The 566,334-nt window shown below is 40.2% G+C and overlaps 65 protein-coding genes and 1 long non-coding RNA gene across 108 annotated transcripts in view; 39 read left to right on the top strand and 27 right to left on the bottom strand.

Annotated features, from left to right (window-relative positions):
- Positions 1-1,471: 1,471 nt before the first annotated feature.
- On the bottom strand, positions 1,472-4,788 carry LOC116805592 (sodium/potassium/calcium exchanger 3). Of its 3 annotated transcripts, XM_043216113.1 has the most exons (6): positions 4,702-4,786; positions 4,432-4,638; positions 4,174-4,361; positions 2,449-2,635; positions 2,007-2,378; positions 1,558-1,942 (listed from the first exon to the last, which is right to left on the bottom strand). In XM_043216113.1, exons 1-6 carry the CDS (start codon positions 4,754-4,756, stop codon positions 1,608-1,610), a joined length of 1,344 nt encoding a protein of 447 aa, XP_043072048.1. In that variant the 5' UTR covers positions 4,757-4,786; the 3' UTR covers positions 1,558-1,607. The 3 variants fall into 3 exon arrangements, with proteins under 3 accessions (XP_043072049.1, XP_043072048.1, XP_043072047.1); XM_043216114.1 differs by lacking the exon at positions 1,558-1,942 and adding an exon at positions 1,472-1,501 and having other exon boundaries at positions 4,432-4,788; XM_043216112.1 differs by having other exon boundaries at positions 4,432-4,785.
- A 528-nt stretch (positions 4,789-5,316) lies between these two features.
- LOC6564706 (sodium/potassium/calcium exchanger 4) lies at positions 5,317-15,493 on the bottom strand. Its single transcript, XM_032738123.2, is given in 9 exon segments — positions 5,317-5,611; positions 5,613-5,704; positions 5,828-5,929; positions 6,011-6,550; positions 6,674-6,754; positions 7,073-7,259; positions 7,473-7,660; positions 7,774-7,947; positions 14,627-15,493. Coding segments are annotated over 9 exon segments (1,644 nt in total). The 5' UTR covers positions 14,661-15,493; the 3' UTR covers positions 5,317-5,365.
- A 3,556-nt stretch (positions 15,494-19,049) lies between these two features.
- Positions 19,050-20,277, bottom strand: LOC6564694 (cytochrome c oxidase assembly factor 7 homolog). The gene is made up of 3 exons (XM_001991422.3): positions 20,097-20,277; positions 19,575-19,864; positions 19,050-19,498 (listed from the first exon to the last, which is right to left on the bottom strand). The coding sequence occupies exons 1-3, from the start codon at positions 20,194-20,196 to the stop codon at positions 19,100-19,102; spliced, it is 789 nt and encodes a 262-aa protein (XP_001991458.1). The 5' UTR covers positions 20,197-20,277; the 3' UTR covers positions 19,050-19,099.
- Positions 20,278-20,424: 147 nt separating this feature from the next.
- LOC6564695 (PHD finger protein 7) lies at positions 20,425-22,051 on the top strand. Its single transcript, XM_001991423.3, has 2 exons — positions 20,425-20,562; positions 20,639-22,051. Exons 1-2 carry the CDS (start codon positions 20,440-20,442, stop codon positions 21,959-21,961), a joined length of 1,446 nt encoding a protein of 481 aa, XP_001991459.1. The 5' UTR covers positions 20,425-20,439; the 3' UTR covers positions 21,962-22,051.
- Positions 22,052-22,122: 71 nt separating this feature from the next.
- On the bottom strand, positions 22,123-23,393 carry LOC6564696 (NAD-dependent protein deacylase Sirt4). 2 transcript variants are annotated; one of them, XM_032738313.1, is made up of 3 exons: positions 23,250-23,377; positions 22,996-23,171; positions 22,123-22,934 (listed from the first exon to the last, which is right to left on the bottom strand). In XM_032738313.1, exons 2-3 carry the CDS (start codon positions 23,156-23,158, stop codon positions 22,183-22,185), a joined length of 915 nt encoding a protein of 304 aa, XP_032594204.1. In that variant the 5' UTR covers positions 23,159-23,171; positions 23,250-23,377; the 3' UTR covers positions 22,123-22,182. The 2 variants fall into 2 exon arrangements, with proteins under 2 accessions (XP_032594204.1, XP_001991460.1); XM_001991424.2 differs by having other exon boundaries at positions 22,996-23,393.
- A 110-nt stretch (positions 23,394-23,503) lies between these two features.
- On the top strand, positions 23,504-29,148 carry LOC6564697 (RNA-binding protein 25). The gene is made up of 6 exons (XM_032738312.2): positions 23,504-24,027; positions 24,130-24,359; positions 24,453-25,791; positions 26,322-27,288; positions 27,857-28,467; positions 28,569-29,148. The coding sequence occupies exons 1-6, from the start codon at positions 23,968-23,970 to the stop codon at positions 28,662-28,664; spliced, it is 3,303 nt and encodes a 1,100-aa protein (XP_032594203.1). The 5' UTR covers positions 23,504-23,967; the 3' UTR covers positions 28,665-29,148.
- A 158-nt stretch (positions 29,149-29,306) lies between these two features.
- Positions 29,307-30,554, bottom strand: LOC6564698 (ras-related protein Rab-18A). The gene is made up of 3 exons (XM_001991426.2): positions 30,330-30,554; positions 29,687-30,119; positions 29,307-29,621 (listed from the first exon to the last, which is right to left on the bottom strand). The coding sequence occupies exons 1-3, from the start codon at positions 30,386-30,388 to the stop codon at positions 29,520-29,522; spliced, it is 594 nt and encodes a 197-aa protein (XP_001991462.1). The 5' UTR covers positions 30,389-30,554; the 3' UTR covers positions 29,307-29,519.
- Positions 30,555-30,641: 87 nt separating this feature from the next.
- LOC6564699 (60S ribosomal protein L35) lies at positions 30,642-31,464 on the top strand. Of its 2 annotated transcripts, none has more exons than XM_001991427.3 (3): positions 30,642-30,721; positions 30,898-31,034; positions 31,110-31,464. In XM_001991427.3, the coding sequence occupies exons 1-3, from the start codon at positions 30,719-30,721 to the stop codon at positions 31,339-31,341; spliced, it is 372 nt and encodes a 123-aa protein (XP_001991463.1). In that variant the 5' UTR covers positions 30,642-30,718; the 3' UTR covers positions 31,342-31,464. The 2 variants fall into 2 exon arrangements, with proteins under 2 accessions (XP_001991463.1, XP_032594205.1); XM_032738314.2 differs by lacking the exon at positions 30,642-30,721 and adding an exon at positions 30,783-30,827.
- Positions 30,783-36,121, top strand: LOC6565498 (60S ribosomal protein L35). Its single transcript, XM_001991430.3, has 3 exons — positions 30,783-30,813; positions 35,487-35,688; positions 35,764-36,121. Exons 1-3 carry the CDS (start codon positions 30,798-30,800, stop codon positions 35,993-35,995), a joined length of 450 nt encoding a protein of 149 aa, XP_001991466.2. The 5' UTR covers positions 30,783-30,797; the 3' UTR covers positions 35,996-36,121.
- LOC6565496 (microtubule-associated protein RP/EB family member 1) lies at positions 32,162-32,553 on the top strand. The gene is made up of 2 exons (XM_001991428.2): positions 32,162-32,318; positions 32,389-32,553. The coding sequence occupies exons 1-2, from the start codon at positions 32,198-32,200 to the stop codon at positions 32,436-32,438; spliced, it is 171 nt and encodes a 56-aa protein (XP_001991464.1). The 5' UTR covers positions 32,162-32,197; the 3' UTR covers positions 32,439-32,553.
- LOC6565497 (ras-related protein Rab-18) lies at positions 32,997-34,383 on the bottom strand. Its single transcript, XM_001991429.3, has 3 exons — positions 34,211-34,383; positions 33,431-33,863; positions 32,997-33,365 (listed from the first exon to the last, which is right to left on the bottom strand). Exons 1-3 carry the CDS (start codon positions 34,267-34,269, stop codon positions 33,246-33,248), a joined length of 612 nt encoding a protein of 203 aa, XP_001991465.2. The 5' UTR covers positions 34,270-34,383; the 3' UTR covers positions 32,997-33,245.
- Positions 36,122-37,611: 1,490 nt separating the features above from the next.
- LOC6565500 (ras-related protein Rab-18) lies at positions 37,612-39,272 on the bottom strand. Its single transcript, XM_001991432.3, has 3 exons — positions 39,124-39,272; positions 38,344-38,776; positions 37,612-38,278 (listed from the first exon to the last, which is right to left on the bottom strand). The coding sequence occupies exons 1-3, from the start codon at positions 39,180-39,182 to the stop codon at positions 38,201-38,203; spliced, it is 570 nt and encodes a 189-aa protein (XP_001991468.2). The 5' UTR covers positions 39,183-39,272; the 3' UTR covers positions 37,612-38,200.
- Positions 39,273-40,262: 990 nt separating this feature from the next.
- On the top strand, positions 40,263-40,979 carry LOC6565501 (60S ribosomal protein L35). Its single transcript, XM_001991433.3, has 3 exons — positions 40,263-40,279; positions 40,371-40,592; positions 40,665-40,979. Exons 1-3 carry the CDS (start codon positions 40,263-40,265, stop codon positions 40,894-40,896), a joined length of 471 nt encoding a protein of 156 aa, XP_001991469.2. The 3' UTR covers positions 40,897-40,979.
- Positions 40,980-42,652: 1,673 nt separating this feature from the next.
- LOC6565502 (protein trapped in endoderm-1) lies at positions 42,653-48,505 on the bottom strand. The gene is made up of 7 exons (XM_001991434.2): positions 48,120-48,505; positions 44,104-44,195; positions 43,899-44,044; positions 43,725-43,825; positions 43,549-43,651; positions 42,982-43,472; positions 42,653-42,908 (listed from the first exon to the last, which is right to left on the bottom strand). The coding sequence occupies exons 2-7, from the start codon at positions 44,192-44,194 to the stop codon at positions 42,722-42,724; spliced, it is 1,119 nt and encodes a 372-aa protein (XP_001991470.1). The 5' UTR covers position 44,195; positions 48,120-48,505; the 3' UTR covers positions 42,653-42,721.
- A 2,245-nt stretch (positions 48,506-50,750) lies between these two features.
- Positions 50,751-52,826, top strand: LOC6565503 (gustatory receptor 5a for trehalose). Its single transcript, XM_032738124.1, is given in 8 exon segments — positions 50,751-50,857; positions 50,986-51,050; positions 51,341-51,498; positions 51,501-51,529; positions 51,531-51,582; positions 51,620-51,822; positions 52,314-52,497; positions 52,644-52,826. Coding segments are annotated over 8 exon segments (981 nt in total).
- Positions 52,827-53,650: 824 nt separating this feature from the next.
- Positions 53,651-54,526, top strand: LOC6564909 (translation initiation factor IF-2). The gene is made up of 2 exons (XM_001991436.1): positions 53,651-54,381; positions 54,457-54,526. Exons 1-2 carry the CDS (start codon positions 53,651-53,653, stop codon positions 54,524-54,526), a joined length of 801 nt encoding a protein of 266 aa, XP_001991472.1.
- Positions 54,527-56,052: 1,526 nt separating this feature from the next.
- On the bottom strand, positions 56,053-61,579 carry LOC6564910 (GPI inositol-deacylase). Of its 2 annotated transcripts, XM_032738461.2 has the most exons (11): positions 61,356-61,571; positions 60,566-61,291; positions 60,315-60,494; positions 60,081-60,233; positions 59,905-59,999; positions 59,424-59,846; positions 59,232-59,357; positions 58,725-58,918; positions 57,905-58,658; positions 57,740-57,835; positions 56,053-56,966 (listed from the first exon to the last, which is right to left on the bottom strand). In XM_032738461.2, exons 1-11 carry the CDS (start codon positions 61,494-61,496, stop codon positions 56,801-56,803), a joined length of 3,054 nt encoding a protein of 1,017 aa, XP_032594352.1. In that variant the 5' UTR covers positions 61,497-61,571; the 3' UTR covers positions 56,053-56,800. The 2 variants fall into 2 exon arrangements, with proteins under 2 accessions (XP_032594352.1, XP_032594353.1); XM_032738462.1 differs by lacking the exons at positions 56,053-56,966; positions 57,740-57,835; positions 57,905-58,658; positions 58,725-58,918 and adding an exon at positions 59,022-59,088 and having other exon boundaries at positions 61,356-61,579.
- A 715-nt stretch (positions 61,580-62,294) lies between these two features.
- On the top strand, positions 62,295-64,791 carry LOC6564911 (protein twisted gastrulation). The gene is made up of 4 exons (XM_001991438.3): positions 62,295-63,556; positions 63,968-64,168; positions 64,240-64,384; positions 64,459-64,791. Exons 1-4 carry the CDS (start codon positions 63,334-63,336, stop codon positions 64,649-64,651), a joined length of 762 nt encoding a protein of 253 aa, XP_001991474.1. The 5' UTR covers positions 62,295-63,333; the 3' UTR covers positions 64,652-64,791.
- Positions 64,792-65,105: 314 nt separating this feature from the next.
- On the top strand, positions 65,106-68,245 carry LOC6564912 (paraplegin). Its single transcript, XM_001991439.3, has 6 exons — positions 65,106-65,428; positions 65,501-66,316; positions 66,385-66,921; positions 66,989-67,259; positions 67,338-67,861; positions 67,951-68,245. Exons 1-6 carry the CDS (start codon positions 65,255-65,257, stop codon positions 68,104-68,106), a joined length of 2,478 nt encoding a protein of 825 aa, XP_001991475.1. The 5' UTR covers positions 65,106-65,254; the 3' UTR covers positions 68,107-68,245.
- A 1,308-nt stretch (positions 68,246-69,553) lies between these two features.
- Positions 69,554-70,665, top strand: LOC6564913 (circadian clock-controlled protein daywake). Its single transcript, XM_001991440.2, has 3 exons — positions 69,554-69,650; positions 69,732-70,224; positions 70,345-70,665. Exons 1-3 carry the CDS (start codon positions 69,569-69,571, stop codon positions 70,541-70,543), a joined length of 774 nt encoding a protein of 257 aa, XP_001991476.1. The 5' UTR covers positions 69,554-69,568; the 3' UTR covers positions 70,544-70,665.
- Positions 70,666-70,717: 52 nt separating this feature from the next.
- Positions 70,718-78,132, bottom strand: LOC6564914 (period circadian protein). 4 transcript variants are annotated; one of them, XM_032738478.1, is made up of 10 exons: positions 77,946-78,024; positions 75,765-75,982; positions 74,708-75,699; positions 73,992-74,348; positions 71,995-73,490; positions 71,618-71,863; positions 71,538-71,542; positions 71,184-71,321; positions 70,935-71,117; positions 70,718-70,862 (listed from the first exon to the last, which is right to left on the bottom strand). In XM_032738478.1, the coding sequence occupies exons 2-10, from the start codon at positions 75,854-75,856 to the stop codon at positions 70,826-70,828; spliced, it is 3,546 nt and encodes a 1,181-aa protein (XP_032594369.1). In that variant the 5' UTR covers positions 75,857-75,982; positions 77,946-78,024; the 3' UTR covers positions 70,718-70,825. The 4 variants fall into 4 exon arrangements, with proteins under 4 accessions (XP_032594369.1, XP_032594370.1, XP_001991477.1 ...); XM_032738479.2 differs by lacking the exon at positions 77,946-78,024 and adding an exon at positions 78,068-78,132 and having other exon boundaries at positions 70,755-70,862; XM_001991441.3 differs by lacking the exons at positions 70,718-70,862; positions 71,538-71,542 and having other exon boundaries at positions 70,969-71,117; positions 71,184-71,324.
- Positions 78,133-84,192: 6,060 nt separating this feature from the next.
- On the top strand, positions 84,193-103,642 carry LOC6564915. The gene is made up of 10 exons (XM_043216220.1): positions 84,193-84,520; positions 85,625-86,487; positions 87,085-89,328; positions 94,384-94,852; positions 96,890-97,069; positions 98,387-98,925; positions 99,183-99,586; positions 99,765-100,137; positions 100,285-101,712; positions 102,279-103,642. Exons 2-10 carry the CDS (start codon positions 85,672-85,674, stop codon positions 102,771-102,773), a joined length of 6,948 nt encoding a protein of 2,315 aa, XP_043072155.1. The 5' UTR covers positions 84,193-84,520; positions 85,625-85,671; the 3' UTR covers positions 102,774-103,642.
- A 3,551-nt stretch (positions 103,643-107,193) lies between these two features.
- On the top strand, positions 107,194-109,402 carry LOC6564497 (tryptophan 2,3-dioxygenase). The gene is made up of 6 exons (XM_001991443.2): positions 107,194-107,282; positions 107,342-107,502; positions 107,575-107,708; positions 108,290-108,899; positions 108,991-109,084; positions 109,187-109,402. The coding sequence occupies exons 1-6, from the start codon at positions 107,257-107,259 to the stop codon at positions 109,293-109,295; spliced, it is 1,134 nt and encodes a 377-aa protein (XP_001991479.1). The 5' UTR covers positions 107,194-107,256; the 3' UTR covers positions 109,296-109,402.
- A 2,411-nt stretch (positions 109,403-111,813) lies between these two features.
- LOC6564498 (poly(U)-specific endoribonuclease homolog) lies at positions 111,814-114,454 on the top strand. The gene is made up of 4 exons (XM_001991444.3): positions 111,814-112,009; positions 112,075-113,371; positions 113,595-114,024; positions 114,107-114,454. Exons 1-4 carry the CDS (start codon positions 111,940-111,942, stop codon positions 114,338-114,340), a joined length of 2,031 nt encoding a protein of 676 aa, XP_001991480.1. The 5' UTR covers positions 111,814-111,939; the 3' UTR covers positions 114,341-114,454.
- A 333-nt stretch (positions 114,455-114,787) lies between these two features.
- On the top strand, positions 114,788-118,227 carry LOC6564499 (protein SPT2 homolog). Of its 2 annotated transcripts, none has more exons than XM_001991445.2 (4): positions 114,788-114,962; positions 115,242-116,646; positions 117,078-117,284; positions 117,351-118,227. In XM_001991445.2, the coding sequence occupies exons 1-4, from the start codon at positions 114,900-114,902 to the stop codon at positions 117,440-117,442; spliced, it is 1,767 nt and encodes a 588-aa protein (XP_001991481.1). In that variant the 5' UTR covers positions 114,788-114,899; the 3' UTR covers positions 117,443-118,227. The 2 variants fall into 2 exon arrangements, with proteins under 2 accessions (XP_001991481.1, XP_032594375.1); XM_032738484.1 differs by having other exon boundaries at positions 114,789-114,962; positions 115,239-116,646.
- A 462-nt stretch (positions 118,228-118,689) lies between these two features.
- On the bottom strand, positions 118,690-120,542 carry LOC6564500 (scoloptoxin SSD14). The gene is made up of 2 exons (XM_032738129.1): positions 119,965-120,542; positions 118,690-119,632 (listed from the first exon to the last, which is right to left on the bottom strand). The coding sequence occupies exons 1-2, from the start codon at positions 120,525-120,527 to the stop codon at positions 118,690-118,692; spliced, it is 1,506 nt and encodes a 501-aa protein (XP_032594020.1). The 5' UTR covers positions 120,528-120,542.
- A 2,107-nt stretch (positions 120,543-122,649) lies between these two features.
- LOC6564501 (active breakpoint cluster region-related protein) lies at positions 122,650-137,091 on the top strand. 4 transcript variants are annotated; one of them, XM_001991447.2, is made up of 14 exons: positions 122,650-122,774; positions 123,416-124,002; positions 129,432-130,195; positions 130,686-131,352; positions 131,423-131,700; positions 131,823-131,955; positions 133,145-133,165; positions 134,081-134,179; positions 134,269-135,258; positions 135,348-135,731; positions 135,822-135,982; positions 136,063-136,202; positions 136,310-136,559; positions 136,621-137,091. In XM_001991447.2, exons 2-14 carry the CDS (start codon positions 123,625-123,627, stop codon positions 136,808-136,810), a joined length of 4,455 nt encoding a protein of 1,484 aa, XP_001991483.1. In that variant the 5' UTR covers positions 122,650-122,774; positions 123,416-123,624; the 3' UTR covers positions 136,811-137,091. The 4 variants fall into 4 exon arrangements, with proteins under 4 accessions (XP_001991483.1, XP_032594366.1, XP_032594368.1 ...); XM_032738475.1 differs by lacking the exon at positions 133,145-133,165; XM_032738476.1 differs by lacking the exons at positions 122,650-122,774; positions 123,416-124,002 and adding an exon at positions 125,937-126,020.
- Positions 137,092-138,463: 1,372 nt separating this feature from the next.
- LOC6564502 (probable RNA-binding protein 19) lies at positions 138,464-141,618 on the bottom strand. Its single transcript, XM_001991448.3, has 4 exons — positions 141,501-141,618; positions 139,166-141,435; positions 138,981-139,100; positions 138,464-138,910 (listed from the first exon to the last, which is right to left on the bottom strand). Exons 1-4 carry the CDS (start codon positions 141,534-141,536, stop codon positions 138,580-138,582), a joined length of 2,757 nt encoding a protein of 918 aa, XP_001991484.1. The 5' UTR covers positions 141,537-141,618; the 3' UTR covers positions 138,464-138,579.
- A 1,057-nt stretch (positions 141,619-142,675) lies between these two features.
- LOC6565240 (alanine--glyoxylate aminotransferase) lies at positions 142,676-144,416 on the top strand. Its single transcript, XM_001991449.3, has 3 exons — positions 142,676-142,988; positions 143,249-144,111; positions 144,182-144,416. Exons 1-3 carry the CDS (start codon positions 142,839-142,841, stop codon positions 144,354-144,356), a joined length of 1,188 nt encoding a protein of 395 aa, XP_001991485.1. The 5' UTR covers positions 142,676-142,838; the 3' UTR covers positions 144,357-144,416.
- A 383-nt stretch (positions 144,417-144,799) lies between these two features.
- Positions 144,800-146,879, bottom strand: LOC6565241 (60S ribosomal protein L7a). Its single transcript, XM_001991450.2, has 4 exons — positions 146,692-146,879; positions 146,409-146,532; positions 145,965-146,335; positions 144,800-145,306 (listed from the first exon to the last, which is right to left on the bottom strand). The coding sequence occupies exons 1-4, from the start codon at positions 146,704-146,706 to the stop codon at positions 145,001-145,003; spliced, it is 816 nt and encodes a 271-aa protein (XP_001991486.1). The 5' UTR covers positions 146,707-146,879; the 3' UTR covers positions 144,800-145,000.
- Positions 146,880-147,061: 182 nt separating this feature from the next.
- LOC6565242 (protein deltex) lies at positions 147,062-150,618 on the top strand. 2 transcript variants are annotated; one of them, XM_032738483.2, is made up of 5 exons: positions 147,062-147,187; positions 147,291-147,910; positions 148,181-149,554; positions 149,765-149,907; positions 149,985-150,618. In XM_032738483.2, the coding sequence occupies exons 2-5, from the start codon at positions 147,452-147,454 to the stop codon at positions 150,283-150,285; spliced, it is 2,277 nt and encodes a 758-aa protein (XP_032594374.1). In that variant the 5' UTR covers positions 147,062-147,187; positions 147,291-147,451; the 3' UTR covers positions 150,286-150,618. The 2 variants fall into 2 exon arrangements, with proteins under 2 accessions (XP_032594374.1, XP_032594373.1); XM_032738482.2 differs by having other exon boundaries at positions 149,762-149,907.
- A 4,560-nt stretch (positions 150,619-155,178) lies between these two features.
- Positions 155,179-200,828, top strand: LOC6565244 (serine/arginine repetitive matrix protein 2). Of its 14 annotated transcripts, none has more exons than XM_032738472.1 (16): positions 155,179-155,766; positions 158,376-158,499; positions 168,134-168,503; positions 168,975-171,443; positions 171,629-172,039; positions 179,291-180,481; positions 180,868-181,416; positions 181,488-181,669; positions 189,246-189,416; positions 189,856-189,931; positions 190,838-191,209; positions 198,248-198,340; positions 198,409-198,511; positions 199,540-199,687; positions 200,428-200,579; positions 200,657-200,828. In XM_032738472.1, exons 2-16 carry the CDS (start codon positions 158,443-158,445, stop codon positions 200,778-200,780), a joined length of 6,468 nt encoding a protein of 2,155 aa, XP_032594363.1. In that variant the 5' UTR covers positions 155,179-155,766; positions 158,376-158,442; the 3' UTR covers positions 200,781-200,828. The 14 variants fall into 14 exon arrangements, with proteins under 14 accessions (XP_032594363.1, XP_032594355.1, XP_032594354.1 ...); XM_032738464.1 differs by having other exon boundaries at positions 173,000-180,481; XM_032738463.1 differs by having other exon boundaries at positions 172,997-180,481.
- An 877-nt stretch (positions 200,829-201,705) lies between these two features.
- On the top strand, positions 201,706-203,502 carry LOC6565245 (ERAD-associated E3 ubiquitin-protein ligase doa10). Its single transcript, XM_032738256.1, has 3 exons — positions 201,706-202,185; positions 202,766-202,981; positions 203,078-203,502. Exons 1-3 carry the CDS (start codon positions 201,883-201,885, stop codon positions 203,312-203,314), a joined length of 756 nt encoding a protein of 251 aa, XP_032594147.1. The 5' UTR covers positions 201,706-201,882; the 3' UTR covers positions 203,315-203,502.
- A 342-nt stretch (positions 203,503-203,844) lies between these two features.
- LOC6564821 (amyloid protein-binding protein 2) lies at positions 203,845-209,132 on the top strand. 3 transcript variants are annotated; one of them, XM_032738249.2, is made up of 8 exons: positions 203,845-203,921; positions 204,367-204,714; positions 205,896-206,515; positions 206,583-206,813; positions 206,878-206,979; positions 207,064-207,740; positions 207,882-208,039; positions 208,122-209,132. In XM_032738249.2, the coding sequence occupies exons 2-8, from the start codon at positions 204,529-204,531 to the stop codon at positions 208,230-208,232; spliced, it is 2,085 nt and encodes a 694-aa protein (XP_032594140.1). In that variant the 5' UTR covers positions 203,845-203,921; positions 204,367-204,528; the 3' UTR covers positions 208,233-209,132. The 3 variants fall into 3 exon arrangements, with proteins under 3 accessions (XP_032594140.1, XP_032594139.1, XP_032594141.1); XM_032738248.2 differs by having other exon boundaries at positions 203,846-203,921; positions 208,119-209,132; XM_032738250.2 differs by lacking the exons at positions 203,845-203,921; positions 204,367-204,714 and adding an exon at positions 205,412-205,468 and having other exon boundaries at positions 208,119-209,132.
- Positions 209,133-217,585: 8,453 nt separating this feature from the next.
- On the top strand, positions 217,586-219,861 carry LOC6564822. The gene is made up of 5 exons (XM_001991456.2): positions 217,586-217,963; positions 218,618-218,734; positions 218,799-219,130; positions 219,371-219,530; positions 219,598-219,861. The coding sequence occupies exons 1-5, from the start codon at positions 217,752-217,754 to the stop codon at positions 219,758-219,760; spliced, it is 984 nt and encodes a 327-aa protein (XP_001991492.2). The 5' UTR covers positions 217,586-217,751; the 3' UTR covers positions 219,761-219,861.
- An 83-nt stretch (positions 219,862-219,944) lies between these two features.
- On the bottom strand, positions 219,945-226,665 carry LOC6564823 (type-1 angiotensin II receptor-associated protein). Of its 3 annotated transcripts, none has more exons than XM_001991457.3 (5): positions 225,984-226,665; positions 225,782-225,900; positions 225,146-225,292; positions 220,764-220,833; positions 219,945-220,638 (listed from the first exon to the last, which is right to left on the bottom strand). In XM_001991457.3, the coding sequence occupies exons 2-5, from the start codon at positions 225,827-225,829 to the stop codon at positions 220,424-220,426; spliced, it is 480 nt and encodes a 159-aa protein (XP_001991493.1). In that variant the 5' UTR covers positions 225,830-225,900; positions 225,984-226,665; the 3' UTR covers positions 219,945-220,423. The 3 variants fall into 3 exon arrangements, with proteins under 3 accessions (XP_001991493.1, XP_032594077.1, XP_032594078.1); XM_032738186.1 differs by having other exon boundaries at positions 226,217-226,662; XM_032738187.2 differs by having other exon boundaries at positions 226,213-226,590.
- LOC122322858 lies at positions 224,178-230,255 on the top strand. The gene is made up of 2 exons (XR_006246895.1): positions 224,178-224,294; positions 230,147-230,255. It is a non-coding gene; the product is annotated as an uncharacterized LOC122322858 (long non-coding RNA).
- On the top strand, positions 227,329-228,502 carry LOC6564824. 2 transcript variants are annotated; one of them, XM_032737935.2, is made up of 2 exons: positions 227,329-227,594; positions 227,664-228,502. In XM_032737935.2, the coding sequence occupies exons 1-2, from the start codon at positions 227,472-227,474 to the stop codon at positions 228,354-228,356; spliced, it is 816 nt and encodes a 271-aa protein (XP_032593826.1). In that variant the 5' UTR covers positions 227,329-227,471; the 3' UTR covers positions 228,357-228,502. The 2 variants fall into 2 exon arrangements, with proteins under 2 accessions (XP_032593826.1, XP_001991494.1); XM_001991458.3 differs by having other exon boundaries at positions 227,331-227,603.
- A 1,635-nt stretch (positions 230,256-231,890) lies between the features above and the next one.
- LOC6564825 (post-GPI attachment to proteins factor 2-like) lies at positions 231,891-235,609 on the bottom strand. The gene is made up of 5 exons (XM_001991459.3): positions 235,310-235,609; positions 232,956-233,183; positions 232,623-232,887; positions 232,334-232,552; positions 231,891-232,103 (listed from the first exon to the last, which is right to left on the bottom strand). The coding sequence occupies exons 1-5, from the start codon at positions 235,472-235,474 to the stop codon at positions 231,943-231,945; spliced, it is 1,038 nt and encodes a 345-aa protein (XP_001991495.1). The 5' UTR covers positions 235,475-235,609; the 3' UTR covers positions 231,891-231,942.
- An 825-nt stretch (positions 235,610-236,434) lies between these two features.
- Positions 236,435-242,195, top strand: LOC6564826 (1-phosphatidylinositol 4,5-bisphosphate phosphodiesterase gamma-1). Its single transcript, XM_001991460.2, has 4 exons — positions 236,435-237,959; positions 238,053-238,542; positions 238,783-239,639; positions 239,714-242,195. Exons 1-4 carry the CDS (start codon positions 236,640-236,642, stop codon positions 240,782-240,784), a joined length of 3,738 nt encoding a protein of 1,245 aa, XP_001991496.2. The 5' UTR covers positions 236,435-236,639; the 3' UTR covers positions 240,785-242,195.
- A 313-nt stretch (positions 242,196-242,508) lies between these two features.
- On the bottom strand, positions 242,509-246,244 carry LOC6564827 (splicing factor U2AF 50 kDa subunit). The gene is made up of 5 exons (XM_001991461.2): positions 246,075-246,244; positions 244,469-245,032; positions 243,403-243,491; positions 243,196-243,318; positions 242,509-243,098 (listed from the first exon to the last, which is right to left on the bottom strand). The coding sequence occupies exons 1-5, from the start codon at positions 246,085-246,087 to the stop codon at positions 242,637-242,639; spliced, it is 1,251 nt and encodes a 416-aa protein (XP_001991497.1). The 5' UTR covers positions 246,088-246,244; the 3' UTR covers positions 242,509-242,636.
- A 43-nt stretch (positions 246,245-246,287) lies between these two features.
- Positions 246,288-248,267, top strand: LOC6564828 (phosphatidylinositol N-acetylglucosaminyltransferase subunit Q). Its single transcript, XM_032738498.1, has 8 exons — positions 246,288-246,999; positions 247,071-247,179; positions 247,247-247,382; positions 247,445-247,589; positions 247,648-247,724; positions 247,788-247,903; positions 247,966-248,080; positions 248,139-248,267. The coding sequence occupies exons 1-8, from the start codon at positions 246,380-246,382 to the stop codon at positions 248,234-248,236; spliced, it is 1,416 nt and encodes a 471-aa protein (XP_032594389.1). The 5' UTR covers positions 246,288-246,379; the 3' UTR covers positions 248,237-248,267.
- A 1,021-nt stretch (positions 248,268-249,288) lies between these two features.
- On the top strand, positions 249,289-257,696 carry LOC6564968 (protein no-on-transient A). The gene is made up of 5 exons (XM_043216305.1): positions 249,289-249,647; positions 252,127-253,312; positions 255,334-255,675; positions 255,741-255,808; positions 257,443-257,696. Exons 1-5 carry the CDS (start codon positions 249,333-249,335, stop codon positions 257,548-257,550), a joined length of 2,019 nt encoding a protein of 672 aa, XP_043072240.1. The 5' UTR covers positions 249,289-249,332; the 3' UTR covers positions 257,551-257,696.
- A 6,126-nt stretch (positions 257,697-263,822) lies between these two features.
- On the top strand, positions 263,823-273,417 carry LOC6564969 (furin-like protease 2). 4 transcript variants are annotated; one of them, XM_032738270.2, is made up of 17 exons: positions 263,823-263,887; positions 266,043-267,017; positions 267,169-267,273; positions 267,433-267,508; positions 267,587-267,690; positions 268,262-268,396; positions 268,468-268,627; positions 268,772-269,075; positions 269,156-270,340; positions 270,637-270,824; positions 270,904-271,060; positions 271,123-271,397; positions 271,491-271,773; positions 271,846-272,045; positions 272,108-272,401; positions 272,470-272,687; positions 272,771-273,417. In XM_032738270.2, the coding sequence occupies exons 2-17, from the start codon at positions 266,199-266,201 to the stop codon at positions 273,164-273,166; spliced, it is 4,899 nt and encodes a 1,632-aa protein (XP_032594161.1). In that variant the 5' UTR covers positions 263,823-263,887; positions 266,043-266,198; the 3' UTR covers positions 273,167-273,417. The 4 variants fall into 4 exon arrangements, with proteins under 4 accessions (XP_032594161.1, XP_032594160.1, XP_032594159.1 ...); XM_032738269.2 differs by having other exon boundaries at positions 263,824-263,887; positions 267,587-267,699; positions 272,771-273,347; XM_032738268.1 differs by having other exon boundaries at positions 263,824-263,887; positions 267,433-267,699; positions 272,771-273,414.
- A 288-nt stretch (positions 273,418-273,705) lies between these two features.
- Positions 273,706-276,467, bottom strand: LOC6564970. 2 transcript variants are annotated; one of them, XM_001991465.3, is made up of 5 exons: positions 276,213-276,467; positions 275,344-275,528; positions 274,716-274,983; positions 274,426-274,641; positions 273,706-274,354 (listed from the first exon to the last, which is right to left on the bottom strand). In XM_001991465.3, exons 2-5 carry the CDS (start codon positions 275,526-275,528, stop codon positions 274,064-274,066), a joined length of 960 nt encoding a protein of 319 aa, XP_001991501.1. In that variant the 5' UTR covers positions 276,213-276,467; the 3' UTR covers positions 273,706-274,063. The 2 variants fall into 2 exon arrangements, with proteins under 2 accessions (XP_001991501.1, XP_032594162.1); XM_032738271.2 differs by lacking the exon at positions 275,344-275,528 and having other exon boundaries at positions 276,213-276,426.
- Positions 276,468-276,566: 99 nt separating this feature from the next.
- On the top strand, positions 276,567-279,819 carry LOC6564971 (trimeric intracellular cation channel type 1B.1). 5 transcript variants are annotated; one of them, XM_032738272.2, is made up of 4 exons: positions 276,567-276,700; positions 278,086-278,404; positions 278,475-278,747; positions 278,838-279,819. In XM_032738272.2, exons 2-4 carry the CDS (start codon positions 278,127-278,129, stop codon positions 279,115-279,117), a joined length of 831 nt encoding a protein of 276 aa, XP_032594163.1. In that variant the 5' UTR covers positions 276,567-276,700; positions 278,086-278,126; the 3' UTR covers positions 279,118-279,819. The 5 variants fall into 5 exon arrangements, with proteins under 5 accessions (XP_032594163.1, XP_032594164.1, XP_043072131.1 ...); XM_032738273.2 differs by lacking the exon at positions 276,567-276,700 and adding an exon at positions 276,715-277,037; XM_043216196.1 differs by lacking the exon at positions 276,567-276,700 and adding an exon at positions 276,988-277,033.
- A 1,035-nt stretch (positions 279,820-280,854) lies between these two features.
- LOC6564972 (phospholipid-transporting ATPase IF) lies at positions 280,855-285,403 on the bottom strand. Its single transcript, XM_001991467.3, has 7 exons — positions 284,953-285,403; positions 284,760-284,885; positions 284,083-284,644; positions 283,433-283,847; positions 282,781-283,372; positions 281,581-282,391; positions 280,855-281,515 (listed from the first exon to the last, which is right to left on the bottom strand). The coding sequence occupies exons 1-7, from the start codon at positions 285,152-285,154 to the stop codon at positions 281,017-281,019; spliced, it is 3,207 nt and encodes a 1,068-aa protein (XP_001991503.1). The 5' UTR covers positions 285,155-285,403; the 3' UTR covers positions 280,855-281,016.
- Positions 285,404-287,615: 2,212 nt separating this feature from the next.
- On the top strand, positions 287,616-298,917 carry LOC6564973 (phospholipid-transporting ATPase IF). 3 transcript variants are annotated; one of them, XM_032738284.2, is made up of 10 exons: positions 287,616-287,683; positions 294,093-294,300; positions 294,373-294,498; positions 294,573-295,119; positions 295,213-295,627; positions 295,693-296,444; positions 296,508-297,010; positions 297,083-297,896; positions 298,247-298,573; positions 298,636-298,917. In XM_032738284.2, the coding sequence occupies exons 1-10, from the start codon at positions 287,681-287,683 to the stop codon at positions 298,847-298,849; spliced, it is 3,909 nt and encodes a 1,302-aa protein (XP_032594175.1). In that variant the 5' UTR covers positions 287,616-287,680; the 3' UTR covers positions 298,850-298,917. The 3 variants fall into 3 exon arrangements, with proteins under 3 accessions (XP_032594175.1, XP_032594174.1, XP_001991504.2); XM_032738283.2 differs by lacking the exon at positions 287,616-287,683 and adding an exon at positions 290,242-290,370; XM_001991468.3 differs by lacking the exon at positions 287,616-287,683 and adding an exon at positions 293,185-293,455.
- A 991-nt stretch (positions 298,918-299,908) lies between these two features.
- Positions 299,909-302,951, top strand: LOC6564787 (TNF receptor-associated factor 3). Its single transcript, XM_001991469.3, has 7 exons — positions 299,909-299,974; positions 300,300-300,494; positions 300,567-300,989; positions 301,062-301,210; positions 301,269-301,549; positions 302,117-302,232; positions 302,293-302,951. The coding sequence occupies exons 2-7, from the start codon at positions 300,381-300,383 to the stop codon at positions 302,596-302,598; spliced, it is 1,389 nt and encodes a 462-aa protein (XP_001991505.1). The 5' UTR covers positions 299,909-299,974; positions 300,300-300,380; the 3' UTR covers positions 302,599-302,951.
- Positions 302,952-302,995: 44 nt separating this feature from the next.
- On the bottom strand, positions 302,996-308,443 carry LOC6564788 (annexin B11). 2 transcript variants are annotated; one of them, XM_032738172.1, is made up of 7 exons: positions 308,408-308,443; positions 306,593-306,664; positions 304,197-304,578; positions 303,903-304,132; positions 303,625-303,834; positions 303,486-303,554; positions 302,996-303,416 (listed from the first exon to the last, which is right to left on the bottom strand). In XM_032738172.1, the coding sequence occupies exons 2-7, from the start codon at positions 306,602-306,604 to the stop codon at positions 303,351-303,353; spliced, it is 969 nt and encodes a 322-aa protein (XP_032594063.1). In that variant the 5' UTR covers positions 306,605-306,664; positions 308,408-308,443; the 3' UTR covers positions 302,996-303,350. The 2 variants fall into 2 exon arrangements, with proteins under 2 accessions (XP_032594063.1, XP_001991506.1); XM_001991470.3 differs by lacking the exon at positions 308,408-308,443 and adding an exon at positions 304,836-305,345.
- A 376-nt stretch (positions 308,444-308,819) lies between these two features.
- Positions 308,820-309,902, top strand: LOC6564789 (rab-like protein 3). The gene is made up of 3 exons (XM_001991471.3): positions 308,820-308,930; positions 308,996-309,490; positions 309,568-309,902. The coding sequence occupies exons 1-3, from the start codon at positions 308,873-308,875 to the stop codon at positions 309,849-309,851; spliced, it is 837 nt and encodes a 278-aa protein (XP_001991507.2). The 5' UTR covers positions 308,820-308,872; the 3' UTR covers positions 309,852-309,902.
- LOC6564790 (decapping nuclease DXO homolog) lies at positions 309,890-311,266 on the bottom strand. The gene is made up of 3 exons (XM_001991472.2): positions 311,224-311,266; positions 310,477-311,157; positions 309,890-310,392 (listed from the first exon to the last, which is right to left on the bottom strand). The coding sequence occupies exons 2-3, from the start codon at positions 311,154-311,156 to the stop codon at positions 309,960-309,962; spliced, it is 1,113 nt and encodes a 370-aa protein (XP_001991508.1). The 5' UTR covers position 311,157; positions 311,224-311,266; the 3' UTR covers positions 309,890-309,959.
- Positions 311,267-311,369: 103 nt separating this feature from the next.
- LOC6564791 (TM2 domain-containing protein almondex) lies at positions 311,370-312,703 on the top strand. The gene has a single exon (XM_001991473.2). It carries the CDS (start codon positions 311,451-311,453, stop codon positions 312,276-312,278), a length of 828 nt encoding a protein of 275 aa, XP_001991509.1. The 5' UTR covers positions 311,370-311,450; the 3' UTR covers positions 312,279-312,703.
- Positions 312,704-312,969: 266 nt separating this feature from the next.
- On the bottom strand, positions 312,970-315,140 carry LOC6564792 (la-related protein 7). The gene is made up of 2 exons (XM_001991474.2): positions 314,852-315,140; positions 312,970-314,783 (listed from the first exon to the last, which is right to left on the bottom strand). The coding sequence occupies exons 1-2, from the start codon at positions 315,102-315,104 to the stop codon at positions 313,174-313,176; spliced, it is 1,863 nt and encodes a 620-aa protein (XP_001991510.1). The 5' UTR covers positions 315,105-315,140; the 3' UTR covers positions 312,970-313,173.
- Positions 315,141-315,780: 640 nt separating this feature from the next.
- LOC6564793 (mucin-5AC) lies at positions 315,781-322,598 on the top strand. The gene is made up of 8 exons (XM_043216219.1): positions 315,781-315,913; positions 315,998-316,165; positions 316,225-316,405; positions 316,475-316,781; positions 317,047-320,556; positions 320,608-320,977; positions 321,048-321,669; positions 322,254-322,598. Exons 1-8 carry the CDS (start codon positions 315,868-315,870, stop codon positions 322,363-322,365), a joined length of 5,316 nt encoding a protein of 1,771 aa, XP_043072154.1. The 5' UTR covers positions 315,781-315,867; the 3' UTR covers positions 322,366-322,598.
- Positions 322,599-323,464: 866 nt separating this feature from the next.
- LOC6565310 (ionotropic receptor 25a) lies at positions 323,465-327,347 on the top strand. The gene is made up of 6 exons (XM_001991476.2): positions 323,465-323,619; positions 323,689-323,838; positions 323,912-324,294; positions 324,369-324,548; positions 324,967-326,439; positions 326,733-327,347. Exons 1-6 carry the CDS (start codon positions 323,544-323,546, stop codon positions 327,228-327,230), a joined length of 2,760 nt encoding a protein of 919 aa, XP_001991512.1. The 5' UTR covers positions 323,465-323,543; the 3' UTR covers positions 327,231-327,347.
- Positions 327,348-327,820: 473 nt separating this feature from the next.
- On the top strand, positions 327,821-331,116 carry LOC6565311 (protein GPR107). The gene is made up of 7 exons (XM_001991477.2): positions 327,821-328,228; positions 328,371-328,481; positions 328,549-328,694; positions 328,767-329,490; positions 329,561-329,694; positions 329,769-330,036; positions 330,103-331,116. The coding sequence occupies exons 1-7, from the start codon at positions 328,109-328,111 to the stop codon at positions 330,679-330,681; spliced, it is 2,082 nt and encodes a 693-aa protein (XP_001991513.1). The 5' UTR covers positions 327,821-328,108; the 3' UTR covers positions 330,682-331,116.
- Positions 331,095-332,529, bottom strand: LOC6565312 (gustatory receptor 8a). Its single transcript, XM_001991478.2, has 4 exons — positions 331,677-332,529; positions 331,482-331,618; positions 331,326-331,415; positions 331,095-331,246 (listed from the first exon to the last, which is right to left on the bottom strand). Exons 1-4 carry the CDS (start codon positions 332,527-332,529, stop codon positions 331,172-331,174), a joined length of 1,155 nt encoding a protein of 384 aa, XP_001991514.1. The 3' UTR covers positions 331,095-331,171.
- Positions 332,530-334,024: 1,495 nt separating this feature from the next.
- LOC6565313 (extensin-3) lies at positions 334,025-335,052 on the bottom strand. The gene has a single exon (XM_001991479.2). The coding sequence runs from the start codon at positions 335,039-335,041 to the stop codon at positions 334,025-334,027; it is 1,017 nt and encodes a 338-aa protein (XP_001991515.1). The 5' UTR covers positions 335,042-335,052.
- Positions 335,053-337,563: 2,511 nt separating this feature from the next.
- LOC6565314 (FAST kinase domain-containing protein 5, mitochondrial) lies at positions 337,564-340,034 on the top strand. Its single transcript, XM_001991480.3, has 2 exons — positions 337,564-339,461; positions 339,945-340,034. The coding sequence occupies exons 1-2, from the start codon at positions 337,617-337,619 to the stop codon at positions 340,032-340,034; spliced, it is 1,935 nt and encodes a 644-aa protein (XP_001991516.2). The 5' UTR covers positions 337,564-337,616.
- LOC6565315 (mitochondrial ornithine transporter 1) lies at positions 339,809-343,232 on the bottom strand. Its single transcript, XM_001991481.3, has 4 exons — positions 342,557-343,232; positions 342,047-342,493; positions 340,640-340,745; positions 339,809-340,565 (listed from the first exon to the last, which is right to left on the bottom strand). The coding sequence occupies exons 1-4, from the start codon at positions 343,050-343,052 to the stop codon at positions 340,274-340,276; spliced, it is 1,341 nt and encodes a 446-aa protein (XP_001991517.1). The 5' UTR covers positions 343,053-343,232; the 3' UTR covers positions 339,809-340,273.
- A 2,320-nt stretch (positions 343,233-345,552) lies between these two features.
- Positions 345,553-363,088, bottom strand: LOC6565316. Its single transcript, XM_043216218.1, has 12 exons — positions 362,915-363,088; positions 361,906-362,568; positions 360,743-361,827; positions 353,905-354,569; positions 352,789-353,835; positions 352,125-352,481; positions 350,180-350,381; positions 349,918-350,081; positions 348,901-349,845; positions 347,987-348,846; positions 346,704-347,452; positions 345,553-346,642 (listed from the first exon to the last, which is right to left on the bottom strand). The coding sequence occupies exons 1-12, from the start codon at positions 363,074-363,076 to the stop codon at positions 345,619-345,621; spliced, it is 7,923 nt and encodes a 2,640-aa protein (XP_043072153.1). The 5' UTR covers positions 363,077-363,088; the 3' UTR covers positions 345,553-345,618.
- A 5,767-nt stretch (positions 363,089-368,855) lies between these two features.
- On the top strand, positions 368,856-442,544 carry LOC6564614 (putative mediator of RNA polymerase II transcription subunit 26). Its single transcript, XM_043216095.1, is given in 19 exon segments — positions 368,856-369,268; positions 371,849-371,899; positions 413,985-414,031; positions 430,210-430,947; positions 430,949-431,003; positions 431,045-431,238; positions 431,344-432,042; positions 432,127-432,263; positions 433,209-433,436; positions 433,494-433,780; positions 434,018-434,539; positions 435,084-435,576; positions 435,644-436,192; positions 436,961-438,118; positions 439,713-439,843; positions 441,012-441,017; positions 441,195-441,962; positions 442,166-442,306; positions 442,374-442,544. Coding segments are annotated over 16 exon segments (6,162 nt in total). The 5' UTR covers positions 368,856-369,268; positions 371,849-371,899; positions 413,985-414,031; positions 430,210-430,225; the 3' UTR covers positions 442,446-442,544.
- On the bottom strand, positions 407,678-408,689 carry LOC6564613. Its single transcript, XM_001991484.2, has one exon. The coding sequence runs from the start codon at positions 408,566-408,568 to the stop codon at positions 407,807-407,809; it is 762 nt and encodes a 253-aa protein (XP_001991520.1). The 5' UTR covers positions 408,569-408,689; the 3' UTR covers positions 407,678-407,806.
- A 14,407-nt stretch (positions 442,545-456,951) lies between the features above and the next one.
- On the bottom strand, positions 456,952-458,035 carry LOC6564616 (GTP-binding protein ypt2). Its single transcript, XM_001991487.2, has one exon. It carries the CDS (start codon positions 457,966-457,968, stop codon positions 457,360-457,362), a length of 609 nt encoding a protein of 202 aa, XP_001991523.1. The 5' UTR covers positions 457,969-458,035; the 3' UTR covers positions 456,952-457,359.
- Positions 458,036-522,922: 64,887 nt separating this feature from the next.
- Positions 522,923-566,334, top strand: part of LOC6565102 (protein sprint) — a 56,175-nt gene continuing 12,763 nt past the window's right edge. The window contains exons 1-4 of the mRNA XM_032738073.2: positions 522,923-523,242; positions 542,054-542,860; positions 547,257-547,716; positions 558,069-558,278. Coding sequence (XP_032593964.1) covers positions 542,055-542,860; positions 547,257-547,716; positions 558,069-558,278 — 1,476 coding nt within the window. The 5' untranslated portion in view covers positions 522,923-523,242; position 542,054. The remainder of the gene's footprint in view (positions 523,243-542,053; positions 542,861-547,256; positions 547,717-558,068; positions 558,279-566,334) is intronic.

Raw genomic sequence — 566,334 nt, 5'->3', positions numbered from 1 at the left:
AGCTCGTGACCATAATCATTAATTGGAAATTGTGTGTGGGTGCTTCTTGAAAGTTAGTCGCTTGAAGTGTGCCCTAATCTCAATTGGACTCCATTTACAATGTCAACTTTAGGATTTTATTTTCCAATGCCTGATAATCAGTGTTCAACAAATATTAAGAAAAAACAAATAATAATAAAAAAAAAATACAAAAAGAAGGTAATATAAAGGAGGCCAAAAGTTGATTAAGTCTATTGCCTTATACCATTTAATAATACACCCACACACAATTTCTAATTCATGATTATGGCCACTTATCGTATTATGACTTATCATAAAACGTTAGCATTATCATTATCAATCAATTCTGCAAGTTTCCTTTGTGTTTGTTTCTAGGCGATCTTTTTTTTTTTTTTTTTGATCTGATTAAAAACCAATTAAGAATACTCAAATGAAAACTGCTAGACAATGGCGCACCCTGCCCTACACTAATGCTGAGGTGCTATGAGTTGATCTTGATATAACGCGTATATGTTTTCGAGAGAGATCAAACAGTTTGAGATGAGGCCAACCTTATAAAAGCCTTTAATTCCATTTTCTTTCTGAATCAATATGTGCCTGTCAGCTGGCATTTACCATGCAATCCGCGAATTTTGGTAATAGCCAATCAGCTGAAAGACTTCAACCATTTTTGAATTATCAACGCACACTCAAAAATTAAATTGCATTAAATCGAATATGTTAATTATGATTTGAGTCGATGCAGCTGATTCAGTTCAAAGTCTGAAACGGAAACCCTTTATGGCATTTGTCGAATGTTTTGAGATAAGTATGTTTATATTTATATATATAATATATATGTATTGTATGGAGTATGTGCATCTGTTATGATTTTCAAATGGTGCGTATAAGCTACTGCTTATCGGTAATATAAATTATACGCATGGAGCACTTATCGTTCAACTTAAACATATATGTATATATGTATATGTATATGCTTGATGGCCATACTACACATGCATGTGCATATGACAAAGCTGTGTAGCGTGATCGAATTGACGTCATCGTCATATCGTCACATATGTTTGAGTACTATGCAGATAGATGTGTCAATCCATCCGGAAGGCGTGCGCGATTCGTTTAGATTGATTTATATAAAGAAAAAGAAAATTAAAAAAATAAGTCTCTATATATATACATATGTGTGTGTAATAGTGATTTACCCTGTTTTATTATTGTTTGCGGGCAATCATTTTGATATTGCTATTTGAATCAGTTCTTTGAATCTCATGTCCACGTTCGATACCCTTAAGACATTGAAACATATACATATCGGCACAGTTTGTATCGTTAGTATTATTTTGTGCCTCAATTTGTTGGCGATCACTTAAATTAAAATCAAAATCAAATAAGGGGCCTCTTGGAGGCAAGGCCCCAAGACAAAATGTGCAATAACAATCGTTATCGTTATCGTGATCACATCTTGATAGTGCCCGCAAGTACCTTCAAGCGTACACAGTAGCTGACAAAAGAATGAAGCAACAACAAAACAAATAAATAAAAACAGATTTAAGATTAGTATTTCTTATAGACCAAAATTTGTTTCAAGACGATACAATTTCGGTTGCCTAGCTCAGAAATGCATATTCGTCGGATTCGATATCGCATACTTTCCTTAGCATCTTAATCTCCAAAAAGATGGCAATTGCCAGGAAAATAATATATGCAATGAAGCTAACCCAGCCGACAAATTTTCCCAATACGAACTTGGTGCAAAGGAAGCTGGCATATAGCACAAAGGCTGTTACCAGCAGCATTCCAGTTGTTATCGTTAATCCCGCAGAGTTGATCACAACGTTTTTGGACGAAATCAGTATGGAGATTAGCCATGGCATTCCCAAGCAAATAAATATATCAAACGTATTCGATCCAATGGCATTACACAGGGCCATTAATCCATAACCTGCAACAGGAGCAGCCTAAAATAGGAAAACAAAAGTCTTACATAAATAATAATTGTTTTTTACCTTTTCTGCACACAATGTAGGAGGCGACGATCTCTGGAACGCTGGTGCCGGCAGCGAGTACGGTAAGTCCCATTATGGAATCGGGCACGCCCATGTTATAGCCCACGACAGTGAGGAACCATGCAACAAAGTACGATGTAATACAGATCCACACCACGGACATTAGCAAGCTCAGAAAGAATATGGAACGGGCACTTGGCGTGGTTACGGCCAGCACCAGAACGGCTGGGTATTTGATGGCCCACCATATCTTCATAATATAGTTGGAACCCTCCTCTGGGGTCTCGCACACCGTCTGCTTGAACGTCTTGAGCGGTGCGTCCTCACGCTCCAGGGGATTAGTGGTCATCATATCCAAGTCCGTGTCGACCGCTACAAGCGGATCATAGTTAGCACAGAATTGTATATATGTATGCTAATAGATTTGATTAGTTCAAGTTACTTCGAAATAAACTCTGTATCCTGCGATCAAATAGCAGACCGATCAGATAGACGAAATATCCACTTAGAAGAAAAGACGCTTCATGGACTTCCACCACGGAGTCGCGTAGTACAACGAAAAGGCCCCCGATTGATATGAAATACCAGAGAGTATCCCGAGTTATGGGCCACCAGTCCAATTTGAGGCTCTAACGTAATAGTAATAGTAATAGTAATAGTAATAGTAATAGTAATAGTAATAGTAATAGTAATAGTAATAGTAATAGTAATAGTAATAGTAATAGTAATAGTAATAGTAATAGTAATAGTAATAGTAATAGTAATAGTAATAGTAATAGTAATAGTAATAGTAATAGTAATAGTAATAGTAATAGTAATAGTAATAGTAATAGTAATAGTAATAGTAATAGTAATAGTAATAGTAATAGTAATAGTAATAGTAATAGTAATAGTAATAGTAATAGTAATAGTAATAGTAATAGTAATAGTAATAGTAATAGTAATAGTAATAGTATTAGTATTAGTATTAGTATTAGTATTAGTATTAGTATTAGTAATAGTAATAGTAATAGTAATAGTAATAGTAATAGTAATAGTAATAGTAATAGTAATAGTAATAGTAATAGTAATAGTAATAGTAATAGTAATAGTAATAGTAATAGTAATAGTAATAGTAATAGTAATAGTAATAGTAATAGTAATAGTAATAGTAATAGTAATAGTAATAGTAATAGTAATAGTAATAGTAATAGTAATAGTAATAGTAATAGTAATAGTAATAGTAATAGTAATAGTAATAGTAATAGTAATAGTAATAGTAATAGTAATAGTAATAGTAATAGTAATAGTAATAGTAATAGTAATAGTAATAGTAATAGTAATAGTAATAGTAATAGTAATAGTAATAGTAATAGTAATAGTAATAGTAATAGTAATAGTAATAGTAATAGTAATAGTAATAGTAATAGTAATAGTAATAGTAATAGTAATAGTAATAGTAATAGTAATAGTAATAGTAATAGTAATAGTAATAGTAATAGTAATAGTAATAGTAATAGTAATAGTAATAGTAATAGTAATAGTAATAGTAATAGTAATAGTAATAGTAATAGTAATAGTAATAGTAATAGTAATAGTAATAGTAATAGTAATAGTAATAGTAATAGTAATAGTAATAGTAATAGTAATAGTAATAGTAATAGTAATAGTAATAGTAATAGTAATAGTAATAGTAATAGTAATAGTAATAGTAATAGTAATAGTAATAGTAATAGTAATAGTAATAGTAATAGTAATAGTAATAGTAATAGTAATAGTAATAGTAATAGTAATAGTAATAGTAATAGTAATAGTAATAGTAATAGTAATAGTAATAGTAATAGTAATAGTAATAGTAATAGTAATAGTAATAGTAATAGTAATAGTAATAGTAATAGTAATAGTAATAGTAATAGTAATAGTAATAGTAATAGTAATAGTAATAGTAATAGTAATAGTAATAGTAATAGTAATAGTAATAGTAATAGTAATAGTAATAGTAATAGTAATAGTAATAGTAATAGTAATAGTAATAGTAATAGTAATAGTAATAGTAATAGAAAACTTTCCTCTCAGTTTCGGTTCTTTCTTGGTACCTTGGTACTCTCAGCCCTCGCACTTTTTTACTTTTAAAGTTAAAGTAAACTTTAACAGACGTATCCTTGAGTTGTTTGCATGATGTACTCACCACGCCCGTTAGGATGCCACAGACAGAGCCAATACCAAGGACATTGAACACCGAGGAACCGACAATAGTACCAATACCGATGTCCCCCTTTGTAACAAACGTGCCCACGATCGAGACAAAAAGCTCCGGGGCTGAGGTGGCGGCAGCAAGGAACGTCGCACCGGCAACATCGTAGGGCATACGCAGGGCTGCATATGGCATGGCATATAGATTCGCAGTTACAGTTGCAGTTTATATAGGGGACGTTGGTATACCTACAATAGCAAAGTCGCTCCATCGCCGGTATCAGATAATCGTCACAGACAATCGCCAGCAGTATGAACAAATATATGCTGGCGAGCAGACAGACAACCGTATTGAGTATACTCTTCTGCCGCATGAAATTGGGAAATTCCAGTATCGATGGAATGGTACAGTTCAGTTCCGCACTGTCATGGCTGCGCATTAAGAACGGATCGGCCCCCACTATTCGGTTGTGGGTTTTGATCTGTATTATCTGTTGTAACAAATTTGTACTTGAATGCGTACCGTAATCGTTCTCATTAATGAGTAACCGCACAGCTCTATCAAAATTGAAATGCATTTAAAAATATATATGTAACTATGTAGTTCAACGATCAACACAAATTTGTAATAATAATTTCCAAAAATAAAAATGAACTTTTCAAATTTTTACTGACATATTCAACTGTGAAATAATTTCTCTCCAAAAATGAATGAATAAACAGTAAGCTGATTTCTTTGTTAAATCTCATATATTATTAATCGTATAAATACATTATTGAATTTGTTGTTTGGTTTTTGGTTTTTGGATTTTTGTTTTTGGTTTTTGGTTTTTGTTTTTTGGTTTTTTGTTTTTAGGTTTTATTATCCCATTTTTCTCATTTCATTTCATTTCTCCAAATGTCGTGAAGAGAGATTCTTCTTCTACTTTAATAATAATAATAAAAAAAAAAGTATTACAATAACAGCATAACGTAGTAGCATAAAGGTAACTCGAACTATCAAGGTAGATAGAATAGAACAGGAAAAATACATATTAATTAATTAAAACGACTGCACTGCAGAGTTGCCCCGCCCAGCTCCAGTACCAGTACCAGTTCCAGTTCCAGTTCCAGATTGCAGTTGCATTACCAGCTCCAGCTCCAGTTCCAGCTCCAGCTTCAGCTTCAGCTCCAGCTCCAGCTCCAGCTCATGATCGTCCGCAGGTTGGCAGATTGACGCGAAAGAACACATTGAGCTCGATGAGCGAGGCGAATACCATAAATACCAAATAGATGACCAGACAGGCGATGCCCACCTTGGTGTCCAGCTTGAACTTATTCATCGAGAATGTCAGATAGAGCAGAAACAGCGTGGACAGCAGTGTTATGGCCGAATACTCCAGCCCGGCCGAGTTAATGGCAACATAATTCTGACCGGGCTGTATGGGAAAGAAAGACCGCCTTTATCAGCCAGGGTACGCCCAGGCATAGCAATATATCGAACGTATTCGAGCCAATCGAATTGCAAATGCCCATCGATCCATGACCTGGCCAGAGAGTTGCGAATAGAACGAATAGAACAGAACAAAACGGAACATATTCCAACCAACATACACATGAACACATCATCATCTATCATCCATCATTCAGTGTCAACAATGAATACTCACCGCGCTTTGCCACAATCACACTGGACACGGCCTCGGGTACACTGGTGCCAGCGGCCAGAAACGTTATGCCCATCACCGAATCGGGTATCTTAAGTGTATCGCCTGGTTAAAAGAAATCCCAAAACAACAACAAACATTGCACAATTTTTGAGAATTAAGTGGGAGAGTGGTTATAAAGCTCACCAATTATGGTGATCATCCACGCCACAACGTACGACAGCGAACCAATCCAGACAATGCACATGATGAAAGTCAATGGGAAGATTTTGTTATTTTTTGCCTTTTTACAATCGGGTATCGCGATGCGAAACAGCAAATGAATGGGCCAGATGATAATCCAGGTGAACTGGGCAAAGCAGCTGGTTCCCTTGGGGTATGTCAAGAGTGAGTATCCCTCCTGATCCACCTCCTCAGCGGCAGCAGTAGCAGCTGCCGCTGCAACAGCCACCGATAATTGTGCCTCAGCATCTGCATTATCAACAATTGCAACCGATGCGATGGCTCCAACAGCAGGGGCACCAACAGCTGCAACATTGGCACCACCAACACCAGTGCCACCGCCACCGCCGCCGCCACCACCTACTCCAGTTGTTGTTGTTGTTGTTGTTATTGATGTAGTTGTTGTAGTTGTGGTTGTATTACTGGCCTTGGCCTGATCGTTGTTTAAGCCGCCATTCAACTGAATGCTGGCCATATTTTGGCAAATGCGATTTTCCACGAGCTCTGTGGAAAAGTTGACAAAAATTTGCAGTTACTGCAACTGGATTGGGGCAACTTTTGAGCTGCACGTTTTTTTTTGTTTTTGTTTTTGTTTTTGTTTTGGTTTTTGTTTTGGTTTTTGTGTACCTGGTTCCTTTTCATTGCTGTTCTTTGTGTGTATGCTGCAGTTTGAGGAGCGGCTGCGCGAGCGCGCCTGCTTAACGCCACCTGTGTGTGAGATTTGGCAGTATGTATTGTTTAGTGTGTGTTTGTGTGTGTTCTATATATATATATATATATATATATATTGAATACAAGTATATTTCTCTCCCTGTCTCTAGCTGTATGCGTGAACTTAAGTTAGAGCAATTACGCTCTTTTTTTTACCGACCATGAGCTCCTATAAAATACAATTATAATGTCTATCTTTGTCCAAGACTAAGTATTTATATAATATCTCAAAGCCACATTTTATGCTCTAGTGTTAAGTGTAGGTTTTTTTTTTTTTTTTAGTGCTCAAATTTTGGTTTGATGACTGCGACTCACCTTTGGCGCACTTTTGAAAGGACTTGTCGAAATACATGACAGCCAAATAGACCGCATAGAGGGAGACCAAGATGAGGGCCTCATACCACTCGACACGCTCGTCGTGCATCACACAGATGAGTATGGCGACCGTAACGCCATAGGCGATGCTATCTCGCGTCAGTGGCCACCAATCCAGCGGTATAGTCTGAACAAATATATATATTTAGTTTGAGGTTAGGATCACACTTGTTATTGAACAGCAAGGACAAATATAAGGAAATCTGTATCTGTATTTGATCATAGGTAAACAAAGCATTCAAATAAGGAATCTTAAATAGAATTGAACAACGTTAGACTCGTTAGCAGAGTATTGATAATCGTTTTGATAATCGATAATCGTTTGTCGCAGTGCACTTACCATGCCAGCACCGATGCCGCAACAGGCGGCGACCGCGAGTATGTTGAACACCGCCGATCCGACAATGGTGCCAACACCGATATCGCCCTCCGTAATGAATGTCCCTATCACATTCACAAAGAGCTCCGGCGCCGATGTGGCAGCGGCCATAAAAGTGGCACCCGCCACATCGTTGGACATGTTTAATGCTAATCACAAATGGCAAAGTTGTATATTATTTAGAAATGGTTGTTTTGTTACGAATAGTATTTGTATGTGTGTGTGTGTGTGTGTGTGTGTGTGTGTGTATTCGATCACTCACCTGCACATATTTTCTCAACAGCTGGCACAAAGTACTCATCACATACTACTGCTAATGCTACAAATAAATATAAACTGGCTATAACATGAAGTACAACAGCACCGGACTGTCTTTGCGCCTCCGTGAATAGATCTCTGGGGAAATCATCAATGGCGGGCTGTGTGCAATTTATATCTATAATTATATTGGGAAAAAAAGAGAGATGCAAAAGTACTCATTCATATTCATTTCACTTACATTAATTATCTATTATCTATATATATTTTGTTGTTTATTCATATGTTTGTGTGTTAGCTTAAATGCTAAATTTATTTTGTATTTGTTTTCAATATCGTGTTCATATTGAAATTTATATTTGTATAATATTCACACATAAATTCACATTCATTTTCATAACCAGTTTTATTGCCTACTTTTGAGAGTCCCGCAATTATTCATAATTAGTTTGATTATTTAAGTATGTTTGCTTTAAGTTTGACTGATCAATTTGTTTACTTTGCTCTTTGAGTTTAAGGCTGATTTAATGTGTGTTCCTAGAGACGATGTCTTATTTGAAAAAACACTAAAATTAATCAATGCTTTTTAGATAAACAATAAAGAAATAAAAAAAATAGAATAAAAAGAAAGAAACCCATTTTTCGTGATCATGATTTAGTATTTAAATAAAAATGCATTTTTATATTGAACTTTGCATAGTATCTGCAATATGGTATTTAGTAATATGAAACATGTTACAAAATCTGGATTCCATTGATTGTGAGTATTCGAGTAAATGATGAGTGTTAGCATGAGTAGAATCGCTTGATTGACTAACAACTGTATTAAGCACGCAATTGAAATATCAATTATAAGATCAAAGTCGCATCGATTCACTTTTAGCTGCACGCAAATGCGAGTACTCGTTGCAGTTATAGTTAATAGTTAATGATAAATCGTAATGCGCACATTTCATTTTACGTTTGTCCACTTTAATTATTATTGTTTCGGTATGTTTTCCTCTGCGTTGTTGTTTATTTTTAATTATTTTTCTTCGTTTTTTTTTTTTTTTTTTTTTGTTTCTTGTCAATTTGTCGCTTCTTTCTCTCAAGCGCCGGTAAAGAACTAAACCATTGAGGCAGCAAGAACAACCACAAGACTGACCAGACAGATCCCACCTACGGAACAACAACAACAACAACCCCAACAAATAACAACAACAAAAACAAAAAGAAAGACAAACAATAAGAAGAAGATGAAGATGAAAAACGTTGAAAAAGCCGAAGCTGCCCGCCAGTCTCGAGTCGTGTCCAATTCCAATTCCGATTCCAATTCCGATTCCAATTCCGAGTCGCCGACTTGATTATCGATCAAATGAGTTGAGTTGAGTTTAGTTACGTTGCGTTGAGTTGAGTGGATAGTTTTTTTTGTTGTTTTTCTCTATTTTCTGTAGGTTGTATTTGGCATTTAGTTTGTTTGGCGCTGCAACGGAAACGATAAATACGAGAAACGCTTTGATCTCTCGATGTTATCAAATTGAATAATAAAAACCGACGCATGTCGGCGATCTAAAAACAACCCATTGCCCAAAGGTCCCCTCCTACACTTGACCGACAAATTTTTCAATAACAAAATGCTGCCCAAACATAACACCAAATGACAACAATCGATTATTGGCCGATATTTAAGGTTATTCGCGTAATGATATTTCTAGATTAAGGACATAACTACAATGGATACAATAAAACGGAAAATTAAAAAAAAAAAATTTCAAATATTCTACAAAGTAATTAAAAACGGAAGAAATTTATAATAATAATCCACGAAAGATGGATCAATGAAAGACGTTCTCGATTGGAAAGTATTACTCAGAACAATTCTAAAATATACGAGTATTCTTGTTAATATTTTTTAAGATTCACTCTAGCAGCAGACATTATTTTTCACTATATATAGACATATGCATATGTATATGTATAATATATATATTTGTACAACATTTCAGGGCAATTTGCATAAATTTCGATAAATAATTGAAGACAATTTTTCGACACACAAACAAATAAAAAGCAAGACAGCAGCAGACAACATCATAATCATATCATGTGCGACTCGGACTTGCACCATCATCAATAACAACAACAACAACAATAACAACAACAATAACAACAACAACAACAATAACAACAGGAACAACAAGAACAACAACAACTGCAACATCATCATACCCACTCAGAAACTGGAAGACAAATCCGACAAATGTGAATGCGACTTGAGGCCACTACAGATCGACACTTTGCGTGCCGGAGAGTGGACAACAGAACGCACCCGGGTTTTTTTTATATTACTTTTTTTTTTTATTATTATTATTATTATTATTATTTTATTTTTTTTTTTTTTGTATCCAGTTCAGCTTACGGTACGACAACGACAACGTCTTCGGGGTCAATTGAGCCAAACGCATTTTGTAACCGCAGCGGCCCGCATAATGCAATAATGCTTAATCAGCATTTACAGCTACTACAACAACAGCAACAACAGTGGGCGGTGGTGCGTTGGTTGGGTGGTGTTAATGATAATAAATTTAACATGGATAACAATCAGCGAAAACGTTCAATCACCGTAAATTAAGTTCACTCTAATTGAATAAGAGCCGCATAAGCAGCAGTGAAAGCGATCCAACAGCAACCGCAACAGCAACAGCAACAGCAACAACAACAGCAACATGAACCGGAATCCAGAGTTGAAAACAAAAATTAACTAGAAGTTAGGTTGCATGTGAACAAACAGCTGTTGATTAAATAACGAAAATAGCACTACAGTGATGAAGTGGCAAACAGTTTGCAGATACCCCGCAAAGGATACTAACAAATAGCAGCACACATTTGCCATTCATTCGAGTATGTAATCCAAATTAATTAGTCCAATTAACCGATTTGCGAAATTAACTTCAAGTTACCCGTTCGTTGAGCTACAAATTAATGGAAGCATCAAGTTTGATGCCAATTCCAGCATTACTCATGATAAAAGCTAAAGGACCAAAAACTCAGTGCACTACACAGGGCTTTTATCTTATCGTTTCTATATATATACGGTCAAAAAAGACCATTCGATCTCAGAGAGAGAGAGAGAGAGAGAAAATTAATTAACTCGAAACGTAAATAAGTTAAAACTGGATAATGTTCGAAAGCCGACATACAATTCACAATACGGTTTTATGGTGTTTGTCAATATTCTTCACACTGAGGAAGTGAAATGAAATTCAATATTTTTAATATATATATATATAAGCGGAAGAACTATACAACACAGGAATAAAAAAAGTTACTGTGTCCCATAGCATATTACGTATACGCCTCATTGGCACAATTGTATTGGTATTGTTTTACAAGAGACTTAGAAGGCATTCACAGACAAATAGTTGGATAGATATGTATGTGTGAATGGAGAAATATGTACTGTATACGTTTAAGTCTATAAATGTGTATGTATGTGTAGTGTATGTGTATATGTAAGCTATTTTGTACACAAGTAAGCAAATTCAACGCCACAATGCGTTTTAATATGACTTTTGTGTACCGTTTAAGTAAGTTTGAGAGCACCCAAGCTAAGCCTCAGATCATCTCAGCACTAGGGTCTGCCAATGTGGCAATCTCTAAACATATATACATATTTATTTATGTATATATATATAAATACATATATATGTGTGTGTGTGTGTGTGTGTGTGTTGTTCGTTGCTAGTTAGTTACTGTATCCGTATCTGTATCTGTATCTGTATCTGTATCTGTATCTGTATCTGTATCTGTATCTGTATCTGTATCTGTATCTGTATCTGTATCTGTATCTGTATCTGTATCTGTATCTGTATCTGTATCTGTATCTGTATCTGTATCTGTATCTGTATCTGTATCTGTATCTGTATCTGTATCTGTATCTGTATCTGTATCTGTATCTGTATCTGTATCTGTATCTGTATCTGTATCTGTATCTGTATCTGTATCTGTATCTGTATCTGTATCTGTATCTGTATCTGTATCTGTATCTGTATCTGTATCTGTATCTGTATCTGTATCTGTATCTGTATCTGTATCTGTATCTGTATCTGTATCTGTATCTGTATCTGTATCTGTATCTGTATCTGTATCTGTATCTGTATCTGTATCTGTATCTGTATCTGTATCTGTATCTGTATCTGTATCTGTATCTGTATCTGTATCTGTATCTGTATCTGTATCTGTATCTGTATCTGTATCTGTATCTGTATCTGTATCTGTATCTGTATCTGTATCTGTATCTGTATCTGTATCTGTATCTGTATCTGTATCTGTATCTGTATCTGTATCTGTATCTGTATCTGTATCTGTATCTGTATCTGTATCTGTATCTGTATCTGTATCTGTATCTGTATCTGTATCTGTATCTGTATCTGTATCTGTATCTGTATCTGTATCTGTATCTGTATCTGTATCTGTATCTGTATCTGTATCTGTATCTGTATCTGTATCTGTATCTGTATCTGTATCTGTATCTGTATCTGTATCTGTATCTGTATCTGTATCTGTATCTGTATCTGTATCTGTATCTGTATCTGTATCTGTATCTGTATCTGTATCTGTATCTGTATCTGTATCTGTATCTGTATCTGTATCTGTATCTGTATCTGTATCTGTATCTGTATCTGTATCTGTATCTGTATCTGTATCTGTATCTGTATCTGTATCTGTATCTGTATCTGTATCTGTATCTGTATCTGTATCTGTATCTGTATCTGTATCTGTATCTGTATCTGTATCTGTATCTGTATCTGTATCTGTATCTGTATCTGTATCTGTATCTGTATCTGTATCTGTATCTGTATCTGTATCTGTATCTGTATCTGTATCTGTATCTGTATCTGTATCTGTATCTGTATCTGTATCTGTATCTGTATCTGTATCTGTATCTGTATCTGTATCTGTATCTGTATCTGTATCTGTATCTGTATCTGTATCTGTATCTGTATCTGTATCTGTATCTGTATCTGTATCTGTATCTGTATCTGTATCTGTATCTGTATCTGTATCTGTATCTGTATCTGTATCTGTATCTGTATCTGTATCTGTATCTGTATCTGTATCTGTATCTGTATCTGTATCTGTATCTGTATCTGTTTCTGTATCTGTATCTGTATGTGTTGTTATATCTTGCGCAAGCTGACGTGCACCCAGTGAACAACCGTACGGCACGAACAATTTAAGACTCGTCCAAATTAATCATGTTCCACTGCAAGATTTCAGATTTCCATATTTCAAAGCATTTGGCATTTAGCATCACTTATACTTTAGTTGCAAATTAAATATTTAGACAAGAAGACATTAAAGCAATCAATAAAAATGGATTAAAGAAAAAAAAATGTTTTTTACACATAAAAATTTCAACTTTGTTACATAACGAAATGCGAATTCTTATCAATTATCATGAATTTTGACAATATAATATTAGATCAATATTGAAATGCTTTTATATTTATTTGTTAAAGTTTCGTTGAAAATGTTGCTACACAGAAGAAAAGAGAAAGGGCTAGAAGAAAATGAAGTTTGCATGAAAATCGTTATTCATTTTTGTTATTTTTTTTGTAATTTGTTACAAATTTGATGATATTGCCGGTTAATAATAATACAAATAAAAGTAAGTAACATGTTCGAGTCTTAATATTTATTGACTGAATCGGTTGCATGTTAACAAATACGTTTTTAACTCAGTGGTAGGCCTTATAATTTTGTTTTGAATGTCATGCTTGAGTGCGTTTGAACAAACAAATCCGTTTTTTGATTTAGTTCGAGTTCCATTTGTCACGATAAATTTCATTAGTTTAACTATTATCGATTTTTTGTATTTGTTATTTTTTTATTTTTGATTTTGGTTAAGTAATTATTTAAGTTGTAGCATTTTTATTAATGGACAAATTTCATCTTTTTTTTTGTTGAGTGCCTTTGCACTCGCCTAATGCTTATCACGTTGCGCATACGCCGCATTTTACAGCTAACCAAATACAAATGAAGTCATCTATGAAAATTAAGTTTTCCGCAACAAAAAAATAAACCAAAAAAAAAAAAAAACTAACGAAACAATAGCCACAGCAACAACAACAACAGTCTTTTGATTTTGTTCTAATTTTTTTGTTTCTTTTTTATTATTGTTGTTTCTTTCTTTTTTGTTGGATGCTTTTTTTTGTGCATAGTAAATGTCATTAAGTTTCACTTAATGAGCCAATTTAGACAATTGATCCATATGCTTTGGTTTACGCGATACACATACACATACATTCATACATATAAATAGATGATGTGTGATAGTGTGTGTGTGTGTCTGTGTGTGTGTGTATGTATATGGATGAAGAAACGGGAGGCAAAAGCGCGCCGACAAATGTGCAGAAACGAAATCCAATTCCAACCGACGACGACGACAATGTTAAGTTAAATATATTAGATACAATTTATGTATATATATATAATGTATATATGTATGTATGAACATGTATGTATATGATATGTAATATATGACAAATGTGACGTCACTGCACACACACACACACACACACACACACACACGCACAGCTCATTGTTTAATTTGCATTAATTTTTGCCGCATAACAAAAAGGACAAAAAAAAAATGTTTTTTTGTTTTAATTGGTTTTGTTTTAGTACATGTATTATTATTAGTATTTATTTCATTTTTTAATTGATCATTTTTGATGACACTTTTAATTTTGAAAAAATTATTTCTTCCCTTTAAGTGTTTTTTTTTAAACTTTTTAAATTGAAAATTGCTTGTTTTATTTTAGTTGGTCTTTTTTTTTTTAGAGGTTTTAGATATGTAATTTTTGTGCCCGTACCCGTAGTGCTGCTAAGACCCCAATAGTCTTCCATTGCTGCACGGTGTTGTAGTGGTGATGGACACTCGTAAACTGCGCTGCGGCCGCTATATGAAACGCAATCTCAATCTCAATCTCTGTCGTCGCTTCCACTTCAATGGTGTTGATTTGCTGGCTTGGTGGCCCCGTCCCCGTCGCCGTCGCCGTTGCCGTCTCTCTCGCTCTCTACCTCAATCTATCCTCTGCGGCTTAGCCTTAGTAAGCGCACACAGACGCGCACACCCACACATATACGAGATGTACGCACACAAATGCATGTAGCAGGCTTTGAGCCTCTATATAAACGCGCGCGCTTATTTTCAATTGTCGTGAAGATCTCTTGCAACGTTCAAAGCGCGCACATACGGAAGCGGGTTGGGGGTGGGTGTGGAGGGGGATCTTTGACAATTTAAAGCACAAGGCGCGGCGTGGCGCGACACTCATACACACCCACACACAGGCATTATTAGTATGTGTGTGTTTGTGTGTGTGTGTGTGTTTTTGTTTGTGTGTGTTGTGTGTGTGTCTCACTTAATGCATTTCGCGTTTTGAGGCAAATGCCAAAAGGCAACACACTAAAAGGCATAAATCAAGGGGCAATCAGAAAATAGACGCCGCCACTGCCAGTGTTCGCAGTCGTCGTCGTCGTCGTCGTCGTGTTCGTTGCCTTCTTCCTCTTCTTCTGCTTACTGTTGTTCTTCTTCTACGGCAGTCAGACAGTTGACAGTTGGCACTGTTATATGTATGCTGCGATCTCGCTTTCGCGTCTCGTGCCAAGTCCACTATCGTTTGTCTTTTATCTTTATCACACTTTAGCTCACGCTAACAACAACAACATGAACAAAAACAAAACAACAACAATATGACAATAGGCGAAAAAAAAGAAATGTCAATCCCGAATCCCGTTGCTCAGTTGACGGCGCGCATCTTTTACATTTCTTTATGCTCTCATCTGTTTGTATGTCTGTCTGTATGCATAAGTGTATGTGTGTGTGTGTGTGTGTGTTTCTGTGAGTATGTGTGTATTTATAGTCAAAGCTTTAGCTTTAGTTTTGGCTTTGGCTTCGGTTTTGCTTTTTAAATTTAGATTTAGCTTAGCATTTGGCTATGGCTATGATTTTATTCTATATATTGTCTTGATGCCGCCGACGTTGACGTTAAACTGATTCGATGTTTCGGATAGCGCTTTAGTCGAAACTGAGCATTGACATTTTTTTTTGCCGAGCTTGAAAATTTGTTCTATTGAGGCATCATTCGGTCCGTCAGTTTAACTAACTATAGACTACGTATGTATGTATGTATGTATGCATGTACGCATGTATGCATGTATGTATATATGTATGTATGTATGTACTTGATGTATGTATGTACTTGTGCTTGCACATACACAAAAAATACGGATTGCATGCTCCCCATACACAGACACACACTCACACTTACACACGCACACCCACTTTCCATCACTGTATGTGTATGAGTGTGTGTGTGTGTGTGGGGGGGGGGGGGGTTTGTGAGTGTGCCCATATTACAGTGTTCGCTTGGATATCAAAACATCCCGAAATTAGTATAATCATTTGCAGTTCTAATTATTTGGGGAATCACATTTAGAAAGAAAAAAAATAAGCAAATTATTATGCTTAATTCAAGTATGAATTACCATTTGACAGCATTTTAACAGCGAAAATGAGTACAAAAATATTTAACTTCCTCATTTGTTAATTGAAATGGATTTACTTGAGTTTAAACTTGATGTCCGTAATCATTTAGAAACTTATGTACACACCTAACATCAGGAAAAATATTTTTCGATTGCAAAGGGATTTGAAAAATCATTCCTGAACTACAAATTTCGTTCTCTGGCCTAGGATTGTCCAACTTGCACGAATATCGGGCAACGTTTTTGATTTCAAAACTATTTAAGTAGATTCCAATTTATCGAGACTTTACTGCACTTGTTAGTTATTATTGTTATTGTTGTTGTTATTGTCGTCGGCCAGTCTCCAGTTACCCCACATGGACGGGATCGTATTTTTACAGCCTACTACATACATATATATATATATATATATATATATATATATATATCGTGGATATTGCTGTGCGACAAAGGTCATGTCATGGTACAGCGACCAACTAATAATGCTCTATACAAACAGCTCGTGCCATCAAAGAAAGTTATTTATTTTCGGACTTGGGCTTGGCTCGACCAACAGCAACAAAAATAGCAACAACAACAACCAACCACAACAGCTGCAATACATACCAATCTAATTATATTACGGCGAAAATCAAGTCAAATAATATATTTAATTAAGCTACTTTGTGCCATTGAACAATTTATGCATTAACATTAATATAAATATTAAGGCAAGCCTAAAAACGCATTCCTCAACAATAAGCAGAGTGATAGAAAAACAAACAAACATCTTTAAAAAAAACACACACACACAAAAAAAAGGGTAGAAAACCCAATTATATTTGAGGAGACGAACTCCAAATGGTAACTGTTATCTGATCTCCATCTCATCTCATTAGTTTGAGTTGCTGTATGCCCCATTCATTAGTTATTCATTCGCCTTATCAGAGTGGCATGTTTTGATTCCGCACACCGAATTGCCACTGATGCCAACAAACAATTAGTCATCTCTAGAAATGGGGTTAACCGGCTAGTAACATACATATATAAATATAAATAAAAATCAGACAAGAATCAGGACAGCTTCGAAAACAACATGTAAAATGTGAAGAAAATAGTACGTGACATCATTTTTAGGGCTTATCTTGGCTTGGCTCAGGTGATAAAAAAGGCCGCCAATTGTCTGGACAGACATAAATAATACAGAGGCATGCGAGACTTATGAAAAATACGATTATATACCTAATTAGAGACACACCAGGAAGCCACTTGTCAACTATCTCTCTCTCTCTCTCTCTCTCTTTCTCTCTCTGTCGCTCTCACTCATTCTCCTTCTCTCTCCCTCTCTCTCTCTCTCTCTCTGCGTCTGTCTGTGTGAGTGTGCCTGTCCAACTAATTGAATCGGAACGTTTCTAATTAGGCACGAAAATGAAATAGTTAGCTGGACGACAACAACAACAATCAAGCCATAAGGTAGTAATACATACAACACGATACTACTACGATATACTGTATAATAATGTCATATATTCAAAAATAAACTAATCTGAATTTACATTCAATTTGTTAGATTTTTAATTGGACGCACATTGTCATCGTCACAACAGATGACACGATTCTGTTCAATTAGGTTGAACTTCGTTCTTAAAGTCACCCAAAGAAACATAAATAAATAAATGTATTCAATACTTGTGCCTCTTGATTATTATTGTATGTTTTCTAAATAAGTTTAGAAAACTATATATGTATATGTGTGCCAATTGGAATCGACTTGGATTTAGTATGGGTATTCATAGAAAAGTAACCAATATTTATTTATGATCTAAATATTATTGAATGTTTATATATTTGCTTCAAGCTTTACAATTCCTATAAATATCCCAATTACAGTCCAATTACACGCTCTTCTAATATTGGATTTATATGTGAAATATGGATATATCCAGCGCACCTTCTACTGAACGGATAAGAAACGTTTTTATTTGGATTTGCAACATTACTTTGGCATCAGAAATCAGAAACATTTCTACAGGGCAAACTTCATGTTTTTGAATTTCTTAAGACTAAAAAATATAACAATTTAAATTATACATATCATAAATCGTGAAGAAAAAAATAAACACGAAATTCAATTTTGCATTTCCTTTTATTAATGCTTTCAGCATTAGCTGTAAAATCAATTAATTAGCAACAAATATATATTCTTTAAAATCAGATTTATGTATTATTTTATTACCTATCTGTCCCCATATACATACATGGATATATATATATATATAAATCTGTATGTGCTGCATGTTAACAAGATATGTGAAACGCCTCTGATTGTGCATGAGTTGTTTGTTTCTTTATATTTTATATTTATGGTACTTTAAGGTATCAACGGGGGAATATATAAGGTAATAATCGCATTGCTGGCTTTTTGCTAATCTTTATCTTTAACAATTAAAACTAGGATTTTTCTCTTACACACGCACATGCCGAAAACGCAAATGCTTGCCTATGTACACGGAAGAAAGATATATATGTATATATATATATAAATAAATGTTTATATAAACCACTTAAGATATTAGCAATTGAACAAAATATATAATAAACAAAAAAATATAAATTTGACTAAAACGCGCGTCACACAAGTTTTAACGAAAAATCATCAAATTTGAATGATTTTGAAAAATATAATATAGAATGGAGAGGAGGGGAATAGGGGTTGTGGGGCGTAGGCAACAGGATGATGAAGTTCAATAATAAAAGAAAGGAAAAGAAAACTATTTGATGCATGTATTGTTGTTGTTGTTTTAGTTAATTGTTGTTAATCAGTTTGGCATGCCGACACCCTGCTGAAAGGTCAGCGTCTCCTGTTGCTTCTTCACCTCCTCCTGCATTTCGAGGGCGAGCTTCTTGTATTTTTCCGCCTCCTTTTCGTTCTTCTCGATGCCATCGCCGCGCGCATACATTTGGCTAAGATTTGCACAGGCGTACATGTTACGCAACTCGCACGCCTTATAGGCAAACTGAAAAGCCTTCTTCATATCCTTGAGCACAATGTAATCGGTGTCCTTTATCGGCGATTTAGTTGTGCTCGGCGGCACAACGCTGGCCCCGCCCGCCACATCCTCGGGCTTCTTTTGTACGCCCGAAATGTGCATGCCGGATAAATAGAAGCAGGCGGTAGCATTGTTCATGTCACAACTCTTTGTTAGAAACTGCAAGCCCTTTAATAATAATAATAATAGATATTATTGTATATGTGGTAATTGCCCAAGTTGTTGTTCTTGTGGCTGCACTCACCTTGGGCACATTTCTGTCAATCTCTTTGGGCATTGAGCGCGAAACCAGCAACAGGCCAGAATGCAAACACGCATCAGAATCATTTAGGTTGCAGCCCTTCTCATAATATTGATAAGCGACGCGCGGTTCGCCTTTGCTGCCACTTTTGCCCTTGCCCAGAAAGCTATAGTTGCCATATTTATAGCAGGATTTTGCATAACCATAATCGTCACATGTCGATTTGTATACTTTCGATGCCTTCTCGAAGTCCTTCTTAATGCCCTCCAAATAATCACCGAGAAGATGGCAAACTGTAAATAGAAATTATAATTTTCAACTTTTATTTTTCTTTCCGCAATTTACTATTGGTTTGAAAGCAAAAAAAAATAAAAAAGTTCGTTTGTTTTGTAATTAAATTACGCTACCAAAAAAGAAAAAAAAAACCTAGGTTAGAGCACACATTGTTTTTGTTGCGGTTTGCTGCTGTTGTTGTTGTTGTTGCAGCCACTCGCAGACTGGCCGCCTGTTGTTGTTGCTATTTACCTTCCGGTTTCTTTTCCGAATAGCAGCCAAAGCGATATTCAACGCCCAGCTTCTCTACATACTCCTTAACGTCAGACTCCTTTTTTAAGTCGTAGGCCATTGTGTTTTTGTTTAACTATGATATATATAAAAATAAAATATAACAGCCAGTTTTGTCGATGCCTCTCTGGATGTTATGTTGCTGTAGCGGCTGTGTTTTTGTTGTTGCTGTTGTTGTTCCTGCTTTGTTTTTTTCTACACTGACAAGTAGTGCTGGAAAGTACAGAATGCGATTCGTGCTATCGATGTTATCGATATGGGTGTTCAAACTGTCACACTGTGTTAGTTTTAAACTTAGAGCGTCATGTACAAGTGTGATATTTGTCAAAAGAAAAGCAGCAAAAATGAAAATGACGATGAACAGGATGCGCTATTGTACGGCGAGTGGATGAGGAAACAAAATGTGACAGTGCACTATTATTGTCTGGTAGATATGCACAGCTCCTATAATCGATTGACATCATATTAAGGTAATTCTGTTTTATTTTTTTTATTATTTCCAGTTGCTTTCGACAAATTTGCCACAACGCGGCGGCAACGCCACTGGAATTTTGGGTTTTCTGCTGCGCGACATCCGCAAGGAGGCAGCAGCTGCCCAGCAGCGGAAATGTGCATTCTGCAAGGAGACAGGTGCCAGTGTGATTTGCTACATGTGTCGCATTGTTTTTCACATGGCGTGCGGCTTGGAAAACCGTTGCATTTCTCACTTCTGCGATGACTTTCGCAGCTACTGTGAAAATTGCACGCAACTGGATGCCTATAAGCGGCAGCTGCTCGCCGATCCACCAAAGGGTGCCCATTGCGCCATTTGCTTTCGTGTCATCTACCCATTTGTGCTCCACAATGTCGCATATGGGGATTGCTGTCGCAAAGGATTCGCGCATCGCAGCTGCATGCGTCGCTATGCGCTCGCCTCCGGCTACTATTTGCGATGTCTGTGGTGTCGCGATAAGAAGTTCCGCGACACGATCCGATTGCAGTCGGTATTTGTGCCCGATCGCGATGCAACGTGGGAGCGTCAACAGAATGCGTACCGTGAACTTCACAGGACGCGTTTGCGCTGCGATATGGCGGAGTGTCTCTGTCCAAACGGACGGGATTACTGTCGGGGCACGTGGAGCATTCAACTTTGCATAATGTGTGCGGCGACGGGAACGCATCCGAAATGCCGTGTGGGCACAATGCGTTTATCCCTGCACTCGGAAGTCACCGATTATAAGTGCAGGTCCTGCATTGAGGTGGAAAAGAAGCTAGACGTATTGCATATTGTGCAGTCACCAACGGCAGATGAGCATATTGATAGTTCCTTTTATAAGACCAAACGATGCTGTGAACTAAGCCTTGCCATGGACGATGATTCGCCAGCGCAATCCGATGATGACTCCACATACAATGAGAGCATCATAACAGTTGTTGCCTCACAAAATCAGATACAGATACCCATGCCACAGCTGTCGCCACAACCACAGCCACAAACACCAGCGAATCAAATGCCAGCTCAGTCAGAAACAAGCGTAATTGAGCTCTCCGATTCGGAGCCGAGCGACTCACAGCAGCTGAGGTGCGCTCTGCAGACGCCTCTGCTGCTGCACGAGTCCTTCACCAGCGGCGATCACTTCTATCTGGTTGTCTACGAGTACAATGAGCAGCTGTCCGATCCATGCACGGGCACCTGCACACTGCGCTTCGCTCAGGACGATAAGCGACTCAAGGATCGCACGGAGGAGACGCTCCTGCAGCTGCAGTTGACCGAAGTGGACATTTGGTTTAGGGACACCAATCGTGGCCATTACGATAGAATCGATAAATATAGCATCAGGAAATAACTGTTTATATATACCGGCCTCAATCTGTGGAACAGGCATCTTTTGTTTGATTTTTGGCAAACATATTTGCGTTCATCAATTGACTCTTGACGAGTCACGGTCGTTGAAGATTTACAATTATTTACCCGCTTTTAGATTACAAAATTTAGATAGTCAGCAACTAAGTGTCAACAAGTTTTCTATTACAATTAAAAACAAAATTACATTTAGAAAAATCTCTGCTATGCTTCTCTGTTGCTAAAATCAAAGAGTTTGGGTATCACATCGCCACACTTGGCCGAGATTTTGATGTCGGCCAAATGATCCGCTCGCGTCTCACCAATATTGACAATGGCCACCGGCAGCTTAAGATCCTTGGTTTGCAGCACAATGCGATAGCCGGAGAAAACTAAAAGGCTGGAACCGAGCACCAGCAAACCATCGCTGGTGTACACCATTCGGGCTATGGTCTCGAGACGATCCTTGGGCACACTATCGCCAAAGAATACAATTTCTGGCTTGAGATGACCGCCGCATTGCGGACACGGTGGTATATGGAAATTCTCAATATAATCGAGGGGAATCTCAACATCGCCATCGGGTCTTATCATATCGGGTGCATCCTTAAACATCGGATTCAGTGTGGCGAGTATGCTTTGGAACTCATGACGATCGCAGCGGTAATCGCAGCTCAGACATTTCACCACATAGCCACTGCCGTGCACCTCGATGACGCTCTTGGTGCCCGCTTTCGTGTGCAGCCGATCAACGTTCTGGGTGACCACAGATTGCAGGCGAATCTCCCGCTCGAAGCGGGCCAACGCATGATGTGAACTATTTGGCTGGGTGCTCGAAAAATTTGGCCAGCCAACAAAATTGCGGGCCCAATAGCGTTTACGCACACTGGCCGACTTAACGAACTCACTATGCTGAATCGGTTTGTGATTGGTGCGCGCATAAAGCCCAACGCCAGCCGAACGATAATCGGGTATACCTGCCAAAACAATTATCGATATATATATATATTTATTTATAAAGAAATTAGCGTGTCTTACCTGATTCTGTTGAGATGCCAGCGCCCGTTAGGACCAATATATTTGGCTTCGACAGCAGAAAGTCCTCCAAACGTTTTATGTCGTCCTCTAGCACTGGCTTGTGCTGCGGCACATATTGCTGCCGGATAACGCGGTGACATCGAAGAACGCCTCCCAGTCGCATTGTATAAGTTTTGCTTCAAACACAAGCAAAAAATTTATTTTTTATATTTTTGTCATTCCAAAAAAAGAATTGTTCAAGAACTTTTTATTACTTTATGATTACTTTTAAAAAATTGTCTTTATGCTCGAAAGCGAATGTTTCAATTAAAGCGCTATGTTATAAAATCGAAATTAAGTGTTTTTGTGTTTGTTGCTTGTATTTTGATGAACAGCTGAGCGTAAATCTTTTGGCATTTTGCATCACTAACTGCCAACTGACATCGATAAAAGAATGTGATCGATGTTTCGCACAACGACTGCATTGCGACTATATCGCACGAGTGACGATAACAGCAGCGCTTACACGCTTTCTCATCCCTATGCAGCAGCGGCCGCAGTGGTGAAAAATTTAACAACGTCCTTTTTACGTGTAGTTTTTAATTGCATATGCATGTAAAATTTGCATATCGATACGCCAAGGATTCAACACACACACATGTGAAAGTGCTTGAACGGGCACAAGCACGTTTGGATAGCGACGCGATCACATATATTCCCCCATCCCCACCCCTGCACCCACATATCCAATCCACAAATATCGTACACGATTCCACATTCACTCCAAGAGTTGTGCTTGTGTGTGTAATTGTGTGAGTGTGTTTGTGTATATGTGTGTGTCTGTTTTGTGTCGGCTTCAATTGGCACGCACGCCAAAAACAAAACTACAAAAATATAGGTATTTAGTCTAAAAGGCGCAAAACATAAACGAACAACAACAGCAAGTGGAACAATAAAAAAAACTGGAACAACAACAACTGGAACAGCAACAAGATGTCATATCCACCGCGTGCACCGATGCCATATATGAATGCGTCGATACCACCGCCGCATGTAAGTTTTTAGTTTTTATTTCTAGCTATTTTTTTTTTCTCTTGCTCTTTGTCTTAATTTGATGCAAAAGGAATTTGTATTAAATTTGTTTGTAATTTGCAGCTGATTCCCCCGCCACGCAGTTACCGCAATTCAGCGACGATCAGTTCACAGCCAACAGTTTATCATAGACCGCCGGAGCCGCAGCCACAATTCCGTGGTCCCGTCATCACCGTCTTCGTTGGGAACATTAGCGAACGTGTACCGGAATCGCTGCTCAAGCGCATCCTTGCCGCATGCGGTGTCGTCATCAACTGGAAACGTGTCTCCACATTCGGATTCTGTGAATTCGAGTAAGTTCAACTTGACTTGACTTCTTGCCAAAATTAAACTTTGTCCTTGTGCATGGTAATAAGATTTGATTTTTGTTATTGTTGTTGTTGCAGTGGACCGATTGCGGCGATGCGAGCAGTGCGCCTGCTGAGCGAACTGGAGATCGATGGCAAGAAACTGGTCGCCAAGGTGGATGCAAAGAATAAAGTGCTCATTGAGGATTACAAGGAGAAGGAGTGCAAAAATGGCAGCGAAGGCGGCCCCAATGCCATGCTGGATGAAAAGACTGAGGACGAGTATGCAACCAATCAGATGCACGATCTGCTCGAGGAGCACAAGCACGAATTCGAGGGATTCGATGGGACAAACCGTGGTGATCTCTACAGCAGCAGCAACAGCAATCGCAAGAAGACGCGACGCGGCGAGGAGGATCTGAAGATCAAGTCACTGAATGATAATGCACTCGAGGAGGAGAAACGCAATTTGATAAGTAGCGAAATTGGTAAATTCCGGAAGCGTGCCGAGGCTGATGAGCATCGCAAGGAGCTCGAAAAGGAGAAGGAAAAGGAGAAACAGCTGGCAACCAAGGAGAAGGAGAAGGAGCGCGAACGGGAACGCGAGCGCAAAAAGCAGCGTGAAACTGAACGCAAAACCAGCAGCAGCAGCAGAAGCGATGCCAAATCCTCCTCCGCCGCAGCTGTCGCCGCTACTGCCGCTGCTGCTGCTGGTCCTGGTGTCGTTCCCTCCTCGAGCTCGGGCAGCACCAACAGTACCAATAATACCAACAACAGCAACAACAATAACAACAATAGCAGCAACAACAACAATAGCAATAACAACAATAACAATACCGGCAGTGAGGTGGACGAAGTGGTGGTCATTAATGACAAGGAGCCGAGCAAGGAGCCGGCGATGAGCAGTCGCAGCCGCAAGGAGTTCATAGTCACCATCGATGTGTCGCCGGTGCGCAAGGATCACAAGGACACACACAAGGATGCACACAAGGAGCGCAGCGACAACAACAACAAAGACAGTCGCCGCCGTCGCTCCAAATCCCGCACCAAGGAGCGCGATCGTGAGCGTGAACGCGAACGGGACCGGGAGCGCGAGCGCGAGATGATGCGGGAGCGTGAGATGCGCGAGCTGCGCGACAAGGAGCGCGAACGAGAACGGGATCGGGATCGAGACCGGGAACGAGAACGGGAACGTGATCGGGACAGAGAGCGCATCGAGATGCGCGAACGGGACAGAGAGCAGCGGGAGAGGGAGCGTGAGCGCGAGGAGAAGATCGTGAAGCCAGTGCGCGATGCGCGTCGAGAAAAGGAAATGGAGGAGGAGCAGCGCGAGCGCAAAAAGGCCGACAAGAAGGCCAGGGAAAAGGAATCGGCCTACCAGAATCGTCTCTCCAACTGGGAGATACGCGAGAAGCGCAAGGCCAAGGAGAACGAAAAGGTAGGCAGGTTGCCAATTCGGATTTAAATACAATATCAATCATCATCAATCATTATAATCATACTATTAATCAGATAACGTTATATAATTTTGAAAAGGTTTTTTTATTTTCTTTAATTGCAATAATTAATAAAAATTCCGAATTATGGGGGAATTCAATTTTAGTCACAATTCGATTTTAAATATAATATTAATCAGATAGCGATATATGTTTTGTTTTTTAAATTGTAACTTGGCTCAAGTAATTGCCGAACAAATTTCAATTGAAAAACTAATACAAATTTCCGAAAAAAAAAGCAAAAACAAAAGGAGAGAAGAGATTAATATGAGAATAATATATCCGACTTATGGGCTACAAATATATATGTGTGAGAGACAGAGAGAGAGAGAGGGAGAACGGAAGAAAGAGAGATAGAGACACATAAACACCCAATTAATAAGCGATTTTGAAACTCTTGGCATATTCAAAAACTAAGAAATTCCAGTAAATATATTCTTTATTTATGTATTTTTTTGATTTGACATTGCAGTATCGCTTGAAGGATCTAATGCGGCAGGATGAGCGCGAAAAGGACGCAAAGCGGCTGAAGGAGTTTGTCGAGGATTACGATGATGAGCGCGACGACACGATGTATTATCGTGGACGGGAACTGCAGCTGCGTCTGGCGGATCGTGTCCGCGAAGCGGATGCCGATTCCAAGGATCGCGAAAAGGAGGCCGCCGAACTGTCCGAACTGAAGAATAAGATATTCAGTGGAGATTTTGAGAACCCATCGCTGGAATTCGAGAAGGCGCGTCGCGAAATCGAAAAACTCTACGAGCCGCGCATCCTCATAAATGTCAATGTGGAGGCGGCGGCGGCGGCGCAGCGACGCAAACAGGACGCGGCACACACACAGCATACACACCAGAAGGATCAACTGCAGCAGCAGCAACACAAGCATCAGCAGCAACACAAGCATCATCAGCAGGAAATGGCCGATGCGGTGGATGATGATGATGATGATTTGGACAGCGGTACAATGGCCGCTGGTCCGAGCGGATCGGGTGTGCTGCATAAGCCGCCGCCATCCGAGGATTCCATGTCGACAATCGATGATCGCGCCTCCATGGCGGACACCACATCCAATGCCAGTGGCTATTCCTCCCATCCCAAGACCAACACCAGCAACAACAACAACACCACCAGCAACAACAACAATCAGGCTGGAGAGAGTGTCAGTCGGCAGAATAGCGAGTCGAGAGATTCACTCTCCCACATCCACACACCCACAATGAATGCCATGGACAACGAGCACGCATCCTCCGGAGGCGCTACGTCTGCCTCTGCAGCGGCGGCAGCTGCTGCTGCTGCGTCCGCAATGAGCATGCCGGTCATCTCGCTCACGCTGGGCAACAATCTCAAGAAGAAAATGATCGAGACGACGGGCGTGTTTGTCAACGACGATGACAATGACGACAACATCAATCCCAAGAAGCGTAAACTGGTCCCCTTGGGTGAGTACTGAACAGTGCAGAGTGGAGCATAATAAACCACCTATATGAGAAAGAGAGAGAGAGAGAGAGAGCAAGATGGCAATCAGTTACAGTCTGACAGAACATTTACGATATTCAATCCATGGACTCTTTGCTTAAGTCGCTTATCGCTTGTCACTAATAAATCCATGGATATCGCTGAATGTCTTCCACCACTTAAGAAACAACTTTAAAGTGTTGATTTTCTTTAATAATCCTTTAGATCAGCTGCATACTTCATTTAGAAATTGTCAAATGTGAATTGTGTTAATTAGATGTGTAAACTTAAAAATGTAAGCAATCACTTTCATTTGCTCTCAGCCCTGTTAAGTCGCCGATAACGGCACAGAAAAAGAAACATTCATTCATTTTTCAAATATGGTATATGTTGTCAAATATGGAATATTTATATTGAATTCCTTGCAGGTACTTGCTCTCTTTTTTCTCTCTCTCTCTCTCTCTCTCTTTCTCTCTCTCTCTCTCTCTCCGTGTGCACAGTTAAGAGAACGATAAACAATGTTTAGATTTGTGTTTTTTTCCTCTCTTGTAGATTACGATGACAATTTGAGTAATAGCACAACAACCGTTAGTGCACCACAAACGGCTGCGGAGCGCCAAAGTTCTGCTGTATCAGCGGCGACAGCTGCTGCCGCCGCCGTTAGCCAAAAGATTGCCAATGCCAGTGGTGCGGCTAGTGCCGGAACTAGTTCAACTTCCGCCACTTCAGCCGGAAGTGCTAGTGTAAAAGCGAGCGGACAAAATGCTGGCAAACATGGCGGCGGCGGCAGCGGCAACAACAAGCACGCTAAAAACGAGGCTGCATCTGCGTCGGCGGGGAGCGGCGATGGCACAGGTGGCACCGGTGGCACAGCAGCAGCAAACACCAAAAAGGATGAGAATGGTGCCAAGGTGCAGGATGAGAAGCGTCGCCACATAAAGAGCATCATTGACCGGATACCCACACAGAAGGAGGACCTCTTTAATTATAAACTCGATCGCAACGAGGTCGACAGCGGTCTAATGGAACGCAAAATCCGTCCGTGGATCAACAAGAAGATCATTGAATATATTGGTGAGCCGGAGCCGACGTTAGTCGACTTCATATGCTCCAAAGTATTGGCCGGCAGTCCGCCTCAAAGCATACTGGACGATGTCCAAATGGTAACTAAAACACAATTCAAACCAAATTCACCTCTATAAATATATCGATAGCTAAGTCGTTATCTCTCTCTCTCTCTCTCTCTCTTTGTTTTTGGCGACAGGTGCTGGATGAGGAGGCTGAGGTGTTTGTTGTAAAAATGTGGCGGTTGCTCATCTACGAATTGGATGCCAAAAAGAGTGGCATCGATGGCAAATAGTGACCAAATCAGCAGAGAGACATTGCTATAAGTTTAAGTTACATTTGTAATTTGCCTAGACACTATTCAAAAACCTAAAAAACAAAAAAAAAAAAACGATAAATCCAACCACACTATGAATATATGATGTGTACATAAAAAGAGGGCGTACGGCTGGAGTTGCTATTTCTTCACAGCGTCAACTATTTCGATAGCGGTAGCGATTAGTTGCAACAAACAAACAAGCAAATTCATCGATAATGTAAATACACTCTCACAATACACACACCAAACACACACGGAACGAAATGAAAAGAAAAACACCAATCAAAACGATTAAATTAATAACAATAATCGTGCTCCTTGTACATTTCTATCTTCAATCGATTCTTCTCATTTGTCATTTATCATTACTTATTTTTCTTTCTCTATTTTGCGGTAAACTATGTACAATGAATGTATATCTACGTTTTTTTTTCCACATTAAGTTAAGTGAAGTTCTTGACTTGAATGCAGAAATGTCTTCAAATAAACAATAAATAAAAAAAAAAGCAAATTATAAAACTATGCCATGAAGAGTAGTATACACCGAGAAGGTGAGAGAGAACGGGGATCAAGCCACAAGCTTAAAATCCATTTGGCGATCTTGGACAGTGGGGCAAGTTGTAGCTGTCAAGTTTGAATTTAATGTATGGGATTATTATATATTTACAATTAAGAAGGTACATTCAACATTTGCGTCGTATTGCTTACCAAAACCTTAAGGGATATGTGAGATGGCGTTGTGATTAGACGACTTTATGCTTATGCTATTGAACGTTAAATATACACTAGACATTTTACACAAAATCGGTAATTTGAAAGAACCCCAAAGAATCAACAATAGCATGTCGAAGGACTTGAATCGATGTCTTGCTCATTATCTATAGTCAGCCCGTTGGAGGAAGTGCCGTTGCCAAAATATTCCGACGAAACAATCTAAAAAATATAAATAACAAATATTAGTCAGCTTTTACTCGTAGTATTACTTAAAAATTGGGCACCTTTTCGACAATATCCTTAAACGCATCGCTGACAAACTGATCGCATTTGGCCGATGTCTCGATGAAGAGAGCGCGATGTTTGCGTGCGAATTTGCGACCCTCCTCACGATCCACAACACGTTCCCGATCGATTTTGTTGCCAACGACAATGATGGCAATGTTGGGATTGTCGCTATAACTGTCCACTTCGGCGAGCCACGCCTCCAGTTTGACGAGAGACTCCCGACAGGTGATGTCGTAGACGAGAATGGCGCCCAGCGCCTTGCGATAGAAACTGGGTGTTAAGCTGCGAAATCGTTCGGCGCCAGCTGTGTCCCACAGTGCCACCTTGTATTCTGTGCCATCCACGCACATCACGGCGCTCTTAAAGTCCATGCCAATTGTGACGTCATGATTGTCATCGAATTTATTCTCAACGAACCGACGAATCAGACTGCAAAACAAAAGGAACAAAAATACTTTCGATCATGATGCAAAATAGACAAGGCAAATCTCACAAGTGACTCAGTCAGTTATTGCAGAGCCATTCTCTGTTTAGGAGTCTTCTTCGCATATGTTGACATATTTACGTGTGCGTGTGTGTGTGTTTGTGATAAATACGCAATAAAAATAGTATGAATTTGGAATTTAGCTAGTTGCTTGCCTGGATTTGCCAACGCCACTTTCGCCTATTATGAGTAGCTTAATTGCTCTGTCAGCCATGTTTGCTCTATATTTATGTGTTGTAATTTATATTGTTATTTACAATTTGTTTATATACACGCCAAAGTTTAAACAAATTGCGGATTTCCTTTAGCTTCGAGTGGGCTTTGGGTTAGGTATGCTGGCGTTGCCACCGTGTCGCATTTAGCAATATTGCTCCACAATTGAAAAATTAAAATGTGGCAGTGCTGAGCAACAGTAAAAGTGTTGTGAAATATGGCTGAGCTACTGTCAAATGTCAAAAAATCGGCATTTGTTTGCGTTGAAGCAGCCCTCGTTGTGTTGCACACCGCCCTAGTTCTTTCTTTTTTGACGTGACCAGCAAGAAAAATGGTTGGTGTCCAAATCTCTGCGAATTTTAATTCGAACAAAATAAAGCACATCCGTAGCTAAAATAACAATCAAGTGTATGAAACACCATACAAATTGTGCATATTTAGTGTGTGAATTATTATTTTTGTGTGTATCAAACAAATTACTAATAATATTTTTCTGTATTCTGTGCACAGGGTAAAATCAAGTGCTCCGAATTGAGAACCAAGGACAAAAAGGAGCTCACCAAGCAATTGGATGAGCTCAAGAATGAGCTGCTCAATTTGCGTGTGGCCAAAGTCACCGGCGGAGCCCCATCCAAGCTCTCCAAAATGTAAGTTATGCTCGGCAAGCAACAAACAACAACATGCGACTAATTCGATTGTTTATTTATATTTGAATTGCATAGTCGCGTTGTGCGCAAGGCCATCGCACGCGTCTACATTGTGATGCACCAGAAGCAGAAGGAGAATCTGCGCAAGGTGTTCAAGAACAAGAAGTACAAGCCACTGGATCTGCGCAAGAAGAAGACCCGCTCCATGCGTAAGGCTCTGTCGTCGCGCGACGCCAACCGCAAGACGCTGAAGGAGATCCGCAAGCGTTCCATCTTCCCGCAGCGCAAATTCGCCGTCAAGGCATAAAGAAAAAACTGCAGTGTTCTTGTTACTATCTAATTACTGCTAGTAATTCTCCTGAAAACAACAAAACAACAACAAATGCGAAAGTAATAAGAATAAAACCTTTTTTTTTTGGAAATGTGATTTAAATATTATGTGTATATATATATATGAGGCGCGTGTGTATGTTTCTGTTTGTGTGTGTGCGTGTAAGAGTGCTCTCTTTGATCAGTTAAGCAATTAGTATTCAGTTGCCAAGCGAAGCACGCACTAAAGAGAAGAATAGTAACAAATGAATACCCAGCAGCGAAGAATTTGCATAACGTTTTAGATTCGTAATGTATACTTTGTAGACGGTGCATAAGCACAAGTAATCACATGTAATGTGCCGTGCAGAAAGTTTGCGTTGCCAAAAGCTTTTTATGCGCTTTACAGGCTCGTTGTTGCTGTAGCTTTAGCGAAGACAAGTTTGTGCTTGACTTAGAAGCTCCAGCATACAACTCTTAATACATGCGTATTTCTATGTAATGAATTGTATGCAGACAGAATGCATTCGGTAGTGAGCGGTCATTGACTATTTCGCTACTGGGCAGTATTTTTTTTTTTTGCCTCGCATTGGAGCAAAGAGAGGATTAAAAACGGACAGAGCAGAGCAAAAGAGCATTCGCAGCTAAAACACTTGAAATGCGCACACTGTCCTGTGATGTGATCCAATGAAACCTGTGGCTGCCATTGAGTTTATTTTTTATTTATTTATTTTTATTCTCAGTAGTAGGCTCTGCAGTTTGAGTTTTATTTTATGCTCAGTACATTTGACTTTGCAAGCTGAACGGTGCAGACGAACACTAATAATTTTGTAAATCCATAGAAATAATAGCAAATGGATCCCAATAACGTGCAGTCGAAAAATGTATCGAAGAATTTGTCGCGCTTCAAGGTGCTGTTCTGGGTAAATGAAAAAATGGATACGGAAATCCTGAAAGTCGAGGAGCTCTGCATCGGTAAGTATGCAGGGATGCCAAACAAGAAAAACAAAAATCGTTCGCTTTACGAGAATTTCTCCGCAAATAGGCGCTGTCTATTGCCAGCTTATGGACATGTTATTCCCGGATGCGGTCTAATTAAAGCGAAGCACAAGAGCAGCCGAGTTGCATTTGAATACAAAATTGTTTTGTTGTTTTTGTTGCCGAATAAAATAGGCTCCCATTCGATATGCATATCAAAGCACAGTTTATAGAACACATACAATACTATAATACAATGTATAATTATTGTCTTATTATGGCCCACAACATATTGGCAGCTGCGGTTACATATTTTCCTTGACTGGTCAACTTTTGCGTTATCTGTTTCGACGTTCCCTGTAGCAGATTGCATATGTGCAGCTTAGCTTATTCAACTTCTATTTTTGCTATACGTAAACCCTCTGGTTTGCAATGGAACTTCATCATTAATATAGTAACATTTAAAGCATTATGCGATGCATTTTATTTGAGCCCTAAATGCCTAGATAAAAAAAACGTATTTTCTGATTTGAATGATAACTAATTCCATCAAAAGTTTTTCGCGGTTTAGATGACGCCATAATCCTTGAGTGCAGTTTGATAAAAAAAAATCGAAATCCCCCAAAAGTATGCGGCAATTTTTTGCTTGTATTCAATTTAGACAATGCAACAACCTAATTTGCGCCACTGGTGCAGGCACCTCCCGCAACCTGATCTTTATTAATGAGTCGTACCAAGTATGGTAGATGAAGTTAAATACAGCTGTTGGCAGCAGCAGCAAAGACATTTAGTTGTTTATGAGTTGTTAACATGCTTGGATTTGGTGCCCTGCGTGGCTTAATATAAATAGCATACAGTTAGTCTTAATATGTATGCACGTGATGTTAAGTGCAGTTTGAGCCGCAGCAGCCAGCGTTAGCAGCGTTAGCATGAAAAGCAAGAAGGAGAAGCAGGAGCAGAAGGACTTGAATCGCTGCCTTTCTTCTTATCTAAAGTCACCACGTTGGGGGAAGTGCGGTTGTCAAAATGTTCCGACGAAACAATCTAAAAAATAAAAATAACAAATATTAGTCAGCTTTTACTCGAAGTATTATTTAAAAGTTGGGCACCTTTTTGACAATTTGATTGAACGCATCTTTGACAAACAGATCGCATTTGGCCGATGTCTCGATGAAGAGTGCGCCATGATCGCGTGCAACTTTGCGACCCTCCTCACTATCCACAACACGTTTCTCATCGATTTTGCTGCCAACGACCATGATGGCAATGTTGGGATTGTGGCAAAAAGTCTCCAGATCTTCGAACCACTGCTTCAGTTTGACGAGAGTCTCCCGCCTGGTGCTGTCGTAGACGAGAATGGCGCCGTGCGCGTTGCGATAGAAATTGGGTGATAAGGTGCGATATTGTTCGGCGCCAGCTGTGTCCCACAGTGCCACCTTGTATTCTGTACCATCTACACATATTTCGGCGCACTTACAGTCTATGGCAACTGTGGACTTTTTGTTGTCCTCGTAATAATTGTCAACGAATCGACAAAGGAGACTGCAAAACAAAAGGAACAAAAATACTTTCGATCAGGATGCAAAATAGACAAGGCAAAGCTCACAAGTGACTCAGTCAGTTATTGCAGAGCCATTCTCTGTTTAGGAGTCTTCTTCGCATGTGTTTCGCATACAGTTTCCTTTTCAAACGTGATATAACATGAAACAAATTGGCATTTTAACATTTTGCCTATGTTTCTTTGTTTAAACCTTATAGCACTTTAAATTTTTTGCTGGACACTGGTCCTAATCAGCTGTGAGTCACTGTATTTGCGTGTGCGTGTGTGTGTGTTCATGATGATTACGCAATAACAATAATATACATTTGGAATTTAGCTAATTGCTTGCCTGGATTTGCCAACTTGACTTTCGCCTATTATAAGTATCTTAATTGCCTTGCTAGCCATGTTTGCTGTCTGCTGTTACGAGTCGGTTTGTCCTAATGAAGCAGCTCCGGCCAGCCAGTACTCCATTAGGGGTGGGTCGCCCAATGCCCGCCGATCGAACAATAACACAACACTAATCAAATCTACACATCACTATTAAACAGCTGATTACTTGATAATGATAACAGACAGTGGTAACAATTATTTAAAACAAAAGAAATACGTTAACTTCGACGTCCAACGGTGGCTTCGCTGTTATTGCCGTAGCGCTCCCGCCTTTCCTGTGGGGCGAAATCATACAGTTAATGCCCCACCCTTTTAATATCAAAGATCACATCTTATCCCAAGAACATTTTTGGTCCCCTCCCCTCCATTTACAAAACTTAAGCCGTCATTTTAACTGACTACGTATATTTAATGTTCATAGCTTACGGCTAACATTTTATGCTCAGACTTATTGGTTATATAGTTATTACACTAAATCTAATTTAAACGAACGAGACCCGACAAAACTTTGTTCGACCTTCTACGCCCTCACAATTGCCTTACTTTGCGCAGTCTTGTTTTTGGTGCTTAAAGCCTTTTACATAACCTATATATAAAAATTAAGTTATTTTATATATACATTTTTTTTATTTGTATATATTTTTTTTAACACGAAGGTGAGCTTTCAGATCATTGGGGGACACCCTTAAGTACCCCACGGAGCTCCCCGGGATAAATATGAGGGTATCTACTCACAGAAATTTAATGTCAAAAGAAAAAAATATTTGCACCAAATAATCAACTAGCATTCGGCATGTAGAAAACCAACATAGAGATGTCTCGGTGTTGATTAAAGCTTAAAGCCGGAATGAGTTATTTGCCCAGCGCAAATAATTGCGTATAACAATTAATAATTATGATAACTTAATCGATGATGGGCCTTAATGATTGTAACACTGATGTAACACTTATCAGCTGTGCGAGAGGGGCGTTAGGCCTGCGCACTGTTGACAGATACAAATTTCTTTCCGCCGTGGTTTTATTGGAACGGACTCACGATTTTGTTGTATGGTTCCGATCCTTCTCTCCCCACGTCCTGCTCTTCCTTGTCGCTGTTAGTTCCGGATGGCAGCCTGCTCCTGGTAGCTTTTTCCAGGTGGGGGTTTTCTTTACTCGGTTTATGTTGACATTTACATTTTTGATGTCTATTTCGGAAACATTAAAATGTGGCAGTGCTGAGCAACACCATACAAATTGTGCATATTTAGTGTGTGAATTATTATTTTTGTGTGTATCAAACAAATTACGAATAATATTGTTCTGTATTCTGTGCTCCGAATTGAGAACCAAGGACAAAAAGGAGCTCACCAAGCAATTGGATGAGCTCAAGAATGAGCTGCTCAATTTGCGTGTGGCCAAAGTCACCGGCGGAGCCCCATCCAAGCTCTCCAAAATGTAAGTTATGCTCGGCAAGCAACAAACAACAACATGCGACTAATTCGATTGTTTATTTATATTTGAATTGCATAGTCGCGTTGTGCGCAAGGCCATCGCACGCGTCTACATTGTGATGCACCAGAAGCAGAAGGAGAATCTGCGCAAGGTGTTCAAGAACAAGAAGTACAAGCCACTGGATCTGCGCAAGAAGAAGACCCGCTCCATGCGTAAGGCTCTGTCGTCGCGCGACGCCAACCGCAAGACGCTGAAGGAGATCCGCAAGCGTTCCATCTTCCCGCAGCGCAAATTCGCCGTCAAGGCATAAAGAAAAAACTGCAGTGTTCTTGTTACTATCTAATTACTGCTAGTAATTCTCCTGAAAACAACAAAACAACAACAAATGCGAAAGTAATAAGAATAAAACCTTTTTTTTTTGGAAATGTGATTTAAATATTATGTGTATATATATATATGAGACGCGTGTGTATGTTTCTGTTTGTGTGTGTGCGTGTAAGAGTGCTCTCTTTGATCAGTTAAGCAATTAGTATTCAGTTGCCAAGCAAAGCACGCACTAAAGAGAAGAATAGTAACAAATGAATACCCAGCAGCGAAGAATTTGCATAACGTTTTAGATTCGTAATGTATACTTTGTAGACGGTGCATAAGCACAAGTAATCACATGTAATGTGCCGTGCAGAAAGTTTGCGTTGCCAAAAGCTTTTTATGCGCTTTACAGGCTCGTTGTTGCTGTAGCTTTAGCGAAGACAAGTTTGTGCTTGACTTAGAAGCTCCAGCATACAACTCTTAATACATGCGTATTTCTATGTAATGAATTGTATGCAGACAGAATGCATTCGGTAGTGAGCGGTCATTGACTATTTCGCTACTGGGCAGTATTTTTTTTTTTTGCCTCGCATTGGAGCAAAGAGAGGATTAAAAACGGACAGAGCAGAGCAAAAGAGCATGCGCAGCTAAAACACTTGAAATGCGCACACTGTCCTGTGATGTGATCCAATGAAACCTGTGGCTGCCATTGAGTTTATTTTTTATTTATTTATTTTTATTCTCAGTAGTAGGCTCTGCAGTTTGTGTTTTATTTTATGCTCAGTACATTTGACTTTGCAAGCTGAACGGTGCAGACGAACACTAATAATTTTGTAAATCCATAGAAATAATAGCAAATGGATCCCAATAACGTGCAGTCGAAAAATGTATCGAAGAATTTGTCGCTTTACGAGAATTTCTCCGCAAATAGGCGCTGTCTATTGCCAGCTTATGGACATGTTATTCCCGGATGCGGTCTAATTAAAGCGAAGCACAAGAGCAGCCGAGTTGCATTTGAATACAAAATTGTTTTGTTGTTTTTGTTGCCGAATAAAATAGGCTCCCATTCGATATGCATATCAAAGCACAGTTTATAGAACACATACAATACTATAATACAATGTATAATTATTGTCTTATTATGGCCCACAACATATTGGCAGCTGCGGTTACATATTTTCCTTGACTGGTCAACTTTTGCGTTATCTGTTTCGACGTTCCCTGTAGCAGATTGCATATGTGCAGCTTAGCTTATTCAACTTCTATTTTTGCTATACGTAAACCCTCTGGTTTGCAATGGAACTTTATCATTAATATAGTAACATTTAAAGCATTATGCGATGCACTTTATTTGAGCCTAAATGCCTAGATAAAAAAAAATGTATTTTCTGATTTTGAATTGTAACTAATTCCATCAAAAGTTTTTCGCGGCTTAGATGACCCCATAATCCTTGAGTGCAGTTTGATAAAAAAAAATCGAAATCCCCCAAAAGTATGCGGCAATTTTTTGTTTGTATTCAATTTAGACAATGCAACAACCTAATTTGCGCCACTGGTGCAGGCACCTCCCGCAACCTGATCTTTATTAATGAGTCGTACCAAGTATGGTAGATGAAGTTAAATACAGCTGTTGGCAGCAGCAGCAAAGACATTTAATTGTTTATGAGTTGTTAACATGCTTGGATTTGGTGCCCTGCGTGGCTTAATATAAATAGCTTATAGTTAGTCTTAATATGTATGCACGTGATGTTAAGTGCAGTTTGAGCCGCAGCAGCCAGCGTTAGCAGCGCTCTCATTGTACAGCGCTCTCTTTGTGCAGCGCTCTCTCTCGCTCTCTCTCTGGATAAAGTGCGTTGGCTGATCGGCCGGCTGCTGCAGCTAGTTAGTTCTTTCGAATAGCTCTAGCTTATCGGTCGTTTATAATTATTCTCGTTGTGAGAAGGCTTAGCAAGTGGCTTCAAATCTTTAAGAAAAGACTAAGCATTTGGCTTCCAGTCTAAATACACTCAACAAAGTTTATAACGTGGAAATAACTTAGTGTTGTTAATTGGAAAATAAAGCTATCAAAAAGCTGATAGCGCAAACAACAGCTATAGGTTAACATATTACTCATACTGAATATATTTGGCACTTTTGGTTACTACTATTATTTTGAAAAGCATGGAACAATGGCGTGCTGCAAATGACGCCTGATAATTCCAAAGAATCAACAGCATGAAGAAGGAGAAGCAGAAGCAGAAGGACTTGAATCGCTGCCGTTGTCAAAATGTTTCGACGAAACAATCTGAAAAATAAAAATAACAAATATTAGTCAGCTTTTACTCGTAGTATTATTTAAAAGTTGGGCACCTTTTTGACAATTTGATTGAACGCATCTTTGACAAACAGATCGCATTTGGCCGATGTCTCGATGAAGAGAGCGCCATGATCGCGTGCAAATTTGCGACCCTCCTCACTATCCACAACACGTTTCTCATCGATTTTGCTGCCAACGACCATGATGGCAATGTTGGGATTGTGGCAATAAGTTTCCAGATCTTCGAACCACTGCTTCAGTTTGACGAGAGTCTCCCGCCTGGTGCTGTCGTAGACGAGAATGGCGCCGTGCGCCTTGCGATAGAAATTGGGTGTTATGGAGCGATATTGTTCGGCGCCAGCTGTGTCCCACAGTGCCACCTTGTATTCTGTACCATCCACACATATTACGGCGCGCTTAAAGTCTACGCCAACTGTGGTCTTCCCGTTGTCCTCGTATTTATTGTCAACGAATCGACAAAGGAGACTGCAAAACAAAAGGAACAAAAATACTTTCGATCAGGATGCAAAATAGACAAGGCAAAGCTCACAAGTGACTCAGTCAGTTATTGCAGAGCCATTCTCTGTTTAGGAGTCTTCTTCGCATGTGTTTCGCATACAGTTTCCTTTTCAAACGTGATATAACATGAAACAAATTGGCATTTTAACATTTTGCCTATGTTTCTTTGTTTAAACCTTATAGCACTTTAAATTTTTTGCTGGACACTGGTCCTAATCAGCTGTGAGTCACTGTATTTGCGTGTGCGTGTGTGTGTGTTCATGATGATTACGCAATAACAATAATATACATTTGGAATTTAGCTAATTGCTTGCCTGGATTTGCCAACTTGACTTTCGCCTATTATAAGTAGCTTAACTGCTTTGCCAGCCATATTTGCTGTTACGAGTCGGTTTGTCCTAATGAAGCAGCTCCGGACAGCCAGTACTCCATTGAGGGTTGGTCGCCCATTGCCCGCCGATCGAACAATAACAAACACTAATCAAATCTACACATCACTATTAAACAGCTGATTACTTGATAATGATAACAGACAGTGGTAACAATTATTTAAAACAAAAGAAATACGTTAACTTCGACGTCCAACGGTGGCCTCGCTGTTATTGCCGTAGCGCTCCCGCCTTTCCTGTGGGGCGAAATCATACAGTTAATGCCCCACCCTTTTAATATCAAAGATCACATCTTATCCCAAGAACATTTTTGGTCCCCTCCCCTCCATTTACAAAACTTAAGCCGTCATTTTAACTGACTACGTATATTTAATGTTCATAGCTTACGGCTAACATTTTATGCTCAGACTTATTGGTTATATAGTTATTACACTAAATCTAATTTAAACGAACGAGACCCGACAAAACTTTGTTCGACCTTCTACGCCCTCACAATTGCCTTACTTTGCGCAGTCTTGTTTTTGGTGCTTAAAGCCTTTTACATAACCTATATATAAAAATTAAGTTATTTTATATATACATTTTTTTATTTGTATATATTTTTTTTAACACGAAGGTGAGTTTTCAGATCATTGGGGGACACCCTTAAGTACCCCACGGAGCTCCCCGGGATAAATATGAGGGTATCTACTCACAGAAATTTAATGTCAAAAGAAAAAAATATTTGCACCAAATAATCAACTAGCATTCGGCATGTAGAAAACCAACATAGAGATGTCTCGGTGTTGATTAAAGCTTAAAGCCGGAATGAGTTATTTGCCCAGCGCAAATAATTGCGTATAACAATTAATAATTATGATAACTTAATCGATGATGGGCCTTAATGATTGTAACACTGATGTAACACTTATCAGCTGTGCGAGAGGGGCGTTAGGCCTGCGCACTGTTGACAGATACAAATTTCTTTCCGCCGTGGTTTTATTGGAACGGACTCACGATTTTGTTGTATGGTTCCGATCCTTCTCTCCCCACGTCCTGCTCTTCCTTGTCGCTGTTAGTTCCGGATGGCAGCCTGCTCCTGGTAGCTTTTTCCAGGTGGGGGTTTTCTTTACTCGGTTTATGTTGACATTTACATTTTTGGTGTCTATTTCGGAAACATTAAAATGTGGCAGTGCTGAGCAACACCATACAAATTGTGCATATTTAGTGTGTGAATTATTATTTTTGTGTGTATCAAACAAATTACGAATAATATTGTTCTGTATTCTGTGCTCCGAATTGAGAACCAAGGACAAAAAGGAGCTCACCAAGCAATTGGATGAGCTCAAGAATGAGCTGCTCAATTTGCGTGTGGCCAAAGTCACCGGCGGAGCCCCATCCAAGCTCTCCAAAATGTAAGTTATGCTCGGCAAGCAACAAACAACATGCGACTAATTCGATTGTTTATTTATATTTGAATTGGATAGTCGCGTTGTGCGCAAGGCCATCTCACGCGTCTACATTGTGATGCACCAGAAGCAGAAGGAGAATCTGCGCAAGGTGTTCAAGAACAAGAAGTACAAGCCACTGGATCTGCGCAAGAAGAAGACCCGCTCCATGCGTAAGGCTCTGTCGTCGCGCGACGCCAACCGCAAGACGCTGAAGGAGATCCGCAAGCGTTCCATCTTCCCGCAGCGCAAATTCGCCGTCAAGGCATAAAGAAAAAACTGCAGTGTTCTTGTTACTATCTAATTACTGCTAGTAATTCTCCTGAAAACAACAAAACAACAACAAATGCGAAAGTAATAAGAATAAAACCTTTTTTTTTTGGAATGTGATTTAAATATTATGTGTACATATATATATGAGACGCGTGTGTATGTTTCTGTTTGTGTGTGTGCGTGTAAGAGTGCTCTCTTTGATCAGTTAAGCAATTAGTATTCAGTTGCCAAGCAAAGCACGCACTAAAGAGAAGAATAGTAACAAATGAATACCCAGCAGCGAAGAATTTGCATAACGTTTTAGATTCGTAATGTATACTTTGTAGACGGTGCATAAGCACAAGTAATCACATGTAATGTGCCGTGCAGAAAGTTTGCGTTGCCAAAAGCTTTTTATGCGCTTTACAGGCTCGTTGTTGCTGTAGCTTTAGCGAAGACAAGTTTGTGCTTGACTTAGAAGCTCCAGCATACAACTCTTAATACATGCGTATTTCTATGTAATGAATTGTATGCAGACAGAATGCATTCGGTAGTGAGCGGTCATTGACTATTTCGCTACTGGGCAGTATTTTTTTTTTTGCCTCGCATTGGAGCAAAGAGAGGATTAAAAACGGACAGAGCAGAGCAAAAGAGCATGCGCAGCTAAAACACTTGAAATGCGCACACTGTCCTGTGATGTGATCCAATGAAACCTGTGGCTGCCATTGAGTTTATTTTTTATTTATTTATTTTTATTCTCAGTAGTAGGCTCTGCAGTTTGTGTTTTATTTTATGCTCAGTACATTTGACTTTGCAAGCTGAACGGTGCAGACGAACACTAATAATTTTGTAAATCCATAGAAATAATAGCAAATGGATCCCAATAACGTGCAGTCGAAAAATGTATCGAAGAATTTGTCGCTTTACGAGAATTTCTCCGCAAATAGGCGCTGTCTATTGCCAGCTTATGGACATGTTATTCCCGGATGCGGTCTAATTAAAGCGAAGCACAAGAGCAGCTGAGTTGCATTTGAATACAAAATTGTTTTGTTGTTTTTGTTGCCGAATAAAATAGGCTCCCATTCGATATGCATATCAAAGCACAGTTTATAGAACACATACAATACTATAATACAATGTATAATTATTGTCTTATTATGGCCCACAACATATTGGCAGCTGCGGTTACATATTTTCCTTGACTGGTCAACTTTTACGTTATCTGTTTCGACGTTCCCTGTAGCAGATTGCATATGTGCAGCTTAGCTTATTCAACTTCTATTTTTGCTATACGTAAACCCTCTGGTTTGCAATGGAACTTCATCATTAATATAGTAACATTTAAAGCATTATGCGATGCATTTTATTTGAGCCCTAAATGCCTAGATAAAAAAAACGTATTTTCTGATTTGAATGATAACTAATTCCATCAAAAGTTTTTCGCGGCTTAGATGACCCCATAATCCTTGAGTGCAGTTTGATAAAAAAATCGAAATCCCCCAAAAGTATGCGGCAATTTTTTGTTTGTATTCAATTTAGACAATGCAACAACCTAATTTGCGCCACTGGTGCAGGCACCTCCAGCAGCCTGCTAGGAAAGTCGGGCGGGATGATCTTTATTAATGAGTCGTACCAAGTATGGTAAATAAAGTTAAATACAACAGCCATAGATTAAATATATTATTTCTCTTTTATTTGTTTCACTTATGCACTCTCGAATATAGTAATTAATATACATAAATTTAAAAAAATTAAATATACGTATATATATGTAATTTGTATATGTGTATATTATATTAATAAGTAGTTAATTGTCGTGTATTGCAAATTCGAATACAAAAGACTCATACTGAATATGTTTGGCACTTTTGGTTAATACTATTCTTTTGAACAGCATGAAACAATGGCGTGCTGCGAATGACGCCTGATAATTCCTTTGAGTTTTTGCTTTGGTGATAGTTTCTACTTGGCATCGGCGACAGCGGCTCGCCCCAGAACTTGAGTAATGCGAATATCTTGTAATAGGCAACTCTGAAACGATCAGAAGAATTTTTAGTTTAGATTAATCAACTTAAATGAATCATTCAAAATGGTTTAATCGCACCTGTAGTTGCGATTGCTTGCCGCATAGATAATCGGATTGATGACGCTAGAGGCCCAGGCCATCACCGAGGCAATGATGTGCAGCCAGGGATAGGAGGTGTTGCGCTCATCATCGACAACGTTGGCCAGCATCAGCGGCAGGAAAGAGATGAGGAAACACAAAAATATGGTGACCATCATCACCGTCAAGCGATTATCCTCACGCGCCTTACGCGTACTCGTCGTCGTCACATAGGAACCGGATGCTGATGCTGTTTTAGCGGCACCGGCGGCGCCAATTTGAAAATTATCATGACTGCGTATCTTTTTCTTCTGATGCAGCACGGTTATATAGATACAGGAATACGATATGATGATAACCAGACAGGGCAACAGAAAGCCAATTAGGAAGAGTGTCTTCTTAATCGATTTGCCCTCCTTTTTGAGTATTGTGCACGAGAAGGTTGCCTCGTCGAGACCCATCTCACCCCATATGCCCAATATGGGTGGCAGCTACAAAAAAAAAGGAATAATTCAGTTAAAGTTTGTAAACGATTTGTGTGTGTGCCTTGTGCACAGCACTGCTTACCAGCAGTAGAAAGGATACGGCCCAAACGAACACCAGTTGAAGCGTTATCAACTTGGGCTTATAGATCTGTGAGTATCGGCTATGGCAGGCAATGAGTATATATCTGCAAATTAAGAGCACATTATGTATCTCTATATATATATGAATTTGACTTGACTTCTGTTCCTAAATCCTACCTATTTAGCGTAATGCCCACCATGCTGAGCAGTGAGACGGCGACATTGCCATAGAAGATCACCGGAAAGATCTTGCACAAAGTGCTCCCAAATGTCCAGCTCTGTGAAATGAGAGTGGTAAATGTAAAAATTTAAACAAATTATGCATAAAATTTACAAGCAAATTTCAAGTACCTCCTGAAAGAAACGCACGGCTGTCAGTGGCAGGCTGAAGGAGCAGAATAATAAATCGGATATGCTCAGGGATATGACAAAGGCTGTTGTCGCATGTTCGCGTATCGTTGGGCTCTTTAACAACGCCAGCAATGTTATCAGATTGCCTGCAATTATACAAATAACATATAGTCGCATATATACATATATATATAATTCTACTTACCGAACACTCCGACGGTCACAAAAACACAGGCACTGATGGCAGCGAAAAGCGTTGCGGAATGCGGATAAATAGACTGTGTGGGGGCATCCATGCTATAGTAGGGCAAAAAATTATGATAGGATAGCTGTTTATAATTTGAAAATAATTCGAAATGGATAAGAATTCTTTTGAAAGCATTATTCTTATCACTTAATAGCAAAACTATAAAAACACCGTATTTTATGTGATGGCAGAGCATTTAATCTACTTCCTTTTTATTTTATTTATTTTTTAATGTATTCGGTTTGTTCCATTTCGTAAATTGCAATCATTGACGACATTTTCGTTGTACGTTCAAATTTGTTTGTGAAATCAGGCAAGATGTAAGCGCTATCAGCTGCAGTTACGCTCATTTTAATGACTCTTCTCGTATATGTTTTTACGACCAATTCAAATTGTTGTCAAAAACAATACAAGTAAAAAAAAAACCAAAACTGATAAGCAGTAGAAATGCGGAGGAAACAAAAGAAACCGAACTGAGTAATTTTGAGATAAGTCGGAACCTTTACAACGATTATGATTCAAATTAGCAACAAATAACCAACCAATAAATACAAAAATACTTGAGTTCATTTTAAAATCAGATTAAAGCCATCACATTCTATAATGAGTCAATAATTTATAGGAAAAAAAAAACGCACTTGAAGAAACACTTTAAAATTAAGTAACGCATACATACAGTAGTTTTATCCAAAACGATAATCAGAAATATTGTAAGAAATATAACAACAACAGCAACAAAACAAAAAAACAACGCAAATTAAACTTGTAAACATGGATAATAAATAGTCGAAATTCAGTCAAAAGTTATTACAATCATACCTTGTACAAAAACAACTGAAGAAAAACCAAAGTAGAAACAAATTGTTTTTTTCTTTTTTTTGTTAACTCCTAGTCTAACACATGTTGCAAGAACCGAAGTAACCGAACTTTGCGACGCGCGGCTCAGCAACGAAATGTGGCAGCAAGCACAATGAACGAGTGAACAACAAAAGAGTAGAGTAATGAAAACTGAAATTTTCAATTAAGCTCTGTTTTTTTTTTGTTTGTTTTTATTTTTTTCTTTTTATGTTTGACACTCTTTGTAGGTCTTGTTGTTGGTGTTGTTGTTGTTGCTGTTGTTATTGTTGTGTGGTGCGTTTTTGTGCAGCTGAAAGATAACAAGATAGCTAACTGGCAGGTCGGTCGATCTGACAGCGTTTCAACTGTTTTGCATGCCACACAATTTCATTTATTTAATATGCTTCATGCCCGTTATTTATATTCGGATCGCTTGAATTAAAAAGCGCCTTGTTACGCATTTAACAGCGATTTCCGGAGACTCTTCCCACAATCAACTATCAAACTACCACCACCAAGCAGAGCAAACAGCAACCAGCAGCACCACTGAGTGGTTCTTCAAATGCAGGGGCTGCCCTGCTGCTTCCCCATCCCCCACCCCACCCCTGGCACTCCCCCACTCACCCCTCTCTCTTTCGGCTTCCATCAGCGATATATTTTTTTTTTTTGGGTTCTGTTTGAATTCTTGGGGGTAAAATGTGCGGCCTGCTTTCATGCATGATCAACATGTGTGTCGTGTGTCTGTTGTGTCAGTGTGTGTGCGTGTGTTTTTACTCTTCTTCTTATTGTTGTCTTTCTTTTTAATACCCTGTATAAACATTGAAAATATGCATGTAAAGTTGTTCAACAATAAGACAAAGACATCGTCTTTTCTGCAAAGTAAGGACATAGGATATCTGCATTTCTTTCAGTGCATCTCAAGGATTGTTGTTGTTGACTACATCAGCATTCAATATATATATAGATAGATATATATGCTAAATTTTAATTGAAAAATAAGCATATCTGTTTACGATGTATGTGCAGGGTATCAACTAGTACCTAACTCATTGACTGTTACTTGTTTCATTTTGAATTGGTTAGGGTATGAAACCATAATTTCAATCTGAATATGCACAAATGAGTGCGTCTTCTTTCCCCCTCCTCCCAATTACTCCCCCACTTTAAAAATGTTGGGCCAGTGATATTAGAGATAAGCTGGCACATTTATGCATATATACATATAAATTTATATACATATATATATATATATATATATATATATATATGCATATGTTGAGCATAAGAACATTCTCTCAACAGAGAGGGTCAGGGATGTGCTTGGGGCAAACTTTTGGGGTGACTCTTATGCATCGAGGGTTGCTCAGTTTGTAAGTCAGATATCAGATATCAGCACTTATACAAAAGACTCAAAGTCCGAAGCAAATGATATATAGAAATGAATATACAGCAAATTATATATAGAAATGAATATATTTGTGCCCTCTGTCTAATATGAACTAGTTTCTAAGTGAAGCTTTGATTATGATACTGGGCACAGATGATTCTTATAATGATGGATTATCCGCGTTAAAGAAAAAATCTATAAAAACCAGATGGCTTACAATATTTACGACCAAATGAATATGAATATCATGCGTTTAAAACGATTTTCTTTGGGTCAGTGTAATTCCGCAGTTCAATGAAGTTCAAGTGTTATTTTTGGAACCACCCACGGCCTAAAAGTTTCTGTTGACATCGATTTTATGTTTATTGGCTTGCCTTATCTGAGATATCAGAGCTCAATTGATTCTTGAATTAATATTGAAACGCGCATTGACTTGAGAGTTGAGCCATCGATCAAAGCAAAGCAAAACTGATTAAGCTATCAAATATAAAGTTATGTCAAGGGAATTTCAACCTTAGTGGGGTCTCTCATCAGCATTTCTTTCATATTTGTTTTGCTTTTCGTTTATTTTATTTTATGTACTTTTTTCTTTTTTGTATTCAAGACAAAACGAAAACTTTTGCTGACTAATCGAAAACCAAAGCCGAAGCGAATGACGCTTCTGTATACAAATATAGCTGTAGGTGCACGTTCGCAATTAGCTTATTTATAATATATTTACCATTAATATAATTATTACAGTGGACGCTCGATAGTTATAATAAAGCCTTGAGTCAATAATTTATTTTTTAAGAATTTACATTTCGTAAAACATTTATACAAACAAATTTTAAAAATATTTGCAAATTTTCTTTGATGTTGTTTATGTTGTTGTTCTGTTGTTGGATGAATTTGCACTTTAAATTTTTTTAAATATAAAATATATATTTTTGCTTACTTTTATATTACATTTTTTGTACTCAATTGTAATCAACTGCGAGACGAAAGCATTCACACTTTGCGAGCGACTACTGTACTAATATTATAATTATTATATATTTATGCATGTGCACCACAGGCCGGAAAAGGCAGTTGTATGAATATTGGGTTTTTTTTTTTATATTGAGCGTGAGTCGAGGTAAAATTTGCAGCAAAAAGCTGCTGCTGTCTAAAGTCGCGGATGAATCATCATCAGCTGCTCTGCTTATTTGTTTGACCAAAACATACAACAAGAAAAAGTAAAAGCAGCAACAACAATCACTGTGCAAAGATGACAATCGTGTGTTGGCGACACAAGCTGCAGGCTATGAAACGCACTTGCAGGAGCCTGCACACAAAGAAACCAAAGTAAATAAGAAAACAAATTGGGGAAGAATAAAAAAAAAAATAAAACAACAACAAATTGAAACGATGAATGTGAATTCATTTTGGTTGAGCACGATAAAAGTGGTTTCTCTGTGAGTGTGTGCGGCTGCTGCTGATCTGCCAGAGAGCGAACGAGAGGGAGGGTGGAAAAGTGCATAAGAATCTTTTTGTAATGCAGCAGGCAAACAGCCGTTTGTTCTTTATCATGGCAGAAACAACAGCAACAACAACTGTCGTTTGACTGCATGCGCAATGTTTCAAATTATATTTCGAAGCCACATATGCATACACACACGCACGCAAAGAAACACATAATACAGCAACATACAAAGACACGCACACACACATGCATACAAAGCCATAACAGTAGCTATTACATATTATTAACTGGTCAAGTTACGCTTACCCGCTGCTGTTGTTGTTGCTGTTGGTTTTTGTTAGGAGGCAGCTGTGAAATTAGTTGAAAGGATTTTTAGAGCGCGCCACTATATATATTATTGTATTGTAATTGCATTTTGGTATGCTATACGCAAACACATCGTTGTTTCACTTTCACAGCTTAAATCACAAACCAAAAAAAAAATATATATATTTCAAATGTTATTCGAAATTGATGAGAAATTTCGATCAGACATTGTTATTCACGGAATGACACTTGTTTTTGTGTGTTTAGAGATCAATGTTGGCACGTGTTGGCTAATAAAACAAAATAAATAACGGTTGCTTGCACTGGCAGGACTTTGACAACAAAAACGAGCGAAACTTTGAAATTTAGTGCATAAAAAATGAGTACACGTCTGAATCTAGCGGCGAAACAACAACAAATGATGTTCGAGCTATGTTAATGTTAAGCCGCTGTTGCTCTCGACTGACACTGTTAACCCCCAAGTGTGCGATCGATAACTGAGAAGTGACCAGTCGTTTCATAAATGCTATCATTTATTGCAATCGACACTTTTACAGTGCCATTTTGAGTAAGCTGATAATTGCAATTATTAACGGCCAACACCAACAAACTCTATGCAAATATTACTAACAAATTTAATATAATTGCTGGCCAATTATATTTAGACAGCCAACAAATAAAGCTCCGATCTGCATTTCTATAGTCAATCCGAAAAGGAAATTTAAGCGGAAACGGAAGTCAATTTGATTGCAAAATTATTATGATGCCAAAGTAAATGAATATTGCATATTTTTTAAGAAATATTCAAACATTTTTCATCGTGATGCTATTAACGTATTAATGTGCTTCGAGGTAAAGCCATGCCACCAACCTGATTTATCCTCCACATCATTCTGCAATTAAAACAAGTTTTCCCGATGACGTCATACATTTGCGAAATCTGGTTCAAAACTGTCACATTTATAAAACGGAGACTATTCCATTTGCCGAAATGTGCGATGCAAAAGCGATTGCCTCTTAACAAATCCAGTTTTACATTCGTTCCATCACAATTATGTCAAACAATAAATGTGCAAATAATCTATTTTCGCAATCAACATTTCTTTTGCTCACTTTTTGTCACATGCTAAAAACTTTATTGACAAATATAATTTATGAATTTACGTGTGTTGATTAAAACACGTTTCACTAATCGCCGCCATTTAAAACGCGATGTAACCAGTTGGCTCTGATCTGTTTACTTTAGTTTAATTTATTTATTTTTCGTTTTGTATTTTAGCCAACAAACATCCGCATCCAGGTCTCAATCGGCTTTCGAGCATTATTTATGAGACAACATCAAGATTTTCGAAAAGTGAAACCCGGAATCCAGACAATACTCATTATACGACCCACTACACTAACACAATTACAATTCCAGCTACAATGGACAACATATGTATGTGCATCTATATATTTATATCCATGTAATATATGAACATAATCATTTAATCACGGCTGGAGACGTTGTAAACACAGTTTGACATCTGTGATTTTATTCGATTTAATTTTTAGTCCACTAACGTGTTAAAGACCGCGATAGTATATTTTTCAAACGGGTTTAAATTAAGAGCATTTTTGCAATGAACAAGGGTCAGGCACAGGAAAGATTTCATACACTTGCCGTTATCAAAATTTTACTAAGAAAAAAAAACCGGACTCATTATCCAAATGAAAGCTATGTGATATTGTCGTCCGATGCCGATAATTTTCTTTTTGATGATGAGTTTGTTTTGGAAAATCTGATAAGCAAAAAAGTTGTTCTTGCAAGAACTTTTCTTTCGACTTATCATTCCTATGCTATTTGAAATGGTGATTTGGGAAACCGTAATTTAGATAGAATATATATTTAATGAACGATTGCAAATCGGTTTTATAATGCTGATTACGTGTTACTTCTGTTCTCCGTCAACGTTTTAATATTTATTCTTAAATCAATTTATTAATGTACGAGGCAATATCTCATTTCTCGGTTAAGTTCGTCAACCTTTAAAAATAACCAATCTGCCGGTTTTAATTAAGACAAGCGCTATTTGTAAAAAAAAAACTCTCCACAATTTTAAAGTTAAAAATATATTCGATAAAAAATAATCAAAACAGCTATTTGAATATCACCAAAACCGGCCTTGCAGCCTTGTGGTACACCACAGAATGTCAGTGGCAATTAAATGCTCGTTGGGGACACATTTGCTTGAATTTATTTGCATTGATAACAATCAAGACAGCCACAGGTGTTGCCTGTTCTAATTTGTAAATGAAAGCACGGATGGACAGTACCTGTCAAGCAGACTTGAGCTGCATTTGGTCATTTTGCCCATGGGAATAAGAATGCATCGCATTTACCTTCAGCATCGCCGTTGTGCATGTCAACTGCTAATGCCACAAATGAAATCAGGAGACTAGTTGCAACGAAGTGATGCGGCACACGCCAGTTTCCTCAACAGCTTTCACATCGTGGTGGCACCAGCTGATATTCAGTCTGTGCGTTGATCTCCACATGAAATTTTGAATTGCTGCAACTGAAAAAGCCGACATTAATTGTTTTATATATTTATGTGGTTGTTTCCCACAATTATTACCCAATTGTGCAATATGGAAATGCTCGCGATTGCCCAATGCTTCAGTTTAATTCCCGTGGGCGGGATTCAGGCAGCCAGCGCCGAGGGATTGTATATCAGCAGGGGCAGCTGGCGCAACAGGTATGCCACAATTGCACCACAGTGGATATGCTGTTTATGCCATGTGGGTAGGTAATTCAACCATCAACATCCACTAAAAATCACTTTTTATTTTACTTATCTATGGTCAATTTTGTGTTTTGTGCAAGCATTTTGTGGTGCTCGTATCGCTTCCTGCTGCTGGCACGGGTGTGGCCACCTCTAATGCCAGCCTGTGGGCCAGACTGCTTATGAGAGCTGGCAACAGCGGGAGCGTCATCTGGCCAAAAGGATAAAATGCGCTGCCCTCACCCTATTCGTTGTCTCACCCAGTCAGTTCTGGGTTTTCATTAACATTGAATATATGCTCTAATAAAATTCAAATCCCAATTGATTCAAGTAGAGACTGCAGAAGGAAGAATATATTTCTTCGTATTTATTTTTATAACTAACTGAAATGCTTTTCATTTCACAATTATAATTCTTAATTTAAGATTCATTAAATAAAATATTATTTATTTCTCTTTTTCCTACTGAGCATTATATCAGCCGTTTCCTTTGACCTTTGTCCTAAGCGAAAGGATCCGTTTGAATCACGTCTTTGTCTTTTTTGTCTTGTCGTTTTTTCCGTCTCGCAGCTCTTCTAAGTGTTTGCCTACTTGAATTGGTTGGGCTGGCTGACTGCAAACTGCAGAATATCCTGCTCACGTTTGGTTGATGCATTCTTAATGATTTTGGGGTTCGGTTTGAGCGAGCATATCTGCAGGCAGGGTGAGTTTACCATTGACTTTATTGGCTTTATTTCTAAATTGTAATTGTGATTTTTAGCCCATGCCCGAAACATTTCGGATATATGTGCACACTGCTTATCCCTCCATTGTGGAGCTTATCGATAAGGTGCACGTTGCTGTCTCGGGCATTATGCTCATATCCTTTGGTAGCAATTTGTATTTTGTATGCCTGCAGCTGCTAATAACTTTCCATAATTACAATTTTAAGCCAATAATGTATATAGGAACTTACATGTGCCATTACTATGACCACTACTTTTTTCATCACTGCCACACACTCTAATCGCTTCCTTTAACAGACTAGTGCTGTTTTTGTTTTTCAATTTCTTATCTGGTCTCGCATTCGTAAACGTTTTTTTTTTTGCTTAGCTTATAACGATTAAGTATTGGTGTATATAAATATGCATATATGATCTTACTCACTCCATCTCATTCTCTCTCTCTCTCTCTCTCTCTCTCTCTCTCTCTCTCTCTCTCTCCCACTCACTCTCTCTCTCTCTCTGTCTCGCAGTTCGTAAACGTTTTTCTTGCATTACATTTTAACTTGTTAAGATTAGCATTGCTGTATACTCTCACTCATGGTCTAACTATATACATACATGATATAATTCTCTCTTTCTCTCGCTGTCTCGCTCTCTTCCTTTTTGAAGTCATATGCCATATATACAGTGCAGATTGTTAACTTTTACTTCTCGTTAATGTTCCAGATCGGACGCTCGGCTGCGGTTCTCCGGTTCGCCTCGGTCGCCAGAGCCGGTCCGCCAGCTGCGACTGGTGTCGGCGGAGGGATATCATGAGGTGGTGTAGCGTCTTGTCAGCGAGCTGTCCAGCGATACTGTCGCACTCGGCGGCCTCAGGTGTTACAGCTCCACCAGGAAACTCTTTCTGGCAGTGAATTGAATACGTTTGCAACTTGCAATGTGATTGAATTTTGTGCCAATTGGTCAACGGATAACAGGTGGCATTAATTGGAAATGTGTTCGTTGTGTTTTTTTTTCTTTTATTTTATTTTATTTTCTTTTATTTTTTGTGTATAGGTCGATGGCAACATTGTTACCAATGAGCTGGTACTCATTCAGTTTTACGAGGATACCAGCCGCCCACCAACAAGTCCGCTCCACAGCAAATGCTATCGCAGATTGAACACCCTTTCTGGCAGTTATCAAGTATACGTATATCAACCGAAACTTTATATTACAACTACATATATGCTAATTTAGTTTGATGTTTTAGCTTTCTTTTAAAATAAGAACAGAATGTGGAAAGTATTTTAAATAAAATATATAACATTTTATTAAAAAGAAAAAATAAATGAAAAGTTCCTTTTAAAAACAAGAACAAAATGGGGAGAGTATCTGCAATATATATAATTTTTTTAAGTAAGAGGATATCTTTGAGAATGCGACAATAACTGCAGCTAGAGTATATATACAGATATATATGTATATGTGCATATAAATGTTTATGCCAGTGGTTAACCAATAAATAGCCTGTCTACACTGCGCTACAGGAACATGCCGTGTATCTGGAGCTGAAGCTGTCACTGCAGTTGGAGCTGGGAATGGGGCTGGGGCTGGGACTGAAGATTTGGTATGAACCAGTTTGTCTCGTCTGATTGTGATGCAATGCGGCCTTAAATGGGGCACATGTGCATGTGCATGTGCATGTGCAAATGTTGAATGTTGAATGTTGCATTTGGCTTCCTAATCATGCGAAAATGCGCGGCCAGCGAATTTGAACCAGTTGACCAAATGCCAATGCCAATTGGATGAGGCCTGTGGAGTTGTCGTTGTTGTTGTTGTTGTCTTTGTCGTCGCCGTTGCCGTTGCTTCCGGCCGGTCTAACCCAATTCGAAATTTGTAGTCGCTGCCGCTGCCGCTGTCACTGTCGCCGTTGCAGTTGCAGTTGCAGCTTAGGCTGCGGCATATATAAGACGGCTTTCAGTCCACTAACGCGCAGACAATCAACGCTCATCTAAGTGAAACAAACAGCACAACAATCAAACTAACAAACAACACACAAGCAACCAACAACGGCAACCACAATGTTCGCATCCAAGAATCCTTGTCTATCGCTGGTCCTGCTGGTCAGCTGCCTGACTTTGGCCAGTGCACAGTTTTTGTTTCCTGGCCACAACCATGGCCGGGGACCGCGTGGCCTATATGGTCCACCACCAATTAGCAGTGGCTGGAGCAGCGGCTGGAACGGTCCCAGCATTGAATTGCCACCATCGCATTCAAATCACATAACCAGAGATGAGGTGCTCTCGCTGCTGGCCGCCTGGAAGGCAGTGGAGGCGAAGCCCAAGCCAACGCCAGCGCCAGAGCCCGAGGCAGACCCAGAGCCAGAGCCAGAGGCACCCGCACCCGCACCCGAACCTGAGCCGGAGGCACCAGAGCCAGCACCTGAAGCACCCGCCGGCCCAGGACCCGCTGTTCCCTTGACCGTCTCGTTGCCCGCCTTTGTGCCCATTCAGCTATCGGCTATGTATACCGCTCCGATTCCGGTGCCCGGCGCTGGTCTGGGCGCCTTTGGTTTCGGCGGTGCAATAGGTGGAGGATCCGCTGCTGCAGGAGCTGCTGCTGCTGGTTCTGGAGCATCTGCTGCTGGTGCCGCCGCTGCCCAATCACGTTTGGGACGCCCCATTCAGCGTCGCATCAACAGCAACATTCGCTTTCCCGTTGCCAATCCGAGGAGTTTTGCATCCGCCAATTATGTGGCGCCTCGACCACGTGTCTATCGCACCATCGGCTCGGAGACCGACCAGGCAATGAGGTGAGTGTACACATATGACAATCCCCAATCCTCTGTTCATCTCTCATCCCATTGAATTGAATTAATCGCACACAGCATTGATGTCCTGCCGCCGCCGCCTTTCCTTGGCAATCCGGTTCAGTTTGTACCCAGCAATTGGCAGTGAAATGATGATGAACCATATATGTCGACTATCTACTTCTATATGTACTACTATATAATCGTGCTTATCTGTCGTATTTATGTGGCATCTAAGTGATAACTGTAAATAGCTAAGTGTTTAACACGATGTCATTATTTTATAATTCTGTTTTTTTTTTTTTTTGTTAACCTTTTGCAATTGAAATATATATAAATAAAAGTTAATACTAAAGATAATCCACAAAACAAAGACAATTTATTCATTTTTTCCATATAGATTCACAATTCCTTTTTGCACTGCATTCGTTAACGTTATACGTGCTGATTGTGTAGCATTTATATAAAAATAATTATATTCATGTACTTTTCCTATACATTTATTTGTATCTTTCTCGAAAATGTTTCGATTTTGACCAGTCTCGATCTTGTTGCTCTCCTCTTTGTTACCTCTCTGTCTCCTTTACCCCTATCTGATTGATCATCTAGGTTTGTTAATCCTTAGTGTCGCATTCGTAAACGTTTTACGAAATACACACATCTATATATGATCATCGCGTCTTGTCGCTCTTTTTCTTTCCTCTAACTTAATTGAATTAAATTGAATTAATCTGATTATTATGTTATTTTGATCAACAACTTAACAATGTAATGTCTATATAGTGTTTTTTAGATTAAACCGAAATCGGATTAGTTAGTTATGGCCTTAATTGAAATTGTTTCCCCATTTTGCTATTGTCTTGCTCCAATCGGGGAACCCGATTTTCAATTCGTCACCATAGTAATTGACATAATTATGCCGCCGTATGTATGCACCTAGTTATCAAATTCCCAGTCCATAACAGTCTGAAAAGTGACCAAAAGCGGATCAATCAACAGTTTCCCAAGAGGGTCGTACATATTTTTTCATCCAGTTAGAGAAATTCAAGTCCCGCTAAGCACACACGCATAAATCTTAGATATATATATATATATATATATATACATATCGAGTTACCATGCCACACTTACTAAATATCCACACACGTTTCACAATTTTGTGCGCAAATTAATCGGCCATTAAGAAATTGGGATCGAACACTGTTACACTGTTGATTTACACATGTAATGCATTTGATCAAATATCGAGTGTTGTGCCACTCCCAGTCCCATGCACGTCCCCATGCCTGGGGACCAGTTCCAGTTTCAGTTCGACTATCAATATGAGTACCTGTACCTGTTCCAGCTCCATTGACGGAGGTGTCACTTGAGCAGCCCACCTGTTATTTGCCTGAGGACGACACGTTGACAAATCAACACTTAAAAAGTTGTGGAACACCAATTGACCATTTAAATTTTGATTGGAATTTATCACACTTTACGCTATGCAACAGCATTTCGACTTATCAGTTTGTCAAACACATTAACTAATTATACCTATATTTAGTAATATCGGCTTATGAAATTGCACTAGACTCAACATACATTTTTCAAACACAACTCACTTTGTATCTCAAAGCTCAAATGCATTCTGAGCTAAACGAATATAAAAGAAGAAAAATAAACATTTCAATATTTTCGATATCTCTGCGCTTTACTTATAATGTTCAGAACTATTTGACAAGATTTCACACATATGAAATTTATTTCAGTAAGTTTTTCTTTTTTCTAATCGTATACGAACCCTTTGACAATTATTTAAGTTAAATAAACTACAATTAGACATCAATGTGTATTTCAAATATTTGGTTTGTTTTTAGCTACATTTTTGTTTAAGCTTGTAGGCTCTCGGTTAAAATATTAGTTACTTAATATATAATTGTAGCTAGACACGCATAAATCTCACAAAAAAATGAATCTCATTCGTGTTGTTGTGTGTAATTTGCCATTCATGTTTCATTTTTTTTATATGAATTTTCATACATTTTATATAAATGGCATTGTTGACATTTTAGTCACACACGTTGCAATCGAATGATCGATCGATGATGCCGACGCCCAGATTATTATGGGCTTCCCGCACCTCATGCACAAAAACATAGCATGTCATTTGTAGAGCCAAATACTTATTATATCAGACATCTCGTTAAGTTACTATCGCATTTATAGCTAGTTTACATATTTGGTATGGCTTACGCAAAATAAAAAAAATAAACATAATACAAAGTTAGGCATACAAAATAAAAAAAAAAAAACAAAAAACTACATAAAAGCACTAAATAACAGAATAAAAAAGTCTTATAATACAAATTACAGTTGAAATGAACTGCATGGCATCGAAGTTTGCTTCTCTCTTATTTCTTTAGCTCTTTGTTCTTCGGAGTTAGTGCAGCATCTTTAGGATTAGCCTCGCCAGACTTTGATGAACGGCCAGCATGACAAAGGCGCCAGCAATCACATAGTTCAGACGATAAATGGCCGCCTGGCAATAGAGCAGCACAATGCCGGCGAAAAAATACAATATGATTGACAACATCCAGTAGAACCGCCTGCAAAGTATAATGATTATTATCAGATGTTGGCCGATACGTAATTCATACAAAAAATCCAACAACAAAAAGAAGGAATTTCAATCAAACCAGTTCGCTTGATTAACACCTGTCTTAGCTTATCAGTAAAAACATTTGATATAAATCAAATATGTGCAATCAGCTGGAGCTAAAGAGTCCAAAGTGGCATTTGTTACATGAAAGCATTTTGTAAGATACACAGCAAATTCGGAGAAGTATTGCCAGCTATCTGTTGGTAAATTATTGAATATATTGGAAAGAGCGCCAGCAATTCAAACTTGCTGCAAAACTTGCAGCTGATACAGTTTTGAAATAAGTTTCGGGCTGATCTGCAAGTTGATAGGAAGATCTCCTGTTGTGAAGCAGCCTTCACTTTAGTACATAAAGACAAAGGTCTTTCCTTGAATTTTTTAATACTTTTTGTCATGTATAACGCATTGAGGGAGACGTGTCTGACCCTATAATGTATTTATTCATTAGCCGAGTTCTCGTTTAAGTATAAAAGTTTCTCAGTATGAAAACTATCTTGTTGGAACTTGTTATCTATTCGTCTTTTTGCTGTGGGTAGTACATAAATCGATTATAAGGGAAGGATAACGGCTTGGGTTGAATGTTCCCATAGCCGCAACTTTCTCAAAAATAAACCAATTTTTGGTCGCTAGATTAATAGTGCATTTTCACACAAAAAACCCGATTTGCCAATATTGCATTTTAGTTCAACAGAACACAAATAATATTTATGTGGCACTTACAATTTTTGTGGAGCGCGGAGCTGAAGGAGCAGACTTAATGAGCCCAGCACCACAATGCTGGTAAGTAAACACGGATCGGGCAGAACAATGCCATGTCTGTAAAGAGCCAAAACGGAAAATATACTATTGAATTAAATATTTACTCATTGGATGCACATTACGCACCGGCGACTGCGCAGCCAGGCCAAGCTGGTGGGAACGCTGAGGAGCAGCTGGACGAGCAGCATTAGCAACAGCGTTATATGAAATGGAAAGTTCTGCAAACCCACACAGCATTCTTTCTCCTCCTCCGATTCGGGCTGCTGCTCCTGTTCCCGTTGCTGCTGTTGCTGTTCATCGTGCTGTTGTTGCTGCTGCTGATCTTCAGTTGCTTCGTTCTCGATGGCATCGCTATCATCGCTAGTCTCCAGCTTCAGTTCTTGTTCCAGCTCCTGTTCTCTCTCACACTCATTTTCCGCATTGGTAGATCTTGAATCATTTGTTGGTGCTTGTGTTCCGCGCGTGCCTGTGGCCATATGCACCAGATTGGCCGCCTTCTGCCACAGATAATCCTCCAGATAATCTTTATAGGCGTTCGATAGCATCAGAAAGTAAAAGACAAAGGCCAAAAGTAACGCCAATCCACTGCAGGTCGCCAACGCGATCGCAATGGTCAAGATGCCTAACGTAATCGGCAGATGTGTCATTATCGAGATCATTATGTTCGAACCGGATGTGGAGAGCCGTGTTAGACGCAGCGCCAAGCGATGGAATGCATTTCCATACAATGTCAGTGATAGCCAGACGCCCAAGGCGGCAACTATTGACAGTCCAATTGCCATGCATTGTATGATTATCGATATATTAATGCTATAGTCCAGTGGCTCCGGTGTCGGCAATACTTTTAGGTTTAATATTAGCTTCTTGAGCAAGCGACAACCTGTGCAAGCGAAGGAGAACCTTAATTGCAATAATTGTAACCATTTTGGTATTTAGCATAGCTCACCTGTGACAATATAGAGCGACGTGTACTGCAGGTAACCAACGTAGGGCTTGAGGCTCTTGAAGCTACCAGCGGGCTGAAACTTATCCAACTGTTTGCGGAGCACAATCAACAGAACACAAACCAAATGTGCCGGGAACCAGCCGTAAAACTCCAGCACCAAGCGCGACAGAGCGTCCGCATATGAATACTCATAGCTTAGAACGAGATAGAGATAGAGAGAGAGAGAGAGAGAGGGCGAGAGAGATAGTAAGACAAAAACACAGAGCATCTGGATAAGTCTAAAAGATTATTCATCAAGGCAATGTAAGTTATAGATGGGGTTTTTTCAAATAACATTTACGAGGATGGGAAATGTATGAAGACGCTGGGACAAAATAAGTTAACTTGTTCAACCAATAAGCTTTAAATTCATTTCAAAAGAATCTATGAATTAGAAACGTTTGGAAAATGAACAGTATACAACTTTCTGCAACTACAACTACTATGGTCTTATCTAAATAATCCTACCTGATGCGATAACGACAAATGGGATCCAAATACAAATCGAGCGTGACGGGATTCAATGTGGTATTATAATGCCTGGGCATCATGGTGGGTACATTGATATACAATCCTGGCTTTTGATCCGGTGAACTGCAATTACGAGCAATCAAATGAGCAACGATTTACGATTAAAGCCTAGAGATCCAACCAACGTACGTTAACGTCTGATATCGGTCAAAGCCGGCAGCCCAGGGAACACACAATTTGGCTGTGATGCGATAATTGGGCTGCAAACACTGCAACGGCTCAATCACAATGCGCAAACTCTGATAGGGTTCAACGAGTTCCGAGATGCGCAAGCGATAGTGCAAAGTGCCCTGCAGCGTCTCATTCACAATTGTACGGCGTCCATAGGCGTACCAGCGCGGCATGCGTATGTCCAGGATGCGCTCCTTGGGATCGTAAATGTCCAGATTGTAGCCAGTGCGTTGACTGACCGCCGGTAGTCGCACCATCACGTGCGTCCACTGCCTGTACGTTTTCCGCAAATTGTGCAAATCGAGTAGGGCAACGCTGCGTGGCGCATTGTCGCCATTTGTTAAACGCTGGACGAGATGCGTCAGCGGTGTCGCCTTGTCGCTGCAATCCAAAATGAATAAGGTTTCGGGTATATAGGCATGTACACGAGCTTACTCACCAGTAGTTTAGCTCCGTTTCGTTGTCCTTATGCGATTCGCAACCAAATAGCCAATTCTCATCGCTCTCAACGTTCAAAGCCTCAATGGCAAGTTTCTGTACATGAAGTGGTCACAACAAAGACGTGTGAATTAAGAAGATTATGCCCCACGTGAAGAGTCACAAATGTATGAATACCTTATAGCGTTCCGGGCGCTGTATACCAATCAGTTCATGGTAGTGACTTTTCAGGCCATTGGCAAAGAACTTGTTGATGACCATGCGACGCTCCTCATGCCAATTGCTGTGCGTTTGAAAGCTGAACATGCTCTGCTGGCGAGTTCGTTGTTTCTAGATCGATAGAAAACGAAGATTTGATAGTAACAATATTTCGTTTTTTTAATCACACAATAATATTGCTTGTTTGCTTACCACAAAGTGCGACAGGGCGGCATGCATATTGCGCTGTTTGTTGCTGTTGAAGATGATGGTGGAGTCGTCGCGTCGCTGAGCAATGCTGAAGAGGAACCGATTGATGACCTGCATGAATTGGAGACACCAGACGGCAGACAAATGATCGCAGCTGAGACTCACACGAGGAATGGCCGAGGTCTAAAGAGACATGAAAACAAATTAGCGGTTGAACAAAGATTTAAGAGTACATTAGTAAATTGAGATTTTACCATCGCATGCAGATCGTTAAACTGCGATGTGGTCAAACCGGCGTGGACAAGCAGATCTCGATTGCCGCCGCCTGTTGAGATGAGCAGCACATTGTCGAGACTGGCGGATAGCTCCTGGTTAGCGATGCGCTGCTCACTGGGCGACTTCTGATGAAGGCTTTGGCACACATTTGTCGTGCTTGTTGGGTGCGTGGCGGTCCGTGTGCGACTGAGCAGCTCATGTGTCTCGGCATAGAACTGACTGAGGTGTGCATCCAAATTGAGCACCGGCTGATCGAGCGGCGTCGATATGCTAATAATTGAATTGATATAATGTCCAATCTGCGCATCTGTCAGCACCGACTGCGCTAGCTTGCCGCCCATGGAGTGACCGATGAGTACAATGGGACTCGGCTGCTTATACAGCGACAGAATTGTGTGAATGCAGTGCTTCAGGAACGAACGCTGATGATACATATAGCCGCCATAAAGCGCCGATAGCTCCTCATCATAGTCAATCGTATAATAATCTAAATGAATACCCGACTCGGGATTATCTCGCGCCTTGCGCAACGCGACAGAAGCCAGCGAGCGCGCCTGCTTGTAGGAGCCGGCATTGCCTGGTACAAAGATAACTGGAGCGCCCGTCATGCGCATCTTGTGCGGATCCACTGGCTGACGCACGCCCTCATAGTAGTAGTAGAGGCCATAATTGGGAAACTGTTTATTCGCATCAAATCTCACCCGCTGTCAATGAAGACATTTCTATTTATACTCAGAATAAGTGGACAAAAATCTTGTTTCGACTTACGGCAAATTGTGGTTGACCAAACATGTATGTCATGCGGCAGGCGTTTGGCTCCACCTCGACGTGTATGTGGAAAATACCGTAAAGAAAGCTACATATTGAAGCTATTATCACTAGCACGGCACAGTTTCTGAACGCAATCATTTGCGCTTAAGTTCGTTTTTAAGTTATTATTTATGCGCCGCACGCTTGTTGCTGTCTAACTGCCAAAGCGTTGCCAGTTTTTCCAAATGCATCTGATGGTGATGTGCGCATGTCGTGCATTTTAATGCAATATGTGCAAACCGCGTTTGGTACCAATAGTTATTAAAATTAAAATTGATTTGAAACTCACTTTTCTACCTAGCTATAAAAATTGGATATTATTTTAAATCAGTACAGCCCAATGTCGATAACGCGGCTTGAAAGCTATGACATCGATAGTTCGGCTTAGCTCGCACACATGTGAACAGTGCTGCCGTCTTGCTAAATAGAAAGATTAACAAACGGCCCCGTCCGGAAATCTATCCTTTTTTTTTTAAATAATGTCAAATAACTCCGTTTTTCGTTAGCAATTTGCGCTTGTTGTGTAGCTCAGAATTTGGCACCAATATTATTATAAATTAAATGCAGACAATATTGGTTGTGCTTGATACAGAGCATGACGAACTGTATATAATTTATAATAATAGTAATAATAAAGATTCATTGCCATCCTCATCTTCCAGAACTTTATTTTATAAACTAGCCTTTTTTATGCTTGTCATATATTTTTGGTACATTTTTATTTCTTGTCAATCTGTTCGATTCTGGTAATCGATAATTGGCAACACTGCTCACGACACCCCCTCTCACAAATATCACACACACACACCCACACGCTGCTATTGAGCATTCCGATCGAATACCTTGTTGATCTCAAAGTATTGATCATTATTGTGTTATTGTGTTTGCTCGCATCTCGTTGCGGTAGTCCATCACTCAGCTCTCAGCTTACAGCTGCGTCCCCGCCCCCGTCATCGACAACTAACACACACTCGCCCCCGCACGCATCTCAGCGCTTCGTAACGTGTTTACGTTTCTCTAAGCCATTCAGTTGTGTATGTGTGTGTGTGTACGCCTCCTATGCGTGTTCACTTGTGTGTGTATGCGCGCGCTTAATTCGCGCATTGTATCTAGCTAACTAACTCGGCTGGCTGGCTGGCTGGCTAGCCTCTGGGCCTGGCTGGGAAAAAGACAGGAGGGTAAAAAAAAAAGACAGTTATGCCCTGCTGCGTCGCGCCAACAACAAAAACAAGCAACATAGCTGACGCCGTCTCGTTGTCGTCGTCGTTTTCGTTGTTGTCGTCGTCGCTGTCGCCGTCGTCGTTTCGCCTCTCTCTCTCGCTCATCTGTCGATGAGATCGTTGTGTGTTTGTCTTCTGGATCGGATCGTGTTGTTAGTAGTGTATGTCGTCGTAGTGTCGTTTATTGTTGCTGCTGCTGCTGCTGCTACTGTTGTTGTTGTTGTTGTTACGCGCTGTGACTGACTTGTTCAATGATTTAGTAAAAATATTCATAGCTCATTCCAAAACTTGTTCTTGTGCCTGCTGCAAATACAAAATTTATAACGCGCTGCGGAAATTCACAATTTCTATGTATCTATCAAAATATTGAATATATATAAATATTATATATATTTGTAATGCTTTATATGTGTGGTAGTTGTTAACAATTGTTTTCTGTGTTGTGTTTTACTTTTTTTAAAATTGTTATTTGTTGTAATAATTATACAAATCAAATCCGAAACCGCCGTCTCGTTTCGTCTCGTCTCCTGTCCCTGCACCCCTCTCTTTATCTCTGGCACTCACTCACCGATTATTGTGTGCAATTCAAATACACCGCCAAACCCCCACCACACTCTCAAATAAAAAAAAAAAACCAACTGCATCCGCCTTTATCATCATAATAAAAAAAAAAACACTGAATATTTGAAATAAATAAATATATATCAACAATCACAATGGAGGTCTGGCGATCGCTAACGGTTGGCGCATTTCTAGCACTAGGCTTGGTGTGCTTCTATGGCATGGTGGAGTCGTGCAACGAAGTCGTCTGCGCCTCAATAGTCTCCAAGTGTATGTTGACGCAAAGTTGCAAATGCGAACTTAAGAATTGCTCCTGCTGCAAAGAGTGCCTCAAGTGTCTGGGCAAAAAGTACTACGAGGAATGCTGTAGTTGTGTGGGTAAGTCAAAAATGATATATATATGGGATCGATGATGTGATGTGACATTATCATTATTCATTCTTGCGCTCCGTTTTTTTTTTGTGTTTGCCGTTTTTATAGTAATTGCTTGCAAATGTATGCGTGCGCGATATTTGCGATGTGTAACCATAGATTTCGTGCGTGTCTCACTTATCGATAATTGTGAGCCGCCGTTTGAATCCCGATTGCAACAGTGCAAAATAGGAAAATTTAACACTATGTTGTGCCATTTTTTGTATTCGATAGTAACTATTTATTTGTTTTTATTAAATTATAAATTTAATGTATATTTTCTAATAACTGGATATAAAGACGCATGATATATTACTCGTTATTTTATCTCATCCATATTTATTAATAAAATTATTATTTTTTTCCAATCATTCGTAGAACTCTGTCCTAAACCCAATGATACGCGAAATTCGCTGTCTAAAAAGTCACACGTTGAGGATTTCGATGGTGTGCCTGAGTTATTTAATGTGCTGGCCACAAATGAGGATAGTGAAAGTGATTATTGGGATGTCTTCACTTTTCAAGTGGACTGGTCTAGGGGCAAACCAAAACTGGATAAGGATGAGAAATACTATCTGAGTAAGTGATGTGCAATATGGTAAAAATAAAAATAGATTGAAAGATATATTTATCATTCTCAATAAAAAAAGAATTCAATGACAAGAATCTGGATGAAGCACGTGAGGAACGCGATAATACGCTGACAGTGAATTGCACAGTTATATATTTGGATCAGTGCACGTCGTTAAATAAGTGCCGTCAAAGCTGTCAAACAATGGGCGCTAGCAGCTACAGGTACTTAATATAAATTCATCAATTTAGTTCCATTATATTTAACTCAAGGATTTTTGGTTTTATTTAAAATGTAGATGGTTCCACGATGGCTGCTGTGAGTGCGTAGGATCAACGTGCATTAATTATGGCGTGAATGAGAGTCGCTGTCGACATTGTCCAGACTCGAAAGATGCGGGAGATGATTTCGATGATGAGATCGATGAGGAGATGCAGGACTACGGCGAGACTATGGGCCCGTTCGATGGCTCAGTGAATAGCAATTATTGATAGCAGCAAACAAATGCCATATCAAGAACAAAAACATTTAACAAATTAGTTACTCAATTCAGTGACATTATTATTGTGTAGTACGAAGTAACATTTGTATAGCATTATTATTATTATTATATATATTTTTTTTATTTTAATGAATAGGTCCTTTTGATTGTTTTTCATTTTGAGCAGCCCGAGAATATATTTTAGAGCCGAAAATAAAGATTATGTATAAAACCGAATGAAATTAACGTGTTGAATAACGATAGTATTATTATTCGATATGCGGGTAACGTATAAGGATTAACATCAAATTATCAATGATATTTATATCGAATATAAATACATAGACTCATTTATTTTGTAATCAGCGTAGAAATTGTGTTTTCTGTTCTCTTTTTCAAAAACTTCTCCCAAAAAATATGTCTTAAAATGACAACTTTATTTATAAATTTATAGTTGCTTACTGCGCCCCAAAACAACATCGAACAGCTGATTGGCCAATCGTTTTGCGCCGGGGTGGCAACACTAGCCCATGTTATTTCAAGCGAACAACATCAAGTTACGTATTCGAACCGGCGGCTACAAGTCTAAAGATAATTAAAGTGGCTGGGAATTATGTTTAAGGGCTTGCGACACCTACGAAATGTGCTGCAACGTGGACACCACAATCTGGCGCGCTGTCATGCCTACGTGACGCAAACGGGCAATCCAAATGGCTCCGCAGCTGCCAGCTTGCCACTAAAACGGCCACCAATTGCGCCTGCTGTGCAGCCGCTAAGTTACCGACAGGTGAGTGAGGGGAATGCAGATTGCAGATTGCAGCTGGTATCAAAAAGAGCCATGTCGATTTTCCTCACACAGATGCGAATGCTGCGATTGGAGTATAAGGCGATTGTAGGCGTTATTGCGCGCTCGCTGCAATTAACGCCACGCGAGGTGCAGCAATTACATCTGCGATGCTTATGCTCTCGCAACTCAGGAACAGATGCGGACAAGCACAGCAGCAAGTCGAGCAGCAGAAGCAGCAGCGGCAGCAAAAGCAAGGATAAGCCCACCAAGGAAGGCAGCGAAAGCACGTCAGATTGCGGGCAAGAATCAAAACAAGGATCCAGTTCCAGTTCGAGCAGCAGTGCCGGCTCTAGTTCCAGCGGGGACTCTTCCAACCCGAGCAGCAACAACAACAATAACAAAAATGAAAACGACGAAAAAATGCGTTCAGTTTTGACAAAAGCGGTTCTTTGGCTATTCACCATTTACATGTTTGTTGCCTTTATATCATTGCTAATTACACCGCGCACAGAGCGACCCGAGGGATCCACACGATACGTCTCGTGGAATGAGTTTGTGCATCATATGCTAGCCGTCGGTGAGGTCAAGGAGCTGATCATACGACCCGACATGGAAATGGTTACGATTATCCTGCACGATGGCGCCGTCATCAAGGGACGCAAAGTGTCATCCACTATATTCCACATGGCTGTCGCCGATGCCAACAAATTTGAGGAGAAGCTGCGGATGGTCGAGAAACGCTTGGGTATTAAAGATGGCGTTCCAGTTACTTACGATCGCCACGATACCACTGGACGCCTCCTGATGCTGTTGTTATTCTGCGCTCTCCTCATCTCCATAGCGACACGCATGAAGAGCATGAAGAGTCCAATCAGCATGGACTCATTTGTAAGTATTTGTATGCGTTAATTGTCTTATTTATGTTTCCGTTTTTTAATTTTGAATTTTGTTTTTAGAACCAAATGGGTCGGGCGAAGTTCACACTTGTGGATCCATTTGAAGGTGGACGTGGCGTGCTGTTTCGCGACGTGGCTGGTCTTAAGGAGGCCAAACAGGAGGTTAAAGAGTTTGTCGACTATCTAAAGACACCGGACAAGTATCAACGCCTGGGCGCCAAAGTGCCACGCGGCGCTCTGCTCTTGGGCCCACCTGGCTGTGGCAAAACGTTGTTGGCGAAGGCGGTGGCCACCGAGGCTCAGGTTCCGTTTCTCAGTATGAATGGGTCGGAGTTTATTGAAATGATTGGTGGCCTCGGTGCTGCACGTGTGCGCGATCTCTTTAAGGAGGGCAAGAAGCGGGCGCCCTGTATTATCTATATCGATGAAATCGATGCCATTGGACGACAACGATCCGGCACCGAGAGTATGGGTCAGGGCAGTTCCGGTGAATCTGAGCAGACCCTCAATCAGCTGCTCGTCGAAATGGACGGCATGGCAACCAAAGAAGGCGTCCTCATGCTAGCGAGCACCAATCGTGCCGATATACTCGATAAGGTACACAATCTGAATCTCTTCACTTGCTCAACTGTAAATCAATTTCTTTTTTTTTTTTTTTATGCAGGCATTACTTCGACCTGGTCGCTTTGATCGTCACATACTTATTGATTTGCCGACGTTGCAGGAGCGCAAGGAGATCTTCGAGAAGCATTTGTCATCCGTCAAACTGGCCGAGGAGCCCGACAGTTATTCCCAGCGTTTGGCCCGACTTACGCCCGGATTCTCCGGCGCCGACATTGCCAACGTGTGCAACGAGGCAGCGTTGCATGCAGCCCGTCATGTCCAAACCGAGGTCACCAGCAAGAATCTAGAATATGCCGTTGAGCGTTTAGTGGGTGAGTGTCTCTCTTACAAATTGATTATATTTATATATATATATACATTTAAAATATTATTTCTCCCTCTGCTTTCAGGTGGCACCGAGAAGCGTTCGCATGCGCTTTCGCTGACCGAACGCAAGGTGATTGCGTATCATGAGTCTGGACATGCACTGGTCGGCTGGATGCTACCGCATTCGGATATATTGCTCAAGGTGACGATTGTGCCGCGCACGAGTTTGGCATTGGGATTTGCCCAATATACGCCTAGTGAGCAGCATCTGTACTCCAAGGAGGAGCTATTTGATAAGATGTGCATGGCACTCGGTGGACGTGCCGCCGAGAATTTGATCTTCAAACAGATCACGACTGGCGCCCAAAACGATCTGGAGAAGGTCACTCAAATTGCCTATTCACAGATCAAGAAATTTGGCATGAACGAACGCCTGGGTCCGATATATGTGCGCGATGCAAATGAATCTGCCGGCGGTGGCGGTAGCAGCAAACCCTTTTCCCGGGCTATGGAAACCATCATTGATCACGAAGTGCGCAATATGGTGTCGGATGCATATCGGAAAACCGAGGATCTGCTCACCAAGCATCGCGACAAGCTAGAGAAGGTATTTATATCGATATCAGTATTTGGCCCGGTCAATATACATTCTCATTTTAATTATATATGTAAATTTGTCTTTAATTTGCTTTGCAGCTGGCGGAGGCTCTGTTGGACAAGGAGACACTGGATTATGATGAGGTATGCGGCTTGATTGGACCGCCACCGTTTGATCCAGCCAAGCGGCAGGTGGACTCTGTAGACTTTGAGCAGTCGCTGAAGAATCTGGGCACGACTGAGCCACAAGTCTGACAACCGACAACTGAACTGACAACCCAATGGCTCCAGCTGTGACCCTTCACATCTTTCCCACTTGCACCCGCATCACTTACACTTACACAGCCGGTTCATGTTTAATAAATGTAAATAAAGTTGTTTACTATTTTTTTTAGCACTTCGTCAAGTGATTAGCCAAAGCTGCCTCAGCTTTTTTATTGCTGTTGAATACGTCAATATGTATATATAAACAATCATATAAAATCCATAACTGATTGATCAATTCAACGTCTCAGAATTTGCATTTCTCCATTTGGCATACAATTGCAAAAAGTGCAGTAAAATGTCTAGTTTGGTGTTTTTGCCCATCCACTTAAGTACACAGCAAATATTATTATTTATTATAATGATACTTTTGTAAAACATACCTTTTGTAAAGGGTGCAGGGCACACCACATTTGCATAGCTATCTATATTACAGGCAGAGAAAGGGAGACAGAAACACAGAGAATGAGAGAGAGAGAGAGTTTTGAACTTGGCTTATACTTTTTAAAATAATCTTTAAACCTTACCTAGACTGGGTTCCTTTTTCTTAACTATTTGATCTTTGCATCTAATATTTAAATAAGATAAGCAAACTAAACTTAAAGAAATTCAAAGTGTTAGTCAAATGTTAAATTTAAGTTTTGCAATGTTAGCATACTTCAATTAAGAGTTTCTAATTGGGTTTACTTTGGCATTTAGCCCAACACTGTTGACAACTATGATTCACATTAACCTCAACATGTGTAGGCAAGTACGAAAGGATACCCTGTAATATAGTATATCATTAATGCGAAAGGCATATTAAGAACAATATCTCAAATAATATAATTTACTTATACTTAACACGATGCACGAAAGAAGACACCCAGTACAAATGCGATTGCGTGGATATTGGAGAAAAACGTGTTTATCACAATATTGAACTTGACGAAGCGATAAAGTCTCGCTTCCTTATTAGTAATAAATAAATTTTGGAATATTTTATAAAAAAAACTAGGTAATTGCAATTTGATTTGTAGTCTATTTGTACTGCTAATGCACTTGAGAAAGGCCTCAACTAACAAGAAAGGTCGGGAGTGCGCGACTAGCACTTACCCTGACCGATATATATTGAAAATTGATATAAATCAAATTGATTTTTATTGAATTGTGTTGTAAATACGATCTTAATCTTTTATTATTATTTTTTAGCTGAAATCCCGATACTTATCGATTTTCGGGCAGTCACAGTCCATCACAGTTGATATCTCACTAGTTCTGAACAACTCTCTCCTATTCTCGGACTGCTTAATGGTTACGGGGTATCCAAAGCATACACACTTTAAACAGACTTTCAAACTGTGAACCAGGTTCTGCTACCTCTATCTCTACCTAATTACCTAACTAAAGAAAAAAAAAGAAACGTTGGCATAAAAACGCACCGGATGCACTCGCGACACGTTAGTCAGTGAAAATGTTTAGTGGCAACTGGATATTTGTGGCGAGTGGCCTAATCCTGTTGATGGGTAGCCCTGGTGCGAGGGCCGATCATTTCCGTGAGTTCACATCCAACATGCCACACGGAATTGAAGCCAATTTAAAAAAAATTTAAAAAAAAAAACACTTGAACTGTTTAGCTGCACCATTGAAGCGCTGCCGTATTGAGGATGAGGCATGCCATGTGAAGCAGGCGCAGGCCTTTGTTGATACCTTCAAGCATGGCATACCGGAGCGGAATGTGGCACCCATCGAGATCATAGAATTGGGCACCTTGCGCAGTAATAGCGGCGATCCGGGCAGTTCGTTGCAGTTCAATCTGGTCATGTCTAATACCACATTGCATAACTTTGCCGACACATTGCGGTTCAAGTCAGTGACGGGCTTTACCAAGGACCTGACCAAGCCAATGAAGCTCTCGTGGACCTTTAGCACAGATTACTGCGATGTGCATGCCAACTATGATGTCAATGGCAAGATACTGCTGCTGTCCATCGTTAGCCAGGGTGAAATTACAGTCAAGCTGAAACAACTGCAGTGCAAGACACGCCTTACTGCCGTACCGGAGAAACGAGACGATGGAAATACCTATCTCAAGATCACCGACTTTAACACGGCTGTGAAAGTGGGCTCGTAAGTTGAATGCTTTTGTAATACCAAGATATATACATCTAATATCTTGGAGATTACCCACAATTTGACTAATTTTAAAATGATGATGAAAAATCTAAAAATCATGATCTCTTCTGGCAGCGGTCACATTGATATGACCAATTTGTTCAAAGATAATGTCGAGCTGAGCGAGAGCACACTGCAGGTAGTCAACGATGAGTATGATGTCATAGCGAAGGAGGTGCATCCCCAGATAATGATAGCTACTGATCGTGTTTTAAAGAAAGTCATCCAAAATTTGTGGGACACAATACCATATGAGGAATTCTTTGACAATTAAATATGACTACTGCGTAAATATAGATAAGTTTTATACGATGGGTCTTCTCTGATCTATTTTACGGTTATGGTTGTTTATATGTTCTGTTAAGACTTCTGAAATACAATTAGTATAATGGCTAACTGTTTTTTGTTTTGTTGTTTGACTATAAATATGAAGATTTGCTTATTTGCTGTTTGTTTCTCGCAATTGCAGCGTTTATTTTAATAAAGTTTTTAAATTAAATCAATGAATGTTTTATGTTTTTGAAACGTTGCATCGCCTTTACATTGCCAGAGCTGGTTATTTAAAATATGTTCTACACATTATGTGTAAAACTCTGCAAGAAAGAAAGATCGAAAGGGAGATAAGTACAGAGTTTGTTAGGGGATTGCAGAATGATTCTTCTTACCTAAGTAATGCAATTTCAAATTTTAGATGTGTAAATTGTGACAATTGACTGACCAACTGCACGTTGCAAACATTTAAACCATTGCCACCAGAGGAGCAGGGATGCCACTTGCTATCCATCGCCGTGCTGCGTTTGATCCTCCTCCGGATGCTCCACAATTTTGCTCTCCATTTGCAAAAGTTGCTGTGCAAATGCAATTGCAATGTTGGCTTAAATGTTGTCTGTTTTTTCCGTTATAATCAAATTTACCATTGGCTTGCGATGTTTGGTTTCCTTTTCAGTATCCAGTGGACTATCTGAGCCGTCGGTTGTTTTGATAAATGACGAGTAGAAGGAGGAGAAACTGGAGCCATCCATATCATCGCTGTTGCCATTGCTATCCGTGTACTTCTGTGTGAGAAGATATGAAAGCGATGACCAAAACTTTTGCTCATTTAAAAGTCTAACTTTAAGTGTAGGCTATGATGATTTTGACAAGAAAAATATCTCTATATATATGTATCTATATAAAGTAAGCTGAATTATAACGGCTCAGTGTATTTGCATGATTTGAAAAAAGAAATAAACAAAAAATGAGGAATAATGGACTGCTATACCATATACCAAATCTATTGGGACGATCGGTTAAAAGAAGCTGATTAGAATATTATTATGATGTAATTTACAAAACTGTTTTATCTTACTTGTTTTGTGTTGTGATTAGATGGATTGCTTGTTGGATCGGACGTATATCCGTCTGCTTCGACGTTAACCGATTCAATCGGTTGATTCGACGCCTCCTTTTTGGATGAATCGGAAAGTGCCACATTCGAGCCGGGCTCGGCCTTCACCGACGAGGATATCTGCAGCTGGTTGGGTGTTATCGAAAAGAAGGCTCCCTGCCCTTTCACCGTTGTCGTCGACAGTGGTGCTACCCTCACCTTTTGCGCCTGCAATGATTAGATTGAGATTAGGCACTAGAAGCAGCCAGGAATTTGTACTCCAAAATTTCCATTATTAAAACACAATTAAAAAAGAGTAAAGAAAATAAAATGAAAAGGAAATTAAAATCATGACATACCGTGTAGACAGTCTTGTTGTAACTGGCATGCGAGTTGTTGAATCTGCTTGGCAATTGGAGGAGGTTGCTGGCGACGCTGGAGAAGGGCAGGGGCTGGTACATCATCGCTGTGGCGGCCGCAGCCGCCGGATGTGTGTAGAAGAGCGATGGATGCGGATACATGACACCAGCCATATATTGGAGGGGAATTGCTGCCGTTGCTGCTGCCGCCGCCGCAGCTGCTGCTTTCTGCGAGGTTGTCGGCTCCTCGCAGCTCCTCTGCGAGCAGTGCGGCAAATGGGGCGAGGATGTGGACACCGTTGTCGATGTGCTTGGCAATTGAGCGGGTATATAGTAGAAGGCGGGAAAGAGGCTCGGCGAGAAGTTGCTCTGGGCCACGGCTGTTGTATGCACCGACGGCGTCGGTATGCCAATGGAGAATGGCGGCCAGAGATTCTGGGTGCAGCTGAGACCAGCTGGTACGGCCTGGATATGATTGCTGGCATGCGATGAGGGATTTGCTGTCGAGCACATGACATCGCCGGTGCCAACCAATGGTATGTTAAGTGGAAGCTGCTGCTTCGGCTTGTTCGCGTCACTCTCCCAGGAATGGGAGCCACCCCGCTTGATGCCATGTATGCCATGGCCGGGACCACTATACTCCAACATCTTCTCGTTCGCCGTCTTCTTGTTCTTCTCACCATTGCGTCCGCGAGACTCACGATGTTTCTTCAGCATGCGTTTCTCCATCTCATCGTTGTGCTTGCTGAGCAGCGATTCGGTAAGAGTGACACTAATCGGCGGTATACTGTTATCAGCACCAAGACTAGGACTAGGACCAGCACCAGCACCAGCACCCCCAACCGCAACCGCACCAGATCCGCTAAGTTTACCACCGGAATTACCACAGCCAGAGGTGCCTGTGCCGGTATTGCTGGTATTTGTGAAGCTGCTCATGAGAATATTGCTGTTGGTTGTGCAATTGCCAGAGGAACCACTGCCGCCGCTACATTCGCCACCATGGTCCGGACTAATCGCACTCCGCGCATCCTCACGGGATCTGCTCGCATAGGAGGAGTCGGCCTTGAGCGGATCGAGCTCGGTCGGCGCCGTGACTGGTTTGCTGTTGAAAAAACGCTGCAGATTCTCTTTATAGTTGAGCTGATTGTAGCTCGGCGGCGTCTCAGTGGAGCTCTTACTGTCATAGTAGTCGTGATGCGGCGAAATTTCCCCAAGCATAACGCTATCTCGCTCCGACACCGTCAGCTCGTTCTCATGCGGCAGCTCCAGCTTCAGATCCGCCCGCGTCACCTCATCCATCAGTGTTTCCATGAAGCTGGCGAGTGCTTGGCATCGTCGCGATACCTCCTGCTTAACGGTGTCCGATGGTCGGGAGACTGTCTCCGCGAGTAGCTTCACAATATCATCCTTGATACGATTATTACGAGTCTGCATCTCGTCCGGTATTTTTAATTTCACAGTCGGCGCCGCCTCAAAAACATTGACTTCTTTGGGACCTGAAAGGGGAGAGAAGAGAGAGAGAGAGAGAGAGAGAGAGAGAGAGAGAGAGAGAGAGAAAGAGAGAGAAATGGCAAATTTGTTAACAGGGAATTCGTTGAGGGGATTCCTCAACTCGTTGATTGGTTGGTTTTTCTCCTCGATTTAGTTAAGATATCTGTGAATAACTATTGCAAAACAAGCTAGAAAACTTTTCTTATAAATTAAGTTATATTGTATTGTAGCATTTAGAGAATAATCCTTCATTCAGCTAGAAAACTTATCAAAAATCGAATTGGAAATTGTATTGAAATATAAATTTTTTTATAGATTTGAAGTTCTCCCAGCTTGTCAAGGATTACACATGAGACCCATATGACGAACCTCTACGCAAGATTGCTAAATATTCTGCAACTTACAAAATTGATTATTTTTGTAATTGGCTAAAATTTAGATTCAACGTTTTTGAAATCTTCAACTAGATTTTCGGTGCGATTCCATTTGGCATATGTTTCACTTACCCTGAAAAACGCGATGATGTCCGACAACAAACTCAAGTCTGCGCGACCAAGGATTCACGAAACTGGTCCACTCCGTCTCGAGGAGGATGTAGCATCCATTCTGAATGAGGAAGCGATAGGGCTTACTGCAAAAGGAGACGCCAGCCGTTTGTCCCTTCTTCATGACTATTTCGTACGTCTCCTTAATGATCGGTAGATCCTCGTGATGATAGAAATCCATAATGGACCTTCCAATCAGATCCTGCGGCAAATAGCCAAGCGCACTAACCGATGCGCTATCCACATGCGATATGATTGCAGCAGCCGTGTGGCGTATGGCAAACTTGGGACTCTTCGACGACAGAATCTCATCGCAAACTGCACAATAAAAGGGGGTTGATTAAATTAGCAAGTGCTTAAAAGTCTCTAGCTCTTAGAGTCTCTAACATCGGACTACGTTTCTTGTATATATGTCAATTATTATAGTAATGATTAAACCAATTTAAGTAACAAAAAACTAATAATAAAATTCTTCTAAGAATAAATATAAAAAACAGAAACACTCTGAAAATGTTATATTTTTATATTTTACAGATTTACTTCATTTATTTCTGAATAAAAAGTAATGAAGCCTTGATTTGTTTTATCCAAGTCTATATTTTTTATGAGATTGAAGATGCTTTCTTTTCCGTTCTTAATAAAGGGTCATTTTGGAACATTCTGCCTCACACACTCACCCTTGTAGCTGCTCCTGATGGGTGTGGCGGTGATGACCAATAGCATATTGGTGCCATTGGAGACCACATAGTTGTCCGGTCGCGCCTCCTCGGGCGCCTCCCGGAACGTCAATCCCAAGCGGAAGGGTTCATAGTTAACGGAACGTCCTATGACACCAAAACCGCCGGCGGCTAATCCCCGATAGCGTCGGAGCATCACACATGTGCTTCGGGCATCCTTGGGGAGGCTGCCGCGTGTCTCGGCAATTGGGATGCCCGTTGTGATTTGACTGGCGAATGTCGAGCGATCCTTGACATGCACAAAATCGATGAAGGATCGACCCAGCCACATATCACGGGGATAGCCAAGGACATCGGTAATGCTGGGCGTCGTATACAGCACCATGCCATCGTGCATGGAGATCACACAACAGAAGCTATCCTCCTTGGACCGCTCATGATGCGGATGGTGATTCGAATGTGGATGCTGATTTGGATGTTGATGTTGTCTGTTGGCGCCAGCAGCAACCGTTTCTAGTTTGCCCAGTGTCGCTTCCCAAGACTTGTCGGCCTTGATGCTGCCGCCAACGTTTGGACAGGCAGATAATCCAGTCGACTGCAATGCTATGCCATTAAGCGATTTCGTTGAGAGCAATTGTTGCACCTGCTCCAATTGATTGTTGGTCGACTCGCTCAGCTCTGAGTCGAGCTGTTCGCTCATCTGCTGTTGATCGCTGGCCGGTTGATCGCTCTGCGATTGTGTGTCCTGCAGATTCTGGAGCTGTTCGCAGCTGGCGCTGCTCGCCAGCTTTTGCTCCTCGGCATTATCGATGTGCGATGCGTTTGCTGTTGCCGTCATTTGCCCCGGACATTTGGCCTTCTTCTTCTTGCGGCACTTGTCCTTGTTGCGCTTGGAGATCAGATCGCTGCTGCTGGCCTGTGTGGAGGGCTTGCCCCCATACCCACTGCTGCCGGACGAATGACTGCCGCTCAGCCGGGACTTGGAACTGCCACTGGAGTGCAAATCAAGAATATATATGGTCACCATAGTAGATGATATTATATCTGGAATTCTCACCTGCGCTGTGATTGACTGTTGCTGCAGCTGTTCGAATAGGCCGAGTCGGCTACCTTTGCATTGTGTGCTGACTCCGATGATTCTCCCTCCATTTTGAATTTGTATTTACTTGCTCTTTTTGTTTTTATATAAGTTTCAAGCCTGCTAAAAATACAACTCGTCGGCAATTTTCTAATTTAAGTACTCGTTGAATTACTTGATAAGGTCTCAACATGCAACTAAGACAAAAGAGAATAAAGTTAGCAAAAGTTTGCATTAGTTTTAATTCATTTTTTATAGGTCTTGTTATGGTTGCTTAAAATTGAATTCAGGTATACAGCAGCTGAAGAGCATAACATCTGTTCTATATACATCGTATGTGTGTATACATATAATTATTATTATTATTATTATTATTTTTAGTCTTAGGTTCCAGTTCTGTGGCGTTGTCATTTAAGAATCAAGTCAAATCAGCAGAGAAGGAGAGAATCACATCTATTCTACATATGTGTTCTATATATATATTTTTTTATTAATTACTGTTGCTGATTCAGTTAATCGCTGTTGTTGCTTCATACATTGTTTTGATTAATCATTGAGACTACGTAACACAGTCACGTTTGAAAGCGCAATGGATAAGGTCAGCAGAATTTTATTGAGGGGGTGGTTGTGGGGGTTGGTCAAGTGGTGATATGAAATCCATCGAAATGAGAGAATCCAATAGCTTTTAATGGCACTTGCACTTGCTCAATGGAAGCCCATATTTCTTGACCATTTGTTATGCTTGTGTGGTGAGTTGCTCAGTGCTGTCAGATTTTTTTGTTTCTTTTTGTTCTTATCGAAATCGGTAAATCACATATTAAAGTTCCATTTTAGAGGCGTGGCTAAGGTTTAATTTTGACAGCGACAGCTTTGGTTGATTTCTATAAAATATTTGCATTTTCCTTTCGTTCCGTTTTCAGCCTAAAGTTCATACAATACTTTACAAGAAAATGAAATTTGTTGTTGAGAAATTGAAGAGTTCTTGCGTTGCATAATTAGTGGCACTCAGTCTCCAGCATAAATAAGGCCAATGCACTCCATTTGATTAGTTTATCAAATTTCGTAGTCTTGAATACAAATACAAATAACATGTAACCCAATATTTTGCAATTGTCAACATTTATATATGTGTATATGTTATATATCTTGGGCAGCTGCAGATTATTTGTTATATGATGCTACACTGTTCTCACACATGTATTCTTTCGCATATATATATTTAACAACAAAATACATTTTAGGGTTTCTTATTTGAGCTTGATAAAATTTGTAAAATTGCTCGCTCATTAACATGTCGAGGCATATTCATAAAATTTTCACATTTTATTGTTATCGGAAATCGATTTTTATCGATATTCGTGATACACACTTGATCAAGAATATATACATATACCTTATGGTATATGCTTGATTCATTCACTCTCATACACTTTCAGTTTGATTCATTGAATGCGATTCATTATCATTCATGGTAGCTGAACAAACCAATCGATTTGGTATATAACTCAAATACCGATTGTGTTATTTCTTGAGTAAATGCATTATTGGTCACTGTGCAAAATTACGTCAACCATTTTTATGGCAAAATACAAAATTCTGAATCTTAAATTCTTATTATAAGTTTCCATTTTCAATCTGTAATATTATATTCCAGATTTTTTTGCAACTAGTGTATTTTTTTGGAGTAAATTGTAATTATTTATTATATATATATATATATATATACATATATAGATTTATATTGTGAGGGACTACCGCAATTGAAATTCAGTTCGTATATTCATATGCACGTAGCTTTCCACTACATTGAGCCGGTGCAGATGAGTGCAATTTTTGTGCTCAGCCTTTCAAAGCTCTCTCGCGCTCTCTCACCCTCTCTCTCCCACACACATATATCTCACACAGACGACACCCATACATTGATGTGCCCAAGGGAATTACTCATAAATGAGCACGTTGAACGTAAACATGTACGTAACAACACAACAACAACACAGTTTATGTAAGTATTTCATTGAGCTTGTGGACACTAACACAATCACACTTCTATAAGATCGAATCAAATGCGACTGCTCTCAGAACGCTGTTGTTTTCGTTGTTTAATTCCTCAGCTGCGCGCTCTCTAAAGCTATGCGTTCCTATTCATTCACATGCACTTACTCTCTCGCTCTATCTCTCGATCAACTGATTGCAAACGCAGTTTCAAATATGTATCTTATATTGAACAAATTCGCATATATTCAATGTGATTTGTTTTTGTTTTGTTTTTAATATATATTTACTTATGTGTTGCACTTTAACTGCACTTGCACAAAAAGTGAAAACAAAATGTCCGTATTAATGTTTTAAACGTTTTAAAGAAATGTTTGCGTTCAATCGCGACCTACTTGTTGAAAACTCGCCCGAATACTGACAGACTCTCGATAGCTGAGAGACGAGAAGCGCACTGGCCAAGCTTTGCAATATTTGCCCACACACACACACACACAATACAATCATTTCACACACACAGAAACACGACACACTGCAACACCAGCAGCAGCCGCAACGTGCGTTCTTCTTCGGGATTTCCAATCGCTCGTTTAGAATTCGGCATTGTTCGCTTTGACATACTTTGCCTGGCTTTCGTTTAACCCATTGCTGGGCCACTCAATTTACCAATGACTGGCAAATGGCAACGCAATAAATTTGGCAGCCATAAATAAATTTATTTAAAAGAACAAACAAAAAAATATTCTAAATTATTTTTTTACTTTTAATTTAAAGTATTGATGTCAGACAATATTATATGTATATATATATATATATATATATATATATATATGTGCATATATATATATATATATGTGCATTATTTATGCATTAACCTGCTGCATGTCCAGAGTTGCTGTACGAATTTAGACCCGTTAGGTCCCGTTTGGGGTTAATGTTTGTCGGTGAACGTAATCAAAGCTACATAAGAATCATTAGTAGTGGCAACTGTTATTAAAGGAACGCTGCTGGTTATCGGGAAGTTGACTGCTGCCATGCTGCTTGAATTGTTGATGGTCTGGCCACACAGTCGGGGAGGGGGTGGTGGGTTGGGTTGTGTAGCACGTTAAATTCAGCATGAATGTGCCTCAAACTGTGCACACTGCGAGTCACGCATAGCGGCCACGTGAGTTGCTGTTGTTCTTGTAACTGATATTGTTTATTGTTTGTCACCGTTGCTCGCTGCCCGCCCTTGCCTTGCCTTGCCCCTTACCCTCTGTCCCTTAGTGCAGTCTGTCATGGCCTTGCATTAGTTATCGTCAAACGAACTCGAAAACTGCACCAATTTGGTGTGGCAGTCTTTTAGGCGTTGTCAGATATTCAATTACGATTCACATTGTGTCATCTCGAAAGATATATCTCGGTTGAAGGAGCTTCTTCCTGCCTGTTACATACTTTGACACATCTGCATTTTCATTTAAATATAGAAATATCAGCAATTATTTGCCATTATGCAGATGCCTCAGGAAATGGGGATGTGCACGTGAAAAGTGAAAGCACTGAAATAGCCTCGCCTGAACGCATCGCCCGCTGGGATTGTCAAGAAATGCAGACATGTGCAACTTACTCCGGCAATTTGACAGTAAGTAATGTGTTTAAAGTATTCTATATAACATGATTAAGATAACAATATTTCAAATGCAATCATTTCTATATAGATATTATATATTATGATATATTATTATATAGAAACCGATACAATAAACAGTTAAGAATAAATATTATATTTGTGTATGCATGGCTGAACAGAATTTTAAGATTTGCCTCGACTCCTTATCGATGAGCGAACAGTGTATGCAGGACCCGTCTGTGAACGGAGTCCCGAGTCAATGAATGAATTCAGTTTCTACTTTTAAATCGACCATCGAAACGAAACAGCACACATTGAATACATTTATGAATATATATTCTTGAAAAGAATGCGTTGTGCTCTAGAATGAAATATTTCAAATGTTTGAATCTCGCATCTTGTGACACGACTCGCTATCAACTGTGAACTATATGCTTGTTTCGCGATAATTTCAACAGGTTAATCAATTTAATGAGAAGCTCATAATACCCTTGCGTATCACGTAGAGAAGGGTACATCTTGCACTGACTTCTGTTTGAGTGACGACATGCAATTACTTGGTAGACGGCAAATGCAGTGTTGCATGTTATATTGCTCAAGCCGAGGGCATCCACGTGGATGTAGCGTTTCCCAGATGATAAGAACGAGCCAGAAGAAGATATCTCTCGCTCGACTGCTAACGCAAGGTGCCAACACGTGAAAGAAGCGGGAAGCGGGAAGCGGGAAGTGAGCGACAGAAGTGATTGGAATGAGAAGCGAGAAACGAGAAACGAAAAGCAAGAAGCGAGAAGCGAGAAGCGAGAAGCGATTGCGGGCCACACTTCACAGCCATAAATTGAGTTACAGGCCAAAACTAAATGGGACTCCATTTCAGTTACAGTTTCGGTTTCAGTCTACCTTTTGTCACCGCGTCCACGACCAGGTGTGGTGTTTGGGGTAGCTACGGCTTCAACACACAATTAAAACTCAGTTAGCTAAATGTGATACCAACGAACAAGTTAGCAAAGCAAAATGACACAAGCACCAACAGAAAAAAACAATGAGACAAACTCGAAACCCAAACTCAATCTCAACAAAACAGATACAAGAGAAAAACCCGTAGGTTGTCGTTTGTCGGTTTGTTGTTTGTACCTCAGTTCCTACTTGGATCATATCTGTGAGATGTGCACAGAAGTGAGGTGTTAAATAATAGCATGGTCAGAGGAGTGGTGGAGAGTCTTTAGTCCCCTTCTGCTCCTTCTTCTTCCTCTTATTCTTCTTTATCTTAAAGCGTTGTAAGCGATTTCCTTTTAATGACAATTTTTACAACTAAATGTTTTGTGGACATTACACCAGTTTTTATGGCCTCAAAATTAAAGAGAATTTTAGTTTGGGGTTCTCTTTTTGAGGGATATTTGAAGTGCGAATAGAGATTGCTTAGTTCAGCTTAGATTTGGAGATTCGTTTGACAAGTGACAGGAAATGTTAGTTGTATCTCGTTTATTATTAAGGAGTATTTATGTCAAGGCATTTCAAGAATAACAATTACACCGAAAAAAATAAGATTTTTAATAGCGAACTTTCCAATTATTAAATATGAAAAATCTTAAATGAAGTATATCAATATTAAATTGTAAGCTTCAACCTCAAATGAGGATGAATGCCTCTTCGATTATGTTCTGATCTTTAGAACAGTACTGTATTTATAATTGGGAAATATGTAAAAAGACAAGAGCAACAATGTATTCTGCATCCTAGAGCAATAGTACATTTGGCAAAAAGGAAACTTTTCATATCTCAATACAAAATTTTCCATTTCTTGAATAATAAGTAGATAAGCTATTACTAAAGGGTCCCTAACCTCAAGCATTGACCTTCAGCAAAACGCATTTAAAATGCCGAGTCATGGGTATGCATTGTCATAAAGCGAGTTATTCGGAATTATGAACTTGCTACACGCCACGATCCAACTATCCAACGATCCAACGATCCTACGATTCAACAAATCCATTTCCATTTTCAAATGTTTTCGCCTTGAACGCGTTGAAAATATTTCGCACATACGTTAAAAAAGTGCACTTAAAATATGTGCATAACAATATAATCATATAAATATGTATATAAGAAATGCAAACGCAGCTCAAATGAAAATTAGTTAAATTAAAGACGGGGCAATTTCGATGGAACAGCTGAGAATCATATCATATATATGTACGTATATACGTATATATATATACTTATATATATATATATATATATATATATATATGTGTGTGTATGCGTGTGTGTATTTTTATATGGGCGGTTGGAGGTGCCTGAGAGAGCGACCTTTAATGGTGCCATTGTGTGCTAAACAGCAAGTAGAGACTTAAGACGCCATCCACCATCAAGCCACTGTCTGAATCTGAATCTGAAAGATGAAGCACCACCAGCAGCAGCAGAAGCAGCAGCAGAAGCAGCAGAAGCAGCAGCACCGCTAGCACCACCAATACCAGCTGGCGGATTCACACGCTCTGCGTTTCCATTGTTCCCACAATTTTCCATTCATTCACTTCAGTTTGCTTACTTCTGTTCCTATTTTGTTATAAGTTTGGCTCCGGAAAAAATTACACACACACAATTCCTCTGCACTCCCCTTTCCCCAACACATATATATTTTTTTTTTGCATCTTGTGGCCTGTCTTTTGTCATTTTGGCCACTGGCTGTCGTCGTCGTCGTCGCCATCCATCGTCTTCATCTTCATTTTCATTTTCTTCTTCTTCTTCTGCCACATGCAATGCCAAGCTCCCCCTCTGTAATGAGCGTACTTTATATGGGGTTACTGAGCACATACTTACTACTTAGAAGTACCTATTATATATAGTCTTTCTCTCCCTCTCGCTCTCGCTCTCTCCCATCATTTCTCTATATCTCGGTTTCCTTCTTGCATAATGTCATGTAATAAGTACCAAGCACTTATTCTTTTATTCTTGTTGTATCGTGGGAGCTGCTTTAACTTAATTCATTGATCTTTCAGTTTCAGTTATATTCCAGACAAGAAATTTATACTTGATACTAACTCAATTATCATTATCTGTACTGTTAAACTTATCATCATCAAAGATTTATTTGTCACCTATTTTGTAGTGAATGTATGGCAAGTTATATATATATATATATATATATATATATATATATATATATATATATCCTAACCATTTTTATTAAAAACTAAAAATAAAAGAAAATAAACTTAACCCAAGAAAATACTGTCTTAACATTTAAGTCCACCAACTTCTATTCTTTTTTATCTCTCCTCGAACTTGTTACTGTTCATAATTATATTGGTACATTTATAATACTTATTTGATATATATACATGTGTATATGCTATTTATTACTAGCAGCAATCGTGGAGTGGATTCGTCTTTCTGCTTCTATGCATAAACTTAGATATGATATTTAAAAACTTTATATAGACATACAATTTGATATTGCTCGTTTTTTTTTATGAATTAATCATTATATGTACATCTCTATTCTTGAAATGTGCACGTAGCATCAGCTTTTTGTACACAATCTTCTTTGCCTTCTTACTTCCTCCTAAGATAGTTGTGCTGAAAATATAGTAATTCTATTTAATCATAGCCTCCGCATATAGTTAAGTTTTCGGTGGATTAATCTTAAAGAGTTCCAATTACTAGTCATATATGAAATGGATGCAATTTAAGCAGTTTATGATGAGTACAAATATTTCCAATTTCATGTTTTCTGAAGAACCATTCGTTTCCATTAAAAACGTTGTAACGGTGATACTCCTATTTTTTTGAATGGTCAATGGAATTACTTCCTATATACCCATATTCAACACACACGATCTCGAGACGAGCACCGATCACGTTCAAACACACATTAAAAAAAATTGTCGCCGGTCATCGTAGCCAATGATCGCTTAGGGTGCAATTGTAGTATGGATAGGTTAGAAAGACAAAGAGGGAACGTGGAGTATGTGTGTGTGTTGGGGAGGGGGGTAGGCGCCGAACTGTTGAAGAGTTGGTCATAAAAGTCGCAAGTGCAGCGCATAATTGCCGCTGACAACACGCACAAGTACATATGTGTGTACATATGTATGTATGTAGTAGCTGCTAGACCCTCCCCCCACCACATGTCTGGGCTTAGAGATTTGGCATGCGATCTTCAGCAGTGCTGTGAGCTATTATACCCTATAGTCACTGAAAATTGGGATACGCTATTCTGACAAACGCACTGCATATGCGTTTAAACAATTTTTAGTCAAGATAACAAATCATAAGTTAAGCCAGACAGATGTTCTCAGATTGAGTGAGTTTAATTCATTTTCAAAAATTTCGAATCAAGTTCTAAATTCTTCTATCTTTGTATTTCAAATTGGTCGATCGTAATTCATCGTGAGGTAACATCAAGTCGCGCTCACTAACAACGAACACATAATGCCATGTTGTAGTTTTTGTTTCTCTTTTTGTTTTAGTTACCCACTCGGGTTACATGCGAACACCACCTCAATTCACATGTTTTGTTGTCGTCGTCGTCTTTATTTCTGAGAGCCGAGCGCATGTTGAGTTTTTTGCGCAGTCGCAGAGCCGAGCCTCAAGACGCGGAAAACCGAGCCGAAAGCGTTTCGAGTCGCATTTTCATTTGCGTTTGCTCAGTCAACTTCCGTCACGAAACGCGTTCGGACGTGCGTCTTAAACGGCGATCGCAACCCAGCTAACCGAATAAGAGCAAACCGCTATTATCAACGAAAAAAAAAAACTCGAGAATTTCACGAATATATTTTTGTTTACGTTTTTGTTTCCGTGTTCTGTGTGTGTTTGTTTTGTTTTGTTTTGTGGTGGTGTCTTTCAGTCTGCATTGGCGCGTAACGTGCAGCTTTGAACTAACCCCCTAAAGTTCTTGCTTGCTCGCTCTCTCTTCCTCTCTCTATCTCTCTCTCTCTATATCGCACTCTGTCTCTACTTTGTCTCACGGGGTGTCCTGGGCACAGGATGCGCTTCACTGCATTCGCGCACCTGTTTTTTCTGTGTCAGTGCAGTAACAACAACAACGACAACAACAACATCAACGAAATCGAGTCGTCAACAACAAGTCGCGCGTAAAATTCCCAATAAAAGTTTTGTGTCGAAATTTGTTTCGCCGGTAAATATATAATTTATGCAAAAAATAGAAAAATACAAAACAAAAAAAAAACCTTCATTTCAAGATATGCTATATGGTTAGTTAGGTGGAAAATTCAACTGGTTGGCAGAGAACCTGTTGGTAAATATTTGTTGTTGTGTTATGTCAGAGTTGTGTGAGAGTTTCCGATAAGAAAAACTCCCACATTTTGTCACCATAACAATTTGAACCTTCTTTGAACCCACATATTTGAATATGGAAATTTCTTGGTAACAACCGGAACCTGTCATAAATACCTTTTCGCCGCTGAATATTTGTTGGTTACGACTGGCAAGGGAATTTAACGATTATAAAATGTTCATCATAACATATCATTTTAAGGATCTCATAAATCTCCACATATTAAAAACTGTAGCGGTTTTCATAAATTTTAGAAAACACACTTTTTCATGAGTTTCTTGACTTAACCTCTTTTTTTTACCTTAAAAATGTAGATCTGGTTATATTATTTTGAAGCGATTTCACAATTTTAATTAATGGTCTTCCGAAACTTTCAATTGCTATAAGTTCATCAAAACTCATTAGGTTTCTTGGACTTACAAATATTTTTCATATGTTTATGCCAATTAAGTTACTAATTAAATACAACATTTAAGTTTCAAACTCTGTCAAAGTTCCTTAGACTGTAATAGCGACACTTTCTAGAGTTGAAATCTTCCGTACTTTTTCAAAATTAAGAGAATTGAAAATACAGTGCTTTATTATTTAGATTATTTTCTCTATTATTTATTATAAATATGAAAAACTAAGCCAACGATTTCTGATGTGTTTAATTTAATTCATTTTTATTCGAGACCAACCAAAACTTGGTTAACCTCAATAAAAACTTTTTTGATATTGCTACAAGCTTTGATCTATTGCAGATGATGTGATATTAAAAACTAATAATTGCTGTTACAATTGAAATAGAAACTAGCAACTAGTTAATGGGGCTAACGGTTGAAGAAAGTAGCCAATGCAAGCCAATCGGTATTCCTTGTCATGATTATGATTATAATTATATTTATGATTATGTGCTAATATTGCAGGCATAGAGTTGAACTAATTGTGAATTGTAATTCGCAGCTCGAATGCAGTTGGATATTGTATGTTAACCCAACCCCGCGGCAACTATGCTGATTGTGGACATGCTAACACTGGCATTAACAAATGGACAGAGCGTGCTGAAGGAGAAGGGGAAGGAGAAGGAGAAGGAGAAGGAAAAGGAGTGGCAACAATGTGATGAAGATGCAAATTATGAGTGCAATAGCAGTAGCGACACTAATCAAAGTATTGCTGTTGGAATTGAGGCAACTGCAACAACTGCAACAAGAGCAGCAGCAACAGCAGTAACAACAGTAGCACCAGTGGGTAACATAGCCAACGTTGGCCGAGTCTTAAATGTGGTTGATGTCGATGATGATGACGTTGATTTGGCATGCGAGGCACGCAGCACTAGTGTTCAACTAGCTGGCGTGCAACAGCAACAACAATACAAGGCGCATTGTGCGTGGCAGCCGAGAGGGGCGGCGAGGGGCGGCGGCTGGCAGGCGTGCCAGCCAGCGCCAGACAACAAATTGAATGGCATGCAGAGACAGGCGCAGGCGCGTGCTGAATACAGCGGCAACAACAACAACAACAACAGCAACACAGGAGCGGAAGTTGCCACAAAATTGGAGAGCGCGCAAGTCGAGCGTGAGAGCGTGAGCGGGAGCGCAAACGCAGGCAATGCTGCTAACCATGGCCAACAAGAACAACAACAGCAGCAGAAGCAACCACCACCAAACAGCAATGTGACAACAGGCAACAGCAACAACAACGACAACAACGACAACAGCGCCTGCTCAATACCTAAAATTCAGAGTGAGCTTTTCAAAGCCAAACTCAAAGCAGCAGCAGCAGCAGCAGCAGCAGCAGCAGCAGTGCTAGCAGCTCCAACAGCTCCAGCAGTCGTCGCAGCAAGCGCAGCTGACAAACAGCAGCAGCAGCAGCAGCAGCAGCAACAGCAACAGCAGCGACAGCAGCAGCAGCAGCAGTTAATAACAAATTTTGTACAAAATAATACAAAAATTGAGAAACAATTGTTGAAAATTTGTGCAAATAACAATACAAGTGTTGACCAAACACACCAGCAGCCAGAAGAAGAAAAAGAAGAAGAAGAAGCAGCAGTAGCAGCAGTAGTAGCAGTAGCAGCAGCGCAAAATTTGTATACAGGCGTCAACAGCGACGCTGACAGCGCAGCTGACGACGGCGCGCAACGTACAGAAAAATTTGTGCAAAAGAAGCAAGAAAAAAATGGCAATCAAAATGCGTTAAATGTGAATTTTTTTTTTCAATACTCAAGTGAAAATGTGCAAAGTGACGTAGCAAGAAAAGTAGCAGTAGCAGCAGCAGTAGCAGACGAGGCAGCAACAATAACAAAAACATTTGTTAGCCAGGCAAATGAAATTGTAAAACGGCACCAGACAGAATCGCAAAAGGAGAAGGAGGAGAAGGCGGAGAAGGAGGAGAAGGAGGAGGAGGCAGAGCAGAAGCAGCAGGAGCAGGAGCAGGAGCAGGAGGCGAACGCGAACGCGACGCCATTGCCATTGCCATATTTGAAGTCAGCAGACACGAAATTATGGCACGAGCCCATTGCTGTTGATAATAATAATGCCGTTGGTGTTGTTGCTGGTACTACGATTGTCCAGCAGAAGCCATCGCCATTGCCATCGCAGAGTGTGCCAGCAAATGTTGATGTTGTTGCTGCTGACGATTACGTGGATTACGTGAAAAGTGTTGCAGACAACAAAGCAGTCGAGCAACAACAACAACAACAACAACACGGCGACGAGTGCACGTTGAAGCAATTGGCAACGCACTCGAATAGCGAGCAGAAAGAACGAGTAACGAGTAACTATAACGGTAACGGTAACGGTAACGAGTGCGTATCTAACTACACGCTCATCGACTGCGATGCAAACGATCAGCAGCAATTAAAGCAGGCCACAATAATAACAACAACTACAACAACAACAACAACAACAACACCAACAACGAGTAACAACGAGTGCAACAACATCAACAAGACGAGCAATAATCCACCAACAGCAATCAGCTGCAACGATTACGATCTTATTGATTTTGAGCAGGATTTGGTCGATGATTTTGTGGCCAGTCAGCGTCTGAAACGTTTACAGCACAATTTTCAGGGACGCGTTAACAGTGGCAACAGCAACAACAACAACAACAACAACACCAACACCAACAACAACAACAACAGCAACAGCAGCAGCAACAACAGCTGTAGTGTTGCTGCTGAAGTTGATTGTGTAAAGGCATCCTTGAGACAGCAACAACAACAGCAACAAGAACAAGAAGAAGAACTACAACTAGATGCCTGCACATCGTCAGTTGAGCACACAACAAAGAAACTACCCTCGTTGCTAGCAATAGCAGCAGCAATAGAAAATTGCCCAACAAGAACAGCAACAACACCCACACCTTCCACTCTTTCCACTCCTTCCACAGCAATTGCCAACAATAATAAATTAGTGAATGGCTCAAGTGCAATACAATTAAATGCAAATTATATTCAAGGCATTGGAAATGATAAAATTGCCAGCAGTTCGAGCAGGAGTTCGAGCAGCAGCAGTACCAGCAGCAGCAGTGGGAGCATTGGGAGCAGACAGCAGCAGCAGCAATTGCTGAATACTCAGCTGCCAGACTTATCGTCACTGCGCGTGAGCGGTGAGCGTGCAAGCGGGAGCGAGAGCTTGAGCGTGAGCGCAATTGAAACTGCTGTCGCTGACAGTTGTCGTCGCATTGACAGCGACCAGGTGCTGATTGAAATTGAAGCACTTGGCGAGCAGGTGCTCGAGACTACAACAGCAATTGCAACAGCAACAGCTACAGCAAAAGCAACAGCAACAGCAACAGCTTCAGCAAAAGCAACAGCAACAACAGCAAGCGTTGCAACAACTGGCGTACGCAGTGCTTTTGTGCCGACAGATAGCAGTTGTGGCAACAATTGCAGCGATTCGTTGACAGACGCTGCTACGGTTGACGCCGCCAATTTTGTGACCACACTCAGCGAGTTTGATGTGCAGCGATTTGGCGAATATTTGAAAGCGGCAAGACAGCTTCAACTGCTCGACATTAATCACAATAGTCAAAGTCAAAGTCAAACGCCAACAGTACCAGTGGGTAATAAGCAGCGACGCGGTTTTCAGTGCTACGACGAGTTACTCGCTGAATTTGTTAGCGAGCAACAGGACAACGACAACGAGCACGAGAAGGAGAAGGAGACGGCGACGGAGAACGAAAGCGACAGCGAGTACAGCGATAGCAATTGCAACGACTGCCAGTGCGATGAGTGCTTAGCGTATGCAGAATACACCAATTTGACGAGCAGCAGCAACAACAACAACGAGTACAACAACAGCAACAAGAGGAAGCATATAACGAGTGCACTCGCTACCACACACACCACATCATTACCAACAATTGCAACGGCAACCGAAGCACTATTCACAATGCGTGAAGTCAACGGCCAGCTGCGCGGTCTGCTCAAGAAACCCAATCGACCGCCGCCGGTGCGCAAGAATCGTGTTGTTTTCGACGAGACACGCAACGAGTTCTTCGAGGCGGACTATATAATATTGATACGCGAGGATTGCGCCTACGATGAGGAGGATGAGGAGCCCTGCACCTGTGGCGAGCACGAGCTGGTGCGCCTCTGCTGCGAAGAGGGTTGCCAATGCAACTATGCGGTCAATGCCGCTGAGACAGCGGATGGACGAACGCCACAGGTGAGTGAACGAGTTGAATACCTTTACAAATATATGTATATGAATGGTTGGGGCGGGGGAGGGATTCGAGCTTACTTCCTGCTGCACTCCCCACGTTAAGCGGATTATGTCGAGTGTTGCACAAGTGCTCAAAGCTGAAGTGCTTAGGCAGCCTAAGCCTCTTTCTCCTCTCTTTTTCTCTCACACGCTTTCTGCACATGAGTGTGTGTGTGTGTGTGTGAGTGTGTTTGCACTTGGAAACAAGTGTATGCCTTAGATTATTGAAAAATTGACCAATTGTAAATAATTGCCAGCTCTTTTCATAAATTCTTTGTGTTTTTGAGAAAAACAAAAAAAATAAATAAAATGTTAAAAAAATGGCTTTAATTGTTATGCAATTCATTTCTACAATTACAATTTTGTAATTTACAAGCGATGATAAACTGTGATTTGCATACAATTTTTGTTTGGAAGTGTAGCTATTGTGTGTGTGTGTGTGTGTGGGGTGTGCGTTGCACGTGCAACAGCAGAGTTGCCTCGACCAAGTTGACACCTAGCACTCGTTATGACGGTTCGTATGGCGCTTAAGCCGCTTGCTGCCACAAAATCTCGTGCCTCTTCTGGCATGTTGGCCAAAAGTTGTCAACGCTTGCGAATCGATAATATTATCCAACTCATATTTAACTGTCAGATGCAGGCATCATTTCTTTTACATTGATTTGTTTGTTTACAAACATTGATTACTGCTGACAGGTGGCAATAAATTCTCTCCCCTTCTCTGTCTCTCTCTCTCTCTCTCTCTCTTTTCTCTGTCTGCTTTTGATAACACTTTGACATTCCTTGTACTTTCTCAGTGAACTGTGAATTTAACACAACTTTTGCTTTACTTGACTTTTTTTTTTATCAAATCAATAAGTTGAAATTAAAGTAAATTTCAATTGAAGGGATGAAATCCAATTCCTTCCATACTCACTTTGTTGACGTTTTATTTTGCCTGCTTTGAGACACTATTATTGGTATTTTCATTCTTAAGGTCACATTATATTATATCATCATTAGAGCCAATTTGCTTTATTGATTATTGAATTTGCCATTCAGTCATTTGTCAAACGGTTGACTCATCATTCGCAATTTCCTTTGAGCTCGGCGTTCTTGTTGTTGTATTTACATTTTTCCTTTAGACACTCACATTTGCCCATTTCCTTCGATTTAAATAACATTCACGGACACATTCACGTGGGTTGTTAGTCATGTGCATTCAATAACATTAGTCAGAGTCCTTAAAGCTCTTGCTTTTGAATACCATCCTCAAATTGTAGCAGACCCATTTTAATCGCCTTGAAGGACACCCACATATACATATATACATATGTATATGAGCCCATTTGCATATTCTTGAGCAGTCTGTTTATGTTTTGAAACTTTATTTCGGTATTTCAAGCTAAAAATGCTCATTTTAGCTGTTTTTCTTGCAGTAGTTTGCCCAACGCTTTTAAGATATTTTCCATATCCATATTTTTTTCATTCCAATTATTTTTGTATTATGTTTGTAGAATTGAGAACCTTTTATGTTTTTCGCTTTTTTTTTCTCTCTTGCATTTTTCCTTTAATCGTTTTCGTAAGCTGAATTTTCGCAAAAATATTTGCTTTTGTCTCGATTAAATTGCATTTTTCTGTTTGAAATTGCTTCAAAGAGCTCGATTATCAAATGGATTATTTCACTCATTGCTTTGCTGTGCGAACACTTTGTTTAATCATTTCTCACTTTGCTCTAACAGGTGCATTCTTTTTTCTTTATCAACTTGCCCCACTATCCGACTAACAGTGTCAACATAGACATATATATAAACAAAGTTACTTTTTGTACACTGTAAACAATACTGCAAAATAGTTACATTTGAATTTAGATTAGTTATTATTTGTCGCTTCTCTCACTCTCTCTCTCTCTCTCTCTCTCTCTTTGTATACTATTCGATGATACTATATCCAGTTTCTTGCATATGCTGCATCCTTCAAGTGGCAGTTGCAAGTCAGCCACACATTGTATGCATTGTGTGCTGCAGCTACAAGTTTGTAGTTTGCTTGCCACCCACGCAACCTCCTTGGACCAGCACATCTCTCCCCAGCCACTTTATGGCATCCCCATTGCCAACCACTTTGCTCCATTCGCAGTATAAATCACTTAAAAACTTTTACACAAAATGCAACCCGAAACTGCAGCAACATTGTTGTTGTTGTGTGTGTGTGTGTGTGTGTGGTGGGTGTGTATTATGTGCTAAATACATACATATATTTATGTACGTATATATATATATTTACAGAAGATATATTGTTTTATGAAATTGTGCCTTGAAGTGTGCCCTTTATCGTGATGTTCGCATTTCATATTCTAAGGACACACTGGCAAAGTTGCCGTCACAGCGACTAGCTCTGTCTCTCTCCTTCAGCAACGGCTTAATTCAGTCCCTCTCTGTCGCTGCACCCAGAAAAAAAATGTATTGCAAGTAACAAACCCAAATTGGATCAGGTTAGGAAAAATTGTACTTTAGCTATGGTTTCTTCAAACACTTCTAACAAGTTTGCGAAATTTCTTTAATTTTGTAAAGAGAAACTTAAAGATAAAAACTTAAAGAGAAACTTAATCGGAGTAATTGTGTTTTCAACTGGGCAACTAAACTTTTACACAGCAAACTCAAATGCACTTCAATCTGATCAATTATATCGCACTTACTATTCGCTAAAAGGTTGCATTAAATTCAGTTTTTTAAACACAAAACAGTTTTAAGGTTTTAGGTTTATAGTTTTAATTGGGCGACTTTTTTGCTGAGTGTAAGGACATGGGCCAAGTTGCAGTCGTTGCTGACTCTGTCTGTCTGTCTGCCTGTCTGTATGTATGTGTATCTGTGTGTCAATGCACATTAGGCTCTCTGCTTTCTTGGCACCCGCTCCTTGAAATCCCCCTTTTCTTTGCTTACTTTTTGCCTTTGCATCGAACCTAAGCGGCACTCAAGCAGCGTTTAAATTTCAATTTTCTGACACATGAGCGTCACTTGAGTGCGCCGCTTTTTGCTTATCTACGCTCCTCTCAGACCTGCTCTCCCCCTCCACTCCCGCTTTGCTTTCGCCAGGCCACGGCCCATAGCCTATGCCAATGTCTTCGTCCTATCTGGCTGAGTGTCCTGGCCAAGTGGGTGGTTTGCCCAATGCACTTGACTTGGCGCTGCTCAAGCATGTGGCAAAAGTCTCGGGTCTCCTCTTCTTCTTGTGCTTCTTTACCTCAACCACTCGTCGGCCACCTACCCCCCTGTCACGCCTCATATAGTTCTCGCTGTGTCTCTTTGCTCTGAAGAGTTTAATATGCATTTAGTGGATGTAACAAGTTTACAAACCCGCGTTGTATAATCCCTCAAACCTTGCCCCAAAACCCATCCCCCCTCGCCCCCCCCCCCCCCCAACGACCCTCGCATTCCCAGACACAAAAAAAAAAAATAAATACAAAAAATTGGTTAAACTACAGAAAAATGTTGGCATTTCGTATGCTAAAAGTTTTGCCGTCGACTTTTGCATTTTCCATTTTCCATTTTCCATTTGCAATTGTCATTCTACACTTCCAACTACCTCCACATCCCTAGCGTTATGTGTATGTGTTGAGTTTTGCTTTATGTGGCACTTCTTCAACTTAACTTACCCAAAAAAAAAAAAAAAAAAACCCTAACTAAAAAAGAGAAGAAGAAGAAGCAGAAAACAAAAGTCTTGGCCTCTGATTGCCTCTGCCGCAAAAACCGCAGCGAACTTTTGGCCTAGACTTTGTTGCCGGCTTCTTCTTCTTGGAATTGCAAATGCATTCTTAAATGGCTGTATTCGCGTACACGGCCACATTTGTCTTTACTTCCAATTATAATTTGATGTCGAATGCTCTCACACACACACACACACACAGAGAGAGCAATACATGAGCAGATATGTGCATGTTTGGTGGCCTTGATTCTCTCTGCGGCTTGTGGTTGTGTGAGTGTTGAAAACTTTTGATCCATATCCGCTAATGACCCGCTTACGTAACCTCAACAATGGGATTAACTAGTGTTCAACGGTAATACGAGTGTTATACGAGTGTTATACGCAGATTGAATGCTGCTCAATGCTACTTGGCTCATGCTGGATAATTGTTCAAACACGTTTTTTTTTTGCTTTTAACTCTTATACTTTGATGATGGACAACTATTTCAATGATTTTTCAACTGTTCTACGTCGGATATACAAATTATATATCAATTAAGCCAATGCATGACTGTTATACAACTATTATAAGAGTACGAGTCACACTTGGTTTAAACAATGAAGGGACAAACACCCAATGCGGCCAACATTAAGTAAATAAGCTTTCTTCTGGCTAATTAATTGTCTAAGCACTGTGCACACAATCTATATATATATATAATCTGTATATATATATATGGTGTATAACAGCAAATTTGAGTTGTTGACTCTTTGCTAAATAGTTATACACCATCAAAAATATCGATTAGTGCAAGCAGCTGATATTCTATGCCATTGTACAAGCTGTACTCATAATACGATAGAAAACGATTGAAGAGCTCAGATGACAACGTGAACTGTGATTAGTGAGTGTAAGTACAAGTGTTATACGCACACAAGTGTCATCTTGCGCTGTGATTAGGTAGATGGTTGCCACAGCCTGAGCAGCAGGCAGAAAACTTAACACAGATTTATGAGCACATAGTTCATCAAACCAGACAACCACACCAGCACACACACACACACACACACACACACACACATGCAGAGAGCATGCAATTTCGCCCCCATTCCGTCTGGCTATAAAACTCAATTAGCTTAATTTGCGGCAGGGTGCACAATTACGTGTATACTGCCAGCAGCTTAAATCTTATATATATATATATATATATATATATATATATGTTTGTGTGTACTTATGTAACTTAGTTAGTTAACTAGAATTAAGTAGGTCTCTCTGTGCGACCATCATCTCGTCATGTTCACGTTGTGCATAACTCTTTTAACTCTTTTAACATTTTCCATTTGCATTTTGCACAGAGCCCCAAATTTCAGCCGCCAATTGAGTTTGTGGACGATGCGGCTCTCAGTCCGCCCGATGGCTACAAGGACAACAGCCTGAAGAATACGTTGGGCGGTGCGCTTAGCGGCCACATCTTTGGCGCACAGCATCTGCAACAGTTGCAGGTGATACAGCGTCTGCAGCAGCAGCGGGCGGCAATGTTGGCGGCACGTAACGGTAACGGCAATGCGAGTGCCACTGCAACTGGGAATGGGAATTCCAATGGCACCGGCAATGGCAATGGCAACACCCAAATACCGCCACCCCCACCACCCGCTGGCAGTGCTCAGCAACAGCAGCAGCAGCAGCAGCAGCAGCACCAACAACAACAACATCAACAGCAGCAGCAGCAACAACAATTACAGCCAACTGATGAGGAGCTGCAGGGCGTTTGCACCGAGTGCGCCGAGTGCGCCGAGTGTGCCGCAAAGCAACTGCAGGATGCAGGTAAATTGCGCCATCATTCCACAGTAATACAGTATATATATGTAAATATATATATATATGCATATACAGGTCCTACACATGAAAAAGAGAATAAGTGCAAGGCAACAATATAATTGCGATTTGTAGCGTTTTCTTCAAGCGCAAAATAAGAATTGGATTCCACTTTTTTTTTCTGTTGTATTCTTTTGCTCTAGTTTCCCGGCTTATAGACAATGATTTATTTTGAAGTACAAAAAAAAAAAAGAAGGAGAACAGAATTTATTTCTGGTTTTTGAATTGGATTTGCATTTTTAAGGCCTACGTCTTTTTTTTTCTTGCAGTGTAAGACCTTAGTTTCACTCGCATAATACAAAACTGCAATGCAATTAGCGAGTATCCCTTTGGGTGGGGAATCAGAGTCCGGTTCTTTTTTATTTATGTTTTTTTTTTTCTTTTCACAACGTTTTCGTTCGCCTTTGTCGAATGTAATTATGAGTTAATATTTATGCAAACATTTATGCCCAGGCACAGGGCACTGGCAGTCATCAGCCATAAGCTAGATGGGGTCTAGACTATTGAGTGCCGGCCGTAAATTGGACGCCATTTTCATTTTTATTTTTGTCGCAGTGCAAAGGGAGAGAGAAAGAGACAGAGAGACATAGAGAGAGAGAGAGAGAGAGAGAGAGAGAGAGGGCTTATGAAATTGTATAGTTAATTAAATTTCATTTAGTATGTCAGCTCACGATGTGAGGATGAAAGCTTGCCAATCAATTTCAATGACGTGAAAGCTATGAAATACAGTTTGACAGCTGTCATCCGTCTGTTGGCAACAAACAGTTTCAGCCTTAATGTTGCACTGAAAGGTGCTCAATCTTTTTCCTACGATTGAAAGCAAAACAGCAAGTTGCGATTATAATCATTAGCTTTTAATGACAAAGTTTCAGCAACTATCTTGCAAATTGAAGCACAATACTCAGTTGAGAACATTTCACTCTTTCTCTATCTTTGCAATAGCTGTGGCACAAACATTGTGGTAACTTTGGCCTTTAGCTATAGATGGGGTTTATGGAACATAAAACATGTATAAATTCGTAAGTTTTCGGTTTTGATAGCAACGATAACCGCATTGCCGTAAACGTCGAAGTTGGTTCACCAAAAAATAAACAATGTTGTGTTGATTGATTTATGGGAACTTAACAAAATGGGTAAACAAACGCAAGTTTGTAGTTTATAGTTGTTTGTGGTTCAATTTGGTCTTTTGCTTTGCGAACCTCCACAGAAGGACATGCCACATTTGCGACACTGTTCCACAGGTAGGGGATAGGGGGTAGGGGGTGGGGGCATACATTTGCATTAATATCGGTCACGCTTGATTGTTTGACGGGCGACAAGCAAACGGAACAGGGAAAAAAATGAAAATAAAATAATAATAAAACACAGATGTCGGCCCCTTGTTTCCGAGCTGACTTTTCACATTAATTGTTGCGCCTAACGAAGCGGAATTATTGTGACCGGAGTGGGTGCCACCGACTCAGATTGTGCCCAACCCCCGACCATGCTCTGCCCTGCCCTGCTCTGCTCTGCTCTGCTCTGCTCTGCTCTGCTCTGCTCTGCTCTACAGTGCCCTGCCTTGCCAGCAGTAATCCTTCAAGCGCGATTCCGCTGCAAAAGCAACAGGCAAAACAAGCTCTTTCTAAATTGATCATAACCGAACATTTTTAATTTTCATGCTACTCATCACTCAATGTGTATACCCTTTTGGACATTGAATGAGGTAGCCAATCAGAGACTATGAGATATTTGTGTATCACTTACTCTAGAAGAAGCTTATTTTATTTGTTATCGATAACTCACTGAGATCAGAACACACATTTATTTTCAATTATATTTTTTCTAAATTAATTTTGATTTTATTTTGAGTGAAAATAAAAGTTAATTTCCATTTGTTAAATACACATATCATTCAAGAGTAACAAACAAAAATATGCTAGTCGAACCAACATTCTCAGAGTTTCTCTTTCTCACTCTCTCTCTCTTTCCGTCTCTTTCTCGCCACAGAGTGCGGCTCCTCGCAATGTGGAGAGGAGCTGACGCCGATTGGGGTGCCAGCCGTAGCAATTTTACCGTTACACACGAGCTCACCGGAGCGACGAATCACGCAGAAGGAGATCATCGCTGGAGAGGAGCGGCCCAAATATGTGCTCCAATCGCAATATAAGCCCACTGCTCCATCTGCAGGTAAACTAAACAAGACAAATCCAAAATAAACCAAACTGAATGAAAACATTCATCCCCAAAAATGTATAATATTCCCCTCAAAATGCAGTCATTATTAGCTTTTGTATATATATCGTACATTATCTCATGCATAGCTGCATAAAAAAAAAAAATAAAAATAAATATATATACATATATATATATATGTGTATATATATATATATATATGTATAAAGAACACCAGCTCCCGATTCGATAAGCAACAACAAATGAATTGAGACTCTCTCACTGGCAATCAAGCGGTCATAGCAAAGAGCAAAAATTAAATTCATCATTCGCTTAGATTCTTATTCGAACCTATCATCTACACCTACACACGTATGTACATATATAGCATACCCATACATATATGCTTTTGTATATGTATTTGATTTTGATTACAACCCTGAGCATCGTACATTATGCATTCATTTCAATTGTCAGACTCAAGTCAAGAAGGAAAATTTCACTTGCAACATTCAAATATAAAATTCGCATTTCATTTGCATCGATTTGTGCAGCTGTTATATGACTGTTATATGAGTTATATAATACTTTGATGAAATTCATATAAATTGTGTTGTATTCTGCTCTAATACGAAATGTTAAAGCATTGCCATAATTTACTTCGGATATTACAAATTTTAGACGATTAAAACTGGCTTATTCTGTTTGAGGAGCTGTTTACCACTTATTATATAAATGTTAGAACAGAGTTGCATAACTGTGTCAAGCAAATACAATGAAATTGTGTTAGGCAATCAACGCAATACAACAACTGTTGTATGAACAATCTGCATAATACTTAAGAGTTTAAGTAATCAAATACAGCTAATAAAAGCCAGTTGTATTCTATTTATAACAGCTACTTTCACAATATACAATTGTCATACAACTGTTGGACATATGTCTTATGCTGTCATATAACTGTTATACAATGCTGATGAATCTATCAATATCAGTTAAGTATTAATACTGCACACTTGATAAGGGCTCCCAACCAAATCGTTCGATCTCGCTCTATCATTCGCACGCTCGTTCTCCCTCTCGCTCTCGTTTTCCCTCTCGCTCTCGCTCTCTCTTTGTTTCGCTCGCTTTTTACTCAAACTCCTTTCACAACAGTCAATGCAAATGTAATGTACAATGCTCTCTTTTGTCTGACTTAACGTATAACAATTGCAACAATTACGACAATTACAAATAAAAAAATTCAACAAATGCCGCTCGCTGTGACTGTGACTGTGCCACATGCCACATGCCACATTTTGTTCGTATCCGTGTGTTGAGTGTGTATGACAGTCAAAGTTAGAAAGGATTCAAGCAGTAGCAGTAGCAAGCCCACTGGCACGGTGATTGGCACGGTAACTGGTTCTGGTCCTGCGGCCAGTTCTAGTTCCGTTGCCGTTTCCGGTTCCGGTTATATAAGCAGCAGCAGCAGCAGCAGCCTGGTGCCAGCCGCCAGCAGCAGCATCAGCAGTAGCGCAGCCAAAAAAAAACGATTTGTTGTTGAAACTATTACCACTATGACCACAGTGACCGAGCGACGCATCATCCGTGAGTCGCACGAGGATATTGTTGCAACAGTCGGCGCACCAGCACCAATAGCAACTGCAACTGGCGCCGCGACTGGTGCCGTGCCAGCAACTGAGATGATGCCACCAGCGCTGCCAGCCAAGGCAGCGGCAGTTGCTGCCGCCGCCGCTGCGGCCGCTGCTGCCACAGAGCAATATGATGAGCAGAAACCGCCGCCCATACCGCCCAAGGAGCTGACAACGACCACACAGATCAGCGGCATACTGAAAGGCGGCAAACTCTGGAAACAGGACTCCATTTCACAGGTGCGTAGCAGCAACTCCTTCAAACTGCTCCTTAATGAAAGAAACACAAAGAAAAATGCATTATTGATTCAAAAGAGCAACGAATGAATTCTAGCATTAAATTCATTTATTCTAGATTTAAGACTGTTCATCTTAAATTGAGTTTAAAAATTTGGTAGTTAAGATTTTTCAATCTAGAATGGATGAATTTGGGTAGAATTCCGGCAACAAGACTTGCAACTTTGTTTTGTTAACTTTAATTATTAATGCATTGACAGCAATCGGATGATCAGAACAACACCACCTCAGAGGATGAGAGCGGCGCCACGAAGCGTTCGGTGCGCTTTGTGACCGAGGATCAGGCGAATGCCGGCACTGATGGCGATGGCCAGTCGCTGTCCGGCGAGATGGACGACAGCGAGAATCAGATCAATGAGCTGATACCGATCAAGAAGCATTCGACGCTCTTTAACAATGCACTGCGTCCCAATTCGGCGGTGCGTCAACTCTTCCCCAGCGTTTCGGCGCAGCAGGCACCCGTTCTCACCTCGGAGGCGTTGCGGGCCTTCGATGAATCGAAGCGTGCCGGATGCCTTGTTACCCATTTGCCTGGCAGCTGTGGCGACTCGGACACCTTGCGACGCAGCATGGAGCGCAACATACTCAGGCGTTCCCTCATCAAGTAAGTGCTGACTTCTGACATTCCACTTTGGAATCTATCTTTACTCAAAGCAAATGAGAATCCTTGAACCGGTATTGGTTCAGATCAATTGCTCGACTTGAAAGCGCTTAACTTTGAACAAAGTATTTAATATCTACCAATTTTGATTTTCTTTTTGATTTTGTTTTTTTTTTTGCAGAAAAAAGGCCGTCAAGTCAGATATATCGCTGGAGGAGCGCATCAAGCAGCTCACCTGCGACATTGATGAGGATCTCGCCGAGGAGCTGTCGCTGGCACGCAGCGTTGGTGATTCTGATCAGGATCAGGATCAGGCCAGCGAACGCGATTGCTCTGAGCTGGCGCAGCGCGATAGTCCTGCCGGCGAGGAGAATCCCAATACGCTGGCGCCCAAGTTTATGAATGGCGAGAAGAGCTTCTCGCCCAGCAGCTCCGTTTCCAGCTCGTCCAGCGGCTCGTCGGCGTACAAGAAAATCGCCGACATCTTCAGTCGCGACAAGAAGCAGGAGAAGATCATGGAGCTCGAAGAGAATCCCATTGTCATCATACCGCAGGTGGGCACACATACATCTTGCTCGCAAGATTTCCTTTCAAAAGGAAAACAACAATTATAGAAATAAAAATTGTATTTTTTATATATTTAAATAGACCCATTTTATGGTAGCCATATTAATAACTGTCTTGTTTCGTTGGGGTTTCAGGAGTGTCGTTGTCCCGCCGCACCGGATTTGGGCATGGGCATACAGGTACCAGTGGTGCATACGCAAATCCATCGGACACCGCCGCGCCAGAACGAACCGAAGCGTCAGTTCCTGTCGACACTGGCACCGCTCACCGCCTGCGTCGCTGGCAACAAGGATGATCTGTCCTCATATTATACGCTGGCCGCCGCCGCAGCAGCTCACCAGCATGGACACGGGACGCATGCGCATCATGCGCATCATTATGCATCTGCTGCCGCTGCTGCTGCTGCCGCCGACTTTAATATGAGTCAGTTGCTGGGTGCCGCAGCGGGCGAGGGAGGAGCCGCAGCACAGCAGGCAGCTGTGGCAGCAATGGCTCAGGGCCTGGCCTTGGGTGGTGGCATTGGTGGTGGTGGCGATGAGGCGCGCAAGGTGGCACCGGATGTGATTGCCGGGACGCCCGGTCAAGAGACGACGCAACAGGACGAACTGGCCGCCTTTGCCCAGGCGGAGGCGAAGCGCACCGAGCAGCTGAAGAAACGCTATACGGGCATCGAGAGCGCCAGCCAGGCGAGCAGCGATGATGACGAGCAGAATGATTATGGCTTCAATAAGCGTCCATCTGTGCGTGGAATCAAGCCCAAGTTTAGCTCTACCAATGAGATTCTGGCACAGATGCAGGAGCAGCTCACACAACAGATACCCACAACGGTGATCAGCAGTCAACCGGTTCCGCAGGCCATTAAATGCTACACCAAGCAGCTCACCCAGAATCCCTCGCCACAAAACTTGCCACAACAGCAGCAGCAGCAGCAACAACAGCAGCAGCAGCAGCAGCAGCAGCAACAGCAGCAGCAACAACAACAGCAGCAGCAACAATTGCAACAGCAGCAGCAGGCCCAGGCTCAGGCGCAATTGCAGCAACAAATGGCAGCTGCACTGCAGGCAAACACAATTGCCCAGCAGAAGACGGAGCAGCGCACGTGGAGCTTCTACAGCGAGAGCGGTGAGCAGCAGCGTTTCCCCATGGATGCAACAGCTGCGGCAGCGATACAGCAGACCTACTATCAAACGTTGCCGGCGGGCGCCATGTTCCGCCAGACGATGATCCAGCAGCAGCAGGGTGGCGGCACCTCGGCCGATGAGGCAGCGCTCCTCTATGCCGCCGCCGCTGCCCAGAATTGCCAGAGTGTGACGGCAACGGCGACGGCAACGGCAACGGCGACTGCCATCGAGCAGAGCAAGCACAACAGCAGCAGCTACAGCAGCCACTTTGCTAGGAGTCCAACAAGGCGGCCAGAGTCACCGCCGCCACTGCGCAACTATCATCAGACCATGGTCCTCATACCCTACAATGCAGAGACCTATTCACAATTCGCCACCAGCAGCAGCGTCGATCCAAAACTTGCTCACATGCAGCGACAGAACATTTTGGAATATCAGCAGGTGAGCAATTTGCAAGTTTGGCCTCAATTCAAAATGATGCAAGTTATAATCTAGAATCCAAGCCACCAAAGTAGACTAGGTATGCATATGGCAAAAGGGATGCAAAGCATCCAATAGTAGCTACATAAATACGTAATTGGATTGTTGCCAAAGCAAAAACACGCCTCAATCTCTGAGATTTGTTTTTTTTTTTAATTACATTGGTAGCTATTGGCCAGGTAAACAAACAAAAACCAAGTTTCAGTCAAGTTCATCTTGTATTTTCCGGGTCGATTGCGAATGTGACAAAACTTTAATTTAGTCACGTTCGAAATTGAATTTTATTTTGCTAACATTTTGGAACCACAAAATATATTTCGTTTGTCCTTTTTGCACTAAATTGTGACTAAAATTTGTCTGATTTGTTTTCCTTGTTTTAACTTTAATGTGTGAAATGCCTATATACATTTTTAAAGAATTTTTATGATATGATATTGTTAACTTTACAATTAATTACTTAACCAACTTTCAGTTAAAAGTTGAGAAATTCTGAAATACATTTAATGGTAATTTTGAATACTTTGCAGGTGACACAGCAAACGATTCGCGTGCCGATTGGATATGCTTTGCCTGGTATGCAGTTGCATGTGGTAAGTGGGCGTGGTCATGCCGCCCACTATGGACAACATCCGCACACAGCAGCTCAGCAGCAACAGCAGCAGCAGCAGCAGCAACAACACCAGCAACACCAACATCAGCAACATCAACAACAGCAACAACAACAACAACAACAACGTCTGTTGTCGCAACACTATCAATATGGGGCAGAGGGCGGTATGCCAGGCTTTAGTGAGAGGGGCGTGCCCGAGGGCGCAGCAGCTGTTTCGCATAGCGATTGCAATGCCATGGTCTCACCCAGCAACATCGCCCAACAACAGCAACAGCAGCAACAGCAGCAGCAACAACAGCAACAACAGCAACAGCAGCAACAACAGCAACAGCAGCAGCAGCAACAGCAACAGGTTGGAGCAGCAGCTGCTGCTGCGGCTCAAGGATCCGTTTATTATGCAATGAATGTATGACCCGGGCTGGAATAGTCGCTGCCAGCGGCGGTCATTGTCGAGCGCCGCCAGTGTCAACGCGTCGAGTTGTCAGCGACTTCAGTTCATTTGGGCGGCGGTGGCGCCACCGGCAACAGATGAGCGAAACTTCAAGCCACGCCCCAAAAACTCATAAGCCAAAAACCAGACAGCCCAAAGTATACACTCAGAGAAAAATACTGCTCTAAATTCAAGTATAGCCGGGCTAGAATCCCTTTCCTATTTTGTTCTGGAAATTTCAAGTCGAATTTGTTTCTAATTATTCTTAAGAAAAGAATGTATAATCGAATTGATTCATATATAGAAACAGAACAACTTAAGTCAAGGACAAAAAACGCTTTTCAATTTTTGTTTGAGCTTTAAGAACGACTAAAAGGTTGCAACTCTAAATTTAAGTATTTCAATTGTCGATTCAACCTGATTTAATAGTATCTTACCGATATCAGGATTAAGTAAAGAACTTGAGTACTTCAAATAAGAACTAAATATCATATTTCAAGTAATCAAATCAAGCTTAAACTATTCTAAAAAAAACACACTTAGACATTTTTGGAGAATCACAAAAAACGTTCTTGAAATAAGAGTTGAATTTTTGGCCTTGGTCGCATTTTGACAACGTTTGTACTTGACTTGAGTAGTAAATTCTCATTGTGCTTTTTTTCTGAGTGTACAAATGAGTTAAGAAAAGTGTTGCTTAAGTTTGCATCCAATTGAGTTAAAAGTTGAAACCAATTTCGCGTTGATTCTAGCGAGTGTTTGAGTTGCTCCCTCCCACTTTCACAACCCCCTCTAGCGATCCCTTTCTTCTCTCTTTCTTTAGGCATGTATGTGTATGTGTGTATGTGTGTGTGTGTGTGTATGTGTGTGCATGTGTGTGCGTGTATGTGTGTGTGTGTATAAGTTGGTCTATAGCCTCTTGAACTCTTCCCCCTCAGACTATTTGCAGCAGTATTTGTGCATGTAAAATTCAAGTTAAGACAATTGCAAACAATTCCATATGAAATAAAACAAAAAATATTCAAATTATATGATAAATGACTCAAAACAAAATGAACAAAAATTATATTTAATTCAATTAAAAAAATTGAGAGAAATTACGTTAAATGTTGCTTTAAAGTTTATTTAAAAATGCATCAACCAAACGTGAAAAGAGAAACCAAATGAATTAAGTCTATGAATTTATTTATTACATGCTGGGTGCTAGAAATGTAACAAAAATAAAACACAAAAAAAGAAACAAAATTAACAAATAACAATACCAAAATAATTAATTTGTTTACTTTTGATCGCTTAGTTTATTCGCATTATCGAACGTGTTTGCTCAATGAAAAGAATTGCATTTGATTTTAAGTAAAAATATATATAAATTAAATTGTATTACATTATTATATTAAATTAAATATATATATATATATATAATATATATATCATATATGTATGCATATGTACTATATATGTGCATATATATTTGAGTGTAGTGCAATTTGTTGCTATAGCGGTCTCTCTCACACGCATTTGGCGCAAACCTAGAACAAAAATCAAAACCAAAAAACTCAAAAAATTTAATCATAAGCAAAACCAAAACAAAACTATAAAAACTAAATGTATTTTTTTCTCGCGTTATTTAATATCATATATGAAATTGAAAGAGAAATACTTTATAACTAGCGAGTATACTTAAGCGTTTAGATATTATTTGATTATATCATTATATTTTAAATATATATATTCTTTTTTTAATTATGTATTTTTTTTACTGTATAATAAATATGCGATATACTTTTAATGCCCCTGCAGAGGGTATTTTTTATTTATTTTTTAAAAATATTTTTGTATAATTTATGTATCCAGAATAATCTGTCTGCTTCGATGCGATATTAACTTACAGTTATTGAATTATATAGTGTAACGTAAAATGTGTAACAGAAACAACGAAAAACGAGTGTTTTTAAGATAAAGCCATATGTGTTGAAGAAATATAACTATGCCAGAGATGATCAATATAGCCACATAAGTTATTTATTTATTTTTTACATTTTTCGTTTATATTTTCAAGTCTGCAAGGGTGTTTAGACTTCGGCTTGCCGAATCCAGCGCTTCAAAATATGAGTTTTAATTGTTTGATTTATTATTTAAATACGACTTTAATTCGCTACATTTATAATATGCATATATACTTGGGTGGTATTTTTTCGGTACCAGAGCCCAGCTTCAATGTATGTATGTGCATATTACATGTTTTGTGAGCTGCAGTTTGTTTGGGTTTCATGAATACGTATGTGTGTGCATGTGCATGTGCATGTGCATGTGTATGTGTATGTATCTAATGCATATGTATATCTATCGTATCTATTGTATCATCCGTAAATCATCTAACATCTAAGTAACAGTGCCAAAAGTTGCACGCAAAGAAAAAGCTTCTTAAGAAACTTGAACTTGAAACAGGTAAATAAAGAAATTTAAAATCATATAAAAACTATATATGTATATACATATATATATAATAAATTAAAATTGAAAAGTACATACAATACCTAATAAGTATTTACAATACATATATATATATATATATATATATATGTATATATATACTATATATGATATTCGCAGATGGATTAATATAATACGCAAAAACAAGAACGAGTCTAAAGCAAGTATAATTTTTTTTTTAATTCACATATTAAGTTTATATATACTCAGTTTATACATATGTATAAATACACATATTATGAAATAAAATAATAAGAACAACAACAAAAACAACAAGAAGAAAAACGCATAAAAGTGAGCCGATTTAGATAGCGCTGCAGATACATATAATACGTATATAGTTCTATAGTTTATAGAGAAAGTGCGCAAAACGAACTTAGATATATAAAACTAATCATGAATCAATAACTATTTATACATAATTACATGTGCATATAGTATAGCTATGCATACATACTTATGTCTGTATGCATGGTTTTTAAATTTAACAAAATAAACCAAAGCGCATTTTTAGGCGCACGATAAAATATTACCAAAAATCCCCAAAAATTTATTTTAATTAGTCCCGCCCAGAAAATAAAAAAAACATATATTATTGAATTGACAAAGCCGCGCGATTTGCATATAAATATATATATATATATATAATGTATAAATATATATATATATATATATATCCATTAGATATTTATGTAATACATAAATGAACAATATATAAGAAAGAAAGAACAGTGCAGAAACGTAAGAATTTCAAAATGAAAAAAAAAAACAAAACAAAACAAAAACAAATCAACACTTTCAAAATTTGTGTTTTTTTACTCGTCTGGATGATAAATATCAGCTATAACTAATTTTTTTCTATGCAAAATGTAGTTGACAAATTATATAAAATATATGTATGTATATTATATATATAAACAAATATACATATGTGTATTTATATGAAGAAAAAATATACATATATATATATACACTATTCTATTAAATGGTTATGATGATTTTTTTGTGGCATGCAACATAGAAAACAAGCAAGAACAACAACAACAAGAACAAACAAAACAAAAAAAAATGTAGACAACAAATGAAAAGCACACACAAAAATGTGAAAATGTGTATTCATTTATGAAATAAGCAACAACAAAAATCTATATATATATATATATATATGTGTATATATATATATAGTATATACAATTATGGGAAAAAGAAAGAAACAAACTATAGATCAAACAACAAAGAAGAAGAGTAAGGTGGCAAAAGCCGATGAAGACGGTAAGATTAAATTAACAAGTTATATAACAAATTTAAAAATATGACTGAGCCAATGACTCAAAAATAAATTTTAAACGAAAAACAATTATATGAAAAAGCTAACAAAAAACGGTTGTTTTTTATATTTTTGAGATTTATTTAAATATAATATCAACCAATAAGGAGAGGGGGCGGTGGTAATTTACACTGATCTTAGGTGGTGATTGGGGGACCACAACAAGCCCTTCGTCGATAACGCGTCCAACGGCACTTGAAGTCGTGACACCGTCGCAAAGAGATAAGAAACCAGAAACAACAACTGTGAGAATGTCTAACTTTGTGATACCCTAACAATTCAAACTTCAAATTTATGTTCAGTTACGGAGACATGGCTAGAGTATTGTGAATGCTGATGAAGAATGCATGTAGCTAAGAATATGTATGCAAATGTCTTATTTGCACAACTTCATGTTACTCTTTTGTCATCCAGTAACAGGGTATCATAACAAAATCTCTAAATTAAGCGAGAGATAGATAGAGAGGGAGAGAGAGAGAGAGAGAGAGAGAGAGTTGGCTGCTGTGCAATCACTTGGAACTGTCAACTTGCTCGGCTTTGGCCCGGTTGGTTTTGTTTTGTTTGTTTGTGTTTTGTGATTTAGTACGACGCTTCACTTGATTCGAGTCACATTAAATTTATATAACGCTTGCAAATCAAATTCAAATCATGAGCTGTCCTTATGCTGGCAACAGGTAAGCATCCCAAGCAACCACACGCAAACCATACTTGCAACAATACTTGCCAACCACAGCAATGAACACGATGATGCCGCCGTTCCGCTGTCCAACGATGTGGGCAAAATCTACGGTGAATATCTGATGCTGGACAAACTGCTCGATGCACAATGTATGCTCTCCATGGAGGATAAGAGACCGGTGCATGATGAGCATCTGTTTATCATAACGCACCAGGGTATGTTAAACCAGTCACGCCCGCCCCTCTATCTCTAGCCTAACACCTACTAAAGTGTCTCTCTATCCGCAGCTTATGAGCTGTGGTTTAAGCAAATCATCTTTGAATTCGACTCCATACGCGACATGCTCGATGCGGAGGTCATCGATGAGACAAAAACACTGGAAATTGTCAAGCGTTTAAATCGCGTTGTTCTCATACTTAAGGTAAGCCCAAAAGCCCAAAAGAACCTAAGATACTCAATGACATTTCATAAGATTCTTATGTTGCAATCAACAAGGCAAATAAGCATTAAATGCTTAGGCTTTACATATGAGTACCTGGACAGTCAGAAAGACTTTAGGAGAGATAACTTGTAAACTGTTTTCACTCTTATGTAAACTCACTGTTCTATTGTAAATCTATAAATATTTTTCTCTTTGGTTTTGTGCGTTTACTGTCCAATCTAAAAAAAACTCACTCTGACCTGTAACCTTTCTAAATGCTATCTGTCTGCCCTTTTCACATATGATATCATTCCATTCGAATGTTCTGTAGAAATATAATATATCAAATATAAAATAAAATCATACATATATTGATTAATGCTTCAAACATCTTTTTTTTTGATTTTCTATTTCTATTAAACAATTATTTTGATTTGTATTATTTAATCAGCAAAAGAGGAAAATGTTTGAATATTACACATATTTAAATTGAGGAATTCTTTTTAATATGAAAACAGGCTCAAAATTTATTAAACAATCTTCTTTTTTTTTATCTAAACTTGTACTCATGCTTGGCACAGTTACTTGTGGATCAGGTGCCTATATTGGAGACAATGACGCCACTAGATTTCATGGACTTTCGCAAGTATCTCGCGCCCGCCTCCGGTTTTCAATCATTGCAGTTTCGATTGATTGAGAATAAGCTGGGTGTGCTCACCGAGCAGCGGGTGAAGTACAATCAAAAGTACTCCGATGTGTTTGGGAATGATGAGCGTGCTCTGAATGCGATACGCAGCTCCGAGGATAACCCCTCGCTGCTGGAGCTGGTACAGCGTTGGCTGGAGCGGACACCCGGCCTGGAAGCGGATGGATTCAATTTCTGGGAGAAATTTCAGCACAGTGTCGATCAGTTTCTCGCCGCCCAGGTGCATAGTGCCCTGTTGGAGCCGGTGGAGCAGGCCAAGAACTATCGACTGATGGATATTGAGAAGCGTCGCGAAGTCTATAGATCCATCTTCGACCCGGCGCTGCATGAGGCGCTGGTGAAGCGTGGCGATCGTCGATTTAGTCATGGCGCCCTCCAGGGTGCCATTATGATCACATTTTATCGCGACGAGCCGCGGTTCAGTCAGCCCCATCAGCTGTTGACCCTGCTCATGGACATTGACTCACTGATCACCAAGTGGCGATGTAAGTAGAGTAGCATACCCCATTTCCCCATTTCACTCACTTTCATTCCATCTGAGTTCATTGACTCATTCAATTCACTTTTAACTATTAGACAACCATGTCATCATGGTGCAACGCATGATTGGATCACAGCAGCTAGGCACTGGCGGCTCATCCGGCTATCAATATCTACGCTCCACACTCAGGTAAGTTGCTCTCTCTCTTTCTCACTCTCTCTCTTTCTCTATGCTTCTCTCACACACCTGTTACCCGAGTCGAACATTAATCACTGATCTTCTCGTTTTCAGCGATCGGTATAAAGTATTCCTCGATCTGTTCAATCTGTCTACGTTTCTGATACCTCGTGAAGCCATTCCGCCCCTGGATGAAAGCATACGCCAGAAACTTATTCATTAACAAGTTGTTTGTTGCTGAATTTTGAATTTTGAATTATATCACAAGATAATTTGCTTTAAGACTTAACTGACAAAAGTTTTCTCAAATAAACCCTTTTATGAACTCCATGTGGAATGTATTACTTTCCCAAAAAACGTATTTAATCTTCATAAACCTCACATATTTTAATACAGGATATCAATCTAATGTTCATTAATTAGTATTTTCCTACAACAAAAATTATAAATTAATCATTGATATATTTTCCCATTTAAAGTGGTTTTTGGAATATTTGAAATAAATAATTGATATTAATATATAAATAATAAATATTTTAATACTCAATAAATCATTGTTAAAAAATGGATAGAACTTAAGATTGGCTTATAAAATGATACTTAATATATAGTATTGACCGTTTAACCATTACGTAACAATTATAAGGTTAAATGGATATCACAAATATGTGCACAGCCAGGCAGTTAGGCAATTAGGCAATTTGGGGACAGGTATCTCTAGCAAGATAAAGAATAAATATTGTCATTATTATCATCGTTATCATCATCAATAATGAGCCTTGTCCCTTTCTTAATATTTGTTCTCAAAATATGATGTACACATATAACTGAATGGTGTCATACATAAAGTAGTCAATTTTGACTCTTGCTTGAGAAGCTTGAGTGTATGCCATATATTTCCAAAACACTCAGATGAATAATTTGTTTGAATCACATATTTACTCTCCACCGAAAAATAGCATACAAAATATACGATTAGACCTGCGTCTGTGGCCCGTGGGGCAACATCAACAAAGGAAAACAAAACCGAGATTATAAGCGATCATTTTATTTTATGTAGTTTATTAAGTTCTTTCATTATGTTTCATTATTATTATCATCTAGCTTAATGAATCACCGAAAAATATGTTTCTAAGTAATAATCAATAAATAGCTGAAACTGTGCAAATTAGCAAATATTTGAGAGTTAAAGAAAAAACTTCCACAAATTTGAAATTCCTTTAGCTATGAAAAGCTCTACACAAATAACTGAGTGGACTATAGAATATTCAGATATGAAACGTAAATACAAATTTCTTTGCACAATTACTCAATTATATAGAAAGCTGTATTATCTCTTTTAATGTGTACATAAAAGATAGGTACATAGGTATGTATGTAGGTCTCATTAAGAAATTCTTATGTACATTCTCGACAATATATAAGTACACACAAATACTGAATGTGCAACCTTTCCCAATGACCTTTTTGTATATTAAATTGATAAGCTTTCCACAGTTTCAAGCTTTCAATTTTATTATTTTTGTTAGAAATTAGCTCAATGCAAACAACATCTACAACAAGACTCATCTAACCACAACAACAACAACAAGTGCAATTTATAATTGTTCAGTACTCGAATCGACAAATTCAGCGGAATTTAGGTCGCCCAATCCCCCAGATATTCCCATAGATGAGAGCTAGTGTGAAAGAGATGCAATAAGTAAGCTTTCAGCAAAAAACACACACACAAAATACAAAAACAAAAGCAACATGTTGTAGCATTTTATGTAAGTCAAATCAAATCAAATGTACAAAATGATATTTTTGTTTTCCTTTTCCACTTTTTCCGGTTGCAATTAAAGCACATAAGTGAGCAAAAATAGCTGCAGAATCGTACAATCGAGAATCTCTGTACATTATAGAGCAATTATGTTGTTCAGTTGCAGACCATAACCCTCAACAGCTGAGAACCCCTTTGGCAAACTGTAATGAATTTAGGTAACCGGCAATCAAAGAGACATTCAACGGTAACGACTTCTCAATCCACTACAATTATGCTGTGCACATTTTATTTGACTAATCAAATTAATCTAAGTCTCTGGCACATTTCAAAACATTGACTTCACTATAAACTTTCTCAATTTATTTTAATCAAATAGCAATTAAAACATTTGACTTACTTGAGCTAGATTTTATATACTAAAATCAGGGCTTGCTTTATTACTTGATTTACTGGTTTTCACATCTAGCTTTGCAACTTGCTTAACATCTAAAAATAGAATCCAGAGTCGCTAATGAAATGAATGACTTGAAATATCACAGAATATATATGGAAAACGTTTAACAAACTTACCTAAGCATAACAATTTGTACTTTAAAGTTTTGTAAAAGCTTTAAGAAAAATAAATATAAAAGTAAATATAAATTGAAAATGTTATGTAACAGACAAGAAATGTTATCATACTTTTAATTATATATAAAAGGTTAAATACAATTGCATAAGAATGAGAGTAGAGAGAGAAGGCACCACAGCACAGCCAAACAAATAGCCAGAGCTGAAATGCCCGATGGGCAAAAAAGTAGCGCAACAGCGGCGATCGACGATCGGCAGGCCAAACCCACACTAAATACGACTACATCAGCTCATTAATAAAAATAAAAACAAAAATAAAAACCACAAACACAAACAACAAACACAAAAATGAAGCGGATGAAGCCCGACGTCTGTGGAACTGTCTCAGGTCTCAGGTCTCTCAGTCGTGCGCTGAATCTCCGACAAGTTGGTTGTGCGTTGTTCAAGTTCTTGGAGGCCGTGTTAACGAATTAAAGCAACAAAAACAAAACGTGATAATCGAAAAGAAATCGTAAAAAAAAACAGCAACAAAATGCGGTGCCTAGCATTGAACGCGTTGCTTGTTTGCATTATTGTTATTGCTGGACAAAGCCAAATTACAGGTAGGCAAAACCAACTCTTTTTACCTTTTAAAAATTGTACAGATTTTTACCTACCTGCCTAACAGCTGGCTATAGGAGCGAAATTGAGATAACTCCCGAGCCCGATGTGGAGACAACGACCAAAAAATCCGGCTGGTTTGGCGGCTTCAAGAAGTTCTTTGGAAGCAGCAGCAAAGAGACTGAGACTACAACAACAACATCCACGACAACTACGACAACAACAGCTAGACCAGTGATGCCGGCAATTGCGCAAAAGCCACCGCCATTGGTTATTTCACATGCACCACTAATGCCACTGGGACCACGTCCCGATACGCCCAGCTCCTCACCCTTTGGTGGATCGGGCTCAGCCTTGCATGGTCCGCAATGGCCAGCAGCACCAGCTGGAGGTGCAGCAGTATCCGCTGGAGGTGCAGCAGCATCCGCTGGAGGTGCAGCAGCGGCAGCTGGAGGCGCAACAGCAGCGGTCGGAGGAGTTGCAGGACCTGGTAATCATCAGACAAATAATATTGCTGCCTCAACATCAACGTCAACTGCAACGGCAACGTCAACATGGCAACAGGGTCGTCCACAATTCGGTGGTGCCTCCACCGCCGCCAATTTACCGCCAGGATTTGCTCCGTATCGACCGCAGAAGCCTCAGCCCAGCGGCTTTGATTTGAGCTACTCAGGCGGTGGCGCAAACGCCAACAATGGACCACGACCCAATTTTGGCTTGGCGCCTATGACAAGTAGCACCACCAGTACAACTACCACTACGACCAGCACAACTACAACCACGCAGCGACCACGCATCGATATGCAGCCGGGTGGCGTTGATTTGCGCTTTGGCGGCAGCACAACAACAACATCGACAGTGAAGCCGCTGTCGCCACAACACAAGGATGAGTTCCCCACGCTGCCCGTGCCGCGTCGTCCTTCAATTGGAGAGGATTATCCGGTGCTACCGACACCCAAATCACCAGGTGCAATAGGCATACCCACACCCCGCACACCCACATCGCCATCAGCGTGGCAGGTTCCGTTGCCAACGCCAGCTGTCAAACCAGCAGCAGCAACTACACCTGCTGCCACTCATGGCTCATCGGGTGGCTCATGGGGTGGCTCATCGGGTGGCTCATGGGGTGGCTCATCGGGTGGCTCATCGGGTGTCTCATTTGTGCCGCACACGGGTGGCTCGACTTCAACGACAGTGCGTCCGGGCTTTGGTTCGTCAGGTAACTCGCTGGCCAGCGATGATGAGATACGCCAGCTAACCGAACAGCTCTACACGAAGGAGACCAACAGTCAATTAAGCCTAATCAATGTGAATCTTCAAGGACGTACTCGATCAATTGATAGCGCCGATGAAGCGCCACAGCCGTAAGTAAAATAAAAATTAAGAATAGCTCGAAATAACCTAGCTGACTATCATACTTTACACCGATTTATATATCTGTTATTAGGCGCAATCATTTTTTAAACAGAGCATTGAAAATAGAAATGTTTGTCACCGATAATCCTATATACATATAAGAATTGTCTAATAGACTTTCGTGTTCCTCGGCGTTGATCCTGAAAGCTAAACAATGATTTCCATTGATAGATTGCTGACCGTCGATGCGAAGGCTTTGGAACCGTTGACGATTGCCAAGATGCTTTTGCTGTTCAACAACTACGAGCAGGATACACTGGTCAATGAGCATGTGACGGCCAACGAGCGTAAGGAGGAGAATGAGTTCCTGGATGCCGTAATGGCGACGAGTGTTATGCGCCAGGCAATGTTGTTCCTGCAACAGAAGGGTCTGGTTACGCCCGATCCGAAGACGCATCGAGATCTCGTCAAGGAGCTGTGGTTTACACAATATTCGCGCGGTCAAGGCAAGATTGGCAGCTCCGGTTTCGAGCATGTGTTCGTCCATGAGGTGAAGAACGGTACCATAATTGGTTTCCACAACTGGGTCTATGTCAACGAGGAGGAGAAAGCCGGTCGCTTTGACTACAAGGGCTACATGAAGGAACAAGACATTGGCACGGTAAGTGGCCAGCATCTTATCAGGGATTAGTTGCAAGCATACATCAACTAACATCCAAACTATTTTATACCCCTTCTTGCAGAAGGGCAAAGTGCTGAAGGTTCGTTTCAGCCATGAGGGCTTGAATAAACCAGTTGACACAATGTTTATTGGCACCTCACCGGAATTGGAGCTGGCGCTATACACCGTCTGCTTCCAGCTACGTCCGGACCGCACCTGTCCCGTCTCCCTGGGTAACACCAAGTTTGGCATTGTCACCTATTCGTGGCGCTACAGGGGCAAGAGCCTCATTGGTAGCGCATATCCTGAGATTTAAACTCTCCGCATCCATAAACAGCTCGCCATATGGTTTTTTTTTTTATTTCTATCTCTCCATATAGCAATTATTCTTTCTTCTGTGTACAATAAATAAATACATATTTAAAATATCGTTGATATTTGCTTTGAATATTTGAAATTCGATAACAAATAATCGATAGTTTGACTAAGCAACTGCCAAGTATGGATGACTTAACAAATATCGCAGCGGCGTTTTCGATAGTATGCCACATTGCCACATTGCTTCAAAGCTGTACAAATTATTTGAATTTCGACAATATTTTTTTTATCATCATACTCATAATAATTGTAACTACATAGAGTGAAAAATATTCTATTTGAGCGATGAACTACTTGAGAATACTTGGTAGAAGTTAATCGATAAGTAGATCATCACTGGTGTTCCATCACTAAACATTAGTCTTTCTATAGTTTTTGTCAGCAACATACGTCTTCGTCTAAAACAAAGAGAAAAATCGGGAAATTTTTGAATATTTTGCAAAGAAAACAGTGCAGTAAAACAAAAGCTATTCATTTGAAAGAAACTCTCAACCAAAATGGATTTCGGTGCCTTGTTGCATTATGCGAAAAAGAAAAACGATGCTGCATCTAAAGACGAGGTTGGTTGACGTTTTATTTACTGCTGCAGGTTTTTGATGGCCACTGGACAACAAGTTGTGGATGGCTGATAGTAAACAATATCGAACTGCAACCATATGGGAAGCAAAAGAATTTAAATCACTTGTATGATCCCCAGATCGTTAGAAGATCGCCAATTGGGTCAGGCAGTGGGCAGTGAGCGTGGAAACACGCTGATGCGGGGGCATTGCTGGGGAATTTGGGGCGAATGATATTGTCAATGTCAACAAGTGTTTAACTTTGTTTTCTTTTGCAAGCAGAGAAAATTCTATAGCACCAAATATGCGCCACCGAAAAAGGAAACCAAGGAGAGCAAACAACTGTCCAACAACATACAAAAATTCCTCAAGAATAGGGAGGCGGAGGAGATGGAGCGTAAGCGAGCGGAGCGCGAGAAACTCAACAATTTGCTGGCGATGCGGGATGAGAAGTCCAAGAATAAGATTCGCAAAATGTTAAAAGTAACAAAATCGGCGAATAAATCGGTGTTGGACGATGCGAAGAGTGCGGATAATACGGTGCTGGATGGTACTGAACAGCCGGATGGGGATGACTATGGCTATGTGTCAACGGAGGCGAATGCCTTATATCAGAAATATATTGAGAAGGTCAAGGATGTGCAGGAGGACAAGGGCTTTGCGCCCAGTCGACCGCAATCTGGTCGCGATCTATCCAGCACCAAAGAGCGCGTCAAGGCGGCCATTACGCGCGAAAGGGAAGAGGCCAGATCACACACACGGCAGCGCACCAGTCATGCATCCACCTCAGGCACAGGCAAAGATAGGGAGGCGCATGTGGCTCGCGCCTACAGCACAACATCCTCGAAAACTCTCTACGATCCGGATGCGGAGCGACGCGACGAGGAGCGCAAACGGCGCGAGGAGGAACAGAAGAAAGTGAAAGCCAAGCGGGCGACACAACCGCCACCGATGGATTTTCAGGCCCTATTGCGTCTAGCCGAGAAGAAGCAAAACGAGCCGGTTGCCGTGGCAGTGCCCGAGAAGAAAAAGGAGCCGGAACGTCTGATGTCCGCACGCGAGAAGAAGGAACATGAGGAGCGCCAACGCTGGAAGGAGCAGCGCGCCCAACGCGATCGCCAGCGTGAAATTGATGCCAAGTCCAAAGTGGAGTCGCCACGCATGGACCCCGTCGGACGCATACCCAAGCTAAATAAGGCACCCGCAGTCGCCAAAGCACCAGCCCCAGGCTCGGCTTCAGCTCCAGCAGCGCTGCCTAGTCAACCCAAATCGAAGCCAACAAGTGATAACCTCAAACGCCCAGCGTCCAGTGTTTCGCCGAGCACCTCCTCCAGCTCCAAATATCGTGCTCTACCAGCAAAGCCCGGAAGCAACCAGACGGTGATCAAACGTCCGCCAGTTGCCAGCAGCAGCAGCTCAACAAAACCGACGGCAGCAGCAGCTTCAACAGCTTCAACTGGAGCGGCCAGCTCCAAAGCAGCAGCACCACGTAATCCCTATGAGGCTGCCAATAAAGCAGGTGGCACACGCAATTTTCCGCCACGTGAACCATCCAAGGTGCGTTCATTTCCACCTGAGGATGTGCAGCGTAACCGTAAACCGCATCCAAGCGATGCGCGTGCACGAAGAGGAGGCGGTGGTGTGCAGCCAGGAGGAGGACGTAAGCCGATCGATCCGGCCAGTAAACGTGAGTCGCGTCTCAAGATTTAGAAGTTCCCATTATAATAATTATTTTAAGTTTTCTTTGTAAAGACTGATAATTGAATTTCTAACAATTTTATTTTTATTTTTTTTGTAAATACTAAAAAAATAATAATTTTAATGAAAACAATTGAAATTACTTATAATTAGTAGAGCTCTACTTTAACAAGGGTGTGCTTGGTGCTTACGTAATTGATACTAATATTAATTTTACTTACGCTAACTAAGTAATTAAGTTTCAAGTACTTTAAGAGCAGTCGTTGACTGCTTCTTAACTCCCACTCAAATACTTATTTAACGCAATTTACAATTAGTATTAGACAATTACTTATTACTTAAGGAGCCGTCTAAGGTTATTCAATAATGTCTGTATAATCGGGCACATTCACTCAAGATATCCAAATTTTGTTTAATCAGGACGCATTTATGATGATGATTCCGAGTATGACTCAGCGCTGGATGACTTCATCGATGATGGAGACTGCGAGGAGGATATTTCATCGCATATACGAGACATATTTGGCTATGATAAGCGACGGTATCGAGATCTCGACGAGGGCGATTCTGATATGGAATCCAGTTTCGCTCAAACGCAACGCGAAGAATATATTAGTAAAAAAATAGGTAAGCCTCAAACACAATCAACCATTCAATTTTCCAGAGATCTAAACGGCACTCTCTTTTTTGTAGGTATACAAGAGGATTTGGAGGATATGCGCATGGAAGCGATGCATAAAAAGCGTAAATTGTTTAAAAAGCGATCCGCTCGAATCGGCGACTAAATCAATAGTCTAAGCCAACCATCGTTGTGTGTTTGCAACCACCTCGTTATTTTTCACACATCTCCGATTATTGAGGCAGCGCCATATGTTTTTTAAACTTTTTTTCTTCTCCAGAGAGAATCTGAGAAATCGAAATTAATTCCAAGCTTAGCCAACATGTGTTTGTTTATGTTTCTGGCGCTGCTATTTATTAGTTTGTTACATACCAGAATAGTGTTGTTGTTTCTATACTTCGATACCGAAGGTAATTTTTATATTTTAATACCGAAGTTACTAGAGTGCTACGTCGCTAGGAAATCGGAGTGCTAGATAGCTAGGAAATCGGAAGGCATATTACTAGAAACATTCTCTTTAAGTTTGTTCAGGCACGTCTCATGTCACAGTTACCAAACTTGGCAGAAAATTTACTAAAAAACTTTTGTTTGATTTACTTATTTTTGATACTTTAATTCGTCTCCAAGATTTTGTAAAAGACCAAGCCTATATATGGTATAAGCATATTCATATTTTTGCTACCCGTTTGAAATAATCATACGTTTACAATCTCAACTGTGTTAAGATTATACAGCCTAGTCGAATCGGCATCTAGATACAAATATTCTCCAAACTGTTCCTATTTCGAAAGCAAAAATTGGCCCCTATTTTAAGTAAAAGTGTCGGTACGAAACCAAATGTCAATAACATTTGTATATATCAATATGTATATATATAATTGTATAGGTGTATGCAATTATGAAAATTTATCAATTCAATATGTCAATGGCGATATTAAATCTTTAATTATATCATCGACTTTGTAATTATTTCTTGTTCTTTTTTATTATCTCGATCGTATCTGCAAATACGGCGGGGATAATACGACAAAATCTAAAAGCACAAAGAGCCAGGAGACTTAATTACAAAATCATCTCACAGATATGGAAAAAGATTTTCTCAAGAAATCAGAAGATCGGTATTTATTTTATTTTTTTTTATTGTTGATATCCTTATCAGCCGTGCGCTACAAGTGAAATTTATAGTTTGGCGGTTTGTCATCTTAAAAAATATATTATAAAAAATATATAGTTTCATGCAAGCAAATTTTTGATATGGGAAATATTTGGAATTGTGTCAAGAAGGCAAATGCTTCAAAATGAGCGGAACACTAACGGAATCATCCATAAAAATTTCAATTTTGAATAACGATCTCAAAGATTATAAGATATAGATTTCTTTTTGAATATAACAATATTGAGAAACAACATTAGTTAGTCGTCGGTTAGCTCTACAACAACCGCGCTACCGATGCGTCGATGATCGCAGACAGGTTGCGGTTCCGTATCCATATACCCAATGGCCGTTAGAGCCGAGTGTGCCCTGTTCTTCTGCAGAAATTCGACCCTGTGGCCAACGCTCTCAAGATAGTTGATCGTATGGTTTGGCACCTCCGGCTCCGAGTCAACATACATCGGGGCCAACTGATGGTGCAAACGCCCACCATTGACAGCCTCCTGAATGGGTTCGCGAAGCACGAAATACCGTAGAATGGTTTGCGCCACGGATGTGGTGATACGTGAGCCACCAGCACCGCCGATAACCAAGGCCACATTGCCCGCATCATCGAGAATGATGCTCGGACATGTCGAAGACATCGGACGCTTGCCGGGTTGAATGTAATTGGCCGGACTGGCCGGTATGCCATAAGCATTAACCTTTCCCGGCGTGGAGAAATCATCCATCTCATCGTTCAATATGATGCCAGTCTGGCGAGATCTCACCTTCGCCCCCAGATGCCCGTTAATAGTGCTGGTCACCGAGATGGCATCACCATTGGGCGCCAGCACTGAGATATGCGCCGTGCCATGATCCTCAACATTGCTGAAATTCGCGCCATAATACGACATATCCTCGAACGTGCGATCATCCAGTATAAGTTTACGTATCTCTGCCGCAAAATCTGGATCGATCAAATTCTCATAGGTTTCCATCACCGACGGCTCATAGTGCATGTCACCCAAATTGGTTCGATGTCCATACGCATGCTTAAACGTCTCCATCAGTCGATGATAATATTTATCCCTGCTGCTCGTATATAAGGGTTCCATTACGTTCAGCATAAATGTCAGCACTGCTCCACTGCTTGGCAACGGCGATGTGTACAGTGTGTGTCCATTATCAAATCGAGCACGCAGCGTACGCTCCCAACGCACACTTTAATCAAAGAGAGAGACAAAACGAGAGAGAGAGAGAGATAGAGAGAAAAAGTGAGTATGAGTTAAAGAGAGTAGTAAAACACTTCAGTAATGCTGATCAAGATGCAATCCATGAGAGGAAAAGTTGTATAACTTCTAAAAATATATCACTTCACCATTTGCAAAGAAAGAACTAGTTAAAATATTGTTGACCGTTAGCAAAGAATACGTTTTTTTTTTGTTTTTTTAAACAAAATTAGTTTTTTTTTCTGCAAGTATTTGATGTTAGTTCTAACGAAGATCAACATCAAGCTTGAAGAAGTATATGGAAATACGTGTTTGCTGACTTACTCGTAATCCTTCAGATCCTGTTCGGTCACAATGCCACCCAACGACTTAATATCCTGGACGAGCTTGCGGCCAATTCGTCCGCCCCGATAGATTACCTCCGGCCCCTCGCTGGCGACAATCTCTAGTGTATCGGCGAGAACGCGACGGTACATGATCTCGCCCTGCTTGTAGGGATTGTTCGTGGCGGGATTTATGAATATCTCTGACATGGAGTCCTCATTGCGTATAGCCTCCTCATTGTTGGCCAGGACATTTGCTAAATATCTAGACACTAATATTCCCCGACGACACATCTCTATGGTGGGCCGAAAGAGGCGTGACCAGGGCAGCTTGCCATATTTTTCGTGCAATCGCCAATAGCCATAAATCTCACTGGGTACAGCACAGGACAGGGCGCCCGTGATATGATCATGGTCCACAAACATGTCCTGTGTGGCCGCCGCTGGAGCTGTTTCACGTGCAATCAGCGACTCCATCTGGCCCGTCTCCTTGGAGTAAATGGTGGCCATGAAGCCACCGCCAACGCCCAAGCTATGGGGCAGGACAACGCCCTCGCAGAGCATTGTCGCAATCGCCGCGTCCGCAGCAGATCCTCCCTCATCTAATATATGTCCACCAATCTCTGCACACCCGACGCCATTAGAGGCCACGGCTCCAATGCGACGACGTTCATTCCCCCTAGCCAAGCCAAAGATCAGGCCCAAAGTAATCCCCACAGCGGCCAGAATGAGAAGGATCCAAACGACTGCATATTTCTTGCAGCAACTGTTCGGGACGGAGGGAAAGAGAGATACATAAATATATACATGTATATCGTATGACTAAGATAAGTTTGATGGGTTTAATATAGATTAGAAAAGAACACATCATCACACATTTTATTTAAAATTTGCAAATTTAGCAACTGTTTTTTCGATTTAAAAAAAAGTATAATAGAACATTTTCTTAAATTTTCACTACAAAACTTAACACGATAAGGTACGAAGCTTTTTCTATCCTTGAGGAAACAGAGATTAGCTTTTTTTTATAACTTAGATTTTGATCACAGTTTTATCTTCTGTGTTAAAGGAAATTTTCGAAATTCCATCACATATCTTTTGCGTTTGGGAAACCGATTCATATTTGAGCATTTTAATTTTCACTTACGACATTTTGGGTTATGTTTACAGTATATCCTTAAAAGTTATCGCTTAAATTAGGTGAAAAAAATAAATTAAGTTATGCGTTTGCAACGCGATCCGTTTACTATTCGTATGTGAAGAATTTGACCAACAGTAGCTGCTTTTATACGCCGTTTAACCATAAAACATTTAACAAAATCCACTTTAATATCCGAGCAAAAAAACTCCAACTTAACCGGATAAGACCATTGAAGATAAGAAATATTTTTTTGATATTAACCATGGTCTGTTTGTAGGCTATATAGCTATTAGCATTTCAGCTTTAGCTAAGAAAGTTTTTACCTGTTGACGAGTTTTGTTCGGGGCCCAATGATAAAAGGTGTTTGGCCGACAAATGCGTAATACGCGGATATTTGTGGTGTATTTGTAATCAAATGCAAAAGACTTTTGATTATAAGTACGTATAGGTATTATCTGTTCGCTGATAATGGCGTCAATCGCTAATAAGTTAGAGTCGAATTGTAAATGGTAATTGAAATGATGCATTAATCACCTCGCAGAAGCTTAAATAATAAATAATACCAACATTCCATTAGTATTACAATTCAGCTCTGCAAATAATCTTCATATTTTTTTAATTTGCATTTGTTGGGCTTTTTCTTGTTATTTTATTAAAGTAGGTGGTGTCGCAAATTAATTAGTAAACTTTTTATTTTTAGACTAAATATTTAGCTCAGTCATTTTTGATTGTGATAAAATTATTGGACAAAGGTGCCAGTTTGATCGACACGTACGTAGCGTACATGGCTAAACGTCAGCCGAACATTATCTATCGCAAAAACTTATTTTTAAAATTGTTGCCAGGTGTTTTAATTTGTATGTTTTCTGGGAAACCCGTTGATTTGAAATTTAGCGGGTATGGCTCAACATCAAAAGAACACCGTTTGCTAACACTGTACGTGTGGCTGATGTGCCGATCTGTAATGAATGATAGGAATCGATACTATAGATCAGTTAACCAACTTAATAGGTATATAAACTTTTTAATATATGGACATTATCTTCAAATTAATTTTGCTTAGCACAAGTAACTAGTTATATGGAGTCAGACAATGTTCTTAATGAATTATTTACTTTTTTTTCAAAATTCTCTAACAATTCCGTTATAGCAGTGCTGTCAAACTACCGAAAATAAACAACCCAAAACTTTTACCGTTGAGAACTAGAGTGTTAGTTAACTAAAAAAGCATTTATTCTATTAATTTATTCTGCTATAATTGTACTGATTTTACAAAACACTTTTGTTATGATCAAATTCAGTTATAAGTAAACATACCATTATTGTGACCCTCTATTTCAGCTAATCTGAAATAATGTACTCGATAGATATAAATATCGATAGTGTTTAAATGGCTGTCGGAAAATTATATAAAGCCTCGCGCGTACTTATCGATATAATGGAGACATCGATGAACTTTTAACATCCCTAATACAAGTGCATACATATGTATATGCAAATGTCTTCTCATCTGCTCGTATGTGTTGTCGGATGTATATGTGTGCGAAGTGATTTTTTTTATGCGAAGCAAAATCTAATTGGAATTAAATAATATATAAAGTGAAATGGCATACAAAACTAAATAAATATAAAACCGCGCGTCGGTCGACCCTCAAAAAGGATCTGCATATGTAAGTGCGCTTGTGGCATGGGCAGGGTCGCAGTCGCAGTCACAACACAGCAACAACAAAAACAACAGCAGGAGCGGCACTGCCACTCAAACTGCATGTATGTGTGTGTGTATGAGTGAAAACTGAACAAAATGAATGCGTCTGCTGCGTCTGTTGCTGCTGCTGGAGATGCACCAACAATTTTTTTGGCCTTGGCTAAGACTAAAACCAAAATAATTTGAAAAAGAAAAGAAGAAAAAACAAAAAGCATCTCTCGTTGCAGTTGCACCCATGCACACACAAGCACACTCGCAACGAATGAGAAAGGGCAGCGCAGTACCAATTCACACACACACACACACATGCTACTGCAACACAAGTGCAGCAACGCAAAGCATAAGAACAAAACAGAAACAGAAAACTGAAACTGAAAACCTTTCAAAAGTCCGTGATGCGCTCAATGTTGCTACTCTTGTTGTTCATTGAGTTTTTTCTTCTTTTTTTTGCTTGTTGTTATTGTTGTTGATCCAGGATGTAGACAGCATTTGCTCTCCTGCATGCACGCACACACACACACACACACACACACACAGACAGACAAACAAACACAGAGACTCAGAGACTCACTGCTGTCTTACTCACACGCACACACACCTTTGCAGGCAGCCCAGGGCGACGCAACGCATAACAAACGCACTTGCATAAAAGCTCAAATCGAAGCCGTACTCAAAGCTTTCGCTCTCAGTGAAACAACCCAGCGACGTAGCAGCAGCAGCAGCAGCAGCAACAACGTAACAAGAATATAGAAATATAAAGGTGTGAGAGTAGCTAGTGTGCTGCAGCGGCTGCTGCTGGCGTCGCTGCTGCTGCAATGAGCGTCTTTGATGACTTTCAACGCTTGTGGATGCAGCGCTTTCCACAAAGCTCACTCTCCGACGCCTGGGAGCAGGATGTGCGCGCCAGTCTCGAGCGACATAAGCTCAAAATTGGTGAATTGAGTAAAGAGCTCGAACAGGAGACATTGTATGTTGAATATCTGGAACGTTTGCTATCCGATGTGGAGAAATATCGCGAATCTGGCGGCGATCCGACAACACTGTTCGAGGCAGCCACCAACAGTCCGGCAGCATCCCATCATGCAACACAGCAACAACAATCGCCCACCACCAGCAGCAGCAGCTGCGTCGCTGCCAATGGTTCAACTGGTGCGACGTCGACTGCGAATGCTGGCGTCGTCGACAAAGACTTTGTAAGTATTTTGTTCCCTTTGATTCAAATAAGTCTTTAAGTATTTATTGCCCGTTGTTATCATTATCATTTGTTATGCTGCAAGAAGTTTTGCGTTTTGCTGCTGCCACTGATTGCGCTAACCGTTAGCACTTATAGCAGGCGTGCAGCATTTCAAAAAAGGGGGGCGTACGCAAACAGACAACGGCACAGGCATCACACAAAACGTTGCCTACCCCATTGGCTGCCCTTATCACTGGCGATTATCAGCTAGAGCAGCTGCCTCTGCCTCTGCTTCTGCGTCGACGTCGACATCGGCGTCATCGTTTATTTGATTAAGCAGTCACGGCCACGAAAGCCCCTGTAAATATTGAAAAATTGCCATGATTATTGTTTATTTTATTTTGTTTTAAGAGTTTCATGTGAGAAAATAAAATTGCGAATCATTCGAGAAAAGTGCAGTTGAAAACTGTTTTGCAGTCATTTCGAACTAGTTCTTTGGAATAATTGTGGTATATTGAAGCAGCTAAAATATGAGCTAAGATCCATTTAAAGCTTGCGACTCCGGATGGATTCAACTAATTCGAACCGTTTTACTATTTCATGATTTATTCAAAAAATTGAAATTTCAACAATTGTAGGTTCTTGAAATTGTAATTTTCAATTGATTCCGTGTACCTATTTTTAGCGTATCTTTGTTAAAGGACTGCTTTGACTGCTCCGTAATCTCAATCTAGTTATTTCTTCAGATTTCTTACGGTTCATACGGTACGGAACTAGTTCGTTCATTTTAGGCAAATATACAAATTCGGATAGCATTCAACAGTTGCCCCTCCCGGCGTCGTTTTACTCCCACTCCCCCCTCCCCCCACACGCACACACATATACCCTCCACCCTGTGTTGTATTCTTTGTGTGTGCGTACGTTCTCCGTCCGTCCGTTCGTTGCGCTCCGTCTTTGCCACCACTTCGATATCTTTAATTCTGCCTGTTATCTACGCACACACACACACACACTTTTATTCTATTCATATTGTTGTGTCTGTGTTTCTTTCGGTCTTTTGCGTGTCGACGTCGTTGACTCCGACTGACTCTGCTGACACCCGGAGCAGCGGCAGCAGCAGCAGCGCTGCCGACGCCTCGATTCGCCGCCGCCGTCGCCAGTCGGCAATCGGCAGTAGTCACTAGTTTCGATGAATAACAACATCCAAAAGCGGGATTGTCAAAAGTTAACCGCGCTCTATTTCCATTCCATTTCGTATGCCAATCAGGTGGGCAACGCAGAAACCCCCCACCTATTTCGCTCCTGGCTACGCACTGCAGCAACAAAGAACTGAAACTGAAACTGAACTCACCGAAAGAAAGTCCCTCCTCCTCTGCCTGCTCCTGCTCCTGCTCCTACTGCCGTTGCATTTTGCATAACCATGATAAATAAGTAATGCAATAGGAGCAAAAACAAAGCCAAAAATTAAAGTGCATATTACGTAAATAATACAAGAGAAAAAAGAACAAAAGCAATATTAAAGTGCGATTATTTTGTAGCCTAAACCGTCATTTTAGGCTTGTGTGAGTGTGTCTCTTTTTTATTTGATTTTTTTTTTTAACGTGTTCGGTTGACTCAAATTTCGTGGTCAAAGTCTGCGTCGCCGTCGCCGTCACAGTCAACGTCAACGTCGCCGTCGCCTTGTGCCTTAAGTTCTTAGTTGTTGCTCTTGCAGCCGCAGGGCGGTGCTCGGCTATCAATTGCGCTTCGTGGTGTCTCTTCGTGGCTCTTCGTCTTTGTCTCTGTTTCTCGTTCGCTTTTTGCAATTGCACTTTTTGCGTGGGACACACACACTAACAACAACAACAACAATAACAGAGAGCGCCAAGTGCGTTCAAGAGAGTGCTGCGCGTGTGTGGCTGTGTGTGTGTGTGTGTGTGTGAGAGAGAGAGCGAGCCGTGAGGAAGACACAAGAAAAACAACAACAACAGTGGCGCTGCTGCTGCTGGAAGGAGCATGTCTTCCTTCAAAGAGAAATTCAAATTGTGGACCAGAGGGGTGCGTAATCAGTGTGTTTGTTGTCCATTTGTATATGCAAATGCCACCGTGTCTGTGTGTGTGTGTGTGTGTGTGCAGAGCTTTTTAGCAGAAAGCGGCGTTTCTCCCCCTTGCTGAGTGTTCGCTTTGCTCATGCATGGCACGTAACGCATTTCTCTAACACGTTGAGCGGTTCCATTAAAATGACAACAGCAACAACAACAACATCGGGTAAAAGCCAAAGCAAACAACAACAAAAACAGACAAATAAGCCAATCTTGGCGTGGAGCTTGTGCGTGTGTTGGAGCATTTTTTTCATTGCTTTTTACGCCTTAATTTGGTTTTTTCATTTTTGGCCACGAAAAAAGTGAAAACTACAAAATAAGAAAAACAACAAAAATCGAGAGCAAACTTTTTAATTTGTTGTATTTATCACAAGTCGAAATCAATAAACTTATCGCAAGCACACACAAACACACACACACACACACTTACATACACAGGTAGGCGCAGAAAAAATTAAGCAAAAACAAAAGCACTTCACAAAAAATAGCTAAGTAACTAAAACCCGTTAAGAGAAGTAACCCAAAAGCGTAAAGTACAACACACACACAACACTCACACACACACACACATAATCTTACTTATAGTGATCGATATTTATAATAGAACTGATATCTAGTTGTAAATAATTAAAACTATATTTTTTTTTATATATTAAAAGTATCATTTTTTGAGTCATTAGTTTTTGTCCTTTCCTTTTATCAGAGGAAACTAAATATATGTAGTTCCTGGACAATTGGAAATTGTGTAGGGCTCTCGTGTTCTATCAATTACAGTATATACATATAGCGCCCTTCTGTGCAGTTCTCCTTAGACCCACGACGACAACGACGACGACGACAAATCCAAATCTCTGCGCCATTCTCTCCGTTGATAAGCATGTTGCGGGCCCTGCTATCAGTAGAAACCGCCTGAACCAAGCCAGCAGCGACTACTCAACAGACCAGAACTGAAGTGCAATGCAAAGGAACAGACACAGTAACAGAGAGAGACAGAGAGAGAGTTAGAGATATCTTGGGTTGTGTAGAGGGCTGTATGTTTACTACGTATAATACATTTGTACTTCTTATATACAGCTTGTTATTTTAGCCAAATGAAAAATATTTGATTAAAATGGTTTGATTAGCGGTTTCTATTTATTGTTGGCTCGCTGTGGCAATTAAAAATCTAGATTGCTTTGGTCTTAACCTTTACAGGGCAGGGAGAGAGAAAGCGGCTAAGCAGAGAGAGAGAGCGAGAGTTCGATGAAAACATACGTTTCTTTCAGCTGAATAAAGTAAAGAATCAGTATTTTCAAAGCATCCAATCAACCAAATCGTATTTAGATGTTTACTTCATTATTAAGTTCTGTTTGTCCATAAAAATTAGACTTCAAATATAGTTAAATCTTTTCATAAATTATATATTGGCTTATTGCTAAATTCAAAGAATGAAAGAAAAACATATAAAAATGTGTAAAAGAATGGTTTTCGTTAAGTGTACAATTTTTTCTCATTTGAGATGTTTGTGATTTATGAAAAGCAAATGTTTAGCAGCTTTCATAAGCAGCTATTGACAAATCGCTCAGTAAAAAGCAAGCTGTTTCTTAAGTGCTGTAATACGAAAATTCTTGGTAATAACAATGACGCTTGAACACAGCACAATTCAGAGCTTTTCAGTACAAATACACAGGCATTGCAAATAATCATGACAGCATTTGCATAAGTTTGTTGTTTTTTCTTCTTCTTTTTGTTGTTGTGGTTGTTGTTGTTGTTGTAACATTAAAGCGCGTTATTAAAACAGTTTTTGAACACACGCTACAATTTTCTCGGAACAATTTAACAACAATTCGATGCTTATTGTTATTGTTATTGTTGTTGGAGCTGCTTTGGCGCCGCCGTTTCATGATTCACATTCACACCATTTTTGATCAGAGTGTGTGTGTGTGTGTGAGTGTGTGTGTGTGTATGTGTATGTGCTGATTGAAAATATGCTAAATAATTGTATCGACATGCCTGGCGGGAGACAGAGAGAGAGCGAGAGAGAGAGCGTGGGAGAGAGAGAGCACGAATTTGCCAGGCTGCCCAAATGCTGAGCTCAGCTCTCCGACATCTTGCATGAGTTTTGTATCTATATACATTTGTCTGGCCTGGCCTCAAGTGCGGGTGTGTGTGTGTGTACGACCTTCGCCGTCAACTTTTTATTGCACGCTTTCTTCTTCGCTCCGCTTGGACACATTAAACACACACACACACAGGCAGACACACACACATACGCCCACACATACAGTAGTTGCCGGCTGCTGCTGCTGCTTGGCCCAATCCCAATCCCAATACCACCCCCAACACCAGCAACCAACGCCTTAGTTCACACATACACACACACACACACACACACACACACACACACATGCAGTTATGCACACTCACGCAAAAACAAATATGACGAAAAAAAAAATGTTAATATTTGCTGGCAATTTTCTTTACTTTTGGCTTGAAAAATAAATACAACAAATTAAAAAGTTTGCTCTCGATTTTTGTTGTTTTTCTTATTTTGTAGTTTTCACTTTTTTCGTGGCCAAAAATGAAAAAACCAAATTAAGGCGTAAAAAGCAATGAAAAAAATGCTCCAACACACGCACAAGCTCCACGCCAAGATTGGCTTATTTGTCTGTTTTTGTTGTTGTTTGCTTTGGCTTTTACCCGATGTTGTTGTTGTTGCTGTTGTCATTTTAATGGAACCGCTCAACGTGTTAGAGAAATGCGTTACGTGCCATGCATGAGCAAAGCGAACACTCAGCAAGGGGGAGAAACGCCGCTTTCTGCTAAAAAGCTCTGCTGAGTAGTGGAATCAATCCTCGAAGCGATTGCAAATGTTCGCTTATACGCATCCAATCTATCTATCTTGTGCCACAGGCCACAAAACCATTTACGATACATATTTCACTATTTCTATACAAATATTTAATGGAACTTATGAAAAGTTTATTGCATAACAAAATCCAAACCTTTTTTAATAAGTTGCATTTCTATTTCAATAGAGGAAAAAAGGTGTTTAAAAATGTTTATGTATTTGTTGCACATTTTGCTGATTTCTTTCTCTCTCTCTCGCTCTCGCTGTCTGTCTCTGATATACACGTCGCTTTATTTGCTTTTAATTGTCGTCTTTTATTGTTTCTGACTTCACTTCATATATTTCCACGTAGCAATCACTCACATATCTTTTTTACAATGTACTATAAATCTAGGTATTACAGCGAGCCCATTATTTTAATTGACAAGAAAAAAGTAATTTAAATTCCTGCCCCACAATGTTGTGCAACTAAAGCTTTAATCAAATAGATATTCACATTTTAAATGAACTGACTTTTTCTGTCTTTTTTGTTTGCAGAAATCTAGTTTGAATCTGCGTGAGGCATCATCTGCGTCATCAGCCAGCAGCAAGGACAAGGACAGGCTGTCCCTCAGCACCGACAACAAATACACACACACACAGAATGACAGTGGTGGTGTTGGTGGTGGTGGTGGGTTGAGCTCAGCGCCACCCACTGGGAAACGTAGCATAACGGAGCACAGCTTCGAGCGTGAGGATAAAAAAGACAGTGGCAATGAGAAGGACTCAAATGGAGCGCTTCAGCAGTGCATCACTGAGCTGGCGGCCTCCATTGGCAGCGGTGCGCTCAAATCGAATAACGAGCAACGACAAACGCCAGCAACAAACAACAACAATGATAGCCACACCAGCAGTAGCAGCAGCAGCAATAAGCTGCAACAGCAGCAACAGGAAACGTTGGGCAGTGCTACCGGGGGGGAGGCCGCAATGGTGGATGCTGGCTCAAAGGAGCAATCGAAACAGCTGCGCAAGTCGACATCGCACTTTGTTACCGTCATCGAGGTCAAAGAGGCCAAAGACAAAGACATCGATGATGCAGCGACGTCAGCAACGTCGGCGACGGGGTTGAATGACACGGCGACAGCAACAGCAACAAATACAACATCGACGTCGACGTCGACGCCTCCATCGACATTTGGACGCTACACGGAACGCAGCAAGGACGCAACGGCGCCCCCGCTATCGCCATCGATGACATCGCCCGCCATGTCCGCCTCATCGTATGCCGCGCATCTGGAGGCCAAAAAGAAAATGCCACCCAGGTGAGTGGCATTGTAGTTGCGACACAGTTGCCAGTAGCGCTAACTTATTTTTATTCGACTTCTTTGTCCGCTTGAAGAGTAACTCTAACAAATTTAAAAACCCATTTATCAAACGCGACGCGACGAATCAGAAACAGGCTTCAATTTATGCAGAGCTCTGCAGCATCTCTTCTAGAAGAGAAGAGATACAGAGAGAAAAGGCGTGGTCGATCTTTAAAAGAGGTTCCCTTCCTTCAATCTCTCAAATTGTAGCAGATATGCAGTTTTATTGATTTACACTTTCAGAAATATCGCTTTTGGCGATTAGGGCGGTGGGTGTGTGGGCGTTGCCGTTGCCAGTTACCGTTTATATACCTTGCAACTCAAAAGCTTTTATGGGCGGCGGAGATGGGCATCGCTGATGCCGATCTTTGAAAGACATCGCGAAATATTTGTGTTCATTTAACAACTGCATTATTTTTGTTTTTTTTTGATTTGTTGTTATCTGCAGACCGCCGCCAAAGAATATAAGACGCGTGGAACCGCCCACCATTCCCAGCCAACAGCATCAGCTGTCGTCGTCGCCGAAGCGAGAGACACCCTATGCGGGCAGCACAATGCCCCTGCCGGGCAGTAGTTCCGGTTCGGGCGATAGTCCGGCCAGTTCGCTGGAGCGCAACATTAAGCCATCGGATATACTGCGACAGAAGTCATCGGAGAATCTGGAATCGAAGTATGCCGCGAACAGAAAGACAACGCCAGAGCTAAGTAAGCTGGCCAATACGCCCGAGCTAATGGAGGAGCTGGGCCGTAAAATGGTTGGCAAGACGGACAGTCTGGAGCATGCAAAGCGCAATGACGGCGGCGGCGGCGGTGGGACCACCAATGGTGGCAGTCTCGGACGCACTGCATCTACGCCGGGACGCACACTAACGCCAGCAGGACGTAACCAGGCAGTGGGTGGGGCAGCTGGAGCGGGAGCAGGCACTGTGGGCGCCTCACCCACTGGCAGCCTGAATAAGGCGGCCAAACTGAACGCCGCCGACAGCAGCTCGACCTCGAGTCTAGAGAAAAAATCGCGTACTTCATTGCAGGCCAGCGACGCTGAAACGCCAGCGGCTGCCCAACGCAGCATCGGCTCCAAGGAGTCCCTTGCATCACAAGGCATATCGGAAGTTGTAAGTGAACCATTATCAAATAGGCAACATCAAAAATATATATTTTTCGGCTGTTTGGCCTATTTTGCAGATCAAGAGCTACGAGTCGGTGTCATCGCTCAGCTCGGACAGCGCCAAGGCGGCACAGCAGGCGGATAATGAGCCGTATTATGATAGCGTGCCGCTGGACAATGGCGATGGAGAGTATGTGTTCATTAAGCCCGGCCGCACCGGCTCCTCGTCCAGTCGCGATGATCTGTCCACGCCGGGCAGCACGCTGCCCATGGCCCAATTAAGCAGTCAGGCGAGCGTAACGGATCCCGAATCTCCAGGCCGTACCTCCAACTATGTGAACATTGATTATTTTCTGTAAGTGCGCGTGACATGCATTATGCATGAATGATAAATCACCAAGCTAAGCAATCTTTCTCTCTCGCTATCTCTCTCTCTCTCTCGGTCTCTGTCTCTGTTTCTCTCTGTAATATTTGTAGTCAGAGCAATGAGACGCGCTCGAGTTCACTGGACAGCGATGGCGAATACGAGGGTCCGCCAATATTGCGCACCATTTCACATGATGAACAGCAATCAACATCCACATCACAGACGCCAGGCGTATTACGCAAGGTTTGTGCACCAATTGGTCATATATAAATATATATATACTATATATATAGTGTATATCAACTATTTAGTGCTAATATTTAATGGCTCTGATTTTGGATACGAGTTGCATTTGTTTGCCAGCCGTTTTTAATATACCCCAGCAGTGGGTAGGCATCTACGTCAGTATATATATATATCAGTCAGTATATATATGTATATATATTCTTGATCAAGATGAACATTGTCGCCGCTAAATACACCAACATTTAAGAATAGAAAATCGATATCAGGCTAGAAAAGTTTGATGCAAAGATGCAGTATTATGGTCACGATCAAGAATATATAATATATGTTGTCTGCTAAGCTGATATTCATGCATTGCCAAACCGAAAATAAATGTTCTAAGCGGTTTGTGTTGTTGTTGTCGTTGTTGTTGTTGTTGGAACTGATGTTGTATGTTGAATAAGCTGGCTGCTAATAGCTAATTACTTTTTGACCTAATGCGCTTCACTCATATCCCAGTTGCAGTTGCAGTTGCAGTTACCAACGATGATGATGATAATGATGATGATGATGCAAGCAACCATTATACTTTTAATGACTAACCGCCGTTGGCATTAGCATACGCTAACTTGGCTAATTGATTTTAAAGTGCATGCGTCAGCCGCGTGTCTTTAGATAATGCGCTTAACTTTATTTTGGCCTTCCCTCCCAACCCTCCCCTGCACCTATTTGCTCCCGTCCCTTCTCTATTTCTTTTTTTTTTTGTGTTTATATTGTGTGCTATTTGTATTTGTGTTGTGCAGCCAATTAGCCTTGCCAGGTGCGCCTTAACAAACATTCTGGAATTCCATACAAAAACAGTAACTTTTGAAATGAGAACCATTAACTTCAAATGGACAGCTGCACTAAACAAACAAGCCCGCCCTTAAGCAAAAGCAAAATAATGAAATAGTTTACTCGCTGCGCTCGCCTAATGCCAAATTAACAATTCAAAATCGAAATATATATTTTGAGCGTGTCCGACGAAACGATCTTGTCACGCCATATATATATGCAATATTTAGTTGATATAATATATCTATAATAAGAATTATATCAAACGAGTATTTCAATATTTACTAACACATATTTTTCGATTTTTTTTTTCCTATCTTCAATTTCTCTTTATTTTGTTCTACGATGATCTCCTCTTACTTTTTCTCAACAGAACTTAGTTTCAGCGATACTCGTGAGTACCGAACACACACACACATCTCAAGCCTCAGCCTCCTCTCAGCCTATATATATATATTTGTGTTGTTTGTCGTATATATTCGCCTATATACATATCCTGTACATATCTTTATATATGTGTATTTGTATAGCTTCACCTGAATGCGCTTGTTCTATGTTAAATGTGATTGGCTTTTTATCATATTCTATGTTATCCAGTTCTCTGTTTATAGTTGCCAACCATCTCCTCTACACTATACACACACACACACACACCCACCCAAACATACATATCAAACCAACCCACCCACCCCACAAATGTGTTCCTTTTTTTTGCACTATGCAACAAAATGTAAATAGATGAAATAAATATATTTATAACATTGTAGTTAATATAATTTCTGGTCAGTATTTTCATAGTTTCAATTTTCATTCGTTTATTTCTATGTTAGAATGAAGAATGCTGCTCCAAATACACCAATTCTATATACCGATCAAAACAATAATATTGCATAGTGAATTGGTATGCTGCCCTCCTTCTCTATTTATATAAATATATATATATATATATATGAATATATATATCTTTCTCTCTCCTTTCTATGTACATACACACTTATTCATAGCTACATGTGGCAAAAGTGTACCCGACTTGGCACACATAATCAATCCCCTTTAGCTGTACATATGTTTATATCATTCCTATGTCTATCGTATGTCCTATTCCATTACACATACTTGATGTATATATATATATAGACATTTATACATCAATATGTGTATTGGAAACGGTGCAAGAGTTGTATATACCATGTAGAGTATACAAGGCCCTACATCCAAACCATCCGTAGATTACACAATACATCTGGAGAGCATTCTCTTATCCGTGTAGCTGTTCCAGTTATTAATATATCTTCATCTCTACACACAGGTCTCTGGCAATGCGCGCGGTGCCAAAATACGTTCCATTCTGAGCTCAATAATACACAGCGAGACTATCTACGTGGAATGCCTCAATAAAATGTTACAGGTAATTGCAACTGATTTCTAGACAAGAGAAACTAAAACTGAAAAAAAGAAAAGAAAACAAATTCTAATTTGAACATTTCTATGTTGCAGTACAAGCGCGCTATTCATGCAACGCTGGGCACATCACAGCCTGTGATCAAGGAGGAGGAGGAGAATACGATTTTCTTCAAGATCGATGAGCTGCACGAGGTGCACACCAGTTTTCTGGGTGATCTGAAGACAATTGTGTCGCACGAGGGCGGCGATGTGCTGATTGGGGAGCCGTTCAAGCGATTGGCAGACATGTTTGATCTGTACAGCGCCTTTCTGCACAACTACGGCCAGGCAATCGATACGGTGAAAAAGTGCAGTGCGAATAATCCGCAATTCAAGAAGATCGTGTCGACAATTGTGGTCAATCTGCAAACGGAACAGTCGCTAACGCTGGAGGATCTGCTGCACAAGCCGGTGGCGCGTGTGCAAATCAATGCTCTCGTATTTAATGATCTGTTGCGTGAGACGCCACCAAATCATCCGGATCATCAGCCGTTGCGGCAGGCACAGAAGATCATACAAATGTTCCTCAATCAGTTCAATGTGGTCAATCAGCGATTGCCGCAAGAGTCGAATCGTAATTTGCGCCGAATGGTGCGCAACTCGTTCATTGTGGAGCTGGTCGATGGTCATCGCAAGCTGCGCCATTTGTTCCTCTTCAATGATGTGATTGCGTGTGCCAAATATAAGGCCCTTGGGCGGGATCGCATCGATTACGAGCTCAAATGGTTCATACCACTGAAGGATGTCAATGTCTTCGAAGAGTCCGATACGAGTGCGGACCTCAAGGAATCTAGTCCCGCGAATATATCGCAAGTGAAGCGTAATCTGCGCTCGGTGCGCGATCAACTGATACTCGAGGCAAACGGTGTACGCACCGGCGACAAGTATCGTCGTAAGCTGGCCGATCTGGAGTCACAGCTGGTGCTGGCCACGCCCAATCTAGTACTGCGGCTCGGCAATAAGGCCAACAATAAGACCATGACCTTTTTCCTCAGCTCCGATTTTGAGCGCACACAATGGATGGACTCGATTATGTCGCTCAAGGTATAATACATATATAAAAATAATAATAATAACAGATATGCATTGCTGACAACCTTTTCTGCTTTCTTGTGTTTTTGTTTTCTTCACAGCAAAAATGTAATCTGCCTGGGGCGAATACGATCAACTCGCTGGAGGTCACCGCATTCATAGTGGCCATGCAGAAGGGCATGAAGACTGAAATGGGCTCGTATCTGATGCGCAACACGAACGATGAGAGTCTGCTCGTTGGGGATCTGCATGTTGGGGTGCAGGGATTGCAGGGATTAGAACAGCAGGCCGATTTGTATATATGCATTGAGGTCGACTCGTATGGCCATTATTTCCGCAAGGCCACCACCAAAATGATCTGTCGCAGCCAGTGCCCGCTGTGGAATGAGAGTTTCATGCTCGAACTGGAGGGCAGTCAAAATGTTCGCATTCTGCTGTACGAGGCCAAGGAACGACCGCTGTTGCGTGCCAAACACATACTCAAAGTGAGCAACATATAATCAGCTAACGTATCCTCAGTTATAGCCAACATAAACTTCTTTCCGTTTCGGTTTCTGTTTTGTTTGCTTCCACAGCTGAGCCGCAGCTGGCTAACGGAAACAACACAAACGCGCAGCATTAAGCTGAGCGAAACGCTCGAGCTGAGCGCCAGTTTCCGTTTTGTGCCTGGCGAGCTGTGTCGCGCCACTACCAAACCAGGCGCACTCTTTGGTGCCAAAATGAGTCAAGTATTAAAGTGAGTAACCAAACCAACATTTATGAAATTTACATCCGTTTTCCACATCATTTTTGCAACAAAAATTTGTCAATTTACAGGCGCGAGAAACGCGACATTCCGTTCATTATCAGTGCCTGCATACGCGAAGTGGAGCGTCGTGGCATGCTCGAGGTTGGCTGCTATCGCGTCAGTGGCTCTGCCTCCGACCTGGCCAAGCTCAAAAAGGCATTTGAATCGGGTGAGACACAGCAAGCAACTACATATATATCTATATATACTCAAATATAAACGATATATATATATATTCTTTAACATAACCTGTTATCTTCTGTTAATCCTCTTTAGATGCGTACGAGGCGGAGCAGCTGCTGCGCGAGGTGGATATTCATTCGGTGACGGGCATACTGAAGACATTCTTGCGTGAGCTACCAGAGGCGCTCTTCTCGGATCTGCTGTATCCGCGCTTCTTTGAGACATTCAGCGCATTTAGCAACAACAATGAAGCCACACGCATCAACGAGTTGCTCAAGGTTTACGAGGAGCTGCCTCCGGCCAATAAGGCCTCTATCAATATGATACTCGATCATCTAATCAGGTATGTGTGTGCTATAACCATAGTTTTCGATGCAATCGATCATGATGATATTCATTTGCAGAGTGCACGAAAAGGAGGGGGACAATAAGATGTCGCTGCACAATCTGGCGATGGTGTTTGGTCCCACACTCCTGCGACCGGGACAGACGCAGGTGAAGCAAAAGGATCCACTTGCCGCCAGCACTGTCGACGTGATGGCACAGGCGGGCATACTTTATTGTTTCCTGCAGGCGCGCATCAAGAAGGATTAAAATGCTAGGCGTTTCTATCTTCTTTTTTTTCCAACCATACAAATATTTACAAAACATCAAACAAAAACAAAAAAAAAGAACAACCATATATATAACTATGGCCTATGCTTGAAACGCTCCCGCACAATCCCCAAATCCAACGCACACAGCAACCAGATACACAAACTTAAGAGCTACGGGCGATTTGTTAGCTGATACTAATTAACTGAACAAAGTGCTCAATTGCGGGCCAAACAAAACAATACAAGCAAAACACCAACATACACGCACACACATACACACACTAACACATATTAACATACACACCCACACACACATACACATACACAAGATGTATACATGCGTAGAGACAAGTGTTCAACACTGATCCTGTTTTGCTGGTCTTAGTCCAGCCGAATCCTCTTCCTCCTGCCCCACCCCCTTTGAAGGCTTTTAGCTGCTTTGCTCGTATACTCGTATACTAAATACGTATTTATAGAAATGAACTATATGCTTTACCCATACACATACAAATACAAACAAATATTATACATATACATATATGCGTCCATGCGATGCACTCGCTTATTGCAACAATTGCGACATTATGCGATTAAAATTGATAACAAAAAAGATATGGATATGGATATGCATATGAATATGGATATGAGAGGAAAATGTCAAATATTTTCAATATAACGAGTACACACATATATTTATATATATATACACACATATATATATATATATATATATATATATATATATATGCATATATATACATACATATACATATTACTAATTAGTACTTTAAATATAACAAAAGAAAGGGAAATTTGCAGCTAGATTGTGGTAATGAGAAAGAACGCTGATAAATGTTGAAGATAAAAGATGATGATATATGTATGTGTATGCTTCAAAAATTATGTTTTTTTTTTGTCTTGTTTTGTATTAATTACTTAGGTTTTATATAAAAAGAAACGTAAAATAAAATATATTCTATTTAGAAATGTTTTTGTGTTTTTTTTACTTCATTGGTGGAACTGAAGAATATGTAGGATTGTGGGATCTGATTTCGTTAGCACAAACAGGACAATAGTTCTGCAACGGGATCACTTATTGAAGAAATTAAGTGCGATTTACAGAAAAACTCTGCATACTTTCAGGGCGAACAATAAAATTGATGGGGCAAACTAATTTTTGAAAATCAAAAGATTTAGGGTATACTTTTAGGGTGGACGGGAAAAGAGCTGCTTATTCAGAAAAAATGGCTGTAACTCGGCCATATTGTTGGAAAATGTTGTAGGACATGGTTCGTTAGAATTTCAAGGACCAACTCTATCGAGCTGCATTCAAGGATTATGGGATAATCCAAGAATCCAAACACTATTATAAGTTTTTGTCTGACGGCGGCTGGACACGGTCAAAAAATTAACAATTCTGTCCATTGACCAGCTTATAGCACTAATTAGCAAGATTCGTTTGACAAATTACTGTGCAAATGACAATGATACTGAAGGATATAAGCACTGAGTTAAGGCAACCTGAAAAATAATGCTCTTGTAGTTTTTGAAAGGACCGTCGTCCAGTCAGGCGAAAATACGGATTTGGCAGGATTCGTACTGAAATTTGATTGCAAATAATGAAAATCATCGATAATTGAAACGACAGATATTTGTTTTGGGAAAACAAGCTCAATTTGTTGAATTTATTTAAAATACTTATATACAAACATTTTATACTTATCTAAATAATGTACAGGATTTAAGTTATTATAATTAAATCATTATTCACTCATCCTCTTCGTCGGGCGCCTGCTGAACGCTGCTGTCGATGTCGAAATAGGCACGCCTGCTGCGCTTGGCTTCAACGGCCATTTGATTGCTATCGAATTTGGCGGCGGTGCGCTTGCGAAGCTCATCCACATCATGTTGATCCTCGACGGAGGCCCACTCCAGCACCAGACGTCTGCCATACAAATGGGTACTGGCGCTGAGCGCATCAAATGCCCGCTTCGCATCCGCCTTGGTGGTGTAGTCAACAAAACCAAAGCCACGATGCGCATCCTCGCCGGGCGTCATCTTCTTGGGTATTCGCAGCGATGTTAATTCGCCAAAAGCCCTTCAAATCGTACAGATTGAATATGAATATTAGCCGCATCTGGACAATGGTTAGATTGTGCTTGACTTACTTGAATATCTCGCGCACCTCCCGATATTGCGCCTGGAAGGGTATATTGCGCACCAGAATCTTGGTGCCAGTCTGTTTCTTTTGCCCCACCTGGCGACGTCGGGCTCCATCGTCCTGGGTTCTGTTTTCAAATAAAACAATTGTGTGTAATAAGAGTAAAAAATGATTCTTGAGAAGATTACATACTTGAGGACACGATCGCTGCGCTTCAGCTCGACCAGATTGCCATCGAGCTGGGTTAGCTGCATATCCTTCAGTGCCTGCGAGGCGACAGCTGCCTTTTTGAACTGAATGAACCCGTAGCCGAGGGAATTCAACTGTCTCGGATTCTGCGGATCCTTGCGCTTGGCTATCTCCACGGTGTGCACGGTGCCTAAGTGTGCAAAATGTGCACGCACCGTTTCCATAACCGTCTTGAAATTGAGATTACGCAAAAAGATGGTCGTATTTGGTTCCGGCTCATCCTCCGCATCCTCTGCCTCCGGCTTATCCTCCGCATCCTTTGCCTCCGGCTTCGACTCTGGTTTCGCCTCCTTCTCCGGCTGCTGCACAACGAGCGCCTCGTCAGGTTTGTGTTCAGGCTCAGTTTTGGGTATAATCGGTTCGCCGCTAAGCGTCTGGTTGAACGTATGCTCCGGCGCCCACTCCAGATAGAGCGGCACATTTTTGAATTTGCTGTAGGCGAGCTTTTTGAATGCTTGGCGCGCCTCCGACGGGTCACAGTACTCGATGAGCGCCGTGACGCCGCTGGGTGGCAGCACGAGCCGTCCAATTGGACCGAATTTGCTAAAGATGGGCGAGAGATCGGCTACAGCGGTGTCCGCTGGCAGATTCTTTGCCAGCAGCACAGTCCTGGAGCGTTTCTGGTTGGGCTCATCGAAGGCGCTGAGGCGAACGCCCTGCTCCTCGAGAAAGCGTTTCATTTCGATAACGATTTGGGTTTCGCCTAGAGCGAGTCGCACAGCGGCACTGCTGCCGCCATCGGTGGTGTCCAGAATGCGCTCCTTGCTCGTCTTGAACTGCTTGGCCAGCAGATCGGCGACAGCGTTCGCACCGAGGAACAACGTATTCCAGCCAATGGGTTTCTGAGCGTTCTGCTTTAGCTTGAGCGCCTTCTTCTGTTTGAAGGAGAGATTTGCATCCGCCTGCGGGTCGTCCTCCTCGGCGGCATTGTCCAGCTCCTTGCCGGGCAACAGATGCAGCAGTCGACCATGAAAATCAGTGCCATCCAGGTCATTGAATGCCTTCAGCGCGTTCTCCGGTATCATAAAAGTCACCGTGCCAAATCCTTTGATCTGACGCGTCACCTTATCCACGGGCAGATTCACCTCGACAACGGGACCAAATCGCTCAAAGAGCTTTTGAAGCTCCTCCTCGGTTGTGGTATAGGCCAAATTGCGAAAGAATATGCGACCCGATTCGGATATGTTCTCCTCGCTCTTTAAGCTATCCATCTGCTGCTGCCACTTGGCATTGCCACCGCCAGTTGCCACATCCGGTATATCCAATCCGTTCTTAGTCGCCTTGGTCACTTTGTTCTTTTCGGTGAAGTCCGAGAAGAACACCTGTTTGCCCTTTATGAAACTCTTGTTCTTGATCATCGCCTTGGCCATGTCGCGATCCGTTTTGAAGCCCACATAGCAGAAGCCATGCACCTTGCTGGGCAAACGCACCGAATACGGTTTCTGTGGCTTGAAGAACTTGATGATATCCTGTCGCTTTGTGTTATACGGCACATTATGGATTTTAATGGTAAACAATTCCAGATTGCTTTTATCGGGCTTTTTATTTTCCTTTGCTTTAGGTTTGCTTTCGCCTTTGCCAGCCATCAAGGACTTCATGTACTCCATATCGCTGATGGGCTGCTCCGCCAGCTTTTCATCATCCTCGTCATCGTCATCATTATCCTTGTCCTTTGACAGCGCTGCAGCTTCATCAGCCTCCTCGTCGTCCACATCATCTGCGGCTTGTTGTGTCTCAGTCGTCTCATCATCGGAGGCCTGCTCCTTGGTCTGCTCGCTAATACCTGCATCGTTGGCCCATAGCGAACGGGTCTTGTCATGCGCCTGCAAAAACTCCTGAAAGGCCGGATCATCTTTGTGCTTGCCGAGTATCTCGTCAACTTTATTTGACTTTGGTTTCTTTTCTTTGCTCTTGCTTTCCAGCTGCGGCTGTTCGTCCTTCAGCTGCTCAAGATTCTTTTTACTATCCTTGGCATATTTGCTCCAAGATTGCGGCTTCTCTTCGCTGCCCAGAGTCGCACATGACTCGACACGAACGCGGCTCGTCTGTATGCATGTATTGTTAAAGTGGGCGATGGCCGCCTGTGCCTCCGCCTCGCTGCTGTAGCCCACAAAACAGAATTGACGGAATTTGCCATCGGGCGTATATTTCAATTGCAGATCTGTAATTGTTCCTTTGCTGCCGAATATGTTTCGCAGTTTATCCTCACTGATCTGCGGGAAATCGATAATCGTTAGCACGGTTTAGCACCATGTCAATGCCAACATTATTTACTTACATTCTTGGGCAGCTGTTTGACTATAATACGCGACATTTTAAAACTTAATTACGGTAATATTATTGCGAATCTACAAGAAATGCATGTTGTTTACGGTTCGCACGTGTTGCATTGCCTGCCAACTTGTTTCAATAAAAAGTGCTGAGAAGGGGCAGATAACTATCGGACTATCGGCAATGAATTGCGCGCCCATTAACAGCGCTATAGCAGTAAATCAAATGGCATTAGCATCACTCTGTTATTATAGTTTATATAAATATTAAAATTTGAAAATGCAACATATTAGAAACTCTTACTAATATTTCATAAGAAATAGTTGGTACATTTTGAACAGCACATGCAGCAGTACTTTAACCCAATTGCAAATTTAAGGCAGTTATTTCTACAGCTGTTTACAGTACTGTTAATGCAATTCAAATTCAAATTCAAATTTAACTAAAGTACAATTTGCTTAGATACGTTATTCGAATATTTATGGACTTTCTCCAAGATCGAGAGTTCAGGGCAAGAACATTCACAAAGAAAATACTTGCACTGCCATTCGAACTCAAACAAGTAAAACGTATAGATTTCAGTTAAGTTATTTTTATAAATATAAATAAAAACAAACCTTGCTGCTGGAACGCTTCAAAGTGTGCGCATTTCCGTCTTTCCTCCACTTGTGCTGTTTATTTCATCATTTATTGCGTATAAAATTGCAATCAAATTTGAAGCGAGCTTAAAATTCAACATGTAAACAACTATCAACTAATCATATCAGCTTAGATTGTATTTCAATTGACGCTTATCAGTTGTGGTGAGCTAACAAAATGAGAACAGGTGAGGTTGCTTTTATCTGGTGGCCACTGTATGGGGTCCACACGCGAAGAGATCTCGCACAGCCTCGACGAAATATAACCTTTGGAAGTCTATGACTGATATATGTAGTTGAAGAATTCGAGGAAGAACGACGCATTAAGCCTAAGTATTGGAGAGGGTGAAAAACCATCCCATCTTGATAAGGCTGCAAGAAAGAGAGATATACAGAAAGAGAGAAAGAGGGGGAGAGAGAGAATTCGGTGCTCATCTCAAGTGCGTTCATTAACGCCTTATATTCCTTTACTATGAGTGATAAGAAAAACTCGCGATCTCTCGAACCAGCTATAAAGCCCCACGAGCTACAGTTAAAGCGATTTAGTTTGATCTCTGGGTTTCGACGAGAAGCATCATTTTGGTGATTCGATTCAAATTTTTGCCGTGTTTACTGTGATAACCCAACTGTTTGACACTTGCATAAGTTTGCAGAATAGTGGAAAATTTTGATTATCAAATCGAGTATAAAGAAAATAGAATATTGAAATGGAGGTGCCACCGCCACTAGTCCTAAAGCGGCAGCTCTTTGTGCCCAGCAAGACGCTTATGGGACCGGGTCCATCGAATTGTTCACAGCGTGTGCTCGAGGCGATGAGTAATCCGGTCCTGGGACACATGCATCCAGAGTGCCTACAGGTGAGACTTGACCAGACCACTCTACCATAAGTAAACTCTAAGCGATAAGCTATATATATATATATATTCCTCCAAAGGGTATTCAAATATGCAATCTAAATCAATATCAATAATTAATTTGATAACCAAAGGCTTTTATTTCATGAATTTTGCTGTTTTCAATGATTAAACAAAAAAACAGAGCACTGACCGAAAATTACATTGTTCTTACGAGACGAAAAGGAAAAACACATAAGCCTAAAGATAATACAATTTTGCAGATCATGGACGAGGTGAAGGAGGGCATCAAGTACATATTCCAGACGTTGAACGATGCGACCATGTGCATCAGTGGCTCGGGGCACAGCGGAATGGAGGCGGCTCTGTGCAATCTGATTGAGGACAACGATGTCGTTCTCATGGGCATCTCGGGTGTTTGGGGACATCGGGCGGCGGATATGGCGCGACGCTATAACGCCGATGTGCGCTATGTGGAGGCGAGTTTTAGTCGTGCCCTGACCCTGGACGAGATTCGCTTTGCATTCGATACACACAAGCCGCGTGTGTTCTTTATTGCCCAGGGTGATTCATCGACCGGGATATTACAGCGGCATATTCCGGAGATTGGTGAACTGTGTCAGCAGCACGATTGCTTTTTGGTTGTGGATGTGGTTGCCTCACTGGGCGGCACCAATTTCCTCATGGACGAATGGAAGGTGGATGTGGCGTATACGGGATCACAGAAGTCACTGGGTGGTCCGGCCGGTCTCACACCCATCTCGTTCAGCAAACGCGCCATGACCCACATCCGACAGCGAAAATCCAAGCCGAAAGTCTACTATTTTGATGTGCTGCTCCTCGGACAGTATTGGGGCTGTTATGGCACCCCGAGGATCTATCATCACACAATCTCCACGACACTGCTCTATGGTTTAAGGGAGGCGCTGGCCCATTTCTGTGCGATGGGCTTGAGGAATGTGGTGCAACGGCACCAGGAGTGCTCTGCCCGGCTGCAGCTGGGCATCGAGGAGCTGGGCTTGGAGATGTTTGTCCAGGAGGAAAAGGATCGTTTGCCTACAGTGAACACTATTAAGGTGCCCTTCGGCATCGATTGGAGAAAGGTGGCTGATTATGCAATGCGCAAGTGAGTATAAATTAAATCTATTTATATCTTGTTTTTTTTACTCATCGTTTCCTTATGCCATCAATTGTAGATACAATCTGGAAGTTAGCGGTGGGCTGGGTCCAACAGTGGAGCATGTGTTTCGAATTGGGCTGATGGGCGAGAATGCCACACTGGAAAAGGTCGATATGGTGCTGAGCATTTTAAACGAAGCCATTCATAGCATAAAGTTGCGTGCAGTTAAAACCGAACGCTCCAAAATATGATAATGCTTGACAAATACATTTATTACCTTTCTTCATTTCAATAAAATTACTCAAAAAACATTTTAATAAACACAGAAAGATCGCGATGCATCTAATTTAAATTAAAATTTTAACGCCATTTTGAGTTAACAGTAACAGACTGATTAATATTAAGCTCAGAAAAGCACTGTTAAAAAATCGTATTTTTGGTCACTGCAAATCTTCTCATGTGACCAACGATTAAATTTTTTCCTTTTTGGACAAAATCGACACGCTTCTAAATAGCAGCTTCTATCGATCATTGAGCGAATCTATCGATACTTTCAACGATTTGACAAAACAATCGGTCCTGCTTTCTATAAACAACTAATGGCATCGAAATTGACTACAATCGACTACAAACATGTTGAACTTGCCGGTAAATTGTAGTATCCCCATCTTGGCATAAACAAACATTGAACGAGTAGATAGCTTATCAATTTATTGAACGCCCATCGTAGACTTGAGCCCGTTCAAGCGCCTCTCACTCATCATTATACATACAGAAAAAAAAAATAGTTGTAAATTGTACACTTAAATGTTTATTTTTGTTGTTGTTTGTTGTTGTTGTCCATTTGTTTAGGCATACAATAGTTGCTTATGCTTCTGCAACTGCAACTGATTAATTAACCCTGCTTCTGGGCCAACTCGCGAGCCTTGGCACGCTCCAGTTTAGCAATGCGAGCCAAACTCTTCGAGCCAAGAATGCCACCGCCCCAGTGACGACGGATCTCATCGTGACGCTCATTGAAGTTGGTCCTGACAGCCTCGAGAAGCTTGCCAAAGTTCGGCTTGTCGTTGTTCTCGACGGTTGTCAGCGCCAAAGTGGTGCACGTCTTGCGGCGCACGAGGCGCCCCAAACGAGCCTTGCCCTTCACAATGCAATAGGGCACGCCCATTTTGCGGCACAAGGCGGGCAAGAAAAGCACCAGCTGCAACGAGAGAGAGGGAAAACAATAACAAATTAATATCTCAAGATTTCAAGACGTGCTCTTCTTTTTTGTTGATTGGTTTGCGGGGGGCTCTTCTCTGCGACGGTGTTGCCAAACTTAGTTTATTTGCAAGAATTGATTACATATGTAAATCAATATAAATATAATATAAAATATATAATTTTAAGTTTATAAATAATATTTAAAGCAGCAGCACTTATTGCAGATGGCTTTGCGATAAATATCATCGTATTTTGAATAATTTCTGAGGTGGGTAAGTAATAAACAATACAATTAATAAATGGATAGGACTGCAATTTGAAAATATCCAATAGTGATTCTACTTTAGAAATATTTATAAATTCTGCAAACACGCATTTCTTAATGAATAGTAAATTCTTGCAAATCTGTAAAACACTTTCAAAGTATTTGCTTTTAGGGCTACTCTCAAAAAGTAGCTTGTATTTTTTGGCAACACTAATGCGCAGCACACAACACACACACCGCACACACATAAAGAAATCTCAGCTGTCAAATTGCCACATGTTTCACGTTGCATATTTTTGAAACGTTTCAGTTGAAGAAATTCAAATTAACATCATTGAGGGGGGATTGGTTATTGGTTCTTAGAGAGATTGGATCGGATGACAACAATTACCTCAAGGGGATCCACATCGTGAGCGATGACGACCAGCTGGGCTTTCTTCTGCTCGATGAGCTTGGTGACGGTGTTGGTGCCAGCGGCAACATAGCTGGGCTTCTTCTTGGGCTCCACTTCCTTGCCCTGGACCTTAGCCTCGGCGATTTTCTTTAGGCGCTGCTTCTTGGCCAACATCGATTCGGGACGATATTTCTCCAGCATCTTGAACAATTTGACGGCTGTCGTCTTGTCCAGGGTCTGGGTGAATTGATTGATTGGTGGCGGCACCTTCAGACGCTTCTGGAGCACAGCCTTCTGGCGCTGGACGCGAATGTATTTGGGCCAACGCACGAAACGCGACAAATCCCGTTTGGGCTGCACATTTTGGCCTGCAAAGTGCAACAGGAAACATATTTAGTCTTAGTGATACATTTTGTACAATTTGCCGCAGCAGATTCTCACCAATGCCAAAGTTCTTGGGACGCTTCTCGAAGAGCTGGTTGACAACTTTCTTGACAACTGGTTTCTTCACGGCCAATGGAGCTGGGGCCACCTTCTTCGTCACTGGCTTCTTCTTTGGCCTGGGCTGTAACACATATATAATTTGATATAGTTTTAATTACAGCACAATAACAACACACACACAAAAAAACAAAACAGAATAAAAAAAAATCAAAATAAAACACTTTGCGACACGATTTGCACATTAAATGTGAATTTGATTTGGTTGATTGGGTTTGTTTACCTTCTTAACAACCATTTTCACGCAGTTTTATTCAAAGATGCTAACAAAAAAAGCAGATTTATTTGCGGGTCGTTCAAAAGACCAGCTTTACGTCTGCCCGTCAGAAAGGTAAAGGAATGGCGAGAGCGGCGGAAGTTGCTTGCTTGTCAAAATTGACACTTGACCACGGTAGGGTTGTATTTTGCACTGCTTGCTGTCGTCGGACAACAGATGGCGCACGCAGTGTTGCATGCGATACATTCGGTAGCTGAATAAAAAAATCGAAGAGAGAATGGCAGAAAATACTGAATATACTTGCAGTATGCACTTAAAAATGCGGTAACACTGTATTAACTATAATTTATCCTACCTGTTGCATTAACATTTGCGCTTGCGCTTAAATGTTACAATTCGCATAGTCAATTAAATCAAATCCAAACAAAGTGGATGTGTGGTGTTTAATGTGTCGGACAAGCAAGCTGTGCAGTTTTGTACGCCACGCATAGTGCAGTAAAAGGTACATGGACATATAGTTCTGCAATGCACTCCCCTCCCCCCGTCCCAAACCAAGCCACCATTTTTAATTTCTTTGTTTATTTTGTGTTCCATCTTCGTCGCAGTGTCGCAGCCGAATTTGAATGCACAGACAGACAACAAGAACGATAACGAAAACCACACACATAAACCAAACGCAAATTAAACAAAAATAACAGAAATCAAAAGAGCGAGCCATAAACAAATCGTGTCCATAAAATGAAGTGAGTGCGCTAATCAATGCAAAATGGCCAGCAATGGGGCTGGTGGCACTGTTGCTGGCGCCGGCAATGCCGGAGGCTGTGCTGCTGTTACTGGTGTCGCTGGTGGTGCCATCAATCACACACACGCCGTCTGCGTCTGGGAATTTGAGTCGCGCGGCGGCAAATGGCTGCCATATTCACCGGCCGTTTCTCAACACTTGGAACGGGCCCATGTTAAGAAACTGACCCGCGTTATGCTGAGCGATGCAGATCCCAGCCTGGAGCAGTATTACGTTAATGTTCGCACCATGACCCAAGAGTCCGATACCGAATCCGAGGCGGGCCTCCTCACCATCGGTGTGCGTCGCATGCTCTACGCCCCCAGCAGTCCCGCCGGCAAGGGCACCAAGTGGGAGTGGTCAGCTGGCAGTGCGGACAGCAACTGCGATTGGCGGCCATACAACATGCATGTCCAGTGCATCATCGAGGATGCGTGGGCCCGTGTAAGTATCTACAGAAATATATGCCGACTGAGCGAGAGAGAGAATCCCAATTTGTGTAAATAAAAACAGTCTGTCTAAATATATAATATATAAGGCCACAGTCCTGATGATTTTATATAAATATATTGATTTTTATTTGTAACCCGTTTGAGATAGTTAATAGAATATCGAAATAATTTTTAATAGTGTTTAATGCTTTCAATTAACATGTTGAGTCTAATTTAAGTACTGTATTTAACACTGTATATTAATCAAATGTGCTATTTGCAGGGCGAACAAACATTGGATCTGTGCAACACAAACATTAGCCTGCCATACACGATCAACTTTTGCAATTTGACGCAAATGCGTCAGCCGAGCGGACCATTGCGTGGCATACGCCGCACCCAGCAGGCGCCGTATCCGCTCGTCAAACTGACGCCGCAGCAAGCGCTCCAGTTTAAGGTGACAAGCACTGGTAATGGACACGACTATCATCATCATCAGCATCAGGGGCAGCAACAGCAGCGCAATAATACACTGCCCAAAATGGGTGTGATGTTGCCACCGATGCATCGACAGCAGCATCCGTTGCCCATGTCCGTGAACAGCAATTCGCATAATCATCACCATCAACAGCAGCAGCAGCAGCAACAACAACAACAACATCAGCAGCAGCAGCAGCAACAGTTGCAGCAGCAACGCAAACCGCAGAAGAAGCATAGCGAAATTTCGACAACAAATCTACGCCAGATACTCAACAATCTAAACATTTTCGGCAGCAGCACTAAGCACAGCAACAACAACAGCAACAACAGCAGCAATAGCAATAATAGCAACAGCAATGGCCACAGCAGCAACCACTTGACGGCAGCAACTGGGTCGGGTGGATCAAGTGTTGCCGGGTCGACGCTGCATCTGATGCAGCATCATCATCATCATCATCACCATCATCAGCATCAGCAGGCGCACTTCTCGCACAGCGGCAAAAGCATGCTGACCTCCTCGATGAACAGCCATCATAGCCGCTGCTCGGAGGGATCATTGCAATCGCAACGGAGCAGCCGGATGGGTTCGCATCGTTCGCGATCGCGAACGCGTGCCTCCGATACGGATACGAATAGCGTTAAATCGCATCGACGGCGACCGAGCGTTGACACCGTCTCCACATATCTCAGTCATGAGAGCAAGGAGAGTTTACGCAGTCGCAATTTTGCCATATCAGTGAATGATCTGCTCGACTGTTCGCTGGGAAGCGATGAGGTGTTTGTGCCATCGTTGCCGCTATCGTCGCTGGGCGAAAGAGCGCCAGTACCGCCACCGTTGCCCATGCCGCATCATCAGCAGCAACAGCAGCAACAGCAACAACAACAGCAGCAACAGCAGCAACAACAGCAGCAACAGCAGCAACAACAACAGCTACAGCAACAGCAATCAATCGCTGGTTCGATTGTGGGCGTGGACCCGGCCAGCGATATGATATCGCGTTTTGTAAAGGTCGTTGAGCCGCCCCTCTGGCCGAATGCCCAGCCCTGCCCCATGTGCATGGAAGAGTTGGTGCATTCAGCACAGAATCCTGCCATATCGTTGAGCCGATGCCAGCATTTGATGCATCTGCAGTGTCTCAACGGCATGATCATAGCACAACAGAATGAACTCAATAAGGTGAGGAGCAATTTTGGAAACACTTACAAAACAGTTTCACATTTTTCCATTTGTAAAAGTGTATCTCATAAAACCTTTTACGAGTGCTAATCAAAATAGATTTGCATAAATCAATTGCTTTCTATTCGATACTCGCTCTGCATCATTCCAACTCACTCACTCTCTTTCTCTCTCTCTCTCTCTCTCTCTCTCTCTCTCTCTTTGCAGCAGAACCTGTTCATTGAGTGCCCCGTTTGTGGCATTGTGTATGGCGAGAAGGTTGGCAATCAGCCCATTGGCAGCATGTCGTGGAGCATCATTAGCAAGAGTTTGCCCGGCCACGAGGGTCAGAACACCATACAGATTGTGTACGAGTGAGTAGATAGCCATCTCTATCTCCATCTCGCTCGAACTAATTATTTGTGGTTTCATTTTTTTGTTTTGTCTTAAGCATTGCATCGGGCCTGCAAACTGCTGAGCATCCACATCCGGGACGCGCCTTCTTTGCCGTTGGATTTCCGCGCATCTGCTATTTGCCGGATTGTCCGCTCGGCCGGAAAGTGTTGCGCTTCCTGAAGATCGCCTTCGATCGCCGGCTGTTGTTCTCGATTGGACGATCGGTGACCACCGGTCGCGAGGATGTCGTCATTTGGAATAGTGTCGATCACAAGACACAGTTCAACATGTTCCCCGATCCCACCTATTTACAGCGCACCATGCAGCAGCTCGTACATCTGGGCGTTACGGATTGATCTAGTTGCCACCCACACTTAATCTCAAAGTTCTCGCTCTTCCATATGTCCTTTAATTTTTTTTTTTTTTGTTTGAACAATCTCAATGTGTGTGCAATTTTATTTGAGTTTTTGTTTTAATTTAATTGTATTACTATTATTTTTATATTTTTGTGTATACATTGTATGTGTCCGCCAGCGTTCGAGCTGCTCGAACCCTAAAAAACAAAAGCAAAAACAATCGCAATCGCAAATGCAAATGCAATTTCCATTTTGAATTCTCCATTTAATATGACCTCGACCTGTTCTTCCAATTTGTAGTCGTTAAGAGTAATGCATACATATCATGTATTGTATTGTGTATTGTATTTAAATAGTATAAAAATATATATATTTTTATATATATATAAATCTAATTATACTATATAGTCTATAAGGCCATGCACAATCTTCTCACTGTATTGCCACGCTAGGAATTCCAGAACCTATTAGTATTAGTATTATATTTAGTATATCTAAGCGTTTAAGTGTTAAGCTGTGCCAAAATTCTCAAATGTTAAATAATTCTTTCGTCGACTCGAATTTAAAACTATATCTCAGTTCAATTTCAGTATAGATTTATAATTGTTTGTTTTTTTTTTTTTTGAACAGCCATAGTAATCCATTACAGAGTATTAGATAAAGGCAGCTTTGCTAAACAAATATATGATTCGAATGATCATCTACATATATATATATATATATATATATCAATGTCTTTATAATTTCTATGTGAATCCTTCCATTTGTATTAGTTGTTCATTTCTAACACTTAAGCGCATATTTTCATGTGATTTTATTGGCAATCGTTTTTGATTAATGTTTTTCAAGGCATTCAGATTATTTTAAATTTCTACATTCGAATGGTTATTTTGGAAGCCATTTCGAAATGATTCTTCATTTTTGTGGCTTGATTTGGAATACGTTTTTGATTAAATGATGGCATTCAACTCATAAACTATTAGTAGCTAATACATAATATCATATGTTAACCAGCATACTACATATTCACACACATACATATAATCATTATAAAACACACATCCCCACACACACAAGCACATAAATAGAAGTGCATACATATACATATATATATATATATTCATGTATGTATACTATTTTATATTCGTACACATTCATACATGTAGTTTTTTTTCAATTGTTGCTTTCATATTGATATCATCTCGACGACATTCTCGAACATACGATACGATACATATAGATTTAAATACTACACATATAGACACACACATATATATAAAGACAGCTATTGGGCATGCCCGTTTATAATATAACTAAGTTGTATTTAGCACTGATTAGTTGTTAGTTAACTGCATTCAGTTTGGCATTAATTTAGCAATAACTTTACAAGTTTATATACAAATTGATTCTTTACTGTAAACTTAGTTTAAATAAAATGCTACAGAAATGTTTTAAATGCCTCTGGTCTTCTCAAATTCATTTGTCGACTACTTCAAGCAGATACATATATCTGCCATATCGGTGGACAGATTAGCATTTCTTGGCAAACAATTATCTGCATCCAACAACTACAAACGATAAATGTGATGATCATATGATGATCACACATGTAATGAGCTGGACACCGGTCGGTAAGTGTATCTAAGATATCAAAGATATCTTGATATATTGATATATTTTGAGTTCGTGTCACGCACGACACGCGAGTGCATCTCTATTTTGAAGTCACCCACAAAATTTCACACACAAATTGGAATTCAAATCGAGTGCAGTTTAATTGCACATTTGTTGTTGCAGTTGCAGTTGCTGTTGCAGTTGTTGCAATTGTTTTAGTTGTTGCCAGCGACAAATTTAGCGCTTCCAAGGTTTACATACATTTAGCGATTTCGCCTGTGAATCACTTAAAATAAATTAAAATCAATTTTTGTGCATTTTTCATGCGTGATATTTTCGCTCTGTTCGCTGACGACTGGCTGTTGCTGCTGCTGCTGCTGCTACTGCTGCATATTGGCCACAAAAGTTGCCCCCGTCCTTTTATGGCACATGTGGCAGCCACTTGCGGCTGTGTGTCGTCTGTTTTCGTTGTTGTTATTGTTGTTCTTTGCTGTTATTGGTATCGTCTGCCTACGCCTATGTCTGACATCAGTGTTGCCGTCTCCCCCGTCTCTGGTCTCCCTCGCTGCTGCCCTGGCAAGGACAGCTTAACCTTCGCCTCAGTTGCGTCACTTTCACTAACTGATCAGCGACTGTTATTGTTGTTGTTGTCAGCCAGCCAGCTGTTGTTTTGCTGGAGCATTTGAGGCGCATTTGCCACTTGTTGCCAATTGTCACCAAAGGCTTGATGATGCCACAAGGCAAAAATTGAGACCTTCATTGAAAATGACTTAGAAAAAGCTACAAGGCCCCCGCACTCTCCCTCTCTCTCTCTCTTTCTGTCTCTCTCTCTTTCACCTCTCGCTCCAGCACATGGGAGTTAATTTGGGAATTTGGATACTTATATAAGCACATTTCGATAGCATCTTTTAGCCGACCACTCACAAATTGTAGTTGTTGCTGATCTCCTTGTGCCAGTTGCATGATGAAAATGTTTTCCTAGAATTTTGCAGCATTTTATTCGATTTCATTTGATTGACACTGAACGTTGACGTTGACATTCAATGCACATACACACACTTACACTTACACACACACACACGCACACACACACACACGCACAACATCATGCGTACATCATCGAACTCATCCACTGGTTTTCTACATATCCAGCTTGTGGTTTTGGCCAAAAAAAAGTGCTCACAACCCACTGACCATGTGGGTTTTTTTTTTACAGATTTTTATATTCGTTTTCTGATTTCTGTTTGTTGTTTTTTCTTCTTTTTTTTTTGGCGTTGCACTTTGCATTTCGATAAGGCTATGCAATTTTTGGTATGTTGCATGCCACAAGGGCGCAGCTCAGCTGCCTTATCGAGAGATCTGGCTGTGCCAAAGACTGGAAATTTTCAGGGATATCAGTCAGATCTCAGTTGGCTCCAGCTTCCAATTGACAACTGTAAGATCATTTTCGATTTCTCAGTGTTGCCTTCTGACCCAAAATTCATTTCCCATTTTGAGATCAAATAGAACATTTCAAAACGTACGACAAAAATATGCAGATTATGTTGATACGCCAGGTAAGAGGGAAAGCAATACAGAATGTCTGCAGTTGGATTATCCACCATAACAGATGAAGCCGATGAACATTTTTGCCTATAAGAAATATTTAATGGAGCTGGTCGGTTTCGAAGAAACAGAGACAGATGAGACCAATAACGGAAGCAACAGGCGTGTTATCCTCTCCTATCGAACATCTAGCGAAACTGAATCCGTGCTAGCTACAAAAATGATGCCCACTAAACGTTGACCTCGTTGTTGTCACCAAAAGCCGTAGAAAACACAAAACGATGTTGGCTCCAGTTCTAGCTCAAGATCAACATAGAAATGAATTCCCCCACAATTCACTTTCAAATCAAAATTAAATTACTCAACAATTAAATTTTTCAGTTTTGAATTACTTAATTAGGTTTTGCATATCTGATGAATCTCGGAAATACAGTCGTATGAATAATTGCGCTAGAATCAGATGGATTAAGATTATATATTATTATAATTTAGGGTGGGTTCTCTTAAAGCTTGTTATCTCTCTCAGAATCTGTGTATATCAGTCGTGTCTAGATAACAATGCTAGCGACTGTGTCGGCTGGAAATGCTTGACTAGCTGGTACCCTATACCCAGCTGTTAAACATATCGATTAAGATTAAATCATTTTAATTATTAATTAATTAACCTTATCTTTTAACTTACTGTCTAATTGATTTCTTGAAATATGAAGAATGGTATACGAGAACTAATATTTCGAATGATGGACAGACAGATAGACTACAAAACACCCTTTGTCCATTTTTGATGGGAATCACTTAAAAAGATGGCAAAATAATGCAAAGAAAACAGCAATTTGCAGTTAGCAAATTGTTTTGATGTGCCAGCAAACAAAGCAAATCCAAGTAGCACAAGCCAAAATTAAAGAAAAGCTTTCCGATTTAGTTCTTACAATTGCGCATAAAAAAAATACAAATAAAATGGAGGACGGGAGAGATAGAGACAGAGACAGACAGAAAGAGAAAGAGAAAGAGAAAGAGAAAGAGAAAGAGAAAGAGAGAGAGAGAGAGAGAGAGAGAGAGAGACCGAGAGTTATGCTTGACTTTGACAAGCAATATGTCAATGAAAACATTTTGAGTGCATCGTAATAGTTATATTCACCGAATTGAACAATCAAAATTGAGCCGCACAATAAAAATAATACTTAAATACTGTAAATTTCATATAAGTTTAGCGAGGTGCAGAAAGATCGAAAAAGAGGCTGAGTTTCCCTTTTCATATTGTTGCCATAGAATCAAACATGCTTCCAGCAGATTTATTTATCTTTTTTTTTTGTTTTGTTGTTTTGGTTTTTTGGGGAAAGTTAAATGAAATACATTTTTAGTTGCGCAACAGAAGAGGAGTCCTTGCAGCAGCAGCGACTGTTGTGTAACTCTGTTTGTTGTTGCATGGTGAAGGTTATGTGTGATTTGTGAATTGCATTGTGGTTATTGCTGTTGCTGATTCCTTGTGACAACTACACACACACACACAGACACACAGCGATATTTGCGACGAGGCGAACCACATCCGGACTGGCGAAAACTGGGAGTTGACCGCGCTGCTCTGCCCTCAGCCTGCTCAGCTGTAGCTCAGATAGTTGCTGCTGGTTGCCGATAGTGGCGCTGCTGCTGCTGCTGCTGATGCTTGGCGCCTATCTCATCTCTCTCTGCTCGGATGGGGAGCCTAAATGCAGCAACAATTGCAGCTAGCACAATCAGTTAAGAGCCTCTGCTCGTGCCAAACGGTTGTGCGCATCTTTTTGCATCCCAGTTAACGCAAACATAAAAACATCCCAGTTACAACAACAAAGCAGCAGCAGTAACAACAACTACATCAAAATCAAATAATTTGCAAATTTTGCCTCTTTTTTTTTGGTGCAACGCGTGTTTTATTTTTTACTCGCTCTATATTCGCGTGTGCCGTTAATAACTACATCAATAAGATTGACAATAAAATTGTTTTATTTGCTTGCCAACCACAAATCAATCGATAGTTTCGTGTAATCCCCCTCTTCCCCCTCCCCCACACCACCTTTCTCGTTTCTCGATCGGTTTCTGGGAAATTAACGCAGACGCGTAATTCAAACTCTTTCCGCACTTAATACAATTACAATTACAATATTTGAATAGAGCTACATATTTTACTTCGAATTGTGTCTATATATTTTTTGTTTTTTTTTTGTGTATTTAAATTGTTATTGTTGTTGTTTTTGCTGGCATCGGTCTTCAACTGTTTGTGTTTGTCTCCAGTTACCAAAGCCGCGCCGTTGTCGACGACATCTCAGATAAGCAGTAAAATAACAGGTGAGAATGGCACACACACACACACACACACACACATACATACATACAATATGCACTTGCATACACGTCAGTGCTGTCAACTTTTGGCGTGAAATTATGGCCTATTTTTGATGGGAATATTTAGTTTTTCTTGTTCTTAGCTATGTTTAAAATGGTATTTCAAAATTCATCTATGAAGTGATTTGAAATTAAGCTATGTGTGTTAATATATTTTAAAAAGCTTGCAGCTTAGCAGGGCTCTCATAACTAGTAAAGCAAAAAGTAAAATTAAATTGGCAGCACTGAAACACACACACGCAATTGCGCACATGTGTAAATTGAGTTCCACAAAGTTCTAAGCGTTTTGCGGTTTTCCTGTTGGCTCTTTGGCGCCATCTATCGGCAAATCGAGCAATCCATCAGCGGAATCGCATATCGCATTACGAATTGAGTCTCCCCATCGAATGATTAGTTGCTGTGGGCGTGGTTGTTGTTGTTGTTAGTTGTTATTGTTAGTTGTAATTGTTATTGTTATTGTTATTGTTATCGTTGCTTAACATAAATCAAATGTAACTCACGCAAAATTGAATTTCAATACGCAAGCTAAGCACACACTGACCATATATTATGGTATATATATTAACGATCTCGTTTTTCCATTCTGATAGATAGCTCCAAACGATTTTTAATTGGCTTGCGCAGTGACAACATTTTTGGGCATTCAAATTATTTATGAGTGCGCGCCGTCTCCATATTTATCACTTATCGTTTCAGTCGGGGCATTGGCCACGCGCCTTCCTACGCGCTTCTCACCCGAATCAATCGATTGATCCATCAAAATTGAGAGCTCACAAATTAGTAGACATAACATATAGATGCTAATCTTCAAATTATGATAAAATGTGTTTCAATTTATGTATGTTTCACGGTTTTTTTTTTTTTGTTTTTGGGCAGAAGCACATCTTTCACATCAAAATGTCAATGATACATCATAGTTTATATAAACAGCAATAATATAGTTAAGTCTGTTGTGGCTTCTGGAAAAAAGGCTTGCATTTAAAATTTTGTAAGGGTTTTGAAAACAAATTGAGTTGTTTGTCGCATTGTTTCACCTTCGTTTTCAAGTACAGCCAACGTTTATATTCGGGTTCAACTCTCGCCTCTGTCTCTATCCAACCTGGGCAACTGACTTGTTGACTGTCTGACATTCGGTGATTGTCAGCCTATTTGCCCAATTGCGGTTTTGTACTTGTTGTTGTCATTGTTGTTGCTTTTGGCTGCCGGACGGCCAAAACTGACATGCCCCACCCCTCTTGTCCTGTCCCGCTGTAACCCTGCACCACCTGCTTGAGAACGTGCTGTGGATTTGAAATGTGGTTTTTGCTTTTGACCGAACATCGTTGATCGTTGATCGTTGATCTTAACCAAAACTGAAAACCCAAATGCGACGCTGGCGGCCGATTCAACAAGTCACAAATCTCAACAGCAACGACAGAAACAACAACAACTGCCAAACCAATGAGCAACAACAATTGCAGCAATAAACAATAACAAACAACAGCAATATTCTGTTTGTCATTTGCCATGTTTCATTTTTAACCATTTACGGGGGAAATGTCACAACTTGTTTGGGAAGCACTTGGGGAATTGGACTTTGGAGGCATCCACATATCTGGTTCGCCTCGTCGCCGCACACTGGAGTGCAATAAAACAAACACACACAAATCATGATAAATTGAAAATAATATTATTGAATCTATGTACGTACGTTAATTTAGCATTGCATATATTTATGTACGTGTGTATATGTATTTTTTTACATGTACATTCATACATACATACATACATAGATACATACAAATTTACACTTGAGCAACGGCAACGGCAACAAAATCACATGAATCACAATGAAAAATGCATTCGCATTTGTAGTGCCAACAAGTAACTGTCTGCGTATGACAGTCACAATTGAACGAATACCAAATACCCTGCACCAAAGAGTCTGCTAGCTTATATTTTGTAGATTGTTTGTTTGTAAATTAACGATTATAATTGTTAGACGCCGTTTTTCATTGACTACCATAAACAAAAATATTTCACTTTTATGCATAAGAAATTTTATTTTCTAAGTAGAACTGTTTGAGAAGCATACCTGATTTGTATTGAATACAATATTTACTTTGGTTATCTGAGAGTTTTCACATCAAATAGAACAAATATACCTGCATAAGCATGAATCTTTCCACTCCCTTGAAACTTTTCATAAATAAATGTCAGTATCTATTGTCTGATCTGCAAATAAGAATCATTTGCCTTCTTGATCTGTGTCAGGTATATCCGATTTAGTTGAGATATCGCCTACAAGCAAAACAGAGCAAGTTAGATCGACCATCTTACGCAAGACTTAGATTATATACTTATTATTGTTGCCGATTGTTCCTATTCAAAGTTTATTATTTATTTATAATTTATTTATAAATTAGGGAAATTACCGATTCGGCAAACGATGCTGATCAGTCATATTTATATATATGTATATATATATATATATATATACGTTACGGTGTCAATGAGTTACAAACTTCACAGCAAAATTATAATCTCTATCAAATCAAATTATCTATTTGCAGGAGTCGCCACAGTTGAACGTTGCAAGTTGCAAGTTTGTGTGTGTGTCTGTGTTTTTCTGACTTTGCCATGGAACTGGAATGCGATTTGGGTGCCATACAAAACGAGGAATTGCTGCGAAAAATGGTAAGTGAACCCAATTTTTCCAGTCAAAAATCATTTACAAATTCTACCATAAATAATCGATTCTGATCGTGGCTCGAAATTGCCAATGCCATAAATTTGTCAAAATTGTAAAGCACTGGCATTCTTCATCATTATTTGGCCTCTAGATTCATTTTGAATTATTTCTCAATTATTTTCTAGCATTTTTCATCAGTTTGTTGAAAAGAGTTTTTCTTCTATGATGGAGAAAGCTTCTTTATCTTAGTGCATTTGTGTATGCTTGCATTTAATTTGCATATTTTGGTGTATTGCATATAATAAGGTATGTTATTTCTCTGAGTGTACTTCGCTGTCAGTCTCCACGCTGCCCATCACTCTGGTTGTTGGGGCTGCTTCTGCTTTAAGTTAAAACCACCTGTTGCAAGTTCATTGCCTCTCAGTCAGTCACATTGCCTTTAAAGCTCAGACTCGTAGATTCTCGAACTAGCTGAAGATTCGCTGAGATCCAGTCTCCAGTCTCCAGTCTCCAGCAATCCATTAGCCCGTTCAACCTGACCAAATTGGGTCATTCACGGGGTTGGCCTGATATATTCTCATCGTTGAACGTGTGGGCTGCTTTGACTGACTTGGCGTGTCTGACTTGGCTTATACAATTATCGTTAAAAAGACATTAAAAAAAATCAATAGAAAAATGATGACGATGTCGCTTAACTTGGCCAAATGATGTACGAGCCGGCTACAATAGAAAAACATCTATATTAATAATGGTAATAAATACGAAAAATGGACAAAAATAGCAGCAGACGTTAATCAGCCCACGCAGTCAACGTTGCTGACTGCGACGCTGGCTGTAACTGCGACTGCGACTGCGACGGCAACTGAGCTGGCGACAGCGACGTCTACGCTTGAGCTGATCTCTCTCTCTCTCTCTTTCGCTCGGTCTCTCTCATTATTTAAAGTGGCCAATTAGGCTGCCTGATAAAGTGTATCGGATGCTGATGTCACAGTTGAGATCGTGTCGTGTTTGCCTCGTGACACGACAATGCACAACTCAAAGTTTGACATATTAAACCTTTTTAATATTATTATTATATATATCTATAAATATATTTATATATATATATACTTTAAGAGAGGTTGTTAGCACATAAGAAGAAGACTCCAATTATAAACAATATTTAGAATTTATAAACAGCGACACGCGTCCATCTCTAGTGTTCAGTTTATTGAATGTTGAATGTTGTATGTTGGATTGGATGACTCATGCGACATGAATCAATTTTTGAGCCGTATTTGAACTCGCCTGACCGCCACAGCCACAAATCCAGTTAGCCCGGCCATGGCTCCTTGGAAGCGACGATGACGCCACAACTGAAACTGAGGTTGAGTCTGAGGCTAAAGCTGAGAATGTATCTGTATCTGTATCTGGTCAGCTACATTAGCAATTGGCAATGTCTGTATTATTATTTGTGATGTGGTTTTTTTGTCTTTCCGTTTTTGTTGTTAGGCGCTTTTGCGCGTTGGCCGCTTTACAATTGCGCCAATCTCTCGGCCATGATTTGAAGCCAAGTTTGCCGCGTGGGTTGATGCTGATGTTGCTGCCGATGTTGATGCTGATGTTAATGTTGACGTTTGACGCTAACTGCAAAACTAAATCAATAAAAAAAACCTGAGCCACAATTGGCACAGAGACACCCGCTATGGCCATCAGACCGTCTGTCCGGTCATTTGTTGACCAGATCTGTGGCAAAGCGCCAAATGCAGGCAAACAGCGAGTGAACTGGTCACGTTGCCGCTTATTGTCTATCTATCGTCTATCGTTAATCGTTTATCGGCTGCCTGCCGTCTAGCCACGACGCGTCGTCTGCGCGGCGTCTGCGATGAGTAATTTTTTTTCGACTCATTTTTCGAGTTTTTGGTTTTTGTTGTGTGGGCGCTGTTGGGATTCATTCGGCCGAATTCGTGTTGACAAAAAGTTTACGAATTGAAATTGAAATTGAAATTGCAACAATGACACCCACCCACAACATGATCAATACGCGAATGCCATTCCAGTGATTTATATATACGTATAGACATTCATATATGTATTTATAAGTCAAGTAATAGTTCTACGTGCGTACAATGATAGCTGCTGTTAATTTTAATGAATGATCTATGTAAGCTGTGGTATTTGGTCGATGATATTCGTAGATCTATTTTAATTGGATTTTTTAATTTTAGAATCTGTGGTTCAGGTCGATGTATTGAAAACAGTCTTATTTGTGCAGTTTGTCCACTTATAACCACTGTGCATATATATGTATATGTACATACAGATGTACATACATATGTATATAAGTATGCATGTTATGGTATTTGGCGCTTCGATTGATTGGTCAGCAATTGGGCAGTTGAACTGTGCACTCGAACACGTTCGATCTTGTTGTTGTTGTTTTTGTTGCTTTTGCTGTTTTTTGCTGTGCTTTCGAAGTTTTCCATTTTGGCACGATCGATTAGCCAAATCCCACTGGCGATGTCATTATGGAGCTGGCCTCTGCCTACCTTATGCAAATTTAGCTCAATCAGTGGACTCATCATTAGCGTCAAACTGAACTGTAAATGATGCTTTTTAGTTTTTGTTTCTGCTGATTGCCGAACATTAACGAATACCCTTACAAGAAACTACAGCTATAAATCGATTTCGAATCGAATTCCAAAATTACAAATATGTAATTCTGATTCTTATTAATTAATTAAGTTGTATTTTTTTACTTTCTCGTATAACATAACTTTCAGCAGCTCAATAGCAGTATTCATATAATCCTAGAAATATTGGAAAAACAAAACATTTGATACGCTTAAGCAGACCTAACCTCAAAAGCGTATGCAAATTAATTGCTACTCCCTTCGTTTATAACGTAAGCTCCAATTGATGACTTTACATTAACGTAAATATCTTCCAATTGGGAATACACAGTAAAGGCTATGCATAAGCTTTATAGCAAAGTCAACAGAGCCCTAGACAAAAACAACAACAATAATAAGAAACCAAATCAAACTTTCCGTTATGTTTTTGTTTTGTTTCGGCTTACATTGCGCACCTTAAGCAAAAACATCAAATAGTAGGCAGCGCAGTTGGCAGCGATCGCTGCACTGATAGTGGGCAAGACACGCACACGCACGCAAATCAAGGCAGCGCAAAAGCACACACAAACTAAGCACGCATAGCCCTCGATCGACGTCGGCGTCGCTGTCGTCGTCACCGTCACCACCGCTTGCGCTGTCATCTTCGCGGTGTTGTTGTCGTCGTATTCGGTCATATCTCTGCTACTTGAAGCTTGTTGCTGCTGACTGCTGACTGCGCTGCCCTGTCGTCATCAGCTGCGCTGCTTTGGCTGCTGCTGCTGTCTAAGCTTCGTCCACTTTACGCGGCTTTGATTCTGAATGGGCGAACTTCAGTCTGATTTTGGTGCTCGATCGATTGCAACGTGCCGACGCTCGGTTATTAACGAACTCAACTCCCAATAAGAAGAAGTAGCAGCAGAAGCAAGCATAAATAACAACCACGCACAAACAAAAATTTTGTTTTTTTTTTTATTTTGTACATATATTTTTTTTCGACGACTTTTGAATTATTTGCCGCACGAGCTTAAAGAACATAAGCCAAAAAAAAGCCCAAAACCAGCAACAGGATTAGTCACACCTAACCGAGTGTTTTTTTTTTCATAAGTGTTTGCCGGTGCAAGCTACAAGAGTAAAAAATAAACAAAAAAAAAGAAAAAAACATACCGAACCCAACAATAACTCAACGAATTTCGAAAAAAAGGGCGCAACAATCATTTGTACCTGTCCCAAACATAAAAGAAGCTTTATTTTTCGTGCTTCTGTCATTTGGCGGAGACACTGCGATTAACAGAGGTAAATTTTTATACTTTTTTTTTATATATTCTCCCAATAACTTTCACACTTTGCGAAAAAAAATTGGTAGTTTATTTGTTTAGCGGGGCGGCGACGAATATTTATATTTTTTGTTTGTTGTTTTATTTATTTATTTTTTTTTGCATAACGCTTCGTTAGTCAGCAACGCTAGCGTAGCTGTCACCGTCGCCGTCGCTGCCGACGACCGTGTCAGCTATTTCGGTTGTAAACAAAAAAAAACAAAAAAAGTCCCTTATCTGCACTTTAGCGACTTGGAAATACGATTACAAAGGCGAAAACGATTACGATTACGATTGTGTGTGTGTTTATATATATATATATATATATATATATAGGCGACTATAAGTGATCGTGTCATCATTCTTTATCAAGATATTCTAGTTAGAACATTGTAAATACAGCTATAAAATTTTGGGGATAGAGAGGGTGTAATGGGGATGTTTCTAGGAATGGCGAATGCTAATCTCGATTTGAATCTACTTACATTGTAACCTGTTTCCAGTGCCAGCAAAAAAGCCAGTTGGCCTTGCCAAACGCCATAAATCTTGCTCTCTCTCCCCACACTCTCTCCCTCTCTCTCTCCCTTTCTCTCTCCCTCTCTCTATCTCTCTCTCACACTCTGTAAGTGACAAGATCATAGCCAAAAGAAATTTAGTATAGTAGGATTTACAGGTGATACAAAAAACAAAAACAGATCCGTTATCGATCAATTCTAATTATCATGTCATGCTCACCACTATAGAAATACTAAAACAAAAAAAACTTTGCTTACAGTTTGCACAAGTTTTTCGACTTTCGTTCCACTTAATTTGTGCATCGATCATAAATCGATTAAGTTGACTTGTTTTAATGACTGTTAGTCGTCTTGTCAGTTAGCTTAGTTTAATTCAGTACATGATAATAAAAAAAAACAACAACAGCCGTTAAAGATTTATTAGTTCTGTGATTATAAAATAATTTATAGTTTATGCTCTATATTTTACTGTCTTTTAAGACATAAAAAGTGTGAAATATTTTATTCACTGACTCTATTTTATTAATCTCTTTACAATTGGTTGTTATAAAAATGGTCTTCTAATCTGGATTGAAAAGGTTATAGTTTTGAAGTTAGTTAACTAGTCGTTATTTTTTTGGGTATTTATCGTGGGAAATTCCATTTTAAAAGACGGCGAATTTCTCCGTTTCAAATGATAGAGATTTCGCCGTTGACCCAAAATGGGATCGTATTGCATTGTGAATTTCAAACTTGTTGACAGCTCCATCGATCAATTTGACAAAGTTTCCCACACACACACATGCACAGAAAAAATAACTCATCCCATTTGGTAAACATTATTTGTGACTTTGTCATGTATTTTATGTATGTGATTAATATGCATGATGTAAAAACCTCGAAAGCGCTCCAGATTTCAAGAACAGTCGTCGCATGTTTAATTCACCTGGGCAATGTCATATCAAAAAAAAAGAAAAAATAAACATATCGAAAAAAAGACAGAATGAAAACAAACTGAAACTGAAATTGAAAACAACCTAGAACCCCAAAAAAAGAAATTATTCACTTGTGTACTTTAAATATGCCGCAGAAAAACAAATAACGACGGAAACAAGTAAAGATTGTCAGAGTCGATGGTGGCTGACTTGAAGATACCATGTAAATAGGAATATTTATTTTTGTATTATTATTGTCTTAAAATGATGTCTTTACAATAACGACTTATGCTCTATATGGCACAAGATATATATCCATATGTGTATGCATTCTGCTAACCTGAACTGAATAATATACTTTGCTTGCCATACCATAGAGTATTTACAGGGTAGATTCAGAATCAGACCCAGCTTCAAATAGTTTCAATTTCAGTTTGGGCTGCACAGGTGCTAAAAAGAAAAACAACAATAAAAGAAATGTAAACGTCGCTGCTGACGACGCTGCTGGCGTCGCAGTCGGCAGCTTGAAGCATGAAAATGACACAATTCTCCTCTTAGCCGGCCAATTTGAGTAGCAAAAAAATAGCGAATTGCGATTCTCGGCTCGCAATTAGGTCGCCCACTTTAATATACATGTGTGTGTGTGTGTGTGTGTGTGTGTATGTGCAAATGTATGCATGCAACACTGAATTGAAATGAATTTGAAATAGTTATAAATAACGACTGACGCCAAAAAATGAGCCAAGTTGGGCCGGCAATTAACACCAGAGTGCAAACGATTTCCTCAACAAATTGTACTGATTGTCAATGTCAAATGCCAAATGACAAATGACAGATGGCACTTGCAAGTGGTGAATAGCAGCAGCAGATGGTGGTCGCCAGATGGCGCACTGGTGCATGTGTCCGTGAACAGGTGTCGCTGCAAGCGATCTTAACTGCATTGTCAGTCATAATTATTATTATATTGCTATTATCAACATTCTTTGCCACTCGTACGCTTGATATTCTTTCGTATCGATTGGCATTCTTTACCATTTTGATTCGATAAGAGAGTCCGACCATGGAACAATAACAGTTGGCAGCTTTATCACATTGCAGATACACGTAGTATGTATGTGTATGTGACCGTTATTAATGTTACTGCACAAACACACACACAGAAGAGATGTTAAAAGTCAAAAGAGTGGGAATGGGAGAGAGAGAGACGTTTTTAACCTTCATGTTTCGGCAACTAAAAAGAAAATGTTGAAGACACGCTCGAGGGATGCATATTTATCCTATATATGATAATTTACTTGTTGCCAAATACTTAAATTACACCCCCCACTTTTGCACTTCCTTTACGGCTAATGCGCATTGTTGTCGTTTTAATATTCATTCGCCGATTTGACTCAATTAAATGTTAATAAATTTTAATTGCACTAACAAAAAGATTTCTTGTTCGTGTTTACTTTTTTAATATTTTCTTTTTTTTTGCCAAAAAACTGTGCAACAATAACAACAAACCAAAACAATTAAATGCATAGACGAAATACTGTTGACCTCCAAAGTTGACACGACAGCACTGAAAATGAGCGGCGAAAAAAAATTAAAATAAAATACAACAAAATAATAATTTATCAACATTTGCGGCAGTCTCGCATCAACAAAATCTCGCACGTCACGTCATCATCATCATCATCATCACCATCAGCAGCAGCAGCAGCAGCAGCAGCAGCGGCAGCGGCAGCTGGAAATGGAGAAGGAACGGTGATGAAGGTGGAGCTGGCAGCGGTCGCAGTCAGCGTTAGCGTCGCCGTCAACGTCAACGTCAACAGGTTGCCGCTGGCAGCGGAGGTGCGACGACGGCGACTTCAACTGGTTATCGCGAGCCACTTTTTAGAAATTACGTCATTTCACATCGCGTCTCAAGACGACGTTGCTCTACAGTCTAGACGCCGACGTCGACGGCGACTTCGCAGTCTCGCGACTTGTTCCTGGGCTACGTTTTTATTTGTTTCTCGCTTGTTGCTTTTCGCTTTTCGCTTTTGCACTCTGCTGCACTTCATATTCTGATTACTCCCTCAGTCTCCCGTCTGCCGTCGAGCTTCTCTAACGCGAACTTGCCCAAGTTAAATTTGCTTACAAATCGAAATTAAGTTTAAAAAGCAAAATTCTATTCATCACTCGAATTCCGGCTCAAACACATTTGACGTATATGTCAAATAACAAACTTAATTTATATCAATTTGGTGAGTTTGTTAAATGGCAAATAACGAAAACAATTACTACATTTTCGACCTTATAGCAGCTTTTTTTTAAATATACTTTTTGTCAATTTTGACAATTTTATATCTATCGAGACATCGTTTTTTTAATGGTCTGAAGTTTGTCTTTTTATCTATTGACTTGCCGAGTGAAAGCTGTGCTCTGATTTCTCTGCTTCCTGAGGCTGAATAATGAATGTTAATTCCCATCCAAAAATGGTATACAAAAACTATCCAAATTGCACATAAAATAATATTTTAATGAGCTAATATATTAGCAATACAATGGCTCCATTTCTTACTTATTATGTCTGCTAAACTTAACATTCACTTCAACTTGTTATTATAATTTGATTCTAAATTAAATTTGTCTTCAATTGATTGTGAATAATGGCAACTTTATACATAACCTACTTGTCAATTTAAAATGTTTAACATGGAGAATGGCAAATAGAAATAAATTTCATTGAAAGTTCATACAAAAAGTTGGAAAGTAATGCTTACAAATGTGTAGTTGATTCCACTGGAAATTATATGCATCTTTTGGTCAAGAACATTTAGATTGTACAGAAAAAAATGATTATGATTTATGATGCTGAAGTTGATAAATGCATGTTTGACCATCAATATATTTTTATTAATTTTAATTAAGATTCAGTCATTTTTATAAGCATCTAAATTTAAAACAGTTAACAAAGCATTTCTTGATTGCTGTTGTTGTTGTTGTGATTGTTGCTGGTTTTTTCTATTGTGCTTATTATTTTTTTTTGTTTTCCGCTTTCGATTTTCGTTGCTGTTACTGTTGGTGATATCACCACACAAAAAAACAACTTTGGTAAATTTGCTTGCCAATGTTTTCGATGATCGCCTCTCTCGTCCCGTTTCGACCTGGCCCGTACTACCGGCTAACGACTACCCACCAACTTTCAAAGCTCCACAAATCTGTCGATTATTAGCTCAACCACATCTGTTGACAAATTGTGAATGCTATATATTTTTTAAATTTTCTTTTATTTTATTTATTTATTATTATTATTTTTTAAAACTTTCGCTTTTAATTCTCTTCTCACTTATCGGTCAGCAGTAATTTTCCTAATTGCGCTATGCTCTCTTTGTTATTATTTATATTTATTTATAAACAAAGCGTCATTAGCGAGGCGTCTCAGTTTCTGATAACTAGCCCCAAGAATATATACCTATACAGACCCAGACCCAGGTTTCAGCTGATAAACAGTGCATAATCGCCGCTAAATATATTGAAAATACTTGGCAAGTTGTTGTGAATAGAATTTGAAAGGGATTCAGGCATCAAATAGAGTAGAACCTCAGCTATACTTAAATTGGTTTGAAAGATAATGACGTCAGTTAAAAATCTAATAAAAACCGGTTAAATATTTGAATCATCATTAATAATAAGATTTTATGAGTTATAAAATATTAGAGATACACTCAAGTGTTCTAAAAGTCAAAAAGCTGTTGGATGCTTGGTAATAAATATACTATAAACCTCGTTTCCTCTGTAGAGACGGCTTAAGTCCAATTTGAAACCTGTAAAAACTAATAAAGATAGTTTTCAGTCAGTGGGTGGATGCTGTGGCTTAAAATATAGATACGTTGAATCTTTCTCTCTCTCTGTTTCTCTCTCTCTCTCTCTCGTTGTTGTTGTTGCTGTTGTATCAGAGTGGTGCAACAGTTGTGGTGGTGCTGCTGCGGCTATTACTGCTGCTGCTGCTGCTGCTGCTGCTGCTGACTCAGCCACCCAACTCTCAACTTGTTGTCGTTTGTTGTTTATGAGTGTCTACTGTCTACTGTCAGCTAATTGGCGGCCAGTGCGAGGCGTCGAATCGAGTCCATAAAAGGCGCGTTTTTGAAAAGATCGAGCGTGGGTTCTGTAAGCGGCTCGGCTAAGCTCACTTGAGCCGGTTCAATTAGCCCAAGGACAGCACCGCTCCGTCTCTCTCTCTCTCTCTCTCTCTCTCTCTCTTAATAACACTGATTGTCTAATATATATATATATATATATATTTATATTTATTTTGATGCATTTTGTGTGCTTACAGTGGCAGCAATCGGAGGATAGCGAACGCAAGAAGCAAATCCGATTGCATCTTTACAAGTTGCGCGAATCGCGTCTAAGGAATCTCTATAGGCACGAACCGGATAGCATAATGTCCGAACCGAACGGTAATACTCTGTCTGGCTATGGCAAGGATCCGCTGGCCACCAGCCATGGCGATGCTCTGCTGGATCAGAATTTCCAGAGTCTCAAGTCGAAGGAGGTGCGCGATTCGATGAGTCCCACCCATGAGCTGAAGTTCCATTCGATGACACTCACTCAACCGAATACGACTGGCTGGGATGTCCAGACATCTTCGGAGGTGTCGCCCGATGGCCGAGCCTATCGCACCGAAACTCTGGCCAAAACCGATGGTAAGTTCTCGTCACAATAATCACTTGGTTCCGTTCTTCCATAATTATCTATACCCTGTACCATTTTTCGGAAATGTGATCGATGATGGTTAAATGAGCTTAAAAGTTTTAATCTCCGATTCCATAAAGTAACGAGAAGATCCCGTAAATTGTTTGTGTTTGCTTTTGTGTACGTCGATCAAAAGCCGGAGCTCGGTACAGGGTATCAGTTAGTCGGCTATTCTCGACTCGAGTAACACTTACTTTGTAATGTAGTTAAGCTATGTGTTATATATATATATATATATAAATCTGTGTGTAACCCCAACTCTGTTTGTTTGTATGTCTCTGTGCCGTGACCAACCACCAAAAAAAACCACCTACTACCCATCCTCTTAATACCAACAACAACAACACCACCACCACCACCAACAACAACAACCATCACAACAACAACAACCACCACAACAACAACAACCACAATCCAATCAGGTGTTGAGAAGCTCAATGGTGGCGGAGTCGCTGAGTTTAAAGGTCGCAACGAGCAAGTCTCGAGCGCCTCGCATCAGGGCGATGACAAGAACTATGTGAAACAGGCGGCGGAGAGCTCCAATACGCATCTTCAAGAGCGGGTTGTGTTCGGCGATGAGAATAGCGGACGGAGCGAAATGAAAATGAGCTCCACAACCTCATCGTCAACATCCAAATTTGTGTCGTCCTCCTCGTCGAGCAAGCAGATTAACGATGATGAACCCCGTTATCTGCTCGACAATCAGCAATATCAACAGCAGCAACAGCAGCAGCAGCAACGGGATCATCAATGGGAACAGCAGCAGCAGCAGCAGCAACGGGAACATCAGCAGCGGGAGGTGCGTGAGCGTGAGGAACAGCGTGTGCAGGAGCAGCGCTTCCAGGAGCAGCGCCATCAGCGTGATCAGCGTGAGCGCGAGGAACGCTACTCGGAAAGTCGGGAACAATCGAACAGTACCCGCAACGTGGAGACGCAACAGCACTTTGAGGAGAACAAGCGCTATGTGGACATGGATAAGGCATCACCGGAATACCAGAGACATGTGCAGCATCTAATGTCACAGCCGGGCGAGATTATCTCCAGTACGGTTGAGTATCCAAAGCCCAATGTCAAGATGATTACTACTGTGAAGCGTTTGCCCGATGGCACCATTGTCAAGAACAAGCGTTACGAAACCGAGCAGATGTCCACTCCAGCAACGGAGTCGGTGCGTCAGACTCAAAACCAAACGCAGCGACGCACTCAAGATGTGCATCATCAACATCATCAAACCAACAAGCAGCATCAGCAGCAGCATCAGCAACACCACCAGCAGCAGAGTCACCCTCGCAGCGCTGAGCCGCGTGATGTGGTTGACAATGCGTCGGAGCCATTGGTGCATCGGCCCAGTCATGCCGAGGAGCTTATTAAGCAAGAGAGTTATTCGACGGTGAAGAAATCATCGTCCAGTCGTCGCTACTCGACGGAGACCACCTCGGAAACCGTTGAGCAGCAGTACGAGGAGCCGCAACAGTTGCAGCCACTGAAGGCTGCATCGCCGTCACGTCCGGATGTTGGCACACATGGATTTCCCTCGACGAAATCAACGAATCCCGTCCAGGAATTTCCCAATCAGCGACCATTGACGCCCAAGCAGCCGTCAAATGATTTCTCCACCCACGGTTTTCCCTCGGTGCGTGGCAATAAGCCCACCCAGGAGTTTCTTGGCCAGCGGCCAACAACCGAGGATGAGGAATACGTGGTGCACAAGTCCCAGACATCGAGTCGCAATGTGAAGCAGAGCAGCACCTCGCAGCGTACCATCGAAACGGAATTTGTCGATGATGATCATCATCATCATGCAGCGTTGCCAGTGGCTACGCCCAGCTGGGAGCAACCAGCTAGTCCGCGTCGACCTGCTGTCGATGATTACAGTACGCATGGTTTTCCATCGGTGCGCGGTACACCGTCGTCTCGGCCACGTCCCGATCAGCCCGATGCTGAGAACGTGGTCCAGCACAGCAGCACGACCAGCAGCAGTCGCAAATCGAATACGGAGCGGATCATTGAGACTCAAGTGGAGCAGGAACCGCAACCGGAACCGGAGCATGTGCGTCGCCACCAACCGGTGAACGCTCAAGCACCGGCAAGTCCGCGTACGCGTACGCCAGATTATGGCACACAGGGTTTCCCATCGGCACGTTCGCCGACACGCCATGCGCCACGCTCGCCATTGGCCAAATCACCGCAGCGTCGTCCGACCACGAACCGTACACCGGGTCGCACCGGTGGCCCAGCGGAGACAACAACAACAACGACGACAACGGTGACGCGTCGCCAGCTGCAGAAGGAGCGCGAGGTGGATGCAGCGCATCGTGCGTTTGCCGCCTCGCTGCGCAGCAGCTCACCGGCGGAGAGTGTCGGCTCGACCGGCTCCCATTCGCATAATCAGCCACGTCGCGACAGCGGCCACACGGAGCCGCATGGCCAACGGATGACGCCGCGTTCGAGCGTCTCCTCGAGCCGCACCTATCGGCGCGATGGACGCGAGGGCTCCCACGACAGTCATGCGCCATCGGAGTCGAGTCGCATCAGCTCGACGACAGTGACACGTGGCCCTGTGGGCGTGCCCGCTGGCAAGAGTGTGGGTAAAACACACGTTACCAAGCAGCAACAGCAGCAGCAGACTGTTGTGAAGACCCGTAACGTTCAAGGTTCTAACGAAACAATTGATCTTATGCCGCAGCGTTCGCCCAAATCGCCAGCAGCCGCAACAAAAACGACGACCACAACAACAACAACAACAACGATTGGCAATAAGCCAGCAGCAGCAGCAGAAACCCCTACTCCCGTTACGCCGACAACTCCCACAACTCCGACAGGTCCTTCAGGTACTTCAGGTCCGCGCAGTGTTCCAGCTAGTCCCAGCAGCGAGACGCCAACTGTGTCAGGTACGAATTAGTCCAGCACACTCCAACACACACGCACACTCAACACACACACACACACACACAACAAACAAAAAAAACATACATAAGCTAATAAATATATAAAAAAAATATATATATATATATCTACACACATAAACAAAATATATCTATCTCGGAAAATCCTATGTATGTAATGTATCCTTCAGATAACCAATCACAGTATACGTATGCTACTACTAAGCCAGCCGATATATTCTCTTTGCCACCTACTCCTCCAACACCTACTATTAACAACAACAACAACAACAACAGCAACAATGCAACAACAACAACTACAAGAACACTAACAACAACCAACAACCAGAACCAGAACCAGAACAAGCAACCAAAAACTGATGACAACAATCACGAATTGATAACAAAAACAAAGCTGAGCTCAAGTGAAGCAACCACAGGCGCTATCGCTGCACCCATCGTTGAAGCACCCTGTGTGCGTCGACACTACTATCAGCTGGGTCCATCCGATACGGATGTGGCCGCCGCTGACACGCCACCCGCAGAAAGCACAGAACAAGCGGCCAGCATTGCCAAGGCGGTGACAAGTACTGAAACCGTTGGTAAGGCATGAAAAACACATGAAAAAAACCTATTCAAAAAAAAAAGAAAACAAAAAATTAAAAACACACACACTCAGCAAGAGCAACCAACAGCAACTACTTCTTCTTCTTACAAAACAACAAACAACACCCTATAATATAATGGAAAACCTTTTGAAACTATCTTTACTACACGTAATACTTGATTCTTTTTTTTTTTTTGGAACTTTGCAAATAAAAACTGTTATACAAAATACAAACAAAAAATGCGAATGTGATATGTTCTATGTATGGCCTACACACACACACACCCACACCCACACACACACACACACACACAACACATGGAAGATATTTTTGGGAGGGGGTAACCCAAGTAATTAGTATGCCAACTAACGGGTATTTCTGTAGAGCGCATATTACACAGAAACAAATTTATCACTCTTAAGAATAACAAAAAAAAATAAAAAATAAAAAAAGATAATATGATTATCATAAATGAAATTTGCATATAAACTCAAGAGGGTATTCCGATTTACTAAAGGGCCACTTGCGAAGCGACCACTGTTTCTAAATTCCAGAACTGTTTGAGTGAAAGTTGCCAAATAACTCGAAACTGAAGTTGAATTGAGTTCTGCATAAAAGAACAACATTAACAATTAAAATTCAACAAGGAATCAAATTTTAACCCAAATTGTGTAACAGCGTATCTATAAGAAATACCGCCTGCCTACTTAACCGCCTGCCTGCCTGCCTGATTTACTCTGCTGCCTCTCACCTGCCTCTCTAACCCCGTAGAGCAATTAACCGCCCGAAATAAAAAAAAAAAAAATCGACGTTTGTAGCTGTTGTTGTAGTCGTCACTAATCCCACTATTAACGAAGCGTCTATGCAACATGTAGCAAGCACAAGACACGCACACACCGATCCAAATCTTGTAGAGCGCGGCCCGTTCGCTTATGCCTTGACTCCCCCCAGCAGCAGCAACGCCCAAGAGCCGACCACATGCACCCACCAACAGACCCATCAGCGAGGCACCTAATCGCACCCCATCAAGCAGCCATAGAAAATCCAATCACAGCACCACTGTAAACCCCAACGATGTCGATGAGCCAACTCCGGCTAGACGCAGTTCCAAGTCGCCCAGCGTTGAGCGACACCAGCTGCAGCGGGAGACCACATTTGAGACTCGATCGGATCGTGAGTTTGTGTCGGATGATGTGACTCACATCGATGATCAAATATTCATCGATGAGAGCAGCTTGGAGTTCGAGCAGCGTCAGCCGAAAGGCAATGATAAGCCCAGGGAAATGCCACGTCAGAGTCCTGAGAAGATACCAGCAGCATATCCTACGAGACCCAAAGAGTCTCCTCGCCACAGTCCCGAAAAGCAGCTACCCACGAAGCCAAAGGAGTCGCCACGTTCCGGTAGCCCCGAGAAACTGCCGGCATCTCTACCCAGAGAATCGCCACGTGCAACTAGCCCCGAAAAGCAGCAGCTGCCAAGGGAATCAGTTCGTCAGACTCCTGAGAAGCAACAGCCAGCGACAGGTCATTCAAAACCCAAGGAATCGCCACGTGCCAGTAGCCCTGATAAACAGCAACCAGGCACTGTTCGACCAAAGGAGTCGCCACGCTGGATTCCAGAGAAACAATTGCCAGCTACAGTTCCCAGGGATTCGCCACGTCAGACTCCCGAGAACCAGATGCCAGGGACAGTTCCACAGGAATCTCCCCGTCGAAGCTCGGAAAAAACATTACCATCATCAGCTCCTAGGGAACTGCTAAGAAACAGTAGTACGCCCGAAAAGCAGATGCCAGTAGAATCAAGTCCTGAAAGGGAGCTGCCAAGCTCAACAAAGGAACGTCCTGAGCAGACTTATCCGAGCAAGCTCAATGCTAAGCCGCGTCAAAGTCCTGAAAGACAGTTGCCAACTTCGGGTCCGGCAAAGCCAAGGGATGCGACTTATCCCAATTACGAGAAGCCCAGAGATGCGCCACACGCTATTCCCGATAAGCAGCAACCGTCACAGTTCAGAGAGGATGCGCTCTTTAGGAGCACCGTTACCCAGCGGGTGACAAACACAACGAAGAATCTTAACGAAGAATTCATAACGAACGAAAGTCAGCCCCAACCTCAACCTCAGCCGCACACTCGTAAGCCGGATGATCTAAACGATAATGAACCGAAAAATCCAGACAATCGCTTGCCCAAAACCACAAAGCCCCAAGACAAGGATATGATTGACAGATCTAGCGATAAGCCCGTTACTCGAAAGACTCCCGAGACTTCCGAGACACCCGATGGTAGTTTCATATCAAAAAGTCCAGAGCCGGATGACGATCAGAAGCCCACATTCCGCAAGAAGGGCTTGACTCGTCGCGAGACATTTGAAGATCGTTGCCGCAAGATCTTGGGCATGGAAGAGGATGGGGATACACAGGGCAACTACAAGCCCAAAACTCAAAACGATACCGACGATGATGATGATGTTGATGATGAAACGGAAGAAAGGGATACAAATACTTTGGTGAAAGAGACAGAGACCTTTGAGTTTAAGATCGAGGATTGCCCTGATGATGATGACGATGATAGCGCGCACAAGCGAATCACCGAAACCTATATCACACGCACACAGCCTGTTATTAAAGTGGAGGAGCCTCTATCAGAGCCAGAGGGTCAGTTGCCGCAGCGCACCGAGCTGACAGTGGATGTGACAGAGTCGGAGGATATCGAAACCTTCATCAGCACAGAGAAACCGTTTGACAAAAAGGCGCCCAAGCCTGTTAGAGGCCCAGAAGATGAGGATGAGCCACGTCCGACAACTGCTAGATGGCCAAAGGATGAGAAAGAGCCCCGTCCGACAAGTGGTACATTCCCCAAGAACGGGGTAGAGTCACGTCCGACTACTGCTAGATGGCCAAAGGATGAAGTAGAGTCAGTAGCACCTGGTAGTTTGCCTATGGATGATGTAGAGCCCCGTCCTGCAACTACTAAACAACCCAAGGATAACAGACCACAACGACCTGCACCCGTCCAGCATCCGAAGGACGATGCAGAGTTTGTTAATGTTGAAGAAGAGACGACAACAGTCACAACGAAGCGTATTTCAAAGACGCCTGCCATGACCAAGTCACCCTCACCAACACGAAAGGGTACTTTACCGTACCCAGAACGTGAGGAGGCACCAAGACCATCTCCTGCTGGTTGGCGGCCAAAGGATGAGAAAGAGCCTCGTCCGACAAGTGGTACATTCCCCAAGAATGGGGTAGAGTCACGTCCGACTACTGCTAGATGGCCAAAGGAAGGGGTGGAGCCACAAGCACCTGGTAGTTTGCCTAAGGATGATGTAGAGCCACGTCCTGCAACTAGTAAACAGCCCAAGGATAACAGACCACAACGACCTGCACACGTCCAGCATCCGAAGGACGATGCAGAGTTTGTTAATGTTGAAGAAGAGACGACAACAGTGACTACGCAGCGTACTTCAAAGACGCCTGCCAAGACCAAGTCACCCTCACCGACGCGAAAGGGTACTTTGCCCTACCCGGAATGTGAGGAGGCACCGCTACCATCTGCTGCTGGTTGGCGGCCAATCTATGAGTTAGAGCCGCGTCCTGTTGACTTTACGGAGACCATAAATGTGAATGAAGAGACAACGATTCTCATAAAGCAGCGTCCATCTAAATCGCCCTCGCCCACACGCAAAGAGTCTTTGCCTTATCCCGAGGATAAGCGAGAGCCTGTTAAGCAATCGCGTCCCAAGGCTGGTAAGCCAATGACGGATGAGCCATCGCCACGTCCTACAACTGGTAGGCAGCCAAAGGATGGCAAAGAGCCACACCCTGCAACCGGTAAGCAGCCTAGAGCTCAGGCACCTGCCAAGCATCCTAAGGACGATGCGGAGTACATAACCGAAGAGACAACTGTTGTCATCACAAAGCATCCGCCCAAGTCAATCTCCCCCACGCGCAAAGAACCGGAAACGAAGCATTTTGTGACCGAAAAGATCATCGATTGCAATGGCAAAACTGTGACCGAGAATATAACCAAGACTCAACGTACAGTTGGAGGCACAAGTGGACCCAAGAAGAAGCAGCCCATCGATAGTGAACCAGAGGAAACACAGCCGAAACAGCCCGACACCAAGAAGCCCTCGATCAGTAAAACCGAAACGGAGCGACGCAATTCGCGCACCACCAAAAGCAGCACCACCACTACCAGTCACAAGCAGCCGTATGCCGTCAAAAGTCCACGCAAAGAGTCTTTGCCCAGACGTGAGCCCGCCAAGCGAGACAGCCTGGCGGATGAAACACGCACCACAACAACAACGACAACAATGACAACATCTCGCAACACTACTCAAAAGGATAGAAAACCCAAGGAGTCAAGCAATTCACCCAACATCAAGGACCGTCTGCGCTCATCGCCGCGCAAACAGAAACCCCAATCGGATGATGTGGATGGGCAGTCAACCTCGCCGGATACGAGCCCAACGCGTATTCCCAGCGAGCGTCGCCGCTCGAGTAATATATCTGTAACGACGGAAATCATTATCGATCATAAGACGCCAAAGACGCCATCACCCAAAACGGAGCGCAGGGTGCCAATCAGTCCGATTCGAAAGATACCGGTAACGGAGCGCAAGGAGTCGGCACCGGTGCCGCGTGTTACGCGCCGTGACAAGGACAAGGTAACGCGCTCCACCAGCGAGAATGTCATTAAAGTGGTCAATGGCAAACCGAAAGCCATGACACCCGAGATGAGCACCCTAAATCCCAGCACGGCACAGCGTCCCACCGAGCGCAATCGTCCCAGTAAGTGCTTCACCACCAAGACAATTAATCTGAGCGAGCAGCTGATTAACAGTGAGGACATGGAGAACGTCATCATAGATATACAACATGCGAAGAGTTCGCGGGAACCGTCACCCGATCGCATTGTGCCCACTCCCGTGCACTCCGCGCTAGATACGGATATGGGCAAGCCACGCTATCCGGACGTGGTGCAGGAGCCGGACGATGAGCCGCGCAAGAAGCCGATAGTAACCAATATACCCATCTTTGAGGAGGAGGCCAATGCGTATGTGGGCTGCCAGATCTCTGAGCTGCGCAATCCCAATGGTATTGAGGCGGACATTCACGACAATCCCATGGTGGAGGCGCCCAGGAGTTTGGATTACAGCAACAACACGCCCAGCACTATTCAGCCCGGCATCGATGTGGATGAGTGTCTGCTGAGTGTGCACGAAAAGGTCTCCAAGTTCACACACACCGCCGAGCAGGTGAAGCGGCCCAAATCCTCGACACCCTTCAGTCGTCAGTTCGATGAGCATGCCAAGGTCTCGGCCAGCGATGAGTGTCTCTTGAGCATCGATCAGAAGGTGGATCGATTCCTCAAGACCGCCGAGAATATTACCAAGCAGCCGCTGGCGACGCCCACACGCGAAATCGAGCGTCCTCGCTTCGAGGATATCGATGATGAGTTGCGTCAGGACGATTGCACATTGAGCGTCTCGCAGAAGGTGCACAAGTTCATCGACACCGCCGAGAAGTTGGCACCCACCGCACCACAAAAGTCACCCGGCTTGGTGGCTAGCATTGAGCGTCATATCTCGCGCCAGAGCGAGCCGGAGTTAGAGCAGGAATCGGAACCGGAACAGCCCTCCGACGTTGAGCCTGAGCAGCCGGAATCAAACGATGAACTGCTGCCCATGACAAAGAACCATACCACAGCCATTGAGTTGAAGCGCCAAAAGGACATACTCAATCGTCCATCTGTGTTTGGTCAACGCACACCAACCACAACGCCCAAACATATACCCAACGGTGGCAAGCCACGCGGCAGTAGCAGTCCGAGCACCACTCTCATAGCGGAGGAGCGTAAGTCCAGTCGCAACCAACAGCCGCAACGCAATGTGCCGTCCAGTTTGAGTCCCAGTCGAGGCTCACCCGTACGTAGCACCGCTGCACCACGCAAGCCCTCGTTGGAACAACCACGTGGTAAGCCAAGTGATACGGAACGTATCAGCACCACTACCGGCACCACCAAACGCAGGGAGCACATAACCCAGCAGCAATGGGTACTTAGCGATGTGGATGTGGATGTCGAGCAGGTTGGACCAGCGCCCGCCTCTCACAGCGTCAGTCCACAGCCAACGGTGCCCAGCAAACGCACCACAAGCACCACTACTAAGCCAACTACAGGCAGCAGCACTGCACCGCGCAAACCATCCGTGGAGCAGCCACGTGACAAGCCAACTGGAAAAGAGCCAAGCGACTATTCTATTGAAACAGTGACCCGTCGCACCACCAGCACCAAAAAGCGTGGTGATATCGATGTGGATGTCGAGGAGTTCGAATCTAGGCCTACACAACGCAATACCAGTCCACAGTCTTCGGGTAGTCGCACCACAACCAAGACAACCACACGCAGCACCACTGCACCACGCAAACCATCGGTGGAGCAACCACGTGGCAAGCCAACTGGTAAGGAGCAAAACGACTATCTAATGGAGACAGTAACGCGTCGCACCACGACCACCACCACCACCAGTGATGTTGAAGTGGATGGTGACGAACCATTGCCCACCCACAAGAGTGGCAGTCCGCAGCCCATGTCACCAGGAAGGCGCACTCCCACCGCCACCAAGCCAACCACACGAGGCACCACAGCACCACGCAAGCCCTCACTCGAGCAACCACGCAACAAGTCAGGCGATTATCCGATGGAGAATGTGACGCGTCGCATCACCACCACCACCACCACAACCACCAAGCACCATAGCGATGTTGAAGTGGATGGTGACGAACCTTTGCCCACCTACAAAAGTGGGAGTCCGCAGCCCATGTCTCCAGGCAGACGCACAACCACCACCACCACCACCAAGCCAACCACACGAGGCACCACTGCACTACGCAAGCCCTCAGTCGAGCAACCACGCCACAGGCCGACCAATAAAGAGCCAAGCGATAATCTGACAGAGAATGTGACACGTCGCACCACCACCAGCACCACTAGCTACGTGGATGCACCCAGCCGCAGTCCCAGTGGCAGCCCCGAGCCGCACAGACGCAACGCCACCAGCAAGCCCAGCGACTCCACCACCATCAACACCTCCAATTCGAAATCCATCGTAGTTAATGAGAGCACTGAGCACAACACCACCAAGCATACAACAACAAGAACCAATCAAATCCATAGTCCTCAAACTAACACCGACCTTGTCAGCAGCTCCCCTGAAACTGAACCACACGTTGAACCACTTTTAGAGCGCAGCCGTCCAACCACACAGACGACACCCGGACGCACAGTTGCCTCGCGTCGCAACATCTTCGAACGGCAATCGCCTAGCCCCAGTCCTAGCCCCAGTCCCAAACCGCATCCAGCCAGTGAGCCCCACTCCCCAGCTGGACGTCGTCCATCCTACATGGATCACACGAAGAGTTCCCTGGAGCACATTCGACGGGACTCGCTTGAGTTCAATAAAACGCACTATTCACGCAAATCCTCGATAGAGGATGCTGAGATGCCTGAGCCGCGAAATCCCAATGCGGCTGTTAAGTTCGATGTGCCACGCCGCACCACACGCACCAACGAGACGACGCTGCGCACCACCAGCATAAGCGAGGACTTTGACATTGACATTGAGGCGATCTTTGAGCTGGCCACACTCGAGCAACTGCTGGAGACGGTCAGCAGCTATGAGTTGCGCCGTCGCATTCGCGCCCAAATCCGTTTGATCAAAAAGAACATGATTAATGTGAGTGGTAGCCACACCACCAGCACCACCATCAGGAGCAGTAGCTCCACACCGAGTCGCAGTCCATTGCCACCAAGACGCGAGCAACCCCAATCGCAATCGCCGCGCGATCGCGAACGCAGTCAGAGTCCACAGCTCAAGGATGTACGCACCACCACCAGCACCGCCGGCAGCACTGGACATGGCAAGCCGCCAGTTAAGCCACGCGAGCGTAGCGTCAGTCCAGCACAGACGCGTCGCCGCAGCCCAACCGGTAAATCCAATATATCCACCTCGACGACAACAACCACGCGCACCACCAGCAGCCCCAGCAGCAATGGTCAATCGATGCCCGAGCGTCGTCCCAGCAAGGGGCCAGGCAAGGCCAGTCCCATTTGGGCGGATCGCACCAAGGTTTTGCGTGCCACCGACTCAGTCTCACCCACACCACGCAAGGGCAGCACAACCAGCAGCACTGGCAAGATGACGCGCAGCAACAATATCAACACGAGCACCAACATCAATACCAATAACAGCAGCAGCACCACCACCACCACCACTAGCAGCAGTAGCCGCAGCAGTAGTAACAAGCGACGCGAGGAGGACTCCATCACATCCAGCTACGGTGTTGGACCCACCGATGAGAATGGGCTGCCCCTCTTTGGCATTCGGGCGCTTAGGAAGAAGACACAGCCATCGGCGCCATGTGAGACAAAGCAAGGTAAGTTCAAGCAAGGAGCTAAGGCACCACCATGCACTCAATTAAATTTATATTCGGGCTAAAAAAGATCTAATGAAATTGGGCAAAAGTATATAAGAAGCAGATGGAACTTTTTCCGACAACATAAACCCTATCAATTCTTGATCTACCACCAGAAACAGAGTCGATTACCCAGGTCCGTTCAAATTAAAGTTCTATAAGTTTCTTGCTTTTGAGATTAAAAGATATAGCTTTCTGATTCCAAATAAAATCGAATAAAACGTGTTCGACTTGGGGCAAGGGTATTTGCTAGTCGATCATTCTAATTGGCCATTATGGAACTGTGGGATTCCTTGCAGTTCGATTCTTTTTTTCCCGCTAATTTTTGCTGGTCTTCCTGCTTGCAGAGGTCACAGGCTATGTCATCGAGGAGCAGTTCTATTCGGATGACAAATCGCCGCCGCGTCACGAACGTAAGGAGCTCATCTATTCAAGCAATCCCGAGGAGCTGGTCTCCCTATCGCAGCAGCTGGAGCGCAAATCTCATCCAGATTCGAATAGCACGCTGCAGCGCGAACTAAAACTAATCGATGTGGAGGGCGGCATGCCAGATGGCATCGATGCCATCGAGCCCAACTACGAGAGCCCCACATCCACCCGACGTGGTTCGGTTAAGGAATTGAGCGAGCGTTTCATACGCAAGGAGTCGTCGGCATCAGGCAGCTCGCACACTCAGGCACACAGCCAGGCCGACGAGCAGGACGAGACGGAGGACAGCGAATCGAATGATGTGTGCAGCGTCATTGAAATGGAGGCACCACAGTTGCGCCACAAATCGAGCAGCAGCACCACCAGAACCAGCTCCAGTACACGCTCATTTCTCAATACCAGCGGCGAGGAGCGACTCGTCAGCGGCGTCGATGATGTTCTCGAGCGCATGCGTAATGCCGACAATGGTAAGTGGACTCAATAACAACAACTGCAGCAGCAACAATACCTTCTTCTAATGCCATTTTATCCATTATAGTGGTAGAGCCGGGTGACAGCAGTGAGGATCGTGAGGCACGTGCTCTGCTCAATAAATTCCTTGGCGCCAGCGTCATTATGCAGGGCGTGGAAAGCATGTTGCCGGCGGGACAGCGACCGCAACAGCAACAGCCACAGCAGCAACAGCTGCACAGGACCAACAACAACAGCAGCAATCAAGGGGTAAGTGAATCAAACACCACAGTTCCCAAAAAAAATAAAATAAAATAATGGCAGTTGAACAACAGGTTCTAACCATGTCTAAATGATACCCTGTACATATTTGAATATAACAAAAAATTCACATTTTTAATGTGGTATTATTTAAGAGGTAAAATAAATAAGAGTCAGATTCTTTCGAATTGAGTTTAACTCTAATAATATATTTTCTCTTCATATTTTGTGGTAAACTTGGCTCAGCCAATAGCAAGTTTTACAATTTGATTAAAACAGTTATTCGAATTGTCAACTGTTTTATTTGTTTCATCTTATTTTTACATAAAACTGGTGGAAAATGTTTTTCTGATTCTGGAAATTTTATCGCTAATTGAGGAGCAGAATATTTTCCTCTTTCCGTTTGTCGAAACGTAGTAGTTAGTGAAGACAACCAAATTGAACATTTTAAGTATACAGGGTATTCTTTAAAATCAGATGAGTTCTGTGTTTGATGGACAGCCAACAAAAGAAGCAGTTGCAGCAGCAGCAGTAGCAGCAGCAGCAGCAGCAGCAGCAGAAGTAGCAGCATCAGCAGCAGCAGCAACAGCAGCAGCAGTAGCAGCAGCAGCAGTAGCAGCAACAGCAGCAGCAGCAACAGCAGCAGCAGCCCACAGCCAACCCACGTGTACGATCAGCAATTGTCTCTATGCACCACTCTCACTCCCTCCCTCTCTTTCACTTTTGCACTCTCTCTCTCTCTCTCTGGTATGCTCTCTATCTCTCACTGCTGCTGCTGCTGCTGGGCTTGCTCTCCCGCTCTCGCTCTCTCTCTCTCGCTATTAGTGCCGTGTGCGCCGCAGCTGTGCGTGATGTGATGCGCGCCTCTTCTTCTTCTTCTGGCCAGGAACGGGAATGAGCCGTCGGTCGCTTTAGCCGTCGTCGTCGTCGTCATCGTCTGTTGGCCATTTCAGTACACACTCAGAGGCGGCATCGATCACTTGTGCGACTTGTTGTGTTCCTGATCAGTAAAAAGGCAAGACAAGAGGCGACACGACACGAGACGAGACGAGACGAGACGAGGCAAGACGAGAGGCGTGAGGAGACGGGGCTAGAGACAAATTCTCATCTTCATAGACGGCAAAGTGCAAAAAAAAAAAAAAACAAAAAAAAAAAAAAATCACACACAAGAAAATCAATAGTAAAGAAAAGTAACAACCAAAGAAGGCAACAAAAGACAAGTTTTTTGTTTTGTTGTTGTTATTTATGATACTTGTCGTAGTTGTTGTTGAGTGCAGTTGAGTTGTTGTTGTTTGTTTTTTTTTTTTTTGGAAAACGTTGCTTGTTGCGACTATTATCATCATTATTATTATTGTTGTTGTTGTTGTTGTTGTTATGCGGTGAACGGTTTGCAGTCGAAACGCGAGTGTTTTTAACCAACTTTGGTCAAAGCGGCTAACGGCAGAGGAAGCAGCAACAAAAGTGGCAGCAGCAGCGGCATCTTAAACAGCGCGTAAGTGTGTGGGAAGTGTGGGATGGGAGGGGCGGACAGGGAGGGAGGAGGCGTGGCTGCACAGATTCATTGGAATTGACAGCTGTGTTCGCAGCGCAAAATTGTTCAACTATATTTCCATATTTTGTTTTCCACTATTTTCTTTTTTTTTCTACAATTATTTTTAGTGCGCATAATTTGTGGTAAGAATTCGGCTGTCACCTCAAAATGCACCTGAAAAAAGCAAAATGTGAAAGACAAGCGTTGACTATATAAATATATATATATATATATATATATATACACACAAACAGACAGTCGAACGCAGAAAACTACAGCCTACAGATACATCTAAAGATACACAGATAGAAAGTCAAAAGCCAAGCATTTTCCCAGCCTGACAAAAACGACAAAAACCAAAAAAAAAATAAAAATATATATATCTAAATAAAATAAAAATAAATAAATAAATTTCAAAGCAGAAGCAGGTGGCGTGAGGGAAGGGTAGCAGGGGTTGCTGTGGGGTAGGGGTGTGTGTGTGTCGGAAGAGGGGAGCTGCATGAATGAGAGCGCAAGCGTACGGAAATTTTCGACAAAAATAGCGCAACGATGGCACTATTTATACGGACGGAACATCTTCGTCTCTGTTGGAGCGCCCAGTGGCCAGATACAGCTAAAGATACAGATCGAGCTAAAGATACATACAGCAGCAGCAGTAGCAGCAGCATCAGCAGCATGCCTATATAGATATAACTATAGATACATAGATATAGATACAGATACAGATACAAATGGGTTGTGCATTGCACTGTGGCCCGTTTTTTAGTTTTTTTTTTTTTGTATTTTGTATTCTTTATTCTTTTTTCATGCTTTCAACTTGTGCACCAAATACCATCCATGCTTTATATGTAGAGTGGAATCCCCGTAAGCCGCCTAACACAATGCTCAATATAGCCCGAAACTATCTCAAGTTTATTATAGATACAACTATAAGAATCTGCAAGCTGATAGCACAACAGTTCTGGAATGCTAAATGCCGGAGATTCATGAATAAAAGAGTTGACTAAATTATGTATAAAAAAGAAGAATCACAATTTTCAACGGTGAAATGCTTTTGTTTGGGAACACTTGGCCCAGAAAACTTAACTTGAACAAAAAGTAGCTATTTGACATTCTCAAATAGCCACACAAAAACGTTAGACAACTGTCAAAGTGAAGCGTTTTAGAAATGCTCGAGAGGAAGCCATAAAATGAAAGAACACGCTACTCTTTTTATTGTGTACAACATTAAAACTTATTCCCAGAATTGAGACGTTGAGAAAAACAATTAACAATTCAACCAAAATCTTCTTTTCGTCGTCAGAGAAAACTGTAGCTTTAAACAGTTTTTCTTCTTCTTTTTTGTAGCTAGCTGGGTGTTCTAGACCAATACGGTTTCCATGATATATTTTCCAAAATATTTTATAGATAAATAGTTTTTGTTTCTTGCTTGTCTCGATTTTTGTAGTTTGTTATTGCAATGAATGAAATTATTTACAGATTAATGCCAAACAAATGCATTAGTTTAAGTAATCTTACAAAGATTTAGTTTATTTTTGTGGAAGTTATCATTTTGGAAGCAAATCTATTTTGGCAACAGAAGAGTTAGGGATAAGCAACCCACGAAAAGTTAGTGCATTCATACAAGAAGTTGAGCCGAAAATAATAATAATAATAATTATAATAATAATAATGTCAATAATGTCAATATCTTCATATTGCTCCCATTTGTTTCTTATATTTAACATCAAAGATCACGACACAAATGTGATTTATTTTTTGATGTGTAAATGACGGCATTTCAAGAAATGGAATTATGATAGCAATTTGCAACTGGAGAATTGGCCATTTCGATTAGATAATATTCATAGATATATAACAGATATGTTCTTATCAAGAACTTCATAATTAATATTTATGCATCTCATTCCAGGCATTAATTAAGCATTTTTTGTTAAGCTTTCAAATATTGAGAGTCGATTGCTTAATTTGTGCTTCTCCAAATGGGAGGGTAAAATGCAATTTTGATTTAAGGTTTATGGTTCGGTTCCGAACCGGTTTTATAATCGCTTTAAAACTCATTCGAGTGCAACGTGTTTATAATAATATTTTTGCTGCTACTGTTTGCTGTCGTCGCTAGTTCTCCCCCTCTCCTCTAACCGCCCTCCCCCCTTTTCACTCGTTTCCCCCATTTCACTCATCATCGCTTGTTTTTCTAGAAAAACAAATGGAGAAGACGACGACGAAGAAGAAGAAGAAGAAGAAGAAGCCAGAGCCAAGTCGTTTGGCTTCAGCTTCAGCGTCAGCCTCGTCTTCAGCTTTGTGTTCAGTCTTAGCTTTGGCTTTGTATTTGATTTGAGTTTGGTTCGAAAGCCGGTTTTCTTTTTTGCTAGCTGCCCCTCCTCGAGTTAACCGCCATTTTCCCAGCATGGCAAATTTTTGCTTTTCTTTTGCTTTACTTCAATTTATTATTACTTTTTTGTTTTTGTTTTTGTTTCTTTTTTTCCGTTTCATAATCGTTGTGTGTTTTGTTTTGCCAGTTCATCTTTGTCTGCGTCTCTTCGCCTTTTTGCATGTCAAAAAGTTTTCTCTTCATGTGGCTAAAAATATGCAGTAAGATGCCAAAATCGCTTTTCATTGTATTTTCCATGGAAAATTGGAAAATTGAAGGCTGTCGAGTGGGCGTGTTTTAAATGCTTTGTTGTTTGTGTGCCCAAGGCAAGTTCAATTTTGGTTATTTTATGTTTTCGCTAATTTCAATTTGAACTAAAAATTGAAATTCAAATACTTTTGGCCTTCTCTTTTTCTCTTTCTCTTTCACACGTCGATTCTCACCTTTTGCTAAATTTAACAACAATTTCAAGTTTGTTCTTCACTATATACTTTGAAAAGCATTAATCATATATGTTTTTGTTGTTGTTGTTGTTGTTGTTGTTGCAAGCGACAGTGTCAAAGCCAATGTAAATGGTTGCCCAATTTGTTGAGCTAGCTGAACAATAACAGCAACTGCAGCTGCAACTGCATTCGCTTTGGTCAGCTGAGCAGCAACAGCAGCAGCAGCAGGAGCAGCAGCAGCAGCAACAACAACAATAATAACAACAAGAACAGTAATAATAAAAAACAACAATAACAACACCTTGCTCCAACAGTGCAACAGCTCTTTTTTGTTGTGTCGTTTTTGATTTTTAATTGTTTTGTGCCTGTCGGGCCGGCAATTTCCATTTTGATTTCCATGCTTCGTTGCATGCAATCCGCCCATACCCCACCCCACCCCACCCCCTTTCACGATAGCGCAGCGACCCCTTTTTTGCTACCAGCAGCAGCAGCAGCAGCAGCAGCAGCAACAGCAGCAGCAATTTTGGTGGGGCTTGTTACGCTTTAGCGGAATTGCGCCAAATAACTTGGCAAGCCTATTGCCTGCAACAACAACAACAACAACAATGAGAACAACAACACCTTAGCACACACACAAACACACTGAAGACAACAATAGCAACAGAGCACACGTCATAGGCGACCATAAATAAATTGAAAATTATTATAAATATAAATGCACAATACAAAATTGAAATAAACTTTTTTTTTTCAATTACACATAATTTTCTTTATCATTAAACTAAATTCAGCTCAAATGCAATTAAATATCAAATTTGCTCTTATATTTGTTTAGTTTTAATTGCTGTTTTTTATGTTACTCGCTTTTATTTATTTATATATGTTTTCTTTTTTTTTTTTTTTGTTTGGCTCAGTTTGAAAATGATGGAAACTTGTTTGGCAAATTAGCTTTGTGTTTTTATTGGCGTTGTTGTTTTTGAGTTTGCTTTTCTTTTTGGCGTTTGATTATTTGTTTTATGCCTTTGCTTGGGAACAAACAAAAACATAAGATTAAAGAGCTGTGAAATTGAAACACTTACAAGACATCAAAAGATCAACGTAAATAAACTAGTTTGTACTTGATCAATGCCACTTTTTTGATATGAATAACTATCTCGAATACATTCCCTACACTCAACTTAAGCAACATGTCTTAAAAGTCAAATCTTAAAAACGATACAAATTAATATAGAATAGTTCAACGTTTTTAAGCAACCTTTGTCTGAGTTGTACAATATGTTTTTATTAATATTATTATAGGCCATTTAATCAATTCGATAAAATCAACATCGAGAATTACAATAATGAATATATAAAAATATGATTTTTGGGAAAATGGAAGTCTTTAAAACGTGTTACATATTGCAACAAAAGCTGGAAGACATTTTTTTGTAGGGCATTTAAGTATTGAAATTGTAGTTGTATTAAGAAAAGGAAAACGTTTTGGTTTGCGTACAACCAACAATATTAAAGAATACCGCTCGCCCTTCACCCACCACTATCTACCTCTCTCTCTCTCTCTATGTCTCTCTCTCTCTCTCTCTCTCAATTTGTCGGATTGTGTTTTGTGTGAATGTGTGTGTATCGCCTAAATAATCTCTGAGCTAAAAATAGCAACGCGTGCTTGGCGTCGCTCTCAAAATGAATCGCATTGGCAACTCTCGAAACATGTTCGAAAAAATTCTGAATATCTTAAATTTGTTGTTGTTGTTGCTATTTTTGAAATATTGTGCTGGCCAAATTTGGTCAAATTGATATAAACATCCCAAAAAAAAAAAAGAAAAGAAATATGTTCGTTCGTATTTACCGCTTGTGGGCGGGACTAGGGTAGGGTAGGGTAGGGTGGTGTTAGACAGACTCGCACGGCTGTCACTTTGTTGCAGTTGTTGTTGTTGTTGCTGTTGCCACTGGGAAATGGGGGAAAAAAGCTGACGTACTGTACCACAAAGCAAATAGAAAAAATACGATAAATACGAGATACGAAATATGAAAAATGAAAAATTCCGAATTTCAATTTGATTTTTGTGTGTGTGTTTTTTTTTTAATTGCGGGCATTCGCCGCGTATACTTAATTAACGTTTATTATCCCATGTACATGTACATTTCCATATTTGTGTCCATCATATTGCGGGGTCTTTAGCCAGTTGATGGTCTTCATCTGTATGCAAATCTTAAGTACTTCAGTTGCAATCGACCGATACTTATTATACAATAAATATAGAAGTTCAAAGTGGCAATCACCTCTTATATTTACTGATATATTTGAATATACTCGTATATAAATTCAATAGAAATTCAAGTGTGTGAATAACCTAATATCTTTCAAGTAGTTCTTAATCAATCTTATCTCCAGGGATACGTTTCAATGCCATCATTTCTAATAATTCGAAAATGTGTTCAAATAAATTCAATGTAAGAATGTTGGCATAAAAAGATTCTGACATATAGAAAATAGTTTTATTTATTGGATTCGAGCACTTTCGATCAGCTACACGTTGTATATATGTTTTTTTTTTTAGTTCGCGTCAATGCGGCGTATGCGCAATATTGTTGAGACATTACGCATACGCCAGGTATGCTGGCAACAGTCGCATTTTGTTGACGTTTTTGCTGCGGCTGCTGTTTTTTTTTTACGATGTTATTTCTTCTTCCTTCTTTTTTGGCTCATGGCTACAATTGGCAAGAATCAAGCGAAGAACATCCGGAAGAGACGTCTGGCCATGGCTAAGGACGACAAATTGCTTCGAATTCATTTTGTTGTTGTTATTCTTGTTTTTGTCTTTGTTTTCGTTTCATCTATTCATTTGTGCCTTATCATCGCCCGATCAGGGCCAAGCGATTAAAGTGATAACGGGATGGCGGGGGGCTCATTGGGCTGGGCGGGGATATTCAATTTATTTTGCTTTTGGCCTTTTTGCGTGTTTCTTTTCGATTTTCTTTTCATTTATTTATTTATTTTTTGCTGGCGTTGCCGGCGAATGCGCTCATCGGTTTTATTTAGCCAAAAGAGCTGAAATGAGCGCAGAAACAAAAAAAAACGAAGAAATCCCAATAAACAGCTGGCGTTCGCTTTTCGACACGCACTGTAAGAGCTCCGACGTGTGGGCGCTGCTGCCATCTAGATGAAAATCATTTCTACCGATTGATAAACAAAAAAAAAAATAATTGTTAACCAGTGTTTTTTTTTTTTTTTCATTTCAGGTGAAAACGACACGCATTAGCAGCAGCTACAGCAGCAACAGCAGCAACAGCAATACAGGCAACATCAGCAGCAGCAGCAACACCACCAGGAAGATCACATCCTCAGCACCAGTTACTCGCACAACTTGTGACATCGAGGAAATTTGGGACGAGCAGCTACTTAGGCAATTGGTAAGTATGCCAACTTTATTGTGGGCGTAGACAAGCCAGCCAGAACTCTGACAAAAATATAATTTTCTACATGTGAAGTAACGCAAAGAACTTATTTTTAAAACTTTGATATTTTCTGCTCAGTTCTCATTATACCCTGCTGCCATTTGCATATGGCAACCTTTGAAAATATTCATAACTTGAAATGCATATTTTAAATGTTTCACATTTTAGTTGCTTCATTCAATTGTAAATCTATTTTGCATTTGATTTTTAAATTATGTATCTAAATTTAATTGAAAATTTAAATTGAATAGACAGATTAAACATATTCTTTAGTAAGTCTATAGTGAGTCAGCCTGGCAGCTGAGAGACTGGCTATGCTCATGAATTTCAAATCAATTGCTTTGAACTTGGTTGGGTTTTGTGAAATCTAAAAATGCACTTGCTTCTTCTTTAGTTGGAACAGGCCTCCACATACGAGGAGCGTCGCAAGATCCGTGCACGTTTACGCGAACTTATGGCGGAACGCGAAGGTAAGTGCTATATAAAAGCTAGATAATGCCTGATCCTAACCTTCAGCAAAAAAAAAAAACACACACAAATATACGCCAGCCACTAACCAATGGGAATATGGCTAATCAAATGGACTTAAAAGGTGGATTCAAATGGAGTATATATATTTACATTTAGGCTTAGCCCTCTCTCTAACATATCTTTCTCTCACTATCGATATCTCTCTCTATCTCTATATCTGTCTCTGTCTCTGGCTATTATCTATAGTTTCTGATTGTGTTCTGTATTTGTATCTTGTAGATATGCAAACAGCGCATACTCGTAGCTAGACTAATGTAATTTAGAGCGAATTATCAAGGACAGGTATTACTCGTTCGTTTATTCGTTCGTTCATTCGTTCATACATTCATATCTCTCTCGTTGATCATACATATTTATATTCACATCAAATTTCGTTATTATTTTATTTACTCGTTACTTGTTATACATTCACTCGTTTCGTCTGACTCTCGTTGTCTCGTTCAACGTTCACTCGTTATTCTGTCACACGTTGTTGATTTTTTTTTTTGTTCTCTCGTTGGTTTTGCTACTCGTTACTCGTCTCGCAAAAAAAGGGTCTTTGGACTCGCTCCCGATATTCCACTCGTTCCCTCTCGTCATGGGTGAGTTCTCTCTACAGCCAGGGCAGCCCCAGTGGACGGCCTGCTCCCAGTTTTGAACGCCTTGTGCTTATTGCCCCCCCTTTCAACTTGTTGCTGCCGTTGTTTTGTTGATTTGTTTTTATTTACGCATTTATATCCAATGTATATATATATATATAAATATATATATCTTTCTTTACTCTTTCCAATCTTTCTCTCTCTCTCTTTCGATCACACTCATTTATCACACATATTTTGAATTTAAATGCGTCGCGCGTGTTTTAGAGCTAAAGAATTTGCAGGCGGGCGGTGCAAAGGCCGCTGCCAAGCAGGTGGAAGCTGAAGAAGAGAGCAGCGCCAGCGAGTATGAGGAAATAATTGAGGAGGTAACCGACGACGACAGCAGCGACGAGGAGCCGCCGCAGCCAGTGGTGAAAAAGGAGGTTAAACAGGACGTGCAAAAGGAAGTGAAAAAGGAAGTGAAACAGGAACTTAAAAAAGAGGCGGAGTCAAAGTCAAGCACTAGCAGCACTAGTAGCACTAGCACCAGCACCACCCAGGTGGAGAAAAAGCTGGCCAAAGTAGAGCTCACCAAACAGGTGGTAACTGGAACAGCAGCTTCAACTCTACCACAAACTCAAGTTGACGGTCAACAGGGTGAGTCGCTGCAAAAGCCACAGCCAGCAAAAGCAACAACTGCGGCAGCAGCAGCAGCAGCAACAACAACGAGTAGTAGCAGTAGCCAAGTAGCGAGTAGAAAATCCACAGTCAGCAGTAGCAATAGCAGTAGCAGTAGCAGCACCCCAAAAGTTAGTAGCACAGTAAAAACGCCGACTAAAGAACCAACAACAAGTCAGACAACAATGCCACAAGTGAAGCGATTGAGTGTACCGCCAAAGGAGGACTCCGGCACGGAGAGTGGCGAGGATTTGCGATTGCTTGCGGCTGGATTGCGTGATAGCCTGCAACAGCGTAGCGATGCAAATCGTGGACTCCTTGACGAGGTCACCGATGCCCTTAGTCGTCTCGAGTGCTCCCTCAAACTGGGCCAGGAGCTGGCCGTTGATGGTGGTCAGCGACAGGCTTTGCTCTCACTCATCGCACGTCTCCAGTCCGGACTGAGTGCACCCGAGAAGCTAGCCAGCGGCGAGGATGCAACAGAAGTGGACACCGCCGATCCCGAACAGAGCAGTCGTCAGCGTTTTGCGAAGCGACGACAGCGCAACAGTCGACATACGGTGGGCGTTAGTCGCGAGGAACTCGCCGATGCCCGTCGCTACATCGAGGACATGCAAATCCTCGAGAGTCGGCCATCCGCAATGTTGCCGTTGGAGAAGAATGCCAGCTCGAGCGCCATACTTGGCGCGCCTGCAACGCAGCTCTATCGACCCAATCAGTTTGTACCCAAAACACAGCAGCAGCAGTTGCAGCAGCAACCGGCTCAACTAAAGCCTCCCAGCAGTAATACACCTGCCCGAAGACCACTCTCTGGCGATTATGCCGTGAGCTTCTCAAACTATGCCGCCGCACAGCAAATTCCGCCGGATTCGTCCACGCCAAATGGTCGCTTTGCCAATGGCAAAAAGCAATTGATGAAACGCGCCAATACCATTGATATACCCAAGGCAAAGGCAAAGTTTATTGCCAGCGCCGATGACACGGACTCCGAGCTGGAGGATCACAGTCGGAGCAGCAATGTGGGTCTGAAGCGTGCCGTCCAGGTGAGCGTCAAACGACGCGTGCAACATGTGGTGCCACAATTCGAACCGAAGACGGAGAACGATCTCAAGTTTCTCGCCTTCATCAACAAGCAGAGTCACCAGGGTGGCTTGGGATGGGCGGGTGCGCGATCCGTTTCCAATTGGACGCACAAGTTTGGCAACATCAAGCACACCTTTGAAACCGGCGAGGCGGCAACAGTAACCAAAGGTAAGCCGCCACAACCGCCCCACAATCATCAACAGCAACAACATCAGCACCAGCTGCAGCTGCAGCATCAGCAACAGTTGCAGCATCAACAACAGCTGCAACATCAACAGCAGCAACAACAGTTGCAGCAGCAACAGTTGCAGCAGCAACAGCTGCAGCAGCAACAGTTGCAGCAGGCAGCGCTGCTGGAGCGCCAACGGCGACAGGAACTCGAGCGTCAGCTGCATCTGGAGCAGGAGGCACGCTACGAACGAGAGCAGCGATCGCGACTCGAGCGTGAATACTATGAGCAACAGTTGCAGCGACAACAACTGGAGCGACAGCAACAGCTCGAGCGACAGCGACAGCAACAGGAGCAGCTGGAGAGGCAGCGGCGACAGGAAATGGAATTGCGAATGCAGCAGCAGCGTGAAAGAGATCAGCAAGCGGCAGCAAATGCAGCGGCAGCTAATGCAGCGGCAGCTAATGCAGCGGCAGCAAATGCAGCGGCAGCAAATGCAGCGGCAGCAAATGCAGCAGCAGCAGCAGCATCCACTGCACAACCACTCAATCAATTTATACACGCACCGCAATCCGTATTTCGACCCATCGACCAAGGTCAGCTGCCCACGCCCAATATTTACAAGCCCATTGCGCAAAAGTTGAACAGCTGGCAACCGCCATCAACAATGAACAACGGCAACAGCAACAGCAGTGTGCGCAATAAACCAGCAACAGTTGGTAGTGGTGCCCCGCAGCAACACTTGCAGCCGCGTCCCAGCTATAGCAACACACCCTCGCCGGCCAGCTCACCCATCGGACTGCCCTGGGTGGCCAAGCCTCGTGTGGATAATAGCGATTTCAAGCGCAAGGCGCACCACTTCGAGGAGCGCTCACTGCGCGATAATCTCGAACAGCAGCAGCAACCACCGACCAGCGTCTATGTGCAGCGTCACAATTCGCTGCGATCGAAAGCACCACAAGCATCTCTAAGTGAATTCAAGAAGCGACCCTCTCTGCCCAATGCCATGGAACCCGAGCTGGAATTCTATGCCTCGCAACGTTTAACCGCCGGACCAGAAGCAGCAGTAGCAGCCCCGCCACCCCCCACCAATATATCCTTTACCTATGCGGACTACTCGCCGGTGCGCCGGGGTCCAACCAATCTGACCAATTATCGCAGTCAGCCCTGTTTGAGTAGCGCTTTGGAGCCACTCACAAATCCATTCGCAGCACCACTCGTGCTGACTAATGCGAATCCAACGTATATGCCACAGTCGACGCGTCAGCTGGACTTTGCCAGTCCTATTGATAGCCCAACCAGTTGCGTGACGGCACCCCTGATGACAGACAATACGGATGATGATCTCGAGCTGGACTCGGATCACAATATGCACGAGTATCGTGCCGAGATCAAAGTGATGCGCAAACCGCGTAGTCAAACGGCAGTTACAGTCGCCGACAGACGGACGGCCCATGTTAGCGATGATGAGGTCTTTGGCCGAAATTCCCGAGCGGCCAAATCGCTATTGTACACCATAAAGCATCTGGGTGGCAATGGCACTAATAACAACAACAAGAACAGCAATAACAACAACAACCATAACAAGAAGAGTTCCTATAAAACTCAACAATCTGCCCCCATGCCCAGTTCACCCAGCAAGCCGGGTTGCCTGTCGCCAGATGGTCGCTTATACCAAGCACCGCAGGTGGAGCCCCTCTTTCCGCAGCTCAGCAGCTACGAGGCGAGTCGACAGCCGCATTATGTGGCGCAGCCAGCGCACAATTATGCGAGCGAGACGCAAAACTCCTATGTCGTCACCTATCCGATGGAGGATTCGGCCGATGAGCTGGAACCCGCTTCCACAGTGAGTTTGAATCGTTCGCGACGCACCTCGGAGCATTCAAATTCCAGCTCGGTGCTCTCGCACACTAGTTGGACAGCGAATCCGATGCATGCACCGCCACAGCTGACACCACAGCTGACACCACAGCTGACGCCACAGCTGACGCCACAGCTGACGCCACAGCTGGCGCCACAGCTGACGCCACAGCTGGCGCCACAGCTGGCGCCACAGCTGACGCCACAGCTGGCGCCACAGCTGGCGCCACAGTTAATGTCACAGTTGCCGCCACCGGTTGATCGCAGTAACAAGCCGCAGCTGATACCAAAACCACAACAACCGCAACCACCGTCAGTACAGCAACCACCAATCGTACAGCAACCAGCGACGGTACAGCAACCAAATCGACCTCGTCTAAGCATGCGCAGTCACACCATCAGCGAAAGCAGCGGCAGCTATGAGCCCAAGCCTCTGGCGCAGCTGCTACGCCAGAATACCATAGAGCCAACCAACTTGGGACGATTGCAATCGCAGCAATCGCTGAGCGCCAGCCGGCAACAATTGCAGAGAGAGCAACAGTTGCAGCGCGAACGTGAACTCAGCGAGTTGCGCCGCAAAAGCTTGGGCAATCTCCTGGAGCAACGTGATATTCAATTGGAATATAAATCTTCAGCACCCGAAGATACGCCGGATATAGTCAAGTCTTCGCTGCCCAAGGAAAATGCGCCGTTGTTAAAGAAATTTGGACCACCCCAAAGACATCATTATGTGCCCAACGCGTACCAGAGTCCACAGGTGAACAAGCATTCGAGCACGAGCACAAGCACCACCAGCCACAGCAGCACTACCAGCATTACAGTACAGCAGCAGCACCATCCTCTTATTGTGGAAACACCCGCCACACCACAACCTCAACAGCCGGCGGCTGCTGGTGCTGCTGTCGCTGAGCCCGCGCCGGAGGATCAAATACCTCGCAACATTGTCTTTAATAATGTGAGCGCCTTTAGTTCGCTCAGTCGACGCAGCCAACAGCAGCATGAGGAGGACATTCATCTGCAGCAGAGCAATGGTGGGTCGCGTCTCAATCGTCTCAGCAAGTGTGATTCGTGGCATCAAATCTGCCAGCAGCAACAGCCACAGCAGTCGCAACAGCAGAGTAATGGCACCGGCACACACAGATACCACAATCCGCTGCCTGGTGAGTTGCGACGAACCAAGTCGGGTCATTCGCTGGCCATACCAAAGCTATATGAGGCCGGCATTGACAAGGAGCAGGTGGGCGAGAAGCAGCGCACCGTTGCTGCCTATTTCTCTGGACAGAAATCACCAACGGGTACACAGCTGGATGAGTTGCGCGCCACAATGACAACCTCCTCCTCCACCTCCTCCTCCAATCGCAAATCGGTGATAAATCGCACCAAGACTAGTGAAAAATTATCGACGGCACGTAAATCGCTCAGTTCGTTGAATTCCACGTCGAATGGTAATGTGTCGGGCCTTGGCCTGATGCGTGGCGGCATCGGAATGCTAGGTGGTGCTGGTAGGGGTGGCTCTGGTGGTGGTGGTGGTGGCGGCATTGGTGGTGGCCTTAGTCGTAGCGCCACCATGCCGCATATAGCGCATCTAAATTTGCTGGACGAGAGCAATGTGGAGGATGCATTCGAGCAGCTGATGCTGGGCGCATAGTGAGTTCAATTCTGGCGCCAATCGATAGGTCGATAAATCGTTCAATCGATAACACATTTGATTGTTAGACAGACACGACACATTAAGAACAACAACAACAACAAATCACACACACAAACACAGCAGCCATTCCAGTTTGAGCCGCCCAGCGAGACGCAACTGGACCCAACAAACGACACACGCACACACACACACACACATACACACAGACAGACAGAAAGATGATTCGAATTAATCGAGCAAACGAAGTTGAACTGTAACTGTACTGATTACCGATTACCGTTAACCGTTAACCTGACTTACTGTTAATACTCGCTACTGTTATTTGAGCGTAGGCTTAGGCTTTGTTTTTAGTGCCAGTTCCAAAACGTACCAACCCAGCCCATTTCTAGTCAGCGAAACGTTCCAATTTCGTTTCGTTTCATTACAATTCGTTTTGTTCGCCACTTTTGGTTAGTTTGCGCTCAATTTTGTTTTTTTATCGACGAGTCTCTTGAGTTAGCAGAAGGAGGGACCACATGTGTGGTTTTTGCTTCTATCACACACACACACACACACTTCCTCACATATACACCGACCGAGTTAGCTGCGCGCTGCCCCAACCGCAGGATGCAAAACAAAAAAAAAAAAATGATAACCACCGAAATGTTAAAAGAAAACTGAAAAAGAGATAATTGAACAGAATATGATAATCAGCAGCAGCCGAAATCCGGAGAACTTGAAACGTTATAATTTGTGAGTGTGAAAAAAGTCAAATAAACAATAACAACAACAAAAATACACCAACTGTACAAAATGTCCAAAACAGCGTTGCCACCTTGTTCATTTCGCGCGTTCCATGTACTACCATTGCTACACCCGCCCGGCCTAACCGCATTTAAATACTATATATATATATATATATACATATATACATGTATATATTTATATATAGGTATATTTCTCATTTTCCTTATACATAATTTCGTATATTTGTTTTTCTATACAATATTTTTATTAAACTTTTTGCCTGCCTTTGTTTCTACACCCCATCCCATAAAAAAAAAGCTGTACAAAGTTAGCTAAACGCTTTAAACGTTTTATTTCCGTTGCGTTTCATTTCCGTTTCGTTGCGTTACGTTCCGCTGGCTGGTTGATTGGTTGGTTGGTTGGTCCAGCGAAAACAAACAGTTTACACAGACAAGAATCCCATGTTGTCCCTCCTGTCTCTCTCTCTCTCACTCTCAACATATTTTGTCTTAGTCTTTTTGTACATACCCCCCCTAAGCCCAGAAAACAAAAACTAAGAGTTCTTTTTACCACAAACATTGATATTTTTGATTATTGCAAACAGCTCAGCTGCCCAGTTTGCTGTGCTGGCTCTTTACTTCGCTTTCCACACACACACAAACACCCACACACAGACACACACACCCATACGCACACTGTTTTGTCCGCATGTTTCTTTTCGTTCGTTTTTTTGTATTTTGTATGTAAAAAAGGAACGTCTTCTGCATGCTTCGGTTTTTTTTTTTTTGTTTGTTCATACGTAGCTAAGTTATGTTTTGTGTACTTTGTGTGAAAATAATGTGGTAAAATCCACCAGCACCACCAGCATCACCAGACACCAACCACCAAAATCGCCCAGCAGAGCCGTCGCAACATTAATTCGTTTTTTTCATATATATTTTTGTGTATTTTTGTTTATTATTTTTCGTACTGTGTGTATTTTTTTGGAACACGCGGCATGAAACAGCCGCTTGGTGTGTTTCTTTGCCAATTTATTGCACATCTGCCATTTTTTTCTAATCCACGCATTTAATGCAATTTTAATTGCTAGATTCTGTTTTGTAAGTAGCTGAATTTGTGTAGAGTTGTCGTTTTTTGATTGACTAAAACAGTAAAAAAAAAGATCTTTGCAAATGCAATTTTGCTATCATGTTTCGTTTCGTTGCCGTGTGTAGCATCAATTTTGTTGCCTGCTCTAGAATAGTCTAAGACAAGATACAACGAAATAAAAAATACAAAATTACAAATAATTTAAGCAGATTAATCTTTCTAACCGTATTTTTCCCAACATTTTCAATAACTATACTTTAACAATACATATACATATAATGATGTTTGAATTATGTTGAATTGATTATTATTATGATTTTAATTTTTGTTTTTTTGGTCTGCATGCAATTTGACTAATTGTTGTAATTATTGCTTCTTTTTTTTCTCCCCCTCCGTTTTTTCCTCGTTGCCAATTCGTCTAAAACCTTTCTTTATACAGCACAACACAAGCAACAAAGTTCAACGACCAGTGAACGCACCGAGACCAAGTCAAAAGATGGCGGCGCCGTTGTCACCACAACAACAACAAAAGGTATCACATACCAATATATTATAATATTATTATATTTATCATAATTGGCCTTTTAATCGCAATTGCAGTTACCACACGCACGGTGAGTGGCAACGCTGCCACCAAAAACATTTCTCCGCTGGCCAAATTCAAGCAGCTCGATAAGGCAGCTGCCCAGCAGCAGGCTCAAAAGTAAGCTACAAAACCAAATATATGTATATAATAACATATTTACCTACTCCCATATACATAAATACACATTTAAAAAAAAACAATCCAGTAAATCGCGCTCATATGCCAAAAGGAAAGCACGCAAAATTCTTATGAACTGATTGATGATACGGCAACGCTGTCACAGTCAGATGTTAAATAACATTTTGCTTGCATTTCTTTTGCATTTACATTTGGTGCAGGATCTCATCACCCACACACACACACAACCACATCCGTACATGTACACACACAAAAACACACATACTCAATCACTAGTTTCGCCTTCTATTTTACACCCATTTTCTGGTGTTGGTAATCGGCAATATTAATTAATGTTTTCTGTGCATAGGTCAAATTCTAAATGTGTTAGATAAAATTGAACAATGTCACTTAACATACATATGTATGTATGTGTGTCGCATGTATCTTCGCCTTGTTCTAAATACTGTACATGCGTACGCAGCTCACTTTCACTCTTGTCTCTGTCTCTCCCTGTCTCTCCCTCTATCTCTCTGTCACACTTCCTCTCTGAGAAAGCAACAAGAACAGAAACAGTTAGATAAGCACACACACGCACACACACACACACACACACAAAACAAAAACCGTTAGTTATAATATTTCTGATTTATTTTAAGTATACAGTGCTCGTTCGCTAATTGGAACAATTCTGTTTGGCGAATATATTTCCAATTTTGTGACTTTCAGAGTTAAATTTTCAAACATTTTTGGTAATACATTATTAAAAAAAAAAGTCGTAATGAAACAGATTCTAATTGCCGACCGTTCACTGTAATAGTAATAATTGTTGTTTCCTGTTAACACAAACCCACACACACACACACACATACACGATCTAAACCAAAATTGAAACACCCAAACTACAAACCGAAGTACAAAATTTATGTATAAAAAAAACCAAACAATCTAAGAAAAAAACAAAAAAAAAACAATTGTGTGAGTTTCGCTAAAACGTCTGCCCCTCCAACCTTGAATCATTTGTTCAGATCATCTCCAACAACAAGCACACCCACGACCCCCGGCGGTTCAGCGCAACCGTATTTCAAATTTACCGATCCGGCATTAAATGCGCGCGCCGCCACTGTCAAGGATCAACTTCTGCAGTGGTGTCAGCACAAAACGCAGGAATATGAGGTATCCAAAACCTAAAAAAAAAAAAACCAAAATATACCTAAAAAAAAAAAAAAAAACAGCTCAACGCAAACGCAAAGCCACAGCCATAGACCGTTATTTGCTACTTTCCTTTTTGAATTTTGACTTGATTTTATATATTTTGTTTTTGTATAATTTACTTGTCGTTCGTTTTGATAACCAAATTCTAATGCTTAGGCCCAACATAAGGAAAATAACCAACAAACCATGCCAAAACAAACAAAACAACAAAAACGTAATTACAAAAACTAAACAACGCCTAACCTTTAGCTGAGCTTTTGAGCAACTCATCTACACACGCATACACACAAAAACACACACACAGATATACACTTGTCCAATTATACACGCAATTAGAAAAAAGAAACAAAACAAAAAGCAACGCACGCAAGCAGCCTGCTCTGCCTGGAAGTGGAAATGGAGTAAGAAACGCAGAATTTACTCTCCTATTAAAAGTAACTGTAAACGTTGTGCTTTGCCGCTTCCTTTTGCTACATATTCTTTTAATTATTGTTGTCGTTGTCGTTGCCAATTGCTTTTTGGGGCTGGGGCTTTCAACAAAAAAAATTGCTTTATTGCCACTGCTGCTGCTGCTGCTCATAAAAAAAAACAGTAAAAATGAATGAAATTAACAGAGTTAATATCTGTAATCCCACTGCCACCCATATTCCCCACCCCTTCTGGGCGCATTCATCACAATGTTATTTAAATGTTATTCACAGAACGTCCAAATAAGCAACTTTAGTTCGAGCTGGTCAGACGGCTTGGCCTTTTGTGCCCTGATACATCATTTCTTGCCAGATGCATTTGACTACAGTGAACTAACCAAACAAACACGCAGACACAACTTTGAGCTGGCCTTTAGTGTTGCCGAGTGAGTACAAAATGTTAAACACAACTGTAAATTGCACTGTTAATAATGCTCTCTCTCTCTCCCTGTCTGTGTCGCAGCGAGAAAGCTGGCATAGCGCCATTGCTGGATGTGGAAGACATGGTGGAGATGAGCCGACCCGACTGGAAGTGCGTCTTTGTTTATGTGCAGAGCATCTATCGCCGTTTTCGCAATTGCCAGTAAAAAAAAAAAACAAATAAGCAACTCAACAACAATGGCGCAACAACAACAGCAACAAGAACAGTACGTGGGCAACAACAACAGCAGCAGAAACAACAACAAGAACAACAACTATTCATTAAATTTTAAGCAAACAAAAATTGAGTACCCCTGTTCAGGCAATTAATTGCGTATACCTTTTTGGCATTTCGTGTTGGATGAACACACTCAGCATCCTATATACAACTATTTAAAATACTAAATACTATCTATATCCACCATCCACATCAATTTACTCACACTTACCTATACCTATATACACCACAAATGGCAGGCTCGTCGAATTGAACAGCAAAAGGACATTTGATACGTTTTTTGTGTTTTGTTTTATTTTACATATATATACATATATATATTTTTTTTTAATTTTTTACTATTATTATTATTTGTTATTGAACTTAAAAAAAAAAACTATACAATAATTGTTGAATTTTTTTGTCATAATTATAATTTTAAATAATGAAAAAAGAAAAAAAGGAATCAGAGCAGCAATGAATTTTCATGCCGCAAACTTTACTAACCCCGCTGAGTTTTGATGCGAGAGAGATGAGAAAGAGAGAGAGTAAGAGAAATGCATAAATATTTTTCTCAACTCTAAGCGAGCGAAATTATACGAACAATTTACTAACTCGCAGCAGCGGCAAGCGAAATGCGATATCAACATTAAAAATTATACATATATGTATCTACAGCTAATATTAACATTGAAAGAAACAAAATGATCGAAAAATTGTATTTTTATTTGGAGGGCGATCAATTTGATCAATTTATTTTACAGGGTATCTTGGTAACTGTACAATAGTTTTTTTTGTTTGTTTTTCTTTCTCTAGATCAACAGATATATATATTTTTGAAGTTGGCCTACGTATTAACAGTCTGTCAGCTAGAGAAATGAGAGCAAAACTCAAACCGATATTATACACGATGTGAAAGTCTTGTGTAAAATGTCCGAACAAAATTACGTGTGAAATTCGTGCAAGCAAAATTCGAATCGTTCCGCGTCCACAAAAGTCTTAAGATCGATAAGCCACAAAACTCAAAAGCTCAAATACACAAGTGGAAAGAAATGGCACAGCAGGATCAACAGCAGCTGTCGGAGGCGACAGCCTTGCGGCTATTTAGCAGCATTGCTGCGGGTACATCTCTGGCGCAGCCAAGAACGCAACAGCAGCAAGAGCATGAGCTGACCGATGGTCGCGGTATTGCTGATGCTGGTGCCGAACCGCATGGAGTGGCATTGGCGAGCCAACCGGTCTCCCAAGAGAGCGTCCACTCGGCCAATGAGTTTGGCAATTCGTGTCGCATCTGTCGCTGGAATCGCAGCGACATGGAGATCATCAACTGTCCCTGCAAATGTAAGGGCAGCGTGGTAAGTGCCACAGATCACACTCTTAGAGTGTTCGGAGGCGACAAGCACAATACAGAGAAATGAATATTGTAAACTTAATTCAAAAGAGTTTGAAGTTTAGGCTAGTCATCCACAATCATTAACCAAGAGCGGGATTCTTAAATAGATTAAAGATTAGTGTGTGAAGGCGTCAAACTTGTTTCAAGGCTCTTCAATCTAGCTAGTTCATAAATGAACTTCATCTAAGAATATATATATGTATATTCCTGGTTTCCGATTGTTGTCACTGAATATATTTTCGATAGTTGGTAGATTTGTAATTTTATTTATTTTAAAACAAGATGAAAGTTCACTTTCCGTGGGTTTTGATTTTTGGTGCAAAAAGACGATTTTATCATACGTATATTATTTATATTTTCGATTTTTGGTAAATTTTTTATTTATTCTTTTCTTGTTTTTCAAAATTAAATTCGCTTTCAAACGGAGTGTGATTTTTGTGATGCAAAAAGAAGCATTTCTGATAAGTAGATAGACACATGTATAGATATAGATATAGCTTTGGCAATCGCGTCTTTAATTATTTTATGTATCGAATTTCTAGGGTTATATACATTTAAAGTGTTTGAAGCGCTGGATAATGCATCGACGAGATAATCGCTGTGAGATATGCAATGCACCATTCAATATAACGGCAGATCGGGCGAGTGTGATGCAAATGGTGCGCGCCTTCTTCTGTGACCGCTGCTGTGGCATGATTCTGAAGCATCTGCTCTTCAGCGCCTCACTGATGCCGATCGCCAATGTGATACTGCAGCAGGTGAGCAACGTTTACAGCCGTTGGCGTTGGCGTTGCCGTCAGTTGCTCTTTCGCCACATCCTTCCAGCTTATTTGCGATTTTTTGCTTGTGTACAGGTGTTGCATTGCATGGACCATCTAAATCAGGGCAGCAATGAACTGCTAACGGTGCACGAGGTATTCTTCGCATCGTGTGCCCTGCTCACATCGAGTGCTCTCTTCTTTCACTTCTTCGAGTTTGTGACAACCCGATTTCTTCTCATTCGTAACATATTGCGGCATTGGTGGATGTTTGGCAGCACCAACGATTTTGGCCTAGTTGAGGTTGAAGACGATGACTTTGACCTATTTTGAGCGGCAACAGCACAATTAACAACAAAGCCAAATTCAATCAATCGAATTTATCAAAGCTCTTACGGTCAGCAGGAAACCTTGAAACTTAACCGAAATTGACAAGTTTATCAATAAAAATACAAAAGGCTAGCATAACGGTATTTGCGTCCAGTTACGTTTTACTGCAAAGTGACCGAATTTTACAAATAAATTAAACAATTGTTTCATTTTTATTGTATTTGTGGCTGTGCTGGTGTTTATTGACAATTTTCTAGTATATAACAGTATTTATGCAAAATATTTTGAGGTCAGCTTTTAAATATGATCAGTTAACTGCAATTGGCGCAAAATTGAGTCTGTAAACGCGTATTAATCGGCCTGTTATCTAGCTATCAGTTATTGTTGAATTCAATTCGTAATCGAGTACGTTAAGTTATATAAAATATCGATGAGTGTGTCCGATAGTTTAGTAGGTGGTCGATTGCTTCAACTACTGCTGCCATCCCCAAATCAAATAAGTTTTTTTTTGGCATAAAATCAAGCCAAAAAATAACTTCAATTAATTACTTTTAATATTGGGCGTACAATATTGTACATGTTAACAACGAATAAATGCATACGATATTGTGTAAGTTTTTCAACAGGGAGCCACAAACAAACAACTCAAATCCAATCAGCAAGATTCGACTTGCTGTGCGTGCATGTGTGTGAGTGAGTAACAAAGAGCGACTCGTCTCTGCAGTAGCAGCACCAGTGAAATTGCCAGCAGCTGCTGTGCGCTGGGCAAAAAAATCAAAATACAAAAAGGAAAGGAAAAACGAAGATCGTCTTAAAAGAAAGTGAAGCTATTTGTTTTTTTATATTTTTTTTTTATGCTACTGCTGCTCTGGCACATCGACTGCGCGTGTGTGTGTGTACGTGTGACATTGCAACACATCAGTTTTGAGGTGACGTTTCACGGGCACGTGTGGCAAAAGCACAAGTTAATAAACTTTTGTTTTTTCTGTTTGTTATTCTTAAATTTGTTTTGCTTTTACTTGCGCGCCTTTCTAAAACGTCGAAATTTGTTGCAGAACTGTCCACCCGCAACCCGCCGAGCGAGTTTCGTTGGTTCTTTGTTTTCCAGCTTTCAAAATCAACAAGAATTAGTAAAAAAAATAAAAGCACAACTACACCGACTCCAACAACAACAAACAAAAGCAAGAACAATCAAAACAGGAGGAAAATAAAGCAAAATGGCTGCACGAGAGAACCTCTCGATGTCATCGGCCTCTGGGCACAACAACAACAGCCCCAATGCACTGTACAATCTGACATTGATTGCCATTGTCAACGGCCTGGACTGCAAAGTGACCACACTGGAACGCATCAGCAAGCTGCCGGAGTTGCCCCTCAATCTGCTCATCGATGTTTACGAGCTGGTAAGTTTCTTATCGAGCTCCTTCATTTATTCTCTGCTCCTCAGTGTGAAACAAAAATACATACAGAAGTACTGCTCTAGTCGTGCTGAGAGAGGGGAGAAAGGGAGGGGGACAAACCAACTAGCAAATAACTGATGGTCGATGTAAAAAGTTCTTGTCATCCTTTGGTAATCTGTTTCGTAATTGACGTCTGTGTACCATCTGATAAACGCAAAAAACCAAACTGCGACAATTTATACTGTTTGTAACCACTTTTAATGGCAACATATAAAAAGTGAAAATACACAACACATGCATATGCATGATTATGTCTGTGTGTGTGTAGACTTTTCGCCACGCTGTTACAGCATATTGTTTTTACTTTCTTTTTTGTTTTACGAATTTTATTATGTATATTGCATTTAATTACGAAGGTGGCAATGTCGAAACAATCGCCAACAGGACGACATTTTGTATTTGTTTTGATTTTGTTTTTGTTTTGATTTCCATTTAGTGGAATTTTGATTTGTTTGCGCTGATAAAGCTCGTGCCCAAAAGCTCTTCACTGTTTATGTTTACACGTCGAAGCTTCTGGTTGATGTGCACAGCTGGACATTAACACAAACGCATCTAACTGAAATGAGCTTTTGTGACATTCACTCTGTATCCTAATTAAAGTTAAATAACTTTAGCATATTTGTTTCTTCAGTTGAGGCTTGTAATAATGGCATTGCATGTCTACTACTTAACAGAACACGCACACATGCATTCATATGTAAGTGTGTACATGCATAAAATGCATAGATTGGCTGTCATAATAGCTCTGCAATTGCAATTGACTGTAATAAATTATAAGCACCGACAACAACAACAACAACAATGCTTTCAGCATATCTTGTCTCATTGTCTTGTTGTCATCTTCATCTATAAATAGCCCATTTGCGCCCTTTATTTATATTTGTCATGTTTTCAAGTGCCCATCCTCGGCTAACTCACGCAGCCATTGAACCTGGCTCCCTGGTGACTAGTGTTGGATAACAGTGTAAGTTAGGTTAGATTTTCCGATGCTGTTTTTGTTGTTGTTGTGACTGGAACAGAGTTTCCTCCGTTCCTCACAATTCGTTTTAGAAATAGGTATGCTTTCCATGAAGCTTGTTTTTGCTATCCTCATGTTACCATTTCTATTTACTGCCTTATTGTAGATGTCACGTCGAGAGCAGCTGATGGACACACTCACCGAGGAGCTGGCAAATCTTGATGTATTCCATCGACTCGTACGCTACATACCGGCACGAAGCAAGCTGCTGCGGATCGTTGTCGATTTGATGACGAATAACAAGGCGGTAACGCGTCGCCTCAGCGATGCATATGTTGGCCGCATTGCCCAGCCCTCAGAGATCGAAGCACAACCGGACATTGAACAGGTCGAGGACGATGCCGATGGCGTTGCCAATGGCGATGGCGATAAGGAGGCCAAGGACAAGGAGCTGAATGATGTTGCCGGCTGCAGCAGTAGCAGCAGCAACCGCATTAGCATCAGCATTAATTACATTGACAATATGACAAAAACAGCAAACAATGCTGCTGCTGCGGCCACAGCTGCTGATGACGGTGGGACGACGGAGCCAGGGCCACTGGCACCGTCGCTGGACTCGTTGAGCACCGAGGATGCATTCGCCATTGATTTGGGTCTGCGTTTGGGCAGCTTTCTGTCTGAGGCTGGATGGATGCAAGAGAGCATCGCTGTGCTCTTGTGCCTTAATGAAAGACTGAAGCGTCACCACAAGGATGCCCTGATCTTGCGGGTCGATTGCCTGCAGCGGTACCTATATCTCTATATTTATATATATATGTCTAAATCAATTAAATAATCGAATCAATTTTTACAGTCTACTCTATGCGGAGTCATCACACTGCAATTTCAAGCTGGCACAGCAAACCTTTGTCGAAATGGTGCAGCTGACTAGCGAGCTGAAGGATATGAATATGGTGTCAAATCCACTGTTCGCGATGGCCTGTACACAAATCTCGTCCATGTATTTCGCACGCAACGAATACAACAACAGTCACATGTGGAGTGTGCAAGCCATGCACTACCTGGATAAATCGGCGTCCCCACGGTACACCCAATTTCACTCGCATCCCAAAAGAAACACATGCTAACTAATAATTGTAATCTCGCAGCATTGCCATCGATGTGCTACGCCAAGCGGCCAAGGCCTGTGTGGTCAAACGGGACTTTTGCCGAGCCAATCTGCTCATCTGCCAGGCAGTCCGTCGTGCCCAGTAAGTGACTCAAAACTCAAAATCCATTAGGTCATGCTCCACCTCTATTTGTATTCACTGTTGCCATATCACTCTGTTTCGCAGCGAGCACTTTGGGGTAATACATCAGAAATATGGCGATGCTGTGCTGGATTATGGTTTCTTTCTGCTGAATGTGGACTCGGTATTCCAATCCGTTAAGGTGTACAAGGAGGCGTTGGAGGTGCGTCGCGGCATCTTTGGCAACATGAACTTCCATGTGGCGATCGCCCACGAGGATCTATCGTATGCATACTATGTGCATGAGTATAGCACCGGTGACTTTAGTTGCGCTCAGGATCATGTCGATAAGGCTGTTAATATCATGAAGAATCTCGTGCCCAGCAATCATTTAATGCTCGCCTCGGCGAAACGTGTGAAGGCGCTACTGCTAGAAGAGATAGCACTCGATAAGATAGCCGATGGCATGGATGAAGAGGATCTGCTGCTGCAATCCGAGCAGCTGCACATTTTCGCACTCCAACTGTCGCTGGAGGTGTTCGGCGAGATGAATGTGCAGACGGCCAAACACTATGGCAATCTTGGCCGGCTTTATCAGACAATGAATCGTTTTGAGGAGGCGGAGAGTATGCATCAAAAGGCCATCAAGATCAAAACCGATCTACTCGGTCCCCATGACTATGAGGTCGGCCTTTCCATTGGGCATCTCGCCTCGCTCTACAACTATCAGATGAAAAAGTTTCGCCAGGCCGAGGATCTATATCTGCGCAGCATTGACATAAGTGAGCCAAATGCCAACATTTTAAAAAATTTTAATTTAAAAAACAGTGTGTATTTTAACTTAATTGAATTTATTTATTTCTTGTTTGATAAATTTGCATACTGTTCGAAGCCTAATTTCTACACTCTTCTCTCTTTCTCAGGCTTGCAATTGTTTGGACGCACTTACTCCGGGCTGGAGTATGATTATCTAGGACTGTGTCATGTATATGAGACATTACATGATTTCGAGAAATATTTGCGATATGCCCACACTCTGGAGAACTGGCAGCAGCTGCGTGTCCTAAATGCAACAAATAACGTAAAAGCATTGCACTTAAATTTCAGCATACAAGATATATATATCATTTAATTTGCTGCGTTTTCTGCGTTCTTTACAGAAGTCCAGCTATCCGCCAATTGAGGAGGATTATTCCATTGATCAGGTAAAGGAAGAGTTTTTCAGCATGAGTGAGAAGCGTGTGCTGGAGCCGCCCGAGTCCAGCAAGAATTGAGAGAGGATCCAGCAAGGGATACATACCAGCTTTATTGTGATGTTGAGCTAATTGTATTTCCATGTGGATCTTGGTTATAATTTCGATTTAAAGAACAAGAAGAGGAATAAGAATAAGAAGAAGAACAAACAAGCAAAAAGGAAAGAAATATTCTAAATTTACTTTTGGTACCGTTTTGTATTCGAAAACCAACTCAGGCAAACTGTGGAATAGCCTTGAAATGTGAGATGATACCATTTAATTTTGACTCACACAAACAAAACACCTCGTTAATTGGATTGTATACAATAATATTTTGTTCATCCAACAATCGTTCATAATTTAATTGTAAAATACGAATACACAATGTGATTGCTTAACGTAAATATTGATACATACGTATATTGATAACTGATAATCAATTTGTATAGTAAAACAATTGCAGAAGCAAAACTTTGTAGCACAATTTAAATTAATGTTGAATGCTACGCGTACATAATAATAAAAGGAATATGTATAAATAGAATAAACGAATCAATAGTTAGGCATAATATATAGACTTATCTCCGATGATCATCGGATCTTTCGATTATTAAACTATGTACATGTTGTACATAAGTAGTATTCTTCCTGAATTATCAAATTAAAACTTAAAAATTCCCTCCTCACTTTTCCCCCGTCCCCTATATTGTGGTGTAAAAACTAGACATATATATATGTAGTGCGTCTTGTAAGCCAACTGGAATAATTGTTCTCTCGATTTCCAGTTGATATTTCTTAATCTAAATCTGTAGTGTCCGAAATAGGAGTAAGATTCCACCCAACTGATTCGTCAAACCGTGTGTGTAACATGTCCTATGCACAAGCGATACTACATACATAAGCACAGTCTATAAAATACAATTAATATCCCTGCATTAGTGCTATATATTTATATATATATATATATATATATATATATATATATATATATATATATGTATATATATATATAATTAATGACTTATTGTATAATTAATGACTTATTGTAGCCTACACCATTTTGGCATTGGCATCACCACGAATGCCATACCCAACATAAACAAAAAGAAATCTCAAAATAAAATGCAAAAGAACAGTTTTAGAAAATACATTCATTTTTATATTTATTTATTAAATTTGGGACTCGACTTTTTAAGACTCCACAATTGGTATGTATTTTGAAGCCGTGCAAGAATATGACCGCAATAGAAAGTGGAACCAATGCGTTCTAGAGTTTCCAAGTCATAATAATAATTTGAGGCAACACCCAATTGTTCCATTTACATAAATGTGTATATGTATACAATTGTAATTTGTTCACATATTTATATATAAACCACGTTGACAAAAGCATAAATTGTTTTCTTTTTTATAAAGCTTTTTTTCTGTTTTTTTTTTTGTTGTCTTAACTTCAAATAAGGGGTTACAAGCTTGTTGAATATTCGACCCGCGTCCACAGCCGAGCGAGTTTCGTTGGCGCTTTGTTTTTTTACAACTTTCAAAATCAACAAGAATTAGTAAAAAAAAAAGCACAACTACACCGACTCCAACCCACATACATATAAATAATTGGCTGTCATAATAGCTCTGCAATTGCAATTGACTGCAATAAATTATAAGCATCGACAACAACAACAACAACAATGCTTTCAGCATATCTTGTCTCATTGTCTTGTCATGTTCGTCTATAAATAGCGCATTTGCGCCCTTTATTTATATTTGTTATGTTTTCAAGTGCGCATCCTCGGCTAACTCACGCAGCCATTGAACCTGGCTCCCTGGTGAATAGTGTTGGATAACAGTGTAAGTTAGGTTAGATTACCCGATGCTGTTGTTGTTGTTGTGCCTGGAACAGAGTTTCCTCCCCATTTCCCTTCACAATTCGTTTTAGAAATGGGTTTGCTTTCCATGGAGCAGTAAAAATGTATATCTCTTGTTGCTATCCTCACCTTACCCTATTTCGCATAACAAGGACACTTATTTGGATTTACGTCTGTCCGAAGCTCGATGGATGCAGGAGAGCATGTGCTGCGCTCGTGCCTCTTAACGAAAACGCAAAATTTGGTTCGTCCTGAAAGTATGCAGTGTTTTTTTGTAATCGGTCAGAAAATTGCTTGTCTGTGATTAGTCATCCCAGAAGTATGTTTTATGTTTTGGAATGTATGCCTCGGCGTATGAGAAATGCTTATTTAAATTGGCTAAGGCCAACGACATGGATAAAACTATTCAATGCCATCACCTTTCATTCCTGTTTGATTCTGCCGCAAAAACGACTATATTCCTGTGCCATAAATATTTCAAATTTTACGCTGATTTCAATAAGAAACTTTTTTATTCCCTTGATTAAATTGCTGTTCAATTAAAAGTTAATATTCCAATCTAAACCATTTAAAGCAACAAAAAAAACAGTAAGACCCCTGGCCCCATAATACTCCAGCTAAAGACCGCTTTTATAGTTTTATATTAGGGGTCTTTAGCGATGATTACAATGGCTTGACTTCACCTGCCTTATGCCATACTTATTATTGTTGGCTTTTTTGAATGCTTGTCTTTTTTACGTTGTCGTTTGACACTTTCGGTCAAAGTAGTTTTTATTATTTTTCACTTTTCCTTGCCGGTCGGCGGCGGCAGCTGCTGCATTGTAAAAGTTGTTTTCACTTGGGCGACAAAGAAGCAGAAGAAGAAAAGGTTGACGTTAGCGTCGCCGTTGATGTCAACGTCAACGTCGAAGTCGCAGCGGCCGATCAAGCATTTGTCAATTGCAATGCAGGCCGCCCACTCCCCATGAACACACTCGCACACGCACACGACACACACACACACAGTCACACGCATACAAATGCAAAAGCTACCGAAAAAATGCAGCACTTGATGCTGCCATTGCAGTTGCTGTTGTTAAGGCTGTGCTGCTGCTGCTATTGAAGCGCAGCTTTTGCTTTTGACACATTTTCGGTCGTCGTCAACAGTCGCTGTTGACCAGTGCTGCCAGAATTTGAAAGACAAAATATCGATTAGAACTAGCTATAAAAAAAAGTTAAGACCATTATAGTACAAAATATGTGGGTATGCCTTCAATGAAAGTTAATAATTATAAACTCTTGAGCTTTTACCAAATAAAATGTGTTTACTTGTTTTGTCTGGCTAACAGCAGCTTGCAATATTATGCTGGTATTTTAACAACTGTAAAAGCTACGACTAGCTTTTAAAAAGCTAGCATGGCAACACCGGCTATGTCTCAGTCGTCTGCGGCTTGGAACTTGGGCTTCGGCTGATCAACAACCACTTCGGTTGAGCGTCGCTTGGCGGCTTCATCGATCAGTTGTTGTCTTTGCGCGGCAGCGAACGGTTTGCGTTTAATTTCGGCGAGCTTTTTGCGGAGCGCGCATGCGTCTCATGCTTTAACCGACTTTTTCATCGCTGTCGTACTTTTTGTTTATTTCGGGGTTTTTTTTTTGGTTTGTTTGTTTTTTTGTTTAAAAGTGAAACTGACCGACTAACAGTGGCTGCTTTGAAAACGTAATGGCAAAAAAAAAAAATATATATATAAATAATTAAAAAATATTTATGTATAAATTACGACTAATTCTTGTTGTTGTTCTTCTGCTTGCTGTTGTTGCTGGCAATGGAGGCCAAGTGGCTTAAGTAAAAACAAATCTACAGTGGACCCGATAGCAAGGTCTAAAGATATAGATAAAGATATGTTTGTATCTTAACAAAAGTGTTGCAACGTTTGGCCAAGTTTCACCCAAAAGCGCTTGTGAAACTAGCGCGCACACACACACACACAAAGAAACATACGAGGCAGCAAATAATAAGGAGAGACAATCGTCTGGGAATGGGTATGGGAATGCCACAAGCTGCATTTGTCATCTCAGTTGCGAGACACCAACGCCAACACCAACACCAACAACGACAAGAGTAACAACATCATCATTATGGTTCATCGTTATTTATCTCGATCTGCACAACCCGTTGAGTTCAGTTCGCGTCTCACGAATCTCGCACATCATCATCGTCATTCTCAGTTTCCCAATCTGAGTTCCCAACTCCCAACTCCCAACTCCTGATTCCCATTCCCATTCCCATGATTAGCGAGTTGCTGCGAAGTGCTGCCCAACTGATAGTTAAAGCACCCTACCTCAACAGCATCAAGGTAAAAACGATCTTGGAAAAACAGAGTAAACCTATTGGGATTTAGCCTCATTCGTCAAAATGTGATTTGATTGACGTGGACAGTCAGTTGTGAGTCTTAATTCAACGATTTGTTCATATTTAAATGCTAGAAAAAAGCCAATTGCCATAAAATCAATCATTGCATAACGAGTACTAAAAATGAGTAATAGTAACAAGTAATAAAATAAATAAATAACTTGTCGAATCGATTGTTTGTATTTGGTTCCATATTTGCGAAAACCAGTGAGTGCTAACAACGAGTGCTAACAACGAGTACATTTTGTTTGCAACAGCGAGTGCTCTGCTTTGCAAGTGGATCAGTTTAAGGTTAAGCGAGTAGATCAAATTAATGCATAAAGCTTAGCCCCATGCAGTGTAGCGTGTTCATCTTTCGTGTATGGACCACAACAAACAGTTTATATGCACTTTGGCTAGACATATTCACATGCAACAACAACAACATCCAACATCCAACAACAATACTGAGTAGAGCGTTGATTTTTTGTAGCCAATGCTCATTAGTTGTAGGTAAAGTCTAGAAATATATTTAGGCACGCAGCGCAACGCGAACATCATCATCATCATCATCATCATAATGATCATCTCGATCTCGATCTCCATCGCCATCTCCATCTCGTGCTCCCATCCTCCACCCATCGAGCTGAGTGAGCATCATTTTAATCGTTGGTTCGTGCTGTCTCGGAATATGTGTATTTGTGTTTCTGTTTGTGTGTTTGTTTATTTTTTGTATTACTAAATGAAATATCAAAACTGGAGCAAATTAACCAAGATTAAAGCCCACAATTAAGCGTGCGCCCAATGTGAAAGTTAAAACCGCGAACTTGCAAACCAGTTGTCAGTGTATTGCTGTATCGCTGTTGTTGTTGTTGTTGCTGTTGTTGGCGCATCTGCAGCGAGCCATTGGACAGCCACCACTTTTACTACTGCAGCGACTGGCAACGACAACAACAACAACAACAAGAATGGCAACTGGAAATACAACGACTTTAGCGGGTCAACAGCGAGGCAGCGTCAAATGAATTTCGCTCCATGGTCGAGTGTTATTCAGCTTTTGCTTTTTTTTTACCCGTGCCTCATGCTTCACTGACCTATGCCAAGATAGCGTGATCTTTTTTTAGCCTCTGCGTTTTTCTGTTTTTTTTCTTCATTTTTCTTCTTTTTTTTTGGCTCGTGGCTTATGCAAAGTTTTGTACTTTTAGCCCAAAATGCGAACCAAAAAGAAAACCTACAAAACAAAAAAATTTAGCCAAGTTCAAGTTGACCAAATTGGGGTATTTTTTGTTTCACTTTTATTTTATTTGTAGCCATAAAAAAAACTGGAAATGACCACGGTAAGGTGCAAATGATGATGATGACTTTTAGAAAGATTTGTTGCCAAGAACGTTGCCAAGTCAGAAGTTTCCGTCCCTAAATTAAAGGAGTATTTTTTGTATCTTTTATTTATATTACAAAACCAGCAAGTTATTAGAAATATTTATTGATATTCCTTAGAAAATCTCATATACTTCTCCCTACAGCCAATTATAGGGTATCTTTCAGTACAAACACTTCAGCTATTGCATTCAAATTTGTTTCGTTTTCAGCTGATAATATCGCTCCGAATCTTTAAGACTCTTTCATCTCATTCGCTTCCTCTCCCATCGCAGTTTGCATGGAGATATGTTTTCACTTTCAGTATTTTTAAATGGGCTTAGTTTTAGATGGCTGTTTTTGGGGTTTTGGGTTTTGGGTTAGGCTCTATTGTGCTTTGGCCATTTCCTGATGTTGCTGTTGTTTAAACGGAAGTGTGATTCACATAGATCTCATAGTTCTGAGGACAGGCAGCACAGTGAAAAGCACTCAACTATGAACCGCATTTGTTGTGGTTGTTGTTACACTGTTTGCATTGTTGCTTTCGGGCTTAATGTGGCTTCAAATGAGATTTTGTGCAATTAATTATGATGTCGACAGATCGTGACCTGGTTATATTCGGTCAGTTGAGTCGCATCAGTTGGAAAGTGCATCCGGCTAATTGGATAAAGTCAGAAATGTTGGTATACAATTTAATTAGATTGGATTAGGTTGCTGATATACAATTGAATTAGATTAGATTTGGTTGGCTTTGACTACAGCTTGCTCTCTTTCACTTTCTATGATAAAAAAAGGGTCTACAATAATAACAACAACTAATCTAATTTTTTAGAGACGGCTCGACGGCTGGCTGGGAGCGGTGCAAAATTATTCCCCTTCTAAGCTAACCTCTTTCTGTTTGCTTTTCGAGAGAAGTTAAGTTCAAGATTATATTGTCATTAAACTAAAGAATGTATTTATATACGTATAACATACATACATAGTGCTAAATGCAGGCTTTTACCAGAAAGTGGACATTTCAAAAACACATTAAGATAAATCTTATTTTGTATATTATTTGATTTCATGTTACTTTTATGAGGACTATAAGGAAATGCCCCGATTTTGGCAACTGTATATAATAACTGTAACTATATTATATCCAATAATAATAATACGAATAATATATTTGAAAATAAATTAGAAGAATTCAAGTTAAGAAATCTCATGCATAAGATGCCGTCGTCTTGCTACTCTATCTCCCTCTCGCTCTCTCTACCTCTCTCTCTCTCTCTCTCCCTGTAACAATATGCAATTACGTAAAACTTATTAAAGCCAAATTTTACAACTTTTAGCCATAATCAACTAACCCTTGTGGTCTTTAAGATGTCAAATGTTGAATAACTGAGTTCGTTTTACCAACCCACAACAAGTGGCACCACTGTGTGTGTGTGTGTGTGTGTGTAAGTGTGTGTGTGGGTGATTTCACAGCTTTTGTATATGTGTGTGTGTGTGGGAACAAGTTTATGTATTGCTGAATCTGTCAACAGCTTTGTGGATGTTGCATGTTGGTTCACAATTTCAATTGAAATCGCTCAAAAATCACCCAAAATCAACAACGACAACAACGACAACATCGACAACAACAACAACAACAACTGTAACACTGGCGAGTACTTTCACTTTGAGGGTGCCATTGTGAGAGTTCCCGGAGAGTCACTTGGCCATTGTCCACTGCTTGCGTAAAGTTTCGTGCTTCGAACCTTGGCTAAAATCCACGAAAAAATCATAAAACGTAAACAATACAATATTTCACGTTTAATGCATGCATATATAACCATATATATATATATATATATAGCCATATATGTATACATATGTTGTACACATATATTGAGCAGTATGCATAATATTCAGTTTTTCTTTCTCGGGGACAAACGCATATTTTGTGATTAGCATGTTTGTTGTTCGTGCGTGTGGACAATTCGTATTATTATAATTTTTTTTCTCATATTTTTCTTTTTATTTTTGTGTCATTTACTACATCCACTACTTTTTGTTCTTCAGTTTTACCCCCACGCTCCGATCTCACTGGGCAAGTGTGAAGTGTTTATTAGCTGGAATTGACAACTGTTTCACAATTCACCAGATGACATATATATGTATATACAAAGATACAACCATATAAAGGGCTAGTAGTCGGACAGGGTGTTGCGAAAGATAAAGTTACCAAGAGAGAGAGAGAGAGAGAGAGAGAGAGAGAGAAGGATGCATACTATAACCATAAAGATTATTTAACGGCACAGCTCTTCCATCAATTCCAGATCTCTCTTGGTATGCATTTAAATGCTTCTTTCCGACAAGTCATTCAGTCACGAACTTCAGACTATAAACCATTATTAGCTTTTTGGAATACAATTAAAGTATGAGTCAAGCGTATAATCATGGCCATAGAATCATTCGGTGTTTCGGTTCAGAATGTCGTCAAGTCAAGGTCGAGAAGGGATGGTCTAGAATGAAACTTATTGTTCGCTTGGTTATGGTTCTCTTTTTTTTTGTCTTTCATTCACTACAGACACATAATTTAAAGCTCTAAACTGGTTATGCAGTTCAAATCGAAGTCAAATTTAATGCAAACTTACTTTGTTCTCATATTGGCTGATTTCGGTAGAGCCAAGAATTTTAAGTTCTCAGTTTGTGGTTGAGGAACACGGTTCTTATGTAAACATCTATTTTATAAAATTTTAATTTCAATACGTTCTTGACTATTAATAAATAAATAAGACAAGTGTCCAACAAATGTACTAGACTGATCACAAGACTAGAAATAAGAAAGAAAATGGTTCCAAAGTTCCAAGAAATCTACTTTAAATAGTTCAAAAACTCATAGGCATCCTAAAAGATTCATATTCAATTAAATTGCATTCAAAACAATATGGACACCAATTTGTCTTTGTCAAAGTTCAAGTTTGTCTGCTTTATTATGCTCAATTAAAAACAAATTGCGTATACGTCCCGTATTCAAAATCGTTCCTTTGCCAACTGAACTGCAATAGCACGCAATAGCCATGACAATCACAAAATGAAACAAGGACAATCGACAATTGGATAAAAGGCGATAGGTGGTTGGCTAGAATGGCGAAGGAGGAGCACAAGGAAATGGTGAGAAATAGGCAACTAGTTCGGCCAACGCCACATCGCAGTTTTTCGGAGCACGTGAACTCAGCAATCATGTTACGAGGTGGAAACTAGAAAACTATACCTCTAACGGTGACTACACTAAGCAAAAAAAATGCAGAAAACTTTAGTAAATCAAATCAAATAATAAAAATGCTGGTTTTAAATACTTTTTCTCTAATTCCGAGAAGAAGTTTTGATTCAGTACTCAAGTATTTAAATCTTGGGTCTTTATCAAATTCTTAGATATTTTTGTGCCTTTTTATGTAAGACTCATCGATTGTAGGGTTATCAATGTGGAACAAAATGCGTTTTTCTTCGAGTGTACGCTTAGGATTGGACAGGCATGTGCTTACCATGTGCTGGGAACGGTCACTGGCACTGGGCCTCGGGCTCTGTGAGAACATTCAGCTGTTTGGACGGGCCTTCACAACTTTGCTCATGTGAAATGGGAAATAAATAAAACATTAAATTCTTGCCCCGAACTTTGCGGCAGGACCTCGTTATGGCATTGCCAACTGTCAGTAGTCGATTGGTCGCAGCCGCCACAGAGACAGCAACAACAGCAATTGCAAAAAAAACAGCAAAGCAGACAGAAAAAAAGCATTAAAATTCAAACGACTCAAATCGAATTCCAATTTGGCGCAGGTAACCAACCCGGAAGTGGAGAGTCGAGAAATCGCCGCCAGCAATTGCGAGTTATGCCGCTGGCATAGCAGTACAGATCCAATCAGATTACGGCTATCCCCTAACTGGACATTCAGTCATTTGCCGGGTTTTGCAAAAGCACAAAGAAAATTGAAAATAAAAAAAACAGAGATGCGTTACAATTGCAACATGAAATGGCGTCTTCAAATGCTCGTCTCGACGATGTTCTGCGCCCTGGTCGGTTATCTTGGCTCATCCGTGGCAGTGGCAAAGCCGACGTTATCATTCAGCCTGCCCCATGGCCTGCAGGGATTCCCCTCATTCCAATCGTTCACGCAGCAGATCATCGAACAGCGCAGTTTGCGCCAAATGAAAACCTACAGGTGAGTTACACCTGCATTCCCCAGAATACCTGAAAAATTGGTTCCGATTGGTTTTAACTTATTTTCCCAATAATAAACTGTTGAGTTTTCTCTCAAATCTACCCTTAGCTTTTAAATAGTTGATAGAGTTAATTGGAAAATTCACTCGTCTGGGTGGAAATTGAAGAAGTTTGAGTTTAACATTTGCCCGAGTGTCTTGCAAATTTATAGGAAATATTATAACTCAAAAATGCTCTCGTTGCATTGAAAGCATAATTAAGTTGTACAAAGTACTTGAACTGTCAATTTTATTATGCCAGGTAGTTAAATATTAAACTGACAGCTATTTAACAAGAGGATCAAATGACAATGCAGTCTGGCATATGTATTTGTCTGGACGTGCACTGCACACATTGCGCTCATAGGCAACAAAAATGAAAAACATAAAATAAAAACAATTTTAATCAGTTTTAGTAATCAGCTGGCGTTCAGGCCATTGGACACGGTTGACAGTAGTTTCACTCAGTTCGATTCACAGCCATTGCCATGATCGTCACGTCTCATCCCATAATTGTAATGCCTGTCGGCTGGCCATGTGCCCAAATACGTTCCCACTAAGCCTCCCTTTCATCTTTTATTTTTGATTTTTTTATTATTTTATTTTTCGTTTTGCAGCGGGAAGCGAGTTAGTAACGATTCGCTTATTATGATATACTATCACGATCTGACCATAGCCGTCACGGAACTGGGCCCACAGAAGCTGTTGCTTGGCTGCGAACTGATTGAAATCTAGTGAGTATCGCGCAACAACAGCGAGTCAAAACCAAAGGCACTCGTTACATTTGTCTCGTTACAGCAACGATAAGGAAGGCAAGATGCTGCTCAGTGGCCTCGCCAAGTACAATCGTCCGCTGGAGATCAGTTTTGATGAGATGCTCAAGCTGATGGATCAATGCGAGCATGTAGACAAGCTCAGCTATGCCAGCAAAATCAAGTTCAGGTCCACCGACGAAGGCTCCGAGCGTAGCAGCAGCAGCAACAGCAATAACAACGAGTCTGGCGTCAGTGGAACGAGCAATGGTAGTGATGCCGCCGACAGCATGGCTAATCAGAACGGTGTCTCACTGAAGCTCGCTGGGAATATATTTCCCCGCAGTCCCTTTTCGCTGCTCAGTGGCATTATACCAGGTAAGATCATTGACTTGCGTCTCTAGTTGGCCAACCTGTTGAATACTCGTTGGTTTGCTAGGCTGTTATGCCTGCATTCCTACTCGTTAGTTGGTTGGCGAGTATGCAAGATTCACTAACTCGCTGATTTACTCACTCGCTGAATTCGTCAGCTCGTTGCTTTGCCAAATCGCTAATATACATTATTCCCACTAATTTTTAACTCTTGCTTTTCTATTTGTTTTTTTTTTTTGTATATAGGCACCAAGTGGTGCGGCACTGGCGATATTGCTGAGACGTACAGGGATTTGGGCAGCGAGATGGCCATGGATCGCTGCTGTCGCCAGCACGATCTGTGTCCCGTTAAGATACGCGCCTATCAACAAAAATACGAGCTTATGAACGACTCGCTGTACACCAAGTAACTAGTGGCGAACGAGTTGCAAATGAATGCCAAATTTATTTTTGACCCTTTTTTTGATTTATAGATCACACTGCATCTGCGATGATATGTTGTTCTCGTGCCTGAAGATGACAAACACATCGGCCTCCCAGTTGATGGGCTCGATATATTTTAATCTGGTGCAGGTGCCCTGTCTGGATGGCCGTACCAATCAATACAAGTTCCGTGCGGCCAAGGAGGGCTTCTAGGCCCCAGCACCATTTTAAATATGTATTTGTTTTTATATTCGTTATAAGTTTAATGCGTTTGGGGCTTGTACATAGCTATAAAAGTTGGGGCGCTACTTCAATTATTTATTGAACTAATTAGGTATACAAAATGCGGATGCAAATACGAATATACAGAGACGGACAGACAGTATAACTGTTCTAGTTACAGATAAATATCAAACGCCCCTCTTTTTATTAAAATATATATAAATATATATGTTAAGATTACATAGTATAGTAGTAGGCGTTATATTGAAAATCGATCAAATCGTAAACGTTAATCGTTATTGTTTGTCTTTATCGTTTATATAGCTGAAACAATGGCTAAACAAGAAAAAAGCAATTTTCTGGCTTCATTGACTATAAGTTTTTTTTTGTTCAACTTTATACTTTGTTTATCTCATCTCGACTTAAATCTAGAACATCTAGAACATAACAAAAACACAAAAAAAAAAAGAAAAAAAAATGATTTTATGCAGTTATTTTCTTGACTTGATCGAGATTTAATTTTGAACTCCACGTAGAGTTTAAGTTTCCTTTAAATCTTTTTGTTTTTGTTTTGTTGTTGTTTGTAGTTTGGATATATGAAGGTACTTGGAAGGGTTTTTGTTTGTGGATATTTGCACAAGTTGCACTGGTTGATTAGAAAATGCTGGCCACATTGGGTCCCGGCTGCGAATTGGTTGGTGTCGGCTGCGTGGGACGATCAATGTCCTGATAGCTGCGCTGCTGGGTGGTTGGGAATACGGAAACACCCTGCAGACTGCCGCCACGTGTGTTAAACTCCCGATACAGTAGAGCAACGCTCACAGGACGCAGAACCAAATTGATGATACTAAACGCAATGGCCCAGCCATCTACAGAAAAGAATAAAAATAAATAAATAAATATTTATAAATATAAACGATTTGGATTTGTGTAATGAATTGTTTAATCTATGGGATTAAAGCAATAGCGAAATGCAAGCATGAATTTTACTTACTCATAAAATCGAAACTATTGATAATGCTGACTATATCGAAGAAGATGCTAGATGTATTGATCACAAGCGCCTGAAATCACAGAAGGATAAACAATGATAACGATGTTTATGATTATGTTGAATGTTGTAAATAATGAACGCTTTGTGGTTGCACTCGAGATTCGAATTCAAAATTTGTAATCATTCTAAACATATTTATGTATGAAGAACAATTTCCTAATTATATTTTACATGTAATTTTGTATGGTTTTCAAATGCAGATACAAAGTAACTAAATTTGATGAAGCTAAGTCTACATTTAAATTAGCTAGAGTCTAGCATTAATATTGTGGGAATTATATCTAGGAATTATATATCGATTAATGCCTCCTTGGTCTTATTTCAGTTGCCAATTTCTCTCTCTCTCGAGCTCATTATTGCCAAGCAATTATTGTAATCTTTAAGATGTGCTCATTGGCCAGTCACTAGCCGGGTAGTTTTCGTGCAGACTTGCATAAGAAACTTCACAGTTGATAGGACAAAGGTCATTCAAGGCGGCGTCCAGACAAATCAATTGTATTAACCTTGAACGCTTGAACTTTAGCAACAACACACCTGCTCACACACACACACTCCAATTAGCTGGACACACCTTGCAATTTCTTAAAGACGAATTTTACACTCAAATTATGCGAAATAGATCAAAAAATTGTAATTTTCTGAGTGCTTTCTCGATTCAAATTTACAATGTAGATCAACTTAAATAAGTGCCCATTAATCTCGAACTATCCAATTTAAATAAAATCTGTAAATTATACAAATTTGACAATGCCCAAGAATATAGAGCGAATTTGAGTACCTCATTGTTCCACTCTTAAGAATTATACAACTTTTCAAAATGATTTCGTAATTGATCCCTAAATAAATCTCATGTGAATTTTCAGGCAGCAATATTTAAGTATTCAAATTCAATCGGAACTTATAAATATTTGAATTAATAACAATGCAATTTAAAATTTAAATATTTACAAACGGCCTTGCCGGATTTTCGATGACGTGGCGTTGCCACTAAATTTAAATATTTATATACCCTGCAGCCATTAAATATGGCTAAAAATGGTACAATGAAATTGTGTTAAAGTATGTAACAGGCAGAAGAAAGCATCTCCGATCCCATAAGGCGTACATATTATTTATCAGAATTAACAGGCTGAGGCGATCTAGTCATATTCGTGTCTATGAACGCATCGATCCCAGAGACTATAAGAGCTAGAGACTGCCAATTTGGATTATAAGTTCTCGAATACCATGCGCAGATTAAGTTTAATCAATTTTATCGATAACTTTTCCCGTTTCGCGAATATCATTACAAAATCGATTTCCGATAGCCCTACAAATATTAGATATATATGTTTCTAATCGCGTATATATACTTTAACAGACTATCACTCGTCTGTAATAATGTAATCAAAATCGGTTCAGAACTCATTAGAAAATCGTATATTCAAATTCACCAAATCACACAACAGCCTTTTCTATATGCATTCTAACTTTTTAGCATTCACTTGACAAGCGGTCTGAGAAAAATGAAAACAATGCCCTTTGGCACTTTGGGAGCACAGCGTTAATTCCCTGGAATAAAAACAACTTTTTCGATTTACTGCTTATATACAATTAAATTCATTAACAGTTATTCAGTGTACATGAAAATAGACAGCTTGAAGGCATTTTATTGGTGTGGGGGTTACGGATTGACCTGCGGTTCGTAGTACACTATAAAAATCTATTCGGAGTAGTTAATAAGTAATGCTTGTGTTGGTGTTATTTTCCTTTTGGGTCAACGCTTGGCTTTGCATAGTTGAGTTGATTAAATGGCGTTGCTAATGGGGTCCTGCCAGGCAAAGGGAAAACACACAAAAGAACTGCTCACACACGACTTGGAGCCAACTACCCTCCAAAAAGCAGGCTGGAAGGGGTTGGTTTGTTGCCTTTTCATGTGACTGACCGCTGAAAACCATCCAAAAATGACATAGTATACATATTTGATACCCTGTACCCCATATGAATTGAGGGTGTCATGATATTGAACAAATGCACTTTCAGCAATCTGAACCAAGCGAATTTACAATTGGAGAAAATATACGCCACGATAGAAGGAGAAGTCTTCGCCAGCAAAGACCTAAGTTTTCAAAGTTCACCAGATTTGTCAAAATGCATAGACATACCTCGGATATGCCATCAAAACATCATCAAAATGTAGTTTTACTTTCTAATCTCCCATTATTTGGGATTCGCAGCTGGGTACAGAGTATTCCCCAGTCCAGCACTCTCGCTTTCTCTGTATATATATCAAGAACACTCAATTTTTTTCTTGATATATAATTCAGGTTTGAAGTGGACGGGGCGGGGCGGCTTGCGTGGAGTGGCGCATCGCGTGCGTTATGAGGTCCTGCCTAAGGTCTGGAATTACGATTGAAGCCATCAGCCTCTACAGTGCAGGGCGAGAGAGGAGGGTTATTCCCCCGTGCTGGTGCTAGTTTCTTTTCGGTTAATGTCAAAGTTCAAATTAGATTCTTGCTCACATTCAGAGCCAATGGCTATAACTCAGTTAAGGCACGAAAAGCCGTTAACTCTTCCAGTTAAGCGATATGCATCTAGCGGTAACTAAACATATATTCATATACATATATATATATATACATATACACTGCATATATGTATGTGTGTATGCCTTATATGGGGTATTACGAGTTGTGTTTTGGGCTGACCAAATGAGTCCATAATTCGCATGCCTTCACGTATTTTTTTTCTCTTCTTTTTGGCCAAACAAATGCGGCTTGTAGACGAAGAGGTCGGCAATCTAACAATACATTTCTAATAAATAGTCCTGTGAATATGTAAATTTACATTTCTTTTTGTTTTAAATTTATTTGTTAAAGATTTCCTCCGTAAAACTTTATTCAGTTTTTTTTTATTTTTTTTGTTATGTACCATTTCTATTTCGAATGATATATTTATAGCTTCATTGATTGCTTGCTCGTTTTCTAATTACTTATTATGACGATCAAATTGCACATTTTGCGGTTATTGACTAGGTGTACTCAAATCCATGACTAAAAGCTTTACAGAAATATATAGAAAAACTGAGAAAACTCCGTTTAATATTATACTATTTACATAACGCTTGCCGGGCAAGACAAAATCCAATTTGGGGCAGCAGTTCAAGTCAGAGAAGTTCGTCTGTATTTGTTTTTTACCGCCATCTGATATTCACAATTTCACACTTAAATACAACCATTATTCTTTGTTAAACAACTGCAAAACGGCAGTGCAACAAATGGTCTCAGTCTTAGCCAGTGGTTATGCAAGGAAAACTCATCAAATTTTCATTCGCAGTAGCTGATGATGATATCAGAAAATATGTATGTTGAAGAAAACGAGGAAAGCCATTTGTGGGAGTAGATCATAACATTATTAGGATGACACCGACACCTCTCCCTCACCCGTCCTCCATCTGATGGATGGCATACAATGTGCAGCAAGGCAGCAAGAGTGAGTGAGCACATTTCTTATTTACAATATGTAGCAACAATGACAGCAACAAAAATTCAAACTTATACGGAAAACTAACTCGTCTTCGCATACAAGCACACACACACACGTATGTGTTAATTTAATTCTCTGATATTGACAGCAACTGGTTTTGCTATATATATATATATATTTATTTGTAGGAAGTAGTAGTAGTAAAGCAGTCATCGTTTCACATAGCCAAAAAACAAAATATTTAAATTAATTGTTTACTGATGATACGAATTGAGGCGCAAATGCTGAGCAGTGCAAAGTTGTGAAAATTTTGAGGCCTTATCAGTCAGCGGCTTTCAATGCACGCATTCATTCTTTACGATAACACCCACTTTTTATGACTGTGTGTGTGTGTGTGTGTGTGTTGTGTGGATGCGTCAGCATCAATAGCATTTACAGTGAACACTGCCAAACTGGCATACCCTGAGTTTAGAATTGATTTAAATTTGAAATCTAGCACATAGAACAATTAGGATTGTTAGCGAGGTACACTTGGAACAAATCAACGTTCTGAATATATAGAATTCCTACAATTATATATTAATATTCAATAATTCTTTAATCTTGTACCAAATACATTTTAAGCCCATTTTTTGTATTTGCAATTTGAGGATGCCATAAATTCTGTTCCTGAAAAGAAGACTTTTAATCAAGTTGCTATTTGATTTGAGTTCACAATCCTCTATTATATTTATCTGAGTGTAGAAGCGACTCTTGAATCTTCAAGAATGGGACAACACTGGCAAAGCGAGCGAGAAAACGAGAAAGAGGGAGAGGGAGAGAGAGAGAGAGAAGTGGAACAGATTAATATAACTTACCGTTTGCACCGCCTCAATGGAGTCCTTGCTGTGTATCGTCCAGAACAAGGCAATGATAAAGAGGAAGTTGTAGAACTCGTAGGCGCCATGGCCCCAAGACCCCAGCATCGCATTCGATATGAAGAAGAAATGCACAAAGGCAACGACCTGTATGCAAAAAAGAAAGATAGTTCAAGAGAAAGAGAGAGAGAGAGAGATATGAAGAGAGATTGGTCGGGGTATGGAAAGTTTCGTTAAGTTGAGTTAAGTTTTGGTGTTGGTTTCGATTTTGTTGAGTAAGCGGCTCAAATGAAGCCCCACAGCGTCGAGGCGACATCGGCAGTGGCTGAAGTTGCAAATTGGCTGCCACAAAAGTCCGGAACATATCGAATGGCTTATTGCGGTTTTTGCAGCAGTCGCCGGCGTCGCTGTCGCTTCATGTGCTAATGAGTAGCATTGGGCAACGCGCTACATCAGCGATGGGGCGCGACGGCGTCGGCGGCGGCTGAGACGCAAGCCGAGCTGCAGTTGAGCGGCGCATTATCTAACACTGCACACGCCGATGCAGCCCAATAAGTGAGTTGGAGTTGCTTTGTTATTGATGGATGGGGCTTCACACCTGCCCGCTTATTTATGTATATATATATGTACTATTACCTTCACTCGCACAAATGGGGAACCCATGATTTCATTTAAATCAGTCATTTTGTCGCTGCTTCTTCAAATATAGTTGCGCAGCCGCCGACAAATCAAAATTCGGATGAGGAACCTGTTGCCTGGTAGAAAGAAACAAAAAAAAAAAACAACAAAATGTAGTAGAGTCGCTGTCGCTGTCGCCGTCGTCGTTGTCACTACTAACTTTTGCTGCCTTGTTGCCAGCTGTTTTCGTTATTTTTGTGCAAATATTTTGAATTGTTCTACTTTTGCAGCGTGTTGTGTGTGTATGTGTGTGTGTATTTTTGTGTGCGTGTGTCTGAGTATTTAAGCTTTTCGCTTTAATTGCTGTTCTTGCTATTTTGTCAAATTCTATTTTAATTTTTTCAAAAATTCGTTTTCGACTGCGGTTGAACGCACTTTGAAGCACTCACTCACACAAATGGAATTGGCGTATAGAGGCGACACGCAGAATCCGCAAATGCACTTGTTGGTTTTCTACTCATGCACAGATGGCGCTCACAACTATTTATCATGCGCTGGAATAAATTTATCACGACAGCTGTTTTTTTCTTTCTTTCTTTCTTTCTTTATTTTAGGGCGTAAAGAACAATATAACAGTAACGACAACAAGTGCACAACACTTAATCAAACAGCAACAAACAACAATTTGAATGAGAAAAAAAAATAATTGCGTGTGTGTTTATACGGAGCGGACGCGAACAGCGCACGAGCGTTTTCAATTTGAATCTGACTGTGAACTGTGCATGGGGCACCGCCAATCGGCCACCAACAATAAAAAAAAACAGCCCAACCAAAAAGTGGACCGCAGCGAAGTCGCCGTTGGCGTCGGCGTCAACGTCGCGGTGGCGTAATCTTTAACAGTGCTGTACAGCGTGCTGACCAATCGATAAAGCGACGTAATAGTTATTCTGAGCTGTAATAAAAATATCGATACTTCACTTATTGCCTAAAAGCCGTGACTTCGAATCGAACAAAAACTTTAATTAATTAATTAATTTGCTCACCTCTTCGGCCCTTAGAATATCACTTTATTGTTGACAATTAAAACCAGTTTTCTTACAAAAATTAGTTTTTCCATTTTTAAATTTCGCGAAGTGTTTTACACCGTTATTTCTGATATAGAGTTTTTCACTATAGATAGCTTTTTTCAATCTGCAACGGATCTAGGGTGGAGGCCGGTATAAAATAGATGTTATAATTGTGCAAATTACCGACCAATTTTCATTAAGCCCGACTTATATGATGAATATCACTGTGCACTTGAATTTATAATAACAAGTTGGTTTTATGAGCATCTTTGCATGTTGTAATTTAAACATTTTTTAAACAAAAATGGTTAATATCGATAGTAAAATCATAATATATCGATATTTTGCTAACACAAAATCGCATATTTATTAAAAGCGTGCATGCTTTTCAACTATTGTGCTGTTATATATACAAATTACAAAATTATTTATTTCAAATGTTTAAATAACAAACAAAATTATTCAGAATTGCAAAGATACAAAATACATGATTGGGCAACGCTGATTGAGTGACTAAACTATCTAAAGAAAGAGAGAGCGAGAGAGAAACGAGTACTGATAAGACGAGCATCGCTGCTCGCCGCTCTCCCTGGATGATAGTTGATTTTGAACGACTTGGCTAATTTTGTGTAGTGTGCGACATGTCTGACAATCTGACGAAGGAGCAGCCAGCAAATCTGACCAAATATCCCATGTCACAAACACCACTGATCACCTACGACATGGTCAACAAACTGCAGTGCGTGCTTAGTCCCAGTGCCAATGTAATTCAGGTGAAATATGCCTATACATTGAACATATGCATATGTGATAAGCCACATGTTTAATCTTAGGTGCCGATTTCCGTTGGCGATGCTGAACCAAAAGCGAAATGGGATTCACCATGCTTGATGATGATCTTCGATGGCGGCGATTTGAATTCTGCCATGCATCATCTGCTTGCCTCACTGCGCAATCCATTTGCCCCAAATGCCGTTGCCACTCTGCTCATACAGGAGAATGTGCGTGGGCCGTTTCTGGAGCAGCTGGTAGAGCAGATGACTCAGGTGGATCCCTCGGTGCATCAGCATCCCAACTATTTGCGAACGTTGCGCAAACTGCAGCAGTTCAGCGCCGAGACAATTGTGGCCAATCCACATAGAGTGCCATCAAATGCCACACCCATACTGGTCAGCGATTTAACGCACAATTTTCTGGGCGAAGACGGACCCACCGGTGTGATCACAATGCACACGTTCCGCACACCCAAAGAGGCCACTCAGGTGAATCTGAAGGAGACGCTCGCCTACGGTTCGGTGAGCATCTGGAATGAGAAGACGGCGAGTGCATACGAGATGTGTCAATTGCTCAAGAACAATATATTCATGATCAATTGCTATAATGTCGATCTGGGACCAATTAAAGCTGCCTTTGATGCTGGCCAAAACGATGCGAGAATCGTTAAGGGCTATCATTATGAGTCGGTGATCTGCGGCCAGATGCGCAAGATTATTGTCTTTGCCGTCGGCACCATTTTTGCCAACTGATGCATTTAACTCGGAGAGATTATCTATATGTATATATTTATATATATATCTACATATGAACACAATCCGTTTTCTCTTCTATTTGTTTGAAAATGGTCTTTTTATTTTGTTTTTCAATATATGTTGTACTACGCTACGCCTAACGATAGGGTCTTGTCTTAACTTGGGCAACACTTGGGGATTAACAGCTGGTTAGCTGAAGATCAGCCAGACACGCACCTTTGCATGCAACAGGAATACGAATTGGAAGGCTTTTGCAGCTGACAGTTGTTCAGCTAAAATCGCTAATGCTGTCTGCAAGTCTCATTTCTCTCTCACTCGCACTCTCTCTGGTTAGATTTGTTTGGGGGCTCTGTGTTTATTTGTTTATTTCCACATACCCGTACCCATTCCAATGGGTATGCTAATTATGCGGTAATATTGTTGATCAGTCGGTCTAAAATCGATTTTATAAAGCGCCCTTTGCTCTTAAGCAATATTCTTACCAATAAACCAAGTATTATATTTAGTAAGCTTCAGTTTAGATTGCATTACTTACATATATCAAATATCTGCTTTGGAAACGATCGAAAGTAAACTTGGCAACTTGTTGAATCCAATCGAATATTTTTGATTTTGCTTAAGATCATTTTGTTTTTCAGTAAATCTTAAAAATGTGATTAATATATGTATTAGTTTTGACCCACCATCTACCCTAAATATACATATAATAATTTTGGCCCACTGTAGCGCAAGTATTGCTTCTGTTAGAGATGTCCAAATAAAATACTTTAGAAAATATATATGTTTAATCTTTATTAAAATTAGGAAGCTACAAAGTTTTACAATTTTTGTTGAAATTTTTTTTATATCAACCTACGATGTGTTGTCTAAAAAGTTATGCAAAGGTAAAAAGTTGCACATTAAAAAGTATAAATTTCGTATTATAGTTTGGTTCGTAATATCAAAAACCATATCCGAATAGTCGTTGGAATAGATGAGAGGCACTCAATGAGAAGTTGACAAAGTTAAATAAATGGAAAACACTTCAAATTATGAATAAAGTCATTATAAACAGCATGTTCAGAATTTTCAACTGACATCATATTCCATGTTATAGAGTAATATAAGTTTTTGTTAGTGCAAATTGGCAACAAACTATTAATATACTTTCAAATTAATACATACATATTATTATAGACTTCCAGGGTGCTTAAACTCTGTGTGTAGATATACATATATTTTTGTTTCTCGTTTGGTTGTGGGTCGCATAATAACAATGTGTGTCATTACATTATCAATAGGAAATACGATATCTAGTTTTTCTTTACTTTCAAAATGCGTACATTAATTTTGACCTTTTATTTTTCGTGAAAATAAGTCATTACACATACAAAGTTTTCAATAAAATATGTTTTTATGCCGTGTATAGTAATAGTTTTTATGTAATTTTCAAATTTGAACTCTCGATTTTAAATTCATCTAAATATTTCGGGAAAAAAAATTAATTACCTTTAACATTAATGGTTAAGAATTTGGTTAGCTATATAGGTGTTGTTAATAAAACTTTATCAAATCAACGAAAGCATATGGAAAAATGTCAATACCAGTTTTGTTGGTTGACATTTCATGTTTATTTTTTGTTTCAATCTTTCATAAACTTTCATACCCTTGCAGAGAGTATTCTAATTTTGTCATAATATGTGTAATGTGTGCATTTAGTGATCAGCATATATTATCAGGAATAATATCCAAGCAAACGTGCTTCTCAGTTGATAAAACTTTTACTAATATTTTTTTTATTTTTTTAGTCGGCCAGATCGGACCACCATATCATAGGAGTTTAGGAACTATCAGTCGAATGAGGAATTCTTGTAAGATTAACTAATCTTCTGCTGAATAAATTTAAAACCAAAATCACTAGTAACGCGTATTGTGTGCTTCTTTCGGGAGGATTTTGATGTCCTTAATAATTAAGTTGGGCTCAGGTGTACAAGGGTATGTAATATTCGGCATGCCGAAGACATTCATCGTACTATCTTGTTTAAAAACTACAATACTTATGTGCGCATTTCCGTTTTTTTTTTGTTTTTGGGTTTCCCATTACAATTACTGAATACATTTGATACTCTATTCTTTGTTGCTACATTTTTTATTTTGCTTAAGTGATTTATCTCCATTATCGTCTAATTGCTATTTATATTGATTGATTTTATTTTATTTTTATTTTTATATGTATAAGTATGCCTATGAATTCAATTTGATGTTCGTTGCTTGATCCAGCTTAAATGGCTATTGGCTGAATATTTTATATTTTAGAATAAGTGTGTAATACTTTTGAGTATATTGGTGAGTCGAGGAGCGCTACATAAACCATAGGCCCCACAAATTCCACTCCACTCTTCCGACTTCAAAATATATTCAATGCACATGTATAAACGATATGTACTGCTAGCTAAAAGGTTAATAAGTACTTATGCATTGAAGATCTAAATCTTGCATTTAAACTATGCCTTACAAATTAAATAGGTATGCTTGCTGTTCAAGTTAATATTAATAAGTAAATGATAACAATTGACATGAGATCAGCAACGTACAGCAACGGAAATTTCGAACACGAACGAGCACAATGTGAAAAACAAAATGTATTTGAAATGTTTTCAGATAAATATTGGTGTAGAAATCTGAGAGAATTTATTATTAATGTCGTTATTTCGAAAGGAAAAAAGGGGTGCGTGTGTGTGTGTGTGTGTATAGAAGGACTCACTTTAGTATATACATAAATTTATTCTTGATCTAGATATATTCGTATGTTAGTTACACCAAGTTTTCAATGTTCACTCTTTTGCTAAAGCTTTTTTTTTTGTATTTATTGGTGTACCAATTAAGGCGCAGGTGCCTTATAGCTTCATATTCAAATTATCGCCAAGATCAAACTGGTTTCAATCTTTTTAATTAATTTTCGTTATCGTATACTAGAACTTTAGGACTGAATCAAATAGAATAAATTATGGGTAAGTAAGGTAAAACATATAAGAGTTAATGTATCTAGTTTACTTTAAGTAAAAACAAATGTCCCTAAACTGCACATATATGTACATATCCATGTGTATATAGTGTGTGAATAGTGTTTAATAACAAATTGCACTTTTTTAATGTTGTTGCGAAAGATTTTCAAGCATCTGAGCAGCCCACACATTCGCATACTCTATATCTACATATATGGATGCTGTTTGTTGTTGTTTTTGTGTTTTCTATTTACTATTTACTATAACTTGATTAATTGGAATTGTGAAACTTTTGAATTTTGTACGTTTAGTTAACATAATGCCGCATAAATCGTAAATAGAGTTTAATTAATTAACAAACTGGAACTGGGGAGAACAATAAATTATTAATGTCCTTTTGGTTATGGAAGCGCTCATTTTAAATATTCAAGAAGTTCAATTATATAATCATACGTTTCTTCCGAGTCGCATTCTATATATTGGTGCAGTAAAACTGTGTGTGTTTATACAGTATATAAATATAAAAACAATACGATATACATATACAAATAAACTAGGAAGGATATATATATATATATAAATTAGAAGTAGAACTGGGTTTAGTTGGTTTTCGGCTTAGCACCCAAATACTGCATCAGATTATCGCGCGGTCCCTGAACAATCATCATGAACTGCGATGGGAAGTCCCAGATAATGGTGAAATGGAACAGCATATTGGCAATGGCAATCAAATATTCAAAAAATGCAAACCAACTAAAAGCTGTAAATAGATCAAGATACATTATTATGATTATATTTCCAATTGTATAGGACTAGCTAATGCTAGTTGGGAGTTGGGCGCGTTATGACTTTAAGCGTATTTGTTTGCATGAATCTTTTCAATTTAAAGTCTCAAATTCAAAGAGAGTAAACAAATAATGATTGGCAACCCAATTATGCCAAATCACTGACGTGCCAAACTCGTTTATATGTTGTATTAATTAAGCTTACCCAAATCGTGACAATAAAAACGATGTTTGGCAAAGAAGACCAGGAGACCCATAGTGCTCAATATGGATACTGCAAAGAGTATTTTTTTCCATTTGATGGATTGACGTTGCTGTGCAGTGAGCGTTTGCCGTGCATATAAAATATCATTCAGCTTAATGGTAGCCAGCATGTAGCACAGAGAACATATCATGAAAGTAATGAAGATCCTTTCATGAACGGCTGCAAATTAAATAATGATATTATTAATGCATATTGCTGTCTAACTGTAGTAATTAATTTCGTAGCTTACGATAATTCTCGCGATTGGATATATAGGTGACTCCTCCCAGTGCCGCAATTTCAATGCAATTGAGCACCAGAATCAGTGTGATTAACCAGCTAGTTTTCGGCACCAATGCTGGGGCAATACGCGCCAGCTGCGCCCGATAATAGTTCTTGTAGACAAAGGCAATGGGTATGCGCGGACCGATGTGCAACGCAATGCTGAAACGCCAGAAATAACGTTGAGGACTGACGCCAGTAATGGCACTTATCGAGGGTACTATATTATAAACCTGCAATACCAATATTATTAGTAATATGTTAGCTTTGAATGCATTCCATGATCATTCCATGCCCATACCCGGCAATGTGTCTCGTGTACATCGTCGTACTGGAAGACGTAGGCGGTCACAAAGCATGTGAAGAGCGTAATCAGTGGCAGCAAAGCAGTTACCACACAAATCTCATGGAAGCTGGCCAAATAATGTATGGCGATTGTTGGTTGCTCATGCTGCAATTGCTGTTGCTTAAAACTAGACGTTGTCTCATGCTGTTGCTGTTGTTCTTGTTGCTTTGATGATGCTGCATACTGTTCAAACGAGAATCAATCAAAGCTTTTGTAGATACAAATATATATAGTGATATTTAAATCAACGGATTTTTAATTAGGAGGTTAACACACGTCGACGATCTGGCGCTTACCTCGCTAACACACTGGCAAACATATTGATGAGTCTGTGGTTAGGTGCACAACAACAAAAAGCTCTATAATAAAATGATAAAAGAAAAAATAATTATTTATATATAAAATCAAAAATACAGCGTATACAAAAATTTAAAATTAAAAGTAATTAATGAACATTAATTAATTTATTATGAATAAATTATGATTAACATGAAATAACACCAATTGAATTTATTCATGATATAAATGCAAGTAATCCCTTTAAATTAATTAAATAATTGAGTTAATAAGCTTCAGCTATACATGCGTAAAATAATTAAATGGCCAAAAAAGTATATAATATTTATGACCGACCGTTTTACGATACTTTCTCCGTAAGCAAATCTCTCGATTCATTTAAAATTACTTCCTAATTTGCATAACCTTGTAGAGCACATTATAATTAGTCTATTAGTGCAAAATACGTGCTATAGTTTGTATGGGTGAAAATTTGAATGTTCGTGTGATTATTTTTGGTATCAGAGTAAAAGCGAATGGCGTTTCACTTGAGGCATCGGCAAAACTATAGGCCTGAGAAAATGTGGAAATATGAAACGGCACATCACGCTACTGCATTAGGATTAATGGCACCAATAGTCATCCACAAGCGTAGGCTGTGTGTATGTGTGTCTGGTGGGGGCGAGGGGACCTTGACGACCTTGACCTTGATGAAATTGGCCTGCAACTATTTCCGTTTCTTCTAATTTAATTAATTAATTAACATAACACTTAAAGTGCAACAGCGAATAATTAATATTGATTGTGGTACAATTAAATGAGCAAAGCAAACACTAAGCAGGAAATATGCCAATAAATTTACTATGTACATTTGCTTATTGAAAACAGTTGTGCAACAGCTTGTTCACTCATACTGCCTTTCAATTGAATTGGATTGGAGGAAAAGATTTTCACACGTGTCCTATTTTTGCTGATACTGCTGGGCTGGGTTGGGGCAAAAGAGAAAGATCAACTCGGCTGCTGTTCCTGATCCTAAATAAATATTTACATACATAAATAAATACATTCTTTCCGAATGGATGCAAGGAGTGAGCGGAAGCGAAAGGCACCGATACGAAAGCCCACGCGATGAAGGACGAATATGGGCCAGGAAACAGGCGACGAAGGGGGCAGAGAGCCGCAAAAAGCTGCATAAAATATACGTAAGACACAAGGACATTTTCCTACAAAGATGGATGCGGACGAAAAGTTGCTAAAGAGTGAAGTAGAAAATGAGCCGAAGCACCAAAGATTGATTAATGCCGCCAAATGTGAACTATTCAAAGCAAAATGGTAAACAAAATGTTAAATGATGAATACCAAAAGGCAGAGTAGCAGATATTTACAGTTGCAGACATATATACATTTATATACATGTACAATATGTACGTGGGTTGCAAGCAGACAAAAAGACAAGAGAAACCAGGAAGACGCAACTCTCACGTGAACGTGATAAGGGGCAGGGTAGGTGGAAAGGGAGTCAAAGTGGGCAGGGGCACAAGTTGGCCGCCGGCATGCGCAGCAGTGCTTAAGATTAATGGTTGGACGGATGCGGAGGCACATTTGCTGAACAACCTGGCAGCGGAAAATTACAATGGATGGCCAAAAAGCAAACAAAATTGGCCAGCAATAACAAAATGCCAAAGCTCGTAACGTCTGCGTTTGTTTTTCTGTTTTATTTGTTGTTTTTTTTTTTGGTTGTTTTTGTTGTGGATGTGGGTGGAGGTGAACGGAAGGTGGGGCAAGGTCAATAAGCGTGCGCTGTCAATAAGTTATATAATGCTAAGGACAAAATGCTGCACGCTTGCAACAAAAGGCAAAAGCAGCTTTTATCCAAGAAAAACGAATTCGATGACAAACACACACACACACTAACCAAGCGCGCGCTGAATAGAAATATATATATATATATATATATATATATATATATATATATAGAGGGAATGAGAGAGAGCGAGAGAGAGAGATACACATACGCACAGAGTAAAACTTACTGTTGGGCCGCCGCTGGAGTCAATACATTCGCCGCAATTGCTTCTGGCATTGGATGCGATTGCTGAGGTTGGTGTCGCCATCAAGGTATTTGCGACGCTATCTGCTGGAACTGGTGCCGCTGGCGATGCTCCTGTTGGTGGCGTTGTTGTATTTGTTTTCTGCATATTTGACGGCAGCGTTGATGCTTCTTAGCATAATTTGTACGCCACGCTGATGCCGACGATGTTTGTCCACGCGCGCGCTTGTCTCGCAACTATTTTTTTTATTCAAAAATTCTTACGTCTACTCACAATGCTTTAATTTTTCTACAACATGAAATAGCTCTCACGTTAACATTGAATGAGCGAAATGTTCTCACCTCATGAATGGACGAAGTGTGATAACGCATTGCGCAGGCTCGTTATCTCTGTTTAACAATCAGCTGTTCAGCTGTGACGTCAACCTACTTCCTATTGAACAAAAAAAACAATAGCTCACTTCACATTTGTTAGTTTTACGTTTTTGTATTATATTGTTCGAAATCCATTTTTAAATACTGTCCGTAAAATGATTCGATTGGATTACTTACTCACTTCTGTAAATAAATATTAGCTAAAAAAAAAGGAAGCAAGCTAGAAGCAAGCAAATTGAAAATGAGCGCCTTTTGAATAACATTGATTAACAGAACATATGATGGCAATTAACAGCAAAAATCGAAAAATGTATTCGATAAATCGTTCTTCCCAAACGATTTGAGTAATTAACAGAAATTTGAGGCAAAACGGAAAGACTCATTCCTGGATCCTTCTATTTTATTTACAGTGAATGCGCCTTAGAAACGATTGCTGACGTTTTGACTCACGTATTTTTCACGCAAGCCCCAAAGTGTATAGTCTATTTTGACATCACAAAAACATCTTATTCTCTCACAGAGATTATAGTCCAGCGCAATGTGTAATCTAATATTAGTTTATTAATTTTTTATTATTAATATGTTATTATAAGTTTGTTTGATTCAGTCTTTGCTCTCTTTAGCTCTCATTCATTTCTGAACATATGTAGTTGGATTACGTCCCGCTACGTGCCATATTAGCTACGTTACTGACGTCGATATCGATATTATCGATACTTTTTAAAGTACAACCAATCCACAGAAAATAGTCCATTCAACAAGTGCAATTGTAATCAATAACAAATTTAACCAATTTCCATCGAATCGAATTAATAAAACGTCAATGAATCATCGCACAATACTTTCAATGCTCTACAAACATTAAAGATAAGCTCGCCAAACATACCTAAATTACATACATATATGAAACATATTGTAACAAATACACAAATTTATGCATGCTTAGTGATTTTAAAATAATAAATCAAGAAAAAGCTATGAGTTGTTTCAGTGCAATGAATACCCCCCTGTTGGGGGAAATGGAGCAGACAATTTGTATGCTAGAGCGTGGAACAATTGTGACGAAACTTTATGGAAAACAAAGACGCCCCGATCGACGACATCTAATGCTTATCAGAGAAACTCGTCAGCTGTTATGGTCGACAGTCGCCGCACAGACGCGCACTGAGTATGAGGGAACGATCCAGTTACGGGAAATACGAGAGATTCGCGTTGGAAAGAACTCAAAGGAGTTCCGGCTGCATGCCGATGACTGCCAGCGCTTTGAGAACAGTAAATGTTTTGTCATTATGTATGGCAACAGTTTCAAGCTGAAGAGCTTCTCGGTTGTTGCGCTCTCCGAGATTGAGGCAGATAACTGGGTGCGGGGATTAAGGTATATGGTTAAGGATACGATTAGCTCGTCCTATCCTCTACAAATCGATCGCTGGCTGCGACGCGAATACTATTCATTCGAGAATGTCAACTCGCACTTGGCCAAATCGGAGCAGAACTCACAAGTGACCATCAAGGATTTCAAAACGTTCCTGAGCAGCGTCAGCTGTAAAATGAGCACCAGTAAATTTATGGAATGCTTCACAGATGATATCAGGCGAAAACACGATTTGAAATTTGACGATTTCTCGCGTCTATATCAGAAACTCTTACTGCCCGCTAATTTTGTCAATGTTCTCGGGGGTACCGAGTTTGCCTATTCGGAGGATAAGAAAGTCGTGCGACCCATCGAATTTAAAAAGTTTCTAGAAAGTGAACAGCACGATTATAATGTGGGAGAACTAAATATCATATCCGGGTTCATGCGCGACTTTGTGCAGGACGTGGAACGCGACGTACAAGAACCATATCTGACCATCTCCGAATTTGTTGATTATCTCTTCTCAAAACAAAATGATCTATGGGACACAAAATTCGATAGTGTATTCATGGACATGAACCAGCCGCTGTCCTCATACTGGATCGCCTCATCCCACAACACATATCTAACGGGCGATCAATTCTCGAGCGAATCCTCGTGCGAGGCATATGCTCGTGCCCTGCGCATGGGCTGCCGTTGCATCGAGCTAGACTGCTGGAATGGTCCCGACAATTTACCCTACATATTCCATGGGCACACGATGACTTCAAAGATCAAATTCATGGATGTCATCAAGACCATTAAGGATTATGCCTTCGCAACATCCGAGTATCCCGTCATCTTGTCCATTGAACAGAATTGTTCCCTGGAACAACAACGTAATATGGCACATGCGCTGATTGAGGTGAGTCTATTATAAACATATTTATATATAATGCCAAATAATTGCCTGTCGGTCTGTCTGCAATTGATTAATTTTTACTTTTATTTGCTGCAGGTCTTTGGAGATATGCTCCTCACACAGCCCTGTGATCGAAACGAATTGCATTTGCCATCGCCCAATCAGCTGCGTCGCAAGATAATGCTAAAGCACAAAAAATTGCCGCAGTTTGATGAGAATGTTAGTGCTATAAATATACCATCGATTGCTGCTGGTAACAATGGAACGATCGCTTCATTTAGCCATCGATCTTCGCTGGGCGGTGTGGCCGATGACAATGAGAATTTGCAGAAAATATTGAAGAAGGGATTACTCTACTTTAAGGACCCAGTCGATAAGTCATGGAACCTCTATCAATTTGTGCTTACCCAACAGGAGCTAATCTACACATCCGAAATTAGTGAATGCCGCAATGGCAATTCGGAAGATGATGATTTCGGGCTATCGTCCTGTACTTTAAATAGCAACATGCAACAGAAACAGAAAGATACATCAGCCAATGATGAGCTGCATTTCGGTGAAAATTGGTTTCACGGCAAATTGGAAGGTACGTGCAGATTTCAATTCAATTCGTCTTTGAGAGAGATTTCGTAATCATTCGCCACCATTCTATATTATGAGGCTTTCATCGCAAGAATTCACCGCAAAATTAAGCTGTAGTCGAAAGTAAATTTTGTGTGGAAAATCTAATTTTTATATCTCGGTTCATTTTTGTTAAGGATTATTACTTAATCGAATTTCTCTTTGATTCAATTAAAGTGTTCGGTTTTATATCATTTGATTTTAGGTGGAAGACAAGAAGCAGATCAGTTGCTGGAAAAGTATAAGCATCTGGGCGACGGCACATTCTTGGTACGCGAGTCAGCAACGTTTGTTGGGGATTATAGCTTATCCTTTTGGCGTCGAAATCGACCCAATCACTGTCGCATTAAGCTTAAGCACGAGAATGGATCCATTAAATACTATCTGGTCGAGAACTTTGTATTTGATTCGCTGTACTCGTTGATAGTGTATTATCGTAAAAATATGCTACGTAGCTCGGAGTTTTCGATTATTCTCAAGGAACCAGTTCCACAGCCAAAGAAGCATGAGAGTCAGGAATGGTTCCACCAAAACACCACCAAGGAGCAGGCTGAGCAGGGGCTGCTCAAGCTGGAGATTGGATCGTTTTTGGTGCGACCATCGGTGCAGAGTGTCAATACCTTTGTCATATCATTCACGATACATCGCAAAACTAAACACTGTCGCATCATTCAGGAGGGTCGACTATATGCCATTGACACAATGCAGTTCGAGTCCTTGGTATCGCTCATCCACTATTATATGAGGAATCCGCTATATCGCAACGTGAAGTTGACCCATCCCGTTTCACAGGAGCTTTTGCGACAGACACTAATTGACAACGCCCAGCAGCATGGGGAGCATAACAATAATGATAGCACTGGTGCCTCCAATTATATGGGCGCCAATTTGGAGGAATATGTCACATGCAAGGCTCTGTATAGTTACAAAGCCGACAAGCCCGACGAGCTCTCCTTCCCAAAGCACGCGATTATTACGAATGTGCAAAGGAATAACTCGATGTGGTGGAAAGGCGATTACGGTGGCATGATACAACAACATCTGCCGGCCAACTATGTCAAGGTAGGTAAACATAAACACAAACATCGTGTAACCGAAAATATTTGCAAATAAAAAAATGCGTTTTATTTCGAAAGGTGATTGACTCAGCAACGGAGGATTACAATTCGGTCAACGATGAGGGCAACGATGGCCGCACCGATTCCATTGAAATCTATGGAGCAGTGGCGTCTCTCTTTGAATCGAATGAACCGGGCATTATAATTAAGCTGCAGATACAAACACCAACGATGCAAAATCCCTTCGTAATTGGTTTCGACAATCAGGAGACGGCTTACGAATGGATCAAGGCCATACAGGATGCCGCACTGATCGCTAGTCAATTAGCCACGGAACGACGCAAAAAGGAGCGTACGGCCCGAGTCGCCAAGGAGATGTCCGATTTGATAATATATTTTCGTAGTGTACCGTTCCGCGATCACTCTTGGATATTCCAAGAGATGTCCAGTTTTCCCGAAACGAAAGCCGAGAAGCAGTTTATACAACAGAATATGGCGATATTCCTATCATATCATCGCAATCAAATTAGTCGCGTTTATCCCAAGGGTCAGCGCTTGGACTCATCCAATTTTAATCCGGTACCATTTTGGAACATTGGCTCGCAAATGATAGCCCTTAACTATCAGACGGGCGACAAGGCCATGCAGCTCAATCAGGCGAAATTCCGAAATAATGGCCAATGCGGCTACGTGCTGAAGCCGGCGTTTATGAAATTTGAAAGCTTCAATCCCAACAATCTATTATCGGATGGACTCAATGAAGTCATGGTTAGCATGCGCATTATAGCGGCACGTCATTTATTCCGTGGTGGTAAATCGAATAATCCACAAATCGTTGTGGAAATCGTTGGCGCTAGCTACGACAGCGGCATCAAATATCGCAGCAAAGTCAATGAGAATGGCTTCAATCCCATTTGGAACGAATCCTTTGAGTTCATCGTGCACAATCCGCATTTTGCACTGTTGCGCTTTGAGGTGCAGGACGAGGATATGTTTGCCGAAACGCATTTTATAGCACAGGCGTGTTATCCATTGACCTGCGTTCGCCAGGGCTATCGCAGCGTCATCTTGCGCAATAAGTTCAGCGAGGAGCTCGAATTATCTTCTCTACTAGTTAATATTGAAATTTCAAGTCGGGCCACTTCCTAAGGCAAAAACTTCCGCTGCTGGAAAATTGCAACACATACATATCACAAGACTACATATCTGCATCTGTATCTGTATCTGCGTCTATCTGTGTTAACTTACACGCACACATGCATACACATCTACTTACCTACATTCTACATAATTGTATGTATGTATATATTTGACAGCTACTACTGCTAAAACTATGTACATTCTTAACGCGCGCGTTATCCATGGGAAGATTTTCGCATTCCACTAGCAAATGTTCATAGCAGACCACAATTCGAGATACATATTTGTACATATTTATATATGTATGTATATATATCAACCCACGCTTATGTGATACCCATGCATTTCATTAAATTTGGCTGGAACATGATTTACAGGATTAATGATTTGGTTATGTGGATAATTCATTTCATAACAAGAAAGAACAACTGTCTTCCGTTCAAAATAAAAATGATTTATTATTTCTGAGAGCTATAATAGTCTCAAGTTAATAACTCGTTTCGTAGATTAACATATATTGAAAAAATGAAGTTTTTTTTTTTTGTTCAAGAACTCATGTTTCGACCGATAGTTCCTATGCAGGCAGCTATATGAAAGTTGTACAGATATGGACAACGTTGAATCAAGATAGTTTTAAAACTGAGGCTAGCTATCATGGAAAAACTACGAATGAACCCGACTGATCAAGATTATATATACGATATTCATGACAAAATCATAGTGTAATACCATCTGCAATCTAAACGAAATTATACTTTAACCATATTTGCAATTATGTACCCATGGAATTGTGTGGCGTTGCCTACTTAATTCTTTATCGATAGAAGACTAGCAATTTATTCTTGTTACACAAGCATGCACTCTTTTGGAATTTCAAATTCCAAAGCCAAGTTTAAGTGTAGTCATCTTGAACCTTTACATATGGTCTGAGATTCATGTACATTTACATTACACATTCACATTTTGCATATCACTTAACTAATTATGCATTTATGTTTTAAGTTATTTGCAAATCTGTAAGGTACTACACGGCTTTGCCCGCTGGACATACATATTTATATTTAAAATTTAACTAAATGCTTGAAGCTTATTTTTTACTTTCATAAAAAAAGTGAAGTCTCAAAATTACACTCGAATATGAGTTTGAGGCGGCTTAAATAAAAAATGTTGTGTCTACCCATTTTTGGACTTTCCAAAATCACATAGTTAATAATTTATTGTGTCGAGCTTTGATAATCAAGTCTTAAACCAATCGAACAAAGATTTTCACATGGGCCTTGGAAAATGAGTATAGTTGATTGAATAAAAAACAAGAATTTTCATGCAACATTTTCTCACCAGTTTGGCATTTTTATAGACCACTTCTTAGAATTAACTTACGTCTTTTGGTTTGGTCAAATTAATCAGTCAGCCAGCACAAAGAGTTTTATATTTAAATAAATAAATATATACAAATATATATATATATATATTTGCTTTTAAACTAATTAGAAATTGTATGTTAATACTGTTATAAATGTATTTATCATCCACACGTGTACAAAAATATAAATTATACTGTCTTCCTTTGTTTTTCAATGCCAAATAAAGTTTATACGGTATAAGTGATATCAAATTTATTGTCGACTATGTCAATATGCTGAAAATTCCGAGAATGCCGAATCTACAATTGGCAATTATCGCCGCCGACAATATTCCCATTATTAATTGCGAAAGATCAAACTAATTGTATATTGGATTAAAGTCATGCATTGTTATTTTATTATGTGATTTTTTTCTTTCTTTTCTTTTTTCATTTTTATTTATTATTTTTTTGTTTTTGGACATATTGGTGAATGTGTGAAATACGTAGAAAGTTTATCTAAAATTCGCGTCTATGATATTTGTCAGGATCAAAGTATGATGTAACAACAACACGATCGCTAAACTTGCGTCCAGTCAATGCTTGTTGTGCCTTCTGACAATCGAGAACCGAGTTAAATTCGACAAACACTTTGCCGCAACCAGGAACTTCCACGCCCTCAATCGGACGCGGGATTTCGACGCTGCGAACGACGCCATATTTCGTGCACTCTTCTTTAATATCTTCCAATATGTCCTCGTATTCCTCTTCATCGCGCAGCTCATCGGGTGTGACCATGTTCAACAAACAAAGCACCTCAGTGGGCGGACCAGATGTCACCACTGTCGATAGACCCGGTACTTGCAACATCACCGATTGACTGGTATTAGCTGCGTTCTGAGCATTTTTGGCACCCACACTGGCACGCTGAACGATCAGTTTCTTGTCACCAAGCTGCATGCCATTCAATCCAGCAATTGACTTGATTGAAGAAAAAAATAATCATTGAGTACACATGATGAAATAACATGAGACAAATATAGTCGAAGGGAAGAGAGCAGAGCAGGGATCAACTTACCTGATCAGTAATGCTAAGATCAACGTATTCACAAAAGGCATATCCCTTACTCAAGCCAGTTGCAGCGTCCTTAACAAGGTTAAAAGCCCTCAGCTTACCAAATGATAGCAACAATTCCTTCACCTGTAGTACAATAAATATAAATATAGCATAGTTGGATTGTCTTTGGTTACTCGTGTCATCAGTTTATGTGGATTTTAAGCATACCTGTTCGTCATTTAAATAGTTTGGTAGACCTCCAATAAATATTTTGTGTGGTGAATCGGGTACCACTGTTGAGATAACTCCACTGGACACTGTTAAAAAGACATTTGTGTTTTTGTATGTGTAAAAATTGGAGTGCTACGTCCACTAGGAAATCGATAAACATCGATATTCGCAAGTCGATAAAGCCACATGTCGTCCATAATTTTTAGGCTATAATTTGGTTAGTAGGTTTTTGGCTATGTCCTTCCAAAATCGGCATATGGCACGCCCACCTGCGTCGCCCCATGGCATTTAGCCATTTGTCGTTTGACCTGAGTCTATTCTTTTTTCTTATTTTGAGCTTGCAGGTCAAGTTTCTTGTCAGGGAGGAGGCGTAGTAGAGTGTCTTTCCTGGCTAACTCATCAGCTTAAACTGATTTGCCATTAACATAAACTGATTTGCCATTTCGTGTAGAGATTTGCGACAGCTTATTGCGGATATCGAATTTGACGACATTGTGCTGATAGATTTGATTGCCGCTTGGCTATCAATATATATTTTAACTCCCTCCACTCCGCCTCCCTAAACCGACACACCTGTTAGTGTAAATCGATAAGACCATATATTTCACACAATTGGAAAGCTAGTCACCAAATTTGAAAGGTATATTGTTAATAACACCCTTACAAAATTTTTTGGACCACGCCCACTCCTACCCTAAAAAACGATATAAGCCTATATCTCCCGCAATTTAAGACAACAGTTACCAAACTTGGAACGAAGATTACTAAGATCGTACTCTAAAAACTTTTTTTTTACTACGCCGCTCTGGACTCCGAAATTCCCAGAAGCCTATATCTCCCGCAATTTAAGATCTGCAGTTACCAAACTTCGAAGAAACGTTACTAGCTCATGTCTACCGCAATTTCAAAGGCAAACTTGTACAATATTTTTTGGCTAAACCAACCTTGTTTTTGGCTACCTTTCATCAGCTGGTAGTACGTATACTATTAAATTACGCTCGACTGCAACGTTCTCTCTTGTTAATATAAGCCAGTAAGCAGATTTCGTTGACAAACTACTTACCAACAGCAGGTTTCACGGCCGGTGTGTCAGTGATGCCAGGCATTGGTTGATAATCGTGTGGGCGCCTTATTTTGAGGTCTTGTCCTTTCAAATTGATGCCATCAAAGGCCATGGCCTGGGTGGTCTCATCAATAGATCTGAATTCGAGGAAAGCAAAGTTCTTGTCCAAATTAATTTGACATGCCAACACCGGGCTGCCAGCGGCTTGTGCTAAACCAACTAAATGCATTTGTTGATTGAAAAACTCCATCATTTCCTCTTCAGTGACACCGAACGGAATGTTTCCCACATACAAGCGACGCGCCTGTCGCGTAATTGTTGAACCCACAACGGGTACAGCTGTTTGCGGCGTATCAGGGACAACGCTGGCCGGGATTTGACCCGACGCCTGCATCGCTTTGTACTGCATTGGTGTTATGTGCTCAAATCCTGGCGGTGGCACATCCCAATACAATGATGGCTTACGGCGCGAATTGCGGTGATGGCGACGATCCCTAGACCGATCACGATGGCGGTCACGAGAACGAGAGCGATGGCGACGCCTGTCACGGTCACGGTCGCGATCTGGGATAATAGAACAGCATGTTTCTCATTTATATATATATATATAAATATATTAACAATAGCTAGTAATGTAACGTAACTAGTATGAATGATGATGTATTCTTTAACTAATACTGATGAATGCATGTATGAAGTGCGAATAGTTGGCTGTTAGCTTAAAGTGTTAATCAGTGTGCATACACATAAATAAAACTGTCTTTCCTGGAATAACTGTTGGCATTTTGTTTGAAACTGATTTCAAAATGTGCAAGATGAATTTTCAATGAGGTAGGAAACTGTTCAAAGCTAGCGTTTGTTAATGCTTTAGTTTAGGCCTTTTAGAGCGGATGTATATTCTTGAAGGTACTGTACGTGCATATGCATGTCCAAAAAAGATAGGCCTTCTTACAACTGACAATATAGTACATAGGGCATATTAAGTTTTATATATGCCCATATATGCATAAACATAAGCATATCTCAAAAGTGTGCGCTGTATACTCATGGGGATTTGCACACACACATATCATACGTAGATACATCCCCACACTCATGCGTACATACATATTAATTTTTTGGTAAAAACTGTCCCATCGCCATACGCATTGCGGTTATTTTGGTGGGAAACATATCCACATATGTATACATACATATGTATGCATTACTCTCAGGATAAGTTGCAATTGCAGCCCAAGGCAAACAACTGAAAACTCAACAATCATACATGCATCAGTATACGTATACGTGTGTGCATGTGTGTGAGCATACATATATACATAAGCATGTAGCTCACAATATGTCTGCCGGTGAGTGTTCGTAAAAGCGACAAATGCATAAATGGTTTTATAACTGTTAAACAAACAACGTCAATGATGTTTTCCTAAGTACACATGTCAAGTCTAAATTTGCAAGCATTAATACATTCGTGTATTCTATTTATGTGAACTTATGTACATGCATACATACATGCATGCATGTGTAAATTAACCGATGCTCGTACTTACGAACGTTGATATATACGTAACTTCAAGGGATGTCATTGTACTTAAATGTTGTCACTTACCATCATATCCCATGGTGATATTTACACAAACAATATAGATTTAAACGAATTTTTTTTACTATAAAACAAAAGCCGATGAAATATGTATCTCTCCAAAATGCGAATGTGTATGACAATAAATATCTGCGAATGAATTGAAACACGAACGCAGTCACGGTTGCATTGCCTTTAAGAAATATCGATGCATCGATTGCTTTTTTAAACTAATTCGATAAGTATCGATACAAATCTAGATAATTCGCCTGGTCTTGATATTTTTTTGTTTTGTATTATGAAGACTATTAATGTCAGTTTCGCTGTAAATAATGAGCATAAAAATATATTTACCTACCGAATACTTCTATCTAAAGCGGACCTGCAATCTGTATGGACAGTTACACATCAGCGAGGACAATGTTGTCGTATATTATGTGATGGATGTTGACAGCTATAAGCCAGACTCTGATTCCAATAAAATGCGATTCTTGGGAGCAATCCTATGCAATGATTCCTTTGCGGACTCAAGCTATTGCCGTTCACATGATATGATCTTATGTTTTACTTATACTAAGGACTCGCCAAACATTTCACTCATCTTCACTGGAATAACGCCCGAACGTCTAAAGCCAATCAAACTGATACTTTATGATCAAGAAATAGTGCGCAGCCTGGTTGTTAAAGGACAGAACACACTCAACCACTGGACAAGAGAGGGTCATGATGAGTGTGACTTCTATATGCTGGCTCATTTAGTCCAACCCAAACCAGATGTTTGCAGTAACTCAGCTGGTTTATCTTTCTATGGAAGTCGACCCCTAAGTTTACTTGCAAATATGCCAATGCAGTTGCTTGAAAATATTATCGGCAATACATTCGTGAATAGTATAATAACCCATACTGTTATCTATAGGCATTATAAGGAATGGCAATTGATATACGCAAATGGGTGAGTTTAAACAAAACCTTTTAATTTTTTCTGATTCTGATACTAATTTGATTATTTATATGACTTCCCAGTTCTAGATTGAGTAATATAATAATAGATCGAGCATTGGGCATTATATTGATGCTGACATTATTTACGCTTGTTTCGCATCCAGGTGATTACCTTATTCAAATCTCCCACGTAAGCCAAACGTTTTAATTGATAAGATGTTGTACGCTAAAATACATACCTATATACCATTTTACAGATCATTATAAATCAGTTATACAGCCTTCTGAAAGTTTTGGAAGGGAGTCCTATCGGCCTGAAGCTCAACATACACCTGAATAATTTTTTTCTTGATTGCTTTAAATATCACATCGAATTGTGGTCAACATTTTTGGGTATGAATTAAATAGAAACTTGTGTTTATCCATTAAATCAATCAATTTGTTTTGTGTTTCAGACTTAATTGAACCAATTGTACGACAAATTTTTCTCGCAATTGGTGCTTTTGGATGTTTTGGACTTACATATCAAATAGCACTCCTTGCTGACTTAATATCAATTGTTGGCTTACATGCCCATTGCTTTTACGTTTATACCAAAGTGTAAGAGCTGTCGTCACAAAAAAAAAAACAACTATTCGAAGTTTACCTATTATTTCAGGTTGAACAATGTTGAACTAAAGGGGCTTTCAGTATTATGGCAAGTGGTACGGGGCAATCGTTATAATATTTTAAGAAGTAAGGGAATACCAAATTAAATTTGCATTTCATATATTAAAAAAAGTCCTTTCAAATTTTCAGATAGAACCGAAGCCCATAACTATATGAATCGACAGCTTTACCTAGCAACGATATTCTTTTCTGCAATATTATTCTTATTTCCGACTACTCTTGTCTACTATATTGTTTTTGCAACCGTAAGTGGCACGTAAAAATGTCATTTGGCCATATTGTATTATCCAAAAATATATATTTACAGTTAAAGGCCCTTACTTCTGCCACATTAGCGATTCTAGATTTTATCCGTCGCAAGCTTTTAAATTTTCCCATCGACATTTTTCTTAAATACTTTAGAAAAGGCTTTAATGAAATTGGTAAGCAGTCAAACTATTCAATTCAAATAATTTAAATTTATATTCTGTTTCGATTTAGATTCCCTAAGAGTCCTGGACATCCCACTCCAAAAACAATTAGTTTTTACACATCGAAATTCTGAAATATTAATATTTGTATATAAGCTTCAAGTTTAAAACGATTAAAAACGTAACGTCAAGGATTTAATCTGTCATTGCTTTTTTTTTTAATTTGTACATATTACCACTAAGCGGATAATATACCAACTAGAAATGATGCTTAACTGCTCTCATCCACGCACGCATATTCATAAGAGGCTGGGATTTTACTTTAGCACGAAAGTTGTTCCAGCGAAGTCAAATGAAATAATGGCCTGTGTTTGCTGCCCGATACGCGAGGCCTGCATAATTTTCGAAGCGTTGTCTTCTGGTCGATCCGAGGCAGAATAGGACCCACTGGCACAGAAAAACATGATGGCCGTTTTTGTCGATTTGACGCCTCTATGTACTGCCGTCTGCTTAGTGAAATTACCCAATATAAAAAATGTTTTTCGGAATTGGCGGGACTGGAAATCTTTTTCTTGTTCCCATCTCTGACGTTCATCAATTGTTTTTACAATCGGTAAACGATTTTGAGATATCTCTTACAATGAAATATGTCCCTCAAATATACCCTTTTAAACCAATTTTTTCATGTAACGATTATACTATTTTTCGCAGTCAGTTAAAAGTATATATTGTACATATTGCCTAACACTGTAGCAAGGTTTTAATTCAAATAAGTTGGCAACGCCTTAGTCAAAAACCTATCTGTCGTTGGAGGTCTCAAAAATACGTTGCATGCATATGTTTATATCGTTTGCTTAGTCCTTTCACTCCATTAGAGTTTAGCAAACCATCGGTTACAATGATTATCGTTGTATAATCCTATGAATTTGTCAATTATAATGTCCTTCATCATTCGTACGTATCTTACTTAGTGCTTATTCACCCAGAGTAACATCAAGCGTAAATTTCGAAAATCGAGAATTCATCATCAGTGTGTGTAAAAAGGTTGCATATCATTGTAATATCCCATGCGTTCCTGTCGATGCCGCTCTGTGAGATGCTTGTTTCATTTCATATATCGATAGTTCGATGCGATCTAAGCAACCCTGACAGATATAGAACTGTTTCGTTTCCACATATATTCTCACTTTATTACGCTTTAGTTTGTGAACGCAGCTGGACGGTTGTGTAATTAAAGATAGTAGTTTTTCCCATCGATATTGGAATGGAAAATTCGGTGAAAATGGATAATTTAGCACCATTGCCACAGCGCCAAGCAAGAGCTAGAGCTCAGGCAAATAAGAATATCGGCAAACATGGTCCACAAAAGCCAAACGAAGTTGTCTCAGACGGTGGCTTGCCTGAAAAAAGACCACGATTTTGCCAGAATAATCAGAATGGCGGTGGTGGAGGCGGCGGCGGTCCGAATCAAAATCAGAATTTTGCAAACAAGGGTGGATTTGGTGGAGGTGGAAATCGCAACCGCAATCGTGTCGGTAATCAAAATAGGTCGAATTTTCCAAATCAGAATAATGCAAACGTAAGTACATGCAGATTATACAAACATAAAAAAAAACAAGAAAATTTAAGTTGCATTAAATTCGATTTAATACTGCCGGCGACAATTCGCTAATTCCATATAAGAGGATCATGTCTTGTACTTACGAAAAAAATGTTCAAACTTACAAATCTACTTGTATGTCCTCTACGAACATTCGCTGTGTATATGAACAGTGTGCACAATTGAAAAGTACAAGTACATTTAGAATGGCGGTCAGCGAAGTGTGCTGATGCTGTGTGATTTGAAAATGCAATAAATACGTGGCAAACATCAATGGTTAGATAAACATACGTATGTCTACAATTTGAAGTCCCGTAGAAAAAGCAATTTTCAAAACTGTATGCATATAAACATATTTTTTTGTTTTCGGTATTGTGTTCAGCATACTGAAACCATTTGAACTGCTTAATTTAATGTATGTTTGGTATACACAAACCTATGCACCCATATGCGTGTGCGTGTGCTTATGTGTATGGTGTATGGTGTGTACGTGTGCATCGTACAGTATGTTCATGTATACTATTTATCTCATTCGCACCAATGGATTTTAGGTAAATCAGCTTGTGCCGTTGTAGTTGCAGTTCGAAGTGTTATTTGTTTGTGTGTGTGTGTTTTTACAACCGGCAAACGATATCCATACCATATTGAGAATTCGGCAATCAACCACTATTGTGCGTAGGGTGTGCATCTAATTACATATCGTACCTCTGCTTCAGCGCAAAGTACGTAACTACTAAACTAAAGTGTATTATGTACATACAATTATGATCAACATGATGAGTACACTAACCTCACTTGTCATAATACAAAACATGCATTTTAGATTCGCATGAAAATAAAGATAAAAGATAAAGTAATAATTCTTAAAGTGACTATTGAATAAGCGATGGTTTGTTGAACTCTGATAGAGTGAAAGTCAAACATATGTATGTATGTAAAGTATTTTTTGGGGCCTCCAATGACAGATAGGTCTTTGGCTGCGGCGTTGCCATCTTATTTGAATTTGTAAAACCTTGCTCCAGTGTTGGGCAATTTTTACTTTTAATTGACTGATCATTGAAACAAATCGTATAATCGTTATATGAAAAATCGGGATTAAAAGGGCATATTTGGGGAACACATTTCTTAAAATTTTAAAAAGAAAATATATATGTATGCATGTTTGTGTTTATATTGACAGTTTTTGCAATATATTGACGTTGACTGTTTCCAAATCTGAAACCATTGGAATGGATTTCTTGATCGACCTTGGCGTTTTATCAAACTAGTCATCGTATCGCATGTGTTTTTAACTTTTAAATTACACAATATGTTCGTGCACCAATTGTGCTTTGGATTCCGGTTATGGGGACAGCGTTGCATATTTTTGCAGTTCGAATTTAAGCTTAATTTTTAGAATGTGTTTTGCACTTTCTATTCATATGCTAAGCATAAGGCTGGGAATTTTAGACATATAAACACTACAACCATGTCTTTATGTAATTTGTTTGGCTTGTACAAAGTATAATACTTTTTATGCAGGCTGTTATTGCTAAGCTTCAAACATATTTCAAATCTGAAAGCTATCTTATCAAATATTGAATTTATTCAACAAAATTTAAGTAGGTTTTTTTAAATTAATTTTTTTTTGTGCCATATAAGGTGGCAAGGGTTGCACGTTCTGTTACTATAAAACATTTCTTAAAGAATTATGTTTGTGCATTTCTTAAGAATACATAAACGGATTAACATTTATAGAAGGTTTTATCCTTAATGAAATATATAAAATTCAGAAATTTTATCTCTTATTTTTTTATGTTTACAGAGTTATATCTTTGGCAACAAACACATTTAAAGATCAACAAAGGTCTTAAATGGAAAATTTGTTCAATTTATTTTTGGGTGCTATTTGAACAAACTATTCGTAAATTTTTGAACTATTTGCTCTAAAAAAAAGGGGACTTGCAAGTTTTCTGCAATCTGCTCAAGTCTGTTTTTATGTACATCAATTAAATATATATATTTGTTCTTTGATGTTTCAAATATATATTTATACATATGTGCATCAGAAATGTAAACGAACAAATTTTGCACATTTAATTTTTTTGTTTTGATGTTGCAATAATTTTGGTCTTGAAAAGATAATTTTTTTTTTTTAATTTGAAAGTATTGTTGTGATATTTATTTATTTATTTTTTTTATAAATATGATTAATTTCGAAGAAATAAATATATATTTATACATAAATATAGAAAATCATTTTGCCTTGATGAAGAAAAGTGAGTGTCCATAATTATATGGCCAGCACTGTACATACATAGCCAAGCCAAGTGAAATTGTTTGTCAATTGCTTGGATTGTTGTGTTATCGAGTTGCAATGATTTGATGATAATTCTAGTTGAACAATTTCGTAGTGTAAATCACATTTATTTCTTTCTTTATATACTCACGTCTATATGTATAATACACACATATATAGCTAAAAGCCGCAACAGAAGCACCAAAAGTGGAAGGAGGAAATCTAAATGAGAAAGCTATCGAAGCTAACAGCAATGCAAATTTAAATCAAGCTGCCCAAGCTCAAGCCCAACTTCAAGCTCAGGCCCAAGCTCAGGCTCAAGCCCAAGCTCAGGCTCAAGCTCAGGTCCATGCGCACTCTCAAGCTCAAAACCAAGCATTTAGAGTTCGCGGAGGCGGTGGTGGTGGTGGAAGTGGCGGCGGCGGTGGTGGTGGCGGCGGAGGCGGACAAGGCGGTGGACGCGATAGAAATCGCGGATCCCGTGGTGGTGGAGGCGGCGGCGGACCTAACTCTGGCGGCGGTAACAACACACAGCGCGGCGATGATTTCTTTATAGCCCAACGTCTTCGCAGCATTAGTGGCCCCACCCACGAGCTACCGCCAATCGAGGTCGCCCAGGAGACAAAGTTCTCTGGCCGCAATCGTCTTTATGTTGGCAATTTGACCAACGACATTACCGATGAGGAATTGCGCGATATGTTCAAGCCGTACGGCGAAATAGGGGAGATATTTTCAAACCTTGAAAAGAACTTTACATTCCTTAAGGTCGACTATCACATCAATGCCGAAAAGGCCAAGCGTGCTTTAGACGGCTCCCTGCGGAAGGGTCGCCAATTGCGCGTCCGTTTCGCACCAAATGCAACCATCTTGCGTGTTAGCAATCTAACACCATTTGTGTCCAACGAGCTGCTTTACAAGTCCTTCGAAATATTTGGACCCATTGAGCGCGCCAGCATCACGGTCGACGATCGTGGCAAACATTTGGGCGAGGGCACCGTTGAGTTTGCAAAAAAATCATCGGCCAGCGCCTGTCTGCGTTTGTGCAATGAGAAATGCTTTTTTTTGACAGCTTCGTTGCGTCCATGCTTGGTGGAACCGATGGAGGTTAACGATGATAACGATGGATTGCCTGAGAAGGCGCTCAATAAGAAGCTGCAAGAGTTCAATCAGGAGCGCAGCGTTGGTCCCCGTTTCGCCGATCTAAATTCATTTGAGCACGAGTACGGCTCACGATGGAAACAGTTGCACGATCTCTTCAAAAGCAAGCAAGATGCTCTCAAGCGTGAGCTCAAAATGGAAGAAGAGAAGCTCGAAGCTCAGATGGAGTATGCTCGCTATGAGCAAGAAACAGAGCTTTTACGCCAAGGTCAGTATAACAGAGGGTAATACGAGTATTAAATACATATTTATCTTCTGGCTAGCCGAAGTTCTTTTCAGTGTTTTCAATCTGCTTTCCTTCCCTACATGCCTAAATCTTATAAATCAATAGGAAATGAAATATATTATATGGTTAAATCCTTTGCCGTCGGTCGTAACCGACTGTTTTAAAATCTGTTGCCATTTAAATAACAGTTAAAAACAGTTAGGGACTATTGTTCTTGATTATGAAGACTTCACTAGGTTCTAAGATATATCGTTTTGCCCCCTACTGGGTAATCTGCCTTCTAAATTTTATGCTATGAAAATTTCAGCTATATATATGTAGACTTTCGGGAAAAGTCCTTCTTGTGGACACCATAAAAACTTATTTTTTCAGCGACGAGATTTTAGAATTTAACGTCGGTTCCTCCTGCTTAGCTATAATCTCTACAGTCTCTCTCTCATTGTTTCTCTCTCTCTTTGTCTCTCTCTCTCTCTCTGTCTCTCTCGCTCTCTCTGTCTCTGTCTCTCTCTTAGTACTTATGAAAATTGTACTTGATAATAACATTTCGGATGAATACACATAGGTTTTGTTATTATTTAAACATATTTATTTTCTTACTTCACTAGTGGTATAACTGCCAGCTTATTTAATATTTCTACTGGCTGAATAACAATATTGCGTTCTTTCGACGGAGTCTTGACTTTTCCAAATGCCGAACATCAAATTCGAATCAGACATTCGATAAAATATTACCTTGTCTATGTGTAAAATGTAAAATACGTTTTTGAAATATCAGTCACTGGATTCAAAAACGGTCACTGACTTGTCAAACTGCTCTTGCAGAACTGCTTCTTATTCATAATCCTGTACAATTCTTGTTTTACTAAAAGAAAACATCTCTTGCAATTATGGACTTTTCTACACCCATATACTACATGTATGTATGTATATATTATATATTTTAAGGAGGGTTTATCTGACAACAAATCGTTAACGTGGAATTTTTTTGTGGGCATAAATTTAGATTCTCGACGGTTTTTGTGTTTAACGGCTTATTTACGACTTGGGGACAAAATGATGACACTTTAAGTCAAATTTGTGACCCACTCGTTTACGAGTTCTACATTCTTAGTATTTAATATATATTTTTCAAAATGAGTCGCGTCAGATTTAAGTCTGTCGTATATTAATTTATGGAAGGGAAAAACCAAATGGGTTGCCAAACGCCCACAGGGATTGGAGAGGTAGTAAGCAGGATGCTTGCTCCCAAATATACAGAATATATATGTATATATATGATATATAGATATATATATATATAGATATAGATTTTGTAAAAAAAAAAAAAAAGTATATTTTTGAGATAATTAGATAGTAACACAAATAGCAAAAGTTTGAAAGAAAAACAACTAAACCATTTGAAGAAGTACGAAAGAAATGTGTCCTAATAAATAAAGATACATGGGTTAAGGGTGAATATTTAGCCACGAATTTTTATTTCATAAAATATTTATCAATTTCTCTTCGGGCCAGTTTAAGTGCTGCTTTGCCTTGCAGTCAACACTGGATATTTTCTTGGAACACAGGACTTAAGGATTATATTTTCTTAAGTTGCTACATTCCCTTATTTCAATATAAATTTGATTCTGTGTTAACCACAAATGTTTTGAAAGTCGTATTTTTAGTCGATGAATATCTTATACATCTAAAGTTTCTTAGAATGTTTTCTCATCCAACATAAAGATGGATTCGTGGACATGTGCATATTATTTATGTTATGTAATTTAGATATCGTAGATTTCCCATTCGACTGGGATCGGACACATGCTAGTGATCCTTTATCCCAAGCACATCCTTCATTATCTTCAAATATAAATGCACCTGTGTCTGATGATTGTATATATAATAATTAATTCACGCCAAGGCGCTCATAAGTGTCGGTACTTACCCGGTCAATCTCATCAATCATCAAAGTGCAAAGCAATTAACTCGTCATCTAATACTCGACCACTCGACTTTTGTAGAACTGAGACAACGCGAATCTGACAATGAGCGCAAGAAATTGGAATGGGAAATGCGTGAGAAGCAGGCAGAGGATATGCGTAAGCGCGAGGAGGAGACCATGCGTCGCCACCAGACCGAAATGCAGAGCCGTATGGTGCGCCAGGAAGAGGATATGCGTCATCGTCAGCAGAAGAACACACTGTTCATGCAGGCACAGCAGCTGAACTCGCTGCTTGATCAACAGGAAGGCTTTGGTGGTGGCAACGGGGGCGGCGGTGGCAACGGTGGCGGCGGCGGTGGTGGCAACTCCAATTTTGATAATTTCGGAGGCAATAGCAACTCGCCATTCGAAGTATTCAGAGGTAAATGATTGACTTGATCCACACCCACACTCACAACATTTTTAATGTGACACTATTTATTGCAGGTAACAACAACTCATCCATGGCTGGCAACAATGCCGGACCCGGACCCGGTGTAAACAGCCAGCAACAGGTATGTGCGCCACGACCAAAACGTTGTGTTGAGCAACTAGTATACGGTTCGAATGTGAACCGGTTACGGGTATATTTATTTATACCATTTAAATTTCAATTTTGTCTCCACTCTTATATAATTTCAATAACTATTCTGATTCATATAGATGGAGGTGGGGAAGGGTGGCGGAGGGGTGTTGGGGAGAGAGCGAGAAAATACCAAGTGCTAGAGCTTTATGCACATATATTTTTTTTTAGGGGTAGTCAAGTATAAAATTGTCTGTGCTTTATTTAGCGCATTCATACTAAATATGTGTATTAGGGATAATTGAAAATTACAAAAAGAACAAAAATATCTGTTTCGCATCTCTTCGGTATTGTTAATCGATGAGACTAAGGCGCCGCATCCCTATTTAAACTATGTGATACTCAAAAATGTCCTGCTTGTGATTGTTTTAAAAGCTCAACAATATATGCTTACATTTTTTTTTTTAGTTAAATCAGATATCAGAATAGGCAACAACACTTTTCGAGTCACAATCACAGTTTTTTTTTTTTGAGCAAAATTCAGATTTAAAAGAGGATCCGATTAGATACGACATCGATTTTCAAAAAATCAACATAGTGTGCCGCCTGAAGATGTTGCCTTAGAAAGGCTCATCGCTTTGTCAATGCAGAAATCTCAACAAAAACCAACAAAATAATTAAAACAAGTCAGAACGACTATTATATACCCTTGTAGACCGATGACAACCTGTCGACTTCAAACTTTCACTATAAAAGACTAAAAGCAGACTGATTTTTCCAATGAACGCTGTATCAGATAGTAGTCCGATGTCCAGAATAATATCTACATTTAATGAGTTTGGTGGATATATTTTTGAAGAAACTCATATTTTAACCGATCGTTCGTATGGCAGGTTTATAATATAGTTATTCGATCCAGCGGGCTTGGACATATATCAAGTTTCATTAAGACAACTTTAAAACTGATGGATTGGTTCGCATTGAACAAAATGGACCTGGCTATATCGACTCGGCTTATGATTAGGAATATTTATGCTATGTGGAGTCGGGGACGTCCTCTTCACTGCATTACGAGTGTTCCAACAAACTTATAATACTTTTCGACCTAATGTATCTGCTTACGACGTAGCTAGCCTAAATGTTTGAGACTGACTTGAGAAAAATGTTTCTTCTATTTGGTATGCTGTAGTAGTTTCAGCATTATTCGATTCGGTATCTGAATCTATGATAATTTTTTGTTTTCGAAGTAATGCATCGCAAACGCTTCAAGTTGTATAAGTTATTCTCAAGTGTCGTTGTTTTGTATCTTACAAGGCTTCAAAGAAAACATTGGAATACACCAACGTGAGAGGGCAGGCGGAGTGTGGAGTTAAGTGATCTCTTACACCAAATCAAAATATATTTTATTAATTAGTAGTCGGTTATTGGTGTGCGACCTGCAAATGATTGCGCTGGTGGGAATGGGGTGAATGATGAACAATACTATATGCGGGGAGGGGGGGACTATTTTTTGATATTGTTATTTATAATGCCTTATTATTATTTTTGGTTTTGTAATTGGGTTTCGCTACTCAGTCAAAACAGTAACAACTCAATTGAACAATTGTACTTTCCTTGCTCGAATAGGACGCCTTCGCTCCTTTTGAATTTGGGGTTAACAATATGAACCAAGGCGGCAATCAACGTGGAAATAATGGCGGAAATAATGTTCCATGGGGACGTCGTCGTTTTTAGACAGCCGATTGAATGAATGGACCATAATGGATAATCCGTATATCGGCAGTTTTATTGATTTACGTTGAACATTTGACTCTTCACAATTTTGTGAATATGCATACAAAAACAAAAAATCAACAACTACAACACAAACAAAAACAAATAACAAGAATATACCTAATAATACCATATATATATATATATATATATATATATATATATATATATATATATATATTATAAATATAAATAAATGTATAATCCGCAATCATCTATTATGATTTAATGTAATAATTTTTCAATTATGTCACCTGTTAGGCTTTTTGCCGCTTTAAAAACCCAAAATCACCCTTTAAGTGTAGTTTTAAGAAAGTAAAAATTAATGCAACATAAAAAAAAAAAACTTCGCCACGAATGGAGATCAAAAAAATGTATAATTGGGCGACAAGTAATTAATTGTGTATGTGCTCACACACAACATATCTACAATTTCAAAATGGATATTTTTATATGTAAAACACTTTTTGAGTATTCTTTTTTTTTAACCTTCTTATCCATCATGTCTTGATAATTTTTCTCAAATATAAGTATATGCTATATATATATATATATACCTATGTATATATACATACATACATTCATAGGTTAAATGGTCTTATCTTCTCCAATATTATGTGCAATGTTGTGCAGCAACAAATTATGGTGAGTATCGAGTGGATGTCCTGGCTCCAGGGCTCGGTGGGGTTGGATTCTAGTATGTGAAAGGGGGAGATATATTATACACATAACTACAGATCTACAGATCGAGCTTAAATTTCAAATTGTCTTGTTGGGGGGAGGGGACTGGGTTGCATTATTTATTTTGTCAGTTCTTGCATTTTATATCCTTTAGAGGTGCGTAAACTTTATCACAGATTTGGCTCTTTTTTTTTCAATTTTGATATTTGTTAAGCATTCCGTTGCTCAGAAACGATCAGCGACTAGGATTCTTATCATAAATATATTATAAAATGTTAAAATTGCTTCGACAATTTAGCAAACAACACAAAACACGTCACTGAAATGTTGATCCATTCACATCTTGTTTTGGCTTCTGCTTTTTCATCCATAAAGATGGTCATCCAGCAATATGATGCAGTTACTTCACAATTTTTGGCGTTTTCATTCCAAGTTTGAACATTTTTTGGTTAATATCGATATGCGACAAATTTTGTGGAAAAACAAGAACAAGAAAAATATAAATGATTCGTATGCTTAAAGTTTGTAAAAGAAATTGGAAAAAATGTATCTCAGCCGCTGTTTACAAAATATGATTCTGATTTTGCAACGGTCATTCAAATAAACTATATTGTGTATTCTATAAGGGGAATAAACGCTTTTTGCTTTTAGATTTACGGATAACAACCAATTCTATTTTTGATTATTTACCAAATTACTATAGTTTGTATTCATAAAATGAAAATCTATCGTTAAAAAAAAGAAAAAATAGTTGGTAAGTCATAATATAAATTATGACTTTTGGGTTTTTAGGGGATCATAATAAAAATAATATTATCTATGACTTATGGGAGGAACAAGTTTTTTGGGATATAAGGAAAGGGAAAGTATTCCAACAATGTTCTGGGCACTTCTGGTCTCTATATGTATGTATATATATATAAATATATATAACCATGATGTACAAGGGATCGCTACAACAGCATATTCTAGGTTGGCCTAAAGATGCCAACACGAGAATTCGCATTGTAACTTGGAGTAAAAACCTGATTTAGCAAAAGGTATGTACGGTTCACTATCCTAATGTGCCACGAAATTAACACTTGGTTTATAACGAAATGCTGAAATATTGAATGCTTGAGTGTGTATATGTGTTTGTGTGTGTGTGTGTGTGTGTTTGTGTGTGTGTGTGTGTGTTTGTGCGTCTGTATACAGAAACAGTTGTGAATGATAGAAGATTTATTGATATTTACTTAATACATTTGCAGAGGTCATTGAATGAAAGTATATATATATTAAAAAAAATAAATAAAAAAAACGTCTTCTGTATTTTGGCTTTGTCTGTCTTAATCGTGTAGGTAAACTGCTCTTTCTTTTTGCTATGTTGAGTTTTATATCCTATTGTCACGATTATCAACAGCAGTTATCGAAATTACCTCGACTATTAATAGAACTCGTCTATTTAAATAGCGAAATAAAAAAAAAATGTATAAAAAGTGCATTTGTTTTGGATTCAAAATGTACATTTCAAGCGCAAGTTCTGGTCTTATGTATAAATAATTCATTCATTTCTCAACAGTAAATTACTAGTTATGAAATTCACAAATCGTTGTTTATTTTTATGAGACGTGAAATACTGTGATAATACAAGTGTATTTAAAAAGTGATCGCGAATTAATGAAGTCCAGGTTCAGCTTTCTACACAGCTATACCGAACTACCTTCTCAATTGGTTTGTCAAGTATGTGTATGTATGCTTATAACTATATGATTGTGTACGATATATTCATTGAGTAACTTGCATTTGAGTCGTCCAACACTTATTGGGAATTACAGTCACGTACTTAATATTGTTTCTTTTGTTAATTGCGCAACGAGTAGCATAGCGTTTATTGGGAATTCTGTTATCATCAAAAGAAACTGGTGATACAATTTTTTACATCTTTAATCTGAGTCGTCAAACGATTGCATTTATTTCACCTGAATGGTGTGGAGAATGTTTGCTTAATGAACAATATACATTTTTAAAATGGCAAATTTTCCGTGTTTTTTTTTTTTGTTTTGTGTATTTTAAATCATCCACACCTAATGCTAGAAGAACTGTAAAATCGAAACATATTTTTTGTAAATCTTTGATTTTCAAACACTCTACACAGCAAAATATATGCTCACATGAGTTATAAACAGGATCAGAATTTGGCATACGTTACGAAATTAAAATATGCAAGTATTATAATAATAATTATCACGTATATGGTTACATAATATCTACAGTAGCGAAAAAATAATAGCACCATGCTCATAAGAATATGTTTCAAAGGTGCATTTCCTATATTTGTAAGTTTAAGGAACTTATGAATACATTTCTAGATGTGGATAAATCTATAAAAGATCTAAAAAGAAAAAAAAAATAATATTTTTATTTACCCTTTTCAACTTTTTTACACTTTAAAAATAAAATCAAAAAAAAAAAAATAACACTAACTAATTATATTAATTATAATAAAGATAATTACTCCATATTTAACAGCAAGTTTTGGGGTGTATTCTAGATTCAGAGTTTTGAGGATTCCCAACGACTGAACTCTTATCTTTCCATAAAATATCCTTAATTAATTGAACTGGATAATTTACACGTTCCTTTGTGAACTTCATCCAATTGCAAATATTTTCGACTTTTGAAAGCGGCAACTCTCTTACTCTGCATGATTTTGAATTGTGTTCGTTGAGACATTCAATTTTTGCAGACGTGAACGTGAACAGTTTGCACAGTCGCAATTATGTTAATGTACTTTTTTTTTTGGTGCAGCTGCTTTTTACTGACAAGGCTGGATTCCGGTTCGATTTGTCATCAGTTTCCTTATAGCTTATGTGCGTCGGAAATATTTTTCAATCATCCAACTAATCGACTAACTTCTCTATATGATTTACATCGCTTTTTTCACACTGCACTTTTTTCCACCGCGCATTGAGAATTTTGGAGTTATCTAAGCTTTATAATCGAAATAATAAATGATCGTTAAAAAAAAAAACCAAAGTCGAATCTCTTAGCACAAACGTTTTCTATACAAGCAAGTCTGCGAAACATACCAGGGTCTATTATTATTTACCTCGCTTTTCCCTTGAAAAAAAATGTTTTGATAAGTATTTCAAGGACAGTACTACCTGTTACGTATGTGGGGAAAATATACTAAAAACCAGCTTTTAAAAAAATTTTGAGACTAATTGTTCGATTGTTGATCAATGGAAAAAAATGTCGTGGTGGTGCTATTTTTTTCGCAACTGTATATATGCACTATGTACATATATATATATATATATATGCACTCAAGGAGCTCTTGTAGAAGTGTCTTAGACACCCATTGTATATTATTGATATAAGATCAAAATTGTTGAATTGCTTAACAAGTGTCTGCAAATAACCCCAAAATAAAATGTATTGAAATGGAGTCTAATGAGCATATTTAAATATACATGGATAAATCATTTTATGGAATGTATTCAATTGCAATAAATAAAGTCAAGATTATTAAAAAAATATGTTGGACTCAACCGAGAAGATACCATTATCTATTGGTCATAATCCACTTTAAACCATTAAACGATATTTATTCCATTTTCCATTTAGCCTTTAAACTTTTTGACAGATAGTTCCCAGTCCTGCCTTTTGGAAGCTGAAAAATTATTTCTGTTTTACTGATTGTGTCTAGTTAATAGTACTAGTTATATCATCCATATACATGTACATATATCTTAGGTTTCTTGAAATTCAAACGGATGCTGTTTCGTACTGACATTGTTTAGTTTTGGCTGAAAATCGATTGCTTAGAAAGGCTTTTGTTGACTTCTGCTGCAGCCATTTGAGCTGATATTATATTGCAATGTGGAGACATTTGACTAACGTTTTTTTATGTTTACAGGAATCAAGGACAATCGGGATGCCAAGGAATGGCCAGAAGAGCAGATTTTTGTATACTGTAACCGAAAATAATTTTTTAGTGGACAATTTTTATTTTAAATTTGCCCATGCGCGCAAAAAATCATTTAATTCTTTGCATCTTGACAATAAAATATTGATCTTATATAAAATAAAACAAAAGTATCTTTGATTTTGATATTGGTTCGCTACTATTTCCAGGAACCACATTCGAGTCCAAAAATCAAGGTATGAATTTTAAGACGACGTAAGCGGGTCGATGAAACTGGCACACAAACCCCAAAAGCAAGCAAAAAAAGTACTCTTAACGCGACCGGCACCGCTTGTGGATGGATGCTGGCCACAAAAGGAAACCAATACTCAGCGCCGATGTGTGACGCAATTTAATTAACTTGAACTATCTGCATTACTCTCCCATATACATTTCATATGTACACACACCACACACTTATTTTTCGATGGCGATGGTGTGAGATACTTTAAGCCGCTCAACCGCCATAATTGCTTGCTGATTGTTTCATCGTTCGATGCTGAAAAGGGTGAGAGCAAAACGAGCTCTGCTCTGAGCAGATACATATGAATCTATGCATGTATGTGTGTGTGTATGCACACATACAGACTGTATATAAATGTATGTGTGTGGAGTACGAATTTTGGCCATGACTGATATTAACGGTAGCAGGTAACAAACAATTTCAGATGGCTAAAATATGCACATAAACAATTTGTATAGATAATTTGCCATACATGCATAACAAGAGGGGTAGCTTATCAGTAGCACGCGCGATAGGTCAACTCATAAGTTCGATAACAATCGTATGCGCGTCATCAAATCAGCTGTCCACTTGATGAACCACTAATGAACAAGGACAAACTACGAGTATTGTGTCACCCTGTCTAACTGCAACGCCATCTAAAGCCTGCACATACTTAACAAATTGAATGCTATTATTTTACGATGCGCATTAATAAATAAATATGTTAGTGTTTATTAACAGGTACATTAAATATTTATTATTGTGCATTTAGCAAATAGCAAAAAAAAGCACAATTCGCCAGCGTCTATCTTGTTTATCCAATAAAAAAAACCTTGTTTTAAAGACGCTACCTCTTTGAATGTCAGCACTGAGAGCGTCATACAAATGAATACATATAATCATGTATGTGTGTGTGTGTGTGTGTGCGTGTGTACGTGCGCACAGCTTTATGTGTGCCTGTGTGAGTAAGTTGGCTTTAAGTTGCATACGAAACTTGTCTTAAATGTGTGCTCGTATATACCTGCATAGAGATATATGGTGTGTAAGTGTGTTGGTAAATATGTACATACGTAATACTAATTAGTTTGGGTTTTGTTACAGCACGGTTGCGTGTTATGTTTTGCATTTTATTTTGTTTTGAAAGCTCATAAGCTGTGCTTTCATGAGTATTAATGTTCGGACAGGCGTACATACATATGTATGTACGTATGTACGTACGTACTACCACTAGCTCATCAAGTCCAGTGAGCAAGAGATAGTCGACGACTCAATACGAATGTCTGTATGTACATGCATACATACATACATACATATGTACGTTCATACACATGTACGTATCGGTGTATGCTTAACTTCAAAATAAAGTTCAGTTTAAGCTGGAGCGCAGTCGAGGTTGCGTCGTTTGCTAGTTCGGTCGGTCCGCTCCGCTCGGTTAGTTCCTCATGGTAAGCACCTTCTCCTTCAGTGCTGTTGATAAACTACTTTTGGCTCAATCGAAAAAAAAACGAAAAAAAAATAGTGACTGCAACATATATGTACATACATACATATATAGGTACTTGCAAACATAGTATGTATGATTACATCTATGCTACATACATACATATTTGTGATGTGTATGAACATGCGGATGTCAGTGCAAAAGCGTGTTTTATTGTACATAACTTTGTATGTATGTATGTAAATAACAATGTATATAAGAACATATAAATGTAAAATGCAATGCAAAATGCAGCGCTTATGCCTTTAGTTTATATACCAAACTTTATCTATGTTTGTGTATAAAATCTGTGCCTGTACAATTCACCCACACATACAAAAGCTATTGTTACCGTTTTTTTTAATATTTTTTTTTTTGTCTTGTTTTTTGTGTTTGTGTTTGTACGGTGAGTGCGAAATATTTCACTGTGTTTGTGAAAAAATCAGTGATTAAATGCTGGCAAAAACGAACGTGTGTGAATTTATAATAAAAGAAAACAAATACATGTGAGCTATTAGCACATATGTATGTCTGTATGTAAATACATAAGCATGTTGTACATGTACATTTACATACATACATACATACACATTTTCATGATTTGTTGTTGTATAGACGAATGGCACAGTAAAATAGAAACCGGAATCAATATATAATATTGTTTTTTCATTCGCATAATTGTATGTACACATACATACATTATACAATGTACTTGTGTCCAACAGACAACACATAGACGTATGTACATCATAACTTGCAACAATGCATATCCACTTATACCCCTTTACTCATGCCTGTAGATGCAGATGTATGTATACATTTTTATGTGTACTGTTTAGCAGAAGTATTATGTTGACACAAAAGATGGCAACGGGAATTCAAATTCGATCCCGTCCCCCGTCCAACACGACACGAAACAGAAATCTTATACCATGTCTGAAACATCCCGAAGTGTTTTCAATTTAATCCGAAGTCAAATATATTTAATATTAATTTGTAAATATGACTGGCCGGGTACTTTTTCCGACATGGAAACTGGTTTAACATCAAAAGTTTAATTTCATCAACATTTATTTTTTATTTAGTTTTTTAATTGTATAATATTTCCCTTAAGTTCGTGTTTTGTTGTCATGGTCCCGTGGTTTTTAATAATGTGATTATATGTATTTAGCTAACACAGGGCCGCTCTCGTACTATAAATAAATGTTGTGATTATCTTTTATTCTTAATTAAATTGGTTAGAAAAAAAAAATTGTTCGAGATTCCTGGAATTCCCCTCCAGGCCATCTAAGCCATCTCTAAAAAAATCCAAGTCTATTATATATATATATATATATATATATATATATATGTGTGTGTGTGTGTGTGTATATAATTATGTCATATATATATAATAATAACAAAGATATATATATATAATAAATAATAAGTAAATAATTAAGTGTTATGGTCATTTGTGATTAGTGGGAATTTGACAGTTAACGTGAAAAAAAGCAACAATTTTGTTGTGAATAATTGATTATTGATTATTTGTACAACTTGTTGACCAATCGGCTTTAAAGGGGTGAAGTACCTTTAGACAATCGTATACAGTCAGTACAAAGAGAGAAAAGCTCGGACTTATAGATACTTCTTCGAGTGAGAGAATATCATGATTTATGTATACATACAAACAGTTAAATAGCTTAAGCAAATTGATGACTTTGCATAGATAATTTCAATCTTTAATGATACTCAATAATGTCATTTTGTGAACACACAATTTCACTTGAAAATAACAATTACGATTGCGAATGCGAATGCAAAATAACAAATAAAAAAAATCGAAATGATAACTAAGTGCTTCAATGAGAGCAACATTCGAAGAATAGAGAGCACTCCGTACATAAATGTGTAATTAAGCTGTATGCATTGAGATGGGTCGTGATTCACGTTTCCGGCGACTGTTTTTCGTATAGTTATCTTAAATTCTTTTTGTTACAAGCCCAAGTGCAAACAGTACAAAAAGTGTAGTGCTGTGGAGCTAAAGGTTCGCTTGCCAAGCAATAATTAACCGATGCTTGCTCGAGCCCAGTGCGCCTTCACATTGTAAATTGACATATTTCTATCTATTCATGCAGATAATCCAAATTCATAATTACACTATATACCTATGAGGATACATGAAATCTGGAGGACAGACAGAAACACACAGAACCCCACACACAGGCAAATAGGAGAATCGGGATCAATCTCAAAATAAATACAAATAAATCTGGAGCTGAACCGAGTTAAATATGCTTGATACAGGCACTGACAAAAGAACCGTCGAATTACCATTTATTGTGGAGCGTACGTGTACGGATTGCGCCAACGACAACAACAACAACAACCTGCGGCCAGAAACATCACCATTTACATCATCATCATCAACTTTAAAATCATCCTGCTGCTCATATTCAACGCCAAAAGCTAAACTGGGCAACCGGACGGCCAGCAGATGCCATCCATATGCAAAACTCATTAGAAAAATCTATTTATGCAAATGTAATCGAATGGCAACAAGCTGTATATATTTTGTATTAGTTTTAGCGATCTTAAGTCTAGGAAATACTAGTGCTGCTTTTCAAAATAATATTACATCAAATTATAAAAATAATAATAACAACCATAATAATATTGAAAGCGTAAGCGAAACTCAACATTCTGCTGGAATACTCGACATTGATGCGAGCGCCAGTGAATTCTCTCCAATCAATAACTACTCGAAATACCAACAACCATACAAAAGAATAGCAACGAAATCAATTGGAAATCGTAATAGCACACATCCAACACTGATCGTCGCTGAGACTGACTCTGAGGCTAACAATACTCACAATAACAACACCAACAACAACAACAACAATAAGAATACAACATCCAGTGCGAAACAACCGAAGGAGAAGAACGCTGAACAGACTGAGAAGCATCATTTCGACGATATTGAAATATTTGGTGCGTATAGCATACCCGACGATCCCATCTACACAAATGAATTTGCTGTCCATATACCGGCTGGCAAATATGTGGCTGACAGCATAGCTGACAAATACGGCTTCACCAATCAGGGACAGGTACATAAAGCGTTAAAAAAAAAAAAAAACAAAAAACAAAACAGAAAACAAAACTAAACAAAACACTTGCATTCTTCAAATATATGATCGTAATAAGTATGTACACATTGTACGCGCCACTCAATATTGTAAATATCTGTATCTTTCACAGATTGGCGCCCTTGACGACTATTATCTGTTTCAGCATCATCGTGTGTCAAAGCGTTCGCTTCGTTCAAGTCGCAAGCATCACAGTGCCTTAAGTTCGGAGTTCGAGGTGAGTGGTGGATAGCCAAATATATATATATATATATATATATATGTGTACCTTGATCTCTGACCTTCATCGCTTGTTTGTTTAATGATCCGTTTGATTGACGTTTAATTAAATTAAAAAAAAAAATATTTCTTTTTTTTTGTGCTTTTTGCTTAATAGATAAAATGGCTGCAGCAACAGCACGAGAAGATCCGCCAAAAACGGGATGGCCCTTATCAAGACATACCCACCTACAGTCCGTACAATATATTGCGCCAGATTAATGACTACGCTATCGATCCGCATACGAATACGCATTTTTCATATTCCCCAGGCCCATCATCTTTGGCTGGAACGCATTCACCGCGCCTCGAGTACCGTGACGTCACCTCGCATCTCCTATTCTCTGATCCGTTGTTTAAGGAACAGTGGTATTTGGTGAGTAAAGTATGTCATCATGCCTTTCATGTCTTTCATCTTATGTACAATTTTTTAAATATCCACTGTGCAACTTGAATTGAAACTGAGGCTCTTACTTAATATATAATTACATCATATTATTACATAAAACATAATAATATCAAAATAACAAGGGTGTCGCGAAAATTAGAATTTCCATTAGACGCTTTAAACGGATATATTTAAATCATTAAAATTACATAAACCATATTATCATCGGTAATTCCAGAAATTTGAATAACCAGTATTTAAAAAACTGGTAAATCCATTCAGGCGACCACTTTTACTCTATCACAAAATTCACAAACTCGAATTTTAATTAGATTCACATAGGGACCGATTTGTACATATGTATATATATATATATATATTATTACACACGCACTACATAACATAATTTATGGCTTACACAGGAGATGCTATTGCTATTGAATCTAACTTATTTTGGAGATACATTTCATTGAGTCATTTAGTTGGCAACTTTAAAATGTATTATTGTATTTAACCGAAAGTTCATAAATATGTTTGTATTTTGGTGTCTCCTTGAAAGAACGGTGGAGCTAAGGATGGCCTTGACATGAATATCGGTCCCGCCTGGCAGAAGGGCTACACGGGCAAAGGTGTCGTTGTGTCCATTCTAGATGACGGCATTCAAACTAATCACCCGGATTTGGCTCAAAACTATGTATGTATTGCATATTTTGATTTTGATTTTGATGAATAATTGTATAATATAAATGAAACGTACACTTTCAGGATCCGGACGCCTCATTTGATATTAATGGCAACGATTCGGATCCAACGCCTCAGGATAATGGTGACAATAAGCACGGCACCAGATGCGCCGGAGAGGTGGCCGCTGTTGCCTTTAATAACTATTGTGGAGTTGGTGTTGCATATAATGCCAGCATTGGTGGTAAGTACTGTCAGTGACAAGTATCTGTCATCTTACCACTGATTATCTAATTTGATATACTTATATATATATATATATATATATATGTATATATATATGATATGTGTAGTGTGCATGTGTAAAAGTCTATGTTTTGCTTTGCAGGTGTACGCATGCTGGATGGCAAAGTGAATGATGTGGTTGAGGCACAAGCATTGAGTTTGAATCCATCGCATATCGATATATATAGTGCATCTTGGGGACCAGAGGATGATGGCTCTACGGTCGATGGGCCCGGTCCGTTGGCGCGTCGAGCCTTCATCTATGGCGTAACCAGTGGACGTCAGGGCAAGGGCTCCATATTTGTGTGGGCTTCGGGCAATGGCGGTCGCTATACCGATTCGTGCAACTGCGATGGCTACACCAATTCCATTTTCACACTGTCCATTTCGAGCGCTACGCAAGCTGGGTAAGTTGGTTAAAGATAGTATAAAGTTATTCCGGGTTCATTGTAATTAATGTGTGTATTTCAATTTGATGATTTGACAGTTTTAAGCCATGGTATTTGGAGGAGTGCTCCTCAACTCTGGCTACGACCTACAGTTCGGGAACGCCGGGTCACGACAAAAGCGTGGCGACTGTGGACATGGACGGACGCCTGCGACCCGATCACATCTGTACGGTGGAGCATACGGGCACATCGGCATCGGCACCGCTAGCGGCTGGCATATGCGCCTTGGCGCTGGAAGCGAATCCAAAATTAACTTGGCGCGATATGCAATATTTGGTCGTTTACACGTCGCGACCGGCGCCACTGGAAAAGGAGAGCGGTTGGACACAGAACGGAGTTAAGCGCAAATACAGTCATAAGTTCGGCTACGGTCTGATGGATGCGGGCGCTATGGTAACTCTGGCGGAGCAATGGAACTCGGTGCCGCCACAGCATATATGCAAGTCACGTGAGAACAACGAGGATCGCAAAATTGAGGGTGCCTACGGCTATACGCTAGCAACGCACATGGACGTCAATGGCTGCGCCGGCACCATCAACGAGGTTCGCTATCTGGAGCACGTGCAGTGCCGCATCACATTACGTTTCTTTCCACGCGGCAATCTACGTATTTTGCTGACATCGCCCATGGGCACGACAAGCACATTGCTGTTCGAACGGCCGCGTGACATTGTCAAGTCCAATTTTGATGACTGGCCGTTCCTCAGTGTACACTACTGGGGCGAGAAGGCCGAGGGACGTTGGACACTGCAGGTGATCAATGGTGGTCGGCGACGCGTCAACCAGCCCGGCATCTTATCGAAATGGCAGCTGATCTTCTATGGCACCTCAACGCAACCAATGCGACTCAAATCAGAGCTGTTGAATACACAATTGCGTAACAGTCCCATTGCGAACAATCCGTTCCTATTTTCCTCGGCCTCCAATATTGGGCAACCGGCCAACGAAGGTGGCAACTTCAATACGGACAACTATGCCAGCTATCTGAACTACCAAAACATATTCAGCAGCGCTGGCTCCAGTCCCGAGGTAGCAACCGCAACGCTCGACGGCCACAATGTGTCGACAGCAGCAGCACCAGCAGCTGTCCAGACCCCCAAACCCTTGGCCAATGGTGATAACAAAGTCATACTTTATTCCTGCGATGCCGAGTGCGATTCCCTTGGCTGCTACGGACGTGGACCCACACAGTGTGTGGCATGCAGCCACTATCGATTGGATAAGTAAGCCAAGGCGGCCAACAAGCCGCCACTTAGCATTAATGACCTTGCCAATCTCGTTTTAAGAGGGATCAACAAGTTTAGACTTGTTGACTTGCTGTCCAAACCGATTGGATTAAACAACATTAATTCAATTGTTGTTTTACACTTATTTTATATTCTTTCAAAGCTATGTTCTCCCAAACTCTTACGAATTGGTCTGTGCGTCAATTTCTTATCCATACGAATTATTAAGAAGATATATTCTTCTATATTTAATGTACCCTAATGTTTTATATTTTTTTATTTTGCGTTTGCAGCACTTGCGTCAGCCGTTGTCCGCCGCGCTCGTTCCCGAATCAAGTTGGCACATGCTGGCCGTGCCATGATTCTTGTGAAACCTGCGCTGGGGCTGGTCCAGACAGTTGTCTTACCTGTGCCCCGGCACACCTGCATGTCACTGATCTCGCCGTTTGCCTGCAAGTTTGTCCCGACGGTTACTTTGAGGGTATGTCAAAAGCACAATAGCACTAAGAACGAATGGTTAAATTCCTAATATCTCGACAACAATTCATCACTTTACTCAGATATTAAGAATCGAACGTGTGTGCCTTGTGAGCCCAATTGTGCGTCGTGTCAGGACCGTCCCGAGTACTGTACCAGCTGTGATCATCACCTCGTCATGCATGAGAACAAATGTTACTCAGCGTGTCCCTTGGATACGTACGAAACGGAGGAGAATAAGTAAGATTCTCTAGTATTATAATTATTATTACTATTATTTATTTGTTACATGTAACACACAGATGTGCCTACTGTCACTCCTCGTGCGCCACATGCAACGGAGCCACCGAAAATAACTGCATCACTTGCCGACCTAGTCGATATGCGTGGCAAAATAAGTGCCTTAACAACTGCCCGGATGGCTTCTATGCGGATAAGAAGCGCCTGGAATGCCTGCCCTGTCACGATGGTTGCAAGTCGTGTAGCAGCAATGGCATCTGCACAGAATGCCTGCCAAATTGGCTGCTCAACAAGAAGGACAAATGCGCTGCGGCCGGCAGTGACAGCTGTTTTGAATGTAAGTTTCTAATTTGATTTTGACTAGCTACCATGTGTAAAACTTTTTTGTTGCTCACCCATGTTACTGCCACTGCCACATCTTACATGCTAGCTGAATATTATAGTCACAGTGAGGGCAAGTGCATGCCGTGCTACGACTCTTGTGAGACTTGCAACGGGCCACTATCATCGAATTGCCTGTCATGCCATCAGAATCGCTTGCTGGAGCAGAGCAGTTGTGTGAGTGGCTGCCAAGATGGCTTCTATATGGAGACGGGCGTCTGTACGCCCTGTTTGCATACTTGCACCCAGTGCGTGTCTCGCACCAATTGCAGCAATTGCTCCAAGGGACTTGAACTACAGAACGGCGAGTGTCGCACAACATGCGCCGATGGGTATTTATCTTTATTTCATTATCTTATGAATTTATCTATTTTCTTATCTTATGCATTTATCAATGTTTGCAGCTACTACAGCGATCGCGGCATCTGTGCCAAGTGCTATCTTAGTTGTCACACTTGCAGTGGGCCCCGTCGTAATCAGTGCGTACAGTGCCCGGCTGGGTGGCAGCTAGCAGCTGGCGAATGCCATCCGGAATGCCCCGAAGGATTCTACAAATCGGAGTTTGGGTGCCAGAAATGCCATCACTACTGCAAAACCTGCAACGGTTAATATATACATATGCATATATACATAAGGTCAACTATTAACCGATTTTGATTGTTTTAGGCGCTGGCCCACTGGCATGCACATCATGCCCCCCACACTTTATGTTGGATGGCGGCCTTTGCATGGAATGCCTTAGCTCTCAGTACTATGATACAACAACACAGACGTGCAAGAGCTGCCACGATTTCTGTCGCTCTTGCTTTGGCCCCGGCCAGTACTCGTGCAAGACATGCGCTCCGCCCCTCCACTTGGATCAGTTGAACAGTCAGTGTGTGCCGTGCTGCCAGAACAAAAGCGGGGGCGGCGATAATGAAACTGAATCTGAAAACTGTTGTCACTGTGACAAGGAGACGGGTAAATATTGCATTAGCCGCCAAGAGGCGAATTGAGAGATCATCGACATAATGAACTGTAAATTGTAGGTGAATGTAAGACTGCCTCAACAGCTGGAAAGCGTCGCACTGTAGTGAGTTCCGACAGAATATTCAGAAATATGGATCGAGGCGAAACTAACGGCGATGGCAATAGCAAGGAATTTGTTTTGCGCCTCGACTCACCACTGACAGCCATCACAGCAATTGCAGTCGCCATCTGTTTGCTGATAATTACGATATTCTCCATAATATTTGCAGTTTTGCAGGTAAGCAGCGCCGCAGTCACGCACGTTCAGCGTCCAGCCAACTGTTTTTGATTATTAAATTAACATTATTTATTCACTTGCAGCGCAATAGTAACCATGGATCGAGAAAATCTGTGAGATACAGGAAAATAAATAGCAGATCAGGCAGTCACAAGAGCGATCCCAGTAATGAAGCTAGATTTATATTCAATGTGGGTGAAAACGGTGACGATACGGATGATAACACTGATGACGATTTAGATGTCAGCGAAAGAAAGAAGGTACTCTACGAACCGAATGGTCCAATGAATGGAAGCGAAATTTTGATTAAAAGTACAAATGATATTGATGCGATCGAGTTTCAGTGCAAAGGTGCAGAATTCGATTCCCATTACAATGCGAACATAAACTTAAACACCGAATGCACCAATCCCACGTATATGAATCATGCAACGAACAGTAGAAGCAGCAAAAGGCAAAGCAATAACGTTCATAGCTGATTCATTGATAAATCTAATGTGAATGCACCAATAGCCGCAATAGCAACACCAATAACTTTGATCCTGAATTTTCTGCTCTGGACTAGCAAATTTTAACCATACTTGAGGAATGTAGCGAATCGAAATATTTAACATCCGAAATGATAAATGATCCGAAATTTATATGTGATTGTGAATTGTTTTTATATATATATATTTGTAAATTTAATGTTTGTATTAAATTTTTATGAAAAATGTTATGTCAAGTTGAACAATGAGTGTTTTTTTTTTTTTGTACTTTTGTACTTATCCTGTGCAACAGGAGCTGTATTTAAAGGAACTTTGAATGGGTATATTCATGTACATGTGAGTGTTGAATGCGATATGTATGATATTAATGAAAGTGTGATTGCTAATGCCTCACGATGACCGACCAAAGATTTGGCCATGTGACAAATGCAAACTTAAAGATATCAGTAGAAAAATGCATTTACTTTATTTACAAAAAAAAAATATACATGTGTATCAAAAGTATTAAATAGGCATATATAATACATATCTATCGCGAAAATGTGTAAAAATCTATACAAAAATTCTATTGTAAATATTTCGATTTTCAGTTTTGGCCATGTTCAAACTGTGTGCGCTGCACAAATTCGATGCATTATCAACTGTGGATATTATGTAATCTAATGGAATACTTGGTCACGGTTTTTTTTTTGTTTGAACAGAGCATTTGTACGTATAAAAAAACTTAATAGCAAATTATCTTCTGATCCGTATAAAAATGTACAAGTTTTTAAATACATTCAAAATATTTGAGATGTTTTTTTAAATGCATACGTGGTACATACAGCTGCATATGTAAACCGATATGCACATTTTTTCTGCTGTTTTTTTTTATTTCTATATCTATATCTATGATATTGTACAGTCGCAGCACATGAGAGAATAATACAGACACTTAACAACTTTCTCATCATTGTCATCGTAGGGTGTCATAGATTTTGTATCGTTCCTCTCCTTTACTTTAAATCCATCCAGTTGATCTGATGCGCTGTGGAGTGTCTTTTTTGATTTCTTACGCTTGTTTTTGTGCTTCAGCTCGTTGCAGTTGCGTTCTTGCACCATTTCATCGATCCACTCGAAATCGGAGTTAACTTGAATTCGATTAAAACTAGAAATGCTTTCGATGGAATTTATGTCATCCTGTTTGATGGCAAAAACAAAAGTAGTTATAGTTTTATCGTTACACCACGATATTATGTTTTTTGCTTAACCTGATTGTTGTTGTGGTTCCTATATCTGCTTTTCTGGGGGGAGCTGTTATTGGCTGCTGGCTGACTGTGGGCTTTTCGGTTGGCCAACGGGGATGAATTTGTTGCTATCGAAGCTGTCGTCCCAGCCGAGCTATTCAATACGACAGCTGATGTGGACAAATCTGTTTCGCCGAGCGATGGCACTTTCGGCAACTCATCAGGATTGAAAATGTTGTGCTGATGTTCGGGTAAGATCATTAGTTTAAATATACAAGCGTTTGGTACATACTCAGCTAATTTGAGAGACTTACTTCAACTGTGGTAACCAATATCGGGGATGGCATAGCTGCCGTTGAGGGTGTCGACGGAGCCAGCTCCGAGAGTGGACTATTCAAATTTGGAGTTATTGTGGCGACTGGTGTTGTCGGTAATGTAACACATTCTGGAACAGCAACTGAATCATTTGGCGTTATGTTATCACGAAGTGATTCTGCTTTCAAGCCTGTCACAAGCGTTGAGGACATGGTACCCAGTACCGCCAATGATGATGTCGAAGCAAGGTTGATTTCCGCCGAGGGCCTAAAAGAATACGATGAATATAAATATATAATATATATATGGCTGTAAAGATATGTTATATATGAACGTATTTGGGTATTCATTTAGTAGGCACTACGAAAAAACACATATAATTAAAACATAGATTATTTGCTTGGCCTGCTGATATGTGTGTACATTACATACACACATTTGCTGGCATTCGTGATGTAACAATAACAATTGCAAATAGTGCTTGCGTGAGCGTCGGGTTTCATTAGATGTTGATGTTGCTGTTAGCTAATGGCCGCTCAACTTTCATTTAGATAGTGAGCATTGTACTTGTTGATTGTAAAATATGTTCGACTGTGTTTCGAGAATTTGCAATAGTTGTATACTCACAAGTCAATCAGTTCACTTTGGGCCCGCCTGCCGCCCAAGGTCCACACCTCGTTTTTCTTTTGGGCTGGTGTGTACGAGATGTGTTTATTTGTTGAACTCAATCGACCTTTCGGATTACTTTTTCGTCCTGGTATCCACAGCATGCGTAAACCAGACGATTTTTTTTTAGATGAATGCGAAGACATCTGAAAATCAATGCCCCCTTTCAAACATTACAAACAGTCCATCATAGACACACATGCGTTGCATGCTTGTATTTCGCAACTTGTAATTTGATCCAGCTTCTCGGGAATTAAGAATTATATATCCAATCGATAAGATACCTATGTTGCGATCCCCACTTAGCTATTGTACTTATTAATATGCACTTTACGCGATTTTACATATATATATACGTACAATCATTTACGTATTGCATATGTAATTTTGAGTTTTGAATATTGACAAGCATGGGAGCATGAGTGATTTATGTACATATGTATGTGAATATATGTATTTACATACATACAAAATTGGATAGTTACTAAATATTGCAATATTTTTCGGGCTTATCCTCGATTAGTAATACTTCAACCAAAATTCCCATTTTAACAAGCTTCAGCAGCGAACTTTGAAATGTGCAAATCAGTTCATCCAAATAAGTCAAGATTCACAAAAAGTGCGTATGCGTGTGTATATATATATATATATATATATATGTATTGTTTTAATATATGTGTGCGTGTGTGTCAATGGCTGTTAATATAAACCTATACACATATGTATGTATGTTTATTTGAGTGCAAATCAACAATGTATTGAGAAGATAGCTGGTTTTATTTGTTGGTGAATACAAGTATCGTTGCAATTTAGCTGCAAATCTCACTTACCTTTTCCAAATTGGGCCCCTATATTATTGTTAAAGGTAATGTAATATATGCACCACTTTTTGTGCAAACAATAAGTATGCATATACATTCGCGTCTTATTCTGTTTCGTAGTTTATGTATGTATGTATGTTAGGACTTTCTTATGATTATGTGTAGCCGAGATTTTATTTGTCTTGGACGGACGTATAAAAGGGAATTCACCAAAGTGTTCAACGTTTTAATTGGAATTTGTAAGATCACAAAAAAATAGTATAAATTAGGGATGTCAAAAAAACATAAAAATTTTGATAGTAAAACAAATCGATGTATCGATTGTATCCAGCTCAAGACTTATCGATTGACCAAAGACTATCCAATTCAACTCTTATCAATGCAAGAAGCAGCTGAGAAACAATGTGACCGGAGATTATGGATTTGTATTAATTCGGCCAAGGGAAAGCATCTTCTTGACGTGTCAAACGAACCTTTGCATTTTGCAATATATACATGTATGTGCCAATAACCAAATACAAACAAACAAGCACTCTCCTGCATGCAAGCATGTGTTCGTCAAGTGTTGTAGACCAGAACTTTTAATTATGAGACACAATCATCTCAGCCGCCTAATTAGCTTTTTACGCATGCGAGTACATACATATGAATTTGTGGTTTCTTTCTCTGTACCAAAAAGACTCGCAAATTCTAAATATATAACATATTCCCGAGAGCGACATAGAATTATCGAAAAAGAAAGAAGATGAGCATGTAATATACGGGCCAGCTTCGAGCCCAGTCTCCCCGTGTACGTGCTGCACTCAGCTATCCGTTGGTCGCGCGTTTACGTAGGTAATTTGTTAGATTTTCTTTTTTTTTTGTTCTGTTATATTATTTTTATTGCTAATGTAAGCAATGGATGTACAAGGAGTTCAATGGACATGTCTACAAACAAATACACAAATTGCATATATTATCTGCATGCTTAGCTTAATAAATAATAGTGAGCACGTGCTCACAAATGAGCTAATGAGAAATCCTGAAGGAGGTTCAACCGGAAATGCGAGTGAGACAGCCAAAGAAAATATTTTGTGCATATACATACATACATGCACACCTCCAAAATAGTCAGCGCCAGAGCATGGGCGTACATGTGCACACAAACACAGGCACCGACACACAAACAAGAGATGTGTGTAGAAACGGACGATAGAGAGGCGACGACCGGACGGAAGGGCAGGCAACGGACCCGGTTCGCGTCTCTAGCAGCCCTCACCGATTCATCAGCGAAATGTATTTTTGGAGCTCTGGCAAAGCAGCAACACTTTTATTTAGACTTAGAATTTGTTTTTATGTTTTTCGACATTAACATACAGTTCGACAACTTCTACATCTCTCGGTATTTCGATGCGAGTGCGGGTTCAAAGAGCTTCAATTGAACATACTGTAAAATCAGAAGTGTGAGAAAGTAGAACTAGTGCATCTAAAATACGTATGTACACCGATATAGCCAAATATATAAACGCATATATATATTTATATATAAATAAATATATGTGTTGTTTTTACATTTGTAATATACTATTTGTGTATATATATTTAAATGGGATTCTTTGTTTTTTTTTTATTATTATTTTTTTTTGTTGCAACAATCATACCGTTTTAGCTATTATTTTTTCACAAATTGTTATTTGTCGCTTAAATTTGTGTACAGTTATATAACATTTGAGAATGTCAAGACTTGTAATATAATCTTTCCTAATGTGAGTCGGAAAAAAATATAAAGAATACGAAAAAATAGTGGTGTATATAATTTTATTTAACTGTATATTAAAAAAAAACCAAAATGGGTCCATATAATTCGAATTAAAGTCCACAATGATATATTTATCGCTTTCAGAATATACTTTGTGAAGGCAGGACACAAGATCAGCTCTGATCATGGACCCGGAAGCATTTTTGGATGTGGCCAATCAGGTCATCAAGCTGAAAATGTTTCCGTTCTTTGATATCGCGCACAGTTTACTTGCCGCGCTGGCCGTGCGCGAGGATTTGGGCGCCAACGCACAGGCCTTCTCCAGGAAACATCCACTTGCCTGCTGGCTATCCACAATGCTGGTGATATTCGCTGGTGGCATGGTTGCCAATGGATTACTCGGAGAGCCGATATTGGCCCCGTTGAAGAACACCGGTCAGCTGTTTGTTGGCACCGCTGTGTGGTAAGTGCTATTATTGACTAATTACTCTCAACTACTTAGATAATGTAATAAACGAATAATGTTATTGCAGGTATCTTGTATTTTATACACCCTTTGATATTGGCTACAAGGTGGCTAAGTTTCTCCCGGTGAAAATTGTCGCCAGTGCCATGAAGGAAATTTACCGTGCCAAGAAAGTGTATGACGGCGTCGGACATGCTGCCAAACTGTATCCAAATGCATGGATAATCATGATAATAATCGGCACTTTAAAGGGCAACGGCGCTGGTTTCACCAAGTTGATAGAACGCCTCATTAGAGGTGCATGGACACCGACCGCAATGGAATTCATGCAGCCAACGTTGTAAGCGCAGTTAATCAATTTTATTTATGGCTATGGTTGTCGAGAGCCGATAATGTTTTTGTTTTTGTATTGACAACTTATTTCTTTCAGCTACACAAAAGCGTCATTGCTAGCTTCTATTATCTTCGTGCTGGACAAAAAGACTGATTGGATCTCAGCGCCACATGCATTAGTTTACTTCGGCATTGTTATATTCTTGGTGTACTTTAAACTGTCATCCATCCTACTGGGCATACATGATCCCTTCCTGCCATTGGAGAATCTGTGCTGTGCCATCTTCTTTGGTGGTATTTGGGATAGTTTGGCGAAAATTTTGGGCCGCGGCCAGGCAAAGGATGGCGACAGTAAAGACGTTAAAAAAAGCAACTAACTTATTTGTACATTATCTTCAAATTTGTAAAACGCTGTCAACCAAAGCTACAATTTATTGATTTCGAACGAACTTTATTTATTTGTCCCATAAGTTACATATGTACTTACAAGGCTCAAAACCAAAAATCAAATTCAATCATAAGCAACAAGTGGGTGTGTCTGCTTATCTTTGACTCGGATTTCCTATACATATTTTTAGTTCTCTGTTAAATTTGTAGAGTATTTAGGGACGTAATCTAACGACATAAACCTAGCCTGTTTTGTTTTTGTTTTTTATTTTTTAAGACGACTGACATATTCAAAATAGGACGATGACTAATTAAATTTTCGATTTGTGTCAGCACGTTATTAAAATCGGAGTAATTGCTCAATTGCGCAGTTTTCGGCATGTCGAAGCTATTTCATACTTATAAACTTACATGAGTATATAAAAGTCATACATATATATTTTTTTTCAATCCTGTTGTAAATATTTAAGTAATTTATCGCAGAATGCAATTTTGTTAAATATTTTTTGTTTGGGTGCATATCCTGGCAAGTCATACCTTTAAAGAGCTCACTACAAGAGAGTATATTTACATACAAAAATCGGACTTTTAGTGTACATTTTGTACAGTTAAACATGCATTCATACAATTGAAGACCTTTGTATGAGTTACTAACGATCATTGGTTGCAATAAATCATCCATGTGATTTCAATTTTGAAGCGTTCTTTCTTTTCTTTGTATATGGATACGACTGAGACAACAAGAGAGTGATAACAAGTCGATGGGGGTGCGAAGAGTGCAGCAAACAACGTGTTTACAATTCGAATACGAAAATTGACAACTGGTCTTTAATGATTGACATGAACTTTAAATAAACATTTTGCGCAAACAATTGCATAATAATTATTTGATTTAATGCTCTGTAAAAACAATAGAAAATGAAAAATGCTATAATGTGGAAAGTAGATCAAAATCTTCTTCTAGATCTGCTAAATGTGAGTGCAACTGTTGTAGATGGTTGAAACTAAAACATAACCACATTATGAGCCTAACGTATAACACAAATGTCTACAACTGGAAGCCCTAGAGGAGAAAGTTTAATTGATCTTAATTTGGAATCCGGCATCCCAGATGAGTTTAATGCTTAATGCTGTAGTTCACCATCAAATATTCCTTAGATAACCAATCATGATCGCATGTATAATGATCAATAATTTCCTCAAGCGATCCCATCCATTGACTGGATCTGGAGAACAAGAAAATCACTTTTCCTGGAAAGCCAACAGATAGAAAGTAGCGCTTGACATGTGTAAAGTTGAGTGGCTCGATTATGTAATCTGGCGTTAGAAACAAGTAATTTTCCAGTAATTTTTAATTGTTTTCTGCAGATTATCCTCATGATCCGTTAGCTTGACGTTGACATCAATTAAGTTCCAACCAATTTACAACTTGCAATTTACAGTTATTTAATTATGTATAAAAATAATCGAGTCATCGTTGATATCGATATATAACTGCTAGCGGCGAACGTTCGATATATTTATAAGGAATTGCTGGCTAAGTGCAGCGGTTGCTTTAATTATTGTTTCTATTTATAAAAAATAAAAGAAATAAACAGTCATATTCAATAAAAAATTTTTTTTTGATCAGCATTGATATACAATCAATTGATTCTTAGATGATTAATTGATAAGGTATTGAAAAATTTGTGGCCGTTTTCAGCACGGTTGCTCAAATTTGTGGCCGTTTTCAGCACGGTTGCTCAAATTTGTCTTTGTTTCTTTATAAGGGAAATCACCAAATTCAAAATGTACATTACGAAAAACATTTTTTAAATCTCGATCACGTACCAAACACGATATGTGAGTAAAATTATCAATGACGATTTGCTTTCAGATATTTATATTATTTAAATTACCCTTTTCAGCTTTTCAACTTTCAACTTTGGCGGATCTAAAAACATATCGTATACAGCCTTCATAAGAAAATCGGGCAGCAAGCATGTTACCGTACAAATAATAATATAAAGCCATATGGGAAGTGAACTTAAAAACATGCTGTAGACGTGATAAAGACTGCTGCCAGTGTATAAATTGTAGAGATATGTGCTTAAGATAAATGCAAATATTGATGCAACAATAAATACAAAGTTCAGATAGCTCATGTAGTGTGAAACCAGAACGATCTTTAAGTTGCCCACAATAACGAGTACCATTATAAGCATAGTTCCAAATGTTGAAAAGTCGGCAGTTTGCCCGTTGTTAAAGACAACATTATTGTCATTTAAAACTGCATACGCAAAGTAAAAGATAGTGAAACACTGAAGGGCGCCATTAATAATCCATACCGTGAATATTTTCCAAGAGGTTAGCTGGTTGTGGGAAATTCCCTTGTAGAGTGTTGGGAATCTGCAATAATCATAATTTCAATTGTAATTTATATATTTCGAATGTTATTTTTCGCTTACTCTTACCGTAACAATGTCTTTTCGTTATAGTGTTTGTCGGACATGGCCAAATACGTGAAACTAACGGATATGTAAATAATATCGAATAGCCATAGGAACAATTCATTATACACAGAAGTAGCCGAATACAAGTCATATACTTGAAATAGCGCCATACAACCAGTGATAATAATATTTTTATAGCAGTAGAAAAGCACCATAAATGCCAGTCGCTCCGTATTGTAATGACCATGTACCAGTAATAAGCGCTGAAGCATTTTAAATTTGGCAATTGCGTAGTCAGCACTTCGGGCTGCCTGTTTGCCCTCCACACCGTATATGCCAATGCCAATGTGGGCCTCTTGGATCATGGACACATCATTGGCACCATCACCAATGGCTGCTGTGATATGTTTGCCTGTCTTCTTAATACGCATGACTATTTCGCTTTTCTGAAGTGGACTCAGGCGACAGCAGAGCACAGCCTGGCATTTTAGTGCCACTTCAGTGAATTGCTCTGGCAAGTGCGATAAAAGTGCAGACACAGTTGTTCCATCGATTACCAGACAAGTGGGTTTAGACGTTGCCGAAGCGATGCCAAGTTCAAGCTGACTCAATCGCTTTTCCAGCTCTGACGGATCGGTTATGCCAATAAGAAAGTGTACTTCAGCCACTTGTGGTATGTGTTTGCATGCCATGCCAATGGAAAAAGCCGTTTCCACCTTGTCGCCCGTTAGTACCCATATTTTTAGGCCAGCTTCCTGCAATGCAGTCAATGTGTCATCAACTTCATCCTCTAGGGTATCCTCTAATGCCGTAGCACCCAGCAGATCAAGTCCTAGAAGAAGAGTCATTTCGGTTTATAAACAAAATGTATATATGAAAATACTAGTAGACACTGCTAATTATCAGTTTCTCATAGTGGAAGCCGTACCGTTTTCAATATAGGTTTTCGAATAATCATTTCAAATTTGTTTTCCAGCACGATTAGATTTTTACCAAGGACAATATGTGAAAAATATGCTTAATAATTGCCTAGATTTTTTACTTTTTTGCTATTTAGTTTAAGATCTGTACTAGTCTTCTGCCCTACTCGTAAATAAATACCACAGAAAACGATATTTCAAAGCATAATGTTGTCCAAAATATATAAAAAAAAAAGTGAAACCTTGAAAATATATCTAAGTCGTAGATTTGTATGCGAGTTGCGTATTGGTAGCATCTTACCTACTTCAATGCTCTGGTAACATTCTGCAAGAAGTTCTTGTCGATTGTTTAGTTGAATATTGATATTATCGCAGGATGCAACAAATGCGTCATATTCGCTTTCGGTGAGAGTTCGCCTGGCTACCGCTAGGGTACGAAGACCCTCCTTGGCATATTTAGTGATTTGCTCATCCGTTTGAGCAATTAGCGAAGTTGGATTACAGCGCGGTAGAATCGAAGATTCGGCACCTTTGATGTAAAGCCAGATCACACCGCTCTCATCCCGTATGATAACGCTCATTCGTTTTCTCTCCGAGCTAAACTCGAGCACGTGTAGGCGTTCAAATTGCAAATCGCTGGCATTCGTGCCACTAAAGATACGACCTAGTCGAATCTGATCATCGGTAATGTCTTTGAAAATCAAACCCAATTTGGCGCAGCCTTCCAGTATGGCTTTCTCATCGGGGCTAGATGCTTGGTATCTACTAATAATTTCACTTGGTATTAGGTTTTCGAGCTCAGGTAGGGTTTCTCCGGATTTTTCATCGCAACTATCCAAAATATCTACGGTGTGGCACAGAGCCAATGCCACAAAAAAGTCCATAGTCTCGTTCTAAAAAGAGAATGATTACAAATAAGACGACATTAGGGATCAACAATTAAAACTACTTACATTCATCATGCCCAGTTCATAGGTTTCATTATCATCGGGACAATACAATTGAATGTTCTGTAAATGATAGTTTTTGCCAGCAGTGAAGCACTTAACAAATATCATTTGGTTTTTGGTTAAAGTGCCTGTTTTGTCCGAGAACAGTATATTAATTTGGCCCAAGTCTTCATTCAAGTTAGATGCATTTACTGCACAGGGCTGATCGGTCTTCTCATCGTATAGTTCTAGATCGGATTTCATAAAGAGGGCGCCGAAAACCCGATATAACTCAATATTCATATACATCGAAATCGGCACCATATAGTTAAACAAAATAAGAAACGATAGAAAGTCCTCAAATATTTGCAAAATTTTGTTGTAGTCAATTGGTGGTCCCAAGTAGTACATAGACGGATAAACCTTAGCCGCTTTCTGCCTGAAAATAATGCATAATTTTTTTTTATTTTTTAATTTGAATAAACATGAGTATAAAATTATATATAACGATCTCATTTTAAATGATACTTTACAGATTTAACATTTTCAATTACATTTTTGTTTGTTTTTGTTTTGAAATCATTTTTAATTTTCTTAAATCTTTGTTAAAAAGATAAGTAAATAATGTAAATCAACTTGTTTAGATATTACTATGAAGCATTTAAAGGACTTACCGTTCGATCATATAGAGTATAAGCACAACAGCTACCATTCCCACAATGAGCGCTATAATAAATTTATTAATGTATTTCTCGCTGGATGCTGACTTGTTGCCCGTATAACGGCTGTTCAGTTGCAGCTTTGTCGACATGCCCGTGTAAACGGCACAGCCCAGGACCCGGCCCTGGCCCTTGATTCGTACACCACGCAATAAGAGGTTATCGATTTCTAGCGGTATTGGTCCAGGATTGCTTTCGATTCCCACTGTCGTTTCGAATTCAATGCGTCCATTAAATCGATAAAGATCAGATGTCGATGGTTCGCAAATAATGCAAGCCTTGTCCAGATTCTGTCCATTAATATCGTATGTAAAGTTGTGTGGAATATGGATCGCTTTCAGATTCGTCTCGCCATCCAAGTTAGCTGTATTGACAAAGCACATCTTTTCTGCTCCAGATGTGTGAAGCAATAACAAATCGCATGTTACATCACTGGCACTAGTCACCACCACAATATCGCCCGGCACAATAAATTCCGAATTGATGTGTTCTTCATTGCCATTGCGTATAACAGTCACTGAAAATACACAATGGAAGAATTGGAGATGTTATCTTTTCGTAGCCTTTGCATAAATATATATATATAATAATATAGTATATAGAGCTTAAAGTGACCATACATATTTACAAACCTTGAGATTTATTAACAATTTTATCATTTTTCGATCGAGCATAGTCCTCCAGACCTTCCTTAAGTGCCGTTACGATCATCACGAACAACAGGGGCAGGAGTGATACCAAAGGAGATAGAGTAATATCTGTAGAATAAACGATTGTTATTTGGTGTATTATTGATCATTCGTATTAACTATTTATATGACATACTAACGAAAAACGATATAATGGTGATAATGAGGAAGTAAAAGTAGACGGCTCTTCGGAATTGCTCGTAAAAATTCAATGGGATAAAAGTAAGCCAGGTGTATTTGGTGGTTGTCACTCGGTTAAGTGGCAAGTTCTTTCGCGGATTGACATTGCCAATGGATATCCGTAATGGCTTCTTCTCTTTATTACTAGACTTCGCCATTATGGAAACTAATTCGTTCACCTTCCTTAACCTTTATTGAGTATACGTTGAACTCTGAATTTAATGGATTATTGCTAGCACAGGAGTGTTATCTTGCCATGCTAAATTCCGACTGAAACTGGGCAAACATTATTCGTGTATTATCGAAACGAGATTGTTAATGTTATTTTCGAATCTTTGTGATAGGAACCCCCACTAACCCCCACAAACACTGTTAATCCTGATCACAAGAAATAGGTCTTTTTGAATGAACCAATTGTACAGAAAAAATTTGTTATTGCAATTATACACAAAGGAATACCTATATTATAGCTAAATTTGGGTAATCGTTTCTATAGATTAACACTAGCAATAGATTAGATATAATAAACAGTAATCATTCTGAAATACTTAACTTGTCAACTCTATCAATTTTTCACTTATCAACTCATACATATGTAAGTAAAAGAGTTTAGTCCGACTGGCAATAGCCAATAGGCGGACTGACCGTGGGCAATAAGCGCATTTATGAGCAGAGCATTGGAGCTAAAAGGCGAAAGTGAGTATGTTTTCAGAAAATGGGAGAAATCGTGGCATGTCATTTTTTGGGTAAAGTGCATTTCAATGTTGTATACGCAAATATTGTTTGAAATTAATACTTACTTAAATAAGAAAATTGTTGCCAAGAAATACTCCCCTAATTATTCACAAAGTCAATATCTAAAACGGAAGGTTGTGTCTTTCTAAAATCCAGTGTTTTTTCTGTTATTAATTAGTATTACTTCATTATTCTAAAATTTAGAAAAAATATGTCTAAATTGCAGTTTTTCAGATTTTAGATTGTATATAAAAATGCATACAAATTAATTTGAAAACAGAAAACTTTAACAAATAAGCAAAGAGAGCAAACTTCATAAAATTTCAAAGTGTATATTTCTAGTTATTAGAAATATTTTGAAGAAATACCCTTTCTAAATTTAAGAGTTCGGTTTTCGTAAATTAAGAAATTATTGCCATTAGCCAGAAAATTGTTCTATGTTTTAGGGTAATTTACATTTTAACATTTAAGCAAATAAGTATGTACCTATAAATGCATGTGCATATCTACATTGATAAGTATGCACCCAAATAGTCATCTTGTGCCTGAAAGTGAAGGGAAACTCACCTCAGATCAATTAGAGTTGGCTGGGCCCATTGCAGTTTTCATTGGGTGCCGTATTTGCCTACAACATAAAGCTTACTGATATATATACATATATATATTTATATATTACTGATGCATTGGTAAGCTACACACCTCTTTTCCAATCTCGCTGACTAAGTGCGTAAAATATGATAATATCGGTGACTCAAGTAACTCAAATTTGTATTCGGTGGTTCACACTAGTATCTTACACATAATGTCCGATATAATTATATTTGCCTTATAAATTTCGACCTTAACGAACTAACTACTCAAAATACATATGTACACGCATGTTTGGCGATTAAAAGAGATTTTAAGATTATAACAAATTCGATGTTTATATACTGGAAAGCACATTAAACATGGCGCTAATGTTTCAGATATTTTTTATGACTCACTATTTATACTCAATAAAATATAAACAATAATTGTTTGGGTTACTAATATTTCTGTCAAAGTCTATGCCGATATTTTACGCATTCTTTTTGCACATAATATGACAGATAAGTTCAATATATGAATATTGTTTGTACATGACAATGTACGCATATATGAAAGTGTATTATGATTTCTTGAGCTATCAGAAATAATTCAACACATCGGCTGAGTTCTGAACCCAGGCCAGACCCACCACACAACCAATGGCCGTGAGTCAAGTCAATGGGGTGTTTGGCTAGTGTATGTATGCGTGTATATACGCATATATATGAATCAATGTTTTAAGATAAGATATGGCTACCGACTTTATCTCTTTCGCTCGATTCGCTCGTGACAGTCTATGGTTAAGAGAGTATAACATTAGAATAACAGCGACCGGTACTTGCGACCCGAAGATAACTCCCTTTATCTCACTAGCTTGAAGCGGTATTTTGATGCAGACCTACATCCATCTGATAATATATATATATATATATATATATATATATATATATATATGTATATCGCTCTCTTAGGTTAATGATCCAGAGAATCAGAATGCTTCGATATTATGAATTTGCGTGCAGCTGTTTATTTATAAGCATTTAAGCTTAGATATATATACATTTGTTTGTTCATATATAATGACGTGTTGTTAAGCCCATTTCCAGGTCTATACATACATAACTGCATATGTGTATGTGTGTGTGTGGCACATTTCATTTTTAGTACTATCGCTATCAACAATTCTTCGACAGTTTGCCAATAGATCAGTTTGCGCGTGGAAGGCTTTGCCTTCCTTTCGGCACTTGTGAATTTTGAATGTATATTTTGTTTTGCTTTTGAATACTCGTTTTACCAATTGCATACACTTGCAAGGATCGAAGTTCAATCCCAATTAATTAACACACTTAAGTTCGATCCATGACAACAATATCAACAAAATGGTACGTTTACATGCTTTACCAATTCCTTGCATAAATACAATGTAATTGGTGTATTTGGATATTATAAGTGGACCTTGCCATATTATATTTAGAAATCTCAGGTTATGGCATACCAATGACAAGTGCAAAACGTAAAAAAAAATAAAATTTTATTGTTTATGTGCAAAGATGATTTTCAAATTTGTTGTTGAAAGTACAACACACTTGAATCTCCATAAGATACAAACAAGAGATAAACAAGAATGATCGAGTGCTCCATGTTACCTGCTACCTATGTTTGTATATATATATACATATATATATATAGATAAACATTCTAATTATTACAACAAATTTGGTCGTGCTCTCTGGTTTTAGTTTAGTATTGAAAATTGTCATGAAAATTTATGTAACTGACATAAGTAAGCATCTTCCATCCTATAAAGCATATACATATGTATATATATTCTTGATCAGCATTAACTGACTGTTTTTCCGTCTATCGGTCTCTTTGTGTATATGAACAAGGCGATTTCAGCGACTATAAAAGCTTCATACTTCGGATTTGGAATATAAGTTTGCTGATACCACGCGCAGCTCGAGATTATTTTGTTTAATGGATATCTACATTTGTTTTGTGAATTTGTTATACAAATTGAAATAATTGATTGCACAGGCATACACACGTACAATGCATATATATATATATATATATATATATATATATATGTTTATATATATATAAAATTGTTGTAGGCAAGTGCTTATAGTTCTGGCTTGTGCTGTCTTTGCTTTTATACCCTGAACCCAAAAAAACAGGGTAAAATATATTCTTAATTGAGTCGATCCAGACTTGCTCGTCCGTCGGTTTGTCTGTCCGTCGGTTTACCTAAGTTCATTTGAGTGTGTAAAACTTGTTAAGATGGAAAATTTGGCAATATAACTGCAATATATAATAAAAGCTGAGCTCACTCGTCTAAAGCATTCTTATTTGATGTTCTAATTGTTTACATTTTTAGAGTGCTTTTTAATAAATGTTATACATATATTCAACAGTGCAATGTCAACCTTGCTGTCTGTCTCTCCGTTCATATGAACGCAACTTTTTTCGATACCCTTTTGAAACCTGAAATTTATATTCGTCTATGCCCGCATCAGACAAAGTGCTACGTAAACTAGGGTGAAGGAAGGAAATCGATCAAATTCGTAGTCATATATTGATAAAGTCACATATCTCCCCCAATTGCAAAGCTATAGTCAAAAGAGGTCAAATAAAATGTCTTTTCCTTGCCACCTGTTATCGGCTGGTATTACACTGATATCAGAGTAATTCGCAGTCGGTTACGCCCGAGCATTGCACTCATTTGTTTTTTTTTTTAAATAAACTAAACTGTTATAAATACTGCATTTTTCGAAACGATTTCAATTTTGTTTTCATTCATAATCCCCATAACGTATGCTACACTAAATACGGCGAATATCTATTTCACCATTGACAAGCTTCCAAACAATTTAATTGCAATTAAATATCCATGATAATGTTGTGTAATTAACGACAGGCCACGGCAATTTCCAGAGAGAGAGAGAGAGAGAGTGGAAAATTGAGCAATAGTTCAGCTACCTTCCTATCAATCACAAATGGCAAGTGTTAGTGTACTCAGTTTACTATTGATAACACTAATGCAGTTATGATATATGTATATATACATGTTCAATGTACCTGTTTTGACCTCGTTAACTCTGGATAGGTGTATATTCATGGAACCAATAATTCATTGGAATTTTGGCTATATTTAGACATTCATTTATACATATAACGATACATGTATGTACATATTTAGCTAAAGGGCATTTGTCTCGATCAATTCGTAGAAATATCGCTTCGGTATTTGAGTTTAGCTGTATTAGTCAACAGCGTCGGTAAAGCATTGTTATAATCTTATCAGTTTTGACAGTGTTTGTGCTGATATGAGAAAGCCTCTAGCCAAGAGCACCGCGATTGACCCAAAAGAGAAAACTTTTCGGCGAGCAACTACAGAGCGGCTGTAGTTGAGGAGCAACGCAGTTACAACCACAACCCGGTTAAATTAGATTAGTGATATTAATATGAAGATACCAGTACAGAGTGCCTTTAGTATATAGACAGACAAATTGTGTTCAGCTTTACTCGGCGGTGCTGCAAAAGTTGAATTTTTAATGCTTCCACTTTGCTGAACACGTAAAGCCAAAATACAAAAATAATAATGAATTCCAATTCAAAGTTAAAGTTTATCTCGATTTAAGAGCAAACCACCTTAAATAGTATTTATCAATTGGCATCCTGCTCACTTCTTTCGCTCAATCCCCGCAATCAAAAACGTCTACGCTCTTCAAAAACTGTATCTGCTCATTTGGCAACACATACGCATCGGCTTACATACATACATATATGTATATACATATACTCGTATATGGGTGCGTACCCAGATCGATTGACGGTTGATAGTATTAACGGTGACCGTTAGTGTTTTATGTATTGGTTTCTAAAGGCACTCACGATAAGCACTCAGACGAATTCGAGCTAAACGCTGTGTTTTCGGAGATACACAAATCGCTCAGTAGTATGCGATTGAAGCGACTCCGAGACACATTGTACTTAAACAATAACTACAAATTAGCAAAAATCACAAGCCGTATTAGACATCAAAATGGATATTTGTGGAAAGCGGGTGAGTTGCATATTTGCATTTCGAAATCCAAAATAGCCATATAAATACTGTACATAAGTATTGTGAATATTGTGAGCATTTGTGAACCATTTTGAACTAAATTTAGTTGTGAACTCATTCTTCTACTCTGATACCGAAGGTATCAAGACTATGTTGTGCAATATCCGTCATGCTGTCTATCCGTCCGTATGGGCGATACTTTTTTCGACATGACCTTGTAACTGAGAAAATTTTCTGGTCTATGCCTACAATTTTTATGGCTACAGTCGCCAAAATTTGGTTCGTAGGTGGTTGGTCTTCAAAGATTGGTATTGGCCACGCCCACCTACACCTCAATCGCACCCAAGCCCCTGCCCTTGAAAATCGGAAATGGCTATATCTTCTGCAGTTTTTGAGTTGGAGCTATCAAATTTGGGAGGTGTAGTAAGTATAGATAAAACATTTTGATGATGACGCACACAACGGCCCCATAATCCCCGAAAGCGATATTTCTCAAAGTATAAATCGCTTGAAACCGCATATCTCCCCAAATCTTAAAGATAGAGTCACCTAACTTGAAAAGTAGCTTGCTGTTAGGCTCATTCAAAGATCAGCATATCTGTAGACAAAAGTTTGAAATGCGCATATTTTTCACAATTGGTAAGTCACCAAATTTTGAAAGTAAGATAACACGTACAACACAAATTAGATGGCCCCTAATGTTCTCAAACTAGAAAGCTAGATCACTAGGACTCCTCCTTAAATCTTTTTTTTTCTGCCACGCCCAATCCCAATCACAAACAAATTTAGTATTCAGTCTAAAAGTAATAATATCTCCACATAGCCGCATACTTATTATCTACGTATTATCTCCTACTAAAACTAATCATTTATATGGCTATGACACACCTCGACATGGACGTATATGTACTTGTACTTATTCACAATTCTGTACTTATGTACTTATTCACAATTCTGGCTCGTAAGCGTTAGTTCTTTTTTGCTGTTTGTAACGCATTTTGAGAAATCGTACGTTCTTTACTATAATAACAAAAAGAAGGGAGACGTTGAGAATAGAGAACTCGCCCAAGCATTTGTTGTTAATAATGTTTGAGTTGGGCGTAAATGTCTTGGTAAACAAAAACGTTTTTTACACAATAGCTTATCTTCCTTGGCAAGTTATAAAAAATATTGGCCTGATTCAGCAGATTTTTACATATACATTGTCTGCGGTAGAGGGATGGATAGCTTCTAAACATCATCATTAAAAGAAACTAATCGTTTCTCTGGTCTTATTACCGGATAACCAATGACCGATTCTACATAATTGAATACAGTTCTGCAGTATGTGTAAATATTTATGTACATATATATATCATTTAGGTAACTACAAATAAGCATATGATAGGAGAGTTCAGTGCTGGGTACAGGGTATCAAACAGTCTCGAAGAGTTATTGGTGCACAGCCGGAAATATATTTCACGTTTCTTTAAAAATGATGTCTTTGAAAATAAAAAAATAAACTTAACGTGGCCCAAAGAGTGTCCAAAATGGACATGCATACATATCTTAGCTGTGTACTTAATAAACTCTGAGATGTCGCCAAGTCTTAGAAGCATTGACAGAATTGTACTTTAGCACCACCTGCAAATATATGTATAGAATAGCCTACATAGCTATACCATATTTCCAGGGAATTCTTTCGTTCAATTATCGACGCATTCAACGCATTCATATGCATAAATAATAGAACACACATTCCCGTGTGCGCTCCGTCAAATATCGACGAATTTGATAAAAACTGACAAATTAGGCATGCACTTTGAACTTATAAATAGAGAATACGAGCACTGGAAACTACTCGGTAGCTCGTCAATAACTTTTGAGCTTTTTACGAATATTGGTTCGTGGGCTGTATGTGAGTTGGATGCTGGAAATAATGATTGCATGTGTATGGGTATATGGGTATGGGTATGGGAATACCAGCAACAGTGCCCCATAACAGATCTAATTCTCAGTGTGAGAACGGCTTTTAAGTTGTGCACATCGCGGCGGTCAACTGTTGAGTGTATTTAATTAAATAAATATTTCCATGTATGTGGATTTATATACAAATATTCAACTGAATATGTATGTATTTGTATTTGTATTTGTATTTGTATTTGTATTTGCACATACATGTTTATGTATGTTTTGTTTTCCTTTCCATTGAGCCTTAGTACCTTGACACTAGCTTCAATTCGGCAATTGATTTTCTTCAATGATCTTTCGTGACTGTAATTTAATAAATAAATAAATATATATATATATATACTTTAAATATATATATATATATTTATATAGATAAACAATCAACCTATGACATCGTGGAGTTCTTCAACTCATTACGTGATCCCGACGTCATGGTCGTGTAAAAATACAAATTGAAATCTTGAAGATTTGACTAAAAGTCATGTAAATGTGAAAATCAAATACCACGCACTGATATACAATACGACCAAAATATCAACAATAAATATACATATACGACATGTGTGCATACGTACTGAACTGTTCAATTGAAGTGTTAAAATTACCCACTTAACATATTTTTAAGGTTATAGCTGTTAATGTGTTGAGAAAAAAAGCCAGATACAGACACAGATACAGATACATACCTACGGTCACACGTATTTTGTATGCAGATTATATATATACATACATACATATATGTAAATAGCAAAACGATACAAGCAACAAGAAAAATCATCAGGTGCTCATCAAGAAAGAAAAAAATGAACACCCTGGATCAAAGAAATATAATAAAGATTCATTGCATTTGATACGATCTAAACTGATCTATCAATCGGTTTGCATGCCCTCGGTTTCCCTATCCACGGTGTACAGAGCCCTGTAGGAAAGATGCACATTCACAACTTGTATGGGATAAAGACGGTTGATCTGATATTGAATGCCAGCCACGTGTTGGACAATGAATTTCTTTCGCCATGACTATCAAAGCCGTTTTCGACGCACTGATCCTATTGGTACATATCACACACCAACTTGGATAGATCAGGAACCGCAGTTATATCTAAAGGAATCTCTTCTACGGAGACGGAGTAAGGTGCGTCACACAATTGAAACAAACAACATAACAATGCCCAAACTAACTAACTTAGTAAAATACAACAAAAAAAATACAAAAAAAAAAAAATGAACCAACACAAAGATCATGAAACTGTGTACATACATACATATTTATGTGTATTTATTAACCCTATTAACCTTTAACCAACGATATTTGAATTCAAAAGATTCCCAAGCAGTGGCTTACCTTATGCATAGACATTCAAATATACGATACATATAACTATTAGAGTAGGGAGCATAATATCATTGACAAATTGCCGTGAATAAATATTTTAAATTACTAATATTTTTTCGTCAATTTCTTTAAATATAAAAAAAGTACAGCTTGGAAACAATATATATATATACTTATAATAACTTATCGATTCAGTAAGTTGTCCAGACAAGGCAAATCTACTTTACTTGTATTCGATAAAGATTTTATGCATGGGGGTATTCAATTGTGAGTGGGTCTAACATTTATTGAATGGATTAGGAAAGATCACTCATACTCGCTCAGAAACTTACCGAAGTCTGTGGATTATTTTGAAATCCTTTGATCACACTCAATGTAAATTTATTTATATTTTCTATATGTACAAAAATAATATACTATTTTTTCTTTTTTGTAGGGTTCCAAAGTTAGTACAATAAATGACTGGCTACAAATTCAAATCGGCGGCACGGAAGATGTCAAAAAGAAAAAGCCAAAGTATCAAAATTGCATCAAGTCCACAAAATACACATTGATTACATTTCTGCCGTTGAATTTGTTGGAACAATTTCGTCGCATAGCAAATTTTTATTTTCTTGTTATGACAATCATATCGCTGTTGATTGGTAAGACCGAATGGGGCTTTGGCGTATTTTTAAAGTGTATGGATTACAAATATGTATTACTCTTTCCTACAGACAGTCCTGTATCGCCAATGACGTCATTACTGCCTCTAGTATTTGTGATTGCCGTTACGGCTGCGAAACAGGCCTATGAAGATATCTTACGCTACAGAACTGATAATGTGGTCAACCGATCGCCAGGTATGTGTCCAAAGTTGATTTGTATTATATGTATGTATATATTCACATCAACTAATTATTCGTTTGCACTGTAGTAACCGTGATTCAAAATGGAGTTGAGGCAATAATACAGTCACAGAATGTGGCTCCCGGCGATCTGGTTGTTGTGGAGCGAGACTGCGATGTGCCCTGCGATTTGTTGTTGCTGCGGACAACAGATCCCCATGGCAAGTGTTTCATTACAACGGCCAACTTGGATGGCGAGTCGAATCTGAAGACTTTGATGGTGCCCAGAGATCTGCCGACAGTACCCATTGAGGAGATGCATAAGCTGGGCGTTATCGAGTGCGAAAGTGCCATCACCGATCTGTACAGCTTTAATGGCAAGATCGAGCTAGCCGGCGGCGAGGGTCGAGTCCTGCCCCTCTCCGCCGACAATGTGCTGTTGCGCGGCTCCCGTGTTAAGAACACTGAGTGTGTGATTGGCTGTGCCATCTATACGGGAATGACGACCAAGCTGCAATTGAACAGTCGACTCACCCGCAACAAGACAGCATCGAGTGAAATCTATGTAAACCGATTTCTAATATTTGTACTCGTAGCGTTAATAGCCATAGTTACTCTGCTCTATTTCCTAAAACGGTGGGTATATATCTATATCTATATCTATACCTACATATATCTGGCTTAATTCGACTTGAATTTAATTTGATTTATAAATCACATTTAATACAGTTACGAAGAGCTATTTGTGATACCAAAACTAACCTATCTGGGACCTGCAGCGGATGGCTATAGCGTTAAACAGTTCCTGCAGGACTATCTATCGTTTCTGATACTGTTCAACTATTTGATACCCATATCGCTGTATGTGACGATTGAGCTGCAGCGTATCATTAGCGGCTTCTATATGGAATGGGACATGGAGCTCTATGAGAAGGAGACGGATCAACAGTGCATTGTGAACACATCGAACTTGAATGAGGAACTCGGTCAGATAAACATCCTTTTCTCGGACAAAACGGGCACCTTAACCAAGAACGAAATGAATTTCCAGCAGTGTTCGATAGCTGGCAGCAAGTTCATTTATAAGCAAACCCGATTGGAGGATGTGGAGACCAAAGCACTAATTGACATTAACAAATTTAACGTAAGTGCAAAATAAAATTCGAGTTAAATTATTAAATATTGATCAACTAATTTGCTATGGAACAGATGAGCCAGAAGGTGTTCTTCCAGGCGTTGGCCGTATGCCACACGGTGCAGGTGGCAACAACCAATCCAGATGCCCCCGTTGCCCCTAAGAATGAAAATAACAAGTCGGGACCACCGGGCATGTACTCCATCACCGACATTACCGAAGAGAGTCACAATACTAGTCTACACACCGAACTTAATGTGAGCAACACGATTGAGACATCCCTGACGGCTCATCCGAATGGCGTTAATGCCACCACTACATCATCTGATGTGAATCCTCTGCTGATTGGCGATGATAGCTATAAAGCGGAGCGGCGCAAGCGACCGCAGGTGGTAAAGCGTAGTCCCAATTTCGCCAGATCCAATAAGGTGCACATTGCATCGACGGGAGAGGCAACGGGGTTCAGCAGCACGACTGAGCGGAATGGACGTCCGCTGGGATGTGATACACCCAACCAAAGTGCACACATAATGCGTCCCATTTCGCTGCAATTTCAACGTTCTACCTCGGAACGTGATCTGCAGCAGCACGGGGAGGCGAACAGTGAGGTTACCTTGGGCCATAGACGCGCTCACTCCTATGGTGCACCCAATGCATACCTCTCCAATCCCGTTGAGAACATGACCCCACCAGTGGGTGGCATTTTCCGTGCCGCTAGCACCACATCGCGCGAATCCTATGCAGCGCCCACATTCACCCGCCAGCCCACGATACTAATACGAGCCGAGTCCCAGCGTCGAAAGAATGAAATCAAACAAACACTGAGGTGATTATTAACTTGGCCATTTCCACATCTACTAAAGTGTATTAATATATTTTCATATCTTAGTATGCTGGACTATCAGGCCTCTAGTCCAGATGAGAAGGCGCTTGTGGAGGCGTGTGCCAATTTGGGCTTAGTCTATATGGGCGATGATGATGAAGTGCTGCGTGTGTGCATTGTGCCGCCACATGTGGACTACAAGCGTCCGATTAATAATGCAAAGCAAAAAGAGGATTGCTTCTACCGTCTGCATGTTCTCGAGTTCACCTCCGATCGCAAGCGCATGAGTGTGATCGTCCGGGATGAGGCGAACAAGAAGTGGATCTACACCAAGGGTGCCGAGAGCTATGTATTTCCGCTATGTGCAAATAGCTCTGCCGGGTTGGTCTCCAAGACCGATGGGCATATTAGTGACTTTGCTCGCTTGGGCCTGCGCACCCTTGCGATAGCTAGGCGAGAGATCCCCGAGACGGAATATCAGGAGTTTGTCACTTCGCTGGCACTGGCAAACAGCTCCTTAGAAAATCGAAAGCAATTGAGCGAGGAATGCTATTCAAAGATTGAAAGTGGTTAGTGTACAATACAATAATGTAATACAATAATTGATGTTTGGAATTAATTGTTTGAAATCATTCGATTAGATCTCGACTTGCTGGGCGCAACAGCTGTGGAGGATGCACTCCAGGATGATGTGGCCGATACGCTGGTCTCCTTGCAAGCAGCTGGCATCAAAATTTGGGTGCTCACCGGCGACAAGGTGGAAACAGCTTTAAACATCGCCCTATCCTGCGGCCATATACCGCCGGATGCCAAGAAATATATCATACTAGAGTGCAAAAGTCGCGACGATCTCCTTGTCCATCTGAATGTGCTCGAACGGGAGATTGTCTTTGGCATTGGACGGGAGTGCGCCCTGCTTATCGATGGCAAGAGTTTGGCCGTTGCTTTGGCCGACGCACCCAAAGAATTCCGTGACATAGCCGTCAAATGCTCAGCGGTCCTCTGTTGTCGCCTCAGTCCGCTGCAAAAGAGCGAGGTGGTGGCACTGATTAAGTCATCCAATGAGAACTACAACACCGCATCCATTGGCGATGGTGCCAACGATGTGTCCATGATCCAAGAAGCTCATGTCGGCATCGGCATCATGGGACGCGAGGGCCGCCAGGCGGCTCGTTGCGCCGACTTTGCCTTTGCCAAATTTTGCATGCTAAAGCGCCTGCTGTTGGTCCATGGCCATTATCATAGTGTGCGGATATCGTTGCTGGTGCTCTATTTCTTCTACAAGAATATCGTGTTCATGGGCATTATGTTTCTATTTCAATTCCACGCGCTCTTCTCCTCATCGTCCGTCTACGACTCTCTATTTTTGACTCTCTTCAATGTATTATACACGTCGCTGCCGATTCTATTCATTGCCCTATCCGAGAAACCCTACACCGAGGAGGTGCTAATGCAGTGAGTACCAATTAGCATTAATAAAAATATATTATTATTGGCTTATAGTAGTTGCAATAGCCTTGTAACGATATATACATTGTATATATAACAAAAAAAAATAATATAAGTAACCATTTTGTTTTTGCAAACTGATATTTGACTTGATTCCTTAACAACTTTTGTGTGTTTATAACTAGTATGACTAGATATATAATCACCAAATTGAAAGAGTGTGCATATCATAAAAACTGTAGCTTTCTTTTCAATCGAAGCCAGGTTCTTATCGATTGGGAAAATAGATACTGATCTACTTTAAGAACCCATTACCTATATATATATTAACGATTACTTTCGTTTCATTTACCCAGGAACCCGAAACTCTATAAGAAAAATACGGATAATAAACAATTACATTGGCCCCACATCCTCCTGTGGACATTATTTGCGATTTATCATTCGGTTATCATTTTCTATTTTGCCTTCTGCATCTTCTCCTTCAACAATGTCATATTGAATGGCGGCCAGACGGCGGCCTTCTCTTGCTTTGGCACCTTACTCATCTGGACTGTGGTCATCATAGTTAACCTGAAGATCTTGCTGGAGTCGATGTACCTATCCTATTGGTATCTTGCGAGCATAGTATTTTCGATACTTGCATTTATGGCAACAACCGTCATCTACAACGTGATCAACTTGTAAGTTTTGTATGCAATTGTTATTTTAATATTGATTGAAATCTAATAATCGAGTTTTACAGAGACTACGATACGGATATTTATTGGGCATACAACAAATTGCTGGGTTCCCTGCCCGTCTGGCTGTACATCTTCGTGGCGGTCGTGGCCAGTCTGTTGCCCGATTATACAGTGCGAATGCTGATAAGAGCTTTGAAAATCAAGAGTTTCACCATATATCCGGGCAAGCAACGAAAACTTCAAATGCGCAAAAAATTTGAGTCGACCTACTTATAATACTTAGTGTTAGGCCATATTTTTTATACGTTTAATTTATTTATTTTTGTCTTATATCTACAAGTGTATGTATGTATGTATCTATGTACATAGCAATCTTTTTTTTTTTTTTGTTTAAGAAAAAACGTTGTTTGTTAAACATTGTGCACCATTTATTTATTTCCTAACCACAACTTTTGGGAGTTTCAGTACAAGCTGACAAACATAATGAAAACACCTAACATGGATGCTAAAAAATATGAGTATCGCACTGAGCTAATCAGGGGCGTACTGGACATCTACATGTGTACATATAAACATGCATGTAATTTTGCATACACATTCCTTAAATAGTGTTGTATATTAAATATTAGGGTATATTGTGGTCGATCAGATGTGGCTCACAAATGTATTTCTGGAAAACAAAGAGAGATTTAGAGAGAGAGTGAGAAAGAGGGGGTGTGGGGGGGGGGGATTTAAGTTCTGAACCTTCCAATGTTTGTGTTAACAAATGCAAAAAGCCTTCCATTTTGTCAAGCTAATAAATAATGAAAATGAAATGACAACTGTTCTTCCTCTTCTTGTTTACTTCGAATTTCTGTCAAAGTCAACGCAAACTGATAAGAAGTTTTGGTTCCATTTAAAAAATAGTGGCAGGGCGGCACGAAAAGTTGTGAAAATCGTGCTGAAATTGTCATGCAAAAGCAACATTTGACAACATTTAGGTTAGGCTCGATTTACGGAAGCATCAGCAGAGTGGTAAGTTCAAAAATTAAATAATAACAAAGATGAACAATTGATTAAGGGCTGATGTTCGACAATAAATCTGAATAATTTAAAAATAAATGTGAGCACTTTGGCAGTGTTGTTAGATTTCGCATTGACTCACGCCAATTTAAATGTTATCTTTATTGTGGCATTACTGTTGCTGTTGCAATATACAAAATATTTGATTGTACAGTTATTTCCATTGATAATGATATCTCGCCTTTTCTTGGACTGTGTGTTTGTATGTCTCTGCTGTTGTACCTGTTCCCAGCTAATTGGAGACGGCGACAAAATGCTTGGCTGATTTAATCTGGAGTAAAGTAGTGCGTGAAGAGCGGTGCAAAAGCACGCTCCGGTTAGAGGTTCTCTTCAAATGAAGTACACATATTGTGAATACACACATACATATAAATACACACATACATGCATACATGCACATATAAAGACCACGCAGTTTGGCTGTTCAGGGACGCCCCCGGGCAGAGTCAGTGATGCAACACACACATGTGTAAACTCATATCTATAGCTGCGTATTCGAATGCAGATACACTCACACACACACACACACACACACACACACACAACACACACAAGCACGAGTAGATATTTTTTATTCCGTATATGTGGTTATCTGTATGTGAGTGTATGACTATATCGAAAGCAATTCTTAATCATAATTTTTTTTTTTTTCGGCCGAATTTAGTATGTTTAGAGACGGTTCACGTAACGGCCAATTTTTGCGTATTTTCGCGGAATAGAAGGGTTTTACGGATACCATTTAATAATGTCACTCAATGGCAAAATAGGTGACGATCAGCCGAAATCAACAACAATAGTCAAATATGAGAAATCTTCCTGTCTATTCTGCAATGAATGGTTTGACGCCCAAACTTTTACGGTTCGTTACGATTATTACGAATTTTTGGCAGATCTAAACTGAATCCCTATCATATCTTTATATCACATGCAGGAGCACCTCATTCACTGTGGCCAGGTGCTTGAAGAATGCCCGAATAGTTGTAATGTGTTCATACCACGAATCCGGATGCGATCCCATCTAAAGGAGTGTCCACGCAGCAAGCACCAACAAATGCAGCGTCTGAGTGTCAGCATGGAACGATTGGATCAGCATGCGGATCATCGTGTGCAGGTCCTCGAACAGGACATTGCCACAATACGTTCAGTGCTCAACGAGGAAATCCGACAGCGTTTGCACCTTATCACGGATGTGGGCAACATACGCAAACACAATCAAGTGGTCGAGGATTGGACACGGGACACAGACGAAGTCATTGTGGAACTGCGTCGCCAGCTCCAGGATGAGGGTGCACAGCGTTCCTTTGCCGCTGAACAAAATCAAGTGGACTTTCAGTACTGTAGCAACATTACACACGTAAGTTGATACATTAATCTAGAGAGATACGTCGATGAATATGTATTTACGCCGAATGTATTTGGATTGCAGTCCTTGAAAGAGCAAGTGGAAATGAAAATGAATGATGTGCAGCAGCATATGAATCAAGTGTCCTCTGAGGTGACTTTCTATCAAAACCAGCTGAATGACAATATTCTCAAATTGGAGGAAATTGTTTTCGAAAATGAAAGATCGAATCGGTAAATGCAAATACAATACTAGTACGCCCAACATTTGTAGTTAATCTTTTTATTTTAGTGATAAATTTGTACAGATCGAACAGTTTCTGCAAGAAATCAATGAGGATATCAAAACCAAGTTGAGTACCAGCGACTTTGGCCCCTCGAAGCAAGCAACTTTGGATTACGAAGTTAAAAATGTGAAGAGCATTATCTGCGAAACTGAGGATCGCTGCGATAAGCTGCACAACATGGTACAAGATCTGGACAAGGCGCTCCATCAAACAATGCAAAGCATTTCGGATATTGAGAACCAACTGGCCATGCAACAACGTATCGCCAGTGTTCAGAATATCAGAGGTAAGCTAAATCTATAATATATATACATATATATATATACACATTACGTTACGCGATATTCTCTTCAATCAAAACTTAAGAACTTTTTAAATATAGAAGCCAAAAGGCATTGTTTTGATATTATGACAAAGTTATGGCTGTCTTATCGAAACTGCACATTGCTCATATTTGACACGAAGCTACTATGAATTTGGATTTTTGAGTTGTTTTCTATCACTTAGCGATTAAATAAAACATATGCATAAACACATATAATTTTGGACTCGGATTAATTGAAACAAAACAGATTTTTGACCTTGTGAGGGTACTCTAAACCATCTTTGTAAAGTTCAGATGACAAATTTAGATTTCTGACAATTATTATAATATGCAGACATAATATTAGATTCTTATTTTCATAATTATATTTAAAAAAAAAAAGTCTCCCAAGGTTTTAAAGAGCTTATCTACACTTAAGTCTTCTATTTGCGATTTTCCTTCGACGATCAACCTCACCATATATATATATATATATATATATATATAGATATACATAAAGTACTTCCCAATATTGTGGTTCAATTTCAGGTCACTTAATTTGGCGCATCAAGGACTACTCTAAGAAATTGGAGGAGGCAAAACAATACGATACAATCTTGCATAGTGCCATGTTCTCAAACAAGGCTTTTGGTTATGCGCTGCGCGTAAGTTCCAAAATTTAGAATCAAGCTAATTACAAATTAAAATGTATGTATTAATTGCAGCTGGACATATATCTGAATGGCAAGGGCACCTGGAAGGGTCGTAACTTGATTGCATGTCTGAATGTGCTATCTGGCGAATATGATCCACTTCTGACTTGGCCATGTCGCCTGCAGGCCGAAATCATAATACGCGATCAGAGTGGCGCCCTAGAGGTACAGGATTATGTGAAAACGATCTTTGTGCGTAAGAAAAGCGATGATTACATACAAAGCAATCAATATTTCCATATACCGCACAAAGTTATAACCAGTCGCAACTATCTACGCAACGACTCACTGTTTGTCGAGGTGCGAGTCTTGAAGTGATGCAATTCACCTATTGTTCAGATACTAGCCAAAAGCTAAGTAGCTGATAGGCAGCTAAGCAATAGAAGTTTTTGTCGAATTTATACAGCTTAATGCTTCAATCCTGATTTAACTGTGGAAAGTTCGTTAAGGTCGTGTTACAATAATATATATGTAATTTCAATATTTCATTGACCCGAAGAATTAAACAATGTGAATTTCCACAGAAACATACGCATTCGTGCATTCACAAGACATCTATCTATATATGTATACAAAAAGAAAACGGCATTCATTTACTGATAATGCGCCTTTAATAAAATACAAAAATACAAATACATATATATATATATATTTAAAATACAAACTGTATAAGCTAGGTAATGCATACGAAGACAAGCAACAAAAATTTAAGTCATTTAAATTGACATTACAAAAGAGAGATTTATAAATTCCATGTTTCAATACACATAAATGGTCAAACAATGTTTTTATATTTAATTTCGTCTTTAACATAAATGCAATTCCACAAGTTGTAGGGTTTCTTTTGAGGCACAGATAATGATGTTACATAGTTTTTTTGCGTTGGGATGTTTTAATAAACAATTATACCATAAAATATTGAAGAATTGAATATTCTTTTTGCTAATTTAAATAAAAATAATTACTTCGTAGTCAAAGTACATATACATACGTATATGCATATATAAATATAGAAATTTTAAAAAATATAAGAAGTAGGATACATAAAATGTAAAACAGTTATTTTAAGTTTAAGATGAGCGTTGTTCTCCCACCAGCGCATACAGAGCGTGTTTGTAATGACCAGATGTGTCGCCCTGCATAAAATATGAATTGTTTTAATAATTTTGATATATTTCAATATATTAATGTTTGCATGTGCTAACCTTGATCCAGCTCTTTAACGATTTACCATACAAACGCTCGAAGGCCACCTTAATGTCTGCCAAATCAATCTGTAAGGAAAATAGAAACACATACAGTTTAAAATATTCGTAGTCGGTCAATTCTTTGATCTTTACTTACCTCGCATCGTGTGATGATTACGCGAATCAATTGCTTGTCGTTGGTGCCAATGCCAGCCATGGATTTGTGCAAGCGTGAAGCGAAGTAATCGGCTTTGTTTGTGACACACTTGAAGATAGCAATTAGACCTTCCATAATATCGCCAGAGAATTCCTTTTTGATGGCTTTCTCCAGTGAATGGCCAGTCATGTCCGCATACTCTTGGAATATCTATCATATAAATAATTAATAAATATATACATATACATTTGCATATGAAGTAAAGTTGCTTAACTTACAAGTTTTAATTGCTGATAATTTCTCTGACAAAGTATCATATTGAACATGCTCTCATCGGTGCCGACGCGTAGCTCGCCAGCCTTCAGTAGCTCCCTGGCATCTTCTTTGGCCTGGTTGGGATCGGCACGGCCGCTTTCGTCCCTCGCAGCAGTGCATAGTGAAATGAGCAGACGCTTAAAATTGCCGGATGTCTCCGATGTAAGCTCGGACTCCAAATGGGCACCGTATACTAAAGAAATGTTGTTATATATATATATATTGTTTATGAAGTGCGCATATCAAGTGAAACTTACGACGCAAATATTGATTTTTGATTGTATGAATTTCGACATTGGATAGTGTGCATAGAATTTCAATGAGCACCTCCTCGTCGGTGCCAATGCCAGCCATGGCGTCATTCAATTCGGCACAGTAGTAATCGACAATTGGACGAAGAAGACCAACCAGCAGTTTCTCGAAATTTCCACTCGTCTCCGATTTTATATCCTCAATAAGATCCTTGCCAAAATGGGTTTTGTACTGACGTTGGATTTCCTGGCGCTGTTCATTGTTGCGACGGCAGATGATCTCAATGAGTTTATCCTCGTCGGTGCCGAAACCTTTCATTGCTTTGCGCAAGTCATGAGCGTCCTTTACCGGATCAAATCCTTGAGCCGGGAATAAAGTGGGAGTGCCCTAAAAAAAATATATAAGAAACAAAAACAAGATAATAAATATTTACATTTCTCATATATGGGCATTAATATAAGTACGCTGAGCACGCAATAAACAAGTTGTCCGTAATTCTTTTTGATTCTTCCTTTGCTTTGCCCAACATAGCTCAGGGCTATACTAGTTTTGTAAGAATTTTGTTACTATCTATGAAGTATGCATTGCATTACCACGATCAACGAGAATTGGGACATTGAGTTATAGACAAGTCGATGACAAACCTCTTTGTTCAACGTAAAGATTTGATTGGGTGACAGCTGCACCTGCTCATGACCATACACCTGCCCATGCCCATAAGCGTGACCCTGGCCAAAGCCATATCCCTGTTCATGGCGATTAGAAGCCTGATATGTCATGGCTGGTGTGTATCCACCTGTATTAACCGGATATGAAGCATTCGCATTATGTGCTATTGGATGCTGATTAGAATGGCTTTGACTGTACACATGCTGTTGGTATGAAACGCCCTGTTGGGGAGCCACATGCGGTGCATTATTGGTTGGATATGGTGGCGAAGACACATTTACAGGGTATGGCGCTGATGTGTTAGGGTATGGCGAATGCATAGGATATGGTGCGCCACCATGCTGATTTGGATATTGTTGGAAGTGCTGTGGTTGGTTAGGCGGTGGTGCGGCGCTGTGTATCGGTGCAGTGACAAAACCAATGCCAAACGGCACTTTAGCTTGCTCATTTGTTGGGGGTTGTGATGAGTGTGGCATTCCAGAACCCTATAAAAGTCAAAATACACATACATGGTGCTTCGATTAGACTACTGAACATAGTTGAACACTTAGCGAAGCAATCAAACCAGTGATCCTAGTCAACAATGACAACAACAACAGTTACGCAACAACGTCATTATTTATATGCTTCATGATTGAAAAAACTTATAAAGGCCGTTCTGTTTTATAGAGGCTCAAAAAATCAACTTTAATACGAAATCAATAATATGTATGAACATACATACCGAAAATAGTGTAAATGTATTAAACAAATGAGCAAAAGGTGTGTGTGTTTTTTTTTAATAAGAAACTATTATAATATTGAGAATTTATCAAAGCCTGCGAACGTTTCTTGGGAACACGATAAGCTACAAATGACAGCTTTTGTAATCATAGTGGCGGATGTCAAACAGCAAGCAACTTGCTGATAACCTCATTCAAAGATTGGCATATGCGTTTTTAGATCTAGAAATCTTAAATGCACATTTCTTCAACAATTTGTAAGCTAGAGTCACCACATTTTGATCGCTTCCCCAAACCGATACACCTGTTTGTGTAAATCGATAAAACAATATATCTCACAATTGGAAAGCTAGAATCACAAAATTTGAAAAGAATATTGCTAGCAATACCCTTCAAAAAACCAGAAAAAAAATTTTGGACCACACCCACTTCCGCCAACCAAAAAAGATAAAAAGCCTTTACCTCCCACAGTTTAAGGGCTACTGTTACCAAACTTGGAAGAAAGATGACTAGGAAACTCAGGAAGCCCAGAAAACTTTGACTATTTTACATTTTATTACCTACATATTTATTTATTATATAGTTCATTTTACTTACACATTTTTATTATTCATTTTGAATTAAATTTCTTCCTTTTGGTTTTCATTTTTTATTTTATTTCGTAAATTTTATTTAAAATTATTATTTATTAAAAACTTGGACTGTTTTAAGTCCACAATAAATAGATCAATTTATGTGAATACGACCTGACGGACTCCAATCTGGGAGGATATGTAATATTCAACGTGTTCTTTCAGGTTTTTGTTCTTGCATAGTTTACAAAATATTTGCTTCACATAATATTAAGAAGTATTAAGAATTACAACTATCGTAAAGCGATCTTTTGTGTTCAATTATATTAAATTAAGGTTGAAAAGAGATTTTGTTTGCATGCAAAATATCAAAAATGATCATAACTGATTGTAAAAATGAAATTTAAATTATTTAATCAGTTGTAATGTTTTACTTACGTATGGATACATGTTGTAGTTTTGTTTTATAAATGAGATTACTGGGTTAGGATATTCCTTTGAGATTCAATACTGAAAGAAAGAAAATGCAGAAGCTATTATATGAAGTTAATAATTGACATAACTTTATCACTGCATATGTATGTGGAAATAAATGTATTAAATAATATTTAAACAAAACGCATTCTTAATGCTAACAGACAAGATGATAAATATACACAATATGTTTCGTGTTAGGTATTTGCATATATAATTGCTATATATATATATATATATATTATTATTTTTTTAATAAACTAATTAATCAACCGTTAGATAATATGTACATTGTGTTATTATCGCCCACTTGAACTTTGATGTAATTAAAATAAAGTAAGTAAAGTAATTCAAATAAGTAACTGATAAATCTTCGAAGTAAATAATAAAAATGTGTCCGATGTCGGCGACGTTGTCACCGCAGAGCTATCCCTTTAACTGGCCAAATTCGTCTAACCGGAATTGATTAGGTTAAGCGCTTGGAAAGTTAACTGAAGACACATATGCATACACATATATACGTAAGTATCTAAATATGAAAATATATATCGAGCAAATTTCTAGTGACGCTTGAGCGTGTTTGTTTACCTAGGTGTCACACCCATTGTACACAAACAACAACAGACAACAGCAATTTTGGGTTACATTTAACAGACCATAATATTCGTAGTCATTCGCAGAGCGCAACTTTTAATACGAGCTGTACATATTAAAGTAATTAGCTTCAACTCGCTACAAACTACTATACCTTAAGATGTGTGTGTATGCGAGTGTGCGTATAAATGTGTGTGTGCGTTTGTGTAAATATACATACATATGTATATCACACAGTTTCGCAGCGCCTACTGTCTATTTCCCTACGAGTCTGGATTACGACGAATGACGGATGAGTCACGCTCCGTGGCCACGTTGTCGACGAAGAGTTCGTCTATTTGTCGGCTTGATTAAGTATATGAGTACATATATATGATGAGTGGAAAGCATAAGGCCACGGTACAATTTAAATCTGCTTAATTACTCATTGTAAACTGAATGCATTGATTCTAAGAATTTAAGATGATTATTCTGGCAAGAATGTTGAAACTGTATGTAGGTGTGAATGTAGTTCACTTGTAGTCAGCAGCACTCTCTGCTGAGTCATTCATCTTACAGCCAGCATACATTCTTAAGCGATTTCATAGCTGACGGTATACTCATATGTCATGCCCAATATACACACGAACTTTATCAAACGGTTTGAGTCTTGGCAATTGTATTTGATTCTTATATATTCACTTCTGATCAACTTCTCCCTTTATGCAAGGTCGCGAATCAACAGATGTTTGCATGTTGCATGCACATACACACACCCACACACGAAGATACACACTCGCACATATATTTATGTATATATATATATATATATATTTATATATATAATATGCATATACATGTATATATATTTATATGTATATATATTTATACATGTATATGCATATTATCAATCGTGGAAGAAACAAATGAAAGTTTAAATTGCAGCACAACGTCTTACACGAACACGTACATACATACACACACATACGTATGCATGTTTATTTTCAGTATTCAAAGATAAGTATATAGTATGTGTATATGTATTATCTATAAAATGCCAGAAATACAAATTCTTTAAGTTAACTGCACATTCTTCGCTTATAATTTATTGGGAAAATCTCCTAAAATAGTTGGCAACTGAAAAACTTAAAAAAAAATCGGAAGCTGTTTCTATTGTCCGACTTAAGCGTATGTATTTTTAATTACTTTTAGTTTCACGTATGCCCGAGTACTAAGTACCCACATACAGCGTCAGTGTAAATTTATAAACTGAGCGACCAATTGACAGGGCGGCACAACAACTTGTTGCAATAATTTATCAAAATATATTATCGATAAGTACCGCTTAGTCGATATTTAAGACTTCTTAGGAATGTGCGACCAGCAATCGATTATCACAAGTAACTGAATACTTGTATTAAAAGTGCTAAGAAAAGTAATTAACTGTAAAATAAATTATATAAGGAAACGATATCAGTACGGTGACGACCGGTGCCAGCAAAAAAAATTGTTTTTCCCGTTGAGTTTTTGAAAAAAAAAAATACTTTTTCAATATTTTCTTCGATAAGAATCGCCAAATCCTAGGCGAAAATATCGAAATTGGGAACACTGCTAAAAACTGTCAAAATAAAACGCAATGCAATAATAATAGTTGCTTGTGGCGCTTGTCTGATGCCACGACGGCTTGGAATGAATAATCGTGTACGAATTGTTGTAGTTGGCGATTCGGGTAATTTACTATAAGTGCATCGATGAAATTATAACATCTGTTAAATGCTAAGTAATTTCGTGTAGGTGTGGGCAAAACCTGTTTAACGCACCTAATTGCCCACAATGAATCGCTGACACGGCCGGGCTGGACAGTGGGCTGCAATATACAGGTGAAGATTCACGAGTTCAAAGAGGGTACCGCTCGTCAGTGCCCCTATTTTATTGAGCTGTTCGATATTGGTGGCTCGCTGAGTCACAAGAACACGCGCAGCGTCTTCTACAGTGGCATTCATGGCGTTATTTTGGTACACGATCTAACCAACGGCAAGTCGCAGGAGCAGCTGCTGGACTGGCTCTATGAGATTGTCAACAAGGATGGCAAGGATACGTACAAATGCCGGTGCACCTCCCTACCGCCCTCGCCACAGCCCAACTATCCATCGGATGCCCATATGCGATTCGATCTCGAGGAATTTTTGGGCTCCACCCAAATACCCATACTGGTAATGGGCACCAAGTTAGATTTGATCGATGAAAAGCGTCAACCCAAAACAGCTGTGAAAAAGGCCGGCGGTATAGGTTAGTATCATTATCTGCACCGCATTGCTGCTGTTGCTGTCCATTTGTGATATGTCTAAGTGGTTTTTGGCTTGCAGCTGACAAATGTGGCGCCGAGGAGATCTGGCTGAATTGTCGAAACACACGCAGCTTGGCTGCTGGTACCACCGATGCGGTTAAGCTGTCACGCTTCCTTGACTGTGTCATCGAGAAACGTGAAAGCAACGGCGTACCCAGCACCCACCATGTAATGGGTACTAATATCATCGATAGACGACGACCAACTAGCTCACAGTCCACCATCCCAGAAATACCGCTGTATGCGGCAAAAGCGACAACAGACACAATTGTACCACTGCTGGAAACCAGCGATCTGAAATGAGCAACCCAATTGTAATTAAAGCATAAGAAATATAAGAATTACGTCAGTATACATATATATATCTACTCTTTTACACTGCAATTATACTAAAGAAAACCTCGCTTAGGTCTATTTCTTTCCGTGCATCAGTTGGCGATACCACTCGGGTAATAATGGCTCGTCTTCTATCACCGTGTACATAACTTTTTTCTGATTATCTTTATATTCCAGCATGAGAACAGCGTGCGGATCGTCAATGTGCTCCATTAACGTCTTGAGTGCATGTAGAAAGTCGGAGAGGAATATGGTCATCGCAGCTGCGCTCCATGGCTTATTCCGATGCAATTCGCCCACGCTATATTCTTGGATGACATGGGTCAGCCCCTTGTTGTCGCGCTTGCCTGCAATAATTGTAGCAATGCCAACTAGAAATGACTGGCTCCACCAATTGCATGACTTGTAGTTGTTGAATAAGCTTCGACAGTAACCATTCATTTTGTTCGTTGTTGTCTTCAGCTCGATAAACTCGGCAGCTCGCAATTGTTTTGGGTCGCTCAAGTTCCTGCAAGTTAGACAATTTGATTTAGTTATACATGGATGTGTATATGTAGCAAACAGATTGTTCGTGCTTGTTTTTGGAGCGTACATCTGAACGTCGCTCTTAATGCAATCCATTTCAGCGCAGTACATCAGGCGTAATCCGTTTAATTTGCTACGGAAAATGCATGCGAACTCCTTGGCTTCATTAACTGGCTCGTTTGTATCGGGCGCGACTGCGGGATTAGATGTTGAACAGTACTGCTCAAACTTGAAGCCCCAAGAGCACATGTTCTTCATCTTCCTGCTCAACTGCTCCCGTTTGATGTGCTCGTCGGTTTGCATCTTGGATATGTAAATGGTGCCGTTCAATCGTGTGGCCATTAGCCGATAGTCGCCGTTTATTTCGTATGGTGTGCACATAATCTGGCGCAGAATGCCGCGCAAGGTAACGAAGTCGGCAGATAACACCAGGCAACCAGTAGACGATTTCCGCAATAGCTCCTGATGGTTATAGATATACTGGCAAAGCTGGAAAATGTCGCGGTAATCTGAATCAATGCGCTTGCGCTGCACCTTTTCAATGCCAGCATTGAGGTCCAATGGCAGAGAGCTTATGTGTGGCAGGCGTAGGTAGGTCAGATTGCTGGCATTGTCCTGAAACTCGCCTGCCTCATCGACGCTGTAAAAGCCAATTGGGTCGGGCCGGCTAAAGTGGGGAAATTCGCCATCGAATTTTGAACCCAGTTTGTGCAGGCGCACGTTTACACCTAAGTCTCCTGTAGACATTCTAATTTTTCAAGTAGGAACCGTGGTTATAATACAATGCATCAATTTGGATTATCAATGCCCTTACCCATTTATGTATTTAGTAAACAAATAGTGGCAACAACAGTTGGTCAGATGTTGCCAGTATTTCCGTATATTTCTAACGATATTATATCGATATGATACAAAGCAATACAAAAGTAATCGTATGATATCGAAAATATGGGTAATCGGTAAATGATTGCTAGTTACCACGACCAAAACAACTTCATCAGCTGAGAAACTGTGGCAAAGAAAGATTCGCTTCCACCAAATATGGGACAGCAGCGAGAATGCATTGTCGTCAATATGCGTTCAGCGATAGTGCTAATTATCGTATTCGTGCTTACCGGCATAAGAAATAGTGAAACAGCCAGTGGGGGCAATCAAATGGATCTAACGGATGTAAAGAGTGATCAACGGAAGGACAACAGCAATGCTGGCAACAACAATAATAACGACAATGAAGTCTTCGTACCTGCGCTGGCCAACATGGCTAGCAAATCATCATCTGCTATCGACAGCAGCAATAACAACAATAATAACAACAATAGCAATAGCACCACGAACATGCTGTGCCCCCAGGACAAGGAAACGCAATGCGAACGGCTGCAGTTCCCATGCATACGTTGCACTTATAATTTCAATTGCCTGTACGGTCGCGATGTGAACATCACCTGCGAGGCTGTTAGCAATGTGCAGTGTCAGGGCGAGCGCTCGTTCCAGCGGCAAATGAACTGTCGCTATTGCTACCAAACGGAGAAGTGGCAGCAGAACTGTGAGCAGCACGCCAATTGCAATTCAGCTGCGGATAAGTATTATCGCACCAACTGCACGGTGCATCAGGATGTGCTGTGCCTGGGCAGTCGTTCGTTTACGCGAAATTTGCGCTGCAACTGGACGCAAGGATACCGCTGGATCACGGCACTACTGATCAGTCTGACTTTGGGAGGCTTTGGCGCCGATCGCTTCTACTTGGGCCACTGGCAGGAAGGCATTGGCAAACTATTCAGTTTTGGTGGCCTTGGTGTCTGGACCATCATCGATGTGCTCCTTATATCTATGCACTACTTGGGCCCCGCCGATGGCTCACTCTACATTTAGATCCATTCGGATTGTTGTGTCCATGTGTATTGATCAGGATGCGTTTCATAATTTTGCGCATTAAACATTTTGTATAATGCTTCATTACTGAGCTAACTGACGAGAAACTCATCGGAGGAATAAGAGTAAAAGAGAGTAAAATGTGGAATTTATAAAAAATGATGTAAAGCTGAAAATTAAGTCTTAAGTTAACCATTAGAAAAATATTCCTAAGTCAATGTACGAAACACATGTTCATATGTTGTTATTCACCTAGATAAGAAACAATTAAGTATAATATTTTTGAAATATCTGGTTAAGATACTGGGTTCAAAAATTGTACATACGCATGTTAGAAATAAGAACAGGGAGGTAACATTGTGTTCAGCATGTCTTATTGGATAATAAAAAAGAAAATCGCCTTGTATAACCAATCTCGGTAAAAACCCAACCGCGTCATCTTAATTTGAATAACTTGTTGACCTATTCCGAATGTATACATATATGTATTTTTGTGACGACTTATGAAGGAAGGAGGTCACCAGCAATGTACAACGTACTGGATATTCCCATATACCAAGTTATAACAATATGTATTTATTCAAGCCTAAGCTTGTAATTGCCAAGAGATCGGGATGACAACAGTCATCAAATTCGTCTGCCAGTTGAGGCAACTTTTATCAAGTGCCTCTCCAAACACACTTTCACAGGATTTGTTTCTGCGTTTCGAAGCAATGTTTTATTAAACTGTTTTTTAAATATATATTTATATATTTGCTTAACGCTATTATATTTATGATTCACATCACATGATGTTTTACATGGTAAATACACCTTTTCATTTGTCCATTTTGCCCACCCGCTGCCACTGCAGAGAAAATCGATCTTTGAAGCTCGTTGCTTGGATGTGCTTAGGCTAGATGTCCGTTGAGATGATGACGCTAGAAACCGGATCGTTGACGTTGGCGCCACCAGAAACAATCAATGTCTCATCGTCGGCATCATCGAACTTGATGTGTTTGGCTAAAAGTTTGGCCACCTTTTCACGTCCGCGCTTCTGTTGCACACGCACCTTCTTCGACAGCTTGGCTTCGCGATCCTCCTCGATTTTGCGCCAATATTGCGATTCTGACTGGCCGCGCAGCACTTTGAACTGCATTTCGGCGCAGCTTAGTTGGCGCGCCAAATCCTCGGCGGCGGTGGGCGTGACCAGACGCAAATGCGCCACTTGGTCGCCCTCTTTAATGTCAACGTACTTGATGTCCGTATACTGACGCATGTCCGTCTTGAAGTCCTTCACATTGACGCAGGGCTCCTGCAGAGTGCACTCAACAATTAAGCCCGGTTCGTATTTGAAGAGTGGCGATCGCTCCTGTGCCGCATCTTCGGCCTTGCCCGTCATTTTGCTATCGTCTGCCTCGCTGCCGCCGGCGCCATAAAAATTCATATTCATTTTGTGTACGCCAGCATTTTTGTTGCGCTTGCGACGCTTGGATGGCACTGGCACCTCTGCCGCTTCTCCCGCATCGCTGAGTGGCTCAGGGTCTTCGTGGCCACTGCTGGTGCCGCTGTTGCAGCTGCCCTTGGACTCGACTAGCTGCTGCTGTTGTGCCTGCAGTTGCTGGTGCTGCATCGCTGTGCACTTCTGTGACGGTTGCTTAGCCTGAGAACTGCGCCACAGTTTGCTCTTTGCCTCACTGATCATGCGCCGCTGCAGATTGAGATATTTGTTGCGCAGACTGCACCAGCTGCTCTTGGGCAGTATCTTGAGCTCCATGGCGTTGGGTGTTATGTTCGGTTTCAGTTTGTCCGCCATAATACGCTTCTTTTGCTTGCGACGACGCTTCTTCTCTTTGGTCCCCTCCGCTTTGCTATTGTCGTCCTTCTTGTTGTCCGTGTCGCTTTGCTGTGAGGTCTCTGCGTCGGTAGTCTCGACGCCAGATGCCTCGCTTGGCTCCTGCAGCGGCTCAAGCTTTATGCGCTTAGCAGCAACGGTCTCCTGCAAAGCATCCTTGTCGCTTTCGCGTTTGATTGCCTGTTTGATACGAACATTTGATTCTGTTCCCACATCCGTACTGCTGCTTGTCATCTGCGGTTGCTGCTGAAACGAGCGTATGCTCGCCAAGTCGGCGGGATCTGTGTGCTCCACCGATAGAACACCCTGAACTTGGGCAAATGCCTTAATGGCTTTCTCCACGGAACCGCTCTTCTCAAACTCAATAAAGGCAAACTCCTTGATTTTTCGCGTGCCCGGGTAGTGCGGCAGTGACACATACGAAACCGGTCCATAGCGACTGAACACCTCCTTGAGCCAATCGTGTGTTGCCGTCGCTGGCAGCGCCTCGACATACAGCGTCTTATCGTTGACGTCTCGTTGTTTCGGCAACTCAGTCTTACGACGCACCTTTAGGCCACTCTCATCCAACTCCAGCAGCTGTGAATTGGACAGCGATGTCGATATTTGCTGAACATCCTGTGTGAGTGTCTTGATTTTGTTGAACGTCAGAAATATGTCCAGTGGAACGTCTTCAATCGGCAATAATAAGAACAACAGACATTATTAAAGCGTAAGCAAAAGTGCATTATCTACTTACATGGATCTTGCTCCACATAGCGACGCAGAAAGCGGTCCTTGCTTAGATTCGCATCACCAAAGTAGAATTCCATCTGTGCGCGTATGGAATTCAATAGGTGCCGCTTGCGCTTGCGTCCTGCAGTATCATTTTTTGCTGGCAATAAAGCCGTTGTCGCCTCCGTGCTAGCGACAGCCCCTACAGGCTGATCATTTCCAGTGTTAGCTGCATCATGATTGGCAGGCTCTAGGCCATCATTTTTTTCAGCAGCCATTTGCCAGAACAAATCCCTTTTAAACAAAAGTGAACTATGATGACAGCGTTGCCAGACCAATTAATATTATGCCACTCATCGGATTTTATAGAACTATCGATAAGGAACTCGAATATATCGTGTTGGCTTTCACAGAATTTGGTCGGTCTTCGAAATGAAATAGAACGTAATTGTTACAAAATAAAGAAAAGAAACTTATCTTAATGTCATCTTGGCTTACAGCTTTCACATAAATGTATTTATTAAGACCCATAATGGTAGACTACGCTCAATCATATGAGACTAATACGAGTCGCTTAAAGATTTCGTCCGATAGGTGCAAACATAGCAGATGGTAAATGTTGCAATGCAGCTCTACTGCTTCACATTTTGGCGGCAAACAGATGCTATTGCTTAGATATGTACAGTGTGCAAGGGAAATCGGAACAATTACAAACATCGTAAGCAAATGCCGGGTGGAGTTAAGCTTACTTACTTACGGTCACGCGTAAATACGATTTACCGGATTGTATACATTGTCAAATACATACATAAATACATACAAATTGTAAACGCCTATAAAGTTTGATCAACACTATCGCCAGCGGCGAAAACCCAACAGACGCAAAAGCAATAAAAAGAAGACACAAAGAAAAAGTAAATAAATAAAATAAGATACAAACAAGCCTTACTTTTTGTTTTGTTCTGTAAATATGTGCGATAGTTGTGTATGCAATTTGCAATCGAATAAACAACTAACCACAGTACGCAATAAGCGAGCAGAATGAAATCCATTGTACTGCATTCGGACATAGCGCGTCTAATTTTAGGTAAGTAGTCTGGGTCTCTTGCAGACGCTGGTCTGATCGATCGACATTTCATAAATTGCGCTTGACAATTTCGGCATCTATTAGGCTATTTATTAAATAATGATCTGAGGCATGCGGCGCTAACGTTTTGTCGCACATCAACGCATCTGAAACAGGAGTTCGTCGCCCTGTGCCAGGGACTGCAGCCGCACAACTTTCTCAATGGTGGCCTGGAGGATATCATACGCGAGCATGTCAAAGTCACAAGCATCGGTAAGCAAGCGAAGCCACAACAAATTCCACTTAACTCAACCGTATTGCAAACATTGCAGTGGCCAATACGATGCAGAAATTGCCGATAAGCTCACGGCATCGTCTGCAGCAGCTCAAGTTGTCGGAACGCATTGCCGTGCTGCTAAAGCTGGATAAGTCCACGTCGTCCACAGCCGGTAGTAGAGACACTGCCTGCCAGCGAAATGCTAATTCAAATACGCAGCGCAAGAGGCGACGCACGTAAGTTGTTGTCAAGTCAAGTGCAGCTCTCTTTTAAATTAGTTTTGATTGGATTTGATTTTTTTACAGTCGCGATAACACAATGTCGGAGGACGAGCATCTAAGCTCGTCACCGGAGCAGATTAGTTGCAAACGTATGCGTGTGCTCGCCCCCCATTTGTGTTGCAGTGTCGAGCTTAGCTCTCGCAATGTCAGCGACCCGGTGGAGGATAGCGAGTCGCTGAACAGCAGCAGCACCACTGGCACCGATATCACCAGCAGCCATACGGATGAGGGGCTCACGTTTCGTGGGCATGGACCCAAAAACAATTCCACTCCTCGCGCCGCCAAGAGCGATAAACCCGAAGTGATAATGCCAGTGCCGCAGACAATGCCAGTAAGCATGAATGGATGAATACGTTCCACCTTTACACACATAGTGCGCAATGTCACAAATTCCTTGAAGTGTTTACGGGCTCAGTACCGCATTTAGTGCATATTGTGTGTCCAGAATCCAATTTGGTATATTTGCGTATATATCAATATATGGTCTCAGTTTTAAGATCATTCGTTTTGCAATCTGCAGAAAACCTGATAGTTGTTATAATATTGTGTTGTGTCTGTCCTGGCAAGTTGTCTAACGTAAGCAAACATATTTACAGGAATTAACGCAGGTCATTATGACCAATGAAGACTTTCAAGCAAAGCTGCTCAATAACATCAACGTAGCGCTGCAATCGCTAACGGTGCACGCACCAACGGTAGAGTCGGTGAATTCGGAGGCAGTACTCGATGGTCTGGTGCGAAATATTTTGGAGGCCATTGAAAAGGATCCATCATTTGATCGTATCATTCAGGAAGTTGTTGGAATGGAAGCGGCACCAGTGGAACCAGTGCCATCACAAGTTGCAACGGAGCCACAGCCACAGACGCCGCTTATCATTCGTTCCGCAATCGCCTCTGCCAATGCTGTGCTCGGCGCAGACAGCAAAGTGTCGAATGGAGGAAATGCCAACGCTGTTATACAGCTGAATGCAAACAGCACCATAAACAATCTTATTGATCCAAATTTCAGTATATCCAAGCTCATAGTGCTTAACTCCAATGAGAGTGCACAGAAGCACCATCCACAGTCTGGAAATTTAAGCTTTGGCATTGATAATCTCTTAAATTTTGGAGTTGATGGCGGCTCAGCTCTGCCAGATTTTGATGCTACTGCTGGACGCGGTGGCCAGGTGTGCGTGGACGCCACTAACGGCCAACTAACTTTTCCCATGTTGTTCTCCAACGAGGGGATGATATCGCACTTACCATTTCTGGTTAAAAATGAGTGGTTGGCGCAACAGCTGCGTTCCGATGTGTTCACCAACCCGAATGTCTCTCACATTGAGATACCCTTGCCGGAGCCCATCATAGTTACCGCCAATCAGCTGCCGCCCAATTCGATAATAATCAACAGCGCCGTCAAACAGTCGCCAACAGCTTTGGATGCATCTCTAATCGAGCCACCACCGCAACTCATTGCGGAGCACCAAACAAACCCAGTGACAGCCATAACAGAGAGTAAAGTGCCCGCCTCATTGGACTCATCACGTCTGGTGCTGGAGCGTGTGACGCCCTCCACGTCTGGTATTGTCAACGTTAAGGCATTTCGCAGCCTGTCGACGCCACGCAAGCGGGCATCCCACGTTCGCACGCTAAACTTCTCACCCAAGGTGGCAGCCACACACAACACACATATCACTCCCGTGTCCACTCGACGTATGCAGCACCTGTCGCGGCGAGTGCAGTTGAATACACTTAAGGAAAAGCACGCTGAGCAAAAGACACAAATCGACGTACAACCGGAGAAACCAATTATTATCAATAATGTAGAGATACTGCCAAGTGCTGTTGCCAGCAGTCCAGGCGCTGAAACCGCATCCGGTCCACAAATAGCAACACCTGCAGGGGCCGCCGATGGGAGCGGCAATGACAGTAACAGCTGCGTGCCCCCGCTTTTTGTCATGGAGGAGAGCAGCAATCAGACGGTGATCAAGGCAGTCACTGCCTCATCTAAGCAGACCACCACACAGTCCAAACAAACACCGTCGATGGTGGCTACGCTCAAGCGCAAGCAGAAGCGTCGGGCAGCGGCCAAAGCTAGTAAGGCGGTAAGAATGGGCAGCGAAAACAATCCTGGAAAGAACGACAGCAACCAAACGAAGCAGACACAGTCCAAGCCGGTGACATCCGCAACCATTTCGCTGGACGATAGCAAGGAGAATCAAAGGATGCAAATTGAGCAGCTCGAGATGCCCGCCAGTTCCGAAAAAGGGGATCTGTTGGCCGCCTGGCATCGTCAAATCCACGGCACCAGCGCCGATCTCGATCAGCGCTTGCGCGCAATAAACGCCAAGCGCGAGGAGCTCTTTAATAGTAGCATGTCAATGCGTCGCATGCGTCCTGTTGCCGCCAGTAAAAAGAAAACCCTCACGCCCCTGGCGCCCAAGCAAAAGAAACTGAAATCACCGCCACTCCGCGCCAAGAAAAGTAAGCGAAAGCAGCTGTTGTCCGAAGAACAGCAGCAGCAGCAACACCAGCAGACATACAGCGCCGAGGGCGAGTTCAATATAAAGATAACAACACCGAAGAAACTAACACCAAAAAAGTCAGCGGCTGTCAGCTGTCAGGAGTTGAGGCACCCCAAGGATACCACGGAAACTGAGGTGGTCGGGGAGCTTAAGAAACCTGAGGAAATTAAGGAACAAGACCAGAAGACGGAGGAACAGCAGCAACAGAATGTGGAGGCAGTGCCTTCAAGGCCAGATATTAGAGAACATCCTGCAGATCGCATGGACCGATGCATGCCGATGTCGCTGCAGGAGACGCCGCTGAAGTTGACGCCATCAGAAGCTGGTGATGTGCCGCCGACGCCTGGACCGACACTTATGCCCCCACCGGAAACGCCCTACCCGCAGCTGCTGCTGCCATCGACATCGTTTCTGTTTGGCAGCGACACTAAGAGCATTTTGGACACGCCCATGCTGATGGCCATAACGCCGGGCGTGCACCTGACAACACCCTTCGGTCACTCGTTGGGCACGCCGCACAGCAGCGGCGCCAAAACTGATCACTCCTCATGCAGCTCCTATTATCGGCCAGATGAGGCCGAGCATATGGATACGAATGCACAGTGCGCACTGCAGCCAACAGAAAGTCCGCCTAAAGAAGACCATATCGTGGAGCAGATATCAACTACAACCATCACAGCCACCTGTATCGAGTTGCATGCTGAGCGGTTGCCCGTGGAGCCGACGGTGTTGCGTCGTGTGCGCTCCTTTGGCTGCGAGGCAGTGGATAGTGCCGAGGGCGCCGTGGCGCTGGCTGCCAATGCTGATCATCCATTGGTGGAGACACCGCACTATAAACTCGTATCCGGGCTGCCCGATGTGGTCGTGGAGAACTCAAACAGCAGCTCCAGCACGAGCAGCTCATCCACAACTACCTCCAGCAGTTTCAGCTCATCGAGTAGTGCCACCAGCAGCAGCAACACATCCGCCGCATCCTCCTCGGCGCAGTCGAGCCAGGTGGCTCGGAGTGGCGGAGTACTGCCGACAAGAAGCATAAAGCTATTGGATATGGAAAATCTGTCCGATATTAGCAGCACCGAGGATGAGGAGTGGCTAAAGGCTGCTGCTGCCGGTGGCTCACTGGATGTGCCACCATTGGCCATTGAAAGTGAACCGACACAGCTGGTTAGCCAGGATGGCGAGGTCCGTTATCCGTTGCGCAATTGGCTGACACCCAGCAAAGATGCGGGGGCAGAAACCAGTAGCGCAATCGTTCCGCCAGCCAATTGCAAGAAAACATTGTTGACCCGCAACTCCGCCGAAAAGCTGCACAACCAGGGCACTGAGGACGTGGAGCAGCGCATGCAGGATCTGGCCAAAGTGCGCGAGCGCGTCAAGGCCAAGTGTAAACAGGAGAGCCAACTAACGCCCAAGTCTCGAACCAAGAAATCCAATAGGAAGCTTACAGTCATACGTAAGACAGCCCAGCTGGCGAATCATCCAAACAAAACACCCAAAAAGAAACAAATCTCACAGCCAACAACACCTATTAAAGCTTTGCAAGGGAAACCAGCAGCAGTGCCAGCAGAAGTGCCAGCAGCAGTGCCAGCAGCAGTGCCAGCAGCAGTGCCAGCAGCAGTGCCAGCAGCAGTGCCAGCAGCAGTGCCAGCAGCAGTGCCAGCAGCAGGACCAGTAGCAGCACCAGTGCCAGAAGCAGGAGCAGTAATAGTGAAGAGCTTGCCATCTCCAGCTCCACATAGACCCGTAAAGACGACCCAACCATCGTTGAGTGAAGCACTTAAGGCGAGCATAGAGCAGCCGTCGTCCTCTAGCAGTGATCTCGATCCTGCGCTTCTTATTGCACTAAATCTCAGCGCCAAGAAACAGCAGCAGCCAGCAGCACGTGTCGCAATGGAAATTGCCGCTCAACCGGTGCCATCAACCACAACCGGACAGCGACGTGGTCGACCCAGGAAACCAACTAATGCAGAGCCGCCACGCGGTTGCATGCGTCGCTCCTCCCGACTAATTGATAATAAGAGTAAGTAAAAGCGGACTGATTTTTAGATCAATTATGGCCAATAGAATATATTCCCATTCGTTTGGCGCAGCACCCGCACCAGAGGAGCCGCAGCCCAGCGGCATTGAGGCAACGAAACCTGCCAAAACGTCGACCATTGCCAAAGTCACCAAGAAACCAGCCAAAAAACGCGCTGAAGCGCGCCTGGAATCGGCAGCCGGGCCAACATTGACCACTCTCGCCGAGGCGCACACAACGCAGCAATTGCCGGATCACCAGCCGCCGTCTGCCGCGTCCTCATTCACCAGTGGTGAATACGAACTGGACATGTGTTGGAGTGCCAATCAAGTGGGCAACACCTATAACTTTACGTACGCCAACAGTGGCAGCAAGCCAGCACAGTCCGTGCCCCGCCAGTCGCCCGACTACTTTAACAACTTTCAAATGCGCATCATGGTGGATAGTGAAATTCACAATGTGCGCATCACGCATCCGCAGCTCTTGCATCAGTCGCTGCCAAGTGCAGAGGAAGAATGTGCCAGCGTCACTTCGATACGGAACATACCCAAGAAACGAATTATCCAATTCAACAACGGCGCTAAACAAGATCAACCAAATGTGGAGAAAGACAAGCCAATGGCCTCATCTACGCCACTGACCACACGTGCACAGAGTGTGGAGCGCGACAATAACGACTTGGAGGTGGTGGCCATGTAAGTCAACGCTTAACTAATTTTCTGATCAAGAGAATACAATATTATGTACTATTAACCATGTGTATCAGATACGCTTTAAATTTGTATTAATTTGGTTTTTGTTCGGAACTCGAAATATTATAAAATTTTTGTTCATTTCAAAGAAAAATTTTGTTATACGACTGGCCTTGAACTAATTATGTAATTGTGTAATTGTATTGTATCAAAAAGTCCATCCCACAGCTTGAAACTCATCTTTCGATCGATTGTTCTTATAGCAGCTGTGATCAACTTAATAACACGCATATTTTGTCAGTTACACCAATATAGCTTTATATAAGTAAGGCAGTTTTCCTCATATGAACAATAATAAATTATACAGACACATAGACGGACCGACTGACATGGCTATATCGACTAGGCTAGTGATACTGATTAAAAAAATATATCTTCGATTTATGGGGCCGGTGACGTCTTTTTCAATGCATCAGTCATTTCATAAATTATATAGATATCAAGCCCGAAAAGTATAAGTTGTTATGTTCTTTCTCTCTCTTTCTGATGGATAATTTTGTATTTCCAAATTCTCTATTTGAATGCAGAAATACGGCATTGAAAGACAGCGCTAGCGAGGAGCAACAAATGGAACCGCACGATGCCGGCGTGCAGATTGAGGATATTGAATCAATCCTTTCCCACTTGCATGGCACATAACAACAACAGAGACAACACACAACAGCAATAACAACGCCCATCATCATCAGTTTCTGAATGGAAATTCAACTGAACCCCATAACTTTTGTGTATACTTACACACATTTATAAATATATATATTTTTTTTTAAATTCTCATTTCATTTACTTTGGTTTATGCAAGCGTGCATAGTGTATATGTCGTAATCACGCATTGTAAGTTACATAAGTTACTTAAAGCTTAATATTAATAAATTATCGGATATTCCAAATGTATGAAATATTAATATTAATTTCAGTTTACGTTTATTACATATATTCTTTTTTATTTACATAATTTTCATAATCATTTTGTTTGCTATTATTCTGTATATTACAATCCTCCAGTATTTTTTTTTTGTTTGACTCCCACTATCTGTGGCTGGATATAATTATGTATTTATATATATGACTAATACGTGTGGCTAGATCAACTTGCCAACTTGATGTTGTTTATGAATATGTAATCTGCATGTCATACATGCGTCGACCCCAGCCCTCTTTACCCGTTCTACTTGTGGCTTGCTACAAGAGCTTAAGTGTAAAATTTGAATAGAAATATCGCGACTGTAGTCGATTTATAGTGTATGAGCTAGATTCATTGAAGTGAGGTATGTAAGCTTTTTTTTTATACCATACTAAAATCAATTTAATTTTTTATTTATAAATCTTGCCTTCTTTCCAGTCAATTAAAAAAAAAAAGATGAAAAACTGAACCAATAAATGGTATTTTATTTTGAAAGCTATTTCCTACTAAGCAAAAATGTGTTCTTTAATTAAGATATTTTCAGGAAATCCTTGCCAAATTTACTTGAAACTACTGAAAAACATAAAATTGACGTTTAGTTAAGACCACAATATTAAATTGTTCAAAGCAATGTGTCTGTAAGGGTGCCTAGTCTTGTTTAGTGGATTCCAGTGAATTTCTGAATGCTTACGTAAAAAGAATATAACGATGGGGGTATGTCCTGCGAAAGCATTCAAATTTAATGTGACTTTCAAATTGACAAGGGCGAGCTGCTTTAGAATGCATAATGCCATGACGACTGTCCAATTGATGGACACCAATTATGAGCAATTATATTACGGACGCGGATTTGGCTACAATTGTGGTGTAGCCTTTGCCAATTTACTTGGAACACTCGTCGCTAACGGTCAAAATGGGACTTAAACTTTATTTGTACGTGCACCTGGTGCTTAGCCTCAGCCTGACAACAGGACAAGAGCTTAAGATAAGTATGTGTTCCGTGTGATAAAAGGAATCTTCAGACAGCGAACTGATCGCCTTACTGAATCCGCTTGCAGTCTTTTGGATTGAGCCAGTGCAGCGTGCAGAGTTTGGAACAGATTTTGCGGCAGTACTAAAGGAGTTGGACTCACTGAAATTGGGTGTGACTATAAGCGATGCTGTATTGGAGCTCAGGCGCACCGATGACCAGCAAGACATGGAAAATTGTAAGTAGCACAAAACAATTGCCGCGTTTAAATCCATTGAACTGAATTAATGTCAGCACTAATTCCAACACAGTTTGCGAGATACTGGGCAGTGTGGGCAGCACAGTGGTTGTGGACTTGAGCTATAATTTCTGGTCTGAAGGCAACGAGTTGGCGCGCGCCCATGGCATTGCCTATGTGCGTCTGGACAGGATGATGCGTCCGTTTCTAACTATGTTCAGTGATTTCATGCGACTGAAGCGCGCTAACAATGTGGCCATGATCTTTCAAAGTGATCGCGACACCATGGAGGCCATGTTACAGCTGCAGGACGGCTATCCATTTCGCACGCTCATCATAAATGCCAGCGATGCCCAGCCGATAGATTTTGCCGAGCGTCTACTTGCTTTGCGACCCCCACCCACCTATTATGCGATTTTTGCCCGAGGCGCCGCCATGAATGGAATCTTTGAGCTCGTGAGTACCTGGCTAGCCAGAAAAAAGCTGACCTGGTTCCCAGTTGTCGATATTGTTTCGCTAATGCGTTGCAGGTGGAAAAGAGCAAACTTTTCCAGCGGCCCACCGAGTGGCAATTTGTTTTCCTCGACACCAGAGATCGCGTCTTTAAGTACAAGCGAAATGTGGAGTTTGCCACACGCTTCCTTCTGAATGCACGCGCCATTTGTCGCTCAATGCAGATGCGAGATCTTTATTGTGGCAGTGGATTTACGGTAAGTCTGAGAATTGAAAAATGGAATTGTAAAATCGATTCCTCTATTTATAATTTATAGCATACATTTTAGTTTGATATTTATAAAACAAATTTAACTTATAAAATTATATTTTGAAAAAAAAAAAAACAAAATACATCTTGTTGTATTGACAAGTTTGCCATGTTTGGTAATCTTAGTCTTCCATTAGATAGAATCAGTTTAAATTTTTGAATACGAAAATATCTGAAGATTATGGCGAATTTAAGCTGCTCTCAATTAAGGCAGCAAATGAAGAAGTCCGGCGGCAGTCGAGATATCTTTTTTATTTTCAAAAGAATTCTTTTTATTTTGAGAGTCCTCAGAGTCTGCTCAAAATATTGGTCGGAACCAATTGCAGTATGAGAATAGTAATCGAACGAGTTTAAATTTCTTGCAGTTACAACGTGGGCTGCTTCTGGACGTGATACGGAGCCTGATTGACGCGGCGCTCGTGAGCCAACCATTTCCACAGCCAGTTCACCTGGACTGCAATACGAGCAGCGAGGTAACAAATGCGATAGAAACAAACAGTATCTGGTTTCAGAATGTTCAATGGAGTAACTTTGTGGGCTACGCGCCGGAGCAGGCGAACGATGAGGAACCGGTGACGAAACTGACATTTGTGGCCAATATATCGGCTGGCTACTATTCCAGCGAGCACGAGGCCAAAACAGACCTGGCCACCTGGCTGTCTGGAGAGCTGCGACTGGTCAACGAGACAATCAGTCCGACTCGTCGTTTCTATCGCATCGGCACCGCAGAGAGTCTGCCCTGGAGCTATTATCGCCGCGATCCAAATAGCGGCGAGTTGCTACGCACACCAACCGGCGCACCCATCTGGGAGGGCTTTTGTATCGACTTCATTGAAGCGCTGGCGAACATGCTCAACTTTGACTATGAACTTGTGGCGCCTCAAAAGGGACACATGGGTGAGCGCAATGAGCAGGGTGAGTGGGATGGTGTCATCGGCGATTTGGTCAGTGGTGAAACTGACTTTGCCATTGCTGCCCTCAAAATGTACTCGGAGCGCGAGGAAGTTGTTGACTTTCTGCCCCCTTACTACGCCCATACGGGCATCTCAATTGTGATGCGTAAACCGTTGCGCCTCGCCTCGCTGTTCAAGTTTATGTCGGTGCTGCGGCCGGAGGTCTGGCTGAGCATTGTTGGTGCCCTGATGGCAACGGCACTGCTGATCTGGATCTTGGACAGGTATTCACCATACAGTTCGCGCAACAATCCCGATGCCTATCCATACGAATGTCGCCAGTTTACGTTGAGGGAGAGCTTCTGGTTTGCATTGACCTCGTTCACGCCCCAGGGTGGTGGTGAAGCACCCAAGGCACTGTCCGGACGCATCCTTGTGGCCTCCTATTGGCTATTTGTAGTCCTTATGCTGGCTACATTTACGGCAAATTTGGCGGCGTTTCTCACGGTGGAGCGTATGCAGGTGCCTGTGCGGTCACTGGAACAGCTGGCTCGACAATCGCGTATTAATTATACGGTGGTCAATAACTCGGACACTCACCACTACTTCATAAACATGAAGTTCGCCGAGGATACGCTGTATCGCATGTGGAAGGAGCTGGCGCTGAATGCATCCGAAGACTTTCATAAATTTCGAATTTGGGACTATCCGATTAAGGAACAGTTTGGAAAAATTCTGGTTGCCATCGGCACCTCAAATCCAGTGCACAATGCTAGCGAGGGATTTAAGAATGTGGAGGATCACCTTAATGCCGATTATGCTTTCATACACGACTCAGCGGAGATTAGGTATGCGGTCAGCAAGAACTGTAATCTAACGGAGATTGGCGAAGTCTTTGCCGAACAGCCCTATGCCGTCGCCGTACAGCAAGGCAGTCATCTTGGGGTAAATGATCCTCTTCTATATTAGAGCTATATTAGTGACACATCCGATCTCATAAAGTATATATATTCTTGATCGGCATCACAAGTCGAGTCGATATACCCATGTCCATCTGTTCACAGTTAGTTGTCTCGATGAAAATGGGCATACATCCGTGCCTAAGAAAGACATTCTTATCTTCTTGTTATGTAAAAAAACATTTATGCAAAAATTTTATTTTTTTTTTTTAAATATCTTTCATTCTTTCTTTATCGACTAAGACGTTTATTTTCAAGATTTTTCTTTATTTCTTGTAGGATGAGCTAAGCTATGCGATCTTGATGTTACAGAAGGAACGCTTTTTTGAGAATTTAAAAGAGAAATACTGGAATGAAGATAATCGGGGCTGTGCCGATCTCGATGAACAAGACGGCATTTCTCTGAATAGTCTGGGCGGTGTTTTTATGGCGACAATAGTTGGCCTTGTCTTGGCCATGTGCACGCTAGCTTTTGAGGTGTTTTACTATCAAAAGAAAAAAGCGCAATTGGCGCTGATTAAGAAGGTTAAACCGATGTACGGGGATGAACCGACCAAATTTGCCTGGCTTGACACCACGGATAAGTCCAAGGGAGGCGAAACAAATACCAAGAAGACTGCTAAACTGACGCCGCCACCATCATTTGAAGCTGCTACATCCCGAGGCGAAATGAAACCGAACTCCATCATGCAGGGCGCTGGAAAGTTCAAGGCCCGGAAGCGCGTTTCGCTCCATGACAAATTCTCAATAGATTCGGAAATGCATTACTTGGAATAAAATATTACATTCACAACGAACAATAATTTCAAACAATAATACAAATATAAACATTTTGTATTACCTGATTATCTGCTTGACTGTGCTTGTCCCCTTCGCATAGCTTTTAGTATTTAATTCAACGAAAAATAAATTGTTGCAATGAAATTGATATATTTTGAATTTTCAAGTTTTTTCGGAGCTTACAATTTAAAGAAGATGATACTATGCGAAAGTTTATAACAACTGGTGTGCATTGCAAAATAATAGATTTGATTGTTTAATCTAAAAATTGGATTTACGATTTTTGATTTTCTCAATAAGACTTAAGACGTGAACAATTTTTAAGTGCTATACATAACCCATTAATATACAATTTTAACGTATTTATTTCAATTAATGACATTATTTTTGTCCATCTGTGATTCATCTTTTTTTACGCATGTTTCATTTAATAATAATAATAATTTGAATAGCAATTATTTAGAATCTCGTACCAATAAGAACATTTCCAGTTGAACATCAATAAACAGAATCAAACTCCAATTGGACACAAGCTCACGCACGTATTCATATAAATAAGAATATCGGCCTATCGATAAGTATTTTGCACATCACTAGCTAGTATCAATGAAGCAGCTAAGAATTTTACTTTGTGCAGGAAAACGACAAACGCAAAGCAAAAAATACCATTGAAGTGTGAGCAATTGAACAATTGTACAATTGAATTGCAACAGCAACGGCAGTCGCAGCAAATCAAATTCCATTAATTGAAATCAAAGCAACATTAGTTTCTCACTTCCATCCCGTGCCATCATATTCATATAGCATTCCGACACCTGCAAAAAAGTGCCACACAGACGACGAAAGGGGTCGCAAAATAAACAAGAGGAATCAAAATGCGTGTGCTAGCGCCATCGCACATATTAAATATTAAATCAATATTTCTGGCTGTAATCGCCACACTGTTGACGGCACCCAATGCGGTCCTCACGCGCAAACATCACTTGGAAGTTCGAGTAAGTTGCTCATATAGCAGCCGGCATCGTATGATCTGATTGCGATACGAGTTCCCCTAAATACATATGTCCGTTTCTGCGTCTATGTGTATCTATATGTGTACTTAACGTATATGTGTGTATTTGTTTAATAAACTTGCAGAATGACATGCGCCCGTATATTGCCCTCAGCACATTTGGTTTCTATACAAATGGACATTTGGACGTCCAGCTGAGCATGCTAACAATTGACGATGAGCAGTCGACGGATTTGGTGTGTTTAATGGAATTGCAATTTAATAGCATTTCTCTTAATTAATATATTTTATTGGTGATTGCAGTTTGGTCTTTCGTTGGACAAGACAACCATTGATCAGCTGAATCCCTACCTGGACTCGCATCAAAATAAGTGCATACTGGAGGAGCCGCCGTCCAATCAGAAAAGTGGACCAATTCTATTCTTTGTGCTGGATCTAAAGGAGTTAAAGTCAGTTTGTAATCGCTATCAATTGAACTGGACTGGCTAATCATTGCTGTTTTGTCTTTTTTGTTTTTGCAGAGTGCGTGTGCAGTGCTCACCGGAATGGGTTAACAAGCATGTCTACAAGGATGTGATGTACCGTCGCAAGCGAAACTCTCATATCGCAAAAGTTAGTGATACGGCGCTGTTCATGCAACAGCGTCGTCGTCGTGCCGTGATGCCCGTGAGCTCAGACGAGCTGGGCGATGAATTGGATCGTTCGGCTGAGGAACCCATTTTGTCCTCACAGATTGTTGCGGGCAAAATTGAAACAGCTTCCAAGTTGGACTCTGGCGTTAAAGAGCAGAATGCAGAGACTGCTGTTGGTAAGGAGCCCAAATCTGCTGTTGCTCATCCAAAAATCGAAGTATCAAGTGCTTTGCCAGTTGCTGCACTGCCGCCACTTGAAGTGGAGGCCGGTGCTGGCTCAGTTGCTGATGATGGTGCCATTGCGGCCGCAGCATCTTCTTCGGCCAGCAACAACAACAAGAAACATGACGATGCTGAACTACAACCATCGCTGCCCGTCGAGAATGCTCCGGGAGTGGTGCCAAACTTTTACGATTCCAATTCGTACAGGCAATCGCAGGAAGAGCTGTGCAAGAATTTTACGCTGCCGTTAATTAAAAAAACGATCGACGGCACCAACTATTACAATTTTACGTTCTCCATGTTTGTGGCCACACAGCACGACGAGGGCTTATACAATTTATATTTCCACGCCTGTCCAAACTACGATCGCCCCAAGATATTGTCGTTTAATGTGAGTTTTTAAGTTTTGAAGGCATTGCGCTAGTCTCACAGTGAAATATTTTCTCTCATTTTCAATTCAGGTGGACATTGAGGAGAATAACAATGGCAACTATTTGTCAGCAGGTGAAATGCCGCTGCCAGCTCTGTACTTTATGATGAGTCTGCTATTCTTCTTGTCCGGCCTGTTCTGGGTGTTCATACTTAAAAAGAGCAAGTAAGTTCGGCCACTGGACCAACCAGACCCATTTTCTTTTCAAAATATATATTTTCTTCTGTTTTTGTGTGCAGGCACACCGTCTACAAGATACACTATCTGATGGCTGTTCTCGTGTTCCTCAAGTCACTTTCCCTTATGTTCCATTCTATTAATTACCATTTTATCGAAAAACGTGGCGAACATGTGGAAACCTGGGCCATTCTCTACTATATTGCTCACCTTCTGAAGGGCGCCGTACTTTTTATAACAATTGTACTTATCGGCACCGGGTGGACATTCATTAAGCATATACTATCCGATAAGGATAAGAAGATCTTCATGATTGTCATTCCGCTCCAGGTTGGCCATCAAATTTGTAAAGCACTAAACCTTAAATTTTCTAAATTGTATATAAACCCTGTTTAGGTTCTGGCAAATGTGGCTCAAATCATTACAGACGAATCGGATCAGAGCGACGCCGAGTTCCGCACCTGGCATAACATATTCTTCTTCGTGGATCTCCTTTGCTGTGGTGCCATACTCTTCCCAATTGTGTGGTCGATCCGCCATCTGCATGAGGCGTCTGCTACAGATGGCAAGGCAGCAATTAATCTGCGAAAACTAAAGCTGTTCCGCCAATTTTATATCATGATTGTCTGTTACATTTACTTTACGCGCATCATTGTCGACTTGCTGCAGATGACCGTTGTCTTTCAGTACGCCTGGCTGGATGAGATGTTCCGGGAGATGGCCACATATGTGTTCTTTGTGCTAACAGGCTACAAATTCCGTCCAGTCTCATCGCACCCATACTTCACAGTGCCCGACGATGATGAGGATGACGAGGTGGAGGTGTTCACTGAATCCGGCCTTACAGCGTCGGTGCATCGCATTAAGCCGCTGAATCGCTCGGCCCATTCCAACAGCATCACCATCATTGAGGGTAACGATGATGAGCGCGAGAATCTGATTGCGAAACGAGAGTCAAGTCATGAATACGATTAGATTTTTGAGAAAACACCATACACACGCATATATGTATATATATATATGATGATATATATAATGATATACATTTATATAATTATGTTTGTATAGAATACGCACATAACTGCAATCGTACTTTAAGCCAGATGAATTCCAACTATCGCCAGCTGTTGGGATAATGGGTGGATGTTTGGTAGGCTTTGGGATGAATCATGTTTAGTTTGTAGTTAACCTCGCTCCCCTCCAAAGAGAGCCCGTCCAACCCGAACGCACGTGTAAATAGAAAACGACGCTTCACCCGTTGATCCGCACACCCCACCCCCGCCTCGACCCGTCACGCCATCAGATCGATGCTTATACCCTATCATTTGACGGCATCATTGATATAATTTTAATGAATATACGATACATATATACATATAAAGCTTTAATATAATATACCACATTGATCAATGTCGCTTGCGCTTCTCCTTCTCAATCGAATCGAATCGAATTGAATTGAATTATGTTATTCAGAGGGACCACTCAACTTGGGCATAAGTTGTGTGGTATAAATCATGTATGTGCTAACGGCGCACGCAGTCTGGAATTGGATGCGTATGTGCAGATTAGTTGCCAGCTACTGGAATGCAATGGAATGGAATGGAGTAGCATTCACTTACCCGTGTTAACAGATGACTGTCTAAGATGATTATGCCAAGGCAATCAATACGCACCGGTTCATGTAGCATCTGTAGTGAAAAGTTTTGAATCTGTTTGGGGTGAGCAATCGGGATAGTTAAAAGTCGACCTTGGCTTTGAGGATTGTCTGTCTGCACCTGAAGGGACAGGGCTGGAGAGTTGGCCACGATATTGTGTAGCTGATAGGCAATCCGAGGCACCATCTGCATGCAACTCTGGGATGCGTAGATGAGGACAACTACGTGCAGGACCGCTGGCAGTATTAGAAAGTAGTCTGTGGAGATAGAGATGGAGGTTAAGAATGTGTGAGAGAGAGAGAGAGGGAGACTTACCAATATTGTTAATATTATTGTGGACCGTGTATAACATAAAATAGCAATCGACTGCGATGCGTATATAGATCATAAGCAGAACGGTGAGCATGGAGTAGCTAAAAGACCTCCTGAAGCTGAAGCACAGCTCGTAGATGCGCTCATAGATTAGCTGCTTCTCACGCAGTTGTCTCCTTAGATAATCTTCGAAACCGGGAAAACTGGCCGCACCGCTGGCAAAGCCTGAGTACTCGACCAACAGCGCCAGCTCCGAATCCAACTGGCGGATTTGCTGGCGGACCACCTCCAGGTGCAGCACAAACTGTGTGTTTCGCAAGTGCACCACAAACACAAACGGCTGAAAAGTGGTCCAAAACAGTAGAAGATTACGAGTGATATCCTGCAGGCAGACAAACATGCCCAGCAGCACCATCTCCGTCAGCAAAGTTCCATAGAAGGCGATAAGGTACCGACGATGCCGTTTCATCAGTATTCCTACATTGCCCAATGGAGGCGTTGGCGTTGGCGTTGTCGTTGTGGCAAGTTCTGCGTACAGTTTCCAGAAGCGTGCCTGGTGGGAACGTTGCCACATCGTCTCCACATAGATGCTCAGCACTGCCAGTTCAGCAAATCCATACTTCATGGCATCATTGAAATATCCAAAGCCATCGTCCGGGTAAAGGTACGCATCGTCACTGATCAGACACAGGAGTGCAACTCCACTGAAGCTTATCAGCAGGCAGCCACCCCAGAGACGCAATACCCTCGAGTTTCGTTCTAGATACACGTCACCCGACAACGGCAGACCGTGCAAGCCGAGCAGCTGATAGAAGCGCAAATGATAATGCAGCACCTGGTCAACGCAGAGACTCATCGTTGTTTGACCACAACTCCACAACTCAGAGTCCAATCGATGATGCTATCGGACACCCTTAACGCAGTTAGCCATCCTGACCTCATGCTTCACTGCACAAACTGATGATGGGTAACGATTACAGCAAGGACACTTACTTTATTGTCACACTGGTGTAGGTATAGGTATAGGTATAGGTATAGGTATAGGTATAGGTATAGGTATAGGTATAGGTATAGGTATAGGTATAGGTATAGGTATAGGTATAGGTATAGGTATAGGTATAGGTATAGGTATAGGTATAGGTATAGGTATAGGTATAGGTATAGGTATAGGTATAGGTATAGGTATAGGTATAGGTATAGGTATAGGTATAGGTATAGGTATAGGTATAGGTATAGGTATAAGTATAAGTATAGGCATGATGATAGATGCATTCTATATTTATATATATATATATATACAGGAATGGATATTGTTTTAGGTATTTTTTCATGTAAATTAATTGTTGTATCATCATATCATGTCATATCATCATCAACGTCACAAGGCGAGTCGATATAACCATGTCTGTCAGATTGTTGTGTTTATATGAGCAAAACTACCACATCTATGACGTCGGAGGCAATCAGATTGGACCAATATATCATATATTATTATACATCGGTCGAAACTCCTGTCAGCAGATTAACTCCGGACAAAAAGGGCATCTTCGGCGGACTAAATATATCAGTTTTTTTCCTAATTTAAACTGATTTCAGCTAAGATAGTTTTAGTGTTATTAGTATATAAATATATGTATATATATGTATATAAAATGTAGATCATAATGTTTATACATGTATATATGATAGTATTCACTATTTTTCTGTTGGAATCTGCGTCGAGGCAATTCTTTAATGCGTCTCAGATTTCTTTTGGATATTCGAGTACAAATTCAATTAGAAAAATGTTATTAATATATATATGTTATAGTAATATAAGAATGTTATTCAATTTGTTATGAAATAAGATCTGCGCTTTTGTATAAAATGTAATATCCAATTTCATTTGTGTTGATATTACCGACAGAGGAACTCAACTTATTCGATTCGTCGTTGTAACTAAAATCAATATTTTCGATTATCGCCGTTTATTAATACATGCACATATGTAAAATCGTGGAGTGGGAGGTTTTCTGAATCCAACTTGTACATACATACATATATCGTTTAACACAAGGTAACTTCCTAGTCAGTAACTGTCGACAACTACAATTTCATATATAATCGCTTGCAATTCACCAGGGGTAACATAAAAATAAAATATATAATATCACTTTAAATTTTAAACAGTATTCCAAATTGAGAACATCTCTAATATCCTCAGATGATTCCAATTTAAATAAAAATATTCGCGAAACATCGTTGAGTGTATTTTTAAACTTTCAACTTTAATCGACTTATTTACATATGCATATAAAAAAAAAAGAAAAACAAAACTAACAATAAATTAGCATTAAATTTGATATTTTTGTTTACAGATAGGGTCCGGGATACTGATATACACTGCTGGCCCCTTCCACGCCTTGCACATGCCCAGCATGGTAGCTGTTGGGGGCACTATATGATTCGCTAGCCCCACTATATGATTCGGTACCCCATTCCACTGGGCTAGTACGATGCCGGCGAGATTGAGTTGGCGCTGGCGCTGCGTATGCATCGACTTCTTCCTCGTATGGATCCGGTGCTGAATGCAGTTCCGGTGATGGCCGGAAATCGTATGAATATTGAGTGTTCTCAGGTGCTTCCAGCGTATAAGCAGGCGCTCGGGCGGACTTGATATTGGCGTAGGATGGTGCCGCATAAGTGTAGTCCAGATCTAAATCTAATGGCTCTTCGACCGGCGCTGGCTCCGCATAGCTACCGCCCAGGTACGATGAGGAGGAGGGAGAGGAGAAAGATTTATGGCGATGATAGCGTGCTGGTGGCCGATAGTTATAACCCACTTCGTTGACATCGTCATCGGGCTGATGATGCTGCTGGTGGTTGTGATAATGGGACTGCGGCCTGCTACTAATCACACGATACGTATCCACGTTATGATCCGATGGAGGCAAGTACTCGTAACTGTTTGGCCGCTGTTTCTCCTCGATGATCGTGTAGGTTTTCACCTTCTTCTTAGGCGGTGGCGGTATCTTCTTCGCCGCATATGATTCGCTGAGATGATCAGCGATCTCCTTGGCATGGTTCAGATAGTCTGCATGCTCGCTCATGTGCAGCGGCTTATCCAGATCGGACAGTATGACGCTCTCCAGCAGCGGGCTGCTCTGTGGCTTTGGTGGGGCACGTACCCGTGATCTCTGATGCGGTGATCCATGATGGTGATAGTGATGGATGACCTTATGCGGCGGCACCGGTTCCGCATCGATGGCAATGCTCGGCGCCTGATCCTTGGGCACATGCACCTTAATGTGCACGTATTCGTTGCCAAAAGCCGACACCACTATCGGCAGCACTAATGCTAGCAGTAAGCCTGGAATCACTTTCGGCATCTTCTGCTAAATACTTGGAGCTGTTGCTCTTGCTGTTGGTTTGTTGGCCTTTTGGGTCTGGTTCACTGCTCTCGCGCTGTTACTTTACGGCCGCGCGCATTGCCAATATTGATTTAAGCCGAAATCTTTCTTTTGTCAAAATATATACCACCAGCATCGGTGGCGACTGCGCAGCTCAAATGGTGAGATTCAAAACACAATCGACACATCGCCTATTTTATGCTCTAACTATTTATTTAAAATTGTTACCCAAGTTTAAATAACAAGTTAATTTTTATATTTGTATCAATTCAAACTTTTTATTTCCAAAAATTTTGGGAAGCATAATTTTCCATAAAACGAATTAATTTTTGGAAAGCAAGTGATCAACCCGAATCAAATTAAGTTCTCAATTTCAATCGGTTAATTTCGATTAACGGGTCCGGCTTAAATACCGCTAAACGAATGTCGAAATTCGGATTTTGTTCTCCATTTCAAAATGTTCGTTGACTATAAGCATAAAACATTTCTATTTATATAAAAACACTTGATAATAATATTAAATATGCTCAACAATTATAGCAGTATTATTATTATAAAATTATCATGTCTCCAGACCACCGCAGTTCTATTAACTTATTGTGATTCTTACTACACAAAATAATGAAAGAGTGAACTTTGTTGCAGCGCAAACATATGCACAAAGTGGCTTGACTCTTATGGAAAGGGTAGTGCGAGCAACTGTAAACTATCGATGTCATTATGAGGAGCATCTTGTCGTAATCGTTTACCCCTTTCACCGTATCGATCTATCTGCCCCAGCATTCCTCATGCGTAGCCGCGTCTCTCTGCCTCTGTCTCTGCCCTCGTTTGAGCGCAGCTAGCGGTTGTTTTTATACGCTTGCATAGACTATTATGATTTTCTAACCAAATATGTAACGCTTTAGGGGACTGCATAACAACCCGACATGTTGGTTGAATATAGATGAATACATGTATGCTTATACAAAACTTGAAATTATATTTTCAATGTGTTCAAGGGTATACAATTGTCAGCACGCCGAACATGGCTGTTCTTTCTTGTTTGTGTTGTTTCAGCGGTTGTTTTAAACTTTTGTTTTCATTATTTTTGAAATAAAATATGTCACAGACGGCCGCATACACATTTTTGTAGCCGCCAGCAAAACGCGGCAGCCGCAGCGGCAGCAGCAGCAGTCGCAGCAACAAAAAACCGAAACAGAAACCGAAACCGAAAACTGTTTGTGCTATGCATTTCGTCAAACGAAAGTTCGTGATGAAAGCGACTGTGAACTCAAATCAATATAGAAAACTTTAGAATGGTTTGAATCAAGCTGCCCTCGATGCTGGTTGGGAAAGACGTGTTTATGTTTGAGATAATTGCTGTACGTATCTTCTAACTAATCTTATATAACTGTCGATATTATAATGAATTAAGCTTGCTGTGTTTTTGAATTACATTTTATCAAAATCAATCAACATTTAATTGTTATGCTAATGGCAAAATGCGAATACTGGGAAAGTTGACAGCAACTCCATCGCCGTCATCATCATTATGCCACCTCATTCAACACTCTCTATGCTTGGTAAAAACATACATACCTATATAACATACATAATTATTTATGCTTGAATTTTTGGCGATTAATTAAAACGTATTATGCGAATACAGTAAATTTCAATTTCAATATCAAATTAAATTAAATTCTTTTTGTTTAAAATCGGAAAATTAATAAAAAGACATCTATTATTATTTATTTTGATGCTTGAATTGATTCAAATATATAAATTTTAAAGTGAATGCAAATATGAGAGAAAATATTGAACTATAAAAAGAGCTTGTTCACTTTTTGCTCCTTTTTTTAGGCCAATTTCCCAATATTTGTTGTTTAGATCAAATTTGCATTTTACACTCTTCGAATTCTTTTACGTAGTTCGATCTCTATACGTCATTTATGTATGTATCTATCTCAGTAACGTATTCCAACAGAGAGAGAGAGAGAGAGACAAGAATACTGTTAGAAGCCAGCGACAAAAACATATTTGCATGAAAAGAAGCAACACATAATTTTATTATTATTCATGGTCAGTCGTTAAAGTTATGTATGTATGTATAATGGCATATTACGTCTATGCAGATGTGCTACATTGAAAACAAAGACGAAACAAGAGTCATTCAATTTGATTTTAATTTTACAAAAAGGCATTTATATTTTTTGCACAAATAAATATGAAACAAAAGAAGTAAGATGCTTTTCATTATGACTTACTCTTACGTAATAAAAATAAATCAAAAAGGAACACTCATCTGTAGTAAACCGAAAATTACATATCTGTTCGCAAATTTTGATGAAATTCATTTAAAAAAACCGTCAGATATTTTCAACAAGAATATTCGGATGATCAATTATCGAAATGCGACTCTCAGGCACTGGACACATGTTTTGAACATTGCACACATCTGGCAGCACTGGCAACAGCTGAGCTGCAGCACTTTTGCGCGCTTGTTTTTGTTGTCTTGACATAACGCCAATATAACCCATAATATTGGTCATTTATGAATTAAACTGCGGCTAAAATGCTAACGACAGCAACGAGATGCCTGCAACGTGGCCTCACCATGGGGCATAGGCCGCTTCGCCTGCTGTTGCGTCGTCAGATACGCAGCTCGTCAGCGCTGCAGGCCAAAGTGTTCGTCGACTTTGAGAATCAGTTCGCGCACAACATCCTCTCCACATCCCTGAAGCCGTATCAGATTGTGCGCACCAGCGATTGCCAAAAAGCCGATAGTGCAGCCTATGCAGCCACACCCCAACGTGTGCTGGAGCCGGCACAGAATGCCACACCGGATGAATTGTACGCTGATTTGCTGTCGCTGGTCGAGCACTGTGCCCTTCTGGGCATACAGATCAGCGAGCAGCGATTCACTGACTTTATACGCGCCTACTGCGAGGAGCTGCACAAGCTGAGTGATAAGCAGTTGCTTGGCACGCTGCGTTGCCTGCAACAACTGCCGACGCCGGCATCCACGAAGGTGGCCAACTACATGGAGCTGTGGAATACACTGGACATTGAGTGCTGTAGACGCATCGAGCACTGGCCCACCGCACAGCTGCTGCTGGTAAGCGATGCGTGGTACCAACTGGGCCTGGCGCGCATTGGCGAATTTGTGTGGCAGGCGCTGCGCAAGCTTGGTCGCAAAGTGCGAAAGCTGCCGCCGGAACAGCTGGTGCAGTCAATGTTCTTGTGCAACCTGCTGCGTCGGCCCATCTTCGAGATGTTCGACTTTGAGCAGAATCTGGCGCAGTGTGTACAGCAAATGACGCTCCAAGAGCTGGGCGTAATGGCAATGGGCTTCTTCAAGACACAGACGCAAATACGAAATCCCGACCTGCTCCAGCAGCTCTACACGCGCCTGGAGGCGCAACTGGATAACGTTGAGGATATCACACTGGTAGCCATGCTCAAAGTGTTGCGCTACAGCAGCAAACTACCGCAGGTGCCGGCACTAAATCAATTACTGGTCAAGTTGCAGCCGCAGGTGGATCGCGTCTCGCTGTTGAGCTGTCTGCACATGGCGCTGCTTGGCAGCGATCTGCAGACCTGCAACGATGACCTCGTGGAACGCATTCTCTTGCGCTTCGAGCGTGAACTGAATGCGACCAGGCTGAAGGATTTGGAGCGCATCTGTCTGGTCATTGCGTTGTTCAATCTGAATACCGCCAGCGGTGTTGAACGACGACTTTGCCAGCGTCTGCCGGACATGCTGCGCAACCGCATCGATGAGATTCTGCGCTATCCACGTTGCTACACCAATTGCCTACAGTTTCTCACAATGCGCGGCATTTATGACGTCGAGCTGCTGGGCGTCGCCCTGGAGCCGCGCTTCCTGAGCCATGCCTACCCCAACGGCAAACTACCCGGCCGTGACTATTTCCACCTGGACAGCTTTGCCCAGCTCCTGGGCTCCGAATATGCGGGGCCATTGCTCACCGAGCGACAGCGTCAGCAGATGGGCAAACTATATACGCAATATATACCAGAGCGTAAGGAGGGACGCTTCAAGCTCACCAGCACGGATCGCATTCTCGTTGAGGTCCGTGATGCGGTGGGCAGTCTGCTGCGCACCACAGTCACCATGAAGCACATACTGCCTCACTACGATCGTTGCGATCTGGTCGTCTGCTATGATCGACAGCAGCAACGCCCTTTGCCCTTCAATGTCAGCGGCTGTCCGGAGGATTACAGTGGCACATTACTGACGCGCCAGCATTTGCTCGGCAGCAAGGAAGCGCCCCACGTGGACACACTGATCATTGTGGTCGCCGGCTGGAATAATGTTATACGCGACAGCGAACGCCACACGGGACAGTTTGCCATGAAGTTGAAGCAACTGCAACAGATGGGACACAAGCCCATTGTGGTAAGTAGCTGATTAGAAATGATTAGGATATTAAACTGTTGTAAATAAATATGTAGTACTAAATTTAAGCATGTGTAATTGGAATCGAACTAAGTTAGCAATATAAGGTCCGTTTGTGGCTCAGCTTTCCAGATTTGTAGTCAGCCTAATTTTGGATATGCATGCATTTTGCAGGACTCATTGTATAGTTTTATATGTTTACTAATCTCATTGTTCTTTACAAGTCTCGTTTGAGCACTGCCTAAAACAAAAAATCGGAATCAAAAGTTTAATCATATATGTATACTAGTCGTTAACTTAATATTCTTCAAGCTTCAGTCAAGTAGGTAATTTTCTAGCTTTAAAAGCTTGCTTGAAATCATTTTTATTGTCACCTTTAAAAAAAATGGCAGTTGTTGTAGCCATGGAAATATGAAATGCTTAACTAATTCCAAATATTTTTCATTGTTTTTGTTTTTTTGTACACTATCATCATCGACACAGATCTATTGGAACGAATGGCGCGAACTGGAAACGTCCGCAGACAGACAGGACTTCCTGAAGCGACGTCTTCGGCAGGCGGCCAACATCTAAGAGAGGCAGCATCTGATTCGGGCGAGGAGCTCCACAATAATCATACTACACATTATGGTTGTAATATAATAGTAAAAAGTAATAGTAATCGTAGTCGTAACGTAATTCTAAAAATAATGATAACAAGAGCAAGAGCTGTTCGAAAATAATTATATAATAGAGCACTAGCAGCAACATGATGAGAGTTATTGGTAATGACCGCCCGCGGTCACGCCCACGCCTGCCACAACTGTCACAGGTCACATTGCACCATGGAGCGCTTTCTTGGTATACTCGTAGACAACAAACAGAGTGGCCGTGGCAGGGATGGTACGCAGCACAGATGGCAACAGTCCACGGTATAGAGCAAAGACGCCTTCACGTCTCACAATTTCCGCACCGACCTGCAACATACCCTCATTGAGGTTCTTCACCTGTATGCGACTCTTAATGACATCCGCTGGGAATGTTGATGTCCATAGACAAACGCCACCAATTGCACCAGCGACCATTGTGCGAACCGGTCCAATTTCATCCTTCGTCTGATCCTTGCTATCGACGAAAGTAAGCAAATATTGTCTGTGATCAACTTTGCACTTATCTTGCTTACTCAACAATTCACTTACCGACGGAACAGTTCGCGTGCGCCTTCGTAGCTGCCAAAGAAGAAGAAGTAGCCGGGCATCTCGCGTATGAAAGTGGAGGTCAGGCCGCGATAAAAGCCGCGTATACCTGTAACACGGACAGCGAATATGATAGAGACAGAGAGTGACAGAGTAAGAGAGAGAGAGAGCACAAAATGAATTAGAGCAAGAGGCCGTTCATATGCATAGGTTATGTGTGTATATGTGTTTGTGTATTTGTGTGTGTGCATGCATACTGACACTTACTATTGGAGGCGTGACGACGCGTGGAAAATAACAGTAAGCCGCACGTGCGACCGGCCGGCCACTGGCTCTATTTATAGAATTTGAAGAGTTTAACTTGGCTTAGCTCTTCTACGCTGCTTATCTGCAGTTGGCGTGCCAGTCGCGAATGAAAGCGAGTGAAACAATAACAACAAAAACAACAAGAGCAATCTGACACAACAACATTCCCCGTCAATGCATATTTACATACATACATACATACACACACATGTGTGTGTAAGGCCATAACAACTGCATCACAGCAATAACATCGATTGAGATTTTGTTAAAACCTTCTGGCAATCAATTAAGAAGAGATTGTGTAAAATTTCCACTTGACTGATAACGTGAGTCATAAAAGTGCTACTACTGATATTATCCATACAACGTGACTACGACTACTTAATGCTTCATTCTTCATTCATTGAGAACGCGCATAAATTGTGATCACACATACGTACATATGTATATAAATGCAAATTGAATGAACTGCGTACTTGTCTCAAGGAGGGGAGTACACATCAATAATTAATTCTATAAAATGATTATATTATATTATATTGATGTACGTATCTAGGCTGATTATAAGATTATTACTTATTTACTATCATTGAATTCGTTTTCATTTATTTATTAGAATTCTAATCTTATGTTTGGCTAGAGTACTCATAAAAAACCAGCTATCTCCTTCTCATAGAAGATTACATGCCCATGAACACCTGCACCTACGTACTCTAAATGGATCTATTATTATTTTTCGAAATGTTTCAAAACGCCTTAAACAAGAAATCACATTTCAAACCATTGACCAAAGGAAATGCATTAAATGAGATTGAAAATATCTTCTTATTATCGTTGCAGACATTTGCACACTTTCCCCCTTTTGAAATGGGTATAAGCCGTTTGGTTCAAAACATTTGGCGCTAGGTGGCAACGCCGAAAGTGGGCAGCTGGTAAACACGCTGATTATTTTTGTACAGCGTATTAGCAGACCTCGCGTTTAATTTTGAATTATGGGGTAACGGAGAAATACAACAAGAGCGAGATATGCACATAATCTTATCAAATAAGGAAAATATAAAAAAAAAACAACTGTAAAAAACCCAATGGAGAATGACAACTCACCTTCGGTGCGCCAAATGTAGCGTGTTAGGGTCCATGGCGTACGTATATCAGCCGCTTGGCTCGGTTCCACAAAGTGCTTCATCTCGCGCAGCGCTTGCAGCTTGCACTTGATCAGCTCGGTGGGGCAGAGGGTGAGCGTGGAGAAGAAGGCGGCTAATGAGCCGGCGCATGCGTTCTGTGCGATTGTCAGTTCGCTGGTCAGTTCCTTGCCAAGCATGTAGGAGACAAACTTTTGGCAGCCACCGTAGGCGGCAAAGAGTACGGAATTTTCGGCAACATTTGCAACGACAGCCGGCACCGATCCGGCATATAGGCCATGCATAACGCCATCCTTTCGATATGTGTTAACGAAGCAGTCAAACATACCCTTGTACTTCTCGGGAAATGTTTGCAGCTTCACCTTGACCGTATCCAATGGCTGCGAGACATAAACCTGAGCGGCGCCGCCTACTCAAAAATTTTGGGTTATATTGTTTGGTTAGCATTGTGTTGGGACTACACTGAACTTACCCAACGAGCCGGCTGTAAAGTCAATGAGTCCTGCAACAAAGTTGACGTTGTTGCCGGTATCGCCTCCATGCATGTCTAAATGCAAAATGAATGTCAAAAAACTACCGACAAGCGGCAAGAGTTTGTCACGAAAGCTGCGGCCCGCTGCTAAAATACTTCGAATACTCGGCAGAGTGAATCGCGATTTGTTCTCTTTACTATCGCTGAGCCGTTTCTCTTCTTCGCTTACAGCTTTCTCGTATGCTTCGGCTATTGCCGCTGGCGAGAGCATCAGTATGTCGCTGCCCACTTTGCTGACACCGACGTCGGGTGGTGGTGGTGGTCGCGACTGTGCCGGCAACGCCTGCGCCTCACTAATAGCAGATAGCGAAATCTGGTCGGGGCTGTTCGCTGATAACGCCGCCGCCGCTCTCTTTTCATCATTGTCGCTGTGTGACGCTCTTTGCGACGGCGGCGTCAACATCGCTGCTACAATCTCCGCCGGCGTCGGCGTCATATATGCAATGTACTTGCTGTGCTCCCAACGATTGTGATTATTGCTATTTCATTCATTGGATTGGCTATTGCGTCATGGTAGCACCACAGTATCGCCCTCTCTTAAATGTTTGCTTGCTATCGCTAATGCTGCCAGATGACGAAATATCGCTGTGTGGGATCGCAATCGAAATCGTTTTTGAATACGACTCCTAGCGCTGTGACGGTCTTGTTTGATATAATTTCAGTTCAGCTAAGATATATAGAATATAGAACTCTGTATTGCATGCGCAAACTAACTTGTGCATTTTGTTTAACAAGAATTTCGAAATTAAAGCCAAGGCACATTTGTTTAATTTAGTTAAGTGTATGTGTCATTTGTATATATTAATCTTTTGATGAAGACTTCTCAGTTTCATCTCTGGCTTGCAAATTAAATGACAATTTAATTTAAATCGTTTCGTTTCAAACTATAGCAAAAGTTATTTTCAGTGTAGGTCTGTATTTGCTTAGATTTCAATTAACTTTCACAGTGTTATCAACGGCGAAATGCAACTGGTATTTTTTTTTTCATTCAAATAATTTCCATTTTATTAATAATCGATCATTTTATTACACCATATGTAAATATAATTTTATCAGCGTTTTCAATGTGCTTACTGGCGATTTTGCACATCAGCACTATTTATGTCTGTTAAATATCATCCCGCACACTATTATTATCATTGGGATGCACATACATATGTATGTATGTATATGTGTGTGTTTGTATATATATCGCGTGTGTGTTATTTTCTCTGACTTTTTGTTGTTTTTTGTTTGTTTGTTTTCTTTTGTTTTTAGCTTTATCTTTATCATTATAATTAAATAATTTACATGAAATTATATGTATTTACCTTTACAATTCATTTATTTGCTATTTGTATGTATCTGTTAATGCATGCATATGTTATATATGTATATGTATATGTATACACATATATGTATATACACACATACAGATGTACATAGGAATGTATCTGTGTTACACGTTTATATATACACATGTACGTATGTAATATATATATATATATGGCATGCGTTTACCAAATCTTGCATTTATCAAAAGGCATAAAACACCAGCACAAAACATGTATTTAAATAAAAAGTTCTAAGTGTTAAAGTCGTTTGAGCTAAGTTCCTGATCTGTCAAAATATTCTGTATGTGTGTGTGTGTATTATTACAGTTATGTAGGTATGAGTGTGTGTGTGTGTGTGTGTGTGTACCTCAATTATTATAATGAGTGTTTTAGCTAGCAATAATATAACTTGGTATTCATTATATGTTCATTGGTATTTTTATATTTATTTTTGTTATTTCTTCTCATTTCTTTATCGCTGAGTTTGTAATGGCCTGTTGGATATTTGCGTTTGGGTGTTTTTTTTTTTTTTCATTTTTCGTTTTAAAACTTCTTTTTTTATTGAAATGGCCTTTCACTCAACTTTTGCTCAACACTTTGTACTCGTTTATAATTTTTGACTTCTTGGATTTTTCTCCCGGTGTAAAAATAGCAATGTATGTTTTTTTTTCTGTGTATTGTGTGAATTTATTTTTTTTGTTTTGTTTATCCAGCTTTTATACAATCTCTATTTTATACAAACTCAGCCGCAAATCGTTAAAAATTATACATTTATATTTATATTTATATTTATATTTTAAATTTATGTTTTTATTTCCATTTCGTTTTTTATTCCATCTATATGTAATATTTAAATTTTGTCCTTTTTACATGTACATCTATACATATTATTATTGTTACGGAATCATACATATATATTAATATATGTGTGAATGTATATATATATATATATATAAATGTCGTTTGCCAGCTGCAGTGAAAAAAAAGAACAATTTACACCTAAACATATTGGCACACATTATGGTTGTTGTTGTCGTTTTATTTTTCGCTTTTCGCTTTTTGGTTTTAATTTTTTTCTTTTATATGCGTGCTTATAAGTTTTCACATATAATCCAAGTAGTAGTTAAGAAGCTAAACGTAATGACATCTTAATTGTTTTTTCTTTATAGCTTATAATAAATTATTTGTGGTATGTTAGTAGAATTACATGCGAAGAAAACCGAGGAACCAAAAATTGTTACGTTTGAAACATACATTTGAAATTGAACTATTTATATATATATATATATATAGATGTATATGTATATATGAAATCAATGATTCGTGGATAGTAATCGTACATAATCTGTTTGCCATTTCTGTTTGCAATTTCTGTACGAGGAGCGCGTCTTAATAAAACAATATCTGATTTTTGAATTGCACATATATAGTCCCGGTTCGCCACGGGTCCTCCCCCTTCCAAGTCGCATCATCTGGCAGGTGGCAATCAATCAATCAATCATTCAAATCAAAATCCAAGAAAAGAAAAGAAGAAAGAACAAATCGTATATCTCGCAAATATGTTGTTTGAGCAATTATATATATATATATATACATATATATATATATATATATATTATAGCTTAGATAACTGGGGACAGAGATTGGTATCTATGAGAGTCAACAGTGCTGGCCGCCAGATAGCGCCACCTAATAGTAGGCGGGAAATGGATGATAATTCGAAGGATTGGAAGCATGATGATTGGCCGATGGCAGCACCGGCGGCGGTCGCACGCCCGGATGATAATTGCTCGATGCCACCTGATGGTAGGCACCAAAGCTTCTGGCCATGTGACGATTCTGGGCAGCTGCAGCCGCCGATTCACCCAGGAGACGAGACTGATCCGCGGTGCCCAGCAGTCGATTATTTTGCTCCATCAGCAAATGGGCGGTGGGATCGACGAGCAAACGATGCTGATCCGCTGCCGCATTCGAGGCTGCCAGTATGCGATGCTGTTCCACCGTCGACAGCAGTCGATGATGCTCGAGGCTCTCGCGGCTCTGGTGTTGCATCTGCGACGACAAAAACGATCGATTGTTGCCCACCGCCATATTGGCCGTGTTTGGTGTTAGATCGAGCGATGCCATCCGCAGCATATCGTGATGTGGATGATTGTATGGCAGCTGTGGCGGCGATGACACCACATAGTTGGCGGTGCGGCTCAGGTCCACCGATGTGGTCTGGTCGTGCTCCTGCTCGCCCAACTGCTCCGTCAGCATGTTGTGCATGGCAGCCGACTGATGTTGCTGCATGGCCTGCAGCTGACTGCTGTGCCCGCCATGGCTGCCATGCTCCTGCTGGTGCACCACCGAAGCGGGCGTCTGCTGTTGCGCCTGTGCCTGCTGGCTCTGCTCCCGATCCGAGAGTATGTCATAGATGTGATGATGGTAACGGCTACTCGGCAGCTGGAAGTTATGATGATAGTTGCTGGACGCATTCGAGCGTGAGCTCATGTCCAATCCCTGCAGATCGGACATATCGTTGGCAGCACTGGCCGCCGCTGCAGCAGCAGCTGCCGCACTTGCCGCATTGCTGTTGCTACTCTGACGATACTCGGCCGGCGAGTCCAGGTCTTGACTGTTGTACTTCAGATTGCTGGCCATGCTCTCGTACTTGGAATACATGAGATCGATCTGCGATTGTGGGAACTTCATGCGCATATCCTGACCAGCGCTGCAGGAGAAGAAGTCGTGAATCTTGTGGCAAATGTGCGAGACTCTGCTCGGCGACTTACCTGTTTTGTGGCATGATGCTGTTCTCCTCGTCGCTGGACATTTGATTGTGCCGCGAGATATTGTGGCGTCGCTCCTGTTGCTCCTGGTCCTGGACGGCCCGCTTGTGACGCATCATGTCGCCGTTGAAATTGTAGCGCGGTATACTCGGCGAGGAAGCGGGCGAGATGAGCTCATGCTCGGGATATGTGCTGCTCACGCTGGACGCGTTCCGTCGCTGCGGCTGCAGTGCCGGCAGTGGTGACGATGCAGATAGATTGTTACCGCCCGACTGGGCACCGCCGCCCCCGCTCGAGCTGCCAGCCGGTGTGCTGTTCGAGCCGGGGCCGCCAGTGCCGTTGCCGGCGCCAAACATGCCGCCATAGTCACGACCCGGTGATATGGGCGGCGGCGACGGCGGCGTACGATGATGCGACGAGGAGAAGCCATCGGAGTCCGGATGCTGGGGACGCGGTGTGCTGCCGGCGTCCACATCGACATCGTTCTGGTTCTGGTTGCTCTGCGGATTGGTGGGCGTCGACGCACTGGGCGATATGTGACAAGCGCCCTGGAACATAGGCAACGGCGGTATCTGCATGGGAAAGCTGCCCAAATTCTTCATCATCTTCAGCTCGTTCTCCAGGTTGTCCATGCCCCCAATGCCGGCGCCATTCGCCCCACTGCCCCCACCGCCGCTGCCAAAGCGTTGCGCCTCCGCATCCACATGCGCACTCATCGGACTATCGCTATTTATGTGGTTGTCGGTGGGTACCTGGCAAATCGCAAATCCAAAACATTTTATTATTAAATTCCAAGATCGTACATCAATCAATCAATCAAGCAGACGTAAGCAATTTCAGCCGCTTAGCTTTATACATGTCAGATTCCGCAACGGTAGGATTTGGTTTTTGGTATCCAAAAATTTGAGGTGGATGTTCCAGAAATCTACAGAGATTTTGGCTAATCTAATCTAATCGAATTGGAGAGCTTTATCTTTCAATTGCTCGCGGTTATCGGTTATGATTGAACAGGTTAACAGGAAACAGGTTAAGTCACCGATAAATTGAACTAAATTTACTATGTCTCAGCCATGGGTGAACCTATATTCAAAGTTCAAAGTCCCTAGCTCATAGTAAGCGACATTCATACAGAAGGACAGACAGACAGACAGACAGACACACGAACATAGTTGATGCTGTTGATGATGATCAAGAACATGTAGGATGGGAAATGAACCCTTTAGCCCACATGGAATCTGCTCGTGCTTTAATTTTTGGGGCACATAGAATTAGAAACATAAGCTCACCTTTAGATCATTGCTCTCGCTGTCAATCATATTGCCAACGGAGTTGAGGGCAGCCTCCACCAGCATGCTGGCCGAGGAGGAGTTGGCGCCAACGCCAGCGCCGGCGCCGCTCAGTCTTGCATTGGCATTGTTGTAGAACGAGCTCATGAACGATTGCGAGTGGCTTAATGAGTTCATTTGCATTTGCGGCGGTTCGACGGCGGCGGGCACTGAGCTGGTGGGCGTGTGACCGCCAGCACCACCACTCGCACCAGTGGAGGCCGCACCACCAGCTGCTCCACCGTTCGTTGAAGCACTGTGATGATATTGTGACATGGCCGCGGCAGCTGCAGCAGCAGCAGCTGCTGCATTATTATTCGACTCGACGACATCCAGGAAGGAGCTGTTCTCATCCTCTTCGCGACTGTGGGCACTGTGCTGATGTTGGTGTTGATGGCTGGCATGACTGGCAGTGGCGCTGCTCATGAGACGCGCAAGGAAATCCCGATTCTGGCCAAGTAGCTTACTGTGCTCATCCACAGCGCTCGGGGGCACGGCGAAGCCCAGATCCTGGCCAGCACTGCCACCACTCGATAGCTGGCCACAACCCGAGCCGCCACCACCACCTCCTGGACCACCGACAGCGGCATCATTGCCCACATCGCCACCGTCACTCAAATGACGATCATCGGCCCCGATCCACTTTTTGCTACCTTTGCTGACGACCAGATTTTGACCGAGGGCTGCATTCATGCCGCTCGAATGGCGATAACTGGCATCGCTGTGCGTCTGTGGACCCGCTTGTTGGCCATGCTGATGTGGATGCGTGTGGGCGTGGTGCGGATGCGTTTGATGTGAATGGTGCTGCTGATGCTGTTGTTGTTGCTGCTGCTGCTGCTGTTGCTGTTGCTGTTGCTGCTGCTGCTGCTGCTGATGGTGATGATGGTGCGCTGTGGCCTCATCGTCATCCTCATCGTCATCATCGTCATCGTCCAGGCCAACACCTACGCCACCCATGTGACCCATCATATGGCCAAGCTTGGCGGGATCTTCCCCACCGGCCATTGCGGAGACGGCGGCTGCAGCGGCAACCACTTGTTGCACTTGTTGCTGGGCGCTCAGACGTTGTGCCGTTGTGGTCAAGAAAGATTCGACGAGGCTAAGCTGCGCATTCTGCTTGCGGCGCACCTGCTCCAGTCGTACACTCTCCTCCTCCTCGTCTGCATCATGCAGCTGCTGCTGATGCTGTTGTTGTTGTTGTTGCTGTTGCTGCTGCTGCTGTTGTTGATGGGCGTGTGCATGCGCATGGGTATGGCTGTGAGCATGATATTGAGGCTGTTGCTGCTGTTGCTGCTGCTGCTGCTGCTGTTGATGCTGCTGATGTGCATGGGACAGATGAGAAGGCGATTGATCCAAATGTCCGCCATGGAGCTGTTGTTGTTGCTGCTGCTGCTGTTGTTGCTGCTGTTGCTGTTGTTGCTGTTGCTGCTGTTGCTGTTGGTGGCATTGCTGGGCGTGTTGCTGCTGCTGCTGCTGTTGCTGCAGTTGTTGCTGCTGCTGCTGCTGTTGATGTTGACTGGCATGCGATGTTGTTGACTCCTTCTTACGTTTGCGCTTACGCCCAGAGATGGAGGAGCCAACGGCATTGACCGGAACTGGTACGGGCGGACCCTTCTCACCAAAGATGCTGGAGATCTTGGAGCTGAGCAGTGATAGATTTGGTTCGTTGCGACACAGATCTTTAATGGATTTGCCGCTCTTCTTGATGGCCTCGAAGATGTTGTCGTCACTGTACTCGGTGTCGCTCTGCATCGAGCTGCTGAGCATGGAGTTCTGGTTCTGATCCTCGAGACTCTTGCGCCGACGTCGCGGTGCTTGCTCTGTGGGAAGGGAGGGAAGGAGGGCAGCGTTAGGGCCAGCTGCTGCCAACTGCGCCTGACCCACTGGCTTACCCAAAAAGTCGACCTTCATGCCACCCGAATAGGCATCGAATGTGTAGGCAACGCTGCGCTCAATCTTTGGCATCTGCTCCTGGGTATAGTTGTGCACCTTCTTATAATGGAATTGCAGGCACTGCTTTGTGGTGAAGGCAGCATTGCACTCTGGTTCCGCACACCTGTAAAAGGCACCATGATGTTTAATGGTTCGAAATGAGTCTTGATTTGTGAAATGGGATTGGGAATGGAATTTGGATTTGGATTTGGAAGCACTTACTTAAAGGGCCTGACTCCTGAATGCGTGAGCATGTGAATCTTCAGGTTGCTGCGATTCTGGAAGAGTTTCTGGCATCGCGGACAACTCACCACTGTTGAGTTGCGGCTGTGCACCTCCTTCGAGTGGCGCTGCAATGCCGCACGCGATCCTAGAAGTTTTGAACATAATTTACACTGAAAATCTCGTAAAACTTCAGCCATATCTAAAATGAAATTGTATGAAGAAAATGAAATTTTCGGATTGTGGTGATTTTGAAAGAAAATTAGTGAGTACAGAAAATTCATAGGTAAATCGAATCGAACGCAACAGCAAACGAATACAACAAACCACAACAAAACTTAAGCCGAAACATACAAAAAGCATAACTCACTAGATCGAATAATAAAATCATAAATATATATTTATACAAATATATTACATAATGCTGCTCTAGTCAGCACTAAGAAGAACTCAAGAACAAAGACCAAACCCAAATCAAAAACACAAAGCAAATCATTCACTAAAAGCGATTATACAATGATGCAGTTTACGAATGTGTTCTGATGCTTCTGGTGTGTGGTGTGTGTGTGGTTGTATTACGGTTGTATTATGGTATTATTGAGTGGCTCAACTAATTGAGGATCTATTGTCAAATAGTATTCTTAAGTTGAGGGCCTGCACAATGCACAATCACCAATGTGCATCGAATCCGTAAGAAACGTTTGAAGAATCTGATATCTATTTGAAACCCGTCATCTTTTTTTATTATTATTGCATCTGTGTTATTGAGAACTAATTAATGAATGAATAGTCAATTAATGTTTTATAATCGATCTTAAAGCCGTCAATAATTGAAGCTCTTCTTATTCTGATTAAATTGCAGCCAACTTGCTGAAACTAGTAGAACATAAAAGAGATTCCTTAAAGAAACTAGTCTAACTATTTAATTTGACCCCTTGATTTGTTTGATAAGCCGAAAATTCTGTGTCAGCCCCGATAGATCGTTATCGCGTAAGAAACCAAACAAATTATCGCCTACCCGACTAGTACTAATAATACTACGCAACATTTTGCATATAAAAAGTGCTCTGTGTTTATTTATTTTTATATAATTACTGCTGGGCCACTTTTGGGTTAGTGATGGTTAGTGAGGTACCCTTAATTTGCTGGCTATCTGGAGTTAGTTAGTCGCCAATTGAAATCGGTGATTAACTTTAGATGCCATTCAGTATAATGTTTAATGTACATATTATGTTAGATGTATCAACCGAAAAGTTAGTAAATTCGTAAACAAATGATAAGCAAGTTGATAAAAATGTTATCGACCAATTGGGCATATGTATAACTGAAGAGGCATGAAGATGAGCGATCGATCACAGATGCGTGTGTTGTGGTTATTTTTTTGTATGGTTATTGGTGATTGGTGATTGGTGATTTATGATTGGTGATTGTTCATTGTTGATTGGTGATTGGTGATGGTTATTGTGTGCTTAAATGATTAGTTAGTAGTTACGGCTAAGCGATTTGCGTTATTTTATACGATATTAGTACATACGTTATTCGTTAGTTAGCATTTGTTTTTTTTTTTTTTTTGGTTTCTTTGTGAGGGGCTGGTGGAGGGGAGTGGGTGGGTGTGTGTGGTTGGGAGCAGGGAGCGATTAAGAGTGTTTATTAGTATATGGAGAAGCGGTATAACGACGTAGTAGTAGTAGTAGTGGTACATATGCGAGTTTACGATATACGATTTACAATATGTATGCATGTATAATTTACGATATACGAGCTTTCAATATTTGCCGCTAGACGCTTGCATACGCTTACGATATTCAGACAGCTATGTACGTATATGCATGTAAGTAGTAATTACACATTTACGTAAATATGTATGTATGTATGTACAATACGATTTACGATTTACGATTTACGATTTACGGTCTACGATAGAGGCGTGGCATTCGCTACTTACCGCTGTGCACGTGCTTAATGTGCGCCTTCAGCTTCTGCGGCTGACAGAACTTGCGACCACAGAAATCGCAAACGGGCCGCGATCGATTCGGATTCGATGCACAGCCATAGGTGCGATGCATCTCCAGATAGTTGAGTCGCAGGAAGAACTTGTTGCAGTATTGGCACTGGTAGGCGCCCTTGCCGTCATGCTTCTCGGCCGCATGCTTCATGATATTGTCCTTGCCCAGCACCGCTTCGCCGCACACCTTGCAGTGATACTTTCGTATGGTGAGACTCATCGATGGATCATGAAAAACGGAGCAGTGCGTCCGATAGTAAAGCGGATGCTCGAACTTGAGATTGCAGCCGCCGCAATCTGGATTTGTTTTTGTTTTTTCCAAAGAGTAAAATAGAGTATGAGTCAAGTATATATATAATGAGCACATAAACAAATACATATATAAAAAAAATATATACATATATAAAAATCAAAAAAGATTAATTGTATTTTGTAGCTTGATGTCAGTTAAATACAGTTCGATTTTGACACTTAACATGAAGCTCAATTGAAGAAGCTTTTAGCATTGGTTAAGAATATGTTTGAGCAAAATTTGACTTGATTGAATGAATAACTAGGCGGTTGCATGACCATAGGCAGAGTATGTGCTTATCTGACAACTTACTTATCTTCTCGGTGTGCTTCTTGCGCCACATGGTGTTGCAATCGTCGCTCCAATAGAGCAGCTCCATACCGTTGCGCAGATCGCGACAGCTAACAAAATATGCCTGTCGATCGATGGAGACGAGATTGACATTGCGATCCTCGTAGCTCGGGGCGGGCCGGATGAAGCGCAGCCAATTGGAGGCATTGGGATTATCGCAGCACAGCAGATAGGATTTATCGGCGCCAGCCTCACAAATCTCAAATATCCATTTCATGTCGCTGCCCTCGCGCACCTCGCCCGTCTGCACCGGCTGCCCGATGAGGGGACCCAGTTTGGTGTAGGCCCGTACTTCGGTGCGGGCAAAGACGCCGGTCACATTGGGCTCCACGTTGTGCAGCTCGAATTCGGCGGGCACCGAAGCTTCCGCAAATGTAATCAGCGGCTTTGTCTCCAGCTCCGATAGCTGCGATGACTCATCCATGTCCATGTCCATGTCCTCCATATCATCCTCATCGTCATCGTGCCGTGGCCGGCCATGCTTCGCCTGACGCTGTGCGTCTGCCTTCAGCTTGGCCAGCGCCTCCAGATTACGTCGCTCGATCCATTCGGCCAGATCCACGGCATCTGTCACATTGCCGCAGGCATTGCGCAGCGGGCACAGCTTGTGGTCATGCGAGATGGAGCACTCGCGGCACGATTGCTGCGATCGAAACGCGATATCATGCTCATCCTCCTCCTCGACAAAGTTCTGCTCCATTTTCATTTCACGAGCCAGCGCCTCCTCGTCTAACTCCTCATCGTCCTCATCGTCATCGTCAATGCCCGGCCCAGCAGCCAAATCATCCTCGGGCTCATCATAGCTGTTCGGTGGCATCATTGCTGCTGCCGCCGCAGCAGCTGCTGCTGCAACCGCTGCTGCGGCTGCTGCGGCGGCTGCTTTGGCTGATTGAGACTTCTTGTTGCCCTTCAAGGAGCGCACATGGAAATGACCCAGACCGGGACCATTGCTCGCAACGGCGCTGCCATCCACTGCATCCGCACCCAGGCCAGTTGCTGTTGTCGTTGCTGTCGCGGGATTAGCATTGTCCGCCAATTGTTGCTGCTGCTGCTGCTGTTGCTGATGGTGATGGTGACGATGATGACGATGGTGTTCCTCCTCGTCATCGTCATCCTCATCGCTGTGGGGCGCCTGCGTCGCTGCTGCTGCGGCTGCTGCCGCCGCCGCTGCTGCTGCTGCCTTCTTGAGGCAGAGTGCACTTGGCAACGATTCCTTGCTGCTGGCCTCCAGTTCACTCTTGATCTTCTCCGCAATGCGACAGTCGAGCACCTCGGGCAATGCTGTTGATGCAGATGCCGCTGCCGCTGCTGCTGCCGCCGCCGCCGCCGCTGCGGCAGCGTTTGCTTTGAATGCCGCCGCAGCCGCTTTGGCATCCTGTTTTTTCGACTTGGCTGTCGTTGGGAAACTACTGCTGCTATGATAACCACCGGCTGTGACACCGGCGCCAACTCCCGTTGCCACTCCAGCTGCGGTTGTTGCAGAGCCCTTGCTGCCCTTGGCGCCCGCATAGCCATTGAGCGAATCTGTGGTGAACTGCACCCGCTTTTTGTAGCGTTTGCGTTGGGTTGGTGTGGGCGTGGCCAGGGCACCAGTCATGCCGCTGGACTCCAAGCTGCCATTGCCATTGCCGTTGATGCTCTCCGACGTTGGTGCAAAATCCTTGACACTCAGATTCGGCTCCAGCTTGAAGTTGCCATCGAATCCCTTGGTGGGCGTGTGTGCCGGCGACGGTGGTGGCAGGCTGCAAGAGAGAGAGAGACGTACAAAGAGTGAGACCCAGCTAGAGAATTGATTTGTGGTGCAAAAATGCAAAAAGTGGGTCAACAAAATGCGTTGGTGTCCCGTTGCCATGGCTTGGCGTCACGTCCACTCACGCAACTCCAACGCCCAGCCCAGCAGCCCAGCAGGCCAGCAGCCGTAGATCTGCACTGTACTCACTCCATTATCCCACCGCACACCCCATCCCACAAGTCATCGTAGTCGTGGGTCTCGTTTCATTCTCACTTCGCTCTCTCTCTCTCTCTTTTTCTCTCTCTCGATTTCTCTGTCTTGCATTTAATTAATTTCGCTGATTTGCGGCAAAGGGGCTGGCCAATGTACATAACTCTGACTGCCAAAATGTGAGCTGGACCACTGCCAGCAATTGATAGCGACAGCAGCAGCAGCTGTAGGACTTCTATTATATATATATATATATATAAATATATATATACTCTACTCAAGCCCACCCCCAACCTCAGAAAGCTTTTCAACGAAAGAAAATATAAATAATGAAATAATAATAAGTCTTAATTTCAATTGAGTATTTTTCAAAAACCCTAAGAAGCTCTAAAACATGAATTTAATTTGTATGAAACGTGGTCTAGATTAAGAAGTATGACAAATAAGGAACAAATTCAAACTTCATTTTTGGGCTGTTTCTCCAACCAAATAAGTTTTTTAAGTCGTTGGTTTTATTTAACACTTAGTTCTTAGACATTTGACACTATTATCTAAATGTTAATTATTATAATCGATAAAAGTCGTTCGCAAAGTGTATTTTTAAGTTGTTTATTTACTTTGAACACACAGATCAACTGAATTGTTTTTGGGACTGTCTTATCGGATATCACAAAGAACATTTTCTATACGAATACAGAGCTCTTCAATATTGTTTTGGCATTCATGACTATATTTAGTTGTATTACTTATATTTGTGACTGGCATTTATATGCATATTTTATGCAATATCTACTAGAGAAAAGTCTTTTTGGATACCTATTAAGGATATCTATTTACCAGAAGCACGTCAATTATCAGTGGAATACCACTGGAATACCACAAATAGGGTATACCCATATATACTACTCGACTATCATACTACGTTGGGCTATCCAATCGGTATTATTAATAGTCCGATGGCAACTATTCGAACGTTTATTATACATACATTTTTATTTTCCACCAAAGCTGCGCAACTAGTTGCTGCTGTTGCAGTCAATGTTTCCACTTGCACCAAGTCCCCTCCCTCTCCCAATACTCCCATGCCATCCCATATTTGTTTGCGCATTCATTTTTTTGCATCATTTTTTTTTTGCATTTTTATATTGAGAGTGCCTGGTTGGCAGTTGGTCACTGCAAGGGTACAGAACCCATACATTTGCATACGTAAACACCCTCAACACCCCTTCCGCACTCCATCCCTCCACCCCCCCACCCAACCGTTCACCCCTTCTACAGCCCCTGCCATTAACCTATTGTCCACTGTTTCGTGCAAAGGAAATTCATCGTTGGATTTTGTGATTGTTGTTTTTGTAGTTGGCAACGCTGAAAATTGCACATGGTTCGCGGCAACGCGAACATGGTGCAACTGTCTGTGTGTGCGTGCGTGTGTGTATTTCTGTTTATTTGTGTTATCCTTCATTAAATCCTCCACCTTAGGACTTTAACAACAATATCGAAAACAGCGCCCAGCACCAGAGAAACAACCGGCAGGCAGTCAGGCAGTCAGGCAGCCAAGCAGTGCTCCCCTTCCCATGCCCACTCATTCTGCTCCACTTTGTCACTTACAGACCAAAAAACACCCCGGCACCCCCTACGCCCCCACTTCCCCCGCTTCCCCCGTCAAATTTCCCAACCAATTTTCCCTTTCGTGCCTCGGCATCGTCATCGTCATCGTCTCTTAGCTCTGTTGCGAGCTGAAACTTGCTGTTTGGCTGTTTTTGTGTTTATGTTTCTGTTTCTGTTTCTGCTTCTGCTTTTGCTTCTGGTTCTGGTTGTGCTTTTGGTTCTGGTTCTGGTTCTGGTTACTGTTTCTGTTTCGGTTTCTGTTTCTGCAGTGCCGTAGAGCAGGCGCTTTCTCTCTAGCAATTCCCTTCACTGAGTATACGTATGTGTCGCCGCAATGCCATTAATGTGCTGCTTGAGGGCGTCGCGGGGGTTGGCTTTGGGCTGTGCGCCGTGCGCCTTTCAGCTGTGGGAGGATGGGTTTCAATGGGGGGCTGATTCGGAATCTGATTTCAATTCCCTGGCGCTCGTTTCGTGTGCGTTACTCGTTGGCGCATTATGTACATTCTTCCCTGCACACACACACGCACACAAACACACACCCACCCACCCACCCACACACACCCACACACACCCACACACACACACACACCCACACACACACACGAAGTCCCCTTGACACCCTTCCGTTACACCCCACGGTTGTGCTTTTTGGCGAAATGTGGAAAATGCGCAGAAATTGGCGACATGAGCGAAATGCGAGCATCGAAATCAACACGAAATAAACGAGGAAAAGATATGGCAAGGAAGCGGCAACATTCAGGCACAGCTATTGCAAATTGTTGTACAACAACTTTGTCTCTCCCTCGATGTGTGCATGTGTTTGTGTGTGTGTGTGTGTGTGTGTGACGAATCTGTGGAGTGTGTTAGCTGTGGGAAAATGTGCAATGGAACCCAAGGGAAGCATGCTAAAAATTACAATATATCAGATAAACTTTCTTTTTTTCTTCTTTTCTTTTTTTTGTTTTGAATTAAGGCTAGCTTAAGTGAGACTGGGTAAGAGCCTTTGCAGAGCTTTGCTGATCACTTGATCACTTTTGATGCTATTGGTGTTTCAAATATCGATCAACAACTAGAAGGAATGGACAATAAAATAGATAAGAAGACAATTACTTGTGAATTTAAAATGAAATAATATCGAGGAAAAAATGAACAATTGGATAGCCACATGAATTGGATCTTTGTCCCAGAACTTCTTTACAAATGCTCTTAGGTCAGAAAAAAAAACGTTGAAAGGTGTTTAGAATTGAAGAACCCTTCATCAGCAACCGATAATCGTAAGGTGTTATTGGCGAAAAGTGGTCCTTTTGATTCAAGCGAAATTGAGAATGTTGTAGCCTCACCTACTGTAATTAAGAGTGCTTTTTTAGGAGATCCTATCCAACCAGCACATTGAAGTAATATAGATGCATATCTATTTATCCTTGTGTCTGTGAGTTGTTTCTATTCCGATCGGAAATCAATCAATTCAATAAATTGAGACAAATTTTATCTGAGTATGAGGTGATTATCGTATAACTTGCTAATTTCTCTACAGACACGGCTGTTGATATTGATTAAGAATATATATACTATATGAAGTCAGAGGTGCTACCTCCTCCTGCCTCTTCCTCTACACAACTTCTTGTAGTTTTAGTTAATATATATCATTCATAGAGTTTCAGCAAAATTGTATTCCGATGTTATTCTTAAAGTGATAAAATATGTTTTTAATATTAGAATTCATTAATTGAAATATTGCTTCTTTTTTTTTGGAATATCCTAGAAATTGGCTTTTCGAATTGTAGTACGTTTCAATTACTTGTAGTGGCTTCAATTAAAGCATATTTACTTGATTTAAGACCTTTCGTACTTTGTTGCCCCAGACACAATGGCCAGCAACTAATCCATGTGTACACTGATCGTCGTCAAATGAGCTGAGGGAAACAATCAATGCTGAAACTTTCAATGAGACAGTGAACATACTCGCCCTTTACTTATCTGCAACTGTATAATACAGCCTCATACGATCTATGTTGGGTGTAATGGATACGTCCTTGTTTCATATATAATATCTTGTATCAGTGGTGATATAATCAATTAAAGCATTTTGTCGCCTAGCTGAAATCTAATTGTAAACTTCAATTTTTGGGGCTGAGCGGGAGGAAAGGAGGAGAGCACAAAGCGCCAAATAGTTGCAACAACAATGCAACAAAGTTGCATTCAAGGCGTGGCAAGGTAGAGGCAACAGCAACAGCAACGGCTATAATAACTTTGGGAAACATGCCGCGCTTTTGGATGGGTGGCTTGGGCTGCTGGCAGCAGCAGATTTATATAGATATATATAAATATATATATATATATATATATATATATATATATATATATATATATGTATATACACATATACACTAACACTCTCGCAGATACATATACAGCAATTGGGCAGCATGGCATGCAAATGCATGCAAAATGCTGTTGTTGCAACAACGACAACCGCATTCTGCACAATGTTGCTTGAGTATGTGCCACAGCGTGCTTCTGTTTTCCTCTCTGTGTGTGTGTGTGTGTGTGCGCTTCTCTGCTTGCTTGTGTGTATGTGTTTGCGTGTGTGTGTTTTGCTTTTCCGGTTCCGCTGACATGGCGGCTGCAACGACGTCATCGTTGGCGCTTGCACACAGCGGGCTCCGGCTCCGGCTCTGGCTCTGACTCTGGCTCCGGCTCCGGCAGTGTCAGGCGGGCAACATGAAAGCTGCGTTGCATGCAACCGCACAAGTTGGGCCCCATTGCTGCCTTTGTCGTTGGCATCTGGGTGCACTGGCAGCATGGGGGGGGGGGGGGGGGCTGGCTGTTGTGTGTATTGGGTTGAGTTGTCGAGAGTTGCCTGATGCACTCAGGCATGAGTCGCTTTAACATGCCTCGCTTTTATGCCACGGCGCCTCCCCTCCCTCCACAGCCCCGGCAAATCCACCCCATTTTGGGGTCGCCCTCTTCTCCGCCCCCTTAAGCATAGTCCACAGCGCGTCAGACATGGTCCCACGGTATTTCTGTATGTGTTTCTGTGTTGATATGTTGCCCAAAAAGTTGCCTCCTTCTCTTTCCTATGTGTGTGTGTGTGTGTGCGCGTCCCCAAACTATCAACAATCATGGACAACGCAGCGTTGCCATATCTTCTGTGGCTGCCTTTTGCGGCATTTGTTCTTGTTCTTCACTCGCCTCGATTCGCCTCAACTGAGCTCAACTCGTTGCGCCTCGCCGCAATTTCTGCAATGTGCCTTTATACGGGCATTCGCTTTTGAGTAGCACGCGAGCGGGCGAGAAAGAGAAAGAGAGATTGAGAGAAAGAGAGAACGAGAGAAAGAAAGCCACATAATGTATTGTGCTTTCTTTGTTGATATTCGGTTGTATTGCAATTGTAAATGACATCGAGTGAATGAGAAGCGTTAGCTTTTAGAGAGGCCATTTCGTCGGAGCTTTGATCTTAGCGAGCTATAGATCGATCAGCAGTTGCAAATTGCTCATTAAAAATTGGTAAAAAGGGCAGAAAGTATATATATTTTCTTAATCAGAGACTAGAAGAGCGAGAGTAACAGTATAAGTTCAGATCAAGTTCGACACATTTCGATTTCCGATAGCAATAAGGGTCACACTTTTAGGGTCAGACCCTTCCAGTTGATAACAAATATATTTGCTGCTTTCATTTCGCACACTCTTCAGTATTTCTACAAATAAATATAAATCAATTTTGAGCATCGTAAAGACTACTTGCTGTGCTTGAAGTTATTGCCAAAGTGGATATTTTGGTTATTATTTGATTATGCCATGAGAATGATTTCATTTGGGACTCATGTTTTTACCGATGTGTGTTAGAACTCTACCTGCAAGATTAGTGTCTTTCGGGATAGCCCCAACTATTTCTATCTGCACTTACTACAAAAACTAGTTTTAGTATATGCGAGAAATTGAAAGATTTTACAGCACTTTTCTTTTCATTAAAGCATATTATGTAAGTGGGAGCATTAGATACTTGATTTAAGACTTTTCCTATTTTGTTATCCCAGCCCCAGATTGGTAAGCAAAAAAGTCCAACAACGATAAAATGACGTTAGGGAAACAATCAAAGCTGAGACTTCCTGTCCGGTAATGAACTTCCTTAACATAAATAGCAAAATGACTTATTCTCTTTCTTTGCCCATCTCCAACTGTATAATGACTGCTATATTAGATGGGTTGGATACTTATTGGATACACTTGACAAATATTTCCCTAGCTAGTGAGAGGGATGGGACTGACTTTCAGATGATCTATAATTCAAAATCTTGGGATTCCTTGGAATCAAGTTTATTATTTTATATCTATGTTATGATATCGTTTCGATTAAAAACTTACTTGTTGAGGCGATCCGTATCGTTATCGGCCAGATTCAGCAGATAGGCCACGAACTCGACATCGTTCTTGAACTGCAGCCGAGTGCGCATGTGCTCCCATTTCTCGGCGTTCTTGGTGCCGATATAGATGTTCTTGCTGTAGTTCTGGTGGCGATACTTTCGGCGTTCGCTGGCAGCGCTGCCACTGCCGCTGCCGCTTCCAGCGCTGCTCGACTGTTGCTGCTGCTGCTGTTGCTGCTGATGTTGCTGCTGAAGCTGCAACTGCTGCTGCTGCTGCTGCGAGTGTGAATTGCTGCTGTGTCGCGTTACCAGCTGCTGGTCGCTGTTGCCACAGTTGACAGTGCTGCCCATGTTGCTGTTGTTGTTCGTGGAGAAGCTGGTGTTGCTGTTGCCCCCAATGAGGCTGCTTGGCGCAGCAATGCTGTTGCTGCCACCAAGTCCGACAATATTGCCACCGGCAGCAGCAGCAGCATTGCTGACCATATCCAGCACCGACGCTGTTGCATTCTGACTGTGATGCTCTGTGAGCTGTGAGGCAGCAACATTTGCTGCACTCAATTTAGCAGCAGCTGCCGCTGCCGCCGCCGCAGCAGCTGCCGCAGCAGCGGCCACAGCGCTAATATGCAAGCCGCTGCTCTCAGCGGCTGCAGCGCTGCTCAATTGTGCTGGTGTCAAAGCTGTGCGACTGTCGAGATGACTGCTGGCCGCATCCGCATCAGCATCCGCATCGGCATCATCATCCTCATCATCATCGTCGTCCTCCTCATCGTCATCCTCGTCCTGATCGTCATAGTCCACCTGCGCCTGGCCATGATCGTGATGTGTTGCAAGCTCGTGCCGCAGATCTGTGGGCAATGCGGCAATAGGCGCTGCAATCAGGTTGTTATTGTTATTGTTGTTGTTGTTGCTGTTGTTGATGCTGCTGCTGCTGTTAATGTGCTGATCCATGACATTATCATCATTGTCATCATCTTCATCATCATCGTAGTCATCGTCGTCCTCATCCAGCGGCTCCTCCTCATCTTCCTCGTCCATTTCACGCTTGTTGCTGCTGCTGCCGTTGCTGTTGTTATTGTTGTTGTTGCTGCTGTTGTTGTTATTATTATTGTAGAGATGTTGCTGCTGATGCTGAAGCTGCTGCTGATTTTGCTGCTGCTGCTGCTGCTGCTGCTGTTGTTGTTGCTGTTGTTGCTTGCCATTGTGCAATGCGTTGACTGCCGCAGCGACGACAGCTGTTGTTGCTGCTGCCGCCGCTGCGGCTGCTGCTGCCTGTGCCGCTGTTGGACCACTGCTGCTGTCGTCGCTGCTTGGCGAGCTGCTACGACTGCTTCTGCTACTGCTGCTGTTGTTATTGTTGCTATTATTGTTGTTGTTGTTGTTGTTGCAGCGCACATTGTTGCTACTCAGCAGGCCGACATTGCTTAGGTTATTGTTGTTGTTGTTGCTGTTGCTGCTATTTGTAATGTTGTTGCTTTGTGGGTGGTGATCATCGTCGGGCGCGTTGTCGCTGCCACTGCTGTTGCTACCACTGCTGGCGCTCAAGGCAGCTGCCGCTGCCGCCGCTGCAGCTGCCGCGGCGCGACTGAGAAATGGGGCTCGTGGCACCAAAGGCGTATCGGAATTATCAGAGCTATCATTAAAATCGAAAGCGCTGAAATCGGTTGCATTGATGCTGTTCGCTGCTGCTGCTGCTGCTGTTGCTGTTGCTGATGTCGTTGTTGCTGTTGATGTTGCTGCGGCTGTTGTTGTTGTTTTCGACATGTTTTCGGCGCTCAGCTTGCGGATGTTATGGTTATTATTTGTTGCCGGTGTTGTTGTTGTTGCTGCTGTTGGTGTTTTTGTTGCTGTTGCTGATGCTGCTGTCGTTGCTGCTGCTGCAAGTGCTGCTGCTGGTGCTGCTGCTGCGACTGCTGCTGCCGCCGCCCTCGCCGCTAATTGGCGTTGTTCGACGTTGGTGCGGTTGTTGCACGGCTTGTCGTCGCCTAGCTGATGTTGTTGCCGTTGTTGTTGTCGCTATTGTTGTTGTTATTGTTGCAGCTGCTGCTGCTGCTGCTGCTGCCACCGCTGCTGATGATGATGATGACGATGAAGATGTTATTAGATTTGTCTTGAATGCGTTTTGGCGAACGCTGCTCAGTTTTTGCTATTTGTTGTTGTTGTTGTTGCTGCTGCTGCTGCTGCGTCGCGAATTGCTGCTGCTGCAACCGCTGCTGCTGCTGACAACACCTCTCTCGGCCTCTGCTACCGTCGCTGTCGCTGCCGACGCTGCCGGCGATGCTGCTCGTGGCGCCTCTCTTTGCCTCTGCTGCTGTTTCTGCTTCTGCTTCTTCTTCATTATTCACACGCACACACGTCGCGCGTGCAAACTACACCCACACACACACACTCACACAAACACGCAGACACACACACACACACACACAAACACACAGACACACACTACAGTCGCTGTTGTTGTTGTTGCTGTTGCTGCTGCTGCGTATGTTGTTCGTGTTGCATTGCTTGCTGGTTTGTTGTTGGTCTGCTTGTCCCGATGATGCTGCTTGCTGCTGCTTCTGTTGATTGTTGTTGGTGATGCTGTTGTTTGATTATTTAGTTTGTTTGTTGCTATTGTTATTTGTTTTTAGAAATTGTTGCTAACTTTTGGGCGAGACGTCAAAAAAAAGAGAGAAAACGTTTACTTCGTTTTATCTACACCCGTGTTCAGCAGCAACACACACACACGCACGTACACACAGACACACACGCGCACACACGATGTGGCTAGCTGCGTCGACAGCACTGCCAACGTCAACGTCAACGTCAACGCCAGCGCAACGTGAGCGCGCGAGCAGAGCAGCCGAGCAGAGGAAGCACAAATTGGCAAGCGCGAAAGCCAACTCAAAAAAAAAAAAGAAGAAAAAGAAAAGAAGAGAAGAGAAGAACGAAATAGCGAAAAGCTCGTTAAGCGTCGTCAGGTCCCGTTACTCGTTATCGTTGCCTGACAGCATTTGCTGCAACGGGTGGCAACGCTGTGCGCCAAAGTTCCTCTGACTGTTCTTTTTTCCTATTTAGCAAAGAATTCCTTCAATATTTTTTTTTTGAATTTGTCGCTATTACAACTGTTTTTCTTTTTAATTTTACTGTTGCTTGCGTGTGCGAAATCCTTGCCGTTTTTGCAATTGCAAGCTCACGATTTGAAATTGCAGCTTTTTGGCCCACGCCCTCAAACTCCCACACGTTTAAATTAAACCAAAAGAGGAAAGGAAAAAAAGAAAACACAATTTAAATAAATACAAAGGCTTGCAACTACTACAAGTGCAACAACAATACGGAACCCTATGGAAAATTGTGGGCTTTGTGGGTTGTTCCTATCAGTTTCCTTGGGCAGCTGCTTTGTTATTTGTTGTTGTTGTTGCTGTTGTTGTTGTTGTTGTCTGACTTTCGAGAATTAGTTTTTCGCCGTCCTGTCGCTCGCTCACTTTTAATGTGCGTCCGCCTGTGCGTGTCTGTGTGAGCGTGTGTGTGTGTGTGTGTGTGTGTAACACCCACTCAGCGCTAGAAACAGTGCTCTCAATGGATTATTATGTGTGTGTGAAGGGGAGGGGGTTGCGGGGGTGCTAGACGCCTCGCCTCGCCTTCACCGCCGCTGCACTTTTTGCCATTTGCCTGCTGCGTTTTCCATTTTTTTTGTGTTTTTCTTTTTTTTGTATTGAACTATTCACACGACTTTGCACTCACTTCAAAAGAATTTATTAAAAAACAAGAAAAATTTGTATAGATTTTTGTTGTTGTTTGTGTTAATTATTTAGAACTTTTGTTTTCTTTTCTATTTAGCATTTGCTGCTTATTATTTTGTATGCTTTCGATTGTGTTTGGTAATCCGCCGTTTTCTCCGCAGCGTTCATATGCCGTTACTCGCTGGTCGCGTCGGAATGAAGGACTTTTTATTTATGTGTATGTCCTCGTCGCAGCCATCGCTGCCGCGTCGCTGCCGCTGCGGCTGCCATTTCTCTATGTTGTCTCTATGGCTGTGGTCTGTGCCTGCGCGCGCGCTTGCTTGCCTCTGCCTCTGCCACTGTCTCTGCCGCTGCCTGTGTGTGTGTGTGTGTGTGAGCTTCTGTGTGTGTGTGTGCATGTGTTTGTGGATGTGTGTCTGTATATTGGAGTGCGAAAAAGTTTCAGCGAGCAATGCCGCCAAAGCGCCACAAAGGCACACTCACACACACACATGCAACCGAGGACTCTCTCTCATTCTAAAAGCTCGTCCAAGTCGCGGCACTGCTGTAGTCGTCGACGTCCACCATGCAGAGAGCTCGCCGACAACGCGACTGTGTGTGTGTGTGTGTGTGTGTGTGTGTGTGTGGGTGTTTGTAGGTGTGTGTTTCTACACGCGAATTGAGATGACGACGACAGCGACAACGACGAAACGCTGATTGCACGAGGAGGGGACGAGGGGACAAGAACATTGTTGACTGCACTGCAAGGAAGAAAGCTGGCGAAATGATGTGTAGCAGTCAAAACTAAATTTTATTTCTCTCGCAAACACGTCTATTTACTTTACTTTATTCACAACGATTCCGCTCTTTTTCGATATCGAAATCAGCTGAGCTGCAAATAAGATTTAATCATCTCGAAGATTATGAAAGCTGTAGACTAATAATTATTTGTACATTATATGAAACTTGTTATCGATATACCTCAAAATCGATTAAAATCGATAAATCACACACATTTTTTATGACTTGTACCAAATTGTTCACTGTCAAATTTGAATGATAGATTACTGACTGAAACTTTTCCACCTGTTATATTAGATTTTTATTTTTTGTTGCAGCTATTAATAGGGTATTAGCCAGTCGGTTACAATTGCGTCTTGCAAAGCTCTCACTTTGTTTTTGAAATGTTCTTCAAGGGACAAGGACAACGAAAGCAATGGCGCCATCCCCAAAAAGTCTATGCGAAACACACACGGCGCGCAAGGCACACATAGTCAGAGCCGTTGCCGTTGCGGCATCCACTCGGAGTCACAGTCACAGTCCGAGTCCGAGTCCGAGTCGGAGTCGGATTCGGAGTCGTGTCCAGTTCGTCCACACACACACACACACACACACACACACACACACAGATACAGTTGGGTCATAAATCGAAGTATTGTTTATGTAGTGGTGAGTGAAATGCTGCTGGGAAGCGAAGCAGTTGACTGCCCGCCGCCTGCCTGCCTCCCACTGACCCGCCCTCCACATCCTGTCAGAGCAAAAGACAAGAAATGTGTGTGCTGCCTGCCTGCCTGCCCGCCTGCGTTGACGTCGCTGCTGCTGCGACGCGGCATCCAATGGTTTACGGTTTGTTATGTTTTCGTGTGTCGATACCCTCCCCGTCCCTGGGTGGATCGATGCCTTCGCCACAGTCGTCGTTGTCGTCGTCGATGTGCCACTCTTTGTGCGGGTGGTTGTTCTGCCTGCGTCAATACGGACAGCAGGCAGCGGGCAGTGCTGCGTCGTCGTCGTCGTCGTCGACGTCGACGTCGTCTGTGGATGATGGGGCGACTGCGTCGCTCTTTTGCGCCTGCTCGTGGCTCCGAAGCTCGCATCTCGTGCGCTTCGCTCGTTACATTTGGTGTCCCTTTTTTTTATTTCTCTTTGTTGGGGGATGAAAAATTAAAAATTCCTTCTGTCTTTTTCGCCACATGTACGTATTTGCATGTTGCGTGTGTGTGTTGCTGTGTGCCTGTGTATGTGGAAAAATGTTGTGAAAACAAAATTTGCGAGAGCTTGGCGTGTGTGTGTGTACTCGACTATCGCACTCGTTGAAATCATCTCGCTACATTTGCAAGCTTACGGTTCAGCTTCAAAATACCAGTCGAAAAGTTTTCAATTCTAAACTAATGAACATAATCGTAGTCGGTATATAAAATACACTAGTAATTTTAAATTAACAAATAATGAGACGAATTTAATACCAGCAAATGCCACAGGCAATTACTCAATTCATTGCTATATTTAAGATATAATTTATTTTCAAATTGAAAATCTGTTAATTTTAATTTAGTCGTAAAGTTTCGTTGACTCTGTTCAAGAGTTAGTTTTAGATATGCACATACATATATTCATTATATATATTCCATTTTAAACACATTCATATATGTTTTTCTTAACTATGGTCATAGGTAAATTATACTATATATTTGTGGCTGTTGCATATACTTAAGCGTTGGTAAGCTTCGCGTGCCGAAGTTTTTTGCTGGCCAGGCTTGATCATAAAGCGTAAAAGCTGCGTGCGACTTTTATGTCCAACTTAAGCAAGCTCTAACAGCTTGTCGGAGCTTATTAAAGACTTGAGCAACTCTGGTGGGCATATTGTGAATTAGTTCACGTTAGCCTGTATTAAAAGAAGAGCTTCTCATAACAGAGCTTTTGCAAAAGGAAAGAGCTTGACAAGCTTAGCTAGGTACAACTGGCGCCCCTTGTGGGCATATTGAGCATTACTGTAATACAGCACTGGATGCGAGAGAAAACATGCCAGGAGGGTGGCAATGACAACTTTGGCGCATGCGTCGGCGCTGGCGTTTCCCTCTCTCTTCTGTGCTCTCTCTCTCTCTCTCTCTCTCGCTGTCTCTGATATTGTCATCGTCAGTTCAACGTTTTCAGGTTAAACCGTTGCAAATGTCAAAGGCATGACTTCAGTTTCAATTTCAGTTTCAGTGCGTTCTCTGCATTTGGAGCACTTTGCAGCTTACACAAAACACATCAAAACGGTATTTCTTAAACACGACAGAGTAAAACAAAAAAAGAAACGCTTATTGAATAAATTTCGCGAGATATTTGTTGCTTTTTTTTTCAATTGTTTCAATTTTTTTTTTTTTTTTGGTCCTATAGCGTGTAGACATTTAGTCAGCAAATTGAATTCCACGCTGTGTTTTCTGTTCATAAGCGCGCGCGTGCTCGCCTGCATGTGTGTGTGTGAGTGTGTGTGTGAGTGTCTTTGCGTGTCTTTCCTATTGACTTTATATGGCATACTTTATTATATAAAGAGTGCTTGCGTATTGCCAACTGACAGTTGCCAGTTGCCAGTTGCTTTGATTTTGTCGTGAGTCGAGAGACGAGTCTCTACTTATTCAGAGAAAATGTAATTAGAATCAAAAGCAGGCCCATAAGTATGCTTTAATATCATACATACACACTCACACACACACACACACATACACAGCACACAATCGTTTTCGTCGTAGCAACATGTCTTTGACTCAGATACGAAATTACTCGCACTTTTCCCCCAAGCACTAACAACTATACACGCACGCATGCCTACACACACACACACACACACACACACACATATATATATATATATACAAAGACAAGCACCCACACACACATACATTATTATTTTCAGTGAAACATTGACGCTCTTCAAATCAGTGAACGGCTCTCGCGCTCTTTTGCCCTTCGTCAAATGTCAAAATATTGCGCAAAAAAAATTGTTGACTAGCGCTCTCCACAGCGCTGCTGAGCGTGGCGATGTTGCCAGCTTCGAATTAGTTTTCACATACAACAGTCACATGGTTTCCAGCTCAAAAAATGCAAATGAAGGCAGTTGCGCAGTCGGCACTCAGCTCACTCAATCATTCGATTTCAAAACTTCTGGCTTAACATTACCTTAATATATATAGCTATTTTATGCGTGCTAGTTAACTTTAGCAGCAGTTTAATTGCCAATTAGCTTCATTTAAATTTTACCGCCCTGCTCTGCGCACATTGCCAGACGCCAACAACAACAACAGCAACAAGAGAGAAAACTCACAGCTGGCAGCGTCGCTCTCGCGTGCTCTTGCACACTCTCCCATCGTGTTGTGCTTTCACTCTCTCACTCTCTTTCCCACTCTCTTTCTCTCTCGAGCGCGTTTCTCGCGCCGTCATCGGTAGCAAGTTGGAGAAATCGAAATCCGATTGGCATGTCGCCTGCAGGTTTAGTCCTGACTCGTACGCATAACAGAAAGGTCCTTAAACCGCCTTTGACAAGTACGCAAATAAACCATTTTTTTTTTAAGTGTCTTGCCTTTCTGTGCCTGTGTGTTTGTGTGTGTGTGTGTGTGTGTGTGTGTGAGTGTGCGTGTGCTTGTGTGTGGAACGCGCGCTGGCAACAGCAACAGCAAAAACAACAGTAACGAAACAAGCACGGTGTAAAATAACAAACTCAAGCAGAACAGTAAACGGCGTATGGTAAAAAAAAGAAAAAACAACAACAACAACAAGAAACAAAGTGATGATTAAGTTAAGCTAAGCAGCGACAAGGAGGACAAAAGCTGTGATTCCAACTAATGTCGCGCCAAATATCGGCTAAACAGGAAGAATAGGAAAATAAGAAACAAGAAGCGTCAAATGTCGATGTTGGCGTTGTTTGCAGTTTGTATTTGTTGTCGATTTGTTGTTGCCGTTCGATTTTTATCGATGAAGAAAGGCGCCGAAATTAATGCCACACAAAGAAAATGAAAATGGGCGACAATTGAAAGTGGAAGTGGAAGACGACTGACTGAAAAGAGAAGAGTGTAAAATTTGTCTGCTCTTTGATGAAGTATAAAAGTAAATGCTAAATCAAGAGTCCCGTTAAACGGCACGTTTTTTGTTTTTCTCCATTCCGCTCTTACTGTTCTTTTGCCAATTATCGTTTACCGTTTACCGTTTAATTTCTTGTGCACTTCTTTCATATTATGTACATCGCCTCCATTACCACAGTCGCAGTCTCAGTCGCTGTCGCAGTCAGTCTGAGTCAGCGCTTATTCCTGCTGCCCGCTGTTCGCAGCAAGGGTTGTTTTTTTTTTGTTTTTTTTTTTCTTTTTCTTTTCTCATTTATTTATAAATTTTGCCACGTTGCGCCTTCAACTTCAACCACTTGCCGCTGCCGCCGTCATCGACATCGTACTCGCCCTCTCGCAAGCGTTGGCGTCCGGACTCCCGTACCCGCCCTCTGTCCAGGGGCAGACATACAACACCAACACTCAGTCCTTTATTTTATATTTGTTATAAGCTTTTGCACCCCTTTGGCTGACTGTCTTCTCGACCTCAGCTGGTTAGGCCAAATACTTTGGAGAGAATCGAAAAAATCAGTATCACTATTGAAATATTGATCTGCAAATCGCTGTGCAATTCGCATTGCGATGTTGTTAACGTTCATCGCATGACAAACACTCTTGCAACAGAACATAACAAACAATAGACGTAATTAGTTAAACTCGTGCATAGAACGTTGATGCGTCCTTAACGTGATTTGTGACAATAAACATTAAAGCGAAACTGCAACAGCAACAGCAACAGCAACAGCAATAGCAGACAAGAAACTAACAATAATAACGTATAATAATAATAATAATAGTAATAATAATAAAAGAAAAAGAAGAAGATATAGTTGCATATGTATATACATGCATATATATAAGATCCGCTAATGTTGCACCCACCACCGTTCACCGCTATAGCCACCGCTCACCGCTTACCAATAGTACAACCACCACAACCACTACTACTACCACCACCATCACCACCACCATCATCATCAATACAACCACCAACAACAATTACTAGCAAACTGCAACAGCAACCAATGCACAGCACTTAACTCCGGCTTGAGCCTGAATTCAACTTGAACCAGTTCCAACCGAGACACCAAGTAATTTAATGACGTTTCTCAAAATGTCTTCAACGTTTACATTTGCAAAAAGTGAGCGACTTTTTCCAATTATATAAACCACAACAGATACAGATAGATACTACATATATGCATATGTAGACACTACATATTCTACTTCCTTCTAGTAGCTCTCGTTCTCATTCTCGTTCTCGTTCTTGTTCCTGTTCTCGTTCTCGTTCTCGCTATGAATAAATACTTTTCGCCTATTAGTGTAGTGGTCCATCCGTACACCCACCATATAGTCTCTATAGTCACCCAAAGTCCAAAGTCCAAAGCAACACCACACCACCCCACCCCCAACCCAAATAGCACCCTTAAAATATATATATTTTTTTTGGTTTTTTTTTTTTTTTTTTGGTATTTTGCTCAAGTTGTTTTGTGTCATTTTCCATGTTTTCCACTTTACATTTACTTATCTGACTGACAATCGAAATTCTCGTTGTGCGAATTTAGTTGAACAGCATACACAACTTTATGTGTACGAGTATATTACTTGTTTCCTCGTCCTTCTCCTATCTACCTATGTACATATATGTATATTTTCAACATTTTTTCAACTTTCGTATTCACCAATTTCGCCAAAACTTTCGTCAACTTTCGTTTGGAGTTCGAGAGAGCTAACAAAATCTAAGCATCATACAATTTTTACAAGTTTTCCAAAGTTATAAAATTGTAGCTAAATTTATACATACATGAATGTATCCACTTGTTTCAACACCCTATCATTTATAGTCAAAGTTATGTTCTAAATGATCTTCAAGTCCATCAAATTACTGGTTACTGACCTGTGTTCGAATTGGCAACATGTAAATAAATTTCATCTGAACACCTAAGCTTGCTTCAAACTACATTTCATACAACAAATTCAACAGAAAAAAGCATGCACCGATTAACAAAACAAAATATAAACCAAATCGAGATACATTTTTATGATTTTTTTGTTGTTTATTTTTTAATATTTGCGAATGCTTTTGATCTACATACATACTTGTTGCACACTACTATCAGGATAAAGATTAATGTATGAAGATTAACCAAATAATAACCAAATCAAATGTAAAATTCCAAAATTAATATTGAATATTCATTTTAAAACTTGAATTTATGTTCTAACTTGCATTTGTTTTAATTTTCGTAGTTTCCACCTTTAATGCGTTGGCTCGTTCCTCGTTTTGTTTACCAGTTAATTTTGATGTATAAACGAAAATAGCATAAATAGCCAGACAAGAAAGAACTTAACTCAAGCATTACAAACGAATAATAAAAAAACAAAAACAAAATAAGAAACACAAAAGCGAATTGGGAAAAAATACATATAAATTCCTAGAGTGTTTTTTATCCCTAAAATTCTTAAAATTTCTCTCTAAAAATAATCTCAACACAAAACTCAAACACACAAAACTAAAATTCAATTTAACGATTCCTCATTAAATAAACGCAGCTGAAAGTGAGCATTTAATTAAACCTCGAGCATATGAGCTTTTGGAAGAAGGTAAGTGAGAATCCATTTTTTGAAAACATCATTTTAAAATTTATTTACTTTTGATCAATGAGAAGTTTTCTTTTTATTCAAATTTATACTTAATTCGGATTTTTAAATGGCATGATCTGAAAATGTTATCAGGGAACAGTTCTTATATTCTGAAAAATCGAATTAGAAGCTTATACCCCTAGTCAAAAAATGGTAGTTAACATATAGGGATTACTATTTAGCCAGACATATATTCTGGGCATAGATCCTTCCCAATATGTACGATATTAAACTTTTCAGGATTAATATTTTCGCTGATATATTTACTAAGTTCAGATATTGCCAAATAAGTTTGAACCAGAAAAGATTGCATTTTCGGAGAGTGTTTTTGCATCTTGGATTTTAGGACATAGGGATTCATCTATACTATACTAGGTACAATTTGGTAAGACCTGGGTATGAGAGTATCTTCTAGTCGTGCACCCGACAAGAGCATTTTTGCTTGTTTTATTTGGCTATGTGGCTGGCGACAATTTCAAAGGCAGACGACTGGCTTGCTCTAAAATATTGGTTATTAGCATAGCAGTTGCTAGTCCTCTGTTGGGTGGTGGGGGGAGATGTGCAGGGTTGGGGAGGGGGGTGTATGTGTGGCTCTTTGTCGTAATTTTGAATTGCTGACAAGGCAGCCAGCGCTTTTTGTTGCCTACTTTTTGGGGTCAGGGACTTGTTTTGTCAGCTCGCTAGACACAAGCACACTCTGCTCACCACAGAGAGAGAGAGAGAGAGAGAGAGAGAAAGAGAGAGAGAGACAGAGAGCGAGCGAGGGAGAGCTATACAGAGATTGCCTATACATCTATTTATCGCTACCCATCATTATCTTTTTGCTTTTTTTTTTTGTACAAGCACCACGTCGCCGGCTGGGCTGCATCCATTGTTTTGTGAATCATCGCCAAATGCATTGGCCTTCGTCGCCGCTGACAATGCCTCAGCGCCAGCAAAGCATCAACTAGATAAGTGCCACCCACCCGATTGGCCTGTTTTCTCTTCCCCCCGAGCCCCCGCAAGCACATCAGTTCTTTTAGACCAACCCTCGCAGTAAGCCCACACACTGATGTTGTCGTCATCGACTGTGGCTGCAGCTGTGGCTGCGGTTGTGGCAGCTTCAGTTTGGCCTTTGTTGCAGCGACTGTCGATTGCGGATAATTTAGCGTTAATCGAAGTGTATTAACATCCATTTCTGCTTACTTCTTACTCTGTCTTTCTCCGTTTCACTATGTTTCATGCTCTGTCTTTATGTTTAAAGTGCTTACATAAAACGGATCCATTAGCATTTATCGTTAGTGCGGCTAATTTATAATTACTTTCTTGATGCTTCAATTGAAGTTGTTTCTCTGCCAACCAGAGATGGGCTTGGGACAATTTCGAAAAACTTAGAGTGGAAGGGAACGGATTGGGAACGACTATTAAGATTGAGGGAGGGGCCAGGGTACAAGACCATTCCCGACAATGGCGACAAATTCGATCAATAAATGCCAAACGTATTAAAATTAAATTTAAAAAAAAAATGTTATTTTGAGTGGGAAAGTTTTCTACCTTACGCTAATTTTTTTTTTGTATTTTAATTTTGGTTCATGAAGAGTTACAGGTTGGTGCATTTCATGAAAATGAAAAAGATTAAAGTAATTTAAGTACGGAGTAAGCAGATTTTACAAGCCCCGACGATGAAGAAAATTTTAATGAAAATAAATATGCAGGAAGATTGTCACTAATATCTAATTGTTGCTTGGAAAGATAAGCTACAAGTTGAACCGGTCGAAGAAGAGTTATAATCGTATTTGCACTATTCAACTGTAAGATCTAAATTAAGTATTTAAGAGTAATGGATAAATGCACATTTGCTCCAGCAACCTTCCAAATAAATATTGAATATTGCATCACATTGAGAATAAAAATCAGAAATCTTCGGGCTTTGTCGGATTGCGACTAATATATAAATTTCGGAACGGGAGGATTTGGGATTGAATAATTAGAGTTGCGGCCATCTACTTCGTATAAGCCCACGGAGTTTTTCCTTATTGAAGGTCTCATCCATGGATAGATGGAGATATCCACAACATATTTCCACGTGTGAGATCTATCACCGTTTTGGTCTGAGCCCAAGGTGGCCAGGGTGTGGATCAAAGTCGGCTGAAATAGTGTTTGTCCTGCTTCTCTTCAAATAGGACTGATGAATATCCTAGAAAATGAGAATGGGCATTTGTCGGGACGGGATTAAAATGAAAATTTCGGTACGAGAGATCTCGGGATTGTTAATTAATCTTGCAACTATATACTCCTACAACGACTCCCAACTATCCCAACATATTCTTTGCTTCATCCAGCATTGGGACATTGACTGAGAACATTATCGATGCGTATTTCATAATATCTTCGTAAAGGGTCTGTCATGGGTATGTAATCGATAGCAAGCCGACGATTACTATTCTTGTCGTACTTTATGCCGGCTGCTAATGGGTCCATTAGGAAGGCATCTTAATTTGAATACAATCTGCATTTGACCGCAACAACAACTCATGTCCATTGTATAAGTGCAATGCAAAGTAAGTTTGGGGCGAGACTTGCTGTTTACCCCCATTTGCCTTCATGTTCCAAAGCTCTACCCTTACAAGACTTACACTCAGAAAAAAAATCGCTCTGAATTTTAGAAACATTTTCGACTCCAATGGCACTCAGCTGATTATCCAGAAACTATATTCCTACAAATTTAGGTTTTTCTTTTTTTAGTTTCAGCATAAATACTTTCAAAATGTAGAACAAATTGCTTTATTTTCAGGCTGCTCTTTCATATGTGTACAAGCGCAACTTAGCTTATGTTGATATTATTAATAAACATTAGTGTTTTAAGAATTCACATATACACACATTTGAGATAGCTTATAGATTCATATAATTATTTAATTTTAAAACTTATAAGCCAGTAACTCTTGGTTCGCTAAGTTAATCGGCATCTAACCTAAACTCAAACAAACTTGTATTTGAATTTTAGAAATGATTTTTTTCAAAGAATATGGGCTTGCATTTCTACTTTTCAGAAGTAGATTTCTTAATTTTTTTTTGCTGAGTGTAGCATGTGCTGTGCGTCAGTTCCTGTCGGGCTTGTCACTCAAGCCCTTATATATGTGGGCTTTGTTTGTAGTGTGCGTGCGAGAACTGGATATTGCCATATTGCTCGCAGCACTTGTGTGTGTGTGCGTGTGTGTGTGTGTGTTGGCTGGTCTTTGTGTGTATTTGTGTACTTAGCCAATATGGTAGGTACGTTGCTTTTGACACGTTGCAGTTGTTGTTTGCGTCATTGTTTCTGCTGTATTTGTTTTGTTTTGTGATTATGTTTTCAGTTTCGCAAAGCTCTCGCTTTAGCAGCACAATTGAAAGTAAGGAATACACATGATACACACTGATAGAGCATTGAAGCTCTGCAACAATAGACAATTACTTAATCACACGATTGAATTATATGTGACAATTGTGGGTATACTACTCAGAAGATGCATTTGGTTTTCATTTATTCATTCATTCATTCATTCTTGTTGGCCCATCTGTAAGCGAAAGTGATGCTTAGAAAGGGACTATACTCACAGGTGACAAATAACATTTTTGTGGAAGGGGACCTAGGGCGGCAGTCAGTGGGTGTGCCTTGATCATTGCATAATCATTAATGGGACAGCTCGAAAACTGTGGGAGTTATAGGCTATTGCCAATCTTAGGAGCAGGTTCCCAGTAATCCAACTTCAAATTTTGGTAACTCTTGGTAAATAAGTAAATTTTTTTTGAATAACGGGAAGATGGCTTTGACTTTGTTCAAGTCTAATTAATGGAATAATTGTGCCCCTGTATTTATTATAATTAAAAGCGATAGTTGGAATGATTAAAAAATCGAAATAATCAATTCATTTAAGTTTATGTGTCTGCGTGTGCGTGTGCCACAAGTTGTTCCGATAGTAATAAAAATAATCATGTAAATGTATTATTATGAATGTTGCAGAAAGTGAACTTTCAAATGCATATATAAATTTTGAAAGAAATAAATGTAGCTGATACATATACATATACATTGTTGTTGTTGAAGCCGTAGATAAGGTTCTTATCGGACTGGAGTATTGTATACTTATGCATGCATGCGTTGAATTACCGTTGTTCTCGCTGCATTCGCATGAAATCGATTATTTTACACAAAAACGTCGGCCGATTAAGCCGCATTTGTCGCAATCTGCAGCTATAACTGGGTGTGTGCGTTTGTGTGTGACAGGTAAGTGAATTTATGTTGCACACGCTATGCGAAACTTGCCACTGTTTTTGGCCATAAGACCGTGAGCACCTCCCGCATCGCGTTGCGTCGCATCGCGCTAACAACAACAATGCTTCCATTCCAAAAAAAAACAAAAAAAATATAAAAATAAAAATAAAAATAGAAAGCAAACCAGAAAAAGAAGAGGAAGGTGAGGTGAGGTGAGGAGCCAGGCAAGGCTCGGTTCGGCTCGGCTCGGCTCGGCTCTGTTCTGCTCACCGGCTGAAACATCCTGAACATTGTGGCAGCAATGTCGCCTGGTTGCCCACAAAAGTTTCCCAGCTAGGCGAAACGAAATATTATTTATTTGCTGGACTAAGGATGAGGCAGATAGGCCTGGTTTACTACCCGTATACGTTGGCCCTTACGTAAGCCCAACTACATTCTCTCTCTCTCTCTCTCTCTCTCCCCCTCTCTCTCTCGCTCACACTCTTGCTCGCTCTATCTCTGTTAGTCTTTTTTGTTTGCAATTTGGGCAATTTTGTTGCCCATTTTGCTGGCCATTTTGCAATGCATACACATAAAACACTTAAATTTGCGGAACATTTAGTCACCGAGGACATTGATACAATTATTTATAAGAAAATCAGCAAATACGTATAAAGAATAATTTGGTTTTGTAAAAAAGAGGAGATAAAAAGTACATTTATCAGGGATATCTCACAAAGATCGAATAACTTAATAATTGCTTATTTAAGAGCGTTGGAAATATTATTATTGTAGAGTATAAGGTAGTAACTATCTGCACATATCAATTGAGGGGAATAATAGTTTTTAAGAGTAAAGCTTAAAGCTGAAAGCTTAAAGCAATGATTTAAATGGCCAAAGTCAATTAGTGTTCGGCAAATCACAGACTTAAGCCAGCCCCAAGCAGATAACGTTTGTATGTATATAGTCGGCTATTGATGTGCACACACTCACACACATATATATTTAACTATATATATATATAGTTGATTGCTTAACTCCACTCCACTCGTCAATTGACTGGCAGCAAGGCAGCCGATAGCCTGAAATGATTTGAGGCCTCCTTTTGTCATAAGTTGGGCCTTTGGGCGCGTGCTCCCTTACACTCATTTAACGAGTGGCTGAGAAAGCAGGATATAGTTAAATTTGTTATTGTTGTTGTTGTTACTTCTGTTGTTGTCGTCCTTTGTTTTGGTCTATAAGCCCAAGGGTATCAAATTTTTAACCACGCGTCACACATGACAGCGCAAATTTAACATTGAAGGCAGCAACACCAGCAGTGCTGGCGCAGTGGTGCTGTGTATGGTGGTGGTGGTGGTGCTTGTGATTGTTGAAGGCGTGCCACCGCATTTGAAATAGTGAGGTGGATATTGGGCCACGGCTGCTCTGCTTGAAGTAGCTTTATTGCTTTGCCTTTTGCTGACTCATTCGACACCTGAAAACGAAACCGGATTGCTGTCGTCCTGCTGGCGGCAGTGGTGGCAAGCAGTCTGTCTAACTGCCACAGTCAATGTCTAACAGGTTTTGCACTGGTTTCCAGCAGGAAGCCGGCAACAGCTCAAATGAAAACAGCTCATTGAAACATATATGAATACAAAACTTCTCTTGTCACTCCAACCACATCGATCAGCTGGCAAACACGTCGAATTATATATTAACGACATTCAAATAAAACAATGTGTGGATACCTAAGTCAAAATTACATCAAAATTGCCTTTAGTCTTTAGTCTTTAGTTTTAGCTTCTTCATTCAAATCGCATCGGAAGCTAAGGATCAGAGGAGTGGAAGCCAAAGAGCAGCAAAACGATCCGGAGCATCCCAAAATACGTTTGAGCTTACGCCCGCCCAATTAAATACTGCCAGTTGGCACTGAGGCACAGCTGATGGATTTAACTCCAAAGGCACCAATGATGCCCAACAGCAGTCAAAAAAAAAAAATTCTATTTTCTTCAGTAAGCATTAAGTAATATAAATATTTGTTAATATAAAATGTAGTACATATGTAAAAGAATTTGTACCTAAGGGTAAATGTTGGCCAACTGAGTATTCAATATACAAAATATATAATTATTATAAAAGAATATTGTTAGTAAGAAAATATGTCAAAGTGTGAATTAAATAGTCTAATGTAATACGAAATGGAAATTAAGGCTTAAGTCAACTTGATTTGGTGAGGTGAGGGTATTGCAAACGGACGAAAACATAATGTTAAGCTAAGGGAAGGGCGGGCCACGCAGGCTGTATAAAAGCAAAGCAGCCAACACAGGACTGAACTGAGCGAAATATTGTTTTTTCTTTATGAAGAACCAAATGTAAATTATATAGCCGTCAAAGCGATGTATAGGTTCCTCCGATACGCAATGTGTAACAAATTTAAGCATATAAAATTGAATTTCTTGTGACGATACCAATAAAAACACACAACTTTTAAGTTATGACTTTCTAATAGGAAATGTGTATTTCAACACATAAATTTGATCAGTTCTGAAAATTTCATCAAAATCTATTGAGGAACACTGAAGAAAAATGTATTTTCATAATTGCCAATTGCACACTTCAACAAAAACTCATCGACATAGTTTTTACTGTAAATGATCGCTATTATTTTATAATTTCATATACAAGACTTGGGTTTAGGATATTTGCTAGATGAGCCTTCTCAATTAAAGCATTTTTACTTTGCAAGGACATTTAAACGTTTTAGCCGTTTGCTTATAAAACAATACGGCAATTTGAGTCTCTCTTTGGCTGAGGCCCATTCTCTTTTTAGTTGTCACTTTAACATATGACAACGCACATTCTCTGTCTTAAGTTTTTGTTTTTTTGTTGATGCCTCTGCTGATGCTGTCTGTGGTCCTGCCATTGTCCTGTTAAGTTGACAGCTGCTGCGGCTTCTATTCTGTTTGCCTTTGAGTCGTTGCCGCCAAAAGTTAAACCCTTTTTCACTTTGTGCGAGTGTGTGTGTGTGTGTGTGTGACGGTTTTCTGTTTGCCTAATGTTTAGTTCTCACTTTCAGGCAATGTTTTCATTAGAATACCCCTTAAAAAAAACTAACATTGAAAAGTAAACAAATGGCAACAGCAAGAAAAAGTGAAAAGTCGAGACAGCTAAAATAAAAATAAGACTGTGCCACAAAACAAATACACACACACACACACACACACACACACACACACACACACACACACACACACACATACATACACATACACACTCACACACAGAAATTAAACAGAGCAGGAGAAGCATTGCGTAAAGGACGGTGGCAGAGCGGGGTTTAGGATCGGGGTAAAACGGCTTGACTTTCAGTTCGTTCATGTTTTCATATCTTGTCCGGCTGCTGCGTCGGCCGAACTTTAACTTAGCCTATAGAGTGCCAGGCCGGGCTGCTAACGCGCCATCCCCAGCAACCCCAGCATCCCAAGCATCCCCCTAAGTTATATCGTAAACCAAGATATCAGCCTCCCTCACACCGTCCACCTTTTTCTGGCGTTGGCGCCGCATCTTGTTCGGCTTGTTGTTGTTGTCTTTATTTTTTGTTTATTTTTCTTTGGCATATTTTAGAAACAATAAAGGCAAACTTTGAGCGCTTTAGGTGGCCACCAGGGCCAGGCCTTTGTGTCCTGCGAGTGTCCTGTGCGCCTCCCACTTTGATATTTCTTGTGAGGCATCTTCATTTGGGCAGCGTTAACGCAGTCTGCTGAACATAAAAAAGGCGAATTAAGTGAAATGACTTCAACAGCACACCCGAAGAAAACAACAAGAAAAAAAGTCCAAAACAGCGATTTATGAAAAGTATTCCAGTTTTCAGGGTTTTCTGATCTGTGCCTGTTAATTTCCCTGTGCTATTTATGCGCACTTTCTTTTATTGTCTAGTATATACGCTTATCGATTGAATATGCCATGTGTTAGCTAAATGTGTGGGTGAAATACACAAAATAAATAAGGTTTATCAGAGTCCATTCCAGTCCAATGGTTTCTCTCGCAATTAATTGATCCAATTAAATGAACTGATTAAACGCACATTCAAATTTATTAATAAAACACATTCGATTGTAGCTGAAATTTGTTCAACTTGATCTAGGTCTCGAGCTGGAAATACATCCGGGCTATTAAGTCAAATTTTAGAAAAGATGTTGAAAATATATGTAGATTAGAGACCCCATGAGGCATGTCGATTTTGTATTTATTTTATATTTATTGAGATACAGTACTATCTTCTGAGACTCTTCTAGATAATGGGTACAGGATACCAAAAGGATTTGATTGACGAGTTAGCTTAAGCATACCATGCTGAAGGGGTTCATCTTATCGGGATAAGTTAACCACACCAAAGTTTCTATAAGTTTTTTGTCCCATTCGCTCAGAACTCAGCTTTGCTTGAAAATTGTCAGCTTTTTGTGTCATTTGTCGGGCTTTTGACAATTTGACATTGTGGTTTCTAAATTGCTCATTTGCTGCCTTGCGAGTCATTATTGTTATCGACCCTCGTGGTGAAAGCGTAACCACAACGCCAAGCTTAATAGCCAGTGCAATGACAATCGTTAAGCTGACTTTTCCAAGCATTTTCTTTTGTTTCATGTAACAAATCAAGTCGCAAGGCACTGAGCCAGCTAACCGCATATTTCTTTTATGTTTCTGTGCCTTGAGACCGCAATGTGTTATGTTTTCCGGAAAAATCTCATTAGGAAGCTGGTTGCTCGAAATGCACAATGAAATCGCATTAATACTTTTTAACTCGACTACAAGAATGGCAACGTTTACCATGATTGGGCCATACATTTTAAAATAATGTCAATGAAATCTCAAATACAAATTTGGCTAACTATCATAGTGTTATTTATATAAAGTAAATTGAAAAAGCTTCGGCTGTCATATTTTTGACACGCACATACATTTTGAGTCATCTTGGCCTAGTGCCCACATATTTAATTGATCAAGTTGCCAAGTTTGGAAAAAGGTTGCATATCCAAATTCAAAAAGACTATACTCAGTGGAAAATTGCAAACAGTTTGACCAACTCTGGCCTATGGAACCAGGGTGCTGTCTCCTCAAGTCCTTGCCACAGCTCCGCCTACTATTCACTGCAAATTGGGTCAGTAAAACCAAAAAAAAAAAAAAAAAAAAAAACAAGTGTGGCAAAAAAAAAATGTATTTTACTGCAAAAATATATAAGGGAAGATTGATTGTTCGACAAAGTTTTAAATTTTTACAATTTTTAGTGAGCTAATAGTATTAGTAGCTGATTGAAAATTGCACTTGTCCATTACGCGATTTCAAAGTGCAGTGTTTGTTGCAAATAAATTGATTGGCTCAGATATGAGAATTTTTGGGCATTTGATAATGATGCTTGAAATTGAAAATCGACAATCGACAATTTGTAGTAAACTTTTAACCATTAAAGTCCTTTAACTGGTCAAATACTAATTCATTTAAATTAGTTAATTCTTTCGATTTATTCCATTTATTACTTGTCAATAATATTTAGTGGTATTTTACAAGAATAAAACAGGACATGAGAACAAATCAAATTCAGTCGATTAATCTCGGTTGAAGGTTATATAATAATTAATTTGCTTATTATAAAATGTGTTTCATATTATATTTGCCTATCTAAAGCACGTTTGTGCATTTTTTCTTAAACAGAATTTTAATGCAATGAAATGTGCATTTCCAATCAATTAATTCACAACACAGCACGAGCTTAATTAATCCGATTATTTGACTACAAATTCCAACAGATATTTTGTCTGCACAATCAATCAGTCGCTTATATCATGTGTAAAACGATAGATGACTGCATGCCACAAATTCAATATTAGTTTTACATATTTTATATTTTATGCCATTTAATTGTTGTGGATGTAGGCGATAACCTAATAAATGTATGAATATGAGCAACAAAAACCCTTTGCGGCAATATGCTACTTTTAATGCATTTGATATGCATTTGTACCACTTGCTGCAGTGGTGACAAGAGCTGCTGTTGCTCGACGGGGTAGCATTAATGAAACTCGAACTTGGCCATTGCGCATGTTGTGCGCCAGTTTAAATAGCTTCATTTGTGTGCTGATGCCTCCGTTGAGACGTGGCCAGTGTAAATTAAATTTTATTTTATAATCAATTCAAGGCAGTGCAGCTTGCCTGGAATCTGAGACTGAGACAGAGACAGAGTTAGAGTCGGAGTCAGAGGGAATGAGAACTCGACCCCAATGGCGACTTGGGAACGACGGGATACCGTTGGACTGAGACCTGACCTAAGCCACGTGACATGCCAATGCCCGTGGCGGAGCTGAGGAGTTCGGCTCTGTAGCTCTGTACAGCTCTGTACAGGATACAGCGACACAAATTTATTTAACTGGCGGCCACACGGTGCATACTTGAATTTATTTGCTCGTCGTTTGATGATGGCGAAGGTGTATCTCTAAGTAGGACTCATGGCGGGGGAGTGTTCTGCAAAGTTAAAGTAATGCCAAAAAGTATGCAAGCAACAAAAAGAAAAGAACAGAAAAAACGCAAATTGTGACGGCAACGTGGATAGAAACAGAGAGAGAGAGAGAGAGAGACGCACACAGAGAGAGAGGAAGAGAGATAGAGAGAGAGAGAGGGAGATAGAGAGGAAGAGAAAAGGCGAAGGACGAAGAACGAAACTTTTGCTCAAGTTGTGTGTTGCAAGTTGTTTCGCAACCATGCCACGCCCTATCACTACCCTACACCTCCTCCCACCCCATCATAGCCAAGCTCGCTCCGCAGCGACTGGCGTTGAAATGAGCCGCGCACTGTTTGACACACAAACACACACACACACCAACACACCCATACACACCCACACACAGAGCCACTTGGCGGCCGTTGTCATGAATTTGAATTTTTATATAAAAGGGGGCGTTGTCCCCATGGGGTGGCAGGCAGTGTGTAACTCTGTTACCATAAACATTGCCTCCAGGCTATATATGTACCCAGTAACGACGCAACCAACCGAAGCCGATGACGATGACGCTGACGATGACGATGACGACTCCAATGCCGAAGTCGAGTCGTATATGTGTCAATAGTGATTAAATTAGTATTTATGTTTTGCATAGTCTCCAATCCGTATTTTAAATGCATTATAGCCTTCCACAAGGAAAGCATTTCCTGATTTCTTCAACGCGCATCTAAACTCAACTATTATACACAATTTAAATGAGAATAATAGCTATTATAACTTGGGGTTTATATTTATTCAGAGCTTTGTATTTAATACAGAATATATGTCCGCTTCATGCGACTTATACTACGCGAGTCAAGCGACCAAAAGCGACTGACTCTTACTTCATGAAAGTAGCTTAAACATAGACGATCGAAGAAGGTCTTGATCATAAGGAACTTACAATTACCGTTGCTCGCAGGCAACAACAGATTAAGACTACAAAACGGGAATGCAAGACAAGCTGCAGTGTACATAGGCAAATACAGTTATTTCCAACAATAGCAAAAAATACAGTAAATCAAATATTAAATATATAACAATAATTTCAATATGTGATATTTATATCGATTTTTCGCTGTGCATTGTTCAAGAATTGGCCTTAGATTGTAGGACGAAGTCAGAAAAATAACAGAAAGATTAAGGCTTATACCACTAGGAATAAAATGTAATCGATATTGTGCTTTTTAAGTAATATGTACATTTTGTGCAGCAAAAAGATTCGACCTAAAATGTGTGCAGATTGCACTGTTGTTGTGTGTGTGTGTGTGTGTGTGTGTGTGCGTGTGTGCATATTTTGTTTGTGCTAGAGTCGTGCAAATGTGTTCATTAGAAATGCAACTGTGTGGCATCTTCTTATCATTTGCATCGTGGCTGTCTCAGTGGGCTAAGTGTGGGCGCAGTTGTAGCAGCCTCATTAATAACTCATTGTTGTTCTTGTTGTTTTCTTCTTCTTCTTCTTCTTCTTGTTTCCAGTTGCCAGTTGACAGCCATCTTTGCGCGATTCGCTAGAAGCTTAGTGGCACTTAGACAAGTCGGCAACAGGCTCAACCTGCCAACTACCACCAGCCATCCTTAGTGCCTGTCATTCATTCATTCATTTTGTGCAACGGCTGATTACACGACTTACACTCAAGTGGCCAAGTTACCACCCACCACCCACCACTTCCCTCTCATCCCTTCCCTCCCCCTCCGCCAGAGTTGCTGACATGATTAGTGAACGTTGTTCGTACGAAATTGCATATGAATAAATCAATACCGAATTCAAGTGCACTTTGATTTGATTGATTGAGCAGCGGCGACAGGGGTCCAAGTTATGATTGGCATATGCTCTTGTTGGCTTGTTGTGCTGATCTTCTTGTTAAGAAATTTACATTTATTGATAATTAGCCGACAGTTATCGATAACTGATAGTTTGCTGCTCATTTTGGACTTGAACTTGTAGTATAGCAAAAAATTATTATTATTATTATTATGATTATTATTATTATTATTATTATTATTATTATTATTATTATTATTATTATTATTATTATTATTATTATTATTATTATTATTATTATTATTATTATTATTATTATTATTATTATTATTATTATTATTATTATTATTATTATTATTATTATTATTATTATTATTATCATTATTATTATTATTATTATGATTATTATTATTATTAATATTATTATTATAAGTATTTCTGGGGATTCCTGCACTGCGACCTTCTGAGTCCATAGCTCTTCCATCAACCCGAATATCTGCATGAATGCGCACCATTTTGAGGTTGAGGGTTTCTATCTCCTCCGAGCTTAAACATGTTTCCTTAGCATATCACATCTTTTTCTGGCTAAAAGGATTCCTTCTCATTGTTCCAATGGCTATGTTTTAAATTAAAGTCTGCACCCCTTCCTATTGAACATATCTCGGCGTGAAATATGCTGGTGTTTTCCCTCAGGGGTTCGTATTGCAAACATTGTTATCCCTCTCAATGTGTTGAAGAAACATATATTCAAGAATCGCACCAAATATAGTGTCATCCTCGAACATCACGCAGTTGCAAAGTTCTCATATAAAATCCATTTTTAATGGCCGAAGTAATTTTCAGCAAACTGTGGCAAAAGTTTTGCATTCCTTAAACAGTTGGAATGAGTGGATAGTTGCCAAAGCAACGGAATAGTGCATTTTCTCATATGTATGGTTAATAATCTAGTAGGCTTAATAACACACATATGCAAATTGATTGCCGCCTTCATCGCAATAAATATTTATGGGCTTCTGCCCTCTTCGTTACATTTACATTACATTCGTAAATAAAACATTTTAAAACAAGTTTGAGGGCTTAATTTAAATAATTTGTGGGCACATGTTTTTTTTTTTAACATGAAAGAATCGTGTTTTATTTTCTTTGATAGTCTTCTTTTTGTTACTGTTGTCATTATTGTTGTTGTTAACAAGCGTTGACATTAATTAAAGCGCAGTGTTGCAAGCGACTGCCATCTGTTGGTGCGGCTGCTTGTGCATGGACCGACAAAGTGACGAGCCACCCGAACTTGCTAATACCCTGTTATTTCAAATTAGAATTGCATAGGCAATTTTAAATATCATAGTTGCTACTCTTGGTTGTCAGCGCCTCGAACTCAACAATTTGAATCAAACTAATCAGTTCATTAGAGAGGTTTCTCTTTTCTTTATTAAGTTTCACATATCGTGTAGGCCTTCTTGCAGAGTATCCACAATTCTGTCAAGCTCGTGCGGCACTTTACGCTTTAATTACTCTGCTAAAATCCACGCTTTCCTACAGCTTTCACACACATGCGCACATCACATCACATCACATCACATCACACAAGCCTCTAGTCAGTAGTGTCGAGTGTATACTACACTCAGGCGAAAAAGTTGATTGAGTTAAAAATCATCTCAAGAAGATTTCAATCTGCTTTTCCTTGAAGCAAACATATATGTTGTTTATCTTTTTGCTACAGTGTTGCCAACGCTCCTAAAAAGAATTAGAAAAAAATCACTTGAAACGAATTTTGATGCTCGTAGCCTTCATTCAGGTTTGAAGCTGTTTCCTTTCCTATTGGCTGCTCATCATAATTTCGAAACCTACTCGCATTTTTCACAGTGTATGTGGGTTCTTTATGCTTGTTGCGTTCAAAAGCATGCTTTGAAAATTGGCTTCAGCATTCGCCGTATCTAAATTAACTGGCATAAAACTCGCTTTACACCCGGCAAGGTACAAAATGAAAAAAAGAAAGAAAAAAATCCCTGAATAGTGGCCAATACAGTTGCACAATGCACACTGTCGGTTCCTTTGTGACCTCGAAGCAAGCAAGTGTTAGGTGAGTGTAATACACATGGGTAACGCATTCTGCTTATATGTAATTCACTAATTAAGCCCCTAATTCAGCCCACTTCTTGTTAACTGCTGACAAAGTTCTACTATAGGAATACAAGTGTATATCAAGAGCTGAGTTGGCACTGTGCATTCATCATCTATTTTTTTGATAGTTTAAGACTTTGATGCTTTACATTATTTATCGAGTTCTGACAAGAAGTCTTTGTTTGGCTCAGACTTGTCCTTGTCTCACATAAATATTGTATTTATTTTGTCTTGACAAATGACTTTTTAATTGAAAGGCTCAAAACATTTATTTCACTCGGAACTTTTGAATTTTCCGCTGCAGCAGTTTAAATCCTGTCTATGATGATAATTTATTTGCCCTTTTATACCCTGAATGAAATTATAAAGGGTTAAAGGGTATAATGAAATTGTGCAAAAGTATGTAACAGGTTGAAGGAAATATCTCCGATCCGATAAAGTACATATATCAGCATCAACAGCCTAGTTTTCGATTCAAATCGATTTCCGATAGCTATAGAAAATATAATTGCTAATATATATCCTTCCAATTGATGTAGAATAACTCGGAAACATTTCATTAAGATCGCATAGAACATAGATCTTGTTAACCAAGACGTACTTTCATTTTGGCAAGCATTCTCTACATTTAAATTTGCAGGGTATCTGCTCTGTCGACTAGAGCAATCTTATATTTTATTTGTAATTGTACTGTTGTGTTTTGCAATTGTATTCGTACTTCTTTTTTTAGACTTGTCTCCTGATTATCATAATTAAACAATTTGTTCTCAAGTGTTGCCTGCCAACTGCACTTTGCTCACAGCAGCAGCAGCAAGAGCAGCAGTCAACCGAAATGCATTCATTGTTCGTTGCCAGTTGCCAGTTGCCAGTTGTTGCAACTGCAGTTGCTGTTATTGCCGTTTCCTGTTCTTTGTTGCAGGCATTGCCTTGTAAATTATGCGCTTTGTTGACATTTCTCTCAGATACGTGGGTGAGGTAAACAGCGGCTGCTTAAGCCGGAAATGACGTGGGGGCAAGGTGTTCTTGATGTGGATGTTGATGTTAATGGTCTTCCTAATGCACTTGGCTTGTAATTATGGTTATCAAAATACCACGCATTAGGAACAACAGTGTTACCACTTTTAGCTCTTGGCTAAAAGTAGCTGTTTAACGCATACATATATCACATTTCATATTTCATATTTCTCTTTTCTCCCTCTTTTGCTTAATGTTGTATTTGAATAACTTTGCATAAAATTCGTATATTTTTCTGTTATCACATTAAAATGAACATTGCTTTCCAACTTTAATTTTTTATCGAAGGCTTCGTATGTTTTTTCAACTTGGCAGCATAAAAGAATAATAAATACAGGCATAACTCGCTATACCTTCGATCCATTTCAAACAATCAATAAACCTGACTTCGTGAAAATATTTAAATAAATAAATAGCTGAAAATTCGATGGAACAGTTGGGATTTCACATAGGAAACAAACAGATAAACGGAAAGCAGTCAAAGCTATCAAGATTGCCATTGTTGTCATTGCCCCGATGCTATTAAGAGCAAGTAATCAAGTCAGTTGCGATATCTGATTGGCATCGATTCAGTTTGGTTGAAGAAATATGCAATTAAGCATAAGTATAACTAAGTATAACATTATCAATAAGCATTGTTTATCGCTTAGCCATCCATTATAATATAACATATACTATGTATAGCATAATATCTACCTACATCATTCTAATTTACGCCAACAATTCTTGAAATAAACCAAAACGTTAATCTATCTGATTTTATGTATTTGGCTAAAATTCGCATGTTGTGCCACACGTGGCGTATGCGTCACATGTCAAACCGAAAACGATTTTGAACTTGAAGTATACAAATATCGGTAAAGATTCCGGTATTTTTCGAAAACTTGATTACATATTGGTACTTTTTATTTATTATTTTAAAAAGTAAAAATAAGTAAAAAAAAAATATAGACTTCAAACACATTTAAAAATGCAAAATTTTGAATCTAGGTTCTGATGTTGCTGTTGAGCAAAACTAATTATTAATATACCTTGGGAGCTGATGAATAGATTAACTTTCAAAAGCCTGTTCACTTGACTTACCTTTAATTTAGTATATTGCTGTTATTTATGTTGTGATCTCACTGTTTGCATTATCATTGTCCCGTTGGCGACGAAACTATTGCCTGGTTGCCTGGCCATTTGGCCATTTGCCGGCTGCTCTTTGCTTTTAATTTGTTTTAATGAACTTTCATGCGATTTCATTGGGGTGCTGCCTCGACTGCAATATGTATGCTTTCTCATTTGTATAATTACAGGCACCATTGCATTGGGCCCATTCACCTCCATCCCGCCGTTCTAGGTGCTTCAGTGCACTTTTCGCCTCGCACATGGCGGAGGCGCACGGTTCGTCTTGCCCCGCTCCTCCTCGTCTCGGTTGAGCGTGAAGTGCGTGGCTTTCATTAATTTTAATGAGTTTTAAAAGTTGTTGCAATTTCGTCATGACACTCCCCTGCCATCCGCGCGCACACCACTCTGTACTAATGCCCCTCAAGCCACCAACTAGGACAGACGTCGACGCGCGGCAGGCTTTGGTTTTTATATAATTTTATTTTCATTTATTTACTTGTTCAGCAAGTTTTTCTTGTTGCTGCAGCTGCTGTTGTCGTTGTTGTTGTTGTTGTTGGCGACATTTGTTTCTATTTTAGGTGCAACTCGTCCTATGACTGGAGGCAACATTGTGTATACGCAATGCTGCCTGCCAAGTCGATCCAAACTCTACGCGCTTAAATAACTCACAGTTGCAAATATAACCACGATGTAACGCCGTTGCAATTGCAATCCTCTCAACTTAAAATGCTCCCGTTTCAGAGCTCCTCACAACATTTGACTGTTCCCATTTTGGCTGCACAAAGCACACCGAATGGAATAAAATCGGCCAACAGACACTGTGGAATGGCAAAGACAGTTGTCCTCAAGTAATATAAAGCAAAAGTGAAACAAAAACAAATATATATTTATATATATATATATATATATATATATATATATATTAGTCGCAGCCCCAAAAAATAACGCATAAATTCTAAATGCTTTCAAATAGTCAATAGCTTTCATGGGTTTTTATTTTGTGGAATGGATTGCGCTGCTGCATTTGAAATAAAAATTTTTTCAAAGAGTCAATAGCTTTTACTTATAGTTATTTTCTGATATCAGTTATAGTAATGGAATTGTCCAGTCACCAATTTGTGTTATTAGCTGTTAAGCTGCTAATACGGGAATAAATATATTCATAGCCTTATTTTTGTTGATTGAGAGAGCGTTAAAACGGGCAGAGCGTTTTGAAGATTAAATTATTGAATAAATATCTATCAATATCGAGTTTGTTTGATGAATTATTTCAGCACATTTAAGTAAAATCTCAGTTTTGGTCACGCATCGATGATCTGGTGTGAATTGCTACTGACTAGCTTTAATTGCGCTAGTTCGATCTCTCTTGCTATATCTGCCGCCCTCAGTTGAACGGAAATAACGAATTAAAATAAATGAAATAATAAAAAATGATTAGGTTTGAATTGAATTCACACACATCTCTAATAAAATACTTCATTTAGTAATTTAGAGCACTCAAAAACGGAAACGGAAAAGTTTTGCATAAATTGGAGTCCATACATTTTTGGGTCGACTTTATTTGGTTGCTTTTGCATTGGACAACAGGTACAATTCTAGGTCCGGCCTAAATGAGATTATTCACACGCTCCCCGGCGAGGTGGCGAAGTTAGAGATTGGCTACGGGTTGCTGGCGGTTGGGGGTTAGCATTAACATTAAATCAGAGCAAAGCCAAACATTTGCCAAGCTTTTAAAATTGTCGAAAGGTGAGCGTTGCTTGGAGAGCTTTCAACTAACATCTAACAGCTAACAGCTCACATGACTCTGTTGGTGTCCACTTGCCCACACTCTCCCACTCTGTATTTGCTCAGTTGTCTAACAGCGTCCTTTTTATGAATTTGCATTCGTCAACAAGAACATTAGTGCGACTATTCACCATCTCTCTCTCTCTCTCTCTCTCTCTCTCTCTCTCTCTATCCCTCCCTCCCAATATCTCCCTCTCTCTCCATGGCTCTATCTCGCTTTCCACATTTTGGTGGTGTGCGTGTTTTTGCTTTCTTGTTTATTTGTGGGCGCCAGCGAAGTCTTGGCCTGGCTTCGTCGTGGGCCTTTGTCCAACTGCTTGAGGCCTTTTCGCAATTTGATTTATGTGTTTCATAACATTCATTAAGATATAATCATAATGCACAGAAGGCGCACAAATGGCACGTCCGTCTCACTCTGTGTGTGTGCATATATATATATATATATATATATATATATCTAACGTTCAACAGTGTCCTCAGTAGTTATATGGCTTTGACCGTACAATTTAGACATACTGAATAGATCCAGCAAAAATATTTCCACCCACTCACATCTATGTGTACTTTTAAGCTCGTCAACTGCGCGTTGGGGTATAATAATTTGATAAAGTTCTCCAGCTTTAAGTTTATTTTAAATACATTAAGATGCAACTGTTAAGATCACAGCAGAAAAATTTTGTGGAAAATATACATCTTTGGATTGAATGTTTTTTTGCAGTTTGTTGCAAATGGAATCCGGTGCAGTTAAAACTATTATCGACACTTTGGCCAGGTTTCGTAAAAATGTACATATTTATCAGAATTTATTTACGATACAATCACAAGTCAAAGAATAAGCAAGTTTCACAAGAACATCGATTTCCTGTCAATATGATATAAGTTTAAGTCCCAGATAAGTAGGATGGATAAGATTAGCCAGTATATCAGTGTGGTCTCTTAATGCGGCCAATCATTATTCTGTTATCACAGTTGAGATTTGTAATTTTTATGGCAAATATGGAGTGCGTACGGAGAGATTGAAGACAGACAGATTGCGACAGAATGTAATTATTATTTTAAAAGTTCTGTATAAACGAATAAAGTTACCAAATAAGAATGCAAGAATATAATGCTTAAGAGCCTTTATCTGACAGCAATTTATGAGTTAGGGCAACAACTTAAAATAAGAAAATAAATTTAAAATAAAATTTTAAAAATTTATATATATATGTATATATATATATATTGTTTTTTATTTTGTGGGAAATTGTATTTTGCTATCTTTTTAATTTCCTGCTTATTCCATTTATCTTTGTCACTCACTCTTTTACAATAATATACGCTTTGGCATGCAAAAAAAGCCACAAATATGTTTAATGCTATGCCAGATTTTAAGAGTGGTTTGGTTCTGTGCTTTTGAATGTGTGTGTGTGTGTGGTTTTGTGTGTACATTTCTATGTCTTTTAATAGGAAATTTCAGTCATTTAGCTTATCACCTGCTGACCATTTATATGCATATATATAGCAATTTCGATGTTCATTTTAATGGCATATTGTAAATTATTTAACATACTTTGTTTATCAAAGGTTTTTATAATTTATATCCATATTTTGCTTTATCAGTATTTGTCTGTCTTGCTTGCTGTATACCTGTATGCTATATGTTTGTCAATGGTTCTTTGTGCCTATGTAATTACTACACAATTTTTATTGAATCTGCTTAGGAATACACCTTTTACATTCTTATTCCATTTATTAAATGCAACTTTTCTCGATTTATCTTTTCAGGTAAGTCATCAAGCAACCCTTCACTCTTGCCATGCCCTTGTTTTGAGCACGCCAATTGCGTATCGATACATTTCGGTAATATAATAGAAAGTAAGGATATTAAATATAAGTTGCCATCTATTCTTATGTATACTATTAATTGGATATGTGCCTATGAATGCGGAGACATATGTGTCCAACGTCAAATTTTTCATGTAGTATATTCAGAAAAAACAATTGAAATTGAAATTGGAGCTGAAATCTAATTGCATATTTGTCTCTCGCGATATCTGTATTTTTATTTGTTTCTTAGAAAGTATTTATTTCCATTTATATTTCCCTCTCCGCCTAATAAAAAGTGACTTGTTAGTACAGCTATGGGAAGTCTTTGACCAACGTTAGCTGTGTGCCACAGGGTCAAAGATTTTCCATTTTCGTTTCGTTGTCATTTCTCAAACTCTTTAAGTAGCTATCATTTTCATTCCACTCTCATTTATCCTCGCTCTGTCCCGTTAATTCATCTTATCTTTCCATGCCATTGTCTCACTTTGCTCAATAAGTTTTTGACTCAATTACAATGTATTTGTCGTTGACAGTTCGGCGGCATGCCCTTTGGGGCCTTAAGCGTTATTGCCATATGTACATCGTCACATTGGCCATATTGCCCAAAAGGCTATATTCCCCATCTACAGCTAGAGCTGGCAGGGCTGCCAGTTGCAGTCGCCCAACCCTGTGCTAATTCTAGTGCTGCCATAAGTAACTAAAACTTTTGTGCAATGCGACGACGACTGCCATGTTGCATGGTTGTATGGTTGCATGAGAGGAGCAGTGGGAGAAGGGGCTGTGCTGGTGGTGATGGTTGTAGCAGCAATTGCCTCGGTTGCACTCTGGCTGCATACCGGCTGAGCTGTCAGTTTCGGCTTGCCCCATGTCTCTGTTGCTTTGTTGCCAGCACGTGCCTGACCAAATTTATGTTCCACACCAGGTCCCCGCAGTGAGGCCCCGTTGCTGGTCGCTACCGAAGTCAAACCAATATTATTTCTATTTTCTCTTTTCTCTTGCACTTAACTCGCTCTCCTGCTTTAGCGCATTCGCTCTCTTCTCACTCTGTCGCTAACATGCCCTTCAGTTCCCCACAGTGCACTTTGTCATTTAGCTCCATTTTCGCCTGTGCCTTCTCGATTTTTTTCGGTCAGTGGCAATTTGCCCCGACCGTTGGTCGACGCCCGGAAACGCATCGCTTGCAGCATACACACACACACACACACACACATATACATATATATATATATATATATGTAACCACAATCACAACGCCCTTCTATGCCCTTCTCTCGGACGGTACAATTTTTCCGGTTGCTTTCACGTTTCAGGAAACTCGTGCATTTCGCGTCCTTTGCTGCAACCATGGGGGCATACAAATTAATGTTGTATATATTATTATTTTTTTTTTCTTCCTAATTTGCAGCGCTCTCATTTTGGCTGTTGTTGCTGCTTAGTGTGCCAATTTCTGCTCTAGTTACGTGCGTGTCGAAGGTGGGTCGTGACTCGAAAGCATTTTCAACATAATTCATATGGAAGCGTAGCCGCCGTAGTCAGCAAAACTACCGAACCACACAAAACCCAAACGAAAAAAGATGCTAGCGGATATGCAATGCATTAATTAAGTGGCAAGCAATTGAGTAAATTAGTAAGTAATTTAGATGCTGGCAGAGCAAAGAAGAGTTCTTCAGCTAGACGACTAACCGCCTTGTGTGGCTGCGACCGCTTAAGGCCGCTCATAAAAACTCGTTTTTCAATGCACAAATTGTAAAATGCAGCACCAAATACCCTATATGTATGTATGTATGTATGTATGTGTGAGTATCTGTGTGTGTGTGTGTGCGTGTGTGTGTATCTGCTGCAGTATGGTAACTGCAGAAATTGCGGTTGCGGTACAACAGCCACAAGGCAATCTGAATGGCAAACGGAAAACCACTTTAGCTGCTGGTCCTTGCTAGGTGGCTTCCGTTGATAGCTGCTGCCATATTATTCGCAGTCAAACTTAAATTTCCACATATGCTGACCACTCAACTCTGTCTTAGCTCAAATGTCGCCACAAGTCCGCTCTTAAATTATTATGACTATTATGCTCAAATTTACTATTATGCATATAACACACTGCAGCAATTAAATTCGGCAACTCGCACTTCAAGTGAATACATTTATTGTTTTGTTTTTGAATAAACATTTTAGTTATTGGACTTGAAACACGCATGTTTTTGTCACATGACAAAGTCTATTATTTTACTAAATAAATTAATTTGAAATAAATAAGAATAGATTGAGCTCGACGATTGAGCTTTGTAGTTGTTTGCTCAAGTTTCCTTTTAATATGTTTGGAATACTCAAATGTAAGTGCGCTTAAATGCTCTAGTTTGTTATGGCCGGCATAAGTAGAAAGAGGGAAAACACAATAAGAGAAATAATATATCGATATATATCGATACTCGCGAAATGGGGGCTGCTATCCAAACTTGTTTGTGCCCTTCGTATAAGAGAACTTATATTAGTCTCTGAGATCCATGACGGATGGAATGACTCACAGATTTAGTCCAATATAATCATACATTTATAGCTCTCCTTAATAGCATAAAATTAAGTAGAATATTGTGATTGAAAGCAACTCTGAAAATAATCAATATCGATTGTTATATATTTATTTCAATTTAAATAAATATCAGTCTCGATTCTTATATATTTTTATTTACTATATATGTATATAAGTAAAATAAAATACATTTTTGTTCTTCTGTTACAAAGTCGAGAAAATATTTGTGTTGCTCTGTTTGATAAACTTTTTTTTTATTGTATGACAGCGTGATGTTGGTTTTTCTTGTCCCTGGCTTGGCTACAAATACAATAACTTCGTTTTACACAGACACACACACGTGCTTGCGTATGACATTTTTATGTGTGCTGCTTGCTTTGTTGTTGCAGTTTGCTTTTTGTTTCATTAGACCATTTGAAATGCTATGCCAAGCAGTTGCTCTTTTTGCCGATTTGCAACGGGTATTATCTACAAGGTGGGTAAGGTGCAGGAAAACATGCATTGCATGCATACATAATCAGTTGCCATGTACTTGTGTGTGTTTGTGTGTGTGTATGGGTGTGTGTGTGTGTATGAGAGAGAGTCTTTGTGGCACGTGTGCACATGAACACGTGTACTCGAGTGTTTGGCAGAGTTTCTGCTGCCATATTTCAGCGCCTTCGTCGCTTGAATAATGGTAAAAATTCTGAAGCAATTCAGCTCAAGTTGCTGCAGCAAGTGCAAGTTATTAAGCAGCGCAAAATGGCCAACGTGCCCTGCCCCCCCCAACTTCACAAAAGAGGCAATGGAATTGTGGGCTGCTTTAGTGCTAGCCGACTGCGTTTTCTAGTGTGCCCACAAAAGTAGGCAACAAATTGTTGTTGCTGCTTTTGACGTTGCTGTTTTCTGCCAGTTTGTTGGGATTGCAACTCTTGAAGTGTGGCCAGTTAAAGTGTTTGGCATTTAAAGCGATTCTAAACGGAGCATGCCCAACCTCAAACCCAATCCTTAACTTAACCCAACCCAACCTTTGGGGCTGTTATATGATGCGGCGCATGCGGCACGTTTAAACAATTGCAAAGTTTTATGAGTTTTTCGGGACTTTGAGGCACCAACTAAGCTGTGGCATGTCAGCGTCGGGTCCAGGTCCAGGTCCAGTTCCAGTTTCAGTTCCAGTTCCAGTTCAAGCTCCAGTCAACCACCCACATAACCGACATAACACGCTCACATCCTGGTAGATACATACAGACATACCCCCTGGCTATGCATTTGTGATGTACGTTTCACGTTGCCGCCGTGTTGAAGCCACAGGAGTGTCATCCATGAATGATATCCGTTTTGTGGCTCAGCAGTTGCGTGGCTGAGCGGTTCCAGCAACCGCTTGGTGGCTAATTGAATGAACGCTTAGCCCAGACCGCGCTCCATGACAAATGCTGAAGCCAATTTTCATGGCTCTAATCAAAAAAGAAAACCCCGTCTTTGTGGACCGATAATAGAGTGTGGGATGCGGTAATTTAATCATATTGCTTTGAGCAGGCATTTTACTTTACGTGCTGTTGGTGCTTGATTTCATTAATTATAAATCGTTACAGTTGCAATTAATTGGGACGCTTTTAACCGCAATTGCACCACTTATTTGTTAGCTGACATTAATTAGCCACATTTCGGGCAAGCCACATAAAATTTGCGACCCCTAGAAGCGTTTCCCTAAAGGAACCACCGAAGAAGAAATGCAAATCAATAATATGAAAGAAGCAAAGAAAAAATCAACTTCGAGAGCAGTGAACCTTGAGTACCCTCGCCCCAATTGCTCCCAGCTTGTATATACTAAATTAAAAATATAGAAAAATGAAATTTGATCATTAATATACACAATAAATTAAGAACTGGGTACTTGAAATGCCAAAAAAAAACGTATATATATATATATATATATAAAACCCTCTGCAAGGGTAACAAAAGTACATGAAATGACAAAGTTCAAGTTTGTTAGAGAATGAGTGAGTGAGATGGAGCATGTATGAGCGAGAGGACTTTACTATTTGAATTGCTAACTATTGCCTGTTATAGTCCAACGGGAGCAAAATATTAATTTTTATGACAGGCAAACCGTAAAAACGAACTAATGACGCGTCGTTTGGCAGGCACATAAACTGACTCCATACATTCTCGCTCTGGCTCTCTCTCTCTCTCTTAACTGTTATTGTATACCCTTCAATTGGTTGGCAACATAGGGTATCTTCGACTTGTGAGCTTTGCAAACTACTCTTTTCGTTTGATGACACTTTTTGTATGATTATCCTTTATGTCTATAAAAATTATGACTATGTAACCATCCTTAAAAGGCAAGCCGTTTAACAGGCGCCAGGATGTTCAATCTTACAATGATAAGATAACCAAGGAGGACTCTAATCGGGAAAATAGATAAAGACGTGAACAGACACGTACGCGGTACTCAATAAAACCTTTCGTGAGAAGATTGTAAGATTGAACTATATAGAAATATATATTTATATATAATAATAATATATATATATACATGTTCCCAGGATATATGTTTTTTTTGTTGCTTGTATTTGGTTAACATTTTTGACCGATATGCTTGTTCAACTTGAACGGCAACAGGGCAACATTGTTACTGTCAATTATGTGTACTCTGAACACTTCAGATTGCAATTTATATTTCAGCGATGAATGAATGACGGAATGAATTAAATGAATTTGTTAGTTTCATTTTTATATTTATTTATACAGTTTTATTTCGTTGAGGTTTCTTTTCTCATTTTGTGCTTGTGTTGTACATTGCCATTGCCAGTTTTCCCTATTAGCTCACCGCTTCTCATTGCGTCTCTTGGCGCTGTTTATTCTTTTTTGTTGTTTTTTGGTCTCTGTCTCCATAGCGAATGCATTTTTCATGACATTTGCAGTCATCGGCAATTGTCGGCAGCAGGCAGCCGGCAGCCGGCAGCTCTGCATGTCCTGAGCCATAAATCATTTGTATGAAAATTGCTATTGTATTGCGGTTTAATAGCATGTGATCATCACACACACATACTCATGGTATATTCATAACCATTGGCACACGAACTCCTAGCTAGCAAAGCAAGCCGCCTGACCTGCATCGTAACATTTAATATCCCAAATCGCAATGCCTGGCCGACTGTTGCCCCCATGCTGTTGCCATTGCCACTGCCACTGGCACTGCCGCATGCTCCAATACACCCATTAATTAGACTGCCGCACTGCGAGGCCCCAACTTCTGCCGGGCCCATGGGCCCACATAACAACAAGTCCTCAAATCTCACTGCATGGGCCCCTCTACGCATAGCATTGTCCGATTTCATGCCACATCCATGCAACATATGCTGCACGTTTGCCGGGCATCTTTGTCGCCTGTCTCTCTCTCCCTTCCTTTTTTTTGTGCGTTCTGATTTCACCTCACATGTGGGTCCCTTTGGGTGTCTGGTAACGAGGTCATTTGGCAAACACACAGACATTGACATATGGCCAAACAAAATTATATTATTGGACAATGTTGTATTTATGAGCGCAACATAACTGAAATTTACTGTCGCACTAACTTCTCAGCCTCGCTCCCATTGCAATGGTGATTTGCATGAAAATTAGCAATTAATTGCTAGATCGAAATACAGAAAGCAGTAGACATACACAAATATAGTCCAATATACCCAATATGCTTAAAATTGTAATATGCTGCAATATGCTTATAAATGTGTATGAAATTGGATCATAACAACATTGAGCTTAGGTCATACTTATATCGATAGCTGTGATTCCTGTCAATTATTTAAATGTTGTAAATAGTAGATAAAACTGTTTTTAGTTACATTTTATATATACATTTCTCACACGGATGAACACAAATTTAAGACAAACCACTTCTTCACTGGTTATTGTTACAAAGGTATATATTACAAAATGAATTTAAAGCAGATGGGGAGAAAACTAAAAAGTTTCCTATTACAGTTTGCTCATATCAGCTAACTTTTTGGCCGTCACTAGACGGCTCATCCTGTCTATCAAGTTAGTTTGCTTTGGGTAACATTAACCTGCATCATTTAAAATTTAAGTATTTCTCTTAACATCACGTCAGCACGTCTGAAAAGCGATTTATATATTTACACAGCCAGAAATAAGTTAATAAAATGTCAAATTAAAAAATAGATATATATATATATATATTTATATGACAGCTTAATACAATTTGTATGCACTAATGGATCGCTTCTTTCTGGCACACTAAAAGGTTAAAAAAAAATCTTAATAGAATAAAAAACATCACACTTCATGAGTAATTAAATTAAAAATGCCAACTGCTTGCGCTGCAATTGTATTTAAATTGAAAACTTTAATAAGTAGCACTTATACATGTTTATAGAATAGAGTGATTAAATGCACCGTTTAGCCATGCTTATCACTCACCAGTGCAGTGAGTTAGTATAATATGATGGCATTTTGAAGGATTTCGAGCATACGACTATCAGTCAGTTAGCAGGCTGGCTGGTTGCCAGTTGTCAGTTGCCAGTTTCCAGTTGCATCATTCATTAGCGCAACAGTGCAAATACGCATTAGTAGGCCACATGAGGCACTCAAGTGATAACTGACAATTGACATTTGACTGCTGACTGCTGACTGCTGACGATGACTGCGGATTGTGGACTGTGGCATCCGTTGCTGCCAAGACTAACGAACGACTGCCTGTAATCAGTTGAATGGTTACAATGCACACATACACACACATACACACTTATACACACACACACATTCATATTTCAACATTCAGACACTTCTTGTTCACTTTTAAGGCGCTTATTTGGCCTCAACGAAGAACCAAAAATTGGCAAGCCGAACTCCCATGCGGAGCTTATCAAAATGTAACAGAATTTCATTAGTATGCATTTGGGTGTACGCATTAGAGTATATGTGTTGTGGTGTGTGAGTGTGTGTATGTATGTGTGTGTGAATGCGTATGCTTGCATAACAAGCGCGGAAAGTGGGCATGTGGGGGGGGGTTAGGGTAGTGATGATTTTCAAATAGAAGGCGGTGATATTTGTATGCAATTTTGAGCATCAATCACATAACTGCTTTTCACTTGCTATGTGTGTGTTGGTTTGTGAGCGTGTGCGTGTCTGGTGAATTTGTTCTACTTGTGGCAAGTGTATTTGCGCACAGCTGTTAGCAACATATGCGGCTAAAAGGTTTTTCAATGCACTAAGCCCGAGAAGCATGAACGAAAAGCATACAAAAAAAAAAAGAAAAACACAAACACAAAAACTGAAACCACACCCTCTGCTTGGATGTCCACTTGTGTGTGTGTGTATGTGTGTGTGTGTGTGTTTGTGTGTGTGTGTAAGCGTGTACTTATTGCTTAATCAAATAAAACAAGCAATCCACTTGACTGGCATTGTTTGGGTAACGTTCTGAATGATTGACTGCATAAGTGATTGACTGATTGCAACCTTGACTTCCATAGACGTACACCTCTAATGCCTTAAGGAAAGAGTTTGGACTGTCTGACAAATGGCAATTATTGCAGGGCCCAAACAAAAAAAAAGAGTTTGATATTTTCACAGTAAGTTCACTAGACGATGGCAATAAAGGGCAAATTCAAACCCAAGCTCGGAAATGATGGCATGCAACTTTTCTGTTTTTTACTGATCGAATTGCAACACCTGCATTTAGGAGCTTGCAATTTGAAGCATATATCGCAGGCCATAGCTTCTCACCAAGCTGATCTTGAGGATCAGGAATGTTAATTCCCCTACATAGCTTTAAATTCACAGTTTTTCATTTACTGGGCTCACAATTATCGGCTGTTTTTGTCTGTTTGAAGTTTCCTTATATGCAGTATTTCGATTTGTGACAAACATCAGCATTTGTCTTGAAATTGCTTTGACATATGTATACACAAATCGCAAATCGCCGAGGTCGACTTGGCATTTGACAATATTTTGCATGTCGGAGGAGTTGCAACCAGATCTTTCACAAAGTCAATGACAACAATGCTGACCGCAATGGCAGCAAAAGCAAGGTCCAAAGCTAATTCATGGCCAGAACGAAGCACACTGAGCGAATACAGGCTGGGATGGGCATTCTGGGTTAAGGCTATGACAATGCGTTGCTTTACATGATGTTGATTTCAAATAACTTTTACTCCTGCCACCCTCCTTTAGACAGTCTCTCTATGCCTTACTCAGTTGTTTCGCGTTAGATAGGAAGTTGCATGCACAGAATTGTATTCATTAGTACCAGAATACCAGTAATAGTAATCTAGTCCATAGAGAACACGACTAAGAGATACCCTGCAGAAGTTAACCACTTTCTGAAATAGAATTGCCGCAGTTTCCTTCGCTGAGTGTACAAAATGCAGCAACAAATTGAAAGAAAACGATTTCATATTATAAGAAAATTATATATATTTTTGTATTGATTGCTAATTTTCTAAATTACAACTTGTCTTCCAGGGTATCTAACCGTCATTTCAAATACAACGGTTGTCTCTTGTTGGGTTTTTCATATGTCATTTGAGCAGCTATTATTTTGAAGTCTGTGTTTCTTCCATTTGCTTCATTCCGGACTCGTTCTCATGCTTTGCTTGGCTAATTCCCCGTCTGGACATTCGATATGCCAAAAGTACAGCGCCTAATCCAGAGCATTGTGCAGAAGCCAGCCAATATCCTATGTATTAACAACGCGAAAAACCAGCTGCCCCTCCCTGGATCTGTCTCCCTCCCTCTCCCTCTTTTTAATATGCATTTGATGGCATTGATTGTGTAATTAACAATGCAAACAACTAAATAAATATGTTCATTCAAATGCGGTTACTCAAATAAATTCAAAATAGAATGCACAACGTCACAAGCAGGCGTAAAGAGAAGAAGAATAAATCATTAGATTGATCGATTTAATTTTGTAACGTAGCCGAAATTAACTTTTCCCTTGATAAGAGACAGTTGAGTAGTTGTGATGATACGTATACTTAATATACGCAGCTGCAGATAAAAGGCTTGAAACATGCGACAATCAATGGTTCAAATCGACATTGCAAACTGAAGTATCCAAATATAAATTTATGTCAAGTCAGACACTCAAAACTTTGTCGCAACCATTTGCCTGTGCCTGTTGCGACACGTCGTTCTGTGTGCTTGTGGGATGTGCATTGATTGACTGTTAAGCTGGTAACGAGAAACGAACGACAACATTTGCCCGTTGCCCGTTGCCCGTTGCCCGTTGCACGCTGCACGTTGCACGATGCATACTTGAGCTAATATTTGTACACGTTGCGTACCCAGTAAATTGATCAAAAACTTGGGCACAGAGTATCTGGTAGTCTGGTGCTCTAGACAACAGCACCCTTACTGCTTCTGCTTACTTTATTGATTATGGGTATCTGCATATTTTCACTGCAGTTTCCCTGCCGCGGGGCTTGCTCCTTTCGATCTACAAACTGCCTTTCAAGTTGTTGTCATTATTGTGGTTGACATTTTTTATTCTGTGCAAAATTTGTTGTGGTCCCTCTCAAGCGACCTTTGCATGATATGCAAAACATGATTTCATCATGCATATAAGTCTGTATAATGTGTATATATATATATATATGTACATATAGTGTGTGTCTGAGTGTGTGTGTGTGCTTGAGTGTGTGTGCATTTTAGTTGCTGTAGTTGTGTATTTTGTGCAGATTTATCTGCTGTTCCAGAATAGTGCCAACAGGCAATCTAATGTAATTTTCTGCTGTGTTTTGTTGGTTTCCTCTCTGAGATTGCAAGGTGCAGCTAGGAATGCGTAATGAGTACCTGTAATTATGATTTATGATTTTACACTGAGTGGGGACTTGAAAAGTTTCGCTTCGTGGAAAACTAGACGCAAATAGTAAAGCAAGTGGCTGAAGCCAATTTAATTCTGACAAATTCGACTAAAGCTAAGTGGGAGTCGGAGAGCAAGCAAAAAAGAAAAACTGGCAGCTTTTATGTCATACTTGAATTGCTATATGCAAGGCATGAAAACGTATAAAAGCATAAATTTACCGTTGCACTTAAAACGTGCGTGATTATAATGCACTTAGCGCACATACATATGTGTTTGTGTTTGTGTGTGTGCGAGTGTGTGTCAAAGGTCAAATCCTCTCTGCTCGGCTCCTTTTTTGTGTGTGAGGTATTCTGGGTATTCCAATCGCTGAGCTCTGTGGTTTAAACCATTTTTAATGTATCTTGAAAGCCCTCGCAATGCTGCGAACGCAGAATGTAAGGTTTCCAATGCCATCCTGTTGTTGTCTTTTAATTTATGGCATTTTAAATACAATTTACGTTGCTGTCCTATTTGTGCAGTATTCAAAAAATAAATACAAAATGCAATTAATGGCAAACATACGTTCGCTCTTGCAGTGGCTTACATACATATAAATATAGATATATATATGTATACATATGCTTATATATATTTGCAAAAATGAGAATTACATTACTGAGTTTTAGGCTTTTATTAAAATGTTTCTTGTTAATGTTGTTATTGTTCGATGTCCCGATTATCAGGGCTTAAAAATTGCGTTGTAATGTGTGAATAACTCAAAATATAACATTACATGTTTTCCAATTGGGGAGATCGATGGAATATGCCAAAATCATAATATTCTGGGGCATTCTTGGGCATACATCGATATTAATCGATTTTTTAAACAAGACGAGTTATTGAAGAACTAAAATCATAATGCATAATATTATCGAGCAACTAAGATCAAAGTTTGCTGGTCTGTATATATATATATTGTTTCCGACCGACTCAGCTCGTCATCCTCTAAGCATATATTCGTGTATTTTGCTCAAAAACTTCAGCAATCAAAAGCCAAGTTGAAATAGTTGTGGCAAGAAGTTGCAACCAAATGATTTGGCCTCAAGTGTTTGTTGGCTGTACTCTGCAGCTGCCTCATTGTTTTGGTCATGTTCATCCGACAGTTTGACCCGCTTCCTATATTGGCTATTTGGGTTTGTTTGGTATTCTTGTTCCTGTTGTTTTTATTATTATTGTTCTGGATGTTGTTGTTGTGTCGGTCAACCATACCCAGAGACTGAATTTGTTTGCTTATTTGACTTTGAGTTCTCTAGGGATTTAGTCTGGTAGGCTGCTCTCTGCCTCTGCCCGTGCCTGGCTTACTCGATTTGTTAATTTAGCTTATGGATTTTTCATTGTCGCCTTGATGATGCTGCTGCTGCCTGCCTGTACCACAAATCGTGTTTGCTATTCCAACACAGAAGCCAACATTCCCATATAATAGTATGCTGAAGTTCTTTTGTGGCTGCTAGCAAATGTAATGATACCAAATTGTTCACATTATTATTCACTTATTATTGGCACAATTAGTTCAGACACAAATCATCTCCAGCCAAAGACAGCCTTTGAGATCATTCGGTATTGCAAATTATCTCTATTGGATACAGTTGATTGTTGCTAAGTAGTTGAAATCTGAAGCTGAACAGAGGAGGAAGCGTGTCTCATTTTTCAATCACCATTATATATATATATACATATTCGACACCACACCAAAGTTGTAGCTCATTAAATATATTTTATCCCTGTCCTTTATCGGTCATATCCTGGCCCACTGGACATTTAGTTTGTGCAGACTTGGTGCGTGATCCGATTGTAGAAGACTGCCAATCGGGTCAACTTGAGCGCATGTGGGTCGACACTTACGGGTGGACATATATCCATACCATATTGGTGCCCGTGTCCAATTTACGGAATGATTATTCAAATCTCGTTGATTTAACAAAGGCAAAGAGTTTAGTCGGACGACTCTAACCTCGAATCAACATAAATGGATACGAAAGAATGTTTTGTATGTATACCAAATGTAGTTAACCGATGGAAGGGCAAATGCAAATGCACTTGGCTACAGCGACTGAGTTACATCTAATTCTAATTATTCATCGCTCAGCCTGTTGCATACATTTACATAACTTCGCGATCCAAATCAAGTTAAGCGATGTGATTTCTCGATAAGTACTAACCAACTCGGTAGTAACTCAATGGCCAAATCAATGGATGCTATGCAACATACCTGCCCGTATATTCCGTGGGTTCTCTGTTCATGTCAAGGTTTGAGAATGGGGAGTACAGCTTGCAGCGTTTGACACTTTGGTGCTTCCTCATTTGCATTGCCAGTCGACATCCAAAATAAACAGTGAAAATTAATTATTTTTACAATATAGCAGCATCAACGTCAAACTTGGCACCGACAGCAGCAGCAACAAGAGCAACAGCAGCCCATTGTTGACGTCCTTATACTTGAAGTGTTTTCCAAACAGCAGCTGCAACAACACCTGCACTCTTACTCCGCACCTACCCCTATCCCTACCTGAACCACCGACGATTGCTACTCCTCTGGGCAGTCAATCGAGTGAAAAGCTATTGAAGCACAAGAAGCGAGCATGAAAAGAGCGCAGTTGCAAAACGTTGCGAATAACAACCAGTTGGACTGAATGCCCAACGCCAATGTACCCTCCAAACCCTATCATGAACTTGGGCCAAAATATGTAAAAGCATCTCCGACCCCATAAAATATATATATATTCTTACTCACTTTTGTTACTTGCTTTTTTTGATTCTATACTATGTGTAACTACGAATGCATATTAATGTTGGCCTGTCTTCATAATCATATTCAGAAGCTCAAAATTGGATTTACGTCGACATTTTTTCTTTTCTTGAATAATTTAAAATGCAATACGAGGTATTCCTGTACCTGGGCAGGGCATTCACTCGTTGAATGGAAAAGTCTGTCAGTGGACAGTCTTCCGCTTGAAATGGAAGTTCCTGCCGCAGTGCTCAGGACACAGCCGTGTGCCAGCTGTCCACTTCAAGGTAAACGTTATCAGCAGAAACTACCTTAGTTTTGACCGCTTTTAGCTTAGTTTTAATCGCCGTCGCATTTACGCGGACAAAATATTAAGTTGCATAAGTTGTGGCGCAGAGCAAGCTCAACTCCTCTTCTACCTATATCTTCTTCAATGCATCTGTGTGTGTGTGTGTGTGTGTGTGTTTTTTCAGGCTTTTGTCACCGACGAAACAATGGAACATAATTCATGCAAAGGGTCTGCTCAGCTCAACTCAACTCAACGAGCGGACGTTGTCAGTTGGCCTGATGCAGACAACTTGTTGGCGTTGCTTCCTCTCTAACAATCAGCTAACTACCAACTACCAACTGCCAACAACCAAACCCCCTTCCAAACGGAAGTCGACTTGTATTGTCTTTGTGTGTGGCATAATAATAAGCATAATCTGAATTTCTGTAATTGTCATAGAAGCTTTGGTCAAAGGGCTTTCAACAAATGAGCTCCTGATTGAATGCAAACTTTGTGGACACTGGAAGCGGACATTTAGCTTAGAACGTAAACAATAAAGTGGTCAACTGCTTTGTTTGAAAGCAATTATTTCCATACAAAAACAAAAGTACACTAAACTATTTGTATTATTAGTTTTTGTGAATTGACTGCCTGGCGTATATCAATTTTATATTCTTATCTTTCCAGTTATGATCTTCTTCAAATCACAGAATTCATTTGAAGGTATTTTGTAGCTGTTGAATTGTAAATTGAGTCTTTTTTGTGGTCCTAGAATAATAATCTATGAAGGACCCTCCGTTGTAATATATTTAGTGTGTACTGAAAGTGCTGAAGTTTTTGGGGATTACTCCCTAATTTATATTCTGGCGGAATTTGCTGTGGTGGATAGTGAAAGAATTTGGATTCTGGCAAATCTTGCCAGCTTAAAATGTTTGCATTCTTTCATCATCACATAATTATATAGATGGGCAAAAGAAATATTAAGAAAAAGTTTTCGCTTTGAATTTCCAAAACAAACTAATCTATTCTTCAACGATATTTTTATTGTACGATTAAGCTTTGGATAAGGACAATTTATGCAACAGCCTTATGCAATTGCATAGTAGTACAAGAAAAGAAAATCGAACAAGTTGAGATAGTTAACCGAGAGACTTAAAGTTTTGGGGAATCCATTTGGAATGGAGTTGGCGTTGCAATCTAATCTAAACTCTTCTGGAATTTGTTGCAACATTATTTCACATAAAAGACTTCTGCATACAAAACGAGCCAATTCGACGGCAGAGCTTATAAATTGGGTCAGTACATGGGCGGAGTGTTAACTGGGTCAACTGTAGCGCAACAGACTCCAAATAAATAATATATTTTGTTGCCAGCAACTACAACTAAACTCAACTCAACTTGAGGCAAGTGCAACACGCGCCAAACGACTGTTGGAAAAAGGGCACTCAACAACGGGATGTTGATGAAGGTGCCAGGCTGTTGTTTTGGGACGTGCGAAACGGTTGGCAAGGTGGCAGTTGCCAGGCCAACAACCAATGCTGCCACATGCCACTAAAATAAGAGGCAAAATACAACGGTTTTGTGGGAGCACACACACACAATCTCACACACACACACAAATCGAAATGCATAAAGTTTGACGTTCAAACATGGTGGAAGGTGGGCGGCGGTCAAGGGCCAGGGGTGTAGACTTGGTTTCAGTTGCAACAACTGCTGAAATGCTTAAAAGCAGGAAAGCACAACAGAAAGGAAATAGCTCCCCAAATGCTGTTCCAACGTCAGGCTGGGGGGAGAGGTGCCGGCGCATTCAAGTGTGCTTTTGATTACAGAAAAATGCACTCCAAAAAGTGGTAAGGTAAAAAATACAAAACAAGAGAACAGCAAATCGTACAATCAACAACAAGGACCTTCACACATGTATTTACTGACTGCAACAAAAAGTTGCACAAATTATACTATATATGAAAGTGATGCCAGCTATGGATGGCTTGACAATTTCAATTCGTAATTTCCAGCCGTGGCCATACAAATAGAACAAAAGAAAAAAATATATTCAAATATTGTACATATATTTCGTAACATTCTTGATGAAGAATGAATTTCACTGATTTGTTTCCAAGGTTTTTAACTCTACAATATCTTAATAAACAAATACAAAGTAAATGGGAACCGGGCCTTTATCTGGGTCGTGTGGTCTGTTCAACTACTGGGTGCAGTTGTGTTGGTGCCGGAAACACTATGGCCTTGGGACGACCTTCCTGTATCAGTACCTCATAGTGATGATCGCCATGGAGCAGTGCACACGGCAGATGCCTCTGATGCTGTGTGACAATGGGGGCCAAGGAGACGCCCTCGCAGTTAATGTAGACGACGGGCACGTGGAGCAGCAAAGCCATCTCGTAGGCCGCCGCCATTTTGGGGGACCAGATGGCAGCGCTCACAAATGGCAGCTTCTCCTTGGCGGCCAGCTCAGCCAGCTCCTGAGTGTGGCGAAATGTGTGCAGGGTCACCACGGTGCTGGGGTGGTCGACACTGAAGTAGCTCTGATTGAAATCGCAAACAACGATAGGCGAACCCTCAACCATTGTGTACTTGAGGCCAATGTCGTCGGGTTGCATCATGGACACCAGTTCGGCGCCCAAACACTCAATGCGACGCAATGCCCTAGCGTAGAGGTCGTGACTTTTCACCTGGCGATGCATCACCGTCATGCCATTGCGCACCTTCTCAATTAGTTGTTCCCTCAACGTCTCGTGCACAAAAATGGCAGCAATCAGTCCCAAGCCGATGGGCTCGTACAGCGTACGCATGAGCGGTTCGATTGTGGCGTCCACGTTCCCATCCTGGCCCAAAATAATCATACTTGGCTCAATCCAGCGCTTGTCGCTATCATCGCTAGGATACGGCGGCTGACGCCAGGTATATCCTCCATGAGCCATAAGTGTGCTTGGTCGCAAATGGTGCAAATGTGGTCGAATTCAAGTTTCTTCGAATTTTAACTGAGATTTCGATGAATGATGTGTGTTTGTGTTTGTTGAGTGGTCTAATTTTGTGAGAGTAATCTATAGTTTGTGACAGGCATCGCAAACTAATATTGTTGACAACAACAACAAAACATTCAGCAGCATATATTGTAAATATTCATTTCAACTATTCAGCTGATTTTCCGTTTTCACAAATATTCGTACAAAAACAGAAACAAAAGTAGTTAAAATTAGTAAAAATCTTTGTACTCGGCTGCAACACCTGCATAAATGTTGACATCAACATCAACTTGGCAACTCTTTTCGATAAGCGAACTATGTTGGTAAGCTTCAGTTTCGCACTAGGATTCTATTTTGTAAAAACGCTATTAAACCTACTAGCTGATTTAAAAAAGCTTTAACTTTGCTATACTTGATTTTCAGTATTATATTATTATAATATTGTCAGAAAGACTTTATAATTTCTTTAGAATTCAAAATCAGTTACAGATCAATAGTTATTTCTGTACTGGAATTAAAGGCTGGCTGACTGACTGGTTGGTCCTATCCAACACTGTTACTACCCATTAGCGCAACACTTGTGCTTTTGCCTCTAGCTGTTAGTGGTCCTTGTGCTTGAGTACCTCATCCCGTTGATTGACTGGTTGGTTGTTGGGTTTAGCGAGAATCAGTGAGTACCATACCCATTTAGCAGTTTGGTCTCCCCTGTCAGATGGTTTCCTGGACTAATGATGCACTATCTACGACAACAATTGTCATGCTTGAGTTTGCGGCGGTTGCGAGTCTGCCAGTTGTTCATATGCCACATGAGCATTGTGGTATCTTCCAGACAACTGGGTTAAATGAAACAGCAATTTGCAACTGTCCCCTTCACTGTGTTGATCCATTTTTCTTCTTTTGTTTTTCACCTATCTGTTGATTAAATGAACATAAATTGCATTGCTGGGATTTTCTTGTGTTCACCTTATGTTCAAGCAATTTAAGCTTTCGCAAGTTTGACTTGAGTCGAAAAATATGCGGAATTGATATAAAATGGCTTTGTCCTTAATCATTGTTTGATTCAAAACAATACAACAATAAAAGATACCCTAGGCTAAGCTTATGTTCAATTTCTTTTTTCTCGGCGGTCCAGCATTACTAGTCTGGGATGATGCACATCGATAAACGAATCACTGCAAAAGTTTATTTATTTATTTATTTTGATTTTTCTATTCTTTTCTTTTCTCTTTGATACCCTTGCAGAGAGTACTATGACTGTATAACCCAATGGATAACTCACTGAAAAGACATATCTGACGACACCAAACCACCCAAACCTCGATTCATCCGCCAAGAAATGCATTTTCTAAGTTAACCCTGCCAATCCAACGACTTTCCAGTGTTATTATGCTGTCTAGTCGTATGAATGTGAACAGGTTGGTTTTGGCCAGCAAGTGTATTTTATATTCGACATAGACTTGCTTGCTGGTTTTTATTTGTGTATCCCTAAGCTGGTGCTGTGCAGCAAATTGGATGTGGCATGAACTTCATAAGCTTTACTTTATTTCTCTTCCGGTTTGTAGTTGAGGCCGCCCATTGCCTCGTTGCTTGTTAGCCGGAAGCGGATGTTTGATAAATTCGTTGTGTCATTTTTCATTTTCATATTGCGCCATTGCCATGATAACTGTTGATAACAGGCAACCAACCACAAAGAACAGTCTCTGAATTTGAATCCCCGTACCAAGATGGTAACATGCTTTTTGGGATTCGCTCGGTCCGCTGGCATTGTCCTTGTGCGCAATATTTTAATTTGGCCATGTCCTGGCAGAAGCAATTTGCCAGCCCAAAGCCAGCCCAATGCCGGGATGCATTCTAAACCGCACTGCTTGCCCGGCTATCATCATATTCAAGACTATCATTATGGTCAACTTCTGGTGCAGTTGCTACTTTTTGGTTCGACATAATATAGTTGTTAATTTATGGACCGGATAAGCTGGTGCAGTTGTAAGTCGTTGTCGGTTGCATGGCAACTGCTGGCTCAGCGCCTTGGCCAACAGCAGAAGTCAATTTGTGAAAATTTGCCAAGGCTCATGGCCTTCGGCTCGTAAATCTTGGCGAATCTTTGGCACTGCCAGCACTGAGTGTGCTGGCCAGCAACAAATCGCCATTGATTGCCAGCCAAGTGCAAGACTAAAGCTTAATGCCACAGGCCACCACCACCAGCGTCCACTGGTCAGCAGCATTAAATATTCATTTGTACAAATTTGTACAACTTTAAAAATTGACAGACTACGTTCGAAATCGCTCATCTGTGAACTGAGCACAGAGGATACAACAGCAACTGGCACTTGCTGACAGCTTGGAGTAATCGTTGCAAACGTTGGCCAGCCGCCCACCCGGCTCTCAAGCTACCTGGAGCACTGACGGTACACATGACTTTCGGTCGACTCGACTCCTTGGCCGTTGCTGGCGTGGCTATCGAAGTTTGTTCAGGCATCGAAGCCTATATTTATGCAGTCAAACGTGCTTATCTGTTTGGCAACAAAAACCAGAAGCTTCAGCACAGCACAACAACCCCAACACACCCATCCCCCACTCAACAGCCCACAACATTTAGCCTTGCACACCTTGTCAAAATAATAAACAAGAAGAAAAGGCAGCTATCGAAGGCACGGCCAAGATTGCATAACCATGCAGGCCATGCACATTGAAATTTAATTAAAAACCAAACCAAATGTTGAAATGGGAGCTTAATGAATAAATAGTCAAATGATGATAATTTCTTGCATACTTTAAATTTAAACAAGTGTTATTCTAAAATGTGTTGAAAAGTGTTTGAGTGATGTGATTGTTTGAATGCTTTACTTATAGATACAATAGAAATATTTGTATACCCTGAACCCATTTCAAAGTACTAAAAAGGGTTTATTGGAGCTATGCAAAAATATGTAACAGGCAGGAGGAAGCATCTCCGACCCCATCAAATATATATATGCTTGTTTGCCAGTCCGTCCGTCCGTTCGTCAATCAATTTAAGTGAGTAGGTAGATCTTAGAGATTAGGAGATCAAGCATATATTATTTGATGCTCCTATTTCACGACAGATTCCAATTAATCCTTAATAAACCTTGACATGTTAGTAACCAAACTGTAAGGATTTCATACTTATAAGGACGCAAAGCTGTGATTTCACTTCGAGCTTTTAAAAAGAAATAAATTTGACAACGTAATCAATTTAATATATTCACTTAATTGTTCATGTATGATTTTCTATACCATTTTAGATAACTTAACTGTAGTGGCAACTACTGCTATCTTCTCAGTCCAACACTAATTTTCACGAAGTCAAATGAAAGCGATTCATAAAACACTGCAATCGTTTTCCAAATGCTTTGCATATCTGCACAGCTTGAATTAAAAGCAACGCAACTGCTTGTTAAAAAAGTAAAGTAAAAAAGAGCCAGTAAACCTTCATTAAACAACGTGACGATAACAGTTATTTATCTACTCAACACACGCATACATCTAAGACAAAAGATTTATATAAATTGAACATTCACCTGGGCCGCAATGTTTCTCATTCGCTCATCAAAATTGCTGCGTTGGCAAATCTGCACCTGTCCCGGCGCCCTTTCCCTCAACCCTCCTCCACGAGTCGCAACCCTTTTGGGGGTGTGTAAGGCAACTGAAAAATTCATTAAACTCGAGCAATAAATTCTTTTAATTGTTTTCTTGCCTTCTCTTGCCCTAACCCGTCCTCTTTTAACTAAATCCGCACAACTGTTGCTTCGACCAGCTTTAATAGCACTGACTCAAAGAAATTATTCGAGTCAAAAAGGTTAAACAATGTTGGTTAATTGATTCTATTCAAAAGGAAGAAGGCAGCTTTAGTTGACCGTGAATTCCACTAAAATGATAGATTATGGGTTTTTTTTTTAAATATTGTAATAGCATTATAGCAGTGTGCATATCTTTTAATTCAGTTTATTGATTATAAGAAAGCTTTGAAAATATTATTTAGTTTGGCTTAAGCTATCCACATGTAAATCACTTTTCAACAGAATTATTCACTGAGGTGCAATAAGTATTTAAAGGTTGATTCTTGAATCTTTGGCGTAATACTGTTGAAAGTAGCTCCCATTAAAATTGTCGTTCCCCTTCTGCATTCGTCATACCTCGTCCAGCTGGGGCAAATTGATTCTCAGTTTCTCAATAGGGGAGCAGCAGCTGCCGGTTAAAATGTACTTAATTAGTGAAGTGAACAAGGTAGAGCAGCTGGAGTTGCCAATTGCGTCATTAATAATCAAGAGAGAATGTTGCAGTCGGCCGTTACCGACCGCCAAATACTTTGATACCTAAGTAATACCACCTGATAACAAGTAGCAAAGAACAGGGTGGGTGTCGCCAAGAAATACCTTATTTTTCTTGCTGCTTTCTGAATTTTTGGGACGGGAGTGGGCGTTGCTGAAAAAAATTGTTGGTCGAGTTTCCTAGCAACCTTCCTTCCAAATTTGGTAGCTGTAGCTCCTATATTGCGGGAGATATGGACTTTTGGACATTTTTGGGGCGATAGTTTGCGTGGCTGAAAAAAGTATAATAGAAGGTGCCTAATAATCTTCCTTCCAAGTTTGGTAACTGTAGCTCTTAGATTACGGTAAATGTAGGCTTTTAGAAGATTTGGGGGTGGTAGTGACTGAAAAAAGATTATGGTGTACGATCTTGGTAATGTACATTCCAATTTTCCTAACTATAGCTCTTAAATTGCGGGAGATACAAGCAATATACCTTTCAGATTTGGTAACACTAGCTTTCAAATTGTCTGAGATATGTGGACTTATCGATTTACTCTAAGAGGTGTATCGGTTTGGGGAGGCAGAGTGGGCGTGGCCATCAAATTCTTTATCGATCGCTTAGGGGAGTAGATCAGTAACATACATTCAAAATGGCGTATGCCGATCTTTGGAGGACATCTCCAACAACCTATCTGCCAATCTTGGTGACTGTTGCCTTAAAATTTTGGGATCTATACGGCTTTATCGATTTGCGATTATCGATTTTATCGATGTCCTTGCATCCACTGGACGTAGCACTCAAACCCGGGCTCAGACCAGTACATGTTCAAGTACAAGTTTGAAGTCTCTATTTGTAGGGGTGTCGAGAAAAGTTGCGTTCAAACAAACGGACAAAACCGATTTACTATGATACCTTCGGTATCTAAGTATAAACACTGTTCGAAAAGGTAGAAGAAAGAAAGAGAGAGAGAGAGAGAGAGAGAGAGAGAGAGATAGAGAGAGAGCGCTGTCCATCGTATGGCTAATGAACTAAACAACCAGACTGTCAAGAACTTAACTAATGATTTTATTTTTCTTCTCTTTTTCCACACTTATTGCAGGTGTCCACGCTATCGATTTGTTTCATGTTGTAATTCGAGTACTTTCGGTAAGTATTAGTATGAAAATCGGGAACAATTAATTTAATTTCAACCAGAACATGCAACATGTTTAATACATACATACAATGGTCAAAGCGACCAGTTTATCTGGTGTAAGCCATGAAGATAATTAAAAGTGGTCCAACAACAGTTCAGTAGAATAAGCTGGACGTCTTAATCAGTAGCCTTGGGCAGGTATCAGTTAGCAGTTACTGCTGGATACGGTTATGTACATTTGTACAGAAATATGGCTTTAAGCCAGGCCATAAGCTGCTGTCCGCTGTCCAAACGAGCTATGTCTCTGTTCATCTCGACACCATTCCCTTTACTTTTGCACCGTGCTCTGCTTAAGCGAAATAACTGCAATACACCAGACCTATACACATTCATATTTATATACACAAAAAAAAAAACCTGCTTTAGACCGGATGCTTGCCCCATTGACCGTGCTGCACTATGGCCCGTCCTTGCATCAACATTTGACATTTTGCAGCTGCTCAGTAAGACTCGGACTCTGGACACAAGCCATCAGAGGCAGTGCATTGCAGTGCTGTGCCGCAGCTGGTGCTCAAATCCTGAAAGCACACAACGAGAAATCTCGCTCTGCCACGGTCAACTTGACTTCTGTGTCAGGCTTGTGCACTTCCTTCGTTTCGCTGTCTCTCCGTCTGTCCCATTCATTTCAGGAAATGCATTTCGTCAACGTTGAATGAAAACGAAATTGCCAATTTAACTGTGGAGGCAAGGACTTCAGCACTGCGAAAGGTGCGACAGATGATTTTCTGATTTGATAAGCAATCAATGAGCTCGTGGCAACTGTCTCATGCAACCCATCCACATTCTGCAAACTGGCATTCAATATACAGAGACGCTTAGTTGTCTGAAATTATAATATTGAAACTAACTGTTGCACTTCGTTGATGTCAACTATCTACTCTTCAAATTATTGAGTAGCGTAGATTTAGTACATCATAGGGAACTTCTATTATACTCTTTGATGTTTCGCTGTTGACTGCTCTGGCAATCAAATCAAATATAACGTATACGCACACACTCAGAAAAGCTAACTGCTGCCAAACCTTAGCCCAGTTATGTGAAATACCACAACTAGCAACTGAATGAATAAACATGCTCAAGGAAATGAAAACCACACAAGCTGCCAGCGAAATTAAAATAGTTTATTTTATGCAGTATGCTGGTGCGAGATTCTTTGCCTTCCTCTTACTTCTGCACATAGCCCATCCAACTAAAGGCCATATAGTTGTATATCAATCGCCAAATTTGTTGGCGCCATTATCTACAGCTATTCCACTTGCCAGGCAGTCAAGTGCAGATACGTATATATGTAGATAGCGACTGAGATAGTCTGAGAAAGAGAGAGAGTGGAAGAGCGAGAGGGAGAGTCATATACACAGTTGATACGTTTCTTGACTATCGCAACCCGAAATTGAATAAAAAAAAAAATCTCATCAAAAATCGATTAGAGAAACAGCACTGCAAATGTTTGTAAGGTAAAGAGATGGAAAAGTGAGAAAAAAATGTAGCTGGAGTATTGGTTTGATTTTTTCCTTTTTTTTTTCTTTGTCAACGCTAAGGACTGAAGTATATAGTTAATAAACAACTTTTGTTGTGAGTAGAACAACCAGTCATGGGCTTTGACATCGTTATCGTCATCATCATCGTTAGCGGGCAGCCAATTTGTGTAGAAAGCAGCAAGTGAATATGCAATAAATATTGCCACAAAATGCAATTTGGGAAATTAAAAACAAAGTGGTGAATCATATTTGCTAACTCATTTTTCCATCCCCCCCCCTGAATGTTGGAAACGGACATAAGGGCACGAGTTGGAAATTGAAAACATTTTCACATTTACAGCTGAAAATGCTATTGCAATATTACAATTTATGCTGAGATACGGGTTAGGGTTATGACAGTTGTATAATTTTCGCTAGACAGCTACCCCTTGTAGATCTCAATATTTTAAATCAACCACCCAACTTCAGCACTTCTCTATTACTGCTATATGCTATATGCTCAGTACTATATGCGGTTACCCAACCAAAGCCGAATACAAAATATGCTTTGTGAGTGACATGAAAATGAACTGAGGCGACTCAAGCGATATACTCGTACGTGCCAAGGGCGAAAGCCACACGAGAGAGTATAGCTGAAATAGCTGGACAAAGTGGGGATGCTGGATTGTAATGCCCGGGCCTTTAAATAAACAGTTTGACATATGAAAGTCACACAATCACCCACACACATCCGCATGTCTGGCGCTCAATTTGGAAGAGCAATAGTTTGGAGACCAGGAGCAGGACAACTCAATTAAGCATGCACAATGCACACGAAATTTCACTTGCTGTTTACTCTTTCCCCCACCACACACCCTTCAATCGGTCCCTTTCTCTTTAGCTGATAGAGAATTGTTCGGGTCTGTTGGTGAATTTCAATGCACACTGCAATCGCGCGTCAAACAAATGTGCAAAAATGGTAAACATATCACACCGTTCTGTGGCCTAAGCTGGGGTGAAATAAAAATTGCTTTATATTGAAGTCACATACAATACATACGAATACTACTATTGATTTTATTGGTCGGTACGTGTTCGTTGGCTGCTTAAGCCAGTTTTTTAGCTCACTTCCCAACATCGCCCGTCAAAGCTTTAGCGCCGAAGACGCATTTGGTACCACTGTACTCGTATAGTTTGACTTTGACTGCACAGTTTTTATATTGACATTCAGGTCACGAGTGCATATTTTTGTAACTTTTTGTGTATACCCCTTTCTTTTAAAGTAAAAAAAAAATAATATCGCTAAGTGTAATTAGTTTTTGTTTTGTGAGTAGCGTCAAAGAAGCACAAGTGAAGTTATATCGGCCATAAAAGAAAGAAGCCCATATTCAATCGATTCCTCATCCTATCTCTTTTCAGCGTTCATCTTTAATAATTTCGTTTCAAAAATATTTGTACATTTTGTTCTCTGCTAACTACACAAACCTAAAGACTGTCTATCTATTTATTTTAAACTGATAATAAAATTGCCAATTCCCAATTTAGTTTTTGAAGAACAAATTGAACTGTACAAATATCTGTTTCGTAAAAGTCAAATATCAATTAATTTGAATTTTTTGTTTGCCTTCTCCAATTTTTGAATATTGTATTATTGAAAACGTTTGAATATTAAGTGAGATGAAGGTACGACCCTTCAATCTATTGTTTATTTGCATAATGAATGTGAAAAGTATTTGAAATATTTGCACAATAATTGTGCCTTTCAATTTTTGGTTAGCAATTTAAATTTCACCCTCTGGGTTGCTTTTTTTTTTTATTTAATATTGATTTATTGGCGTCACGCATTCTTCATTGTTTACAGCAGTCTTTGACCTTTGTTGGACCTAACAATCCAACTCGCTTATGCCGCTCGTATTTGTTGAACAATATTTGGCTGTGGACCAATGAGTAAAAAGTCAGCAGGGGATGTGCCTCTGGGTCGGGCCACAGGCCCTGACGCATAATCAATCAATAAAAATCGATTTGTTGTTCAGCGCAATCACCAAAGGGACTGGGGAGCGTAGGTGGTGGGTAGATGGGCTGGGCGGCATACATTCTGGATGGGGGACAAAACTGTAACATACAAAGCACATGTGTATGTATGTGCATTAGGTCACATGGCACACCATATCACACCCACACCACCACTTTCCACCTTTCTTTCTTTCGTTCCGCCTACCCTTGAGCCGATCCAGCTGATGAGATGCCAACCCTCCAAACTCGCCTTAGCACTTAAGTAGGCAGAGTCGTTGTCATCAATGTTCGTCGTCTCGTGCCGTTCATTGAACTGACTTCAGTCAGCCACCTCGTTCTCATAATCAAAATGTTGTCTTGTGCTCTTATTTGGGGGTTGCTTGCATCCAAGCCCTTAGCTTTGTCCTCACAATTATATTCCACCCACCCGGCCCATTAACCCGGCTCTCGCTTTTGTCACATTCCCAACTTTGCTTATGCCGTTCACAGTCTATATAAGTGCATATATGTATACTATGATACTTCGACTGTTAAATTTCCATATACATACTTGTTGTGTACAATATCTTATGATACAATTTTATTTGTCTTTCTACTGGGAGAATGAGTACCTTTGGTTTCTTTTTTTAAGTACTCTATATATTTGTTCCAATACGTATGATCCCATTAGTATTTTGAAAGCAGCCAAATTTTCATATCTCCGATAACATTTCTATGCTGATATACCAGTATTTTGTTTTCAAAAACTCAATTTTCTTTGTCATACTAGTTTTTTTTTGGCTTGAATATGAATTTGTCAATATATTGTTATGTTATGTGTGATTTGATAAATACGAAAAAAAAACACGCAAGCCGAAAAGTTGCGTGCGTGGCCCATGACTCATCGACGCCCATTAAAGTTTGGAAGGGACTATATGGGGCTACCAGTCTATTAAGGTGACCATTTACCATTTGACTCAGTTGCCAGTATAATTGAGCTTGGTTCCTGTTGTTTTTGTTGGCTTGGCGCTAAACGTTTTGTGGTCTGCCGCTTGTCACCAAACGCCTCCCAGAAGCTTTTGCTACCCACCCCTAAGCAGACGCAAAGAGAGAAAAAGGGAGAGACAGAGATTGATAGAGAGCGAGAGACAGAAAGAGTAAGAGACATACAGAGATGGAGAGAAAGAGAGAACGAGGTAAAACATGAGACAACACCAACTGTTGCTGCTGAAAGGCAGTATGCACACATACATATTTATGTTCTGGTGCAATTCGTGTATGTGTATGTGTGTGAGTGAGTGTGTGTGTGTGTGTGTGTGTGTGTGTGTGATGCCGCCTTAATGGCAATAATCCCAGCTCATAAAGTATGCAACGGCTCGTTAGAGCAGTTAGCCGTCTGTTCTACAACAATTTTCCAGCCCTCGTCAATCATTTACCAAGCTGCACGCTAATGGTTCACCAGCCAAATACAACTTGGAATGAATTTATCTCTTTAGGTCATCAAATTTGAAAGGTAGATTGCTGGTTACCTTTTCCAAAGATCGGCCAAAAAGCCTAACCTAACCTAGCATTTTTTTTTTGTAAGAGGTATTTTTTTTGTACTGTGTAAACATAATTTAATGGTGTTGTTGAGTTGTATGGGATGGATATGTAGGGAGAAATGTTGAATTTTTGTGACAATTTTCGAGGTTTACTCACAAAATGTCGAATTGCTTTTAACCGCCTATAATGATCCGCAAACTTCCGTTCCCGGTCACGCAAGCTGCCCCCTCCATCGCAATTCATTATTCACATGTGCTATCATGCTTGCCACACAAATCCGTTCACATAAATTGAAATTGAGTTAGAAGTTTATTACTTGCGTAGCACGACTCTTTTTTGTTGCTCTTATACAGAAATGTTGGTGACGTTGACATTTCGAGTGTGATTTTCTTTCCTCACTTGCCTTGCACTGACACTGCCCCTGCCCTCGTTGCTTCGCCCACCCTAGCTTTGGCTAGGCCTTTGTTTCCTTCCTTTCGTTTGTTTTCATGTCGTGCAGTCTATTTTACTTACTTGGCTTCATTGTCGCTTTGCATTGCTTTGGCACGCACGCAGCGAACGCCGAAGCTGACGTCGATGTCGACTTCGGCGCCTACGCCTACACTTCGCCACATCTTGTGGCAAGCGGAAACACATTACATACTCGGCAGCTTGACAACAGCAACAGCAACAGCAAAACCAGCAGCAGCATCATCATCAGCCCCAGCAGCAGCAACAGTAGCAAAGGCAGCAACAATAGCAACAACAACGAGAAACAGTCAAGTCAACTTCTGGCGACAACAGCCGGAAACGGAAATAGAATAAAGTCTAGCTGATGTATTTACTAGTAGCCCTGTTTCACCCCATTGAGCCTCCGCTTGTCACTCAACTTTGCCAACTCGTTGGCGGTTTTTGTTTTTTAGTGGCTAACCACTTGAGCTATTTATACCAATTCAGGACGTCGCATCATCCAACATTTCATTAACTTTGAGTTTGAGTTTCATCTGCTCTGCTACTTCCCAACGGAAATCTCTTCACAAGCTTTCACTTTGGTTAATTGACCAGCCTACCGGTTTTATCTACTTGTTGCCAAAACAGTTGATTCAACTTGCAATTTATGACCGATATGCTACAAAATGCATACCAGCTTCCAAGTACCTTAAAGTAGCTACAAATTATCAATAGCAACTAGAAACTTTCTTTGATTTTCACTCTTTCACTGCAAAAATGCTTGACTCTAAACGTTTTATCGCTCCAAATTGACAGGAAAACTGTAGAACAGAGAGAGCGAGAGAGAGAGAGAGAGAGAGCCTAATGCTAGTCAGCTAAATGCATTGCGTCATTTACATATACATATATACAGTCAGTCCACGTGTACACAATTTGGATAGTATATATGGTGTTCATGGGGCACTGGGCGTGTCTTTAGGCTGAAAACTTTGTGCTAAAAACGCATTCGGAATGGGGGTGAAAACAAAATAAAAAAAGATGAGAAAAACATTTTGCAGACAACAATTGGCCTAAAACATACAGCAAACACGCAGCGACGTGCTTCAAATACCATTCTAATGATTTAACGACAGCAATGGAACAGCAATAAGAAAAGCAATGAAGTGTGCCACAGAGACCGGCATACTATGCGTATGATTTTCTTTGTGTGTGCGTCTCTGTATATGCACACTCAGAGATAAAATCTAGAGCTTTATATTCAAATCAAGTACAAATATTCAGAACAGAACTGAGCAGTCAAAATAGTAGTAGTGCTGCCTCATGCAAGGCGAATACTCAATATTTTCATAGCTCCTTTCATAATCCCTTGGATTCCTTTGACCATTTGAATTGGCCATTGAAGCAACATTTAGTGGTCGGACGAATCCAAAATTGGTTTATATGACGGAGGACGGTCTCGACATTATGTAACACGATCACTTGTTGGTTTTTCGCTTGTTTCACAGACAGATCAATATTGAATAAAATGAATCTCCAATCGGACGTTATAATATACGTTATAATAAGTCTCTTGGGAGACTTTGAAAAAGTCGTGGACATCGATTTCTCTAGAAATAGGTCAACATTTTAGCTTTACTATTCGACTACTATTATTTTGTGATAAATTTAAAAACTTTAATTTCATTTGTTAATCACTTTATAGCTCTTCCATCTTTTAATGTTTACTTATCTTCAGTACTTGTATTCTTGCTTGTATTCAGATAAAATTTTCATAATAAATTTGAAGACATGATGGATTTGTAAGAAGGATAACGAATACTCATGAAGAAGGGTTTTACATGTTAAAATATCCGGTTCGAAATTGTAGATACACGGTGCTTCACTCATGTTCTGGGTTGCATTCAGTCATCACCACACGAAGCGGCTGGACGAAGGTTTGGTGAACTTTGTGAAGAATCAACCAGGACCAAATGCCTTAGTCCAACAGGGCAATGTCCCAATACATGTGTCGCAGGCATGTCATAGGTGGTTTCTCATGTCAGTGACTAATATTTCAAAAACAAACATTTAAAGCATTTTACACATAAGCAAGGTAATATTATTTATTGAATCTCTGATCCGAATTTGATGTTCGGCAAAGTCAAGACTCCGTCGAAAGATCGCAATATTGGTATTCAGCCAGTAGAATTATTAAATAAGCTGGTAATTATACCCCTAGTGAAGTATGAAAATAAATATGTTTAAATAATAACAAAAACTTTGAATACTCTTCGAAATGTTATTAACATTACCATTTTAATTAAAGTACCAACTATCTTTTGTTGAGAGGGCAAGAGAGGGCAAGAAAAAGAGAGTGAAAGAGAGAGTGAAAGAGAGAGAGAGAGAGAAAGAGAGGGAGAAAGAGAGGGAGAAAAAAGGAGAGAGAGATGGAAAGAGGTAACACAACCGCCCAATTGCGTTCAGAAACTAAAGCGTAATAAAATTCGAATATTTGCAGAAACGAAAAGTCAGAGTTGCTCTTATCGTATGAACAGCTGGTCGCATAATATAAATACATTGATAATGAAACATGCATCTCACAAAGCGGTATATATATTCTTGATCAATATTAACAACCGACTCGACTTAGCCATGTCTGTATGAACACGTTAATCTCGTCTACAAGAAGCTAGAGGCATTAAATTCCAATTATAAGTTCTGGAAATCTCAAAAATATATATCATCCAGTTATAGAGCTCGAGTCTGTTGTTTCAGTTAATGGTGAAAGTTTTTATTGGCTTTAGGCGCATTTTGAGTTTAAGTTGATAGCTCTCAAACTTTTAATGTAGCTTAAGCGCGTATGTGTGTGTGTGTGTGTAGGGGGGTAGGTGATTGGTCGTTTTATTTTGTTTGTTTGCTAAGGGTGCTGCCTGTTCATTACCAGTGGGGTTGCAGTTGCAGCTCAATGTAAGCGCATGCAGTATATAAAGTTTCCACTCGCACAATGTTTAGTTCGTATTTCGACTGTATACAGCAGATATATACGAGGAAGTATAGGTTATATATACGTAAGGTGCCGTCAGCGTTAGAAAAATGAGGGAAATGTTCATTCACTTTAAATTTCGAACGTTCATTTACTTAACTTAGCCGGAGGCTAAAAATGGCTAAAAATATTGCTGTTTTTTTTTCATGTAAACATCCTGCAATTCTCCGTTAAGATATGCCGTGGATACATCAGGTTGGTGCACATGCAGTTCCAGGTCAGCCGCTTTGGCTAAAACGATCCTAATTGTTGCATATCGCACTACTGCCATTAGCTTAGCCTTGTGTCGTTCTATGGAGCGATTTTGGTCACGTTTTAGTGCAAAGAGTCATCTGCATCAAATGACTTTATGATTGGATGGTAATTCATTCACTTTCAGTGCTCCAGATTCCTGTACCATGGCTTTGTGCCATTCGATTGCGTGTGGACTTGCTAATGATTCTTCCACAGTTACTGGCGTTGTGACGTCGACATTGCTTAGCAGATTCAGCTTGTGCCACTTGTTGTAACGTGATCCTCCCAGCTAACATATGCTTATAGGGCCGCAAACATCCCTATATATAAGGCTTAACACATCCTCACTTTTGCTGCTCTGTAAGCATATTTAACAATCGAATTCGTTTGCGCTGCTCAAGTTCACTCAACGCACCATTTTCATATTATTTAACTCTTTGAGGCTTTGCATGCTTAGATGTTCATATCTTTTAAACCGCTGCCACTGCCATTTTTACCGTTTGCGCTTAGGTACACTGTATTTATTGTTTTTGTTATTGTACAGAGAAATAAATTGCTGCTATGATTTGCAATGATCAACGTTTTACCGTTTGCGTCACACAGCCACGCACGAATGTTCCGGAATATTACAGAGCAGCATCGTTTTACTGCTTCGTTCGCCGAAATAAAGTACCATTGTAATTGTGGTGCATAAAGAACGTTTGTAAGTTTTACTCTTGACGATTTCGCTTCAATCATGACGATTCTTAGTGATTTTTTACCAGCAAGTGTGACAGTATCAGTGTATTGTCAAACGAACTAAACATTTCACGATTTGCACACATATAACCTGTGTGGCGTCGCAATGTAAGCACCACGCTGTCTTGTCGAGCAATCGTTCACTGTTTTTGCACTTAGCAATGTGAAGAATGATTTCGCATCATTTCCTTTTATATTACCTTCTTTCGCCTTGCACCTATATTCGTCAGAAATGTGGCCAACTTTACCGCAATTGTAACATTTAATCTTTCTATTTCGTTTCGTTTCTTATTGCAGTTGTTTTTTTTTGTTGTCTCTCTTACTCCTTAGCGTATGCTTTGTGCTTTGCTTAAAAATTGGCTGCGCATTATTTGCGCTCACGTTCTCTATCTGTTTTTCATTGTTGTGTCTATCGCATTCTTCGATCAATTTTACCTTCAAAGCACAATATTTTGGTAATTCATTTCGTGTTTCCAATTCGACACCCAGATTTTCATATGATTTTGGCCAACTTGCCAAGAGTAAATTATAAATAATTATTTGCTCTTGCAGGGCGATGCTAATCTCTGATAATTGATCCACCTAAAAACAAATGAACTTAAGCAAAATTAGCTATTGGGACAGAGAGGTTGAGGGGAAAGTGAATTGAGAGTGCTTGCTCCCTGTATCTCAATCTGTCTCTTTCCGTTACAACACTCGCCGAAGTCGGAAATAATTCCTCTCTGTCATTTAGTAATTTTATTTAACATATAAAATACAACATGCTGAGATAAAACTCTAATTTTTCGTATGTTTACTTTGCTTGCTTTTATCTCTAACGAATTTATCAAAATTTGTTAACAACTTTTAATGTTGACTAAAATATCCTTATCCCTTTTGGGAACCAAAAGATATTTAGATGTTTTAAATATTTGTGTAATTGTAGTCACAGTAGCAAACTACACAAATAATTAAAACAAATTTAAATGTGGTGACTTCAAAACTATTTCAGTTAATATTTGTCCCAAAATAACTACAAATAAAAAATTCAAATAAACAATAAAACAAAAACCAAAACATCGCAATGTCTGCTGTGTCATGTGACGAGAATGTTGAAAGTTATAGCACTTTTTAGCACACATACATATATTTTATGGCTTGGGTGGGCTTACGACTTTGTTGGCAGCATTTAGCTTAAGCCTTCGTCTTGTCGGTATTATTATGCTTTTACTCATTTCATATTGTTTTTCGTTTGGCCAGGCGACACAGTTTAACCATTTGTTGTTGTGAAACATCAGCAGCAAGAAAAACTGTCACAAAAACACACATCTAATTTACTTTCATGCTACATTATGTCTCTTTAACTTTAACTTTTACATTTACTTTTTATTTTGTTCTTTATCCTATTCTAGTGCTGCGGTTAGTGTCTGCTGCAGTTGACTTTCATTTTTGCCAAAATGGGTCTTAACCTACATTTTCAGCGTTTTCACGCGCTGCACTCAAATCTTTTTAACTCAAGTCTTACAGAGTAGCTTACCACAATTTTCACCCACCATCACCCACACCCTCCCACTATCTCAATGGGGAGCATCCATTGTTGTAAATGAATTCTTACACGTTGCTAAAGATGAGCCCCACAATCGTACTCTTCATGCTCTTCATGCACGAGTCAACACGACTTAGCAATATGAGTAAGTTACGGCTCAAGACAATTATATATTATAAATGTACTAAGAGAAATTGTGTATTCTGACGACGTATGTAAATACAATAGATACCCGCCCATCTCTAGGCGTTTCTAAAGCGCTTTCAAAATGTCTGCTGTGGATGACGATAAAAAAAAAACAGCAGCTTAAAATATTAGTGCAACTGCCTGATAAAGTAAATGAAAGCAGCAAATTTGAAGCGCATTAAGCGACTAAGAACTCCATTGTTGAATTATGAGCATAAAATGTTTTGAATACCCATTAAGATAATGCATACATAAGTGTTCATACATAAATTTACGAGTAATTATGCACAAATGTATGTACATGCAAAGAGGGGGATTGTTATTGGATCTATTCGCTAGCATGCACGCTGCATTTTCAGCATACGCGAAACCACAATTACATGTTGAATTTTCCCAGAGTCCGACATGCAAACGCCGAAGTCAGCCGCCAAATAGAGATGAGCACGACTTTGATTTGCCTAACAGACGTCAGCAGGTATCTCCGATCCAATCCTGACTTACTAGTTGCTGATCTTATTCTATGAATTATCAGCATGAAGCTGCCATATCTTAACAAATATTATCACAGTCATTAAGTTATTTTATTTTGTTTGACATCGCAATTTTTTTTTAGCAAATACCTATTGGAAAATACCCGATCTCTTCTGTTTTCATTAAGTCTTATTTTTCCTTTAACTGCATTATACTTTTGTTATGTTGAGAAGGGCCTCTAAGCTAGTGTATAGTCAAGTTGAGTCGATGCACTACCACATCCCATTCACTCGTGCGTGTTGGTATCACACAAAGAAAGCATGCCACTTTCCCATCTCTAAGCCCTAATTTATAACGGGCCACCCTCGCGTGCATTTGACCGGCAGTCTGTACACAATTTATCTCTTTCGCGCAGTGAATCGAAATTCATCTATTTGTCTCGCTCATTCGCTCATTCGCTTTTTTACTTTTTGCATAATTAATGTCATCACAGCCGTCCGTTGTTCCGTCTGTCGCACCGTCCTGCCACAATATGAGACCGTAATGACGGCAGCAGCTCCGTACCCTTCTCCCCCCCTATACCCCAACGTATACGACCACCATGACAATTGACGTTGCGGACAGTTGTGCCCCTTTGGGGTCATGTGCATGGCTCAGACGGCTGTTACAATTGATTTTGATTTATTACCCCGGCCAGCAGCTTGGCGTGGCACGACCGTGGCTATCACTACTTTGAAACCCAATCTATGAATACACATTAAGGCGAATGTTAAGTAGCAATTGAACTACTAAAGAGTTGCTCATTATTGTTCTAAACAGAGTCAGTTAGAAGCGCCCAAAACAGTTTGAGAACTCCAAGCGCTCGTCAACTACATATATTAGTAGTGTGTGTAGTTTTCGTCTTCAAATAATTCATTTGTGTTTAATATTTTCACATCAAATATAATAAATACTTTTTTAATTTTCCATATAATTTCCAACTGAGTAGGATGCCTTGCATCGGTCTCGTTGCACTGCAATTGGCTGTGCATTTCCGCACCTGTGCATTGAAGTTGCCCAAAGTGAAATTAATATTAAATATTTAAAGAGTTGTGTGATACGTCACTTAAGGAGGCATTAAGTTAATAGAACTCAAAGGAGGCAGCTACCGATACTACATGCAGATTGCACCTGCCTCGTGCTGAAATTACAACTTAATTATGCAGCTTCCAGGCTTCCAGGAATGTGGATGGCAGCACAACGATGAAAATTAATGAATTGTCTTTAAGAGTGTGAGTTGTGTGCTTAATGTGTGTTTTATCTCTGTGTAATGTGTATCAAATAGAAATGCGTATTTTTTCTATTAAAATGGTTTAAAAGGCCGTCAGCCTTTTCGCTGGACTTAGCTTTAATATGTTCACTGTTAATTTCTGAATGTCTAAGTATTTTTCTTATATTTAATTTAAAGTATACATCTTCCTTATTATTTGATGAAGGCAACCAAATGAAATTATAAATAGTAACATTATAATCACATTTTGTTGTCGTCCTTCGTCTACCATTTTTATAGTTGTAATTGTTCGCGTTGTCAGGTTTGCTCCTTGTTACAATTCCGTTCATTATGCTGGAGGCAAAGTCGCGTTGAAGGTTAACCTCGCCGTACAAGCTGGCGATGCCTTCTTTGCAAATACATATTTTACAGTTTTTGTCCAATAGTAAAGATTACGCTTTTGTCAATTGGGGTAGTACTTATAGCTCTTGAATTTACATTAGGAATGGCCGAATATACTTTGCGGAATACTTTTCTTGAAACTTGTGAGATGATAAGGCCCAAAATTGCATGTACAAGTACGCCGTATAACTTTTAATCAAAGTAGAGCAACTTTCAGCAAAGAACTTTCTTCAGTCACTCACTTTAAATTGTTATATTATTGTTGAAAGCTATAAGTTTGAATATACTCAAGAGCATGATACAGATAAATTTTGTGGCATCTTATTTGAGATATTTTCTGCAACTAATCATATTGAATGGACCTGGTGGATTTTATTCAAGAGAGTGGGTTAAACTCCAACTCACTTACAAGTTGTAAGCAGTTTATGAGTTTTTTTTAGTAACTGTCGGCATGCTTAATGGAACACACTTAAAGATGAGCTTAGCAGCTCAAATACACTTGTTGACAGCACTTGACAAGCATTGGGTGATGATCTGAAGGTACGCTTACATATTCTGATCCTGCTTCGATCTGAGCCAAGCCAGAGTAGAGGCAATGCGACTCACACACATATACATTCACACGCATCCTGTCCGTGAACGGATTGTTCACAGTTGCTGTCAGGAGCTGCTTAAGATAGACAAAGAACGGAAACACGCACACATACACATGACAGTGACAGACAAACATCCTGGCAAAATGGCCAAAATGGCAACAGGCAGCTGCTGAGCGATGACAGACAGAGAAAAAAGAAAAGAACGGCAAGAACGGATTTGAAGTGACAGATTGATGTAGATGCGAGAAATGCCAGGCGATGCGAGGCGACGTCTAGATGCGAAAATGTGAAGATGAATGTAGTGGCAGATAGATGGCTTACAGTGCTGTTGCCACATAGATAGCACCGTTGTGGGAGTAGCGGGTGTCAGGGGTAAATGACTGACATGGACACGGGGCACCAAGCACCGAACACCGAGTACCGAGCACCGAGCACCGAGCACCGAGCACCGAGCATCCACAGAGCATAAATGTCAGGCAATGAAAATGTTTGCCCAGCTAGCCGTGCTTTGTGTCGGAGCCGTTAACAAAATGTTTGGCTCCCATTCCAGTTGGTTGTCCTTGATGTTATACCTTGTTAGCTGTTGTGTTGGTTTTTGGGCCTGCCAAACCCCCCACCCGACCCCTCCTGATTTCCCCTTTAATCTAACCCAAAGCCAAGCGAAGCGTGCTCTACACACAAACACTCCGTTCACTCTCCTTTGCTCCAGAAACGAAAACATATTTTCCATATGAGTGCACAAAGCGTTGCGAGATGCACAACAACAACGATAACAACAACGTCATGGCTTAGTCAAGGCTACATATGCACATATACAAATGTACTAATATATACTCATTCAAATGGGTATCATGACGTTGGGCCAATGTTCGCAACAGATATAAGGAAACATCTCTGACCGCATAGATAGATTATATATACTTGTCTGTCCTTCATCTGTGTGAACTTACCGATTTCAGAGACTGTCAGAGCTTAAATTAATAATTGTGTCTTATTTACTGATTCATTTATTTATTACTTTAATGTTTCTGCAAGATTAATACACACAGTATAAATTAAATAATTTAGAGAGGTATGATCTTCATTTTATTTATCCTTCTGCTCTCTAAATCTATAAATGAAAATCGGGCATGATTCACAGCAGTCTGTGGAATGTTGTATGTATAAGCAATGTCGAATGTATGTGCTTTGTGTGCTTTGTGGAGGGTATATCTTAGTCAGGCAGTTACGTGTTATTGTTAATCCCTTTGCAAATTTTTGGTTTCATTGTTGAAAAAATTTATTAAGCTCAATGCACAAAGGCTTCGTATCGAATGCATAACGCATAGGGTTCAAAAATGGAGCAAATGACAGAAGAGAAACAAGGAGGGAGGAGTCACTTGTGGGTTGAATTCCTTATTCGTCAATCCTTCAGCTGTATTTTGTATTTAAAGCCGCCCATGCTCAAATCTGCAAGTAATTGAATTATAATACTTTATAAAAGCCCTTTCCATATATGATCCACATGGTGTTGATAGCTGGTATACTGGTAAATATTTCCGTCAAATGCTTTTTACATGTCATCCATATGAATATTTTACACGTGACTCAACTGAGAGTCTTAACACTTAAGGGCACATATTGTTCAAAATGGTTTTTGTTACGGGTTCTACTTGTGATCTTCGCAGTATCACTTGTCTATACCATATACTTCTACTAATTATAAAAGAAACGCTAAAAGATAGGCTTCACTGTGACTCGAATGTCACTTGCACGTCACATGCGATCCACAAGGGGATTATTCTTATTTGGTACCCAATTTAAAATGTAGAATATAAAGAGTCAACTCAATGACATTGATTGGCTACTTTGTTTATTTATTTATTTATTTGTTTTATATTGCTGTTTCTGTGAGTGTCCTGCACACTTTATACGCAATGCCAACCATTAATTTCATCAGTGAGCCTAACAACAGCAATTTGCGTTGGCTGAGCAGCCAATAAGTGAGCAACATACCCATGCCAGCAGCTGACAACGGCAACAGCAGCAGCAACAGTTTTTGTGACAGAACTCGTTACTGTCACGGTCTGTTTCCGCTCGAACATGACAAAGGTTGACACTGCGCCTGCATTTATTAAAACAACTGCCAGCTGGACGTGAAGCGTGTAAGCAGAAAAAAAAAAAATGGAAAAGGGAATAAGCCTCGGCTGTTTGCCTCATCGGCATACTTTTTTGAATAACAATCGCCCATATTAAAAGCAGCACTCCCATCAACTACATTCTTGTTGTCCGTCTCTTTCTTTGCAGTTTATTGGCAACAATAATGGTCAGCACAACATTGACGACATTGGCTGCTGGACATACAACTAGTAGCAGTAATCATCATCACCATCATCAGCAGCAGCAGCAGCTGCCGCAGCAGCCACACGGCAGCAACAGCAATAACAGCAGCTACCAACGCCTACAATCATCCGCAACAACAGCAGCAGCAACAGCCGCTCAGCAGCGTAATTATTACGCGCTCAACGGTTTGGAGAACGATTGTGACAGCAGTAATTCCAAGACTAACAGCAACAGTTATCAGCAACAGCAGCAGCCATTGAGCCTATCGCAAGCGGTGCTTTCGCCATCACCACCGCTTAACGATCAGATAAATCTGCTTTTTCCCAAGTGCCGTCCCAAGCAGCAACAGCAGCAGCAGCAGCAACAGCAACAGCAACAGCAGCAGCAACAGCAATATCAACATCAGCAATTCCAGCAAGAGCAGCCGTCGCACAGCAACAACAGCAACAGCAGCCGACAGCATCATGAAGCCATTGATGATGTAAATCTTAATAGTAGCACCATTGTCACAGCACCAACAATTGGTGTTGCAGAGACAACTGGGAACAGCAGCAGCTTATCCACTGCCACGCCCAGCTACTATAAGAGTGTTAACATTATAACACAATCACCGCCGCCGCATTCGGTGTCGTCACATTCCTCGGAATCGCTGTCCTCAGTCACGCCTCGCATATCCACAAATCCCTTTCTGTGCGCACCGCTGTCACCACCAACACCACCATCGCCGCCAGCACACGATTCGCGAGCACTGACCGCAGGTGACGTCGATACGGATATTGACGCCATTGTCTTGACCGAGGACAACGACGACGAGTTGCGGCAGCAGCATCAGGAGCTGGAGCTAATTGAGGAGACGGTGCCACAGACGGCGTATCCAGCATCCTTCTACTATCATACGGGCGAGAACCGGTCACGTGGCCACAGCTATATGGATATGCCGCGCAAACGCAACAGTGCAACATCAGCAGGCAGGCAGCAGCATCATCATCATCATCAGCAGCAGCAGCAGCAGCATCAGCAGCATCAGCATCAGCAGCCTCAGCAACATTACGCGCTTCTGAACGGCAACAGCAACAGCAACACAACCACCAACAATCTTGGCAACGGTAGCCAAAATCCCTTTATCAAGGAGAACTACTGGGAGTCAGCGACACCAAGTGCCAGCACATTGCTCCATTCACCCACAGAGTATCCGGATGAGCAGCAGCAACAACTGCAACATCACCAACATCAACAACACCAACAACAACAGCAGCAGCAGCAGCAACAACAACAACAGCAGCAGCAGCAACAACAACAGCAGCAGCAGCAAGAGCAACAACACATGCACGCTTCAGCGAGACGAGCCTATCATCAACAGCTGGCACCACAACTGTACAGCATAGCACAACGGCATAACCAAGCCCAAGCTCAATCCCTTCAAGCTCCGCATGTGCTGCGCGTGGGTCGCAGTCCTGTGAATCACAACTACTCTTCGCAACAACAGTCGTCGACTGTGGGCAGCGATCCGTGTGCTGAGGGTCTGACACCATTGGCCAGTCATTATCTGTATGGCAGCAAGTCTTCGTCGGATCAGCAAGTGGCTGACTGGGAGCCACGTGATCAGCGCAAGCAGCGGCTGCGCGAAGATCGCGAAAGGGAGCGGGATCTGGAGCGAGGGCGCGACAGAGATCGAGAACGGGAGCACCTGTTGCTAGAACAGCAACAGCAACAACAACAGCAACAGCAACAACAGCAACAACAACAACAGCAACAACAGCAACAACAACAGCACCAACATCAACAACAGCACCAACAGCAACAACAACAACCACAGCAGCAACAACAGCAGCATATGCAGCTGCAGCAGGACGTATATCCGGCAAGCGATAAACTCCTGAGCCACTTATCGGCAGTGCAACAGCAGCGCAAGCGTCACGGCAATGGTGACGATCGAACTCATCGGCTAATTAATAACAGCGTCAATGAGTCATCGACGGGAGGATATGCAGCAGCAGATCCAGCCGAAAGTTGGCAACGTAAGTCGACGAAGAATTTAGATAGAATAGGAAATAAATAATGAGAGACAGTTGCAATTTTCGAGAAGTCTTTGTGTAATGTCAAAGCATTTTCTTGATCGTTCACATGTACAAATACACATAAACTTTTGTGATTTCCATGGTACTCTGAATGAGAGCTTTTTTGTTGCTTTGCACCCACGCAAGAGTTATCCATATTTGATTCGTCGGCACTGATTTGAATTGAGTGGGCATATTAAGTTTGCTACTATTTTTAAGGCTATTCAACACTTAAGACTTATCTCAAGCCTTAAGCTAGTTATGAGCTTTGAATTGTTATTTTTCATAGCCGTGCAAAACTCGTCCACTGCTCGAATGATTATAATGCATTTAAAGCTTGGATAACTAGTTGTTGAAAAATATTGCGATATTCTGGGTCCGGTAATTGTATTGTAATTGTAATTGAAGTGCATTGTAAATATACAATAAGCAAATACAGAACACCAACGACAATTAAAAGCATCAGACTGACCAAGAATCGATCAAACGATCAAACGATAAACATCAATTATAATCGGGCGAATTGCAAAAATTGCAGCTGTTGCAAGCCGATATTATCGATTGGCTAAAAACAATCTTTTGCCTTTTTTTGTAAATGAAAGAAAAATTAGTGTCTATTTAGAGCATTCAAATATATATATATTATTTTCTTTTGGAATTAGCAATTTTGGTCTGCAATTTGTTACAAATTAGATTTGGCTGCACAATCGAGTGTGCGTATATCGATTTGATTGTATCGTTGCTTGCATTGATCGAGTATTCAGTTGTTTGTCCAATTAACTGCGAATGTCAAATTAGCCAGACAGGTAGCTGAGTAAAAGCAATAAGTAATAACCGCAATCCGATTTGGATTCGGTTTCTGGTATACGTATAAAATATAATAAACACACTTTTGCATTTGTACAGATCTGCGTGTGACGACCCAGCCGAATGCTCTGACCGCCGATGAGAACAAGTGCAGTCAACAGCAGCAGACCACTACTGACAAGGGACAATGTCGTTCCCATTTAATGCTGGAGCCGCACACGCGCCGCTTGCTGGACGATGTGGCGCTCTATCGGGAGCACAAGCTGGACACCTGGCAGCTGGAGCGCAACTATACGCTGGCCGTAGAGTCGCGTCATGGCATCATTGGTATGTGACTATTGGTTTAGCTTCTTTATCGAGTTTTCTCATACAATTTAATTACAGAATACGAGGGTTCACCACGGCGCATTGGCGTCGCTGCCAGCAGCAGCAGTCCAGCAGAGGACGAAAGCGAACCACCAGTTGATACAGCAGCAGCAACATCAGGAGTAGTAGCAACAACAGTTGAAGCCTCCGCAAAGATCGCCCTGCCAACATTGGGCTGCAATACGGCTGCGGCAAGCTCGTTGCAAAAGACGGCGGCACGTGCAGCATTTGCCGCACTTGCCCAATGCCAGCAGTCGCAACCACAACAGGCTCCGGCATATCCCGTGCGGCCCGGCTTTCCACAGGTAAATCAGATTTTCTTTTTTTATCCTTTTGATTTTTTTTAATCTTTGTAATGGTGGAGCATTTTACATTTTAATATGTCCTGGTTTCTTATCTGGTGTTACAGATTTTACATTATAAGTTTCCCAATCTATTTAAATGTAATTTTTAACATTTATTTTTATCCTATCCTATTCTATACTAAATATCATCCTTGCCACATTGAGAACTGATTTAATGATTCATTCTGCACTCCACAGCGAATTATTTCGCCACCGCGGGAGCTGCGCAGTGGCTCGCCAACGCAGCAACAGCAGCAGCAACACTACAACAACGGCAGTAACCATAGCAATAACAACAACAATAAGCCGGTCTGCAGCGACAACAATGCGGAGGATACTAGCAATGATGTCTCGGAAATTGGCACCATATCCGATCTGACCACGCCCGAGGCCATCATTACGGCCACGTCAAATGAGTTGACGAACTGTGCGGCTGATACTCCGCCGCCGCCTCCGCCTCCGACAGGAGCAGTAGCAGTAACGTTTGCAACCGCAACAGTTGCAACTACAACAGCAGCAGCAACAACAACGATTGCTGCCAGCTCTTCGACAGTGGGCACGGCCCTAGCTCCAGGCCCATTAAGCCTGCCGACCAAATCCTCGACCTTTGATTACCTCTATGAATTTTCTGAGACGCGCAAAGTGCTGGAGGAGTTCTTCAAGTGTCCATCAAATGACGAACAACCCATCATGGAAAATGGCAGTGACGTTGACAGCATTGTAATTAAACTATTTTATATTCCATGGCATGGTGGAGGCAGTGAGATTTATATAGAGTAAATGTAAAACATATTCCGTATAAGGAATACGTTTATAAAAACTAGGAGAAACTTTCTTGTAGAATTCCTATGATAGACAAACGGTCACACACTTTGGCAGCTCATGCTGATCAAGAATATATATTCTAGAAGAAAATGTTAATTTCTGCCATTTTCACGACAATTAGTTTTACAATTGAAACCAAATTTGAATTTCACTTTACTTTTTTGAGTCTAAGATAAATCCAAATCATTTAAATAAAAAATGTTCCTCCGTAGTTGTATTACATAGTTATTCGTTAGTCAAACTTCTCAGAAAGCATTGCATATGAAATATTTATTGTTTTTTTACAACAAACGGTTCTTAATGGTTCTCAAAAAATGCTTAAAATCACTTAATATTAAAATTAAATTATTTGGACCGTATTTAGATTACCCGTGTAAGCCGCCGCCACCGCCATCTGATGACGTGATCCTTTTGTGTAAATGATACATTTCCATTGCAGGACATACAGTACGAGTTCCACAGCAACCTAGAACGTGGTGAGGTAGAACTAGACGAGGAAGAGGAGGAAGACGAAGACGAAAACGATGAGGTCGACGACGAAGATGAGCCCATCGAGCAGGACTATCGCCAGCAGCAGCTGCTGTTGCAACAGCCACCACCATTGGAGCGTCACGTCTATGGCACTTACACTCAGCCGCAGCAGTTGCAGCTTGAAGCCCAACTGCAGTCACGTCCGGCACAGTTGCCGCGCCATTATAGCGAAAGTCCGCTAATGCGCGACTTTGACTTCTTCTTGGACTCGGCCAGCCGCAGCAGCGGTGAGCGAGATGGCGAACAGGATGGGCTCAATCACAACCAGCTGCTGAGCACAGGCAGCGGCAGCGGATTGGGACAAAGCGTTGGGCAGAGCGTTGGTGGCGCTCTAACAGGCCATAATTATCGCTACTCGCCGGAGACAACCGACTACGATTCCAACTGCGGTGATCTTGACAGTGAGTAGTAGTTGACAATTATATTCCAATTGGGTCCCGTCTAGCTAATATTTTAATCTGTTAATAGGCCTCTCCGGCGAGATGAATGGCGGCGTGTCGACTTCCTGTTCAAATTACGCCAAGTACTATGCCTCAGCTATGCCAGTATTGGAAGATGGCCTCTCCTCGGGGCACACCAGCGACACCGAGAATAATAATAACAACAAAAACCTACAACAGATTGCAGCTCAGCTTGATCCGAGCCAGTTACAGGGATTGAACCAGGGTCAGAGCCAGGGCCAGGGTCAGAGTCAGGGTCAGGGTCAGGGTAGTCTCAGCGCTAGCACCAGCATTGGTGGTGGCATCTCCATGTTAATGGACATGAAACGCATCTCAACCAACAACAGTCTAAACAGCATGCACAATCTGACTGCCTCCACAACGGACAGCAACGGAGTCGGTCACCAGCTCAGCCATACGAGCCCAAGCAATGTCCTGCTAAAGCTTCAACTTCAACAACAACAACAGCAGCAGCAGCCACAACAGCGTGAATTACTTGGACAGAGTCCCAGCAGCAACAGCAACAGCAAAGTGTTCAAAAACATAGATCCAGAGCTGGATTCCCTTTACTCTATCAGTACGTAAAGTCTTATCCAGTTATACGCATCTAAATAAGATTAATTACAATATATTACCCAATCTTTACTGGGTAATTCCTTCGAGCTGAATAAATTTGCTATCGGTCTGAACAGCGATAAAGCATTTGCATCGTTCCGAACAACTTCAGTATTTCCGGAAAGTAGCGAATTGTAATTGCTCATTGCAGCACACTAGTTGCTTCACCGTCACAACACCATATCGATTTGTCAAAGTTTCTGGTGTCAAACGCATTGTTTAAGCTTCATTGATTTTCTATCTCTTTCTTTCTCATTTTCTGGTTATTCTCGTCTGCCTTTACTATTCGTGACTGTGTCTTGACTGTGTCAGATAAAGTATAATGTATACATATTCGTGATGAACATCAGCAGCCGAGTCGATATAGATGTGTCCGTCTGTCTTTCTGTATTAACTTTTCGGTCTTAGAGACTATTAGAGCTAGAGAATGAAAGGTGAAGTCCAATTGTCTTAGGGACTAGTAGAACCAGAAACTTGAAAGTGAACTCAAATAGTCTCAAAGAGATTTGGTATATGGTTGGCTTCTATAATCCTGTAACATTAAAAGGTAAAAGACATCGATTTTTTCATGCGACTAGCCGTTACAGAAGTGAAGTAAGTAACCAAGCTGTCGATGCGATTCAACGTCTGAACATATATATAGACTTGGCCTATTTCATAAAGCATATTTACCATTTCAATCAAACCATGTTAAATATTGTTAAATAACATTTTGCTACTTACTCCGCAGGTGTTTTCCACCGTCCGGACATGGCGCAAATGACCCCGCCGCCGCCAGCGCCGGCACCGCATCGCAAGCCCAACTGTAGCGGCGATGTTGATCTGCTGCAGTCCACTGACCGACAGGCAGGCAGCAAGCACACGCCGATTAGTTCGACGCTGCAGCGCACTTCCCCCACCGCCTGCATTGGCGTCCCAAAGCCGAGGAGCGCTGGCAGCAACTGCAGCAGCAGCAACGGCCTTGTTGGTGGCATGGTGGTAGGCGGTGGTCCACCGCCGCCGCCTATACCCGAGCGCAGCAGCACGCAGCCAATACAGACGCAGCGCTCACCGTCGCCTGTGATGAACTCGCCCGTGTGGCTGTCACGGCATTTGGATGGCGGTGCTGGCAAGGCACTGCTCGAGTCGAGCTCAGACAACCACTCAAAGAACCATAGCGCCGACGAGGAGGATGTGGACACCGACCTCGAGACAGATCGTCTTCTGGGCCATCAGCGTCTCGACGATCAGGGCTACTACGATGAGAACAAAAGTTGGGATCGCAAACCACGCACTTCGCTGCTGTCCAAGATCTCGCCCAAGCAGCAGCAAATGTCCAGCACGAAGACGCGCAACGGTTACAATGCGCTGCTCAGCTCTACGCCCGAACTGCCGCCGCCGCCCATTCCGCCCAAGAGCTCGACGAGCCTGAGTGGCTCAGCAGCTGGCAAGCTACTGGATTTGGTCAGCGGTACTGGAGCCGCACAGAGAAGCCATTCGCGCAGCTCCTCAGAGCACAGCGACAAGTCACCATCAAAAGCGCCCAGCGCCAGTTTGGATATTTGTGGCATGACAGCAGTCACTGCTGCTGACGTGGTCGCTTCCGCTGTGGTGGCAGCTGCCGCTGCTTTGCCCACTCTGGGCACTCCCAACAATGGCGGTGAGGGTTCAGAGGGCTCTGTGCCGGGCGTTAATAAATTGGATGTGGAAAATGAGGGGGGCATCAATGGAATTGTGGGTGTTGCCAGCGGCAATGTGGTTACCAATACCAATGGCACCAGCAATGGCAGCAACAACAACAATAACAACAACAATGATGCCATCGGCAGCAACAACAGCAGCGGCAGCGGGGCAGGCAGCAACAGCAACAGCGGCGAGAAAAAAGTGAAAAAGAGTAAGAGCAAAGAAGGTAAATGCTTTGGGTTTATCCTTCGTTCAATTGTTGCAATTTTAGTGTCATTACTATAATCCCACATAACATATACATTAATTTAAAAAATATATATAGCATAATTTTGTCAGTTGTTGTTATTGTCGCTCCTGTTGCTCCTTATAGACTATTCCCACACGATAATCTCAGTTTATTCAGTTCAGTGCAGTGTCCGTCTGGTTGTCTGTTGATATCCGATAAACCTGGAGGCCCGTCGCTCAGAGAAAGTGCTATATATTACAGTTTAAAAGTAACTGTTGTTACAAAGTCACTAAAGTCACTAATTTTGTAGTCCTATTAGACTAGTCAAAATGTAATGAGTGGGCTAGACTATTAGTATTAGTATTATAAATAATTATTAAATTTGTTTACAAAAATGTTTATTTCGATTTATTTGTTACTTGTAGATTCTAGAAGGTATCTTATAGATCCAAAAAAAAGTGTTGATCTAAAGGAGTGCACTTTTAACTAGCACTGGGTCATTGGGCAGGTTATTCCGAAATTAACCTGGCTAAATAATAAATTGTTTGCCAGCCTTCTGGAAATGGAATGTGGTTCGTTCTAGATGTTGTTGGGAAATATAGATGTAGCGTATGGTAACAAAGAGCAACAGACGCAGCTGCAATGTGAATCTGTTAACCAAAAACAATAAAATGTAAAATCTGGCCTTGGCATGCCGAAGCTGAAATACCCTTACAGGCAGGCATTGCATATATTAAATATATACATATATAAAAGCTATTTTTTGTTTGCCAAGGCACGTAGAAGAGTTTTAATTGCTTTAAAAAATTGCAAACCACAAGGGGAGAACGGGGGTAAAGATATTTATATAAACATCTTAAACATTTTCTCCTTATATATGTATATATTTATATAAATATGATCTCTGTACTCCTGCAGGCGTATACTATTTTAAATGATTTGAAACTGTATGAAATCTTACGTATATGGTTTGCAAAGCAAATCAATAATAGTAAATGTGAACAAATTTGCTAATCGTATCTATATATTTATATATGTACTTATACCAATATGTATTTTCTATATTCTTTCGCATATTTTATTGACAAATTTGCGTTTATTGCATGCCTCGTTCGTTCATTTTACTGTGTCTGTGTGTGTGTAAAATACTTTGTAAGATACATTTTCAATATGTAGCAGTAACTAAGTCAAAAACTAACAGTAACAATATTAAAACAACATCAGTAACACACTGACACACTTACAACAACCACAAACCAACGCAAGTTTGAGGGTAACCATCAATGTATGTAAATGAGTGATTACCAAATTGATTGGATGTATTTATATGTTCATACTGACAAACTATACATGCTGGTATTAAAGTATCCACACTCTAGTACATATGTATGCATGGTGCACCTGGCAGCTTGCAACTGTACACACATAACTTACAGAACAATAACTTATACATACACATACATATACTCAAAATATACGAAAACACTTACAAATTGGTTTTATCATTTGCTCAGTTATTAATCGATTTTCTCTATTTTACAAACAATAAAACCTAATTCGATCAAAAACAAAAAAACAAAAAAAAAACCAGGCGGCGCAGTGCTCATCGAGGGCGTTCTATTCCGGGCTAAATACTTGGGATCCACGCAGCTGGTCTGCGAGGGTCAACCCACCAAATCGACACGCATGATGCAAGCCGAGGAAGCCGTGTCGCGTATCAAGGTGAAGTTGAACAACAATTCCCTTAGCACTCAATTCGTATAGCTTAAAGTACTTAATTGCCTTATGATTTCAAATTGTAGATTGCAATTTAATGAAAAACAAACACAAAAAAAAAAAACATGCATCAAGTATAATTTCACTTATTTAGTTAACATTCAATCAACATCAAATTAAACTCCAATTGAACAACTTTTAGTTGTAATTCAATAATTAATGTTTGCCTTCCCCTCTAGCTAATGTTAATCGCATCTTGGTATCATCACATCAATTCAATTAAAAAACTTTTAATGCAAATTTCAATAGTTTTAAGCAATACTTTTCCATACCATTCCCTTTATACTGTCATACTGTCCGTCTGTGTAAGCACGCGACACTTCTTCAAGTATGAGACTTGAAACTTCGAATGTATATTTGGGGCTAGGATCGATAAACAGCGATTATTGCAAATCGATAGAAACACATATCTTCCCATAATTTTGAAGCTAGAGGCAGGCCACACCCAATTCCGCACCCAAAAATGCCGCAATTTTAGAGTTGGGTCACATCATTTATAAGGTACATTCCTAATTATTTAAAAGTTGAGGCAAGTCCAACCACTGGCTCTCCACCCCCCAAGAAGGTTATTTAAATCATGTTATTAGCTGGTATTACACCGGCATCAAAGTTACGTTTGACTTCAACATTGTGACTTGTGTCTAAAATAGAGCTTTGAAATAGTCTTAAATTACGATAACACAGTTTATTATCATTATAATTTATTTAGCTTACTTTATACTTTAAAAAGAGCTAAGTCAATTGTTAACATAAAATAATTAGAGCTTTTTGGTCAGCAACAATATTGTTTCTCTTTCACTCAAAAATAACTTCATTCTTTATTTAACAAAAGTTATTAGATACTTATTTTAAATACTTGGTTAATTATCTTTTTTGAATTCCCAGCTAGACTCTCACAATCTAGAGCTGCTCGCTACTAGAAACTCGCACATATGTTTTTGACAATGAAGCTCATGCAAATTTTGTTTATATATTTTCATGCATCAACTTGTTGCCATCTACATAAACTCAACAAACGCTCTGCTCCGTTAATCGAATCCACATATCGCCATGATAAAAAAAAAAAAAAAACGAACAAAACACTCAATTGATAAATACAATTTGTATTCCATAGGCCCTGGTAAGTAGAACCTAGAAAATACAATAAATCTAATCCAAAATTGTATCTGATGTATCCCCATTTTTGTTTTTTTTTTTGTTTGGTTGCCTGCAATAAGCTTGAAGTTATCTAAATTAATTATGAACTTAAGCGATTATATATAAGAAATATACTAACTCCCATCATGCTTTTTTGCAGGCACCGGATGGCGATGTGCAGCCAAGCACGGAAGTAGATCTGTTCATATCGACGGAGAAGATAATGGTGCTGAATACCGATCTGAAGGAGATCATGATGGATCATGCGCTGCGCACCATCTCCTATATAGCAGATATCGGTGATCTAGTGGTGTTGATGGCGCGTCGTCGTTTTGTGCCCCAGGACATTGACGATGCCCCCAAACCAAATCGTACGCCAAAGATGATATGTCATGTATTTGAGAGCGATGAGGCTCAGTTTATAGCACAGTCGATAGGCCAGGCCTTTCAGGTGGCTTACATGGAATTCCTGAAGGCCAATGGCATTGAGGATCATCGCTTTGTCAAGGAGATGGACTACCAGGAGGTGCTTAACAGCCAAGAGATATTCGGCGATGAGCTCGAGATCTTTGCGAAGAAGGAACTGCAAAAGGAGGTGGTTGTACCCAAGGCCAAGGGTGAAATACTAGGCGTTGTCATTGTGGAGAGCGGCTGGGGTTCAATGCTGCCAACGGTCGTCATTGCGAATCTCATGAGTTCTGGGGCAGCGGCGCGTTGCGGTCAATTGAACATTGGCGATCAGCTGATAGCCATCAATGGTCTAAGCCTGGTTGGTCTGCCCCTCTCCACCTGTCAGACGTACATCAAGAACACAAAGAACCAGACCGTTGTCAAATTTACAGTTGTGCCCTGTGCCCCCGTCGTCGAGGTCAAGATCAAGAGGCCAGAAACCAAATATCAGCTGGGATTCAGCGTTCAAAATGGCGTGGTGAGTGCGAGTAACTGACCTAATCATCCAATATGAATGAATTGGTGCTGACTTACTGACGAACAGAGTGGTCCACATGCGCGGCTTAAACAGTTAGACCGAAGAATAAGACACGTTTAAAAATAACAAAAATTTGAAGAGAACCAGTTATTCCTGGCAAAAGCATATTTTAATCATACGCCTTTTCAATGTATCTCTTTCAGATCTGCAGTCTGTTGCGTGGCGGTATAGCGGAGCGGGGCGGCGTTCGGGTCGGTCATCGTATCATTGAGATTAATAACCAGAGCGTGGTGGCTGTACCGCACGAGAAGATCGTCAATTTGCTGGCCACATCGGTGGGCGAGGTGACCGTACACAGCTCTCAATTACTAATAAGAATCCAATATCTAATCGTCCCCTTTCTTTTTACAGATACTCATGAAAACGATGCCTACGTCAATGTTCCGCTTGTTAACTGGCCAGGAGAATCCCATTTATATTTAAGCGACAGCTATCGAAAGGCTGGATAGATATAGAAAGAGAGAGGAGCGCATGCATATTAGACAGAATTCTAATGATATAGTATATATATAATTGTATATACATATATATATAAATATATATACATATATATATGTGAATAAATATGCATATGTGTATAGTCTTAGGTTGATATAACGCTGATACTTATATAATGCTTAGACATTGTTCTAATTTAGCTATCGATTGTGTTTTTTTTTTTCTTTTTGTGAGTACAGTAGAATAAAGTTATAACAGATCGGAAAAGAGAGAAAATAAAACAGTATGTGGAAGCTATGACAAATAACAAGCGTAAACCTTTTGTTCCAATACGTAAACTGAAACCAAAAAAACAGAAAATAAATAATAAGAAACAAAATAACAAATCGAAAAAAAAATACAAAAAAAATATGAAATGAAATGAGTTGAAAGAAAATTGCACGCCTTTTTGCAAAGCTTAGTACTAATAGTTAATAATGAGCAGGGAGAGCGCTGCGATTGTTCGGGTAAAAAATACATACATATATATATATATATATAAATATCATATATGCCTTTACATATACATATACCCTTACATACACTTATTAACCTATGTATGTGAAGAATGGGAACATACACTAGCCACTCACCAAAGAGCATATATACACATACAACAGTTATGGACTGAAGCAGGTTTTAGCAAGATGTACCAAGCATTTATTCGAGACTTGAGCTCTTTCAGAGTGTAAAAGCTCAGTTGTATTAATTTTTTTGTTGTTTTTTTTTTTGGCGAGTTTGCAACAATTTATCGATTACAGAATAACACATCATAATACTCCATATACTATAGGGTCGGGCATAGCTGATAGTCCAGATGTTCATGTACCCTCATAAATCTAGTCAAAAAGCTCTATATGACAATACAAGCAGCAATTAGAGTAGATAAAAAAATAGAGGAGAGTCCAGGATACGAAAGTAAATGCTAAGCTATGATTTTCTTGTAAAACAAAAAACTAAATCCATATATATATATATTTATATATATATATATGTAAGTATATATGCTCTGGTTAGTAGTATATCCTTCAAAAACAATGTAAATTGAGACGTGCTCGGTCGAATTTCGCATTATCCAATATAACCTGAGTTAGGCAAATGGCTTGTTTTGTTTATTTTATAACACTTTCGACCTGATTTATCAGCTTCAAGTTTGCTTACTAGAATATCAACTATACAAACACACACAAACACCTAACATTTAACACTTAGACGCTTCTATTTCAACAACCATCTTCGTCCAAACATTGTGCTACTACTCATTATATACGTTGATAGAATGAGAAAATGGAAAACCATAATATATACATATATACTACATATAACTATAGCATTATTATAAAGCCCAGCATACATCTGTATGCATAAGCATATTTACATACATAAAACACTCACACACACATATATACACACGTATGCTATATTTGCATTTTGATGTAAAATAGTCGCTTAAAGAAAAGATAAATAAATAAATTGAAATAAACAGAGTTAATTATGAATTACTTGTAATTAATTCATAGTGTTAAATACAAAAACAACAACAAGAAGTGCTTAACAAATAAAAACAACTTGCATGTGTAATGTTTGTATTTTGGCTTGATCCGGTAGACGGGGCGCCGCTGGCACGCTTACGCCCACCAAAGGAAACATAAAATAAAAACAATAATGATCAAAGCTCGGAGAAAAACACCAATTTAAAATAAATAAATAAAAACTAGCTTCAGTCGCCCAAGTCACATCCAGCAATGGGCCCCAGCACTAACCTTGGATCAGCACTAAAAGCCAATCAGAACAGAAAAAAAGGCACTTACAAAGCGAAAACGCATCAAGCAAATAATTAAAAAAAAAAAAAAAAATCTAAATAAAAAATGCAGACAAATATAATTGTTTAGTTTTTTTTTTTTTTTTTTTTGTGGTGTAAATTATTAATATATATGGACATATATGTGTATGCATAAAATTAATGAGTATATGAAACTATTTATTAAATAAATAACATAGAATTTACATAAGTGTGTACGTTGAGCGATGATGATTATTTGTAAAAGCAAATCAAACAAACAAAAACAAAAAAAAAAACAATTTAATAAAGCAAACCAAAAACCAAAAACATCACGGAAGTAAATATATATAAACATATAATCGCATGCGTAACAAAATATATACACAAAAGTCGAAACAGAAAATTGAGCATAATAAAAAAAGGAAAAACGAAATGAATTATTGAATTTTATTTTCATAATCTGATGCCAGTGGCTGAGAATAATTATTGAGAATTGGCTATTAAATCCGTCGAATGAGCATTTCTCTCATACAAGAGTGATAACAGTTCTACAGCTGAATGACTACGGCTGCCACAAACATAGTGGCAGCACTGGCGACAGCTACTACCAGCTGATGCTGTATCTGAGTTACAATTCCCAAATGGTAAAAGCTCAAATCTATTGACTTGCTAGACCGCAGCTTTGCAGGGCAGGCAGTTGCAGAAATTATTGCGCTGCCGAATACATTGGCTGCTTACTTTGGCTTTAGTTGGATATATTTTTTTTGCCTTTGCATATATTTTTGTTTTGCCTTTGGATATATTTTTTTTGCCTTTGGATATATTTTTTTGCTGCTTTTTTTTGGCTTTGGATATATTTTTTTGTTGTTTTTTTTTTTTTTTCTCGCTGTTATTTGTTTTTTTTTGCTGTATTTTTTTTTTTAAATTATGATGTGATGTTGCTTTTTAAATACCACATCTTCTGAATGGTTGAAAGGCATACCAGGTGTGTATGTGAATAAACTAGTTTTTATTCAAATATCCTTTAGCCTTAATAACTTCCCTTAACCTATTATTCATGGAAGATACCAGTTTCCGAGTAGTTTCTAGACTGATTTTGCTCCATTCATCCAGCAGAGCATTTTTGAGATCCTGTTTGCTGGATATGCTGTGATTCCGGATGTTATTTTCCAGCAGAGCCCACAAATTTTCAATAACGCTTAAATCTGGAGACTGGGCCGGTGGAATTATCATGTGGGGGCAGTTCCAGATAATCCAGGACTGCACTATTCTGGACTTATGCTTCGGGTCGTTGTCCTGGTAGAACCGGAAAGTACGTTGGATTCCCAGCTTCTCGGCACTTTGGAGTAAATTTTCCTTTAATATATTGAGGTACGCATTCTTGTCCATTGTTGGTTCAATAAACATCAAATTCCCGCTGCCGAGATATATGCCCATACCATGACATACCGGGCACATCCTCTTGGGGGTGGCCACAGGTGGTGTGAGATTGCTGCTACGCCTTTTTGGGGCTGGCGCGGGTGCTGTAACCTCCTCCTTCGGCTCTTTGGTCTTTTTCTGGGCTTCATCAGGGGTGAGTCCCTGGAGATACCGAAGGTACCACTTGACCCTCGAACCGCAGAGATTTTTCCGGTTCGGGTCATCCAGCACACCGGGTTGACCACTCGGTGGCAGGAACTCTTCCTTCCTATTAGGGCGCTGTGCGCCCTGCCTCGCAGCGTTCGGTGCTGGGCCGGGTGGTCCGACCATCACTCTCCCTTGCCACAAAGCCGGAGTTTGTTGTGCAAGCGGCACTCTCTACCACACGAAAGGGTCTTTCCCCGTCTAGGGCTCGACCCTCTAAGTGTCTTGCGACATACTCCGCAGGGAGATCCTGCGGTATCTTTATATTTTGTGACTTATTCATGGAATCCCACGAGCTGCGGAGAAGTATTTGTCCGCCCGGGCAGAGATACGCATTACCCGGGTAAGGCTAAATTAGAACAGGCGGTCGCCATTTGCCTGAGCTCACCGTTCGAGACTGGGCTAGTCTTTCCCCGGGCCCCAGCCAAGCTGACTCTCGGCACGGTTCGGATAACGCCTTAGTCCGGCCCGGAGTGAGATGTGGGGGATAGGATGGTGTAGGTAATTGTGAGGGGAGATAGGGGGTTATGTGAGGCTACACTTTAAAGGCGGCAACACAAGCGCCTTGTCAATGCGATTGACATTATCGCATCCGCTGTTTGTCCGGGACTGCTTATTTACGAGGAATCTCGTATTATTCGCAGCTAACCAGCTAACCAGCTAGCCATTCGCTATCCGCAACCCGCGACTCGCCTGGTGGCCTCAGCTCAGCCACATCCGAACCATCCCACAAGTTCATTAGACCAGGAACGAATAGATATACAAATTACTTAACATAACATTCAAATACACAGATAATCGCCTACATACAACATTTACTTAAATATTCTGAATGTGGAATGGATGCGCTGGAGCACTGCGCTCTGGGCGCTAAATCTTGGTTCGGCACAATGTATGATTTGTTTGGCTCTGATCGCATGCGCGAAGTCGATTTTTTTTCGTTTTTTTTTTTACAATTTGTGTTTCAATATAAAGTACGCAATTTAACATTCGAGCGTGACAATAATTTTCTTCTGCTCATGCGTTTGAATTTAAATTTTATGCGACTTCGGTTGCTGAAGGCTTATCCTAGGAGCATGTGATGGCACTTATTCCATACTGGAACGCACTCACCGGCTGAAAAAATACGCCGTCGCTGCGCATGCGCGCTCCCAAAAAGATGGTGGATTTGCCCAGTGATTCCCTCGCAGTAATGACGAGGCCGTATCCAGCAATTTGAAGATACCAGCTTCTGGGTTGTTTCCGGACAGGTTTTATTCCACTCATCCAGCAGAGCATTCTTGAGATCCTGTTTGCTGGATATGCTGTGATTCCGGATGTTATTTTCCAGGCGTATAAACACTTAAATAAGGATATTAATACTTAGTATGATGTCCTTTAGCCTTAATGCCTTCCCTTAACCTATTATTCATCGAAGATACCAGCTTCCGAGTAGTTTCTAGACTGATTTTGCTCCATTCATCCAGCAGAGCATTCTTGAGATCCTGTTTGCTGGATATGCTGTGATTCCGGATGTTATTTTCCAGCAGAGCCCACAAATTTTCAATAACGTTTAACTCTGAAGACTGGGCCGGTGGAATTACCATATGGGGGCAGTTCTGGATTCATGAGTCCATCTGACCCTTGTATTGGTGAGAGTGATGAGATAGGACTCTTTTTGTCCACTGTATTGTGGCGCTTCAAACCTTTCAGCTCAGCTGTAAATTCAGCTTGCTGTATTGCTTGTAGAATTATATTGCGAGCGCAGTCCAGTTCCATCTTACACAGCGTGGTCGTTGCTGATCTATACCGCTTGTAGCAGAATCGCAACATGTAAGCCACAATGTAATGTAACTTGCAAAATGAGTTTCTGTGTCGACAGGTATACAACTATGCCTTCAATTCGGAGTCAATGTGGAGTCGTGTCGTTTTAAAGATAATAAAGAGGCGAGTCGTTCTGATATTACGTTAATCTGTGATCCAGAATCCAGCAAAGCCTTGAAAATAGCTTGTTGTCCATTATTTCCTTTGCTGTTGCAAGTAGATTTATACTTTTGCTACTTGCTGATGCTACAATTTGATTTTGTTGCTCTATTGAAGAATTCTCCAAATGCCGAAGCGTGTTGTGTCTTTTTTGGCACTTGAAGCATTTAAAACGACTTGGGCAAACCTTTCCCATGGGATCTTTTTTGAGGCAGTTGACGCATAGTTTTTGTCGTTGAATCCAATTCAATCTCTCAGCGGCTGTCTTTGTACGGAAATCGTCGCACCGAAATATGATATGATTAGACTTCTTGCAATAGAGACAATTCTTCATTGTAGTTGAGGAGGATGCCTAAGTTGCTCCCATCGAATCTTTTTTGACATTGCTGTGTGTTTTACTTCCGCTAGCTAAAACACGAACTCGTTGTTCAAGAAACTGGAGCATGGTTTCCAGTTTTTGTATTTGCTTCGAGTTGCTTAATGATTGCTCGTATAGCGTTTTATTTGTGCTGTCCAGCTTATTTCGTATGACCGCTATTAAAATTGGGTCCCACGATCCAACCTCTTGGTTAAGATGCAAAGAAGTATTGGGTATTGGATCTCAGGTTTCTGTCGTAATCCCAATGTTATTCAGCGCAGATAACGTTTCATTTATGTTATCATGCATTGTTACTGCGACAGGCTGTGCCTCGACTCACAACGGGAATATTAGTCAAGGTAAACTACTAAAAAAAATTGTTTTTTTTTTTTCTTGGTGGCCAAATTGACCGCATATGTTTTTTTATATAGTGTTTTTATATAGTTTTGTGATCAGGTAACGTTAACTTTTGTTGCCGATCTATGTTACCTAGTTGCCAAGTTAACTAGGAATTTTTTTCTGTGAAAATGGTTGCCAAGTTAACCAAATTCGAATGTGGTCTCGAAGTTGACCAAATATGGATAGATCGCCAAATGAAACTAAACTCCAAAAGTCGGGGGTCACCAAATGTAAAAAGAATGACTTCTTACTGTCAATTCTTAGGGTATGCTGAAAAATGGTGTTGGGTATGCTACCGGTTCGTGTACCAGTAACAAAGTGTCGCCGCAATCGGTACTTGTAACAAATTGGGCTGGACGATGTGAATACGCAAAGAGTTCTTTTTGTACTAGCTTATTTCATGAAGAATGCGTGGTTTATATACAAAATTCTTAGACGATAATATTTTCTTAGGACTAGTTATTCTATTTATATTTGACCCAAACAGTCAATCCTTACCTATGAACTTACAGATATCATGCCTTAATATTTTCTAATTTACGACGCTGCGTATGATAACATCTGCTTACTTCAGGCCGTCCGACAGATGGTGCGACAACCAATGTCTACATGCAACCAATGGGTCGGGTGCATATTTGTTTCATTGATTCTGTGCGCTATCAGCAGCGTAAGATTTTCTGCTTTTGAAGAAATCGTACAGGTGGGGACGCACTTTTCACCGTTTTTAGTATCGGTTTTTTTCAATTAATATCAATAAAACGAGCTTTAAAATGACGATGCCGCCTAGTTATTTTTCAATAAGAATATTGTTGCGCACGTCATCAATTGCAGAAAGGAAATGCATTGGCCGGAACCAACTGTGTGGGCGTCGCTACGCACAGATGCTCTGAGTCAGAGTTGCTAATTAGGTCACAATAGGCTGGGAATGGTGCGGCCAACGCATCATTAATCATTACATGTGTGCTTACAGTCTGATCGTTGTTACAGTCGCGTCTCAAAAAAATGTTACCAGTGCGGATTGTTCTCATTTTTTTAATTTTAATATTAATGTGCTTATAGGTACACCACTACAAGTTGTCCATGTGTTCCTCGCGTGTTTACCCGATTAAAATAATGTCATCCAAATATGTAAACGCATGCGGCATCATGTCGGGTCCAATCACGAACAGATGTTAATGTAGCCTACAAGAAGTGGTGCACGCACTGGTTCCGGCTGTATGATCGGTGGTTGGTCGGGGTTCCTTAAAGTTTCTTGCGCTACGTGCTCACTGTGTATAATACTAATTAAAAGATATCGTGTGCGGTTATAGTTCGAGCAAACTACTGGAAAGGGGAAGAGAGGCGAAGGGAATAGGAACGATGTATTATTGATTAACTCTCTATTTTGTACATATCTTATTCTTAGGTAAACTACAAGACCTATAATCACCACAGTCACAGTCACGTGTCCACTTGCAGTAAAGAAATGCAAGTCCCCCAAGTGAACTTTGTGGTCGTTAAGATATTGTATTTTTTCATGCAGTTTCTGAAGTTCCTTGGTATTGTTGATTGTAAGCGAGCCAATTGGTGTCAACTCGAAGGGCGTTTCTGTCGTTGTTTTCACTAAGTTGACTGTTGCGTTGATAACTGAAGTCTGATTCTCCATATAGCCTTTTAAGTTTTCTTGGTTCGTCTTTAAGGTCTTCATGTTAACCATTGATATAACTTTTGATGAAACATCAAACCATCCGTTAGGGCATACAAAGATAGTCTCACAATATCGCTTCTTTCTTTGATACGAAGGTTCCATTATAAGATTATTATTTTCTTCTATTGCGTCCAATTGTCGTCCGACTCTCGCTGTCATTGATAGGCACTGTTGTTCAAATTCCATAAACTTGGGACATAATCCTTTAGCTTTTTCCAGTATTGCGGGAGCTTGCCGTGAGACCTCCAAATAGGCTTGTAAATTGAAGTAGAATAGGAAGTCCCAGCTTGATGATGTTACTTCCACTTTTCCAGAAATATTGCTGATTCGTTTTCTAGCTCCCTTATATGTATTTTTGAGCTATTTTGATTGGAAATAATGACTCCAGTTGTCACGTGGAACATCATTAGTAGGCTTAAAATGGTTGCTGCAGTCATGTTACTCCGTGTGCTTCTGTGTAGCGTCTTTTGCTCTTCCTCTTGTGTTGGTAACGGACAAATTTTATTGATTGACCGTTTTATCTCGCCGTTACTTGTTTTAATTATGACAGCTCTGGCTTTATTGTATTCTCCTTTGGTGGTTTTTATGATTTTTCCCATTGGCCATATTCCGGGATGTGTATTTTTCTGTTTGATCAGTACCACTTGACCCTCCTTAAGGTTTTCTTTGTCGCTTTGCCATATTTTCTGGTGCGCTTATAAGTGGCCTACCCACTAGGAAATGTCCAGCGGTAAGTACATCCTCCGTCTCGCTCTCATTTCCCATTGAGATTAAAGGCCGTGAGTTCAGCACTGCCTCTATACAACATAGCAGCGTAGAGAACTCCTCATAGGTGCAGCTATTGTTTCCAAGTATACGCTTTAAATGATATTTCATGGATTTCACGCCAGCTTCCCACAATCCACCCATGTGGGGGCTCCCCGGGGTAATAAAATGCCAGGTTATGCCATCTTTTTGCGAAATTGCCGTGCTAATTTTGCTATTCAGCTCCAAATAGCATGCTTCTTACCATAAAATCAACATTTAGGTTCATTGCTGCTCCAACGAAATTTGTTCCATTATCCATAACTCCTGTCTGTATCTAATGCATGTGACACATGCTCGGAAATGTTTTCTTATCAGGTTGCGACAACCAAATATCCAGCATTTCCGTTGTATGAAGTTTTCGATTAACTTGATTCCTCCGTGTAGGGTCATTTTGCGGGCCTTATCGATCAGTAGTATAATCTGACTTCAGCCATAGTTGACTTGAATATTTTCTTATTGAAATATTCGTGGTCGATCCGTCCGATGTTCACTAGCCTCGAGTTATTTGACCGAAACTCGGCTAAAATCTTCTCGAACGAGGTCGGGCTTGCACTTTGGTTGATCATTTTTTGCACTTGCTCCCTGAGTTTGGCTTGAGCCTTCAGTAGTTCGATTTGTTTGTCCGACATCGTAATCACTTTTTTCAGTTGTTTTTTTTTTTATAAATCGCTAAAAATATTTTTAGATTCGACGAACAAATTCGAACTCTGAACGCGGCGCGAAATTCAATTTATACAGATTACGTATAGTGTAAAACTGTATTTCCAGATTCGACGATTAGTTTCGATCTCTGGACACGGTTTTCGAAGGACCAAAATGTATAAATAATATACACTCGCGAGCTTGAGTTGTAAATTCAGACTGCCTTGCTCTGACGAGCAAGACCCTATTTTATTGAAAAATCTTAAAACTAAATACATATGTTTCCTTATCTAACGCAGTCGCTTGTAAGACGACCACAGTGTAATTTCATCCCTCGCTATCTTTTGGGATATTCTAAGAATAGCGTGACCCGGCCTCAGGTACCTAACCTTGAGTGTGCTCCATGAGCCCGCTAGCTGATACCCAGAGCAACACATGTTCATACTTGAACATACATACATATACATACATTTATAATCATAAACATACACATACATGCCTGCTCACAAGTGCATGCTTCTATGGCTCCTCACACTCCCCTCTTTTTTTGGCAGCGGAAAGCTTCCGCTTTCCAACCCAAAACGAGAAAAAAGGCCTGCAAATGCAAGCAGAGACAATAGCTGGGGGCTATGTTTTATATTTATATTTTATTTTTGTTATGATTTATCTTTGTATTATTCTATTTTTGTAATGGTATTTTGACGCTACTTCTTGCGGAAGACGCGCGTGCCTCGCATCGACGTCTTTACCCGGTAGCGGTGCCCATCCTGCCACACGATCCTGGACGCCCGTCGACTTGGTCCTGGCTGGGCATCGGCCAGGTGGCCAAGCCGACGGTGGCACCTCCTGCCATCCAGCCTCTCCTTCCGGAGCCGAGCTTTGTCGCTGGAGCGTCGGTCGGGGTCCCGCCTCGGGGTCCCGCCTCGGGGCACGACGCCTGGCGCAGGAATGGGGGTCTCCACTCCGGCGGCGGGGGTGGTGGTGATCCCACGGCGGGCGGTGCTGGGCTCCGTGGTCGCTGCGAGGGGTTGGGGTCTGCGGGAGGTTGTTCTTCCTCCAGCTGCTAGGTGGGTGGCAATCCCGCCTCCTCCTCCCAGACACACACCAGTGTCACCTGGTGCCTCCAGCGGCCGTCCGCGAAGGCCCTCGCATAGGTGGCGGTCACGGTGGGTGGCGGGATTTGTGGGCGTTCGCCCTGCCCCTGTGCCTCTCCTCCATCCTCGCGCCACTCTTTGTCCTCCTCCTCATCCGAAATGACGATCACGTCCGGCTCCAGTGTCGCGGGCGGAAACGGCATCGTGTCCTTGTCGTCGGGGTTCACTATGGATGCCGTACTGCCAACGAATCCACTCCGGATTGAGCTCGTCCATATCACTTGGGTAACGTCGGCGTCGTGGCAGTACCTCCTCGTCGGCTTCCGGAACCACATCCCCATCCATGCTGGGAGCGTGTGGCGGTGATGCCATTTCTCCCTCGTCGCGTTCACTCCATGAGTCTCCCTCGACGCTGGGGGCGTGGAGCGGCGACGCCAGCAGCTCGATCTCGTCGAGTCGGCGGTTTCGCTGCTCCTGCCCGATGCGACGCAGGAGTCGGCGCCTCTCGACGCGCACCACGCGCACCAAGCGCACTGTTCTTCCATGTGGGCGACGACCAGTAGCCGCGCGCGCACCCGGACCGGCTCTCTCGTCGCACGGAACACCAGCTTCGCTGGGCCGGCCAAAGAGATTTGGGTCCGAGGCTCGGCGGCGGCCTGATGCCGACCCGCTGACGTCCACGCTTGTTATTTGTTGTGCCATCCTAATGCTGCTTGCCGTTTGATTTTTTTTTTCCAAAGAAGCTGAGTGCGTGTGCGTGTGGGTGTGTTTGATCGCGATGTCCGAATTCTCACTCGCAAAGCTCTAGTGCACATTCTCAAAATTATAATGCACACGCCTAAGCACTAGTATAAGAGATGAGCTTACGTCGAACTTCGGGCGCACGCCTGCGCACCGGCAAAAGTGTTGTAATTGCTCTCTTTTGCCCTTCGGGTACGCATCTCCAAGAGCAGACGTTTTATCTCCCTTTTTGTGTTTGTGCTCTCTATTTAATTATGTACATCTCTCTGCAGCTGCACAAGTTGTTGTTGCCCTTTTCGTTTTGCATGCTCACACGTCTGCACTGATATTGGTGAGTAACCAACGGTGCCCTTTGTGTACACGCATCTGTCTAGTGTGGGTGAGTAACCAACGGCGCATGTGCAAAATTGTTGTTGCCCTTTTTGTGGGCAAACGCGCGGCTGATTAGTTTTTGGTGCGTTTAACATCAGGCACCTAAACATAATAATATTTGATGATCCCTTATTATTTCATCCACTGTTCAGTGTGCGTTGCATGACTCCCAAGAAAAAAAAATTACTTGTTCATTTTAACAATATTCTAATACATATATTCATTTATTTCAATTTTAGTTTTCATTTTGTAACAAGTAATATTTTTATGTTGTAAATTATTTGAAAATTATAACTTTACATTAAATAAAAAAATGAAAAAAAATTAAAATGAAATCAAAAAAAAAAATCTCGAAACATACGGAGTATAAGGGCAAAACCAGATTATTAATGTATTTAATTTTGTAACTTGTTTCTTTTATTTCATTTATTATTTCGCTACAGATATATTTAAACTACTTCAATTTTATGATTTTTTTTCTTCATAATATTAATAAGAATATATATTTATTATATTATTTATATTTTATTTATTTATATTTACTTTCCTTATATATTTATATATTTATTTATTTGTTTTTTTTTTTTGTATCCGAATGCTTCATTTCTATTTCGGTGCTTTTTCATTCATATTTTTTTTTTGGCAGCCACTTCGATATTAAAGTTGTAGCATGCTTTCGGGCTGTGATTTAGTTTGGATTAACAACTCAAAAGCCCACTCAAAATTCTGCCGCTCAGAGTAAGGGCGATCAACGTTGAGTGAGTTTTTTTTCTATGTCTTTCTCCTCCCCAACTTGGGTGAGTTTTGCACATCTAATTTTACACTGTTTTTTCGCATTTTAACACACTTTAATATCGAAGTATTGTTGCTGCTTACCAACAATAAAATTTAAGCGAAAGGTAAATTTTGAGATCAGATGCACTTACTTGAGTATCCTCCACATCCAAAAGATCTTCGGCGACGTACCGTGGACCCGCGTTGGCAATGGCGGTTGGCACTGGCTGATCAGCCGATCAGTTCCGTGGCAAAAAAAACATATATGTTTTCCTTCTTTTTTCAGCAGTCCAATGGATCGCGTTTTGTTATCGCATTCATATATATTTAGTGACCATATATTTATTATATTTATTTAATTCAGAGTTTTTCTTCTTTCCTTTTTTTTTCTCGTTCAATGGCAAGTCATGGTAAATGGTTTCACTGGCGGTTATTGCCGATTAACAATTTGGGAATATGTTTTTCCCCACGAAATAGTTTTTTTGTTTCTTTTTTTTTTTATTTGTTTGACGCACGTACCCACCGGGAACTTTTTTTTTTTGGCCGGTGGCAATTATATTATTAATTCAGGCGAGAAAAACAAAATTCCAGGTTAGGGACGATTTCCATCGCGTCCACGTGTAACTCTTCTATAACCACGAAACCAAGAGAAAAAAACCTGCCCTTCAAACTTAAGCCCCGCTATCAGAAAAATTTTTAACCAACTAACCAAAAAGCGCCTGACATTCTACTTTACCTCATAGAGGGCGTCGGCAAAAGCTCGGCTTAAAAAAAAACCAAAGCATACTCATAGGCGTAACATTTTAATACCTTGGGCAAGCGCACTACATCTCCTCTTGATGGCTTATCTCGTATTTTGGAATGCTTACTTGCAACCTTGGGCACTCCAAAACTGTGCCCATGCCAGACAAAAAGTCCCATCCGAGGACTAACTCGTTGATGACTCCTGAAAGTATCAGTAGGGCAATATCCATGTTCCTCAGCCCTAGTCTGAAGTTCACCTCGACTTGTTCTCGGACTCCGCTGTTTCGGCCATCTGCCATCCGGACTGAACGTTCGGTTGCGCTTCGTCGGCCTACGTTGATCAGCCTATAAGCTAGCTTCTCGCTAACCAAGCTACTCGTGGCCCCTGTGTCAAACGTAGCCTTATACCGACAGTTGCCGATCTCTACGACCTCTGTCAGCTGCGCTCCCTCGTCCTGAAGGCTTCCGATTAGCGTCTTGGGGCTGTTCTATTCGGCTCCCGCTCGCCCCTCGGTGGCGGACGCCGGTGTCCGTTTCCCGACGGACAACATACTGACGTACGAGCTCCGATACATCCACATAGCCAGCAATATTCCAGCATAGGATTCGTACACTCAATTGCGAAGTGTCCCTCCTGGCCGCAAAATCTGCATGCCCTCGCTAGAGGGAGGCTGTTGGGGGAGGCTGTTGTTGTATATTTTATTTAGTTCTCTTTCCGCCGAATACTGCAGTGGCCGCATGAGCGTCTGCATTTCGCATTTCCACCATATACACTTCAAGCGGTTCGTGCATCGCCTGCCGTCTTCGTGTAACTTCGTCCTTCAAGTTTTCGAAGTAGTCTCTTGGAAGGAAATACTCCCGAAAACTTTGGATGAATACTACCCATCTTGTCCAGTGCTGGTTGTTGGCTATGTACCACTTAAGAGCCATTCCCTGAATTAATTTGGGCATGGCCCTGGGAATTAAATTCAGGTTCAATCCATAAGTATCTGCTGACCATTCGACTTGTTCCAGAAATTCCAAAGGCTTGGTGGTGCCGTCGAAACGAATATTCCGTTCGCGGACTTGTTTCGCCACTTTGGGGTATTCCTGGGACGTAGTCGGTGCCGATTGTTCGTTTATGGACACTCTTCTTTGTGGCTGTAGTGTGGACGCTACCCCCCAAAGAGTATGATTGGCGTCTCGAGCCCGCGCTGCTGCGCTTGTTGCCGGGATGCTCAGCTGGGCGAAATTTATAGACTTTATTTAATATATTTAGACTAGAAGCCGGGCTTAGTCTTTTCAACCACACTTTGTTTATTAGAGGTTTGAAGCCAATTGCTAAACCTTTTCACAACGAGATTAACTAATGATCGATTAGCTACAGTTGCAAAGGACGAATAATAAATAAATATATATATATATATATATTTATTTATTTATATATATTAATATATATATATGATGTATGAAAGCCACAATTAATATTAGTATTGTTATTCAGTAAATAATCTGTATTTCTTGTGATAACATTACAACTACATCTAAGATTAGGGCACATAAATTGTTGAAACTTGTACAATACAAACAACTGTTAACTGAAGTGTAACATAGTTGCCACATTTTGTTGCTCTGAGTTTTGGCTTAGACGTCCACTTTAACGACCTGGTCAGCGGCTTGGATGGGGGATGGGGGATGGGAGATGCGGGATGGTTTGCTGATGAGGATGACATCAAAGTAAGCTCATACAAATTGCAGCCGGACGACAATTGGAAGATGATTTGATTGCGCGAGGGTGTACACTATATGTGTGTGTGTGTGTGTGTGTGTGTATTTGTAGGGGTGTGTGTGTTGCTTAGTTTGAAAACAAATAACATAAAAGGCATTAATGCAGCTCAACAGCAAAAATTGCGTAGACCTGAGTTCCGCCTTAGTATAACTGAATGCTTGTCATCATCTGGGCATTGCTTGTCCACTTTATGTTGCTTCATGTGCACCTCGTCGTATATGCTAACCGCCAGTTTGAAAAACAGACGCTCCACATTATGGCCAGTCATGGCGGATGCCTCCATGTAGGGCATGTCCAGACTGCTGGCGTAGCTGGCAGCCCCGTCTTGGCACACCTGTCGCCCATCTTCATCACACTTGTTGCCCACCAGCATCAGGTGTATATTGCCCGTGGCATACTTCCGAATCTCGTCGAGCCAGTAGCTCACGTGCCGATAGCTGTGCCGATTCGTCAAATCGAATACTAGAATGATGCCGTCCACGTGTCGATAATAGCAGCTCATCATGGACCGGAAGCGCTCCGCACCGGCTGTATCATATATATGCAGCTTCACCCTATTGCCGCCGATCTCAACGGTGTGCACCTTCAAATCCAAGCCCACCGTGCACTTGTATTGGCCCGTATAGCAATTCTCCGTGAAGCGTTGCAACAGGCACGTTTTGCCCACACTCGAATCGCCCAGCATCAGTAACTTGATAGACAAGTTGTTTGCCATTGTTATTGTCGCAAATCACTTTTGCATTGCTTGAAAAATATCTACCTGTGAATGTAATAATCTGTAGTCAAAATAAGGTAGGCAAATTTCAAGGCGTACTTTTCTATACTCTGTCACCGAAGGTCGCAGTTTTTGAGTTAGAGCCGACAAATTTGGTAGCTGGTAGCTGTCTTTAAGAGCCGAGAATAAATGTTCATGGCCACGCCTACACCTGGGCCCATAAGCTCCAATACCTATATTTCGGAAAGTGTAAATCGATAAATCCGCACATCTCCCACAATTTTAAGGATAGAGTGACCAAACTTGGAAGGTAACTTGCTACCTCCTACAAATATCAGCATATTAGCTTTCAGACCTCGAGAGATTCACCAAATTTGGAATGTATGTTACTGGTAACTCACCCAATAGATCGATTAACAATTTAATGGCTACGCCTACGCCGACTCTCAAAACCCATACACCTGTTATTGTAAATCGATCTAAAAAGCTGTGTAGACTCTATATTAGCATTGTTTATACTTGCTTTATTAACGATCCATATATATTGAACCTTAGTTGTAAAACACGAGATCCAAAATACCTGAACAATAACCTGAAAAAATGGATAACGCTTCCTTTCCAAAGGCTTACATAATCTTAGTTCCTAATCCTTATGCCATAAAACTGCTTGTCTTTCTATGCTCACAATGATCACTCTACGCGGGAACTTAACACAGTTTTAATTTCATACTGGAACTAATGACCTTTTCTTATATTTAAAATATGAATTTTATGTTTTTTTTTTCTCCCATGTTATTTGTATTATTATTATTATTATTGTTATAAATATTAATATCCCAGTTACATATATTGTGCTTCTTTCTTGATTCTTTTTAAGAACTTAAGCATTTTTGACGAATTGTAGGTTTTTTTGTCTTCCGAGGTTATGACATGTCTCCCTAGGATATTTCATATACTTGTGACTAAGGCGACACAATCCGTTAAAATGTCCAGGAGGGTTTTCTTTTCGAAAGATTCAGGTACTGATTAAAACTTAAAGACCGCTAAATATCCCAAATGTTTTGTCTTCTATGGATTGCTTAAATCGTTTCTGATTATATTTAGCTCATTTTGATTGCACATCCCTTTGCTCTAGTGCAGTTTAGTGTCAATTCGTATCGTCTGTTTAAGTTGGCCCTTCAAATGTGAAAGTGGTATTATTTGATGTAATTTGTAGTTAGTTTAAAGCAATGGAATGCTCAAGTGGCACTAAGTAGTTGTTGCATCTTAAAGTGAGACATTAACCTCATGGCTAACGACTCCAAAAATAGTACTTTTGGCCACCTGAGCCCCACAGACCCATCAAATTAACATTCTAATGTGAATCGCTCAACGGTGGCGCCACTTTATAAGCTCCATTGCTGGACATCATCATCATCAGCAGCAATTCGGAATTGGAACAACAAGGACTGCTAAGGTGATGGCAATAATGTTTGCTCCCGGTGATTAACGCAATTAAACAGGTGCTCAAAATGATGTTTCCAGTGGATTAGCCACGTTCCAAACTTGATAGAGAAAGAGAGATAGAGAGATATAGAAAGAGAGAGAGAGAGATGCGTATATTTTACTACAGTTGGTTGCTACTCGCCCGCTAATAAGCGCCACATTAGCAACATGCGCCACCTCTTCAGTCTCAACGTGAACCTCATCCTAACCCTCCTCCTCAACGCCCGCTCATGCTAAGCCACATTCCACACTCGCATTAATTCAATGTGGATTTTGAGCAACAACCAGCGTCCCCAACCCCCTCCCCCATCACATTACATGCTGGGGGTGTTCGACAGCAGGGGGAGTGGTTTGGGGAGAGAGAGGGTCGATTGTCCACGACGTCTGACGTTAAAATGCCATTAGACTTACAATGGTGGCGCAAAAGGTGGTGCAAAAGGAGCTCTGTGCCTCTTCCTCTCTCTCTCTCTCTCTCTCTCTCTCTGATGATTTGTAGGTGTTGTGCCGTGAGATTAAACCTGTAATTATTTATGCCCTGTTTTCTGCGTTGGGCCTAAAGTGACGCTGGTGTTGTGGCTCAATGTGGTCAAGTTCCCAGCTATTCAATCTTTATCGAACAACTTTTCAGTACTTTGGCAGGTTCTACTTTAGATTGTTAATCCCATTTGCGCATGTTATTGTCAAAGTTTACATGTACTTTAACATGTTGTCAAACCTAATTTTAAATTTCTCATACAGCTGGTAAATATTTGCAAGACTTTAAGCAAGTCTAAATGCTCTTCAACTTAAAGAAAGTATGTTTGGGCTTGTATTGGGAAATAATTGTCAGCAGTTTATCGGCTAGTTCAGGTGCTTAATTGTCTATTGTCAACTAGCATGCACTTTGGCAGGCACATGGGAAAAGTGTTTGAATATTTTCTTTTTGTGATATGGTTTTCAAAATATTTTAATGGTTAATCTAATTAAGCTCATCAGCTTAGAATACCAGAGCTGAAAGACCAAGTCAACAACAACTACGACAACAACAACTGTCCGGCGCCTAATTCACAGTTGCTGTCAGTGCAATTGTGAATTGTGTGTGTTTGTCCAACTGATTCACATGACCTCCGATGAATATGAGCAAAATAATGAGGCGCCAGTTTCACATGGCATTTATGCCCGAAATCCCAAAAAGCCCAGCAGCCACAACCCATTGTAAGATGATTTTTGTTTTTTTCCATTAAGCCAAAAACAAAAACACAACATTTTTATTGTATTTCGGACGGTGTGTTCGTGTGTGTGTGTGTGTGTGTGTATTTTTGTGCAGTCAAACTGCTAATTGAACAGTTTTTGTTTGTTAAAATAAAAAGCAAAAACAACAAACACAAAAAAAGAAGTTGAAAAGAAAAACAAGCAAACTATTTAATGACAGTTGTCTGACTGAGATGTGGCACATACATATGTTAGTAACCATTGGGAGTGGGTGCCCGAGCGGAGGGGGAGGAGATGGGGGTCGGGTTCTGGTTGGTTCGAGTGGTGCCAAATTCCGGACACAGCATAGTTCAATGTTTTGCTACACAAAGAGCACGCCCCATTTGGGGGCACAGCACTAAAAAGTCAACAGAAAAACCATTAACGCTTACAAAAAAAAAACACTTGGCGAGCTATTGTTGTATGTTTTATGTTATTGTTGCTTACGTTGTGGTTGTTGTTGTTGTTCTTATTCTTTTTGTTGGTGTGCATGAAAAACAATTGCAATTGCGTAAACAAAATTTAATTTGCGAATGAGATTGACGAGACGATATAATGACGACTACAATGACAATGACGCCAGAAGAGAATAACAACTCCCCAAAAACGTAGAGTCAGAGAGAGAGAGAGGGAGACAGAGAAAGAGAGTGAGACAGATAGGAAGAGAGAGTTGTGGAATTTTTTTATATCCAACCTCATCAAGATCATTAAGAAAACAAAAGAAAAGTATGAGGAGAAAAAACACAAATAAACAGAGGATTTCTGGTTAAACCAATTTTGGTTGATATTGAACAGGGTTGTCAACAACACTTCACAAATTGTTATTACTTCAACTTAAACTTCAGATCCTACAGATTATATTTGCATCCATGTTGCACACGATATGTTGAATTTAAATATAACCGTTAAATATAACCTTGTTATTCTGATACATGTATTCTTCCCTTAATTTTGTATCTGGCTTAACTCGGAAGTATGTACTTTTCGTCCGGTTCTATAAGCTTTCCTGCCGCTTCCTTATTTCCTATATAACTCTTTATTTCTCTTCAAAATTTACTTTCGTTATTACTAAATTACTAAAAGAGTTGTAGACTCTTAAATATATTATTGTATAATATATTTAATTTAATTAAAGAAAAAGATTAATACTGTTTACAAATTTGTTGGTCTTTTTTTTGCTGTGTTTTCATAATTCCTAATGTTTGATTATTTTAACTCCACACTTTTCTTTAAACCTTAACATAAACGCTATTTATTTTTTAATATCATTTTAAATATCATGTAAGTTTTCATTTATATTTTTATAAACGTTTTTTCATTTATGTATATTTTTGGGTTGATACATTTAAATCCGTTGAAATGTTTTACTTGAAAATAACAAATGAAGAAGATTGTAGGCTAGCGAAAAGTGAAAATGCAGATAATGAGTTTTATGATCCATAAAGCGTCGCATACTACATATACGGTATACTGTATTTAAAAGCCTCTCCGCTGACCCACTAAATGTAATCGTGCGTAATCCACACAACAAGTCAAAGCAGAGCGTGAATCTGGTTTACGACGTGAATTGTTTATTACGGCTAACGAACTTTCTATGCTGGGGCACTTGGCACTTGCATAATCAGACCCCAAACCGAAGACACCCCGCCTCCACCCCTTTACCCAACGATGACGTTGCATTTAGCGCATTGCGAGGTAATCAATGTCGAATCTGCTCTGATTGCATTGGGGAAAGCACGAGAAAAATATACACGATGCACGACAAATAAGTTTTAATTATTTGTCACATTTGTACAAACATATACATATATATATGTATATAAATAAATAAATGAAGTGAAATATATATAAATATATATAATAAATGAAAGAAATGAAAGCGCAAGTTCATTTGTATTTGAGCTTAAGACACATATTTAATATTTAATTGGGTCGATCTATATGGAGAACAGTGAAAATATAATCATTTTAGCACAAATTTTTGCTTACTTTGCAATTACTTATCAAATTCGTTTTTGAATTATCGCGCTTTGGCGCACTGTGAATAGCAAAGAAACTATCGATATATAACGATCGGTACATGCTGTCAAGCAGCACAGTGACTGAGTAAGAGTTAAATGCACGTTATCTAAAACAGTGCTTAAACTTAACAAATAATGTGTATGCATATGTCTTATGTTCTAGTTCATTCTAAACAAGTTATATGCAATTTCAAATTAAATTATCAAAATACATTTTTAATATTTGCAAGACTACTGAGTTATCATTTCATGCATAACATGCAATAAGTATTCAAAATAATTGTTTTGTATATAAATACATATATTTAATTTGTTTTGTATTGATGCGTAGTAACACCAACATTTTTCAAGATTTTGTCCCAATGTCCCAAAACATATGCGAATGCGTTTCGTGGTGAACGGGCCAGAGCCATTTATATCGATAGTGGCAATGAAGATCTGTTGTCATATCTATCGATAGGGCCATCGATTGCCGCCGCAGCATTAGTCTGCTGGCGCAATTGAAACGAGAAGGTCGTGTGTCTCTCTCGTGGTCTGGCGGAGAAACGGTCGCGAGTTTAAGTTCTCCGGCTAAACGGGAGCCAACATCTCTGATCGCGTTTGTTTGTTAATCACACTTATATGAATGATTAAGTACGAAATTATTTTTGGCTAATCTAACAATAAATAATTGCCTCGATTTGAATCGCTCCTATCTTTCTTGAAATTTGTCCCTCTGTGCGGTTGGCGGGAGTTCCGGCAACGGATTAGAATAATTTGTTTTTTTTTATTGTTTTTTTTTTTTTTGGAAATGTGTCGCAATTAAATAATATACATAATTGTTATTATTTATATGCATGCTCACATGTGTAATTGCCTAAGAAACAGAAACAGCGACAGCTGCCCAACGACAAGTGATGAGAACACAAAATAAACTGTGATCCGCGAATTTAAAGTGAAACCGAGTGGGAAGTCGGCGCCGAAGGCGGAGGCGGAGTGCGGTGCGTGCACTTTGGAATTGGAGTAATAACAACAACAACAGCAATACATATCTATATATGCATTGTAAGTGTGTAAACTTAAAAAGCTCCTCATGTCCCTGTCCTTGTCCCTCGACCTGTTCCTGTGTCTGTATCTGTGTCTGTCTGTCCACGTTGCACAAGTTCAAGTTCAGCTTATTTTACCGGCGACTAAATGAACTGAACAACGGTTGTCGCCTGTCGCCGCCTTTCGCACATTCTTTGCGTTTACGTTGCGCCCACTACTTGAACTTACGACGCTATCTCTCTCTCTCTCTCTGTCTCTCTATTCTCTCTGTTCTCTCTTAAAAATGCTCTCCTGCATTTTGTTGCGTGCATTGCACCTTTTGCCTGTCGCTGCTATCTCGTTTTGACAGCGAATTGCTAATCGCCGTGGCATTTCGCACTCACACACGCAAACACACACACACAGACATATATCGACAAACACACGCGCTAAGAGAGACGTTTACCCCCCTGCGCCACCCACTCACACTCACACTTGCACTTGCACTGGAGAGATCTTCTCGTCATCGTTCTTTTACTCATACTCCTCTCGCTCTCACATTGAGGCATTCTTTGGTCTTTTGTCACAGCAACAGCAGCAACAATAACTTTGCTTAGATAAACAACATTTGATAAGTAAATTTTTGTGTGTTTATTTTGTATTATTATCGTTCGATTTTCGCTTGTCGTCCGCTTGTTTTGCTCTTACCTTCGTTTTTGCATTTCCCTTTCTTTTAGATAAGTCAACGATTCCAGCTTATCGCTCTTCCTTAACAATTCCACCGACAATGGTAACCCACCCAAAACTTGTTGATTACCTTCTAAATTCAATTACCTCACTCTGTCCCCAGATATGCCTAATCGTATGTGTATGTGTGTGTGTGTGTGTATGTGTGTTCATTATGGGCATTCGCATGCAATTTACCGTCGTCATGTTCTATTAGCTTTAGATATAGACAGACATGTGTCTTATCAGACCAGATCCTTGGCTGCTTCATCAGGTAGAGGCTTCAATGTGTTTGCTTTGAGATTTACGTCTTATACTCTAAAACTGGACTACACCTTAACACTCGGCTCTACCCAGTTGTTGACCCTATATGGAGAATGTTGAAAATATAATGTATGTTGTATTTCTATCTTATCTTGAATCGAAAGAGATATTAAGATAAATTATGCAATACTCTTACAATAAATGATATAATCATTATCGTGCGAATAAAATACACAATAAACAATGCAAATAGAATTTACAACACATAAAAAAGAAATACTAATAAGAACAAGAAACAACAGAAATAAATAAGAAGATCATTCCTTTGACAACGGTGCTGTAATCAAATCAATCGCAAAAAGAAAGACAATGAAAAATGACAGCTGACTATCAAAACAAGAATTTAAGTTTTATTCGAGGTGCGAAGACTTCATCCAAAAAACAAAGAAGAAAACTAAATGACTCAAGCAGAGAAGCAGATAGAAGGAGAAAGAATTAAAGGTAGTTTCTGCTTATGTATTTTGAAACCCATGTTGTTGTTTATAAGAATATATTGGTTACACCTCTATACATATGCCATACATATTTATGTGTACCTGTGCTAGTAACTCAATCGAGTTGACTCTTTGTGTTCAGTGAATTGTCTCAAGTTTGGCTAACTTATCGGCTCCCAATGGTTCTCAGTTGCGGCTCACGTGTTTTTTAGCCAGTAATAAGTTGAGTCGATCAAGATCAATCAATGTGTAGTGATCTGCACACTCACACTCACATTCACTTGCAACACCCACTCGAATTACTCAAATGAATCATTTAATGTGCCAAAAAAAAAAACAAATGAAGAAAAAAAACTAAAAACTTATAATGAGCGAATTGTTGTCGTTCCATCTTTCCATGTTTGAAACATCTATCCATGTGGGCAGTAGTCAAGTTACCCCTCCCACCGCTCCCCCCCTCACGACACACACACACACCCCCCTTTAAATTGACAGACTTCACTCTTTATGGCCAACTGTTTCAATAGAAAGCCGCGCTCGAAGCGTGCTCTCCTCGAGGTCAGCCCCGAAGATGATCAAACCGAATATCGCTCTCGTTCGCTGACTTCGATCGTCGATCGTCAGCGTCTAAATATAGATTTCGACCATATTTGATGATAAATATTGGCCATGAGTGGCAAACAGTGGCAACCGGACCTGCCTCAACCTGCCCAGCCAGAAGTACAATGTGTATCTTCTACACTGACAAAAAAAAAAATATATATAAAGAAGAAAATAAATAAAAATAAGAACAAATAAATACTATAAAATTTCGACTGAAATCGTTGCGTACAAAATGTATTTATTTATTTTTCATATCCGTATTATTAATATTATAATTTGTCGTACAGTTTGTAACGTCTTCAAGGAGGCGATTAACATCGAACTACTTTATAATATTTCAAAGAACAATCGGTCGGCCTTGTACAATTTATATGAAATCTGATGCTTATCTAAGATAGCCGTTCTTTTTTGTCATTATTATTAATCAAGTATTTCATAGTAATATTTACGTATAAAAATTGTTATGAATCTATAATTTACTAAATAAATCATTTAAATATGATCAATGGCATTAAACACAGGAGTTGTATTATCATCATCGAATGCAAGGGAGAGAGAGACAAAGTGAAAGAGAGAGAGAGAGAGAGATATACAAATATATTATAATTTGTTCAAGTTTAATTAGGCTTATTCGTTGATTTGTAAATGATTTTTAGGAATATTCGCAAATATTAAACATACGGCGAAGAATTTTGTATTTTAAACAACAAATTTTACAAACCATTTCATCTAAAAAAAATGAACAAAATTAAAAGTTACTTATTGCAGTGATTTGTTTGCAGTGTATGTGTATCGTTTGCTGCTGCAGTGGCATTATCTGTGGCTGCTTCGCTGCACGTGTGTCTTGTGGTGTGCGGCAAGTCACGCCCATTGGCACTGGCGACAGACGGCGCGACATGTCAGACAGCAGCCCCCACGCGACATTTGCGACATGCCACATTTTTGCTGTCGCCGCTGTTGCCGCTGTTGCCGCTGCTGCCTTAATAAGTTTTAATCTATTTGTCAATATTTCCTTGTTTAGTTCTCAAACATTGCACATGCACTATCTGCATCTGTATGCATATATGCATCTGCATCTGCATCTACATTTGTATCGCAGCACTCGTCTGTGTGTATCTTTCGGGCCCACAATGCCCGCGTATTCATAAACAAGGCGACTCCGTCTCCGACGACGACTACGCTTATGACTCCAATACTCCGATTCTGACTCCTGACACTCAGAAAAAAAAATTCGCCTTTGTGTTTAGAAAATCGCCTTAAAATGGAAATTGCCTTGAAAACTAGTAAAAGTTGTCTGCTAAATGTACGAGGAAAAAAGTTCGTGAAATTAAACAGCCGTTTTTTAAATTATTTTGAAGTAAATTTTGAAAAAAAAAAGAAATGGAATCTTTTATTTGTTGGAAATATAATTGCTAAAATTCAGAAATATGCAATAAAATTTGACAGCTTTGTGGGTAAAATTTTTAAATGTTTTAAAATGAACTATTTTAATCTAATATATATATTATATAATATGTTATAATTATTTTTAAATAGCAAAAAAGCTAATGTTATAAAGAAAACCCTGGAAATTTGACATATTTTTTGTTAAATTTAAACAAATTTAAACTGCAATTAAGAAGGAGAAATAAAATCTCTGGTATTTTCTTCTTTTTTTTTTTTGAGTGTAGCAACCGCAGGCTCTCGTGTTGTAAGACTGTCACTTTGCCATTTCCACTGCAAACATTTTGCATACCCTTACGCTTATTGAGTCATATATGTGTAGCTAGATATTGATATCGATATCTATATCTGAAACTATTCTTGCAACTTTCGCTCGATCGTGATCTATTAAAACCGTAACTTTGCAGTTACGAGCTGAAAATGTTTAACATTTGTTTTGTATTTTCTTTGATTATTATTTCGATCTCAAGAATCACATATATATATATATAAATATATATATATATATATATATATACAAAAGTACATAATACACATGGTGTGTCTGCAGAGGGTATTTAATCTTCGACAAACTAAAGATAAGTGCAACTTTTTGTTATATTTTTTTTTGTCGTGCATTTTGTTTGTCTTCGCTGATATGTACGTATGTGTTCCCCTTCCTTTAGCCTCCTCTCGCCTCCTCACTGCTCCTTTCCCTTCCTCTTCCCTCCTCTCCTCTGCTCTCCAATCCTCTTCTCAACGTTGGGCGGCAACGTTGGCGTTTAAACTGCAAGCTGTCGTCATTGTATTGTCATATTTCTGTTGCATGTGTTCTTTTTAGCCCACATCGTGCTCTCTCTTTCACTCTCTCTCTCTCTCTCTCTCGCTCTCTCAGTCTTTCTGTCTCTTTGTCTGTTTGTTTGCTTGTTTGTTTGTTTGTATCTCGTTGCCAGAAGTTTTTGTTGCTTCAGTTTCGGTTTCTGTGGCAAGCTCGCAGAAAGTAAAAGTTGCATCTTCTGCGTGTGGCCTAATAGAGCTGCAAGAAGTAGCATGTTGCAAGTTCTGTGCGCAACGTCACCTTCTAACCGCCGCAACACAATCTTCCGAGAATTCCAATTGCCATAACATTGTGAAAATAGAAAAAAAAAAACAAATCATTTGTTGTTTTTGCCTTCGGCTTGTCCTCTACTTGAATTTAGAATCTTGAAACTGATTTCTTTTGATTTGCAGACATTTGTTACCCTTGTTGTCTTTTTGTCTTAAAAGGTCATCATAAATTGCGCTATAACAATTAATTAGCATATTCAAACTAAAGATTATGTAAAATGAGCAATAGATATGAGTATAAAGATTTCCATATGGAAAAAGAGCCGTTCTTTGTGGGCCCGATTGACTTGGTATTGGAAAGTGTGTCAAAAGTATCTGAGACGCATATGTCTCCAACCAATTGGAAAACTGACCTTGCACACGCTGTTTTGCATTGTGGCTGGCAGGCAGGCAGGCAGGCAGCAGTCACAACAGATACACTATCTAACAGATAGCGACGGGGCAAGCAAGCATATCGAAACCCAATTCATTACAACTATTCTTGCTATATGCAAACACTTTGCACAAAAGGACAATTGCTGTGTGTGCTTTATATGCATTTCAATTATAGCGAATTATGGCGACGACGCTTTCATATTTCAATTGATTTATTGAGGTATCAATTGACTGAATGAATGCAAAGAATGCGATCAATCGATCCGATCGCCTTGGCCCGGACACTTAGATAGATGCGGACACAAAAATTCACCTTCAGCCTCAATTTACAGCAGGCAGAACAACGACTTTGGGCGTCGACTGCGACTGCGACTTTGACTGCGCTGCTCGTGCATGCCATGGCTTATCAGCAGCAGAGGCGAGTGGGCTGAGTTTGAATTCGAGAGCAGCGCGCGTTTATCACTCCAAAAAAAAAAAACAAAGGCTGCTCTTGCGATAAGAGCCAATGTTTTTCAGCGTTCGAAAACTAGAAATGCGCGTTTTGTGTGTAATGTGTGTAATGTGTGTGTATCTCTATCTCTATCTGTATTTGCTCAGCATCTCACCATCTCTGCATGTATCTGCATACACACACACACACACACACAAATACAAATACACAATCGGGAGCCGTGCCTCAATTTGAGCTGTCAGCTGTTAGCAGCTGGCGTGTTGATTTCGTATCTGCCCAATGAATATGAATATGTATCTGTATCTATATCTCCATCTGTATCTGTTTATTAACACACACATATCGGTATCTCTATCACTATCTCTGTCTCTGTCTTTGTCTCACGCTTATGCTTATGCTGTCTTCAATTTATGACTGAATATCATTTAATTAACTTCAATTTTACGCCGCTTTAGCCTCTTTTGTATTGTTACCTTAACATCAATATAACCCAACTCGATATTAATAAACAATCGTTCAGTTTCAGTTTCTGTTTTTTTTTTTGTTTTTTTTTTTTCGCTTTGAACGGTCGAACTTGGAACTTGGCTCGAAAAATTTCATGCCTCACAAATCTCAATAGCTCTGCTTTTGTTGTTTGTTGTCTCATGTGTCGCTTTTTGCTAATGAGCAAGGGTCCACAAAATGGTAAACACAAACAAGAAACATCAACAAGTTTGGAAAACATATTGCCCCAGCCCGAAATTCAAATACCCTTTAACTAACCAATATTTAGATTGCTCAATCCGCTCAAGTATCTCAAACATATTAATTTCTTCAAGTCTTGTTTTATTATTTCTATTTGCACATTTCGGCTGCTATGCTCTCGCTCAGCTCTTGTTGTTTCTGCTATTGCTACAACTACAGAAAACACAGACATTTTGGACATTTTGTTACCCTTGCCACTGATATTGCACATGATTGCAAATGATTGAGCAGAACAGAGCGAAAGAGTATTCATTTCAGTCATTTGATATTTTAGCTCTGCTGTTGCTCTGTTAAACATCGTAGCTAGAGCAATATCATAACGAGAAACTATCAGTTAGCGTAGCATACATTTTCATTTGGATTATTTGAATCAAACAATTTCGATATTTAATCAAACAGTTCAATATGCGATCCGAGTTCGATTTCATTTCCACAGCAAATGTTCTTCTCATTTCTGTTCATTTCTATGTTTCAATTTCCATTCATCTTCCACATTGTTTACTAGCTTTAAATCCATTCCAGACCAGCATATTTATATATTATAGATTTAACAAATTGTTAGTTAAATCGCCATTTATGTATATAAATATATATATATGTGACATACCTATGTATGTCTGTTGCACACACCAAATTACGATCAATGAATGCGCCTCATGACAAATTCAAAGCACTCGGCACAGTGTGCATAGAGTGTAAATCATATAGTACAAAATTTATGCATCTACACAATGGAGCTTAAATAAATAAAACTCCCGAGACAAAATCTCATTTCGTATGCATTTAAGCTTGAGTAATGAGCGGCGATTGCGACGCGACTGCGACGCGATTTTCGATTTGACGCGTTTTTTTTCACGCGTTATTCGTGTCGCATCGCTTATATACCCATCAATTAAAATAGATCAGAAGGGTATAATGAAGTTGACCAACTACAAGTGAGCCATCTCCGACTTTATAAATTACACATATTCTTGATTAGCATCGATAGCCAAGCCGATCTTACAAACTGTAACAACTAGCCAGTTCAAATTGTGAATATAAGTTCTCATATACCTAGGCACATGGTAGCCTAGCTTATCGATCATTCATTTAATCGTTTATTGAATATCGATAGAAATAATGCATCTTTCCAGACATTGCATCCACTTATTCCCACCATTCATATCCAGTTTTAATTTGTCATGCAAATGTCTGGAAAAAATAAACATTTCGGTTGCATTCATCAAAGTCAATTTGAATTGCATTGACGCCTGAACTTCTATTAAAGAATAATTTACTGAGCGGATTTCGTGTGGCGACATTTAAAAATAAAATCATTTTATTTCTTTTAACAATAAATCCAATAGATCTGGCATAAAATCAAATACGTCACTTGGGTTTTTGAGGGTCTAGAAGTGAATCTGATTTAAGGCTGATTTGGCTTATTCAATAACAGAAATTTTAGTTTTCATAGATTTTTTTTGGTTTGATGTGTGTTGATTCAAAATTCAACATTCAATTGCGAATTGCGAATAGGATGACTCAAGTAATATATATATATATATATGACTCTGAAATATTTGTATATGTTTTTGTTCAGCAAAAACAGACTATAAATTTGACATGTTCTTATCTGTTGCTGATGCAGTTTTCTTGGTTTGTCCATTTGTAAAGAAGTTCTGAGATCATCCAATACATGATACATCGATTTGCATATTTGCTCTTTAATCTTAGAACTTATGCACAAGGCCTCTTTCCTAACTCGACCCATTTGAGCCCAGCTAAATCAACACGCAACTATTTCACTGTCCAGCATAATTAGCAAAGAAAAATTTTGCTATACGCTTTCATAAGCCAGAAACTCCCGGTTTTCAATAAGAGACAGTATTTTGCCATGCTTACGAATTCATATTACATTTTATATTTAAAATTCTCAAGTTATCGTCTTCACACCTATTTCACTCTCCAGATGGCGACATTACATCGTATTAATTATCTGTAAAAATTTAATCACTATCGCTTGAGAAACATTGAAGAATTTGGGTTATTAATATTTATCGAAATACTCACGTCCAAGTTAAATCCAAAAACAAAAGAGCTTACTCTGATTTTCCAATACTCTGAAAAACCAATACGCGTTTTGAATATTTAAAGACATGTACGGACTATGATAAGTGAGGTCTTGGGCTCAGGGTATATCCCTGAGTCGAGTTCTCTCGATTAGGTTCGCCTTAATTGATTTATCGGTTCCATTGATCGGACTAATGACGATGATAACAATTTGGAGTACAGAGTAACGACTAGTCGAGTTTTCGTACACGTTTCGTGTAATGTTTTGAAATGTCATATTAAAGTGTGCGATCGAATGCAATGCGATTCAAGTTGTTGTTCTGCTGTTTATCTGCAATCGCATCGTGTTAATCGCTGGCACTTTAATTTGCAATTCAACTTCCGTCAACTGCTGAGGAATTTTGAGCAGGCTGCTGAAAAACATTTCTGAGCCAGTTAACCACAAAAACACAAAAAAAGCGACAAAAAAACAAAAAAAAAGCAAATGATTAAATAAATACAAATAAAAAAGGCATTAAACCGCCACGTCAAAATAAGTAAAATGGTTATGTAAATGCAAATGGAAATGAAAATGTAATTAATGAGCATAAAATGCGGAAAATTGTGGAAATACGTGAAACAAGTTTTCGTTTTCATTTTCATTTTCATTGCGGCTAGGACAGGCGGGCAGCTACCCAGACAGAGGGACATAAACACATACAGACAGACAGACAGACAGACAGACAGAGGGACAGAGACAGAGAGACTATCTGGATGCAGACAGACAGACATCGTCAAACATCTCGGCAATGTTTGGACAGTGTGATTGCTCCGTTAGCCAGTTGGCGCAGTTTTTAATTAAAAGTACGTGTAGTAACTGCAAGATACATTCACTTTTTTTTTTTAATATTATTTTTTTATTATTTGGTTTAGCGGTCTCCGCGCGAGTCTCTCAATTGCCTTAACCGTAATCGTAATGGTCTTTGCTACAGATGCTAATGAGCTAATGCGACGTGCCACATAATATGATGAATTGATCAATTTTGTGCTCCAATCACCATCGAAAACACTCACTCACTCACTCTCTCTCTGTGTGATATCTACACACATTTCATGTTTTTTGCTGCTTCGATAACATCTCATTTGATGATGCTTTTTTTTTTTGTTTTTTACTTACGAGATCGAAAAAAGATTTTAAAAGGTGTTTTCACTAAATCATCTATACTTTTTCAAATTGTATTTGCCATTTAACTATCAAATAATAAATGTATAGTAATTGTGTTAATCCACAGATAAACAAAAAGGGATTTAAACTGAAAATCGTTTCGTTTTTATTTAACCTATTTATTTGCTAGTGCAAAAAAAAAAATCATATTTGCAAATTTGAATGTTGTATTATCCAGAGATCGGCAGATCAAATCATAAAACAAAAATGAGATCATCATTTCGAAAATCTGTGGACTATTGACCAAGTTAAGAACTGTGCAATGTTTTGAGCCAAGCCCATGTAACAAGAACTTATCTTCGACCGAAGCTATATATATATATATATGATTTAGTTATGCAACACTTAAAAATGGTGTTGCCAACTCGCTTGCAGTGTTTATGAGCAGCCTCAAGTACTTTTAGCAATCACTAACTCGTTGTCAATCTTTTGTTCACAGCTGCCCAGCACGTTCCAGTCTCATTGCATGTGCGTATCTCTCTCTCTCTCTCTCTCTGTCTCACTGTCTGTATCTGTGTGTCTTCGTTTGTGTGTGCGCGCTGTACGAGCTGCTGCCCACCTGCCGCCGCATAAGCAAATCGAGCACGTTAATTAAATGTCAACAGATTTCAAGTTGAGGAGCGCGCGGGACGCGAAAGGACGCAAAGTTGAAACCGAAACTGAAACCGTGGCAGAGGCAGAGTCTGAGGCGGAGGCAGAGTCAGAGTCAGAGTCTGAGGCAGAGGCAGAGATAAAAACCGAAGCAGAGGCAGCAGCAGAAACCGAAGCGGAGGCTTAAGTGAAAAACGACAGCGGCGAATTGAAATTGTGCAAAATGTTTGCATGACTGTCAAATAAATCATAAGAAGAGCGCAACATAAGCGAAATAGCAACAACAACAACAACAATTACAACAATAACAGCGGCTGCGGCAACAAGCAGCAACAACATTAAACATGGTTAATGCTGTGATGGATGCCATTGCGGTAAGTGTCCAAGTGTCCAATCTCTCAATGTATGCAGTATTCAGTATTCAGTATAAAGTATTCCATATCCATATCCATATCCAACTTCCAGTTGTCCCATATCCAAAGTCGTCTCGTCGTCATAATAAGCGCCCAAGCTCGTTTAATTTAATTTAGAATAAATATGTATTTTTCCTTTATTTTTATTTTTTTTTATTTTTACTCGTATGATTTCTAAATTGAAATTGCAGTCGCAGCCAATTGAAGTTTGGTTTGTACTTCAAACAAGAAACTCGGTGATTGTCGTTTTTTTTTTTTTTTTAATATTTTTTTTGTTGCTTTTTGCGTTGCTTTGCCCACATTTTCAATTTGAATTTGTTTGCTGTGGCAATTGCTCAATTGGCTGGCCTGTCTACGTATTGGGTGTGCGTGTGTGTGTCTCTCTGTATGTATGTGTGTATGTGTGTGTGTGTGTGTGTGTGTGTGTTGCACATTACACGCTAATCCATGTGTTTAAGGCCTTTTTTCTCCTTCACATTTACATTTACATATTACGTCTGTAAGTATGTTTAAAACGACACTGCACGCTGCACATTAAGTGTTAAATGAGGCGTATGCGTACTGTGCTGCAGCTTGCAACACGTGTGGCACATAAACTCTGGAACTCTGGACTGTTCGAAACCTGAGCTAAAATAAAACTGGAAAATTGTTGACTGAGTGAACAATAAAGTTGTTAGCCTGGACAACAAATTGGATAAATATTTGCAAACTAATCGCCATCTAATTGTTTATAAAGTTGTAATTATATAATTATAGCAAAAAGTGTTTACCCAAATGCATAGTATCGAAAATAATTATTTTTATTTAATTTATAACGAATACTTAAGGAATGCACACACATTTTTTGTGTTACAAAACTTCGTATCGAATACCAGTTTCTGAAATTTAATGTATTTCAAATTTAAGTCTTAAAGCAATTTTATTTTTTTCATTACGTGCTTGATTTTAAATTTCTGAATTCGTTTTTATTTCTTGGAAATAAAACGTGATAAAATATAGTAAATTGGATTACAGTTTCTTGAAACTAATTTGCAAAATTTTTAGTATATTGAAAAGCCAAAACATTTTCATTTTAACTTAGCAATTTTCTTCTTTTTTTTATTTGGTTACCCAAATAAAAATCTGTCTATATAGCTAGATTTATTCCAAACCTAAGCAATTCATATGCACAATTGCAGGGCACAATTGTGTCAGATAAATGGAATCGATTCGAATTCGTTTTCCCCACTTCACTTTGGCACATAAAATTTGCATAGAGCTCGCTTTTAGCCGAAAACAAAAAGGCTAAAAACTGCAGAAATGTTTATTAATATCAACAAGCAGCAGCAACAAAAAATGTATTAAAAAAAAAGATTTGAAAATATAAAAAGAAGAAACAAAAAACTTTGAACCAAAATAAATGCGCAAAGTCGAAGACAAAAAAAAAAGCAGGCAATTGAAACCGAACCGAAACAGAAGTGGAGCTCAAATTAGCACAGAGCGTGGGAGCCGGTTCGCGTTGCGGTGTTGCTGCTGACGTAGCCGTATAAATTTTTGGTAGTTGCACGTTGCACATGCAGCACTTTTTTTTTTTTTGCTAGTCCGACCCCAGTCACGGCCCCCAATAAACAAGTTCTTATTATTATTTTTATTATTATTATTATTATTATTACTGTTATTATTGGTCACATTTGTCGAGGCGAGAGTGGCGCATAATTATTCGAGGCGTTGCAATATCGCCAGCCTCGCCAAGGCCTCCCCACTCGATGCCACCGACCACCAGCCACCGGAAGTCAAGACCAGTTCAGGCCAGGTCCCAGGCAGCAACACCAACAATCAGTTAGTTGGGCCACCTTTAGGTCTTTGCGCGCTTTTGTTTGGGTAACGGAAATTCCTCACGGATGCCAAACTCTCCACACTGCCACACCGCCCAGACACTTGGGCATGATTTGGCAAAACAGATCGACAGCAAAATAACAAAAGCAACAACAACAGCAAGTGAGAACGGTTACAGTCGAGCGTAACCGACTGCAAAATACTCTGATACCAATAAGTAATGCCATCTGATAACAGATGCCACAGAAGCCAAGAAATACTGTTTGGTCTTTAAAATTGTGGAAGATATGCGATTTTATTAATTTACCCTCTTAGAAATATCGCTTTTAGCGATTATGGGGGCGTGTAGGCGTGGCCATAACATTTTTTATCGATACTTGCGGCAGAGGTGGCAATGCTGATCCTAAAAGAACATTTGCCTAAAACCTACCAATCAAATTTGATGACTGTAGCTTTCAAATTGTGGTAGATATGTGGCCTTATTGATTTTTATCTATTTTCTAGATGAACAGACGAACAAGACCAATATACTCTGGATACAATCGGTGTCAGGGTATAAAAACCACATCAAATATGAGAAAACGCATTAAACTGAAAGAAAATCAGCGACGACAACGCGTCGTTCGCGTCTCATGGCCAGTTCGAGGCGTCAGCAGCACTTGATTGCCTGTGACTGTATCTGTGTCCGTATCTGTGTCTGTGTCAAGTCGATGGGTGCTTGAAACATCCGTTCATTAACCCACAAACCTGACAGATTTGCATAGAACTTGATTGCCAATTGGTTCTGATCGCTGTTGCACTTTTCCAGCGAATTGCTCGACACATTTTGTATTTGTATTTATATATATATATATATATATATATATTATTCTTAATAAACATCATTAACCGCGTCGATATAGCCATGTCCATTTGTCTGTCTATTGACGAGTCCCTCATATAGTTTTCAAAGAACAAATTTATTGAATGACTCCAGTTTGCAAGGGTATGGAACTTTCGGCTTGTTTATTGAATATGCAAATATTGTGCAATTAATTTGGCTCAGTTCAGGTTTAATTACACATTCAGATAGTGCGGCGATAGCCTAACATATCGTGTAAGATCGTCAGATTATCAAACTGCATCGATTATACGACTTCGACACAAAATTCTCAAAAAATAAATTCGCTTGTCCTTTTCATGATTTGGCTATAAGCATTTGAGATTTTTCTTGTCTCTATTTAAGAATTTAAAGTCTGTTCGATATTAACACACAAGTCTTGAGGTATTAAAAGTGAAAATCACTAGCTGTTTTCGTAATGCGATTATTATTATTTTGTGAGCAATCATTTCATAATTATTTCGTTGAATCGTGAATCATTTAAGTAGTGTGTTTCAAGTTATGATTATTTAAGATTTTATAATTCTCCATAAGACATATTGAATTGTATTATTATTTGTAACATGTCAAACGCTCAAACATTTTCATATATTTTTGTAATATTCTGATACGTATTTCGTATTCCTACAATACTTACAGCTGCTCAGCTCGCTGGCCAGCGATCTGGATGTGATGCTAAATGATTTGCGCTCAGCGCCGAGTCATGGCACAACAACAACAGCGGCAACAACAACAGCAGCATCAGCAGCAGCAGCATCAGCAGCAGCAGCAGCAACAACAAAAACAACAACAAGAACAACATCATCGGCAACAGCGACAACAGCAATGACAACGGCAACCATAAACCAGCAGCAGCAGCAGCAACATGCAAGGCAATTACAGCTGCAGCATTGGCAAAGCATTAGCAACAACAACAACAACAACAACAACAGCAGCAGCTACAATTACAACAAGCACAGCAGAAACAATAGCAATAATAGCATGCAACAGTCACGCCCACAATGTCTAAGTGAAATCAGATTGAGGCCTGTCAAAACTGGCAGATTATTAACTACGACTGCAACAACAACAACAACAACAGCAACAACAACCACATATCTACAACAACAACAACAGCAACAACAGCAATCGAATGGCTTTCATCGTCGCCGCTTGGCAGCAAAACCATCAACGTCGCCGCCGCAGTCGTCGCCGCAACGTCGTCCAGCACAGCGGCGACTGCGCAGCGAGCAGCAGCAACAGCCGCAACAGCAGCAACAGCAACAGCAACGTGAGGAGCTGATGGACACCGATGCTGATACGGATGCCAGTGATTTGGCCAATATGACGTCACCGCTGAGTGCGAGCGCAGCTGCCACGCGCATCATTGGCCTCTCGCCGGACGTGAAGAAGCTGCAGAAGCTGCCACTTTGGTGTCGCAACAAGACGCCACACAACACAAGCCACAACAACAACAACTGCAACAACAATAACAATAACAACAACAACAACAACAGCAGCAGCAGCAGCGCAGTCAGTGGAATAATGGCACAGCGTCGACTTACAACCGGCAGGCAAATTCAGCTGCACAATATGCATCATAGTAAGTGCCCCAAAGTGCAAGACCAGCGTGAAAACGCTGTGCTCTTAAGCTAGCTATAATGAGTGCCCAGATGCCACGTGCCCCATTTCACCACAGAGAAACAGAAACAGAAAAAACAAAAACAAAACATAAACATTATAAAATGATATATTTTTGCACTTTTATTCAAGTTTCATTTGAACAGTTGCGGTCAAAATAATAGTAGTGTAAATTCTCAATAATTTAATAATCCTCCTCGAGATATATCTCTTCATATCCCCTTTATTGATGGTATGGCTATCTCGTCTTTCAATGTTTACTTGTCTGCATTACTATTATTTTGATCGCCGCTTTATATATACGTCTATATGTATTCCATACATGGGAGTGTCTGTCTCCGCAAACTATCTTCTTCAAACTACCCTTTCAGTTTAAAATTAATTAAACTTTGGCCATATTTTTATTAGTGCTGCAGACAGCATATGCATCGAATAGGAACAAGATATATATATATATATATATGACATGTTGAGTTGAGTCATTACATATACTAACAAATATTGCTCTCTGCTGTTCATTCATTTCGTTTCATAAATCTTTCATATATATTTTATAATATTTATATATAATTTTGATGACAATGAGTGAAAAATTAAACATTGTTCAGCTTGGGTTTTTGAAGTATTGAACAGACTTAAAATGTCATCTATTCATCTAAATAATTTAAACATTAATATTAATATTATTGATTTAATGCATTCATATAATTTAATTATGGATGGTATTATTTTAATATTAAAATGACTTATATTTGTTAAAGAGGAGATTAACACTAATTCTTAATTAATTCTTAAACACTTTTTTTTAAATATATAAAATATTAAATTCTTAAACCACTCTTGATATGCAAAGCTGTAGTTGTCAGGGTTATCGGCCCTTATATACTCATCAAAATATACACCTACAACTCCTCTTTGAACTCAATTTTATTTGGATTCGAATTATTCACATTAAAAGTGGCTGCTGTATAAATTGTATGTGAGCAAAATTAAGTACACGCAGAAAAAAAATGACTGGAAGCTAGAAATAATTTCTAAATATACGAAAAATAATTTCTTAAAACTATAAATGCTCATATTTAGTTTTTTTTTCCAGAAATATATTTCACAAATATAAATTTATATGATTTTATGAAGTATTTGAAATATTTTTGTATATGTGCAATGTTGAAATACTTATTATTGATTTCCAAAAAAAAAAAAAAAGATGAAAGAATTCGATTAGAAAAATTAATAATGGGAGAAAAGAAAACCTTGATTTTTACATAGTCAGAAAATGCATTGCATGTTTTTTTTTCTGAGTGTATGATCTTACTTAATTTGCCGTTGAGGTTCTTCTTTTTGTTATGGTAATTTTGGGCATTGGGGCAGTTTCATGTGGGTAGCGAATACGTGGAACTTGGATTAGCAGCTGACCATTGTGACTGGGACTGCGACTGCGGCTGCGACTGCGGCTGCGGTTGAGGATGAGCATGGCCTTGTTCCGAGCATAGACCCAGGAAGGTGTTGCCATGACTCAGACCTACACACACATACACATATATGCATAGTCACAGTCACAGTCGCAGTCGCAGTCGCAGTCACAGCTCGACTGCGTAATGGTTCACGCTTCGTTGAGCGCTTCATGCGAATGGCAAATGCATGAATGCCTACGAGGTGCCTACTGCCTACCTAGGCACTAGTCAGTCTGCAACTTTGCTTGGAGGGGGGGAGGGAGTCTTGCGGATGCCCAAGACCGAAAACAATCGAGAACAATGGAGACTTCCTAATGCATCTGTATGCATGTATGTAGATAACTATATGCAATTACACGTCTTGTTTAAATGCATCGCTTTGCTTTGAGGATAATTTGTACGCTTATTTTGCCTTGAACTACCTTTTTGTGCCTGAAGTCAAGACAGTCAGTATATTAAGCAGTAGTCGAAGTAGATTGTAAGTAGATTATCGAACTGTTGTGATATTGATATTTACCTCCGAATAGTCTATCTTCATTCATAGAGACACATTTCTGAACACTATTCGATTTTTATACTCTTGCTGAAAGTATTATTATTTATTATTATTAATTTACTTATTTATCCATATCAAATTTACATATCGGCAATTTTAATAAATACAGATGATTATCCATTAAAAATGGGAAAACTGGCAGGAAGCACCTCCCACCTCTTAAGGTATATATTCTGGATCAGCATCGACAGTCGAGCCGATTTAGCCATTTCCGTCTGTATAAGCCAACCGATCTCAGAGACTGTTAGAGCCAAATTTGGAATATCCTCGCATACCATTAGGAGAGCAAGCTTATTTCATTTTGTTGCTATTACTCCCCGGTTTCTCGATAATCCATAATCGAGAAACTAATATCTGCAAGCCTGCAATGCTTTCTGTATCTAATAGTCGATCTGTCTCGACTAGAACATTCTAACTGGTTTCTTCCAAAGTATATACGAAATAACACCCTTTTCTAATATTTCCACCCATTTAACTATTCAAACATTTCAAAACTTTATAATGATCGCATAGCGAACATGTATATTCAAATGATATATTTAGCTGTATTATATATTTTCAATATGAAACTCATTTCTAATTACAAAAGGTAGCAAGCCAACTTCTCATTAGTTGCCTCTCAACTGGAATTTCACATCTGTCGAAAGGCAACTGCATTTGACAGCTAACATAATCGATTGGGGGTTGAGCATGAAGCCAACTGCAAAATCTTGGCATGCTTAACCAGCACATGCTCAATCCGCACCCCGCATCCAGCACCACGCACCCCTTACACTCTGCCTAAAACTAAACAGAGAAATATTTTTGTAATCCCCAAATAAGCGCCAAATGTTTAGCATATAAATTATGAGGCCAGTCAACGGCAGACGAGGCAACTGCAAAACTATAAAACGGACACTCCCTTACCATACCGCTCCCCCTCCCCCTCTTCCCACTCCACGGTACAATGCTCTGCCTGCAACCGAATTTCAGCAGGACCATTCAAGAGACCCACTCAAGACCCTCGTCGCGGTTAATGGCTGCTACTGCTACTGCTGCTGCTGGTGATGTTGTCGTTGTTGTTGTTGCTGTTGTTGTTGTTGTTCTTGTTGTTATTTCGTTATTTCGTAATCGTCGTAGGCGTCACATGAATTTGGCTCAAGACATTTGGCCAAAACACAACACAACACAGCACAACAGAGCAGCTAACAAATGAGAGGCGGGCCCTGGCAAATATGTTAAAATGAAGTGTTATATTTTATGTGGTTGGCCGCAAAAGCGAATGCGTCCAACAAAAAAAAAAAAAAAAAAAAAAAAACAACAGCAACCACAACAACAACAACAACAACAATAACAACCAATAACAATTTACAGCAATATCCCTGACAAGAACAAATACAACGAGCCATAAACTTAAGTAAATATGAATATGTACATGACAACGATGACGACGAAGATGACGATGGCTTCTTCAGTTTGTTGAGCTTGTTGACAGCACAGCAGCCCAACCAAGCAGAGCTACAAATCCCCCAAAAAACACCAAATGGGGATGGGGGTTGCTGGTTGGGTGGGTGCCTGAGACTGAGAGCCAAGTTTGCCGCTACAAAGGGTTGTGACTTTTGTGTCTTTAGCTATTTATTAAATTTGTTTGCCAACACACACATAAACAAGCACACACACACACATATATATATATATGGTATTTTGGATTGGGGAGAATTGGGGGGTAGCAGGAACAGCAAACAGGACGAGCAAACATGAGCTGCGTAACTAATTTGCTTAAAGTGCACGATGGCTCATCAGCGACAATGATGGCACAGTGGTTCAAACAGAATACAGAATATGAGTGACAGCAGGGGTATTCAATAGCAAATAGCAGAATAGATAACTAAAAAGTGTGAAAAGAGTTTGGAGAAAATGTTGATAGACAGCGAAAATTGAGAGTGAGCAAGGAATGAGAATGGTAACATATTAGATATATGCCACACATAGATATGAAGAGAGTGGGAGAGAGAGAGAGAGAGAGAGAGAGAGAGAGAGAGATAGAGATACAGATAGAGATAGAGAGTTAGAGAAAGAAAGAGAAAAGGTGAAAAGAACATAAAGAATAGCGGCATAGATATCTATATATTTTGAGAAGATCAGATTAAATAAATATAAGATATTAATATTATAATAATAACATAATATAACATCTTTATTTATCTTCCAAGCTTGGGAATTTGTTCATTTGCTTATTGATATTATTTACTATATATTTTTTTGAGTGTCAGAAAAGCTTCCACATTTACCTTTTTGATTTTCTTAAATCGAAGCATTTAATTATAATAAAATCATCCCAGCTTATTATAGTTTTTGACTTTTTGAATGTTTTTTTTTTCCTTTTAGGCTCTTATGCTTAATTTTTATATTAGATATGATTTCTTTGTGAAACTTAAACTTGAATTTTGAAGCTGTTCAACACTTTGCCAGCATTAGTCTGCAGTTGCATTCTTCTTTCCATTGGCCAACACTTGAATATTGCAACCCAATCAAATTTTATACGTTATCGTTTCATTCTGATTGCATTTCAAGTTGAACTTTTGAAAAGTTGCAATTTGCAACTGTCATTTAATGGATTTTAGGCCACTGTAAAACGAACATACACCCAAAGCAAACACACATCCAAACGCACAACCAAAAGCACGCACACACACACACACACACACACACACACACACACAGATATCAACTTTGCAGCCGCATAAAACTTTTTGCTTCAAAGTGTTTTGTGGTCTTCATGCAACGGCCGGGGATGTGGTCGGGCAACCAAATTGATGGCGTCTAAGACAAACTGACGGTTTCGCCTGACGACGACGTCATCATCACCATCATCATCGGCAGCAGCATCAGCGTCAGTCCGATGATCATCGCTTGGCTCATCATTATCGAAAAAGTTTTCTGCAATTTACGCGTTTTTAAGTTGTGGCCCACTTGGCGGGCTCAGCGATGCGTATGAGCAACAAATGGGTGGAATCCCAATCTCGACCCGAATCGAGTCGAGTCAAATCGAGTCGAGTCAAATCGAGTCGAGTCACAATTATATCCACAGTGCGACAGGTGTTTGCTTTATTAACTGGTAACCAACACCGCATAATTTACCCCCCCTGCCCACCACCCATGCGGTTTTTTCGAGCTCGTTGACATGTAAACAGATTAACATAATTAATTTATTTGCATTGTTGTCATTGTTGTTGTTTTTATTGTTTTTGTTGGCCGGGCCTAATCTAGCAAAAGTTGCTTTTGCTGATGACATTCTCACATTGTTGCTGCTGCTGTTGCTGTTGTTGCTGTTGTTGCTGCTGTTGCTGCTGTTGTTGCTGTTGCTGTTGTTTGCATTGTTAGCAAACTAATTTGTGCTTTTTGTCGTCGCCTAATCAAATTAATTAGCGCTGCATGCGCCAATTAATCAAAATGCATAAATATTTAAGTAGCGTGTCTTGTGACTGTTAATGTGTCTATGGGTGTGTGTCTGTGTGTGTATGTCTGTGTGTGTGGGTGTAGGTGTGTGTGGGTAAAATATGTGATTCTTTGTGTTCCTGATTCTTGATTCAGTTGCTTGAGTTTGATGTTTTGATAGTAACTAGTTGTTGCAATGAACGAATCATAATAATATTCAAGTAGTTTGTAATGTTAAAACTTTCGAAAGGAATTTAGGATGCGATTCTGATTCTGATATTATTCCAAACATTTTTGCGGTATTTGATTATGTATTATTACCCTGACATCTATGGTGTGCTAATGTGCCGGACTAGTGAACCTTATAACTAAGGGAAACTGTTGTAATTTGGACTCAGTTCTCTGAATTGGAACTGGTAATTTGAAAAGCAACTAAATTCTAATTGAACTTAAACAGTTAATAATACAAATTAAAGACAGCTTACTACGATTACTTGTATATGTAGATGAAGAAAAAGATATTTGCTATCTGTTGTCTAATGTTTCCAGTTCATAAGTTTGTTCATTAATGTTTGAGCTGGTAATTTGACAAGGGCAATACACTTGAAGATCTAAATCCGTTGACTGGCTCCCTTATGGTAAGCCAAATCTTTGAATATTTGGATTACTCAAACAGAAACAGAAACACAGATACAAGGAAGAGTACTCAATGCCAAGCACAATTTGGCCATTTGGCGAGCAATAGTTTCGAATGTTGTTCAAATCCAAATGCCAATCACGAGTCATATGTGTTGGCTTCATGATGAATATCATCATGCTCGTGGCATTAACAGACAATCGTATCAATCATATTTAGCATACAACTGTCGCTCACTCAATGAATCAAATTGTCAGTTGGTCAATTCATATCGAGGTTACTTACTTACGAGTACAACTTCTCTATTCGAACAACGAATACGTATTGAAGCCAACTAGCCAACTGACAAAAGTGAGCAACTCTGACAAGTCATTTGGAACATTGAGAAAGCTCAAATTTCGCAATTATGCAATGCGGCTGGCTGGGCGAGGTGAGTAGATCGTTGGGGGGGAGGAGGAGGTAAAGGGCGGGTATGTTTATGGTTACTGTTCAACTGTTCAACTGACAGCTGTAAAATTGACAGCAGCCTTGTTGGTCAACAGATCAACTGAAGCGTCTCATTAGACGAAAGTTCTGTCAGCTTGAGCTCATTCATTCACTCAGTCACTCAGTCACTCACTTACTCATTCAGTCATTCATTCGCTCACTCACAACGTATTCACTTATGCACAGCGCCAAATTTCCCCTGACAATAGACCGCAAGAGCCAAGTCAAAGACCAAAAGAATGACCAAAGACATAAAAAAAGAAAGAAAAAAAAAACAGAAGAAGAAACTCAAACTTCGAAGAGCAAAAAATGCTGGAAATATGCAAATTGAAAGGACAACCAAGATTAGAACTGAGCACTGGGAACTGTGAATGCGCCTTGGTATCCCCTTCCTCATTCCAAAGAACAAAAAAAGAGAAAAAAAAAAAAAAAAACGTTGAGCTGACGTAAATTGCATATTAAATTTTACATTTTTCATATTTATGCAGCGGCGCAGTCATAAAGTGAAAGTGACTCAAAAGGCATTTAAAGTGAGTGGGTGCGTTAGGGGGAGGGATTGTGGAGGGAATAACAGGAACAACATTTCAATTTAGCAAAATCTTCATTATGCTCAAGTGTAGACTGCAGGCAAATGGCGCTAAACGGAAGCGGAAACGTGACAGGCAAATGCTGACCCCCGCCCAAGTTACGCCCAAACCCAAGCAAAACTTTCAATGAACAAAACACACACACACACACACCAGCAGACACACACCAGCACACACACACTAGCACACACACTCTAGCTAGCCGCCATTCATTTGGCTATTGTCAGGCAAGGTCTTCATTGTCGCTGCTCAGCCTCATCCTTCTCAGGATGTATTCTGCCATCCTCGTCGTCGTCGTCGACGTCGTCTTTACTCTATTGTACAAACTTTTATAAAGTTATGAAAAGTCATTCAAGTGCGTGGCTCTAAGAGAAAGATAAAGAGAGAGAGAGAGAGAGAGAGAGAGAGAGAAAGAGAGAGAGAGAGAGAGAGAGCGATATAAGTATAGACATTGTTCGTCGACTTGGCGACTTTTTGGAGCACTTTGTGCTCATTTTCAACATCGCCTTTTTTTCGGTGCAAAAAGTAAAGACAGCGTCAACAAGGAGCAGAGCGGATCGTAGCGGAGCAGAGCGTTCAGGTGGGCGGGGTTTCTGTCTGGTGCTGGAGCTGACAGTAAAGCCGTCAGAAAAACGTGCATGTCGACAAGGATATTGTCCTTAGTTGTGTGTGTTCAATCTCCTCGATGTCGTCGCCGTTTCTCGTCCTCGTCCTCGTCCTCGTCCTCGTCCTCATCGTCGTCGTCTTAAGCGGCAATTCCAAGTAGTTAGACACTGTAAATAAATATGAAATAATGGTCACAGCACTTTTGGCTACAGCTTGAAAGGAGTATATCGAAAGAGTATTATTAGAAGCATTCAACGAATAAGCTGCTATTGAAGCGATAAATATTAAAATGTAACTCAAATAGATACTATACAAATTGATAAACTACTCACAAGCAACTGAAGGTAAAATATAAATATAAATAAATAATTTCGGTGATATTTTTGTTTACCTATATATAAATATCTAAATAGTTGAAAGACGCAAACTTAACAATACACAAAAAAAAAAAACACAAAAATATGTCAAATATAAATAAGATAGACATCAGGAAATATCATTATCACTACTTATACCAAACACTCATTTAAAAAAATCTCCTAAATGCATTCGCACTCAGAAAATAAGCTCTCTGAAATGTAGAAAATTTGGTGTCAAGGGTTGCCCTTATTATTCAGAAATTATATTTATATGGCGCAAAACGTGTGTGTCTCGAAAAATCAGAGTTTTTCTTTAGTTTAAAAAGATTATATTTATAATTTTCAAAATTCTTATATTTTATGCATTTTTTTTTTTATTATATTTGGAAACTATTTGTAAAAACCAGAAAGTTGTTGATAGTTTTCACAGCGATTTTCTTTTAATGGACATTTTCAGTTCGTTTTTCTTTCGAGTGCAAATATTAATTACAATCATTTAATTGTATATATGTAAATGTATGGAGAAGAATCAGTTAACTCTTGATGCATATTACTCAAATGCATAATCCTTGGCTATGCAAATGGCTAAAATTGTAAATGAGAGCATTTGGCGAGTGCAGAGAAATCTGCCGTTGTCCTCTGGGGCTGGCAGCTTAAGTGAGCTTTGCCATTAGATTTGACTGTCGCACAGCTGCTCCCCACTGCTACGGCTACAGCTATGGCTATGGCTATGGCTATGGGTGCCCACCTGTCCAGGAGCTGGCAATTTGGCTGCACTTTGAGTGCTGTTGCCAAAACTCATTAACCACACGCGTTCGCCACGTTTAAAGTTAAAGTAAAGTGGACGAAAGGCGGTGGTTGATGGCTGCTGATAGTGACTCAAGTGGTGGCTACAAGGCACAGCATCGCAATTCTGTGCCGCTGTTTGTTGTTGCTTGTCACTAAGTTGGGGACGTGTCTGGCACGCCCATTTACCTCCCGCACGCACACACACACACACACACACACCTCTTGGTAAAGGCAGGCTGTCGCATTTCATGTGCGCAGAATTGCGTGTTTCGCTAGCAGCAGTAAATAATTTTTGCCAAAAGGTTGTTGAAACATTTAATAAAACCAATATAAATCATAACAAACACTTAGCACGAAAAGCAACAACAACAACAACAAGACACACACACACACACATAGCCAGCACAGAGGCAACAAAGCGTAACTAAAATTCCAAAGCGTTGCCCATTTTGGCCGCAAAAACTTCTGTTGCCAGCGCGCCGTGCACAAAAATGCCGAGCAGGCCTCCGACCGGCAAATGACAAACATCTGTATCTGTATGTGTATGTGTGTGTGTGTGTGTGTGTGTTTGTGTGTGTGTGCACAAGTAAATATAACGCTCTTGGGCAGTGTGCTGTAAGCGGCATCAAAATGCTGCATTGCAAAGCGTGAACGCACCTTGCCGACCGCCCGTCTCTGTCTGTGCCTGAGTGTTAGTGTGTCTGTGTGTGTGCCCGTGTGTGTGCCTGTGTGCGTGTGTTCGAGTGTGTGTGAGTGTGTGTCATACCATGCTATGTCGGCTCTTGCATAGTTCCATGTCCATGTCGTCGTCGTCGTCGTTGGCAATGCCAGCTTCCCCATGGCAACATCCAGTGCACAGCGTCAATAATTGCGAAGCGCGACTACCGCATATCCTGTATCCAATTGTTATCAAAGCTTAAGCATATAGTTCAAGTTAAAGACTATGCTTTAAGCTGTCCAAAACACACACTTTTGATTGCGACAAGTAAAGGTTTATGGTTAATTTGTACATACAAATTGGCAATTGCTGACAATTTTTATTGATAAATTCACTAAAGTTAAATAATGTATATACATATATATATATATATATATATTTGAATTTAATAAATTTTGAATAGCAGCTGCACATCTTTGACTCATACTCTACACGAGCTATTTCGAGTCCTGTTTTTGTTTAAACAAAAATTACTCGTTTTAAGTTATCCTTTTCTTGAGAATTTGAGTTTGAGTTTATGTTTTTCAACGACGACATTCTCAATAAATAAGCCAAAATTAATGGTTTTCCATCAAAATTGGACAACAGGTCCAATATGACTCCTTAAAATCAGAGATTATCAAATAAAAAAAATGATTTTAGCAAATATAATAAAGATATTTGAATAAAGTTGAAGAAAACAGGAAAAACATGGAATTTTATTTTTGTACTTTCTGCCTTTTTGTTAACCATCCATAGCTGATAGGTATATGTAATCATCATAAATATTGTCTACAGACTTATTTACATGCATAAGCTGCTAGCTGCTGCATATAGCCGCTTTGTTGCTTTTTTTCGCAGGGCATCGAAATGTGCAAAAAATTAATTGCTGCGCATAAATCAAAAGACTTTTGCTCTCACTCTCTGTCTGAGAGTGACACCCTACGCCACACACACACACACATACACACATACACATACACACACACCCCGTACCCCACACACACACACACAAACGCACAACATTTGGCATCTTTCTCTGCACTTGTTACTATTTCTGTTTTGGCCATCATGCATGATTCGCTGCGTTTGCTGCACACACAAACACACACACACACACACACTAACACACACACAGACAAACTCCGTTGCAGCAATATTTTGTTATTGTTTACTTTGGAGCTGCCATCAAGGCCACATTTGATGAGGTTCATGCACGCCATTCAACCCATCAGCGCTCATCAAAAGGTGTTGTTACCCCGAATTGCCCAGAGAAATACGTTTGCTGTTGCACCAACAAGAATAAAACACAAAAATTGCATTCAGAGCGAAATACGATTAGAACTTTTGCCATAAAACTCAGCCCCCCGTTGGCCATTGTCAGCTCCGTAAACAAGTCCAAAGTTGAGACTTAATAATGTCTTTTTCTTGGCTGTGAATCCGGCAATCATTTAACAATTCGCTGAAGAACATAAAACAATAAAATCTAAAATTAAGTTATAGTTGCTATTTACTGTTGTTAGCAACGAAATTTTAAGAGATATCTTATTAATTATTAGAGCAAATATATTAAATTTTTCTGAATATTGTTTTGTTTCTCTGTTTGCGATTAAATTCAAAAGAAACGAGAAAACACTAAACAACCTTAAGTCGAAAAATATAAAATATAAATATTATATATAAAATAAGTCAAAAAATATATTCTTGATTCAAGTGCAAAGCGTGTCCAAAATAATAAAAACATAAAATTTAAAGTTGTTTGACTCAAAAATCAAGTTTTGTTTTTCTTTTTACTTCTCATTAATAATCATAAACTGTTCAAATTCCGCAACGAAATCGGAATCTGAACCTAAAGTCGACATATTTTTCAAAAACCCAAAGAACAAAATTGATATTAGTTTGTCCCGAAAAAGAAATAATAATTGAAGGCATTTTATGTTGATCGTTTTCAATTCAAATGTTTAGTTTGATTTAATGAATAAAATAAAGTTTTTCATGCAAGAAATTTGTTTATCGTCCGATCTATAGCTCTTAGCTATATGAAATAGTGATCCCATCCAAATCGGTCGACTTTGACAAATGTACGGCCTGCGGCAAAAAGGCGGCTAAGTTCCAAGTTTCATTAAGCTAGCTTCAATGCTGATGGACAGGTTTGCACAGAAACAGACGGACTGACGGAGAAGGCTATGCCGAATCGGCTAATGATGCTGAACAAGAATATATAATTACTTTGTGGGGACACTGATGTCTCTTTCAAAGCGTTACATAATCGTTGCAAGTGTTTAAAAGTTCTTCAATCAAGTTTCACAATTGGGTTTATTTCGTTTGCTGCCACTTAGGTTGAAAATGTTTCTTATTAGAAATCGGCTGGGCAACAGCAGCTCTCCCTCTAACTTTCGCATGCCATTAACAGCCAAGTTCAAGTATCTATTTTCTTGATATATTTTTTTTTGCTGTCATTTGTCACTATCATAAGCTAAAAAATTTAAATGCATTCATAATGTATAATAATAATCTGGCATTTGCGAAGGCCGTTTCGCAATTGTTCGTCAAGGGTGCCGATGGGACTAGGATGAGAGAGGTGCGCGGGGGGAATGTCCAAGCAGCAGCCTCAATAGATACGGGAGCGCCGTATCACGCATACGTCATGGGTGCCGGCTATAAAAATAGCAATGCATAAAATGCATACGTCAAAAGCGACAACAAAAAAAAAGAGATAAAAAATAATGAAACAAGCCAAGAAAAATGCTCGTAAATAATGCACAAGCGATTTATCAGCGAGACAGTTGAATTTGCCGTTGCCGTTGCCGTTGCAGTTGCAGTTGCCGTTGCCGTTGCAGTTGCAGTTGCCATTGCCGTTGCCGTTGCAGTTGCAGCAGTCCAACAGCTGACTGTGAGAACCATCGACTCTCGCACCACTGAATACTAGCGACTATTCAAATGCAATTTAGCAATAGTTAGACGAAACAAAAAGTATAAATCCATGCAGAACCCACATTAGACTGGTCTCGCTGCTAACTCTTTTTTGTGGGTTTCATTGCGGGTTTCGAGTTGTTGTCTGTTGGTCTGTTGGTCTGTTGGTCTGTGTCTGTGTCTGGGTCTCGGATCTCGCATCTCGGATCTCGGGTTTTAGCCCACGCGCGCACCGACAGTTTGTTTGTTTAGCCCCGTTAAGCCTCACACTAATTACACTTGCGCTTTTTACAAATCCACAAACACACACATACACACACACACACAAACAAGTACACACAACATTTTTCTTAGTCTCGCCACAAAAATACGTAAAACCAAAAGCCGAATAACACAAAAACAAAAAAAACACTAGGTACAACTCGAACATATTTTCATTTTCATGGTCAAAATGTCAGTGTGCGGAGTTTGGGTGTTTTAGCTTGGGTTTACGGCAGCGACAAATATGCAAATTCCTCGGTTCGCAATTTCCCTTTTTAGTTCGCCCAGCTGGCATTTCACTTTTTCCGTTTCCGCTTTTTTGAAGCACGCAAATCTTGATTTAATTTCCGACTATTAAGCTTAAATGCCAGCCAGCCCAAAAATATTTGTGGCTTTCGTGCATACCAAATGGGATTTGAGCTTGGGCATGACTTAAAGATCATTAGTATCCAGTACAACGAATACAAAATGTTGGATTCAGTTGCAATAGTCTTAAAACTATTGTTCGAAAAAAACAAAAAGAACACATGAAGTATTTAAACTGATGTCAGACGTGGCTTAAAGCTCATTAGTCGAAGGAATCTACCAAAGAATTTTTAGACTGCAATTGCCATTAAACAAATTCAATTTGTATTTGCCTTGTTGAGAGTCTATTTCTTCTCTCTCCCTCTATCTCCCCCTCTCAATCTCTCTCTCTCTCTCTCTCTTGTATGACAAGCTTTACTTTCACTGCATTTTTGGTTACGGTTTAGTTTAGTATTGGTAGTACATGAATAACTCATGCATTCTGTCATACATACTTTGTTGCTAAATTTCAGAATGTCGGAATTGTCTCATATCTTGGACAGTTTATGACTTTGCTTTTTGTTCTCAAAACTTACCCAAATTAAACACTGTTTTGAAAACTTCCTTACCGAAAGGTAAATAGTCGTAACTTAGCTCAAAGTAAGCAGCAGCTGTCCTATATTGCTACACAAATTTATGTCTGCGCTGTTGTCAAACTTCACAAAAAGAAAAAAAAAGTAGAGACCAGCAATACTTTTTAAGTTTGTCAATTCAATTAATTTTTACAAAAGTTCAGTGTGTGTCTAGCTTAGTACAATTCGCGCCTTACACTGTTGCCAAAGTTCACTGGTTGCCGCATCTGTTCGATGGGTGTTTATGAGCCACCAATGAATACAACACACAACTGTTGGGGTCGGATACCCTTTGGGTGCGAACACTATTAGTTATTTATATAAGCTTTACACCGGTCAACTCCTCACGCCCAATTCACACGACCCCGCCCACATATGGTGTCACTGGTGCTTTTGCCGCTTGGACGCTTCCTTTGGTGTGACAAATGAATTTGGGTCAAAAGTTGTGAAAATTAAAATGGGAAGTCCCAAAAAGAACTCAATCGGAGGTGCCAAAGCGAACCATCGAAAATGAACTCGAACTTGAACTCGGTGTATGATGATGATGATGATGATGAAGATGATGATGAAGATGATGATGCCAAAGTTGCCACAAACATTTGCACGTTTCGATTTCGAGGAGTTGTCTTTGACTTTGGATTTGGACATGGACATGGACATGGACATGGTTGTGGACGTGGACGTGGTCGCTGAGAAAGTTGGTGTCACGGGACAAAAGGGCTGGCTGGCTAGCGATTCGCCACGCTTTGGCAACTGAATGACATTCAACTGGTCTGCCGAATTGCAATTTTATTTTCGATTCCGCTTCGACGTGCCACATATGCTGCACGTACCAGCTAACAGAACCCGCACCCTTCCCGAGCCGATCCCCGGGCCACCCATTCCATCGGCTATCCTAAACAGGGCCATTCAATTGAACGTTTACTTTTTTGTATGTGGGTGTTTTTTTTGTTGTTTTTTTTTTGTTTTGCTTGAGCTCATCTTCAAACCTCACAACTAACCAACCAACCAACCAACCAACCAACCAACCAACCAACCAACTAACCAACAACAAAAGGGATACTAAAGCGTTACAAAAGATTTACGCCGCTTTTGGTTGGCAGCAGAACCTCTCTTCATTTCCTGTCCGACTCCCCCACCACCCACCCGCCTCCCTTGAGCGGATAACACCATCCTCCTTCGACTGAGTCCTGAGACCATTACTTTTGCCTTTGCGGGTTTGAGTAATGGATTAGATTTTTACTCACTTGTTGGGTTCGCTGGCTGGCTGCTCCATTGGTTAACGTTGACTCCGTGCCGGTGCCGGTGCCGTTGCCGTTGCCGGATTTTTTTTATTTTCGCACCCGCCTGTGATAGTGGTTCTAATACCCTAATGTTATGCCACATATTGTGATGGTAAACAACAATTTTTAAGTACAATTCTTAGAGTAATCTTTCGGGTATATCAACATCAACAGGTAGTCCGTAAACAAAAAAAAAAAGCAATCTGATTTGAGAAAAGTCTTTGCAAAGGATGAAAACTGTGAATGCATTTGGTTGTCAAGTATTCGTTACAGATAAGTAGAGTATAAATAATGCAATTACTTTGAAACTTTGAATTAATTTTGTGAGCGCACTCAGAATTCGTTGTTAAAAATCTAGGCTTTTGGCTAAGGGGTAGAGTGCGTGGTAAGCTGGAGGGGATGGTACGGCAGATGAGGGGACGGGGGGAGCTTCTTTGGCAACCCCTTTTCAACCACAATGGGCAATGGGACATTAAAGCGCATTCCTTTTGGTTAATACGCACTGTTTACTCGTGTGTTTCGAGTCTTCTTTGGCCACAGACATTCCAGTTTGGGATATAGCCCGACCGACTGTTCCTATGATAGCTAAATGTTAAAGAACCTGCTAAAGTTGATATATTTCAATATAAAATATTTTATATTCATCTGCTTTCTTTTCGAATTTCTCTGTTACCCATTTATTTACTCAATCTGCATTATTTTCATCTGTTTGATTTCAAACTTTCGAAATATGCGTTGTTTTTCTATATCAAACAGTTTTTTTTTCTAGTATTTGTTGGTTGTTTTCTATCTAACTCGCTGACAGGCGGCTACAGCAAGACTTCTATTTCTATTAGCTTATGTGTAGCGACTTATGCCACAAATATTAATAATATTATTACTATAATTAACCCCGCTTGGCTTAACACAATACTTAACATATGCACATTCATATTGATAGACTTTATTATAAACAGGAAGATCTGATATGAAATTTGACTTAAAGCTGCGCAAAACTGAGACACTTACACTTGACACTGTCAGACTGATGGTTAAACCAAACCACAACCAGCAACCTATCGAGACCCCCTAGTCGTCAGCTACGTGGTCGCACTTTTTGTCACGCTCTACTTGGTCACACTCCGCTGCAGACTCATTGTCAGTTGGTGCACAGCCGGAGTCAAAACCAGAACCCAGACACACTGCAAACACCGTCAACATCAACAGTCTATTAAAATGCCAGTCGAGGCATTGCGTACCAAGCCGTGCGACCTTATCAGTTCCGTGTGCAGAGAAGGATGCGCCAATTCTCCATCCACCATCCAAAACGAACCCCTTCTGCTGACTTCCCCCCGTCTTCCCCTCTTCCAATGTTTCATCTTCTAGCTTTCTTGTACATTTTCTGTTTTTTTTTTTTTTTTTTTTTTGTTTTGCGCTTCTGCTTTTTTGTTTGTAGTGTTTCAATGTTTCTGTTGTTGCTTAACATGCGTTTTAATGTGACCCTTGCGGGCTCATAAAATTTCAACGTTTCTTTGATGGTTTTAGGGTTTTACACATAGCCACACACACAGGATTTTCTCTCTCTGCCTTGCCTGGCTACCTTTCATTTCATTTTTTTCCCCCATTTTGGTTTTCCTTCTGTTTTTCTGTGAGCTTCGATTGATTTTGATACGGCAAATGACAAACAACACAGGCAGCATGGGCGGCATGGGCAGGAGGTGGTTGGTGGGTGGTGTATAGATTGCGACTACTATTTCGTGGTGGGTGGTTCATAAAATGCGGCTGGCCTACAGGTAGTTGCTGTGTGGCCCCATTGCGGATGGGGTTGCTGCACCACTGGAATGTGCTCGAGAGGCAATGGCTGGCAGGATTTTGGGTTCAGCCACGAATTGGTCTCACAAAATGCCTTTACAATTAGCAATTAACGTTTGGGCTTGTGCATAGAAAGTAAGGAATTTGATGTCTACAGAATCATCATCAGCAGTTGCTCTGAATAGAAACCAAAGGCTGAAATCGCTCCAAACTGAGTTCATTAATTATTAACCAATTGATTAACCTCGCCTAGTGTTTGCTGCTATGAATTGCTATGATTCCTTAGAAAGTGGACAGTCAGTATTCTGGTTAATGTAGAAATGGGTGTTATATGTTTAAGAGCCCCTCTTTTAATCTCTCGATTTCTCTTCAGCTGAACTTCTACTTTCTTTCCGTTGAGATTTGCGTCTGTTTTAAAAATGTCAACTGTAATCTATAAAGTTGAAAGTGAATTCCTTGATTTAATTCCTTGGTCTACTTTTTTTCTATATTTTAATATTACTTGTGTTTCGGTGGGGGGTTTTTGTCCAATCCCTAGCTACTTATACAGACAACGGAGCTTTGAATACATTCGGGAAAAATCGTCATACTTTTGCCACCAAGGTCAGCTCATCTTATTGTTGAGAAAGTATATTTTCTAAGACCACAAAATTGAGCCTTTGCAAAAAACCAGTGTTCTTCTTTACATAATTCCTGGCTTTTCCGTTATTTATATCGATATTATAAAACAGAAGTATTTTAAGATCTCATATGTATATTTAAGATGTTACATATTCAATCAATTAGCAAATTTCAGAAAGTATTTTTTCTAAAAATACACATCGATTTCATTCCCACTTCTACAGGTGTATTTCTTAGCAATAAGAAACATTTGTGAAAAACATAAAAAGACCTTTCTACTTTAAAGATATATTGTTCGTATATATATTTAATTTTATATATATTCTGGTCTCGCTTTCGTAGTGCACCTGAATTCGTCTTCGTGCAACATATGCATACTTACACATATCATTTCCGCAGCAAGAAAAAAAAGAAAAAGAAAGAAAAACACTTTACACAGTCATAACCGCAATCAAAAGTCAGCTTTGAATGCTTCTCCTGATTTTGCTACCATGCTATATATATATAAATATATATATATATTCCATACTCCCACAGATCTAGCCACCCCTCTCAGGCCGTGTAAAACACTTTTCACTTTTGTTGTCGAAACATAATCCAAGTTTGTATCTATTTACATATTTATCAGCATTTTGCGGTATTTGTTGCCCCATGGCGTGGGTTCGGTGGATTTATTTTAGGTAGGGTTGGGGTGTTGTGGAGGGAGCTCTGCCTTTTGGCTAGAATCCTACGTGCCGCATCTTTTAGCTGACTCTTTAACTGCTTATGGGTTAGATTTATAGTCACGGCTTTTATTTATGTCACTTTAGCCGTTGTTCTCGGCACCATTTTTCTTGCGGTTTTAGCATACTGTCTGTCTGGCTGTCTTTTTGTGTGTCTGTCTGTCTGTCTGCCTGCCTGCCTGTCTGCTCGTCGTACAGCAGATCCCAACACGAACGTTGCGTCGTCTACCCGTTGCATAAAATCAATTTCCTTGCCTGCTTGTGGAGCCGCTCGTTCCGCACGATGATGAGGTAAAAGTGTTGCAAGTTTATGTTTTTTTTTTCTTTCTTTCTTTTTTTTTTTTTTTGGTTTCGCCAAAAGCTGAAGACGACACGCAGTCGTGTCGCTTGCCACAGCTGCCACACTGAGACTGAGGGGTGGTTGCTGGCTAGCTGGGGCTCGGTCAGGGGTGGCACATTTGGCGCTCAGCCGCGCGCTGTCTTGCATATTTAAGTTGTGCCCCGACAAACCAAGAAGACCTCACCCCAGCCCCCCCTAAAAATTTCCCCATCCCCATTTCCATTTGCACGTCCGGTTTTTTGGCTCAACATTTCCGTTCGGTTGTTCTTGTTGCTTGTTAGTTGGTGCCTCATTAACTGCTCCTATTTACCGTTATCTACACAAGCATTTCATATATCTTTCATTCGCTGCACTCATTTCCGCCCGCTTCCTGTGCTTTATGAACCCAACTCGACTCGACTCGACTGCCCTGCCCTGCCTGGTAGTCCTTTCTAATAATGAAGTGGCCTCTATCTAGCTATCTATCTATCTGTCTATCTATTGCCGTCTCGCTCTTTGGGCCAATTAGCAAAATGTGTGAATATATATTTGGTGTTAATTTCCGTTTAATTGTTTAATATGTTGTTTGCATTTTCTATTAGCATCTTTCCGCTGCTTATTGTTACTACAATTATTGCCTCATCCGACCCAGTCTCTCTGCCTCTCTCTCTCTCTCTCTGTGTTGCTACCTCCTCTGCCTGCCTGCCACCCATTTTGCTAATTGTATGAAGTGTTAGTCAAGTGCCTGTCAGCTTTTATCCAGTGAGTGGTGCCGAGCATTCTTGACGGCTATTTGCCGAGTGCTTAAGGGTGAGCCGCTGGTGGCATAAACAGCTCGTTGTCTTCACAGGTAGTTGGGTAGAAAGCAACACAACTCATTTAGTTGCTAGTTGGGTCAAGTTGGTCAAATAACTCTCTCGAAATAAGACAGACACTATTTAAAATTCACTTTGCTGCCCTGTCGAGTGGTGTTAAGTGGCGTATTTATATATAATTGAGCAGCTTCCTTAAATTATATTGGACATGAGCTGCTCTCAACCCCAATTTGATTAACTTAAAACTGGAAAAGTTGTGCAGTTGTCGTTTTTGCAATAGCAGAAGGAATTGGAGCAGAGCGAGATCAGCACAGTTAAAGTTCCGTCCTAGTGCCAGGGTGTCTAGCAGTTGAGTAAGGCCAACTTGGCTGCCTTTTTCAGCGCTTAAAAAGAGGCATTAACTATGCTTTATTGGTGAACGACCAGGGCTGGCTGCACACTAAGCTCCACAGCTAGTTAATTGGCTTAGATGACTCAGATCCTGTCTGTCTGTCTGAAGGATGAATTACGTGGGTTGGATGCAAGTGTGTAAATACAGCAGATGCCAAGTAGCTAATACATAATCACATACAGTATGTACTTGGTACACACAACACACAACGCGCAACGCGACGCTTAACTAATTTAAATCATTTGAATGGCCCCAGTCAACTAATTCCCGCGCAACTCTTAAGCCCCATGCAAATCCCAAGCCCAATCCCAACTGACATAAATGTGGCGCTAACTCTAAGCCCAGGAAAGGGCCTCAGCTGAATATTTGGCTGACGACAGACGGTTTGCCAACCGCAGCCGCAGCCTCTTTAGCTGCCAAGTCGCCAACATGGCCAAGACGCAACTTTCAATTGTTCCCTTTCTCATTTGTTGTTTTTACTGCTGTTGTTGCTTTTGTTGTTGTTGTTGTTGTTGCTGTTTGAAAGTCGTAATAGAATAAAGTTTCGCACCCTGGGAATTGCAACTGTTGTTTTTCAAACCGTTCTCGCGCCCTCTCCCACCTGAACCTCCAGCAAGCCCCGCCCCCATGTGCCCAGGTTCCCAAGGACGGCCACATAAAAAGCACATAGATCTTTCTTTCTCTGCCGCGTCGGCGTCTTTAGCTTGTTATGTGCGTGTAATCCACTCAGCCGCCAGCACCCAAACACCCCACACCCCACATCACATCCCTCCACCCACGCACCACGCTCGCAATACACAGGTCTACCTGCAAACTCGCACCTTGACTCGTATATGCATATGACAGTTGGCATGGCCGCCATTTTGCCTGAATTCGTAATCCAATGCTGGCAAAGATTGGTTTATTGTCTCCGCTCTTATTGAGAGCATTATGGAATGAGGTTAAAATTGACGCTTAATATTTAAATGAGTATCAGCTTATATCCCATAGATGTACATGTTACGCACATAATACTCGGAAGCGAACTAAAAGTTACAATTATTTCGATTGGTAATTGACTGAAATGAATTTATAATTGGTTAAGACAACTAAACACATCACAAATGAACAACCTAAATACAGTTTGGGCAAACAAAACTATTGTCAATTCAGAGTTTCATCAAATTGACTCTCGAGTTGATGCGGAAAATAATTCATAATTCACTTACTAAATACTTAAAGAGATTAAAGAATAAAGCTTAATGTTATTGTCTGTTTTTATGAAACGGATTCTTTATCTCAAAGGCATTTATTTCATATATATTTTATTTTATATTATATTTTATATTTTAAACATAAGTCGATTTTTATTCCCTGAACCTGAACCTGCATTTGAGCAAAAGTGTGTAACAGAAGAAAGCGTCTCCATAAGCCATAAAGTAAATATATTCTTGATCAGCATCGACATGCCCTTCTTTACGAATATATATATAGTCTTCCAATTTATATATAGTATTCCCTAAAATTTGATAGAGTGCAAATAGATATATAGTCTAAAACGTTTGCTCATATTGATCTCTTTACGATCAGCAGGGTATTATAAATTTTGTTGGTGTACCTTGTTTTATAAGGGGTGTCTGCAAACCCATTATGCATTCTGTTATTTAACCCACGACTGACCCTAAAATATCAAAATCGGTCGACTATATCATACGAGTATAGCTTTCATCGGAACAATTGATTGGTGTTTAATTATTTTACTGACATTTAGATATCGTCAATTTGATCCTAGTCTGCAAGAATATGTTATCTTCGATCTTTCTTGTTTCATTTCTATAGTCAAAAAGATGCACGAATAGTGTTTATTTATTATTGTTTATTTATTTATTTATTTAATGTAGACCAAATGCAGTTCACTAACTTTAAAACAAAACAAATATGAAGGAAATTGAAAATAAAATCAATTGAATTAAAAATAATTGATTTAAAATTAAAATCAAATGTTAAGCTACACTTTTAAATGTAAAAAACCAAATAGAATATAATATATAAATATATATTTATACAGTATATAAATATATGTATAGTATATATATATGTATAGTATGTAATTAGATCACATTATATTACATTCGAGCCTGTACACATGTGCACAATATGCTTAGTCAGGCGTTCAAAGTGTTCATTAGAAATTCTAGACGTGTGTGGCATATCTCAGTGTTTGCTCATATATATCAAATATATATATATATATATATATACATACACCTGCTTATATCGTATGACAGTCATTATATCAACTGGCTCAAGGCCAAATCCGATTCACAATCCAGACAAAAAATTTAAAAGATACGACAAATATTTGCAGCTTTGCTTAAATTGAATACCGTGTACAGTATATATATCTGTATATATATATATATATCATATATATATATGCATATATATGCATCATCCACTGCTCACCTACTTAAGACGCCGGCTGTCGTCTGTTGTCTGACGCCGCTTGTCTGCTTATTGCTTTTATTTATTTACTAGACTTAACTGGCAGCAGTCCCTATGCCCCCCGGCCCCATCCCTCCCCGTATCCTCCCCTATCCCTTTCCAGTGTTAGTTGTGCGTTTGATTTGTTGTTGTTGTTGTTGTTGTTGTGGCGCGGCTACGCGTCGCAGGTGTTGCAACGCTCATTTCTATGGTGTTTATGTCAAAAAGTGGAATTTTATGGGCGCGCTTAAAAGTATGCAAAGTGTTTTCTTGTCATCCTTCGTCGTCTGCCTTGTTCTGGCAACAAGCCTGCCTGCTGCGCCTTTCTTTTCACAGTGTTGCCAATTTCGCTTTCCTTTAAATCTAGCCTTTTTTTTATTATGTTGGTTTTTGTTTTGTTACCCTTTTTGCTAATACAATAATAAAATGAAACCTGCTAGTTAAACTATTATGAATATGTCAATGAGTGTTTTAATAAATTAAAATGAACAAAGCTCAAAAGTGGAAAATTAAAAAATGCACCAAAATTATTGCAAGTAAAAGAAGAAAAAGGATCGCATTTTCTCTACGATCCACAATATTTCTGTATGATACTCAAATAGTATACAAATAATTAATAATTATACAAATAATTACACTGTTAACAAAATATATATATTGGAATAATCAGCAAATACACAACGAAAATAAAATATAGCTGCTTTTTGCTCAACAAAAGTTGGCAACACTGCCTGCAGCGGTCTGGTTGGTTACTCTAACCTGACTGACTGTCTCAGTGACTGTCTGACTGTCTGAGTTTGTCTTGGGTTGGTTAGGCCATAAAGTAGCGCACTCAAAAGTAGGCAACATGATTTTTTATTGGCTTCACATAAAGTTTGATGCATGCCTCTGATGTGGCGACGAGTTCGTTGTCTGCGAGCGAACAATGGGGTGGGGGTGGGGAGCCACACATTTAAATCAGCAGAGGGATGGGGGCGTGGCAATCAATATGCCAACTGTCCATTGATTGGATTTTGATTTGCTCGACAGGCGTCGCACGCGGCGTCGTCGGGCAGTGATTAGGAATTGGGAAAGGGAGCGGAAACGGAAACGGAAAGCCCAAGGCACCCAAGGCAACCAAGACACCAAAGGCACCCGGAGTCATAAAACTAATCAAGTTTAAATGCGAGTTGGGCATCAGCGTTAAGCTTCTTTAATGGAGCGCCCACGCCAAGTTGACAACAACCACATACCATCCCCCCCCACACACACACACTCACACACACACACTCGCAGAGAGTCACTAATTAAGTAATTACTTTTCGCTCATTAAACGCGACGCAAGAAATTCAACTCCAATTTGACTTGATGCTGTCTACCCCAAAGCCCTGTCGCCCTGTCCATCAAGCGCGCACTTAGTAGATATACTTACAGCTTACAGATACATTTACACACACACACACGCACACACACAGACACAGACACACACACATGTAGTCTCCACAGACACATGGACAGTTAGCAAGTTTTGCGCATTTTATGCTCGACATCAATCGATTGAATCGACGACGCTTAAATATTAATGATAATATGAAGCAAACGGTGGCAGCGCAGCATAGCTGCTCCCTTGCCTGACCAAACTTCCCCTTTTTGCCCCCAACGTAACTCCATCCACATCTAGAGTCGTGGAGCTCTGCGACGCATTTTACAAGCAGCATCAAAAGTTTTGCGCAGTTTCTCGGATGAGTCATGCGAGCCAAATGCTTAAGTGTGCCGACTAGCGGAATACCCTGCACTTGTCCACACTTAATTCGAGTTAGCTGAAACTTGTACAAAGCTGTCAAACTGAATGGTCGATTGTATACCTGCTGGGCTGTTGTTCAATCAAGCTCATAATCAGTTTGCTTTAAAAGAGCTCTAACAAACCAGCGCCATTTCTATTAATCTTTGGATTTGGCTTACTTGGTATATAGAGCAACTTGGAAAGCTTTTTTTAGGTTAGGCTTCAGAAGAAAAATCATGAAAAAACTGAAGAAGTTGTTCACGAACTTAATGCCTGTAAAATACAGCGCTTAATAAAGAATTCTATCAAGAAGTTAAAAGCTGTGATATCTTTCGTTCAGTGCTTTTTGGATATGCATCAAATTGAAAAGAATTCATGATGAAAAATAATAGAGTTAATCAAGAAATCCAGTTAAATTCAATTCGGATGCCTGGCGAAACTAAAGAGCTTGAAAGCTTTTAAATCTTTCGTAATTAGCTTTGATCTGACTTAATTGATATATGTTTTCTGCCCATCCATCCTATATACTGCCTTGTCACATGTAAGCTCTTATATGCATGCAAATGAGCTTAAAGCTCGCAAAGCTTCCATGCAATTCAACCTGCTGCTAACAACTAATATGCCCCACAAAATGAACACGAGAAACCAAACTAAATCCCACTGTGCGAAAGTGTAAGAAAAATATCAGACACCATAATTAACTTGCTCATAACGTTCACAAAACAAGGAGGCGCCACTTCACGAGGACGACAAGGACGATCGGAGACGGAGTGCAGTTGTGGCACATGCAGACGCCGCAAGTTGGCCAGATGCTGCCGCCTCCAAAATAATGACAACAACAATGAAGGAAAGGCCAAATGTTGCTGGTGTGGGCGTGGCACTTACATGGGATAATTTTTGGAGAGCAGACGCGTCGACGCTTAATTTTTTTTATTTTATTTTTTTTTATATTCATTTTTTTTTTTGGTTTTCTTACTTGTGTGTGTGTGTGTGCATGTGCCTCAAATTCCGTGGTGTGCAAGAATTACAAAAGCCATGCACTGAAGTGCTTTAAAAAGATAAAAGCCATTTATCACGCGTGCACACTCACACACACACACACACACATACAGGCAAAAGCACACACAGGCATAGACAGGTGGTGCAGGATATGGAATCCAGAAAGCAGACACGCGTGCCGCATTTTCATTGAACTGAGTAATCCCGACCAAAAATGTTGCCAGAAAGTACACACACACACACACACACATATATATATATATATATATATATATATATATATATATATAGAAAGGGAAATATATAGATGCATATTTATAATGAGCTTAATCGACGCTTGAATGCCCTCAACTTACAGTTAACTAACCGACTGCTATAGAAGAAAAATAGAAAATTATTAAAGGATATAACATTTTTGAAATAGATAAACAGATCAAAAAGAGTTTACTGTACAAAAAACCCATCTATCCGCTTCGGATCTTATTGATTCGATGATTTCCATACACAAAATTAATATGGCTTGCAACAATTATGTGGACTAAGAAATTTAAAAAAACCTAAAAAATATAAATTAGATATTATGTCTAAATGTTAGAAGCAGATAAACTGATCAGTTTGATTGGGATAGCTTGGTAAATAAATAAGTTGTTCATTTATTAATTGTTTCTATGACAGCTGCTTAATATAGTGATACGATCCTGTTGGCGAGTAATGCTGATCCAGAATCCATATATATTATACTATTCTCCAAATTTAATTATTCTAAGTAACGTTGGTGTTCAGTGCAAGAATATACAATATTTGAAGTTCCTAAGTGAGCTGAAGAACATACTCATATCATTTGAAGCCATCGTAGTCGCAGTTTGTTGTTGTTGGAGTCCCTTGCCTTATTCGCTGCTAAGCAGCTTATGGGTTCAGCTTGCCATTAGGCGCAGGGCTAATGACCGCACCCCAAATACACTAACCACTACGCACCACCCGGCGGCAGCCAGCGACCCCAACAGGAATAATAAACTTAGCAGGCTGATAACTTTTAGCCTAAAAGCATGCAACAGTTTTTTTCGCTGCCAGCTTTTCAGTGCACGTAGCTAAAGTTAGCCAGGTCATAAACCAGTTTTTCAATTTGTAATGCAAACGGGCATCCAAAAAAAAAAAAAAAAAAAAAAAACAGCAGAAAGAAAAGGTTTTTCGCTTTTGCAAAGTGTATTGGAAACTGTGGGCTGGAAAGGGATCGAGTCGTGTCGTAAATAAGCAGCAGGCAGCAAGCAGCACCGCAAAACAGATAAGAGCCGGCACTCTTTGCGTTTGGCGTTGCTTCCTTTGGCTCGTTGAATGCAATGGCTGCCACTAAATTTTGCCACACTGCCGCCGACAACGGTCGACGTCGGCATTGGCATCGGCATCGGTTTTTATCGCATTCGCGTGTCTGGCATGCATGCTTCACTTCTGCCAATACACCCAACCGACTTGCTCAGACTCAACCCTCAATTCCACCTACCTAATGTCCTCCCTGCCTCCCTGCCGCCCGACCTTCCGGTGGCGCCGCCCACACGCAACAAAGCTGAAAATTGCTACTTTGTTCAGCGTCGTCGAGCTGGAGAGAAATGTGGAGTACTGGGTTAATATGTCTATCACTTTTATGGCTAGTTGGCTCCGCTAAGCACATATTTAATTTCGAGAGTTATTATTGTTGTTGCTGTTGGTGCTGCTAATTATTGTTGCAACTTTCGCATTTGTTTTTGTTTTTTTGCTCATTATTATATTATATTATTGTATTTTATTTTTTCGATGGGCGTGTCAGCTGCCGCTGCGTGAGTGTTGCGCAAGCTGCCAAATTGCATTTGAGTTTATTGTCCCACATTATTATGCAGCATTGTGAGAAATGACTCTGTACTCAGCTCATTTGGAACTGCAATTTTATTGCTCATTGTACTCTATGAAAAATTGGCAAGTGAGATTGACTGCTCGACTACGATATACCCTCAATTCAGCCTGTAAATGGATAACTGAATTTCTTAAACAAAAACAAAAAATTATCCTTTTGAGTCATCAATAGCGAATACAAATACATATAAAATAATACTTATAGATCTTATAGTCTCTGAGATGGCTATATTGATTCGGTTGTCGTTCCCGATCAAGAATATATATACACTTTATGGTGTCGGAGATGCCTGCTTCTGCCTCTTACATACATTTCCACAAAACGATTACAACCTCTTTGCCCATTTTGAATGTGTTTAGGGTATAACACATATAATAATTAATAGCACGAATAGTCCCATAAAGTTTTTAGAGCTCCTCAGCACCTAATAATAAATGGATATAAATTCATTAGTTTTTCGTATATTCCCATAGCATTTTTCTAACATTAACATCTTCAGCAAGTAGATTTTGTTACAATTAGAATTCGAATTCTGCTGCTGCCCACTGCCTGCCCCTGAAAAGCAAACTACAAACAGATTACCAAATTTTACAACTTCTGTATAAAAAACACATAATTATATAAATATATTCATAATCGCATCCATCTATTTGTTTGTTTATTTATTATTTTTATTAATGAAACCTGTGCATATTTCATATGAAATTTAAGTAAATTCAATAATCTTTAACTATCCATAATGCATATACTAGTGTCTATATAGATATTTCTTCCCTTGATATAAATAAAAGTATCTACAATAATTAACAACAATATATATATAATTAGAGGATTTCCAAGACATATAGAAAAAAAGCTTTTTATTCGATTTACTTTTGTTTGTTTTCATGTTTTCATGTCAAGCTGGAAAATGGCAAATGGGAAATGACAAACGACAAATGCTGCAATTGTTGCCGAGTTGCGTTCATGTTGCATTCTACACTTGGCAATGGCGATTTTAGCATGCAGATCTAGTTGCAAGTTCCAGTTCCAGTTTCTCTCTATCACTCAGCTCATGCTCTCGATCAATGCATCTCTCTCTCTCTTTCTCTCTCTCGCTCTTTCTCTTTCTCTTGTGCTCTCTCTATTGCTCTCTCTCTCTCGCTGTTTTTTTTGTTTTTACGCTACCACTAGCCTCAGGGCCGGGCTGCACTTGTTGTCAACAATTTTATCAAGGCAACAGCAACAAATAAAATAAAAATGTTGAATGCCTGCTGCTCACTGTTGTTGTTGTTGTCTGTGTTGCCTTTATTGGATTATGCGCTTTCTCTTTCACACATTTCCGCATGTGGCAAGTATTGGCAAGCGGAGGACAAACGCCAGTCGCGGAGAAACCAGATCGCTGGCCTCGCAGTGAAAAGCGCGTCAAGAGAAAATTGCTGCGCCAGCTCTCAAAGGCGGCGAGGGGAGGGGTTACACACACACACACACACACACACACACACACACACACATACACACAGAGCCGCACACCTGAAACTGGAACTATTTGTCCGATGATGCGAAATTGAATTTCCATTTGCTGCACATGCGGCACATGCAGCACAGCGGCGGCTAATTAATTTGCCATTTTTGTTGTTGTTGCGCTGGCATTCGCTTATCGATTTGATTGCCACATAGCTAAATTGCAGTTGATTGAACCTGCCACCACCAGCTGTGACTCAGTTGTAGTTGTGGCTGACCAACCACAACAAAAAAAAAACAAAAATTGCCAATTCCATTTTCCAGTTAGTCCAGCTTCCTCGCACGCATGCGGCAATAACTTTGCATACATTTACTCTCCATTCCAGCTCACACTCTCTCATTCTCTCTCTCGTAATCGTTGAGCCCTCTCTCCTGCTTTCGCTGGCGCTCTCTTCGCTGAGTGCGCAATTGGCTCTGAAGGCGCCGCATCAGCGTCGCCCGTCAGTCACCAGCAAACTTTCAATGCGAACGGGCGCGGCATCGGTTCTCGGTCTTCGTCGGTCGCCTTCGGTCGTCGTCGTCGACGCTGTTACTTACGCCCACCCACCCCCCCAACCCCAACACATCGCCGTTAATCCAGGCACTACTGCTGCGGCTGTTTTCTTAGTTGCAACATAATCAAAGTGTGTGCTCTTAAGGTGTGTGTGTTTGTGTGTGTGTGTGTGAGTGTGTGGATCTCTCCCTTCCCCGCATATGCTCCCGTGCACAGATCGCTTGTGATTCATTTAAATCCAGCGAAATTCGCCAGACCCCAAACAACTGCCAAGCGTTGTTGTTGCTGTTGTTGTTGTTGTAGCTGCTGTCGTTGTCTTTTTTGTGCTCGTGTGCTGTAACCTGTAGCCTAACGGTAACGCTCAAGTGAGCAAGCAGCAGCTTAAGAAACAACAAAAATGCTAGCAACATAAAAATAAAGAAGAAGAAGGAAAAAAAGAAAAGATGAGTTTCATTATTGTATTTCTTATTTTTTCTTTCGACAAACGACAAAGTAAAGAAGAAACATCAGCAACAACAACAACAACAACAATGAAGTTCAGTAAATGAAATTCGCAATTTATGTAATGTTTATTTTATGGCGTTTTTTTTTTTGTTTTTTTTTTTGTTTTTTTTGGGTTTTTTGCTTTTCGTTGTTGAAGTCATCAAAGTTCAGCTTAGAGTTTAGATCAGATAAATTGTTAATATTTATGTAAAAATGTTGGATTTATTTTAGCATCCTGATAGTGAACTAATTATGCTGTACTTGAATTAGATTCATCAGTTTATAGTTCTGTTAGATGCGCAGAGAGAGAAGAAAAATAAACAACTATTATTAAATAATATAAGATGACTTTCTTGGATAACTTTAAGTTATTTTGAAGGCTTGCGAAAAACTTGACAGTTAAAAGTAGAAATATTCGTGTAACTCTTCTTATTATTCTCAATTAACAGATAAACCGTATCGAATGGGGATCATGGGCGTAGCCAGGTATGGGGGCAGGGGCAGCTTCCCCTTTCAACTTTTGATAGACACAAAGAAAAAGAAAAATCACAGAAATTGCAGGATAATAAAATATCATTTTTATTTTTCCCTCAAAAATCTCTGATAACAAATAAGAATTATTTCTTTAAAAAAATGCGCAATTCGACTTGTTGCAAAAAAAGATAAGATAAGCTAAGTTATAATTCGATTAGTAGACTACAAAAACGTTATATATATATATATATATATACATGTATATACTTGTTGAGTAATTGTCTAGAATTTGTAAAAGATTGTAGCTCTTGCATTTCACAATTTTTGTGCATCCCAGTTATGAGTCATGGCAATCGCCCGATTAAAAGCAGGTCATTAATCACCCATTAGAAGAACTCTCATTGCGGTCAAGCCTATAGGGATATACTCAATATTTGTATATATATATATAAACACTCGATTCTGTGTACGATCCCTTGTCTCTGATTAGTCACAGTACACTCAGAGCAACCCACGCTAAAATCACCACATACACATTTATTATTATATATACATATATATATATATGATACATATCATTGATACTGATAGTTCTGGCACTCAACAAATTCCGAGTCGCGTGCGAATCGCTAATGAAACGCGTCGTCGGTTTGCATTATTTTCAATTATTTATGGTTGTTTACAATATATTTTCGTTTTCTTTTTTTTTTTCGTTTTGTTTAAAAATTGTTCTTCTAAAGCCCATTAAAATATATGTATGTAGAGCAAGTTGCTGCAGCTCTCAGAGTGTGTGTGGGTGTATCTTGTGCATGGTTTATATACATACATACATACATAATGTATATGTGTATAAAACGTCTGATTAGTTTAATTAAAGCGTATTTTCAATTGTGCATTGTGCGCAGTTTACAATACAGCATACTTCCAGCAACTTACACACACTCACACACACACACACACTGAAAGCGTTGCACAAAGGCTGAAAAAGTCAATAAGCAACAAAAAAAAGAGAAGAGAAGTGCAGTTAAAGTGATCGTCTTCTTCTTGTTGTTGTTGGGCGCCAGTTGTTGCGCCTGTCAGCATCAGTATGACAACGACCAGCCTGGGACGACATTTTCTGGAAAAGTTCTTTCAATTTCGGTGAGTGCAACAGACAGAGACAGAGAGGGAATGATAAAAAAAAAAAAACAACTATCTCGAAATAAGCAAATACCAATGCCAAAAATAAATATGGGTCAGGCGACGATGCAAAAAGATCGACAACAACAATGCTGCGCCTACTGCAACCCAATGCAACTTGCGGCAAGTTGCGGCAACAAGTAAGTCTTGTGGCCACAAGGCGACAGGCAAGAGCTGTGCAGCATCTTTTGCAGCTAGCAATCGCCTGTTGGCTATTTTTGTGTGTTTGCTGTTGCACTTGCCGCAAATTGCAGGAAATCGTTGCCACAAATCGATCGATCGCACTTGCATCCTCAGCAGCCACAACAGGAACTGTTTACCAGCATTCTTGCCACTACAACTGACCAAGATGAATGGTTTGAATGAATGGCCTTAGATTGCTCGAACGCTTCCCGAGTGCTCAAGAGTTCGCCTTAAACAATTCACGATCGTTTCTCCGATGCTGGCCATGATTTATGGGGCATACTTCACTTGAGGGCCAGCACTGAGCTGCATATTCGACTAACCCATTGAAAATGAGTTAAAAAGCTAAACTGGCGTTGTGAAAAGTTACCCAAAAGGTATATTTTCAAAGACATGGATTCCTCGGATCATTTACACTTCAATATATCTCCACTAACCATCTTTTATAATTCATCTATCACTTTTACTAGCTTATATAAATGTGATGAAAGCTGCACTTTCCACATTCCTTTATTTTGGCAGTCTCTTTTAATAATTTGATAGTTATCCCATCTTTTAATTGTTTACTTATCGTTATTGTTGATTGCACAATATTTCATAATTATTTGTATTTTGTTAGCTTGTCAGCTGGTAAAGGCTTGGACTTAGGGTATCTCCCAGTCGAGCTCTCTCGACTATATCATTCTATCTTGTTTATTTTACGGTAGTTGAACTCAGCGAATTCCTGCCAACAACAAAGTTGCTCTTAGGCATAGCTTTCGTTTCAGTTTACGAGCTACTTAATTATCTGCAGCTAAGCTGCACTTGTTGTTGCAAGTGCAACTAGATCGGGACCGGAGTTTTGCATGGGCGTTGAGTCGAATTAAATATGATGGATGACATTTCACATTAGCCCTGGAGTACAACACGATCACAGCTTAACACTTGATCGATCGATCCATCGATTACTTGCTCATTTTTTGCCATTAGTGAAATTTAGAAAATCATCCCACTTGTGCTGCGAAGTCTAACTGAACTTATTACTCAGAAAGTATATTTCGAAAAAAATCACCGTTTTTCCTACACATTTTTAAAAGAATTAAAAAAAAAAAGTATGTTAAGCTTGAATAAGAAAATTCATTACTATTTTCTTAATTTCAGAAAAGAGCGAATGCCTTTCCATATCTTAGAAATAGTTATTATTATTTAGAGATATATCATTCTGAAAAAAAATATGAAAAAAACCTTCTACTTTTCAGCAAATGTTTTTCGTAAATTTTAGAAAGTATTTCTAAAAACCAGAAAATGTTTATATATTCCTGCGCGACTTTCTAAATATTTATTAATGATTTAAATAAATAAAAGAAATGATAAAAAAAAACTTGTTTTTTATACTTTTTTTTAATGTAACTTAAATAAGGATTAAATAATAGACTCTATATGGACCACAAGCTTGAAGATATTAAAGTTTAAATGACACACTTTTAATTAAAAATAAAATTAATTAAATTATCAATAATTGTATTCAAATTTAAAGGTAAAACAAAAAATAGAAAATGTTTTATTATATATACAAAATAAAATAAAAACCAAAAAAGCATATTTAAAAACCAAAATAAAATATTTAAAAGAAGTATAAATATTGAAGATTCTGCTTGGAACATGATCGATCGATGACATTTTGTGTACACTCTGAAGTGCTGTGCACTGCAATGGTGCAGTGGCACAGTTGCATGCCGCATGTGAAGCACTCGACATTTTTGTCACATGTTAGTTAGATCGATCGAACAATCTACAATAAAGCTGGCAGCCAAACGGAATCTGCTTTCAATTGATGAATGAGCCTCATACTCCACCAGCCTACACACTCCACCCTCCACACGCAGCCTGTTTACAACTATTTTGTGGCAGGCAGCTGTTGGTTGGTTGGTTGGTGCTTTGTCTGCGCTAAATAAATAAATAGTTTCGATCATTTTTGCTTTTGATCAAAGCAGAGGGGCAACAAAGGCCAAAAGGTTGCAGCTGCTGTTAACTGCCAACTGCCAACTGCCAACGGCCAACTGCCAACTGCCAACTGCCAACTGCCAACGGCCAACTGCCAATAGCCAACTGCTTCAAGTCGTTATCCCTTTTTGGCTAATAAACATATTTTCTCATTTAGCCAGGGCTCATTATGGGACTGGTCTTCCCCTCTCCCTCCAGCTGCGTGCCACCGCTCAACTGGCAACAGCTAAGCATTTTTATCGCGTGCTATAATTGTCTGCATAACAATAACACTTTTGACATTAACAACCAGCAGCAAACAACCAACAACAATCATTATAGCAACAGCAACAACAACAACAACAACAACAATTGTCATAATTTTGCACAATAAAAAGTGTTTTTCTTGATTAAATGGCGCATGAGGGCGACAAAGACAGACAGAGGTCGGGGAACAGCCACGAGCCAGAGTGCTTGCTGCGAGGCTGCGAGTGGGCGTGGCTAGGGCGTATAGCAGTAACTGAGGTCGCGGCCATCAAAGATGCAAAGATGGAAATCCAACTAGAGAGAGAGAGAAAAAAAAAACACACACACACACAAACAAAAACTTGGCGAAATTTGCGCGTTTTCATTTCATTTTCTCTTGCAGCCACTTTCTCGGTGTGAAAATGCCAAAAATGGCATTGCCCATAATTTTATTGCTTTCATTTGTGTTCAGCAACATGACGACGGGGTGTGTTGGGGCTAAATAGTGCTATTAGTGGGGTATGTATATGGGACGGGAAGGGAGGGGGTTAAATCGCAGAGATTCAGGCGGGTTAAAGGGACTGCCTGTGGAACGGGTGCGCAACCACTCTGGGGAGGCGCCCCAAAGTTGCTCCAAAAGCGCTTTGTCACTCTTCGCACAGAAACAAACTCACACACACAAGTGTGTTTGTGTGTGTGTATGTGTGCTTATGTGACATTTATGGGAATGCAACGACCAGGGTTGAAATGATGTGGCAACGCATAAGCTTAAGTTAGCTTCAAATTACTTAACTTACTTTTTTTTGCTTGGCTAACTGACAACTGCAACTTGTTCTGACAAATATCAAAGTGTTTTTTTTTTTCGTTTTAAGTAACTTTCATCAATTATTTATTCATTTCAACGTATATTAATGTTTCTAAATATTAATGGGCTTCTTGATCATAGTAAAATCTAAATCGAAGCATCTCCTATTTATATATATACATATATATTTATATAGTCGATATAAAAAACTCGGATTTCAGAGATCTATTTGTCGTAAACCGTTTTATTTTTCAGTATTTCTTTTTTATGTTAGTCTACACTAAAATTCTGAATCAACAATTCAATAACGATTCATATCGATTATTATTGATATTATTATGAATTTTATTATATTATTTCAATTTTGATATTAACAGAATCCAATTCTTATCTAGATCTATATTGATATATAAATATATTCCATATATATTCCATTTCATCGCATCAAATCGAATCATTTGCGTATTATGGCCAACAAATAATGCTCTTATTGGTCTTCAAAATATGTTATACAGATTTGAATTGCTGTGAAGTGCCACGCACTTCGAGTGTTCCATCCCTGGTGCATTCCTCATTTATGTGCTTGTCGCATTTGATTGGAGAAAGTCCAAGTTGTAAATTGTAAATTGCCATTTGCCATATTTGATCATTTCTGAGTTACTTGCTGCAACCCATCCATAAATACTCATACTTGTATGTACACAATCACACTCACACACACACACACACATATATATATATATATATATATATATGAATAAGTACATATATGTATGTATGCTCCTCATATATGGCCATCGTAATCATCATCATCGCCATCATATTTTTATCATTATAATCGCCAGGCTGGCGGCAAAAGTTAAACACATTTTTGCCTCAAATGAACTCCTCTGGCGGGTATTTTGATTTTATTAGCTGTTATGGAACGTCTCACTTGAACTCATACTTACAATTTGCTTGCATACAAAGTAGTTTGATGCATAAAAGGATCTCAGATGGAATCCTAAATCGGATTACCCAGTTCAATCAATCAATAAAATCAGTATCTGTAGCGCACTGAATTCCTTAATTATTCATCAGCTAAAGAACGAATGAATGTAGATTCCGAAGGAATCCTGCTGCCTTAGTCAGAAGAGGATGCAGTATCCTAGGGAAACCCTCAAAAATTAAAAATAAAAACTTCATTTCGGTCTAGAATCAGTTTTGGTGGAGGTGCTTCAGGCACAATAATAATACATATTATTGGTTCCGGTTTCGGTTCCGATTCCGGTTATAAAATGATTCAATTTTATTCATTATTTAGTATATATACATATATCTGTGCTAGATATATATATATATATATATATATATATATATATTGGTTCCTTAACGGTCTTTTTGGAACTAACAATATTGCGACCGTTTAAGGCATTTATATAGATACATATCTATTTATATAGATACATATCTGTAGTTGAAATTAATGTCAGTTTCTGCTGTAAGAGTATTAAGTCTTCGTGTTGGCGAAGCAAGTGTTTGTTCTTCTGCATTGTGATTCTTCTATTTTTGTTTTTGTTGCTAGCAATGATTATTTGTTTATTTGTTTATTTGTTGCGCTGTCTGTCTGTCTGTCTCACTCATATCCCAATTCTTGCAATCGTCCCTCTCTCTCCCCATCGTCCCTCGGCCTGTCCCTTTCGCTTTTGACCCTGTGGCAACTTTCGCTTGAAAATTTATTAATTTATCCTAGGGGAGCAATAGTTTGGCGTATATGTTGTCCCGCCTCCCCTTTCTTCTCATTTTTTCCTAGCCAGACAGCAAACAGTTTTCCGCACCCGCACCCACACCCACACCCACCCACCCCCACCTACTTCCCCTCGCTTGCATGCTGTTTTTTTTTGTTTTTTTTTTTTAGCTACTTCAACTTCAAATGGCGCCGCCTGCCGTTAAGATACTTTTGTATCTTTTTGTTTTTGTTGCTGTGCACGGAAATGGGGGCAGGGGCATTATTTAATTACAGGCTACAGTTGTCCTGTGCTGTCCGAGTCCAGGTCTACCGCCTGCCTGCAAACCATCTCCATCTCCATCCCCCGTCCCCCCGCCTCCTCCTAGCAATACCCCGCCTTGGGGCCTCGTTGTTCTTGTTGTTGTTGTTGTTGTTCTTTGGGGTCTTTATCGTCAAAAATACTTTCAAGCTTCTTGTGCCATGGCTGAGTTGGAGTTCCAGTTGCTGGGGATTGAGTGGCGGCTGGGATGGGGTAGGGGTTGGTGTTGGTTGGAGTGCTGTGTCCCTTTAGAATGGCAATTTCTTGACCCCGTCGATGGCCTGTGGGAGCCTCAGAACAATTTCCCAAATGTTGCCGTAAAGTTTTTAATTATTTTACTCAGCTGATTTTTTTCTTTTTTGTTTTTTGTTATGTTTTTGCTGTTGTTCTTTTTTTAAGCAGAAACTGCAAACGCAACAAATTCAATTAATGTCATTTCTTTTGCATCTTTTGTTTTTTGCAGGTGAGTTGCCTCAACTGATTGTATCCCTCAGTAAGTACGAATGTATCTGTAGCTGATAACATCACGAGGACGATATCTTGTCGAGACATGTTTGCCTACTCAAGATGCTGTGTTCCTGTCATGTTCCCCAAATATAATGCTCTTCAATCGCACAACAAATCCCAAAGACCAAGAGCCAAAAACCAAACTCATCCTCAACATCAATTTCCTCATCTTCTTTTTTCTTTTATTTTTTTTTTAATATTATTTTTGTTGTTGCCATATGCTTGCAGCCGCAGCAACAAGATTTTTCCAGCATTTTATTTGGAGTTCACTTCCCCAACTCGCCCCAACCCACCTCCACACTCCAAACTCCTCTTTTCTCGATTTGACAGTTTGTTTACAGTATGGCCAAATGCTGTGCTGTGCCAGTGCCTGTGCTAGCCTTGCTTCGAGTTGAGATCCAGAGATTGTCGGCACGATATGCTTGCTACTCGTGGGTGGTTCTTGTCAGCTAATCGGCCCCCAATTATGTCAAAGAGATCTCAAATGCAGACGTCAAGCCACAAAACTACAACAAACTGACGAATCATTCGTTTGTCAGTCTATCAGTCTATCAAATTTTCATATTTTTTCTTTTTTTTGCCATCAGCTGTGCAATTTGTAAACCGATATTTGTTGAGTAGTTGTCATCAGCAAATCGCATTTTGACGTGCTTTATTTATGTATATTCAATTTCATGTTGAACGACTTGTAAAAGATGAAAGATTGAAGATTATTTAACTTAAATTAAGCTGAGCTAGCTTGATGAGGCTTTATTATGAATCCGGTTTTTTTTTAAATTTTTTTTTGGCTAACAAAATCAGTGTTTCTTATCCGATATTAATTACAGCTTTACAGTTGCACAGTTTATTTAATATATATATATATATATATCAGTTGAAAGCTTGTTTGATCATATGGTATCCAAGAGCTTATATTCGAAATTTCTCACACAGCTCAGATTAAATCGACGTAATTTCTCGATATACATATACTTCATGGAGTCAAAGATGCTTCCTTCTGCCTGTTTCATACTTTTGCACAAATCAGTTTCTGTTTTTATCGATTGAGTCACTTTTAATACTAATAATAAAACCAATTTTTAATTGCTTCGATTTACTACTTGATGTCAGCTGAGAAAATGGTAATGAATTGGAACTTGAGCGCAACCAAGCCAAGAGTTAGTCATGGAGTTAATATGATTACACACTTAGTATGTAAAATATACAACCTTATATTACTATAAACTATGCATGTGTTGAGCATTCCCTGTAGAGAGAGAGAGAGAGAGAGAGAGAGAGCGAGAGAGAGAGAGAGAGAGAAATCAATACTCAACAATTGAGAAGCTGCTCCCAGAGGAAAGCTTGTTGAGAATCCTTTCTTTTTAATAAATTCTACACTAAAATTCCCAAATGCTTCTAGCATTAGCAGCATTTGTTAGTTGGCTACAAGTGGCTAGCTGCCAAATAGTTATCTGGCTAAGCTATGCAATCTGTCAAGCGATGTTAAAACTGTTTGCCTTGTTTTCGTGGCCATTAAAATATTTTGCGGCCAACGTTGACTGCGCTGCCGCTGCGAGGAGCTGAGCTTATTGTTTTTGCGAATTGTTGCCGTTTTAATAATTAATCATTTGGCCTTAAAAGCAAATGGCAGCAACCGCAAATATGCACATTATGTGGCCAAGCAGACGTTGAACAAACGGAGCCGATGTTCACAGGATATCTGCGTAAGCCAATGAGCCAAACCAAACCAGAGAAAGCGAGAGAGAGACAGACAGAGAGAGAGAGAGAGAGAGAGAGAGAGCGACATAGAATGCTCAAACCGAAACCGATATAAATTGCATTATGGGCAAATTAATTGTTTTTACCGTTGCGAGAGGGGACGACGACATTAATGGGCCAACCACCCCCTCACCCCATCCCAGACCAGCCCAACCAGACGGGGCAGCATGCCGAAGGACATTAATAAGGCCCAAAGGATGTGGTGACATTAATTGCGCGACGTTTGAGGCAAACGGGTGGAAGAGGGGCAAGGGGGGATTGTCATTACATTTCCATATAAATATTTATCGCATGTGATAATGCCACACAGCACAACGACAACGACGACGCACCCGTCAGTGGGTGGCTTCTGGCTTCTGGCTTGTGGGTTGTGGGTTGTCAATAGTTTTTCAATTTGTGTAATATATGTGCAAGTACACTCGCAAAACAGTAAATCGTCAATTAATTATTACATATATATTTATATATGTTTGTGGCATTCTTAAAACTACGGTTTGCATTTCCAAATTTTGGGATGCATTTTTTGAAAATTAAAAAAAATATATATTTCTAGTTTCCACGGTGTTTTTTCTAAGTGTTCTTCTTACTTACTATTATTGTTAAACATTTGTATATTATTTCATTGCTTATTTTTGAATATTAAAAAGGATTTCTTTCTAAAAATTAGGATTTCTAATGTTTTTTTAAATATATTTTTACGGCGATTTTCATTTACTAAAATGTAGGTCGACTCTTTTTACGAGTGTACACACACAGAGAGAGAGAGAGAGAGAGCATCACAGCAAATGCAATTGCGAGCACATGTTGAGCCTACTACACCCCCCCCCTCCCTCACGCATTGTTGCATATCGGCGCCTGGCTTTGCATATGTAATTAAAGGCGGAAGTCCCACACGTTGCCCAAATGGCTAAGAAATGCGAAATCGTAAATGGGTCCATGGTGCTTAAAGCTTTCTAAGCGCAAACATTAATTATTTTAATTAATAATTGTGTGGCATTAATTTTGATTTATATTTCATGCTTACCTCGCACTCCGCCTCCGCCTCCCCCCTCTCTCTCTCTCTCTCTCTGGCTCTTGCTCTTATTCAGGCGATTTGTCAAATTTGTCTGCCAAATGGCTGACTCCCTCCCTCCCTCTCTCTCTCTCTCTCGCTCGCTCTCTCACTCGCACACTGCTTGAGGAATAATCAAAACAAAAGCAACAGCTGGTCGAACGAAGTCTTGTTCGCTTGATCGGTCGAGGCCACCGCAACAACAACAACAACAACAACGACAACAAGAATAAAGGCCACAATAAGAACAACAACAATAATAATAAGAGCTTGGCAAAGGGCTCTCCCACGTTCAAGTTACCATGACAATGTTAAATACACGCACACACATGCACACACACACACACGCACACAGAGACGCTGGCAGCGCACTCATGTTCCACTTCCACTTCCTCGGCAGAGCAGCCGCCGCCTTCAGTGCCAAGCGACGATCTTCATTGGCTCCCACTCATTCTCTTGCGTGACGCTGACGCTCTCTTGCTGTGAGTGTTTCGTTTGCTGCTGCTGCTGCTGCTGCTGCTGCTGGTGCTGCTGCTTCACACGCTTCGCTGAGCTTTTTGGCCAACAGCAGCGACGCCAGCAGAACTGGGCGCGTTTATTACACAGTTGAACAACATTAAAATAATTTCGATGCGAAATTCACATTTTGCCAATGACATGCATTTATTTTGAGCAAACCTTTCAAAAATATGTCGTATAAATATTTGATTAGTGCTATGAAAGAAATATAAAACGAAGAAGCTCAAAAAATTTGTGCGACAGTGTAACTAACACAGCAAAGAATGGCAACTTCCACTTCTTCATGTTAAAATGCACACATGTTTTTGCAAAATATACATGTGTACACTCAGCAAAAACATCACTCTAATTTTCAGTAAATCGACATACTTTTTGGCGCCTATTATTCAGAAAGTCAATTTCTAAAATTGGTTGTGTCTTTCTGAAAACTATGATTTACATTTCAAAATTTGGGATTTTTCTATGATTTATACGACAAATTTGAAAGCATAGCTAGTAAATTTCATAGCTTGTTTCTGAATTTTAGAAAGGATTTCTTTCTTCAAATTAGGGTTTGCATTTCTATTTTTTTATTTTTTTTAAATGTTTTACTTAATAATAGAAAATATTAACAAAAGAAATAAATAGAAAAAATGTTTGGGATTGTCAATTTAGGATAAGCTTTTCTACATTTTAGAAATATTTTTCGTAATTGAGCGATTTTCATTTTAATGACATTTACTAAAATGTAGTTTTTCTAAGTGTATGTGTATACATGTGCACGTTTATGTTGGGTAGTGCTGATAGGTGGGCGGGGTGCTTCACTTGTGTTCGTTCACTGTGAACAATATTGCAGTGGGTCTGTTAACCGTTTGTTTTTGTATTTTTTTTCTTCTTATTTTAGTTTTTAGTTTTTGCCCGCATGTGTTTGAAATAACGCACGCGTCTGCAATGCGGTTGACCAAAAACAATGTGGATGCTTTGTGCATTGTTTGTTATTAGTTGCTTCTGTTGTTTGGCTGTTTAGCTGTTTGTTGATTTTGATCACACGACCTGCAATGCGTTCTAAATTGCCAGTTGCAGTTGCAGTTGCCAGTTGTGCTGCTTACGCATATGGCACGCATACGCCGCAATCAACGCCCAGCGATCTGCGGCTCTATTGAAAAACGCATGCGATTTGCGCAATTTGCTTGCATGCATGCAGCAGAAGCTCAGCAGCAGCAACAGCAGCAGCAGCGCCAACGCCACCGCCAACTCTAACTTGAATGTGGGCAGCGCAGCAGCGATTGCAGTGAGCGCCAACTCGTTCCACACACGCACACACACACACTCACTCAGCATCAACTAACAACCAAAAAGCACCAAACGCACATTGGCTCCGAGTTTATTTAATTTGTACAAAATGTAAAATGCAAAAGCTTTTTAGTTACGCGTGTAACAAAAATAATACTATTCATTGAATATATTAAACAAAACCAAAAAAACTAAATTAAAAATTAAGAATACATATATATATACATATATATATACATAAATATGTACATAGCTGTCGATATGAAGTTGAATTTTGTTATTTGTACCAAATTGCTTTTCATTTTAAATAGTGCATAATAAGCCCAGTGTGCGTTGGGTTTAGCATGTTTTGTGTATGTGTGAGTGTGGTGAACTAAGGTGAGCGGGTGGTGAGGCAGAAGAGCGCACGAGCACGAGCACGAGCTTCGCTGTCGACGTCGCTGCCACTGTTGCTGCTGCTGCTGTCAGCCGGCATCGTCGGTTTGCTCAGTTGTGTTTTGCGTTCCACAGGCGACGGACGAAAGTTTTGAAAGCGCATCGTGCGGTTGGTCTTTTTTTTGTTTTTGTGTTTGTTGTTTTTCTAGTTGTTGTAGCTGTGTGTAGTGTGTTGTGTGCGTGTGTTAACGATTCGATCAAAAATTATCGTTTGTGTGCAAAGCAAACAAAACAAAAACAAAACCAAACTTAAGAAAACGCAACGAAACGAAACGAAAAAAAAAAAAAACCAAATACGATTTATTACAAATTGCGCTGTGTTTGGCAAATGATTTAAATTGCTTTCATTTTACACACATATTTCTGCTCTTATAATTTGTGTAGACAACTATCCAATATTATATAATACTATAATACAACAATTAACTGAGAAACCCAAAAAACAAAAATAAATTAAATCAAATAAGCCAAAGGAAATTGTTGTTGCTGTTGTTGTTGTTGTTGTCGTTGCTGCTGGCGCTGTTTGTTTATTTTTTTGCTGGCAGCCTCATTTTGCGCTTTGCGTTTGCCGCTGGCAGCGCTGCCGTCGTCGCTGCCCGAAATTTTGTTTTGTTTGTGTTTTGTGTGTTGTTTTTCTTTCCTTTTCTTTTTCTGTGTTTTGTTTGGTTTTTGTTTTTTTTTTTTGCAATAAATGCAAAATTGATTGCAGCAAACAAAACTTGAAGTTTTCTTTTCGGTTGTCTTTAAAAATTTGATTATTTAAATTGCTTGTAAAACTCGCAATTTGGTATTTCGGTGCAAATGCTCATGTGGAACTTGACTAGTTTTTTTTTTTTTTTTTTTTTGATATGTGGAGCGTTGTAAAGCACTGAAGCGGATCAGAAGTGGACAGACAGATGGGCGGACGGACGGACGAACGGACGGACGGACGAAGAGACTCTGAGTCACGTAATTTAACTCGTTTGCTGGCTTGGTGGTATCTGCCCAACGAATCAAGATTTGACTCTGACTCAGCTCGTCGAGATATATTCGTTAACACTATCATTATCAACGACAAGCTTCGATTCAGTATGAAAGAAATGTTTTTTTTTTATTTTTGTTTTTGTTTTTAGAGTCAATCAACACTTTTAATTGTGGGCAATGAAAATTGCATATTTCTTATCAGAAAATTTCGTTTCTTTCGTTTTTTTTTTTGGTTTTTGCTAGGGAAATGGATTCTGTGTTAAAAGTTGTGTGGAATTTATATTTATATAATTTAATTGTGATAGCTGAATCAGTGGAAACTTCGTACAAACGAATTCACAGCAAAAAAAAAAAAATTCGATTTTTATATTGTAATTTTTTAATATTGTTTCTTTATCTAATATTTTAGATTATCTTATTTTTTTAATTTATTCTTTATTTCGATTATTTTTCATTAAGATTCATTTTACTTTATTTTTACATAGTCTTAGAGAGCATTTTATATTTGTTATGCCGCAATAAAAATGATTTGCAAGTTGGCAAACAGTGTTGATAAACAGTTTTTAGCTAACATTTGAACAACTTGATCAGCCAGCTGTGTTAAACTGATGTTTTACTGCATTGGGCAGACAACATGTACAACAATATACCAAAAAAGTTGTTGTTGTTGTTGTGGTCCATTCGTTCCACACTCAAGATCTACTCCAGTACTCCAATACTCCAGTGGATCTACTCAACATGTGATTAACTTTCTAAAAATAAATGAGAAACCACAGCGTGTGTTGTGTTGTGTTGTGCTGTGTTGGTTGGCGGCAGCCCAGTAAAAAAAAAAACATGTTCGAAATGGAAATGGCTCAATGGGCTCAAAACGATCTCAGGCATTTTGTTCTTTTGATTTTCCAATTTTTCCCCATTTCCCATTTCACTCTTTCCACTTTTTTTTTTTGACCAACATTTTTGGACGCAACATAAATGCCAACTAAAATCATTAGCAAATCAATTTTACAACAAATGTGACACCACAGCTTTAAGGGATGGGTGGGGAGGGGATAAGGGAAGCTGTGAATCTTTGACACTTGTAGACGGCACCGTTAAAATTGATTAACAGTAAGCTGCATGTAAAAGTCGACGAGCAAACGCCCTGTAGTCTGTACAATAAAAAAAATAGACTTAAGCTGAGTGTTTTTTTTTTTTTTTTTTTGTTGACAAGATTGAAATTGAGAAGAAACAGGAAATAAATATATACATACATATATATAGAATATATAAAATCTTCAGTAAGTTGCCTATTGCCAACACCGAATGCTTTACTCTTTGCTGTTCAACTCTGTTCAGAAAACGCAAAAAAAAAACTTTGTTTTTCTTTTTTAATTATTTTTTCAATTTGTTTTGCATTGTGAACGCTCGAGTAAATTTCATTTTATTAACATGCATTCATTATGTGTGTGTGTGTGTGTTTGTGGGGGGTGGGAAGGGGGCGGTGTGATGGTATTTATGTAAAAGGGGGGAATGAGAAATGTGGGCGGGGGGTAAGTGAAACAGCTGCCATGACAACAGCTTGAGCGAGTTGTTAAATGAATAAATGAATGAGTGCTTGAATGAGTGCATAAGTGCAGCATTGATTGAGTGATTGACTGAGTGCTCGAGTGCATTATGCAAATAACAACAACAACAACAACAATAACCGCAACATAAAACCGAAACCGTTATTAAATACACAAAAAAAACACACTTTGTTTTTTTTTCCATTTCAACACTATTTGTTTTATTTAAAATGCAATGCGAATGCGAATGAAATGAATACGAATACGAAAACAAATACGAATGCGAATGCGAATGCGAATATAAAACGTTAGCGCTATGAAAATGCAGCTGCAACAAATTGTTAATTTATGCACCAAGTTGCATATCAAATAATTCACACAAAACGACGTCAACGAACTCTGTCCCCCAAAACAAAAAATATATAAATGTTCAAAGCAACAAAATTAACATCATCAGCAATAAACACTTAAACAGTGACAGAGACAGAGACAGTGACAGAGACAGAGACAGCGATACAGATAGAGAAGGCAAGACTGCAAAATTTGCACAGCTCGTTAAAATAAAATAAAAAAAATAAATAAAAAGATAACCAAAAATTAAAAGAAAAAGAAAAACTTCTTTTTTATTCCACAACGCTCACGTAAGTAAAAAATAATAAAATAATACAAATAAAATGCTTACCATGTGAAAATTTTGATGCTACCAAAAAAAGAAAACCTAAAAAGAAGAAAATCCAACAACAATTTCTAGCAAACTGCACTCAAAACAAAGAATTTGTCACTTTTGTGGGTGGTGCGGGGAGGTGAGGGGAGGAGGGGCGGGCTATAAATTGCGGTACTTTATAATAAAAAGTGAAATGATGAGAGTCAAGAGCATGTCTTGATGAAAAACTCTGGGGAATTGTTCTGGCAATTTAATTCTCATCATAAATGAGTTTTAATGACCCAAACTTGGCAGAGAAATACAGACAGATTGATATACATATATATATATATATAATTATATATATCATATTGAGAGCCAACCCATAATTAAGCAACTCTGGGAAGTAGTTAGCCTTTCTCGGAACTCGGGTACTCCATAAAAGTGATCGAATAATTCCCAACTATTTTCAAACAATTTGCAAAGCATTTTTGATCATTTTGCCATTTCTTGTAGTTCCTGTTTATGTTTATTGTTTTACAACTAAACTTGTCTAAACTTATCAGTTCTACTTCAATCGATAAGTATCGATTTGCTCATGGATTTCTTGACAATCGTTCAGTAATATGCCAGTTTATCAGCATATATCCTTTGAAGAGCTACATCTTAACAACTGTATCTGTTATTGCAATCAGAAAATTGTATCGATATTTGCAGTTATCGATTACATAAACTTGATCTAAGCCATGATAGACAAGAGCTTTTAATTTAGAGTCTTCAACTCTGAGATCGACTAGAATATATATATATATATATAAATCTATATATATATATATATATATATACTATGCCTGTTACATTATTTTGCACAAATTTGATTTCTTTTTGCGCTATTCAAGTAAGAAAAAGAAACACACAAAAGAAGTGTAAAAGCTGTGCTATTATTTTAAACATTAAACAGAGTCTGCCATTAGCTGGCATCGTCTGACATTAACCGATATTAACTATCATTACCTGCCATTAGCCGTCGCAATTGTTATTTTTTCTTTCAATTCCGCTTATTTGTGTCAATTGAATTGTATTCTTTTTTGCCAGATAAATTATATGTAAAATAATTGAAATAAGTAAGTTGTTGACAAGAACTGAATTGTTATCTGCCAGCTTGATTTGTCAGCATTAAAAGGGTAACAGAAACAATCACTTAACTGCATGCAACACAAACACACACACACAGATTTTGTTGCAAGTGGCAAGTTAGTCTCGACTCGACGTTGTCGTACGTTCTAATCAGCGGCTTGGTAACTCAGATGTCAGCGCTCAGAACTGGCTAGAAGATGTCCATTAGGTGTCTGTTTGGCCAGTGACCCATGTGATCCCATGTGCCAGCTTGCCACCACCTGCAAATGGATGTGTGTGCGGCCCCAACGATAACAGCACAAATGTAACGAAAGTTTTCTTTGCTGTCTCTCCCTCCCTCTCTCTCTCTCTCTCTCTCTCTCTCTCTCTCACTCTGTTTGTCTCTGCGAGCAATCGACAAACGACAATTTGTTTGTAATTTGTTTGCCTATACAGACCAGTGCCCCCAAATGCGGCACAAACCGCCTCAGTTTATCTGTGCGTTGTACAAAATTGTATCTACACAAATCGCTGAGCAAACAAAACAAACGCAGCAAAAGTCAAATGAAATCGGTCGCCGCCGGCCGCAAAAAGCAAACAACAACCAAAACAACAACAACAAAAACAACAACAACAAAAACAACGACAACAAATTGCCAGCACATGCAACCCAAATAGGTGCCCATTGCCCCTTCCCCCTGTGCACTGTTCTCTGTTCCCTGTTCCCTGTTCGCTGTCCCCTGTCCCCTGTCCCCTTTCCACCCACCTTGCTTCTTTCTTAGTCGCTGACCAAAGTTTTTATCAGCCGCAGGCAACTGAGTTGACTTTCGTTTTTCTTATATGTTTGCCAGCTGACACTGCTGCACCTGCCGCCTTATCAGCGCTTGTCCATTCACCCTGCTCCCTCCATGCCCCTCAGCTGCTGCTGCTGCTGCTGCTCTTGTCTGCATGTGAAATCCACTCGAAGCAAAGCTATTTGGTAATCGATTACAAAACTTTTGTTGTGGCTCAACACGATGTCAATTGAGTCGTTTATCATTGCAGTTAGAAAGAGAGATCGACAGAGAGCGAGAGAAAGAGAGAGAGAGAGATAGAGAGATAGAGAGAGAGAGGGAGAGAGGGAGAGAGTGAGGCTTCAGTTAAATGTATTTCGAATGAAGATTGAAAATAAATGCAATAGTTGCAAGACACAATTTATGGAACTTAGGTTGACCATGTTGCAACCTGGCCTGGCAACAAATTGCTGTAGCAAAACATAAACATCTGCACCGTTTACAAATGCTCTGTGATATGTATAATAATAATATTAATGGAAAAGATTATAATGTCGAAGCAGACACATAAACTCACTCAACATGAAATGTTTTTTATAAATCTGCAGATTTGTATAAGAAGCTGTGGCAAAAGCTAACTCTAATCCCGTCGAGCAATGTTTATCCACAGATTTTATATAGTATATGTAATATATTATAACTAAAAGAAAAACATAAACTGTCCACAGACGCACAGTAAACTGAAACTTAAATATCATGTCCAAAAATATAGAATATTAATTTGTAGGCATGGCCAACATTCTTGCTTAAGATAAGACAGTAAAATGTTTAGTTAAAAGTGATGATTAAGTTGCTTGTTGCAAAAGAAAAGAATACTTTTGTTTATTTATTGATTTTGCTTGCTAAAGATAAGATTTGAAAATATTCATTATGATAAAGCCTTAACTGAGCTATCAAATAATATTAAATGGGCCACGGACATCACTACTCTAAGCGCTAAGATCAGGGGAAATAACTCGCAACTTTTTACAAATGGAAAAACCAAGAAAATTGTGGGTGTTTTCATGTAATTCTAATTCATTTAGTGGCATTCCGCACTTGTTTTGAAGCTGTTTGCGGCGCTGCAACAGTTGGTAAATGAAAATGTTGCCCACTCGGCACTTTCAACTGCCCCATTCCCCTTGCCATTCACCTGGCAGCAGCAGCAGCAGCAACAGCAACAATTTGGAGCACTATATCCACGGAGAGATCGCTTCGAATGGCGAAACCCGTATAAACAATGACTCTATATATAGACACCTGTTTGGCGTGGGCGGCAAAAGCGGAATGGGCGCGGCCCATTCGCTGTCAGGGCCAAATGACCAACCAGCAACCTCTGCATGTTGCAGGTGCACTGTTGTTGTTGTTCCTCCTTTGAGAGCAGCACAACGCCAACGCCAAAGCCCCATTAAAGATAAACAAAAAACAAGAAGAATTAATAATCGAGTGTTGAGCACACCGAAGATGAAATACCCTTAAAAATCGAAATTGAATTGAATTGAAATTGAATTTATTTTATTTTAATATTTTTTCTATTTTCTGTAAACTGAATGTGCCACATTTGAAGATTATTGTTATTATTATTCTTTATTATTATTGTTTTTCAAATATGAACAATTTAATAACAAACATATCGATTAAAAAATAAATTAATAAATAAATAATTGAAAATAAAATATAAGAAATGATTTCTTTAATACGAGCACAAATGCTATGCTATGGCAGCTATATAATATAGTGGTCCGATCCGTTCCCATTCAATGTACTGAGTGACAGCCATCAATAAATATAAAATAATTTATAAAATGTATATAAATCAAAAGAATAATTAGATAAATATTTAAGATATAGATTTTATTGCGGACAGACTGACAAGCGGAGATCGGGCATATATATTTAAAGTCAATCGACACAAAAAATACAAAAAGTAAGACAAATTTAAATTAAATTAAATGTATGATAAAATTTAAATTTTTATATATATATTAAAAAATAAGAAATATTTATAGTATTTCTGGTGGTCCAACATTTGTTGCGTGAATTGGGGCAAACCCAGGAAAAAGCCCAATCAGACCAAAAAATAATTAGTATGAATTAGTTAAGTCCCACTACAGGTATATATATATATATATATATATATATATATATATATATATATATATATATATATACTTCTGTTTGAACTGCACGACAAAATTTGAATACTCTGCGCAAGGGTATAAAAACCAAATCGAAAACAAATATAAATACAAATACAAATACAAATACTACCTTGCCTCGTTGTTGTCATAAATCTTTGCAACGACATCGACGCCGGTGGCGCCCCCGCAACAATGCGGCCAACATTGAAAGTGCCGTCTATATGTATATATATATATATATATATATATATTTATATGTATATGTTGTTATTGTATCTGTTGTTGTGGGTATCTTGTATCTTTTAGATAGTCGCGTGCACGCACTCACGTCTGCCTCGACTGCGATATCTGCTCGCTGTCTGAACTATCATTAGCATCACAACAAACAGTTTGCTTTGTTTTCTTTTGCTGTGTTCCGCCCACAACCCGCACTCGCTCTCGCACCAACCCCCCCACATCCCCCTCCATTCCCTGCTCTTATTGGCGTCGTCTTCCAATTGGCTTCTTGGCTTGATTAAATGTTGCCAACGACGACGACAACAGACAGCAGACAACGACGATGAACTTGAAGCTCAATCAGTTTCTGTCTGCCGTTTCAAATATGAAAGAACGTCCCCCCGCCCCTTGCCATGCCCCTTGGCAACCGCAATTGCTCAAAAAATCATTGTTGTTGTCGTCAACGTCTCAAGCATCTTACACGCAAAGAGTTAAAAAACAAACAAAAAAGATACGCAAAAAAATGCGAGCGGAAGTTCTGCAAAACAAAAACCAACAACAACAAAAAAAAGAAGAAAAACGTAAATCAGCAGCCAAAACATTAACTGTTGTTGCATAGCTGGGGTGCAGGGTTGCCACATTTCCGCAAATAAGATCAGCGCATGCCACATATTGCATATTGTATTTACCTCTTGAGCAACTTTGCCACATTTGACCAATGGTCATTTTCCCATTAAAATTTCATTTACTTTTGTGCTAATTTCGAACATTTTGATGAGTGCTTCTTCTTCTTCCTTTTCTTTTTCTAAAACTTTTGAAAAAGTAATTCAATTTTGTATTAATCTAAAGATGAATCCATAATTACAGAACACAGAACTATCTTTAAGAACATTGCCACCGATCCGTATCACTGTTTATCTCTATATCAAATTGATTCTTCAGTCAAAAATATACTATTCTGTTCTATTCAGATACTCTGCTGCTTTTCATAATCTCCTCTGGCAATAATCTCAATTTTTTTGTCAGCAATAAAGCTGAAAAATAATTTCGAAGACACTTTGAAATTTCTCAATTCGTTAAATTTTACACAAATGTTAATTGAGTAGTGGAGGTGGAGGGGGTTAAGGCGTCGACTGACATTCAAATGGGGCAGCAAAGGGAGCCCTAATGCAAGCGGGGCGTGGCAGTAAATGAGAAGTGGGCGGTGCCCATTAACAGACAGCCGCAATGGGCAACATAAAAATGCTAAATAAATATAAAAATTGATTATGTCAAATTGAAAGTTGAACAGCGGGGGGGAGAAGTGAGAAGAAAATGAAAAGAAAAAAAAAAAACAAAACAAAAAAACAAAGTCAGCAGCAACAACAAAAAATCAGAAATGTCAACGAGCGTTAAGGAGGGTGGGGGGGGGGGGGGGTGAGGCGTGGCAGCTGCGGGTTGTGCCGGCAATCAAAGTTGAAAATTAGGCAATAAAATTAAACGAACAGCGACGAGAAACGAGGCGATAAAGGAACAACAAGCAGGCTGTCGAGGAGGGTGTAGAGGGGGCAGGGGGACACTGATAGGTGCGGCGGATTGTGCTGGCTTAAGGGGGCAGGCAGAGGAGGGTGCGGAGGGGGTGTAAGAATTGGGCGTTGTGTTAACCTTTTGCCACACACAATAAACAAGAAGAAAAGGAAAAAAATATATATATGTATAATATACAGAAAATATATAGATATCCAAAGAAAATTGCCGCAAATGGTGGCAACATTGACAGGGGCAGCACAATAACAACTGTGCGGCATTGTTGCCACACTTCACTGTATAATTATGTGCGGAGTGTATTATGCAGCCATGAATTATGCCGCCAAGCGAAACAAAATCCCATTTGGGTCATTACAGCGATTGATTTGCCTCCACTGCCTCTCCATGCCACAGCTGGTTTGTGGGTGGCAAGTAGCAGTAACCTGGCAACAGTTGGTTTTGGCCACACACACCCACACCCACCACACATACACTTGTGCGGTCAATAAATAAACCTTGGAACAACCAACGTCCACAGTTATGCTCACAGTGTTGTCTAACGACTGATCAGAATATGATTTTATATAATATATGTATATATATGCTCCAGCTCGAAGAGGAAGCGATCAAGTAAAGTGACCAATAACAGATATAATTTAGTGTTGACTGCCACACAGTGTTGGCAAGTTCTTTGGCCAAGGCATGCTAAGGCAACTCTGCCATCCGCAATCCGCAAAATGGCGTAAGCAGTTGGCTCTTGGACAAGCGCTCCAAAACTATAATTGTTCAACTTCAAAATGAACGCAGTTTTGCAGTTTTTTCTGCTTTTCAGTTTTGATTTTTTTGAAGTTATGGTTACATATTTATAAAAAAAAAACAAAAACAAAAACAAAGCCAGTGTTAAACAACACGAAACTCTGTTAACTTCCCCCAAGAAGCAAAATAAGCACAAATGGAATTTTGTTTGGGATATGGCCGAGGAGCACGCATTTCAACCATTAACCATTAATTAATAACCATGGCTGCGCTCTAAATGGCCACAAAAGTTTGCAACCTGCCTGCAAGTTGTTTGTTGCAAGCTGCCTGCTCCAGTTTGGCATTTGCAAATTGTTGCAGCAGCAGCAGCAGCAGCAGCAAACAGCAATTTGTGGTTTTTGCGCCTCATAATCAGCTAAATGCATCATTACTGTGCCGAGGAGCAGTAAGCCGAGTGTGCCTCAAGAGAAATTTTGATGGAACGCGCAGCGTGCTGCAATTACAACACAACACACACAGCCACATGCCACATGCCATATAACGCAGTGCGGCAGTTGGGGGCGGCAAAGGCAACAAATGGGAAATGGGGAATGGGGAAATGCAGAAAAATGGGCTGCTGCTGCTCATTAAATTTCCGCTCTCTTTGCAGAAAAAAAAAAAAAAATGAAGTGGCCGCTGCTGACGTCGACTGCGACGGCGACTGCACTGGTTATGCTCTGCAAACTCATCAAATAACTGCAATTGTAGTTTTTACTTTGCAGCACTGTTGCCGCTTTTCATCTGCCTTCTGAGCTTTTACTTGCTGCCAGTCACGTTTTCATCTCGCAAATTTTTTTTGCCAGCTCTTGCACTTTTCTCTCTCTCTCTCTCTCGCTCTCCCTCTCTCTCTCTCCCTCTCCATGCACTCTGCTGGCAAACAAAGCCAAAGTGGACGACAACAACAAAGGCAGAAATAGAGAATGAGAGAGAGAGAGCGGACGGGGGAGTGAGTGTCTGTCTGTCTGTCTGTCACTCAGTCAGGCTGCACCTGTTTCGCCAACTGGACCGGACCCCATGGCCAGTATTCATTTGATGCGGCTGCAGCACGAAGGAATCTCCCGGCACAATGCAAATTTTCTGGTTCATTGCAAGCGCATTCAAACTGTAATCAGATACGAACATCACTCAAACAACACAACCCTCTCCCCCTCCCCCTCCCCTTGTTAACTCCTCAACTCCATCTTGCAACTTTGTCGAACTGTAACTAAAGCTTTAACAATAACTGTAACTGGCCCTGGGGTTTTTTTTTTTGCTTGTGGATCTTGTGGATTCTGTGTGCAGATAGCCAACACAGCTCAGCTTTTTAGTTGTTATAATGATAATAAATGGCTTTTAACTTTTAAAAAATTTATGTGAAATATATATATATATATATGATTGTGTGATCAACTCCAGACCGTTCCTTGAACATGTCAACTATATAGTAATTATAAATAATATTATATTAAATATAAATGTCATTATTGATGCAGAAATTGCAAAATTTCTCAATTTTGTTCAATTAATTTACAGTTATTGACAAATCATTTTTCTCATCTTAATTTCTGCACATTGCTCGGCATTTAAAATCAGCTATTCGATATTTCTGCCCAAAATAAATTCAAAATATGAGTTTTACGTAGATCTCTGTGGAATCATGCAATCATGCAATCCCGTAATTTTCAGTTGATTTTCATTTGATATTCATTTGCCATGCAGTAAAATGATATTTTTGCTGCTGCTGCTGCTTCTTTTTCGTTCCACGTTGATCTGCTGAACTGCACTTAACGGTTAACCGCTGATCGTCAGCTGAGCACTGCACAACTGTAAGCGCAGCTGACCCAACGACACCCTTTCCGGAATGCAAAACGAAACACGCGAGAGCAGAGAGCAAACGGATCGTGCCAACAAGAGATCAACTACAGCCGAGACAAAGAGAGTGAGAGAGCGAGAGAGAGAGACATTCCACACGCTGCGCAGCTTTGGCATTGCAAATGAGTAACGTCGCTGTCGCTGCTGCTGTCGACGTCGACGTCGGCGTCGTTGTCAGATATTTGTGTTGAACTTTTACACTTGCGTTGGGCAAAGCATGCAGCAGTAGGAGAGCGACGATGTGATAGGGGAATGGGAAAGGGAAGGGGAGAGGTAGCTGCTATTTGTATTGGTGGATCTTGTCTCTTGCGTTGGGAGGGGGGTATTGTGATTATTGCAACATTGCCCAGCCGCAGCAGCAGCAGCTGTTGTGTGGATTGTATCTATGTATGGGTCTATGAGTATCTCGATTTGTATGTGTGTATATATGTATATGTATATATATATATATATGTGTGTGTGTGCATCATATTTCTTTCAAATGGCTTTTTATGCTCTGTTGTTGATGATTCAACAAGTCCAAGGCGTAAAAACAAAAACAAAAACCAAACAAAAAAAAACGAACAACAACAACAAATTATCTGTCTGTATAAAGACACTTAAATATATTGTAATAAAAATATTTTTGTAAATGCTCGTCAAGGATTGAAATGAAAAGTTTTTATAGCGCACGCTATTAACAAAATGTCTACAGCAAATTTTTATTATTATTATTCTGTTTTCTAATTTGGTTTATGCTTTTTTGTTCTTCTTGTTTTTTTTTTTGTCATTGATGTTGTTGGTTGTGTAAAGTGGGTTGTGTTGTACAATGGCAAATTGAAAGCATTTTGAATATCATTTGAAAAGGTAGAAAGAACTCTTAATTAATGCGCCCGAAGATAGCGAGAGCAGGAGGAGGCATGCCACACGCTTGTCGGCGCAGCGGGGTGACGGGTGTGGTGCATGTAGCACAAACTGATAACGGTACTCCAACTTGACCTAGCGACCAACAAAGAATAAAACTTGAAAATCTCTTCGAAACGACTGAAAGAATGAGATCGACTTGCAGATGCTCTGTAATTGCTTTTGATAATAAAAAACAACAATAATATGAAGAGAGAATGAGATCGACTTGCAGATGCTCTGTAATTCTATTTGATAAACAGAAGCATTAGTAAAATTATTAATTAATTAATTAAAGAAGACATAATTTATATTTAATGATCTTTTGGTTTCCATCGATTAACTGATGACTATAAACTCTAGCCAATATCCCCCGTAATATACTCGGGTAGTAGAAACTAAGCACAAACATCAATCGTTTTTTATATACATATATATATATGTAAATTTGCTTCCCGATGAAATGTTATACGGCATTTCATTCATATGCAAATCGAACAACGCGAAAGTGTCAATTGATTATTATTGTTGTTGTTGTTGTGGTTGTTGTGGATTCCCGTATCATTGATGGGTTACAAAAGGTTTGAATATTAGCTAACAATAAGATGTGGATGCCATTGCTGCAGGTACTGTTGAAATTCTGGCAACTCTCTTTTGACGTACAGATCTTTATTTTATTTTATTTATTTTTCTGTTTTTTTTTTTAAATGATTAACAGAGCAAATTAAACCGTTTCCGTTGCTCACTTCACTCTTTCTCTGGTATTTCTTTCGTTGTGTTTCTTTCATTCTTTCCCCCTTGCCCCTCACTTTATCCCTCTCTTGTTGGTGGTTTACAAATTGCGTCTTGGCTTCAGCTCTCAATTAGAGTTAGTTGCTTTTAAATCCACATTCAACATCTTTTTCTCTCTCGCTCTGGCATAGATCATGGCTCATGACGTCAGCGGCTTAGCGGCTGCTGCTACTTCTTCTTCTTGTTCTTGTTACACTTATTGGTCTATCAATTAAGCAGCAGTGGAAACAACGAGTGTGGAAACTGCGTATGTTGTTCTTTCTCTCTCACTCTCTCTCTCTTTCCAGTCACATGTTAATTTCGCAGTCGACGTCGAAGCTTTTGCAAGGGGCCGCTGCATTTTTAGTTTTTTGTTGTTGTTTTTTTTTGTGCTTTGGGTGTGGGTAACGTTTGTTTGCAGGCGCTGTCACAGTCGCGAATGGCATCCACAATGCGTTCCATGTAAAAGTTGCTTAGCAGGTTTTTGTCTTCGTTTTGTTTTTTTCTTGCTTTGTTGCACTTTTTGATTGTTGTTATTGCTGCTGCTGCTGCTGTTGCACTTTCATATTTTGTTTTTGCAGCTTTTTTTTGTTGTGTTTTGTTGCTGCTGATTTTTGTTGCTGACTCTTATCATAAATATTTCAACGCCTCTGTTTTAGATGTTTGCTGCTGCAGCGCCTTTCACCAAACGGCAAAATGGACAAAATAAATGTATCTGTTAGGTGCGAGAATTGTGCAAGCAGCCTCCACATTTCCGTTAGGCAACACAATTAGTCTAGTCACACACAGCCAGCCCAGCCCAGCCCAGCCGCCCACTTACTACACACACACACACATATATATATGTATATATATATGGAAAATGAGAAAGATACACGCCTCAAAATGTATCTCATGGCCAACACACACACATACATAATTCATACCTCTTCAGTACACAAATCACACAAATTGCATTCGCGCCGCGCGCGCAAACAAATTAAAAATTCATAAAAAAAAACTAAAATCAAATTTTCAACAGCAGCAGCAGCAAGAAGAAGAAGAAGAACAAGTCGAAGAAGCAGCAGCGCAACATAAAAATATATATAAAATAACAATAAAAAAAAACAAAAATCCCAAAAAATAATAAAATACACAAATCCGATTTACATTTACACAATTTATGGTCGCATGTCGCAGGCCATATTTATTTATTTATTTAGATAGCTTCGCTTATCGTCGTCGTCATTGTTGTTGTTTAGCTTTCTTGTTGTTGTTGTTGCTGTTGTTGTTATCATTGTTGTTGTTTTGTCAAACGCCGCGCCGTCTGGCATTTTGATGTGGGCGCTGAGCGTTGCGTGGGCGTTGCAAGTGCGCGCGCGGGCCTTGAGTTATGTAGTCGTCGCCGTTGCTGTTGCCGTTGCTGTTGCCGTTGCCGTTGCCGTTGCCGTTGCCTATGCGGGATGTGGTTTTTCTTACGTTGTAGCTAGCTAGCTAGCTTCAGCTGCCTCAATGCCAACGACAACAGCAACAACAACCATCGTCAACAAGCCCAGCATTCGTACAATGGCCATTGAAAGTCGATGGAAATCAATTTGCTAATGTTGTCACCAGGCGGCGGCAGCCAGCTTGCCTAGTTAGATGGATCGTCAAATTGTTCTCTTCCTCGTGCTGCTGCCTCCCCCGTTGAGTCGCTCAACAACTGGCGGCCAATTACAAAAGCCAAAGCCAAAGAGCAAAAACCCAAACATTAAGCGTGGCACGCAGCAATCGCATTCATTGCAGCAACAGCATCCAGCAGCAATGCGAAATCAATTACACTAAAGCCAACACACTGCCCCCTGCCACCGCCCCCTGGTGGATGGCCGTTAAAAGTGGGACGAGTGTCGCGCACGTGCCACGCGCAACGCCAATAATTTGTAGTAACAAGCAAACAAGCAGCAACCACCAAAAGGTCGCACACACATCACACACACACACACCTAGGGGGGGTCATACACGGCAGAATTGAAAAATGACTAAACACAAAACGCTAAAGCATAAGCCGTATATATATATACATACATATATGTAAATATATATGTATGTATATAGTATATAGTAACACACCAGAAGCTGCCTCAAATCTCTATTCTATATATAAAAAAGACAAGTAGAAATGCTCTCTAGTCGAGAGGGTTCGACGAGGCGATACTCTGATCCCAGCTGCTAGATATGTTAAATCGATTAAGACACAGGTCAAGATATGTGAGTTTATTACACGATCTTAATGCACTTTGTACAATTGGGAATATGTTAATCTATCTACAAATATTCCCTAAAACTTGAAAATCAAAAATCGATTTGTATTTGTCGATCAAATGAGATAAACTTGATCTGCTTATGGCAAACATGAACTAATATTGCATATTTAAAGTGTGGAGCTCTTATAGTCTTCCCGAGACTGAGATGCTGATCAGAAATATATATATATATATATATGCTTTATGGCGAGCAGTTCCCTTCAGCCTGCAACATACTTTTGCACAACTTCAGTAGACAATCATTTTTAATCCAAGACTGTTAAAATCTCTTCCTTTTTTACTAGTCAATTTATAGTCTTAATTGGAAACTGGAAGTTAAATGAATTCATTCACAATTCATATTATAGTTTATTTAGTTACTGGATCTAAAGATCTCTGTACGTATAATATACACCCATTTGCCGACTTGCAAACAGAGTCAGAGTCTCTGGCAAATGGCAAAAAGAAAATGTGAAAATGGAAAATGGAAAATATTTTGTATTGCAAGTTTCGAGCGCATAACTTTGGAGCACTCGTCTAAGCGAAACTCGAAAGTTTACTGCATTCCAAGCCACAGAGACGATGGAGGAAGAGAGAAGGGTAAATGTGTAAATGTGGAGCTTGCAACTCAATGGGGAATTGTCCAACGACTGGTAAAAGCTTGTTGCTTGTTGAACATGTAAACTCGAAGCGATAATCATTCATTAATCATTCATATGCAAATATGAATCACATTCATAGATGTGCAAATGCGATTCGATTCATCACAGCTCAGCCCCAAATGGTACAAATGTCAAACACTCGCCATGAATACGATTCACGTGAGTTGAATAAATGCAGACATGCTTTCAATATTTGTAAACTGGGCAACGAATAATTTGAGTTTACTTAATGTTTACTTAAGTTGAAATTTGCATATAGTTTTCGAAATTTACTTTCAGAATAAAAAGTTGAGTTAGTATGATGATTTTCTAAAATAGATTCCGATTTGATGTGCAGCTGCCTTATATCAGTAAGCAGACAATACTACCATAATATATATAGTAATAGTATTGTCTAATATATAATATATATAGTAATAGTATTGTCTGCTTAGTACTTATATGTAATGTGCATTTAAATGTCGATCCATGACTGTTTCTACCCATTGCAAAGGCTCAAATCCACAAGAAATACAAGAAGTGCATCAAGTCCATATCCATTATCCTTCATGTTTAATCGTTGTTTAATTTGGGGTGCATTTTTGCTTGCATTCCAGGCTCGTTTTGGAGAAGCACGAAAGCCAAGTCCAATGCACAAAATGCTCCAAACTGATAATAATTCCATTTTGTATTTAATTTCTTTTTGCCAGTCAAATGGAAGAAAGAATTCGAAATGAGCACTTGCATCGTAGTTGATTAAAATTAAGAACAACTATATATATATTGTCTTATGATTACATTTAAGATACATTTGTATCTTTCAATTCACATGAACAATTCGTCTGAATATGTTCATCATAGTTGATCTGGAATTTGATCAATAACAAACATGAATATTGTTTATTGATCACATTTAAGTGCTTGTATACAATGTGAAATACACAAATACATCTTCAAGATACATGTGTATCTTTCCTTAATTTACATACAGCCCAATTATGCCCACTTCTGGCCGCTTTCCATGCATTTCCATGCATTTCTGCAGGGTGTAGTCAATTAAAAAAGATACCCATAAATAAATGTGCACAGAAAAGCAGTTAATTGAGCTAATTTATGGCGCCCATTAGACTGCCCAATTGGGCTGCCTATCTATATATATACAGATATATAGATATACATATATATATGCTTATATAAAGTTGTGCTCCATAAGTTTGTTGCCCATTGTCGGCATTTCCATTTAACGGTCCAAATATGCAAACAGCACAACAAACACAAACGCCGCAGACTGTGTCGAGTCTGTTGAGAGCTGACTGCTGACTGCTGACTGCTGCCTGCTGCTTATTGTTTGGCCTTGAAATCGAGCACTATCAGTCAACAGCAGAACACAACTGCATACAATGGACACAAAAAAGTGGTTGCCATAACTGAAATGCAAAAGTCGCAAATGAAACGCGCACTCGATTTGCGTTTTGCGATATGCGATTCACTTGCCCTGAGCCACCCAACCACCCAACCCAACCAACCCAACCAACCAACCACTATACGAGCGTCCAGCCCTCGATTCTAGTGAATTGTGCTCAACAACTATGCCAAGTTTGGTTCACAATTTGTTGACAATTGCGTTTCACACTTTGCATAATAATCAGGCGGTGCCCGCCACACAGAAATCTTCACAGTATACAGTGGGTCTCGAATGTATGCGCACGCATCCACAATCCACATTTTTCGTACAATATCTAGTAGATGCCTAGACAAATAAGTGTGATGTAAGTTATTGATATAGCCTGTTCTTGTCCAGCAATTACAGCTCTAACATATCTCATCGAATATGTATTTTTGGGGGAAGTTTACAGAGAATAAATCTGAATTCAAATCTGGTTCCTTGGCTCGCTATTCATGAGTGCATTTATTGGAAAAATAGCGACACTTGGCCATGTTCAACTTTTGCCCAACTGCTGCCAACTGGGCTAAAAAAATGAAAAAAAAAAAAGCTAAGAATATTTATGCGGAATTCTGTTCCACGAAATGAACGAACGAGCGATCAAAGAAATGATTCATGTTGTGAATGCGAATGAATATTTTGAAATCGATTCGAATAAAGTGTGTAAACCACACCTACCAATAGATTCATATGTATGTATATATATATATATATATATATATATATATATATATATATGTCCATATATATATCTATGTATATATATCGATCACGAACATTGCATTTGATTGCAAATTGCAAATTGTAATTGGGTTTGCAATTGTTGTAATTGCCTTTGCTTGTTGTTGTTGCTCGCTGTTGTTGTGTCTGAAAATTGAGTTGCAACAACAACAACAACAACAGCAAAAACGCGACATTAATTGCAAAATGCTCGTGTTGCTTTCATGTCGCTCCTCAAGTTAACTCGGACACCCTCCTCCATCCATTCATTCCAACAACTGACCCCACAACAGACACAACTGATAAATTGACAATGCACGACAAACAACAACAACAACAATAAAAACAACAACAACAACTCGAAAGTGTTGAGAAAGTTACGAAACTGCAATGATAAGACTGGAAAATTCAGCACGTGCATTGGCAAATGGGAAAAAAATGTTGACTGCATCGAACCAAAAAAAAAAAAAAACAGATAATATATATATATATATATATATATATATATATTATATACATTCTTTCGTTTGAATCACCAAATCGCAAAATGAGTAATGCCTGCGAAATGTCGCTGAGCAGCTGAAGGGGCAAATTTAGGCCAAGAAAAACATCGGATTTAGTGACGAAAAAAAAAACATTGAACTTGTATACCCTACTAAGCATGGGCAAAAAGGGTATAATGCTTTTGTGTAACATGCAATTATACACATATTCGTGATCAGAATCATGTAGCCCGAGTATCTTGGAGACTATAGAATTTATAGTCTATAAGTTGTCGTACATCCCCGCATATAAAGTTTATTTCATTTGATCGATAACTGTTTGCGTCTCTCGTATATCGATTACCGATTAATATATATTATCCATGTGGACATATTGATCAATTTTACATATTACATAAACATCGAATAAGAAAAAGCCAATTTATAAACCAAAACGTATTCTCATATTCATCTCATTTCTCTCTCTCTCTCTCTCTCTCTCTGCTTACATTTGGGTGTGCAAAGCTTTTTAAAGGGAATCGGGAATCGACTACAGCCTTCTTCTTCTATTTATTTTTTAAAAATATATATTATCTCTAATCTAATCAGCAAATCAAAAATATTATGTCAGCTTTGTTTGCTCGCCGGCATTCAACAGAGTTATAAGCTTTATAAGTGGAGCACTGCAGACTGCAAACAAAAATGTGTGCATTAAGTATTCAAGTTTAAGAATTAATAAAGCCTTGACTAAACTTTCGATTAATGCAGCTAATAATAGATCAGTTTCAAACAACAAGCAGAATTCTTATAACCTTGCAGAGGCTTCTATAATTTTGTCATTTAGTTTGGAACATATCGTAGAAGAAGTTGATGACAACCCCCCGCAAAGCACATATATATATATATTCTTGATCAGCACAACTAGTTGACTTTCACATTGAGATGGCCCATCTCTGTCAGTCGGTTTCTATTCAGATTTAAACGCAACTTGATGAAACTTGGCATCGATACGCAGGCAGTACATATGCCTTGCTAAAGTCTATAACAACAGTTAATATTACTATAAGAAAATATATAATGCCTATATATATAATATAGAATGCAAAACTTGAATTGATTTGAATATGAGCCAAAGCATTTGCCACCTACTCAGGCATTTTTGAGCGTTTGTAAGCAACACAATGTGGCACAATTCACGCAGGCAACAAGAATAATATTAACAAAAGCAAAAATACAAATAAAAAATATAATGCCCATGAGTATTATTTATTTACAATTACGAGTATATGCATTTCGATTTATTGCTTATAAATGGGTCTTTACGAGAAGCGGAAGCAGTGCCGCAAAAAACAAAAGCATTTGGTGGACAAATCGTGACGAAATATGCACACATACACTTATATGAACACACTATGTATGTGTGTGTCTGTGTGTGTGTGTGTGTGTGGGTGTTGTGTGTATAAAATGCGTTTGTTTTTTTTGGGGGGGAGTGTGCGTGTGGTGTGGAGAGAGCTATATGTGAGAGATAGCGCTATATATGCGAATCCACCTCCCCGTGGGTGGGGGTGGGTGAGTGTGTGTTTTTTATTTTTTCGTTTTTGCTGGGGTTTCTTCAATTTCTTTTGATGTCAAAACAGAAGAAAAAGAACAAAATTAAAATAATAAAAAAAAATAAGAAAAATACAGTAGCAAATGTTTATAATTGCTTATCACAAGATATTGTGGCCATGTTTGTACATAGTCTGCGGTTGTGTTGTGTTTGTATAATCATGTGTGGGGCACTCGAATTCATGAGTGCTTAGTTGCTCAGTTGCTGAGTGCTGAGTGCTGACAAATACCTAACTCGACTTTGGACTGCGTCGACTTCCTTCTGGGTCATTCAAATGTTGTCCATACCTATAAAAAGAACCCACTTTAGGATAAAAATACGAAAAAAAAATATACAAATAAAAACAAAAATAAATATTTTTTTTTTTTTCATTTTCAACAAAATGAAATTGATACACGCCACACACATGCGTTGCGGCAACAGAACAGAATTATTGTTAAAAGTTCATAAAGTCGATCATAAAATACGACAACGACAACAACAACAACAACAAGAGTCATCATTTCGAAGAAGAAGTCAAACGACGAAGTTGAATTACCCTTAAACTGTATGGAGAAATGCATATCAAAAGGGTGATTTTTGTCTTTGTCTTGAGACCTTGAGACATAGCAACTTAAGTTATCAAAGTCGTAAAACAAAGCCTCAATTTATTGATTATTTTTGTGTTATTAATTATTTATTTAATAAATTATTAAATACAACTAAAAACTATTGCTAAAATAGCAATAAAGTTGCTCTGATCAAGATCGGATGTTTGATCCTTTGGACAAGGCAAACTGTCTGCCAGGTTGGTCATGCCCATTGAACACCACAAATGAGGGGACAGCAAATAACCACAGCTGAAAAGTCCCCTCCCCTCAACTCTCACCCAACCCTACCGTCCCGCCACCGTCACCGCCACGCCCCCTGTCGGATGAGTGTTTTTGACAAGCAGGCGACTGGGGACGGACAGTTGGCAGGTGTTGCCATTGGTCCCGAATCTATATATTTCCATAAAAGCGGCTATACAGTGTGTCACATAATACGATCCGACTGTCTGCCCCCCACACACACACACACACACAACCCCCCTCCTTGCCCCATGTTGCCGTTGTTTCAACTTACTGTTTTTATTAGTAATAACATTTTGAAAGCCTCAACATGTTCGTTAAATTAAAATTCATGCATTGAGTGCTATCCAAGTGCTGCGAGTACCTCGGCGGATATATGCGAAATGTGATACTTAAGGCTAGTGGGCGGGGCCGGGGCAGGAACAAAAATTGGGGGGTGGGGCTAATGGTTGGTGGTTGACAAATGATGCCAAGAGTGTGTTGGTGGCACGTATTAAATATCGAATTCAATAAAACTGATTGACACATGTCTCGAGTGTTGAGAGTGGCGCACAATTCACCTTCAACTGAACAGTTGCATGTGGCAAGTTGCATTTTGTTACTGTTGTTGTTGTGGTTGTTGTTATTTTTGTTTTTGGTAGCATCAAGAAAGTTTTTCCGCATTTTGGAGCGCATTTGTTTGTTGTTTTTGTTTTTAGATCATTGGGTTTTACCATACCATAAATTTTACAGCATGTCGCAGGAGCTAATAAAGAGCACAGTGGCCGCTGCAATGGAGGAGACGTCCAAAGTGGAGGTGATTGTGTACACCGCCAAGTCGGACAAGACGCTCAAACAGAACATGAATGCCAAGGATGAGACGCTGCGAAAGCGTACCTCATTAATAATAGTGCCACAGCAAGTGGATGACATAATTGATAACACAGCCAGCACTACTGTGCAGCTGAATCAGCAGCAGCAACACCAACAGCAACCAATGGAAGAGAAGCAGCAACAGCAGCAACAGCAACACGTTGAGCATGGCAATCGTAATTCGATAGCCAGCATGGATAGCTGCGTCTCGACAAACACCAGCCAGAGCAATCAGTCAAGTGGCAGCTCCGGTTCGAGCAGCAGCTCTGAGGATGCCCATGCCGCCTATCAGGATCTACAGAATGGCAATGCCGATCATGATGATGATGATCATCATCATCATCATCATCATCATCATCATCATCATTTGGCTGTCATGAATTCGCCCAGCTGCTCGACCACATCGGAGTCGACATCCTGCTGCAGCTCCGTCGATTACTCACTACGCGAACAACTGCAGAACTTTGCCAATCGCAACGAGGATCAACTGAAATGTGTCAATGACCTGCCAACTGCCGCACAATTGCTCAAGGGCATGCCATGTCTGGCGATGGATGAGCCGATCTGTGGTGCAGCACCACCATCAATGCAGCAACCACACTGCGATGCGCTGCTCAGTCCACAGGAGGCGCCGCTAGGTCGTCGTTATGCCGAGGTGGCACAGTTCAAAGGTCACGCCAAGGCGAGGTGAGTCCTGCGATAACAGTTCAGTTCAGTCCTGCGATAACAGTTCAGTTCAGTTCAGTTCAACAGCTGCAGTCTTCTTACAATATTATCATTTTGTATAGAGTCCTTCGACTCACTGTTTTTTAAAGGATGTTCCATTCTTTTAAATGAATTGAATTTAATTTAAATATTTTTGTTGACTTTTTATTATTTGAAACCTATTTTCTATATACATATCATCAACTTTTTAAAGAAGCCTTATATTTTGAGTTGGCTTCTCCCGCACTTTATTTATACATCAATATTTATATTTATAACGAATTACAATGAATTTCAGCACACACATTTTCAGTTTATCATCTAGCAATACCTCTTACTCACTTAATCAAACTTTAGTCGATAAGTTCAGTCTGTTATTAGATTAATACCACATTTTAGCATACTTTTTGATTGATTTTTTTCGTCTTAACAATTAGGTTTTTAATTGTTCATTGTAAACAATTCAATACCCTAACTTACCAGTGCTTTACTGTTTACTGTCCCGTCTTATTGATGTGAAACTTCTTTTTTTTAATCTAGTATCTGTCGCTTCATTAGAGCCATGTCTGGACGTATTTCTAATCAACCTTAGGCAACTTCCTACCACTTGGCTGTGACTACAGCATTTGTTATCTTTTAAATCAGTCTCGTCTGCCACCTATGTATTTTGTGGCATGTGACCCGCTCTCTCTCTCTCTCTCTCTCCCTCGCTACTCGACTCCTCCCCGTGGCTCGGTTCAGGATTCGAGCGCACTTTGTGTTAGGAACTGTATTGTTTCGTTACCCTCAAACATTCTTGAACTAAACGATGTCAAATGCTCACTCAACTTGAGCTGAGCAAACCACAAGTAGTCGATCCCCTTTTAACTAACTACCCACCACCCACTTTTCTCTCTCTGTGTATATATATATATATATATATATATATTTCACAACTCGTTTTATGGCCTGCAGTTGTTGTTGGGTTGTTTTTTGTGCACATCGCTTCCTTCGTCTTGTTGCACATGCATAATATACAACTTAATTAGTATTACTACTTTATAGCACTCTCGACGAAGACGATGCTGTTGAACAGCGTCCTGCTACTCCACCCATCGCTCACACACACACACACGCACACACAGACACACACAGAGCATCGCACAGCTCAAGCTCAACACACACAGTGCTGAAATCTAATAATGGCACATTCCAAACACGCTTCCCCATTGCCACATTACCATATCAAAAACGACTATGGCTTGGCTGCCCCACGGGCACAGACTATACCCCTTGTCTGCCACCACTGAGGCATAACTCAAAAATGCAACGGGTCTTACATATGCATGTGTGTGTCTCTCTCTGTGTGTGTGTGTGTGTACATACGAAGTGTGTTGCTTATGAAGTTTGAACGTTTTGAACTCGCCCTCTGTGAAAAGCTCTCTCGACACTCTCCGCAGCAACTCTACACAGGAGCGCTCTGCTGTACAGCAGGTCCCTGTCAAAGCGTACACTCACAAAAAAGAAATCGATCTGAAAATAAAAAAAAAATCGCGCTTAAAACTAGAAAGTTGTTCTCAATACTAAAAAAATAAAATCCCAAAAGTATGCTTGTTTTTTGTATTGTTCAAAAACATTTTCAATTATTAAGAAAAACAAATTTTTAGAAAAACTCCTTTCTAAAGTTTAGGAAAAGTAATGAAATTTACTGGCAAAGCTTTTGTATTCGAGTTTAGTTGTCGTCTGCCTCAGATTAGAGGCTCGATGGGAAGTTACTCAATCGATTCGCCTTAAAATCGTTAGTTATGTTTTCAAATAATCTATATTTATAAACTATCTAAAGTGATTGTATAAGTGAAATCTTAACACTTTATCTAGAGTTAGAGAGTGCTTTTGTGCACATATAAAATGAGAAAAAATAACGTGAAAATTGAGAAGAAATTAATAAATTCCAGGATAATTTATCGATAATTTTTCTGAGTGTTTGGAACTCTATGGATTAGTGCGCCACTCCAATCCGTTCATGTGTGCCCCATCGACAACAATGTTGAACTTTTTGAAAGCTGTCACAACTAATTTGCATAGATTCGGCACACACACACACCCACACACACCCATCAAATCGTAGCAGTAACCACCGGAACTTGTTGTTTTTGTTGTGCAACAACAGCAACAAAGCAACCGGGTCCTGACAACCCGCATAACTTTTCAATGTACTCGAATTGTTGCATATTTGTTTTTTGATGCCAGTGCATTGATTTTCCACTCCAACTCGAAATTTTCCTCTTTTTCTCTTTTATTTTGTCTATCGTTGTCCAACTCAATATTCATGGCGTGAAAAAGTTTTGCTTCTTGTTTTTTTACAATTCTGATTTTGAAGGGATGTGCTAGAATTTTGGCAATTATTTTGGCACAGAAAAGAAAGCAGTTTTAATGTGTAGTTAGTTGACCTGAACAAGGATCTCTCCGATATCCCAAGCAGAATGTGTTTTTGCAGTCCAGCCAAACTTGGGGGGCGGTTGAAGGTCGCTTCTCATTACGACATAGCCTAAGAAAACGTTGATTCATGTTTCATGTTTGTGGCAATCTGTGGCATCTTTGCAACACACTCATTTGTTATCCAGCTGACATATATTTATTTCGGGCAATGCCTTGATGTCTAGCCACTTTCTAGCCGTCATATCTTGGAAACTATGAGCTAACTTGCAGGTCTCCATTCGGTAGTCTCTTGACCTAGGCCCCAGCAGGCCCCACTAATTGGCCTAGTCCCAATGTTATGTAAATCCTCAAATCGCGCTCACCTTCAACCGCACCACCAAACCAAGCCCCACATTTGAACTTCATCCACTTTGGAGCGTTTTATCTTAATTGCCATGCGACGGCAATTTACATGCGGCGCCACAAAGTACGATACTCTCCACTTGGCGAACAGTCATGTTGAAGCGCTCGCAATATCCTTCAACTTTCTACATATACCCTGTAGTCATAAGAATGGCTAGCTGGCACATCTGACAATATGAGCACTTATTTTGTATCCTAAGGATTATAATCACTATCAAAAATAAGGCTCGCTTTTGATTCCATTCTAAATATAAATAGTCTTAATGTTTGGCTTACAAATACTTTCATATATTTTGCGTTCCTTAATACAGGGTATTTATTGGCGAAACAACCGCCATAATAATTTTGTATGTTGTTTTTTCATTATTGTTGACTCTCATATTTTGTTTTCCCTTCGAAAATGCTCGGAAATTTATGTGCATTTTAGTTGCTGTTGTTGTCGCTTCAAACAAATTGTTGTATACCCTTGCATAGGGTATATTGGTTTGCTTACTAAATAGAATATTTTATAAATAAGTATATCAACCAGTTAGAAGTAAGCAATATCAAACTGATTGTCCAAACCAATCCAAACCTTTGGTTCAAGTTCCATTTGCCAGCCATATCATCATTAAATGGAAGCGTATCCAATCGCGTCCACTTTGATAAGATAACTTTTCTATCTCATGACTTGCTTGTTTGTTTTTGTTGTTACTGGCGCATGTCCTTCAGCCTGCATAAATTTATAGAGCCTTGACTAATTCCTCTAAGTGTTTTATTATCCGTTGCGTGTTGTCGTTGTTTGTTTGCTGTTGTTTTTGTTGCCGTTGCCGTTGCTGTTGCTGTTGCTGTTGCTGCTTGTTTGTGTTAATTTGACATGATTATGTCAGAATGTTTGACAACTTGTCATATGGCGAAGAAAATGCTCTAGCTCAAGCATTGCTTGCAACTTTCTTTTTGACATGACACAGAACCAGCCACACTGTCACCCCACCTCCCTGCCTCCCTCAAGGCAGCCATCCAAGATATGGGCATCCGTCCGTGCTTTGACTGCCTGCGTCCTTGAGGCAGGCGCCACCCAACGGAAGCGGAAGCGGAAGCACATGCCAGGCCAAAGTTTCACTTCACTTCAGTATTGTTATTTTTTTCTTCTCTATTTTTTCATTCTGTTTGCTTTCTTTTGGGCCATTCTTGCGGCAAATTCATTAATAACATTTGTTCGGCAACATTTTGTTGCCCTCCCTTCTCTCTCCGTTCGTGTCGAGAAATATTGTTAAAATGGCGTAAAATTGCCAGCTTTTTCGGGGCGTCAGTTTGTGACACGCGTCATGGGCGTCCTTGCAGACACTTTGGCGGCAAGGCGTCTGCTAAAAAAAAAAGCCAAGCGAAAAAAATAATAGATGAGATGACAAAAAATGTGTCGCAAATTAACCTTTTGGCAGCTGAGCTTTGAGACGGGGCAAGTGTTGTTGATAAATGGTCGGGGCAAACAGGCAAGCAATGAAGAGTCGCCCTTCAAATACATTTCAAGCAATTTCCTATTTCCATACTAATATATTCTTTCTCTATCATTTTGCAGAACAAGTGAACAGCTGCCGTCTGCTGCTGTTGCTGGCGCTGCCACGCCCCTAACAGAGAAAACCGAGACGGCCGTCTCTGTAGTCAACAACAACAAGAGCAACAATAACAACAACAACAATAACAATAAGAACAGCAGCAGCAGCGGCAGCAATGCGCAACAGTCACAAAAATCTCAGCTGCAACCACAAATAAATCAACAGCAATCGAACAATAACAGCAACAAATTAAATGGCCAATCAAATCTCAGTACGAATATTAACAACAACAACAACAAGAACATGACGCCCAGCAGCAGTCAGCAATTGGATGCGAAAAATGGCGACAACAGCCGACGCAGCAGCAGCCTGGAACCGGATGCCGACGATGTCGTCGATCTGGCAAATGGCGGCGCCTTCGAGGACGACATGGAGGCCCTGCTGCCCAGATGCACGCGTCGCTCGAGAGATGAACTCAGTCAGGTCAGTTACTTTAATGACTTCTGTCCAAGTCAAGTCTGGGCAGCATCAAATTATGATAAAATTATGACAGTTACCATTTTGACTAGTTTATAAATAATATATGTATACATGTAGGACTAGGATTTATTTCCTGTTTAGTATTAATAGAATAGTTAAGTTCGACTTTATAAAACAACGACTTATTTCCTCGACGCAACGATAACTTTACAACTTTTGGGTACTTGCAACTTTGACGACTTCTGCACGAACTCGATTGATGCATATGCTACTCTTAGATCACTCCTAACAAAAAAAAAAAATATATATATATATATATAATCGAATATTTAAATGCATAAATTCCATTTTCAAGGAATTTATTATAAGCAGCAAACGCTTGTCACATTTTGGCTTAGCTTCAATCAAAATGAAAATGCTTAGTTGAATGCATTTGTAATGGATTTAATACTTGTTAGCTTAATGGCAGACCAAAGATTAGGTACTTATTATTATATAATTGGAAAACACTTAGCTGCTGACTGAGCAGCCAGGGTGGCATCGGTTTTTGGGCAACTGTTGAGCATATTGATGAGTCCGGTTTGTGTATTTGTCGCACTATTCATAATGGTTTGCCCAGTCCCCGATCCAGACGAACAGTAGGCAGTAGCCTGGGGGCAACCAACAGCAAAGCCGCATGGAATCAGGCTGTCTGTGTAGCACATTAAGTGGCAATTACGCAAGCTGCCAATGGGCCATCAGCAGCAGCAGCAGCAGTAGCAGCAGCAGCAGAAGCAGTAGCTGCTTTTGTCCTTTTGTATGTGGCACTCATTCATTCATAATTTGCTACGTGTTGCCATGCCACCCCATAATCATATTGCTGGCTGGCTGCTGGCTGGTGGCTGCCATAAACTGTGCATCAAATGATTCCCATTTCGACAGATATAAAAATTACAATACACGTTCTCTCTACTCTACTCAACTCACACGTTGTTTGTTCGTTTGTTGGTTGGTTGGTTGGTTCCCTTTGACATGTACCACGGCATACCGAATTCCCTTACTCATTTCCATTATGCCGTCATTATTTACATGCATTCGTGCGTGCTGCGTCTGTCTCCCTCCTGGCATTCTTCATTAATAACTGCGAATCCTTTTCATCATCATCATCATTATTATTAAAAGCGACTCTCCTTTCGAAATGGCCCGACAGGAAATTACAGCCAAGGCGTCGCCATCTAAATGAATAATGCGAAACACTTTACGCGTCGCACAAAACTCTTTTTGACAAGTCAATTTACTAGTTAATTTGATATGCCAACCCAACCCAGACCCAGACCCAGACCCACTGCCAGTACCAGTGCCAGTCGCAATGACAGTGCCAGTCCCAGCTCCACCCGGATAACTTCAACAAAACCCACAATCTACAAACCAAAAGTGCGTTCATCCATAAAGCGTGGCTGCATTCTTGACATGCTGTCTATAATTGTTTAATAATGCGTTAGACGGCAAGCATATTGTAGCTTTGTTGCAGTTCTTGCCAAATTGCATGCTCTGGCTCTGGCTCTGGTAACTGACAATAATCAACTCAGATTGCCATCTAGTCATTGTGGGCGTCATTCTCAAACTGCGTTGCTATGCTGCCAAATTGAATGCACTTTAAAATACAGAAAGTAGACAAATACATCATTTAACTACAGGTAAGAGCATATTGCTCCTTCTCTCATCAAATTGCTGATATTACGAATATTTCGAATATTTTAGATATGTTGTAGAAGTTTCTCAGCTTCTCAGCGTAGGCCTGTTCTTTCCAAATCTCTCAATTGCCACAAACTGGGAAACTGTTTGAAAAATGAAAACATAATAAAATATATCTTTTATATATATATATATTTTGATTATTGTTATGATTCTTGTTATGCCATTTGTTGGATTGTTTCTCGCAATTAACCTTTCTTAAGAAGGCCTCCTTGCTGCCAAATTGCTGCAAATCAGTTTGCAACGTTGCCAAATTTCATGCGCTGCAAGGTAGGCAGCACTTATGTGAAAAATAACTACCTTTTCCAAAGTTTCCAAGTTTTCCAAGGTTAGCATACTGTAGTAATGGAGCTTAGTCCCGATGGCCGTTGGCCAATTTCAAAGCCAAAAACCCAAATGAGAACTTACACACGCTATTAAGTTTGCATGTAGAACACATCTGCGTATGTCCTGTGTCCTGTGTCCTGTGTCGGATGGAGTGGGTGGCAGGAAGTGCACTCACTAAACCGAACTGGGCAACCACAAACGAGTGGGCTGTCTGGACCGCTTTGAATGCATACCCAACTCGAGACACATGTTCACATTTTAATTTGTGTTGCATTTCCTGTTGCATTTGGCTAACGGCAAACCGACAGTAGACTTACGACACACGACAGACGACAAACGACACACACAACATACACAGGACACAGAGAATGCGGCAGCTGCGGGGGCAAAGGAAAAACATCTTCGTTGTCTCGACAGAGGCATAAAATATTGATTTCAATGGGCTTCTGTTGACCAGTTGGTGTTGGTGTTGGTGTTGGTGTTGTGTGGCAGCTGTGACCAGCAATTTCCTCGACGCTTTTTGGCCATTTATGAATATTCAATAAAAAACAAGAGCAACAACAATTGTTGGGCGATAAAAGTGTCTGCTGTGAACTCCTGCTTTGGCCTGGCCACAGCCACAGATAGCTTCAAAGCAGCAGCAACAACAACAACAACAACAATAACAACATGCAACATATGAGCCGCTTGCTGCTGCTTTTGCTGTTGCATGCCCCACTGCCTGTTGTCTGGCAGTGGAAAGTTTTTATCGTCAGCCTGGCGATCAGTGGAGTTTGAGTTTTTGGGTTCGCTTCTGCTGCTGTTGCTGCTGCTGTTGCTGTGTGCTCAACTTTATTACTTTCATTATGCTTCAACCCTGCTGGCATTGCGCCCATGCCTTGCGGCAGCCCCGCCTCCCCATTCAGCCACGCCTCTAGCCAAAGTCCATAAACAACTTTCGAGTCTAATCTGCAGCCACGGGCCATGTCCATGTCCAGGTGCACGTGTACTAATTGCAGCGGTATTAGTGGCGCTTTGTCAGCGGCTTACAGTCAGGGCGCCCCCCCCCCCCCTTCTTCCTCCCCTCCCCTAGGCAACTACCTTATTTTTTTGGTCAGGTTTTAGTTGAGCTTGTCATGTCAGTCGTCCTGCACACGGGCTTTGAGAGTGACTCCTGGCATCCGTAATTTAATACCCTTGCCAAGGGTCTTATAATTTGGTCGCATTGAAGAAGACTTCTCCTTTATATATATATATATATATATATAGTGATCTATGTAAAACTTGTTGGTTTACTAAAATATTCGGGATAAACTCAGCTAGGAATACGGGGTTGGTTTCTTAAATTTTGAAATGAAATTTGGTCTCCAGTCCAGTCCAGTCTCCAAGGGTATGTGATCATCGGCGTGCCTAATTTGGCTGTTTTTATCTTTATTTTGTTGTTGGTTTTTTGGTTGTCCAGTCCCAATATGTTTGCTGATGCCAGCAGCACGATATGAAGCAGACGGGCAGCAGGACAACACCGCAGGATGCTTGTGACACAGCTTTAAAGTCGCTCTAATGAAGTGTGTGCCCCAAAAGCGAAGAATAAAAAGCTTGTGCTTGTGTTGGCTTTACCACAGCTTGAGCTCCATTTCCGTTACCATTTGCAAACTGCAAAGATGTCCACTCATATGTCGAGGTCAACTAACACTCCAAAATGGGGAGTGTTGTCCAGCATTAGTTGGCATCCTGTGCATCATGCGGCAGACAGACTTACGCTGACCGAACTGAAGCTACCAAATTGTTCAGCTCCTTGGCGAGCTTCGCACATCCTTGATGCGCCTAATGGCTGTGACTTTTTGACAGCTACGGCTATGTGTCCTGTGTGCCTGTGTGCCATATCCTGTGTCATGTGTCCTTTTCACATCCATACCCATAACCCCTGCCAGTCGAAGCGAAAACATTTGTCTGTGTCTCGGCATTGGCCACTTTTATGGCCGTAGATTTTATGTCCAGCTTATTACATGGCTTCGATGTTGATTGTATTTGCCTTTGATTCCGACATAAATGTCCTTATTTTCCTAGATTACTATTATATTAGTTTATTCCAAGGTTTGCCCGACTAACTTCACTAAAACGCTGCTCATAATTCATAAATTCGATTGCTGGCAAGCTTTGTTGCAACGTGTGTTTAATTTCCGAATTTCGTTGACAAACTTCATCAAAACGATTCGCGTTGCGTGTCCTTTTTTTTTTTTGAACAGTTTTGCATTGTTGCCAGACTTCAGCAAAGCGCTGTTAATTATGCATTCATAGTGCGACTGGCCACACAACAAATCGACAGCATGTCAACATCACGCTTCAATTAGCCAGTTCCAGCATCTCATTTGGGCCTCTACACACAGCTGCAACGGCTGCTGAAAGACAGACAGAGAGTACATGGATATGAAGAGCAGAGCAGAGCAGAGCATTGGCAGTCGTCCTTTGGTCACAGTAGTCTACAAACTACAAACACACAGACAGGAGGCAAAGGCAGCAGGCACAAGGCACATATGTCACCATCAAGCAAATGTTTCACTGTCTGTCCTCAGCTGTTGTTGTAGTTGTTGTTGTAGTTGTAGTTGTTGTTGTAGTTGTTGTTGTAGTTGTAGTTGTAGTTGTAGTTGTTGTTGCTGTTGCTGTTGCTTTTGTCGCAGTTGTTACCATTGCGGTTTTTTGGCCGCCGCTGTTGCTGCCATTAAATGTAATTCTCTGTGGTTTTTATGGTTTTTTAAAACATTCAACAACATTTTACGTGGCTGCTATTTATCTTTTATTTCGGCACTCACTTCAGCTGCCACACAATCCCCTCAGCTCCAGTCCCCATCTCAAGTTTTATTTGTAGCTCCTGCTGCTGTTGCTGTTGCTCCTGTCATGTCCCTTGCCGTGTCGCCTCGCACGTTCCACATTTGTTGTTGCTGTTGCTGTTGTTAGTTGTGTGCTGTTGCTGCTCTGCGTCAGGCAATAATTCAGTCTCGAGTGCAATTTGGCGACTGCTCACACACATACGCATAGAAACACATACTCAACCACACACAGACATAGACACACACACACACATCCAAATATACACACACACACACATCCAAATATACACACACACACACACACTCACACAGCTTATCTCACTCACCTTTTGTCAAACTATTAGCGCAACGACTGCAAAAGCAGTCATAAATACAAGTGGACTAAAAATTGCAAGGACTACAAAAATAGAATCTGCTCTCATCATATTTATTAAGCTGGATAATTGTACAGATTCTAATTATTAATGTAACAAAGACTAATAATTATGTGCACATCTTTTTTGTGTTTTTTGCCAAAATATGATACTTTTTATGAGATATTGTTGGCTACTCTATTCGAGGAGTTCAGCGATAGGATTCATTTAGAGCTTGCAAACTTTGCTCAGTTTTAGCACTTAAATATCATGTATTAACCATGAAAACCAATAAAGGTACTTAATTTCGATCAGATGTTTTGCCAATTATAAAGATAATTCACAAAATTCACTTTAAATTGAACGAACTTGAAAAATTCAAGAAAGTCTGAATCTTTTTTTTTGTGTGTTTTGGCATCACTTGCCGAAATCTGAAAAGTTAAGATAAATTACAATTAATTATGTGCATGCGGTAAAATAGTAGTAGCATCTCTGGAGTGAGTTCAATCGGTCACAGTAGCTGCTGCTCCTGGAACTCCATCTCAATTTGCAGTGTTTCTTCTTTTTTGCTTTTCGACATTTGTCGCATTTGAAATATTTCATTGCATACTTTTGTGCGGTCGCATTTTATTCTCTTTATTCTCTGCAATGCTGCACTGCAATTTGTTGTGCAATTTATTAGTGGTTGTCTACCCATGCCCTGCCACCTCCCACTCTAGACACTTTGAACAGGTAAATGCATTGCAGTAGTTAGTGTGCTGTGTGCGTGTGTTTCTAGTTGAGATATTGTGTCGCTTGGCTGGGAATTTTTATATTGAATTTGGTTGGCCAAATGGCGAAATTGTTGCCAATATTGGAAAAGCAGCAGGCAGCCAAAACAGACGGGCTAATATTTAACAAAAGGTGCGCTATTTGGGGGCATTTGGGGTGGTGCGCTATTTGGGGGCATTTGGGGTGGTGAGGTGGGAAGTGGGAGGGGCGATGTAGAGTAGAGTGGTAGCAGCAGCAGCAGCAGCAGCAGCAGCAGCAGCAGCAGGAGCAGGAGCATCGTCAATGGCGATTTTCATTTTCAGCCGCCTGAAACGGAAGTCAACTTACTTTCGTTGTCTGGGTTGCAACAGTAACAACAACAACAACAACAACTACAACTACAACTACAATGTCTGCAGCTTGTGTCTCTGTCTGCTGCTGCTTCCTGACCCTGAAAGGTCCACAAGAGAGAGATTCACTGCTTGAAGCGTTCCGGTTGCTCCAGCTGCTGCTGCTGCTGCTGCGTCTACAGCTGTAGATTTGGCTGCTGTTTGTCTGTTCGCGCCGCTTGGCTGGCCTTTGTGTTGCAACATTCTGTTGCAGTCACTGTGTTGTAGACAGCTGAAGCAAAAGCGCCAAAGCCAAAGCGGGCAAAATTTAAAGTCTCGCGACTGTTTGCATTTAACATTAAGCGTACAACCCAAAAACGCCCAACTGCCGACCGACACCAACTGCCGCCTTTAGCCTACCCTTTAGCCAAAATCATACATATTTTGCTGGCACACATGCGACCAGCAAGTAGCAGCAGTAGCAGCAGTGGCAGCAGTGGCAGCAACCCCCAGTGGCACTTGAAAATGCAGTCGGGCTACTTAGAGAGCTTTCCCCAGTGTTCATTTCTGTTCATTTTTTGTGTTGCTACCAAGGGTTGCTGCCAGCCTCAGAAATATGTATGTATTCTATGTATATGCATGGAAAATCTGTAAACAAATGAGAGCTCGGCTAACTTAATAAGTAACGCATTATTGCTGACTGCCTGACTGTTAGACTGTTAGACTGCCGGGCTGCCAGTCTGCCTGTCTGCCACTCGTTGCCCCATCAACAACAATCTTGCTACCGAATAGTTTTATATACACATATATATATATATATATATCTATGCTTGCATAAAAAAAGGACTCGTCGCCTTAATAAGCAATACTTAAGACTTAATGCAGGGCATAAAATATGCGCAGCATTTACCTCACAGCAGTTCCAGTTGCCGCTCGGCTACGCTCTGGCTTGGCGCTGGGCTTGGCACATAAGGGGTAGTCCCGTCGCAACCGCAACCCTGGCAACCCTGTGTGCGTATTTTCTTTCCGTTTTTTGTATTTTTTTTTTGTTTTGTGCTGTGATTTTTGATTTAAGCATAATTTTTGCTACATTCTCGACGCTCTGGGCTTGGCGGGACGTCCTGCTATCCTATTCTGCTGTGTCCTGCTGTGCGCTTTGAAATATTTCAAACATTTCTTCAAGGGATTTGCGCAATTTTCCCTTTTTTTCGCCATTTCTTATTTTATTTTATTTTATTTTTTTTACTGTCTGTCTCTCGCATTTAAATGGTTGGCAAATAAACAGGCAACGGTTTGCAGCATTTCCATTTCTATTCCATTGCGTTTTGTTGTCTTGAGATTTTTACCTCTCTCTCTCTCTCTCTCTATCTCTCTATTTCTCCTTCTCTCTTTATGATTTTCTCATCTCATTTCCGACTTTTGACAACGCGGCGTATGATTAATGCCAGAAAAAGGTCACCAAAAAGGCAACCTGCGAAAAACCCGTTTAATAAATGACATCAAAAATTAAAATTCGCTGCTGGCGCGTAAATCAAATTTCTATTTGCACGCAGATACCAAAGATCGCTATAGAAACATATACTTCATAAAAAAGGTGTCTGTTTGCCTGTGTCTGTGTCTGTGGGTGTGTGTGTGTGTGTGTGTGTGTGTGTGTGTGTGTGTGTGTGTGTGTGTGTGTGTGTGTGTGCCTGGGCAACCTAATTTGACAGTCGGCCAGAAATAACTCAATTAGTGACGCGACCCTTTTGGCCCAGCTACAAGTTTTCACCAGACCCAAACACAAACCAAGAAAAATAATATGTGTATATAAATTTATATATATATATATATATATATGTATATATATATAATGAACAACCCTATCCATGACGCTGTTAGCGGTAACGAGCAAATGAGTGGGTTGAGCTTGGGCTGAGACACGAGGCAACTTGTAGCTGGCCACTTGACATTTTTTTTTGTGTTGCTGGTTTGACTTCTGAAGTGGCAACTGCTACCTTGATTTCTTTTTCGCCTGTATATCAAACAGAAATTTATATTAATAGAGGTAGAATTGATTACATTACCAATGCTATAAATATTCTATGCAGCTCTCTGCCTCTGCATTTATCATCTCTTCTCTACTTGCCAAATATAAAAAAAAAAACTTTCAACTGAAATTTTATACAAAAATCCACTAGAAATTTGTTTTTTTCTTTTGGAAATAACATATTAAAATAATAACAATACAATTTAATAGAAACAAAAAGGGTATCTAATTAAATGTGTTGACAAAGCTCTTAATTCAAATAATTTATTAAGAAAGGAAATGTTTAGTAAAATATATACTCTCTTTTATATATACGAATGAAACTAATAAGTTTGAATATTTGTTAAGCATTTCAATAGGGTATGGCAAGTTCATTGAGTTTTGCATTTTCTATCTATCTATCTATCTTTCAGTAGCATTTTATTTAGACACATTTTTATTTGCATTTGCATTTGTATATTTGGTATATGTTTGCATATATTCAACATTTGGAAATTTGCATAAGCTGTGTGACGCTGTTGCCTTGGCATCAATTTGGCATCACTTACAGTTGGCAAACATTAACAGCACTGTCATCATTACACACACCAAAATGAGGGTGCTGATTACTCAGCCCAACACAACCCAACTCCTCATCGGCCTCATCCTCGTGCTTAGTGTCTACTCCCTGGCCCTTAGTCCTCTATACAGTTGAGCACCCTGGCTGCAGTTTTGGATTGGGGGGGCGGGCGCATAAAAGTATGTTATGGCAAATGTGAGAGGCTTCAACATGAACATTGCCCCGGAAGAGCCGAACATCAAAAGACCGCCCACGGCAATTTTCAATTAAAAACGCCTACGCGAATGCTGCGGAAATTTGTCGGTTTTGTTTTGGTTGAAATGTGTAAGAATGCTGCTGGGTAGATATCTAGATGGATGATGATTCGTTGCTTGTTTGAAGCCTTGCTGGGATGATGAGTACACGGGCAGACTGGCAGACTGGCAGGCGGGCAGACTGGCAGTTGCTCGCGGGCACTTTTAAAGTTGTGCCCAGCAAATTTTGTTGATGGCATGACATGGGAATGCACTCAAGATTTGACAATGTGTATGTTTGTGTCTGTGTTCATTCACTAGTGTGTGTGTTAGGGGCCCTAATATGGCCAACAGCTATATGTCAAGCAGGCAGAGACAGCAGTTAAGACTGCGTATGCCAAGATGGATGCGAATATCCTGCCACTGCCACTTTCTATGGCCAGCCAGCTTGAGAGGTGCTTCAGAACGCAACTAAATGCGGTCGAGTAGATTTCTGTTGTTCTTGTTTCTGTTTTCTATTCTCTATTTTCTATTTCTTAACAGGTGCGCCTTTAAGATGGATAAGTACGTAGTACTTCAAGAAACAAGACGCACCCAACGAATCCATTCCGAATCACACAAAAGTCAACCCCAACCAGACAGTTCAAGCTGTAGAAAGATATATAGATATCAGAATAAAATTGAATAAAACCGCAAACTTAATTAATTTTAAAATAAGCGAGCTTAATATAAGATTATGTGCTTTTTTGTAGCACTGTTTACCTCCCTCTACAACAGGCTGAAAGAAGTATCTGCGACTCCACAAAGAATATATATTGTCGATCAGCATCAACACCAGAGCCCAGATAGCTAAGCGTGTTCGTCTGTATGGAAAAAGAATCTTGGAGACTATAATGGCCAGAGATCCAATTTATTTAATTATATCGATAATTTCGCCCGTTTTAAAATATATATTTACTTTACAATTTATTTATAATATGCCTGGTTATATTGATATTACGGCTCAAGTGGGTTCAAGGATTCTCCTAGTCTTCTTACATGTTACTCATACTTTAATTTGATTTTTAGTGTCGAGTCAAATGTTAGCTTTCATTTTAAGTGGATACCCAAAAAAGATACACATTTAAAATTAGCATAGACAAGGCTTGTTATTTGCATATTTAAACTATTAGTTGTGGCTCGCATACTTAATATCTTTTTTGTTTACTCTTTGCTCCTCTTATCTGATCCTTAACAGTCCCGCACATCTCTCGTGTCGAGCTCGGAGGGCGGCATCCTGGCCGAGGGCGAAACATCCAGCGAGGAGAGCTCTCGCGATTCCAGCGACAATTCGCCGCCCTGTGATCTGGGATTGATGGAGCGACTGCTGCTAACGCATCCAATGTGGTTTCTGCCTGGCATCCAGCGTTCCGGGGCCGTGCATTTGCTCCAGGGCAAGGAGGAAGGGGTGAGTGAAATTATGAATTTATTGATTTCGTTAAATGAGACAATTGCTGTCGTATGCACAATCTGCAAATAAACAAATGCGGACAGGCGCTTGATTAAATCAGCAAACACATCTGACCACAATAATTTGCACACGATTTGCAGCTCCCAAAAGAAAAAACAAAACAAATAAAATAAAATAAAGTAAATAACGCGAACAAAAAGCGTTGCATATAAACGGGCGCATTTGCATGAACAAATTGCAATCAATTAACGTAAATCAGAAATGCGTGCTAGCTTATGGGGCGTGCAAAGTAGGGGGAATGTAGGGGGAAGGGGGTTGGGGCGGTGAATAGGGATTTGCGGTGCGTGTCCTGGACAAATATATACACACAGATTCATTAATATGACGACAGCGACAACAATGCGAAGCCCTTTTAATTGTAAATGTATAAAGATAAACAAAGAAATGTTGCCAGCATTGGACGCAGAAGGACGACCAGAACGACCGTCCAGGATGCCAGGACTCGCTCTGCTGCGCTTGCAAATTCATTGAAATTTATCTGGCAGACAACGCTGCTGTGCTACGAAGAATGGGGCAATGCGACCAAATGGGCTACATGACAAAAGGCGACGAGAGACAAAAGCCAGCGAAATGCGATTCACATAGCCACTAGGGGAGGGTTGCGGGGAGTGGAGAGCGGAGAGCGGGGTAAGTGTAGCTATTGGATTGGATGCTGGTCATTTTGTGATTCAAGGCGCTTTGCATAGACAATTGAAATTACAACGAGCGAACAGGAGAAACGCCCAACAAATTGTACAGATTCAATAAGTTTGCCAGCCGGACCAAGTCGCTGCTGTGTCCTTCTCAGCAATTATCACGTGTACAGCAGCCAAGCGGACAGACACGCAGACAGACAGACGGACAGACAGGCAGATACAGACAGGCTGAGAGGTTGGCTGGCTGGACAGACAGTCTGTCTGTCTGTCTGTCTGGATAGCCAGCAAATGCATAGATTGAATGAATGCTTGATCGAATCGCTCGAATGCCAACTAAATTGCTTGCCATTTATTTAGCCCGAGGCGCACTTTAGTCGAGCACAATTCTCAAATGAGAGGCATGGCACAAATGCAACACGATTTGAAAATTATTATATGCTCGCTTACATACATATTCTCTGTATATTTGTATATATTCATAAAAGCAAAGCATCCATTGCTGTACATTCAAAATGATATTTTAAGCCCAGCACACGATTATCACTGAATTTATCATTTATTTATAAAAACAATTTGACTCCGAATGGGATGCCCAACTATAGAATATATATATATATGTATAAATATCATATATGTATATAAGTTGTATATATATATGTATATGTACACACTATGTATGTGTTTGTATTTACTCTCTTAACCATTTTAATCACAAAGTTTCTTTGACAAACTCAACTTCAACCCGCAGCAATGGCAACAAAAATAATTAAAATTCAACTGTTTTTTGCATTTGCATGAAAGTAGAATTAAAAATTGTGGTTTGATTTTGTTAAGGCCTTCAGGTAGTTGGCATGGATGGCTTCAAGTCCAGAGCCATACAAATGGCACAAAATCAAGGCAAAGGCAAATTTTCAATTACGAAACTTTGTGCAAGTTTTGCTTGAATTGTGAATGCGAAACTTTAAATTGTCGAGCACTCGCCATTGTGAGCGTGGCACGCGACGACAAGTCCTTGCTGCAGTCCTTGAGGGGCACTACACAATCAAATGCGGAACATGCCGAAGCAGCAGAAGAAGGAAGCTGCTGCTGCTGCTCCTGCAAAAAAAGTGAAAAGCGTTTTTCAGCTCGGCAATTTTCAATTGTCGAACGCGTCGCAACAATGGCGCATTGATTGCTGCAGCGCATTGCTCGGCACGGGATGGATGGGGGGTGGTGCAAAAAACTTTGTACTTTATGCCAACTGCCTGCGCCTTCAGTCTATCTCTCTCCCTATCTGTGGCACTCTCTCTGTCTGTCTGTCTCGATGTGGCTCACTCTCGCTTTCTTGCCATTTGCCTATTGAAACGCTAATTGCATGCGTCAGCGTCGACGTCGCTGCCGGCAATTACACGCACCAACACTACAACAACAACATTACTGTCCGCCAGCAGCACCACCTGCAACACCAGCAGCACCCCGCCCGCACCACCAATTTGAATTGGTTGCATGAGTTGGTTGCTACGCATTTGTTTATGCGTTTAATAAAAAAGTATTTGCATAATTGAAATTGAAATTGAAGCAGCCGCTTCTAGTGGCTACAATCTGGCTCAAACCACCAAGCGCCCCCCCTCCCCAGCTCACTTCTCGTAGCGTGTATTGAATTTGACCCTCTGTATAAACTGCATTGGTAAATGTTTGTAATTAAAAATCAATCAATATGTTTGAGCTGCGAATGCGGCTAACGTTTCTGCCCATTTGTGGCAACACATGTGGCTGCAACAACAAGAACAACAACAACAACAAAGACGAACAACTTCCGCCGTTAACATTGGTCCATTTGCCTGCCTGGTATTTTAATTACTTGTTTTTGCCGGCTATCCTGCGTTTCCATCTGTCGATTTCCTTCCATTCTTTTTTTTTTCTCTATACTCTACGCGACTCCATCAATCATAAACTGTTTGGAGCGGGAGATGAAAGTTGAAACCTGGTCGACTTGCCTGCCTGCCCGGTCACATGTGCGTGCAGCATGTGTTTGTTGTTGTTGTCGTTGTCGTTGTCGTTCTTACTTCCTGTTTTTATGCCCCATGAAACGGACACAAAATGAATATATGGATAAGGCTTCAAGCTGCATATGACAGCTAGAAGCAGACACTTTCAACTCTGCAGCAGCGTTTGTCTATATTGAGGAGTCCATCTAGCTATAGCCCTCTTTTATTTATTGTATTCAACAAATTTGATTGCTAATCGAATCTATTTCATCACATGTCGCATCATTTTCGACTCTCCTAAAAAAGAAAACACATTTTATGAGCAAAGTTCTGCATTTTTTGCATGGTTATTTTTTTTATGTATTGGTAATGATTTTCTACAGAACAAAGGGTATCTGCTAGTCGCGCACTTAACCTGGTATATACAATTTTTTCTCCACCATTTGGCGTCATTTGGACTTGTTATGCTGACCACAAAATGTAATTAGCACCAAATGGTGAACGGTGAATGGTCAATGATGAAGGTTCCACGTCTGCATCGCATTAAAGTTTTTGGTCAGCTTAGCCGGGCCAGCAGCCAACTCATCATTAGCCATGTTAGACGGTTGGAGTTTGCCGTAAAAAAAAAAAGATGCACCACATGACGTATGCGCAATATTCAACTATTTGTGGCTGCATTTTGCATTTTCTTTTGGCAATTTTTTGTTGTTGTATTTTTGTAAAATTGATTTATGCGTCAGTTGCATTCCGGCCCAAAATGAACTTGTTAAGCCAACGCAGCCAACGCCAAATGCATGCAACATCCGCCTGGCCAGCTACTGTTGTGCTTTGGCTGCTTAAATGGCCAATAGACAAGCGAACAAAGCAATCAAATTGATTTTTTTCACCCAATAGCCATGGCATTTTTTGGGAACTTTGTCGTTTGCCATGTGTGTTCGATGTGTCAAACGTTGGCCGCAGGATGAGAGGCGACTGGAGTTGGGCAGCGCTTACAAGCCAAAAAGCCGAAACAAAAAAAATATATAAATAAAAAAAAGAAAAAATAGCAGCAGCAGTAGCAGTAGCCAAAATGAAAGAAACAGTAGCAGCCACATAGGCGCAGACAGTTTTTATTTATCACCCGCAGTGCAGGGTATCAAGGGCGGGCAGGCCCAGTCAGTCAGTGGTTAGAGTATGCCATCAACAACAGGCTTGAAGGTTGGCACCACAGCAGCAGCAGCAGCAGCCACAGCTGATGAACGATAAGGCCGCAGACAGCTGCAGTGTGGGTGCCTGTGTGTGTGCCTGTGTGTGTGCCTGTGTGTGTGTGTGTGTCTATATAGAGATATTCACACATTCGGGGGTAAGTCCAGATGACAACCAAAGCCAAAAAAGGGTTGCAAGCCAGCGACACCATTGAAACAGGCACACACAAGCCCACAACTAAGTAGGGAGCTCAATCGAACAGCACTCATAAGTTGGATAGTTAACATACCATAAACACTGCTGGAGTGTTGCCAACTTGTGTTGGTATGCGTGTGTACACATTATGGCAGTTCATCCAGAATGAGACCGGAAAGAACAGCACGTTTGCTGTCAGAGTGTGAGAAAGTGGGAAACTGAGTATGAGACATGACTTCATTTGACACCATCAGCGATAACAAACTCATCTCCTTTCGCTGGCATTCATTTCATTCCTCAATTCGAATAAGCTCACATTTAACCAACTCCCTTTTTTTTATTGGGAGAGATCTAAGGGACCTAAGGATCTCAGCTGTGTACAGAAAGAAAAAAAACCTGAATTCACTTTTTAATCACTCACCTTTAATCAAATCCAAGATATATATAATTTGACTTGAAAATGCAATATCAAATGCAGTCAATTATATTATAACTATCCATATCCATATATAAATGATTTAGGCTTTCATCAGTGTCAAGAATTGAGAGGCATCCTACTTAATCTAACCTAAATATCTGAAACTCTTAACGTAAATCGGTGTTAATTTTACAAGCAGATGCAATATAAATTTTGACTTAGATGCAGCATAATTGAACTATTGCATTAATTGTTCTTTAAGAACTCTATGCATTCAGCTTTAAATATTAAAATTTCAATTAAAATCATGAATGTGTCACACGTGGCGTATGCGTAATACGACAAACGCAGAGCAGAGGGGAACTCTCAGAATGCATTTTGGCTATACTCATGCAACAGCACCCAACAACAACAACAACATGGACATGGACATGGACATGGACAACAACTACCAGCAGCTGCAGCAGCAGTGGCGACACATTGTGCTAATGAATTATTAACAAAATTTATAATTGAAAGCCGTTTGGCAAATGAGTTTAATGCACTTGCCCAGCACCCAACAGCTAAACTGAGACGTGCGTGTGTGTGTATGTGTGTGTGTGTGTGTGTGTGTGTGTGTGTGTATGTGTGTGTGTGTGTGTGTGCGTCTGATGAAGCCCATGATGAAAAGGCGAAATTAAAAACGAAAGCCCCGAACGAAACCAACGGAAATCAAGGGAAATCAGCTTAAGGCAATGGGGTTTCATTCATACGAACATTTCACTTGAATGGGAATGGGATTGGGAAGGGGGAGGGGGAGGGGAATGGGTAGGGGTAGGGGAAGGGGAAGGAGAATGGGAACAGCGACCGGCTGACTCTTGAACTGTGCAACGAAAGCCGCTTAGTGGCCAAATGCAATGATATCAGAGTGTGTGGGCTGTAGGGGTGCTGGGGATTGAAGCTTAGCGGTTGGAATGGGTTGTGGCAGAGAGAGAGAGAGAGAGAGAGAGAGAGAGAGAGAGAGAGAGAGAGAGAGAGAGAGAGAGAGAGAGAGAGAGAGAGGTCAGCCAAGTAGACAGCAAAAGGCAAATGAGAAGGCACTGATCCAAGCCAACTGACTGCGGCAAAAACCAAGAAGGGAAATGTGGCAACAACAATGGCAACTCAGAGACAGAGAGAGAGGGAGAGGAGAGAAAGAGAGGGAGGGAGAGAGAGTAACGGGATCTATGGTTGTCCATTGTTGGACTTTGGCTTCAAATTCAATTTGCTATGCAAAGAAAGCGAATCGCAAGTAAAACAAAAAAAATACAACAAATCCAAATGAATGTCAATGAAATGCAAATGGTGAAAAGTAAGCGAGAACGCATTGGGGGGAATGGGGTCTGCAGTGAGGGTTGATAACCGATGAAGCCACCCACTTTCCCCTCCCCCTTCCACTCTCCCTCCGTTGTCTAGAGAGACGGACGAGACGTCTGCCAGGCCACATGCCACATGCCACAGACACAAATCGCCATTCTCGCTGCTCACATTACCAATTTGAATAAAATATGAGATTTTTATTATACTTATAAAGAGTATGGCTGAGGGTGGGGCGCGCGGAGGAGGGGAAGGGGGGTTGTTAGGGTTTTTGAATTGATAGAAGAGGGTCCGCTTAATGCTGTCAGCATCTGGGTTGCGGTCGCTTCTTCTAATGGCTGGCCAATGGCTTCATAATAGAGGTCCAGTTCTGTTGCACAGTTGGAGCCGCTTCTTGGCATAATTTCATTATTTTATGCAGTTCTTGTTCATATTATTGTTATTTTTGTTGTTGTTGTTGGTGGTGTTGTTGTGCTTTTCCTATTACTCCCTGGTCGTGATGCCTAACCACACAAACCGCCGACACTCATTAGGCGGCTGTGTGTCTCCCTTGGGCTGGTGTTTGTCTGGTGTTAAGTTCCTCCGTATAACAGCGCAACCCCCTTGTTGTCCTTGCCACAAAGGATGGCCGCCTGGTGGCTTCAATTTCAACTTTTAAAATTATATGCAAACGTTGCTTTAGAGCATTGAGCGCTTTTAAATTATTCCCTTATTTTTGTATTATTAAGGTACGCCAGCATACAGGCTTCACTGGCTATTGAGGTACACATTCAAACTGCGATTACGATCGAAAATTGTACTCTTCTTTTTTGAAAACAATGGACCCATTTGCAGTTGCACAAATTAGACTAAAAATCCCAATAACTGATTTATACTACTAATACTATCAAAACTAGAGCAGAGTTGCAAGTTAAACTCTATTTTTGTGATATTTGTTATGACTCACATTTGCATTTTTTGAACAGTTTCTAGTTTAGAAGATAAAGCTATCATTATGGAAATATGTACTTGGTAAGGGTAATTTCTAAAGGGTAATTTCCTAGCTGCATCAAAGGAACAAATCAATTGTTGTCTGTCTAGTTCAACAATTGCAGGCTGCACAGAAGCCTGGCCAACTGATAAGCCTTGCCAGTGGCCAATTGCAATAGTCGCAATGACCGTATAGAATTTGGTCGCTTCATTCCAACCGGATGCCATTAAGATGTCAAGATTTGATGTCAGTCATTTTGATGTGCCGCATCAGTCTGATGCGTGAGTGAGAAGCCAGGGGAGGCCTTGAAGGACGGCAGACGAGCAAAATGCATGTGTATAAAAGTACAACTTGAAGCATGATTTGATGATTATAGACTAGACTTGGCGCTCGAGCGAGCGCAACGAGTCTATTTGCGGGCCAAAACTTGATTACGACATACCAATAGACGGTAGACGGCCAAAAGGGACTGGGCTGCACTTTCGATTCATGGCCAGAGACCGCAAAACGGGCAGACGGGCCAAACCGAAGTGGCGCGCAGACAGTGGGGCAACAGCAGCTGTGGCACGTAGAGCGCATAGTGAAGGACAACAACAACAAGCACAACAAAAAGTAGAAGCATTTGGGCCCTGCGGCCAGCTGCTGCCAGAAAAGGGGTGACACTGCGGACAATTTTAGCGAGCCGAGAGCAGAGTGGCCCAAAGGCAAACGCGCCAAAAATAGTCGAGAAATGGAAACCGGAAATGTTGTTATACCCCTCCAAAAAAAAAAAAACAACAGACGTAAAAAAGTGCATTTGCTGCCGGAAATGGGCGCAAATGTGACAACGACAGCGACAAGGACAAGGACGTCGAAGGGGCGGGCTTTGCGGGGTAGACTAGCGCTGTGTGTGTGTGTGTGTGTGTGTGTGTTTTGAGTGCTGTGTGGCTTGTGTGATGTGCAATAATTTACATGCAATTAAATACAAAATCAAATGCAAAGCACAAGCCACAAATCACTTGCGCCCTGCAGACCAACTGAGCGAAACAGTGTTGGCAAACTTAATGAGTATTTGCAATTGCACCATTTAAGAGCACTTGGAAAATGCTAACTGCATTTTATAATGCATTTCTAAATATAAGAAAACGTTTTCCCGACACTGGAAACGAACATACCAAAAACATGTTGTTTTTTCGATTATTTTTTTTTAGAAGTATTTTCTATTGAGAAGCGCATTTCTAAAAAGTAGTGCTGCAAACCCAGTTTCTTGGCGATCAATTTTCAACACTGAAAGTGCGACACAATTGGC

The sequence above is a fragment of the Drosophila grimshawi genome, unplaced genomic scaffold (assembly GCF_018153295.1).
Source record: "Drosophila grimshawi isolate 15287-2541.00 unplaced genomic scaffold, ASM1815329v1 contig_848, whole genome shotgun sequence".
NCBI classification, from domain to species: Eukaryota; Metazoa; Arthropoda; class Insecta; order Diptera; family Drosophilidae; genus Drosophila; species Drosophila grimshawi.
This window is presented reverse-complemented; position numbering and strand designations above follow the sequence as displayed.

Bases quoted from the DNA above. Each gene is read 5' to 3' on its own strand.
- LOC6564789 (XM_001991471.3), top strand. From the start codon at position 308,873: ATGCCACGACGGCTTGGAATGAATAATCGTGTACGAATTGTTGTAGTT. The intron at 308,931-308,995 runs GTAATTTACTAT...AATTTCGTGTAG, and splicing joins TGTTGTAGTTGGCGATTCGG to GTGTGGGCAAAACCTGTTTA. The intron at 309,491-309,567 runs GTTAGTATCATT...TTTGGCTTGCAG, and splicing joins GAAAAAGGCCGGCGGTATAG to CTGACAAATGTGGCGCCGAG.
- LOC6564909 (XM_001991436.1), top strand. From the start codon at position 53,651: ATGTTCGCATCCAAGAATCCTTGTCTATCGCTGGTCCTGCTGGTCAGC. The intron at 54,382-54,456 runs GTGAGTGTACAC...AATCGCACACAG, and splicing joins GAGACCGACCAGGCAATGAG to CATTGATGTCCTGCCGCCGC.
- LOC6564501 (XM_001991447.2), top strand. From the start codon at position 123,625: ATGAGCGTCTTTGATGACTTTCAACGCTTGTGGATGCAGCGCTTTCCA. The intron at 131,353-131,422 runs GTAAGTGAACCA...CCTATTTTGCAG, and splicing joins CACAAGGCATATCGGAAGTT to ATCAAGAGCTACGAGTCGGT. The intron at 133,166-134,080 runs GTGAGTACCGAA...CTCTACACACAG, and splicing joins ACTTAGTTTCAGCGATACTC to GTCTCTGGCAATGCGCGCGG.
- LOC6564970 (XM_001991465.3), bottom strand. From the start codon at position 275,528: ATGTCTTCGCATTCATCTAAAAAAAAATCGTCTGGTTTACGCATGCTG. The intron at 274,642-274,715 runs GTAAGTCTCTCA...CCCGAACATCAG, and splicing joins TATTGGTTACCACAGTTGAA to CACAACATTTTCAATCCTGA. The intron at 274,355-274,425 runs GTTAAGCAAAAA...GCCATCAAACAG, and splicing joins GGAACCACAACAACAATCAG to GATGACATAAATTCCATCGA.
- LOC6564972 (XM_001991467.3), bottom strand. From the start codon at position 285,154: ATGGCGAAGTCTAGTAATAAAGAGAAGAAGCCATTACGGATATCCATT. The intron at 284,886-284,952 runs GTATGTCATATA...TTTATTCTACAG, and splicing joins CATTATATCGTTTTTCGTTA to ATATTACTCTATCTCCTTTG. The intron at 283,373-283,432 runs GTAAGTAGTTTT...TTCTCTTTTTAG, and splicing joins ATGAACTGGGCATGATGAAT to AACGAGACTATGGACTTTTT.
- LOC6564698 (XM_001991426.2), bottom strand. From the start codon at position 30,388: ATGGCTGACAGAGCAATTAAGCTACTCATAATAGGCGAAAGTGGCGTT. The intron at 30,120-30,329 runs GCAAGCAACTAG...TTTGTTTTGCAG, and splicing joins AGTGGCGTTGGCAAATCCAG to TCTGATTCGTCGGTTCGTTG. The intron at 29,622-29,686 runs GTGCCCAATTTT...TATATTTTTTAG, and splicing joins TTAAGGATATTGTCGAAAAG to ATTGTTTCGTCGGAATATTT.
- LOC6564910 (XM_032738461.2), bottom strand. From the start codon at position 61,496: ATGATTGCGTTCAGAAACTGTGCCGTGCTAGTGATAATAGCTTCAATA. The intron at 60,234-60,314 runs GTAAGCAAACAA...CTATCGATCTAG, and splicing joins CCGCCCTGTCGCACTTTGTG to AAACAACGAACTCGCCAGCA. The intron at 60,000-60,080 runs GTATTCATACAT...CTTCATGTACAG, and splicing joins AGCGCCCGGAACGCTATAAG to AAACTTGCCATTGAGGCTTT.
- LOC6565311 (XM_001991477.2), top strand. From the start codon at position 328,109: ATGCGTGTGCTAGCGCCATCGCACATATTAAATATTAAATCAATATTT. The intron at 328,695-328,766 runs GTCAGTTTGTAA...TTGTTTTTGCAG, and splicing joins CTGGATCTAAAGGAGTTAAA to AGTGCGTGTGCAGTGCTCAC. The intron at 329,491-329,560 runs GTGAGTTTTTAA...TTTTCAATTCAG, and splicing joins CCAAGATATTGTCGTTTAAT to GTGGACATTGAGGAGAATAA.
- LOC6565240 (XM_001991449.3), top strand. From the start codon at position 142,839: ATGGAGGTGCCACCGCCACTAGTCCTAAAGCGGCAGCTCTTTGTGCCC. The intron at 142,989-143,248 runs GTGAGACTTGAC...ACAATTTTGCAG, and splicing joins TGCATCCAGAGTGCCTACAG to ATCATGGACGAGGTGAAGGA. The intron at 144,112-144,181 runs GTGAGTATAAAT...CATCAATTGTAG, and splicing joins GCTGATTATGCAATGCGCAA to ATACAATCTGGAAGTTAGCG.
- LOC6564792 (XM_001991474.2), bottom strand. From the start codon at position 315,104: ATGGCTGCTGAAAAAAATGATGGCCTAGAGCCTGCCAATCATGATGCA. The intron at 314,784-314,851 runs GTAAGTAGATAA...TGCCGATTGAAG, and splicing joins CTATGTGGAGCAAGATCCAT to ACGTTCCACTGGACATATTT.
- LOC6564697 (XM_032738312.2), top strand. From the start codon at position 23,968: ATGTCATATCCACCGCGTGCACCGATGCCATATATGAATGCGTCGATA. The intron at 24,028-24,129 runs GTAAGTTTTTAG...TGTAATTTGCAG, and splicing joins CGTCGATACCACCGCCGCAT to CTGATTCCCCCGCCACGCAG. The intron at 25,792-26,321 runs GTAGGCAGGTTG...TTGACATTGCAG, and splicing joins AGGCCAAGGAGAACGAAAAG to TATCGCTTGAAGGATCTAAT.
- LOC6565312 (XM_001991478.2), bottom strand. From the start codon at position 332,529: ATGAGTCTCTGCGTTGACCAGGTGCTGCATTATCATTTGCGCTTCTAT. The intron at 331,619-331,676 runs GTAAGTCTCCCT...CTATCTCCACAG, and splicing joins CAATAATATTAACAATATTG to ACTACTTTCTAATACTGCCA. The intron at 331,247-331,325 runs GTAAGTGAATGC...ATCCAATTCCAG, and splicing joins ACAGTCATCTGTTAACACGG to ACTGCGTGCGCCGTTAGCAC.
- LOC6564968 (XM_043216305.1), top strand. From the start codon at position 249,333: ATGGAAAATTCGGTGAAAATGGATAATTTAGCACCATTGCCACAGCGC. The intron at 249,648-252,126 runs GTAAGTACATGC...ACACATATATAG, and splicing joins CAAATCAGAATAATGCAAAC to CTAAAAGCCGCAACAGAAGC. The intron at 255,809-257,442 runs GTATGTGCGCCA...TTGCTCGAATAG, and splicing joins GTGTAAACAGCCAGCAACAG to GACGCCTTCGCTCCTTTTGA.
- LOC6564499 (XM_032738484.1), top strand. From the start codon at position 114,900: ATGGATTTCGGTGCCTTGTTGCATTATGCGAAAAAGAAAAACGATGCT. The intron at 114,963-115,238 runs GTTGGTTGACGT...TTCTTTTGCAAG, and splicing joins ATGCTGCATCTAAAGACGAG to CAGAGAAAATTCTATAGCAC. The intron at 116,647-117,077 runs GTGAGTCGCGTC...TTGTTTAATCAG, and splicing joins GATCGATCCGGCCAGTAAAC to GACGCATTTATGATGATGAT.
- LOC6565314 (XM_001991480.3), top strand. From the start codon at position 337,617: ATGCTAACGACAGCAACGAGATGCCTGCAACGTGGCCTCACCATGGGG. The intron at 339,462-339,944 runs GTAAGTAGCTGA...TCATCGACACAG, and splicing joins TGGGACACAAGCCCATTGTG to ATCTATTGGAACGAATGGCG.
- LOC6564911 (XM_001991438.3), top strand. From the start codon at position 63,334: ATGGAGGTCTGGCGATCGCTAACGGTTGGCGCATTTCTAGCACTAGGC. The intron at 64,169-64,239 runs GTAAGTGATGTG...CAATAAAAAAAG, and splicing joins GGATGAGAAATACTATCTGA to AATTCAATGACAAGAATCTG. The intron at 64,385-64,458 runs GTACTTAATATA...TTTAAAATGTAG, and splicing joins ATGGGCGCTAGCAGCTACAG to ATGGTTCCACGATGGCTGCT.
- LOC6565498 (XM_001991430.3), top strand. The intron at 35,689-35,763 runs GTAAGTTATGCT...TGAATTGCATAG, and splicing joins CCATCCAAGCTCTCCAAAAT to TCGCGTTGTGCGCAAGGCCA.
- LOC6564791 (XM_001991473.2), top strand. From the start codon at position 311,451: ATGGGACAGCAGCGAGAATGCATTGTCGTCAATATGCGTTCAGCGATA.
- LOC6564694 (XM_001991422.3), bottom strand. From the start codon at position 20,196: ATGGCCTACGACTTAAAAAAGGAGTCTGACGTTAAGGAGTATGTAGAG. The intron at 19,865-20,096 runs GTAAATAGCAAC...TTCTATTTACAG, and splicing joins TTCGGAAAAGAAACCGGAAG to TTTGCCATCTTCTCGGTGAT. The intron at 19,499-19,574 runs GTGAGTGCAGCC...TTATTATTAAAG, and splicing joins TTGACAGAAATGTGCCCAAG to GGCTTGCAGTTTCTAACAAA.
- LOC6564828 (XM_032738498.1), top strand. From the start codon at position 246,380: ATGAGCATAAAAATATATTTACCTACCGAATACTTCTATCTAAAGCGG. The intron at 247,180-247,246 runs GTAAGCCAAACG...ACCATTTTACAG, and splicing joins ACCTTATTCAAATCTCCCAC to ATCATTATAAATCAGTTATA. The intron at 248,081-248,138 runs GTAAGCAGTCAA...GTTTCGATTTAG, and splicing joins AAAAGGCTTTAATGAAATTG to ATTCCCTAAGAGTCCTGGAC.
- LOC6564824 (XM_001991458.3), top strand. From the start codon at position 227,472: ATGTCTGACAATCTGACGAAGGAGCAGCCAGCAAATCTGACCAAATAT. The intron at 227,604-227,663 runs GTGAAATATGCC...GTTTAATCTTAG, and splicing joins CCAGTGCCAATGTAATTCAG to GTGCCGATTTCCGTTGGCGA.
- LOC6564971 (XM_032738272.2), top strand. From the start codon at position 278,127: ATGGACCCGGAAGCATTTTTGGATGTGGCCAATCAGGTCATCAAGCTG. The intron at 278,405-278,474 runs GTAAGTGCTATT...ATGTTATTGCAG, and splicing joins TTTGTTGGCACCGCTGTGTG to GTATCTTGTATTTTATACAC. The intron at 278,748-278,837 runs GTAAGCGCAGTT...TATTTCTTTCAG, and splicing joins GAATTCATGCAGCCAACGTT to CTACACAAAAGCGTCATTGC.
- LOC6565502 (XM_001991434.2), bottom strand. From the start codon at position 44,194: ATGGATGCCCCCACACAGTCTATTTATCCGCATTCCGCAACGCTTTTC. The intron at 44,045-44,103 runs GTAAGTAGAATT...GTATAATTGCAG, and splicing joins TGTGACCGTCGGAGTGTTCG to GCAATCTGATAACATTGCTG. The intron at 43,652-43,724 runs GTAGGATTTAGG...CTTAATTTGCAG, and splicing joins GTGGGCATTACGCTAAATAG to ATATATACTCATTGCCTGCC.
- LOC6565316 (XM_043216218.1), bottom strand. From the start codon at position 363,076: ATGAAGAAGAAGCAGAAGCAGAAACAGCAGCAGAGGCAAAGAGAGGCG. The intron at 362,569-362,914 runs AGCAGCAGCAAC...AAAACACCAACA, and splicing joins GCAATTCGCGACGCAGCAGC to GCAGCAACAACAACAACACC. The intron at 353,836-353,904 runs GTCACCATCACC...ATCCCGCGACAG, and splicing joins GGAACACCATCGTCATCATC to CAACGACAACAGCAACTGGC.
- LOC6564616 (XM_001991487.2), bottom strand. From the start codon at position 457,968: ATGGCAAACAACTTGTCTATCAAGTTACTGATGCTGGGCGATTCGAGT.
- LOC6565241 (XM_001991450.2), bottom strand. The intron at 146,336-146,408 runs GTGAGAATCTGC...TGCACTTTGCAG, and splicing joins TCCCAAGAACTTTGGCATTG to GCCAAAATGTGCAGCCCAAA. The intron at 145,307-145,964 runs GTAATTGTTGTC...CTCTCGTTGCAG, and splicing joins ACGATGTGGATCCCCTTGAG to CTGGTGCTTTTCTTGCCCGC.
- LOC6564502 (XM_001991448.3), bottom strand. From the start codon at position 141,536: ATGTCGCGTATTATAGTCAAACAGCTGCCCAAGAAT. The intron at 141,436-141,500 runs GTAAGTAAATAA...GATTTCCCGCAG, and splicing joins TCAAACAGCTGCCCAAGAAT to ATCAGTGAGGATAAACTGCG. The intron at 138,911-138,980 runs GTAAGTCAAGCA...TACGATTTGAAG, and splicing joins GAGGTGCGCGAGATATTCAA to GGCTTTTGGCGAATTAACAT.
- LOC6564822 (XM_001991456.2), top strand. From the start codon at position 217,752: ATGCGTTACAATTGCAACATGAAATGGCGTCTTCAAATGCTCGTCTCG. The intron at 217,964-218,617 runs GTGAGTTACACC...TTCGTTTTGCAG, and splicing joins CGCCAAATGAAAACCTACAG to CGGGAAGCGAGTTAGTAACG. The intron at 219,131-219,370 runs GTAAGATCATTG...TTTTGTATATAG, and splicing joins GCTCAGTGGCATTATACCAG to GCACCAAGTGGTGCGGCACT.
- LOC6564912 (XM_001991439.3), top strand. From the start codon at position 65,255: ATGTTTAAGGGCTTGCGACACCTACGAAATGTGCTGCAACGTGGACAC. The intron at 66,317-66,384 runs GTAAGTATTTGT...TTTTGTTTTTAG, and splicing joins CAATCAGCATGGACTCATTT to AACCAAATGGGTCGGGCGAA. The intron at 67,260-67,337 runs GTGAGTGTCTCT...CTCTGCTTTCAG, and splicing joins TGCCGTTGAGCGTTTAGTGG to GTGGCACCGAGAAGCGTTCG.
- LOC6564821 (XM_032738248.2), top strand. From the start codon at position 204,529: ATGGCTGCACGAGAGAACCTCTCGATGTCATCGGCCTCTGGGCACAAC. The intron at 206,516-206,582 runs GTACCTATATCT...CAATTTTTACAG, and splicing joins CGGGTCGATTGCCTGCAGCG to TCTACTCTATGCGGAGTCAT. The intron at 208,040-208,118 runs GTAAAAGCATTG...CGTTCTTTACAG, and splicing joins TCCTAAATGCAACAAATAAC to AAGTCCAGCTATCCGCCAAT.
- LOC6564790 (XM_001991472.2), bottom strand. From the start codon at position 311,156: ATGTCTACAGGAGACTTAGGTGTAAACGTGCGCCTGCACAAACTGGGT. The intron at 310,393-310,476 runs GTACGCTCCAAA...TCTAACTTGCAG, and splicing joins ATTAAGAGCGACGTTCAGAT to GAACTTGAGCGACCCAAAAC.
- LOC6564787 (XM_001991469.3), top strand. From the start codon at position 300,381: ATGTCACTCAATGGCAAAATAGGTGACGATCAGCCGAAATCAACAACA. The intron at 300,495-300,566 runs GTTCGTTACGAT...TATCACATGCAG, and splicing joins TTGACGCCCAAACTTTTACG to GAGCACCTCATTCACTGTGG. The intron at 300,990-301,061 runs GTAAGTTGATAC...TTTGGATTGCAG, and splicing joins ACTGTAGCAACATTACACAC to TCCTTGAAAGAGCAAGTGGA.
- LOC6564913 (XM_001991440.2), top strand. From the start codon at position 69,569: ATGTTTAGTGGCAACTGGATATTTGTGGCGAGTGGCCTAATCCTGTTG. The intron at 69,651-69,731 runs GTGAGTTCACAT...TGAACTGTTTAG, and splicing joins TGCGAGGGCCGATCATTTCC to CTGCACCATTGAAGCGCTGC. The intron at 70,225-70,344 runs GTAAGTTGAATG...CTCTTCTGGCAG, and splicing joins ACGGCTGTGAAAGTGGGCTC to CGGTCACATTGATATGACCA.
- LOC6564915 (XM_043216220.1), top strand. From the start codon at position 85,672: ATGCTGATTGTGGACATGCTAACACTGGCATTAACAAATGGACAGAGC. The intron at 94,853-96,889 runs GTAAATTGCGCC...TTCTCGCCACAG, and splicing joins AAAGCAACTGCAGGATGCAG to AGTGCGGCTCCTCGCAATGT. The intron at 100,138-100,284 runs GTGGGCACACAT...TTGGGGTTTCAG, and splicing joins CCATTGTCATCATACCGCAG to GAGTGTCGTTGTCCCGCCGC.
- LOC6564500 (XM_032738129.1), bottom strand. From the start codon at position 120,527: ATGCTCTGCGAGGGCGTTGTCCTGCCCCATAGCTTGGGCGTTGGCGGT. The intron at 119,633-119,964 runs GTAAGTCAGCAA...CTTTGATTAAAG, and splicing joins CAGGATCTGAAGGATTACGA to TGTGCGTTGGGAGCGTACGC.
- LOC6564973 (XM_001991468.3), top strand. From the start codon at position 293,300: ATGCCAGCCACGTGTTGGACAATGAATTTCTTTCGCCATGACTATCAA. The intron at 295,120-295,212 runs GTGGGTATATAT...CATTTAATACAG, and splicing joins CTGCTCTATTTCCTAAAACG to TTACGAAGAGCTATTTGTGA. The intron at 296,445-296,507 runs GTGATTATTAAC...TTCATATCTTAG, and splicing joins GAAATCAAACAAACACTGAG to TATGCTGGACTATCAGGCCT.
- LOC6564825 (XM_001991459.3), bottom strand. From the start codon at position 235,474: ATGCAGAAAACAAATACAACAACGCCACCAACAGGAGCATCGCCAGCG. The intron at 233,184-235,309 runs GTAAGTTTTACT...TCGTTTGAACAG, and splicing joins ACTCCAGCGGCGGCCCAACA to TATGCAGCATCATCAAAGCA. The intron at 232,104-232,333 runs GTAAGCTTAATT...ATCTATTTACAG, and splicing joins TTTTTATTGTCACGATTTGG to CTTTTAGTTGGTTTGCATTT.
- LOC6564914 (XM_032738479.2), bottom strand. From the start codon at position 75,856: ATGGAGGGAGAATCATCGGAGTCAGCACACAATGCAAAGGTAGCCGAC. The intron at 71,864-71,994 runs GTATGTCATGAT...TAATCATTGCAG, and splicing joins ACAACAAGACTGTCTACACG to GCGCAAAAGGTGAGGGTAGC. The intron at 71,118-71,183 runs GTAAATTTGATT...GCATTTGCACAG, and splicing joins CCAAACATCGCAAGCCAATG to CAACTTTTGCAAATGGAGAG.
- LOC6564793 (XM_043216219.1), top strand. From the start codon at position 315,868: ATGAAATCCATTGTACTGCATTCGGACATAGCGCGTCTAATTTTAG. The intron at 316,782-317,046 runs GTAAGCATGAAT...ACATATTTACAG, and splicing joins CAGTGCCGCAGACAATGCCA to GAATTAACGCAGGTCATTAT. The intron at 320,978-321,047 runs GTAAGTAAAAGC...CGTTTGGCGCAG, and splicing joins CCGACTAATTGATAATAAGA to CACCCGCACCAGAGGAGCCG.
- LOC6564826 (XM_001991460.2), top strand. From the start codon at position 236,640: ATGCTTAGTGATTTTAAAATAATAAATCAAGAAAAAGCTATGAGTTGT. The intron at 237,960-238,052 runs GTGAGTCTATTA...TATTTGCTGCAG, and splicing joins TGGCACATGCGCTGATTGAG to GTCTTTGGAGATATGCTCCT. The intron at 239,640-239,713 runs GTAGGTAAACAT...TTATTTCGAAAG, and splicing joins TGCCGGCCAACTATGTCAAG to GTGATTGACTCAGCAACGGA.
- LOC6565244 (XM_032738463.1), top strand. From the start codon at position 158,443: ATGGAACTGGAATGCGATTTGGGTGCCATACAAAACGAGGAATTGCTG. The intron at 189,417-189,855 runs GTAAGTATGCCA...CTTCTTCTTTAG, and splicing joins AGCAGCTACTTAGGCAATTG to TTGGAACAGGCCTCCACATA. The intron at 189,932-190,837 runs GTAAGTGCTATA...CGCGTGTTTTAG, and splicing joins ACTTATGGCGGAACGCGAAG to AGCTAAAGAATTTGCAGGCG.
- LOC6564788 (XM_001991470.3), bottom strand. The intron at 304,133-304,196 runs GTAAGTTTCACT...ACATTTCTTTAG, and splicing joins CAAAAATCAATATTTGCGTC to TATACGGTGCCCATTTGGAG. The intron at 303,417-303,485 runs GTTAGCACATGC...TATTTTATGCAG, and splicing joins CGTTAAAGAGCTGGATCAAG to GGCGACACATCTGGTCATTA.
- LOC6564498 (XM_001991444.3), top strand. From the start codon at position 111,940: ATGCGGTGCCTAGCATTGAACGCGTTGCTTGTTTGCATTATTGTTATT. The intron at 112,010-112,074 runs GTAGGCAAAACC...CCTGCCTAACAG, and splicing joins TGGACAAAGCCAAATTACAG to CTGGCTATAGGAGCGAAATT. The intron at 113,372-113,594 runs GTAAGTAAAATA...TTCCATTGATAG, and splicing joins GCCGATGAAGCGCCACAGCC to ATTGCTGACCGTCGATGCGA.
- LOC6565496 (XM_001991428.2), top strand. From the start codon at position 32,198: ATGGATCCCAATAACGTGCAGTCGAAAAATGTATCGAAGAATTTGTCG. The intron at 32,319-32,388 runs GTAAGTATGCAG...CTCCGCAAATAG, and splicing joins AGTCGAGGAGCTCTGCATCG to GCGCTGTCTATTGCCAGCTT.
- LOC6565245 (XM_032738256.1), top strand. From the start codon at position 201,883: ATGGCACAGCAGGATCAACAGCAGCTGTCGGAGGCGACAGCCTTGCGG. The intron at 202,186-202,765 runs GTAAGTGCCACA...TCGAATTTCTAG, and splicing joins GCAAATGTAAGGGCAGCGTG to GGTTATATACATTTAAAGTG. The intron at 202,982-203,077 runs GTGAGCAACGTT...GCTTGTGTACAG, and splicing joins CCAATGTGATACTGCAGCAG to GTGTTGCATTGCATGGACCA.
- LOC6565501 (XM_001991433.3), top strand. The intron at 40,593-40,664 runs GTAAGTTATGCT...TGAATTGGATAG, and splicing joins CCATCCAAGCTCTCCAAAAT to TCGCGTTGTGCGCAAGGCCA.
- LOC6564827 (XM_001991461.2), bottom strand. The intron at 243,492-244,468 runs GTAAGTAGTTTG...TCTTTTTAACAG, and splicing joins GGCCGTGAAACCTGCTGTTG to TGTCCAGTGGAGTTATCTCA. The intron at 243,319-243,402 runs GTATGCTTAAAA...ATTGTACTACAG, and splicing joins ACTATTTAAATGACGAACAG to GTGAAGGAATTGTTGCTATC.
- LOC6564699 (XM_032738314.2), top strand. From the start codon at position 30,798: ATGAAACACCATACAAATTGTGCATATTTA. The intron at 30,828-30,897 runs GTGTGTGAATTA...TTCTGTGCACAG, and splicing joins ATACAAATTGTGCATATTTA to GGTAAAATCAAGTGCTCCGA. The intron at 31,035-31,109 runs GTAAGTTATGCT...TGAATTGCATAG, and splicing joins CCATCCAAGCTCTCCAAAAT to TCGCGTTGTGCGCAAGGCCA.
- LOC6565315 (XM_001991481.3), bottom strand. From the start codon at position 343,052: ATGACGCCGACGCCGGCGGAGATTGTAGCAGCGATGTTGACGCCGCCG. The intron at 342,494-342,556 runs GTAAGTTCAGTG...ATTTTTGAGTAG, and splicing joins CTTTACAGCCGGCTCGTTGG to GCGGCGCCGCTCAGGTTTAT. The intron at 340,746-342,046 runs GTGAGTTGTCAT...TCCGTGTTACAG, and splicing joins CTACATTTGGCGCACCGAAG to GTATACGCGGCTTTTATCGC.
- LOC6564695 (XM_001991423.3), top strand. From the start codon at position 20,440: ATGTACAAGTGTGATATTTGTCAAAAGAAAAGCAGCAAAAATGAAAAT. The intron at 20,563-20,638 runs GTAGATATGCAC...TATTATTTCCAG, and splicing joins CAGTGCACTATTATTGTCTG to TTGCTTTCGACAAATTTGCC.
- LOC6565310 (XM_001991476.2), top strand. From the start codon at position 323,544: ATGGGACTTAAACTTTATTTGTACGTGCACCTGGTGCTTAGCCTCAGC. The intron at 323,620-323,688 runs GTATGTGTTCCG...ATCCGCTTGCAG, and splicing joins AGGACAAGAGCTTAAGATAA to TCTTTTGGATTGAGCCAGTG. The intron at 323,839-323,911 runs GTAAGTAGCACA...ATTCCAACACAG, and splicing joins CCAGCAAGACATGGAAAATT to TTTGCGAGATACTGGGCAGT.
- LOC6565313 (XM_001991479.2), bottom strand. From the start codon at position 335,041: ATGCCGAAAGTGATTCCAGGCTTACTGCTAGCATTAGTGCTGCCGATA.
- LOC6565242 (XM_032738482.2), top strand. From the start codon at position 147,452: ATGGCCAGCAATGGGGCTGGTGGCACTGTTGCTGGCGCCGGCAATGCC. The intron at 147,911-148,180 runs GTAAGTATCTAC...TGCTATTTGCAG, and splicing joins TCGAGGATGCGTGGGCCCGT to GGCGAACAAACATTGGATCT. The intron at 149,555-149,761 runs GTGAGGAGCAAT...CTCTCTTTGCAG, and splicing joins AACAGAATGAACTCAATAAG to CAGAACCTGTTCATTGAGTG.
- LOC6564696 (XM_001991424.2), bottom strand. From the start codon at position 23,158: ATGCGACTGGGAGGCGTTCTTCGATGTCACCGCGTTATCCGGCAGCAA. The intron at 22,935-22,995 runs GTAAGACACGCT...TTGTTTTGGCAG, and splicing joins TGGCATCTCAACAGAATCAG to GTATACCCGATTATCGTTCG.
- LOC6564613 (XM_001991484.2), bottom strand. From the start codon at position 408,568: ATGGCTCATGGAGGATATACCTGGCGTCAGCCGCCGTATCCTAGCGAT.
- LOC6564823 (XM_001991457.3), bottom strand. From the start codon at position 225,829: ATGACTGATTTAAATGAAATCATGGGTTCCCCATTTGTGCGAGTGAAG. The intron at 225,293-225,781 runs GTAATAGTACAT...TTTTGCATACAG, and splicing joins CCCCATTTGTGCGAGTGAAG to GTCGTTGCCTTTGTGCATTT. The intron at 220,834-225,145 runs GTAAGTTATATT...CTGTGATTTCAG, and splicing joins CCATTGAGGCGGTGCAAACG to GCGCTTGTGATCAATACATC.
- LOC6565500 (XM_001991432.3), bottom strand. From the start codon at position 39,182: ATGGCTGGCAAAGCAGTTAAGCTACTTATAATAGGCGAAAGTCAAGTT. The intron at 38,777-39,123 runs GCAAGCAATTAG...TTTGTTTTGCAG, and splicing joins AGTCAAGTTGGCAAATCCAG to TCTCCTTTGTCGATTCGTTG. The intron at 38,279-38,343 runs GTGCCCAACTTT...TTTATTTTTCAG, and splicing joins TCAATCAAATTGTCAAAAAG to ATTGTTTCGTCGAAACATTT.
- LOC6564969 (XM_032738268.1), top strand. From the start codon at position 266,199: ATGCTTGATACAGGCACTGACAAAAGAACCGTCGAATTACCATTTATT. The intron at 270,341-270,636 runs GTAAGCCAAGGC...TTGCGTTTGCAG, and splicing joins AGCCACTATCGATTGGATAA to CACTTGCGTCAGCCGTTGTC. The intron at 271,061-271,122 runs GTAAGATTCTCT...TGTAACACACAG, and splicing joins TACGAAACGGAGGAGAATAA to ATGTGCCTACTGTCACTCCT.
- LOC6564497 (XM_001991443.2), top strand. From the start codon at position 107,257: ATGAGCTGTCCTTATGCTGGCAACAG. The intron at 107,503-107,574 runs GTATGTTAAACC...CTCTATCCGCAG, and splicing joins GTTTATCATAACGCACCAGG to CTTATGAGCTGTGGTTTAAG. The intron at 107,709-108,289 runs GTAAGCCCAAAA...TGCTTGGCACAG, and splicing joins GCGTTGTTCTCATACTTAAG to TTACTTGTGGATCAGGTGCC.
- LOC6565497 (XM_001991429.3), bottom strand. From the start codon at position 34,269: ATGGCTAGCAAGGCAATTAAGATACTTATAATAGGCGAAAGTCAAGTT. The intron at 33,864-34,210 runs GCAAGCAATTAG...TTTGTTTTGCAG, and splicing joins AGTCAAGTTGGCAAATCCAG to TCTCCTTTGTCGATTCGTTG. The intron at 33,366-33,430 runs GTGCCCAACTTT...TTTATTTTTTAG, and splicing joins TCAATCAAATTGTCAAAAAG to ATTGTTTCGTCGGAACATTT.
- LOC116805592 (XM_043216112.1), bottom strand. From the start codon at position 4,756: ATGCATTTCAATTTTGATAGAGCTGTGCGGTTACTCATTAATGAGAAC. The intron at 2,636-4,173 runs GTGAGTACATCA...CTATTACGTTAG, and splicing joins GTGGCATCCTAACGGGCGTG to AGCCTCAAATTGGACTGGTG. The intron at 1,943-2,006 runs GTAAAAAACAAT...CTCCTGTTGCAG, and splicing joins CTACATTGTGTGCAGAAAAG to GTTATGGATTAATGGCCCTG.